Here is a 576,716-nt window from a genome sequence, read left to right as displayed (position 1 = left end):
AAGCTCAAATCAGTTATAGAAATTAAAGTTGTATGTTCTTTGTATATTTTAGAAGTAATGTGCAGATTACAACTCTTTATGACATCACCCTTCAGGGACATTACTACCATCTGCCACTAACATCCATCTGAATGATCCCTCATCAATGTTCTGTAGAACCAATGGTGACACACTGAGCCAAAGACCCTCAAAACCCAAAGAGTTCCTGAGCAGAAGCCAGTGCTGCCAGGGTTGGGACTTCAGAAGAAGTGAGAAAAACACTTCTCCCCAACTTGAGGGCCAACCTCATTTATATGAGGAGATGGAAAACCATGCTCTACAGGCTCATGTCAACTTAGAGGACTGTCCTTTAGATTTTATTTGGAGCCCCTCTCCCTACTAAAGATCTTTCAGGTCCATCCAAAGGGCCATCTGAGTACAGGAAATGATCTTTAGATGCATACTCTTATTCTTTGACAATCATTAAAGACTCCTGTTTATGGTACTCTTCCACCCATCCGTCTATCCACCTATCCAGTCTTCTAGTTGTTCATACTAGGCCAGGCACTGTGTTAGGCTTATCACCAATTAGTAGAAGTTTCCTATGTCTTATCAACTGATACCCTTCCGAGAGTTCTGTCTCCTGATTCAGGGAAATAGCATGGTGTCTGGGGGAAGGGGCAAGGTGCAAGAGTCAAATAAACCCCAATTTTTTAGTTGTCTCTCTTTCTTTCAGACCAATTATTAACATCTGTAAACTATGAGGATGTAATTCTCACCACCTCATAACCTGCTGAGGTGCCACCATGTGGTTGGGTCTCAGGTTCAGGCCAATTGCTGGGAACCCATACTCTCTCCCTCCCACTTACATTCTTATTTTACTTCAGTCATTCATGCAAATTTTACATCTCAGTTCTGATTGGTTCACTAGCGTAATATAATCTTTCACATTATTATAACTAATGTTAAAATGTCATAATTCTGTTAAATTATTGATAACCTAATTAACATGACTGCTTTGGACTATAATTATCTCATTTTTCTCTTCTTTCACTATACCCTTGTCATGAATGATTTCATCTCTTCCTAAATTTTTGTCACTTTCTTCTCAACTCCTGATTGCCTATTGCATTTTTCTCACTTCTTATTTATAGCTGGAATTGCTTATATTATCAAACCCAGACTCATCACCTCCCTGCTGCCCCCACAGAATCTGCTCCTCTTATTCTAAGCATCATCCTGTGACCAGTGCAGCGTCCCAACAGTCCAGTTTGTTCATAACCTGACACCTTTCCAGCTTTCTGTTGTTCCATAAACATTGTTCTCTGTCAGGCCAGTGCTGAGAGATGGAGATAGAAGGAGATAGAATGCCCTCCGGAAGTTCAAAGACAGTCTATGGGAATTAAAGAGAGACAGTTATTTAATTCAACACATGGAATAACTTTCTTAAAATTTTTGTTTCTAAAGTTGAATGGGCTATTCCAGAAAATGGTGAGCTTTCTTTTACTGTACTGTTCCAGCCAAAGCTAAAGACTAGCCTATTGGGGTGAGAGAGGGCAAATAATGTAACCTCTAAGCATAGATGTTTCTGGTTACCTGTTGGGACATTGAAGAGGCAGCTCTAACCACAGTAGGGAGATCAACCCTGCAGCTGCCTCCTTCTCCCTCTCCATCTAAGGAGAGGGCCCCCAAAGTCGAGGAGTAGAGGGGCAGGTGGTAGTTGGAGGAGGGTGATAAAAGAAGACAGCCTTTATCCTGGTGACCTTCACTTATTGATTTCCACAGGACTAAAAGAGCCCAAACAAAATTTCTGTTTGGGAGCACAAGACTTAAATTCATACCCTCTATCATTAAACAATTATTTATCCAGTGCCAGCCACGTGAAGTATCTAGTACAGACTTAAGTGAGAGAATGTTTGCCAAGGACATAGCACTTAATAGCACAGTAAACAATGAATAGGAGTTCCCTTTGGCCACTAGTGCTGTGTTGTTTTCACTTACGTTACTCTGGTAAAGTCCTGTTATTTAATTTGAGGAGTAGCAAATCTTCAAATCGCAGTCTCTGTCCTACTCCTTGAAATTAAAATGAAAAACTCATCTGATCCTGACTGTATTATGTTTGTAGCGTAACCAATTTCTGTAACACCACTCATGGGAATACTATATCTGTAATTGAAGGCCCCCCTTCAGCAGTGAGGGGGTATTTGTGTGTGTTCCCCCATGTGTTCCAGATATACTATTACTTCCCTGAGGACAAGGATTATCTTTGGATTTTCTTTAAGTCTAGCTCAGAGCCAAATATATTAAATGCTTATAAAGATGTTCATAAATATGACAAAGAGGGGACTTCCCTTCGTGCAGTGCTTGTCATTTTTGTCTTACTCTAGTTTCAGATGAAGAACAAAGTGTTCCATCCATCCTCACTCCAGTTTGTACTGAAGAAAAAAAATACATGGAAAGACTTAAATGTTTGATTAGCTGTACGTGAAGAACTCTCATCTGGAAAGGAAGATGACAACGCTAATGATGAATTCACTGAGGAAATGCATTAGGTAAAGCAGCTTGTCATCTTTTTTTTCAAATCATGCGAAAAGGATTGGGGGACACTCCTAACCATAGTGTGTCAACCAGGAGGGTATTTTACAGGTTTTTGGATCTGATATTAATGACTGCAACTGTTTCCTAGCAGGCTGTAACCACCGATTATTCCAAAAAAAAAAAAAAAGAGAAAGTGAAGATGTCCAACTTTAGGATTAATTTATTGTATGAGCTCCAGCATCTCTCCTGCCATTGTTTCTTCGTGGATGGCACAGCTGTGATGACCCTTGTGTCTGGCTACCTCCTGGAATATCATTATTTTCAGTCATATGACATTAATGAAGGACACCCAACTCTTGGTCATCCGTTTCAAAGAAATGCAGCCTGAGCCATTGCTGACACAACCCAGATGGCTTTAGTCGTGTGCCACAGCAGAAAAGTAGACTGCAAACTCTGGTAAATGAAGCAGGTGGCAGGTTCCCAAAGGCCCTGCATCCTGACGTCTCAGAAGCCTGCCTCTAAGTATGAGACACATAAACATTAGTTGGTGGCCACTCAGGGTTCTCTGCTGCCTCGGTCCTCCTGGTCATGCTGCTGGCTATGGCTTGACCTCAGGGCCTTATGCAAAACCCTGAAGATGGAATGACTTTTCTCATGCCTCTTCTCTCCTCTCTCTCTGTGCCCTTTCCTTCCATTTGGTGCCCCCCAACCAGGACCGGGTAAATAATTTGGGGGCCCCATGTAAAATGAAAATGCAGGGTCCTTTGCTCAAAAATTGTTAAGAATCTCAGGATGGCGACAACAGAGTATTAAACTACACATGGGCCCTTTTAAGTGTGGGCATCCTGTACAAATGCATTGGTCTCACATCCACGAACCATCCATGCTCCCCACCCCTCACCAACAACCTCGGTCTCCTTACACTGCCTTAAGCTTTAGTAAGAAGCCGCACTCTGGTTATTCCAGTGGAACCACCTTTCCTACAGAGCCCCATAGAGCCCCCTTCTCCTTTACTTCCTTTCCGTAGAACCCTGCTCTCTGCTGAATTCATTTGTGGTCAGGTGCTGATGCCTAACCACGGAATAATGAGGAGTGAGGAGTTTGCATTGGACCCAATGCCGAGTCCCTAGTGAAAGAGTGTGAGGCCCTGAGACAAGCTTCTGGAGGAAGGTACTCAGGCCTTCTCAATCAAGCACCAATTTCTTGCCTCTTCTTACCTGTGGTTTGGCCAGGAGTGTTGGGATATTTTTAATCCCTATATCCATCTAATGTGTATTGAGCACCTACTATTTGACAGCCATTGTGCTAAGTACTGGGAATGCAAGGGTCCATGAGATTTTTTCCCAGCCTTTGAAGAGCTCCCTTCTACTGGGGCTACCAGAAACAAAAGACATAATCACAGAGCTGATCCTTGTCCCTCCCCTAGAAATGTAAAAAAGAGCAAGTGAAGAGGGAGGTGGGGAAGAATCTCTAAGTAACTATATATTTACTCCTCACCAAATTATATTTGAGCTGGGCAATGACTGAGATGATATATGTGAATTGGGATGAGAAAAATCACAGCATTGGGTTTAGTACTGTAGAGAAGGAAAGACTTTTCGTCTACCCTCTTATGTTCTGTGCCTGGGCCTGAGAATTAAACTGACAAAAGATAGCTGAACAATTTTCTGAGCTCATATAGATCTGGGAGAAATTTGAGCACCTACCAGCAAGAGTGAAAAGACCTTGTTGAATACCCGGTGCATTCAGTGGAGACCAGTGAAGGATCACGCCTTAGCAGTAAGGTTAAATTAGCTCTAGAGTAAAAACTATTTTAGACCCTTCCTAACAAAGCTGAAAATTTAGTCTCCACGATCAAGCTGATGGCAAGTAATGTAATTGCCTGCTAAATAATGTTCAACATTCTTTAAAGGAAGACAACAAAATCCAAACACTCAAGAGCATTACGTTCATACCATGTGGCATTCAATGAAAAATTACTAGATATGCAAAATAAAGCAACAAGTCCTATAACCAGGAGGAAAATCAGTCTGTAGAAATAAAGCCAACATGGGTGATGGAATTTGCATATAAGGATTTTAAAACAGCTATTTAAATATATTCTCATATTTAAAGGCGAATATAAACACAATGAGTCTTTCAGTAATTACACTAAATAGCCTCCATTTTGGATTTTACATTTTATATTTGCATATATACACTTCGATTAAAAAGTAGAGATTGCCAGACTGGATGAAAAGCAAGACCTAGTACAAGCTGCTTTGGAAAATAGCTTTAAATATAAAGAAAAGGATAGATTAAAAGTAAAAGGATAGAAAAAATTATACTATGTCAACACCAATTACAAGAAAGCTAGAATAACTATGTTAGTGTCAGATAAATGGATTTCAAGAAAAGGAAGATTATCGGGGTCAAGAAGATCATTTCAAAAACAGAAGTAGAATCACAGATGCAGAAAACAAACTTACGGTTACCAGGGGATAAGGGGGTGGGTGGAGGGATAAATTGGTAGGTTGGGATTGACATATACATACTACTATACATAAAATAGATGACGAATAAGAACCTACTGTATAGAACATGGAACTCTACTCAATACTCTGTAATGCCTATATGGGAAAAGAATCTTAAAAAAGAGTAGATATATGTGTATGTATAATTGATTCACTTTGCTGTACACCTGAAACTAACGCAACATTGTAAATCAACTATACTCCAATAAAAATTTTAAAGAAAGGTCATTTCGTAACAACAAAAAGGTCAATTCATCAAGAGGACATAAAAATCCTAAATATACATTTTTTTAATAATACAGCTTCAAGCTATGTAAAACAAAAACTGATAAATTGCAGAAAGAAATAATCAAATCCACAATTATAGTTGAAGATACTTGATTAAAAAAAGGTCAATAGAAAATCAGTAAAGACCTGGGGACCCTACCAATCAGCCAGCTTGACTTAATAGAATGCTACCCTCAGTAACAGCAGGATACCCATTCTTTTCAAGGGCACATGGAACATTAGCTAATACAGACCATATTCTAGACCATAAAATAAATCTCAATACATTTAAAAGGATTTAAATCATATAGAGTATGTCCTCTGCTCAAAATAAAATTAAAATACAACACAATAATAAAATGATATCTGGAAAATCTCCAAACATTGGAAATCAAGCACGCTTCTGAATAACTCATGGGTCAAAAAGAAATCACAAAGAAATAAAACACAATACAAGCAGTCCTTGCCTTGCACAGGTTCTAATATGCACGGATTTCAGTTACCATCAATAACACCAGTCCCCCAACAGCACGGTTCAAATTTCAGTTCCCACAGTATACTAACTGTAAGTAATGCTATAAGGCAGCGGTCCTCAACGTTTTTGGCACCAGGGACTGGTTTAGTGGAAGACAATTTTTCTACGGACTGGGTGAAGGGGGGCCGGCGGGGCGGGGAATGGTTCAGGCGGTAATGCAAGCGATGGGAGTGGCAGATGAAGCCTTGCTAGCTGGCTGCTCACCTCCTGCTGTGTGGCCTGGTTCCTAACAGGCCGCGGCCCGGTACCAGTCCACGGCCCGGGGGTTGGGGACCCCTGCTGTAAGGTATAAACTTCATTGTGAGGTCATCAGTCCATAAATCACTATGCAAATAACAGATGAGCATCATGATCAGTGACCAATCACATCACTTCTCCCAAAATCTGTTGGCAATTCCTTGCTGTGTATTTATTATTCAATTCACACATATGTAGTAAAGTTGTTTCCTCCTTGTCTGCCAATAAGCCACATGACATTTTACTGAAATGGGTGAGCCAAAGAAGGAACTGACCAACAAAGATGAAAGCGTATCAAATAAGTGAAAAGTGATCATCTTGGAAGCACCATTTGAATTGAACGCAAATGGAATTATCGAAGAAATAGCTAACGTGGGAATGTTAACATTACCGCTTTCTGAGAGACTCTAGATTTGCAGTCAGAGGAATGTAGTGATGGTGACATAATGAGGAAGTGACACCGGCAAAAATGTAACTCTGAAGGAACTCTCAGATTTTTCATACCATTGAATGTGCAAAGGATAAACTGTGAGAAGCTGATCCAAACCTAGAAAGTTCTGAGTGTAACGATTCACAGCGGCATAGAAAAAGTGCTCACTCCATATCGTAACTTATACAATGAAGAGGCAGCAGCACTGTTCAAACTACTCCTGATTCATTTTTTTTTCCAATTGTGCTAACATATACATAATATGAAATTTACCACTGTAATATTTCAAAACGTGTAGTTCGGTGATATTAGGTACATTCACATTGTTGTGTAACCATCACCACCATCCATCTGCAGAACTTCTTAAAATTTTCCCAGACTGAAATTCTGTATCCATTCCCTAAGTTTTTACGAAGAAGTAAAATACTTTAATTCTCAAAGTGCTTCATTAGAAATATTAAAGTATTTTTAATTACAGTATGCTAAATAAATATTAATTTTACCATTTTTTAAAATTTCCTATACATTTATAACAAAAAAATTTGTCATAAATTTTCCCATACATTTATAACAAAAAAATTTTGTCACAAAAAAATTTTAATGTCATGACAAAAAAATTTAAAGGTCACAGAACAGTTGTTATTTTTTCCATGTTTATTAAGATCGCTTTGCATGATTTTAGTTTGCATGGTCATTTTTATGGTTTCACTACTGTGTAAAGCAAGGACTGCGTCTATATCAAAATTTGTGAGGTGAAGTCAAAGTGATCCTTAATGGAGAATTTGTAGTTGTGTATGCTTACATTAGAAAATAAGAAAATTCTTGCAATATATACAAGTGTCTAATCATCACATTATACACCTTAAACTTACAATGTTACATGTCAATAATATCTGAATAAAACTGGGGGAGGGGAGGAAAGGAGAAAATTCTCAAATTCAATTATCTATATTTTCACCTTAAAAGCTAGAAAAAGAAGAGCAAATTGAACTCAAAGTAATTAGAAGGAAGGAAATCATAAAGAGCAGAACTGATTATATTTGTCACAAAATTTAAATAACCATCCTACCCAGCCATAAGACAATAAAGAGCAGAAATTAATACAGTAAAAATGGATAAACAACAGAGAAAAATCAGTGAAATCAAATGACTCAGCAATATTATTCCTACATAATTATTTAAAAGAAATGAAAACATATGTCCACCCAAAGACCGGTACACTAATGTTCGTATAAGCATCATTAATAATAGCCCCAAACTGAAAATAACACAATGTTCATCAAGAGGTGAATGAATAAATACATTGTGGTATGTCTATTTTAATGGAATATTACTTTTCAGCAAAAATGAATGAACTACTAACTTACGCAACAATGAATGAACTACTAACTTATGCAACAAAATCTTAATATTTTGAAAGCATTATGCAATGTAAAAAATAGACCAGCCACAAAAAGGTACAGCCTGTATATAATTCTATTTATTTAAAAATCTAGGGGCTTCCCTGGTGGCGCAGTGGTTGAGAGTCTGCCTGCCAATGCAGGGGTCACGGGTTCGAGCCCTGGTCTGGGAAGTTCCCACATGCCGCGGAGCAACTAGGCCCGTGAGCCACAACTCCTGAGCCTGCGCGTCTGGAGCCTGTGCTCTGCAACAAGAGAGGCCGCGATAGTGAGAGGCCCACGCACCACGATGAAGAGTGGCCCCCGCTTGCCGCAACTAGAGAAAGCCCTCGCACAGAAACGAAGACCCAACACAGCCAAAACTAAATATAAGTTAATTAATTAATTTAAAAAATCTATAACAGGCAAACCTGATATTATTGACTGAAAGTAGATCAGTTCTTTCCTGGTGCCTGGGGTGAAGTGGGGAGATGGTCTATAAAAGAGGATTGGAAAATTTCAGGGTGATACAAATGGTCTATATCTTCATATGGCAGTAACTGAGTGTCTCTGTTTGTCAAAAGACATGGAGTTTAACATGTGTGTATTTTATTGCAAATAAAATACATCATAATCATAATAATCATGAGGAATACTAAACTGTGAGTGGGAAGGCTACATTCATCAACTTTGGATTCTTGTGAACCAAGAGGATTGATGGTGGTGTAGGGGAAGTGGACACTTTTACAAGGCCACATGTTTGTGTTTATGTTTGTATGTCGGGGTGCGGGAGGTGACAGAAGGTGGATGGTTCATTTTGCCGTCTCCCACCACACTGCCCCAAAGGAAGCACCCCTTCCTTCACTTTGCTTTCACTTACTCTTCAAGGCGCTTATTTTCCAGCAGACAGAACTTTTACCATAGACATATTTATAACACAAAAATTCAGTCAACAATACAGAAAGCTGCAGCCTGTGTTCTCTGCATTAAATGCCTGGACAAATCCAGGACTGAAGGAAAACACATTTTTCTGCCCAAGAGTAATTTACAGCCTAATGCTTTACTACAAAGTATTACTCTCTCCAAATTCCCAAACAATAAGCCACTTACTTCCTCAGGGTTTTTTCCAGGAACTACGTCTTTCAGGCATATTGAGGGGTGATAACACACACACACACACACACACACACACACACACACACACACACACACACACACACACACACACACACACACACACACTCGGTGCTGTACTTCCTGGGGGAATTCAGACCCGGTCTGAACTAGTTACCGCGTCTGGCAGTTCCTCCACAGCCTGCGGCTTAAGAGGATGTGGGGCTGCCACTAGCAGCTAGAAGTCAGGATGGAAAGCAGCGGGACCTCAAAAACTGTCCCAGATGGCGCCCAGTTTCCTGCCTCGAAAGACAGCCCTGCTTTCTTTGAATCTTGGCCCCAGAGCAAAGGGCAACAGGCCTTATTGCATTTCAGGGGTCATGTTTCCTGGGCCTAAACCTCCTACTCTGCAAACGGATGCCAAAGAAGCAGGCTAGACAGCATCTGCCCGTCGGCGTCCTTTCTGAAGCCAGTGGCCAGGACTTGGGCTTCCTCCAGCACCAGAAGTCGGTGCACGCTCTTTGCTGCTGCAGACACGTGTGTGCTATGGAAACTGTCCTGGGCTCTGTCTCACCCAATCCTTGCTGTTTTGCTTCTGTTCATTCTTCCATGTAGCACTATTTGTAAAGCCCAGGAGCGGCCTACCCAGCTCCTTAAACACCTTCTTCACAAGCTAATTTTTTAAAGTGGTTGTATAGTCGGCCCTCCGTATCTGCGGGTTCAGTATCCGCGGGCTAGTTGAATCCATGGATGTAGAACCCGCCGATTAGGAGAGGAGATTTTATTGCAGCATTTGAATACGGAACTTGAGCATCCACAAGTTTTGGTTTCCTCGGGACCCTGGAGCCAATAGCCCGCAGATACCAAGGGATGACTCTATGTGTTATTTCAAGGTTGGATCACCTGGGCTGCTTCTTGCGGATGTTACACACCAGTGAGCTTGGCAGAAGTCAGTTTTGTTTTCTTAAGCTTGTTTTCTCAAAGTTTCTAAAGCTTCCAATGACATAGAGATTAAGTTCTAGACTAGGATATACTACATCTATTCCTTTCATCCAGAAAATTGTATCATTCAAATTGATCACACCAATACTAAATATTCAATAATAGTTCCCCAAACCAAAGGAGCTACGAATTGCTTTCTGCTCAAGTTCCAAGTTCTGGGATACCACTGCGTCATTTGAGAAACTCTAGTTTCCCTGCTGGAGGCTGAAGCAAGTGTGGACAGCGTGCTGGTCACAGAAGCCAGACCAACAATGCAGAGATCTGGGCTAAGAGACTCTGCCCTGTGCCCGTGTACAGCTTTCTACTGGGATCTGAACTTGACTTCTGAAACCTCTGAATCACCAATCCAATGGAGCCCATTTTAATCATTTCCAACTCCCTCCCTCATGTCCTTCTTGAGACTGGATACAGTGAGGCAGACAAATGACCTACACATTAGGTCAAAAAACTCAAGACTCTAAAGTTTAATCTAAAGCCTAAATTCATTTCTTTGTTGTAGCAGAATTTATTTTGCCCCCAGAAATGCTGGCCAAAAGATGTTAATCAAGTTCTGAACTGAACCAAAAGTCAGAAACAAATTTTTTGAATCTACCTGTTAAAGAAAAGATCTTGTACTCTTTTGCTCACTTATATTGCTGGCTAAGTTTTCAGCTTGAAAAACATGTAAGTTGTTTCATTTGTCACAACCATAGATCCAATGAAAATCATGTGTATTTGAAAATATTTACATCTTAAAAAAATTCCTTGCACTGCCTTTATAAGGTTTTTTTTTAATAAATCAAACTTAAAATGACTTAATCTTTAGGAGACATCTGATATGGAATCCTAGATTTGAAATGATAAAATTAGTGTTGTTTTAGAATCTGATTAAACAGGTACCATCACTCACAAACATAAATTTCCATCAAGCTTACAAAAAAAACTTTTATAGCTAAGTAAAATAAGAAGAAGTAAATATCATATTTCATAAGACAGAAAAAATTTCCCCTCTCTGCATAGTACATTAGGTACATTACAGGTGAGTTTTCTTGCCCCAGAAAATTATTAGACTAAATATTAATGGTATTGCAGGCAGCAGTAACTGTGAACTTAATATAATAGGGTTATTGTCAGCCATTTTTTCCCCAACGATGTTAACATTTTCCTAAAAATAAGGTACGCATTGATAGCACCAAACAAGAGTCATCTAATGTTACCCTGACAGTGAGCTCTGAGTTAGTGCTGGGGTAACTGATGGGAGTGGAGAATAGGTGGAGAGGGGAAGGGAATCCCACTTGAAGCACTGACAACTGGTAGACCTTTTGAACATCCTTGAAATTTGAAACAGGGATACTGGCAGCAAGAACATAAAGAACACAAATCAGCCCAGAACAAAAAGAAGTTGCTGTGTGTGCCAATTCCTCATTTAGGTGACTAAGAGATTGATAAGGTAAAAATTAGAATTAACTAGAAGCTAATGTTGGCCCCTTGTGTTTTAGTACCTAAAACATCCATTATTAAAATGGTTCCAGGACTTCTCTGGTGGTGCAGTGGTTGAGAGTCCGCCTGCCGATGCAGGGGACACGGGTTCGTGCCCCGGGTCTGGGAGGATCCCACATGCCGCGGAGCGGCTGGGCCCGTGAGCCATGGCCACTGAGGCTGCGCGTCCTGAGCCTGTGCTCCGCAACGGGAGAGGCCACAACAGTGAGAGGCCTGCATACAGCAAAAAAAAAAAAAAAAAAGTTCCAGACCATGTTAAATTTCCTACTTAAGAAATGTCATACAATATTCTTGAAAATGCTATTTTTTTGTTTATAAGGATGCAAAAGCTTACCATCGGTTGATAGGCAGATACAATTTTGCCTTTGCCTACAATCTTCACAAGTTTCATGGAATTAGATTTTCATCTAGTTGATCAAAGGAAATCCAAGAAGTAGGGTCCTGACTTCCAGTATAAAACAAGGAACAGGCCTGCTAAGATCTCTGGGGAGAACTTTTGAATGTCACAACCAGAGCTACACTATAAAGGCTAAGGCTGACTTATGTATCAAATGCAGACACCCTCCCCCATAGGACTGATAGTTTATTATAGGGTCAGAATCACATTCCAAATCCTATTTAAGATATGTGTGGTTAACATTTGCCACCATTGTGCTATTAGGAACTATTCCTCAGGAATGGAAACAGTCAGGCTGCTCTCTGTACAAGAGTCCTCATGGCGCCAGGACAAAATACTCAGGGCACTGCTACCTGTCTAGAAATGAAGAGAAGTTGCTAGAAAATGGTCAAGGCAGTCAATCAAGATCTTGGGCACATTTTAAACTCATTTATAGTTTAATCTGGTGGCAGAAATGGTACCTTCAGCCAACTCTGGAAGTGAAACAACTTCAACTCACTCCTTTGACTAATGCCACCTCTGTTCTATACAAGACAATTCTTAGAAAAAAAATCTCACATTGCTAGCATGCCTGCAACCCCCAATGTGATCTAGATGGGGAAATTGGGTGGGAGGGGTGGGAGTGGGGTAGAAGTTCCTCTTAAACCCAAACTTCCCAGAAAATTTTTGTCTGAAGTTGTCAAAGTATTGGTAACTTTTTTATGAATTTACTCTATGTTTTACAAATGTTAAACTCTTGAGAGCTCTGTCTCACCAGAAGCAGAAATGCCCAGTATTGTGGGATAACAAGGCCCCCAGGGTATTTCCAACCAGACTGGCAGCGAGAAGCAGCACAATCATCTAGCAAAGGAAATATCATTCTTGTGCATTACCCAACAACTAGTGTTTAGCCCCAGCAGTGCAGAAGTTTTAGAGAGTGATGTGGAGACTGGCCAGCCCCCAAAAGAGACCCCACAACTCAGCACTTTCCTTGAAGAATCCACTACTTCCCCAAATTTTGTTCATAATCTTGTAGGTGCAGAAATGATCTTGTAAGTGTCCTAGGGTTGGCTAGACTTAATGCTGACTCTTTCAAACAAAGCCCAGAGTCAATGATGTATAAATGTAGAATGCTAATTTACAAATTTACATTCATGATGGCCCGAGTAGCCTACTCTTTCCTTCCAGACAAGCTACATCATCACCAAAGTGTTTGGTGAGCATGGGTGATAACCAAGGTAAACAGGACACAGGCCAAATACATGGTCACTGATAGAATACCTTCTTCTCACACATGTCTTTGTGAGTCTCCTTTCCCTTTGTGTCCATTACTGATGAATTCCTTTTCTGGTTGACACTTTTTCCCTTTAGCTATGTGACTTTCCCTTCAGTTTACCAATAGTCATTCAGTAGGATCACTCTCTATGGCTATGGTGGCCTGGTGTGCTGATTTCTTTTCTTTTTCCGCCTTTAAAAATATATATTTATAGGAACAATTCCCCATTCTCTGGGACTCAGAAAAAAAAAAAAGATCCAATCTGAGAGGAAATAAACAGTGGAGACCAGTGTAGCTCCATCCCCCAAATCACCAACCCCCAGGTCCCAGGCCTGGGTTGGGCCGATGTTGATGGGAGGTGAGCCTAGTAGTCCTTTGAACTCACCCTCTCCAGCCTGGAATTGATTTTCTTAATTTAACGTAGAGAGTGCAGTCTCATTTCAAGTTGTCTGGGGCACTTCTCCAAGTGCCTACATTTTGAAAGGATGTGAAGATATTGGATGAAAGCCTGAAGACCCTGTGACTCTTTGAGAGTTGGTAGCTCATGGAGGGGCAGGGGACATTCACCTTTTCAAGAACAGAATAGAAAAGGTGTCACCAAGATGATTGTGTATCTGGAGGTTTTTATCCTTAAAAATACTTGGTTACAGGATCACCAAGGTGCGACAATTGAAGGAGGAAGAAGGAAGGGGAAAAGACACACATCAACACCCGAAGTTTGGAGGCGTGGCAACCACACCTTGGTTCTGACTTGACTGCTTCTGGCTCAGGTGTAGTTCCTGCCTGAGCACCTCTCATCGTCAAGGTACAGAGCTCTGCGCTACTAGGCTTTCAGAGAAAATGAGGATAACTTGTCACAAATGAGTCATGAACTTTGCTCCTCTGGCCTTGCCAGAACTTTAATTTTTTTTCTTCATTGGCCTGGAATATCTAGAGGAGAGGAAGGCAGGGCACTGCAGGAAGAGATTAGGGAGATTTCTAGAAGGAATCCAAGGAGATGGAAGATAATAACCACCTTCTGGCATTCCAAAACAGGAATTTGCAGCTAACATCAGCTTTACAAACTTGCCTAAATCATTGAGAAGAGATTGTCCCCAGGTCTTTACTCCTTTAGCTTAGCCATGAGCCTGCCTGACCAGCTAGATCACAGAGTTTTACATGAGGTACTTCAAGAACAGGAAGTGGGTTAGTGAAGGGCGGTGTGTGTGGTGGAGCAGGGGGGCTGTCTTCTTCTGACCCCAGAAAAGTAAGGAAGGAGAAGAAAATGAAGAGGGAGGCCACTAGGCAGATGAGTGTCCCATTTGCCCCTTCCTGGCTTTTGGCCACGAGTGAGACTATATCCAGTCAATTCTTATTCACTGCAGTCTGTTCTATAAAATCACTGCAAAGACTGAATTAGCAAATACTGGACCACTGTTTCTGGGGTTAGGTTCCTGTGAGCTTGTGGTCACACTTTTTTTTCCTTTTAAATAGATTTTATTTTTAGAGCAATTTTAGGTTTGCAGCAAAATTGAGCAAATAGTAGAGTGTGCTCCGATGTCCCTCTTGCACTCTCCCCACACTCACAGCCTCCCTGACTATCAATATCCCCTACCACAATGGTGCATTTGTTACAATGGGTGAAACTACACTGACGCATCATAATTATCCGAAGTCCATAGTTTACATTAGAGTTCATCCCTGGTATTGTACATTCTATGGGTTTTGACGAACAATGACACGTAGCTACCATTATAGTATCATATTGGATAGTGTCACTACCTAAAAATTTCCTGTTTATCCCTTCCTCTCCCCTAATCCCAGCAACCGCTGATCTTTCACTGTCTCCATCGTCAGTCACATAGTTGGAATCATACATTATGGAGCCATTTCAGCTTGGCTTCTTTCACTTAGTAATACGCATTTAAGGTCCTCCCATGTCTTTTCATGGCTTGGTAGCTCATTTCTTTTTAATACTAAATAATATTCCATTGTCTGGATGTACCTCATCGTTATGGACTGAACTGTGTCCTCCCAAAATTCATATGTTGAATCCTTAGCTCCTGATGTGACTATATTTGAAGATAAGGCATTTACGGAGGTAATTACGGCTAAATGAGGTCACAAAGGTAGGGCCCTAATCCAGTAGGACTGGTGTCCTTATAAGAAGCATGCCACACAGAAAACAGGCCATGTAAGGACAGAATAAAAGGTGGCCATCTGAAAGCCAGGAATAAATCTCTCACCAGTTACCAAAATTTTCAGTACTTTAATCTTGGACTTCCAGCCTTCAGAACTGCAAAAAAAAAATGTTTCTGTTATTTAAGTCATACAGTCTGTGGTATTTTGTTTTAGCAGCTGGAACAGACTAATGCACACAGTTTATTGATCTTTTCATGTACTGGAGGACATCTTGGTTGCTTCCAAGTTTTGGCAATTATGAATAAAGCTGCTATAAACATCCATGTGCAGGTTTTTGTGTGGACGTAAGTTTTCAACTCTTTTGAATAAATACATTGAGTAAAGGACTGTGACTGCTTGATCATATGGTACGAATATGTTTAGTTTTTAGATTTGTAAGACACTGTCTTCCAAAATGGCTGCACCATTTTGTATTCCCATCAGTGATGAAAGAGAGTTCCTTTTGCTCCCCTTCCTTGCTAGTATTTGGTGTTGTCCCTGTTCTGGATTTGGGCTATTCTAATAGGCATGCACTGGTATCTTATCACTGTTTTAATTTGCCTTTTGCTAATGACATGATGTGGAGTATCTTTTCATACACTTGTTTGCCATCTGTATGTCATTGTTGGTGAGAAGTGTGTTCAGGTCTTTTACCCATGATTTAAACAAGTTGTTCCTTTTCTTATTGTTGAGTTTTATGAGTTCTTTGTATATGTGGAATAAGAGTCCTTAGTCAGTTATCTTTTGAAATACTTTCTCCCATTCTGTGGCTTGTCTTCTCATTCTTTTGACAGTGTCTTTCATGGAGCAAAAGTTTTTAATTCATTAACCAGTTGATATATAACCCTGTTTAATGTGTGTATCTGTTTAAAAACACCTTATTTAATAGATATTGTTAATTCAAGAGCACTGAACTCACAGCCAACAGCTCTATAATGCATGAAGGAAGCTTATTTAAAACATGTTGTCTTAGTCAGCTCAAGATGTCATAACAAAATACCACAGACTCTGTGACTTAACAGAAATTTATTTTCTCACAGTTCTGGAGGCTGGAAAGTCCAAGACCAAGGTTACGGAAGACTTCTGGTGAGAGCTTTCTTCCTGGCCTTTACAGGGTCACTTTGTCCTCACATAGCTTTTCCTCTGATTGCAGAAAGAGAGCTCTCAACTCTTCTTATGACATTAATCAAGGCTCCACCCTTAAGATCTCATTTGACCCTCATTACCTCCTTAGATGTCCCATCTTCAAATACATGACACTGGGGGTTAAGATTCAACATATGAATTTTGAGGACACAAGGATTCAGTCCACACCATATGTATTTTCTCATGTGTTCAGTACATACAACATGTGTTTTCTCGTAAGGCACTTCACAGCCTTCTTGTCCTTAGGAAGGCTACATGGCACTCCAGGACTACAGTCATGGGCCATTTTAAACAGTAAAATCACCAATTCAAAACACAAAAATATGAGAAATGTGGCACTAAGTAGAACATGAAAAGAACACTTGCTTACAGTGTGAGCGCTGAAACAAGAAGGCAAAGTGTCATCTTATAGGACTTCACCTAGAAACATACACAAAGGGCAACTCAAATTTTTCACCACTCTGCATGTGTCCACAAATGGTGGTGAAAGTGCAAGAGTGTTGATTTGGGGGTTAAAATAAATTTTAGCAAGTGAGCAAATTCACAAATATGAAATCTGCTAATAATGAGGATTGACTGTATATATTTTAGGTAAACTGAAGGAATCACTCAGAGCAAGGGGCTCCCCAACCCACCCATTTGGATCTTAGGAGATGATTATAGTGCAGAAGGTACATGACAGCATGTGGTCATCTATGTACTCAAGAGGGTGAAAGGACATGAGCAGATAAGAAAGGTCTAGCTGGCATTCTGGAACCTCTCTTGTTTCTTTTGCCCCACAGGATGCTGGAGTTGAAGGCAGAGGACCAGCCACAGGCAAGGTGACCCCACAGTGAGTCATGGGTAGATAGCCAGGCCAAGGAGCTGAAGGGAATACAGCAGAAACCCAGGGGCTGTAGTTCATTAGTGTTGAGGAGCAGCAGAGTCAGTGAGCAGGAAAGGCATGACAAGTTATTTTCAAGAACCTTGCTGGAACCAGAGTTTGCCACCTGCAGATTTTAGTCCTGAAATGCAACCGGGCGTCCTGGGCAAGAAGCTGCCTACTGGAGATGGGCAGATTCCGGCCAGTACAACCCACGAACCCTCATGAAGCCAGGGGCCTGTCCAAACCCTCCTCTCCTCCCCCAGTACGACAGGGAGTCAATAAGCCATGCTCTAGACTCCACCATTTCAGCTGGGTGAAGACCAGGCTAACTGGGCCACTGAGCAGCTTTATCCAATAGTGATTTAAGATAGCCTAAGGCACTATTAAAATCACTGGAGCTTTAAATCAGACTGGACATTTATCCTTTCTGCTACTCACCAGTGGGTGGGGACTTCGGAGGAGAGCCACTTTAGTTGAACAAACAATAAATTCCTTTTTCTCTGTATATCTCAGCTCTACTGTGAGCTGAACTATGTCGCCCAGTTACATGAAAAACTTTTTTTCAGTTGGTGATTTTTTGAATAGTGGTCATAATCCAGTGAGGGAAATAGATGCTCCATCATTAATCATAATGAAAAAGCAGTTTATGATGAGCGTTCTGTGCGTTAGTTAACATTGATTTGTTTTATCCAGAAGGCAGCAGTGAGCTTTGGCAATGCTGTTAGCAAAGAAAGACATTGGATTGGTACACGGGAGAGCTGATGCCGTCCAGCCTGACTGTCTGGAAGGCTGCTACAATACGTGTGGATGTAATTCTCGTGGTTTTCAGTGATGACTGCAGCAGAGTAATCTGTCAGGTGCACAAGCACCTGATCCCTACGATACCATCTTCTTTCGTCCTTCTCACGCACTCTCTTACGTCCACATCTCCATCCTGAGTCCCAGGCATCTGGCCTGGAACACCTTATATAACTGGATTGGATGGAAATGGATTCTCTCCAGTAGTTATTGCTTCCCTTTGGTCTGCTCACTTTTTTAATTGACCAGCAATTCTTCATGTTGATGCTGATTCTTTTCTTGAGATTTAATATGTGCTGATTATTTTTCATTGCGACTCCTGCCATTCCCATCCATTTACTGTCCTCCTCTGCCCTGTTGGGTGCTCTTGAAGCACTTGGGGGAATGCGTTCGGGATTCTTGCTGGCCTGCTTCCAGTTGGGTTCCACCTTGGAGGGCTCTCTCTCCCTTCCTCCTTGTACCTTCCCTGCTTTCACTGAGTCTCCGGCATTTGCTGCATCTCTTCTTCACCACAGCCCCTGCTGGGAGCCATCCTCATCAGGCCTATTGTTCAATGGGATTTAGTGACACTAGTGCCCTCCTCTTGTTCCTTTGGTCCTGTGGGTGGTGATGACTTCCCACTGTTGCCAGGCTCTGAGTGCTTTAACAACTCCTACTGCTTCCCTTAAACCTGTCCACACCCCTATCATTTCTTCATTGAGATGTCTTTATTCAGTCACAGGAGTTGGATTCTGCTTCCTGGTACTCCAAGTAATCTCCAATTTACTATTTGTGATACTTCTTTCAAGCCTTGAGTTTTTCTTAGTTCAGATTACAGACCACCTGCTTTCAGAATCATCATAGTTGCTGGCTAAAAAATGCAAACTCCTGGGGCCCTTCGCAGCACCTTCCCAATTAGAATCCCTGGGAGAGCTGGTGAAGATCAGGACACCTTCATTTTAACCAGCTACTGAAGAGCTTCATAGCCAAACTGAAGCCAAAGAACTTTGTACCAGGCTCCCCTCTGCTTGGTGTTGACTAGCACCTGAGTGTATTCTTGGGTACATCAATAGCTTTCCAGAACCCTTGCATAAAGTCCCTTTTTATTCTTTAAGATGAATCAAAGATTAATTACATGTATTTCAAGTGATTTAAATCTCTAAGAGAAAAAGGAATCTATAAGTAAGATATTTTTGAGCCAAGCCCACTAAATGTTTGGAGGCTTGCCTGTGTGAATCCCTGTCTATACTCTTAGGAGCATCCAAAATGTGTCTGTTAAAGGGAACCTGAAGTGTACAGTCCAGTTTGCTCAGTCACGAAATGGTCCCTATTACAAAGGCACCCCCATTCCTGCTACACTCACTGTTTGGGATGCTGAGAAACTTCAGAATAGCAGTAAACAGAGCAGCCTAGTTGCCATCTGGTTTAACTTACTCACTTTGTAGAAAGGAAACCAAGCTGAAAGGATTCGCCCAGAGTCTCACACACAGTTTGTTTGTTTAGTGTATTTTTCGTTAGGTTTTCCTGCTTCAATAATGACTTTAGGTGTTGCTTAGATATAGGTAGTGATGAAGTTGACCCTCTGGGTCCAGTCCTTCCATGACGCTTAGTTGATGACATAAGATTGAACTGTCACCTTTTTGTTTTGTTTTGTTTTGTTTTGTTTTGTTTTTGAGATCTGTATTAGTTTCCTATTGCTCATAATAAATTACCACACACTTAGAGGTTTAAAACAACAATCATTTATTATCTATACAGTTTCTGTAGGTCAGAAGTCCAGGCCCAAGTGAGCTAGGTCCTCTGCTTAGGGTTTCACAGAACTGAAATAAAGGTGTTGGCAAGGCTGCATTCCTTTCTGGAGCTCGGGGTCCTTTTCCAAGTTTATGTGGCTGTTAGCAGAATTCAGTTGCTTGTGGTTGTGGGACTGAGGCCCCTGTTCTCTTGCTGGCTGTCTGCCAGGGCCACTCTGTGCTCCTAGAGGCCACCTGCTGTTCACTGCCACATGGCCTCCCCCATAGGCCCTCTTTTGCTTCCAATCATTCTGTTTTTTTCTGTCTCTGACTTCTAGACCCAGTTGTAAAGGACCTGTGTGATTCTATCAGGCCCACTAGATAATCTCCCATTAAATGAAATCAGAGTCAACTGGTGAGTAAACTCATTACAAGAGTGATGTGCCCTTGATCCAAAGGTTCTGCCCATATTCAAGGAGAGGGAATTACACAATGAGTGTATCCCCAGAGGCAGGAATGTTGGGCCCACCTTACAATTCTGACTATCACAAGGCCTTAAAGCAGCAGACATTTATTAGTGCCAAACACTGGTTTAAACCCTGTTAAGCATAAACTGAGGCATACTTTTACATTTTAAGAGTTTATCTGAGCAAAATTCAATTCCAATTGGGCAGCACCAAACTGGAAGTGGTTAGGAGTGCTCCACCAGTAGGAGCCAATGGTAAGACTTTATGGAGAGGGTACAGGAGCAAAGAAAGGAAATTATTTGATTGGCTATAGCTTGAAGTTTAGTTGGCTGTGATTGGTTGTCCTTAGCATTTTGATTTTGTAAACTTGAGGCATTTACAGGCATGGATTTTGGTTTGTGTAGGTACGCCACTGACAGCATGAGAGCTACCTCATTCTAATGGTCTCCTTGTTTAATTAATATAACAACTTAATACATGTTTTAACTCATATAATTCTTACAGCAACTCTAAGAAGTAAATATTATTATTACTATTATTCTCCTCTTTTTATATACAAGTAAGTTGAGGTATATAAAGGCAAATACAAATTAAAAATTAGAGGTTTCAGCCCCTCTGTTGAAAAATAAGGGAAGAGATTCACAGCTCTGCCCTTTCTTGCAGAACTTCTTTCTTTGTCCTTTTCAAATGTACACAAATCTTTTGAATGGCTAGATAAGCTGCTGGCCAGTCTCACAACTCAATGATTGGGAGCTATCTCTTTGAAATGTAATCATCAAGAAAGCCAGTGACCAGTGTTCCAGTGTGCTGGGAAGAGATGGGTCTACTGGTCACCAGACCGTCGATTGTAAAACCCACCTAATGTAACAGATTGGATCCCCTTAACTATATGAAAGAGTGAGATTTCTTTCTGTTTTAGCAATCCCTTTAGCAGGTTGCTTGTGATGTGTATCACATTCATGTTTAATCAATAATAAAATTGTTTTCTTTTCCTTCTACCTTTGTAGCAAGGTCTTCTGGGTTGGGAGGAGATTGTGTTTTTAATTATGTTTTCCCAATAGGTAGAGAGAAGGTAACTAACTTGTCAATGACATCTTGCTGCTGAGTGGCAGAGTTCAGATTGTGAGCTCAAGAAGCCCATGTATCTTACCCATCTCACTATCTTGCTGTTGTTTTACCAGAAACAACTTATGGTTGCTAACTGTTCCTTAATGGAGGCTTCTCTATGCACTGTTCTATGACCAGTAAGGCCTCACATCTAACCATTTAGAGCAGTGTTCCTCAACCTTAGGAATATTGACATTTTAGGCCATGCAACTCTGTGTTGTGGGAGTTGTCCTGTGCATGGTAGGATGTTTAGCAGCATCTCTGGCCTGTACCCACTAGATGCCAGTAGCACACCCAGTTGTGACAATCAAACATGTCTCCAGACATTGACAAATATTTAGGAAGGACAGGGCAAAATCACCCCAGGTTGAGAACCACTCCTTTAGTTGAAGAAGTAAGACACACACACACACACACACCATTGCTTGGCAAGGAGCAAAGACAAAGAGGAACCACAGATGGGAGAAAGGCATTGACTTTCACAGAAGGGCTGAGGGCCAACTGTCTGGTAGTTGAAGCTGCAGCTTTCTAAATCTTGATTTTGCAGAAACAGGTAGAGACCAGGGTTGGGTTAGCTTTGGCCTCATTATTCTTTCATCCTATTGTTTTTTTCTGGTTGGGTTGAAGAAGTGCCAGAGAATAGCAAGTCACAACAAAAGTCATTCTCCTTTTACCAAAGATTTGGGCAGCTCAAGTTTGTCCTGTATTTCCCTACTTTGATGAAATTTAAATTGTTAAATCCCCTAAAGCAGGGGTCCCCAGCCCCTGGGCCTCGGACTGGCGCCAGTACCGTGGCCTGTCAGGAACCAGGCCACATAGCAGGAGGTGAGCGACAGTCGAGCAATCGAAGCTTCATCTGCCGCTCCCCATTGCTCCCCATTGCTTGCATTACCGCCTGAACCATCCCACCATCTCCCCTGTGCATGGAAAAGTTGTCTTCCACGAAACCAGTCCCTGGTGCCAATAAGGTTGGGGACCACTGCCCTAAAGGATCTTTGTTGGTGGGGGGATTCGTGAGTTGGGTCAAGGACTACACTTTAGACTTTATCCAGCTGCAAACCACAGCATGAAGATGACTTCATCCTGGAAAATTCTCAACCTAAAGCCTAGGAAGAATTAAATAAAAGAGTTTAAAAAAAAGATTATTTCCTGCTGTGTTCAAAATCTTGTGTCTTTCCTGTTACTAACAAGAAACTTACACACACACCCACACATATATCTCTTGGAGCAAGATAACTTATGAACTGAAAACCAACCCAATGCACTTTCACCTCTTTGCCTGAACACTCTATACTTTAAACACACTTCAGAACTATTGCTGCCTTTGTTCTGTGGCCATTTCCTTCCAAACTGTATAAAGGACTGTTCCTTTCAAGCAGTCAGCAAATAATATGTATCAAAGATCTGCTATCTTGCCCATACTTTAGGAAAGACAAAGAATCATAAGATCCAGTCTCTCCACTCTCAAAGTAGGGCACTGCTGTGAGAAACTGGTTGTGTATCTGAGGTGGGAAAGCATTTGCAAAATTTTCCAATCCGGGAGCTCTTCTGTTCACAAGCAGGTCAAGTTTCAAAAGTTTATTCATTTATTCTTTTGTTTACAAGTAAAAGGAGGTTAATATTGTCTTGCTTCATTTTTTTTTGTTTTTGTTTTTGTTGTACGCGGGCCTCTCACTGTTGTGGCCTCTCCCGCTGCGGAGCACAGGCTCTGGACGCGCAGGCCCAGTGGCCACGGCTCACGGGCCCAGCCGCTCCGTGGCATGTGAGATCTTCCCGGACCGGGGCACGAACCCGTGTCCTCTGCATCGGCAGGCAGACTCCCAACCACTGCGCCACCAGGGAAGCCCTGTCTTGCTTCTTGATGTATTTCCACCAAATAGAATGGAGAACGATTTTGTTCATGTTTTAGAATTTGATAAACTCTTTTCCTCTCTACTTGGATATGTTGTCATTGCGTTAAGCATCTTTTTTCTAAAATAAAGTAACTTTAACTAAAATGAAGATCTACTGAGGAAAATTATTTCTCACTCGATGATATTTCCAATGTTCTATGAAACCTCTTAGCAACTATGTTTTGATGTTATACAAATCTTAACAGGCATTAAATTTATGAAAACCTCAGTCACATTTTCACCATGCTAAAGCCTGGAGTTATTGAATTCACATTCTACTCTTCTCTAAATTTACCTCGGGCTCTTTTGTGCCTAGCCTCCTGGCTGGGTGGCCGGGTGGATCTGTTTTATTTCTGCCACCACAAGCCTAATGCTGAGTCTTTACACAGGTCCCTCCAGTACTTTCCATTAGGTGCTGCCAAGGTCAAAGGCTGCCTTCGAAGTCTCAAACACAGGAATCAAAGGCAACTTCTAACCTCGGGAAAATCCCTGCTAAACTGATTATGACATCATGGACAACAACACAAGAGGAGGCTGACCTGACCTCTCTATCTCTCAAAACCCAAGTTCCTGGTGGTCATTATATAATCTAGGGGAGAAAAAACTATTCCTTTACCCTCTTAGGTTCTTTTTCTGCAGGCTGTGAATTAAAATGACTGAAGGAAACCAAAATATGTAACCTTAAAATATGCCACTTGGGCATACTGATTATTTTGAATTATAGGCAGTTAAGAAACAGCTGGTACAAGAAGGACACTCTGATCCTCCTTTTTCTTCCTGAAAGCTGGAGATAAAACTCCCTTGTGAAAGGTGCCCTCCCTGTGTCAGAAAAAAGGAAGACATTCTTATCACCCACCAGAGGTGGGGAGTTGGGGGCTAAGAAATCTATACAAACAAACCTTGTTTTACTAACACTTATTTTCCTAGCAACTTCTTCACCATTTACTACCCCCAACCCAAACCCCTGTGTTGTGTGAATTCTTCACAAATTTATTGTTTCTTTGTCTAAAAAGTATAAAAGCTTCCTGTTTTTGTCACTTAGGGGCTTCATTCTCTTGAGAAAGCTTCCATGTACATGTAAAAATTTAACCCAGTGTGTATGCTTTTCTCCTGCTAATACGTCTTATCACAGTTTGATTCTTAGGCACAGTCGGAGACCCAACAGACTAGAGGAGAATTTTACCTCCCCTACAAGACAAAAGACAGAAGAAATGCATACAAATTTATTTGATGTTAACATTTTTATGTGACATAGAGGTGGGGGAAAGACTTTATAGGAAAGAAATTTTAAAAAAAACCCAAGACTTGGGAGCTTATATACCATCTTAACAAGGGACAACAAATTGTTAAGAAATGACTAGGCAAAGGAAAGGAGTTTAGGAGTCTAGGGAGGTTAATTATGTGAAGTGACTAGGAAATACACTAGGGAAACTAATGGAATTTTGGGACCCAGGGCGCACCAGCCAAAAATATGCCCCAATGGCATATTGATTATCTAGAACAGAAGTTACTTAAGAAATGTCCAATGCAATATGGACGTTCTGACCTCCTTTCTGTCCCACTGAAAACAGGAACTAAACCTCTCATGTGAAAGGTGCAGTCCCTGCATCTGGAGGTAGGACACCCTGATCACCAGAGAGAGGGAATTCAGGCCGAGAAGCCTGTAAAACAAACCTTGTTACTTCTTTACTAGCCCAAGCTCAAACCCTGTTTAGATTCTCACTAATTGAGCACCCAAAGCCGAAGTTTTTGGTCCTGTCAATTTCTTACCAATTTATTGTTTCTTTGTCTAAAAAGTATAAAATATGTCTGCTTTGTCCACTTCTTAGGTCCCTTTTCTATGAGAAAGTTAAAGTTTGTTTCTTTTTCTCCTGTTCATCTGTCCTGTGCAATTTCATCATTCGTGCAGCCACAAGAACTCAAGATGGGTAGGGGGAAATTTCCCCTCCTCAACGCAAGAGAAAGGTTATTTTCAAAAGGTCTGTTTGTTCGGACTCATCTGAACATCAACTCCCCTTCTCCAGTGATAAGAAGTTTCTCTTCTTCCTGGTACTGGGAGGGCACCTTTCTCACGGGAAATTTACGCCTGGCTTTTGGGCAGAAGGAGAAGGGCAGAGAGGCCTTCCTGAACCTGCTGTATGTCAATTGCCTTCAGCTCAAAATAATCAATATGCCAAAGTGACATATTTGAGGGTGGCCTGTCCCGATCCCCTTCAATGGGCTCCAGGATTTTCTTGCTGGATCGTCATTTACTTGCCCCGGCAGGGGGCAGGGCTGGATGTTTGAATGGTTTTCAGGATATTCTCAGGGATGGCCCCTGGGCGTAGCTGGGTGGTCCTCCACCTCTCGCTTCATTTGCTGTGTTTTAGTGAAGGAAATGGCATTGGATCTTAGGCATGAACTCAAGGGCTGACCTTCACATTTGCTATATTGGCCCACCCGATACATTTATTTCCATTTCCTCAGTCCTTTGTTCTCTCTAGTACTGATTACTGAGGCGTGCACAGATGGATCATTTTTCACAGGTGGCATGATTCACTCTTTGCCCTTTAAAATATCTGTCCAGCAATTCGTCCAATTTTGCCTGCAATGCTTGACATGATCTCACAATTTTCAACTTACTATCTGTACTTATGTTTTTGTCAGAGTGACACATTTCTTCTAAGATAATGATCCTAAAACATCTTTGCAACCAAACCTCATCCGACAGAAAAATATAATGGCAGACCTGACTGTGCATGCCCGTTGAGAGTATCTTTTGGTGCCGGCACAGTTGAAGTGCCTCCTCTCTGGAAGAGTTTTATTCTAAGTTTATAAATTATTTACTAGACAGGGCTTCTGTGGTATTAGTTTGGAGTCAGTTACACCAACAATTCATTGCTTATCTTCTCCTTGTCTCTTAGAAGACAGTGGGGTGTAACTCAACAGGGACGGACTAGGAACCACGGTCCTTCCCACACCCCATAGCTCATTTGTTCTTGGACCCAGGTCTCTGCACCTCAATTTGGTCACCTTTGAAATGAGAGGGTAAACTAGATTATTTGAATTGTGCATTCCAATGCTTAGATTCTATAAATGCTATTCAAGGCTGTGCATTTCTGTTCATCCAAAAAACTTTTATTGTGTGCAGGTATATGGTGTTAGGTGTATTATGCAAAGAGGAATCAGAAAAGTTGCCACTGTTAATAGTTAATAGAGACTTAATAGTCTAACAGAAGACATAAGTGCATAAATAATAACACACAATTTATAAAATGATGGACATCTCTAGAAAGGAACAGAAAAAACAATTTCTACTTCAAGTTGGTCGTCCATTTTTAGAGAGCCAGTTAAGATGCTACCCCTCAGTCAGATTGCTTGTATAAGTAAGATTAAGGGCAAGGCAGACAGCAATTTAATACTTTTTGTTTTTGTGTATGTGAGAATTTTTATGATTATAAAAGTAATGCATGAGAAAATGGGCAAGGGACTTGAACAGACATTCACAGAAGGCTAGTCAACATATGCAAAGGGGCTTCAGCTCATTAGAAAACAGGGAAATGCGACTAACCATCCTGAGAAACCACTACACACCCACCCAAAAGGGCTAAGATGATACCACGTGTTCACCGAAATGGGCAACAATGAGAACTCTCATAAGCCGCTGGTGAGTGTGTAAATTCATACAATCACTCTGGGACACTCTGTGGCATTACTACTAAAGCAACCAACCCTCTCCACACTGCAGGACATAGATATTCTACTTCTAGGTTCTACCCCAACAGAAATGTGTGCACTTGTGAATGAAAAGACATGGAAAAAGAATGTTCATAGCAGCGTTATTCATCACAGCAGCGCTGTCCATCAACAGTAAAGCAGGTAGATACATTTTGGAAGATTCATAACTGTAAATACTATGGTATTTTTCTGTACAGTCCTTTTTGTGCATATGTAATATTAAAGATACACCCTCTGTGCCCTTCCATTAAAAATGTAATAACACAAGCATTTCTTCCTAAGATAAAAAGTTATTTGTGAACATTTTAATGGTCACACGGTAGTTGACCGTATTCTTGTTACTATGATAATTAACATGCACTGTGTGCCAAGCACTGTGTTCAGTACTTCGTTTTCTCTATCCAGCCTGATCCCAGAGTGCTGTGCTTCAGCACAATCATTGTTTCATGTCATCACCTATGGCTGAAGTCCAGGCAATCTGCTTCTGCCCAAAGCCCCAGCCTCTGAGGCTGCTGGTCCGCTAGTCCTCAAAGCGTCCTTTTATCTCTTTACCAAACCATTAGCAACCAGGGCCACAACCTCAGGCCCACTGGCCTAGCCAATTCCATCTACCAGAGCAATGCTAATACTTGGAACAAAGTGGACATGGTACCACACTTGCTGCTGGTATGGCTGTCCTCCAATTTATCTATTCCTTTCTGGAAATTTCAACCTTATCATCTCACTCTTACTCTCACAATTCTGCCTCAAAAATTTGACTGAAGACAGGATATTAAGAACCCTGACAATGTACTTCCATAATCTTCCTATTCTTTTTTTCCTTCCCACTATCACCCAGGCAGGAAGGAGCTTGACATTCCCTTTTGACTTGACATTCCGTCTTCTCAGCTGGAGCTCCTCTTCCTTAAGGCAGTAAAACCACATGGTCTAAGAGAGACCAATGGGAATCTCTTCTCTGCCATGGAAGGAACTCTATGGTCTGAGTCCTCCAGACTTAGCCCTTGATATGGGACCAGAAGACAATACCAGCAACTGGTAAATATCCCAAACAAAAATATATTGCTCTACTATCCAAAAATTTATCTTTGTCTTACAATTACTATTTTTAGTGTAGAGTGAATGCCTGCCTCACGTCTCTCCTGAACTGTATTTATGTGGGGGTTTTTTTTTTTGTTGTTGTTGTTGTTTTGCGGTACGCGGGCCTCTCACTGTTGTGGCCTCTCCCGTTGCGGAGCACAGGCTCCGGATGTGCGGGCTCAGCGGCCATGGCTCACAGGCCCAGCCGCTCCGCCGCATGTGGGATCTTCCTGGACCAGGGCACGAACCCGTGTTCCCTGTATTGGCAGGCGGACTCTCAACCACTGCGCCACCAGGGAAGCCCTATGTATTTTTTTCATCACAACATTTACAGGCCAGAAAGAGAGAGAAAGAGAAAAAAAGAGAGAGAGAAGAAAAGAAGTAAAAGAATCTTCAGTTACTTTAATTTGCACATTTTAAATTTCTAACATTGAAATATTTTTCATTTGTTAGCAATTTTTATTTATATTTCTATGCAATGTTATATCCTTTATTCATTGCCTTATATGGATTTTTTTCTCATAGATCTTTATGACCATTTACTTTTAAAAATTAAGCACAATAACATTTTGTTTGTCATATTAGCTGAAGATACATTTCCCAATTTTTTCATCTTTTAATTTGATTTATATAGTTGGTTTCTGGTAGTTTAAAACGTTATATTATCGAATTGATGGGTTTTCTGTTTTCCATTGCCTTTAAACTTGAAAAGTCCTTCCACATTCAAAGACCCAATAAATATTTACCTTCATTTTTGAAAATGTTTATGGTCTGATATTCTTATAACTAAAGCTTTAAGTGAAGTCAAAAATCTAATATGAGTACAATTACTCTTTAAGTAAGATACATTTCTGAGTTGGAAACTGGTTTTTTATTGACTCTCTACAATGTACCACACATTTTATATACACCTGCTTTTACTCTACCCCCAAATGCTTGCAGACGGACATTACTGTTTTCCCTTCAGAGATGATACAACTCAAGATGAGAAAGGTCAAACACAAACTTGCTCAGACAGTGATCGGCGCAACTAGATTTAAACCCAGCTGGGACTACCCATGAGGTATGACTGGCTCTGAAGACCATGCTATACGTGTGGACAGTGTAGTCAAGCATTTAAAAAACCAGCTCATGGCTGCTAGTGTTTAAACTTAACTGATTTCTCCAAGTTTCAGCTTCCAAATTCACAATGCCCCCCAAAATAATTTAAATTGAAGTGAAGGGAACGATTGTGCTACATTTCCTGAAAAAATGATGACGTTTTACTCTTCTTTTGGTCTCCAATCCCACTCCCAAACAATTTTATTAAAAAGCAAAAGTGGGCTTCCCTGGTGGTGCAGTGGTTGAGAGTCCGCCTGCCGATGCAGGGGACATGGGTTCGTGCCCCGGTCCGGGAAGATCCCACATGCCACGGAGTGGCTGGGCCCATGAGCCATGGCCGCTGAGCCTGCGCATCCGGAGCCTGTGCTCCGCAACGGGAGAGGCCCCAACAGTGAGAGGCCCGCGTACCGCAAATAAAAAAATAAAGAAAAAAAGCAAAAGCAACAACAAAAAATGTCCTGAACCATTTTTCCTACCTAGCTATAACATTGCACTAAAGTCTGCACTAGTACTGCCCAATAGAATTTTCTCTGATGAGGTACATCTTCTATATCTTCACTGCCACTGGTCACATGTGGCTATTGAACACTTAAAAGTGTGGTTAGTGTAACTGATGAACTAAATTTTTAATTTACTTTAATGAAAATTAGTTTAAGTTTAAGGAGTCACTGGCTACTAACTGGCAAGTGGCTAGTGTATGGACAGAACAGGTCTATAGATTAAGTCCCTGTAATTAAGTATCAAAGACTTTCAAATACCAAATTTTAAACCTAAAATTTCTTCCCTTATGTTAGTCCACTGTAAGCAAAATAATGGTAGTTTAGCATCTGGTTCACTTTACCAGAATGGAATTAGTAGTCACATCCACCAGTAGAATGTCAGTAAGAGCTTCCTCATGGGCTGCTATTTCTAAAAAAGAAAATGTATAGACTCAATAGCACATGCATGATTTATGTTAAAACTGCTCGCAGCGGGTCATGCCAAGTGGGAAGAATAACAGTGTCCATCATCACTGAATCCTGACTCTAACCTGCCCATATCTTCCCCATCGCTATCCAAATCTTCCTGAAATCCTTAATAAAAATGGTAGCTGACATCAGAAATATTGAAGGCCTACAGAGAGACTCCGATTTCTCTTTGAATATTCACCAGTAGCTTCACTGCTTCCAGAAAACAAAGGTCATAAAAACCCAAAATAAGGGTGAAAAAAACAAAAGACTGAGAGTACAAGAAGTCAGCAGAAAAAATACACTTTTCTGAATTGGACTGGTTACCAAGAGTCTCAATTCAAACTAAATGAGGTCTTTTCCACACCTTGGCAATCATAAATAATGCTGCTATGAACACTGGGATACATGTATTTTTTCCAATTAGTGTTTTAGGTTTTTTTTTGATATATAGCCAGGAGTGGAATTGCTGGATCATATGGTAGTTCTATTTTTAGTTTTTTGAGAAACCTCCATACTGCTTTCCACAGTGGCTGCACCAACTTATATTCTTACCAAGAGTATACAAGGGTTCCCTTTTCTCTACATCCTGGCCAACATTTGTTGTTTGTGGTCTTTTTGATGATAGCCATTCTGACAGGTGTGAGGTGATACCTCATTGTGGTTTTGATTTGCATTTCCCTGATGATTAGCAATGATGAGCATCTTTTCATGTGCCTGTTGGCCATCTGCACTTCCTCTTTAAAAAAATGTCTATTCAGTTCTTCTGCCCATTTTTTAAGCGGGTTATTTGGTTTTTTGATGTTGAGCTGTTTATATATGTTGGATATTAATTCCTATGGGTCAAATCATTTGCAAATATTTTCTCCCATTCAGTAGAATGTCTTTTTGTTTTATCATTGGTTCTTTGCTGTGCAGAAGCTTTTAAGTTTAATTAGGTCCCATTTGTTTATTTTTGCTTTTGTTTCCATTACTCTAGGAGATGGATCCAAAAAAACATTGCTGAAATTTATGTCAAAGAGTGTTCTGACTACGTTTTCCTCTAGGAGCTTTTTAGTATCTGATGTTACATTTAAGTCTTTAATCCATTTTGAGTTTATTTTTTGTATATGATATTAGAGAATGTTCTAATTTCATTCTTTTGCATGTGTCTGTCCAGTTTTCCCAGCACAGCACCACTTATTGAAGAGACTGTCTTTTCTCCATTGTATATTCTTGCCTCCTTCATCATAGATTAATTGACCGTAAGTGGATGGGTTTATTTCTGGGCTCTCTATCCTGCTCCATTGACCTGTGTACCTTTTTTGTGTCCATCAACAGATACATGGATAAAGAAGATGGGGTATATATATGTATACAGTGGAATACTCAGCCATAAAAAAGAAGGATATTTTGCCATTTGCAGGAATATGGATGGACTTGGAGGGCATTATGCTAAGTGAAATGTCAGACAGAGAAAGACAAATACTGTGTGATATCACTTATATGTGGAATCTAAAAAGTACCACAAACTAGTGAATGTAACAAAAAAGAAGCAGACTCACAGATATAGAGAATAAACTAGTGGTTACCAATGAGGAGGAGGGGAGGAGCAACATAGGAGTGAAGGAGTGACAGGTACAAACTGTTGGGTATAAGATAGGCTTGAGGATGTATTGTACCGCATGGGGAATATAGCCAATATTTTGTAATAACTGTAAATGGAATGTAACCTTTAAAAACTGTATAAAAATAAGAAGTAAAATATTGATATAGCAATTAAAAACTAAATAAATAAAATAAAGTATATATGAAAAAAAAAGTAGATGAGGTCCCTCTTGGCAATGCATCCCACCCTTCCCTTCAGGACTGGACCTCCGGGGACTTGCTCTTTCATTGCAAATGGCCAACCAAACGTTTCCATCCTGCTGCTGCACCAGAGCCTTTTAGGTTTGGCTCTGGTCCCTGAAAGTAAAAAGTATTTCTGTCTGGTTCCCAGAGTATCCACCTCTGGCTTCCAACTGTGGTGCCCTGTTCTGAACAAGCCCTACTTCACTCCTTTCCAAGGTTTTCCACTGTTTGTGACCCTAAAATTCTCCCTTTATTCCTATTCCATCAATCTTTACACTGGATGGTTTACCCATAGAGTTTTCAGCAACCAGTTGTTAAAAACATAGTCTACTTCTCCTGTGTTTGGAATGAAGTAGCTACTGAACAAATATTTTGTGAATGACTCATAACCTGGGAACATTTAAGCTGCTGAATGAATGATCAAGCCCCTCCCAGCCAGGGAATTGATGTCACCATCACCCACTTCAGGATAGTGTCACAACTACTAAAATACCTTAAATATCTGTGACAGGAATAAAATTTTTGAGGCATTAAGTCAATATCTTCTTGTTTCTGGAGATTCATTTTCCCTAACTGTTCTGGAAGTTGCTACCCATTGGATCCAGGGCCAGAATTGGATGAGAACAAGAGCCATCACTGCACTTTGTTTAAAAATGAGGTCTTGGGCTTCCCTGGTGGCGCAGTGGTTGAGAGTCCGCCTGCCGATGCAGGGAACGCGGGTTCGTGCCCCGGTCCGGGAAGATCCCACATGCGGCAGAGCGGCTGGGCCCGTGAGCCATGGCCGCTGAGCCTGCGCATCAGAAGCCTGTGCTCTGCAACGGGAGAGGCCACAACAGTGAGAGGCCCGCGTACTGCAAAAAAAAAAAAAAAATGAGGTCTTAAAATATTATAGTTAGACAAAAGTCTAAAAACAAACACTCCTGTTTTGCAAAAGCTGAGTCTTGCTGAGAAAAAAAAAAAAGGAAATGTGTGTGGTCTGAGGAGCTGGATGTCAGAGGACTGGTTCTGGGGAAGAAGGGAGAGACAGGCAGTTCTTAGTCCCAAGAAGGGATTAATCGCTAAGCCCCCATGACAGCCTTCCTGGGCTGCAGAAAGGAGCTGATTGAGGGGTAGGGGAGAAGGGCCAGGGCCAGACCTGGGGTAGGGAGAATCAGAGAGGTTTGGGGGGCATCTGTGAACACAGTGTGAACAGGGAAACTAGCCAGCTTCTCATAGATTTCCAGCCATCCTGCCCTGGGGGAATGGACCTGGGGCCACCCCAGCCCCCAGGGGTATCACACACTGCAGTGTGGTACTAAGATGGCAAAGAGAGGATGGGACTGGGGAGAAGGAGGATATAGGTACCAAGGGAACCATCTGACTGGAGGAGGCTTGGAGACAGAGTGCAGAATCCACAGACCCATGGAGACCATGTGAGTGGCCCACTGGACATCAGCAAGGGACGTCAGCACAATATCCGAGGTGCATGGGGCTGATCACCCCTCTATGAACAGCAAAGCCTGGGGAGCCGGCTCCTCCGCAGAAGCCTATGGGCTGCAGGGGGCAACCTAGGGACCAGAAGTCCTCCCCCCTTTACCTGGCACACAGTTCTCTAGTCTAGAACAAGAAAAGAAAGAGAGAGAAATTCTTGAGAGGGGAGAAACTGCCCTGTATGAGGGTTTGAACTTTGAATGGACTCAATATTTACCCCAAAGAACTTTTTAGCCTGGAAAGTATGGAAATTGTCATCACTGCAAACAGGGGTTCCAAGTAAGATGAGCTCAGTGAAGGAAAATAAAGATGCATTTCTTCATTTTTTAATTTATGCATATCTGATTCATGGTGTGTGAATTTTGACCCCACTACAAATACATCACTATTTTTTTAACTATCAATATATGTATTGAAATCTTTTTTTTAGTCTAAATTAAGAAATCAAACTTTACTAGTATTTAATATGGAGATTGACAATAGTGCATATATTTTGTGATCAGAGTACATGATCAAAATGTGTAGAAACCAACTTCCTCAGAGACTATTTTTCCAACAAGATTAGGAGGAAAACAAATGCTTCCTACTCCTCCTATTAGAAACAATGATTACCAGATTGCATCTTAACTCTAGAAAACTAACTCATTCAATACACACTGGTTTCTTACTATGCGCCATGCAATGTGCAAGCTCTGTAAGTCCAAACTTAAAATGTAACATTCATTTGGGACTTTGTGAACATAATATCCTCACTGCCAGAGAAAATGGAAAGATCCTTAGAAAGATGATACCTGCATTAATTATAATAATAAAACACAAATGTCTTCACCTTGCTTCTAACAAGACCCCAAACTAAGCTTAGGCATGTACTCACTGGTCACCAACGCGTTGTGACTTCATATGCAGTTAGTACCACCGCCTCCAACTCTTCTTCATTACCTGTGAATGGATGTTTACAGAGAGTATCGTGTCATTTGCATACAATGACAATTTTACCTCTTCCCTTCCAATTTGGATACCTTTTATTCCATTTTCTTGTCTGATTGTGTGGCTAGGACTTCAATATCACGTGGAATGGAATTGGTGAGAGTGGACATCCTTGTCTTATTCCAGATGAATGGATGTTTAAATTACCACTTTAGTCCTTAAAATTAACCAGTATCTCTACAGGCAAAATTATTCCTAAAGTCATAATATATCACTATTAACAACAACTTAGGCTTATTATGTGGGTTATAGTTTACACTGTGATTCACATGATTTCACTTAATGTGATGGCAGGTAGGGCATTTATTACATCCATTCTACAGATGAAGTAACAGGCTTCACAGTTCAACTGTCTTTCTGAACCAGGACTAACCCAGATCTTCAGACTCTCATATCTGAAACCACCCTTCTACTCAAATATCTACCTTGGCTACCACCATTCCTGGGATAACTGATTTGATCTTTACCACTTATTTAAAGTGGGCTCTGTCTGCTTTAATGTGGAGTATAGTTCCATACCCTCACTTTGCACAGATACTCCCCGACCAACATTGTCCACACTGATCTCACCTTCCTCTCAATGCCCACAGCATGTCTGTTCTCCCGACATAGCCATTTCATAATCTATTCTACTCTCCCTTGAAAGAACTCTTTTTCTAGTACTCACCCTTTGATATGTTTACATCTTGTAGTCCTCAACTACATGGAGCTCCTCAAAGATCTTTTCCTCTCCAGCCTTCTCATACTCCCTTGCAGAGTACTTGGCACACCACAGGACCACATATATTTGCAGATTTGTTGATAGGTTGAAAGAGTTCTCTTCCTTTCCTTTGAAAGGAAAAGGGTCCCAAAAGGTCCCTGAGCCCCTGGGACAAGAGAAGAACTCCAAAAAACAGGCAACCACTCTGAAAGGGAATATGTCTTGCTTCACAATTTTTCTTATGACCATCCTTGCTGAGACCCCAGCAATTAATTTTTATTTAATTCAGTCCAGTGAAGATTGGGTGATTTCATTCTGCCGACAAGAATGCTGTTCTGTATTTGATGACTAAAACATGTATGTGTAGCTTGCAAATATTATAGTAATGTCTTTATATAAAATCAATGCATTCCCAGGGTACTCCTGTGCCTTGCAAAGAACTATCAAATGTAATTGGGCTTTCTGACCTTGTGACACAACCCATCAGCTACAAAGTGCCTCCTTTGTTTCCTTTTCTTAAAAAGTACATTCAATCTGCTCTGGACTTTCCCGTCTGTCAGTGCAGCTTGAGGTGACTTCCTGCCGTGTCAGCTGACCGTGAGTCACGTCACTGCTGCACGTTAGCAAGGCTGCTTCTGCATCTTCAGCAACTAGGGAAAGAGAAGGATGGACGTGAGCTATCAGACACCCCGTCCCAGGGAGATCGCTTTTTTCCATGTTCATTTAAACCTCACGGTTATAAGCTTTGCCCTCTATCTCCTGACTTTGTGATGATGCTTCAAAAGACAGGAAAACCAGTTTCCTCCTTTCCAGAATGAAAGTGACCTTTTAAAAAATCCATCTCTGTAGTGAGTGAATCATTTATCTGGGCAACCCCTTTCTCCAAGGGGGTCCTTCCTTTGAGCCACACTTCAGGGATGTCTTCAGTGTAGTAAATGGCAATGACAGAAGTGCTAGTTCTGGGATTCAGTGTGATGTAAGTAGAATTTAAAAGAAATTTCAAAGTCACAGGAAAGGAACTATGAGGATAGATAGGGTGGATGTGAAATACAAAGAAAACTTCCTGGATTGGGGAAGCCATTGGAGCAAAATCATGAAGAAGTTGGGGGCTCAAGAATAAACAAATTCTAGGAAGTTGGAGGAGTCTGGAGTCCACTTTTGCCTTTTGCAAATATCTTGCATGTTATTTAGCTACTTGGGAGTTTAAAATCCTTATTCAGAGATGATAAGGGAGCAGTGACACTAACTTATCTCATCTGATGCTTTTGAAAAAAGCCAACAAACTACTACTGTGATGCACTCAGCAGATGTAAGTAAATTAAAAATGCTTTTTTCCCTATTAGGCCAGTGACACAACAATCCAGTTACACTGTCATCACCTCTGATTTATCCAGAGATATGGCTCATTAGCAGTGTCAGGGTATTGCCTTGGATTTGTGTTTGTTAGATTTTGTTTTTTCCCCCTTTTCCAGGGATTGTTGGCATGAAAATGATTGGGGGAAAAAACAGGTAAATTAAAGGTAGGAGTAGAAGAGTGAACTTATGCCCTCATTTATGATCCTAGCAAAAGGTATGTTTGTTGGGGGGTGGGGAGGAACTGGTCAGCCAAAACCCTCTTGAGACTTAAAGTAGGGAGGGTCACTGACCCTGACATAGTGAAGCTGAGAAAAGGTCTATATGCCTCTCACAGTAGAATGCTCCATCAGCATTCTACTCGTTTCAGTATCACTAATGATTAAATTACCTGTAACCATTCTAACCAAAGCACCACCAGCTCAACTATTGATATACGTGTAATAGAAACAGATGGCAAGCTTCCATTCTGGGTTTTTTTCTATGTCATCTCAATTTGAAACTTTCTTGTCCATTTACTGGACCATACATCTGATCATATAGCCTGATACTGATTTCAGAAAAAAAATGTGTCAGTTTTTTTTTATTGAGGAAAATCAGGCTAATGCCCATCAAAGGAATAGGTGATGATTAATGGAAATTGGCTATAAATTACAATGGTTTAAAAAAGGTAGAAGTCTATTTTCTTCATATAAAAGTCTGAAGGTAGAAACCTTGGTCTGGTATGGCAGATTTGATCCCCAAATGTGTCAGGGACCCAGCTTCCTTCAGCATTTTTCTTCTGCAGTCCCAAAGCTATGGTCCTAAAGTTCTGGTCCAAGACTTATATTACATCTGACCTATATTAGCAGCAAGGGAAGGTAATGAAGACTAAGGGGCTTGGGTGCATATACCATTAGTCTGTAAAGAGGGTTCCCAGAAGCTACCACCCACATGGCACTACCCTTTATATCCCATTAGTCAGAAGTTCAGCACTTGGACACACCTAGCTGCCAGGGAGGCTAACAAAGGCAGTTTCTTTCTGCATAGGCATGGACCCAGCCAAAAGCCCATCACCGATGAAAGTTACTTACTGAAGGTAATTTCCTATCTCAGCCACAGAACCAAAGGACGTGATATATCACTTAGGTTCTACATATCTCCATGTAATATGCTAGTAAAGTCATCAGCACTGGTATAAAAGTTTGAAGACAAAAATAATAATTCACACTCATTACAACAATTTGTAGATCATTTGAGGATTCTAGACAGACATAGCCATCTATTAGCTCTATAACATCATGTGTATATCTAACTACTTCTTTATCCTAACCTTTTGGGATTAATGATACTAATGATTCATGCTGATGAAATAAATGTAGCCTTCAGCATCTTAGATCAGCACCTTTAAGCCCAAAGAGAAAAGATGAAATAAATGTAGCCTTCAGCATCTTAGATCAGGACCTTTAAGCCCAAAGAGAAAAGCCCAAAGAGAAAAGCATACAGATCAGGGTTATATCTTTAGAGCATTCATTGAAGTTAATTCTTGGCATCCTGTTTTGGAGAAATTCGGATCTGTACTTATATGTACGCTTATATATCTTGTTTAAATTAAAATTTTCACTTTTCTGTATTCCTTCCCATAAGGTCTAGTGATATATGGGCACTCCTCAAATGTCCATTTCATAAAAGTTAAGAAATTTCAGTAATATAGATTTGGTAGATAGTACTACTGAAATAAATTGGAAAGTTCAAAATTTTATTAAGAAGCTTCACCAATTATTTAGTGTGAACTGCTCTAAGATTATCCACTGGCTGTCACTTAGAAATACCCTAAAACCTCTGTCATGGGGTTTGGACATCTTAGTTGTTTCTGAATTACCAATGGCAACCTACTGATCATTCTCTAGGGCTGAACCTGTCATTCCTAAAAACGAAATGAATAATGACATCGTCAACTAAACCTGAAGTGGAATCTTAAGGAAACAGTTTACCACTCTTTCAATTAAAATGAAACTACCTTTTTAAGATAGCATTTTCTGTAGAAAATTTTTATAGGTCCTTAAATATGACTAAACCCCCAAACCATGGAAAGCCTAAAATTCTGTCCTGACTCAAAGACAGAATTCTACTACCAGAGTCACCTACCACACTTCAGCAGCACCCTGGGTTTTCCTGAAAGGATCCCAGCCAAGGATTGGGCAGGTTTAGCCACGTGCTTTTACGAAACCAGCTGATGACACAGTCACAAGGACTATAGCTCAAAGGTTATGGACTGGGCTGATGCCAACCCTGGTAAGATGCCTTCCATTCAATACAAAGAACTGTAAGCTCTTTAGAGATCCAGACACTCCTTTAGTTCAAACATCTATGTTTTCTGCTCATGGTAAAAGCACCACTTTCAGCTCTAGCGTTTTTACGGGGGATATTTAGTCCACTTTGGCTCAATTCTGGCCTTTCTTGGTATTTATGGAAAACACATGTTCATTTTCAGCTGCATCTGCTCATTTTCTTTTAATTCTTCTTATCTCTCTGGATTGCTTCTAAATCAAGAATTATTCTCAAAATCACAGCACAGAAGTCAGCCTAAAGCAGCCGTCATCTAGAGGAGCCTAAGAATCTTAGACTTAAACCATGTTAGAGCTAGAAAGGCATTTAAAGATCACCTAGTCCAAACTCAGTTCAAAGGAGTGAGGGTGCCCATATCAGTGCTCACAAGCAGAAATGCAATCAGACCTGGACCCCAGGAATTTTCAATTCAACTAACTTTGACCCAGCAATTACACTTCTAAGAATCTAGTCTACAGATACCCTGAAATATATACAAAAATATTCATATACAACCACACTCATCCTATTAATAAGAGGAAGCATACCAGTAAAAAGATGATCATGCAAAGTGATGGGGTATGTATAAGTGAAGGAAACACAGAAAGAGTGAGAGAATGCCCAGGAGCCTGTTTCCACAGCGATTACCTCTAAGGAATAGGATTGGCTGACCAGTAGGGGAGGAAGAGGGCCATTCACATTTTATTTTATATACTCCTGTTAAACATTTTTTAAATGAAACTAGTGAGGGGTAAAAGGAGCACAGGTGTGACTCCCTGACTCCCAAATGACCATCCTCTCATTCAAAGTATCAGTGTTAACATTTTCCCACCTTACTAAAGGTGTTTACCAGTTTGCCCCTTTCCTAGTATCCAGATAATGTAAGTGTATTCAACATTCTTTACTGTTGGCTAACGCTAGGAATGTGATTTTTCAAAAATATTCAGTATGATAGAAAATGATCCTTTTTCCCCACCAACATTCCCTACAGCCTGTGGAGGCCATGTGGGTGATGATATGGTCATTTTGATAAAACAGGGCTCTTTCCTCCCTCACTGTGACACTCCATCAATGAACTGGTTATGAACCTTTGCTAGAGTGTTTCTTTCTCTGAACCTGCACATGGGGATGAGTCCTGGCCATGATAATATTAATATTGTAATTCAAGTTTCCTCCGGGCTTACCCAACTGCACAGATAACAAGAACAAACCCAACTCAAGTTTCCCTGGTTCTTTCCGTAGCTTGGGGACAGTAGACCTTCAACTTCCTGCAAGATAATTTTCAAATATTTCTGAAGGTCCCTAGAAAAGTATCTTCCATGTGCTGCTAAGTAAGATCCCTCCACCAAGCTAGTCTAAGGGCTCTTCCGGCCTTTTGATGGCCATCACTGTCCCCTGCTTGGCACTTCCAGCTACTTTTGCAGCCGAGGCCCTGGAAATCAGAGATGTTCAAGTTGCTTGGCATTTTCTTTTAGGTTAGAGGTGTGCTTCCTCTCACCCCCCACCACTCATGCCCAGCCCCAGTGGCAGTACTCAGCCGTGTGGCTTCTGCCCCAGTATATTATAGAATTATTAGTGATTCAGAATTTCACTTTCCCTTTGTAGTTCCCCTCCTGTTCAAAGGACTCAAGCTTTCATTCTTAAATACGTGTTGATAGCCTGCTCTGTGCAGACACGTATAATATGTACAATGATGGATAAAACAGCCAAGGACCCAGCTAGCATGGAATTTTTATTCTCTTCATGGAGAAAGATATGAACAGTGAAATAAAAACAAATAAATATACAAACTACAATTGGAGATAGGTGCTGTGAAGGAAACAGAGAAATAAGGAAGGAACTATTTTAGTAGGATGGTCGGAAAAGGCCTCAGAAGTAGTGATGGTTTATATAACAACTAAGACATTGAAATGCCTGGTTTGGAAAAAGGGAGGTGAGGAGATGGGGGAGAGAGGAGAAATAGGAACAAAAGAAGAACGAATATTTTTAATTATTAGGAACTAGGAACATTCTAAAAACTTTACATATATTATATCCTTTAATCCTAACACAATCCTATGAAGTAGGACGACCTTTAGCCCTGCCTCACAGATGAGTCAAATGAAGTGTGGAAAGGGTAAGTAAGTGGAAAGGCAGAACTTGAACACAGGCAGCTTAAGACCCTAAGGAAGGGAAGACTTTGAGTTATTTCAGTAACTTACAAGCCATTGTGGCTGAAGCAGACAGCAGAAAAGGGAAATCAGCACACGATGGAGTTGGCAAGGCAGGCAGGGACTAGACCAGCATGAGTAAGTAGTCGTATTTCATCCTTGGAGTCATTCATGGTTAACACTACTCCAAAGGAACAGTGCTGTACTGCGGAGCCAGCTGTAGTCATGAAAATAATGATTACTTATATTCTTTTTGTAAGCAGAAGTATTAGAAAACGAGAGTGCCTTTCTTTTGTTGTGAATAAGACATGAGACTTAAGATCCCAGAGAATTATGATCCAGCAATCCCACTACTGGGCATGTACCCAGAGAAAACCATAATTCAAAAAGACACACGCACCCCAATGTTCACTGCAGCACTATTTACAATAGCCAGGTCATGGAAGCAACCTAAATGCCCATCGACACATGAATGGGTAAAGAAGATGTGGCACATATATACAATGGAATATTACCCAGCCATAAAAAGGAATGAAATTGGGTAATTTGTAGAGATGTGGATTGACCTAGAGACTGTCATACAGAGTGAAGTAAGTCAGAAATAGAAAAACAAATATCGTATATTAATGCATATATGTGGAACCTAGAAAAAATGGTACAGATGAGCTGGTTTGCAGGGCAGAAATTGAGACACAGATGTAGAGAACAAATGTATGGACACCAAAGGGGGAAAGGGGTGGGGGTGGTGGTGGTGGTGGTGGTGTGATGAACTGGGCTATTGGGATTGACATGTATACACTGATGTGTGTAAAATTGATGACTAATAAGAACCTGCTGTATAAAAAAATAAATAAAATTTAAAAAAAAAGTAATTAGGCCAATGAATGATCCTACAATGGCCTCTAAGTGCTCAAGTGAAAGAAAGAGTCACACGTCTTACTTTAAATCAAAAGCTAGAAATGATTAAGCTTAGTGAGGAAGGCGTGTCGAAATCTAAGATAGGCTGAAAGCTAGGCCTCTTGTGTCAAACAGTTAGCCAAGTTGTGAATGCAAAGGAAAGTTACTGAGGAAATTAAAAGTGCTACTCCAGGGAACACCTGAATGATAAGAAAGCAAAATAACCTTAGTGCCAAGATGGAGGAAGTTTTAGTGGTCTGGATAGAAGACCAAACCAGCTACAACATTCCCTTAAGCCAAAGCTAATGCAGAGCAAGGGCCTCATTCTCCTCAATTCTATGAAGGCTGATAGAGGTAAGGAAACTGCAGAAGAGTTTGAAGCTAGAAGAAGTTGGCTCATGAAGTTTAAGGAAAAAAGCCGTCTTCGTAATATAAAAGTGCAAGGTGAAGCCGCAAGTACTGATGTAGAAGCTACGCCAAATTACCCTGAAGATCCAGGTACGATAATTAATGAAGGTGGCTACACTAAACAACAGATTTTCAATGCAGATAAAGCAGCCTTATATTGGAAGAAGCAGCCATCTAAGACTTTCATAGCTAGAGAGTAGAAGTCAATGCCTGACTTCAAAGCTTCAAAGGACAGGTTGACTCTCTTGTCAGGGATTAATGCAGCTGGTGACTATAAATTGAAACCAATGCTCATTTACCATTATAAAAATTCTAGGACCCTTATTATGCTAAATCTACTCTCGCTGTGTTCTATAAAAGGAAGAGCAAAGCCTGGATGACAACACATCTGCTTACAACGTAGATTACTAAATAGTTTAAGCCTGCTGTTGAGAACTACTGCTCAGAAGATTCCTTTCAAAATAATACAGCTCGTTGACAATGCACCTTGCCATGCAAGAGTTCTGATGGAGATGTACGAGTTTAATGTTGTTTTCATACCTGCTAATACAACATCCATTCTGCAGTCCATGGATCAAAGAGTAATTTTGACTTTCAAGTCTTATGATTTAAGAAATATATTTTGTAAGGCTATAGCTGCCACAGATAGTGATTTCTCTGATGGATCTGGGCAAAGTAAACTGAAAACCCTATGTTTCCTTCCCTGTATTCCTGTTCATGGCCACTAACACCAGTATCTATGTCCTAGTAAACTAAGCTGGAAATCTTGATGTCAGTATAGATTCTTCACTGTCTTTGTGTACTCAAATACTCACTACTGCCTTTAGATTATGTGTGTAAATATCTCTTCCCTCTTTGGCATTACTACTTTTGTCAGGTACTGAAGTTTTGCAAAAGCATCCTAATATGTCTTCCTGCCTCTAGTCTCACTACTGTTGTTTCTCAGACTATCCTGTAGTCAGAGTAAATAAAAACACAAATTTGAAAAAAAAAACAAGATCCCGGAGAATGAATTACACTTTTCTGGCACATATGTTGACCTGATATATAACTAAGGAAATTGTACCATCTCCCAGTGCTTACCTGTAGCAATTCATCCCCTGTGTTATAGAATTATGGGTGACCAAATTAAAGAACATTCTACTTGGGGTTGAATTCTGAGTTAATAACCACAGAGATGAGGAAGGGCAAGAAGAGGAGCCAGTTGTCAGAGTGAGCTGGTCCTCTGCTGACAGCCAAGAGTTCTGCCTTGATGGGATCAGCTCTGAGTACCACCCTTACTCATGGCCACAGGCTACAACGTGGATCTTCTCTCTGTGCTACCTAACTTGGTCAATAAGTCCTGAAGATGAAGAAGTACCAGTGTCTGGTGCACTCAGTGCAGAATAAGAATGAAAAGGGGTGAAGTGACTGCTTTTCTTAAAACTCCAGTAAGTTACATCACTGGAAAGAATGAAAAGGCAACTGATTTTTTAATCCTAAGGTCAGCTTTTTGTTTACTTGCTCTCCTGGATCCTTTTAGAGGATTCCTCCACCTCCTAGGAAAACACAAATTGCTCCCCCCCAAAGAAAAATTGAGAAGATGTACTCAATCTAATCACATAAGCTTGAGTCTAACCTCAGCTCTCGTCACATAAACTAGGAAGAACAGACAGGGGGTTTCCCAAATTCTGTTTGCTTGTAATGATAAACCCTTATTGGTTAGCATGTTCTTCCTTCTTGTTGAAGAGTGTGGACATCCAAACTCCACAGCCCCCTCTCCAGCAGCCCCGCAGTTTCTGTTTGGGGATCCACGTGATTCCTAAAAGGCTAATTCCATCTTGGTGGGAAGGAAGGAACATGTGTGCTGGACTAAGCCATCAGCACATCTATCCCCCAGTCACCATGACCGCGACTGAGCCAGTTCATTCAGAGGGACTCTCAAGGACTTTTGCTAGGAATGTGAGATGAAGCCTCTATGTCCCTCCTGCTGTATTTGAATTAGAAACCCTGGAGCTAGAGCCATCTGGGGACCACAAGAGGAGCCTGACTTAGGATAGGGTCACTGCTAACAAAAACAAAGTAGACAGAGAAAAGAGTGAAGAGCTAGGTTCTGGATGACATCATTGAGACGAAGGACCCCACCCCACCAGAAAACTGGACTTTTCAGGGATGCGAGTTGATTACATTCAGTTCAACAAAAATTTATTGAGTGACTGCTTACATGCCAGATATGGTATCAAGCACTTAGAATACATGAAACCGACAAGAATCACTGTCCTTATTCAGGAGACAAGCAATAGACAATAAACATAACAAGTAAACTGCTAGTGTGTTACAGGGTGGTAAACGCTGTGGGAAAAGGAAACGAAGAGCAAGGTAAGGAGGTGGAGAATGAGGGATGGGGGTTGGGGACAGGGTCTCCGTGATTTAAGCTGGAATGAGATGGGTCTCATTGTTACTTGCTGTCTATTACTTGCAAATAAACACCTGAGGACATTTTAAATACTTGCAATGCCCCAACCCCACCCAAACAAACCCCCAGATGCAGAAATTATAATAGACACCCCCCCCCCACCAACGAAAGAAAAGGATTGTTAATTATATTTGTTTAAGATTCAGGAAGAGAAAAAAGTTGTATTTGAATTCAGGATAAAGATTGAACGAATTGATTTCAAAACACAGATCCACATTTTGTGGCAGGATGTGGGGAAACTCTTGAAACACTTCCATTTCAATCCTGTAGCACTTTGATATAAATTACAATCCTTTCCTAAAGCAGCAAGACTCTTTTACTCCCACTGCTTCTGCTTCTTGACATATAAAAATAACTTGTCTCTGTTTCCAATTTTGATATATGGAAAATACAGCAAATGAATGTCCTCAATGCTTCATAACTTGAGATGTTAGATTCTGTGATTCATTTTCCCAGGGACCAACTTGCAAGAACTATGATAAAGTCAAACGTTATCATAGAACTAAGCTGAAAGCCAACAAGCAAGAAAGGAAGGAAGCAAGAAAGCAAGGAAGAAAGAATGAATGAGAGAGAGAAAAGTACCTTAATGTAGAGATGTCTGTTCCCACCCACCTTTCTGTGTACTGTGGCTAGTGGCTTCCTGTAAAGGAAATATTTTGTCGACTCTTGTCTTAGTTAAGACTGGCATTCCCCCCTTGTACAACTGTGCAGTGTTGTGTAAAAGAAGAAACCAACACCATAGAGACTCTGGTCTCTTGAACACTAGTTAGGTTGGCAGTGTCTCTCTGTCTCTCACCATAGCACTTACTTTTTAGTGGGTATCTGTTTGTAGGCTGTGTGTTTTTAGATCCAATGTCAGATGAACTAAAGCTATACTCCAATAATGCCAAAAAGACAATTATAAACATGACTAAATTGGCGTAGTGGGTTTTCATGCAAATGCGTTGTGCCATTACCAGTTTCAGATCTCAACGCCAACTTTCCCTAGATGCCTCAGAGTTTAGCCTCAGTGGAGCTGAACTGCGTTACGCGGCAGGCAGAGCCAGGGAGAAGGGTTGGGGAGGACAAACAAACACAGAAGGTATCCTCCCTCTCAAAAGTCTCTCCCTAAAACCTAAATGATGAAAAAGCCCCTGGCCCACTTCAGGAAGACACACTGAAGCTAGAATAATATTGTTCTTACGTTTGTGAAGAGGCACCTTAAATCATTGGAAAAGGAAAGATTATTCAACAGATCATGTTGAGACATTTGTCAGCCTTTTGGCAAAAGAAGGTCCTCCCAACCTACCATTAAATTCCCAGTGGCTGACACCCAAGGACACATGCACACAAATGCACACACACAAGTACACACACACACAGGCAACATTTGTCAGCCTTTTGGCAAAAGAAGGTCCTCCCAACCTACCATTAAATTCCCAGTGGCTGACACCCAAGGACACATGCACACAAATGCACACACACAAGTACACACACACACAGGCAAAGAAACCTAACTGTATACATACCAAAAAAAAAGAATTAGCTGAATATTTGATCACTGGTGGTGAAGGGACTCTAAGAGTCATGTAAGAAATCCCAAGGAAAATGATGACAGACGTGATCACATGAAGATATTAAACTTAAGAAGAATGTAAGATGAAAAAAAAGAAAGAAAGAACATGAGATGAAAATACAAACATCTAAATAGAGGGGAAAACCTTCAACGAATATCATGATAATAATCTAACAGCTTTAAAACACAAAGAGTTTATAAAATGTGATTACAAAAACATGAAAATTCCAGAATAAAAATGGGCAAAAGACTCCAGACAATTCATAATAGAGCAAATATAAATGAGTTTAAAAATAGATGAAAACATCTCACTATTTAAGGCAAAATTGAAACAGCAGAAGGGAACCTTTCTCACTACCAAGTTAGCAAAACATCATTTCTTTTTCTAAGAGTGCTGATAAGAGTACAATGAAACAGGAAATTTCATTCACTACTAGTAGGAGTGTAAAACTTTCTGGAAAGCAATCTGTCTTTTCTCAAGAGGGCTCAAAGATGCTTATGTCCTTTGACCTAGTAATCTTACTTCCAAGAACTTATCATCAGAAAGTAATTTAAAAATTACAAGATATGGACATATAATCACTACTTATAAAAACCAGAAGCACCCAAAAATGTCCACTACTCATTTCAACATCTTATTGAACACCTAATATGTGTCAAACGCTGAGCTGGAACAGAATCCAAACACAAAACAGACGTGGCCCTCATCCTTGCAGAATTTACAATCTGGGTGGAGATAAGCGGTTAACTGAGTAATTACGACATTTGCTACCAGACCTCAGAGCAGAGAGAACCTAACCAGAGGAAGTGACATTTAAACTAAAATGTGAAAAGTGTGTGAAGTTCAGCAGAAGACAGGGATGATAGAGGGAAGAGTGTTTCAGCAAAAGAAAACAGCATATGCAAAACCTGGAGGAAAAACCAGCTAGAGAGCTTGGGAGTTCAGCAGGGCTGGGTCAGCCGGGCAAGGAGAGGTGGGCGGGAACCAAAGGGCGACAGGCTGTAAATCACGTTTAAAAGTTTAGATTTTACCCGGAAGGCACTGGTTTGATAAATTATGCCACATTCATTACATGAAAATATGACCTATTAAGAGACTAGTTCCCACGGTGTTCTATCACCTGAGGAGGCTCAGAAGACTACAGAAGGTGATTTTAACTCTCTTCACCTCCTCAAGGACATGGAAGTCTCCAGTTCCAGGCTTTGCTTACCACCCTCTCCTTGGGCAATTCCCACCCTTCCCTTCCCAACTCATCTAAGAGGGTCTTTGTGTTCCTGAGTAACAAGAAAGAGTACCAAGACTATTTGGCACAATAGGACCTAGTAGGAACCTGGAGAACCTGGAACCAGGAAACTGGAATCGCTTTCCTGGAGAAGGGAGAGACAGACATGAGGGAGTAACCCCCATCTGGGAGAAGAGATCTTTCCAGATGGGAGAATGGCTGTGATGTTGCTAAGGGAAGGAAGCTAAGTATTAAGTACCAGGTCTTGAATTCATTAATAAAGACGTGAAAATCTCCCCATCACGAGGACAGCCCCACTTCTGAATGCACCACTAGGGCATGGCAAGGAGCAAGGGCATGACAGTCAAAGTGGACTGAAAACCAGAAGACCACACTCCTGGTTTTAGCCTGTGTCAGGCTCCAGGATGATGATGATGATGATGATGTGTGTGTATGTTTATATCTTCAGGAGAACAGTAGAACCATCTCAAAACACAAGTGAGGTTAACTTTCCAAAGAACCTTGGTGAGTATGGTCAAGACAGACCTTTGACTAAGAAATGAGGAAATCTCTGATCCATACAGCATGATCATGAAAAAATAAAAGAGAAAAAAAAATGTTGATCCTCTGTTACAAATAAGATAAACATTACATAACCAATAATAAATTATTTATGAAGAGTTTGTAAAAATTAAAATTAAGCAAAAGAAAAAAATGACAAATTATACAGAGTATATTGTCAGCTTTGCTTAAAATACACACACACACACACACACACACACACGCATGCACACACACACACACATGCACACAGAGTCAACAAAACGCAAGAATATACTCCAGGCTTTTAATGGTGGTTATCTCTGAGTGACATTTTTTTCATCTGCTTTAATGCATTTCCAAATTACTGGATAAGCATACTTTATTTTTATAAATGTTTGTTATATACCTTAATCATTTTAAAATGTTAAGATCTTAAGAGAATAAGCCTAGCTCAGTGCTTAGCCCATAGTAGTACTACATAAGTAAAATTCATCAATAAATGAAGTGAAACAACTTCATTGCAAGAGTGTACACAGATTGTGAAAACTATTCAAATGTTTTTGACCTACAAAGTGTGCATGGGCCCCACTGACTCTGACCAATGACTTACCTGCTATTGTTTTCCTGTTTGGGGGCATCAGATGAAAACAAAGCTAATGCTACTCCTTTGCTCTCAGCAAACACAGAAGAAAAACTACAAGGCATTTATTGCTTTAAAATCTTCATGTCTGTAGCCTCGTCACTACTGATTTTTCAGGCCTGAAGAACGGGGCCTGAAATTTCTACTTACTTTCTTTTTTAGATTACGAGTCATATGAAAATTTAGCCAAATTAATTAAGAATACTCTATCCAAAAAAATCGAAAACTTTACTTTCAGGATCCTCTTAATCTAAGCTAAAGATAAAAAAGCAGCATGAAGGTGCTGCTGTTACCTGGTTAAATTTGACAACTGTGAGACGTATGGATGGTAGTCTACAAGTTTAGAAACAGGAAACAGCGCTTGCAGCACTTGCCATGGGGCGTACTCACCGAGAACGTGGCTGTGTAGGAAGCCAAGATCAGAGGAGTAGCACGAAGGCGGTCTTCGACAACAAAACAGTTTATGGTGAGAGGCAGTGATGTGAGATTGTGTTTATGTGAACACACAAGCCCTCTCAACCCACGTCTGGTGCCTGGAGTGTTTTCTTCCTCCCCAACAACTTTATTGTCAGAGGGCATCGCGTTATTAATCGCGGAAGCATGTCTGTGGCTAGTAACGTATCAAACAGAGGTCTTGATACGATCTGCAGCTTATCAGTTGATTAGGTTTCACCCGCAGGAAAAGCCTGGCCGCAGCCTGCCACAGGCCTGCCAAGCATCTTGTACAGAAGAGTCCTTGTCGCAACCCCGGCGGGAGTGATGTAAGCCAAAAACACACCTGATTCCATCGGCTCTCCATAGCAACAGGGCTAGATACTGAAGATCAGCAGAAAGAGGCTGACCCCGTGACAGAGGGAGTTTTCGAGGGCAATGCGTCAACAATACCCCAGCGACAAATGTTTGTTATGGCGATAGACGGGGATGCACAGCATAGCAAGGCTGCCAGAAGAATTTGCATAGGGAATACAAGATTCCTGCCCCGGAAGAAGAAACAGAGAAGATATAAAGGTCCCTGGAGGAAGAAGGCAAATGGACATCTGCTGAGTTGGAGCCTCTCTTCTATTTATCGGATTAACAGAATACTTCCCTTCTAAACATCCCAACACTTGTACAGAACTTCAGATCTCTGCCATTTAAGCTTGTCAGTTGTAAGTAAAAGAAAGCTGCAGGAAAACTAAATGAGAGAGGAAGGGAGTCATCTACTGTGTATCCTTCCCCAAGGCAAGATGGGTCCCCGACCATCGGGGCTCGGACAGTTTTCTTTTGACCTTTATTAGAAGCTGCTTGAGATTTTTTTGTTGGCTTATTTGCTTGGGTGTCTATCTCCCCCACAGTTCCTGAGGGCAGTACTAAAGTCTCTATTTCATCTTTGTATCCATGGTACCTGGCATAGAACAGAAGCTTGATCAATATTTACCAGTTGCTCGTGGTGATGGTTGCATGAAGTACAGCTAAGGGATGGGACATTCTCCTTCTAGCCTTAGACAGATGTGGTAGTCTCTGGGAAGTTCCCGCCCAGATCCTGGACTCTCTAGTCAGGTTAGTCAAGAGGTGGACTTCTCCTGGTGTCCTCTGTAAGAGAGGCAGGCAAGCCTGACAGTTTACAGCATGAACTCTGGAGCCAGATGACCCAGATTAGAATCCTGGCTCCACTTCAAGCTGTGTGAGCTTGAGCAAGTTACTTACCTTCTCTGTGCCTCTGTGAGGATGAAATGAACTCATTAGAATGGTGCCTGGTTCCCTAGAAGAGCTCTTTTAAGTTTAGTTGTCATTATTTCCAGTATTGCTGCTCAATCTTAGGAAGAGAAAATTCCAGGGGATGAGAGACTTTGGCTTCAAATTTTGAGTTTTACATGCAACCCTGCAGTCTTATCCCCTGGGAGTCCCTTCCTGGATGGAAGATGAATCAGGTGTCTAAGCTTTTCCCCTAAAGCTGTCAGTTAAGCCACTGCTAATCCCCAGGAGTGCCTCTGAGTTCCTCACTAACTTCTGCAAATGTATAGTTAAGTCACTTGAAAAGAAAAGATAAATGGTCCAAACCAATCAATCCACTGTAACTGTACGTGAGCTACGCAGTTTGCCCTTGAATTATTATTATCTCCTTACCAGGTGTGATCGCTACTTATTATCTAGAACCTCGCCAGATATTATGGCAGGAACTGTAAACAACCAGCACCCAAAAGACTGGGGGGACCTAAAGCCAAGTTGGAGAAACAACGTGAATATTGGGTGATTAACAAACATACAGGTCCAGTGATAGAAATGATACCTTTCTAAAGAAGGGGTTTATCATATAACATGCTGCTTCTTGAGGGCTTGCACTTGTAGAATTGCATTCCCTTCTGCTGTGTCATCTTTTTTTAATATATCTAGCTATTGGTCCTGGTTACTTTTTTTTTTTTTCTTTCTCTTTGGACCAAAGTAAGCCTTAGAGTACTGACTTCTGGGGCCCAGTAACTTAGAGGTTAGAGTGATGAGAACTTTACGTGGAGAAGTAATTTGCATGTATGAGTTAGGAAGGTGTTTTGCAGGTATGTTACAGGCTTACTTTAAACCATTTAACTTATGCTCCAAAGTAACTAATTTAATGTTGGTAGTATAGCAAATTATGAATAGCTTTAATTGTATGTTTAAAGTCATATGTTCACAAGCTTAAACCTGGATATCAGAATTTAAGCAATTCTTGAAATGTATGAATGTCTCCTTAATATACTGATTACAATGCAAAAAAATAAAAAATAAATAAATAAAGTAAAAAAAACCCCAAACATCCAGGTCCAGAGAGTGGTTGTGTTATGCACCCTCCCCCAAGACACACACACACCGTGAGCCCACAGTGTTCCAAGGACACGTTAAAACTTAAATGATACCTGGGGAATTTGATAAAGTTCACTCTCAAAGCCAGTGAAATAAGGTCATCCATAACTTCAAACCAGCAGCAAAATATTGCCTGGGGAAAGGACTCTGACTGTCCTTCATTTCAACCACCTTGAGCAGATTCTCTTGGAACTGCAAAAAAAAGAAGGCAGGGAAAGAGAGAGAGGGGCCACCATGGTGATGATTTCCAGATGAATAGAGTCCAAAGGTTGAAAATTTCTACTAAGAATATTAAGTCCTTACAACAGTCGCCTCTTTTATCCAGGATTGTATTCCTACTGCGGGGCTGCAGTGTGATAAAGTAAGAGGATCAGCTCTCGGTTTTCCCTGTTATCATATTACAAACATATGGTACATTTGTCACAACTAATGAACCAATATTGACGCAGCGTTCTCTTGATTTTTCCCTAACGTCTTTTTTTTTTCTGCCCCAGGATCCCATCCAGGACACCACATTACATTTAGTTAACTAATATCTCCTTAGACTCCCCTCAGCTGTGACAGTTTCTCAGACTTTCCTTGTTTTAGATGACCTTGACAGTTTTGAGGATTACTGGTCAGATATGTTGTAGAATGTCCCTCGATTGGTATTTTGTCTGATGTTCCCCCTGTGATGAGACTAGGTTAATATATTTCTGCAAGGAAGACCGCAATGGTTAATTGCACTATCCCATCCTATCAAGGCTGCATACTGTGACTCGAGTTCCCGCCATGAGGAGGTTCTTTGCAGGTCTAAAGTAAATCACTTTTGTCAGAGTAGTCGTTCTCAAAGGGTGCTCCCCACATCAGAAATGTCAGCATCACCTGCAACTTTTTAAAAATGTAAATTCTTGGCCCGGTCACAGGCTTACTGAATCAGCAACTCTGGGAGCGGGTCCCAGCCATCTGTGTTTGAACAAGTCATCCAGGTGAATCTGACGCACCTGAAGTTTAAGAAACACTGTGTCAGAGGCTGCCTGACACGTTTGGTTCCATGTACAGAAGAATGCTTCTCACTGCTCACCCATGGAGCCGGTGGCTCTCAATCCCACTGCATGTCATGAATAGCTATCACCACACAGCATCCCCAGAGACTCTGATTCATTGCAAGCTTACACAGGGTTGAGGGCTCCTGCATCTGGCCCTTTGTTGACAGCAGCACCCCAACTTCTACTCACACTTTCCATCCCCCCACACGCTCCTTCTTTGCCCGCCTCAGACTTCAGAAGAATGGATCAATCAGTAGCCTGATTTCTTAGAAAACATCAAACAGGATTAAATACTGTAGAATTTTAGAGTTGGTAATAGTTATAAAGGTCAATTAGTTAAGTGATTTTAAAACTTTTTTTTTGAGCAGATCTCTTTTTTCAAAGGAAAACTTATGGGAAAACCCAATATAGAAAAAGAGAGAAAGCCTAGCTGCTCTGATGAAGGGTGAGGGGGCTGGACAATGCTGCTGGTCCTCCTGGCACAGGTGGGCCCTCACTGGCCAAGTCCAACCTTCCCAGGTGATGGTTGTCCACCTTTGCCTTGATCACCTGTAGCGATCAAAGCTTCTTTACCACTAAGCTACTTCCATTTTCAGTATAGCTCAAAGCTTTTCAAATAGTCTTCTTTCCTTTGAGCCCAAATCTGCCTTCCTATCACCTCTTACCACTAGTAATAGTCATTTTCTTGGTGCTGAAGAGAGGAGACCTAGTTCCTTTCCCACTTGAGGACTTTCCTCATTTCATAATCAAGCCCGCTGCCCCCTAAATAGGGGTTCTCAGCTCGACTCATCTGAGGAGCTTTTAAAACTCCTGATGTCCAGACTGCATTCGAAATCAATAATTCGGTATCTCTCCGGGTGGAACAAGGTAGAAGGACTTTTTAAAGTGTCTCAGGTAGATATGATGTGCAGCCCTGGCTGAGAGTGAGAGGGTGTGCCAGAACCTCCCCTGCCCAGGCAAACGTAGCCACGTCTTCTACCTGATCCTCAGTTGACACCGTTTTATAGCTTCTCACCATCCTCTTTGCTTTCTTTTCAGAGCACTGCATTGTCCGGATCCAAACAAGTCATGATAGAACAACGATTTGTATCAGCTGTTTCTGTAGACCAACTGTAGAAACTGTTAAGTGTAGGGCTGATATACTATCAAATGCTTCCTTGCCCAAGGAAATTAAAATAAAACGTGTCTACTGCTTCATAACTCAACCAATTAAGTCCTACCCACCTGTTTCCCCTTCCCCTGAACAGGAACGATCAGACGAGCCCTCCTACCTTTCTCTAAGCAGGCTTGGATTTGGTGAAAGGGAGCAGCCATCACCTTCACAGCTAGTATACTTGCCCTGCCTTGGTTATAGGAGAGGTAGATGGTGTGATGGCTTTTGATGAATGACCCAAGCAACTCCACCCAAATGGCCCAGTTCTTTGGTGAGGATTCCTCGCTCCTCTTCTACCCCCAAACCTATTAGCAAACGACTGAGCTGTGCAAAACACAGGCTGTATAGGATGTCAAGTTCGCCAGCCTCCAAGTGATCCCTTCTGAGTCCTCTTACCCAGAATTTCCTGAATGAAGTTAAAGTCATACAGGCCAGGAGCCAAGGAGTTTTGCTAGAGAGGGTGGGGTGGAGCTCACTTAGATGAAGCTTTGAAGTATCTCAAATCCTCCAGAGCCAATGACAATTACTTGTCTCCACCAGGCTGGAGAACACATTTCAGTGGTTTCTATCTCCATCTGTGAACTCCTCTTTATTAGGTGACTCATAGCCATTAACTCCAAGGAAGCGCAAAGGGGATAACATCTACATAACCATGGGTTTCCACCAACCGCTCCAGGCTGCCAAGCATTGTTAAGACAAACATAATAATTGTGCTGAGAGCTTCATCTTAAACTCACATGCTCCATCCTCAGCTGGGCCCTCAATTCTTCCCTATAATTATTTTATTTTTTTCTTACTTAACTCACTGTGCCATGCCCTACGTCAGTGTCTCAGAACCTCCTCCCAAAGCTCCAGTTTTCTCATCTCTAACATGGGGATAATTATAGCTTCTACCTAGTAAAGCCGTTCTGAGTATTAAATGAAAATAATGATCATATGGTTATAAACACATGATATCATAAGTACCTAATAAATGCTGTTATTATTATTATTATTATTATTTTTTTTTTTTTTTGCGGTACACAGGCCTCTCACTGTTGTGACCTCTCCCGCTGCGGAGCACAGGCTCCGGACGCGCAGGCTCAGCGGCCATGGCTCACGGGCCCAGCCGCTCCGCGGCATGTGGGATCTTCCCGGACCGGGGCCCGAACCCGTGTCCCCTGCATCGACAGGCGGACTCTCAACCACTGCGCCACCAGGGAAGCCCAATGCTGTTATTATTATATTATGTATATGTTATTACATATTATATGGTGTTATTCTTATGTAACAAATAATAAAGTGACAAAATAATATTCTACTCATCTCAGGGTCAAGAGACTTTTTTTAATGCCAGCTATATGCAAGTTATCATGACAGGCACTGCGACTTTTAAAAATTAGTAAGACATAGTCTTTGTTCATCACGCAGGGAGAAAGAGGTGTCGAATTTAGAGTTGACACAACATTGTGATGTATACTCTCTGAAGATCCCAGCTCCCTTCCTCTGGATTTCCCTCATCTCATGACCGTTTCCTTCTTTGCTAAGACCAGGGCAAATCAATAGAAGCCCTTCAGTGTTCCTCTTGATCTCAGAATTTCTCCAAGTGTATCAGGTTCTTGGTTTTTTGTCCTCTTGTCACAGAAGAGCACGTCCACTCCACTTCTCAGCCTTGGCCTTTCCCAGGCTCACTGTGGTGCCCCAGAGAGGGTTTCCCCTCAGCCTCTGCTGTAAGCTCTGAACACTGCAGCCCACAGTTTAAAACTGAGTTCTTGTTGTTGAAGAGATTAGAATAGAGTTGAAGCTATGAAAGAAAGAAAGAAAGAAAGAGGGAGGGAGGGAAAGAAGGAAAGAAAGAAAGAAAGAAAGAAAGAAAGAAAGAAAGAAAGAAAGAAAGAAAGAAAGAAAGAAAGAGAAGAGAAGAGAAGGAAGGAAAGAAAGAAAGAGAAAGGGAGAAAGAAAGAAAGGAAAAAAAACCCCCAACAACCTGGAGATAGCTCGTACCAAGTGCCGTCTGTATGAGTCATGCAGGAAAAGAAAAGAGGCGCCACAACCTTCAGCAGAAGAGAACCTTTGAGCTCCAGTTAAAAAATATACTGTTCCCAATAGGAATAAAGTTAACTCTCCAAAACTTTGTAATCATATTCATAACACTTTAATATCTTATAGTTTTTGTTTGTTTGTTTGTTTTTTGCGGTACGCGGGCCTCTCACTGTTGTGGCCTCTCCCGTTGCGGAGCACAGGCTCCGGACGCGCAGGCTTAGTGGCCATGGCTCACGGGCCCAGCCGCTCCGTGGCATGTGGGATCCTCCCGGACCGGGGCACGAGCCCGTGTCCCCTGCATCGGCAGGCAGACTCTCAACCACTGCGCCACCAGGGAAGCCCTATCTTATAGTTTTTATAAAGTAATTTCACAAAAAAATTGTTTCCTTAAGCCACTTAACTCAGTGAGGAAGGTTAAGGAATATTCTGCCTATTTTATAAATGAAAAAACTGAGGCTGAGAGAGATGGGGGTGGTTAGGAGAACTGGGTCAGCTAGTAAGTGCTGGTCCCAGGACTTTCCCCTGGGTCTTGAGACCCCCCCCCCCCACCTGCTTTTCCTCCCAGGATGTTAATATTTATTAGTTTATTATGTGCTGGAAAATTAGCATTATGTTTTCTCACCTCCACTGTACAACTCTGAAAGGTAAGTCTTACCGCCTGCATTTTAGAGATCAGGGTGACCTTGTGAGGAGGGGCTGGGGAGGGAGGGAACCTATTAAATAACTTGCCCCAAATCTCACCTCCAGGAATCTAGAGTTGGCATATAAATCCAAGCGAAAAGTGAAAGCTAAGTTTAGAGGAGGTGGCAGTGACAGCAGCTAGAAATGGACGAGACAACCGTGGTTAGGTAACTTGTGTGTGTGCCCGAGACTGGGCCATAGTGCAGGATGGCGAGGGGAAGACCCTCCCCGGTAATGGCCAGAAGCACACAGCTATCTTCATAAGCACTAATTTCTAAGTTATTTCTGGAAAAAAAAAAAAGATTTTATGTATCCCTTGGTTTTTATTGCTCTTTATGATCACATGAGATCCAGAAATTCTTCAATGACCCCGGTGCATGGCAGTAATCTACATGTCCATTCAGACCTATCACTCACATAGATAGCCTCTGAAAAATAATATGACTTATGTTTTTCAAATAAATTCCATTTTTTGCATTACATTGGACATGTAGACATCTTTTAAAAGTACCTTAATTAATTTGAAGCTTAGGACGTCAGCAAAAATCTCTTTTGAAGAAAAAAACTAAGGAAGAGGCTATGAACCAATTTAAAGAATACGTGTTCAACAAAATGCATTAATAACATTCCTTATAGTGCAGCAAAGTTTAAGGCAGATACTTGACGTGGCAGCCTCTTTGGAATGTTAAGTTTTGAAATATTTTAATGGGTTGGATCTCAAAATTCTAAGGCATGACTGAATAATTTTCTACTGGGTACACTGTACTTTTATGAGGATTTCATCCATTTTTCCCTTTCTGTGTTCAGGCTGACCTGGTTGGTGACTATGACTCAGATGATTGACAGGTTGTGGTTTGAAGGCTAACAGGTATCGCTTCAAAATTCTAAGCTCCTTTGTCATGGACCATCCCTGGGGATTCCAAAGTGTTACTAGCCTTAAAGGAACTCCCCTTCCTCAATAGCCACAACTCCCAACAAGAAATGAGCCACTTCTGGTAGTGAAAATGGGACATTTCAGAAGTATCAACTAATAGTAAAACCAAGTGACAAAAACTCTCTCTGAAATGCACTCTTTGCCATATTAGGAAATGAAGCATGGGAGATAGACAAAAGCTTTGTAAGAAGTAAACTGAATTAACTTTGTAAAAAGCTTATCAACCTAAGATTTTTGTTGTTATTGCTTTTTACCAATGAAATATAGTAGAGAGGAATAACCTATATAAGGGCTGAGTATCCCACTTTGGGGGATCAGACACAGAGAAAGCAATAGTTCCTTGGCATTTTTTAATCAAGTTCGGGTCTGATCAATATTTATGAATACCTACTAAATGCCACCCTGTGTTATCAGGTATTGGGAAGTTAGTAATGCAAAGTCTTTCCCTTCAAGAAGCTTACTATCCATCTATTATCAGAGTTATTAGACAATATTACCTGCTAAGAGCTTTGCTCTGTCCTCAAAATGAATACATGAGAGGACCCAAGGATATGTGAAGGCCTCACACAAAGTCCAACATACGTACTCACTATAAACTTTCATTTGTGGTCTTATTTTTCTTAATCTGTTTCAGGTAGAGACATATTCATTTATTAATAATACTAAAAGTACAATGTGTGCATCCCAGAAAATACAACATACTTATTTTCAACTCAGAAACTTAACTCTCAAGAAATAAGACACTAATTGGGATCAAAAAGAGACTGATCTAAAAAGTAAAGGGGTGCTGGGAAAATCATCAGAGGGCCAAAGTTATAGTTAATTCAAGCCAGAGATTTCCCGGATGTGGCTTAGTATCAATACACTGAATGCACAGATTGAAGAGTGTAGGAGTTTGTGCAAATAGTTTTCTAGAAAGATTATATCATACATAAAATACTTGAACTTTTCAGATTCAAAATTCCCAAGTGGAAGAAGGACTAGGGACTTTTTTAAGGGACTAAATGACTCAACTTGACTCTCCGACTTTGTTTGATGAGTGTTCAAAAGCAAACAAACAAAACAAAACACACACACACAACCTGCCTAATTCTGTCGTTAGGTAATACAGTCAAAACATCCATGGAAGTTTCTAAAGTTGTGAATTATATCAAGTGGTGGCATGTAGAGTTTCAGACTGAATTTTCTATTCCCTTTAATTCCCCCACAGTGATGATCAGTCTTACTCCCATCACGGATATTCACATTTAGTGACTATGCCCTTTGAAAGGAAGAATCAATCAATCAATCAGTGCCTCCACAGGCACAGATGTATGTGTGGATATTTAGGTGTGAGGACTTGTGGATTTTACCTTTTAAATTCCACATCAGGATATTGTAATGAACTAATTCAATGCTTTTCAAATTTGCCTGCTTCTAAGAATCGCGAGGGGCCATGTATTAAAAGTATCAATTTCCAGCTTTCTGTCCTGAAGATTCTGATATGAGAGAAATGTAGAAATCTCTACTGTTAACAAACAGCTCCTGGTGAAATTTGTTATCAAGCAGGTGTAGGATATACCAAACGAATTGACTTATGCTGCTCTGTTTATAATATTTTATTTGTCTGACTGAGGGTTTTATTTTATTCGTTTTTATCACAGGCTTTCCCAACGACCCTTTCTTTAGTCCCCACTTCTGCTTCCCCACATTTTCCTCTCTTTGAGTCTCATCTGCTTCCTTAAATGATGGCCATGCAGCCCTATCTCAATCTTTATCCCTAACCTGAATCTCTATTCCATTTCCACTTAAACAGTCACCATCGATCACACTCCCATTAGAATCCTAACTGTCAGAGTAATAAGCGTTCATTTCAACAACTTTTAAAACCCTGGAGAGAGGAAACAATTTCATCATTTCAATAGACTTTAGGAAAATTTGAAGAAAAAAAAATAAACTTGAGGAAATGAAAATGTCTGAGGTGTGAAGTCAGGGAATATACCAAAGGAATACAACCCCAAATCTCTTGTTCACACTTCCTCCAGACTCACTTGTAAATTATTTGCACATTCCTACTTCAAAGGAGGTTATTTTCTTCTTTGGCCAAAGTTTTAAGACACTGTAGATGATACTCATGTATCCTGATCATAGCTGGCTAGATATGTGAATGTGTTACTCCCCCCTAATGTGGGACCACATGAAGAAATTTACCTATTCATTCACTTTTTTCATTCATTCAATAATTTACACAATGCAAATGCGTACTCTGTGCCCCATGCTCGTATTTGAACTAGTATACAAAGACTAGTGAGAGGAAGACTTCACCTCCAGCTAACTCACAGTTCATTGGAAAAATAGGCATATAAACAAGTAATTATGCTACAATAAGACTATTGTATTAAGGTATATATGTAAGATGCTATGAGAACACAGAAAAATATATTGTGGGTATGGAGTGGGGTCACCTTTAGAGAGGAGATGATAATTTTTTTTGCAGTTATCTATTGCTGAGGCTATTTTTAATTGTATAAATAATATAACATTAAGAAGGATAGTTTTTCACAACTTTGCACATTAACATTTTTTCTTTTCCTATGTTCCCATCCAGTCTTTTTGTCTATACGTAAATAAATATATTTATGTATATACAATATACATACATATTAGAATACATAATATATATAGGTAAATATATTTATATTTATGTGTATATAATATATGTATACTAGAATACATACATTGGAAAGTTGAAATCATAATATCTGTAATTGTGTGTTCCAAAACAGTGCATACACTTGGCTGTTTGAAACCTAAAATATGTTTTCCTATAAAAACAAAATTATTAAAGGTTGTTAGCTTTCCTGGAATAGCCTATGTAATACACATCACCCTACTGCTATACTACTGTGGTTGTACAGTGGAAGAGTAATTGTGTAGTAATTAGAAAAATATATTGTTTTTCTAATATATTTCTCTAGTAAAAAAGAAAACAATAAAATAATTTTTAAATATTTTAAAATGTATTCCAAATGCTCATTCATCCCTGAGATGGGAATTTAATAGATAGCCCATGGCCAGGTAACGGAGAGATGACAACCGAATGCTAGGGGGATGGGCAGTTCTGTTTCCCTTTGATAACATTACAGCTGGGGGTATGAGCAACGGAAACCCAGAGCTAGTGAAAGAGGGCAGGAGTACAGCTTGTTTTTCTAATTTGGAGATGGATGCTCTCCCTGTGATGGGGAAAGGCTGAGCAAGCAGATTGAGGTCAGCCTCTGGCTAATTGGGAAAACTAGCTTCCTGAAAAAGCAGGGCAGGTGTTTAGCAGAGTGGACAGAGAAAAAAGAAAGCAAGTGATCGGGTCCACACTTCAGATGGTTGGCTGGCACAAAAAACTGTTTGCTTTGCCTGCCTGAGACTTGGCACCTATAGCAGGGAAAATAGAATGATTGACCGCAAGGCGTCCCCCATGCTCTGGATCCTGGACCCCAGACCCCCCGAATCTGCTGACTTGGGAAAACAGTAGCCCAAGAGTAAAGTGACTGGACAGGAATTATCATTGCTGTCGTGGTTCCCAGGCATCTGAAAAATGGTAAGCATGGAGGTCCTGGGGGGGCACCAGTCTTCCCATTTCAAAGTTAAGTATATCTTAAGGAACTTCAGTTGTGCTATGGTATAGTTGTAAATTTGATATTTCCAATACAGAGTACATCTATGGATAGGTACTTTGGGTTTATTTTTCTGAGCTATATATGTGCAAATTAACATCATTGGCGACCAAAGCTTTAAGGTAATTAAATTAAAAGGCATCTTTTTATTCCACAAATTTCCTACTATACCAGTTTAACCATGAATCAAAAAAATATACATGAGCATATACAATGAATAATCCATTTGACCAGAATACAGAGTAAGTGAAGAAAAAAGGTGGAAAGTTAGATTGGGATTATATTGTGGATGGACATGAAGGTTTAGTAAAGAAGCTTATAAACTGATTTGGTAGGCAATACAAAGAATTTCCAATTAGACTTTGATAAAATTATAATACTAAGTCATGGTCATGGTACAAAATTCAAATAGTATGATTTCTTATTAATTCTTCCAGAAGTATTCTATACAATCACAGTTTTTTGAGCAGAGACTTGAGGTGATCAGAACTGATATTTCAGAAAGATTGCTTTAGAGGTAATGTGAAGGCTGGGTTACAAAGGAAAAGAAAGGATGGAGATTAAAGGAAGAGATCTGGCAACAGGAGAATTGACAGAACTCGGTGAGTGATTAGTAGAAGGTAACATAGAGAGTGAACAGAGCTGATTCCCAGGGTGTAAATCTATCTCAGTGAGGGTGGCGGGACTGTGCTCTCATTGGCTGACAAATGGAACACAGGAAGTGTGCCGTTTATAGATTTGTTTTTGAACTGTGGTGAATATGGGGTTACCAGTAGGGCCTTCATTCGGAAATACGAAGCAGCCCAACCTGGAACTCAGGAAGAGGCTGAGGATAGAGATGCACGTTTGCAGCTCGTTCACCTGGAGATCACAGTTGAAATCTCTGGGATGGGTCGTGTAGCATTCAAAAAAACTACTTCCCAGAAAGCAAATAAGAAGTTGAATGAAGGAAGGGGAGCCAGAGAAAGACAGAGAAGGAGAGACCAGAAATGTGGGAGGAAAACCAAGTTAGTACGTTCTCCCAAAAACCAGTAATAGACTTTCTAGGAAGGTTTATCAAATGCCACAGAAATGGCAAGGCCATTGGGTTTGCTAATAAAGGAGTCACTGGCAAACTTTGAAATAGCAATTTCAGTAGAGCAGGGTGGGTTGGAAAAAATCCAGGATGGGTTGGAAAAAGCATGGGAAGTGCAGAATTCAAAAGGGGGTTGGCAGTGAAAGCAGCAGTTTCATTTATTCATTTATTCATTCACTTATCCACTCATGCATTCATTCATTCAACAGATAAATTAATTTGTGCCTTAGCACTGGGGAGCCAGACACTGGGGATAGATCTCAGCCCCCAAGGAGCTTACTTCCTAGTGTGGACAAAAGAAATGAGTTAACAAAAAAATAAATTAATAATTCTGTGATAAGGGCAATTAAGAAGATAATTCAGAAGGACCTACTGTGTTGCACAGGGAACTATTCTCAATATCTTGTAATAACCTATAATGGAAAAGAATCTGACAAAGAGTATATATATACATGTGTAAATGAATCGCTTTGCTGTACACTTGAAACTAACACAACTATACTAACTATACCACTATGTAAATTAACTATACTTCAATAAAAAAACAAAGAAAAACAAAAAGAAGACAATTCAGTGAATGAGAGTGGGGTCGGGGTGGGTGTGGTAGGAAAAACTATCCCAGGATGATCAGGGGAAAGTTGAGAGAGGTGGGCTTTTTGGTTTTAATAGGAGAGACAGAGCCCATTTGTAGACTGGAAGGAAAAATCAAAGTAGAAAAAGAAAAAGTGGAAGCTAGAGTAGCAACAATTTATGGAGCAAAGTACAAGAGAAATGAGACCGTCTTAGAGTTACCACTAACTGTAACCACCACTGTAGGTCAGGAACTGCACTGGGGACCAAGCAGGCCAAGTCAAGTAATACACAGAGCTTACAACCATTTTGAAGAACAGAGATCTGAAAACACATTATTGCAGCTAAGTATAATAAGTGCTCTGATAGAAAGATGCTCTTGGTGGACTGGGGGCCTGGAGGAAGGAGAGACCAGGACTACCTATGGAGAAGGGGGAGAAGGGGGCTCGGAAAAGGCTTCCTGAAACTTGTGAGCTGAATCTCAAAAAATACCAAGTCTCTGGGAAGTAAGCTGGGTGGCAAAAGACGCTCTGGGCCGAAGAGCACCTTGCCCAGAGGCACGCAACAGCACGGCGGGTTAGAGTAAGAAGGGCAAATTTGAACGGCCAGAACATGAGATTCAAGGGTGGCAGGAGGCAGGAGAAGGAGGTGGCACACCTGAAAAGAAAAGTCAGAGAGGTGGGCAGAGGCCAGGCCACAGAGGGCCCTGTTTTGTCCCTAAGGTTGGGCTTTCCTCCTGTAGGTAATGGGACTCGTTGCGAGTCCCAGTTTAAAACAAAGCAACGACAAGGTTAGATGTTAGGTCTGAGGCCATGTGGAAAAAGGATTGGAAGAATTCCAGATGAGAGGCAAGGAAACCAATTAAGACAAGGAAAGTGGTCATCTGAATTTGAGAAACAGTTATTGGGACAGAGAGAAGGAAACTGAAAAGAGAGACTAAGTTGGTACAATTAATGGGATTTAGCCAACTGTCTGAATGTCAGAGTGAGAAAAGTTTGTCCAGAGAACCCCTGGATTCCTGGCACGGGTGACTCATGGATGGGTTGCCAATCGCAGAAACGGGAAGCGAATGTGACATAAAAGCAGGCTTGGGGTTAGGAGGATAAAGTTTGAAAGTTGTTAGGAGGACTGAAATAAACAATGTACCAAAAATGGTTGTCAAGTAACACGAGGGTCAAGTAGAAGCGTGAATGAGTAGTAAGCTCACCTGGACATCACCTAGGTTTCCCAGCAAAGTTCAAGAGAGGAGCAGAGAAGGTGAGCTTATCTTTACTCTGGAGTGAGGGATGGGAATGTGAGAATCATAGAAGGCCAAGCAGAAGGATAGCGATCAGGTACTAAGAAGGATTTGGTTGAAAGTGGTTGCCCTTGAGCTCTGTGCTGGGGGATGAGACGCAGAAGTCGGAGAAGAGCCCAGTGAGTGAACAAGAGTCAGGAACAGTGAGGGGAGTGGAAGGTGCTCTGAGCTCGAACAGCAGCTCAGTGGGAGACAAAGGGATAAGCAGCCTTGGCCACACAGAGAACTTCAGGATTTAGGATGATACAGATGGAGCACTGTCAGTTAGTTGACTTTCAGTTCACGGTGTGGCCGCATTCAGCTGCAGCTTACTTGCACTGAAGTGATGCAATAAGTTTGAGGAGCTGATGTGAAATGTGGATACTGAAGTAACTGGGTCTCCTGGTGGGAGAGGGGAGGGGCAATACTGAGGGAGCAGAGCAGTGCCCTGAGAGCCCTTCTTGTGGTTTTTGAGGCCCCGTGCCCTCAGCCCCCTCCTAGTCTCTCTCCATCCTGCCCAGGCTGTGCCCTGCCACTCTGGTCCAGCTGGCCTTCTTTCAGTTCCCTGAATGCTCTGGACTCCGTTTCACCCCAGGGCCCCTACAAATATAATTTCCTCTTCTCAGAATTTCGAACCCACTTGAGCTCCTACTCTCCCTTCCTCCACTCCAATCAGATCTCTTTTTTTTTTTTTTTTTTTTTGCGGTATGCGGGCCTCTCACTGTTGTGGCCTCTCCCGTTGCGGAGCACAGGCTCCGGAGGCGCAGGCTCAGCGGCCATGGCTCACGGGCCCAGCCGCTGCGCGGCATGTGGGATCTTCCCGGATTGGGGCACGAACCCGTGTCCCCTGCATCGGCAGGCAGACTCTCAACCACTGCGCCACCAGGGAAGCCCAGATCTCATTTTGAATGTCACTTCCCCCAAGAGACTTTCCCCAAGTCCTCAGGCCGTAAGTCTGCATTAGAACCCTCTCTTAGACTTCCCCATACTACCCCGCCCTTCTCAGTACTTACCACCATTGTAACTAATTATTTCTGTCATGATTTGCTTACAGCCAATCTCTCTCTCTGATAGTCAAGCTTTCTGAGGGCAAACAGTGTATCCACCCTGTCTACCAATACAACTCCACTCCTAATAGAGTACCCAGTTATTTATTTTTATCTACCCTTGGTCCAAAGGACCGGAAACAGCACAGTACAATTGTATGGAGTATTTTGATATAAAACATTGAAACAATATTACATTAAATGAATTTAAATTACTGGATCACCTGTCTAAATGGATGTGAAGGTAATTGATTCACTGGGTGTGGAAATAGCTAATCTCCCAAATCAAGACACTAGTTTTATATAAAAAATAGAAGAAGCTTCTACCCACCCAAAGGACTACCTTTCAGTCTTTGCTGAGGTACACCACTGACAAATCAATCTTCTTTAAATACCAGTTTCATCACAGCTCTTCTCTGCTTCAAGTTTTCTCAGACTCCCTTTCCCCTCCCTAAACAAAGCTGAGGTCCTCTGGTGACTTGCGGTGGCCCCTACAATGGGACTGAGTCCAGTTTTTTTCCTACTCAACTCAGGCAAGTTTTTCCACTCTCACATTAAACTTCTGGGCTCATTTCTCACCTCCATGACTTGGCACGTGTAACTCTGGCACAAGGGTCTCTGCTGGAAGGCCCTTGCCCTTCTCCAGAACCCATCTGACACCATCCCTGCTGTTTTAGACCTGACCGCCTAGAGGAGGTCATTACTTGCCTTGCTACTGTCTCCCCCTTTGAACTGGATAGAATTTGATTATTGGAATCACAAAATAGCACTTAACTGTATACAGAACTGGACGGCTCGGTATAGATTTTTGGCAGCTACGCGTATCTCAGTATCTCTTAATAGATACTAATAAATTCCTCATCGTCTAACTGAAGTGAACCAAAGCTTAAAATAACCTAAATTACTTTGTATTCTCTAAACTATGATGTTGGTCAGGTTTTCTTTTTACTGAATGTCCAAACACCTGTAAAAATCATTTGCCTCAAGAATTTCTTTTCAGCTTAAAACATTTTTGGAAAATGTATTTCAGCAGCCTTTTTTTTTTCTGTGGTTTTTCTTTTCTAGTCTCACGTAAGCAAATATTAGTTAATGTGGTATTGGGGGGTTGGATTCTGAACAATCTCTTCCTAGAACACAAAATCAGCACTTTACTGCTGTAAGGTTGGGTTCCCAGTCACTTACTGAAGGTCATATGGTGTTTATGAGTGAGGCCAGACTGAGGCTAGAAACTCCTGGTATTCCATGTATGTTTACAATTGACTGCACTCTCAAAACATATTAAGAAATTGCTACAAAGCATGTTTAAAGCAGTTCAGGACTTCTTCTATGACTCTCATTTAACTAAACAACTTTTTTCGAGGATTTTCTTGTCTGCATATTCCATAGAGATGGAATAAAATAATATAAATGGAATAAAATGCAGGCAAGCTCTGCACTTTACCCACAGAAGGAATATTTCTCATAAAACTGAAATAGATTTCATTTTTAAATCTCTAGGAATTAAATCAGTAAAAAAGAAAGCTGAAAGTCAATCTGGCATCACAAATGCCACTTATGTGTAAAGTCCTTATATTCATGATTATCATTATATTAATACAAATATTATCATGATATATAATTTTCTATGAATAAAATGTTAATTATGTGCAGGACTAGAATTCAAGACATACCTATTACTCTACTGGAAATAATGCAGAGATATACAGTCACCTGGAAGGATTTCTTGGAGAATTTAGAGAATTTGAGAATGTTTTCTTTAGCTGAGAAAGCTGACACTAGATCATAGTCAAAGCTTATGAATACAGTTTTTTATAACCATAAAGATATACAGTTCTTTATCCTTTAAGAAAAGGTAACATAACATTTTTCGGTTCAGTGTTCTTCCCGCAAATTAAAAAATAAAAGTGGTAACGGCAATTCTGGAATATCCAGGAAATCTGATCTCACTGATGAGAAAAACTACCCAATATGGGCACATAGAGTGAGAGAATTTTCCAGTGAAAATTCTCTGAGGTATGTGGATTTGGGAATACCCTTATTAAAAATTCCTTTTCCAAATTGAATACAGAAAGACCTGTTTGATTGTTAGAATGTAATTGATGGGAAAAGCAATAGTCACGATGTGGGGAATCACCCAAAGTTTTCTATAGACTCACAGGATCCAAGTAATCAGAGGCACTAATTTTGGAAGACCTGGTTCAAGTGACTTTTCCTGCTGATCCACAACAGGCATCTTTCTGTTTCGTGTTGCCTGTGCACAGTCCACATTTGAGGTTAGGGTCATCACCCACACAGAAAAGAGGCAAAAATATGTGTGCCACCTCCACCCGCTTCGGGTGGAAATGAATCTACATCAAGATACAGAATAGTCTAAACTTGCACAGTACGCCTGAGACTACAGCAGGACTCTGGCTTCAGTGGTTAGTAACCGGGAAATACAAAGACAAAAGGAGTATATCAGATTTGCTCTGTGTCACACCCCCAAGGCATAAAAGAATTGTAAAAGCCCCTGACCCCGTTTGCTCCCTGGAAGAAGATTCCCCACCCCACCACATCCCTGTGCCCCGCCAAGCTAATTTCATCCAGAGACCCTAGAACTCCTGGAGTGAAAACTTCCTGCGTGGTGATCAAGAGCAAGGATGCTGGAACCCGACAATGTTGCCACTTAAACAAAGGGTGGCCTTGGGCATGTTACCTACCCTCTGTTTGTCTCAGTTTTTTAATCTGTCAAATGGGGATAATAATAGTGCCTACATTATTAAGTGATCATGAGGATTAAATAGATTACTGCTTATAAAACACTAGAATATTACCAACCACATGGTGAGTGCTGTGTCAGCTATTAATTATTATTATTATATTAATACCAAAGCACTAGAACATTACCAAGCACATGGTAAGTGCTATATCAGCTATTAATTGTTATTATTAAATTAATACCAACCATGCCAACAGTTCTCTGGAGCGTTTCCCTTGTCTGTCTTAAACAGACATCTCCATACAGGCTCTGCATTGACCTCACCCCCACTTTATATAACTGTACTTAGTTCTCGCTTCCTCTATGTGTTTTCCTCAAAATTGGACGGCCGTTTATACCCACAGTGTGATCAGCGAATTCTCTCTCACGTAATCTGAGCTGATCGGCTCTGAGGTCCAGTCAGATTCTGGTAGGTTCTTGTCCTCACATCCTGTTTCAGTCATTGATGCTAACAATGGAATTCTAACACTGTAATTCATCTCTGCTGGGTATCACAAAAGCTTTCTGTGCATTAGTTCATTTCTTTGTGTCTTCACAATAACCCGACTCTTTTGAGTCCCACTTTGCACATGAGGAAACTAGGACGCTAAGATTTCAAGGCTTTTCACCGAAAGTGACAAGGCCTGTGACAGAGGTGGATCTGACTTGCAAGGCCTTTGCTCTCCCATCTCAGCTGCACATCTGCCAACTCTTGTGGTTGCTATCCATCTCTGAAAACCTCAGACCCTGGACCATCCTCCTTGGTAAGTTCTTCACCTCTGTCAGAGCAAGGCCATTACATTTCTAGACTGAATGGGAGACAGGAAACAATGGCCTATGAGCTGATCATGTTTGTCACATTTTTACATGGCTGGAAGCAAATCAAAGGAAAAATAGTACTTTGTGACATATGAAAATTATGTGAAATTCGAGTCAGTCTCCATAAATCAAGGTTATTGGAACACAGCCACGTTCATTTCTTTACGTATTGTCAATGGCTGCTTTCACAGTATCCTGGCAGAGCTGCGTAGATGTGACAGAGACCACGTGGGCCACGGAGCCGAAAATATTTACTATCCAGCCACCCCTACTCTAGACCTTTGCTCCTCACTGTGTGGTTCAGAGACCAATAGCGTCAGCATCACCATGGAGCTCATCAGAAAGGCAGAGTCTTGGTCTCCATCTCAGAATCTGAACCAGAGTCTTCATTCTAACTCAGTAATCCATCCGCACATGAAAGTTTGAGCAGCATTGGTCTAGGGAAAGGACCACGTCAAAGAGGTTTGGGGAAAGATGGTGGATTCTGAGCCTGACACGACTGTTCCAGCATTTCCTGTCTATGTAGCCTTGGGCATAACATGCGACTTAACCCTCAGGTTTCTCAGCTGTAAAGTGGATCCGAGACCATCTACCTTCAAGGATTATGTAGAGGAGCAGAGCTACTGTCTATGGTGGACCTATCCCAGTGACAGTCACATAACAAGCATTTAAGTGAAACTGAATGGTAACTCCAAAGATCATGAACCCTGGATATTTGGGGCATGTGACTTACCTAAGAGCGTCCACCATCTTGGCTCCATGGAAACTGAGGAAACTGGCAAAATTTTTCAATGTATTTGATCAGAAGTGCAGACCAATTCAGTATGTGTCCTCCACACACATTCATATGTTGAAATCTAATCCTTATTATGTTGGTAATTGGAGGCAGGGCCTTTGGGAGTTGATTAAGTCATGAGGAAAGAGCTCTCATGGATGAGATTAGTGCCCTTTATATTATAAAAGAAGCTCCAGAGAGAGCCCTTGTCCCCTCCCCCATGCGAGGACACAAACGAAAAATGGTCATCTCTAAACCAGGAAGAGAGTCCTCACCAGACACCAACCTTGCCAGCACCTTTATCTTGGACTTAGCTGCCTCTGGGACTATGAGAAATAAACTTCTGTTGTTTATAAACTACGAGGCATTTTTTTTATCGCAGCCCAAAAGGGCTAAGGCCGTGTATTTGATCAAAAGTGAAGACCTAATAACAATGGAAAGCTGTGAAAGAATGGGTAAGAAACTGCCTGCCTACACCCCTCATCCTCCTAATTTCCCCCACCTGGACCCTTGACCACCACCTGCAGGTTCAGTCGCACCCTAGGCTCTGGGATAACCACGTCCTTAGTCACTGTACAGGTGACCCAGCATCAGGTCAATTCCACTCAGAGACCTGCTGGCACCAGGTGTCCTACATTCAGAAACAGGGTGTCTGCTTTATGAGTCATAATCACTCCACAAATACTTAGTTGAATGGCTCCTATGTGCCAAGCAGAGGGCCTCCTGAAGACTCACATACAGCTCCTAGGAACAGGTTTTCCCCTTACAACCCAGTTGGTATTAATTTCACCAGAGAACCTGCCTTGCTAAAATGCCAAATACTCCAGTTCCTGCAAGAACAAGTCCCAGACTTGATCACCCCAGTTATTCTAGGACTGAGGTCCTCTGACACCTAGTCCAGCCAGCATCTCCTGCCAATGCTGTGACCATGTGGATCTCCACTCCCGCTGCTCCCGGACTCTAGGCCTTTCCTCCTGTGGGATTTCGCCAATGCTGACCTTCTCACTCAGTGGTGGTCCCCCAGCTCTAGGCCCTCCACACCTGGCAGAAGCCTCCTCTCTGACAGAGCATTCTTCTGTATGCTTTAGTGACGATCCCTCATTCTTTTTTTTTTTTTTTTTTGTGGTATGCGGGCCTCTCACTGTTGTGGCCTCTCCCATTGCGGAGCACAGGCTCCGGACACGCAGGCTCAGCGGCCATGGCTCACGGGCCCAGCCGCTCTGCGGCATGTGGGATCTTCCCGGATTGGGGCACGAACCCGTGTCCCCTGCATTGGCAGGCGGACTGTCAACCACTGTGCCACCAGGGAAGCCCAATCCCTCATTCTTTACCATGACAAGCCTAACCGGCCTGTGTAGAAACAAACCTAAGCTGATCACATCAATGGAAACTATAAAAGGAACTCTGGCTTTGTTCATTCACCTTTTTTGATCATGGGACAGTCCTATGTCCTGTGACTCATGCTGAAATGCCTTGCGTGTGCTCTTCCCTTGGCAGTCAATTTCCCCTGATTCACTGGCCACATGCTTTTTCCCCCAGGGAATAAGTAATTCAATGGATCATCTTTCTTATTTGCTGAAATATTTCTTAGATGTTGGATAGGTTACCTGGGAAAGGCCAAGTGGAGGTGTGACACAAATGAATTTCATATCAAATTAAGGCATTAGAAAAAGGAAGACAAATAATTGAATAGAGTCCTCCTTGGTATTGTTTCTATGGTACATTCAGATCACATGAAAATGTGAATCTTGTTCCCTGAAAGCGAATGCAGCTGAAAAGGTCATTAATTTCCCCCAGGACTTTTTCAGGTTTATTTTCAAGAAGGACCAGGCACTGTACCCCTCAGCTGAGTGTGATTTTATTAACAAAAAGAATACCTACACTAATAATACTTAACATGACAATGCTTCCATTCCAGATGAAGGAGCATGCTCGGACATGCAGTCAAATGGTATTTCAATTTATTTTACAGTTGGTTTTGTTTAACTTGTTCAAACTCTGCTAAATTAAGCATTGTGGTTAATAGACTTTGGATAAACAAATCTCTAGTACCGGTTTTGTCAGTTTCTAGATCTGTAAACTTGACCCTGTTATTTCATCTGGAAAATGGGGTGATCATACCCACTTGTGAAGATTAAACATGCTAAAACAAATAAAACTTTAAGCTCAATATCGAGCATAAAATGAGTGTGCCATGAAGGTGTATAAAATACATGAATATGGCGCACCAGATATCAGAAGATGATAATAAGACCCTCCATTTCATTGACAGCTGAGCAATCTTAATCAAATCCTCTACTATCCTGTGAAGGGAGATTCTGTACCTTCAAAACAGAAATAAAATCTATATAGTATTTGGCAATATTTTCTTCATCCTGCACACAGTTGTCAAGAGAGACGTGAAATGCAAGTCCTATCCAGTCACCTCTGCCTGGGTGACCTGATACCTCCTTGGATAAGCCGGCAGCCATAACCTGTTTAGTTAACTCATATCCAACAAGGATGCCACAGATGCCCCCAGGGGGACTTCTAGTCACCTTAAAAAACCTGCCACAGAGGTGAGTAGGACAGAGGAAAGAATGGCAAAGACAGGGGAATCATTTCTATTTCAGGGTAGAGCCAAGTATGAGTCATAATCATAGAAATTTCAGATTATTGAGAGACTAATTTATCTTAATAGATTAGTCCCTCCAGAGTATGGCAATAAAGTGTGCATTTGTCATATATTATCTTTTTTGAGCATGTGAAGGGCCAGGCACTGTGTATTATCTTCATTTAATCCTCACAAAAACTCTTTGAAGTAGGTACCATTATTACCCCTCTTCATATTATCTCCACTTTTTGACAGCTTTTACAGAGGGACACAAAAATAGTTAAATGGAAAAACATACCATATTCGTGAATAAAAAGTTTCAACATCATAAATATATAGTCTTTCTTTAAAAATTATAAATTTAGGGGGCTTCCCTGGTGGCGCAGTGGTTGGGAGTCCACCTGCCAATGCAGGGGATGTGGGTTCGTGCCCCGGTCCGGGGAGATCCCACGTGCTGCGGAGCGGCTGGGCCCGTGAGCCATGGCCGCTGAGACTGCACGTCCAGAGCCTGTGCTCCGCAACGGGAGAGGCCACAACAGTGAGAGGCCCGCATACCACAAAATAATAATAATAATAATAAATTTAATGCACTCCCCTCCCCCAAAAACTAATCAATTTTGTTGTAAGGGGAGGGACTAGATAAGTGAATTCTTCATATGAGAAAGTAAGTAAGCAAGATTAGCTAGGAAAATTCTTGGAAAAATTAGAAGATATTATTATTAGATACTCTATCAGATATTAAACATTCTAATTGTTAAAACAATGTTTTCTTTGCAAAAGACAAAAAATCAGTAAAACAGTGTAGTAAGTCCAACCATATGTTAAAATATGTACAGAAATTTAGACGATGATAAATTCAGTTGGAGATTAATGTATTATTTAATAAGTGGTTTGCAACAACAAGGTGGCCACCTAGAAAAATAAAATAAAGAATAGAATAAAATAAAATCAGAACCCCACTTCACAGCTTAAAAGAAAATAACTTTCAGATGGATCAAATATTTGAATGTGAAAAATGAAGTCACAAAATATTCTGAAGAAAGTTGGGAGATTTTAATTTTTTAATTTCAGAATGAGAAAGCCTTTCTAAATATGATTTTTTAAATCCTATATATATATATATACTTGCAATTCATACAACAGACAAAAGACTATTTTTCATGTACATAAACGGTTCTTTTTTTTTTTAAATAAATTTATTTATTTATTTATTTTTGCCTGCGTTGGGTCTTCATTGCTGCATGCGGGCTTTCTCTAGTTGTGGTGAGCCGGAGCTACTCTTTGTTGCGGTGCACAGGCTTCTTATCGCAGTGGCTTCTCTTGCTGTGGAGCACGGACACTAGGCACACGGGCTTGAGTAGTTGTGGCACGTGGGCTCAGTAGCTGTGGCTCACGGGCTCTAGAGTACAGGCTCAGTAGTTGTGGCACACAGGCTTAGTTGCTCCGTGGCATGTGGGGTCTTCCCAGACCAGGGCTCGAACCCATGTCCCCTGCATTGGCAGGCAGATTCCTAACCACTGTGCCACCAGGGAAGTCCACATAAACAGTTCTTATACTTTAATAAGAAGAAATCCAACACCCAAGAGAAAATGCACAAGACTTGACGTTTACAGAAAGGGAAATAAAGATGGTTCTTTAAAATGTGAAAGGATGCCCACCCTTAGTCGTGACAAGAGAACATAAAACTACTATGAGATGCTATTTTTACCCAACAGTTTCACAAAGATTTCCATGGGACACAGCACTGGCAGGCACTGCTGGTGAGAATATAAAGGGACAACCACAATGCAGAACAATTTGGCACTGTCTATCCAACTTTCAAATACAAAGATCTTTTTACCCAACATTTCTACTTATAAAAGTACATCTTACAGAGATGTATTCCTGTGTGTGCAATGGTCCATCCACACTGCAGCATTGCCTCCCAGAGCAAAAGACTGAAAGCAGCCTAAATGTCCATCAGTAGTTAAATCATGGTCCAGCTATATAATGCAATGCTGTGTAGCCATTAAAAAATTATAATAAAGTGGATCACATGTGCTGATACGGGTCAGTTCCAAGATATTTTAATCGAAAAAATATGTAAGACTGAGGAAAGAGGCTTTGTGAAATTGAGTAACTTGCCTAAAATAACCTTGCTATTATAGGGTGGTTGGTACTAGAACCCTGTTCTTTCTCAGTACAAGGCCCTGCTTAAATGTGCACTGCTGTTTTGCTGTTGTGGAAAAGTCATGTTGTTGAGAAGATGGTGAGGTTAATGGATTACATGTCTTCTGTGCCTCTATGGATCCACTGTTTCTTTGGGCAGTTTTTCAAGGACGAGGGGAGAGGGTGAGGAGTGTGGAATTGACCGTAAGACTTCGCTCTAGTTAACATTGTTTCTTGAGCAGTTTATTAAAGCTTTCCCCTTAACATCTGTCAGACATAGTAGGACTAGCAGGGAAGGTATGGCTTATTGATTTCTCTCTGGGTCTCTGGAGCAGAATTGAAGCTGAAAGCTCTAGTATTGGAAGCTGAGGGATCTAGTATTTCCTAACCCTTGGAAAGCATTTTGTACCCTGAAGTGAGCCAAGTACTTATGGCAAATCTTTTCCATTCTGAAGGGAAAAGCCTTCAGCAAACAAGGGCATTAACAGTCTTTTAAAGATAAGTGGCAACATCACAATTCAGTTTAGGAAAGGAAATGAAGGCAGAATTCTTATCTAATTAAAACAGCCTGGGGAAAGAAAGTGGGCAAGGGGTAATTACCTAACTTGGCATTTGGCCCGGAAAAGAAAGGTATTTCTCTTCTTTCAAAAACTGTCAGGAAACTTCAAATTATAATGCTTGCTTTAGAACTGTAGGGAATTTTTCATCCCTGCATCCCATGGTGCCTGACACATTTGAATTATTTGGCCCTTGGGACGCTTCCTTTAAAAAGCAATTATTCATTTTTCTATAGATTTTCACTTTTAAATTCTAGTTCCCTTGGTTTAGTCTTTACTGCTTTTATCAAGTGGAGGAAAACCCTATTTAGTAAAAATGTGCTGGTTTCCTAGAGATACTCAAGGGTTTTCTGGTTGTTGTGTGAGAGTTTGTTTTTACTTTAATCCGTTTGAAAGTTTCCATGACCGCATGATATAGAATGTGGTCTGTTGGGCACCTGGAAACCTGGGGTTTATTTCTGGTCTTCTATTAACCTGCTATGTGTCCCTGGGCATATCACTATACCTTGTTGGGGTTCAGTTTCTTCATCTGTAAAATGAGGATATGTGCAAAATAAGATTAATTCTTATCAGGAATTGCAATATACAAAGTAGATGGAAGCAAAGCCTTTCTGGGAAATTAGGTGTGACCATGGAGGCTCACCCTTCCTCACCCATCCTGCATGGGCTTGAGGATGACCTTCAAATCATCTCCAAGGAATTCTAAGATTCCTGGGTAGGGGGAGATCTTGGTCAAAGGGTATTAACTTTCAGTTATAAGATGAATAAGTTCTGAGGATCTAATGTACAGCATGGTGACTATAGTTGATAATACTATATTATATACTGGAAACTTGGTTAAGAGAGTAGCTGTCGGGTGCTCTCATCACCAAGAAAACCATATGTTATCTGTATACCAAAACATCATGCTGTACACCTTAAATATACACAATTTTTATTTTTTAAAGAAGTAAATTATGATGTGGACAAGAAATCAAGTCATTTACATAAAATAATTGGTCCTGATAAAAATACATTCAGTGGATTAAAAATAAGAGTATATGAATTAAAATTGGTTTACTGTACTATTTTTTTAATGAATAAAAAATTAAAATGTCTTATTGAAAAATAATTTTATATATTGGATACTTTGAAATTTGCTAAGAGAGTAGATCTTAAGTGTTGTCACCACACACACAAAATGGTGACTATGTGAGATTATGGATGTGTTAATTAGCTTGGTGTGGTAATCATTTCATACTATATACATATACTAAATCATCCCGTTTACCTTAAATATATGCTTTTTTTTTGTCAATCATACCTCGGTAAAGCTGGGTAAAAAATGTTCATTAAAAAACTAAAACATTGTCCAAAAAAAGAAAGAAAAGAAAATTATCGGTCTTGATGGTTTCAAAAGTCCCATCAAATACAAATATTCAATAGTTCTACAATTCTATATTTGTGGAAAAAAAAGTAAATGTATAAAGGAATTCTTGAACTACCTTGCAAAATAGGTAATACTCTGCCCCCAAAATATGGAAAACAAACATGAAATGCCTGTTGTACCTTTTAGTATGTTTAAGTCCAAGCAAACATTGAAATAAAACAAATTGTTCTGTCAAGATGAACAATTAATAATAACTAACATTACTATGTGCCAGTCACTGTTCTAAGCACATCACATGTATTAGTTTATTTAATGTTCATAATAATCCTAGGTCTTATTATTATCTCCAGTTTTCAAATATAGAGCTAAAGGAAAAGAAGTGAAGTAACTTGCCCAAGATCATTTGGCTATTAAGTGGCTGAGTTGAGCTTTGAACACAGCAGTGTGATTCAAACCCTGTACACACATTTCCTTATTAAATGCAACCCACTGGAATATTAGTTCATATACAGTTTTCTTGACAGAACCAAAGAAGGATCAAATGTTGGAGCTGGAATGACTCTTAGGGATTAGTGCATCCAAATTTTTCATTTTATAAATGAGCACAATGAGACCAATTTAAGAAGGTGAAAAATAATCTCTTGGCTCAGCTGAAAGTTTTAAAGTTCCTAAAGTTTCTAAAATGATTTATATCCGAAATTACGCCCCTAAAAATTTAAACTAAAAAGTAAAATAAGTGTTAACTCAGAAAATAGCAAATAGATGCTTTAAGGCTTAAAGTAAACGATCATTAGCTTAGGAGGTTATTTACATTTTCTCATAGAGAGTTTTCCATTCACATCATCTGATTTAGCTCTAGAAAGGTACTTTGAAAGCACAGCCACATGCAGAGTTCTGCAAGGATAGTTCAGTCATCATAAAGCAAACAACTATAGTTAGGGGATAAGACATAACAGGTTGTGTGTTTCTAAGCGATTATAGTTAAAATGCCCAGGGCCAAGAATTTTTCAAGCCACCCAAGCAGTACAATAATTTTCCTGAAGTTCAAAGCCAGGAACGTATATATGAATTAAGTTCTTTCATTAAAAAAAAAATGTTTGTTTGTTTTTTATCTCAAATCTCACATGTGCCCAGGTTTGAATGTTTGACATCATTGAGAACAAACCAAAGACGTACTATTTGGTTAAACCAGAGAAGCCAAGAACCAACGATGAAAGCTTCAAAAATCAAGGTATTTCTTCCTAAGAATTTATTTCAGAGCTGAAATGCAACAAGTTGAGTTTGGGGGGCTGGGATTACTTCTGTAAAATACCATGAAAGTCACTTGTTCCAGGAGAAAAGTTACATTTCATTCTGAGATGAAGCATGATGCCTATCTAGCCATTTTCTCTAGAGACCTGAACGTGTCTCAAGACAGATTCAGCAGATTTATTTCAATGTGGAAAACACAGGCAGCCTCCAAAGCATATATTAAAAATATGGCAATTGTAAAATTTCCTTCTAGGTTTCTAAATCTTCTATAATGAAAACTAGAAACCAATTAAAGCTAACATCTTAAGACTTTATGACAACAGACGCAGTTCGGAAAACAAGAGTGCTTTTTTCAGTAACATAAAACAAACAAAAGGTTAATATTTTTGCATACGATAAACTGATTTACAAATGGATTTTTAAAACTAAAGTGCATGAATAAACATTTTAAAACACCTAAACATTCATTTGGGAGACTAGTCAACTTCCCTATAATCAAGAGAATAATACACATGCATAAACATGCGCGATGAGCACACCCGGCAGAGGGTCCTTGCTCCTCTGCCCTGCTGGTGTTTACTCATTCTAATAAGAAAGAAGAGGGGACTTCCCTGGTGGTGCGGTGGTTAAGAATCCACCTGCCAATGCAGGGGACGAGGGTTCGAGCCCTGGTCCGGGAAGATCCCACATGCCGTGGCAACAAAGAGTTAGCCCCAGCTCGCCACGACTGGAGAAAGCCCGCGCGCAGCGAGGAAGACCCAACACAGCCATAAATAAATAAAATTAAAAAAAAAATAAGTAAGAAAGAAGAAAATGTCTGGCTGGTTCATCTCAGGCACATACACTTTTTTCCTGCGATGCCCCATGCACATAATATTAAAAATTAATAAATTTGTAGACCTTTTCTCCTGTTAATCTGCCTATTTTCAGTTTCTTTTCAGTTCATACAGCCAGCTATGGAACCTAGGAGTGTAGAGCTAAAGTTTTTCCTCCTTTACACAGGGAAGAAGAAGGGGGAATGTAATTACATCAATAAATGTAGGCTATAATCAGTGAGTAAAAGAAAGAACATGGGTACATTTAATAGGATGAGGTTGTTTGCCCCACCCGCCGTGTTGATATCAAATCCAGGGTGTGCCTTGCAGCTATGGATTTTCAGAATCATGGAAATACAGCTGCTTCTCCTCCAGCCTGCTCAGGCGCTTGGCATTTCCACCTTTAAGCTCTGCGAAGTTCTGGTGTCAATAGGAATGTTTCTCAAGAAATATAACACAGTAACACGTTGCAATCTGTTTTTGAAATGGACACAAATTACCTTATTAGATTAGCCAGTCCCAGAAAACAGGCCCCTGGGAGAGAATGAACGCCAAAATCCTTTTTTATGCTGATGGGGAGTAGGTGAGGAGAGAAGGCAGGGGTGACAAGGAAGCAGGATATGGGCACCCCAAACTGGACGAAGGGAATTGAGAGACAAATGAAGGAAAAGGCAGCGCATCAAAGGCAAATTTTCACAAGGGCTTGCACTATTCCAAACAACAGGAGCTAATTTATTTCAGTTAACATCCAGCTTACTATTAAACCCAACCCCGCACACCAGCTGGTTCCTAATAAAAGCCAGTTTAGATCTTTCGGCCATCGTTCATACTGGGTCATTAATAGAAGCCTCCAGAGAAACGGAAATGAAACCAAGAATTGAATATTTACATTCATAATGTAAAATAAAATTACTTTGCCAAGTGTTTCAGCCAAGTGTTGACAGAAAGTTAAACCAGAATTCATTGGGGAATGAATTTTCTGACAAGTTTCAGATTTCAGTACCCCATGCTTTCAGGCAAAGTAGGATAAAGAGGGGTTGTACTTGGCACTAAACCAACTCCCTCCCTTCTAGTGGAGGGTCTTTGTTCCTGTTACTAGTGACTCACTCGGTTACCTCAGTGAAGTCCCTTCCCTGTAGTGGGTCTTGGTTTCTCCATTCACCCCAGATGATCCCTGTAGAGGATCTGAGGTCCCTAGATAAGAAGTAGCATTTCAGGAAAATTTGGCATCCATAGGGTGATGAAACCTGTGACATTATTATCCCAGTTCTCCTTGGAGTTATAGCCCACAAAGAACTCCTATTGTCTTCTCAAAACTAGCCCCGATAACAGCCTTGAAAGTGCAAACATCACACTTCAATAATCTCAAAACTCAGCCCTGGGTTATTAAAATTTGAAGCAGGATTTAAAGCTACCCTGTAATAACTAAACTGCCGTACTTACATAAGGCTATTTCAAAATACGTTTAATATGGATTTCCCTTTTCAACAGAGAACAATGCCAGGAAAAGGGGAACAATTGTACCACAGACACAAAATGTTCGATTTTAGTTTAACCCATGATTGCCATGCCATGGAATTCCATACACTTTCAGAAATACACTGTGGCTGCTTCTTAAGAAAGACTCATGGACTGAGTTTTGAGGTGAGCCAGATACGGGTCTTCTTCCCAATTGTCACATCTGCCTCTCTTTAATCAGGTTTCTCCTGCCCCCTTCCCCACCGCCCCCCCCCCACTCCAACCCCACTATCTCGGGATGCACATCTTTTTCATTATGTGCTACAGGCACACACACCACAGTCACAGTCCCACGGACTAACTCCAAGAGGTCATGTGTGCTCATTGTATGAAGTTCACGATATGTGAATATTGGCACCACAATGAAAATGACACATAACTTGGGAACTCACCAAAACACTCCACATAACCAGAATTCCTCTTCTCTCTTATAGGGAGACATTTTTTTTTTCTCCTCTCCTATGTGTCCACACAATGTTGTTCTTTTTTTTTTTTTTGTGGTACGCAGGCCTCTCACTGCCGCGGCCTCTCCCGCTGCGGAGCACAGGCTCCGGACGTGCAGGCCCAGCGGCCACGGCTCACAGTCCCAGCCGCTCCACGGCACGTGGGATCCTCCTGGACCGGGGTACGAACCCGGTCCCCTGCATTGGCAGGCGGACTCCCAACCACTGCGCCACCAGGGAAGCCCCACACAATGTTTATAAATGTTCCTTTCTCTTTGCAGAGTTCTGTTCACCTTGATAAGGTCTATTGCAGAAATTAAAGTCCCTTGCAAAGCTTTTATATCTCTCTGGTTTCAATTCATTCCACAGATTTCCCCAAATTTTATATCCCCTTTCTGATAAGGAGTTTCTCCTCCTATACTCTCCCTTCCTCTTCCACTCTTTCTTTCTGATTTACCAGGAAAATTCTTATGGGTCTCGCCCATGTGTTAAGTATTAGAAAAGGAAAAGTGCACAGCCAGAGCTCTGACTTAGAAGACAGAAAGAACAGTAAAAACTAGAGAAGGGCAGGGCTAAGAATGCTTCCTCACAGAGACCATCATTCCAGTGGCAGAACTATGGAAATGGGGGTAGAGCTAAACTGAGGGTTACAGACCACTCCTGCCTCTGACTGCCATTACCTTGTCACAAATCCTAGCAGGCAAGATGGTATAGCAGCGATCTCAGGACAACTAGAAGTGACAGATATGAGTGTGGTCTTTCAGGCTTGTTATGCCTGTTATTGCATTCCGAACTCATGAAACCGGGGAGCAGATGTAAACCAGAAAAGAGGCAATGGAAGCTACAGGAGGAGTTGAGGGGCCAGAGCCAGACCGTGAGGCATAAGAGCAGGCAAATTCTGTTTCCAAAGGAGCACAAAGGGAGAGTGGTCTGAGGATTGAGGATGTTCTTTTGCATACATCATCTTTTACCATCTCCACTAGCTCAGAAAGTTTCCTGAGGATGACACCAAGGCCCGTCTGGGTCCCAAGACCATATCCTGCCCCTGCCCAGGGTCCACGTCTGGTTAAGTGAGTGCTGTAAGTTTATGAGGCTGTGGCCAGGGTACAAACAGAGGCCCTGAGACTTTAAATTTTGTAGGATCTTTTCTGAGAGTGATTATTTTCTGAGAGGACCTCACAGCATGGGCTTTGGAGTAAGGCAGGCCCAGCGCCAGTCACGGCTCTGCCACTGATTGTGTAGACTTTGGGCAAATGGAGTAAGCTTCTTATACTTCAGTTTCTTCATCTGCGAAGTGGGGTTGTGAGACTTCAATGGCAGAATGCACTGCAAACACTTAGCCTACAGCCTGGCATATAGTAAGGACTTCATAAGCATCATCACCACCGTTATCATTATCATATTACTAGCTTGACTATCAATTGTTTGAGTGTTGGCAGCTGAAAACATCTGTGAATGAGAAGACGACAAATACCAGGAGGTTTGGAGTTGGAAGAAACTCCAGCCACTGGTTTCACATGACCAGCACCAGCCCTGGGACCTTGGTCACTACTGACTCTCTCTTCTAAGTGCCACCGGAAAAGTGCCGCACTCCACGCAGCCTCCAGCCCAGGCTCTGCAGGTTCTTACTGGAGAGAGGAGTATATTTTTATAATTCAAAACTTGAGATATATGGCCTGACAAGTATACCTAAGCCTACAAGGGGGCAGTGGTACAGAACAGTCTGGTTCTAGTCTAGTCATTCTAGAAAATACGCTGAGCCAAGGGGGAGACCAAGACAGCAAAAGGACCTAGAGCCCCCTCTCCACAACTCACGTTCCTGCAGAGCCAAGGTGGCTGACACCTATTTCTACAGGACACCCTCTAGGTGAAGACACTGCCCTTAGAATGCTATTTAATAAGGGGGTGTGGGGGGGGAGGGTAATAAGTATTATCAGCCATTGGCATCTTGGGGTGAACTGTCATCAGGACCTCTAAAAAGACTCCTAATAAGATCTTAGGGGGACGTGGCAAGGACAGTAAGGGACTAGAAGTGATTTCTCAACTGAAATGCTACCTCAATGGGAGGCCCCCCAGGGCCCTGGTACGCAGAAATGGAGATGGAAAATCAGTCAAGTGAAGCCCGCGGTTGATAGTGGTTCTGATTCCTAATTTTATCTGATTCCTAATTTTATCTAAGACTGGCTTTGCCCCTGCGAATTTCGAGGCTGCAGGGCCACGAGATCTGACGTCACTTCGAAACGGCATCTCACCAGCCTGGGGTCCGGGGCCGGCACGAATGCTGCGGACGGGGACCAAGGGCTGTGACTGCATATTTTTCTCGAAATCCCCCCGGGGGCCCAGAGTTGGGCGCTCCCCTACGAGCTCATCACGTGCGCAGTCCAAGCTTTGCAAATCCAGCGGAGGCCTGTGGTGGTTTTTAGGGTTTTCTTTCTTTATGATTTCCCTTCTTGTTCTCCACAGTTGATGATTTTCTGCAGAAAAACGGCTGAGAAAAAGAACCTATTTCATTTCCAGTTCCCATCACTGCGATTTCCACATGGATGTGACGTTGAGTCCAGCTTCCGAAATGCCCAGGTGACTCACGCGGGGACACCCCGGGGCGGGGCGCAGGAGTTTCTCGGGCGTCTGGCGAGGCGGGGCGGGGCGGGGACGGGGCGGGGCGGAGCGCATCGGGCCTCCCGCGTCTCCTGCGCCCCCTAGCGGCAGGAGACCACCGGCTTCGGGCGCCCGGCCCGCGTCACGTGACTGGAAAGCCCCTAAGTGGAAATCCCCGGCTGTCCGCGGGCGGTAAAACAGAAAGGGAAAAAAGAGAACTGGCAGTCTGCAGCCTTGGCGGCGGCCAAGTGCAGCGAGCGAGGGGCCGCGGGGGCGGAGCGGCAAGAGCGGCCGCCGGGGAAACTGCGGCGGCAGCGGCGGCGGCAGCAGAGATCCGCACCCCCGGACCGGCCCGCGAACTAACCCCGAGCAGGGCGTCCATGGGGCGCCGCCTCCACCTGGCCCCGACCCCGACCGTGACCCCAGCCGGCGGCGCACGCCTGTCCTGACCTGGACTTGGAGTTTCTGCAGAGGATCGCGTGTCCCGAAGAGGTAACCCCCGTGTCCCTGTGCCGTCTCCCCCGGGCAAGGGCTGCGGGTGCGAGTTTGGCAGCGACCCGCGGGCTGGCTCCGTCGACCTGGCCTTGGTTTTGCAGCGGTTCCAGAGGGGAGTTTGTTGGCCGTTTGTACCCGTTGTAGGTTCTGAACTGCTGAGAGTTGAGGGGGCCGCGCCAGATGTTAGGGTGACAGCCGGGATTCAAGATCCAGCCAGCTGTTTCTTGCAGATAATGCAGAGAATTTGAAAGGCAGCTGCCTGCGGGGAGAGTCGCCCCCGGGGCCGCTTGGTCGCGGGTGGTCATTGGTGCTTTGCTCTTTGGCTTGTGTTTTTTGGAATCAAGCTCTGCATGCTTACGGCTACGTAGCCCTTGCAAACTGCTGTGGCCTCTTTCCAGATTGTTGTAGCACCAGCCCGAAGGTGTGGCATGTCTCAGGGGCAGCAAAACCCAGGGGGCGGGGAGCCAGGTCAGCTCAACTTCCCGGGGACGGCTTGCAGACACTGAGAGTTAAGCAGTGTCAGAGAAGTATGCGTGTAGCAGTGGGTGGTCGGCCTGCCTTTGGGGGCTCCAGCTTAGAGCATCTGCAGGCCCCTATCCCCCAGTCAGACTGTCTTTGTCAGTCGGGGTCGTCCCACATCCTGCCACCTGGCCCTTCAGGAAAGCCGTGGTATTAAGTAAGGAAGGAGCTCAGAACTTGTTGAGACCGCTTTGTTTTCAGTTCTCCCTGCCTCTGATCTTCTTTCCTTGGAAAGCTGCTCTGGTCAAGTATCTCAGGGCAGCCTTCTGAGAGAACCAGTGTTATAGGGTCTTCTGGACCACAGCCCTAATGTCCCAGAGTATTAAACAGCCAGTTACTGCTTCAGTCTTGGTGGTCTAAAGTGCTTCTTTATTTTTTTTTCCAATTCTTTGTACAATTTTTGAATTTTTGGAGGGGTACTTTCTAAAAAGTCGATATTTGTTGATAAAAAGCCAGTGAGGTAACAAACATGAAAGAAATGTTACGGGTAATATTGTATGTCTTTGCATATAAGGACATTGCAATCATAGCTCAGAAATTCTTTATCGCAGGTCAGATTATTCTTTAATCTTAAGTATGGAGAAGTCCAAGTCCTAGGCAGTTGGGCAGTGGGTTTTGATTTCTTTTAAGGAGGCAATTCTGCAGGCCGTGCGAGGCTGAACCTATGAGTGAAGTGACACCGGACTATCAAATATTGACATTTGCATGTCTTGCTTATGGTTCCAGCTCTCACTATTTGAGAACTTTGCTGAAAGATCTTAGGTGAAGAAGAAGATAAAAGAAGAGTCAAAAAAGCAAAAAAGAGGCTACAACTAGCTTGTTAGAAATCTTCCTCTTGCCTGTCTGTTTCCTTGTGAGGGCAGCAGGCACTCTGCAACCACAGGAGTGGTGTTCTGAGATTAGCAAGGGGCGGGTGTTGGAAGACCGGGCTTCTCAGCAAAGCCCTGCCCCTGGATGGTGTGGGACCTACCTGAGCAGGACCAGTCCTGCAGTTGCCGTAGATGGAGACTAAGGTGGTCATGCGATTTCAAGCCGGAGAATGAGGTTGTCTTTATCTTTAGCCTCAGCATCAAACTGATGGTCAGGCAGTAGAAGTGTGTGGTCAGGCAGTGCTTGTTGAGTGACGGATGGACAAATGAATGACATCGTGAAAGAGGCATTTGCATGCCACCAAGGGGATGTGTGTGTGATCTTTTTATCCCTTCGTTGTGTCTGTGGTCCTGCCATGATTTTGCCCAAATCCACCTGCAAGGAATATCTGACATCAAAGCAGAGATTACCATTTGACCCAGAGAATGACTTCTTCCAGGCATCATCCAGCTATCAGATAAGGAATCCTGAGCTAAATTCACCACGAGAAGACTCCTCAGAAGCAACCTCAGAGTCTTGTAGCGGCCCGTGAGAATTTAGACCATTTTATCAATGACTTTGAGAGAGCTGAGACCCACCAGGACTGGCTTCTCTGTAATCTAGGTTTCTTCTCCCTCTTACATTGGTTTAACTTCTTTCTCAGCTAGAGGCTTGCCCCGGTAAAGAGTATGACACAAGAGTGGGATTAACAAATGCAGTGAAACTTCCTAGGGGCTCTCTTCGTGCTCTGAAAATGTCTTTGTCTTCATCTTGGAAATTAGGATGGATGGCAAGGCACCCTACTAAGGGCCAGTGAATGTGAGCTGGCTCTCCACAAAGCTCTGCTCTGTAAAGATCCCACGTTACATCATTCCATCATTCCATGCTGTTGGCATGGGTTGGAGATGCTGGGGTTTGCCCCCCTCCTCTTTCATTTGTCCTGAGTGGTCCCTCTGGCGGAAACTTCTTTCCTTGTCTGCTTCCAGACTTTTATTTCTTTCCACCAGTCGATTATGCTTGAAGATTTCAGGGTGAAGACAGGGTGCAAACTCCATCTGAGTGTTGGTACCTGGAGGACGATAATAAAATTTGGTTAACGGTTGAGTTGAAGTAATACAGTTAATTCTGTAATTATATAGAATATAATTCTGTACTTCTAATAGCTGCTCTTGGAAGTATAGAATTTATTATTCTATTATTGTTATTGTTATCATTATTCTATTTTTTATTCTGATGTTGTTAAGTTCAGTGGAGAGGTTCTGAAAGACCGCTGACTGTTTGCTCTTAAAATTGCAAAACATCTTGCTGGGAATAAGCTTTTTTGTTGGTTATAAAACATTCAGTTTAACTCTTTGTATATTACAATACATTTTACAAGTATACGCTTTATAAATATTTCTTTTGGGGACTAAAGAGAAGAGTCCAATCAACAGCCTAGGTGGCAGCATAAAATTGCAGGATTTTTCACAAAGTATTTATTGTCTTTCCAGTATAGGGAGGGAGTGCTTGAAAGAGGTAAATCAAGACTTTGCCTAAGAGCGAGGGTTGCTTGGTGGTGCTGTTAGGAAAGGAGCCAGACTTGTCAGGACTACATTGTGCCTGTAACTGGCATTCAGGGCGCCTCAAATCCAGTGGCTGCCCCAGAGCAGCATCAGGATGGAGTGGGATTTTCAGTCGGTTACGAGGCACCATACCTGTTGCTGACAGACAGGCATGGCTCCCTGACAGATGTTACTGAAAACATGGGTTATTCCCCTCCTCCTCGTTGCCCACTCCCCGCCTTCCTTCTCTTGTTTAGACTAATCTTTAAAAGTGATGTAACTTAAAACAGTCCGGTATGAGTTCATCTTTGGGGCCAGCTAGTATCCTGGGAGTAGAGGTGACTAAGATCTTTTGCCTACCGCTTAGGGTAATGACAAGATCAAACACTGGGGTTTCCTGCAGGCAGGTATATAGGAGTCATATCAAAGCTGAGCTAACGGCATGGGGTTTTCTTTCCCTCCTCTTCAGGTGTTGGAGAGCACCATGGGTGAGCAACTCCTTCCTCTGGCTTTGTATTTGAGCAATATGCGGAAAGCTGTGAAGATAAGAGAGAGAACTCCAGAAGATATTTTTAAACCTACCAATGGAATCATTCACCATTTTAAATCCATGCACCGGTACACGCTGGAAATGTTCAGGACTTGCCAGTTTTGTCCACAGTTTCGGGAGATCATCCACAATGCTCTCATCGACAGAAACATCCAGGCCTCCCTGGAAAGCCAGAAGAAGCTCAACTGGTGCCGAGAAGTCAGGAAGCTTGTGGCGCTGAAAACAAATGGTAAGACCTGCTTTTGTCTGGGGGCCGGGGTAGCTCCCACCGGGCTGGGTGCCCATTTATTAGAAGGTAATAGCACCAGTCCAAATCGAATCTCTTAAGGCCGCAGGTACCTTAGTATAGAGATTCTATAAGGGGCACGTAACGAAAGCAAGCTTGTTTTGTGAATATTTTAATTAAGGATATTTTCTAGTGTATGTTAGACAGCAGAGCGCACTGAGGCTTTAAGAATACATTTCTAGACACCATGCACCTATTAAGTATATGTGTATGGTATGTATGTATGACTTCTGTATGTAATTCTTGCAACTGTTTAATCATCTGTGAAATACCCTTCCCTAGCCAGTAATGGAAATATCAAAAGGCTTTAAGTTCAAAAGGAAAGCATTGTGTGAAAACTGGTGGCGTTTCCCACTGTCATTAGAAAATGCTTGTGATGATGGCCTTACACTTCTTGAATCAGTGACACATTTTATGGGTTAACCAGTGACTGTTGTCAGCTCCTCCCTTACCTGGGTTCTGTTGCCCACAGCCCCATGATACGAACTAGAAAGATACCTGGGATTTTTAGTGCAGGTTTTAGACGTCTACTTCATGCTTTTTTTGGGATTCCTAGTACTGTACTGCATTTCTTGCTGTCTGTGACTGTCTACCCAATGGCCGTTTATGACTAGTAGGTGTTTCCTGTTCTAAGCTTTACTGTTTTGTCTTTTGTTTATTTCCTTTGAGCAAGAGTATGCACATCACAGAAACATTCGAGCGTATACTGCTTCATGCAGATACAAAATTCTACTTTATAAACGTAGAGAATCATTACAAGAAGCAAGTAGGCTGCTTATATTAAGTAAGGCCTTTTTCTCAAAAGGCTCCTGGCCTTAGATCAGTGACAATCGTAAACCATCCCAATCAAAATAATATGTCGAAGGGCAAAATTAGTACATCCTTGTTGACAGTGAGATGATAAGAACATCAACTTAAATAAATCGGTGCATTCACTTTGGCCGTTTTTGACTTGGGTAACTTGGCACGATTGAGGGACATGTTTTTTTCCTTTGGTTCTGGGAGTTAGCATCACCTTAACATCTTGCTTTTATTTTTGAAGCATAGATTCTTAGAAACATAGAAAGAAAACTGGGGCTATGTAGTATTTATGTTGTTCTTGGCATTAAGTCAAGTGATGCTTAGAAGTAGTTAATTCTGTGAAGTCATCATCAAGGGGTTTATGTTCCTGACAGTTTGTGGTTTTAACTCTCTCCCATTTGGTTACAAAAAGATGTGGGAAAGTTGGAAAGAAGAGATTCTGCCAAATTAGAAATGTGGTGGAAAGAGAAAAACCGTATTATCATGAACTAAACTGAGATTTTAGGGTTAACTTGCTCTGGTTCCTTAAGAGAAAAAATTGAATATAAAAAGTAAATACTGGTTTTGCAAAGATAGGTCATTTAAATCAAGGATTCACGCTACAAACAAAACTACAAAAGCAAGTGCATTCTGATATCATTTTCTGAGAAGTAAGGATTTTTAGGCTCAGAATCCTTTTATTTCACCACTTGAAAAAAAATTCCTTAAAATTCTGGAAAAGGAAGAAAAGATATTTAGGGGAAGGAAGGAAACAAATGACTTTTCCTCTCTGATTTTATTAGCACTTTTTCTTTAAGCCTTCCCCCTATAGGAGGGCTCTACAAAGTCAATGGTCTGTTTGGGGAGGGGGTGATTCACAAGTTTGCATTTGAGGATATGAGACTGTGGTGAATGAGGAAGGGAGTAGGTGGCATAAAATTGAAACTTCATGTGAAAAATTCCAACGTCTATTGGCTGCAGCGATTTCACTTGTATAATGAGTAGCCCTATTCCAGCTCACCCTGACCACACCCACTTGGAAAGTCCAGGGTGCACTTCGCACTTTAAATGTCTACACACCAGAACAAAAAGTACAATAGCTGTTGCTCAATTGCTAGTCAAATAACTTAGCGCTGGGGAATTCCAGATGTTACTTAGGGAATTTTATGCTGGTGCATCTCAATAAAGAACTGAAAGTAAGCACAAGAAGAAAAAAAGCCTTATCTTTGCTCTAGATTTTGCAAAGGGGAAATTTCAACAGAATGCAGTTGTTGCTACATTTCTGCCAAGACACAAGCCTTGAGCGATCTTTTTGGTTCATTGCTTTGAATGTTTATTTAGCTAGTTTTTCTAAGTGTGTAAATTGAACGGATACTGGCTGTGGATACATTTTTGAGAGGTTGTTGTTTTTGTTTACAGTTGACTATAATTATTAAGACTTGATAAAATTTCAAATGGCTTTATTGCCCCGTAGAACAATGTAAGAACACGATTGAACTTTTCTTTATAAAAACAATTATGCACTTCCCAAAAGAGACTAAGGAGTTAACTTTTTTAATATTAAACAGACCTCCAAAATGTTTATTCTTTGGAGTTCAAAAAGCAATGCAGTCTCATGAATTGTGGATTTAACCTATAAAAGCAGCAAAGTTGATAGAATAAGATTAGACCTATCTTTTTCTCAAAAGCCTCAAAATTCTTCAAGTGCCAGCCCTAAACACTGAATTATTTTCAAATGTAGACATCGAGGCCCTCTTTAAACTCTGAAAAAGGACTCTAATTGCTAACAGGCGGGTTCACACAAGGCATTTCTGGGGGTGGGGTGGGCAGGCAGTAGGTAATTCAGTCTTCTCACTCCCACTTTACAGACCAGGAGAGGAAGCTCCCAGGCCCCAAAGGCTGTGGTGGGATGGTCAAGTCATGTACCACTGAGTCATGGCCAGGCCGTCCCTGTCTAGTAAATGGAGCCAGACCAGCTTCCTGGTTTGAGCATGTTACCCTGGGGGTTCTCTCTCAGAGCCAGAGAGCAATAGTGCCAGCGTCTTAGCCAGAAAAGCAAGGCATGTTAGAAAGGAATGGACTTCAGAGATCATAATCCAATGTCCTCATTTCCAAAGAGGAAAAATACTCGAAGGTTAAGGAATTTCCCCCCAAGGTCACCTAAACTAGTTAGGGCAGAGCCAGGCTGGAACCAAGGGCTCCTGGCTCTCACTCCCTGATTCCTTGGCTCTGTTAGTGTCATTCATTCAAAATGAGAGTTAAAAGAATGATATATGTTTTTTCCGTTAAAGCTGTCATCACCTTGTGAAATGTTACCAGTTGGCCCTTCGACTAAGACATTAAACCACTGGCGTTTCTCACAAGCGCTATTGGGTCCCCGCATGGTAGCCGTAAGGCTAGTTTATTCTGTAAACCCCTGCTAGGCCTTAGATGTAGGTTGCCTGAATTGGCTTCCCTTCTGTCCTCAGGTGACGGAAACTGCCTCATGCACGCTGCTTCCCAGTACATGTGGGGTGTTCAGGACACAGACTTGGTCCTGAGGAAGGCGCTCTTCAGCACCCTCAAGGAGACGGACACCCGCAACTTTAAATTCCGCTGGCAGCTGGAGTCTCTGAAGTCTCAGGAATTCGTGGAAACGGGGCTTTGCTACGATACCCGGGTATGTTGTGTTTCCTCATCCAGCATCTATTGACAGAGCTCCATGGTGGCAAAACAGTACCTTCGGCCAGTCCCTGCTCTCAAGGAGCATGTGATTTGCCGGGTCACATGAACCTGGCAAAGCAGAGTCAATGGAAAACACCAGAAACCTCCTGTGGGATGGACCTGAGGCTCTTGTCACTGCTGGGAGGCTCCAGGGCAGCAGCTTCCCAGCTGGGGAGTCATTTTTGAACGATCTTTCTGATCTCGGGCTTCCCTGTGGCGTTTTCGTTGTTTTCCAGTTTGATTGCCCTTCTCGTGCTTTACTGAGCCAGCCCATCAGATTCAGACGGGCGCCTCCCCATTTTCAGTCACAAGTTTGGGATTTTTGTGCACATTTGGATGAGGAGCGTTGACATTATGCCTCATCAGGGATTTTTTTGAAAGCAGGTGCTGTCCCCATCCTCCCCTACTTCTGAGTTTGCCTTGTAGTGGAAAAAAGTAAGGGAAGAAAACCAAAGTGGGGACAAAAGGGTGATCGTTTAAATGATAATTTCAAGAAAGGGTAAAAGTAAGCCGAGGGATACAAGTGATAAATTATAGAGTGAAGCCAGAATTGTTTTTTAGTGCAGAGTACATTCAATGATTTCTTTTCTGTCCCCTTAGAACTGGACTGATGAATGGGACAGCCTTGTCAAAATGGCATCCACGGACGTACCAGTGGCCCGCAGTGGACTTCAGTATAATTCACTGGAAGAAATACACATATTCGTCCTTTGCAACATCCTCAGAAGGCCGATCATTGTCATTTCAGGTGAGATGCCTGCTGATGGCTTATCTGTATTTAAGTGCTTTTCAGCTTCAGTGCTTTACCTCTTAGGAAAACCCATGCTACCAAAGTTACAGGAGACCATAGTTAAATGGAATCTGATGAAAGCCACGGAGGGCCTTATCTTTTCTTTCTCTTTCCTTAAACAGACAAAATGTTGAGAAGTTTGGAATCGGGTTCCAATTTCGCTCCTTTGAAGGTGGGCGGAATTTACTTGCCTCTCCATTGGCCTGCCCAGGAATGCTACAGATACCCCATCATTCTCGGCTACGACAGCCAACACTTTGTACCCCTGGTGACCACGAAGGACAGTGGACCTGGTGAGAAAACTAGGCATCTATTCACGTTTGTACTTGCTGGTAGATACTGGTACACCCCGTTCCTCCTGAACATCAGGCTTTGCTCTTTTGCTCCTTATTGAAAGTCTCATTTAAGTATATTAGTTTTATTTAAATACAGTGTTCTGTCAGCTGTTTAGCAACAGTGATGGAATAGCAGTCATCGTAATGCGCCCCCAACTTTTTGTCTATAGTTTGGGAAGCACTTTCAGCATGTTAGTGGCAAGTAGGAGATAATGTATATTACTGCTACCATTTCTTAATTAGCCCCGTAATACAGTGCCTGGCATGGGGCAGGCAAATGTCTGGCAGGTTAGGTATTATTGTAATAGCTTAATGAGGAACTAATAAGGCACTTTACAAATGCTTAGGTACATTATTTTATTTCATTTCATCTTCACGGCATCCCTGTGGATGCAGTAACCTTATAGTACAGATGAGGCACTTGAAGCTCAGAGAAGTTAAATAACTTACCTGATGTCACAGAGATGGATGGTAGCAAAGTCAGGACTCGAACCCAGGTCGATCTGGTTCTGAGTGTGGGATTTGACCAGTAAGACCTCCTGCCTCCAGGCTGCCTAATGTGCTGTGGGCGTCCTGGAAACCGTGTGGGGGTTTTTTGGTTTTTTTAAATTTTATTTATTTTTGGCCGCATTGGGTCTTCGCTGCGGTGCGCGGGCTTCTCATTGCAGTGGCTTCTCTTGTTGCGGAACACGGGCTCTAGGTGCGTGGGCTCAGTAGTTGTGGCTCATAGGCTCTAGAGCGCAAGCTCAGTAGTTGTGGCGCACGGGCTTAGTTGCTCCGCGGCATGTGGGATCTTCCCGGACCAGGGCTCGAACCCGTGTCCCCTGCATTGGCAGGCGGATTTTCATCCACTGCACCACCAGGGAAGTCCCAACCGTGTGTTTTTTATTAGAGTTTAGTACAGTTTGTTTCCCCATTTGATTTTGTGGCTAGATAATACTTTTCCCCTCTGTAATTGTATCCTTTCTGCATTTTCAAAATGTAGTTGTTATATATATGGCCTCACACATAACCTCATTTAGTAGAATCATATTTTGCTGATGTGTTATTTTTTTCCCTCAGAAATCCGAGCTGTTCCACTTGTTAACAGAGAGAGAGGAAGATTCGAAGACTTAAAAGTTCACTTTTTGACAGATCCTGAGAATGAGATGAAGGAAAAGCTCCTGAAAGAGTACCTGATGGTGATGGAAATCCCTGTTCAAGGCTGGGACCACGGCACCACCCATATAATTAACGCTGCAAAGTAAGCAGTTTGGTTTTCGCTCTATGCCTTGTCATCTTTAAGCTGCTGCTACCCCAAAGACCAACAGTAAAGTTATTTGAAGCTGGTTTCCTCCAGCGTGAAACAAGTTTAGGGGCTTGTGTGTGAGTCAGAGACCATCACTTCAGGGAGCACTAACTTGGGTTTCAAATGGGAACAAGTAATTTATCCAAAATGATTTTTCTGCATATCTGGTTGCTGAATGTCAGCCCTGTGGCTTTAAAAAGTGCGTTCACATTGAGGATGGGTTTTGTTTTGTTTTTTTTAATTGCCCTAGTGCTAGACTAGCAAGCGAAAATTCTTAGAGACAAAACACTCATTCTCCTGGCTTCTGGGTAAGGCAGACACACCAGACGCAGACTGCGCTGTAGAATGTGTTTATGTGGCAGGCACGTGACTTGGCCGCATGGGGCGGGGAGGAGAGACCCAGAGTACAGGTTGTACAGGTATCAAAATTTTAAACGCTGGCTTGATGATAAAGAGATGCCCATTTCCTAGAACTTTGAAATGCACACGACCGAGAAGGCCTAAGAGAATCGGTTTCTCAAAGTGGAGATGAACAAATTACAGAGTCAGAAGTCAGTATGTAACGCCTGATGGTGTGTCTGCCTCTTAGTTACTGCTCGTGGCAGTTACCACTAATAGAGACCAGGTGCATGTTTAAAATTAATAAAGTAAATTGATAAAGAAAAATACAGAACACATTACAAGGTAGTTTGTACTATAAAGTAAGCTCATCCCAAATGAATACCTTGAATAACATTTCACTAGAAATTTGGTCTCTGAGAAGTTAGAAAGTAAAAGTGACTTTTTCAAAGAGGAAGAGGGTAATTAAGTGTAGAAGCAACCCCTGAGGAGCCCTTTCTTTAGAATTATCTATAATTTGGGCTGGGCCAAAATTAATTAAATAAGACTGATTCTCAAAATAATGACGTCTTCTCAACAGTATTGGACTGTGTTACGTTAGAGGTGCAAAGTCTTCATCACAGGCTGCATTTCAGTGAATGGTTATGAAGTTATTACCACAGTCCACATTTTAAAAGTTTGCTCTGTGATCTAGTGGTGTAAAGTTGTGTGTGTGTGTGTGTGTGTGTGTGTAGTCTCATGTTTCTTTTCCTTTTGGTCTTTAGGTTGGATGAAGCTAACTTACCCAAAGAAATAAACCTGGTAGATGATTACTTTGAACTTGTCCAGCACGAGTACAAGAAGTGGCAGGAAAACAATGAGCAGGGGCGGAGAGACACGCACCCCCAGAATCCTTTGGAACCTTCCGTCCCCCAGCTTTCTCTCATGGACATCAAATGCGAAACGCCCAACTGCCCTTTCTTCATGTCCGTGAACACCCAGCCTTTGTGCCATGAGTGCTCGGAGAGGCGGCACAAGAAACAAACCAAAGCCCCAAAGCCCAACTCCAAGCCGGGCCCTGAGGCGCTGCCCCGCCTGGTGCTCGGGGCCTCCCGGGGGGAGGCCTGGAGCCCCGAGGAGCCCGCCGGGGGTCCCCACTCAGCCCCTCCGACAGCACCCAGCCTCTTCCTGTTCAGCGAGACCACGGCCATGAAGTGTAGGAGCCCCGGCTGCCCTTTCACCCTCAACGTGCAGCACAATGGCTTCTGCGAGAGATGCCACAACGCCCGGCAGCTTCCCGCGGGCCACCCCTCGGACCCTGCGCAGCATCTCGACCCCGGCAAGTGCCGAGCCTGCCTCCAGGACGTCACCAGGACGTTTAATGGGATCTGCAGTGCTTGCTTTAAAAGGACTACAGCCGAGCCCACCCCGAACCTCAGCTCGAGCAGCCCCCTCTCCTGCCACCAGCGCTCCAAGTCTGACCCCTCACAGCTCGCGCAGAGCCTCTCTCCGCATGCCTGCCGCAGAGCCGGGCCCGAGGCTCCCTCTGGCCACCGCTCCTCGGCCGCACGGACTCCAGGGGACAGGACGGGGACAAGCAAGTGCAGGAAAGCGGGCTGCATGTACTTTGGGACTCCAGAGAACAAAGGCTTCTGCACGCTGTGTTTCATCGAGTACAGAGAAAATAAACGTGAGTGAGAGGATGGGTTTCACCCGTTTCAAAACCCCTCGTAGAAGGCAGTTTGCCCCTGAAATTCAAGAAGGGAGCCCCTTCAAGAAAGGGCTGTGGCCCTTTGAGTGTGCCTTGCGTGGGGGGGACAGTCACGGTGGCTCTGCCGGCACACCTGGAAGCAAAAGCACAGAACAGCATGTTCCAAAACCCGCAAGAGCCCTGTGGGTAGAGTTCAGAGGATTTGTTTTATAAGGTCATGTGGTATAGTGTTTGTAAGGTAGAATTTAGACGGGACTTCTTTTGAAACTCCGGCATACTAGAGAAAATTCAGAACCTGATGAGCGGCAGCTGGAAAGAGAGCGGCCTTCACTGACGTCGTAAGAGTCCATTTGTGGTTTTTGAAATCTCAAATTTGAAAGAAGGATGGGCACTTAATGTCTCTGCTTGTTCTGTTCCTGTGACCGACCAGTGCGGGCTGTTCCAAAGGGAGAGATCTGTAAAGTCAAAGATGTTTTTATTATAGTATTATTTCTGTTGGTTATTTTGCTAGGTTTCTGAAAGGTTGCTCTCGTAGGTAGAGCGCAGCTGGTCTAATCTGTATTAGGAACCTGTCTGTTTTTCCCTGACGTCAGCATCTGTCCACTTGGTGAACCGTACGTGTTACTGACGAGCCTCTGCTCTCTTGTAGATTTTGTCCCTGCCTCAGGGAAAGCCAGCCCCACGGCCTCCAGGTTCCAGAACACTGTCCCCTGCCTGGGCAGGGAGTGCGGCGCCCTTGGAAGCAGTGTGTTTGAAGGCTACTGTCAGAAGTGCTTCATCGAAGCTCAGAGCCAGAGATTTCGTGAAGCGAAAAGGACTGAAGAGCAGCTGGTGAGACATCTTGAGGGACGTCCCCCTCTCCTGTGGGCCCCGCCTCCTTGCTAGAGCGATAAGCAGGCTTTCCTCCCTGCTGAGTTCCAGGGAAAAACCAGGGGAAAAGTCAGCCTGGCCCCCAGGGCTGGAAGCGCAGCAGTTCCTATTGATTTTCATGGCCTAAGTTTACTTTAGGTTCATTTTAAGAAGCAAATAAAACCAGCCGTGGAATAAAACCCGTTAAAGCCTCCGAAAAGCCAAATGGCGATCAGAGGCTTCTTGGATTTGTAGCAGAAGTGCCGACTTTCTTAAGTAATCCCCTTATTATGAGATAGAAGGAAAAGGCAGAACGTCCCAGGTGCCTCCACTTACTGGCATATAAGAAAAGCAAACATTCATGGATAGACGCCTCTGCTGCTGGTTGGAGGGTGGTAGGGGATCTGTCTAAATGAGGGCAACTTAGTATTAATCCAGACGGAAGCGAGCTGGGCCAGCCTTTGCCGGCCTCCGTGTTAGGGATGGTGATTCCACCGGGCCTCCCTGGGGCCAGATCTGTTTTCTTGGGATGGGGAGGAAAGGTCCTTGGAGGCTCCCGTCCATAGACCGCCCGCCGTCCGCTTGGTCAGGCAGGTGCCCTTCACCACACCCAGCCCTTTGTAGAACCCACACCGTCGGATGAGATGACATGTGGGTCCCTGAACAATGAATGTGACAGTGGTTCTCTCTGCTCTCTCCACCCAGAGGGCGAGCCAGCACAGAGACTTGCCCCGAGCCACCCAGAGCACCTCCTGGTCCAAGTGCACGCGGGCCACCTGCAGGAACATGCTGGCCTGCTGCAACCAGGAGCTGTGCATGGAGTGCCAGCACCTCGGCCAGCGCGTGGCTGCCAGCGCCCGGCGGCCCGAGCCCGTCCCTGAGGAGCCCCCCACGCAGCGCTGCCGGGCCCCCGCCTGTGAGCACTTCGGCAACGCCAAGTGCAATGGCTACTGCAACGAGTGCTTTCAGTTCAAGCAGATGTACGGCTAACCTGACCCAGGGGGCCAGCCCCGGCCCGGAGGGACCTGGAGCCTTAGCCCGCGTGGCGCTGTGCTCCCAGCGCCCCGGTGCCACCCGAGGGTCCGGCCCTGCACGGTGGGCCAGGGTGTCTCTGAGCAGGGCAAGAAAGAAGCTCTCGGTCACCGGCCTGGAATCTGAGCAAAGCGTGTGACTGGCTGCGGGTTGTGTGGGCTCCAGCCCACGCCTCTCCTTCCAAGCAGGCGGCCAGGAACCTCATGGACTCAGAACGCGTGCCAGGACTGCTGCCTCATCTTTAGAGAAAAGGGAAAAGACGCAGGTCAGGCGGGCTGGGAAACTCGGAGCCAGCCCCCCTGCCCTCCATCAGCATTTCTCGGAGATGGGGAGCTGAGGCCCACAGGCCCTGTGCCGGAAGCTCGGGAAGCTCAGGGATAACGGGCAGGCTCAAAGTGCCGGTCGTTCACGGTTTCGCCCTACCTGCCTCGTTCCTTTCCCACGGACACGGCAAAAACGTCCACACACTGTGATGCTGAGGCTGCTGGGACTGAACAAGTCCACGGTGAAAAGCACACCAGCTGCTCTTTACAATATGCACCTTGTAAGACCCAGAATATTCTCAGTGGGCAGATGTGTAACTCTTTTGGTTATCACTGTCTTTACTTCTAAAGCTTAACTTGAACTGAGGTGAGCGTACACCTGGTTACACATATAATGGCCCCTTATGTTACACATGAGGGAATTTTGTTTGTTACGTTGCGCTGCTGCCCTAGAAGTTTAAGTAAGAAGACTGACTGATAATAATAACCTATTTTCTGGTTGTTGTAGGGGCACGCACGACTCATAGACACAGCGCGCCTGAACTCCACCAGCAGACTCTTGTGTCTGCGTAATCACTTTATTTATTTTATTGCAAACTTTAAGGTTATTTAAGTGAAGCTGTTCCTTCTGGTCTGCAGAAATTGCTATACTGTCTTCTTGAGATAACATACTGGCTTTCGGTCATGTTATAGACACAGCAAGCTCCTTACCGCAGTAGGGGAGTCGACCTTTTCCACACATTTTGGAAAGAAGAAGTCGCATCGCAAATAAATTCATTAAACTCTCACGCTTCCTCGTGAAACTTTGGTCAGAGCCACTTCCCAGCCCTCCGATGAGAAACCATTCTCCACAGTGTGTAGATGCTTCTGCGTATCCTACCTCCTTAGAGAGACGATTGGGAAGGAGCGGGGATGAGATTGGAGAAGGTCACGGGGAAATCTGGAGCCTTTGGTGATGGTTTTGTTTGCTGTGTTAATGCTGTGTGCTGGGGTGCAGGGCAGTGACCTCGTGGCCACCTTAGCATTGGGACAGCACAACCTTGTAACCATGAGTACGAGGAAGTTTCTTTCTGTCCTTGGCCTGCAGTTTCTCTGTGTGTTTTGTGTTACTCTCATACTTGTTCTAGGAAAAAAAAGGAAGGGAAACACATTGTCCCCAGAGGTAAAGGCTGCTATTTTTTTGCGGGGGGGGTCTGGACTTAGAACCTGAAAAGTTTGGCAATCTGTAACTAACTCTCCATGGTCTTTACTTGTCCTATGTGATGTGTTTTCCCCTTGAGATACCATAAGCCTTTTTCCTTGGCAGATCTCTTTATAACGTCTTTCTAAAGATTTCACGTAAACTTCAGTGTTTTCATTTAGTTCTTTTAAAGTTGCTATTTTAATATTTTGTGTATCAATATTTTCATTCTTAATGTGAATAAATGGGATTATTTATACTTATTATAGAAGACATTTGAAATTTGCACATTTAGTTGTCTCTGATAGAAAACTGTTGACTCTCTATTGGCTTTCTTCAAGTTTTCCTAAATTTAAATGTAACTTTTCACAGAAGTCAAGATTAAAAAGTAAATTATTTAAGAACAAATGTTGATGTTTTCTGTTTACGAATGATGAAAGAAAAAGGCCCCAATATTAAGACCACACTTCCCAAACAACTTTATTTCAAGGAACACCTGGGCAGGGGGTACATCTCTCACCCATAGGTATTAAGAGAACTTACTGTTAAGGGTAAGGCATCTGGTTTAACAGGGAAGACATGGAGGCCCAGAGGGAAGTAGGAAAGATGTGCCAGTGCCTGTTACCTGTGCTCCTCTGACGTTTCCTGCCCTCAGCCTTAAGTACAGAGAGAAAAGACAAGGGGGCGGAGCAGAGAGAGACAGGAAGGAAAGAAATCAGAGGGGAGGAAGGAGTATAAGACCTCTGGGTCAGATCTTAGAAGAGGCGACCTATGACTGTGATGGCCATGAGGACCGGCGGCACCAGAGTCCTGGGAAATTATAAACGGCCCGTTCTTCCACCCAATACAAGTGTACCTAGAGAAGATTGATGCCGAAGGACTGTGCAGCTCCTGGAATCTCTCTCTTTTTTTTTAAAGCTGCCCAGGAGATTCTGATCATCAGCCAGATCTTAGAACCATGCATTTAAAGAAATATTTATAATATTTCTAAACTCACTGTGGAAAATTGTAACATACAAGAAAACAGATAAGAGTATCATGAACCCCCATATATCTATCATCCCGTTTCAACAGTTAGAAACACCTTGCCAAATTTGTTTCATCTGTCACCTCTTTTTTTTTTCTGGATTATTTTAAAGCAAATTTCAGATATTGTGTCCTCACAGAAATACATCAGTGTGCATCTCTAATTGTTAAGAATAGGTTCTTTTTCTATAACCACCATTATTACACCCAGCTAAATTATTTTCAATACCATCCAATTAAGTTTGTATTCTAATTTCTCACATTTTCCACTATACAGAGTCCTATTGCTTTTGTTTTCTTTTGTTTTGTTTTTTTTTTTCCGGCACGCGTGCCTCTCACTGTTGTGGCCTCTCCCGTTGCAGAGCACAGGTTCCGGACGCGCAGGCTTAGCAGCCCTGGCTCACGGGCCCAGCCGCTCCGCGGCATGTGGGATCTTCCCGGACCGGGGCACAAACCCGTATCCCCTGCATCAGCAGGCGGACTCTCAACCACTGCGCCACAGGGAAGCCCCCTATTGCTTTTGATTGCTAACATTTCTTAAGGCTCTTTTAGTCCGTGACACTCCCTTTTTAAGTATTCATGCTATTTTTAAGGCGATTAGGTCATTTGTTCTGTAGAATAGCTCACATTCTGGATTTGGCAGATTGCTTTCTTCTGGTGTCATTTCACTTGTCTTTCTAGACTTCTTATTAGATCCAGGTTCAATCAGGCAAGAATCATTCACAGGTGACGCTGTGTGTGTCCCACGACACCCCATCCCAGCTGAGCTGTATGAATGCTTACCCAGGGAAATCACAAAGCCTTGAATTGACCTCTTATTCTCCGTTCTTCCTCCGTCTCTCACCCAACGTTAAAAATTACAGTCCTTCAATCAGCATGATGAACATAAGCATTTGACCATAAGTCATCAGGATTTCTAAAATAGGAAGTGACTTATAATTAGCAAACTATCTCTGACTCAGAGAAACGGCACATGAAATAGGGCAGGTTTGGAGGGCAGCAAGAGAGCCACTTAGGGCACATCTCCAATCTGGAGTGGCGGATGGACCTCAGGGTTGGGGACCCTCTAAAGCATATGTACAATTTTATATTGGGGTGTGTACATTTTCTTTCTGAAGTGGGGCCAGTGGCTTTCTTCAAAGTCTCAAAGAAATCGATGACTTTCCAAAAAGGCAAAGGACCTAGGCGTGGAGAGCTGAAAAATCAGACTTGGAAGGAACGGGCTTTGCTTCAGCTTGCCCAGATCTTCTAACGCTGTGGAATATCACCTTCATACCACACATGGGTGGAAGTTCAGATCATCCGAAACCAAAGGCGTAATGTTTATTCCTGCCCTCTTCCTCTCATGCACAGGCAAGGGCATAATCAGCTTTCATGCCACCTCTAGACTTTTCCCCCATCCTCCCACATCCAAACTTCTGTGAAGTATGTCTCCAAAATGTCTCGCAAATCCATTCTTCCCCCTTTCCTCCTGCAGCTCCAGCTTGGGCCCCAGCCTCCTGCTGTCTTTCTTTTTGCCTCTGGTCTCTCCTTTCTAGACAGTCTCTTACTGGTTACCTATGCTTGTAAATCACAGACCTGGTAATGCTTCTCCTTTAATTAAAACTCCCCCATGGCTTTCTACTGCTCCTAAAGCCAGGTGCGTGCAACCAGGAGTTGCAGGAAGAAAACAGGAAACCTCTGAGTTCATTTTGCTGATACTTGATATATGAATTACTACCGGTGTTCTCCCCTTGTCAGCATCAGGGGGTCACTGTCGCCCAGGCAGTCCTGAAGTAACTGTGAGTTGCTCAGCTCAGAGGGGGTAGCAATAGTGCCTTCATTCACTGACTTCCTGCATCTTGATACAAATAAAATTTGACCTGTCCTGAGAATTCCCGCGTCTGTACCCCGACTCCAGCCCGGAGTTCAGAGCATCCAGTCGTCCCTCTGTATCCTCGGGGGATTGGTTCCAGGACTCCAGAAGATACCAAAATGCCGGATGCTCCAGTCCCTTGTATAAAATGGCGTCCTACTGTCAGCACTCTGTATCCACGGATGTGGAACCCACAGATAACAGAGGGAGGGCCGACTGTATTGCAGGGCAGGGGCCTGGGCAGATTGGGTTGCACCAGCCCTGGTTTAGAAGATCTTCTCTAAGCAGTGGACTCTGTACTTTTTTGACTATGTGCCCCTACCATAAAAATTTTTTGAGGGCTTTCCTGGTGGCACAGTGGTTGAGAGTCCGCCTGCCGATGCAGGGGACACGGGTTCGTGCCCCGGTCTGGGAAGATCCCACGTGCCGTGGAGCGGCTGGGCCCGCGAGCCATGGCCGCTGAGCCTGCGCGTCCCGCAACGGGAGAGGCCACAGCAGTGAGAGGCCCGCGTACCGCAAAAAAAAAAAAAAAAAAAAAAAAATTTGAGCATGTACTCCCACTGTATGTGGATATGTTTCTTTATAAATTATATACATATATTACCATATCAGTGTATCCTGTGCTTTGTAAAACATGCAAAAAAACAAGAAAAAAAACTAATTAAGAGAAATCCTACCATTTTCCCGTCACGCCCCCAGTGAGTCCTCTGCACACTCTTTGGAGACAGCTGCTGGAGACCATTCTGCAAAGGTCTCTACCTTTCTGTCTTTTCTTGGGAAGTCTTTCCAGAAGCCCTTTCTGCCTTCACTCCCCTCAATCTTCTCCCTTCACCAGAATCTGGCAGAGTTCTTACCTTCTCTTCTGCATGAGCCCAGATATCATGGAAAGAACTTGATATTTTGTCAAAAAAATTTTAGGTTTAAACCCTGGCCCTATTGCCTATTAGCTATACAGACGTGAGAAAATTGCCTCATGTTTCTGAGCCTCGGGTTTCTCATCCATATAATGCTCATTAAATGTTTTTAAAAATATATTGGGGAACTTCTCCGCCTTTCTATCAATAATCAAACTCATGGTTCTCAACCCTGGGGACATATTAGAATCACACAGACAGTATTTACACCAAGGCAATGCCCAGATATTCCCATCCTTAATTGGTCTGGGAGGGTGCTCTCGGGTTTTGCATTTTTTTAAAGTTCAGATGAATCTAATATGCAGCCAGGGGTTGGAATCACTAGTAGCCCAAAGAGTCCTATTTTCACAGAGGCAATAAGAGGGAGGGCACACAAGTACAGTTAGTGTGCAGCTGGGGCAGTTAAAGAGGAGGGTGCCTTCTTTCAGGTGGCGTCTTCTGCAGGTGACCAGCTTGTCACCTGAACCCCTACTAGGTGGCATTTCTTTTTTTTTTTTCTTTTGGCATTTCTTATCATTGTGAGTCTTCTTTGGCCTGAAGTAGCATAAAAGCTCCATCTTCCAGAGGCAATATCACATTAACCAAGATCAGAGATACGCTACTGCATTGATAGTTTACATGAGAACAATTTTCTACCAAAGGCATACAAACACTTGCACCTCTGGTCAAGGCATTCCCTGCTCAGAGGCTCACTCTGTGGGAATCATTCTCATCAGGAGGCCTGGTGAGGTTGGAATTGGATCCAGGGGAGCTAGTGACTGATGTCATGCCATGATGCATTCTGCTAAATGTTGGGATATCCCTGTTTCCAGGTCTCTGACAGGTCAAGTCTTCATTCTGTGCACTGCAGGCGTTCTCCATGATGCTGTCTCTTGCATATGGTGCTGGGATGGACCATGTCTGCTTTTGAGACCCTGCCTATTCTTTGTGTCACCACCTGTGCCTTCTGATTGGTCCATTTTCCTCTAATCATGTCAACACCTTCAGTTAGGCCACAGTCTGTCTCTTCTGGTGACTTTGTACATTTCTGAACTGCTTTATTATTTAACACACAGAGGGATATCCCATTTCCAAGATACAACCCCCTTCAGTCACTACCTAGGAATCTTGGAAAATCCTTAGAATTTATTAGAATGAGATATTCAAATATCATTGTATAGTTTACTGTATTAAAAATGGCATCTGGCTGTCAGTCTACACAAGAATCAAAGTAAGAGAAGACATCATTTACAGCATGAGGAATCATAGCAAACAGAAGCATGAATTTCCTAATATTCAGAAAAGGGGAGGGACTTCCCTGATGGTCCAGTGGTTGGGACTTCACCTTCCAATGCAGGGGGTGCAGGTTCGATCCCTGGTCAGAGAGCTAGGATCCCATGCCTCACGGCCAAAGGGCCAAAGCATGAAACGGGGGCAGTGTTGTAACAAATTCAATAAAGACTTCGAAAGAAATGGTCCACATCAAAAAAAAAAAATCTTAAAAAAAAAGGAAGAAAAGAAAAGGGAAATATGGAGCCCTGAAATGATTTGAGAAAAGTGGAATAAATCCCTCTCTCACCATCCTCCCCCCACCTCCAACCTGCCTCCTGCCTTTAAAACAGTGCTCATCTACTTATCTGTATCCTAACATCTTCCCATCCTATGATTCAGTGAAAGTCTGTTCAGGTTTTAGGAACCTGGACTTCATTCAAGTCCTTGCCCCTGAAATCCTCCAGGTCCAGGAGGTTCCACATGCCCTCTCACCAGCAGTCTGAAGAAGGTGAAATCAATGAAAATGTTGGCTGAATGTTGAATTAGTTTCACGAGCATATAATGCTTCTCTGTGAATTCCAGTTTTATAGTTAGATTTTCCAGTAGAACGATGAGTCAGAAAATAGGAAATAGCTAGCACTTCACACTTTTCATAATTATCTTGAGCAAACTTAAACTAAAAATGGCTAGCTAGAAGCCTGGTCGTTGTTTTATATCTTCTTGAGAATTTCAAGATATCATCAGGTGTGTGGTTTTTAAAACAGGCACTTTGAAGTAAAAATACTAGCTACCTGTTCCTCAAAGTATTATGTTTCCTAACTCATGCCTGAAGTTACATTTTATTTAAAACACAATATTCAGAATGGAGAATACTTTCGAAATAGGAGACTGATATTTTTATCTGAGACTGAGACCTACAGCTTTCCAATACCCATAAACAGACTGGAAAAGAAAGCATGCAAAATTATTGCTGGTAAAAAAATGTATTTAATGAGTAGATATTTAAAAGGAAAGATCTTTTTCACAGGGGAAAGAAAAAGAAAGAAAGAAAGAAAAAAAACAGGAGTCGTCTTGAAGAGCGAAAAGGAAATTGTTGACACAGAGGCTTCTGAACCTACAGAAGGATCAGCTCCATTGTCCCGGCAGAAGCTACACACCCTTAGAGGGAGCAGAATAGTCTGTGGGTCTGTGGAAAGTGTACCACAATTATTTAACCACCGAACTAGGAAACATATTACTTAGACTGACTTCATGCTTCTTTTGTCGTCTATGTGGGATTTTGTACTTTTTTTTTTTTTTTTTTTTTGCGGTATGCGGGCCTCTCACAGTTGCGGAGCACAGGCTCCGGACGCGCAGGCTCAGCGGCCATGGCTCATGGGCCCAGCCGCTCCGCGGCATGTGGGATCCTCCCAGACCGGGGCACGAACCCGTGTCCTCTGCATCGGCAGGCGGACTCTCAACCACTGCGCCACCAGGGAAGCCCGGGATTTTGTATTTTTGAAGAAAGGACAACTTGTATTCCATGTCTGAGAAAATACATTCATGTCTCTTCCATATCCAAAATACTTTAAAGATCATACCTGATTGTCAGAGAATTTACTAAAGATGTCATAATAATATGGTAGGCATATGTTCCAAACCATTAGGTAAATAGATGATATTTTAAAATATTACTTAATAACAATAAAATGAAGCAGAAATTTTTTTAATTAAAAAAAATTTTTTTTAAGAGGAGAAGAAGGGTTAAAGTCTGTTCATTTGGAATCTATCAGCTCTTCTAGGCTCCCATGCTCATCAACAGATTGCTCCTCACCTGGACCAGGACCTGTTGCTTTCAATTAGGACCCCTGCAAACCATCCTATACAGTGAAGTCAGTGGAGTCTTTGTAAATGTCCATCTAATCATGTTCCCCGCCTTGGGGCCTGTGCAACACCCTAGACCAGGAGGATTTTAGGGGCAAGGACTTGAATGAAGCTCGGAGTCCCTGAACTCTGAGCAGAATTTCACTCAACTGTAGGATTGGTTTTATATGGCCCTCCACGGGCTTTCAGCTAAGCCCGAGCTCCTTCGCGTGGCCCACAAGTCCCTTTGTGATTTGGGCCAGTGGCTTTCTGCATATAGAATCCCGTATAGAATCCCACGTGCCATGAGCCTACAGCCTGCCCCTGCCATTCCCACTACCCACCCCACTCTTGTGCCCCAGCCAACTCCTATGCAGCCCTCAGGACTCAACTCCAGATTTCCATAATCAAAGAAATGCCTTCTATCTCACACTCTCCAGTTTGAGTTAGCTGCTTTTCCTAGGTGTTCCCAATAAACTCTATGCACTTTCTGTCACTACTTTGTACTTATTGGTTAACTTATCATTAATGTGAACTTATTAAAGTAAAGAAACTTTCTTTTTCTGTGTCCCACACAATTTGGACTTTCTCTTAGAAACAAATATCGAGAGAGTATTTGAGGTCTAATTTGTTTATTAGAAATCAAAACTTCATATTTTGCCTGGGTTCAGCCCTCTGTACCTTCAACCATAAGCCAAAAAATGAAAAAAATAAAATATATGCAACTTCTCTTGTCATGATCACCATTAATGACCCTCCACGAGAAGACACATCACCACGGAGTTGAACCCTAACAAGGATGTCAATGCCAATTTACGGGATGTACAAATATTTCTGTGATAGTTTCTGGCCTTACATTTAGGTCTTTAATCCATTTTGAGCTTATTTTTGTGTATGGTGTTAGGGAGTGATCTAATCTCATACTTTTACATGTACCTGTCCAGTTGTCCCAGCACCACTTATTGAAGAGGCTGTCCTTTCTCCACTGTACATTCCTGCCTCTTTTATCAAAGATAAGGTGACCATATGTGTGTGGGTTTATCTCTGGGCTTTCTATCCTGTTCCATTGATCTATATTTCTGTTTTTGTGCCAGTACCATACTGTCTTGATTACTGTAGCTTTGTAGTATAGTCTGAAGTCAGGGAGCCTGATTCCTCCAGCTCCGTTTTTCGTTCTCAAGATTGCTTTGGCTATTCGGGATCTTTTCTGTTTCCATACAAATTGTGAAACTTTTTGTTCTAGTTCTGTGAAAAATGCCAGTGGTAGTTTGATAGGGATTGCATTGAATCTGTAGATTGCTTTGGGTAGTAGAGTCATTTTCACAATGTTGATTCTTCCAATCCAAGAACATGGTATATCTCTCCATCTATTTGTATCATCTTTAATTTCTTTCATCAGTATCTTATAATTTTCTGCATACAGGTCTTTTGTCTCCTAAGGTAGGTTTATTCCTAGATGTTTTATTCTTTTTGTTGCAGTGGTAAATGGGAGTGTTTTCTTGATTTCACTTTCAGATTTTTCATCATTAGTGTATAGGAATGCCAGAGATTTCTGTGCATTAATTTTGTATCCTGCAACTTTACCAAATTCATTGATTAGCTCTAGTCGTTTTCTGGTAGCATCTTTAGGATTCTCTATGTATAGTATCATGTCATCTGCAAACAGTGACAGCTTTACTTCTTCTTTTCCGATTTGGATTCCTTTTATTTCCTTTTCTTCTCTGATTGCTGTGGCTAAAACTTCCAAAACTATGTTGAATAAGAATGGTGAGAGTGGGCAACCTTGTGTTATTCCTGATCTTAGTGGAAATGCTTTCAGTTTTTCACCACTGAGGATGATGTTGGCTGTGGCTTTGTCATATATGGCCTTTATTATGTTGAGGAAAGTTCCCTCTATGCCTACTTTCTGGAGGGTTTTTATCATAAGTGGGTGTTGAATTTTGTCAAAAGCTTTCTCTGCATCTATTGAGATGACCATATGGTTTTTCTCCTTCAACTTGTTAATATGGTGTATCACATTGATTGATTTGCGTATATTGAACAATCCTTGCATTCCTGGAATAAACCCCACTTGATCATGGTGTATGATCCTTTTAATGTGCTGTTGGATTCTGTTTGCTAGTATTTTGTTGAGGATTTTTGCATCTATGTTCATCAGTGATATTGGCCTGTAGTTTTCTTTCTTTGTGACATCCTTGTCTGGTTTTGGTATCAAGGTGATGGTGGCCTCGTAGAATGAATTTGGGAGTGTTCCTCCCTCTGCTATATTTTGGAAGAGTTTGAGAAGGATAGGTGATAGCTCTTCTCTAAATGTTTGATAGAATTCGCCTGTGAAGCCATCTGGTCCTGAGCTTTTGTTTGTTGGAAGATTTTTAATCATAGTTTCAATTTCACTGCTTGTGATTGGTCTGTTCATATTTTCTATTTCTCCCTGATTCAGTCTTGGCAGGTTGTGCATTTCTAAGAATATGTCCATTTCTTCCAGGTTGTCCCTTTTATTGGCATAGAGTTGCTTGTAGTAATCTCTCATGATCTTTTGTATTTCTGCAGTGTCAGTTGTTACTTCTCCTTTTTCATTTCTAATTCTATTGACTTAGTCTTCTCCCTTTTTTTCTTGATGAGTCTGGCTAATGGTTTATCTATTTTGTTTATCTTCTCAAAGAACCAGCTTTTAGTTTTATTGATCTTTGCTATTGTTTCCTTCATTTCTTTTTCATTTATTTCTGATCTGATTTTTATGATTTCTTTCCTTTTGCTAACTTTGGGGGTTTTTTGTTCTTCTTTCTCTAATTGCTTTAGGTGCAAGGTTAGGCTGTTTATTCGAGATGTTTCTTGTTTCCTAAGGTGGGCTTGTATTGCTATAAACTTCCCTCTTAGAACTGCTTTTGCTGCATCCCATAGATTTTGGGTGGTCGTGTCTCCATTGTCATTTGTTTCTAGGTATTTTTTGATTTCCTCTTTGATTTCTTCAGTGATCACTTCGTTATTAAGTAGTGTATTGTTTAGCCTCCGTGTGTTTGTATTTTTTACAGATCTTTTCCTCTAATTGATATATAGTCTCATGGCGTTGTGGTGGGAAAAGATACTTGATACAATTTCAATTTTCTTAAATTTACCAAGGCTTGATTTGTGATCCAAGATATGATCTATCCTGGAGAATGTTCCATGAGCACTTGAGAAAAATGTGTATTCTGTTGTTTTTGGATGGAGTATCCTGTAAATATCAATTAAGTCCATCTTGTTTAATGTATCATTTAAAGCTTGTGTTTCCTTATTTATTTTCATTTTGGATGATCTGTCCATTGGTGAAAGTGGGGTGTTAATGTCCCCTACTATGAATGTGTTACTGTTGATTTCCCCTTTTATGGCTGTTAGTATTTGCCTTATGTATTGAGGTGCTCCTATGTTGGGTGCATAAATATTTACAATTGTTATATCTTCTTCTTGGATCGATCCCTTGATCATTATGTAGTGTCCTTCTTTGTCTCTTCTAATAGTCTTTATTTTAAAGTCTATTTTGTCTGATATGAGAATTGCTACTCCAGCTTTCTTTTGGTTTCCATTTGCATGGAATATCTTTTTCCATCCCCTTACTTTCAGTCTGTATGTGTCTCTAGGTCTGAAGTGGGTCTCTTGTAGACAGCATATATATGGGTCTTGTTTTTGTATCCATTCAGCCAATCTGTGTCTTTTGGTGGGAGCATTTAGTCCATTTACATTTAAGGTAATTATCGATATGTATGTTCCTATTCCAACTTTCTAAATTGTTTTGGGTTTGTTATTGTAGGTCTTTTCCTTCTCTTGTGTTTCTTGTCTAGAGAAGTTCCTTTAGCATTTGTTGTAAAGCTGGTTTGGTGGGGCTGAACTCTCTCAGCTTTTGCTTGTCTGTAAAGGTTTTGACTTCTCCATCAAATCTGAATGAGATCCTTGCTGGGGAGAGTAATCTTGGTTGCAGGTTTTTCTCCTTCATCACTTTCAGTATGTCCTGCCACTCCCTTCTGGCTTGCAGAGTTTCTGCTGAGAGATCAGCTGTTAACCTTATGGGGACTCCCTTGTGTGTTATTTGTTCTTTTTCCCTTGCTGCTTTTAATATGCTTTCTTTGTATTTAATTTTTCACAGTTTGATTAGTATGTGTCTTGGCATATTTCTCCTTGGATTTATCCTGTGTGGGATTCTCTGTGCTTCCTGGACTTGACTAACTATCTCCTTTCCCATATTAGGGAAGTTTTCAACTATAATCTCTTCAAATATTTTCTCAGTCCCTTTCTTTTTCTCTTCTTCTTCTGGAACCCCTATAATTTGAATGTTGGTGCGTTTAATGTTGTCCCAGAGGTCTCTGAGACTGTCCTCAGTTCTTTTCATTCTTTTTTCTTTATTCTGCTCTGTAGTAGTTATTTCCACTATTTTATCTTCCAGCTCACTTATCCGTTCTTCTGCCTCAGTTATTCTGCTATTGATCCCACCTAGAGTATTTTTCATTTCATTTATTGTGTTGTTCATCTTTGCTTGTTTTCTCTTTAGTTTTTCTAGGTCCTCGTTAAATGTTTCTTGCATTTTCTCTATTCTATTTCCAAGATTTTGGATCATCTTTACTATCATTATTCTGAATTCTTTTTCAGGTAGACTGCCTATTTCCTCTTCATTTGTTAGGTCTGGTGGGTTTTTATCTTGCTCCTTCATCTGCTGTGTGTTTTTCTGTCTTCTCATTTTGCTTATCTTACTGTGTTTGGGGTCTCCTTTTTGCAGGCTGCAGGTTCGTAGTTCCCATTGTTTTTGATGTCTGTCCCCAGTGGCTAAGGTTGGTTCAGTGGGTTGTGTAGGTTTCCTGGTGGAGAGGACTAGTGTCTGTGTTCTGGTGGATGAGGCTGGATCTTGTCTTTCTGGTGGGCAAGTCCACGTCTGGTGGTGTGTTTTGGGGTGTCTGTGGCCTTATTATGATTTTAGGCAGCCTCTGTGCTAATGGATGGGGTTGTGTTCCTGTTTTGCTAGTTGTTTGGCATAGGGTGTCCAGCATTGTAGCTTGCTGGTTGTTGAGTGAAGCTGGGTGCTGGTGTTGAGATGGAGATCTCTGGGAGATTTTTGCCATTTGATATTATGTGGAGCTGGGAGGTCTCTTGTTGACCAGTGTCCTGAAGTTGGCTCTCCCACCTCAGAGGCACAGCACTGACTCCTGGCTGCAGCACCAAGAGCCTTTCATCCACACGGCTCAGAATAAAAGGGAGAAAAAGTAGAGAGAAAGAATTAGTAGAAGTAGGAAGAAAGAAAGAAATAAAGAAAGAAAGAAAGAAAGAAAGAAAGGAGGGAAGGAAGGAAGGAAGGAAGGAAGAAAGAAAGAAGGAAAGAAGGAAAGAAAGAAAGGGAGGGAGGGATGGTGGGAGGAAGGAAGGAAGGAAGGAAGGAGGGAAGGAAGGAATAAAGAAAGAAAGAAAGAAGATAAAGTAAAATAAAATAAAGTAAAATATAATAAAGTTATTAAATTAAAAAATAATTATTAGGAAAAAAAAATTTTTTTAAATGGATGGATAGAACCTTAGGACAAATGGTGGAAGCAAAGCTATACAGACAAAATCTCACACAGAAGCCTACACATACACACTCACAAAAAGAGGAAAAGGGGAAAAAAATCATAAATCTTGCTCTCAAAGTCCACCTCCTCAATTTTGGGATGATTTGTTGTCTAAAGGAGGGAAGGAAGGAAAGAAAGAAAGAAAGAAGATAAAGTAAAATAAAATAGTTATTAAAATTAATTATTAAGAAAAAAATTTTTTTAAAAAAGGACGGATAGAGCCCTAGGACAAATGGTGGAAGCAAATTTATACAGACAAAATCTCACATAGAAGCATACACATACACACTCACAAAAAGAGGAAAAGGGGAAAAAATAATCTATCTTGCTCCCGGTCCACCTCCTCGATTTGGGATGATTCGCTGTTTATTCATGTATTCCACAGATGCAGGTACATCAAGTTAATTGTGGAGCTTTAATCCGCTGCTTCTGAGGCTGCTGGGAGAGATTTCCCTTTCTCTTCTTTGTTCTCACAGCTCCCAGGGGCTCAGCTTTGGATTTGGCCCCGCCTCTGCGTGTAGGTCGCTGGAGGGCGTCTGTTTTTTGCTCAGACAGGACGGGGTTAAAGGAGCCGGAGCCGCTGATTCCGGGCTCCGCCTCACTCAGGCCGCGGGGGAGGGAGGGGCGCGGAGTGCGGGGCGGGCCTGCGGCGGCAGAGGCCTGCGTGACGTTGCACCAGCCTGAGGCGCGCCGCGTTCTCCCGGGTAAGTTGTTCTTGGATCCCGGGACCCTGGCAGTGGCGAGCTGCACAGGCTCCCCGGAAGGGGGGTGTGGATAGTGACCTGTGCTCGCACACAGGCTTCTTGGTGGCGGCAGCAGCGGCCTTAGCGTCTCATGCCCGTCTCTGGGGTCCGCGCTTTTCACCGCGGCTCGCGCCCGTCTCTGGAGCTCCTTTAAGCAGCGCTCTTAATCCCCTCTCCTCGCGCACCAGGAAACAAAGAGGCAAGAAAAAGTCTCTTGCCTCTTCGGCAGCTCCAGACCTTTTCCTGGACTCCCTCCCGGCCAGCCGTGGTGCACTAGCCCCCTTCAGGCTGTGTTCACACCGCCAACGCCAGTCCTCTCCCGGCGCTCCGACCGAAGCCCAAGCCTCAGCTCGCAGCCCCGCCCGCCCCGGCGGGTGAGCAGACAAGCCTCTCGGGCTGGTGAGTGCCGGTCGGCACCGATCCTCTGTGCGGGAATCTCCCCGCTTTGCCCTCCGCACCCCTGTGGCTGCGCTCTCCGAAGCTCCCCCCCTCCGCCACCCGCAGTCTCCGCCCGCGAAGGGGCTTCCTGGTGTGTGGACACCTTTCCTCCTTCACAGCTCCCTCCCACTGGTGCAGGTCCCGTCCCTGTTCTTTTGTCTCTGTTTATTCTTTTTTCTTTTGCCCTACCCAGGTACGTGGGGCGTTTCTTGCCTTTTGGGAGGTCTGAGGTCTTCTGCCAGCGTTCAGTAGGTGTTCTGTAGGAGTTGTTCCACGTGTAGATGTATTTCTGGTGTATCTGTGGGGAGGCAGGTGATCTCCGCGTCTTACTCTTCGGCCGTCTTCCCCTCCGGCCTCTCTCCTTTTCTTTTGCTTTTAAATCTTTATTGAGTTCTTCTCAGAGGGGCACTCTAAATAAGAAACTTGCTAGCAAGATAGGCTGGGAAATGTCATTTCTAGGCCTTCAGCCCCTATATAGAAAAGAAAGCTTGGAAGGGCCAGCAAAGATGGTAGCAGCTAACACTACCCATACACTATGTATTGGGATAACTTCTCTACTCTGAAATAGCCAAGTCATCGTAGATGCAGAAATGCAGTACAGAGCTTTCCGCGTGATAGGTCTGTGTTTAGTAGGAGCCATGTTTTCACATGGCCCTAGAGCAGGAGAAATTTAAAAGATGGTTCTCAAAGGCCCTTCACATTCATTGGTTTTTATCCTTCTAACTGTACTGTATCTGATATTTTTATCTTTTGAGGAATTATTTGGAGGTTAAAGTGCTGTCCTAAAAGGCTTGATATATTAATCTTTCATAGTGGAAAGTTGGCTGCCTCCTGAGATGAATTGTAAGGTCAGTTCAAAGTGGAGGTTAGTCATTGCCAGCCCTGTCAGGTGGAAAGAACACTGAAATAAAAGACAAAAGGTCTGTGTTCAAGTCCTAAAGAGGCCATTTATTAACTATGTAAACATAAGTCATTTGACTTCTTAAAGTCAATTTCTTCTTCATGAAACAGAAATTTAACACGCCTCCCATCCTACCTCCTAGAGTTATTTTAAGATTTAAAACTAGAATGGGGAAACAGATGGGAAGATATTTTTGTAAACTATAAATGTTGTGAAGGTCAGAACCCAACAAGGCTTACTGAAAAGTCTGCCAGGACCTTGGCAAAGGGGAGATGAAGATAGGAGAGGAAGCCGGAATTGCTGGGCACTCACCTGGCTATAGAACTATCCGAAGATGGGTGGCCAGATTTTGAAGTTATAGTGTCCGAAAGGATATAGTAAACTGGATATGGTATCACTATCCAAGAGGTCCAGTTTGGGGCAAAATAGGGCTCCAGGCAGTGGTGATTTTCAGAATCAGGTGCTTGGCAGGGTCGAGTGGGCTCTATCTGTTTGGGAATGATATCGCAGCAGTAGCACAAAGTCCAGGCAGTAGTATCACCCACACTAGCTTGGCACAGAGTAGGCAATCAATATATTTTTATCAACTTGACCAACTGACTAACAGAATAAATGAATAAATATCTGGCAATAGGAAAGCATGTTGCCAAGGTCCCAGAAAAGCTGAATCCGGTTCATAACCTGGCTCCAGACACATATGGGGAATATCAGTGTTAATCAAGATGAGCTGCCCAGTGACATGGGATGAGCAAGCTCACTGCTGGCCGGAAGGAAGAGAAGGGATGCAGTTCAGTGGGCTAGAGATGTGGGAGCCCACCCCATGCACAGTGGCTTGGCTCCAGCAGAAATTCAAGGTGGCACCTTTGGGTGGAGTTGAGCCACCTGGCTTGGTCAGGCCAGCCGGGTCAGGGCTAGGATGGAGCTAAGGACTGGCAGGTGCCTGAAACTTAACAGGAAGTAAAGATATCCATTAATGTATTGTCGTACTGAGTTTTCAAACATTAACTACTCATCTGAAAAACAATGAAAATTTCTCTCTGGGATTCACAGGGACTTTAATATGGGTTCATTTTAATAATTATCTTAATATACAGCCACTAAAATGTCTGTTTTTGAAGAAAACCTGGGAAATGCTAATGAAGTAATGAAGGAAGTAGATAAACAGGCTATGCTCCTATATTTATAATTCTGAGTGTGTGTATGTTCAACAGAATAAAAGTATACTCTCTTACCATCATACATCCTTCCTAAAAGGTATTCAAGTTATAAATATCAACAAAGTCCAATAGAGTATTTCTAAATGCAATGTTAAATCATAAGACATTTTTGTCCATTTATCCCAGTTCCAGGGATGGCTGGGAAGAATGGAATGCACAAAGATTAAATCTCAGTTTTCTTCTTCAAGTATTGTTCAATAAATGTTAACGTTATTAAGAAAAGGTTGGGGCCAATTTTCTCTTTTAACAACGGGAACATACTTGTAACTGGAAAACAGTCTATATTTAAGTAATTTACACATAGCTTCAGTGAAATGCACTTGATAGATTGGGTCATATTGATTTGTGACGTTAAAATCCAATGCAGAGGTTTCCCAGAGAAGGTAGGAAGGAGGTGAGGTGACCTCTCACTGCTGCTCTTGGTACCGAAAGCACCAAGCTCTCCTCCTCAGAGGAGGACCATAGTCCAAACACCTTTCAGCCCCAAGTCATATCTGGGGTTCCTTTATTCCTTTGTGAGTGAACAGCTTTGGGCACTTTCTAGAGTGCTCTGTCATGGGCTGGAGAATAAGAATAGTGAATTTCAAGTGATCGCAGAGAGTCGAGTTTTGAGGATTCTCTCATTCTCTGCTCGGGGAGACAAACATCCCATACAATTGTCTACGCAGCTGTGTTGTCAATACCGTAATTCACCCTCCTGAGGTTAGAGCATCCTGTGAGGTTTTAGCACAGAGTGTTGATTTTACTCTGGTGGTCTGGAAGAGTGCACACTGCCTGTTAGTGGGAAGCTCGCCCACTAGAGACATATCACCAGTGGATGCCATCCTAAGAATGTCTGTGAAAGGCTGAAAAACTAGAATCAATAGGACATCTGAGAGTCCTCAGCCCCACTACAGGCGAACAGGATTTCCTCTGGGGGGATATGTAGCTTTAAGTAAGTCTTTCAGGTTTTGAAAACCCAGAAAGCAGACATGGGGACCGGAAATTGAATTTATTATTAGACTCTTATCTTAGAAATGTATAGGGCAGGAAAGTCAGCCCAGTACCCTGGAGTTCCCATCTAGTCTGTGGATTCTTGGGGGGCACTTCCCAGAAGGTTCAGGTGCCACAGACGCCCCTGTGAAGCCACTGTGGAAAAACTCTCGCTGCTGTTCTGATGTCCAAGGGGGCCACACTGCAAGCTCCTCAGTCACAGGAGGTTTCTCATTCCAGGCCTAGATAAGGCAATTACATTGAAACGATTGCATCACCTGCTGCAGACAAGCATGATTAAATAGATCTGCTGGAAAGACAGAGGAAGGAGACTGATTACAGAGTCGAAGGAGTGTCATCTATGGTAAAACACCTTTTTCCTTTAGTTTGTAGCAAAATCAATCACAGGTGGTGGTAATTTCTACAACACGCTTTCAGTGATGGTTTGATTTCTACATTTCTAGATAGTGTGTCCCACTCTTTTCTTTCTTTCTTTCTTTTTCCTTTTTTCTTCTCTTTAAGCGACCTTAAAGAAACTTAAATAAAATTTTGACCGAGGGCGGGTAAAGGGGACATGGAGTATGATAGTCACTTTTGTTCCAGTGTTAATTTTCAAAAACTCCAGATGTCTAATACTGAAAGCTGGTCCAGAGCGCGCAGAGTTAAAGAACTCGCTACCTACCCCTCCTCGGGCTGCAGGGCTGAATCACACTGGGGGAAGGAAAGTCTGTCTCACAGAATTATTAATTCACTACTGTGATTTCTTTCTCTGTTGCTAAAGGGGAGCTGGGGGAGGGGTGTGGGAAGTCGTGTGGGCAGCCAGGAAATGTGACATTTGTCTTGGTTCCTTGCGATTGGAGGAAATTCTGTCTTCTTTTGGTTCAGAAATTTTAGCAGCTTAATTTTTTTGTTGTTGTTTAAATGTTTGACTTTTGGCGATGGAAGCAACCCCAAGCCCACCTCTCTGGGGCTGTAAAAAATACTTTATCAAATGATGTCATTCAGATGGAGAGCTGCTAAGAAAAACCTAACCCTGCAGGAGCCAGGTCCCAGCCTGCCTCTAAATCCTTGTGTAATTTAAAGCGGCACTTGTCAGGGGAGTCTGATCAGACCTGTCGCCTTCAATCTCCTCTTTGAACTTCACCTCACTTTTCTACTTTATCTTCTTTTGATGAGAAGTGAACATCAATATGAATGATCTTGAATGCCTGCTCTCTGAAGACCCATAGTCACTAAGAAGTAGTCAGTGACCAATAGTCACTAAGATACTGGACAAAATGTAACTGCCATGTAAATAAACGTCCCTTACTAAATAGGCTGTGGAAAGTTTAGATGATGTGCAGCAACTATTTTGAGTTATTTGGATAAAACATATTCCTCAAATTTGGGCACAATATTATAAATAATACAGCACTAATTTAATATAACCTCAGTATATTTCATTTCAAAAGATTGTAATTTCTATTTCTGTTTATTTTTAAAACTTTTTTCCATTTTTAAAGAACTTGTAATATATTTTATTTATGTATTTTATTTTTGGCTGCATTGGGCCTTCGCTGCTGCGCGAGGGCTTTCTCTAGTTGTGGCGAGCGGGGGCTACTCGTCGTTGTGGTGCGTGGGCTTCTCATTTCAGTGGCTTCCCTTGTTGCGGAGCGTGGGCTATAGGCGTGTGGGCTTCAGTAGTTCTGGCACACCAGCTCAGTAGTTGTGGCTCGCGGGCTTTAGAGAGAAGGCTCAGTATTTGTGGCGCACGGGCTTAGTTGCTCCGCAGCATGTGGGATCTTCCCGGACCAGGGCTCGAACCCGTGTCCCCTGCATTAGCAGGCAGATTCTTAACCACTGCACCACGAGGGAAGTCCCAGAACTTGTAATATATTTTAATAGTGAATTAAATAAATAAATAAAACCACACGTATTGCAAACTTATTATATGGCAGTCCATGAGCTGGGCTTAAAAAGAATATCTCATTTAATTCTAACAAAACATTATGAGTTAAGTATTATTCCAATTTGACAAACAAGAAAACTGTTGTTCAGAAATGTCACACGGCCAAGTTTAAAAATGTGGCTTATCTATCTCAAAAGAGAAATGCTACACTAAGAGGAATGTGTAATATTTTTCTCTCATTTTCAATGTTTGTGTTCTTTAACAAAAGACTCTAAATAAACATTTAATACAAAAAAAGCATATTTACAACTTATGTATAAGTTCTAAAGAACAGTAATAAAATGGGTCATTGTATACCCACCTCTGGGCTGAAGAAATCAGACATTAGCAACACTTTTGAAGTCCTTTGTACCCTTCCCCAGTCCTATTTTTCTCCAACATTCCAGAGACTGATGATTTCATTCATGGGATTGAGCCATCTCCCCAGTTAGAGAGTAGGCTTCTTGAGAAAAGCACTTTGGTTTTTTGTTGTGGGTTTATGATTCTCCTGTTTTTCTTCCCAGTTTTACCACATAGGAATTTATCCCCAAACAATGTATTGCTTTATTTTGCTTGGGTCTGAACTTCAAAAAATGTCTTTTGTAACTAGCTCTCTTCATTCAAAATGCTCTATGCTGATAAGAATGACGTGCAGTTCCTCATTTTCACTGCCACATAGTATTCAGCTGTAGGAATATACCCCATTTATTTATCCAATCTCTCCTTTATCTGCATGTGTTGTTTCTGGGTTTTGCTGTTATAAAAAATATAATAATAACGTTATTGTCTAAATCTCCTGGTACACATGTGCCATATATGTATACAGAGGAGTATAACTGGCAGGTTAAAGGCTATGTGAACGTTCAGTCTTACACGATGATGCCAAGTATTTTTTTAATATTTTGAAAAAGAAGTTTTACATTTATACTTATAGTATTTCAGATGTTCCCTTGTTCCACATTCTCATCAATGCTTGCTGTCATTAAAAGAGCTTTTGATTTTTGCCAGTCTGGTAGGTCTGAAATGATAGCTCATTCTGAATTTGGTATTAATTTCCCCAATTAGTAATGAATTTGAAATTCTTTTCATATACTTACTAATCATTTGAGTTTGCTCTTCTGTGACAAGTCTGCTCACATGTTTTGCTCATTTCCCCAATGTTTTTCTGTTGTTCTGTTTGCCATTTTCTTATTAATTTGTAGGTTGCCTTTTTATATTCTAATTACTATTTTTTCATTCGACATATATGTTGCAAATACCTTCTCCAAATTTTTGGCTGGCTTTCCACAAAGAGAAAGTCAGTTTTAATGTTGGCAAATTTAATTTTTTTTCCCTTTGTAAGCAAAAATCTTACCTGCAAAATCTTTTTGTTTCCAGAGGTCATAAAAATGTTATCCTGTATTTTCACCTAAACATTTTAAAGCTTTTTTTCCCATATTTAAATAATTAATATCTCTGAATTTGTTTTAGGGATATAGTAAAGAATAGTGAGGAATTTTTTTTTCCCATGAATTCAAGGGAGCCACATAGTCTGAAGCAAGACCACCTGGATTCAGTAATTAAAATGTTACAGCATTCTCCATTGCATTTGTGCTCCTCCTTTGAAAATGGTATTTCCATGTACCTTATAGTTTTTATTGCTTTTATGACTACTGACTTTTTTAAAAATGTGGTTACTTTTTCTAACTTGTTTGCTCTTATATAAAAATACTATTGACTTTTATTTGTAAATTTTCTGTTTTAATAAATTCTATAGATTCTTCTGTGTTCTCTATGTAAACAGTTACATCATAAGTGTGATTTTCTATATAAAATAAACAACAAGGACCTGCTGTAGAGCACAGGGAACTACATTCAGTATCTTGTAATAACCTACAATGGAAAAGAATCTGAAAAAGTATATATATGTGTATATATATATATATATATGTGTGTGTGTGTGTAAATATATATACATATATATTTGTATAACTGAATCACTGCTGTATACCTGAAACTAACACAATATTGTAAATCAGCTATACTTCAATAAAAAAGTATGATTTTCAAGTTGTATGTGTGTATGCGCACATGTATAAGGATACATTAAAGACTAAAATGTATCCATTATTCTATTATTTTACCACTGGAAAATTGAAGTCCTTTTGTAAATTTATTGCATCATTTGTCCATATACATAAACTTTCTATAGCATATATTTTGATATGTTTTCTCATTTTTAAATAATATCTATTCGATGAGAAAACTTAGAAAATAGGCATAACAAGAAAATCAAAATCACCCATAATTCTACCACACAATTTAATAAAATTCAACAATATATACTTTAATAACCTACTTTGTATCCAAATGTAGCTATTTATTTCCTATTTTCAAAGATTTTCCTTTCTAGTGAATAGCTACCGTCAACTTTTTGATGTTCTACTCATTCGGTCCTTTTTCTAATGATAAATTCATATTTTTAACACAAATGAGGTAATATTATACATGTAATTATGTAACCTGATATATTTCATAAATAATATATGTAGCTTTTTTCACATCACTGAAAATTCTTCTGCAATATTATTTTTGATGAATGCATATTATATTCCATTATACATGGAATTATATTGCATGTATATTATATTATATTCCATTGTACATGGAATTATATGCATATTTTTGTTATAATTAATTATTTTGTTGCATACATACTGTGTTCAATTTTTGCTACTATAAATAGTTATAACTTTGCACCGTTCTGTGATGATTTCCTCAGAAAAATTTCTGGAAGTGGAGTGCAAAATTCTAAGTTTTTAAAAAAATTGTATTGCCGAATTGCCTTCCAGAGATTATGTTCTAATATGAACGTCCACCAACAGTGCGTCTGATCCGTTCTGTAATCCTCTCTCTCTCTCTCTCTCTCTCACACACACACAAACACACACACACACACACACACACACACACACACACACACGTCTCAAGACTCTAAACTTGAATCATTAAATGGAACCCAAAAACTTCCTAAAATTTTTACTAAAACTACCTGGGAAAACTCCTTGCAAAATTCCCCACCCTAGATATTGTTATGCTTGCTCCCACTGAGTTTAAGGAAAAAAAAAAAAAAAAAGGATTTTCTCCGGGCAGTTTTCACCAAGAAGACTAGAGTATAAAACTTGATTTTTCTTTCTAAGGTTGAGAGAAGCTTTTTATTTTAATTTTATCACATCTGATGGAATTCCTTCATGTATTTATTGCTTTGTTTCTAAATATAAGTATGACAAGCTCATCTCTGTCTGTGGTTCTGCGGGGGTTTTTGGAAACAATTTTAGCTTCGGGCATACCCCTGAACGTGGGCAGCGCCCACGCACTCTCATCTCGGCCTCCACTTACCCTTTTGGGAAATCCTGATACCCTTATGGGGAGGGGTTTTTTTTCTGCTTTTTTTCTTTTTTACCACTCTCAACTCAAAGAGGGGTTTTCTTCTATCCCCAGCCCAACTTTAACTTACACAGTTTTTTAACAGGTAGTACTATATTGAGAATGCTTGTTCTGCAATATTAGTTCAGTGTGTCTCACCCCTGGAGACACATTAAAATCACTTAGGGAGTTTTTTAAATACCCATCTCTAAGCCCTACCTCGAGATTCAGGTTGAACTTTTCTGAGGCATCAGCCCCGGTCCTTGGTGTTCTAATGTGGATTCTGTCCTCTACCACTGTCATCATCAAAATGACCTCTCCAAAGAAGAATGGGCTTAGAAAAGGGAAAGCAAGGAGCTGAAGAGAGGATACTCATGAAGCAGAAATGAAAGACTCTCTCTTTTTGTAGCCAAGCAAGATGTTAAAGGTGAAGAAGGTTAAATCGTGTCAGTTTAAGAAAATTAGGTAATGTAAGAATTTCATCATTTCATCATCGTGTTTGGAACATCCATTTCAGCTCCGTGATCTGCTTGATAAATCATGAGTGTCTTCCAAAGGTGTAATTTTACAGTTTATTACTTCTCATTTCCCTTCAAAGAGGGGGGAAGAAGGAAAGTATAGGGATGGGGAGGGAGGAAAGGGCAGGAGAGAGGGCACAAAAAATGTGAAGGGTAAAAATAAGGGACAGGAGAGAAAGTGTGAGTAAAACCTGTCAAGAGAGCAGAAGAGTACAAGCAAGGGAATAGCAGATCAATGGCGGATAAGAGACCCCTGTGAGGGGCAGGCAGGGAGGCTCATTAAACACTTGTCAAGTGAAAAAATTCAATGGAAAAGAAGGAGGTCAAAGTAGAGGAAGATTGACGGGAAAGGAAGAGGGAAACAGGCAACACCAGTGCTTGGGGCTCACCTCAGACAGAAATACAAGGCAAAATATAGGACCCCAAGAATCGACCTTCCCATTTCCTCATATGCTCCTAGTCTTATAGTGCAAGTAGCTCTCAAAAGAAAATTCAATCCCCAATTCTTAAACAAGACAGCAGTTACTCAAGACATCATAGATGGAGATGCTATAACTTTCTTCAGTGATCTGTTTATCTTACAATTAAATTTTCCTCAATTGTTTTCTTTAATAATGTCTGTGCAGTTACAAATTAGAAATAAACATTAGTTATTATTCTCCTTCTATAAAAATTAATGTATATTTAAGTATCTTTCCTATAACTTCCATCTATCTACCTTAATTCAAGTGGTAAAAGAGAAGGACTGTGTTTACGGGCAGGGTCGAGGTGAGAAAATTTTGTTTTGTAAAGGTAGCAGGTACCTTTCTTAATTCTTCTATAGGAATTAAGAATGCTTGTAGGGCTTCCCTGGTGGTGCAGTGGTTGAGAGTCCGCCTGCCGATGCAGGGGACACGGGTTCGTGCCCCGGTCCGGGAGGATCCCACATTGCTGCGGAGCGGCTGGGCCCGTAAGCCATGGCCACTGAGCCTGCGCGTCCGGAGCCTGTGCTCCGCAACGGGAGAGGCCACAACAGTGAGAGGCCCGCGTACCGCAAAAAAAAAAAAAAAAAAAAAAGAATGCTTGTAACGGCACATACAGAAACACCCATGATTTCAGTTGTATTTTTTATAAGAAGCCTGGAGATAGGTACTTCCAGGGTTCAGTAAGTGTCTCAATAACTGTTAGGTTCCCAAGCGATGCGTCTGTCTGCTCAGCCAGCCTCAAGGTGTTGTCTTTGTCCTTGTGGCTTTGCTTCATCGTTGTAAGATTTTGTCCTCAACTCAACATCTCAAGCAGGTATGGGGGACGAGGGCAAGTTTCTCTCCTGTTAATTAGAAAACAAAATATCTTTCCCAAAAGTCCCTCCACAAATCTACTCAATGCTTTCTTCACCAGAAATGGACCCAATGGCCACCCTCAGTTCCAAGAGAGTGTGAGAAAGAAATTCTGTGGCTGCCATAATGGGAAGAGGGATGGGAGAAGGGGGCTGAGGGTGGCTTTGAGGAAACCCAACCACAGGGACTTCCATCTCTCACCCCTCCTTTGGCTGGGGTCCCTTTCTGTCCTCCTCTCCTGCTTCATGCCTTCAAGCACCATTTCCAAAGTCTATTCCTTTCATAGAAACACAAGCCTATGGAATTTCCACCTATTAAAATAAAACCCAGCACATCGACATGTATTTTTTAAATATTATTTTTATAATAATAACAACACTGTTTTCCTGGGGTCATTACTTACCTAATAGGTTATTTAGGTCCCTTGTCTCTTCCTTGGCATCTACCACCTTTAAAACTCCTGACTTCAAATATAACATGACTATAGCTGGTCTTGCAAGAGCTATGAACCAATCATTTGCGGGTTAATTATTGCTTTCATCAGTTAAGCCATGTATCCACAAATTCTCCAGCGTCTTTAAAATCTCCCTCCACCCCAATAATCTTATTCTTTTTAGCAACAGAAAATTGTCTGTTCCTATTTTATTTTCCTATAAATAAAGCTCAGTTGTTTTTATTCTCAAAGAGTGTTCCTTATGGGCATTCAACGCTTACTGCCCACTAAGAAATCTTCCCTGACCCTCCAAGGGTGTCAGGGCTTGAAAGCGTTGGAAACTGTGCTGTGTTCTCATAGTTTCCACATCATGTATATTATAGACACCACCGTGGACGCCGCAGTGCATGTGAGCATGCTGTATTCACTTCAGCAACCCCTGGAGCTCAGCTTAACCTCCAGATTAGAGTGGCCCCTTTTCAGAGACACTGGGCGAGTGCTGATTGAATTGAAATGAAGGGAAAGGATCTGAAATGCCCCATTTGGCCACATGACAGTCAGCTGGTTGCAGCTGATTCACCCAGACCAGGTAATGATCTGTAGAGCAAGTCCCTCCGGAGCTTCCTTCTGCCACAATCTCTCACCACGGCGTTCTTCACCAAAAAACTCCCCTCCCATCAAGTCAAACAGAAAAATAAGCAGATTTAGGCAGTGAATGGAAGTGAGGATTGATGGCTAAAGCCACACTCCTTTTTGGCATCTTCGCTGCTCATTTGTGCTGGGGAAGCACTTTTATGCTACAAAACAGGTCGATTGGCAGGAGGACAGGCAGGAAATATGTTAGGGAAACAACAGAATTCTGGAGCCAAATTGCCTCTCTCCTGCCCCTTAAGCTCTTCTTCTTTGGTGGCCATTCTTTTCATTTAAATTCATTTCCTATTTAGAGATTCTTCTTGGACAGGTCCTGAGGGCATCCTAACGAATTAGTCCAGCAAGCACAGTGGCTTCCTTTTTTGTCAGCCTGCGAGATCCGCCATCATTTTTAACTCTCTCTTAATCAAAGTCTTTGAAATCAAATTGGACTATATCCAAAAGCAGTCTTGTCTATCAGTACAATTGAAAAATGTACTTCTTGGGGACTTCCCTGGTGGCACAGTGGCTAAGAATCGACCTGCCAATGCAGGAGACATGGGTTCAAGCCCTGGTCCAGGAAGATCCCACATGCCGCGAAGCAACAAATCCCGTGTGCCACAACTACTGAGCCTGTGCTCTAGAGCCCGTGAGCCACAACTACTGAAGCCTGCATGCCACAACTACTGAAGCCCGCATGCCTAGAGCCCGTGCTCTGCAACAAAGAGAAGCCGCCATAATGAGAAGCCTGCGCACCGCAACGAAGAGTAGCCCCCCCTTGTCGCAACTAGAGAAAGCCCGCGTGCAGCAACGAAGACCCAACAGCCAATAATAAGTAAATATTAAAAAGAAAAGAAAAATGTACCTCTTGAGAGCTTGTTTGGAGGTTCTAGCAGGGGATCACAGCTACTCTTATACCCTTGACCGAAGAACGGTCCTCCTCTATGGGGAAGGTCATCATCTTGAAAGGAGCACGCAGCTTTGGGAGGGACGCACATGGTGGGGGAAGAAGGGGACACCCGCCTATCCAACGAGATCAGCCGAATCAAGCCTGGCGATCAATGGGGTGACAGATGTCGCAGCCAGATCGCCCTCACATCCAAAAGAAGTACTTCTTGGTGAAAGACTTAGTTCATTAATCTCATCTAACTTTATGATCACCCTTCAATGTACCACCTTAGCATTTATATTCCCAACGTCTCCTTCAATTTCTTATTTACTGTGAGTGAATGTTATCCCCAGTTAGAAAGTAGGCTTCTTAAAAAGAGGACTGTGTTGTGTTCTATCACGTTTTAAAATCCTTCTACTTGAAAATATTGTTCCACCTGCTAATGTGCTCATCATTCTATTGTTATGTGTGATGGATTTAACCTGCCCCTGTCATAGAAAATTCTGACCTGTAAGACACTCGGTTCAGTATAAAGTCACTTGTATTCTTAGCGAACTCATATAATGATCCGCATATTGTAAATGCTGAGCAGTCCTAACTGCCTGTTAGATATTCAAACAGGGCTGGACTTTTGCAACCAGGCTACTATATTTGCAATTAAGTGAGTGAAAAGGACACTATAAAGATCAGTGCTGACCCTCGAAAAAGTTGCAAGTGAGACACTTTTCAATAAAAAACATACTTTAAATTATGTCACATCACAGGAGACTGGAGACAAGGAATCAGGCTGAAAGCAAAATCAACAACACCGGCTCTCTCTAGGTTTGAGTTCCATCATTTTTAGTTGGCTCCCTTTTGTTCTCCTGCTTTTTGGATCGTGATGAAAAATGATACCATAATGGTGAATACATGTCATTATACATTTGTCAAAACCCATAGATTATACAACACAAAGAGTGAACCCTAACGTACACTCTGGATTTTAGTTAATAATAATGTATTAATATGGGCTCATCAGTTGTAAAGAATATACCACACTAATGCAAGATGTTACTAATAGGGGAAATGGAGCAGGTGAGAGAGCATATGAGAACTCTGTAATTTCATTTCAATTTCTCTGTAAACCTAAAACATAAAGTCTATTAATTTTAAAAAACTAATGTACATTAAGTGTCTAAAACACAGGGAAGGGACTTCCCTGGTGGTCCAGTGGCTAAGACTCTGAGCTCCCAATGCAGGGGGCCCGGGTTCAATCCCTGGTCGGGGAACTAGATCCCATATGCCGCAACTAAGAATTCTCGTGCCACAACTAAAGATCCCGAGTGATGAAACTAAGACCCGGCGCAGCCAAATAAATAAATATGTTTAAAAAAAATAAATTAAACACAGGGAACACTCAATAAATAATAGCTATTATTATTCACCAGCTCCCTGGTGAGTACATCCATGACACAGTAACTTCCATAGCTGGCTAAGGGTACCCATTATGTTAGAGTTTCTCAACCTTGGTACACCACTGGCATTTAGACTAGATAACATTTTATTGTGAAGGGCTGTCCTGAGCACTGTAGGATTTTAGCAGCATCTATTCTCCGCTAACTAGAGAGAACCTGCTCCGCATCAACCCCCATCTTCATTCCGTGACAACAGAAAATGTCTCCAGACTGTCCAATGCCCCCTGGGGGAAACAAGTCACACCCAGTTGAAAACCACTGCATTAAGAGCTTTCGAAGAAAAATAAAAGGGCTCCAAAGATCTTAACCTGTACCTCTGTCACGTTAGATGAGAGTTTCCAAACTCTAAATATAAAACGTATGCCACTAGAAATAAATCCTATCTGCTGGGGATTTTTCATTTCATGATTTTGGCCTTGGGACCAAGATAGCTGGGGGCCTAACCTGGTTTGGCATTACTTGAAAGCTGAGAGGCTATTCAGTCTCTGCTTTTGGAAGTTTCTTGTCCAAACTGATCCAAATAAAACTAAAACCGTATGGCTAGAGCAGGGGTGTGATACTTACCCTTTTTACCCTCATCCTTTCGATATAAGCACAGGAGCCGAGAGTGGCAAATATCTTTGCTGTAAGGACATTTTCAACCTGTTTTTTGTTTTGTTTTGTTTTGTTTTGGGCTGCGCCGCACAGCTTGCGGAACCTTAGTTCCCCAACAGGGACTGAACCCCTGCCCTCAGCAGCGAGCGCGCAGAGTCCTAACCATTGCACCAACGGGGAATTCCCTGTTTTGTTTTGTTTAAACAATTATTTAGGACATTTTGATACATCGTGGTATTTTCCTCCCAAGAAAAAGAGTTTTCAGATTAGTAATATTTTTCATCACTAATCTCAGCCTTAGCCCCTAAACCTCAATCAAAGGGTCTGGAGAAAAGCAAAAGAGCCTGTTTGTTACTTGTTAGGTTAAAAGGGGATTTTATGGGGTCACATTAATTGGGTCGGATACCCTATGACTATCTTCTTGAAGTTTGAAAGCTGGGAGTTTCCAGGAGATATGCTAATCTTGATTTGCCTGTATGAGTTTTTATTAGGTACCAGCCAAAAGATTGTATTTATTTGTTTATTTATGTAAAAAGTGAGGGATTTCGACACTAGGCCCCAGTCCAGGGGAATTCATGGTTCAATAAAGACTAACAGCCCAGACGGGGCTAGTGCTTTCCCCACTGGGTTTCTCAGGATTCCCTATCAAAGGAAAAGAGGCCTCCTAAGAAAGAGCTTCGGATGAATAATTCCTTCTCACCAAAACTCCTTAGTATAACCAAAAGATACTCTAGTTAGATGGGGAAGGAGGAGGGGGAAGGTGGGCAGGGGATAAGTAGGAACATGTGTGAGATGGGGGCTCAGCTGGCTCCAACCTCAGAGAAGACCCTTGGTTACTGTGCTGCCCAGCAGGCCCACTTCTAACACTGCAGAGCTTCCGTGGGGCTTGAACGGTTAGTTAAGAGTGTTTAGGGTTATGGGCTGTACGCTAGGCCAGCATGTGGCGTCAGATCACAAGACACAGAGCCACGCGTATGTTATTCTTCAACAAATTTACTTTTTATGTGTGTGTGAAACACTGGGCTCTCACACACAGGAGCTAGATGATTCTTGCAGTAAATAAACACATAACATCAGTCATCTAAATCATCAAGACTCCTTACTCAGAGATTTCAGTAAAGGGGGCAAGCAGTTAATTCTGGCCAAGTATCAGAATCAACGTGTGGAATTTTTTAATACTATGGACACCCAACTTCTGCTCCAGCTCTTCTTAATGATATTCCTGGGGTAAAGTTCAAGCATCAACATTAGTTTGAGGTTGGAAGCCAAGTTTACGTAGGCTATGTAAAAACAGTAGTTCCAGAAGGTCACCCGACTGTGTCCCATCTGGATGGCTGACGAGTATCGGTAGCACATGTCACGCCCTGTCTCTGGTGAGGAGACGAAGCGGAGAACAAAGGGTGCCTGTGTTCCGTAGTTCACCTTGGATGGCCATGGCCTCAAACCTTCCGCACATATATCTTTCTCTCCATAAAACTGTTATCACAGCCAGCCTCCTGTTTGTGCTTAATAAATGAACGAATTAAGGAAGCAGCTGTCTGATTCCATTCCCCAGGTCCCTAGTTCTGTCTCATCAATCGGTACCTACATATATATTAAAAGAAGCAATAAAGGTTTGAGATTCCTGAGGGATCTGGAATAATCTCCCATGGGAAAAAATAGTTCTTACAATAGCTCATGTGTCTGAAACCTGGAGAAGCCCTGCCAGAAGGTGACATTTTTAGGGAGAAGTTGAGCACGTTCAGAATGTAAAAGGTCCTTTTATGTAGACAAACATCCTGTGTGAAGAAAGTTTTAAATTTACATTTAAAAGACTTATTGAAAATTGAATCAGAGAAATTGTATAATCAGCAAGATCCCTTTGGCCTGGTCAGGGGAGAGCTGGAGGGGCCATCTCTCAGAGCTGACAGTAGCACCAGCCAGCACAGTGACTCTCAGCCCTGCCCCGTGATGCACGATGACCTCTGGGGTTCATAACCCCATAATGCGTGGATGACCTCTTGATGCTGTCTCGTAAAAGATATGGTCTCCAATGGTGGGGCGTTCGGATTCACTACTGGGCAAACTCTGCCTCTGGTGGAGTCCTGTGCAACAGAACCTTGAGAGTTCAGCTGCAAAATTTAATTGTGACTGAAAATTATCTCAAAGGTCAAACCATAATCAGATGGGTAAGTTGTGGTTCTGCCACTAAATAACCCTCTGTGACTTCGAGGATGTTAATCAGTTCACTCATTCTTTCATTTATTGGTTTGTTTATTCATGTACTTATAAAGTACCTGTTATGTGCCAAAAGATATGTCAATAACTGGGGACACAACAATAATCAAAACAGAAAGCCTCGTGCCCTTGCCTGGTGCGGAAACAGACATAAAGCATCACATGGATATGTGTAGAGTTAGAACTTATGATAAGGATTGGAAAGGAATGGTGTAACAAGAGGACCCCCCCCCCCCGTTAGGCTGAGGGGTAGGACCTCTCAGGGTCATTAAACTGAAACCTAAAGGATAATTAGGACTCAGACCAAAAGGTTTGGGAAGAGGGTACCAGACATTGACAGGGGTGAAGGCTGGTGTTCAAGGGAAAGAGTGTTTGGAGAAGTAGCCATGGGAGTTACAAATCTTTGCCTCACAGTGATGAAAATGGCAGCCCAAGGATTCTTAAGCAGACATGAAGGAAAATGAAAGAAGGAGGTGCTGAAAGAAAAGAGAGAGTGAGTGCATTGGGTCAGGCTCAAGGCTGATGAGATGGCAAACTGTTGGAGTGATGGAAGTCTAGCTTACGCGCTAAAAGGATGCGATTTTCTCCTTGGAGAAGTTCTCCTGTGAACTAGTAATAGAGGTGGTGTCCAGGACATGGCAATGGGGTACGGCTGAGGTGGAGTGCAAGGGAAATGTACCGTAATGAGGAGGTCGTAGGACAGGGCCTGTAGGATGGGCTCTACGTCAAATGGATCTGTGGGTTATTTATGTTTTTTAGGATAAAGACTAGTCCAGGTGCCAGAGTCTTCAGTGAGTGAGGACAAGTGATCAGGAGGCTTGCAGACAATCACCTCACTCCCCTGGGGGAAGCCCCTAGGCCTTTTGCAGTAAGCAGTAACAATACTCACTGTTATTTTTTTCACTCTTTCAACATAGTGAAAAACATGCTAGACTTAAAATCAGAATACCCGGGTTCAAGTTCTGGCCCCGAGACTCTCTAAATGTGCCCTTTACCTTGGACATGTCACTCTGAGCCTTTGAGTCTGGGTTTTCTCACCTGTGAATTATATAAATGACCTTCAGAAGTTTGGTGAGAGGCGGGAAAGGGATGGTGTGCCTCCCTAGGTAAGTACATCAGAATTTCCAGGGCAGTGGTTTTCAACCCTGCTTGTACATGAGAATTACCTGCATTTGGTCTAGGTTGGGCTAAGCTTTGGAATTTTTTAAAAGGTCCCCCAGTGATTCTAATGAGCAGAGTTTGGGAACCATTGCTCAAGGAAAACAGATGTCAATGTCGTTTAAAAAGCTTATTCAAGGGCTTCCCTGGTGGCGCAGTGGTTGAGAATCTGCCTGCTAATGCAGGGGACATGGGTTCGAGCCCTGGTCTGGGAGGATCCCACATGCCGCGGAGCGACTAGGCCCGTGAGCCACAACTACTGAGCCTGCGCGTCTGGAGCCTGTGCTCTGCAACAAGAGAGGCCGCCATAGTGAGAGGCCCGCGCACCGCAATGAAGAGTGGCCCTCGCTTGCCGCAACTAGAGAAAGCCCTCGCACAGAAACGAAGACCCAACACAGCCAAGAATAAATAAATTAATTAATAAACTCCTACCCCCAACATCTTTAAAAAAAGAAGCTTATTCAATATACACCACTAGAATATAAGCCTCATTTCCTTGTTTTGTTCACCAAAATGACCCTAGTACCCAGAATATCTGACACAGAGTGGGCACTCAATAAATTGTGTTTGGCAGTATCTTGATTATAAAGCAGAGCAGAGCACTTCCCCAGGGATACAAACAAAGTCAAAATTGCTACTGAAATTCTTATTCAGTTACTTAATTCTCTGGTCAATCCTGGCCACAGAACTGCAGGTGACCCTGTAGCCTCAAGCATAAGTCTAAAATATTAAGTAGAATTTGTTTACCTATAATTAACCTTCTGAAATGCCCCTCTCCCCACACACTCACACAAAATGTGACCTCGATCTCATGAGAAGTCTGTATTCAGGGAATTTCTTTTCATCACACCCCTGGGGAAGACTGAAGCATGTTTCTCTCTCTGCTCCCACGGCCCCTTGAACCTCATCCTCATCCCACAGCCATCACAGACTGTAAAGATGGTCTGTTTGTAAGTCTGTCACCTCCCTTTATGCAAAGTTCCCTGAAAATAGAGAATTCATATTTTCCTTGTAATTCTAACACCTATTGATGGTGATGATGATAACGATGATGATGTCCCTGGAATCGAAACCATATAATGAATACTTTTTTTTTTTTTTTTTTTTTGCGGTACGCGGGCCTCTCACTGTTGTGGCCTCTCCCGTTGTGTAGCACAGGCTCCGGACGCGCAGGCTCAGCGGCCATGGCTCACGGGCGCAGCCGCTCCGCGGCATGTGGGATCTTCCCGGACCGGGGCACAAACCCGTGTCCCCTGCATAGGCAGGCGGACTGTCAACCACTGCGCCACCAGGGAAGCCCATTAATACATTTTTATACTGTCTGGGACACTGTATTTCCCTTCTGATAGAGAAAGAACCAGGAGTAAACCACAGATGCCAACCAGAAATTTACTCTGTGATGAGCGGTGGTTTAAAGGTTATTAAAAGGTTTATACTTTCCTGGGACAAAGATAAAAGGGAAGGAATGGAAGAAATCTTTGATGGGCACCTAAGAACTGGCTGGTGGGCTCAGGTTACTGGATTTTCCCAGCCTGCTTTGGGGAGGTCAGCCAACCTTGGCAACAAAAGCACCAGGATGAAAGGAGAGCTTATTGGGGTCAGAGGTATTCCTAGCTGCAAATTCTTCCACCATGTGGTCTCCCAGAAATAACCAGAGAATGAGAATTGGGAAATTCAGTCTTCCGTCTTGTTATTAACCAGCTGAGTGATACTGAGTAAGCCACTTAAATGTTCTATGGGGGAGTCTTTTCATCCATAAAAGAAATGGCTGAAAGTTGTTGCCTTACGGTGTGGTAGTGAAAACAAAAACTAGGTACTACGTGTAAAACCTCTTTACAATGAAACTCTTTAGTTGCTATACGAAGTGACGGAGTTAGCAAAGCACTGCTCATACCACGTCAGTAACTTAGGTTCCCCGGGGCTTTGCTGCATGAGCTCCACGGGCAAGGCCCTCATGTGAGTGGCCCCTCGGTTCAGCACAGGGCCTGGGCATTAAGTGTCGCCAAGCTGTTGCCTATGTGGCCTGTCATTTGAGCTGTGAATGGTGCTATTGTCTCCCCTGAGAACAGACAAGAGCCCAAGGGAAATACAAACTTTCCAGAATACTTCAAGCTCTCCATTCCCACCCTCACCTGACCCCCCTCTCCCGCTGTAAGGTAATAATTAGAGCCTCTTTGAAAATGTTAAATTACCTGCCCAGGCCTGCTAGACCTCCTACCTGTGGATGGAGGGACAGAGCTGCCAGGGGCCCTGAAGAACTGAGCATCACCCCCAGTGGCGTCCCCATCCTTGTTTTTTGCAGTTCTTCCTCCACACCCACTTTTGCAACTTTTCCTCTTTATCCCTCTTGATAAAAATCCAAATTGCCCAATAGCTGCTAATCCACAAGAACAACTCCTCCTTCTTCAGAGAACCATCTTTGACCAACCAGCCGTGAAGCTAGCTGGGCTTCTGCCTACTCCCTCCTGCTAAGGCCCCATAAAATAGTCCACCGTCCTCCAAGTTAGAGAGTCTGACCCCTGGCATTCTAAGTGAAGGCTTATGTTAACGGTATTCTCGCTCGTTTTCTTCCTCTGCCTTTACGGCAAGTGGGTACCAGCATAGGCGAGACATGGTAGCTCTTATTTTCTGACTTCCTTTCATGGTCAGTAGAACAAAGGCATCTTTCCTTCTCTTCTTGCTGTTGTCATCATTTAGATGGGGCTGAGCCTTCTTGGGGAGAGAAAAAAATTTTTTTTCTTCTACCCATCATAGGTTCTCCAGCTGGGACACTGTAAACCGGACTGACAAAAGACAGATTAACAAGAGGAAAACAAGTTTATTAACATGGGCATCGCACCTCACATGGGAACACTCGGGGATGTGTGACTGAAAGGGGTGGTTAGAACTCGGGGTCTGTATATCTTAGCTGGGCAAAGGGAGGGGGAGAGAGGGCACTTACGGAAAAGCAAATTACTTTTTGGAAAGATAACTGAGCCCTTAAGAGAATAGATGGGAGATATGATTACTTGTGAGATGTCTGTCTGGATGTGGTATGGTCTTCTCTGCTCCCAAAAGAGAACATTAGTGTTGCTCCCAGGGAAAGAATTTATGACCATTGAGTTCTTTCGAGAGGTTCTGCTTTTAGGCAGATAAGGGATGTCAGGAATTCAAATGTTTTCATGTCAAAAGAATTCTTATGTCCAAGTGGCACATTTGGGGGGTGGAACATGCTGCTTCCCTCAACTTTCTAGACCAAATCACTACACGTCGTGTTATGGGATTGACTTTGAGGACTGAACAAGTCTTCAACCTTGCTTTGGGCAGGGCTGGGGCTGGGGTGCATTGACTGGAAAAAAAAATGCACCACGTGAGAGTTGTGGGTTAAGTTTTATTGGGGGCCAAATGAGGGCTAGAGCCCTGGAGACAGCCTCTCAGAGAGCTCTGAGGAGCTGCTCTGAAGAGGTGGGGGGGGGGGTCAGTTTATATATATGATTTGGAAAAGGGGGTACGTGCAATCATGCACGCATTTTGGCAGAAGGTTGCTGCCAGTCAGGAGGAGCAGATGCCACCATGAATGATCTTAGTGCTTTTCTAGATATGAGAAGATGTGAGAAAATGGGCTCATAAAATCTTGTCCTGAAAATATCTAACTATCTGAAGGCCTGTTCTCCTAGTTTTCCCCAGAGCACAGAGTGCCTCATTCCTGATCTCAGCCCCAAATTCCTTTCAGGGGGTGTTGAGGGTCAGCGACTGCAGTGGCAAATGACTTCATTCTTGTAGAACCAGATGGCAAGTGACAATTTTTAGTTGGCAGGTGAGACAAGTGAACACTGGCCTTGACTGCAAAATTTAGGTGGGGTAGAGGGGGCAAAACCCTATCATCAAGATAGATAGGATTTTAATGCTGTATTTTAAAAACTAAAAAGCAATGGAAAAATCCAAGGTGAACAAATAAGAAAATTTTACACTAAACTAGGATCAGTATTATTGAATACAGGCCACTGGCCAAAGGGATCTTTTTTTTTTTTTTTTTTGGCGGTACGCGGGCCTCTCACTGTTGTGGCCTCTCCCGTTGCGGAGCACAGGCTCCGGACGCGCAGACTCAGCGGCCATGGCTCACGGGCCCAGCCGCTCCGCGGCATGTGGGATCTTCCCGGACCGGGGCACGAACCCGTGTTCCCTGCGTCGGCAGACAGACTCTCAACCACTGCGCCACCAGGGAAGCCCTTCGAGGGATCTATTTCTGATACAGATTTGTGCTGACTGCTTCCTTGTATGGGAACCTACCTCCAGTGGGGATTTTCCTAAACCACAGCATCCTCAAAAGTCTCCCATGTTCTCCTCTCCTTCCTTCACCTGCGAGTCCATCCTCACGTGTTTCACACCAGCAGCCAACATTTCTCAGCCACATGCTAGGCAACGAGCCAAGATCTTCGCATTCATGATGTCAGGTGACCCTCAGCACCTGCACAAGTACTAGTAAAACAGGTCCTGGTGTTACCCAAATTTTATGTTTTACAGTTGAAAAAGCTTCAGAGAGGTGGAACCACAGCCACAGGTGACAGCCAGTACACAGCAGAGCAGAAACCCGACTCACCCACCCTCTGTACTGCTCCTCACAGATTAAGTCCTCCGTCTTGTCTTTTCTTCTACATGTCATTCATCAACTGCAGTCAGGATTCCCTTTCCAAGATCTCCTGACTTGTCTCTTTAGAAGCTTTATGTTGAATTAGAAGCTTCGCTGAAATTTATCTTGCCAAAACGGAAAGGCGGAAGGGGCGTTAGAGAGAAAGCATTTAATCCAAAACATTCTATTCCCTCAATTTGCAAAATAGGAAACTGAGTCCTGGAAGGGCCATGTGACTTGCCAAGTTGGCGTTTTGGTAACCCCAGGAGAACCTGCTCTGCGGCTCTGCCTTTCCTCTTCCCACCAAACGAAGGCTCCGTGTCGTACTGTCCTGTCCTGAGTTCTCCCGCCCCTGTCAGTCCACTGGGAGTTTTCCCACCAGTTTCCAGGTTGTGGGCTTTGTTCCGCAGACTGCTCTAGTTTTCTCCCCTTCAAGCCCATGTACTCCCTACTCCCCAGAAATGGCCATTGACGGCTTCCTACGTGCAAGGGGTTTTGCTGATACTTTAGGCGGCCCTCTGAAAAACAAATCAATAAACGTCTGGCGCAGAATAGAGCTTTGGGGCTTGAAAAACAAAAAGAGGGGGTTGGGTGGCGGGTGGGATCTGGTCAACCTCTTGGAATGCACCTTGGGACGGACAGGATAGATGAAAGGAAACTTTCCATGAGATGAGAGGAATCTAGTGCCTTAGAATCCCGAAATGGCCCAAGCCATTGGCAGGCTCATATGTCACCCTGGTACCGATGGTTCCCAAATTCCATCCACAGGGGAGCTTCACCCAGAAAGGCTGCCGTCTGGGAATGTTCCCGCTTATTCTGCCAATGATTAGCAAGTTAGGGAAAAAGAACCAGAACATTCTAAAACATTCTGTAAAACCTGGGGGCAAAAATGCACCAAAACAGAAGGAATTAGTTGTTTCAAGTGGATGGTGTTCAGGTAAAGGAGACATTTTAAAATATTTGATGGAAAACTCTAACCACCAACCTGTGGACTTGGCATCACTGCTCAAGGGAAGGGACAGGAAGTGATTGGGATTTCTGGATCTTCCTTCCACTTTTTAAATGGAAGCAAAGAATCATCCTCTATGAGTCCTTGAGGGTACGGCAAAAAGAGCTTCCTCCCTCGTCCTGGTTTTGTCCCATCAGCTCCACTCTGGGGCTACTGAGAGGCATAGCACGTTACAGTTGCACAGAAAGTCCTTTGCAGGAGGGATAGGAAATAAAATAGAAACTGGATTGGACTGACCATGCACCTCCCTAAATCCAAAATTAAATCCACATCGATACATAATCTCTCTAACCTTCACCTTACTGGGTACCCAGAACACACCAAGTAAGTCCTGCTAAACTATATGTGAGAGATCACCTGAGATTCCACATAAAGCCCATCTTTGAAAACCAACCTTTCCTTATGGAGCTATTGAATTTTAAAGGGATTGTTTTGGGGTTTGTTTTTTTTTTTTTTTTTTGCTTTTTAAAAATAAGTTTATTTTTACTTTGTGAGCAAAACTGCTCGTAATAGAATTTATTTTTTTCCTGATTCTATTTTTGCATGATGTGTAACTGATGTTCCATGTTACATGGAGATTCCTGAGGCTTGCTGGCTCCAGACCGAGTCTTCATGGCTTGGAGAGGCCCTCACCAAGGCACTGAGAGACTGCTGCCCAGATCTGGGACATCTCCTTGGTGAAAACCACAATATAGAAAATTTGAAAAGTACAGAGAAGCCTGAGGAAGAAAAAAAAAAAGTCCCTTATCATTTCACCACTTTCAGCATTTTAATTAAAATATGTGCTTGTCAATGTAACAGCTCTTTCCTACGTTTTCAGAAAACATCTTGATTCCAAACAGAACCCCCGGGGTAAATCAGGCCAGAAAATTTTGAAGACTCGTTCCATGCTGCAGATGGACTTTAAAAGCCATGATGGGGCGTGGGGAGGAGAAAGCTTCTAAATATAACAAACTTCCCAAAAAGGCAAGCAACCCTAACTGAAGCCGTACTATTTTTGAAAGTGGAAATCCCCTCCTTCACCACACAAGTCAGTGGTCGAGCCGTCTAAGAATTGAATTTCTGTGCTGCTGATAGGACAGAGCATCCTTTGGTGAATGCCACGGTCACTCCTCTTCCTTCCTGCCGCCCACAGGGTCACTAACAAGCGCTATCAATTAAACGTGATACCTGGTGCCCAGGGAGCTGAATCCCATGTGTCAGTGCGGTTCCCACTTAAACAGATATTCCCTTTCAAGCATTTCATTTTAACCCTTATTTCAGTTCTGTACTAGTTTCTGGACTTCCGCCAACACTTCTCCTTGAAACGGTCTGTATTAGCTTTAAATTTTTTTTTTTTTAAAAGAGGCTTATATTTTGGAAAATATACTTCATATACTTCTCTAACTTTGAAGAACTGACGGAGAAATGTGGCAGTTTCATTTTGCAAATTTTAAATGCAGGAGAGAGAGAGCAGTCACTTTAAAAAGAAAGTCAAGCTTGTCCACGTGGGGACACTCCCTCAAGTTCATTTCCATGTTCAGCTTGAATTGGGCTATATTTAAGGTGCCAATTAGCCTGCCCCGGACACTTCTACATTCTTGATGTTCAGGGCTACATCCTCACCAGAAACTGGTTTTAAGACAGGCCCCTGCCACGTACAGCAAAGCCCCTCACACCTTCCTCCCCGTCTGGCCTCTGACGGACAGAGGATGAGCCCCGGGCAGCCATCAGAGCAAACTGCTTCTGTCACCTACTGCCAGGCAAATTCTTTCAAAGACTTTGTTTTTTTTATCGCAGTGGTAGGTTTACAACAAAATTGAGAGGATTTACAGTGATTTCCCATACACCTTCCAGACACCGTTGAGACAGCTTTTCTTCATTTATTTTCACTCTTAAACCCTGACACAATATAATGATATCTCAAAAGCCCCTAAGTGTTCAGAGAAAATAATTAAAATCACATTTTACATAACTGAAGACAGGCAGCTCGTGGCTTAGTAATGTTCATCACTGTAATTCCTTACTTCTTAATGTGCTGTTTACTTCTGTTGATGTTAGATTGAGTTTCTGATTTTTTTCAGCCAAGGATGGGAAACAGTAGAAGTGAGGTGACCCGACAGCAGAGACCAGAGGCAGCCTCTCAGACCACCCTGTGTACTTTTAAAAATTAACTTTTTTTTCTAATGATGTAGGTAATTCATGTTTACTTAGGAAATGTTGGAAAAGATTTTAAAACATCGAGAAGGAAATTGGATTACCAGTGTGGATCGTCTCCCCCAGATTGTCACTCTAAACATTTTGGGAAATAGTTTTCTGGCATTTTTTTCTATGCCTATAAGCACATAGTGCTACCCGCACCCCTCTTATTAGGATCATGCTAGATATACTATTTCATAACATAATTTTTTCACTTGCTATGCTGTAATCATTTTCCTATCATTAAATTTATTCATCTATTGTTTTGTTTGTCATTATAAAAGGCCAGAGAAATAGCCAAGGCAGTTATTAGTCCCATTTTACAGATCAGGAAAATGAGGCACAGAACAAACAATGCCCTTCTCTCCCATCAAATTAAAAGAGTGGAGAAGCACAAATTGAGGGATCATTGCTATTCCTTTGCAAGAGATAGAGGCATTAGTGATATGTAGTTACTATACGTAATCTCCGTCCATTATTCTTTCATATTTTTTTCAGGTTCAGCTTTTTTTTTATTGAGGTATAGTTAATGTACAATATTATATAAGTTACAGGTATACAACATAGTGATTCACAATTTTTAAAGGTTATACTCCATTTATAATTATTATAAAATATTGAGTGTATTCCCTGAGTTGTATAATATATCCTTGTAGCTTATTTATTTTCTACATAATAGTTTGTACCTCTTAATCCCCCACCCATATATTGTCTCTGTTCCTCTCCCCTTCCCTCTCCGCACTGGTAACCACTAATTTGTTCTCCATATCTGTGAGTCTGTTTCCTTTTTGTTATATTCACTAGTTTGTTGTATTTTTTAGATTCCACATATAAGTGATATCATACAGTATTTGTCTTTCTCTGTCTGGCTTATTTCACTCAGCATAATGCTCTGCAAGTCCATCCACGTTGTTACAAATGGCAAAATTTCATTATTTTTTATAGTTGAATATTTCATATTTTTTTTAACTGAAATGTATTTGACATACAACATTGTGTATGTTTAAAGCATACAGCATGTTGATCTGATCCATTTATATATTACAGTATGATCGCCGTTTAGCATGAGCTAGCATCTCTATCACCTTATGTAATTATGCTTTTTTGGGGGGATGGGAATAATTAATATCCAGTGTCTTAGCAAGTTTGGGGTTTATAACACAGTATTATTTATAATCACTCTACTGTACCTTTGATCTCCAGGATTCATTTATCTACTAGTTGCAAGCTTGTACTCTTACACAACATCTCTCTTACTCCACAAACGACCTGCCCTTGGTAACATCATTTTACTCTCTGTTTTTATGAGTTCAGCTTTTTGTATTCTTTATTTATGTTTCTATTTATATGTATTTATGTTTACACTAGCTGTTTCCTATGCCTGGAATTTTCTTCCACTCTACATCCAAATAGCCACTCCCTCACTTCCTTCAAGTCGTAGCTCAAACTTTCTCAGTCCAGAGCTACACAGACCCCCCTATATAAAACTGCAACCCCTACTCCCATCTCAGTATTATAGATTTTCCTTACTCTGCTGTTTTTTCTTTCCATTGTACATATCACTTTCTTTATACTATGAAATTTACTTATTTATTATGCCTATTGTCTGTCTTTCTCCCAATAAACTATGAACTCCAGGAGAGAGATGTGTTTCTATTTTGTTCACCTCTGCATCCCTAACAGAGGGTAGGCATGCAAGAAATATTTTTCTCATGAATAAGTGAATGAAGATGGGCGATCACCCTTTCTGACAATGGTATTTAGAATTACTGTGGTTCATAGATTCTTTCCAAAAAGATTCAGTTATTTGTACTCCCAACTAGTAATATATGAGTATGCTTATTTCCCCATATTTTTATTAGCATTGCATGTTATCAGTCTTTTTAATTTTAGACTATGCAATTATAGTTAATTGATTTTTTAATTTCTATGTTTATTAATCACTTATTTCACTTCTAGGAATTGCATGTTTATGTTATTTTGTCACTTATTTTGAATTGTCTTTTTCTAACTTAATGGGCTCTTTTACAAATTAACTTAATCCTTTATCTATCAGATATAGTCTAAATATTTAATTCCATTCTCTCTTTGTCTTTTAAACATTTGACATGAATTTGACTAGCTACTTTTCCGTTCAAAGAAATGTAAGAATATGAATGTTCTTTTTTATTATCTAGATGAAACAAAAGATGTTTATTTTATAGCTAAACTTTATGATGTCTTTTTTGCAAGAAAGACTTATTTTCAGGGATCAAGGCTCTTAACCAAATTGCGGTTGTAGTTAGCAGCAAGGACAGGAAACTGTCAGCAGATGACTTTGCACAAAGTCTTGCCTTTCAGGGAAAGGGAAAACAGAAAGATAATTGCTAGGCTAGCTTTAAATCACTTGACCTATAGCAGAATGCTTTGTAAGTCAGTGAGAAGAGACAAAGTGTGTTATTGTTGATTTTTCCTTTGTTTTTTGGTAAAACAGAAAACCCAATTAGTTCTCAGGATAACCAAGCCATGATTCTATGAGCAAAGGATAATAATGTTATAAAATAGTGCATTCCATTTGTATAATGATTTATAGTTTCAACGTACTTTCATAAATATTATCTGATTTGATCCTCAAAAGCAAAAGCATTTTACAGAAAGCTAATTCTGGCAACCAGTATCCCTTGTTGATTCTGTGTCAGAGCCAGACCCCACGGCTCCCAAGGAGGATTTCCTAGTCAAATGAAAGATCTAGAATTTTAATAAATTAAAATATTAAAGAAAATGATATTAGAATATGAAGTTGAACAGGTTGAACCTAAAAATAGATTATTTCTCCTTTTTGTTCTAATGAAAGTTCTTGTGTATCTCCTCCTGTCTTTCAAAACACACTGACATCTACCTGGTGCCTATTCTCGCCCTGGGTCAGTATGTATGATTCACAGAATACAAGTCAACAGCATCAAGAGAAAAAGGCATCTGGCAGATCTTACTCTGGTATTTTACAGTCTCTTAACTTTTGAGAACCTCCTTTCTCCATAATACACTCTTCTTGGATTCATAGGTTGAAGACAGTTTTTTAAAGATCCAAAAGAACAGCAACAACTTTTAGATAATAATCAACGCATTTTTATTTTAAAAGTGTATAAGATCACAAAGTGACACACCTATGTATCCAAAAACTCTTGAATCCTATTCAAATATATGGCATTCCTATTTTATATACTTTTATTTTCTTCTTAGAGAAGTCATAGTAAAGACCGTAATGAAGTTGAATAAGTGGCAGTCTGTTAAAGTCACATTTACAAATATCCCTGTGAGGTGTCCATACACAAGGGATCCACATATTCTCCGAAACACGGGACTTCCTTAGCCATATAAACTAAGCCTGAGTCCACATCCGGGCACATGTTCCATACTCGGCTGGCCCCTGCCATTCTTAATAACCCTGCTTGTGCCAGATATTTTTAGTCTTTTATGTCATCTGTTTCCAAACACTGTTTTTGTTAAGGCCTGGCTGAGTTACCCCTTCATTCAACAGCCCCTATATTTGCTTCTCTGTTTGGGATTGCTGTGTGTCAGAGTTTGTGTTTCAGAGATTGGTTTCATTACTTTGAGGCATAAACTCAGTAGAGGCACCAACTCTCCCCGTATTTCAAATAATTCTCGCCTTGGGCACTTCCTTAGTATTTGGCCTGAGACATGAGAAGACCTTGTTCAGCCTAAAGAAAGCTGGCCAGCAAGACTGTGTATCAGCCCCAGTCTGGAGACCAACTCATATCAGCATCGCCTCATGACAATAAACAAAGGACTTCGGGCAGCCTGAGAGGGAAGTGTTCAGAGAATTACAGTATTTTTCTTGTGCCATAAGTGAAGATGGGGCTTTTGGCTTGAAACCACCTGTGGGAATGGCTCACACTGATTTGTTCCGGAATATCCGTTTTTCTACCAGTAACGTCCTACCAACTAAATAAAAAGAAAGATAGTAGAGGTTTCTTAGGATGCCAGCAGTTACTTGCTGTTAAGATAGGCTTCTTCTCTCATAACTTGTTTTTCTATGACTAGAGAAAATTCATTAACCCATATGTTTCTAAATTTTAGCTTAACTCAATACGAGTCCAGAGCTGCAGAAATTTCTTTGGGGAGACAGCAAAACAAGAATGTTGAAAGTAAAAGCTTGTAGCCTTGTAGCTTTCCTCAATCTAGGTCACTGTTATCTGCCTAGGATTTTATTTTCCAGACAGGGACTATCATATCTGCTTAGTTTTCTTCACCTAGATCCGCCCAGGACTTAGAAATATGATGTGATGACATTATTTGAATAATTACCATTGGGCCTTGTGCTTTTTCAATTTAATGAACAGACTTCTTGTGTTAGGCAAAAAAAATGATGGAATTTATACTTTTATCTCTCCTTACAACATAATTCCCCCCCAATATTCATTATGGATTTTTGTTTTTTTTATTTAATGAGCCCCATGATTTTCCTCTTCCCCTCACTTTTCTTTCTTACCTTATGCAAAACAAACAAACAAAAAAAACACGCATAATTCTAATATCTCCATTTCCAGGGAGGATTTTTGCCCATAATCAGGCTCATCTTCCTGGCACTAGCTGATACGTCTAGGTGGTCTCCCCGCCTCCCCCATCCCACCCACCCTAACTCTAGCATCTGTTATGTCAGGCTGGCCCCTTGTGTTCTTCTCTGGCAAACGTGAAGACAAAATTCAAGAGACTTACATGCAATTCCTGATCCCACCTAAAACTAACTCTGCTTTAAACTCTCTAACAACTTTCCTAGCAGTTTCGCTGAGTGCGATCGCCTGTTAGAATAGAGACTGAAGTTGGGTAAATGCGCTTTCACTTTTCCTCATCATTGAAATGGATTATAGAACTTGCAGTTGACCCCATATGTGCTCATCAATAAGTCACTGGTTTTACAACTGAGACTTCTCAGTGGTTTAGGGGGACTCCTCCCACATCTTCTCTAAACTCTATTTTAGAAAAGGGGACTATAGGGGAATTCTGGTTCTAACACCCCCTCCCCCGTCTCTTCCGGAAGCTGCCAATGTACTATGTCTAGAAACCTCAGGCAAGTCTGAGAAACCCCTGATCCAACACCCTGCCCAGCTTTCAAAGGGCTTTTTAGGTCAGATCTTGGCAGAAATTTCCAGTCACTTTTTGGACTGTTTGTGCTTAAACAAAATCACTAATAAATATCAGATCATCCTCACGATGCCTTCACTTTCACAACTACACTCAAAAGAAATGAATCAGAGTTTCCAGATTCAGCTCAGATGCTCCTAAGGGAACATGAGAAGCCAGGTTCCCATGGGTAGATTTTTTCCTGACGAGAGTACAGGAACCAAGGAAGTGAAGCACCCCCAATATTTAAAGATCTCTCCTTGTTGGTAGCAACTGGGTCACAAAGGGAAAACTGAAAAGGAGTAGATAAGGCTACAGAGAAAACTTTCACATACATTTGCATTCGAAAGATTTGGAAATGAGGTGTTCTATTTAGTTATTAGATATAACTTATTAACTGGAGTATTGGTTTGACTGCAGTAACAATGAGACTCAAAATAACAGTGGCTTTTAAAACATAGACCGTTTATGTCTCTCCAGTATAAAAGAGCAAGTTGGCAATACAGCCTGTTGAGGTGACCCCACAATCTTGAGGCCTTTATTTTTGTTTTACTCTTTCATCCTCAGCTGGTTTCCATCTGAAGGTCTACAATGGCTGATTCAGCTCTCACCACCACACCTTCCTCCCAGCCAGAGGAAGGAGTAGAGGGCACGGGACGGCACCCCCTGCCCTCTAAGAGCACAGCAAGCTGTGGCACACAGCAGCTCCACTCATATTCCATTGGCCAGAACCAAGTTCATGGCCACACCTGTCTGAAAGGAAAGCTGTGAAATAAATAAAAACTTGAACTGGGTAACCACATACTAGTTTTAAAAGAAGAGAATGGATTCTACAGGACAACTGCTAATTTCTGTCACAGCCTACTTTCCAAGGATGGGAATATAACATCTACAATTGATAGAGTGGCTCTGATATTAACTTCCAATCCCTTCTCACTGAAAACTTGGTGAAAAACCTAGTCTAGAGTTACCCTGTTTTCATTGCTATGACTCCAAATATTTTTCCTGATCCTCTTCTGTGGTCCACATGTTTTCACGCCATATACCTTTATACCAAATACAGATCCATTTGAGTGTCTTGGTCTAACATTTCTAAATGTTCAGTTTAAGGTAAGATTTTTCATCAACTATCTTTCTACAGTTATTGATGATCCTGATTTGTATGGCAAAGAGCCAAAAATTGTGTGAATTTTAAGGAGGCAAATCTGGAGGGATGGAAATATTGTGAAGTTGAGTCCGATTTCTCTATCAAATCTCAGCTCAACTTTTTACTAATTATCTGCTCTTAGACAAATGACTTTACCTTTCTGAGCTACATATTTTTTGGTTTTAAGTAGGGCGCTGGGAATACCTCCTTAAAGTCATTGTAAAGATTAAATCACGTGTTGCATAGCATTGCCTAGCACATAGCAGATGTGTAGTAAACAGTCACCCTTTTTCCTTTCATTCTTAATACACTTTATAAAATTCCTACCACAGCCATTCATCTGGAAATGATTTTCCCCCTCTCTGCTCTGTGTCATGAAGAGTTGAAGAGAGTCCTGACTTTGGGGTGACTCAAGCCCCACTTTAAAGTAGCATATTGCCTGAAGAATTCTTTCCCAGAGTGCAGAAGGCACGTGTCCTGTGAAACTAAACCTTATCATCTCTCACAGTTCCTTCCCCAATAGTTATAGGAGAGCTGGACTTGGCCATTTAATTGTTTCGTACCTACTGTTAAGTGAGCAAGATGTGGCCAGGCAAGGTAATAGTTACTTACCAAAGTATATCATTTCTAAAGCTCAAAAGAATTCAGGCAGCTTACAAAGGTACATCTAGGACAGCAAGCTAAAAAAGCAGAAGACAAAATTAGAAAAATGAAACAATGGAAAACGAAGAATGGGGCATACATGAAGCCAGGAGTGCAATCCGTGCTCAAATGCTCACACCAGAGCTCACAGGCACCTCCCTCTGTCGTTGGACTAAACATTGTATATTATTTTGCAAGGCCTGTCTCCTTGGTTTATCTCCTTGGCCATCTTCTTGCTTACACAGTGTTCGTGTGTGTGTGTGTGTGTGTGTGTGCGCGCGCAAATTTCCCTTTCTTATAAGGACGTCAGTCATATTGGATTAGAAGTCACCCAATAGGAGGGGGAAGGATAAGCTGGGACAAAGTGAGAGAGTGGCATGGACATATATACACTACCAAACGTAAAATAGATAGCTAGTGGGAAGCAGCCGCATAGCACAGGGAGATCAGCTCGGTGCTTTGTGACCACCTAGAGGGGTGGGACAGGGAGGGTGGGAGGGAGACGCGAGAGGGAGGAGATATGGGGATATGTGTATATGTATAGCTGGTTCACTTTGTTACAAAGGAGAAACTAACACACCATTGTAAAGCAATTATACTCCAATAAAGATGTTAAAAAGTTAAAAAAAAAAAGTCACCCAATAATGGAGCCACCCCTTAAGGACGTCACTTTGACTTGATCGCCTCTGTGAAGGCCCTGTTTCCGAGGAAGTGCACATTCCTTGTTTACTGGGGGGTTAGGACTTCAACCTATGTATTTTCGGGGGACACAATTCAACCTGTAACACATTGCTTCTGATAGAACAAATTCAGAGCTTGTTGTTTTGCTTTATTATGTGTTTCATGAGTTTTTAAAAAATTGCTCAATATCTTGCTTTGGAATTTCACAGGGTCTTAGGATGAGCATTTAAACATCAGTTACTGCACAGAGGGCTAGAGAAGGCCCTGAATTACATGGGCTAGGGGATCACTGGGATTCTCTAAGAGCCAGCTTGTTGCCCTTGGATGAATTAAGCTCTGAGAGCAGCTGGTAATGGAGCCTTATTTCAGATCTGTGTCTCTTATAAGTAACATAAATAATACTTTTTTCCATAGTGTTCCATAGTACTCTCTGGAGCACATGACTGCTTCTCTATTCTAGCAGTTTCCCAGCAGCTCTGCTGAGTGCAATAATGTATCCAAACATCTGTAAAGTTGCATAAATGCCCTTTCGCTCCACCAAGAGAAATGTCAGTCAAGAATCTGTCTGAAAACCCAGAAGACAGAGAAAGGTTTTTACCTTTTAAAATTTTCTTAGTGAAAATAATGACGCCACAATCTACTCTATGTGGCATTAATGCCTCAACATTTCTTAAGAGAGCAACAAGGAGTGAAAATCAGAATTTTAGAGCCAGAAGGCCGTAAATGTCATCTCCTCCTTCATTTTCAGGAGAAACAACAGAAGCCCAGAAAGATGAAGTCTCTCAGCTCCCAATCCAGTCATCTTTTTTTTTTTTTTTTTTTGCGGTACGCGGGCCTCTCACTGCTGTGGCCTCTCCCGTTGCGGAACACAAGCTCCGGACGCGCAGGCTCAGCGGCCATGGCTCACGAGCCCAGCCGCTCCGCGGCACATGGGGTCTTCCCGGACCGGGGCACGAACCCGCATCCCCTGCATCGGCAGGCGGACTCTCAACCACTGTGCCACCAGGGAAGCCCCAGTTATCTTTTTATTAGGCTTTCTTATCATTGTCAAACCCAAATATAACTGCTTCAAACACCACCTACAGTTGGGATGTGAGAACACAGTACAGGTGTCTTTTATCTGAAACCCTTGAGGCGATATGTGTTTGTTAATTCGAAAGGTGTTTGGACTTAAGAAAGGCAGTTCAGCGCGCACACCACATATCTCATAATATCCCCAGTGGGGTTGGGACGGCACCTTCTAATCAAACACACTCATACTTCCTAGGGAAGTGTGTGAATGTTTGCATTATGTGCAATAATAAGAATCCTACATAGCTTCATAGCACTTCATGGGTCAGATTCTGCCACCCCAGTCAGTTATGCAAATGTTTCAGTTTTCAGAGTTTTTAGCACTCTCTGGGTTTCAGGACTGAGGATAAAGGATTGTCGGCTCTCCTCCTCTAGAAGAGAGAGTCTCAAGCTTGGTTGTGCGGAGGAACTATTTGAGGTGCCCCAGCCCAGAAGCATTGAATCAGATTCTTTGGGTTGTGGCCTGGGAATTGGAATTTTTGACAGGCAACCCAGCTGATACTGATGCAGATGGCAGTGGGTAAGGGGGAAAGAAACAGTGCCTGGAGCACAGAGTTCGGTCGTGGGAAACAGGTGGGAACCTCGGTTAGGCTATTTTTATCACATGCCTCTCCCGACACCTCCCTTTGACATCGGTGTGACCCTGCAGTCAAGTTTCACAGAATTTTTCCGTGACACTTTGATGGGAAATGAGCATCCAAAGGGTGTATATATCCAAATATTCAAAGGAACGGGAGAGGAAAGCAAAGCCAAATGAGGAGGAGAAAATCACTACTCTAAGCATGTTCAAGCCACAATCTGGTCACCAGATTATGTCAAATGAATTCATTCATTATTTGAGTGCTTACTGTGTATCAGACACTGATTCAGACAAGTGTACAGTCACAGAATTGTTCTATACCAGCTAACGTTGTCGTTGATATTATTATTACTGGTCATTCTCCTCCTTCCCCACACTTCTTGTTACTGATTTTTCTGAGGGGTGCGCGTCAGCCATTGAAGTGCATTGAGCCCCTCCAGGCTGCAGCTCCATCTGCTGGAATACAGGGAAATCAACCCGTGTCCCACTGGTGTTTAATATAGATGATGCTTTGCGTATATTAAATCATAATGCACTATTTGACTGTGCCAGTTGTGCTCATGGAAGTTATTTGTTTGTTAGCTGTAGGTGAGATATGGGAGAATAATCTGTGTAACCACATCGGAGAGCATTAGACTAATCTGCGTGGTTAAGAAGGCTTTAGTGTAAATAGGTTAACCCCAGGGAAACTTCCCTAATATAGCCTGCGCTTGCTAGGGATGAAGAATTGACCTTCCTTGTAAGCGCCTTCCTCTACGCCCAGGCTGCTGAGAAAAGCCCCAGGGTGGCTCTCACTGCCTCCCGATCTTGGCAATCGGCATGGAGCACAGATGACCGCTGGAAACTTGTTAATGGGCCTTCTGGGTTTAGCATTCCATCTGGGTGGCCTGAAATTGTTTTGCTGACCTCTCATCTACCTTCCGTCTCTCCCTAAAGTCCCTCTTCCATTTTAGTCACCAAAGCTCATGCTTTCACACCCCTTCCTCTGAGAGTCTGTTTCTCTCGATATCTCTCTTGGTATCAGCTGACACATGGAGCTCTGATTGTCTCTGCACAGCTTTCTATGTTGATGTCTCTCACTGGAGCAGGATCTCTGTAGGCAGGAGCGGAGGTGGGCAGAGGATGTTGATGTTTAGATACATCAGCACTCACAGGTGGGAATGTAACTGATGCTATTTTTTGACTGTCTGGCTTCTATGGAAATGGAGGATTTGAATACAGGGAGGGGAGGAAAGAAGGTAAGGAGGAAGAATGAACATTTGAAGAGGTTGGAATGGATATGACCCGTGGGCAGGCCCCTGAGAAGACTAGAACGGGGAGACCCCCCTCTCCAGTGTCAGCTCCACAAGAGCGGGGCCTTCACCTGTTTGTTATCTGGAGTCTCCTCAGGAGCTTGAAGAGGGCCTGACATGCAGCAAACGCCCGATGTTTGTTGACTGAATGAATATTATTGTTGTGATGGTTACCGTTACCTAAAACTGTGCCCTACAAGTACCTAGAACTTCGTAAGTTGTAGAGTGTGTCTTAGTCAACAAATATTTAGGAACATCTGTGGTGCCAGAAATAGTTTGGGGGAAGTAGCAATGAGTCCATTCAAGTTGGCCTTGAAGGCCAGACGAGCAGTTTTGAGGTGGAATAAGATGTTGCGGTAATTCTGGTTCTGGGGAGGAGGGTTTCTCGGTCCCGGTGGGACTCTTCACAAATCCTACATCATTCATCACAGCTCAGCTCCTTACTAACTGGATGACTTGGGACAAGATTCTCTTTTCTCATCTGTGGATTCTTCTCCTTTGCCAGACCTATAAATTATCAATGTTGGGGTGCTCAGACCTGGGGGGGCCTGCTCTTTTCTATGCATATTTTCTCCTCCAACCCAGTGGCCCTAAACACCATGTATATGCAGATAAACCCATATTTTTTCTCTCTCATCCACATTCGTATATTCAACTGTCTAACTGACCTCTTCATTTGCATGGTTCCTCTCTCTCATTTTTACACAGCCAAACTTGATTTCACGTCCATCTCTTTTTGTCAAAACCTGTTTTTACTCCAGTCCTCCCAACTCAGTTCCTGGCCCTGCCATTCACCCAGTGGCTTAAGCTAGAAACTCTTTTTAAGTCCTCCCTTTTCCTCACCTCCCTCCACATCCATCAGCACATCACGAAGCCTCTGCCTAAAAATAGGCCCCTCGGGACTTCCCTGGTGGCGCAGTGGTTAAGAATCCACCTGCCAATGCAGGGGACACGGATTCGAGCCCTGGCCCGGGAAGATCCCACATGCCACGGAGCAACTAAGCCCGTGAGCCACAACTGCTGAGCCTGCACTCTAGAGTGCGCAAGACACAACCACTGAACCTGTGCGCCTAGAGGCCGTGCTCAGCAACAAGAGAAGCCACAGCAATGAGAAGCCTACGCACCGCAACGAAGAGGAGCCCCCACTCGCTGCAACTAGAGAAAGCCCGCGTGCAGCAACGAAGACCCAACGCAGCCAAAAATAAAATTAAAATAATAAATAAATAAATTTATATTAAAAAAAATAGGCCCCTCATCTCTTCACTTGTGTCCATCTCCACTTGTTCCTTGAGCCCAAGCTCCATCATCTCCTGCCGTGGCTCTTGGAGTAGCCGCCCTGCTGGTCTCCCAGGTTTACGTCTTGCACCCTCATCAGCCTTACATCACACTGAAGCCAGAGGGATATTTTAAATTCTAATTCAGATTAGTCTTTGCACTGCTCTCACTCTATCCAGTCTTCCCAGGGCATAGAATAAGCTCCAAACTCCTTGTCATGGTGCACAGAGTTCTCCATCCTCAGGCCTCTCCCACCTCACTTCCCTCAACACTGTCAGCCCCACTTTGCTCCAGGCCTGCCTGTCTCTAAGTCTCTTAAACATGCTAGTTCCTGCTGGTTTTGAGGCCTCTGGACTCTCCCCTCTGTCCTTTCTTGGTTAAATCCTTTCTCATCCCTTACATCTCAGCTTAAATGTCACTAGTTAGAGATGCCTTTTTTTTTTCTTTAAAGGAAATTTTTCCTTTTTGTTTTTTAAGCTCATTAGGCCTTTTTTTTAACTTTATTTTATTTTGGAGTATAGTTGATTAACAATGCTGTGTTAGTTTCAGGTGTACGGCAAAGTGATTCAGTTATACATATACATGTATCTATTCTTTTTCAAATTCTTTTCCCATTTAGGTGGTTACATAATATTGAGCAGAGTTCGCTGTGCTGCGCAGTAGGTCCTTATTGGTTATACATTTTAAATATATGCCTTTTTAAATTACTCAACCCAAAGTAGGCCAACCCACCTATTAGTCACTCTCACAAGACTCTACCTTTTACTTCTCAGGACTCTTCACAGTCTGTAATTATTTTATTTGTTGACTTAGTTAGCCCTAATTAGGATGTAAGTTCCATAAGATCAAGGATGCTGTCTTACGTACTGGAGAATCTCAAGCTCTTAGAAAAGTGTCTGGTACAGACTAGGCTTTCAGTAAACACTTGCTGAATGAATGGATGAGCTTCTGTAGGTCTCATTTTCTTATTCTGTGACCCAAAGATAAAACATACAACCCTGCTTCATAGAGTTGTTATAAGGATTAAATGAGAAAATACTAAGAGATCAACAAATATTAGTCACAATTATTATTACCAGTACTATTCTTCTATATTACTACTAATATTAATACTACTTCTAGTAGTAGTCATAGTGGTAGTACCACTATTCTTTCAACAACCCATATGAGGTAGTTAAAATTAACTACAATTTACAGATAAAGAAATGTAGATCAGAAATGCAAATAGCCTAGGTAAGGTCACTTAGCTAGCACACATTAGAGCTTGAATTTTAAGAGTGAGGAATTGGAAATAACTACAGAGCTCAATTCTGTGCGATTGGAGGAAAGGTGTTTCCAATGGCATAAATAAGTTTTGGACAGAGATGGCTCTAAAGGGAAGATGTGTTATGCTGAGCGGATAGCTGGATATCCAAGGTTTGATGAATAATAAACTATTGGAGATAGAACTCTTACTCGGGTGAGAGGTCAGGAATTTGAAATTTGTGCATCCAAAAATATAACCTCTCCACTGTGATCACAATACCATATCTAGAAAGCTGTTCACTTAGAGTCTGTTGGCAGAAACACACACACACACACTCCTTGAGGCCAAAAGACAGTGCCTGCTCCTCAGAGGGGCCTCTCCCTCTCTCTAATCTACCCACCCTCTTACCTCCCCTGCCCCCTACTGGAATTCCCTTCTGTGTTTTCTATTCCTAGATCCTTCCTCACAGCATCCCATATCCATTTTGGAGGCTCACTATGAGGGCCTCAAGCGTTAACTTCAGGACTCTGAAGCAGGTCTTTGGGGGCTGAGGTAGTATCATGCTCGGGTGATGTGAATTTTTCGGAATGGAACAACAAAACAAAGTATGACACCAAAAACTCCTCTTCTTATATTGATGTCTCTAAAAAGAGCTAAAAATGATCCAGCACTTATCATATGCCAGGGACTATTCTAAACACTTTATATAAATTAACTAATTTGTTCCTTATAACAGCCTTCTAAGGTAGGTGCTATCATTTTCTTTTTCTTACAGAGGAAATTGAGACACAGAGTGGCTAACATCACAAAGCTACCTAGGAGAGCTGGGGTTCTAACCAGTGCAGTAGGGTTGCAGCATCATTGTTCTAAACCACTGACCTACACATTCTCACAGGGTGGGCTCTGTCTCTCTCTACCCCATCTTCCCAAAGATGCATTTCCCATCAGAGGTGAGGAGGAGAAAGAAGAGAGTTAGAGGAACAGCTATCCTGCCACAAAAATATAAATGTTATGCATACATCCCTGAAAAGAGATGGTGAAAGTGGGAAGAGAAAACCAGGCAGTTGAGGAAAGGGCCTGAAAATGTTTATATTAGGGAGTAAGGAAAAGAAGGGTGATGAATAGAGGAAAGAGAACAAAGAATATAAGGCTGATGAATAAAGGAGAAGATGGATGAGGTAGTGTTTTAGAAGTCAAGCACTTCAAGGAGGAGATATCCACAGTATCAAGTCTCTTCAATTCGGGGAAGAAAATTAAGTTCATACTTAACTTCAGAAAAGTGCTTCAATAGAGAACTTAGAAGCAGATTACTAGCAAAATGAGGGAGGAAGTATAAGCGGAAGGTACAGACAGTCTCCTTCACACATTTGACAGCAAACAGAAGTAGGCAAGTAGCGTGGTTGCTAGAGAAGACAGCAAGGTAAAGGGAAACATTTGCTCAATTTGGGAGACCTGTAAATATTGAAAGGTAGAATACAGGAAGCAAAAGGGGTGGGAGGAGAGTGAAGATGTGGGAAGGGAGAGAATAATGACGGGTGCAAACACCCTTCGAAGTTGAGCTGAGACCAAATAGAGCTAAAAAAGTGGTTTTTAAGCTGGGATGCATAAAGGAGTCATTTGGGAGCCTTCAAAACAGTCAAGGCCTGGATCCCACCTCCAGAGCTTCTGATTTAATTGGTCTGGGGGTGCCTGGGCAACAAAACATGTAATATTTCCTAATTGATTCTAACAGGCAGTCAAGTTTGGGAATTGCTGATCCAGGACTCAGAGACTACATCTTCTTTGAGTCTGAAAATAAGAACCAAGAAAACGATGTAAAGATAGATCATTTGAATTGAAGACAAGTTTAATTGACGAAACTCACACATGTTGACTTGGATCGTCTCAGTAAAAAAAAAAAAAAAAAAAATTAAACAGGTGGTCTGATCATCTGTGGAGAGGGAAGAAGGAAGTTTGCAGACAGAGGCTCCTCAAATAGCCACTATGAGGGGAACACAGGAGAGGCTCCCGTAGCAAAGGAGTGATAGACAATATGGGATAGTGATGATGTTGTGCCTGGGTCTTGGTTGAGGCAGGACTTCACACAGATTGGTCTTCTTAAAGCTGGGCTTCATAGACTGATGGAGATGTACAGAAAGTTGATGGAGGGTGATCCATGGGCTCAGGAAGGTCAAAAGAAGAGGAAGTCAGTTGACGATGGAATCCAGTGTTGGGCTGTGGTTGGTTAGGAAACAAGTTGAGCAGATTTGGAGAGTGGGAGAGAAGACCAGTAAGGTTGTGGGTAGAGAAAGGAACATTCACAACTGAGATCCCAGTTGGAAAATAATCCTTCAGGATCTATAACTCTTAGGGCACATTAAAAATATTAAAAATGCACGTATCACGTGACCTCTAAAGTTCAAGGAAGTTTGGTGAAATGAACAGTAGACACAGATTCTCAGATCAGTCATTAGACAGAGCTCTGCCAACAACCAGTCCCTCTGTCCATCTTCAGGGCTCAGTGTACACTAGGAAGAGGCTTGCTGAGATAAATTCTCAGAACTTGTATACCTGAATCACTACATCAGCTTGTCAGGTTGCTTAGCTACACACATCACGCACCTATAAAAATATCTTTCCTTACCATGAGTTTCTTCCTGTGACTTCCCCCACCTCGAACATTTTTTTTATGTCTCCTCTCTCCTCCATACTCCCATCCCCGAAATGGCTGTAGCAATCTTGATATTAGAAGCAGGCATCTTAAGGGGAAAAACCTCAAGGTTCCCATTTGTTTTCTAGCATTAAACTAGCAAAAGAATTTACCGGTAATCTGTTTAAAGAGGTGGAGCCTTATTAAAATCAAAAACAAATGGCTCATGAGAAAGCTTTTGTGCGCTTAAGTATAACTCCTTATTTGTGTCAGCCAAAAGTTGTACTGACTTATATTGTCCTGAATTTTAACCAAATTCCAGTATCACATCATCATTACCAGTTTCACAATTTGTACCCTAGAGTTTTCTTCTTCCTTTTTTCTTTTACTGAAAAGTTGAGTTTAAGGTAAAACTTCAACCTGCAAAGTGAGCAGGGCTATCTAGCCCTCTCTCAGCTGACTTGCTTGTTTCATTTGAAATGAAACTCACTTTTGCTCTTACTACTCCCTCCTTCTCTCCTCTCCCTTACTCTCATCTACTTCCTGGAAATGTCATTCAGGTCAGAGTTCTCATATGCAACATGAGATGGTTCTTATCTTCCAGACCAGGTGCCGAAGCATTTGGGACTACACAGTACGGTGACTGTAATGTTTAGACACAGGTGTGTGAGGGAGAAGAGTCTAATGACAGAATCTTCTATTTAATGCAGACTCTACAGAAATTTTGAGTTGCTTAGATACCAGTGAGTTGTATATAAGAGTAGAATATATATATGTGTGTATATGTATACACACACACACACACATACATACATACGTATATATACATGCATATCTCCATCACAGCAATTTGCAAATGAAATCTACTGAAATGCAAAGAAAACCTTATTTAAAAGTTACACTATTACTAACAGTAACCATCATGACGATTTATACTATTCAGTACACTTCCACATACATTTAGTATATGTTCTTCCTAGTAATCCTCAGAACTGTGCAGGAGGTGGTTGAACATTCGTTCATTCAAGTCAACCGTCCTATCTCGTGAGGGGGCAAAAGTCCAAACAGCCCCTTTGAGCCAAATGGACGGGGAATTTGAGCAAAGGCCAGGTATTTACAGAGGCTGATTGCATCCTGGGACTCAGAGGTCAAGAAGTGACATGCAAGGCACTCAGGAGTTTCTATCATAATTTAGGCAAATGATTCGCACTAGAGTGAACAGCACAAGATTTACAGAAACCTGACAGCTGGGCAGGGAGGATGCTAATTGAGAGCCGAGCCACCAGGTGGGCATCCCTGGGATTCATGACTGACAGCTTGCCGGAGCAACAGATCCTCACCTTGTCAAGGGAAAAGTATTCATGTTCAACAGCAACTTATCTTGGGGACTCCCTCCCCCCATGCTAATAGTTGTCCTCTTTGTATCTGTTAATTGAGAAATACATAATGATCAAAATCAACCAGGAATCACTAAAGCATTGAAATGGATTTATACTTCACTGATTCCAGCAGTACTGTGCCAGTTTTCAATGTATTGCCTCTCAGTTCCAAATTCCTTCCATAACTGCTCTGCGTACGTGAACTGTAACCTTTATGCATTTCTCCTTGACAGTGAGCACAATGCTAAACTTTGTTAGTGAGGGCTTGAGCTGGAATAACATTGCTGGGGGTGGGGGGTCTTCCCATCCTGGCTCTGGTGTGCTCAGTTCTGCTTCTTCTTGTTCCTGTTGCCTGATTGGCCTGTGGTGCCACGTGTGCCCCTGCCACATGCCCAGAGATACAGTTCCCCAGACACTATTCAGCCCCAGCCTGGGCTGTGACCTCCTTTGCACAGCCCTCCAATGTGGGCATTGCGTGCTCTGGGCCTCACAATGTCCACAGAGGCAACCTGGCTCCCTCCATGCACCTGCCAACCAGCTGCAGCTTGCCTATGTGCCAGAGGATTGCTCCCACTGTCTTCCCAACACATGCACCAAGCATTCCAGGTCTTACACTGTCTTAGTCAGTTCAGGCTGCTATAACAGAATACACAGACTGGGTGCCTTAAACAACAAACATTTATTTTTCCCAGCTCTAGAGGTTGGAAGTCTGAGATCAGGGTGCCCATGTGGTCAGATTCTTAGTGAAGTACTTCCTCCTAGTTTATGGGTGTCTAGTCTTCTGGCAGAGAAGAGAAAGAGAGGAAAAAGAACTAGCTGTCTTCCTCTTTAAGGGTGCTAATCCCATCATGGGGCCCCATCCTCATGACCTAATTACCTCCCAAAGGCCTCACCTCCAAATACCATCATATTTGGGCTTCAACATATGAATAGGGTGGGGGGGGGATAAACATTCAGTTCACAGCATGCACCTTCCCCACTCCTTTGCAAGCCCGCCCCCCAGCCTGTTCCCAGGCCCTGATTGGAGATTGCTCCCTGCTTGCCCAGGAGCTATGGACCAGCTCTGGTCCCAGCAAACAGTCGTCTTCTCTGACATCCAGTGGGCTACAAACACACCTTCTCCAGCAAGGCCTGAATCCCTCCTTCCAAGTTGTCCTCTCATGGGTACTTCCTCCGTCCTAGGATGCCCTTTAAAGTTCTTTTTACATCTTTATAGTTACTCTTCTATCATAGTTTGATAACTCTTTATGTTAAACACCCCCTGCTTTACATTACTGTGTGGTTTTTGTGTCTTGATTGAACCAAGATTGATACAAGTTCATTTGGAAAAGTAACAACACATATTTGTACGAGTTAGTCAATCTACAGACAATAGTTGGAATATAAAAGAATTAACTTTCTTACAACTGCTACCTGAAATCTTCCAGGTATCCACAGTCACCAGGTTGGGAAACCCTGGGCTAGAACTGGACAGATGGGCAGGAACAAAAGCAGAATCCCTGACATGGAAATGGAGCTGTTCAGGGAATGAGACGCATGGCCTGGGGTAGGGGGTGGGGCAACTGTGAGTGTTAGGGAATCATGCTGATTCTTGTGGTCAGCCTTGCCTCCTCTTCTTTACTGAGGATCTATGAATATCACAAAGACGAAATCTGTCTTGGATTGAAGGGGTGGGGAGAAGGGAACTGAGCCTATTCTAGGTCAGGATGGGTTCAGATGCTGGACTGGGATGGAACACGCAGGTAGGAGAGGAGAGGCAACAGCAAACCCAAGAGTGAAGATCTGAGATAGGCCCGGGAAACGAAGGGCAGATGACACCAGCATTTATCAAGCACCTGTTTGATAGGTGAGGCTATAAAGCAGGGGGTACCAAGTGAACTGCTGGAGAGCACTCAGTTTACAGGTGAAACATGCATGATTGGAAAACAGGTCCTCTGACTCCTAAATAGGTTCCTCTTTATCACACTGCCAAGCCTATCAGAGCTTACTATTGGGAGCAGAATAGAAGGTTTCCATTATTTTCAATGATCTGGAACAGATTAAACAGCATAGAAATCATCTTTTTTGGGAAGGTATTTATGGAATTAGTCTTTCAAAATATCCAAATCTGGCTTTAGGAGGATGACATTTTAGGAAATATTTTAAATTCCTCTTTGCTTTTCCACCTAATTGGTTTCTTTTGTTATTTTTTTGCTTTTATTTTTAAGCCATTCCTTGAGTCAATTTTGGTAATTTAAAATTCCTGCAAAAGAGTACTGATTTTATCTAAATATTCAATTTCTTTGCTTAATGTTATAAATACTATTTACTGCCTAAGTATCCTCTGTATCTGTGGTTAAAACCCATTTCCCACATCAAATGGTGTTACTGTTTTCCTCCTTTTCTTCATGGTCACGGATACCAGGGATCTTTTCATAGAACCACCTCCATATTTTCCATGCCATTCCATTCCGCTGCTTTCTTTTTCTTTCATTCATTCATTCTTTCTTTCTTTCTTTCTTTTTTTAATTTGATAGGAGGAGTGTTACAGGGAATCTCAGGTGCAGAGATAAGAGTTAATCATACTTCCTTCTTTATGACTCATTTTTACAATTGCTCTGTACAAGACTCTCTATTTCAATTCTTTTATTTATTTTTTTACTTTACTGTAATCCCTACCCCCATTCCTTTCTCCTAAATAGACTTCTTCCAGTTCTTGGATCAGTGTGTTTTCTAGAAAAACATAATATCTTTTTTATTTATTTCACTCTGTAATTTTTAAACCTATCCATATTGTATGCTTATATTAGTTTCTTATTGCTGCCATAACAAATTATCTCAAATTCAGAAGCTTAAAACAACAAAAGTTCTTATCGTATGGTTCTGGAGATCAGAAGTTCAAAGTTAATATCAACTACCACCTTAAGTCACTGGGCTAACGTCAAAGCGTTGCCAGGGTTGGTTTTTTCAAAGACTCTTAGGGAAGAATCTTGTGTCCTTGACTTTTTCAGCTTCCAGAGGCCACCTGCATTCCTGGGCTCATGACCCCTTCCTTACTTCATGCCAGCTTCTTGCTTCCTTCATTACATCTCCTACTCCTGTGATCCTACTGCCTTCCTCTGTTAAGGACTCTTGTTATTGCACTGGGCCCACCTGGGTAATCCAGGATACTCTTCCCCCACCTCAAGACCCTTAACATTACTTAATCACATCTGCACAGGTTCTGGGGATTAGAACGTGGCCATCCTTAGAGGACCATTATTCAGCCTACAACAGTACTCATCTAATTCATCTCTTCTAACAGGTGTGTAGTATTCCATGTCATATATGCACCATCCTTAACTTATCCATGCCCCTAGGGATGGACACCTGCTAACATGGACATCTCTTCAATGAATATCCTCTAACACATCCCCTTAAGAATCTGTGTGAGACTTTCTCAATGCTATACAGAAGGAAAATGAGGGGTGGGAGGAGCTGATACAAATTACCAGCCATCTGGAAGGGTACAAGGGCCTAGCGTGATATCAGTACAAATCCCATGTAAAGGTGTTTGCGGAAGTCCACCCTTGATAGGAGACCCGAAAACAATTTTCCCTAAAGGGCCAAAATTCCATGCCATAGCCCTGAGTTATACCCAGAAATGTTGCTAATTGCAGTATGTAGACAGGCCATTTCTCCAATATGTCTAGGTTGCTCTCCACCTGCAGTGCAAGGAGGTTCTTATTTCCCACACATCCCTGCTAACATGGTAATATCTGCGCATAGTCAGGCCATTCAAGATGGCTGTTCTCTTGCTCTCTGTACATCTCCTGCTCAACTGGCCCTGCTTGACACACATGACTATCCAATACTCTTTTATTTTTTTTTCCCCTGGCCGTGCCATGCAGCATGCGGGATCTTAGCTCCGCAACCAGGGAACGAACCCTCACGCCCTGAATTGGAAGCGCGGAGTCTTAACCACCACCGGACCGCCAATACGCTTGATTACAGGGCTTAATTAGTCCCTGCCTACATGCTTGCCCCTGCCCCAGCCGCTGGTTTCCCTGGTAATTGATGGGCCAATCAGATGTCAATTCCGCCTATAAATGGTAGCCTCCTTCTCCCCAGATAGTGCAAATGGTTGCCATGTCCTGCCTGGCGGTCTGCCGTTCACAGTGGGATGTCGCTCCGGGACCCTTCTGCTTCAGACCGGTAAGACCCCTGTCCAATGAACTGTTGCTGTCTCTGTCGCCGTCTCTGGTCTCTTTCTTCAGTCTCAAGGCTGGGCAACTATAAGGCGTGCAAGCCTGCGGGGTGCGGCCCAACAACCTGATTTTCTAATTATTTACTCTTCTTAAGGGAGCTAATGTTTTCTCATTATTTTCATCAAGTTCCTATCGTGAGGTTAACCGTCTGTTGATATGCTTGTTATCCATTCTGCTTTCTATTTCTAGGAATCTTCACTCATTTTCTTCCAGGGTATTTCATTTGTGGTGGTGGTTGATGTTGCTGTTTTTATCCATTTGCAGGAATTCCTTGTGTTTTCTAGATTTATTACTTGTCAGTTATAAATATTGCAAATACCTTCTCTTAGTATACTGTGCATCTCAGCTTTTCTATGTTGCCTTTTATTTAGCAGGAGTCTTTAATTTTGACATAGTCAAGCTCATTAGCTTTTTACCTTAGAGTATGAGTACTTGCCTTCTAACTCACTAATTTCTACATTTATTTTCATTTCTTCCTTTCCCTTGTTTTTTGTTTACTCTGTCTTTTTTTCTCGAATATCTTGAGCTAAATGTCTACATAATTTTCATCTTTCAGTTTTTTAATTTAATCAGTGGATATTAGTTAATATTCCTTTGGTGAGAGATGTTTTTGAACTTGACAAATTTTCAAGTAAATTTTTAACGTATTTTGCTTCAATCTTTAACCAAAATATTTTTCTGCTTTGAGCTATTTCCCATCCAGTACGTTGTAGATGTTAGGTGCATTCACAAAAAAGGTATATTTTATTATAGCTGGACTAAATGAAATATATTACTGGAAATTGCAGTCTGCATGTCATAAAGAGGAAAAGTAAGGTATCCATTAGCAAGTGAAAAGAAACTGCAAGCGCAAACCAAGCCCAGCCCTTCCTATCTTAATTTCCTTCTCTCAGCTGTTAAATTTTAAAACTTGGGATTGTTTTGAGATGTTGATTTTTACTTTACTTGTTTGTATGACGATGGTGATTTGTGGGAACACTTGAAATCCTTTGATATGGAAACAGTAAGATTAGAAAGGGAAATTGAAAGTCATTTTGTCCGTTCATTATTATCATACAATTTTTTAGTTATTGCAATGAGGATAAACTAATTTATACAGAACCTATATTTTCAGCCAGTGCAGCATATACAAACTGCAACTTTAGAAAGCAAAAGAAATATAGAAGCTGAACTATATTTTATTCACTTGTTCAACAAATGTTAAAGGCCTACCACGTGACACTGTTCTGAACACTGGGAATACAGCAGTTAACAGGGTAGACTAGGTCCGCAGTCTAATGGAGCTTTTGAGTGAGAGAGGCTGTGATAAAGAAATAAACAGATAAATAAATAAGGTAATTTTAATACAGGTATTTCCCAGGAAAAAGATAAAACATGATGGCATATGAGCCAATAACTTACCTGATAAGAAGCAGGCACCCATCCACATGGAGGTCACCTGGTGGAACATCTGGGTGGAGCCGCAGCAAATGCATATGAGCCCAACGACGCCCTTCTCTTCTTCATCCAAAATGCAGCAAGAATCAGGCTTATTAGCGTGGACAGCTAGAAATGAGAGAAACTGTTCCACATGCCTGTTCATCACAAAATTCATCGCACAAACAGGATTGAGTGCTACACTCTTCTCTCGTGATGAGACATGCAACAGGGAGAAGTCATCCTTTTGCAGGAAGGCTAATTTTGGAAAAATGTTTATGGATTGTTTTCTTGGAGAAGAGTGGGGAGAAATAGGTTCAGATATCCATAAGGATAGACTTCTCAGCCAATAACCACCATTTCACAGGGAAGTCAGAAGGGTAACCACAGCCCAGCTCTCAACACACAAATTCAAACATCCCAATTCAGCATGTTTCTTCCACCCCAAACTTTTCATCCAACCAGAGGGGTTCCTTGTCAGTCCTTCCCCCTCCAATTTCCATCCCAGGTAGCTCTAGGCTTTCACATTCCAGGATATTTCCCCAGGCATCTATATCTCTTCTGTTTCTTACCAGAACAATTTATATCCACCCTATCCAACATCCTCTTAACTCCTAGGCTCACATCGAGACCTCAGCAAAAGAGACGGCCCCTTCAGATACTAAGGCCACCCATTAGAAGGCAATGACAAGGACTTCCCTGGTGGTCCAGTGGTTAAGACTCTGCTTCTACTGCAATGGCTGTGGGTCTGATCCCTGGTTGGGAAACTAGGATCCTGCATACCACGTGGTGTGGCCAAAAAAAAAAAAACACAGGCAGTGACAAGTTATAAATGAGACCAAGACCCCTTTAAAATTCTGTCTCCTATTGTGATTTGGCATTCTACCATTTTCAATAACAATTGTTTTGTGTTGTGTGTTGTATGTGTTGTTCAGGTTTTAGAAGCTACATAACCAGCATGTATTACAGTAACTTCATGGTACTGACAAGCGTCTGTACAAATTTCGTTAACTGAACTGGTTCTGAAGCTGATTCATTGTGGCTTTCCTTGACTGACCTTATAAATTACTTAATTTCAACATATAGTTTGTCTCACGGTGCTTCCTAATTTCTTAAGACAACTAGTCTGAAGATAAGATGGAAAAGAAGACCATATTTACAGTAGCATCTAAAAAGATAAAATACCTAGAAAAAGATGTTTTAAATGTGCAACTTCACGTGAGGAAAATTGTAAAGCCCTCCTGAAGAACCTAACAATAGACTTTGCAGGGGTTCAGAGCATACCACCCTAAAATATGCCACTCTGATGTAAGGATTATTCTGAGCTAAAGACAATTGAAAAGAAGCAGACACACACACACACACACACACAAAACATTTCTGCCCTCCCTTCCTCTACCAAGAAAGGCAGGACAATTCTTTTTTTTTTTTTTTTTTTTTGCGGTGCACGTGCCTCTCACTGTTGTGGCCTCTCCCGCTGCGGAGCACAGGCTCCGGACGCGCAGGCTCAGCGGCCATGGCTCACCGGCCCAGCCGCTCCGCGGCATGTGGGATCTTCCCAGACCGGGGCACAAACCCATGTCCCCTGTATCGGCAGGCGGACTCTCAACCACTGCGCCTCTAGGGAACCCCAGGGCAGGACAATTCTTAATCAACAGAGACAACTTTAGACTCTTATCAGCCCAGAGAAATCTACATAACAAATCTTACTAACTAGTCCTCATCTTCCATTGGTTTCACACATGTATCTACCTTCCCACAGTTTACAAGCCCTTAAAAACCTAAACCCCTTATCCTTTGTCTTGTCACTTCTTAACAAATGTATTGTTCTTTTGCTAAGATACTATGTAAGCCCCAGTTCTAACCACCCCTTTGAGTTATTCATCACTGATGAGTACAGCATGTGTTAATAAAGCGTTTTTTCGGGCTTCCCTGGTGGCGCAGTGGTTGAGAGTCTGCCTGCTAATGCAGGGGACACGGGTTCGAGCCCTGGTCTGGGAGGATCCCACATGCCGCGGAGCAACTAGGCCCGTGAGCCACAACTACTGAGCCTGCAGGTCTGGAGCCTGTGCTCCACAACAAGAGAGGCCACAATAGTGAGAGGCCCGCGCACCACGATGAAAAGTGGCCCCCGCTTGCCACAACTAGAGAAAGCCCTCGCACAGAAACGAAGACCCAACACAAAATAAATAAATTAATTAATTACTAAACTCCTACCCCCAACATCTTCTTAAAACTAATAATAATAATTGGAAGAAATCTTATAACTACATCAGCCACCTAGAAATTCAAGAACTTCCTCAAATATTAAAAATAAATAAATAAAAAATAAAGTGTTTTTTCTGTTGTTAGTCTTTTGTCGGTCTCATTGCAGGGCCCCAGCTGAAGAACCTGGCAGTTAGAGGGGAATAGTTTTTCCTCCCCTAGAACTTCAACGTATATAAAGACATATCTTAGATATCATGGATAGAAAGACTCAATAAGGAAATGGTGCCAGTTCTCCCAAAGTTAACTTCTAAATATGGCATTATCTGCCCCAAATAACACCATAAAGTTCATGTGGCAAAATAAATTTAAATAGCTGGATAAACTAAAAGAAGAAAGAATGTGGGAGATTCAGTTTACCAGATATTAAAACTCACCACAGAGTCTTAATAACTACATGTCTGGTTGGTACATAAATAGAAAGACCTGTAGATTTGAAGAAAAATTTAAAAATAGACACACATTCAGTAATATAGTGTATGCTAAAGATGACATCTATATCAATAGAAAAAAATGGATCTTTAGATTAATGGGACAACTTGTCCACCTAAAGAAAAGATAAAATAAAATTGGATCTATACCTCACATTATACATAGGGAAAAACCTTCAATTATAGCAGGTATTTAAAAGTATAATGAAGTTTTTAAAAGTCACAGAAGACAACATAAGTGAATTCCTTGCTAACCTTGGAGTAGGGAAGTCCCTTATATGACTGAAAATTCATGTCATAAAATCAAAGACAATAAAATACATATGTAATTTAAAATCCATTAGCATGACAAATACACCATAAGCAAAGTAGATGACAAAATAATAAGCTGGAAAAAAATTGCAAATCCTATAAATGACTAATACTGTTCTCCTGAATAGATACTGAACTCCTAAGGAGCTCCCAGGAATAAAGAAGATTAGAAGAACCCAACAGAAAAACAGGCAAAGCACATGAACAGACATTTCATAGAAAAATATTCATAGCCAAATGGAATACAAATTAATATGAGAAATACAAATAAAAATGCCATTACTTTACCATGAAGAGAAAAATGGCGCAGGCCCTGTGCAGGGGACTCTGGCACTACTTGCCAACATGACAGGTTCTGTGATCCTTAGACCTGGCAATCCCACACCTGAGCATCTTTCTTACAGTTACATCTGCACACAGAGTAAATGAAATCGTGCAAGACTACTTATTGTGACGGAGTTTGGATAGGACCCAAATAAAACATGGCATATTTACAAAATCAGTCCTATGCAGCTGTAAAAAAATAATGAGCAACTTTTCTGCACTGATGTACAGAGGCATTTGGGCTGTCCTGTTAAGCAGAGAAAACAGCATGCAAAACTCAATACGACGTGGGCTGCATTTTTGTGTAATAAAATGAGGAGGATGGGTAACAGTATATTTTGTTCTATCTGCGTATGTAAAAAGACCTGTTGGAAAGGTAAATACGCCAACAAACCAAAAGTAGTACAAAGAGTGGGAAGTGAGAGAGGATAGGACAGATGGGAAGGGACAGATGTGAAGTGGACTTCTTTGTGTGTACCTTTTATATCATTTTGATTTTGAACAGTCTAAATGTATTAGCAACTTGGAAAAAAATAGAGTGTTATTTGAAACAAGAGGGTTTTTCATTGCAAATGAGACAGTTCTTTAGTTTCCATACTTTACAACATGACTTTTCAGCTGTTTTTTTCTTTATGGCAAGAGTCATGGTGGATAATTACACTTAATCTCAAAATATCCCCCTCCCTACACACTCACGCTGTATCCCCACCAGTCTCTCCTCCTGCCCACCATGTCCCCACTCAATCGGTGAGGGCCTTCACCTCCCAGCCTCTGACGCCAGCTGTGTTCACTCCTTCATCAGATTTGTGTGCAGTTTGCAGCAAGCTGAGTCCAAAGCATTAAAAGCCGTCACTCCCATATATGTCCATGATATGATGAAAAAGAAAAGAAAGCTTCAGTGTAACCAAAATACTTTGACAGTGACTTAGAATAAAATTGTGAAGTGAGGATTGTCCTTGATTCACTTCTCTCTCCCATTCTAAGGACCACCTGCCACACTGCGCTGTCTTCTTCCCTGGGATGCTCAGCTCCCACCTGGTACCCAGCGCCTTCCCATGAAGAAGAGCTCCAATGGGTTGAGCCCCACATAAGGTAGCTGTTATTTATCATGTACTCATTTATTCTCTCCCTACCTTATTCCAACTAGTGCTTTAGAAAGATGGTAGGATTACTTTCCACTTTTTTATGGAAATAGAACCTGAGGCCCAGAGAACTAAGTAAATTCCCATTATCCCAAGAACTTCAAGTAGCAAAATCAGGACTGGAATCTAGGTACATCTCATGCCTAAACTTGCCTCTCTTGCCTGACCTGTATACACACTATCCCTGTATCTTCCTCATGGAGCAAGGAAGATTTCTCTCTCTCTCCCTCTGTCCTGTCCAATATTCCTAGGGAGCTATCGCTGTGGAAATCAATCTGATAAATTAAATGTGCTCTAATGATAAGGGCCAATAAGGGTTAATAATAGCCTGTCATACATAATAGCTAAGGTTTATTGAGCACTTACTGTGGGCTAGTTAGTCACTGAGCAAAATGCTTTATTTATGCAACATTATAATCTTTACTAGATTTTAAAGAAGTGGACATTACTATTACCTTCATTTTATAGATGAAGACATTTAGACTTAGAGGACAGGGACGTTCCCAGATTATTGTTAAGAAGTGGCAGAGCCTGGATGGGACCAGATAGGACATTTTGAAACTGGGTGCTTGGCCATCGCACAGGTCTGCCTCTCTCATTCATCCCTCCAGAGACACTTGTAACTGAAGGAAACAGTCTTGGCTGAAGAACAGATTTAATCGCAAGAAATAAATCTGAAATAGTGACCTCCTAATCTCCAGCTGGGAGATACTTGATACATGAAGGAGCTTTCTTAAGGACTTTCCCAACTCTTCCAAATATGCATACTTCCTCTGTAGGCCAGTCTTGGCTCCCCTGAAATCAACCCAAGTTGAGTTTTTATACTGAATCAAAATAAGACTATGTTTCTCCTTAGGTCTCAAGGGATTCGTGGTATATGCTTCCAAAGAAATCACATCCACAACTCAACAAGTTGCATCCCTACAACATCTGGCCAGTCGGCAGCTTCCAGGGCCAGTTACTCTAATTTTTCAGCCCCAAACCCTTTCTTCCAGCTCTAAGTGTAGTTTTCCCTTAATCAGAGAGGGAAGGCGGAAACGCATTCCCAGGCAAGCATTTTCTCAAGAATGTTCCGGGGAACTTTATGTCCATAAGATGCTTTGTCCCCTCCCCGAAGTGTGAGTTAAGCCGTTTGGGAACGATGGACCTGCACCACACATGCATTTTTTCTCACTGGAATTAAACTACACTTACCTCACACACAAAAGAAGGAAGGAGTGGTGGGAGAATCCTTTATATCCTCTATTTCTCTTTCTCCATTTCAAACTAGACTTGGTCTCCACCATCAAAAGAATAGAGAGGGGCTTCCCTGGTGGCACAGTGGTTGAGAGTCCGCCTGCCGATGCAAGGGGCGCGGGTTTGTGCCCGGGTCCGGGAGGATCCCGCATGCCGTGGAGCGGCTGGGCTCGTGGGCCATGGCCGCTGGGCCTGCGCATCCAGGGCCTGTGCTCCGCAATGGGAGAGGCCACAACGGTGAGAGGCCCACATACTGCAAAAAAAAAAAAAAAAAAAAGAATAGAGACAATAGAGAAAAAAAGACATTAATTCTCTACTGTTGTGATTCCATAAGCCCAGCAATATTGTTAAAGGTAGTTTCCCTCCTTACAAGCAACTACTGTTATTTGAAGGGTCATTGTGACTGTATACTGTTTTTTGCCTTTTTCAAGTCTCTTTAGAACAAACCATTCTCCTGTATGGTTTTATTGTTTATATATCACCTATATATAAACACATCATCTACGGCTGCTTTCATGGTACAACAATAGAGTTGAGTAATTGGGACAGACACCATATGGCTCACAAAGCCAAAAATATTTACTATCTGGCCCTTCACCCAAAAAAGTTGACCAACCCCTGCTTTAGAACTTCACCGCCTGCAAGACATAACCCCACTCTAGCGGTTAAGGATTTTATGCTGGAGTCAAAGCAAGAATTCCAACGAGAATTCAGTGCCACAGCTTTGTTGGTTGTGCTCTTAGCCAAGTTTCTTAACTTCTTCTAAACGTCAGCTTCTTTATCTATAGAACAATATCTATAAGAACAGCACCGGCTCCTGGGCTTGTAAGGATTTTGTGAACTACCCACCACATGTAAACACAAACTATAGTACTTGACACGAAGCAAGTCCTCTAAAGGTATTGGCTATTATTATCAATATTATGGTTGATATGATTATTGATATTTTGGTTAAGATTTACAGGCCTGTGAGCATAATTAAGAATCTGAGAAGAATTTTAGGAATAGAAAATTTTTCTTTGTTTACCATTTCTCAGATTTCTATGACCAGAGAGTGCCTTGTCAGAGACAATGCCCGACCTTAAGGCATTAGTGCGAAGAGTCTGTCTTCCTTCAGGTCCTGCCTCTCCTCCCTTACATCTCTCACCTCTCACTCTTTTTCCTTCTGTGGTCTGGATCTACCTGTGAAGTGCTTAATGCTTCAAACCTCAGCGTTTCCTCACCCCTCATTTCCAGCAAACTGTACTTATCCTGCCACTCGATTCGCTGGGGATCCAGCTCTCAGCTAATTGAAAGCCAGCCAGTGTGATAGATGAGCTGGTCCTTGCTAACATATTAGTGTCTGAGGATGTTACCTCTTTGCATTCTAATGGGGCCTTTGGACATGTAATGCCTTGCCCAAAGCAATCATTCTAATCAATCTGGGAACTTCAGGCACTGGGACAGTCAGCTAAGGAAGAGACGTTAGGGCAAGGAACCATTTGGCACTCTTCCAATTCACAGTGTGTATCTGTTGTCTATAAATAAAATGAGTCTAGGATAATTGCCAAAGGAATACTTGGGCATTTGTTCTGGTTAGAGCAGCTAGGGAAGAGATCTGGAAACAAACACTCATCCTCACACAGATGCTAATGACACTTGACCAAGCCTCCCTGAACTGGATCACTAGCTTCATCGTTATCTCACCCATGCTTTTCTCCCCAGCATCATGTTCCATCCTGAGGTTGCAGGCCCTGGAAGGGAGCCAAGATCTGGGATGGGAAGAGGAGACAGCTTCCCTCTGCAGTCAACTCTTGGCGTTCTAGACATAAGAACACCTAATCCAAGCTGGGCTTTCTTCCGGGAATTTGAGCTTCGGTGGTAATCCCAGGTATGGACGTTCCAGAGATGAGGAAACCAAAACTCGGAAAAATTAAGTATCTGCTCAAGTTTCAACAGGCAGTAAAGTGGTAAGTCTTGAATTCAAATTCAAATCTCTTAGACTCCAAAGCCCCTTCTCTGTCTACTACACACACTACCTCTTGAAAAAGACGGTTTTAGCCACCACTGAGAAGTAATGAGGCTCTTTCACCACCTCAAAAATAGAATTTAATAACATAGGCAGAATAAAAAAAAAAGAAAAAAGAAAAACAAATAATAACATAGGCACTTCTTTAAAGTGGGCCATGCTCATCCAATTAATTCAACACTTTATTATAAAAATCTTACCCAATTCTTATAGCACGCACTGCTCTAGAATGAGCAAAGAGAATGGACATGCCTGCCTGTCCTGCATCAGAATACTTTATAAGCTCATCTTTCCACATCTGTGCACCTATGCTAGATGGAGACCTCCTTTGCCCCTGGAGCTTCCAGACTCTGAAAGCGCAGCCTGGGCCATATTTTCTTTCCTTCTCTCCTATAGGTGAGCAAGTAAACTATTTCTGTTTACATAAAATTTCTCTTATGTGTCCTTGTTGGATGGGCCTGACCTAGGTTTTTAAAATAACATAGTCTGAAAGAGGGGGATGATAGATATCAAATGATATGGTACTTGTTTTCCATTGGATAGATTTTAAAAAGTGATGTTTTAAAAATCTATTGTTTATAATATGTAAGAAATTACATCCCTTGCCACTGTTTAAGCTTGTGATGACAAATTTCAGAATGTCAAGCTGAAAATATACATGGCAGTAGTTAGTTTTTCAAGTAATTTTAAGGGATCAAAGTAAAGATGTTTGAAGATCAATACTGTAAGAGGATGGATACCTATGTTAACCCCCAGGACTGGGCAAGGGAACGAGGAGGAGTAGTCAGAGGATTGGCTGGAGGAGGTGGTGGGTAGGAAGTCTTGAAGGGCTAGGAGTAAGGGTGGTCACCACAGTGGAGAGGGGAAGAACTTTCTGGGGAGGGTGGGGGAGGGACCAGTATGTGCCAAGGCTCAAAGACAGGAGAGAGCCTGGCGTATCTGGATATGACTGACACGCAGTTTCAACATAGGCAAGTGGTAAAAAAATGAGACTCGGAAGGATGGTGGGGATTCACATAAGGAAAAAAAACCCTACCCTAGCAATACCTTTTTATGCACTTCCTTTGTCCTGATTCTGGGCTCTGGGTAACGGTTGAAATGGACTTGAGTCCAATGAACCTGGCACTGAATCCCAGCTCCACTCCTCTTACCTGTGAGAAGTTGGACAAATGATCCTCTAGGTCTTTGCTTCAGTATTTGTAAAAAAGAAAATTAAGAGTACTTACTTCATAGAGCTGCTTTTAAAATTAAGTAAGATACACATGTAAAACATGTGGTACAATGTCTGATATATAATAAGCACTAATAAATATTGGCTATTATTTATATTATTATTTCTAAAACTGTACTTAAGTCTGATCCAATCATTCCCCTGCTTAAAATCCTTGGGTTCTTTCCTTTTGCCTTCAGGATAAAAGTCCAAACTCTCTAAAGCTATCTGAAGCTTCCCCCTCCCTGTGTCTCAGTGGCAACACCTACACAGGTCACTCCCCAGAACCGGAGTGAGAGAAGTAATAAAGTAATATCACCATGAGCAACTTAAGCTGTCACAGATAATGTGGAACTAATGGACCTAGTGATGCCCTCTAGTCCATCTATCCCCGCGTTCAGCTCTGTCCCCCACCATCACCCTGCTGTCCCAGCTCTGTCCCCACCACCTCTCTACTGTCCTAGCTCATGCTTCTACAGTGTGGTTAGTGCCTCAGGGTGTCAAATATCTGATGAACCTATATTAAAATGATGCAGAGAAGAGGCAACACCCTCCAGTTCTCAAATGTCAAGCCTTTGTGGAGGAATGCTCAGTACAGTGAAATTGAGAGAGGGAAGTTAACCAGTGATTTTGAAATATGTGGTGGGAATTGCCCCAATCTAAATATCTTTTAGTTCCTTTTTATCACTTTTTTTCTATTTTATTTTACACTGTTTGAAAGAGAAGTTTCTCGGATGGGAGCGGGAGGCTTGGGAGGGGGGCCATTATCATGGGCTGTATCCTAGCTTTCAGCGCTCCCTCCCCGATGTCTTGTCTCTGCTGGCAGGGAGGAGGTTAGCAGGTTTGTGTCACCAATGGCTAGAAGGCCTGGAAGCTAGCATTTGCAATGTCCTGACTCTGATCACAGCTCTGTATGTATTCCCTCAGGGGGCAGAACTCATTACTTCTGCCCAAAAAGCCTCATATCTCACCCATGACCCCTAGACTATGACACAAAAAAATGGAGAGATAGAAAACACATTTCAAATACATCTTATATAACTTATCTATCTGATTAACTGAGACAGGTAAGGGAAAAAGAGATATCTAGGAAAATTCCCATACCTCTAGCTTCCGTGACTAAGTGGATGGCTATACCATTCACTGAGATAGGAGTTACGAGTCAAGGGTTTTAACTTATAAACTTTAGGTCCCCGTGAGATGGTTAAATGGAGATGGTCAGTAGGCAGCTAGGTCTATGGGTCTGAAGACCAACGTGAGATCAGGGCTGGAGGTATAGACAAGGTTGTAATTAAAGCTGCTGGCTACTAATGAGCCTGCCCAAGTAAAATAAACAATGCTAAGAAAAGAAGAACAAAGGCAGACCCCTAGGAAATTGCATCATTTAAAGATAAGAAGCCACAAAACAACTGACAGAGGGTTAGAATGAAAACCAAAGAGAATGTTATCTGAGCAACTAATGGAAGAATTTTTTTTTTAAAGGAGGACATGGTTAACTGAGTTGCATGTAAAAGAGGTCACAGACAGGACTCACTCATTCATTCACTCATTCATTCAACAGATATTGAATGTCTAATCTGTGCCATAGATTGTTCTAGACGCTGGGCACAAAGGTAACTATGAAACCGTCTTGCTGGCAGGGAACTTAGTGTATTGAGTGAGACAGAAAAGAAAATAGACAATTACAGCATCAAATATAATAAATAAGTGGGGGTGTTATGAGGTGACATGGATGCGTCAGGGCCTTAGGGACATCACTTTCAGTGGAGAGACAGAGACAGATACAAGTCTGTGCAGATGTGGCATTCAAGGGACTTGGTTCTCAGCAAACAAGAGACCTAGGGTGATAACAGCAGATGCACAGAGTTGGGGAGAGGTGTTATTTTTGAAGATAGAAACAATTTGGGTTTATTCAAGAAAGGGAGATATTAGAGATCAGAAATAAAAAGGGATTCACTGGTCTGCAAGGTGTTTGGGGAGAGTGAGGAGGCCGAGAGAAGGGTTTTGTGGGGTGGGAAGGACTGGAGTCCAGAGTCAGGTGGACAAAGTAAATTTGTAGATAAGGAAAGCCTGTCTTTCATGGAGATAGCTATCAAGAAGAGGACGAGGGGGCTTCCCTGGTGGCACAGTGGTTGAGAGTCCGCCTGCCGATGCAGGGGACACGGGTTCGTGCCCGGGTCCGGGAAGATCTCACATGCCGCGGAGCGGCTGGGCCCATGAGCCATGGCTGCTGAGCCTGGGTGTCCGGAGCCTGTGCTCCTCAACGGGAGAGGCCACAACAGTGAGAGGCCCGCCTACAGCAAAAAATAAATAAATAAATAAATAAAAGTAAAGAAAATAAATTTAAAAAGAAAAAGAAGAGGACAAATGGATGGAGGGATGCATGCAGGGATAGAAGTGCAGATAAACTTTGGAACCAGAATGACAGATTTTTAAGTACTAGAAATGATCAATTAGCAGAGAGGATTATTAATCTCATCTTTCCCTCCACATATATACAAACAAAATAGTAAGTAAAAGGATTTACTTGAGTGAGCAACCTCAAAGGCCTTTCAAAGAATCTGGTAGATTTTGCTGGAAATATTTTAATCATCAGCCTAATACATGGGAACTGGGTTTGTGGGGCTCTGCTGGGAAGTGCTCGAAGCCTGGGCCACAGTCCACAGAGGAGAGGGGAGTGCTTTCTGACATCAACAACCGTGAGGCACAAAGGTCACCGGGCCCTCGGAAGCAGTACATCCATTTCCTCCCCACAGTTTCCTCTGTAACACTACACTCAGCCTCTGCCCTGGCTGCTTCACTGAAACCTGTCCCTGAAGGTCACCAATGACATCTTTATTGCTAATTCAAATGGCCTTTTCTTCCACCTTTTTCTCATCATCCCCCAGAGTCTATTGTTTATCAAAGTCCTTTCAGTGACGGCTGCCACAGTTGACCTCTTTCGGAAACTCTCTCCGGCTTCCATGACACTGCACTACAGTGATTTCCCCCCCTCTGTGTGAGTAAAGGGTAATTCCTAGAGGATGGAAAAATAGAGTTGACGGTGTAATTCGGCGAAGGATGGATCTGTGTTAGTATTACAGACAAAGTTCTCACAATGGGCATCAGGCCCAGCAAAATCTGCTCGCCTGTCCTGCGCACATCCACTCACCCACTCACCCCACCCCAGCCACCCTGTTCCTGCCGTTCCAGAAACACACCAGGCACAGCTCCCCTTCGCCACTACTCTCCCCAGGCTGTTCTTCCCTTTGGTGTCCTCCTGGCTAACTCCTTCACCTCCGTAACGTGTGATTACTACATTTGAGAATATTCAGTTCTGCTCTCAGAGATGGAAAAAACAGCGGGATGGATAAAACTCCTAAGATATGTTAAATACGCTAAGTAAATATCCTATGAGATATGCTAAAGCTAGACGTAATGAGTGAAATATATGATTTTCAAAGCATGGAATCATCAAGAGTGTTATTTCTATAAAGAAAGGGATGGAAGGACTAAGCAGTAGGTCCTGATCGTGCCACCTCCAGGCTGACAGCCGTGTTATCTCAAATCGACCGCCCCCTGGGAATATGCATCATGGACCCCACTCTGACTCCACGTGTTTTCCGCCCAAGAGAACCAGGAAAAGCTTGTGGCTGTTCAACAGGCTTATTATATGAGCTGCAGCTTTAGACCAAGAGTGCTTGGCCTTGAGTTGCTCTGATAGAGCAAGCGTGTGTTGGTCCCCAGGCATCTTCTCTCTGCTGAGCTTCTGGGTTAAGTTCAAGTCTGGTCCTATAACTTTACTATCAGTGAGAAGGCTGGTGTTTGTGTGTGTGTATATGTGTGAGAGAGAGAGAGAGAATATATTAACGTTGCACAACTCAGGATTCATCTAACGTGAGCCTTCTACCTGCTTATACAACATCCTAAGTATGTTAACCTATACCATCTCTTTCCTCTTGCTACTCTCCCTGTGTTATGTTGATTCAATAATCTGCATGATTTGAGTATCTTAATTTGGCCTGTGAGCCTTTCTGTTCCATAACAGAAGAGCTTGCCTGGTACTTGGATGTTCCTACGGCATTAAGGTCATTTCCCACAGCAGCCTCTTTCAAGTCTTTGTTTAAATGCCACCTTCTCAAAGAGGCCTACGCTGAACACTCTACTGAAGATTGCAATCCCCATTGCCAGCCCCCCAACTCCACTCTATTGGTTTTTTTCCTTAGCAGATATCGTTTTCAAACACATATAATTTACTTATGTTTTCTGTTCATTGCTTACTGTCTGTCTCTGCCACTAGACTATAAATCCTCCTGCTCTTTGTCTGTTAGTGATAGTCGACATTCATTAACACAGTGCCTGGAACATAGTGGAAATATCAGTTCCTGGGTTGAGTTGTCACAGACTAGGCACAAGTAGAAGAGGTGGCAGCAGTGCTGGGGTACACAGGTTGGTGCTCATAGTTTACAAAGATGTGCAAGTCCACATGAACTCCAGCACTGAACAGCAACAACGGTGGAAGGTTTATAGTGCATGGCTCCTGGAGAAAGCTACACAACTAGGGGTGATCACAGTGGGGAAGACAGGAAGGAAAGGACACTTTAATAATAGTCCTTGGATATATGGAAAGATGTCGAGTGGAGGATTAGCTCTTGTCTCCCATTTCTAGTGGACTGTTAGAAGAAAAAGTCAATTTTCATTGGTTTTATCAGATTAAATTCTGAGAACACCCTTTTCTAAATTTAGGTGCAAATTCCACTGCTTAGAGGGGCTAAGCAGATAATTAAGTGAAACAAGAGGAGGGTAATAGATTAGGGCGTGGTGTGGGTTTTGCTGAACTGGAGAGCCCAGAGCCCATTAAAGACAGCGACCCCTCCTTGGCTTCAGCAAAGTGTTGAGATACAGGAATGTAGACTCAAAGTCACCACATTCAAGAATGTTAGAAATCCAGCTTTTCCCAAATTTCTCAATTTTCAGAACTCTGAACTGAACCAAAGTTATTATTTTGGCCTGCCAGTTTATTATTTCTGGATTACATTCAAGGCCCTGTGTCATTTGTTGCCAGCCACCCTTTCCAACCTGTATTACCTCTCCTTCTCAGCACAGATCTTCCATTCCATTTAGCCATCTGTACCCTATGCTCTCAACACCCTTACACAGTTTTACCGCTTCTCAGAAGATTGCCCTTTTATAGAATGGAACCTACACTTGCCCATCTTTGTAATCTACGTCTCTAATCTTCTATTCTTTAAGGACACACAGATCAAGACCGATCACACTCTATTTCTCAGATCACTCTAGTCTATAGCAATGTGTCCTGTAATTTTTTTGGAATAGATATGACATCAGACGTTATGACATTAGACACCTTTCCTGTGTACATGCATTGTTCCCCTAACCAGACTGTAATCTCCTCAAGGGTTAGTGTTTGGGACTAGAGCATACACAGTCCTTGGTGTTAGGAAGACTGGCCTTTGTCACCTACCATTAATGTGGCATTGAGCTAGTGACTGAACTTTTCTCAACCTCAGTTTCTTCACCTATAAAATGCAAATAATATTTCTTCATAGAGAGCTTGCAAAGTTGAAAGGAGATGAATAGAAGACGCATATTCACAATGGACAGAAAACGTGTCTGGCACATAGTAAGGTTTCGACCAGCATTAATTGTTTTCATTTCTATAAAAATTCTTTTACTGTTTTGTATGCCCTACAGTGCCTGGCATAAGTGTTTGCTCAACAAAACATTCATAATAAATATTTGTTGATTTGTTTCACATAGAGTACATTACTCTGACTCTAACAAAGGCATTTATGTCCAATTTCATACTTGGAAAACACATTTGAAAAACACACGTTTCTCTGTGGACTCAATATGAGTTTTGCCCATGAACAGGACAGCGAGATAAACAAAACTTTCAGGATTTTCTTCAGTTAGTTAGAGTTTATCTAAAGCAGTGGTACTCAAATGGGGAGGTGGAGATAAGTTTGTTCCCTAGGAGACCCTTGGCAACGTCTGGAGACAATTTGGATGTCACAGCTTGGGGTGGAGGTGTTCCAGGCATTTGGTGGTATGTGCCAAAGATGCTGCTAAATTTCCTACCATGGGAAGGACAGCCCTTCACCACCCCCCCACGAGAAAAGGAATTGTCTGGCCCCAAATGTCATTAGTGCCAAGGTTAAAAAAACTCAATCTCAAGATGAAGCAATCGCCATTCTTAAGATCTCTCCCTTTCTTGAACTTTCTGCTATTCCAAATTCATGAGACAGGGGACAGAGCAAGTAGCCAGAAGAGTCAACGACAGTAGGTCAAGTAAGTGGTGGGTGGTCCATGGAGAATCAAAGAGCCAATGCTGAAAGAATTCTGCTCAGCTCAGGGGCTTCCGGGACCACTGAACTGGTGGCACCCTTTCTATTTCCAACATATCAAGGCATTGCTGCCAGTGTGTGTCTAATTATTCTCTTCTTGAATAATGTATCCTATTTCCCCACACAATTAAACATGGAAACCAACGTGTAAGACCTCTATGAAGGGTACTAGATAAAATAAGTCATGAATCCAAGCTGATCTTTATGCTAACGTAAGACTGACTTAACTGGACCAGAACACTTTGTAAATGTGAATTCATTCTCATAGTTTCCCAGAGATACAACTGCTTTTAGAAGAAGGTCAAATGTCTATCTTATACTCACACATCGAGGCTGTGAGTAAATGTGGTTATAACACTGGTTTCCTCTCTCGGAAATTTCCTACATCGGTGGCTTGGTTCTTTTCTTTCGTTAAATGTAATCTAGCTGAATGTTTGTGAAATGTTTTTTCTCCGTTCTTTTACTTTGCTTTTTCATTGCCACCTCTCCCTCCTGCACCCCACTTTCTTTTCTTTTTACCTCTGTTACTTCCTTCCATATTTCTTTCTTCCTTTCTTTCCAGCTATAGGAACAAGAAGAAAAGTTCTCAGTTTTGGTTTCCTTTCGAAGTCCTCTTTCTTTGCGAGCTCTAGAAAGTCACCTACTTTTAAAAAATTAACTTCCTGCTGCCATCTTGTGGTGAATTGAGATATTCAGCCAGTCAAATGCAGAGTTCTGAATTATTGAAATACCTGAAAATGCACAACCCTAGTTAACTAACAATCAATGTCATCTCACCTTATGATTTAAGATCCAGGGCCCAAAGCTAAGGCCCCCTCAAGCCCTACGATCCTCCCTCCTCCCAGAACCTGTGATTTCTCCCAGGAAAGGAGGCAAACATTGTTACCAAATTGAGTCTTGAAAACCCTTGAGTATAGAAGAAGAAACCCTTTACATAGGCCTGTAGCACCTTTTAGCACTTTAGAAGGAACTTCTCAGGTTTTAAGCATTCAGAATTCTTTTGTCTCAAGTCATCCATGTAGATTCAAGATCTACAATGTTGACATAGGGGAATTGCCTAAAGTCATAACATTGATGTTAACCTAGATAAGTAACCAAAAGTCAAATACTTTGGGACAGGCAGAAAATAACACAAAAAAGTTAGGGAGAGATTTTTAAAGGTCAAAATAGAATTTGTTCAATGAAACAGTACAAATGTCTGTTGCCTTGTTGTAGCAATAGACAAAGTTGCTACACAAAATACAAAGTTGATATTTAATGAAAGCTCTAAAGAGTCTGGGTCCCTCAGGTGATGCTAGGACCTCAAACTGAGCAGATCCAGAATGAAATTCACTCATCTCTTTCCCCAGCCTTCCCACACCCATCACACACACACGCACGCACATGGTCTCCATACTACAGCCATACTGTATCTCTTTAAAATTCTTATCTGATCATATAATTATCCTTAATGTCCTTCATTCGTCCCCCGTGTCCTCAGATTAAAGTCTGAAATCCCCAATGCAGATCTGATTCCCTGTCCACTTCCCCAGTCCCCTGTGTTCCATCTGTATTTACCTTCTTCTGATTCAAGCACTGTGCGTTCTCTCACTAGGTGGGTTTCCCTGTCTACATGCACCTGTACTTCTCCTTTTGTAACAAACCTCTTGCTGATAATTCATTTTTTCATCTCTATTGTTCCTGTTACAGGAGGGTAGGGGCTCTGGTGCATTTTCCTTGCTACATAGTGAATGCTCAGAAATATTGATTTAACCTGCCTCTGAACATGCTTCTCAGCAACAGATAAGATAGGATTTTAGAGTGAGGAAGACTATAGGGCCCCTGCCATGGTTTCCAGATAAGAAACAGGCCCGGCCAGCCAGGGTGACCCTCTGGCTTGTCTTAAGGCAGCCCTGGAATCAGAATCCCGTTAATCTGACAAACAATTCCAAGGATTCTCTGGGAAGAGAGATGGAGAGACGGATGCTCCCTTTGGCATAAACATCGGATGCGATAAGGGTTTGGGGTATGAGTGTGAGTCTGGTCGCTGATGCTTCCCTTAGTGAAAGCATCTGCTTTCTCCCTGTGCTTTGGGAGTTTACCCTGAGTTCTGTGGTTCTCTTTGTTCAGAAGCTTTAAATGTCCAACTCTATGACTTTGTGGTTTGGGGAAGGCCATTCAGAGTGATCTTGGTGTTCTCTGAAGAAAGGAAAAGGGAAAGAAAACTAACCTTTATGTTTCCAGCTTTTATGCCCACTCTATAAATCATCTGTTTCTCTCCCTAATTCAAAATGAGGAAGTTTAGGTTCAGAGAAGTTAAGCAAGGGGGCCTGTGGGGAAATGAGCTCTGATGACTGAGATCCTCAGCAGTGCCAATCTCGATCTCCAGGGAGGGGGTGCGTCAGCCCTCAGAGTTGGAAGGAGGGGCTCTTAGGAGATACTGGGGAGGCGGAAGACATTCCTATCGTTGATGGGGAATTCAGCCTTGGGAACTAGGTAAAGGCAGAAGTTTCCGCCCCCCAGCTGTGATATTGTGATTTTATTATATAATAAGAAATATATATTTGGGCTTTGTCCTGGTTCCTGACACAGAGCTCCTGAAACCCCCGTAAATTCCTCAGTGATAGACAATCAGGAGCAGCTTTTGTTCTAATGGGGCGACTCTGGTTGGGCTCCTGGATGGGGCTGGTCACCAGAAAGACCAAATCATTATTAGATGCTCGGAGCTTTCAGCCTCATTCCCCCAACCCCCACCACTCTAGAGAGAGGAGAGGGGCTGGAAATGGACTTCAGGATCCATCATGCCTACGTGATGAAGCCTCCATAAAGTCCCAATAGTGGGGGGTTCAGAGAACTTCCAGGTGGGTGAACACATCCCTGTACCAGGCTGGTGATGCGTCCTAACTCCACAGGGACGAAGCTCCTGTATCCAGGACCCTTCCAGAACTCACCCTGGGTATCTCTTTATCTGGCTGTTCATCTGTATCCTTTAATAAACTAGTAAACGTAAGTGTTTCTCTGAGTGCTCTGAGCTGCTCTAGCAAATAATCGAATCCAAGGGGGAGAAGATCATGTATGTAGCCACGGCTGACAGGGGTTGTAGGTAACCTGGGGACCTTCTTTCTACTTGCATTTGGCGTCTGATGTAGGAGAGGGGCAGGCTCTTGGGACCGCCCTTACCCTGTGGGATCTGATGCTGACTCCAGGTAGATAGTGTCAGAATTGAGTTACGTTGTAGGACACCCACCCGGTGTCACAGAAAATCACTCAGTGTGGGAAAACCCCACAAACATTTGGTGAAGAAAAGTGTCAGAAGTGCTGGGGGCATGGTAGTCATGTGAGAGTAAAGGAGAGACGCAGGAGGGAAGACTTGATGGTTTTCTAAGTCACTCTCCCAGACCAGAGCCCACACCATACATTGAACCATAGTTATACCAACTGTGCTGGGATTCTAGAAATTCTGTATTATGCCAATTTTAGTTATCTGTGATCTATTTGTTGTCTTACATATTGGTGATATGCAATAAATCTTTTAAAATGCAAAGGGCCTGGGGACTTATCTTCAGAGATGAGTAGGGAGGGAGGGGGCAGGGGAGGGGGTAGCGGGCCCGGCCCTCAGGGGACAGGAAGGGTCCCGGAAAGCAGGCTGAGTCACCGCAGCCTGCAGTAAAGGAAGAACAAATCAAAAGACCCCAGAGGTGTGTGCTTGACAAGAGACCATAAGCTGACTAAGAAGTAGAGAACCGGACAAAGTCCTCTGACAGGTTCAGGGCTGGAGAGGGAGGATCCGGGCCTCACACCTGGGTGGGAACAACTAATCAGCCAGTTGAAACCTGTTTCCCATAAAGGGGGGGACTGGTGCTTCCGGGCTGGCTCTGTGAATGGTGTGTACTGACTGTAAAGGGTGAGGGCCGGGCTCATAGAGAGCGTGCTTGTTTCAAGACCCCAGGGACAGTGACATCTGAGAAAGTTATAGCCACCTGTCACTGGTTCTCGGTGGATTAGTGATTACCAACCTGGGCAACTAGTTCAAAGGTGAGTCACAGTCAGAAACGGCACTAGACTTTATTTCAGAGATGAGTCTTGCACTCTGTGTGTTTATTGCACCATACACTGTACCTTTAAAGGAAATGACTTCTGAGGCCCTCCAGTCCCAACCTGCAGGAAAGAGTGAGGACTGGGTCCCACAGCCCTCTGCCTCTGTCTGTAGATAAACTCCGCTGCATCCACCCTCCATGCCCACACCGCTTCTGCTCTTCCTTACACTTGCCTGGCCAAACCCCATCCTGCTTAAGTCCAACCCTCTATCACCCTATGCCTGAAACCCTACCACTGCGCATGGCTGGAAAACCCACCCCACCATGGCAGCTGCTCTTATTTTAAACTGATGGCAGCAAATGTCTAAGATTCTCCTAGGCCCATAGTAGCCCCAGCAGTCCTGCCATACTTCCCCAGGCAGCTCATTCCTGTGACCTTGTAGATGACCGTCATGCACCTCCTCCTCTCCAACTGCCCATCACATCCCCCCGCTTCCTGACTCTCAGCTAAACATTTTCTTCCCACTTCGTGATGAAAGTTGAAGCAACCAGAAGAAAAATTCTATCCCCTGCCACCTCCATGTTCACCCACCCGCCCCACCTGCCTCTGTAAAAATAATTTGCCTTCCCTCCTGTAACTCTGGCTAAACAGCCCATGATCTAATCTAAGACCGATTTGTACACTGTGTCCCATCCCTTTTCATCTACTCAAAGACACCATTATCCCCTTGATCTCATGCATCATTCATTGCCCTCCTCTACTGGACCAGTCTCATGCTGTAATAGCTCCCATGTTACACACCACATCTTTTGAAATCCACTTTCCTCTATAGCTATTTTCCTATTTGTCCTCTTTCTTTTTCTTTTTCTTTTCTTTTTTTTTTTTTGCTGTACGCAGGCCTCTCACTGTTGTGGCCTCTCCCGTTGCGGAGCAGCACAGACTCCGGACGCGCAGGCTCAGCGGCCATGGCTCACGGGCCCAGCCGCTCCGCGGCATGTGGGCTCTTCCTGGACCGGGGCACGAACCCGTGTCCCCTGCATCGGCAGGCGGACTCTCAACCACTGCACCACCAGGGAAGCCCTGTCCTCTTTCTTTTATAGCAAAATGCCTTAAAGAGTTTTTAATCCTTTGTGATCTCCACTTCCTCTCTTCCCATGATCTCTGGAACCCACTCCAACTGGGCTTCTGCCTGACATTCCGCTGCAACGGTTCTGGTCAAAGTCAGCAACCTGCATGTGGTCATGCTCAATGGTCACTCCACACTCTTTTTGTCTGGTCCATCAGCAGTACCTATTGTTCCTCTCTGCCTTCCTGAAACACTAGCTTCATTTGGCTTGTAGGGCGTGACTTCCTCGTGGTTTTCCTCTGAATCCATCGGCCTCTTGTAAACATCCACTGAACGTCACCCTCACCTGATCTCTGGATGTTGGAGGGCCCCAGGGTACAGTCCTCTGACCTTTTTGATGCTCAAACTACAGTCCCCTCCTAAGTGAACTTAGTTTTCAATGTCACTACAGGCCAGCAACTCCCATAACGACATCTCTAACCAGACCTCTCCCCTGAATTCTAGGATCCTGAATCTATCTGCTGGACATCTGTGGTAACCCATAGATCACAGTGGTTCAGCATTTGGCCTCCAGAATCTACTTGTGATGGAAGCATAGCTCTTCTACTTAGCGGATGCATGTGCAGAAAAGTATTGACATATCAAGTGTGACTGCTGGTCTTAAAAAGGCCTCCTTTCAAGGTTGGTCTTTGGTTGGCATCCGGGAACTTGGTTTTCAAGAGCATTCACTCCACTTCCCAAATTGATAAGAGTAACTCCCTGTGTCTGAACTGGGCAAACAATACGATTCATGCTGAAAACCTGCTTGCCTTCTGGGAGTCTGGAATTTTGATACATGCTGGGCAGAGGTTGCCTGCGTGGCCAGCCTCCCATAAAAACCCCAGGCATTGAGTCACTAATAAGCTTCCCTGGGAGTCACTTTTCACATGTGTTGTCGCCACTCATTTCTCGGGAAATTACGTGCATCCTGGGTGACTGTACCGGGAGAGGACTCTTGGAAGCTTGTGCCTGGTTTCCCCTCAACTTTGTCCCATGTGCCTTTTCCCTTTGCTCATTTCGCTTGGTATCTTTTCGCTGTAATAAATCACAACCATGAGGACGACTGCATGCTGAGTCCTGTAAGTCGTTCTAGCAGATCACTCAACCTGGGGGGGTCTCAGGGATGCACGACACACATGTATCTCTGAACAAGTCACTTCATCTTTCTGTCCTTTGCTTTCCTCATCTGTGGAGTGGGAATAATAATGGCATCCAACTCATAGGGCTGTTGTGAGGATTAAATGGGTTAATAAATGTGAAAAACTTAGAACAGTGCCTGGCTCATGGTAAACACCCAATAAATATTATGTTTTCTCAAACATAAGTGTCTAAGAATGTACAGTAAATATTATGTTATCTCAAACATAAGTGTCTAAGAATGTTAGCTAATAAAGGAGTTAGCTAATGTTAGCTAATAAAGGAGTCAGCTAATGTTAGCTAATAAAGGAGTCAGGGTAAGAACCTGAATATCCCTGAGTTTTTGGTTTTACTGTGAACATTTAAGTTACTTGGGGCTCTATATTTAAATACCTATCTGGAAGAATTCAATTCTGTAAGCCCTGTATTAGTTTACCTATAGAGAAAAAGTGATGAGAAGTTCATCAGTCAGTTTGTTTCCTTGAATAGTCACATAAACACATATGACAAATTCAATCTGTTAGAATATAATTGCAAGACACTTGACTAAGATTTATTGAACATTTTTATCCTGGAGGGCCTCGTGCTATGGACAGAGCTCAGAGACAGCTGTTTAAAAGGTGACACGTTCACAACGGAGCCTTCAGTTTCTCTCGCTAAGCATTTTGAAGCTTCTGGGCAGAGCTCTGTAAAGGCACAGTGTTGCTAAGAAACATCATTTAGTATTTCAGACAGTGACCATCACTGACCTTGCCACTTAGCAATGGGAGCAACAGAGGGGCTGTCCGTCACACACCACACAGCTTCCTCCAGACTGCAGGAAATTCTAGACAGGGCTTTGAGCTCATTTCACACACCCACATACCCCCCAGCACACACAAAGCAAGGCAGTGAGGCTCCTGATGAAGTGTGCACTTGGCACTCCTCACATTACCTCTCCCAGGTCTCTCTCCAGGGCTCTCTCACCTTCTCAGCCAGGACCAGGCATGTCACAATCTACGTGGCCCCTCAGCTCACTTCTCTGAGACTGTTCACTCTGTGACTCCTCTCTCCATGACACCCTTCTGTGATTGGGGAACCTACCAGTACAGCCCAACCAGACTCAAAAAGGGAATTCACCAGGGAAGCCCTGTGAATATGGTTATTTGTTCATGCCTCTAAAATAAGGATCCCAGCCTATGACACTGTAAGACAGGTGGCTTGGTGCAGGGAACCTGGGCTCTGAAATCAGCATGCCAGAGCCCTTCAGTTCTGATTGCGGTCCGTAGGGGATGCCTGTGAGGTGAGGAGAGGAGGGTAGGCACCAACCAACCAGTGGACCACCTGTTTACAGAACAGGACAGTGATCTTGAGAAGCAAGACGCCACTGAGGTTTGAGTTTAGAATACAGTGTTTTGAGTCATGAATCAAAGACAGCTTCACCTGGTCCTAGCAGATCCTGTTTCTTGTCCTCCCCCATCTCTTCTCCGCATAAGAAGATGATCCTTTAATGATCCTTTAAAAACGTTAAGTCCCAACGTGTCACATCCGTGTTCAAAGACTTGCAGTGGCTCCCCTATTACTCTGAGTAAAAGCCAAAGGCTTTGGGTGGCCTATAGCCCCTGCATGACCTGTCCCCACTGTACTCTCCGACCTCATCTCCTCTTGTTCACTCTGCTGCAGCCCGTGCTGTTCCTCAAACACACCAGGCACTTTCCTGCCTCTGTTTTCGTTCCGGCTGCTCACTCCTCCAGAGTCTCCTTCCTCAAAACAAACATAGAGGCTCCCTCACCTCTTAAGATCTGTGCTCAGGCCCTGACACCTCTGATTCGCTTCCTCCTGCTTTATTTTTCTGCACAGCACTTGTCACCATCAGACATACTATATACTTGATTATTTGCTTATGGTCACTCTTCTCCACTAGAATGTCGGACCTAGATGGGGAGGGACTTGAGCTGCTTTATTCATTGTTTAGTCCCCAGTACCTGGAACTCTGCAGCGTCCATGACGGTGCTCAGGAAATCTTTACCATATGAATGAATATATGAACGAGTGTTCAAACACTTACACAATTTAATTGCTGTGCCCAAGTGTCTTCTTAGTTGCAAATTGATTTCCAAGCATTGAATATCCAAAACAAGAGAAGAAACAAGTCAGTGAAAAGACTGGAGGAAAATAGACATTCCTTGAGAAAGACTTTGCACACAGAATTTTAAATAGCTTTCAAAACGGAGCTGGTAACCGAGAATGATAAAGGATCCTGAAATGACTGCAATGGGTCAGTTGCCAATCTAGGGAGATCCAGCTTTACGTAGGTAGCAGGTGCTGATGCCAGAAATTCTGAGTGTGCATTGTTTTCAGTGAAGGTAGTCTCTCCTGGAAAAATCCAGCTTACATTTTAGTTCAGGTCAAGGATTCACATAAGTAGCACAGATTTCAAATATATTCTCCCATTGTGCCCATATTTGTCAGATAAAGCACCCCAATTTTTGTTTCACAAATAAGCTGGTCATAATTGCAACGTGAACATGACTTTGAGGATAGGTTTTGTCGGGACTTGATGTTGTACATTCTATGGGTTTTGACAAGTGTATAATGACATGTATCCATCATTATGGTATCAAATAGAGTAACTTTACTGCCCTAAAAGTCCCCTGTGCTCTGCCTGTTCATCCCTCTGCTCATCCCTCCCTTCCCCACACTTTGGGGGACTATTTTTTTAATTTTTTTTTTTTTTTTTTTTTACTGTTCCCTTAGTTTTGTTATTTACAGGATGTCATACAGTTGGAATCATACAGCATGTAGCCCTTTCAGATTGGCTTCTTTCACTTAGTAATATACAATTAAGGTTCCTCCATATCTTTTCATGGCTTGATAGCTCATTTCTTTTTAGCACTGAAGAATGGTCCATTGCTTGATATACCACAGTTTATTTATTCATTCACCAATTGAAGGACGTCTTGGTTGCTTCCAAATTTTGGCAATCATGAACAAAGCGGCTATAGACACCAGGTGCAGGTTTTTTTGTGGACATAAACTTTCAAATCATTTGGGTAAATACTAAGATGTGCCATTGCTCAGTTGTACGGAATGTCCTTTTTAAAGAAAAAAAAATTGTTGCCCTCCATCTTCCCAGGGCTGGGCATTTATCATTGAATTTAGATACATCTTCAAACTAACATATACATAATTACATTAGGGAGGAGTGAGAAATATCTTTCTCATTTATCTTCCTCATTTTAAATATTTCTCCAGTTTAGAATTCTAGTAAAAATTATAGTTAATATAATAATAATTCTTATAAATATCCTTATTGACAGTCTTTTCTATAATAGCTCAATCACAAAATCTCAAATTATCACTACCAACTGAGCCTTCAGTACATCTTCTAGACTTGTATTTTAACATTCACAGTGATTACCAAGGCAGTAACGATGCAAAGGTGACTTCTAGTCATCAAGAAAAGATTCCATTACACTTAATATACCATCAGTTATATTTGCTATGTCCTGATTCTTTGAAAATTGGTATACCATGCGTTTAACATGATAAATTTTTATTAATTGGTGTATTTAGTAAACCAAAATACTGATTTTTCTATCATATTGGAAAATCATATTTAATATCTCTAATGCATAATAAAGTAGAAGATGATGACATTGTTATGTCGTAGATAGTGGTGAGTCCCACTTTCTGTCAAGAAAGGAGGGTCAAGAATTTCCTAGAGACTGTCCCTGAACCACAATGGCAGAGTAGAAGGATGTGCTGTCACTCCCTCTTGTGAGAACACCAGAATCACAACTAGCTGCTGGACAATCATCAACAGGAAGACACTGGAACTCACCAAAAAAGATACCCCACATCCAAAGACAAAGGAGAACCACAATGAGATGGTAGGAGGGGCACAATCACAGTAAAATCAAATCCCATAACTGCTCGGTGGGTGACTCACAAACTGGAGAACACTTATACCACAGAAGCCCACCCACTGGAGTGAAGGTTCTGAGCCCCACGTAAGGCTTCTGAACCTGGGGGTCTGGCAATGGGAGGAGGAGTTCCTAGAGAATCAGACTTTGAAGGCTAGTGGGATTTGACGGCAGAACTTCGACAGGACTGGGGGAAACAGAGACTCCACTCTTGGAGGGCACACACAAGTAGTGTGTGCATCGGGACCCAGGGGAAGGAGGAGTGACCCCATAGGAGACTGAACCAGACCTACCTGCTAGTGTTGGAGGGTCTCCTGCAGGGGTGGAGGGTGGCTCTGTCTCACTGTGAGGACAAGGACCTGGCAGCAGAAGTTCTGGGAAGTACTCCTTGGTGTGAGCCCTCCCAGAGTCCGCCATTAGCCCCACCAAAGAGCCTGGCCAAACAACCAACAGGGAGGGAACCCAGCCCCACCCATCAGCAGTCAATCGGATTAAAGTTTTACTGAGCTCTGCCTACCAGAGCAACAGTCAGCTCTACCCACCAACAGTCCCTCCCATGAGGAAACTTGCAAAAGCCTCGTAGATAGCCTCATCCAACGGAGGGCAGACAGCAGAAGCAAGAAGAACTACAATCCTGCAGCCTGTGGAACAAAAACCACATTCACAGAAAGATAGACAAGATGAAAAGACAAAGGGCTATGTACCAGATGAAGGAACAAGATAAAACCCAAGAAAAACAATTAAATGAAGTGGAGATAGGCAACCTTCCAGAAAAAGAATTCAGAATAATGATAGTGAAGATGATCCAGGACCTCGGAAAAAGAATGGAGGCAAAGATCGAGAAGATGCAAAAATGTTTAACAAACACCTAGAAGAATTAAAGAACAAACAAACAGAGATGAAAAGTACAATAACTGAAATGAAAAATACACTAGAAGGAATCAATAGCAGAATAACTGAGGCAGAAGAACAGATAAGTGACCTGGAAGACAGAATGGTGGAATTCACTGCTGCGGAACAGAATAAAGAAAAAAAAATGAAAAGAAATGAAGAGAGCCTAAGAGACTTCTGGGACAACATTAAACGCAACAACATTTGCATTATAGGGGTCCCAGAAGGAGAAGAGAGAGAGAAAGGACCAGAGAAAATATTTGCAGAGATTATAGTTGAAAACTTCTCTAATATGGGAAAGGAAATAGCCACCCAAGTCCAGGAAGTGCAGTGAGTCCCATACAGGATAAACCCAAGGAGAAGCATGCCAAGACACACAGTAATCAAATTGGCACTAATTAAAGACAAAGAAAAATTATTGAAAGCAGCAAGGGAAAAATGACAACATACAAGGGAACTCCCATAATGTTAATAGCTGATTTCTCAGCAGAAACTCTGCAAGCCAGAAGGGAGTAGCATGATATACTTAAAGTGATGAACAGGAAGAACCTACAACCAAGATTACTCAACCCGGCAAGGATCTCACGCAGATTCAATGGAGAAATCCAAAGCTTTACAGACAAGCAAAAGCTAAGAGAATTCAGCACCACCAAACCAGCTCTACAACAAATGCTAAAGGAATTTCTCTAAGTGGGAAACACAAGAGAAGAAAAGGATCTACAAAAGCAAACCCAAAACAATTAAGAAAATGGTAATAGGAACACACATATGGATAATTACTGTAAAAGTAAATGGATTAAATGCTCCAACCAAGACTCAGGCTTGCTGAATGGATACAAAAACAAGACTCAGGGCTTCGCTGGTGGTGCAGTGGTTGAGAGTCTGCCTGCCAATGCAGGGGACACAGGTTCATGCCCCAGTCCGGGAGGATCCCACATGCCATGGAGCGGCTGGGCCTGTGGGCCATGGCCACTGGGCCTCCGCTTCCGGGGCCTGTGTTCCACGATGGGAGAGGCCACAACAGTGAGAGGCCAGCATACCGCAAAAAAAAAAAAAAAAAAACAAAACCATATATATGCTGTCTACAAGAGACCCACTTCAGACCTAGGGACACATACAGACTGAAAGTGAGAGGATGGAAAAGGATATTCCATGCAAATGGAAATCAAAAGAAAGCTGGAATAACAATACTCATATCAGATAAAATAGACTTTAAAATAAAGAATGTTACAAGAGACAAGGAAGGACACTACATAATGAACAAGGAATCAATCCAAGAAGAAGATATAACAATTATAAATATATATGCACCCACCATAGGAGCACCTCAATACATAAGGCAACTGCTAACAGCTGTAAAAGAGGAAATTGACAGTAACACAATAGTAGTGGGGGACTTTAACACCTCACTTACACCATTGGACAGATCATTCAAAATGAAAATAAATAAGGAAACAGAAGCTTTAAATGACACAATAGACCAGATAGATTCAATTGATATTTATAGGACATTCCATCCAAAACCAGCAGATTACACTTTCTTCTCAAGTGTGCATGGAACATTCTCCAGGATACATCACATCTTGGGTCACAAATCAATCCTCAGTATATTAAGAAAATTGAAATCATATCAAGCATCTTTTCTCGCCGCAGCGTTATGAGATTCGAAATGAATTACAGGGAAAAAAACTTAAAAAACACAAACACATGGAGGCCAAACAATACATTACTAAATAACCAAGAGATCACTGAAGAAATCAAAGAGGAAATCAAAAAATACCTAGAGACAAATGGCAATGAAAACATGACGATCCAAAACCTATGGGATGCAGCAAAAGCAGTTCTAAGAGGGAAGTTTATAGCTATACAAGCCTACCTGAAGAAACAAGAACAATCTCAAATAAACAATCTAACACTACACCTAAAAGCACAAGAGAAAGAAAAACAAAACCCAATGTTAGCAGAAGGAAAGAAATTATAAAGATCAGAGCAGAAATAAATGAAATAGAAACAAAGAAAACAATAGCAAAGATCAGTAAAACTAAAAGCTGCTTCTTTGAGAAGATAAACAAAATTGATAAACCATTAGCCAGACTCATCAAGAAACAGGAGAGGACTCAAATCAATAAAATTAGAAATGAAAATGGAGAAGTTACAACAGACACCACAGAAATGCGAAGCATCCTAAGAGACTACTACAAGCAACTCTGTGCCAATAAAATGGACAACCTGGAAGAAATGGACAAATTCTTAGAAAGGTATAACCTTCCAAGACTGAACCAGGAAAAAATAGAAAATATGACCAGAGCAATCACAAGTAGTGAAATTGAAACTGTGATTAAAAATCTTCCAACAAACAAAAGCCCAGGACCAGATGGCTTCACAGGTGAATTATATCAAACATTTAGAGAAGAGCTAACACCCATCCTTCTCAAACTCTTCCAAAAAATTGCAGAGGGAGGAACACTCCCAAACTCATTCTATGAGGCCACCATCACCCTGATACCAAAACCAGACAAAGATACTACAAAAAAAGAAAATTACAGACCAATATTACTCAAGAATATAGGTGTAAAAATCCTCAACAAAATACTAGCAAAGAGAATCCAACAACACATTAAAAGGATCATACACCATGATCAAGTAGAATTTATCCCAGGAATGCAAGGATTCCTCAATATATGCAAATCAATCAATGTGATAAACCATATTAACATTGAAGAATAAAAACCATATGATCATCTCAATAGATGCAGAAAGAGCTTTTGACAAAATTCAACACCTATTTATGATAAAAACTCTCCAGAAAGTGGGCATAGAGGGAACCTATGTCAACAGAATAAAGGCCATATACGACAAACCCACAGCAAACATCATTCTCAATGGTGAAAAACTGAAAACATTTCCTCTAAGATCAGGAGCAAGACAATGATGTCCACTCTCACCACTACTATTCAACATAGTTTTGGAAGTCCTAGCCACAGCAATCAGAGAAGAAAAAGGAATAAAAGGAATACAAATTGGAAAAGAAGTAAAACTGTCACTGTTTGCAGATGACATGATACTATACATAGAGAATCCTAAAGATGCCACCAGAAAACTACTAGAGCTAATCAATGAATTTGGTAAATTTGCAGGATACAAAATTAATGCACAGAAATCTCTTGCATTCCTATACCCGAATGATGAAAAATCTGAAAGAGAAATTAAGGAAACACTTCCATTTACCATTGCAACAAAAACAATAAAATACCTAGGAATAAACCTACCTAGAGAGACAAAAGACATGTATGCAGAAAACTATAAGACACTGATGAAAGAAATTAAAGATGATACCAACAGATGGAGAGATGTACCATGTTCTTGGATTGGAAGAATCAATATTGTGAAAATGACTATACTACCCAAAGCAATCTACAGAGTCAATGCAATCCCTGTCAAATTACCAATAGCATTTTTTACGGAGCTAGATCAAAACATCTTAAATTTGTATGGAGACACAAAAGACCCCGAATAGCCAAAGCAATCTTGAGGGGAAAAAAACGGAGCTGGAGGAATCAGACTCCCTGACTTCAGACTACACTACAAAGCTACAGTAATCAAGCCAATATGGTACTGGCACAACAACAGAAACATAGATCAATGGAACAGGATAGAAAGCCCAGAGATAAACCCACGCACCTATGGTCAACTAATCTGTGACAAAGGAGGCAAGGATATACAATGGAGAAAAGACAGTCTCTTCAATAAGTGGTGCTGGGAAAACTGGACAGCTACATGTAAAAGAATGAAATATGAACACTCCCTAACACCATACACAAAAAATAAACTCCAAATGGATTAGAGACCTAAATGTAAGACCGGACACTATAAAACTCTTAGAGGAAAACATAGGAAGAACACTCTTTGACATAAATCACAGCAAGATCTTTTTTGAGCCACCTCCTAGAGTAATGGAAATAAAAACAAAATTAAACAAATGGGACCTAATGAAACTTAAAAGCTTTTGCCCAGCAAAGGAAACCATAAACAAGACGAAAAGACAGCCCTCAGAATGGGAGAAAATATTTGCAAATGAATCAACGGACAAAGGATTAATCTCCAAAATATATAAACAGCTCATGCAGCTCAATATTAAAAAAACATACAACCCAATCCAAAAATGGGCAGAAGACCTAAATAGACATTTCTCCAAAGAAGACATACAGATGGCCAAGAAGCACATGAAAAGCTGCTGAACACCACTAATTATTAGAGAAATGCAAATCAAAACTACAATGAGGTATCACCTCACACCTGTTAGAATGGGCATCATCAGAAAATCTACAAACAACAAATGCTGGAGAGGGTGTGGAGAAAAGCGAACCCTCTTGCACTGTTGGTGGGAATGTAAATTGATACAGCCACTATGGAGAACAGTATGGAGGTTCCTCAAAAAACTAAAAATAGAATTACCATATGATCCAGCAATCCCACTACTGGACATATACCCAGAGAAAACCATTATTCAAAAAGACACATGCACCCCAGTGTTCATTGCAGCACTATTTACAATAGCCAGGTCATGGAAGCAACCTAAATGCCCATCTACTGATGAATGGATAAAGAAGATGTGGTACATATATACAATGGAATATTACTAGCCATAAAAAGGAAGGAAGTTGGGTCATTTGTTGAGACGTGGATGGATCTAGAGACTGTCATACAGAGTGAAGTAAGTCAGAAAGAGAAAAACAAATATCGTATATTAATGCATATATGTGGAACCTAGAAAAATGGTACAGATGAACTGGTTTGAAGGGCAGAAATAGAGGCACAAATGTAGAGAACAGACGTATGGACACCAAGGGGGGAAAGTGGAGGGGCGTGTGGGTGTGGGTCGATGAATTGGGCGATTGGGATTGACATGTATACACTGATGTGTATAAAACTGATGACTAATAACAACCTGCTGTATAAATAAATTTTAAAAATTAAAAAAAATAAAGAATTTCCTAGGTTTCAAACAGAGTGCATTTGGAGTTGTTGCTCCAGTTACAGACTCACCTGTAGTGGTTTCTCCAGTTATACTCTTGTTTTGTGTCCTCTGCGTGGCGCCAGCCTGTCTCCAGGTGGCGCCAGAGTACAGAAGATGTCTACCAACGTGGGCAGCAAGTTGAATCAAAATGGTACGTGATAACACATACATAGCAAAATACTAATTGTAGAATCTAGGTTATAGGTATATGGGTGTTCACTGTACAATTTTTAACTTTTCTGTATGTTTGAAATTTTTTATAATAAAACATTGGGGAGAAAAAAATTGGGTTTTCCTGACAAAAGGGCTGTGTGTAAAGTGCAGTTACCTACATAGAGATGTAAATTGTGGTTTATTCATCTCTATTATTTTTATCATCTTTAAAATTTTCATTTTATATATTCAGTACTTTGGCTCTTTAATGAAATTTTAAGAGTAAGGAATTGTGAATTGTGATGTTTTCCTGACAATAACTTCTTTCAGTACTGGCTATTCACATACATATGTCTTACAGTCCAAGCTAAAATACAGACTCCTTGAGGGCAGGTTCCATTCCTCTTTGTATATTTCCCCAGCTCCTAGCTAAATATACTAAGTGCCCAGGAAACCCCTGATTCATTATTTATTTATTTATTTAATTTTATTTATTTATTTATTTGCTGCGTTGGGTCTTCGTTGCTGCGCGTGGGCTTTCTCTAGTTGCGGTGAGCAGGGGCTACTCATCGTTGCAGTGCGCGGGTTTCTCATTGCGGTGGCTTCTCTTGTTATGGAGCACGGGCTCTAGGCTTGTGGGCTTCAGTAGTTGCGGCTCGCAGGCACTAGAGCGCAGGCTCAGTAGTTGTGGTGCATGGGCTTAGTTGCTCCGCGTCATGTGGGATCTTCCTGGACTAGGGCTCGAACCCATGTCCCCTGCATTTGCAGGCAGATTCTCAACGACTGCGCCACCAGGGAAGCCCCCTGATTAACTTTAAATGATGCAGAGAAGTAGCACAGTTTAAAACTGAAAAGCCAGGGGCTTAGTGATTATTGAGACTTTAGCACAGTGAAATACAGAGGAGAGGTTCCTTAATGAATTTGAAATGTGTAGATGGAATTGTCTAATTAAAAATGCCCTTGACGTCTTGGTGGTCCTTGTATTTCATTTTAAAATGCCATTGTATAGCAATAATGTCTCTTCCGCACTTCTAGGAGCCCACTTTCTAATTGCTAGGAAAAATCCAGAAACGTGTAGATGTACATCGCACGTGTTATACCTCGACAGTGCCTAGTGATGAGCAGATCCTCAATATTTAGTATATGAATGAATGAAAGAATGAATGATGAACAGCTAGAGAAAGTCTTCAGTGGTAGTTTGAACTAGGGAGTTAAGTTCTTAAACAAGTTGCCAAGCATCTTCCCTTATGAATTGTTATATATATACTAATCTAATTTTTGTATTTCTGAATTCTTATGTTACCAAATGTGGCTCTTTCTGTTACATTACATTCTATTACATTTACCCCAAAGTTACACACTCTACTCTCATGTGGTTCATATTTTCTCAAAGGTCATACAATTAATGAGACTTTGGAAGAATTCAGGCCTACTACTTAAAGAATAATTTTTACTATATATTGGAGTGTATCATAAAATGTTCACAGTTTAACAAATTATGCAAACATATAAATTACACTGTATGTGGAACTGTATTTAAACATATTGTAGCTGACCGAGTGCATTTAGAAAAATCTATGACATATTCCTTTATGTTGAGCATATTCTCTTAACTCATGAAATCCCTGAAGGATGATTGGCTACTGGCCAGCTAGGGCGTGAAATTAATCAAATAAAAAACTATGAATCAGACCCACATTAGCTAAGTTTTTCTTTCTATAGCAACTTCAGATTTACGCTGTGTTCAGCAACTATGGATCCAGTTGCCTTCAAATGCTAAATATCCTCTGGGATGGGACCCTAAGAAGCACTGGTGACCATGGTCACACAGGTTCAAAAATGAAAGAAAATTAGCCCTGAAGTTTGGGGTGGGGTGGGAACAGTAATGGAATGCCTTATACGTGAAATTCCATCGGGTGGGACCCTTGGGAAGGCATTGATTGCTCCTGGAGAGAAATGCATCGTAATGAGAGGAATGAAGAGGCTGTTCAGAGTCATTTTGTCTTCAAATATAACAACAGTACTCTTATTTGCACTAGTTTCAGCAAATGCCTGAATAATGGAGTCAAATTCAGGCAGAATCATATAAAAGGATCTAGAGAATATATTCTCTAACGAACCTTTGTGTAATTTGATATTTTAATATTACTTACAGTCTTTTATTACTGCTATATAAAAATATATACATATAAATATAGAGATCCATAGTCTTGCTTTTGAAAAAATATCATTACTAAGTCCTGCTCAAAACAAAGACAGCCTCACAGGATTTTTCAAAAGACATATCTCCCACAAATCGTCTTGCTCCTCCCCAAGCAAGGATTACTACAAACCAAAAAAAAGAATAAACAGTCTTGAAAATGATGGGGAAAGACCGACACCCATTGGTGGAGGGGATTTCATTTCTTACTTTGTAGTGATGGGTGAGATCATTGTTTACATTGTGGGTATTTCCTCTAGAAGAGCCGTCCCCAACCTTTTTGGCACCAGGGACCGGTTTCATGGAGGACAGTTTTTCCACGGACCCAGGATGGGGTGGGGGTGGGGCGGGGGGAATGGCTTCGGGATGATTCAAGCGCTTTACATTTATTGTGCACTTTATTTCTATTATTACTACATCAGCCCCACCTCAGATCAGCAGGCATTAGACCCCGGGGGTTGGGGACCCCTGCTCTAGAAAATATGGTTTTTATTTAAGGCTCAGGGCCACTGAAAGTCTGATTAGTCACAGAAAAAGTACATTCTTCACCTGAAAGATTTTTTTAATTGATCATTAGAATTCAAGTGTAAATACAGAAGTTCCCAGAGAACATGAGAAACTGCAGTTTTCTTCCTTCTCTAGACTCTTGTGCTGTTTTTTTGACACACACCCCAGCTCCCACTGCAGCCTTGTTCTCAACCTTGCCCTTTTCGCAGTAGGTACAGACAGTGGATCTCCAACTAGAAGGTGTCCAGCCATTTTCAGGGTACCTGTTATAGAGGTAGAAGACTGACCCTGCCCTAGACCTATAGAGAGGGAAGTTCTGGGAGTGGGGCTGGAATCTTCATTTTAAATAAGCCACAAGCTCACCTCTGACCTGTGAATATACTAGCTAGAGCCCCATTTTTCCTTGTACTCTCCATTCCTCTGTCAACTCCCCTTGACACAGGAAGGAGTGATTTACAGGGGCACTGCTCAAATTTTATTGCAAATTGACTCACCTGGGAATCTTGTTCAAAATACAGATTTTGGTTCAGTTGGTCTACTTTGCATTTCAGATGAGTTCCCAGCTGATACTGATGCTGCTGGTCTAAGGACCACATTTTGAGTAGCAAGGATTTAACGCAGGAAATCTGTGACCTTTACAGAATGCTCCTCCCCTCCCCCCACTTCATTCCCACTGGGGAAAATGCCCCTCCTTGGGCCTCTTTAAATTGTGGGTTTGCTTCTTCAGCAATAAACCCTGAAGGCTGAACAGGCATTTACAGTCCACTACTCTAATCAAATAAAATCCACAGCAAAATTAGCAATCATTTCACAATGTACCGTCAATAATGTCCTGCATGGTAACTAGGCATAACTTCCAACAGGCCACATAATTGCCATAATTGATATTGCCTTAACACAAATGTCATCTTTAGAATTTCTCTTCTCATTTGATCACGTTCCTCCCAATACATAATCATGTTCTCACTCACCCAGTGATGTGAATAAAGCTTAAACTGTAGTATAGATGATTTTACGATGCCATTTTGTGTTGACGTGGAAAATAGTTTAGGAAAATAGGAAGGCTTTTGAAAGGTAAATCTTTAAAGAAAAGAAAGTAGAGTCAGAAAAAGTTTAAAATCAAGACTTCCCAGATTTATAATCTTTTTTTTTTTTTTTTTTGGCTGCGTTGGGTCTTCATTGCTGCGTGCGGGTTTTCTCTAGCTGTGGCGAGTGGGGGCTACTCTTCATTGAGGTAGGTGGGTTCTAGGCGCACAGGCTTCAGTAGTTGTGGCACGCGAACTCAGTAGTTGTGGCTCGTGGGCTTTAGAGCACAGGCTCAGTAATTGTGGCACACGGGCTTAGTTGCTCCACAGCATGTGGAATCTTCCTGGACCAGGGATCAAACCCATGTGCCCTGCATTGACAGGTGGATTCTTAACCACTACTCCACGAGGAAAGTCCCAGATTTATAATCTTGTCTAGGCTGACTTTCTCTTCATGAGCCCATTGAACGACAAAGCTACATGCATGATAAATGGCTACTTGGAACATCTTGAGAAAGACGGGGAGTAAACAGATTTTGACACCTGCTGCTGACAGAGAGTAGGGAAGAGGACAAGGGTTGGTAAAAAAAAAAAGTATTGATGGTGAAACACCTATATGAAAAGAAACTTTGTTCAAATATAATTTATGTTTTACATGGATGTTTAAGGTTGGGAGGTGAAAAAGGAGAAAAGTGGTCTCAGAAACAAAGCTTCTAGGTTCTGCCTAGACCTACAGTGGATCAAGGGATGAAAGGATTCAGACACATCACTGCTGGGGAAGGAGATGTTTAAGTAACCAAAAAAAGAAATAAAATAGTAATCTTTGTTTGTACTATTTTCTTCTCACGATTCTATTTCAGCTACTCTAGCCAGCAGATTAGAGCAAGAAGAAATGAATGATTTATCCATTTAAGGGTAGGAGAATACGCCACTAGCATATTGATTAGTTTGAGCTAAAGGCAATTGAGAAGAAGTAGGTACAGGGAAGCTCTCTGCCCTCCCCCATTTGCCTAAAAGCAGAACATAAATCTGTGTCCCCGATTGCCCCCAGCCCCTCTTTACCAGGAAGGACAAGTTAATCACCAGAGACAACCCTAGACCCTTATCAGCTCAGACACAATACCTCAGGACCTGCGTAACAAACTTTAACAACACTTACCTTCCATTAGTTCCCCCATAGCTTACCTTCCCCAGATTTGCTGCTCTAGAAGCTCAGAGTCCTTTTCCTTTGTCTTGACCCTTCTCTACAAATTTATTTTTCTTTTGTTTAGATGCTACATAAGCCCCAAGTTCTAACCACCTCTTTGAATTACTCATCTCTGAGTGCCCCACGTGGATGCACACTGCGCAGGTTCATAAACTCGGATTTGTGGATTTGTTTTTCCCTCGTTAATCTGTCTTTTGTTGTCTGATTTGCAAGGCCCCAACTGGAGAACCTAACATGGGTAGATTTTTTTTCTCCCCTATATAACTGACTATAGAGAAACTAGGCCCGTGATATTTAACCAATGTAAGATATACTCTTAGATTCAACGAAGACCATCACACTGTAAAATGACTTGCTAAAATACACCAAGAGATAATAGCTCTAACGATGTTTACATTGTGTATGGAGAACAGAAAGGTTGGAGAAAAGAAAATAGGAACAAAAGCCCAGAAACAATAGAGAAATACAATCCTAAATTACTGGTCTTTTGATGGCAGGTGAACAGAATAGAAAGGCCATGTTTGCCCTTCTTGCAGCAGGCTGACTTATTCGGGTGGTTCTCGGACCTCTCTCTGGGTGCAGGTGAGACGGATATGATGACATTTATAAGGCACTAGAAACCATTCATTAGAGTTAAGACCTCATATTAGAAATTTCCCTCACTTCTGTAATTTAGTCAGTGTCTAGATCTATTCCATTTATTGTCACAGAAACATTCCTTAGAAGTCTCTACTTAATCTTTTTTCCTGAACAGTATATTTTAATTCTTAAATTTATAATTTTCCATTCTCCCTAATCACAAGAAAGTTTTCAGATAAGAAAAACATGTTAAGAGGAATTTCTTGTTAAGTTATTGAGGGTGGCGTTTGAGCAACAACGTTTTGAGAGAAATCAAGTTAGAGCATTTGAAAGTCTTCCTCGCAGCCCATCTCCCCAGAGAGCCCCAAGGTGTGTACGCTTAGCAGGACTGTTCAGCTGCCCCGGTCCCAGGAAGAAATCCTGATAGGACTCCCGCCTCCGTCGCGGTTGAGAGCAGCCCTCCAGCATCTTTATGCTTCCTTGGGCCAAGACCAATGATGCCTACTAGCTCTGAGTTTCTCTACAGCCCCTGCACCACTTTTTGAAGCAAGTGGCTCCCAGCTCTGCAAGGGTCCTCTCTGTCACTGGGATCTCCAGGTACCCATGACACCTTGCAAGTTTGCTGAATCAATGTCTTTCCAGCCAGACATGTACATCACAGAGTGGTGGTAGTTTCTTTCGAGTTAACGCTGCAAAAGATGACTAAGGGGTCCTATGGGAGAGGAATGGATTGGGTATTTCGTGGTGTGTCTTTAGGGTGCAGGAAAGTCAGTCTGTGTTGCGTTAATACATCTACTGGGATAGGATGGTAGTGTGCTTAGAAGCACAGATCCTGGAGATGGACCACTGGGGTTTCAATCCAGTTCAGCCATTTACTTACTGTATAATATTAGGAAGGCTACAAACCTCTCCCTATGGCTAGTGTCCTATCTATATCTGAGGTATGTACATACCATACATACTATATATATATATATATATATATATACATATATAAAATTTTAAAAGTCAGTGTGTGGGATAGGGAGGGTGGTAGGGAGATGCAAGAGGGAGGAGATAAGGGGATATATGTATCCTGATGTATGGCTGATTCACTTTGTTATAAAGCAGAAACTAACACACCATTGTAAAGCAATTAAAGTCCAATAAAGATGTTAAAAAATAAAAAAATTAAAATTAAAAAAAAGTCATTGTGATGTGTGGCAGCTATAGCGAGACTACCCTAGGATTGGGTGGGACTCACTGTACTCAAATCAGATTCAGCCTGGGTAGTCAGATCTAGCAAATCACACAGCAATTATGCCTCCAAAAGAGGGCTTAACCACCTCAGGAGGCGGTAACTAAAGTTCCTGATTGCACAACATTATTCAGAGGTTCCCCACCTCCTTTAAGGAATCAGCATGCCTCTGTCGACCCAGCCCTAGAGGCAGCCTGAAAGAGATTTGGCTAGATTTAAAAGAAATCAAGCAGTATGCAAAGAAACTCAGTAACAACTAAAACCGAAACCACGATTCTCCTCTCTCTTCTGTACTTCACTCGGGTCCCCCCGGAGGCAAGCCAAGCTGCACCGTGTAAGGAGTCTAACCAAAGGCAGGACTAGAGCCAAAGGAGGGCCCCCAGATACCGTTTGGTAGGAAGCTACAGGCCACGGGAAGAGCTTGCTTTTGACCGGTCGGTCTTAAGCGCGGCTGCGCATTGGAAACACCTGGGAAGTTTTTTTTAAAATACCAACGTGGTGCTGGTGAACCAGCTCTTAAGGGGAGGACGAGGAGGGCAGATCTGTGATTTGTAGTATTTGCCAATTGCTATGGTAGAAATACCACATGGTGGCCGATTTTAAGCCACCAAGCTGATGTCCCTGAACAGAGCTGGGGAGAGAGAAGCACAGGCAGGATGAGCCAGCCCCAGCGCCCCAGTGAGGTGACAGGGCCTCACTGGAGATTCTGTTTTTCAGTGGTCAGGGGTGAAGCCTGGGCGGGAGGGACGTTGCAAATCAACCCCAGGTGATTGTGATGTGCGGCCATGTTTGAGCGCCAGCGACCCCCATCCAGGTAGCTATCTCTCAGGCACTCCTGCCCTCGCAGTTCCATCATCTGCTCTACGACTGTCAGGTCAGTACATTCCTTTTAGAATGATGTTGCCATTTTCGGATAGTGTGTTTTGGGGAAGCTTTTCCTTCTGCTCTCCCGTTCCAAGTTCCTCCCTGGCGGGTGTCGGGGGTGGGCATTGTCTCTAAAAGTAGTTCATTTATTCAAAAACATGTACTAAGTAATGTGTTCAAGGCACATGCTTGGCCCTCAAGAAACAAGGTTGAAAAACACGCTTAACTTCAAGAGGCTTAGAGTCTGGAGGGGGAGGGAAAGGAGTCAGACAGCGGCATCAGGAAGGAGCGCAGAGAAGGGGGATGGGTGCAGACACTGATTATGGGCGAATCCAGCAAGCTTTCCCAAACCCCTTGCCGCACCAGTATAGTGACCAGAAAACTAGACACTCTTTTCCCCGGCCTCCCTGAAGCTATGAGTGGTAATGAGACAGTTCTACCCGTGAGAGATATAAGCCAAAATCAACTGGGAGCTTCCAAAAAGGCTTTTGCTTTTTCTGTTAAAAAAAAAAAAAAAAAAATATATATATATATATATATATATGTATATGACTGGTACGGCCTGTCTTATTTCTATCTGGAGCCCAAGGCAGCTGCCAGAAGCTGCTACAATCATTTTGTAACCATGAAGTAAAAGCCAAGAGAATCACAGATAGACTAGCTCTAACCTCTACTGTTAAACAAATAACAGAAGCTTCCTTTATCTGTATGTATGCTCGTAAGTCAGGTTTTCTCTGAGTAGCGGCTGACTGCAGTCTGAACTGCAAATTTGTACGGGTTCACACCCGCTCTGGAAGATGGGGATGCTTCCTAGAATCCGTAACAATGGAGCTCAGTCTCAGAGGATGGGACAGCTTATTAACGCAGGAAGAATGAGGAGAAAGGGGTCCTAAGCAGAGCCGTGTGAGCTGATACCTCCAGGCACACAAGAGCCTATGGCACATTTCGGCAAACCACAAGTAGCAGAGGATGACAGGATGGCAAGGGCACATCTGAGGACTTGGAGGAGGTGAAGCTGGAGAGGCAAGAAAACGCCAGACCGTGCGGCATCTCTCGTGGTAACTGCTGGAATGAAAAACTTATCCTAAAGACAAAGGTTGACTTTTGAAGAATGTTAGGCTGAGAAGGTACATGATCAAATTTGTGTTTTTATAAGATAATACTGCCCTTCAATGCAGGATATTACTTCTAGGAATTTTTTATCAACTCCTTAATTTATAACGGGGAAAAATCAGAAAAAATCTAAACGTCACCAATAGGACATGGTAGAATAAATTATACCACCCTATGACAGTATCTTTGCAACCATATTTTTAGGGAATGTATTATTTACTAGTGACATTATAACTAAAGGAAAATGCACAATATATAACTATGTACCATGAAAATCTCAATTTTTCAGGAAAAAACATGGAGAAAAAGACTAGAAAAAGAAATAAAATAGTAATTACAGTTCTTGCCAGGTAGTAAAAATATCACAGACTTTTATTTTCTTCTTTTATAATTTTTCCAAATTTTCTAAATAAACATTTTTATAGTCGGGGGGAAATACATTACCTAGAACATAAAAATGTCAGCTGGAGGAACCAGACTAGAAGCAGAAAAATCAGTTTGTTGGTATTTACAGTTCATTCAGTTTCTGAGTCTTTGTACATAGCAAGCCAGAGGTGGAAAACAGTATCCTTAGAAATTCTCTGGACCTTGATTCCCTCCCAATCGCCTCCTATGGTCCCCTTCAAGATTTCTTGAATCTCCAGAACCTCTTCCTGTCATCTGCACTCTCAGTACTCCTCAGTGATTTTGGACTTTGCTATCTTCTGGAGTTCCAGTTTTTCCACAATACTGGGTGAGCCTCCATTCTCTTTCGGGATAAGAATTCTTACAGTTTTTTAATATCCCCAGGAAGAACAATGTGATCACACGTCTGTGTGGATGCCTTAGAGTTTTTGCTCTGACCACGGCTTTTGCCTAATGCAACCCAGGACAGCCACGGTTCATACCATGAGACTCTTAACCTACCAATGGATGGTAGTAATTGGACTATGGTGGACTAGCTTGGGCACCTACTCAAGGGCAGTTCATCAGTGGGCTGGCATTTTGAAACTAAGCCAATCAGGCTCTTCCCTTGAGGACTTGAATTGGGAAGGACAGAGAGTAGCAGGCAGTTGGCAGCAGGAGCTAAAGTTGATGGGACACATAGAGGAAGCCAGGAGAGAAGGCTGCAGTCATGTTAAGTCATGGCCAACCAGTCATGAGATAGCAGAAACTATGAGCTGGCAGAATTAATGATGTAGGGAAAAGGTATGCAGGGTAGAGAGGAAAGGTGAGTTGCAGTGAGAATTGAACAGAGCTAAACCCTCAGAAAATAGCGTGGAAGAGAGTCAGAGCAAAGGTTCAGTCACTCCAGCTGTTGAGGGTCTTAAACATTGCTGCCTTACCAGATGCTGGCTGATCTGGTGTTTCTTATTTTTTTACTTTGGTTCATCTCCCTAGGTTCCATGTGTTTCCTTATAATAATAAACCCACCCTACTCCCCCATCTTCCTTTATACTTAGACTTATGTTATGGAAGTCTCCATTTCTTAAAATCAGAAGGGCTAAATTTGAATTGTGATTGATCCATTTACTTATTTATTGAATTGTGTATCCACTTGTTAAATCTTTCATATATTCTACACAATATTTAAAATTGTGCCAGTATTCTATGCGCTAGGGACAAGAAGGTATGTGATTCGATACTTGTCCTTAATGCTTATTCTGTATATGGCCCTCATGGTGGTGATAGATCATAAATTTGAGAGGTATAGAGGATAGACGGATATGATTGAATATAGGGTATAGATGAAGGAAAGTATAAGGAAAAGGCAGAAGAGATATTTTAAATTATGTTTCAGGTCTCTGCCTCGGTCATTGAGAGAATGACAGTGCTGTTCTCCAAAATAAGGAATTCTAGAATAATGAACATTGAGTTTAAGGACATCCAGGTCTGGTTATCTAATATGCAGCAGTGGAAAGAGATCACAACTTAAGCATAGAGTTGGATCTATGGCTTTTACAATGAAGAGAAGGCTGAGAACAGAACTCTGGGCAATACTTAAGGGGAGGCAGAGAATGAGGTTTCCAGGAAGGGGGCCACATATGAGTGATCCATTAGTAGGAGAACCAGGAGATGAATATGTCATGGATGCTAAAGAGTGGTAGATCATTTCAAGCAGGAGGACATAATCAACAGTGCAAATGCCACAGACACGTTGAGAAAGATATGGACTGAAAGATGCCCATTATGTTCGTAATATAGAAGTTCCTGGTGACCTAGATGAGAGGGCTTAGTGAGAAAACCGCTAAGAAACTAATGAGCTGAGGGTCAAACAGTAAGCATGAATTATGCATTCGGTTAGCTAGACTCTAACAGGGAAGAGAGAGGCAGAGGGACACCCCAAGAAGAAGATGTGAGGGGATGTAGAGTCAGGAATTAATGGAGCCCATTATGGAGCCCACCCATTGGTCTTTACCCTTTTTAACGTAAGGTGGGAAAGTTTAACTCTCTTGGGTTCCAGCTGAGTATCCACACAGATCTGCTCCTCTGTGTTCTGGGCGCCTCCCAATTCTTCCAAGTCCATTGAGAACGACCGCATGAGGCTGGATGCAGCCTCTTCTGCCCAGGCTCCTCTTCCTTCAAGACTAGAAGAGAACCACCCCCTCTTTCAACTTATACCCTACCTCTTAGGTCTTCCCAGCTGTTCCACATCTGACTATAGGGGTGTATATGCCATTCTCTTCTAAAGGATTGGAGAAATGAAGTGGGGATTATATAGCGTAGGAGGAAACTGAAAGCTGTGCTCAAAAATGTGGTTTAGGAAGAAGGAAAGCAGGTGTGGCCAGGATTGGGTGTGGGCCTTCCAAGTCAGATCCCCTCTGGGGTTCCCCACGCCTGTTGGCACCTATTCACACGTCTCCCAAAACAAACATTAAGTCTCAAAGGATAGACTTACAAAGGGGAATAAAATACATTGTTAACGCTTTCATAAGTTTCCAGAATCCTCTCTGCTTGGATTCAATAAGACACAATGTTATAATCCCTTAGTTACACTAGAGAAATTTTGAGATGAGATACTTAAAAAGAACTCAGACTTGGGTGGGATTCTCCTTAGCTTCTATATGGGGGAAGGGAAGGGAATGCTTAATGCCAAGCTTGGCTCCCCTGCTAGGAGGGACAGAAATGGATGATAAATGGAGTCTAGTTCTTGAGTAAGGAGAAGGGGTGGGACTCTGGGGGCATAGGAGAGCATAGTTCACCTTCTGGAAGAGAAAGTTGAAAGGATTGGGGGCAGGTGCAGATACATTTGTAGATGTGGAACAGGACAAGACAGAGTTCTCATTCATGGTTCTGTTTTCATAGTAAATTATAAGCAAAATCTGCTGGCACTAAGAGTTGAGGAGATGGGAACTACTGCTACTACTAATAGCAAATCCGTATATTGGGAACTGAAGCAGGGCCAGCTCCTTTATATTCACTTTCTTATTGAGCCCCCATCACAGCCTTCTGAAGTATGATTAACCCTTAAATATAAGTTTGCTAATAGAGGGCTTGTTTTGTGTCTTAGCTATTTCCCAGCATTGATGAAAACTTGGGAAATGCAGTATTCCACTGAATACCAATGAAAGTTACATGAAAAGGTGTACAAATAGACGTGCTATTCTATGTCTGAAGTAATCTATTGATAGGCAAATTTTGCTTCCCTGGTCATTTCCTAGCATTCCATAGAGACCCTGGCTTCTAGGATTACGATTATATTAATGTCCAAGGAGCCTTCATAAAAATGAATTTTAAGTTGTAAGGATCTTTATAATTTAATCTTCTGGTTCCTGATCATGAGACCAGCTGGGGAGGAACTTGTCAAAGGCCTTCAGGAGTACTAAATTATTGAAATTTATCAGATATCAGGTGTTAGAGAAAGGGAAAAATGTAAAGCCACACCTTTTAGTGTCCTGTCTTTAGACTACCACATCAAAAGACATGGAATTCTGTTCAACTGAACAGCAACGTATGAGCATTAGGCTTATCTTCAGGGCTTTCATATCAAGATGACTCAAATGAACTCAATGGCCATAAGGAGTTTACAATCAGTCAGAGGAAGAAAAACACCACACAGATAATGGTTTCATAGACTTTATGGCGGATGCAGCCTCGGGATAGGCCTAAAAGAATGAGTAGGATTTCACAAGGTAAAGATAAGAAGGAAAGAACATCAGACCAAGTGACCAACAAGATACAGATGTCAAAGATTCAGGGTATCTGAGGAAAGACTTAGTAGTCCAGTTTGTATAGAGCAGTGGTTTTCGGAATGTGGTTCCTGGACCATCAACTTCAGCATCACTTGGGAACTTGTTAGAAAGACAGATTCTCAGGTCTCAATATAGAGTCACCATATGACCCGGCAATTCCTCACCTAGATCTATATTCCAAGATCATTGAAAACACAAAAATGTATACAGGAATGTTTATAGCAGCATTATTCATAATAGGCAAAAAGTGGAAACAACCTAAATTTCTATCAGTTGCCTAATGGATAAATAAAATGTGCTATATCCATACAGTGAAATGTTATTCAGCCATAAAAAGAACTGAAATACTGGTCCATGTTACAACATGCATGAACCTTGAAAACATTGTGTTAAGTGAAAGAAGCCAGTCACAAAGGAGCACATATTATATGATTCCATTTATATGAAATGTCCAGAATAGGCAAATTTACAGAGACAGAAGGTAGGTTGGTGGTTTCCAGAGACTGGGGAAAAGGGGGGAATAATGAGTGGCTGCTAATGGGTTTCTTTTAGGGTAATGAAAATTTTCTAGAATTAGATAGTGTTAAAGGTTGCACAACCTTGTGAATATACTAAAAACCACTGAATTGTGTATTTTTAAAGGGTGACTATTATAATATGTGCATTATATCTCAAAGAAAAAAAGAAAAAACATGATCAGGTCTCACTCCAGTCCTATTGAATCATAAACCCTGGGATGGGACTCAGCACCCTGTGTTCTATCCGATGCACATGAGTGTGATTCTGATGCACACCCATGTTTGAGAACCACCTGGCTAGACCAGGGCAGCTCAGTCTGAGCCGGATATTATTCTCACCTGTGGAAATTAAAAAGGTATCCATTTCCTACACCCCAGGCTTAGAGATTCTGATTAACTGGCCAGGGAATCAGTGTTTTTTTGAAAGCTACTCATGTGACTCTCCTGTGCATCACAGTTGAGAACCCCTGACCTGGGACCTAACTACTGCTAGGCTTAGGTGGACTAATGAGTGGTGGTGTAGATGATACTAGAGAGAGGGGCTGGGGCCTCCCTGTAGATGGCCTTGAAAAACAACCTTGAGGGAAGCCGATTTTTAGATCTTCATGGGAAGGTTATCCTGGCAAAAGTGGGGGAGGAAGATTGGTATGTGTAGGCACTGAGGGTCATGAAGTCAGTTAGAAAACTTGGAAAGGCAAGAGGAATCAAGGGTCGAGTGCAGAACTGGGCTAGTAGAATCAAAGGAAGGAGTAAGTGAGAAAAACAAGACGACAGATAGACAGGATGTGAAATCTAATGAGATAGAGGGTGGGGAAGGAGGGGCAGGAGGTGAAGTCATCCTCAGAGCTTTAAGTGTGGGTGACTGGATAAAGGTAATGTGTTAAAATACGTAAGGAAATCAGATGCTTCTGCTGCTGATCTTGATGTGGAGGAATGAAAAGTAGAGGACTGGGGGAAAGGTCAGAGAGCAAAGTTGTAGATAAAGATAAGGAGCAGATAGTCCATGATGCTCCTACTTCAAAAATAAAACAAGAGGGCTTCCCTGGTGGCGCAGTGGTTGAGAGTCCGCCTGCCGATGCAGGGGACACGGGTTCGTGCCCCGGTCCGGGAAGATCCCACATGCCATGGAGCAGCTGGGCCTGTGAGCCGTGGCTGCTGAGCCTGCGCGTCCAGAGCCTGTGCTCCGCAGCGGGAGAGGCCACAACAATGAGAGGCCCGCATACCGCAAAAAAAAAAAAAACAAGAGCTGCCACTATTCTAGGAGCAAATCGTTTTCAGTAACATCTTTCTAAAATTAGCATTGCAAGTATATTTAGTCAGTTATTGGATGTTTTATTAGTCTCCCATTGCTGCCATAACAAATTACCTCCAACTTAGTAGCTTAAAAGCAATGCAACTATATTATCCTGCAGTTTTGTAGGTTAGATGTCTGACATGGGTCTCACTGGGCTAAAATTAAGGTGCTGGCAGGGCTACACTCCTATCTGTAAGGTCTGAGAGAGAATCCATTTTCTTGTCTTTTCTAGCTTCTAGAGGCCACCTGTATACCTGGGCTCATGGGCCCCCTCCCTCCATTTTCAAGGCCAGCAATGGTGAGTCCAGTTTTTTCATATTGTGTCACTCTGACTTCCTCTTCTGCCTCCCTTTTCCACTTTTAAGGACCTTTGTGATTACGTTGGACCCACCCAGATAATCCACAATGATCTCCCCCATTATAAGGTCACTCAATTAGCAACCAAAATTCCAACTACAACCTTCATTCTCATTTGCCATGTAATATAATATATCGTCACAGGTTCTGGCAAGTAGGACATGGTCATCTTTGGGAACCATTATTCCATTTACCACAGAGCCATTTCATATTTTTAGACTCATCATGTTACAAATTCAACTTCTGACTTCCAAGTCTGTTCTAGAATTTTATAATGTACATAAAACCTTGTTCCTTTTTGCAGAGACTTTACTCTATGGTATTGGGACTAACTACCACAAGCCAGATAACAGTGGGGTATCCATATCTTATAGTTCAACCTAGAGGGATAATGTTCCCTTGAGTGTGAATATTTTTTAAAAATCACAAAGGATTCCTTTCTATTATTATAGAAGTCAAGAAGTTTCTTAATCACTTCCACCATTTTACTTCTATTTTGTCCTTTTTTATGAGACGTGTATTCATTTGCTAGGGCTTCAGTAACAAAATACCACAGACTAGGTGGCTTAAACAACAGAAATTTATTTTCTCACAGCGCTGGAGGCCAGATGTCTGAGATCAAGGTGTGGACAATAGTTGGTCTCTTCTGAGGCCATAGGGAAAGCTGTGTCCAAGTCTCTCTCCTTGGCTGGTAGATGTCTGTCTTATCTCTGTGGCTTCCCATCATCTTCCCTCTGTACATGTCTGTGTCTAAATTCCCTCTTATAAGGACACCAATCATTGGATTAGGGCCTCCCCAATGAACTCATTTTAGCTTAATTGCCTCATTAAAGACCCCCTCTTCAAATACAGTTACATTCTGAGGGACTGGGGGTTAGGACTTCAACATATGAATTTTTCAGGGAGACAATTCAGCCCATAACATAATAGGATAAACCTATTACAAAGTGAATCTCGTGAGCCAGCTCTGCTGGTTGGTGGCTGTGTCAGAGCATCTTTTGGGAAGGATTCTGAAGACGTATCTGGGCTCAGTTGCAAAGACCACTAGGATCAACTAGCAATGACTGTGGGGGATGCCAGCTGGTGGAGTGGCAAGTAGCATGCTGTGGATTTGCAAACCCTCTCATTGGCTCAGTTACCACACAAGGGATGAGAGATTCTTTTGCTAAGTACAGAGTAGACTATGATCCAGGAAGAATAATGTTGCATGCTGATGTACTGAGCCGTTGGTTACGTTATAAGCAAGAATTCATTGCCCCGCCTCCGCTAGAAGTTTTAAATATTATTATTTGTATACGGTCCCAGACTGACCAGTACCTAAGTGCTTAAATAATAATTAGAGAAACTGCCTGAGGAATCCAAATCACTAACCAGCCATTAAATATGTATAATAACTGAGTTACTTTGCTGCACACCTGAAAGTAACTATAAATCAACTCTACTCCAATAAAATTTTTTAAGAAACAAACCATTAATATGAATTATCCATTTGTAAAGGATGCCTTTTATTAAAAAACAGAATCATTAGAGAAGGTAGCCATTATATTATTTTGACAACTACATACAGATGAGTTCATTTAACAATAATACACTTGGACATCATCCACAAAAAGGATTGTTTAGAAAACTTTTGGGACCTGATATTGTTTTCCTTGAAAGAGACAAAACATCATTATTCAAGGATTAATATGGTTTTTATAAGATTAACTCTGTGAAAAAAATTGATGGGGCTATAGTCCCTAGAATGGTTCGACATGTTTCTGTATTATCAAAACTCTGCCATTAAAAACCACAGCTTTGGGCTTCCCTGGTGGCGCAGTGGTTGAGAGTCCGCCTACCGATACAGGGGATGCGGGTTCGTGCCCCGGTCCGGGAAGATCCCACATGCCGCGGAGCGGCTGGGCCCATGAGCCATGGCCGCTGAGTCTGCACATCCAGAGCCTGTGCTCCACAACGGGAGAGGCCACAACACTGAGAGGCCTGCGTACCGAAAAAAAAAAAAAAAACAGCTTTGAACTGGCCATTTACAAGGCAGCCCTGTTTCTATCATTTCTGAGGGTGAGTCTGTAGTTGAATTTAAGAAAATTTGGATTAGAGCCTTGCCCCAATTATCCCAGTCACGCATCTCTATTCTCATGCAGCCAGTGGGGCTGAAGATGTGGTGGACAAACAGGTAACGCTGATCCAAATGAGAGTGCTGAGGGAGAGTAGCTGAGACCCGGCGTTATTCAGTAACAGGAGTCAATTCTGTTGGGAGGACTGAGGTTTCCAGACTTGCATGAACGGATGCCCAGAGATTTTACAGGATAAACCAGAATGTGTGCTGGATGTACTCTGCACCTTGTTTATTTTTACCACAAAAGTTAGTCTTTCCTGAGAAGTATGGAGTGGGGCCAAGCTGGCTTCCTGCCACTCAGCTTAAGCTTGTGGGGACAGTGTCATGTGAGGCTGGCGCTCAAGAAAACCAGTGTGACGTGCCCAGGTCAACCAAGGTGACCTGACAACAGTAGAACCAGGACGTACTAGGGTTAGCAAGGGACAGACAGCACGAGTAGTCACTCCTCTCCGTTCTCAAACAAATGAGGAGAAACCACCTGGTAGTTCTCATTATAATTTTAAGCTCACAAGTATTATATGAGTGTGAATCATGATAGAGTCTGAATATATCAATCATTTTTACAATAGCAATACAAAATTATAAAAAATATTTAAGCTCACAAGTGTTATATAAGTATGACTCCTTATAAAAGGTGTGACTGTATCAATCATTTTAAAGTATCAGTGCAAAATTATAAAAAATATATAAATATAAAAAATATTCTCTTAATGGGAACCCTCCTACACTGTTTGTGGGAATGTAAATTGGTGCAGCCACTATGGAAAACAGTATGGAAAAACTTAAAACTTAAAAAACTAAAACTAGAGCTGCCATATGATCCAGCAATCCCACTCCTGGGCATATATCAGGAGAAAACTATATAATTTGAAGAGATACCTGCACCCAGTGTTCATAGCAGCTCTATTTACAATAGCCAAGACATGGAAGCAACCTAAATGTCCATCAATAGATGAATGGATGAAAAAGATGTGGTATATATACACAATGGAATATGACTCAGCCATAAAAAAAGAATGAAATAATGCCATTTTCAACAACATGGATGGACATAGAGATTATCATACTGAGTGAATTAAGTCAGAAAGAGAAAGATAAATACCGTATGATATCACTTATATGTGGAATCTAAAATATGACACAAATGAACTTATTTATGAGACTCACAGACATAGAAAACAAACTTATGGTTACCAAAGGGGGAAGGGGGGAGGGGTAAACTAGGAGTTTGGGATTAGCAGATACTAACTACTATACATAAAACAGATAACTAACAAGGTCCTACTGTATAGCACAGGAAAACTAAATTCAATATCCTGTAATAAACCATAATGGAAAAGGATATGAAAAAGAAAAAAAAATATTGTCTTAATGAACTTTCCTAATTCCATTCTCCTTTATAGATTTAACCATTGTTTTCAGTAGTGTGAATATTCTTCCAAATCTATATTTCTGTACAATTACAGCCAATCTATGTACATAGATACATATGGACAGGAAGATGTAGATATATCTATATTTATATCTGTATCTATCTGTGTAACATTTTATCTATTATTCAGCAACTTACCTATTTTTCACTTAGCATTTTGACTTGGGGATTTGCCATAGATGTACCTCTTCTTTTAAACTGCTACGTAGTATAATAATATAAGATTTTACTTAATCATTTTGCCATTGCCTGCCATATAGACAGTTCCCAATTCTCCGAAACAGAAAGTACTGCTGTGAATAAACTTGCCTTCCTATGTCTTATTATGGCGAGCGAGAGTTTTCTCTCTGGTAGAATCAAGAAAGAGCAAATGTTGGGAAAAGTATATTCGCTTTTGATTTTAATGAATCCTGACAAACTGGCCCCTAAAATACCTTTTCTATTACATTCCCACTAGCAGTGTATGAGAGAGCCTTTTGCCCACACACTTTCCCAACATTTCGTATTGCCAGTCTGTTTAATATTTTTTATTTATGGCCCAAAATGTTATATCACTGTTGTTTCATTTGTATTTCTCTCCCCTAGTGTTTATAAAACAGAAACATACCGTGTGTGTGTGTGTGTGTGTGTGTGTGTGAGAGAGAGAGAGAGAGAGAGAGAGAGAGAGAGAGAGAAATACAGAGAGAGACAGAGAGAGAGCACAGAACACATGAGGTTTGGAGGCCAGGTCTGGAAGTGGTACCTCACCTTTTTCATCTACATCTCCTTGGCCAGAATTCTGTTGCAAAGCCCCATTACCTATAAGGGGCTGGGAGAGATAGGCTTTCAGTGTGTTTAGAAACACAAATATTGGTGAGCAACAACTTTCTATGCCACAAGGTCCCAGTCAAGACACATAAAAAACTCCTCAACCTTTCCCAGACTGCTGCGCAGAACTAAAACCACAGAAAAAAAGAGATGCATAGAGGTTCGGTTTAGTTGACTACCAGCACCCTGCAATTTTAGATGTCAGAAAAAAAAAGAAATACAGGGATATTGAGGATAAAAAGCTAGTTCATAGTAGAGTTGCAACAGTAACCCAAGTCTCTTGATTCCTAGTTCAGTGTTCTTTCCAAAACTATGTCTACACAAAAATTACAGTACTGGGCACATGGTATAGAGATTTGATTTAACATGGTGTAACTCTGGAAGGCAAAATGAGAGTCAAGTGGTTAAAGTGAAAGAGAAGTGGTTTGTGCTCCATCAATAATATATAGTTGGTACAAGAGGGAATGGGCTGCCTAGTAAAATAATGAATTTACCATTAATGGAGTATTAAGTGAAAGCTCCACGGCTAGTCCTTGGGATGCTGCTGAAGTAAAGATTTATATCAGGTAAACTCAGGGGTTCTTTTCAACTGTAAAAACTATAATGAAAATATTGTCTATTTTCATTTTTCTTTTGAGGTCTGAATATAAATATTTTATGGTTATCTTTATAGGAAAATGTTCAACCTAACATATTAAAAAAAAACACTTTCAGAAACCAAAAAAAGTCTTGAAATGTTTAAATGCCGTAAAAGAACATTAAGTAAGGAGCAAGAAGTATCTCAACTTTTGAACACGTTTTGTCAATAAAATGGGGGAAGCAATATTGTCTTCTTCACACGGTTGATATGAGAGAGAGGGAAAAGCATTTATACAAGTGTTTTATAAATTAAAAAACATACAAATATTACTTATCTATTATATTATTGTAACTTCTGAATTATTACAATTTTATACAGTTTTTACTGAAATGGCATGAAACAATTTTTTTGATAGACAACTATAATCTGTTTATTGCCTTTCTATTTATTGTTATGGAAACAAATAACAGCAAAGCTAGGGCCATATGTGATAGCTTGACCCTTGAGAGTGAGTAGAAGAAAGTTTTTATTAGAAAACATGATTGAATTGTATGCTTGGAAATAATAAAACAGAAAAAAGCTATCTTACAACTACTCACATTATTTATTAAAACCTACAAAGCCAAATTTCAGGAATGTGACCTCTTGAAAGCTAGTGGATGAAGAAGCATAGTAATGTACTGAACACCCACATTGTGTCAGTTACTGGACTAGGTGTTAGGGGCATAAAGATATGGGAGGCAGTCCTTGAACAGGAGAGAGACACACAATCTTAATCTAATATGCTGGCCCAGCTTGTGTGTGGGTGTAACAATCCCATTCCTGCTCCCTCATATGCTCTCCCTGTATCCCAGGATCTGGAACCCTAAAAACTACATCTGTAGTTTCTCTTGTCAGCAAGGTTCCATTTTGGTTCTGAGAGGCACCACATGAGATCTGGGAGGCATGAGAGAAAGAGAGGCCATTATTGCTCCAGCAGCAGTGGTCAGGCATGTCTTGGACAGAGGACAGATATAAAGTTTTGCAGCTTCTCCAAAAATCTTCCTGCAAATCACCCACTTTGGTGTTGCTGGTACCTGAGATAATCTGTGGGGATTGCCCACAGTTACTGGAATTCCCGATTTCCTGAAAGCTAGCAGTGGCTAGGCTCTTCCAATCCATCACATTGTTTTCTTGGAAGTGAATTTCCTGTATTGTATCCCCTCCTACCTGAAATACCTTGAGTGGTTTTCGTTTTCTTGACTGATCTATGTTGTAGATGATAACCTATAGAAGTATATACAGGTGCTAAGGGATTATAGCTTTTGGTTGGCAAAAATGGCTTAAGGTAAGGATACACATGAATGCCTGGATAATGGAAAAATTGCTTGACTTGAAGGTGTCAGGAGCTCAGCTGAGCTGGGAGAGAGAGCTGGGCTACCAGGTATGGGAGTAGCCAGCTGAAGGAAGAAGCCACAAAGAATGAAGAGAGGCATGAAAGGGTTAAACCTTTAATCACTTACTGTGACAGTGTTAAGAAAAGGCTAAAACTGGAGCAAGTGCTGACTCCGCCTGTCCCCATTTTTTCCCATGGAATAGTGTGCTGGTTAAGGACGAGGGGGTTAAGCACAGACGTGGGGGGCCTCTCTCTGTTGAAGGAACTCAGAGAAAAAGGCTCTAGCAGTTTAATGGGCTCTGGGGTCAGGGGAAGGTCAAGGGGATAGGTAGAGGGCTAGGAGCAGAAAAGTAATAGGTACTGAGAGTTGGGAAAAAAGCACCTTCAGGGTTTCCCCTTTCTTCCCCCGTAAGGACATTTCAGCAGAGGCACCTGAAAAGGACCAAGGTCTCAGATAGAGAGCCCAGCACCTGGGCTAAGAATGCAAATATATAAAGAGCATGACAGCCAGAGGGGCCTCTGTCCTTGACTGCAACTTCTTTCAAAATCTGCTGTGCACCAAGTCTGGTGTAGGGAGGGCAGTTTTCCTGGTGAGACCTGCTGGGAGAAGCCTTGTGTAACTACATTTGTAGTTGGTCAGGCCTGAAAAATTACACATAGTTTTTTGTTGTTTTTTTTAATGTCATTAGCTTTTTTTTTTTTTACGATGTTGGAGGTAGGAGTTATTTATTTATTTATTTTTGCTGTGTTGGGTCTTCGTTTCTGTGTGAGGGCTTTCTCTAGTTGTGGCAAGTGGGGGCCACTCTTCATTGCTGTGCGCGGGCCTCTCACTATCGCGGCCTCTCCTGTTGCGGAGCACGGGCTCCAGACACGCAGGCTCAGTAGTTGTGGCTCACGGGCCTAGTTGCTCCGCGGCATGTGGGATCCTCCCAGACCAGGGCACGAACCCGTGTCCCCTGCATTAGCAGGCAGATTCTCAACCACTGCGCCACCAGGGAAGCCCATTACACATAGTTTTTAATCAGCAACTGGACTCCTCTGAAGGGCCTCAGAAGGTGCAAGATTGGAAGTTTAGCAAAAAGGTATACAGGTGGACTGATGTGAACGGACACAAACCACAAGGTTTTCTACATCTCATGTAAATGCCCAATAGAGAACATCCACTGCGGAGTGGCACTTAACCACCAAGAGGAGGAGAGGACTTGTTCTGTGGATGTCATCCAGCCTGTCTCCTAGGCCACCTTTGTTTTTGCAGAATGGGCCCATGAATGGCGCCTCTGCATTGGCCCAACACTTGTGCTTCTTCACACAAAGCTTGACCTAGCTGCTGCTACTGGTGAATCCCTAACCTTCTGGCAGCAGTAATGGACACTGAACCCTCAATGTAGAGCCATTCCTCAAGGAAGCCATAAAGCCACTTGGTGGCAAGTTGATAACACTAGTCCCTCTACCAGAGAGGAGACAAGGAGTTGTCCTTGTTCAGAGAGGGAATCTGCCGTAGGCCCGTAAGCATCCATGCCCATTCTTTCTGAGTCTGCTAAGAATACAAAGCCCTCATAGGTCTTACCCAGACCATGTCTCAGGGTTTTGTTTGCAGCAGTCTATCATGAGGGATGAGGTAAGGTCTCCCCTCAGGACAAAGAGAAGGCTGGTTTATTGCTTGCTGTAGAACAACAGATTCCCTAAGCTGAGTATTCCTCATTTGTGATACAAATCTACCTGGGCCTTCTGTCACTCTTCTGTGAGACTTGGACACGGGAGGAAATGCTGTACATCATGCTGCTTACTAAGAGTAAAAAGTCTTTGTCTCTGATCTAAGAGTCTTGTATCTTCTGCCAACATCCATAAAATAGTAGCAGATTAACTTATTAACTTAAAAGTAAGGTAAAATAAATCCCATACCTCACAGTTCCTAGCAGAATTGATACCAAGTCCAGATAAGCATTTGCCTTCTCTGCTTTCAGTATGTCCACAGTACCATGAACCAAGAGTTTATAGAATACTTGAATTATCAACTTGGTATCCTATAGAACATTGCCTTAGATCGAGGAACTTTTTTTTTTTTTCTTTCTGCTGTATGCGGACCTCTTACTGTTGTGGCCTCTCCCGTTGTGGAGCACAGGCTCCGGACGCGCAGGCTCAGTGGCCATGGCTCACGGCCCAGCCGCTCCGCGGCATGTGGGATCTTCCCGGACCGGGGCACGAACCTGTGTCCCCTGCATCGGCAGGCAGACTCTCAACCACTGCGCCACCAGGGAAGCCCCTCCGAGGAACTTTTTTAACAGTGAGGGAGGTACAAAATATGGTACATGAACACAGTACCCACTGTTCTTATCGTGTGCCCCATCATTCAGATTGTATTTTAAAAAATGGCAGTCTGTTAAAGATTCAGATAAGAAGTCAGCTGAGGCGCAAAACCCTGTGGTTTAGCGGTAATTTCTGCTAGCATGTGATAGACACATTCAACCAAAGATTGATACAGAGTGCATCCCCAATGGCTATAAGACATTGGTCCTGAAACCCAGTAGCACAAATAAAATTGGGCCTTCTTGCCACCTCTCCCAGTATCCCACTTATAGAATCTATGCTTCCCTTCCTTGAAGCCTTTGACTCTGCTAGGTTAAAAATCTTAGTTCTTTGGGAGAAACCATCAGCCAAAGGATACAGTAAAGGTTCCATTGAACTTGGAATTGTAACTACCACCAGATCACCATCTAGCAGTGGACCAGCAACCACATAAAGGAATTATACTACCACGGAAGTAACTGATAAGGATTAACGTGAAGTTCTAGGATCTTTTCTACACAATGGGTCAGAGAAGAGTATGTTTAGAATCTAAGAGATATACTGGGGCTCTCTTGGTGACTCCATGCCCAGTGAGAAGGATAAATGGGCAATTGCAGGTATTATACCCCCAAATAAAAGCAAGGTAACATCACTTGACAATAAGAACCTGGGTCAACCATCAGTCAAATCACTGAGGCCAATTCAGTGACGGTTGAGTAAAAGGGAATTCTAGAAGGGATGGTGAAGCAACAAGATAATGAAAATCACTTATGCCCATTGGATTAGCTACAGCTTTAGGAACTATAATGTTTCACTAATCTCTTGCTTTCAATCTTTTCAGACATATAACTGGCTACTACCTTGAAACAGACTCTGTGACCAATTGAACGTACACTTTCTCTCCTGAGGAATAAGTGAGAAAATCTTGTTCTCACAAAAATGGAGTCTCCACATTTTAGTTATGGGTGCTAGACACTTAGAGAGCACAACTGAATTGGAGTGGTGCAACGTGTAAAACGCTCAGGTGCCACATCAGCCTCCCCTGTCTCTGAGGTCTTTGGGCAGAGTTTCCACATCTCCACATACGCCCTGAACTTCAAGCAGCCACTACCCAATAGCAATTGTCTCACGCCAGTGCCACATACTCTTTACCTCCTCCCCTGGCTTTCCTGTTGACGCTAAGGAATCAGGCCCCAAGAGAACTTGTCAGGGTTCATGCAATCACCACCCAGAAATTCAGAAGTCATGTCCCATGGGACCAATATGTAGTCAATGGGAAAGGGAGCTGAGCGAATAAATGTTTCTCAATCCATCTCCCACTACTCCCAACCCAACAGTCCATACTGACAATGCCACTCACTCAAGGGGAAATCCCAGATCACCTCCCCCCAAACTCTTCACCACCCAACACAGCCTCAGTAGTTTATCTCTGTCTTTGAGCCCCAAGTAATTATGGAAATTACATCAGAACACAAAGGTACTTAACAGACTCCAATATTCCCCACACACTAAAGCCCCCCAGGCAAAGCAGGCTCAAGCAAAAGACCTGAGTGTTCAAGTCCTTTCCAGTCGCAGGGAGTGTCCAATAGGCTCTCCCCAAGAAAGGCAATGTGAATCTTCTGTAAGTCTCCCGCAGGATGGGTAGCAAAGTTTATTCGGATTCTTCCTCCTCTGGCTTTGCTTGATCTGATTTTGGGTTTTCTCATGGTACACTGGGTGCTGATGGTTAGAGAGGGATCCTCAGCCAGTGCCCCAGGCTCCCTGAGCCACCAGACAGGTAAAGCCTGTACCCTGGTGAGAGGTGCTTCACAGCATTGGGGCGAGTGACCCAATCCCATCCAGCGGGTCCCGCCCATCAAATGATGCCACAGGTCCCACTCCCTAGGGGCCGTTCCTTGTTTCACCTGGAATGAGTGCCAGGCACTTCTCCTCGTGATTTATCTCACGTGGACCAGCCAATGCAGTTCTGGACTCCACTTTTCTCATCAGCTTTCCTCCCTACATGAGCCCTAGAGGAGCCCCTCACCCCACCTTTTTTTTCCTCCAGAATGAAAAACACTAAAAAATGCAGATAAGTGAAAATAATGCTTTGGAGAGATGAGAGATGTGATCATAACTTAATGATCATTTTTATTTTTAACAAAGTACTAAAGGCATCAGAAGGCCTTGCCGAGGTTGTCAGTGACCAGCTCACAGCCCAGGGCTCGATAGGAATATGAACTATAAGACTTGCTCCTCAGAAGTCTAGTTGGCAACTGCATCTATAACAGGGATGCACAGGCTGGGGAAATTTCAAAACAAAATTTCAGAGAATGGCAGAGTTTTATTTTGTCATGTGTAGGCATTACAAGCACACAAGAGACCCTGCCATTTATTCTCACCGTTGTATCTTAAATGAAAGGAAATTTTAACATCTAAAGATGGGAAGAACGTGATTCAAATAAGGGAGAGCCTTTGACTAAATTAACATCAAGAAAAAAAAATTACTGCCTTGTTCTTTTCCTCATTTCGCTCCAGATAAATGTCAATTGGTCAGAATAGACCTGCAGGAGTCCATGTTCAGACCTTGGGAACCACTCCTCTGTAGCATAACTCAACCAAGAATTTGCACAGAGCTTCCTGTGCAGCGGTAGGAACCCCTACAGTGGGTACAAGGATATTACTAGCTTCTCCGTGACCTGTGCTGGAGGCCTGCCCCAGCCCTCTGACCATGAGCAATGAGATGCTGTCTTTCAGTTAGGATGGAGACTGCAGCCATATGGAATCTGAACGCAGCTGTGCTGTGTAAAGTATGCCGGCAGCTTGGGATACAGATCGTCTTCTGTTGCTAGGCCAAGTGAAATGGATTCTTTTTTATTCTCCCTTAAGCAATCCCTATTTTAAATCTGTTATTGAAAATCTACAGGACAATTGTTGCAAGAAGAAAGATATAATGAAGTATTGCCTTATGGCAATGTGTTTTTAACAACACAGACTATCAAATTACTAAGAGACTTCAATATCACAGGCAACTCTTAAAATTGGAAGATCCCCTAAAAGTCATCAAGCACAACTCACTGCAGTTCAGGAAACCCTGCCCCACATTGCAGCCCTCACTCCGCGCCACACAGCTTACCTGGCCCCCAGGGCTGCTCTCTGCTTGTGCCCGGCTCTCCCAAATCTTTAATTCTAGCCATTGCCCCTTGCCAGAATTTGAAGTCTCACATGAGAAAAGTATTATCATTTTTGTTTCCACTCAGATTGGAGAAAAAACAGACCTCACCCTTATACCCTCCAACCAAATCCTATTCCCCCAAATCTTTTCCCTCCAACTTGAGTTGCAAAATGAAATCTCACATGTGTACCTGGATGACAATAGATGCAGGATAAGGAGAGGGACTGGAGAGGGACGAAGGGCCCTTGCTCAGCCACCCAAATTGCCTGTTGCCTATGGGATCTTATATATTTTCTTTCCATAGAAAATCTCCAGGAGCTACTTCCATGGGAAAATTAATTTCAAAAGTACAAGAAAAAAGGAAAACAGCAATGAAGAGCCATGTCAGGTTTTGGCTGGGTGTTTGGAAGGCTCAGGCCGGCCTGGCTGGGATTATGTGAGATGATGTATCAAATATGACGGAAAGGGGCTGTGCAGGGGAAGCAGGGCAGAGCTGGGCTGCAAGGCGGTGGTCACTACAGTACATCTGTCAGATGAACAACTGACTGATCATGCCCTCAGGCAGAGTTATCTGGAAACCTTTTACTTTTTAAAATTTCTGCAATTATTAGCAAGTAGTATTCTTATTCTAGAGGACAGTTCTGAGACCATTTTTCTATTCTTTCTATATTATCACCAAGTGGTGATTTTCTCAGCTGAACGGTTCATTTCCATTGAGTTTATTGGCTCCTTTTTGTACCTGGTTGTTTTGCAATCTAGTCACTCACCAATATACAATCCAGGAGTCTGAAAAAATGGATTTTGAAAGTAGCTCTTCCTGTAAGTTTCATATTGAAGGAGGAAAAACCGAGCTGGAAAGTGTTTCCTAGAACCCAACTCTGTACTTGGTCTGATATTTGTGAAATAATTAGAACGTGACCCTTGCTTATGGTGAACTCGTTTTGAATTCCTAAGTGATGTAGACATACTGTGAAGCAAGATTGGGCAGGTTCCTACAGACCATTTACCATTAGGAACAGAACGTTCCCAGGAGAAGGTGGATGCCCTTGAGAAACATAGCTACGAGCAGCGCTGTTTTGAGAAAGTGGGAAAAAAAGTCTCTCTACGAACTGTCTAAAATGTCCCATTCCCTAAGCTCTCTAGGCTTTGGGCTGTGCTAATACCAGAGAACAGAGAAGCTAAACCAGCACATTCTATGAGAAAGGGCGAAAAGATACGCTTGATTCTCTGTCAAGTGTAGCAAGGGCTGGAGAAAGGCTTTGTAAAGCCCTGCCAGGAGGCCCCATTCAGGTGACTTGAAGAAGAACAATTCCCAGGATAGAAACTTGTCATGTATTTATGAGCCACTGATTTGAGTCACCTGGAGCAAACCACATCCTCAGGGTTTCTTCACATTTCTCAGCTGTCCGACTCAGAGTGAACTAAACTGAAAGATAACTGAGTGTAGTTTTCAAGAGGAAAGAAGTTTCGGTATGAAATTGTTCCTCTGAGGCATCTGTGGCTGGGACCCTGTCGGGGCAGAGGGCCTCTGCCAGACAGCAGGCCACGCCCGGCTTCCCAGCAGGCCCTGCCTCTAAGACACGTATCATTTCAAAACTCTCCGCTACCTCTTCCTCAGTGTACCTTTTCAGCGTGGCTGCTTCTTTTGTTTCGCTTGTTCTTTTCTTGCCCATAACGTTAGAACCATATATTTTTTAAAAAAACACCCTATGGTAACGGTTTATGATGGATCCCCTTAAAAAGTCTGAGCTCGAGAAAGAACCAGAAGCATCAGGAACAGGGTAAAGAACTGTGCTGTCAAGGGCTGCACTAGAGCAAAGTCCAGCTGAGTTGGAAAATCATTTTACAAACTTGTAAGAATGGAGTCCCTCAAGCCTTGCACGCCTACGTCTTTCAAAAGGCAATTTACAAAGAAACGAGATTTGAATTTAAAAACAAAAATTTTAAAGGACAAGGTGTGCCCTCAAAATCAATATCCCAACATATATTCTAGATTTAATTCTGACTCCAAAATAATTCAGTCATGTGGCAGTCACCTTGCGAGAAGAGATACCATTCCAAAGCTGCACACTGAACGAGGCATTTACACAAAAGGGCCAGTGAATATCCTTGCTGACGTGCTGGGGGATGCAGGGCACCATGGGCCTTTCAATTCCTCTCAGAGCCAGCACTCAGCCCTGCCTGAGCCACAGCTCTCAGGGATGACCACTCTCTGCCAGTGTTTTTGAGAACTTCAAAACTAGCTGTTTGGCTTCCCTGGTGGTGCAGTGGTTGCGAGTCCGCCTGCCGATGCAGGGGACGCGGGTTCGTGCCCTGGTCCGGGAAGATCCCACATGCGGCAGAGCGGCTGGGCCCGTGAGCCATGGCCGCTGAGCCTGCACGTCCGGAGCCTGTGCTCCGCAATGGGAGAGGCTACAACAGTGAGAGGCCCGCATACCGCAAAAAAACAAAAAACAAAAAAACAAAAAAACTAGCTGTTAGGTCCCCCGAGCTAGATCAAACCAGTTCAGAACACACCCAGATGAGCTGACTCCAGCTTAGACAGTATTGTAACATGGAGGAGAAACAACATAAAGGAAAAAAATGTGCCACTGTTTGTACCTGACTCTGCCCAAGTGCGGTGAGCCCAGTTTCTGTCTCAGAAAGAGCTGGATGCTACTCTTGGCGTGGCTTCCATCTGTAAGTATGGTCTGAGACCCGTAAAAATGCAAAGGAGTGAACAGCTGCCTCTTCCTCTTTCTACTCCCCCATCCACAAACCACCCTTCTGTCCTGAGTGAACCCGAGTCAGCTTCTAGGGTTGCCCATTTGTGTGATAAGAGTGTAGAAGCCATGAGCCATCAGCACAGGCCAGGAGAGGTGCTCAGATTCTGGGTACCAAAGAAGCTTCACTGACAATGGAGACTAGAGTCACGTGGGCCCTGAGGCTGTGACGAGCAGCCTCATCCACTGTGGAACTGTCAGCAGTGGCTCTTGACCAGGGATGATTTTACCCCCAGGGGACACGTGGCAAAGTCTGGAGACGTTTTTGGTTGTCACAGCTGGAAGGATGCTCCTGGAATCTAGCAGGTAGAGGCCAGGGATGCTGTTAAACATCCTACAACACACAGGACAGCCTCCCCTCAACAAAGAGTCATCTGGCACAAAATGTCAATAGTGCCAAGGTTGAGAAGCCCTGATCTAGATAGAGTATGTCACCAATCCTACACTGAGGGAAAGCAGGGAGAGGAGATCCACAAAGTGCTCACTGGCTCTTAAGAAAGCACAGCGTTGGGGCTCCCCTGGCAGTCCAGTGCTTAAGACTCTGCACTTCCACTGCAGGGAGTGCAGGTTCGATCCCTGGTCGGGGAGCTAAGATGCTGCATTCCACGTGGCATGGCCAGAAAATAAAAGAGAAAGCAGAGCATTGTCCTGGGTTTCCTCCGAGGAGGTTTGTGAGGAGTAACAGTGCTTCCCAGCAGGAGGGAAGCAGTGGTGGTGGGTCAGGTCTGTCCTGGCTGAGGCCCTTGGATTGGCCTTAGTATTTGCTACCTCAATCCTTGTAAATGATTTTACAGAAAAAAAAAAAAAAAAAAACATGAAAAGGAATTCTTGCAGCTCCCCTAGGGAGCAGTTCTGAAAATCCCACTTTTTGTTTCAGAGTCAACAGAAAAAGATGACATCATAGGGCAGGGGTTTTTGTCTGTTTATTGACTGATACACCCCAAAACCTTAGAGCAATATTTGGCACATGGAAGGCACTCAGAATACATTAATTGAGTGAATAACACCCTCAGATCAGCCTAGGATCCTTCTCAGGCTCCCTCCTTATTGGAGAAATAATAACTGACATTTATTAGTTGTTTATTAAGTACCAAGAACTGTTCTAAATGCTTATAATATCCACATTAATTAATCCTCAACCACATTGTGAAGTGGGCGCTATTATTATCCCCATTTTACAGAGGAGGACAACGAGACAAAGAAAAGTTGAGTAACTTGTCCAAGGTCACCCAGCTAGTCGAGCCAGTATTCAAACCCACGCTGTCCTGCCTCAGAGCCTGGTAGCTTACAGGTGGGCGGGGCCTATTTCCCCAGGGAAGACCATATGCCGGGGTCCAACGCTGCTGCGTCTCACTCAGCACCAGTGAGAAATAAAACTAAAAGCAGAAAATAAGAATAGTACCTCCTGGCCTAGAATTAAGCCCTGAAATTATGATAACGATGCAGGTCCAGAAAAGGAAAGAGTTGAAACATCCCCAAGTTCTGGAAGACCTAGAGGAGTCTTTGATGCTGCAAGGTGACAGATGAGTAGGTTAGGATCAGACAGCAGTGCTTTGCCCGGCTCCCTACCCAGCTTCTGCACCTTCATCCTTAACTGTCAGCAGAGTCTCCTCCGGCTCAGTGCCCACCGCCTGTATCCAGCTATGCATCTGAACCTCATCAGACAGAACTGGAGGGGCCCTGCCCCAAGCCACTCAGCCACTTAGATGTCAGCCTTAATGTCAGCTTTCTCCTGACTCTGTGCTCCAAGTAACCCCAAGCTACCTCCCAGTTCCTCTGAGCTAATAACCTTCTTAGCTTCTGCCTGTCCCTTCTCTCCCTCCCAGGATGAGAGCTTTGATCTTGAAGCCCCTTTTGCAGTTACATCCTGTTGGCTTCTGTCAGACCATCAACCTGACCACATCTCCACAGATTGTCTTCGTTCAACTACTATATCCCCACGCTCTGCTCCCCTCCCAGAGCTCTGAGCTGCCTGGCTAGACCTCCCTGACGCCATCACCTGCCTGGACTGCCACTTGGCATTAGTTCCATCCTTTTCACATACCATGCTCCACCTGCCGGGACTCCCCACTGCTTGCAGCTGTGTTTGTTCCCAGCCTCTGCCCTGAACCCCTGGGATGGATATGCCCAGTCCCCAGACAGGTGGAACAACTACCTCCTGAGAGCTGACACCTCAGCTGTGATGCTGCTTAGAATGAAAGCTTGACCCTATGCTGAGATCAGCACAACAGCACCTTTGTCTTCCACCCCACATAGAGCTGTGTCACATCCTCTATGCAGGCTTTCCTAAATTCCCCAGGCCAAGTTGGCCATCTTCCTTGGTAAACTTGGAGTTCCCTGGATAGGTCTCTATGAAGACACCTGTCACTATAATAATATTTAATTTGTAATATATGTAACAGGGTAGAGAATATGCTCTTCCTTCGTAGCAGGCATGAGATTTCTCTTAGGGCCGGAAGCATTTTGCTGGGAAAATTTTCTTAAGATTGCTTGGCTTTAGTGAGTTCCTGCAAGAAATATCATCTGGTGCTTAGACCTCAGAGAAAAGGTCAAGATCACACCAGACAAGGAGAGCCATCTATTTGATCCTCAGAGCAAGGGGAGAGAATAAAGGAAGGAGAAATATATGGGCAGGGAAAGGAAGTGTCCTAGATCACACTCTAGGATGAGATCCTTTCCCCTGGAAAAGCCAACCAGCCTTACAATAAATAAGTTGTTGTTAGAAAGCAGAAATGAGTTGGAATTTGGCATCCAGGTTTATCTGAAAGGAATCAGAAGCAACATGTGTAGACACAGACCCAGAGACAGAAGAATTGTGGGATTGCAAACCCTTTGGAATTAATTGTATATATAGATATATCCTTTTATGTTTTTATATGTCAGTATAGATAGATAAATAGATAGATAGATAGATAGATATAGTTATCTCTTGACGAGGCTTAGAACTTCCCAGCCATAAAGTGGAGGTCCAGCCATGCCCATCTAGATGTCAGAGATGTGTGGAGGGTGGGAGGGTGGGCAGCTGACATCTGAGTAGCATGAGCCTCCGCTATTTAGCATAGGACTCCTTGACAACAAAGACCACATTTTTTTTTTTTTTGCGGTACGCGGGTCTCTAACTGTTGTGGCCTCTCCCATTGTGGAGCACAGGCTCCGGACGCGCAGGCTCAACGGCCATGGCTCACGGGCCCAGCCGCTCCGCGGCATGTGGGATATTCCCGGACCGGGGCACAAACCCGTGTCCCCTGCATCGGCAGGCGTACTCTCAACCACTGCGCCACCAGGGAAGCCCAAAGACCACATTTTATTCATCTTTGTTCAGCTTTTCTTTGACACAGTACCTGCCTGGCACACAGATAGTGCTCAGCAAACGTATGGTGAATTGGTAAATGACTGCAGCTATCCTGAGAACAGCTCTGCCTTGCTAGGTTTATGCAAGATATCCTTGTATAAACCAGTCTCCCTAAGAAATTGGAAACTATCATCTGAAAAATCTTCACACCTTGTGAGAAATCATCTCAGGAGAGTTACCAAGCCAGGGAATTATGTGTTGCTGCCTTGCTTGTTAGGGCAGAGGGCATGGAGCCCTGGGCAGAGGGGCTGCCATCCTCCCGGGCCTCCAGGGAGTGCGGAGGCCAGCGTTCCTGAGTCAGCTCATGGGAGGGGCTCAGGTAGAGGGCCCCAGGTGGAGGTGGGAACGCTGTCAAAACCTGGGTGAGGTAGGGAGGGGAGAAGCAATTTCAGCTTCTGTGTGCATGCTGGTTTAGTTCTCACAATTATTCCTCTAGACTAGAAGCTGGGCATGAGAGCTGTCTACTCCCTGAGAAATGGAGGGCGCTCCAGATGAGACATTAAAGGTACAAGAGTTGCAGGATGACCAACCTGACACAATAACTTACACTTCAAAAAACCAAAAAACCAAAACCAAACAAAAAAATCGCTTACACTTGGCCCTGCTCTGATGCATCCCTGCTTTGATGCTTCCCCTCCCTTTACCTGGCTTTTGAGGGCCTCCTCGGCCTGACCCCACTTGGCTAGCCAACAGATTCCCAACATCAAAGACACGCCTTCAGAAGTTGACCTCCCTCACCAATCGGGAGGCCATGTAGGTTGGTCCCAAGTAATAAAATTTCCATGAACCGTACGAGCAGGGACTCTGAGAGACAAGACCCTGATCTTCTAACTGAGTGAGCCACCCATTTGTTGCTGAGGTTGTTAGTCGCTTACCCTGTCTTCTAACCAAAGACGAGGTAGCCTCTATTTAAAAAGCCAGTTGATCTGATCTCTCACCAGCTGATTTCTCTGTGCCGTTTCCACGAATGAGTATTTACATACTTTCTAAGCCATGTCACCATCATGTAAGAAGCTCAAGCAATACTTACACATGTTATGTCCTAGAACACGTTATTTTCCTGGAAACAATGACAATAAGCGCTACTTACTCCCTCTAATGAGAATGTGCCAGCCTGTCTATCACCCAGGAGGAGGAATGACAGGAGGTCCTGAGATGCCCTGAAGGAGGCTCTAGGACTCATCAACTGAGTTCAAAGAGAGAACAGTCGCTCATGGTGGTGTTTCCTTTAGCCAGAGGCTGATATCATGGCTATTTAGGCTGCAATGGGGTAATATTCAAAAATTAATCACTGGAGTCATATAAGAATATTTGCACTGTCTCACCTGAAGAGAACACCTATGTTCATAAAGCACCTGGGATCCTCACAGCTCTGTGGTGGGTCTCTCAAGATCGAACACTGCCTTGTCAACCAATCCCCCCACAGTCACCACTAAATATTAATAACTTTGCCCTTTCAGCCCTTACTCTTAGCAGGGACTGTCCTTAGGTCTTCCACATGTTGACTGGTTTAATCCTCACAACCTTACGATGTATGCACACTTAGTACCCCCCTTTGACACACAGGACACTGAGGCTCGCCCAGGTTAAGTAATTTGCCCAGGGGTGTCGTTAATAAATTGTAGGACCTGGATTTGAACTCAGGAAGCCTGACTCCAAGACCTATGTACCAAAATGTTATGTTACTCCAAAAAAAAAAAAAAAACTGAGAGAAATGGAAGAATGATATGTGAATGGCATAGAAAACCAACATGAGTTAAACTATCTGAACTGGGGGGAAAAAACAGAACAAAAAAGAAATCAGAGGAACAAAACTATCCTTTTATCAACTCTGTAGTTCTCTCCATTTAAATCTGATGCTGACCTCACTCCCATGGGGAGATGGAGACCATAATTAAAACACAAGCGGAAACCAAAATAACTTGCTTTGGGGTTTCAGTGTGAGGATAGAATTTTCGAGGGTAATTTGATTATCTGGGCTTTTCCTTCAAATGTTGAGTTTAGACCCTAACCCCCAACAAAACATGACTCCATTCAGTTGAGGTGACTGGCTGGGGCAAAGCTTGTAGCATTTTTCCATCACTGAATCACCATCAAGAAGCATCCTGAGAAGCACCAGCCGTGCACCAGGTTGGCATTCAGAGCTATTCCTTCTTTCTGCTACGGGGGCCAGAGCCCTCCTGTGCCCAAGTCACTGAGCTCAGTAGGCACCGAGGCAGAGCTCACAGAATAATAGCAACTAAATTACCTAGGGGTAAGGCAGGAATAAAGACGCAGACCTCCTAGAGAACGGACTTGAGGTTATGGGGAGGGGGAAGGGTGAGCTGTGACAGGGCGAGAGAGAGTCATGGACATATACACACTAACAAACGTAGTAAGGTAGATAGCTAGTGGGAAGCAGCCGCATGGCACAGGGATATTGGCTCGGTGCTTTGTGACAGCCTGGAGGGGTGGGATAGGGAGGGTGGGAGGGAGGGAGACACAAGAGGGAAGACATATGGGAACATATGTTTGTGTATGACTGATTCACTTTGTTATAGAGCAGAAACTGACACACCATTGTAAAGCAATTATACCCCAATAAAGATGTTAAAAAAAAAATAGCAACTAAATTAAAACAGTAGAGATTTGTAGTCAGATGCTGGCCAAAACACCATTAAGCAATTCTCCACACATCAATCACACATTAGTAAGAACTGCTCCATACAGATTCTATTAGTATTTTCCCTAACCTTACAGCAAAATATCTGCCCACAAATGCCCAGTACTAATTGTTCTTCCATGTCGAAAGCCATTTCCTTTGTGCAATGTCCCTCATGTCATTTGACAAAGGTATTTTGCCAGAAGCACTTTGGGTCTTCTTTCTGAGCATCATGTTAGTCATTATCTTTGAAGCTGGTTTTAGAAGCTTATCACAAATAGTGTAACTCATACTATTTTTGCTCTAAGAAGCTCATTTGGTGTCAATCTTCAGGTAGAGAAGAGGGCCTTGGACAGGAAGCTGAAACTAAGAATGATGTATTCAGGAATTGAGAGGGAAGGGTCAGTCTCCCGTTTAGTTTAGACCAGTAGTTAATTACCATACTTCAGAGTCGCCTGAAGAACTAAAGAAATTAAAAATAACTCCTAAGCCCCACCCAGGTTTTGATTTTAGGGTCTATTTCTATAAAATAGTTTGCCAAATAAATGTTTGTTACAAGACGGAAAAAAAGTATTCAGCCCCCTCCCTGTCCCAGGTCAGGGAGGCAGGTACCTGGGAAATTATTTTAAAGTTTTCTAGCTCATTTCCATGATCAGCATAGACCAGAGCTCTATTGTAAAAATAATACATTCCAGAAAGCCCTCTGTGCTGCAGTTATTTTCCATTAGTTCTAGACCTACTATCAAAATTTAATTTTTCCAAGGATTAATGTTTATAAAAGATGAACAACTATCATGGAGCATGTATTAATGAGAGTTTAAGATTGTAAAATTGACTTTTTTACTTCCTACCTATATTTTCTCTCAAAATGAAACAGAAGAGTACCACCTAGGAGAAACTCCGCACACTGACCAGAGCCTCAGAGCCATCGCCTTCCTGGTTATCCCAACAGGTAAGGGACTGATAAATTTGACACGTGCCATAAATAAGAAAGCAAGATGAAAGTAGCTTAAACGTTCTCAGAGGCATCATAATATACTGCTCCCCCATTCACTGCTTTCCCTCAGAAGCCAGAAATTTTGTGGGGAATGGCAAGGTGGAATACATCCCAGACGAGCAAATGTCAAGTGCAGAATTTCCTCTTCTTTGTCTGTTCTACTATTTCCTCATTGGTGATGTTGGTCTCACATCAGACTCAGGAGACACAGGCAGTGCTCAATACCTTCAAAAAAACACTGGACCAAAATGTGATTTCCCTTACTCCATGGGGAGATACTAAATAAAGAAATGCATTTTATTAGTTTATTTGATTATTGAATTTTAGTGATAATATGTGTTTCATTAATCCAGTTTCTGATATCTGTTAAGATATTTGGTTCGGATTACTTTAATTCAGAAAAAGAGGTTTCTAGAACAGTGTTTCTGCATCATCCCTCCAGCCTCCATCATGAAGTTAACCCTACAGTGGACATCTCTTAATTGGATCAAAAATCAAGGACTGAATTCCTAAGAGCTTGGGTAATAAGATGGCATCAGCGCCATATGTACTCAGACTGGGAGCTTAAAAGCAAAGGTATAATCCTAGAGTCTTTCCTCCTCATTCCACAAGAAAGGGCATGTTTTCAAACCAGAGGTAGGTTTGTTTTATAAACCAGGTTATGTAGGCCCATAGGCCCCTCTGTGTTTATTTTCCATGTATTATCTCCTAGTGTAGGTAAAGCCTTATTTGAATGTTCCAGCCTGTCTCACCAATGCTTCCCAGACTTGAGGGAAGAGTCATAGGTCCACATTACCCTGATGGATCAGAGAGGAAGGACTCCTTTAGAGGCAAGGTCTGTGGTAATTTGAAGCTTGAGGGGGAGAGCAAATTTCAGGATACAGAACAAAATTAGTATGGCCCAACTCTACCTCCCTATCAGGAAATGCTTCTTTCAAGGAAACAAACCAATTAAGAGGTTTGACATTTTTTCTCCTTATTAAGTAAAGTTGCATAACCTACAGAGATAAATAACCCCATCTTACAGAAGAAATAACTGAGGCCAAGGTATGTTGAGTTTCTTTGCCCAGAACAGCAGAGCTGCAAGTGGTGTTGTATGAAGTGAGAATCATACCACTTAGTGTTTCACATCACCGATTTCCAAACTTTGGGGAATATAGCACACTTCTTTAAATCTTTTTAAAGTTGTTGTAAAATACATAATGAAAAATTGCCGTCTTAATGATTTTTAAGTATACAGTTCAATAGTGTTCATATATTCACATTGTTGTGCAACAGATCTCCAAAAATTTTTCACCTTGCAAAACTAAAACTCTATACTCATTAAATAACTCCCCATTTTCCCATCCTCCCATCCCCTGGCAACCCCCATTCTATTTTCTGTTTCTATGAATTTGACTACATTAGATGCCTCATACAAGTGGAATTGTACAGTATTTGTCTTTATTTAAATGGCTTATTTCACTTAGCGTGATGTCTTTAAGATTCTTCCCTGTTGTAACATGTGACAGGATTTCCTTCCTTTTTAAGGCTGAATAATATTCTAGTGGGTGTATATATTATGTTTTGCTTATCTAGTCATCTGTCGATGGACACTAGAATTGCTTCCAGCTCTTGGCTATTGTGAATAATGCTGCAATTAATGTGGAAATGTGAATATCTCTCCAAAATCCTGCTTTTAATTCTTTTCGGTATATACCCATAAGTGGAATCGCTAAACTGTATGTAATTCTATTTTGAACTTTCAGAAGAACTGTTTTCCTTAGTGGCTGCACTATTTTAAATTCCCACCAACAATGCAAAAGAGTCCCAATTTCTCTACATCCTTGTCAACACTTGCCATGTTCCATTTTTTTGATAGTTGCCATCCTAATGGGTATGAGATGACATTTCTTTTTTTTTTTAACATCTTTATTCGAGTATAATTGCTTTACATTGTTGTGTTAGTTGCTGCTGTATAACAAAGTGAATCAGCTATACGCATACACATATCCCCATATCTCCTCCCTCTTGCGTCTCCTTCCCACCCTCCCTATCCCACCCTTCCAGGTGGTCACAAAGCACCAAGCTGATCTCCCTGTGCTATGCGGCTGCTTCCCACTAGCTTTCTATTTTACATTTGATAGTGTATATAAGTCCATGCCACTCTCTCACTTCGTCCCAGCTTACCCTTCCCCCTCCCCGTGTCCTCAAGTCCATTCTCTACATCTGCATCTTTATTCCTGTCCTGCCCCTAGGTTCTTCAGAACCTTTTTTTTTTTTTAGATTCCATATATATGTGTTAGCATACGGTATTTGTTTTTCTCTTTCTGACTTACTTCACTCTGTATGACAGTCTCTACGTCCATCTACCTCACTACAAATAACTCAATTTCATTTCTTTTTATGGCTGGGTAATATTCCATTGTATATATGTGCCACATCTTCTTTATCCATTGAGATGACATTTCATTGTGGTTTGACTTGCATTTCCTTAATGGTAAGTGATGTTGAGCATCTTTTAACAAGCTTTTTTGGTCATTTACCTATCATCTTAGGAGAAATGTCTATCAAGTCCTTTGTCAATTTTTTAACTGATTTATTTGGGTTTTTTGTTGATTTGTAGCTGTTTATATATTCTGGATATTAACACCTTATCAGATATATGGTTTGCAAATATTTTCTACCATTCTGTGGGTTGCCTTTTCACTCTTTTGACTGTGACCTTTGATGCACAGAAGTTTGTGGGTTTTTTGTGGTTTTTTAGGGGTTTTTTTTGTGTGTTTTTTAAAGAAGATGTTGGGGGTAGGAGTTTATTTACTTATTTATTTATTTATGCTGTGTTGGGTCTTCGTTTCTGTGCGAGGGCTTTCTCTAGTTGTGGCAAGCGGGGCCATTCTTCATCGTGGTGCACAGGCCTCTCACTATCGCGACCCCTCTTGTTGCGGAGCACAGGCTCCAGACGCGCAGGCTCAGTAGTTGTGGCTCGTGGGCCTAGTTGCTCCGCGGCATGTGGCATCCTCCCAGATCAAGGCTCGAACCCTTGTCCCCTGCATTAGCAGGCAGATTCTCAACCACTGCGTCACCAGGGAAGGCCTGCACAGAAGTTTTGAAGTTTGATGTAGTCCCGTTTATCTATATTTGTTTTTCTTGCCTTTGCTTTTGGGGTCATATCCAGAAATCATTGCCAAATCCAATGTCATGAAGCTTTTCCTCTATGTTTTCTTCTAGGAGCTGTGTAGTTTTAGGTCTTACATTTAGATTTTTAATCTAGTTTGTATTAATTTTTGTATATGGTATAAGCTAAGGGATCAATTTCATTCTTCTGCCTGTGAATATCCAGTTTTCTCTGTACCATTTGTTGGAGTGGTCTTGGCACCCTTGTTGAAAGTGCTCACTGCCTCAGCAAGTCTCCCTTCAAAACTTCGGATTAAAGCTCACACATGTTTTAGCAAATGAGATCTTTCTCTGATGTAAAGTGCGTCGTTATTCCTTTACCTCTTTGGTATGTCCAATGTCATTAATTATAGCAAAAAAAAAAAAACCACACACACACAGCAACTTACACATTAATCAAAATTTGGTTGCAAGCCAATGACAGAATTGTGGTCCATCAATGCGCCTCAGCATACCAGCTGAGCACCGCAATGCTATAGTGTAATCTCTCAGGGAAGGTATTTCTTGGAACCCTAAGCATATTTTGTCCATCCTTACTAAGCTGAATAATTACATGAATTTAATCAGAAAGATTAAATTTTCTGACTACTGTGGAAAACATAAACTATTATGTATTTATTTTTGTCTTTCTAAAATTAAAATATAGTTGGCATACAATATGAGGTTAGTTTCAGATGTACCACGTAGTGATCTGACATTTGCATGCATTATGAAACGATCACTATGATGTGTAGCAATCATCTGTCTACTTACAAAGTTATTACAATATTGCTGACCATATTCCCTATGCTTTATATTACATGCCTGTGGCTTATTTATTTTATAAATGGAAGTTTGTAGATTTTAATCCCCTTCACCTATTTCAACCCCTCCTCTTCCCCTCCCTGTAACCATCCATTTATTCTCTGTATCTGTGAGTCTGGTTTTGTTTCGTTTATTTGTTTTGTGTTTTAGATTCCACATATAGTGAGATCATACAGTATTTGTCTTTCTCTGTCTGACTTATTTCACTTAGTATAATACTCTCTAGATCCATCCATGTTGTTATAATTGGTAAGATTTCTTTTTTATGGTTGAGTAATATTCCACTGTGTATATATACCACACCTTCTTCATCCATTTGACATTTATATTGCTTCCATATCTTGGGTATTGTAAATAATGCTGCAGTGAACATTGGTGTGCATATGTCTTTGAATTAGCGTTATTTCCTTGAGGTAAATACCCAGAAGTGAAATTACTGGATCTGAGCAGTGTAAGTAACCCTCTCGAGTAAGTTAAGTATTTTCAACTTAAGATTTCTGATTTTGACAGTCTAGTGGGTGTGAAATAGCATATCATTGTTTAGTTATCATTTATCTAAAAATTAATGAAGTTAACTATCTTTTCTATGTTTCTGCCATTCACATTCTCAATTACCTATTCATGTTCTTTGCCTATTTTTCTTATGTATTTTCTTTTTCTAATTCATTTATAGAAATTTTTTAAACATTACATACTAATTATTTTATACAAACATACACGTGTGCATGTGTGTGTATATATGTATGCTTTTTAATGACTGTATGACAAAGAGGAAATTTTAATGACACCTAGAATTGCTAGCACCATGAAGACCTTAGAAGTGATAAGGCAGTATATTTCAAAACTATAGGATGAAGGGAAGCACTTATCAAGCATTTATTTTATGGCAGGTACTGGAATACCTCATTTTATCATTTTAGCAAACCTGTGAGAGTGACGTATTTTTCCCTTTTGTGTGTAAGTAAACTGAAAGTCGGTGAAGTCAAACCCATTGCTTGGGCCATGCCAGTAACCAGTGAAAAAGGTAGGACCCTTCAACAACAGGGATTTGAACTGTGTGGGTCCACTTATAGGGGGACTTGTTTCAATAGTAAACACTACAGTACTACACAATCTGACATTGGTTGAATCTACAGATACAGAGGAACGTGGTTACAAAGGGCTGAGTATAAATTATACACAGATTTTTGACTGAGGAGGGTGGGTGCCCCTAACCACCATCTACCCTGCGATGTTCAAGAGTTACCTGCGTTTGATAACAAAGTCTGTGCTTTTTTACAGCACCACACTAGCTCTCATTAAAATATAACCTACCAGTTCCACCCCCAAGAACCTATTCTCAAAGAAAGAAATCTAGTGGATAAATGCAAATGCACAAAAATATTTATTAGAGCATGTATTGATAGTAGCAAAGGTATTGTATAAAAACCTAAGTCCCCAACATTAGGGAGTAATTTACTGAGACACCCCTGTTAATGCAGGCAACAGAAAAATTAACAACCATGGCTTCTCAAGGAATTCCCTGCTATAGCTGTTGCTGGGTAACCAAAAAACAGTTCTTTAGTGAATGAAGACAATCCACAAGGATGACAAATGACGCAGTAGTTGATTAAAGTGACTTTTTGTGGGACCACAGAGGCAAATGCTCTAAGGGATTCATTCATGCATTTGTTCAGGAGGCACTAATGAACACCTGTATGCACCAGACCTGCACCTGTATGCACCACGAAATAAAAAACAAATAAGACATGCACAGCGCCCTTGGGGAGTTGCCAGATTACCACGTGCAACAGATACGTAATGCAGAAAAATCAATTTACACACTGTGGGTGAGTGAGGCAAGAGTGCCTCACAAACAGATGTAGCTCTTGTACTTTCCATAACTGATCTCAGCTTGCATTTTGGTAATGGCAGGAGAGTGAGGGAAGGTGAAATTAAACTTGACAATGAAAGGTAAAGTAGCCTGTTCTAGTTTAATAGTCTCTCTGAGGGGAACTTAATCCTCTACAGGCAAATACTTAGTTATCCAAAGTTCACACTTCTTTGTTTCATCCTTTCCTCAAGGGTCTCCCATCCATCTGCCCCTTCCCAGGGTGCAGGGAGCATTTACCTGCTTGTGGGGAGGAGTGGTCTTCATAATTGCTGAATCATAATCTCCCTAATTGATCCCCATCTGCTTCTCTCTCCCTTAACAAAGGCCCATCCTTGGAGTGGTCGTCTGTTTCCTTGGTTCTAGCAAGGCTTGGGTGCAGTTTCTCAGGGACCTTAGCCATCAGTTGCTGCTGACATGGCCCTCCTTGTCCTTAGCTTGTGCTGTAAATACCTGTACCCTTAAATGGCAATGTGGTAGAGAGGCTGAAAGCATGGGACAGCCTGAGGTTGAGTCCTAACCCTGCCACTTACTAGCTCTGTGATTCTAGGCAAGTTACTTAACTTCTGTATGCCTTGATTCCTTCATCCGTAAAACGGGGACAAGAAAAAACATTGTCTACCTTGTTGGGCGGTCAGCACTGCCTGGTAACCTTGTGGGGTGTGGTGGAGAGGATTTGGGTCCCTTCCATGCCACCTGGCAAGCTAAGAGAGATGGCTTCCTTCTGAAGTTTTCAGTGGAAAGTGAGGCACGTGATAAATACCGCCCCCCCCACACACACACAGATCCTCACTCTGAGCTTCCCTCTCTACTTCTCTGTAATTTCTATCCCTCCTGATGCCTCTTCTCAACCCAGATCTTTATCCTAAGAGGGTAAGTAGGACTTTTAAACCTGACCGCTTGCCTCTGTCTACCCTCTACTTCCACCCATAATTCCTCTTTTCTAGCAAAAGGCTTTCTTGTTCTGTTTAGTGGGAACTTAACATAAATCGCATACTAAGTTCTCTCTGTCTAAGGCTTAAAGTAGAACTTTGTAATGAGACCTCCCTGCTTTGCTCTTGATATGTAAGGGGAATTCTTAGAATATAGAAATTCCTTTTTTCTTCCAGTTAGGCTGATTTCACAATTCAGGAGACTCAAGAAAGTCAGCTCTGAGATTCAGAGCTGACCAGTCATCTCTTTATTTTGGTGTTTTATATCCTCTCTGTGAAGAGGTGAATGCTATACACAGCCCTCTTTATTTCTCTGCGATTTCTACCCCTCCTTGATTCCTATCCTCAACCCAAGGAAAAGCCCCAGTAAAACAAGGTTTATGGGAGAAAACAATGCTAGAAAAAATTTCAAAACATCTACACTATCTACAAAGAGCAGGAGCTCTAATTTCTTGAACACTTGGTATGTGTCAGACACTGTGCTGGCTCATTTATTTGTTTGTTTGTTTGTTTATTTATTTATGGCTGAGTTGGGTCTTTGTTGCTGCACGTGGACTTTCTCCAGTTGCGCCGAGCAAGGGCTACACTTGGTTGCAGTGCACGGGCTGCTCATTGTGGAGCATGGGGTCTAAGCATGCAAGCTTCAGTAGTTGTGGCTCGTGGGCTGTAGAACACAGGCTCAGTAGTTGTGGCGCACGGGCTTAGCTGCTCTGCAGCATGTGGGATTTTCCCAGACCAGGGCTCGAACCCGTGTCCCCTGCACTGGCAGGTGGATTCTTAACCACTGTGCCACCAGGGAAGCCCTGGACTCTTTTCATATATTCTTTCAATTAATCACCACAAACATTATAATCATCCCCAACTTACAGATAAATAAACTGAGTCTTAAAGATATTAAATATTTGTTGAATGACACACAGCAAATAATGAGCAAAGATGTCTGACATCACAATCACTGTGCTGTTTTGCTTCATAGATAAGCAATGAGATGGAGTAAGAGTGATGTGGTGAGCCTACATGGTCCAGGGCTTGGCTGCTAGCTCGTGTCAGGGCTTCACGGAAAGGGGGATACAATTCTGGATAATATGAAAGAAGAATTTGGATCTTTTGGGAGAATCCAAAAGGGAGAGGATAGGGAAGGATAAATGGTTAAGATGACTGAATGCTCTTCGCTGTGACCACATCCCCATGTGGTCATCAGGGAAGGTCATGAACATCAATGAAATTCTTGGTGCTCTTCAAGGCTTTGTAGAAACGTTAAAAACTGTTTAGTTCTGCACCCAGGTGGGTGTGGGGATAAAATAGGAGTCAGGTTGCTATGGAGGAGGAGGGGAAGTAGAAAGAATTACGTCCAAGGGAGTTTGATGAAACCTGGGGGAGGATTACTTTGAGCTTTCTCCAGCCTCTGAATGTGTCTTCTTTAAAACGGCCTTTTATAGTCTCAGCTAAGGTAGCAGCTCACAGACCTTTCAGAGCTGGGGTCAGGCCCTTGTACCTTCACTCCCAGTGTTTAATTTGAGGGAACTTATGTCCCCTGTAATAGGAATTTTAGGATCGGCAGAATTCGAGGTTTACGTCTTTGTGGGGTTGTGCTTTAACCAGGGGACATAAGTGTTACACTGAACCTAAAGCTACTGCCAAGGGTTATTTTGGGTTCCTCATGTAGGTGGACCAACAGGCCAATAATCAGTTGTTGTACTGGTGTTAATTGACCTTGATCATCACAGAAGGGAACAGCTGCTGTTACAAAATATCGATTAAAGCCTCAGCAAAGGCTGAAGCTATGGGGACTGTAATTCATTTCACTCATCTTCCCATTTATAAGTCCACTTAGAGACCATGGCCTTCAACTACCTTGAGCCATCAGTATCAGAGCTGCTCAGTGTGGGGCAGGGGTACTCTGAGCAAAGCCAGGACTGGGGGACTGTAACAGGCAATGTCCCACCATGTCTCCTTGGCACTCATCTGGCCCCGCAGCTACAGGACAGTGGCCTTGCCCACTGACAGCTTCCCAGCCCAAATGTCTGTCTCTCCGCCCCTTGGCCTGAGACCTTTGCCTGGCGCCATGGGTATTTGCTTAGCCTGCACACAGGAGAGTTCAAACGTGCTGGGATTTAAACCCCAGAGCAAATATCAACAATAAAGGACAGCAGCCGTTGGATAAATAGCCCAGCCGCCCTGTCCTGCAGTAGAAGTACATTGAGGTGCATTCTTTTTTTTTTTTTTTTTTTTTTGCGGTACGCGGGCCTCTCACCGCTGCGGCCCCTCCCGTTGCGGAGCACAGGCTCCGGACGCGCAGGCTCAGCGGCCACGGCTCACGGGCCCAGCCGCTCCACGGCATGTGGGATCCCCCCGGACCGGGGCACGAACCCGCGTCCCCTGCATCGGCAGGCGGACTCCCAACCACTGCGCCACCAGGGAAGCCCAGAGGTGCATTCTTCACAGCTCCTCAGCGATCTTGAGCCCCAAGTCAGTGATGTGACTATAAACACATGCTTGATTGTCGTTTATCCTAAGCTCTTCTACTCTGCTCATTCCTTCATTGGTGCTTCCTGAGATCACCTCCCAAATAAACTACTTACCCCCAGTCCTTGTCTCGGGAATCCAAACTAGGGCAGTGTGCCATGACAAAGGGTTCTCTTGTCAAAAGCTCCTCTTGGGCTTCCCTGGTGGCGCAGTGGTTGACAGTCCGCCTGCCTATGCAGGGGACACGGGTTCATGCCCCGGTCCGGGAAGATCCCACATGCCGCGGAGCGGCTGGGCCCGTGAGCCATGGCCGCTGAGCCTGCGCGTCCGGAGCCTGTGCTCCGCAACGAGAGACGCCACAACAGTGAGAGGCCCGCGTACCGCAAAAAAAAAAAAAAAAAAAGCTCCTCTTGATGACTTAGAATTCATTTTAGCACCTTAATAGTTCTGAAATTTGTATTGTAATAAAAAACAAAAAATAAGACAAAATTCTTTACACTGCATTTACCACTGTATTTCTCTAGCATATTTGTATATGGTTGAAAGAATGGACTTTGGAATCAAACCAACCTGGTTTGAATGACGGCTCCATTATTTACTTTGGAGTCACTCACCTCTCCTAAGCCTTTGGATCCCAAGCTCTAAAATTGAGCTAATAAAGTAACTGCCTAAATGGATTGTTGTTAAGGTAAAAATAAATGGCTGGTACATAGTAAGAAAGTGATAAAACGTAGATGTTACCGCAGTTTCGTGACTATAACATCTTTTTTAGTAACAGCCATTAACATCTGGAACACAAGTATTTTTTGGAGCTTTTTGTATGTATTTCTCTAGGGAAAATCAACCTCTCCTCTTGTGCTTAGAATATTAAATCATGATTCTATGTGGTGACTTTTCTTCTACAAAAGTTTTAAAGGCATTTGTAGAACTCAAAAGAAAAAAAGCATTTGTATCAGTTAATTCCTGCAAAGGAGAAGCCTGTGTTGAACATGTAAGCTTGGCATGGAATATAAGCCTTGGAAGCTTCTTTGAGGATTCTCATTTTGTCCATGTTTCCAAACTTCTTTGTTCAGTGAAAAAGGTGTTTCAGGAGAAAGCACTGTGTTTTTTTTAAATTTAATTTTTATTTTATATTACACTATAGTTGATTAACAATGTGCTAGTTTCAGGTGTACAGCAAAGTGATTCAGTTATACACATACATATAACCATTCTTTTTCAGATTCTTTTCCCATATAGGCTATTACAGAATATTGAGTATACTTCCCTGTGCTATACAGTAGGTCCTTGTTGATTATCTGTTTTATATATAGTAATGTCTGTATGTTAATCCCAAACTCCTAATTTGAAAGTTTTGTGTTTTAACGTGTAGAAGTTGTCTACACCGGGTCTGCCAGTCTTAACTCATGCTGTGATGACTCACCGCCCAGGTTGAGGAAAAGATTGGGCTGCTCTGTTACCAAAACATAGGGCCGCAAACAGTGCTTTCCTCGTGGATGACCTGTGAAAAGAAAAACTACAGAAGACAGCCTGCCTTGGGCTTAACATCACCCCATTCTTCGTTCATTTCCTAAAGCAGCCCTAAGATTACACAGCTATAAATTCTGAAAAGTTTTCTAATCTCAGAACAAAAACCTGTCAAGTAAAAGAACATGAACAACTAGGCATGTTTTATACACAAATCCCTTAGTACCAAACAGGCTGAATTGAGACAACTCCAGTGGAAGCCTAAAGGCAGGCTGTCTGCTTGAAATGAATTTCCCGTAACAACTCACCTTTGCCGTGGGACAAGGACAGTGCCAATCTACGCAAGTGTGAAAGTCGCGGCTCTTCCAATGATTCTCAGAGAATCCCACCAGGACAATTAGGCAAGGAATTAGCCAGTTAGAGCCAGAAGCTTATTGTTAATCTGCTCAGTCAGGGGGTGCAGAAGTAGCATTCTGAGCTGAGGAACTTCAATGCAGCATTTCTTTTCTTTTTGTTTATTTTAATATGGCATAGTTTCCCTTGAGGTCCCTGTGTTTGTGGCACATGTGGATAGAAAAAGACAAATCATTTGACTCAGTTTCAACTTAACTGGTGATGTTTCCAGATGTTGAATTTACCCTTTAGTGTGTTCACCTGGTACTAAGTCCCTGATGCCTCTGTGTTTCTGAGCCTTATAGAAGTTACTGATACATCTGGGGAGGGAGGTGTGCAGAGGGGATGGAAGGAGGCATGGCTGACTTCTTAAAACTATTCTGGTAGTAATTTTCATCCATACCAGAGCTCCTCTTTGGAGTGAGGGCTATTCCACTGTGGCGTTGGGATGCCCTGATCCCACAGCCAGGGCTGCCCCTGGTGGGGCTGTGCAGCTGTGTCCTGCACGAGGGCACCCAGCCCAGATTGCTCCTGCTGGGAGGCTGCATCTGTTCTTTTCCTGAGTTGTAACAGCCCTACTGGGAAGATCCCTCCAGAGTGAGGGCCGGGAGGCTGATTTACAAAAGCGGTTTGTGTTTGTTTGGTGTCAGCCGGGAATTCATTTTATCACACTGATATCTCTAGTCTTGAGACCCAATTTCTGACCTGCTAGACATCTTCAGAAGAGGAAATTATTCCAATGGTAAATTCTGTCAACATGAAATTAATCATGGCAAATGCCGGCTTCCTATACACGCTTCAGTTTATTAACCTTCTACATCTGCACTGAAACCAGTTTTTCTTTTTGTTGTTGTTACTAAAAGAGGGTTAGGTATTGAGATGTTGCTTGACCAGGAATTGAATGAGGTGTAATTTGAAAATATGAATTTTCACAGAAGCATTTCAATTTAAAAATAGCCGCTGAAGAGAAAGCATAGAACAGGGAAACGGAGGATTCGCACATGAAACTTGGTTTCAAAGTCTCACTCAGCAATTTACTTTTAATGATTAAGTTCAGAGTTTCCAAGTGAGTACCCTCTTGAAAGTAACTTATTCAAAACCAGTTGATACTAGCAGGTTAGTTCCCTTGAATCTTTGTACGGGAAAAACTAGCTGAGCAAACCATTATACAACTGTCTATTATGATTATTTGATGACTTATTATCGCTAAGGCAATCTTAAGCCATTTAAATCAACAGGATTCCATTTCTTCACCAGAGAACTATCTTTAAACACACAGACACACACACACACACACACACACGCGCACACACACACACTTCTGAGTTTTCCTTTATTTCTGCAGCTGGAGAGAGTACGTTGTTAAAATTTACAGCAAAACACAGAATAGTACAAGTGGAACATCATTAGTGGGACAGAATCTGAACCTCTTTTGATTTCCCTTTTTGGCTTTCTCTTTCCCACACTTCAGGTGTGTTATACTCATGTCTGCCACACCCCGAAAACACACCCAGATACTTACCAGAATTGAGAAATCCAGGAACAATGCACTGGAAGAATGACAGGGCAAGCCAAGCTCACTGAAGAATAATCTCCAAAGGCCAAGGGCTCTGATCATCCAGCAGTGGGTCCCAAGCCCGGTCTGTCTTCAGGAATTTTAAAATCTGAAACCACTCTACAGAGATAAGATAAAGCCATCTTTTGCCCCCCAAGAAACCTGTTTTTAAAGCTCTGTTGCAAAAATAACTGTTGCAGAAAGATCAAGGAAAAGAGAAGAGATTTCAAAAGAGAGAGCTGGCGCTGAATCTCTTCACCCCAGCGTCCTAGCAACCTGCTCCTGCCCGTGGCAGAACCATTGGCCACAGTTTCAATTACATCCTTACTGCATAATTGTAGAAATATTCTCGTTCAAAGTCATCGCTTTTTCAGACCAATTTAGATGTCAGAATTGTTTGAATTCCTATCATGGTTTTACTGGTAATACTTTGTAAATTTATTTATTTTATTTTTGGCTGCATTTGGTCTTTGTTGCCGCGCACGGGCTTTTCTCTAGTTGTGGCGAGCGGGAGTTACTCTTCATTGCGGTGCGCTGGAAGGGAATGAAGTCTTAGGACTATTAAAAACGTTTATTTGTATCTTCTACCTAAATTAAATCAAGGAGTTGGAGTTTACATAATTGCCTCTAAGGAAACAATGTCTTCCCCAAATGGGACAAGCTTCACTCACGTCATTCTATTTTATTTGAAAGTTTGTGGACTGAAGGTGGAGGGTTAAGTAATTAATAGATTTGTGATTTAAAACATTTTTATGGTTAAAAAATTATATATTTTTATATATATTTTAATCTATATTTCAGATTAAACATTTGTACAAAAATTTAAGGTAGGGCTTCCCTGGTGGTGCAGTGGTTAAGAATCTGCCTGCCAATGCAGGGGACATGGGTTCGAGCCCTGGTCCAGGAAGATCCCACATGCCACGGAGCAACTAAGCCCATGCGCCATAACTACTGAGCCTGCGCTCTAGAGCCCGTGAGCCACAACTACTGAAGCCCGTGCACCTAGAGCCCGTGCTCTGCAACGAGAAGCCACTGCAATGAGAAGCCCACGTACCGCAACGAAGAGTAGCCCCCCTCGCCGCAACTAGAGAAAGCCCGCATGCAGCAACAAAGACCCAACGCAACCAAAAATAAATTAAAAAAAAAAATTAAGGTAAAACTGGGGGTTATGTATTCACTTTCCTCTCCTGACAGTACTTGGGTGATGATGTAGGAAAGTGAAAAGGAGCCCTTCTTCCATGCATTTCTTTTTCTGATCAGGAATATTCAGTGTCACAAAAGCCAAAAGGATGAGATATGGTGTATCTATACTGATATACTCTATGTTCTATGTGAATATCATGTGTTCACTGTGTTTTCTTCTGTAATACATATTTCAAAATATCCTTTATACAACAATGAAGATGCACAGCATTCTATACTGTATAGTGTATACTGTATAGTGTATGGATGACTATTTTTTTTAAAACTTATACTTCAGTTAGGACCAGTAATCTGTAGTATCAAAAGCAGCACATTTTAGAAAGTCTAAAAATTAGTGCTTAGGAAAGAAGATGAAAGGGTTTTTCTTTACAATGCCCACTCCATCAAGACTGGCCCCTCTAGGAAAGTCTTATCTTGAGAGTCAAAATAGGCCCTCTTTTGTATGCTAATTTTACTATTACTTGTTAATATGTTTGTCTTTGTATCTAAAACTGTGCTGATAATATCCGTCTTATAATTTGTTCATAGGACTTGAGAATTTAAGAGGCTAAAACTATCAGTAATATAATAAGTTCCTAAAAAAAAAAAAAAAGACTGGCCCCTCTAATATCAGCCACACCCCTGGGATGGTTTGGAAAATGGCTCCTACCTGTGATGTTCATGAAGTCATGACTCAGGAAGTAAGGGTCCAAGCACAGAGAAGTGCCCAAAAGAAGACAGTCGAACCATGAAAACCCAACACAGTGTGAACTGTGTTTCTCACACACGGTGCAGTGAGATACAGAGATCCTAGAAGATTTTTTTAATTCCCTTTTTCTCTTTCCCATTAATTTCCTTCATCTTCCTCTCTCACCCCCAATTCTCTCTGAAGAACCAGCCCTCACCCAGGCCTAGTCCTTTACACTCCGGCCCTCCATGCTTCTCCATTATACAATAAAATGCCCCCAGAACACACAGGCAAGGCAGAACCCTCCCTGGAGTATGGAGAATTAGAAGGGGTTGAGAGACCCATACAGACACGATGGAAGGAGAGGGAAGCCTGGAATCCTCATATGGTATCAATACCTACTGGACTATGCCTTACTGCATCAAACAGTACCGCGGGCTTCCCTGGTGGCGCAGTGGTTGAGAGTCCGGCTGCCGATGCAGGGGACACGTGTTCGTGCCCCTGTCCGGGAAGATCCTACATGCGGCAGAGCGGCTGGGCCCGTGAGCCATGGCCGCTGAGCCTGCGCGTCCGGAGCCTGTGCTCCACAACGGGAGAGGTCACAACAGTGAGAGGCCCGCGGACTGCAAAAAAAAAAAAAAAACAACTGTACCGCAACACAGTGTGTTTTGTATATATAATTACCGTTGTTATTTACTAGCTGTCTGACCTTGAGAAAATTACTTCACATTCCTGTGCTTCCATTTCTTCTCTGAACAATTAAGATCATTAAGTTCATATCAGAGGGTCTAGGCCAGGTTTACATGGGTTAGTACATGGGAAGCACTTAGAGCATGCTACTTAGGAAGCATGACCATCATCTTTGGGTTCTTCCACTCTGTAAGTTTCAGGTGGCAGCCTGGTGGGGGCATGGGAGGCCAGGCCAACTGGTGAACTCCTCATGAGGCAGACCTCTAACTAATCCCCCTGATTTACACCCTCCTCCTTTCCCAGACCTACTTTTCCCTGCCAGCGTCAAGCTTGGCACTCATCAAGCAGCACAGCTGTTACTTGCCTGACGGCCAGCTTGAGTTTATCCTGGGTGGCAGCTCCAGTGCTATGTTGACAATGTCACTCATTTTTCGTCTTCCAGAAATTTGACAGAATCTGTGGTCAGCTGATAACATCCCTCTTTGGTTATGGATTTATTTCCTCTGGCACTTGTTTACTATTCTACACTTTTTTCTATCCTGGTCAGAAGTGATTATTAAATAGAGTCCATTCCGCCATCTTGAATCAGAAGCTCCGTGGAATATAAAGATTTTCTTCTAGGCTTCAGGGCTCCTTATGCTCATGATAGAGTCTATATACACTTATTTAGTAGATCTTCCAATGAAAGGAATAGTCTTTAATTTTCAATTAAAGAAAAAAATTCCATCACAGTATTAAAAAGATGTTAGTCATTGTCTCTAGTTATGAAAATCAACTTGAAAAAACACACCAAAAAATAGCATTACTTTACCATTTTTCCTTTGCCCAACAATATTTGAGTAAATGAATAATGAGCAGCTGCACATACAAACACACTGAATCAGAGAATTCTGAAGGAAAAGGATCACTGCAATCATTTTACAGATGAGGTTAGGAAACACATGGGGTGGTAAACCGCTCAAGCTATAGACTCCTGCATAGCTAGCAAGAGCCAACAATGGGATGAGACTCAAATATGCCCTTTTCAGGTCTTCCTAGGAAAACAAAAGAAGTCGATTCAGCATTTGTGTTTATTATATTAATAGGACTGTCATCAGGCGTTTGTAGCAAAAATCAACCTAATGAGGTTATTATGACTATATTTTTCTATTGTTTTGATTCTCTTAAGGAAGGAAAGCCTATCAAACTTTAATGTCAGCCCTGCAACGTATGGTTTTGAAGCTAAAAGTAATTACACTCCACAGTTACTTTGTGTGAGACCCCAAAGTCCTAGACACATTACCTCTTTGTTACATTCAGTGGCAAATGGCACTTGGCATACCTGACTACTTACAGTGGGAGCGTGAGATAATTGTTTGGGAACCTAGAACTGCTTGTTTAAAGGTTGGGGACTCAATATAATTACAGAGCTAGAAACCAGCTTGGTTTAATCATGGGAAATCTCATGCAATGCATTGTTAGTCCTCAGATGGCTTCTCAGTCAAATTCTCCATTACTTTCCTGAATTCCCTGGAATTCTCCTGCTCTGTTTATGACAGAAAGGTTTCTGTCCTAATGAACATGAACTAACAAGGAATGGAGGATCTCTATGCTGGAACAAGGCTGAAAGAAGCGGAACATTTTAACCAAAGTAATGATGCTTCCTCTGTCTTTGTCACAAACATTCCAGCAGAAATGTTTCTGTTAGTACAGACCATGGATTCCAGGAAGCTGTATTTTTCCTAAATGTGCATCTTTAGGATCTAGTGTGTTACTTGTTTAGGAGGGGAAGAAGAGAGTTGGAAGGGAAAAAATCCAAAGACAAAAGTGCTTGCTTTAGAGGACCTGTATCTGAGAGTCATTTTCATGTCTAATGGGAGACCCAGTTTCTGAATCTCTAGATATCCATTATCTTCTTGACTTAGCTATGCAATTATTTTAAAAGATGGCATTTTAAACATTGTTAATGATCACTTCAAACCCTAGGTTTTTTTTTGTTTTAATTTTGGTATAAACAGTCACCCAGACCAGATCCTTGTGGATTTATGATGAGAAACGTTCACCTCAAATTTTGAAATGCACAGAAGAAAAAGTCACTGCCAAGGACCAACTGGCCAACAGAAGCACTAAGAAGAAATATCCTTTCTCCCACCATGCTACTCTGCAACCTTCTTCACATTTATGTACACCAGAGGAGAATTCACCTACGAGCCATCGTGGGAAAAATAAACGATCAACCGGCAAATGGAAGATGGACAAGAGGAAAAGAAGTAAAGAGACTGCTTGCAGTCCCATGACCTGAATGGAAGAAGATCCCATCTCAAGCGGGAAGCTGTGCCACGGAAGATACGAGAACCACCAACTAAACCACACTGATGTTCCCGGGTGTCCTGACCTACCAGAAAGCTCTTGGTCCATTCCCTCTGGTGACAGCACTGGATAAATACTATTTGATATCTGTGTCCTGGGTATTGGTCACTGAGGAAGAAGTTCAGGGAGCAGACTACTAGAAACCATTAAAGTTCATTCAAAAATTGTTTTTTTAATGCTCACCTAAAATGAGCAGGACCCTTAAAACTTGAAAATGATAAAAGCAACTTTTCATTTTATCCAATGTTCTTACTACCCCACTACTGGGCATAGACCCTGAGAAAAGCAATCTACAGATTCAATGCAATCCCTATGAAACTACCAATGACATTTTTCACAGAACTAAAACAAAAAATTTCACAATTTGTATGGAAACATAAAAGACCCCGAATAGCCAAAGCAATCTTGAGACAGAAAGACAGAGCTGGAGGAATCAGGCTCCCGGACTTCAGACTACTACAAAGCTATAGTAATTAAGACAGTATGGCACTGGCACAAAAACAGAAATATAGATCAATGGAACAGGATAGAAAGCCCAGAGATAAACCGACACACATATGGTCACCTTATCTTTGATAAAGGAGTCAAGAATATACAATGGAGAAAAGACAGCCTCTTCAATAAGTGGTGCTGGGAAAACTAGACAGCTACATGTAAAGGAATGAAATTAGAACACTCCCTAACACCATACACAAAAATAAACTCAAAATGGATTAAAGACCTAGATGTAAGGCCAGACACTATAAAACTTAGAGGAAAACATAGGCAGAACACTCTTTGACATAAATCACAGGAAGATCCTTTTTGACCCACCTCCTAGAGAAATGGAAATAAAAACAAAAATAAACAAATGGGACCTAATGAAACTTAAATGCTTTTGCACAGCAAAGGAAACCATAAACAAGACGAAAAGACAACCCTCAGAATGGGAGAAAATATTTGCAAATGAAGCAACTGACAAAGGATTAATCACCAAAATTTACAAGCAGCTCACACTGCTCAATATTAAAAAAACAAACAACCCAATCCAAAAATAGGCAGAAGACCTAAATAGACATCTCTCCAAAGAAGATATACAGATTGCCAACAAACACATGAAAGGATGCTCAACATCACTAATCATTAGAGAAATGCAAATCAAAACTACAGTGAGGTATTACCTCACACCAGTCAGAATGGCCATCATCAAAGAATCTGTAAACAGTAAATGCTGGGGAGGGTGTGGAGAAAAGGGAACCCTCCTGCACTGTTGGTGGGAATGTAAACTGATACAGCCACTATGGAGAACAGTATGGAGGTTCCTTAAAAAACTAAAAATAGAACTATCATACGACCCAGCAATCCCACTACTGGGCACAGACCCTGAGAAAACCACAATTCAAAAAGAGTCATGTACCACAATGTTCACTGCAGCTCTATTTACAATAGCCAGGACATGGAAGCAACCTAAGTGTCCACTGACAGATGAATGGATAAAGAAGATGTGGCACATATATACAGTGGAATATTACTCAGCCGTAAAAAAAGGGAAATTGAGTTATTTGTAGTGAGGTGGATGGACCTAGAGTGTGTCATACAGAGTGAAGTAAGTCAGAAAGAGAAAAACAAATACCGTATGCTAACACATATATATAGAATCTAAGGGGGGAAAAATGGTTCTGAAGAACCTAGGGGTAGGACAGGAATAAGGACGCAGATGTAGAGAACGGACTTGAGGACACGGGGAGGGGGAAGGGTAAGCTGGGACGAAGTGAGAGAGTGGCATGGACATATATACACTATCAAACGTAAAATCGATAGCTAGTGGGAAGCAGCCACATAGCACAGGGAGGGCAGCTTGGTGCTTTGTGACCACCTAGAGGGGTGGGATAGGGAGGGTGGGAGGGAGACGCAAGAGGGAGGGGATATGGAGATATATGTATATGTATAGCTGATTCACTTTGTTATACAGCAGAAACCAACATAACATTGTAAAGCAATTATACTCCAATAAAGATGTTAAAAAAGAAATCCCCTTCCTCAGATTGGGGGGGGGGGGCTGAGAAGCAAAACCAAAAAAACTGCAAACTAGATACAAGATTAGAACACCTGGTTTATTGGGGAAAATTCATAATGAAAACTGCAACTGCTTATTTTTACAACTTATAAGATAATAATTTGATACATAAAATGAATTGGTTTTCATTACATAAGTACAAATATTAAAAAAAAAATCCATGTGATATATCATATTTGCCATTCAGAGAAATCCCACATCCCTGAATTCTCCTGTTGCATGTTTTACCTCAGATATTTTTAATCTGTTTACCAAGGGAAACCAGGTTTTTAACCGTATTTGAGTTTTTGATTACAGCTGCAATCTATCAGAAGCTGTGTCTACACGATTAGAGCCTGGTCAAGCCTAAGGCGAAAAATTCAAGCCATTTCTTCTCTTTAGGCTGTTTTCACGTTACTTTGTGATGGGAATGGCCCTCCTAATGGTTTACTAAACAACCTAATCCCACCTAGAGGTTACGAAGAATTAGACCAATCCACCTTTTAATCCAGTCTACCCTAGTCTAGAACATATAGACACCAAACAGCGCAGAATTATTAGTAGCACTTTACCACACCCCAACCCTACAAACCACTTTAAAAGAGAAAATTTCATCTTAAGATTTCACTACTTAAGGAGGTCTTACTACTGCAACAGGCTTTGGCTATGAAAGAATACTTTCCTAGATGCCATATCAAGTTAACGGGAAGCTTAGCCCCAAATCAGTTATTCATGATGTTAATTAGAAATCCTCACAAATGATATGCATTTAGGAAATGATTTGGCTTCTTTAAATAGCTGAAGGTTTGAAAAAATATTTATTTTTTGCATTTCTTTTAGAATATTTGGTCACTGGCAATTTTTACCAATATCTTCCTCTTCTCCTTAGTCCTTAATAGACCCCGTTCATTCCATCTGGGAAAAACAGAAACCTGATCAGATTACTCAAATCTCTGAAGCCTTCTCATTTTTACCTTATAAATTACGTAAGTTTCCTTCTCATATTCTTTTACAAATGCAATATAAATGGTATGGCTAGATATAAGGAAACACTGGCATATTAGTAATTAGGTAATTAGTTAAAAGAAGTCTTGTTTAACTCTACAAATCACAGATAAAAGATGAATATGAAACTCTAAAACTATTTAAGAAATATCCTCTCCCAAAGTATTGTAGCATTTTGACTATAGTTTAATGATATGAACACTGCCCCAAACATAGGTTCAGAGTATTCCGGGGGAAACAGTTTCTTTCTCTGGAGTCCATCTCAGCAGCAGTGATGTTCTTCTGCTCATTCCTCACCTTAGGGAGATGTGTAGAAGTACCTCGGCTTGGCATTGCCCAGCAGGTCATCTGCATAGTTGGGGAGGCAACAGAAGAAGAAGGCACAGCCAATCAGGATAATCGTGGCCGCCCACCCAAAGCCGTAGGCCCAGTTATAGATGTAGATGCCACCAGCGCTGTGAGCCAAGTTAAAGGTCTCGTTGTACTTCACAGGGTAAATTACCAGGGCGATGATCTGGAACACAGCTAAAAGGAAGGAAAAAAAAATACAAAGTATGAATGTATGAATGAATGAATGCATGGTAACAACAGATTATTTCCTCTTCCACAACATTTTTGCCTTAAAATAAGTATTAAATCCACCTAAATAATGCTGATAAAAGGGGCTGGGGGAGTCTAGTTAATCATAAGCCAAAAAAGATGACTGAATATTGTGTGTCAGAGATACCTGGCTGAGTAGAATACTGAGTATATGAAATACAGACAGAAAATTAGAGATTCATGTACCTATGTAAGCATTATACATACTAAAGTAAAACGTGCTGAATTGTGGTGTGCAACAGGAAGCAGGAGGGTAGAGGAGAGCCTACTTTTTCATCTTTGCTTTTCCTGTGCCAAACATAAGTTAATATTATCACTGTTAGCAAAATAAAACATATGTACATATACATATGTCTGTGTGTATGCACACACAGACACAGATAGAGGAATATTCATTCACTAAATAAATGACTAAATAAAACAATGAATCAATGATGCGAATGATCAATGGGAGAATCAGGAGAAAAGCCTGCAGAGGAAGGGGGAATCTGAAGAATAAATAGAAATGAAGAGATGGAGGAGAGGAAGAAGAGCATTCCAGCCTCTGGGGAAATAGAAGCAAAAGAGGGGAATAACCACAGTGCTTTAAAAAGTGAAAGGGGGGGGCTTCCCTGGTGGCGCAGTGGTTGAGAGTCCGCCTGCTGATGCAGGGGACACGGGTTCGTGCCCCGGTCCAAGAAGATCCCACATGCCGCGGAGCGGCTGGCCCGTGAGCCATGGCCACTGAGCCTGCGCGTCCGGAGCCTGTGCTCCGCAACGGGAGAGGCCACAACAGTGAGAGGCCTGCGTACCGCAAAAAAAAAAAAAAAAAAAAAAAACAAAAAACAAGTGAAAGGGAAGATACGGGAAGGAAAACATATGTCAAAAAAATTTCTAAACTCTTTGATATGAGTCACATTGTTACAATTATTATTAATCATGTATTAACAATTTACATTGCTTAAAAATAAAAGGAATTTATTAAATCTACTTTGTAGTCTTTTTCAATGAACATGCATACTTCTATAAAGCTCTAATGAGTATGCACATGCTATGCTATGCTATGCAATTTTTACCTAGTATTTAGTATATGCATTGCCATGACTTTGGGTATAAGCAGATTTTAGCTCTGTGACACTCAGACGCTACTCTTCGCAAAGAGGGATCAGCTGGCTGAGCTCCCAGGAGTACGTCAGGGAGTGAACAGTCCTCGCCACCACCTTTCTTTCACCTTAATGTTTTTCTACTAGCTCCACAGATATACCCTTAACTAGTTTTCTTTTTTTTTTTTAAATTACTAGAAAGGCTGTAGATGTTTCCACATCTTGATTTGTTGCTTCTATTTCCCAACTTAAAATGTTCTTCTTTGGCAACTTATGAAAGGCAATCTTAGTGCAGATCTTAAATATTTCTCTGGTTCCTGTCTACTTTATTTATTTATTTTTAAATATTTATTTATTTATTTATTTTGGCTGCACCAGATCTTAGTTGCGGCATGCAGGATCTTTTTTTGTTTTTTTTCAGTTGTGGCATGCAGACTCTTAGTTGTGGCATATGGTCTTCTTAGTTGCAACATGCGAACTCTTAGTTGCGGCACGCATGTGGGATCTAGTTCCCCCACCAAGGATCAAGCTCGGGCCCCCTGCACTGGGAGTTCAGAGTCTTACCCACTGGACCACGAGGGAAGTCCCACTTTCTGTCTACTTTAAATAACAAACTCTCACTAGTTAAGTTTGTCATTTTCTGCAAATCATTGTGTATGACACAAAAGGAACACTTCTCTGCATTTTTCTCTAATATGCCTAGTGATAAATGTTAAACATTGTTATTTACCCATTTTGGTTCATCACATAAAGTTCTTGTAATGGTTTGGATCAATTTTTACAAAATCTAAATTGTATTGGTGTTCAGTTATTCTGATTTTAACCCAATAATATACATCACATTAAAAAGAATTGTTATGAAATATATCTTAAAAATCAAGTAGGGCTTATTCAACATTATTACCACTAAAAATGTATTGAGATCTCTAGGCTTTTTATTTTTCTATTAAACATTTCCCATTCCACTTGTCCAACTTTGAAGAAGAGGAGAATTAAATTGTAAGATGAGAACACGGGGTTAAGCAGGACAGTTCAGCTGTTTATCTATCGAAACTCACCAGAACGAGTTTTTTTTACAATAACTCCTGCAAGCCTGTTAGCTAGAGATGGCGATTACTAGATCTTAATGTTTTAATGTTAAGGTGGACAGAAGAGTTTTACTACGATTTCTTTTAATTTTGGTAAAATATACTCAACATAATATTTATCATTTTAGCCATTTGCTAAGTGTTCGATTCAGTGGCATTAAATACATTCACAATGTTGTGTAATCATCACCACTATCCACACCTAAAACATTTTCAACATCTACAACATGTACCCGTTACCCCCTCCCCTCGGCTGCTGGTAACCTCCAATCGACTTTCTGTCTCTGTGAATTTGCTTATTCCAGGTACTTCATACAAGTGAAATCATAAAATATTCGTCCTTCTGTATCTACCTTATTTCTTTCAGCATAACGTTTTCAAGGTCCGTCCATGTTGTAGCTCACATCAAAATTTCATTCCTTTTTATGGTTGAATGATATTCCATTGTAGGTATAGACTACCTTTTGTTTATATATTTATCTGCTGCTGAACACTTGGGTTGTTTCCACCTTTTGGCTATTGTGAATAATGCTGCTATGAACATGGACGTACAAGTACCTATTCAAATCCCTGCTTTTGGTTCTTTTGGATATATACCTAGAAGTGGAATTGATGGGTCATAAAGGATTCTTCAATGAACGTTAATGTCATAGTGTTATTTCTAATGGTGATTTATATAGGCATCTACCTAGTCTTCTAAGACATGTGATAGGAAGCTACATCAAATTGTTTCTTTGATAAGGTCTTGTAAATTTGAACTACAAAACACCAAATAAAAGTGGAGGGGGGATTCAACAAGATTCTTCATATGTTTTGTGATTCCTAGCCATTTCTGATTCTAAAATATTATTCCAAAAGCAAAGTTTGAAACATGAGGAACACTCGAGTAAACTTTATTTTGAATCAAGAGACATGTTTAAATGTACAGGGGACGGTTAGACCTGCACTGGCTGGTTCTCGGAGGCTACCTCCTTCCTCCCAGCCAGGGCCTTTTTGCTCCTCACTTATCCTGCCCTAGATCCTGCCATCACCTTCTTTGTACTCAGGGAACCCTGCGCACAGCAGTCCCACTCAGGCTCAGGCTTGATCCTATGGACCCCTCTAGTTACAAGGCTTCTGACTTGTTTCCAAAACCATATGCTCACTTTGTATTTATACCCCAGGTCTGTGGCTGGACTTCGGCATTTGTTCCATGAGCCTAAGTTAGTAGCTTGAGAAATGGACTATGGCCGCCTCACTTTGCCCTTATCAGCATCTTCTTCTTTCCCCTCCTCAGGAAATCCAGATTGGCATCTAAATCCAGCTCTGTGGCTGGGGTCCTGCTCCTTTGGCAGACTTCCCTACTGCCAGGTGCCCACCTAAAATTTCAAATAATTCTTGCCTCTAGATTCTTGCTAGTTCTGATATTCCCTTAATAAATGTTCTCTCCAAGCCCCACCCAGCTGCATAACTAAGTTTCCCATCCCCCGACCCTGGCTCTAAACTGCAAAGAGGCAATTCCAGATCTGGCCCCTCCCAGATCCCCCATCCCACTGCAGAAAACCTTCTGTGACCCACCACATCCTAGGACTGCAGAACGCCTTCAACAAGTGCAATGGTTCAGGGACATTCCAGTCCCCTCAGGCATGGGGCTCATGGGAGGCCAGCCTGGGACCACTATGGAGACACTGCACTTCCAGCCCTGGTCCCTCGGGGCAGGGGTGTCAAGGGCATGGGGTCATCTACGAGAGATACCAGCAGGTAGAGTGACAACCTTCCTCACTTGGATGGGGGATATGGAACGCTGTCTCAGGCAGAGGATAAAAGGGATCCAGCTCTTAAAATACATCTCTCCTCTGTTACTTCTGCCTTTGGTGACACATTTTCCGAGAACAGATCAGGAACTGTATTGTCAGAGATCTTTTTGTGGCGTGGACATTATTATATTGATGTCCCCTGCAGAGAGGAAGAAAGGATTGCTGGCGCACAGTCTTACCAGCCAGGGCCAGGAGGCTTCCAATCATTCTCAGGAAGACAAGCATTTGGGATCCGCAGAGGGCAAAGAAAGAGAGGATGAAAGAGATCACCAGGATGATGAAGCCACAGAGGAGCATGGCGGCAGCTGCCTTTCCCCACGCTATAACAAAGAAACAGCAATTAGTAAGACAGACAAGCCAAATTTAAAAGTTACTTATCAAAGCATCAATGGGTTTTTTTTTTCTTTCTACTAATTGTATTTGGGTGGAAGAACAGATTTTCTTGAGACAATACTTAAGCATCTCCATATTTTAAGGGAAGAATAGGCAATTCATAGGTAGGACATTAACATACTGATATGCAGTAATGCCTTATCCCCTCAGTTTTGGGGCAAATGTTTATACCTCCGAAATGAAAAGTAAACTACATCAAACTGTATCTCATTTAATAAACTGGCATATAAACAGGAATATTTAAAAGAGTCACTCAAGTTCTACTATAACATGACCACAATAAACAACATTTTTACTATGGAACAATCCAAATTACAATCTCTTCAGGAACTGTTTCAAATACCTTTAAAAAGATCTTTTTTCCATATTAAGGTTTGGTCCCATGCAAAAATAATTACTGAAAACTCATAGTACGTATGACTAGACAGAGATATAAAATAAAACAATTTAATTGTAAAGTAGCTAGCTGTGCTTTTTATAACAAGTTTAGGTGCAAACAACATTTCTAAATTTTAACTTGTGAAGTATTCAGAACTTATTGCACAATAATTCTCAATTATTGACATGGGCCCTAAAAACAATAAGGATGAGGTGGAAATTGAGTTCTAGATTTGAAGATCTACATGGGCAGCTCTAGCCCTGGGTCATTCTGCTCTGCCCCTGTGGGAAGAGAAGAGTCATGACTCCCAAGCTAAGGATTCCAGCCAATCATTCTTATTGTTCAAACCGCACTGATTTGTAAAATCTCTTCCCACACAACCTTCTCTCTAGAGGTAGTAACTGACATGTAGGAAGTAATCGCTCTGTGCCAGGCACTGGGCTAGGAACCCGCCGTGCCTTAGCAACCTGAATCCTCACAATAACTTTTTAAGGTTCACACTCTGTTATCATTTCTATTTTAGAAGTGAGATTATACTAAGCCTTGGAGAGTCCAGATAACCTGCCCAGAGCCACACAGCTGGCAGCCAAGTTTGATTTCCAGACTGTCTGAATCCAGAACAGCACTCTTTTTTCTTTTTTTTTTTAAGATATAAGTTACATACTAGAAAATTCATCCATTTAAAGCGTACAATTCTGTAGTTTTCACTCCATTCACAGGGTTGTGCAACCATCACCACTTTCAATTCCAAAATTTTCATCACCCCAAAGAGAAACCCCACGTCCGTTAGCAGTGCCCTTCTCCTCCCCGCTTCCTTCACCTTCTGATCTACTTTCTGCCTCTATAAATTTGCTTATTCTGGACATTTCATATAAACGGAATTATATACTATGTGGCCTTTGTGACTGTCTTACGCTTTCACTTAGCATAATGTCTTCAAGGTTCACCCGTGTTGGAACAGCATGGATTAGGACTGCTTTTCTGTTTGTTTTTTGCTTTTTGTTTGTTTTTTTTTGCGGTACGCGGGCCTCTCACTGTTGTGGCCTCTCCCGTTGCAGAGCACAGGCTCCAGACGCGCAGGCTCAGCGGCCATGGCTCACGGGCCCAGCCGCTCCGCGGCATGTGGGATCTTCCCAGACCGGGGCACGAACCCGTGTCCCCTGCATCGGCAGGCGGACTCTCAACCACCGCGCCACCAGGGAAGCCCTGCATTCCTTTTTATGACCAATAATTATTCTATTGTATGGATAGCCCACATTATGTTTACCCACTCATTCACTAATGGATGAACATGCACCCTTAACCTATTTTTCTTTATTGCATTTGAAAAGGAGAGCTGCGTGTACCTCGGCACTGGTTTTACTCCAGCTTTAACCGAGCTTGGCTGGCAAACAAATCCTGACTTAATTTGGGGTCATTGGACTGGTCAGTGTTAGACAAAGTTAAGGACTAGCAGAAAGAACAAGGGCTTGGGAGCCAGCTTGCCCTCGTGTATACCCTGCCTCTATTACCTATTAGCCACTGTCAGTCTGCTCCTCTGTTAACCAAGGCTAAAATGCCTTCTTTCAAGATTACGGTGAGGATGAGAGCTCTTGTGTGAAAAGTCATGGAGCTATTAATTCTCCAGCCCTCTCTGTTCAAAAATGTCCTCATGTATTCCGATGACTTTCTCCAGTACCTCAAGTTTTCACTTTATTCAACGTTCTCAAGGTTCTACACTGTCACATGAAGACTCCTCCTCAGTTCTCCACTGCATGTTTACATCTTCAACTGTTAGAGACAAACCTGGGCTGAGCTCCTCTGTTCCCTTCTCTAGCCTCCACACTCCCTCCAAATCTTCATCTAGATTCAGGGATGACTGGGGTATAATAGGTAATTAAGGAAACAACACATGCTCAATGTTTTTTACATGCTCAAATACCATGTTTTCACACAAATTACCCCTTAGTGGCACTGGTCAGGATGGCGTCATGACAGTACCTGAGTGGGCCTAGTTATATGTTTATAACTTTTATTACTTTCCTCCACGTCTTGCTCTCTTCCCGTGAGATCAGTAAGACCAAGGTAAAATAGAAATGTTTTATTTTAAAATAGACATGAATAAAGCCAAAATGTGAGATTAAGTCTCTTTTCTCACTTTTGCCTTGTCCTTCGAGTAAGGTAACTTTCCAGAGAAAACGGACCATGCTTTGGAAAGAACATTAATTAATCAGACCACTTCGAAGTCTAGCCCATAAACCACTGACTCAAAATCATCAGTGGTACTTATAAAAAGTATGGATTCCAGGCTTCCCTGGTGGCGCAGTGGTTGAGAGTCCGCCTGCCGATGCAGGGGACGCGGGTTCGTGCCCCGGTCCGGGAAGATCCCACGAGCCGCGGAGCGGCTGGGCCCGTGAGCCATGGCCGCTGGGCCTGCGCGTCCGGAGCCTGTGGTCCGCAAAGGGAGAGGCCACAACAGTGAGAGGCCCGCGTACCGCAAAAAAAAAAAAAAAAAAAGTATGGATTCCTACGCATCCCTCCAGACATACTGAATCAGAGTTGGAAAGGAATCTGCATTTTACTGGTATTTCTTACATTTATACTAAAGTTTGAGACCAACTAAGAGAGATGATTAATCTTCTTATAAAAATAGCTGGAGCATGTAACTTTCAGTATGTAACCCACTGTCAATTACAGTCTCATGTCTGTAGATTTTTGCATGGCTACTGCCAATCATTAAATTCAATTAAATTAAATTCCAATAAGCAGACACTGAGTTTTCCTTTTAAGGTGAGTTCACATGTTTGAAACTGTTCAATGAAAAGGCAACACAGCTATATAAGCCATACAGAGGAATGCAAACAGGAAGATCAGTTGTATAGCAGAATGTGAGTTTTCAATGAAAACAGGAGAAGCATCCTAACAGGGAACATATTTAGTAATCAAACTTTGACAATCACAGATTAAGGTTTTTAAAGTATAGCTAAATAAATTATGTATGATGTTGCTACAAAGAGTAACATCAATCATTTTGCCTGTTTATTTGAGGAAGATTAATACAAAGTTAGATTATTGCTATTACTGCTTCCACTGACATTACCGCTGAGGTGTAATTTACATTTAGTTTCAGGTACTTGAAAGGAATTAAATAAAAGAAATAGTAAGCCAATTCACCTAACCTAAAACCAACAGGTGAATGTAAATATGAACAGATCATTTTAAGAAATTTTCCTATGTTATGTTAAATCAACTCAATTAGCATCTTATTTAAAATGCTGAGTCTAAAGAAAATCAAAATGGAAAGTTAAGAAACAGTCTGTCTGGAGAAAGGCTGCCTTGGAAGTAGAACGTGTAAAACCTGGTCCTTGAGAGTGGAAACACCCACACTGATTCACTTAACTATCATTTAAGATGTGGCACATATATACAATGGAATATTACTCAGCCATAAAAAGAAACGAAATTGAGCTATTTGTAATGAGGTGGACAGACCTAGAGTCTGTCATACAGAGTGAAGAAAGTCAGAAAGAGAAAGACAAATACCGTATGGTAACACATATATATGGAATTTAAGAAAAAAATAATGTCATGAAGAACCTAGGGGTAAGACAGGAATAAAGATACAGACCTACTAGAGAATGGACTTGAGGATATGGGGAGGGGGAGGGGTAAACTGTGACAAAGAGAGAGAGGGGCATGGATATATATACACTACCAAACGTAAGGTAGATAGCTAGTGGGAAGCGGCCGCATAGCACAGGGAGATCAGCTCGGTGCTTTGTAACCGCCTGGAGGGGTGGGATAGGGAGGGTGGGAGGGAGGGAGACGCAAGAGGGAAGAGATATGGGAACATATGTATATGTATAACTGATTCACTTTGTTATAAAGCAGAAACTAACACACCATTGTAAAGCAATTATACTCCAAAAAAAGATGTAAAAAAAAAAATTACAATGAGGTATCAACTAAAAAAAAAAAAAAAAAAAAAGATACAAATCTTGACATGGTTTTGAAGGTCCTGACTGATGGATAACAAGGAAGGCAATCTGCTGCCTCATGTCAATGACTATTTTGTTGTAAGATGATGAGATGGATCCTACCAGGTCTGAGCAGGGTCCTTCCAGCCCAATATTCTGCCTGAGAAGGGAACCAACAGCCATGTAGACTAACAACATGGCAATTCTCCATGACATACATTTTGAAAACTTAAGGTAAATCTGTAGGCTAAGTGCCTTTGGTCTCCCTTAATCACCCAGAATGAGTCTAATATCTATAAATTTACCCAACCCTTTGGGAACTATATATTTTTATATTATACCTTGGTCTAAATTGTACCCTATTTACCAGCCTCAATGGAAAAACATCAATTTGTAAAACTTATCTTGAAGCTACTTCTTTCATGATTCAACATCAACAGATGGTCCTCAGGTCTTTGACGACAGTCCATCTTCATCTATTCTGAAGACAAGTCTGTCCTTCGTTAATATTTTATACACTAAATTTCTGCCTTTCCTAATCCACATTTTACTGGTATTTCTTACATCCATACTAAAATCTGAGAATAGCTAAGATAGATGATTAATCTCCTTATAAAAACAGATTGCAGCACTGCCAAAAAGGAGTGTGTAACTTTCAGTATGTGACCTACGGTCAATTATAGTCTCATTTCTATAGATTTTTTTCATGGTTACTGCCAATCATTAAATTCAATTAAATACTATCATTAAATTCAAATAAGCAGAATGTGTGTGTGTGTGTGTGTGTGTGTGTAGGGGATTGGGGAAGGATTGTCATTGTCAATTAGCTTTCTCTGAATTGAGACCACAAAAGCATGCTGCACTCCAGGTAAACAGAGTTTCTGCGCAGGAATGTTGTTTTTTGTTTTGTTTCCTTAAGGGAAGATAAATTTGGTGTTTCATATATATATATAATTTATTCTGTCCTAAGTTTATTTTCTAAGTACCACTTGAAGAAATTTATGTTATCAAAGAAACCAGCAACATTATAAATCCACTTTTAGATAAGATTCACTAAAGATCCAGTTAGGTAATGAAGGGCCTATCAGATTTTGCTATTGCTTGCAAAGGTTCAACATTAAGTCAACAACATGGAAACCATTCACTGGTTACTAATGAAATTCTGAGTTTCTTCTAAAAAATGTTTTTAAGTTTTTTGTGTGAGGGATAATGCTATACGTTTTTCCAGAGATTATATACTAAAACATGATGTTACAAGGCAAATACAGCTGGGAAAAGACCAGTAAGATCGACTGAGAAGAAAAGAGCAATAAAAGTAAAAATAAATAAATACCTTGAATATCAAGCTAGAAAACGTAAATCAAAGTTAAGTTTATGAAAAAAAATAAATAAATAAACTTTTATTTTAAGACAAGGCGAGCACTACTGCTATATCGTGGGTGACATTTTGGAGACTGTCATTACTTTTTCAACCCAAATTAGTATTTCTTTTAATGGATTTGCTGCATTCTTCAGTAGCTTTACATGTGGGCACCAAACATTGACCAAAACAGTCTGTGGCCTAGCCCCTTACTCAGTGCCCTGCAGATTCCAAATTGTCACCCAACTAGAGTAGAGGATGGTTCCTTTCCAGAACAAAGGATTTATCTATGAACAATACAGAAAGCCCTACCCATTAATACAAGATTTTGTCAGATTCCTTCCTATTGTTTCTATAAAGTTCTTTATGTCATACACAAGCAGAACTGAAAATTGGACAAGACCATAATTGAAAAAATAAAAAAGATGCTATCTTGTGACCACCTAGAGGGGTGGGATAGGGAGGATGGGAGGGAGATGCAAGAGGGAGGAGATATGGGGCTATATGTATATGTATAGCTGATTCACTTTGTTATAAAGCAGAAACTAACACACCATTGTAAAGCAATTATACTCCAATAAAAAAAAATATATATATATATATATATATATCCTCCAGGTTCAAAAAAAAAAAGATGCTATCTACAGATAAATACAAACATGGGTAGATGATATATTCAAAAAGACTGTTGCATAGTCAATGAGGAGATCTGCAGTAATACAGGCCAGTGCTTCTGAAACTTAAAAGTGCTCACGAATCCCCTGGGGACCTTGTTAAAATACAGATTCCGATTCAGTAGGTGAGGCCTGAGGTGCTGAGTATCCAGTAACCTCCCAGATAATACTGATGCTGCTGGTCCGTAACACACGAGTAGCAAAAATCTGGAGGATGACTCAGGAAAGCCTCCAAAAAATCGACACAGGAAGAATGATTCTGCAGAAGGTTTGGAAGGCAGGAAAGGAATGGCTTAAAGGAAGAATGATGCCGGGGTCTCTGGGGAGAAATTCCACAGTAGGTGTGAGATTCCTTACATGCTCTACATTTTCCCCTGAAACTGAGCCAGATGATAACCCTTTCCCATTGGTTTTTATGGAACTTTACCCCTTTATGGCCTTCTTTTAAAGTCTGAGTGGGGAAACCATCCTACACGGGAAGATGGGAAAATACAGGAAATTCTGTGTGAACTCAGACAAAATAACTAGCAGCAAATTTGGAATCTACCCTCAAATGTTTGAAAATCTGTCCGTTGGAAGAAGGCTGAAAAGAAGAATTTACAGAGAAGCACATTTCACCTCTTGTCAGTGTAAGAGAGGTACTTTTAAACAAATAGCATCGTGGAGAAAATTAAGTTGCTGAACAACGGGAAGAAGTTCAGATCAGCCATGGGCGATGCTGATAGGTGGGCTTTGGAGAAAGCTTGAGTAGGCTCACTATTCATCCCTCCTAGATCTAATAGTGTAGGAGTCTCTGGCCATTTACAAGGAGAAAAGACAAATCAGGAATTGAGGCTCTCTGGTAGTGCTAAGCGCAGCAAATGTGGAGTAAACTGGTCAAGATCACTGGTTCCTAGATGTCTAGATTTTATAAATCAACATATATATATATTTTTAATTATGAAAATCAATTGAGAGTGTCCAACTTTTTGTTTTACTATGTACGAATGTGAACACATGCCCGCAAAGATTAATCTATCTACTAATGCCTAATTTCATAAAATAAGAACATTTGAATACGTGACCCTGCCCCTCTGCAAAAAAGCCACAAGAACATAATCTCAAAATGAAATCCTTTAAGTTGAATTTAGGCTGATGTAAAACTATTAACTTCATACTTACTGATATTTTTCTCATTTCTCGTACATTTAAGAACCATAGGGCTAGATGATCTAAAAATATTTCCTGTATTAACCTGATTCTTTGACTTATCCAAGGCTGATTTCATGTAAAAAACATTCAATGTGGTATCTTTGGTAAAAATGAGGCTCTGCACTTCTGAGTTCAGATCCAAGGCAAAGGCTCTCCAATGCTGCCACACTGACTCCCCGCCGTCATTCTTGGAGCGTAAATTCATCTCAGCTGTCCCTGTAATTTATGCATAAACTTATCTTCGTTAGTCTCTACCCTGACAAGTCAGAGCTTGCTTAGGACTTGAAATCTACATCTCTGATGCTGAAAATATCCTCCTGATGTACTCTTTCTTAAAACTGTAAAAGAAGGTGCCAGGAGTGCAAAAATACTATCTGTGAACATGGATTCAAATTTAATTTAGCATCTTCTTTTATTTATTTATTTTTGGCTGCGTTGGGTCTTCGTTGCTGTGCGCAGGCTTTCTCTCTAGTTGCAGTACGCAGGCTTCTCATTGCCGTGGCTTCTCTTGCTGTGGAGCACGGGCTCTAGGCACGCAGGCTTCTGTAGTTGTGGCCCACGGGCTTAGTTGCTCCGCGGCATGTGGGATCTTCCCGGACCAGGGCTCGAACCCGTGTCCCCTGCATTGGCAGGCGGATTCTTAACCACTGTGCCACCAGGGAAGTCCTAACTTTGCATTTTCTTTATACATGAAATTTGAATGATCATTTCAATGTTTAAATCTAGAGTTTTCTTTTCCAATTTTGAGGACTAGAAACCATGACTTTTTTAAAAATTCAAACAAGAATTTGTATTTATTTCGTTGTTACTATTATGTAAAAGAAAATATTCAGTGTTTAATTTGATTCATTAATGAGGAAAAATGAGGTGATATGGTAATCTGAAATTCTTTTAAAAAAGTTAATGACAGTGAAGAATATAACATTCTGCTTTTTACATAATTCTATGGAACTATTTACCTTTATAAAAAAGTCTCTATTATTTTATTATTGCTGATACCTGCCAGCAAAATGAACATATTGTTACAAATGTCAGCAAATAAAAGAGATAGTGAAGCACTTTGTAATAAACAGGTATACTTTCTCAATACTGTAGTTTACAGTGGTAAATCACAAGGTTTATTTTCTAGTACATAGCAAGAATTTTTTAAAAAGTGATTATACACACTTAATTCTCAATATTGAGATATCATTTTAATTAGAGCCATCAACCTTATTCCTTGTTGTGTTTGTACATACGTGGGAGTGTGTGGAAACTGCTTACTGTATTTTAGATAAAATATGACCTCACGTGAACATATTGTTTTTGGCAAGGCCTAACTGCAGCTATCTGAAAATCTCAAAAGTTCAGAGACGCCTAGATAATCAACCTACGGGATAGGAATACACAATTTCTACACCTGTGAGGCAAAACTAGCCAACAGTCCATGGCAGGAGACAGAGTGGAAGTATAATAATCACTCCAGCTCATCTTTGACTTCAATAGCCTGGGATGGACCTCTCCTGGTGAAATCATAGCTGTTTTCTCCTTCCCAAGGTCACCTAGTGACAGTGGGTGCCAGATTCATGATTTGATTCTAGGGTTTGAGCAAAAGCCACGTCTAACACATCCTTGGCACTTGACTATCTTTGCAAAGGTCACCAGAATAACCAAATTGGAATGTGAAAGCCACCGACCACTTATGAAAATCATTCTAGCTGCATCACAGAGGCAGTACTAGATTCCTCAAGGCTCACTTGGAAAACCGAACTTTTCTAAAGACCAATTTCTATATCAAATTGAAACATCAACTGTACACTGACTGGATCTGTCTTTTCTCTACGATTAAAAAAAGTTAATGCTTTAGACTCCTGTCTAATTAAAAAATTAGAAAACAGAAACAAAACCTGCTTACTCGCTTCTATATCAAAGCACTCTATCAGCCTGAGGTTAGAAGAGCCACACCCTAGGAAGGTGAGTTCATCCTGCAAATCAAGAAAAATAAAAACTGCATTGTGTATTTTTCACAAGAGGGCTGTGGTCACAGCCAGAGCTGTGCAGGCCAGATCATGTCCCAGCAATAGTGCTGATCTAGGCTCTGCCTGCACCCTTCTCCCCGCGGCACACTAACCTCCTTAATTCATATGCCCAGGATCGCTGAATATTCTTTGGGTCTGTATTAGTCTTTGCAGTGAGATACGATTATCAAAGTTTGTTTAAAAACACACCTGTTTTAAGCAAGTCTATTAAATCCCCTACAAGATACTGAACTCTGTTGCATTTTAACCAGAAGATAGAGACATATTATTTCAAAGAAATTAATTCCCTTCGAAAACCTAAAAGACTTGGGGTAATACAAACCCTGGCAGGTGTGCTCTTTGCGCTTTAAGAGAGGAAAAACACAGACTTTAAGGAAAGTAGGAATTCCATTTAGCCTTTACATTTTATTACCTGCTAAGGAGAACCATGCCTCCTTTGGGGAGTAAATTTTTGGGGAGAACTTCCAAATAATTCCACAGTAGATACGATAAAGCACCAAGCCCCTGATACAGGGTCCCAGAAATAAACAGAGTTTGGTTTGAAGCCCTGGGCCACTTTGGAGGTGCGGGGCAAGTCAAAGGTCCTAGCAGAGAATGGGGAAAAAAAGCAGGGTAGCCTTCTTTCTCAGTTTTAAACTATTAAACTCAGTTGGTAAGGCTCCATTCAGTAGTAGTTGACTTTAAGCTTCTGATTATTCTCATACTTAAACCCTCCTCTCCGGAACCCCTCACACAATGCTAATCACGATAGACCCCGGCTGTTCTTCCCATCTACGAGAAAGCAGGGGGTGGTACCGGCCCAGAGCAAGCTCCTCTCCAGTCCCGCGTAATAGTAACAGGTAGTCCCTGAGGCTTCCTCCATGCTGGAAAAATAAAATACTCTATCTGCAGTATATTAAATTGTCAACTCTGCTTCATTTCGCTGGTGTAGAAGATGTGTTTGCTTTTTAGATTTCAAATCAGATTAAAATAAAGTTTTCTAAACAGCAATGCCAGGCCTAAGCCCAAAAGACACTCCCTCTAACAAGAATTAGCCTGCAGCATTAAACACTGCAGTATCTACTGAAATCTTCCCTGCTGAAACTTTGATTTAAAGGCCTTTTTTAAAGGAAGAAGAGCTGCTTTCACTTAGTTCAAGTTAAACGAATAATACAGCAACATTAGGGAAGGTACGCATTTTAAATACTTACATTTTAAAATATAAGCCATATTTCATATTTTAAGATATAAAATAGGTGGCGGACTGGGAAGAAATTTCAGTAGGTCTCCAAGAAAATATACTTTGTTCATTACATTTACTCATCAAACCCTTTTCAAATGGCTGAAATCATCTTTTGCTGTACCGACAGACCCTACGAATAAACGTAGCTTGAACTAGGGCCATTTTCTTCCAGTGTCGAGCCTGATTTTGGACACGGAAAGCTGCTACTGCTTTATTTTGCTCGGGTCGGATGTATGAACCTAGGCTCTAAAGAGAGATTTGTTGAATCACCCATTACCCCCGACCCTGTTCAGTCCCTTCTCGACCCTGTTTAGTCCATTCTCATAGGGCGACTTCCGCACTCCCAGGGCGCCGGCGCTCGCCCAGCAGCCGCCCGGAGGACTTCACGGAGGCGGCGGCACTCACCAAATTTCATGAGGCTGTCGCATTTGCCGTTGGGGTTACACCGCGACCACAGCGAGGAGTACTCTTCGGTACCGCTCAACTGTAGCCATCCGTGGCCGGCCAACGCGATGATGTCGAAAATGATGGCGCTGAACAGGAGCAGGGGCAGGATCCACCTGCAGCGCTCGCAGGCCAGGCCGCAGGCCAGCATCTCGACGGCGGTGGTGGAGAGGAGAGGAGCGCGTGGGGCTCGGACGCCGGCGGAGAGTGACCCTAGAGAGCCGGCAGCGCGACAAAAGGGAGCAGGCCTCGGGGAGGCGGCTCCTGGAGGACGCGGCTCGGGGCAGGCCTCGGGGGCGAGGCGCCCGCCCCACCTAGATTCCGGTGACTCAGAGCGCACCGCCCGGACCTGCCCGGCTGGCCCAGGCGCGCGCGGGGGAGGAGGGGCCGGGCTCGGGTTACACTGGGTGTGTGTGAGCTTACTCTGCCCGGAGAGACCTGGAGCCGCGGGGTCCCACTGCCTCGTTTCCCTCTCACTTGGTCCTCTCGCATCCAGTGCTTTTCTTCTCAGTGCTTCAACGTGTACACATTTTAATCTGCGCATCACCAATTAAATATTTAACCCCTGAAGTCGGATCACGGTCTGATTTTCAACAATACGATATTTAAGTTTCGAGCCATTTGAGATGAGTGTTCACGTTGGACAGGGGTCATTGCCGCACTCTAAGAGCGTGTACCGAACCCAGGAGCCGGTCCCTGACCCTCGCCGGCAGGGCTGGGCGATTCCTGCTGGGGTCCACCTTTGTACCTTGTACCATGGCTGCTTCAGACTCCTCACTGCTTACATCCCCACCTTCCCCACTCGGGTGCCAACTCTTTGACAGAAAGACCATGTTTTATTAATCTGTGTATCCCTGGTGTCCAGCACTGTGTCTGGGTCTCAAGGGGGACGCTATAAACATTTTATGCGTGAACACACTGAAATTAACAAATGCTCATTTCCGTCCTAGAAGCGCTTCACCCGGCTTCTCCAGATAAATTCAGGTCCTCTTTGCCACAGTCCACTCCCTACCACAAATCTCTTACCTATTTAGACCCCGCTGCATCTACCCTTTTCATTTCCTGTTTTGAGGTTTCTCCAAATAAAAATCATATGTCATGTCAGCATGCAACCAGCACCTAAAGCCCCACCTCCTGTGTCCTGGCCCTGCTTCTGTCACCACCATGACTCCTCAGGTGTGGATGGGAGGGTGACTGAGGAGAAACAAGTTCTCAATGTCCGCACCGCCATGGCCTTGGGCAAAGCGTGAAGAATATCCGATGAGGGTCATATCTTACCTTGTACTTCCAAAGATTTATTCTGAATCACTTTTCCTTTTTATTTAATTGAAGATTTACAATATTCTGTTAGTTTCAGGTGTACAGCATAGTGAGTCAGTATTTTTATAGATTATATTCCATTTAAAATTATTATAAAATATTGGCTATATTCCCTGTGCTGTACAATATATCCTTGTAGCTTATTTATTTTATACATAGAAGTTTGTACCTCTTAATCCACTACCCCATCTTGCCCCTCCCCCTTCCCTCTTCCCACTGGTAACCACTAGTTGGTTCTCTATATCTGTGAGTCTCTCTGTTTTGTTTTATTGTTTCGTTTTATTTCTTTAGATTCCACATATAAGTTATATAGTCTTTGTCTTTCTCTGACCTATTTCACTAAGCATAATACCCTCCAAGTTCATCCATGTTGTTACAAATGGCAAAATTTCATTCTTTTTTAATATTCTATATATATATATATATATATATATATATATATATACACCCCACATCTTTATTCATTCATCTGTTGATGGACACTACGTTGCTTTCATATCTTGGATATTGTAAATAATGCTGCAGTGAACATTGGAGTGCATGTATCTTTTTGAATTAGTGTTTTCCTTTTCTTCAGATACATTCCCAGGAGTGGAATTGCTGACTCGTATGATAGTTCTATTTTTAGTTTTTTGAGGAATCTCCATACTGTTTTCCATAGTGGCTATACCAATTTACTTTTCCACCAACAGTGTAGGAGGGTTCCCTTTTCTGCACATCCTCACAAACATTTGTTATCCTTGATAGCCATTCTGACAGGCATGAGGAAATATCTCACTGTGGGTTTGATTTGCATTTCTCAGATGTGAATCCCTTACTTTTCCCATTAATTTAAAATGAAAGAAGTGGGAAATATTTAGCAGTGTTTAAAATTTAGTCTCCTATATTTCAGTTTGGTATTCTCAATAGAAACAAAATACTATATTTTGTGTTATGCAGTTCTCTGGCAATTTTTGAGGATGAATAAAATAAAATTACTGAGAAAGTTAGTGTCTGAAACCACCTGAAATAATTTCCCCAGCCTTCATTTTACATAAACCAGCTTCACATATTTTCATTAAAAACAAAAATTTTCACTTTCAAAAGTAACACAAAGGGGCTTCCCTGGTGGTGCAGTGGTTAGGAATCCACCTGCCAATGCAGGGGACATGGGTTCAATCCCTGGTCCGGGAAGATCCCACATGCCGCAGAGCAATTAAGCCCGTGCACCACAACTACTGAGCTTGCGCTCCAGAGCCCGTGAGCCACAACTACTGAGCTCACATGCTCCAGCTACTGAAGCCTGCATGCCTAGACTCCATTCTCCGCAATAAGAGAAGCCACCGCAGTGAGAAGCCCGCGCACCTCAACAAAGAGTTGCCCCTGCTGCCTGCAACTAGAGAAAGCCCACGTGCAACAACGAAGACCCAACACAGCAAAAAAAAATTAATTATTTTTTTTTTAAATAGCACGAGGGGCTATTCTGCCGAGAGTTAACTGCATACGGTGTAGACTGTGTGAAGAAAATGCTCTCAGTTTTCAAAAGTAATGAAAATATTTGTTTTATTAGCTGTATAATATATTTGTGACGAAAACTCATATTCTTACAAATCAAATAAAGTACCGATTGCAGGCAAAGTGATTTCAAACAAATTGAGAGTTTCATTGGTGTCTTAGCATCTTCAGATAATTTTGGACGAGATGTGATTTCTTTGTCTTGTTTCAGTAGATTTGAGGAATAGAGCTCATTAATGCTGAAGTGAAAGCAAGGAAAGTACTCTTCAGAATTTCTGGAAGAGACCCAAACTGACCCTGGTTGAGTTGCAACAATAACATACCTCACACGTGATTCCGAGACTGTGGAACCAGATAGCTCAGGTTCAGATCCTTTCTCATACTAGCTGTGTGACGTTGGGCCACTTAACTTCTCTGTGCCTCAGTCTCCTCATCTATAGAATGGATGGTGCCCACCCCACAGCATTGTAATAAGTATCAAAAGAGCTAATATATGTAAAATGCTCAGGATAATGCCCACACTTAGTAAGCTGCAACAAAAGTGTTGGTGATGATGATTATGATGATGATGATGATGATTTTCACATAGGTTTTCCATTTTAATAAGGCTGGAAATGGGGCTTTTCATGTTTGTAAGGGGCAAATTCTATGTATGAATATTAACAGTAAATAATTACCATAGACAATGCAATCATTCACCCAGCCATATTCCTGAAATGATGGATTATAGCGGATACTAGACGGTTAAATAGCGCCCCCTACTGGATAATATGTGGATTGCAGAACACTCAACAACGTAAATTGTTACTGAAAAAAGTTTCTATTTTTATAAATCTGGGGGTTTTATGGTTATAAAAGCAATGAGTGTTATAAACAAAAATACATAAATATATCATTTTAAAGTGAAAATTTTTAGTTGTTTTACCCTCCTGTCCAGAAAAAGTAACAGTAATAATAATAGCTGACTCACATTTGCTGGGAGTTTGCTATGTGCCAGTAAGTTTTTCACACCCACCCAATGAGGTGTGTACCACTATCGCCTGCATATAGATGATAAGACTGGGGCACAAAGAAGTTAAGCAGCTTTCTCAAGAGCACACAGTCCCTGAGTGGCAAAGCCACACGCCACCCAGCTTGACACCAGAGACAGTACTGTTTATAACAGCCACTCATTAGAGTTTGGGAGATATTCCTCCAGAAGTTTCCTTCTTTCTCTCCTCTCCTTGCCCTCAAAAGCATCCAAACCACTGCCAGTTCTCTCCCAAGCTGTAGTGAAATGACCCCCGTGTAAGTTGTCACGTCCTCACTAGTAAACCAAACTGACAGCAGTGCGGTAAAGAGGTGATGGTAAAAGAAGCACTGAACAGAAAATCAGGTAGTCTGAGTTCTGGTTCTTGCTGACCCTGTATTTCCCCTCTAATCCTCATCCAATCTCTTCTCCCTGGCTTATGCAACCTTTCAATTATCGCTACTCTCTCTCTCTCCATTTTCCTTCCTCAGCCAACTGTAATTTTCCTTCTACCTAGTGATGTGATGGCCAAAGTTTAACAACCAACTCTCTGAAGAAAAAAAAAAAATCCTTGACATATAGTATTTGCCAATTTCTATGGGGTAGCTACTCTCCCATGGCTGATTTCCAGCTACCAATTTGATGTCACTGAACACAGAGTTAGGAAGAATATATATAATCATTTGTCTCAAGCTAGTAAGAGCACACCACTGCATCTACTCCTAATATCCTACTAAAACTGCTCTCACAAAGGTCACCAGTAAGCTATTGCCAAATTCAATGGATATCATTGGCCTCTTTGTGGCAATAGATACTTTAATATCTCCCTCCATGAAGCTTTCTACTCTCTTGGCTTCTGTAAAGATGTTAGGGTCTTCCCTGGTGGCACAGTGGTTGAGAGTAAGCCTGCCAATGCAGGGACACGGGTTCGTGCCCTGGTCCAGGAAGATCCCACATGCCGCGGAGCGGCTAGGCCCGTGAGCCATGGCCGCTGAGCCTGTGCGTCCAGAGCCTGTGCTCCGCAACGGGAGAGGCCACAACAGTGAGAGGCCCACGGACCGCAAAAAAAAAAAGATGTTAAATTCCAGTGCCATTCCAAAGACCACCAGGAACACACTGATAGTCAAATAAAGTTAGATTTACTGACTCATTGCAGCTAGGGAGGCTGTACCCCATGAGGATGTCTCAGTGAGGGGGTGTTGGGGGGGCTAGTAATAAGATTTAGGCTTCTATTGGGTGATTTTGAAGAGGATTCAAGGAAGTGGGTGTTTTGTTCTGAGTTACATTATTTCAGGAAGAATTGCATGGTGTTTTTGTTTTTTCTGCATTCAAATCTAATTATGGAGTGGGCTTGTTTTTGTCTTGTGCTACCACAATTACAGAGTAACCTTGTCTGGTGTTAATAGTCTGTGAAATTAGTTATGCTCGGCATTGGATCGTCATAGCCTAGACATTGGTTGCCAGGCCAACTACCAGCTGTCAGAGATGTCTTTTTCTTTCACGCTAGCTCTCCATCCACCCCCTCCCTGTGTCCTTACTGTGCTAGTCTTCCTCTGCCCCTGCCTTCATCCAGGGTTGCGTTCTCTGGGCTTCTTTCCTTTCACCACTCTTCTGTTCCTTCCATACATTTGCTTTGAGTTACATCATCCACTTTCATGATTTCAACCCCTACCTACATACTCATGACTTGAAAATACACGTCTCCAGTGCATACTTTTCCTCTGTGCTTCAGACCTTTAGACCAACTTCCAGCAAGGTGGCACGACCTGGATTCTCCCTCAGACAATTTAACCTCAACCTGTGCAGAGTTCAAATGGCCCTCTCTTCCCTAAACCATTAGCTTCTTTCTGCAGTAACTCCATCACCTTGGTCACCGAAATTAAAACTCCAAGATCATCCTTGACTCTTTCTTGTGTATCCAATATATAGGCAGCATTGAAAGCTTTGCCACCTACTTTACCTCCCCAGTATTTCTACAATGCAGACTCTCTGCTCCATCCCTGTTCCTCCTGCTCTACTTCATTTGTCTTTACTGCCACGCTGCCTCCTCACTGCCCTCCGTGTTTCCAGTTCTGGACACCGCCCGCCCTCCCTAATCCATCTTCCACAGGACTACTAACATGATGCAACTGAATGTGAACCTGACCCTGACACTCCTCCAGGCTCCCTTCACTGCTGCTCCGTCACCTCTGTGATCAAGAATGAGATTTCCAGGGCTTCCCTGGTGGCACAGTGGTTGAGAGTCCCCCTGCCGATGCAGGGGACGCGGGTTCGTGCCCCGGTTCGGGAGGATACCACATGCCGCGGAGCGGCTGGGCCCGTGAGCCATGGCCGCTGAGCCTGCGCGTCCGGAGCCTGTGCTCCGCAACGGGAGAGGCCACAACAGTGAGAGGCCCGCGTACCGCAAAAGACAAACAAACAAACAAAAATGAGATTTCCAAAAGTGACACACAAATTCCTCCATGGTCTGACCCCTGTGAGCCTCTCCAGCTTCATCTGTCACCTCTGTTATTTTACACTCTCTGCTCTTCTTTTAAATTTCTCACATACAGCGGACTATTTTTGCCTTTCTTTCTGACGTTATTTCTGGAATTCCTCTCTTCCCAGTCCCCGCCCTATTCACCCATTTAGTTCCTGCTGATCTCTTAAGATCTGCTTCAGACCACATGTCTTCCAACGAGATGGCCCTGAATCTTGGCATATTCCCTACCTTCCCGCGTCCGACCTAAGGTAACCATGTGTCCTTTCCCTGTGCTCCCACAAGACTTGAAGCATATGTAGTAATCAGATTGTTTTATAATCATCCTTTTCTTGTCCCCATTAGACAGTGAGTTTCTTGAGGAAAGTGACCATTCTCCTATTCGCCTTGTATCCCCAGCACCTTTTCTAATACAGGTGTTAAGTAATTGTTTGATGAATACATGAATGGATGAATGGCTGTGTCAATAGCTACCTGTGAGCCTTGGTCTCTCTGAGCCTCAATATAGTCACTTATTTATTGAGGTGGTTAAAAAAGTGAACCGTAGGGAAAGTTACAGCTCTAAAAGGCTATGAAAGTATAGATAAATGAAAAATTCTAAGAATCAAATTAAAAAAAATTATTCAGAACAGTAGATGGCAGTAGAACACTGTTATTCAGTATAGCATGTGCAAGACAAAATCGACTAAACGACCATAGAGAAACTATTAGTCACATAGTATGATTTTCAGGGTGATTCTATAACTTCAGTTAATACACTATATCCATATTGATTCATTAAATGTAACATGCGTACCATACTGATGTAAAATGTTAATAACAGGAAATCGGTAGGGGTTTATGGGAACTCTGTACTGTGGCAATTTTTCTGTAAATCTGAAACTGTTCCAAAAATACTTTCGATTTTTCTTTTTTTCTTTTTTTTTTTTTTTTGCGGTACGCGGGCCTCTCACTGTTGTGGCCTCTCCCGTGGTGGAGCACAGGCTCTGGACGCGCAGGCTCAGCGGCCATGGCTCACGGACCCAGCCGCTCCATGGCATGTGGGATCTTCCCGGACCGGGGTACGATCCCGCGTCCCCTGCATCGGCAGGTGGACTCTCAACCACTGCGCCACCAGGGAAGCCCCTTTTGATTTTTCAGTGCCTCTATATTGCTTGGTAAATAATTTTCCTCATAAGAAAATGAAAATTCCAATATCAATCATTTTCCTCATATAAAATTAAATATGAAAACCCTACAATCAATAATTAATCTTCAAATTTTAAAAATGTTTTTAGGTATCCAGTGTGGACTGAAAAAAAAAAAAAAGCACAACCTAAAAGCTGAAAATTATATTTTGCTTGGGGCATTACTGAGGACGTAAGCCTGAGGTACAGCCTCTAAGATAGCTCTGAGGGACTGTTACAAAGAGGTAAGGGAGGAGCCGCAACAGTAAACAAAGGATGTTGCTGCCATGACCCCATCAGCCACTGAAGCCACCCTCGCCCAAAGTGCACCCTGAGAGGATTCAGGATAAAGAAAAGCAGGAGAATGGCCCTAGATAGTTAAGGTGCACATCAAAGGAATTATTTCATTAGGCCTAGACTCTTCCCATACACAGAAAAGCACTAAGTTCATTAACTTGAGATGTCTGGTTTTTCTTTAATTAGCAGTAATCTTTTGATGTTTAATTACCTGATTGTTTGGGCTTTCTGTTGGTTTGCTTAATGCTTCCTTACAAAAACTCCTATATATCCTGGCTCCTCCCTTGCCTCAAAATATTTTGATATATCTCTTCTTTCTGTTTCTCTTTTTTTCTGTATGGACACACACATATCACCCATATACATTATATGGATTATATATTTTTTGGTTTTTACAAAATTAGGATTAAACTCTAAATATAACTTGGTGTCCTGTTTTTTTATTTGATGGTAAAAATATGAATATTTGCAAGTTCTTGATCCACCTTGCCAAGTGGCTTTTCTGTTTACACTTTCCATAACAGTATTTAATACCTGATTTGTCCTACCTCTGCTACCTTTATTTTCTCTGTTTGGATCTTTACATTTCCGTATAATACTGAATATTATATTTATTCCTCCAGGAAATATCTGTTGAGTTCCACTCATACACACTGCACTGTGCCAGGAAATAGTCTAGAGATCTGGAGAGGACATGGCCCCATAGCCACCCACTCGGTACTTGGGCTTTGCAGAAGATAATTATACCAAGTGATACTGCTGATGCCAGCACTGTGTGCTGTCCTAGTGCAGGACTGTGCCTGGGGCTGTAGGAGCAGAGTGGGGTGTGTATCACTGATGGCTCTGGAGCAATCAGCACAATTATTAAGAGTGGGACATAAGGCTTGTTTCAGGTCTGTTTGTTCTCTGTGCCTGATTATAACTCAATTCCAGTTCTAAGCCCTTCCCTGGGACTAGTGTACCAACATTCCAAAAGGGATTTGTTGACAGCCTTCCACTGAGTGGGAACAACTAACATTCACTTAAAATTGCTACGTTCCAAGAGCTCCGCCAAGTTATCATACAAGTAATATCTCTTTAAATTCTCACAACGATCTGTGAGTTAAAAGCTGCTATGCCCATTTGGGACTTCCCTGGTGGCACAGAGGTTAAGAATCCGCCTGCCAATGCAGGGGACATGGGTTCGAACCCTGGTCCGGGAAGATCCCACATGCCGCAGAGCAACCAAGCCCATCAGCCACAACTACTGAAGCCCGTGCACCTAGAACCTGTGCTCCGCAACAAGAGAAGCCACTGCAATGATAAGCCCATGCACTGCAACAAGGAGTAGCCACTGCTCGCCACAACTAGAGAAAGCCCACACACAGCAACGAAGACCGAACACAGCCAAAAAAAAAGTAAAAAATAAAATAAAATAAATTAAAAAAAACTTTTAAAAAATGCTGTTATGCCCATTCTACAAATGAAGAAAACTAAAACTGAGCTATTAAGTAAATTACTTTAGTAAATGAGGGGATTCAGACTCTGACCTACTTGTGCAATGTCCATGCCATGTCCACGCCATCACACTGATGTCATGATCTCTGAGTTGAGCTAAAGGTGGCGTCTTAGGTAAGTACAGCATTTGGAACCAACAAGGAAACAGAGTTAATGAAGGGTCAGTGTAGGCATATACTGTGAATAGATAATGGTTAAATCTCAACGTCAGTTCCAAGCTCTGAAAGCCATGAAACAAATAGAGACTGAAATACTGAGCTCAAAAATTGTCATCTGGAACACATAAGTTTAATTAGAAATAATAAATGTTAACATTTATTGAGTGTTTCAAGGTATGTAGCACTATTCTTAGTATATGATATGTATTCATTTCTTTATTCTCAGAGCAATCTTATGAGGTAGGCTCAATTATTGTCTACTTTGCAGACAGAGATGCTGAAACACACATAGTTTAAATTACTTGTTTAAGATTGCTCAGCAGGGCTTCCCTGGTGGTACAGTGGTTAAGAATCTGCCTGCCAATGCAGGGGACACGGGTTCGAGCCCTGGTCTGGGAAGATCCCACATGCCACGGACCTTCTAAGCCTGTGCGCCACAACTACTGAGCCTGCGCTCCAGAGCCCGTGAGCCACAACTCCTGAAGCCCAGGCGCCTAGATCCCATGCTCCGCAACAAGAGAAGCCACCACAATGAGAAGCCTGCGCACTGCAACAAAGAGTCGCCCCCGCTCACCACAACTAGAGAAAGCCCGCACACAGCAACAAAGACCCAACACAGCCAAAAATAAATAAATAAAATAAATTAATTAAAAAGAAAAAGGATTGCTCGGCAGCTTGCTGTTAGAGCTAGGACAAGGCCAGACCAACCTTCTTAGTCTAAGACCTCAGTACCACTGTGCAAATAATAATAATAGCACCTAACCCTTCTCTAGCACTTACTATGTGCCAGTCCCCGTTTTAAAGACCCATTCATTTCTCTTATCCTCACAATATCATGAGCAATGTACAGCTATCACTTCTTCTACAGATGAGGAAACTGAGGCACAGAGAGGTTAATGACTTTCCCCAGATAACACAGTAAGTGGCAGAGCTGGGCGTCAAGCCCAGACATTTCGCTGCAGAGCCTGCACAATTAACTCCTGAAATGCAGTTTTAGTGTGCATATTCTTAAATTGATTGGCGCACATTTGAAATCTGTAGAGCATAGCCAGTTGTCAGTATATATTTTAAGACTCTAGTTATCTCTCCAAACCAATTCAAGAGTATGCTTGCTCTCACGCTCTCTCTCTCTCTCTCTCCCTCCCTCCCTCCCTCCCTCTCCCTCCCCCTCCTTCTCCCACACCCCCCAGTACAAAGGAGATTATTGTGCTCCTGGGAGATCACTAAAATGCAAGTCAGCCTGGAAATTTTCCAATAAATATTCAGCTAAGACCTAAATGTGTAATACATGCTCTCAAAATGCACTTTTAAAAAATACACTTGCAAGATAGGGAAGAGGATGAGAAAGCACAGACCTAGGCTGAGTAAGGTTTTATTAAAAATTACACAGATTTGCTTCTTTAGCAAACTGAAGGCATATCAGAGTTGTATTAAAAAATTATACAAACTTGTTACTTTAACAAATTGAAGGGACCATCAATGTTTAGAAGACTTTTTATATTTAAAATTTCCACATTTCACTCTGTTTCTGAAAGGGACATTTTGTTTTTTTTGGAATTTTCTGTGAGTTCTGTCCTGCTTACATTTGACCCACTATGTGAGGTCACCTCAGCCCAGCCCATAACGACTTTTCAGAGCCCGCTTGGTCTTGGTGGCTGCCTCTCCACAGGTGTCCATGTCGTCTCCCAAACTGACCTTAAAAACCTCCAAGGGAAGGTTTGTACTGTTCTGTATTCCTACAATGACAACTTAATCTACCAGCAGCCTCCATTACTCTCCTTTTTTTTTTTCAATTTTTGGTTGCTTTGGGTCTTCGTTGCTGTGCACAGGCTTTCTCTAGTTGCGGCGAGCAGGGGATATTCTTCCTTGTATTGTGCAGACTTCTCATTGTGGTGGCTTCTCTTGTTGCAGAGCACAGGCTCTAGGTGTGTGGGCTTCCGTAGTTGTGGCATGTGGCCTCAGTAGTTGTGGCGCACGGGCTTAGTTGCTCCACAGCATTTGGGATCTTCCCGGACCAGGGCATGAACCCGTGTCCCCTGCATTGGCAGGTGGATTCTTAACCACTGCACCACCAGGGGAGCCCTCCATCACTCTTGATTTCAGGAAATATAACCACCAAATAAATTGGATCATCATATGGATAGAGATAAAAATGGGAAATGGTGTGACCTGGTCATAAAGCTTGGCCTGTGCAACAATTTTTTCAATACTTGCAGACACTGTTTTACCTTATTCACTTTTCATTATGCATCATAATTCCATGGTATAAAGTAACCACAGTTAAGTCAACTATTCTCCTGTTGATGGGTATTTAAGTTGTTACCAGCTTTCTGCCACAACAAACATCCCGTTGTGTATTTCTGCAAATATTTCCTTGGGATAAATCTCTATCAGTGGAAATAATGGATCAGAGACTGATATTAACAAATTGCCCTTCCAAATGGTGGCGCCCATTTTTATTTCCACTGAAAGCACACGGAGTTCTGACCAATGCTTGCCAACATCGTGTTTTATAAATGTCGTCATTTTTGCCAGTCTGATAAGGGAAAAAAATAGGCATCTCCTTAATTTGATGTTCAGCTTATTTTAAGTGAGTTGGAACATGTATATTGGACATTTGTATTTCTTAGTGATTTAAAATTAAGATTGTGCATAGCACTGAAAGTAGGGTAATTGCTACTCAGAGCAGAAGATATGGAGAAGGAGTAACCTCTCCCTTATCTGAATTCATATTCAGTGCCCGAAGACCCCTGCCCTTCCAGAATTGTTTGCTGGTTGTTTCTGGTAAGATTTACAGTCGTCCCTCATTTTCCACGGAGACTTGGTTCCAGGAACCCCACAGATGCCAAAACCCGCGGATGCTCAAGTCCCTTATGTAAAGTGGTGCAGTGAAATCAGCCCCCCGTATCTGCAGATGTAGAACCCAGGGTTACACAGGGGTGGCTGTAAGTGAGGCTGCAACCTGACTGAGCCCCTTCATAAAATGACTTCACTTGCCTCAAGTTACTGCTGTAGTTAAAAAAAAAAACAGAACTGGGTGTAACCTCACCCAGTGAAGACTCATTTGCTTCCAACAAAATCCAGACCCGTTTCTGAGACCTAAAAGCCTTGCATGATCTGGCCCTTGCTACTCTGACCAACCCCATCTGCTGCCACGTTGCCTCTGCCCCCCAGGCTCTTGGCGTCCTTACTGTCCCTCCAACATGCCCACAATTTCACTGTCCCAAAGCCTTTGCAGTTACTCTTCCCTCTGCCTGGAGCACACTTCCTTAAGCTCTTCCCATGCTCACCACCCTCTTATCCCTCAGGCTTTAATTCATTTCCCATCTTAACTAGGCACCTCACGCCCACCCCATTAATCTAACACATCACCCTGTTTATTTCATTTAATGTGGTTTGTGTGTAGAGGGTCCCCGAGACCAGGCTCAGACTCAGTGATTCACTACAAGGAATCACAGGGCTCGGAACAGCTATTATACTCAAGGTTGTGGTTTATTAAGTGAAAGGATACAGAACAAAATCAGCAAAGGCAAAAGGTGCGTGGGTGAAGTCCAGGAGAAACCGGATGCATGTTTCCAGCTCTGCTTCCAGCACAGTCACGTGAAGATGCCCTTCATTCTCCCAGTAACAATGTGTGACAACACGGGTGCACTATTGCCAATTAGGGAAGTGCTGCTGAGCCTTCGTGTCCAGGGTTTTTATTGAGTGTCAGTCACATAGCTTTGCCGTGCCCACGTGGCTGACTTACTACTCAGTTTCCAGCTCACCTCTCTGCAGAGGTCAAACTGACACAGCATGGCCAAGGCCTCAGGCATCTGAAAACACTCTTATCAGGCAGGACATGACAAGGACTCAGAGGTTACCTCCCGGGAGATGGTCAAAGACTACTCCCCCTGAAAACCGGACTTTCTTCAGAACATGCAGGGTTTGAACAACCTGGGCCTGTTAAGCTAACCTCTCACTGTGCAGTCTGAAATGTCCTCGTTCATTTATTCATTGCTTGTTGACTATCTTCCCCATTAGCAGATGGTTCCATGAAGGCAGAGAGACCTTGTCTGTGTCCTCCTATGCTGCACAGCCCAGCATCTGGCACAGACAGACACTCAATAGATACTTGCTGAATGAATAACTAAATGAGTAAATGGAACATTTGGATAAGTATTTACAAGTTCCTCTTACCTCAGCTTCTTCTAGGAATTTTGTCACACTTATACACATTGAGAGCTTGGAAGAAAGTCATAAAACATAACATTTTCACAAAGAAAAACAAGCCTCTAAAATTAAGTCCTCATTAGCATAAAATTCCGAGCATCCCTTCAAGCAATGTTTTAATTTCATAATTATTTGACTTGGCGTGAAAATTCTATCTAAATATGTCAGGGGTTTAAAAAATAATTTTGGCTTTGTAATGAATCTCACCTTATTGCAGAGCCTGCCTTTCTCAAATTACAGTTAATTCTACTGTAATGTTTTCTGAAACATTTATGAATTCCTTTAATTTACATTTCAGTAGCAGCTTAATCTTTTGAACTTCCTGATGTGGAAATATCTTTTTATCTAATGTATAAATTTCTTGCAATGTATTCCAGCAGAGTAAAAAAAAATCCTTCAATAAATAAGTTTCCAACTTAGAACATTTCTGCTTTAGGGGGAGTGGTGTTTTATGATTACATCCCCTGATGCATAGTTTTTGCTGTCTCCTCTGCCCACTAATTATAAATGATGGGAGAACTCACAAACATGTAACAGATAAAAATGATTTAAAATCCCTGTATCTGTTTCTTTCATTTAAAAATGCTGCTGAGAAGACATTTATGATTATTCAGGATTCAGGCATGAACCACGGAGTGAACTGGTCATACATGACAGGACAATTTGCTTCCTGGACTAACGATTTCCTAAATCTAATATGATGCTGGAGTATGACTATAATGAAAAGTTCATAGCTTCTTAAGCATTAAGACACAACAGAAAGTGAATTATTTAAGGGATGATGCTTATGGTAGGGTGATGACACAGAGATAAATAATTTCAAGTGTATTCATTTTGTGGGAATCTGTGTTTTGAGATGAAAGGGATTATTAGAGAAAAAGAAAACAAGATGTGAGGATATATCTATACCTGTATCTATATGCTCTGCAGATTTGCACCATCAGAATAATAATAAATCCTGCTGTAGTAGAATAAAACCTACTGCAAACAATACATTTAAGCTCTAACTAAAGCCACAGTCTCATGATATTCACATTGCACCTGTTTAGGCAAGCGTGGGTCCCTTGTTTTTCGAAAAATTATTACTCTGCCCTGGTAAGCCAAATACTGATATGGTAGATTCTATACTAACCATAGACTTTGGTAATAATAATAAGAATCAGTTGGGTGCTTATTAAAATCACAACTTTCTAGACTTCATGCCTATAGAAAATGTTTCTGTAGGAAGGGAGAGGTGTGTCAAATCTATCTTCCAAATGTTATGCTGGGCCAACAGGAAATGGCCTTGGCAAACCAGACCATATGGTCACTAACAGTAGGTCTGGGTGTATACTTATCAAGAATTCCATGTGATTCTTGTGGAGAGAGAATGGGAATGCCCCTGAGGGAATTAATCTTCTCCCTCCATCTCTGGGGACCTAGAGCACTTCTAGGAAGAGTTTCTACCTGGAGGAAACCATCTGCTCTGTCACAAGGAAGGGCGTCTTACAGGGAGAGGGTGCAAACATCCTGGCTTACCTGGATCCCCAGGGAAAGGGGACTTTCAATGCTAAAACCAAGTCCTGGGCAAATGGGGACCTTATCGCCTACCCTGGAGAACCAGGCAAAGTAGCTTTTCCAGAGACTTCGGAATGGGAGAAGCCAATAGAAGGAAAAGTGTGTGAAATATTAGGTCCAGCCTCCTGCTGGTCTCCCTACTCAAGGTTGTTTTAGTAGAAGAGGGGCTTCAGTTCTCATGAATTCATTTCATCCCAAGACCTCCTCAGAGGTCAGCTGGGATTGGTTACTATCTGCTTGGGCACTTTATCTCACTTAGAAAGAGAAAGTTTATCTCACTTAGAAGGAGAAAGCCCATCTCACTTAGAAGGAGAAAGCCCTCACGGCCTAATACAGAGCGGGAGAGAAAGATAGCCTGAGGTTCAAGGGATCTCATACAATTGGAAGTTCTTATTGAGAGAGGCAGGGAAAATCGCCTCTTTAATAGGGGCCCCTGGAAGGCCGGGGTCCGGGGACGTGTTGGGGGAAATACATACCCAGACCACTGATGGGGATTCAGAGAGAAGTCAGAGGGACCAAGTGTGTGACCAGAGAGGTGCGAAGATGGGGTGTAGGGGCTAAGGAGGGGAGAGGTCACTGGAGAAAGAATTGAGAGGGAGATGCAGGACCACAGTAGGGCAAGTTAAAGAGCCAGCGCTAGGGGCCGTCTGCACTGCGCGCATGCGCCTAAGAAAGGGGCTGTCAAAAGTACAGCTGGGGAGCAAGGAGCCGCGCAGCTCCTGGTAAGAGTTCCTTTGCTCTAAGATGGGGTGGCAGCTCTCAGCTGCTACAGACTGCAGAAGCAGGGATTTCCACCCTTGCCCGGCTCCCAAGGGGCGAGAACAGTAGCAGTCACCATCTGAAATACTACAATAATTTTGTACTCAACAGCGTGTGTCTTTACAGAACGTTGCACTTTGCACAGCTTACTGAATGAAGTAGAGTGTACTTTCCTTCAACCTTTGAAACGGTTTCTCTGCATTTTATCCCAGATTGCAAAAGATATTTTCTTTAATGTATGGAATGAAAGCGTTCACAAAATCACAGTCGATTTAACTTCTTGTAAGGTCATTGTAATAGCTTATTCTGACAATTTTTATGTGACTCCAGAAAAAATAGATCAAGTTTGAGGAACTTCTAATCATTTTTTTCTATATATGGACTAAGTCCTGGTTTTCAGAATTGAGTTTGTAGAGAATTATGTTAAGACTGTTTCAAAGATACCTAAGAAAAAAGACACCATGTCATTTCATAAGGCCTTTCCTGTTTTATTATGTATGGCTATAATTTCTTCTCCAAAATTTTTTGAAGGAAACACAGCTGCGCACAGGTGAATTTATATAAATAAATTTGAATCCCAAGCATATTAATATTTGAGAGATGAAAATAACAGAGCTTCCCAGGGTAAAAGCTTTGATTCAAAAAGTCAGGATTCCTGGGTTCTCACTCAGACTCTCCAGTAACTAACCATGTAAACTAAAACTTCTCTAACATCATTGTGCCTTAGAAGTCTTTTCTGTAAAATAAGTTTATTCAACAGTTAGTCGTTTTCAAACGACTAACCCCAGTTGAATTTTCCTTCTGACTTTTCTCACTCATTCTAGCTGGAAATTGCAAAAGACCAATAAGCAACACAACTTTTATCCCTTTCTGAGTTTGGAAGTAAGTGAGTGATCAATGCTGGAATCAGATAGATGGACAGCAAAATATGGGTTTGATTACTGATAGAAGATGGACTAGTGAAGGTAACTTGCAAGTGCTGTAACAATGGGCCTCCTTGTATATCTGTCACTTAAGTCAGTGGCCCACCTGGGCCACCTCAGGCCTTGTCACACAGGTGAACTGAGAATGTATGTGTTCTGCAGAGGGACTGGGTCCAAAGGGAACAGAAGCCCAGAAGACACTAAGCCAAAACATTCAGTCCCTTTTTAAAAATGTACCAACCACTTAGGTCATCCTCTTGCCACAGGGAGGAGGGAGAAAGTAGAGAAGAGCTGAGCAGTTCCACCCATATTTCTGCCTCCTAGACAGTGGAATAAATGTTTAAAAAAATGATTGTAGTTGACAATTGCATAACTCTGAATAAATGAAAAATCAATAAATTTTACACATTAAATGAGTGAAGTGCATGATACATTAATCTCGATAAAGCTGTTGCAAAAAAAAATCAATGATATAAAGAATATAATCAATTTATATGAATTGATTTAAATGGAATTCATTGAAAAACATAAGTTACTAAAGTTCACTCAAGAAGAAATCATCTGAATAGCCCCCATATTTATTAAAGAAATTATAGTTACAAATTCTCCCACAAAAAGACCAGGCCCAGAAAAAGTTAATGGTGAATTCAACCAAAGAAATAATACCAATTCTATATAAACTTTTCTAGAAAGAAGGAATGCTTTCCAACTTATTTTATGAGGCCAGCATTACTCTGATACCAAAGCCAGAGAAGACATTATAATACGAGAAAACTGCAGACCAATATCCTTTAGGTATAGAGACACAAAAATGTTAAACAAAATATTAACAAATTGAATTGGACTATACGTAAATAGGATGATACATCATGATCAAATCAGGTTTATCCCAAGAATGCAAGTTTGGATTAACATTTGAAGAGCAGTCAATGTAATTTCCCATTAAAAGCTAAAAAGAAAATAATATATATGATTATTTCATTAAACAAAAATAGAATTGGAGAAAAATAGAATCATCATTTAAGATAAAACCTTTAAGAATATTAGGAACAGAAGGGAACTTCCTCAACCCAACAAAGGGCATCTACAAAAACCCTTCACCTAACATCAGAAGTAATGGTGAAAGACTGAATGTATTACCCCTAAGAGGAAGAATAAGGCAAGGGTGTCAGGTCTTACCATTTTATGTGTTCATTTATGAATATGTGTGTAGCTTGAATACCTTTTCATAGATTTATTGGTCATCTGTATTTCATCTGAGATGACCTCCTATTGCCCAATTTTCTCTAATGTTACTTTTACCATATAACACCCCCTTACTAGGGATATTAAATCTTTCTCATATACATTGCAAATATTTTTCTCAATTCATCATACTATTTTTGGTCATTTACATTTTAATTTTGTTTATTATTTTCTATAGCAATTAACATTTTTATGAAGTCTAAACATTATCAATCTGTTTATTGCCTTTTAATTTTTGAAATTAAGCTGTGGACATCACAGATGATTTCATTGTAATTACCAGTCAATCAGATCTTCATCTCAGGAATCCATATTTTTTAAATCTTCTCTGTAAAGGTGGGAAAAAAGAGTTGACTTGAAGATATGGATAACTTTGTATAAGAAGGTCAAGAAATTGAATTTTCATGACAAATGTCAACTTTGTCGTTTTCTTTCATGCATTCAATACACATGGATCACTTTCCAATAAACAATCTAGGGCTCCCCCACTTTTCCAGATCAAGTATTTACCAAAGTCCTTAGAGTCAAATTGTCTGCTCTACAACACCTATCAAATGCTAATATTTGAGGGAAGTGGTTAACCACAGGTGGTTTTGAAGATCACCCATGCCTTTTTATCTTTGCATCTGTAGACTTAACATAGTACTTGTTGAATGAATTAACATTTCCAATTAGAATAACTAGAATGAAATGTCTAGAAACTATTATATGTACAAATATCCCCTGACTTATAAACACTTGACTAAATAATACAACTGAATGACCACTCCCACGTGCCCACAGTTCCTCTCCTATCACTGATATCCTCTTCACCAAGAACTTTCCCGCGTTGGTGACACCTGATTCATGGAGCCCTTTCCTTCCGTTTCTGTGGAGACCAGTAGGAGCCCTTGTTTGGGGCCTCTCTGGCCAGTAGCACCTCCACCCATTCTTCCCATTGACAAAATCATCAGGGCTTCAGGGTCTCAAGACTCAACAGTGTTAGGGCTTAGAATTTAGAGTGTGAGGTGGTGGTCCAGTCTCTTTTTCTGGGAATACTAAGAGCTATGCCCAGGAATATGTGATCCCTGTGATGGATTAAATAAGATTTTGTGAGTTTGGCTAAGAATGTAGCCACCATTTATAATCATAGACTGAACAAAATAATTTTCAGGTTATATACCTTTCATAAGTTGGGATTACCTGTAAGATGAACATTAAAAGTTCATCTTTTAAAATGATAAAAATTATTTAAATGATAAAATATTAAATCAAATGTACATTTTATCTTTAATATTAAAGCCCAGTCCAACTGTAAAGATAAAAAGGGAAGTGCTCCTTTCTGGGCATGCCTGCAGCTAACTGAAAGGATCTACCAGCCCTAAAGGCAAGCAGAATTTCTTTCCCCTTCAAATACATGGCTTATCAATTCCTTTCTACATTTGTTTGTGCGTCAAAACCCCTAAGCTTCTGAGGGGGGCATGATCTGTGCTTGTAAAACATATACATATTGTTCCCCCTAAATCAAAAATAAATAAATAACCTGAATTGCGGAGAAGAAACATTCAACCTTCTTCACTTCTGAATTTCTTCAAAAATCTCTTCAGGTTTTGTTAAAACAGAACATTTTTGGGAATTCCCTGGTGTTCTAATGGTTAGGACTTGGCGCTTTCACTGCCATGGCCCAGGTTCCATCCCTGGTCCAGGAACTAAGATCCCACAAGCCACGTGGGGCAGCCACAAAATAAAGGAAAAAAAAAAAAAAAGAACATTTTTGCAGTATAAACTTCCAGCTGTGACAAAGGCAGGTCACAGTAGAGCTCTAGTGAAGATCCCTGTGTAGTTTTACTGCCCAAAAGGCAATTTTCATGCCTTTCTACTTCTGGGACCAAAAGTTTCTTCTCCAAAAAAGCAGGCCCAGGAGGAGGGTTCTTCACTTTCTGCATCTATCCTATCCCGCCAGCCAGACAGCTCCACCAGCCACCATCTCCCTGTGTGTCCTGGACTCCTAGACTCTAAACCACACCCCACAGAGTTGTAGTCAAGGAGTAGAACACTGCTACCCAAGCTCCCACAGGTCAGATATATCTGGTTGATTCTAATTCTCTTTCCCAGTTCTCCTGACTTCTATACTCAGCCGTAGATGAGACCATTTGAGATTAGAGCGGTGAAGTCCATTTTGTTTGGTTCTTGAATCCACTCCTAAGTCCCAAGAGAAAATTAATTCTCTTCCAACCACTAAATTATTGACTTGGTGAGTCTCTCAGAGCTTGCTAACAAAATACAATCCTTTATCTAAAAGTATACCTACTTCCAAAAAGATTTGAAATAGTTTATTTGTTCCCTTAGTAAATGGACAGTTAAGGTTTAAATGTAAGCCAGAAGGTCGAATAGAAACATAAAGATAGGTGTTTCCAGACACCTGGAGTAATGTAAGTAAAATTGTTCACTCAAGCATTCATGTATTGTTATTGAATAACAGCTGTGTGCCGGGCACCAAGTTAGGCATTGGCATTCAACAGTGAGCAAAACAGGCATGGTTACTTCCTTCTTGGCTGTTAAACTACTTGCACTTGGAAGAGATGGCTGAGCTGGCGCGTGATCAGCACAGTGATAGTGTCAAAAGCTCCAAGAGTGGGTGTGAGAGCCTGTGGAGGGTGGGAGGGAGAGAGAGGAGAGGCAGAAAAGAGGGAGGGAGGGAGAGAGAAAGAACCATGAGAAAAAGAGAGCTAGGATTGAGAACTGGTTCTCTCTAATGAGAACCAGCAGAGAAAACGGAGGTACAGTTAGAAAGTGCAATTAGAATAATAAAAAGACAACAAGGGAAATGTGGTTTCACAGAATCCAGCAAAGGAGTGTGTTTCAAGGACAAAGTAATCAATGATATCAAATAAAGAGATACAATAAAATGGAGCTTGCCTAAAGTATTTAAAGAAGAGACCTGGCAGGAGCGGTGAGGCAGGAGCCATCACTAAAACAAACCACTTGGAAGAGGAGGCGTTGGGAGAGGCAGAACATGAGGAACCTGGAACCCTTGATCTCCCCTCTGGCCACCTGGTTCTCTTACACTCACGTTCAGGTCAAAGCTTAGATGGCACTACTTGTGGGAAGGCTCCCAACCCCAAGTCTTGATTAGGTGCCCCTGCTATATGCTTCTATAAGCACTGTTTACTTCCCATATGGCAATGACCATATTTCTTCCTTGACTGTCAACAGCAACAAACAACTCTGATAAACTTAAACAGAAAGACAGTTTTTTGAAAGGGTATTTGGTAGTTCACAGAATTTTCAGGGAAAGGCTGCAGAATGAAGCTTAGAAGACAGGACAACTCTAAAGGAGACCAAGCAATGTGGGATACAGTGGCAAGATCAAGTCTCCAGGTGGGGGGTAGGTTAGCCAGCCATCCCCTACCTGGTTCCATCGCCACTATTGCCACAAGATGCTGGGTGCCACTGCCATCATATCACTGCAGGAATGAATTCCAAACTGTTCTCTGCGCCTTCACTTTATTAAGAGGGGAAGCTTACATATAAAAGGGAATATAACATGCACAGTTCAAAGACTAATAGCGTGAACACTTCTGTAGCTACTGCTGAGTCATGATTTTGAAGTCTCTTGAACACTCTTCTGAGATTTCCCCTCATTTATTTTTTCTTTTTTATAAAATTTATTTATTTATTTGTTTGTTTTTGGATGCATTGGGTCTTTGTTGCTGCACGCGGGCTTTCTCTAATTGCGGCAAGCGTGGGCTACTCTTCGTTGCGGTGGGCGGGCTTCTCATTGCGGTGGCTTCTCTTGTTGCAGAGCTCCAGCTCTAGGCACGTGGACTTCAGTAATTGTGGCCCGCAGGCTCAGTAGTTGTTGCTCATGGACTCTAGAGTGTAGGCTCAGTAGTTGTGGTGCACGGGCTTATTAGTTGCTCTGCAGCACGTGGGATCTTCCCAGACCAGGGCTCTAACCCATGTCCCCTGCATTGGCAGGCGGATTCTTAACCACTGTGCCACCAGGGAAGCCCCCCCCACCCCCCGCCATTTCTTATAGCTGGATAAGTCTTGATTTCTGGTAAGTCATGTCCCCTCCTTATTTCTTCTTCCTCAACAATGGTTTAGCTCTTCTTGACCTTTGCTTTTTCAAATGAATTTTATTTTACTTTATTATTTTTTATGCACAACCAATTTTTTAAAAGAAATATTTGTAAAAATTCCTAATACCTAGGAGTTGCTCAATACATTTTTGGTCTTTCTTCTCTCATCTTCCACTAAAGTTAAACTGTGATTCTTGAATAAACAACTTAGAGTCTCAGAAAATAAGAGTTTTGCTTATTTTACTTAAAAACTCTTACTTAAAAAATAAGAGTTTTAAGTTTTGCTATGAGGTGAGATTAGCTTTCCAGTGGAACATTTAAAGTCACTTTTGCCTGCACATTTACCAAAGCTCCCTTTAACTCCAGGGGTCTTTTCTACATTCATCACAAATAACAACAGAATCAGGCTAAGAGAATGGTAGCAACTTAAAGGGGGAACAAGAATCATCAAAAGTGTTATGGGTTTTAAGACTGATTTCTTTTTTTTTGAATGAATGAATGAAGATAATTTATTTATAAAATCTTATAACACAGAATTATATTAAATATTCATGGAGTTACCATAAATTTTTGGCTGTTCTTTTTTATTGGAGATAGATGTAAGGTTTAAAAAACAGATCCCACCAAAAGGAAATCACTAAAAAAGACCCAGAGGTAGCATGTGTATTGACATTATGTTTCAATCGATGAAGCTTTGTGGTTAGCTATGTGATTTCAATAAAGTCCCTTGTTTTGAGTCTCATTTTTCCTCATCTGAAAAATGGGCTCCAAAATTCCCTGATGTCCCAGAAGTTCTAAGGAGGTGTCTGGAGGTCTGCAGCAGGATAAATGGCTGCTTTCTTCTTTCTGAGTTATAATCTGAGTTTATTTGTAGAGAAAGTTTTGTGCTTAAAAAAATATTTTTTAAACAATTGAATGCTATGTCTCCCAGTAGTGCCAGTATTCCAGTTTCTTTAATTAACTGCAGTATAATTAATAACATGATTCTCCTTTATATGAAATGCAGCCATATAATGAAAATGAAGAGATTAGGAAAAAGTGATTCATGTTTTCAATATCATTTAGATTTCTTTCTTTTCAGAAACTATAATAGCTTGTAAATTTTTAGGGCATGAACTGTATCATAAGGGAAGGAAAGAGAAACTAGAAACTATAAATTAGATCTCTCTCTGTTTGTTTTTATATTAGTGTACAAATATGTTTCCATTTTTAAAAATGTGTTTGCTGATAAGTTTCTTTGTACAATGCCTTTCTCACATGTACACAGAATTTTAAGAGTATGGCTTTGTCAGGAAACATTTTCTTCTGAATCCTCACTAATCATTTCAACTATTAGTAACTTATTTTTCAGAGCATTAACACCCATGTTTAAAATACAAATGTGAAAAATATAGTAACTTAACACAATTATCCATTTTGTGTATGGACACTTGCATACTCCCTTGTTATCAAAAAGGATGTCAAATTGTTATTACTCAGCTCTTAAGAAAGCAATTTTAAATTCTATCACTGTAGCTACAAAAGCTTTACATTATATGAGAAGAAAATGGGCCTAAAAATGAACTTGAGCACATGTTTTTTTTTAACACATGATAAATAATATACTTTGTTGGATAATCATCATATACTCGATATACAAGTATTCATCTAGGACTTGTGTCCACATATTAAAATACCTAAATTTATCAAAACTTACCAAAATAACATGAGCTTATGTTGTTCATCATGTATATAAGGCTTTAAAAATAAATTCTGGTAACTAAAACTCAAAATGAATTTTTGTATAAAGAAATATAAAAGATAAACATATACAAGGAACTTCCAGCTTGGACAAAGTGGCTTTGACCCATTTTTCCCTACTCATCTCTGCTAAGCACAACTACAAACTATGAAAATAATGAGACACCAAAGGAGAACTCTTAAAGGTGGTAAAAAAGAAAGAAAACTAGTTTGGGACCCTAGGATTGGAGGAACAACGCAGCAGGAGGGTATCTTGTGTTCCTTCACCAACAGAAGGAAGACACTCAGATCCAGTGTTTCCTGACTGCTCACCTAGAAACAGAAGACATCCCAGGTAAGGTCATTACTCAGAATTCCAGAAGAAATGGAGAAAGAAAGTGGAGCTGAAAGAGTATTTTAAGAAATAATATCTAAAAACTTCTCAAATTTGGTGGAAGATATGAATCTACAAGTTCAAGAAGCTGAGCTAACCCCAAAAAGAGTAAGCCCAAAGAAATCCATTCCAAGACACAACCCAATTAAACTCTTGAACACAAAAGACAAGGGAAAATATCTGGAAAACAGCCAGAATAACACATTACCTAAGAGAGAACAACAATTTGAATAACTGGATTAATCATCTGAAACCATGGAGACCAGAAAGAGGTGGCACAATATTCTTCAAGTGTTAAAAGAACGGTCAATTGAAAATTCTATATACAGAAAAACTACCCTTTAGGAAAAAAAGGAAAATAAAAACATTTTCAGATAAGGAAAACTAAAAGAATCTGTTACCAACAGCCTTCATCTTAATGACTAGCTAAAAGAAGCTCTTCAAACAGAAAGGAAATGATAGAAGAAGGAACTTTGGAACATCAGAAAGAGGAATGTAGAATACAGAGAGCAGAAATATGGGAAATTACAATAGACTATGCTTTTTTATATAAATTTTCTAAATTATATTTGATGATTAAAGCAAACATTATAACACCAACTGATAATCAAAGCAATGATATTTAAAAGCAGAAAGGTAAAGTGGCCCAAACAGAAGTGGTAATTCCACATTATACTCCAAGACAAGGAAGTCCACTCCTACCACTCTTATTTAGCATCATATTAGGAGTTCTAGCCACTGCAACAAGGCAAGAAAAATAAATAAAAGGCATATATATTAGAAAGAAAAAAATAAAATTCTATTTGCAGATAACATGGTTGTCTACATAGAAAATTCAAGAGATCTACTAAAAAAAAAAAACCTAGTACAAATGAATGAGTCAGCAAAAGCACAGGACAAAATCAACACAGAAAAATCAACCTTATTTCTATATACTAACAATGAACAAGTGAAAACTGACAATAAAAACATAATACTATTTATAATTGCTTCAAAGAAAAATTTTAAATTTACATGTTCAGGATCTATATCTTAAAAAAATATAAAATGCTGATGAAAGAAATCAATAAATGAAAAGATACACTATGTTCATGGATGGAAAGACTCAACATAATAAAGATGTCAATTCTCTCTAAACTGATCTACAGGTTTAATACAATGTCTATCAAAATCCCAGAACCGTTTTGTGTAGATTTATTATTTTTTTGAATATTATTTTATTTTTTTATACAGCAAGTCCTTATTAGTCATCAATTTTATACACATCAGTGTATACATGTCAATCCCAATCACCCAATTCATCACACCACCACCCCCACACCCCCGCTGCTTTCCCCCCTTGGTGTCCATATGTTTGTTCTCTATATCTGTGTCTTTATTTCTGCCCTGCAAACTGGTTCATCTGCACCATTTTTCTGGGTTTCATATATATGCGTTAATATACAATATTTGTTTTTCCCTTTCTGACTTACTTCACTATGTATGACAGTCTCTAGCTCCATCCACGTCTCAACAAATGACCCAATTTCATTCCTTTTTATAGCTGAGTAATATTCCATTGTATATATGTACCATTTCTTCTTTATCCATTCGTCTGTTGATGGGCATTAAGGTTGCTTCCATGTCCTGGCTATTGTAAATAGTGCTGCAATGAACATTGGGATGCGTGTGTCTTTTTTTTTTTTTTTTTTTTTTGCGTGTGTCTTTTTGAATTATGGTTTTCTCTGGGTATATGCCCAGTAGTGGGACTGCTAGATCATATGGTAATTCTATTTTTAGTTTTTTAAGGAAACTCCATACTGTTCCACATAGTGGCTGTATCAATTTACATTCCCAACAAGAGTGCAAAAGGGTTCCCTTCTCTCCACACCCTCTCCAGCATTTGTTGTTTGTAGATTTTCTGATGAGGCCCATTCTAACAGGTGTGAGGTGATACCTCATTGTAGTTTTGATTTGCATTTCTCTAATAATTAGTGATGTTGAGCAGGTTTTCATGTGCTTCTTGGCCATCTGTATGTCTTCTTTGGAGAAGTGTCTATTTAGGTCTTCTGCCCATTTTTGGATTGGGTTGTTTGTTTTTTTAATATTGAGCTGCATGAGCTGTTTATATATTTTGGAGATTAATCCTTTGTCTGTTGATTCATTTGCAAATACTTCCTCCCATTCTGAGGGTTGTCTTTTCATCTTTTTATGGTTTCCTTTACTGTGCAAAAGCTTTTAAGTTTCATTAGGTCCCATTTGTTTATTTTTCTTTTTATTTCCATTACTCTAGGAGGTGGATCAAAAAAGATCCTGCTGTGATTTATGTCTAAGGGTGTTCTTCCTATGTTTTCCTCTAAGAGTTTTATAGTGTCCATTCTTACATTTAGGTCTCTAAACCATTTGGAGTTTATTTTTGTGTATGGTGTTAGGGAGTGTTCAAATTTCAATCTTTTCCATGTAGCTGTCCAGTTTTCCCAGCACCACTTATTGAAGAGACTGTCTTTTCTCCATTGTATATCCTTGCCTCCTTTGTCATAGATTAGTTGACCATAGGTGCATGGGTTTATCTCTGGGCTTTCTATCTTGTTCCATTGATCTATGTTTCTGTTTTTGTGCCAGTACCATATTGTCTTGATTACTGTAGCTTTGTAGTATAGTCTGAAGTCAGGGAGGCTGAGTCCTCCAGCTCCACTTCTTTCCCCTCAAGATTGCTTTGGTTATTCGGGGTCTTTTGTGTCTCCATACAAATATTAAGATTTTTTGTTCTACTTCCGTAAAAAACGCCATTGGTAATTTGATAGGGATTGCATTGAATCTGTAGATTGCTTTGGGTAGTAGAGTCATTTTCACAATATTGATTCTTCCAATCCAAGAACATGGTATATCTCTCCATCTGTTGTCATCATCTTTAATTTCTTTCTATAAGGTATCAGTGTCTTATAGTTTTCTGCATACATGTCTTTTGTCTCTCTAGGTAGGTTTATTCCTAGGTATTTTATTCTTCTTGTTACAGTGGTAAATGGGAGTGTTTCCTTAGTTTCGCTTTCAGATTTTTCATCATTAGTGTATAGGAATGCAAGAGATTTCTGTACATTAATTTTGTATCCTAAAACTTTACCAAATCCATTGATTAGCTCTATGAGTTTTCTGGTGGCATCTTTAGGATTCTCTATGTATAGTATCATATCATCTGCAAACAGTGACCATTTTACTTCTTCTTTTCCAATTTGTATTCCTTTTATTCCTTTTTCTTCTCTGATTGCCGTGGCCAGGACCTCCAAAACTATGTTGAATAGTAGTGGTGAGAGTGGACATCCTTGTCTTGTTCCTGATCTTAGAGGAAATGCTTTCGGTTTTTCACCACTGAGAATGATGTTTGCTGTGTGTTTGTCATATATGGCCTTTATTCTGTTGAGGTAGGTTCCCTCTATGCCCACTTTCTGGAGAGTTTTTATCATAAATGGGTGTTGAATTTTGTCAAAAGCTTTTTCTGCCTCTATTGAGATAATCATATGTGTTTTTTATCAATTTGTTAATATGGTTTATCACATTGATTGATTTATATATATTGAAGAATCCTTGCATCCCTCGAATAAAGCCCACTTGATCATGGTGTATGATCCTTTTAATGTGTTGTTGGATTCTGTTTGCTAGTATTTTGTTGAGGATATTTGCATCTCTATTCATCAGTGGTATTGGTCTGTAATATTCTTTTTTTGTAGTATCTTTGTCTGGTTTTGGTATCAGGGTGATGGTGGCCTCATAGAATGAGTTTGGGAGTGTTCCTTCCTCTGCAATTTTTTGGAAGAGTTTGAGAAGGATGGGTGTTAGCTCTTCTCTAAATGTTTGACAGAATTCACCTGTGAAGCCATCTGGTCCTGGACTTTTGTTTGTCGGAAAATTTTTAATCACAGTTTCAATTTCATTACTTGTGATTTGTCTGTTCATATTTTCTCTTTCTTCCTGATTCAGTCTTGGAAGGTTATACCTTTCTAAGAATTTGTCCATTTCTTCCAGGTTGTCCATTTTATTGGCATAGAGTTGCTTGTAGTAGTCTCTTAGGATGCTTTGTATTTCTGCGATGTCTGTTGTAACTTCTCCATTTTCATTTCTATTTTTATTGATTTGAGTCCTCTCCCTCTTTTTCTTGATAAGTCTGGCTAATGCTTTATCAATTTTGTTTATCTTCTCAAAGAACCAGTTTTAGTTTTATTTATGTTTGCTATTGTTTTCATTGTTTCTATTTCATTAATTTCTGCTCTGATCTTTATGATTTTTTTTCCTTCTGCTAACTTTGGGTTTTGTTTGTTCTTCTTTCTCTAGTTCTTTTAGGTGTAGGGTTAGATTGTTTACCTGAAATTTTTCTTGTTTCTTGAGGTAGGCTTGTATAGCTATTAACTTCTCTCTTAGAACTGCTTTTGCTGCATCCCATAGGCTTTGGATTGTCGTGTTTTCATTGTCATTTGTCTCTAGGTATTTTTTGATTTCCTCTTTGATTTCTTCAGTGTTTTCTTGGTTATTTAGTAACGTATTGTTTAGCCTCCATGTGTTTGTGTTTTTTACGTTTTTTTCCCCTGTAATTCATTTCTAATCTCATAGTGTTGTGGTCAGAAAAGATGCTTGATATGATTTCAATTTTCTTATATTTACTGAGGCTTGATTTCTGACCCAACATGTGATCTATCCTGGAGAATGTTCCATGCACACTTGAGAAGAAAGTGTAATCTGCTGTTTTTGGATGGAATGTCCTATAAATATCAATTAAATCTATCTGGTCTCTTGTGTCATGTAAAACGTCTGTTTCCTTATTTATTTTCATTTTGGATGATCTGTCCATTGAAGTGAGGTGTTAAAGTCTCCCACTAATATTGTGTTACTGTCTATTTCCTCTTTTTTTTTTTTTTTTTTTTTTTGTGGTACGCGGGCCTCTCACTGTTGCTGCCTCTCCCTTTGCAGAGCACAGGCTCTGAACACGCAGGCTCAGCGGCCATGGCTCACGGACCCAGCCGCTCCATGGCATGTGGGATCTTCCCGGACCAGGGCACGAACCCATGTCCCCTGTACCGGCAGGCGGACTCTCAACCACTGTGCCACCAGGGAAGCCCTCAATTTCCTCTTTTATAGCTGTTAGCAGTTGCCTTATATATTGAGGTGCTCCTATGTTAAGTGCATATGTATTTATAATTGTTTTATCTTCTTCTTGGATTGATCCCATGATCATTATGTAGTGTCCTTCCTTGTCTCTTGTAACGTTCTTTATTTTAAAGTCTATTTTATCTGATATGAGTATAGCTACTCCAGCTTTCTTTTGATTTCCATTTTCATGGAATATCTTTTTCCATCCCCTCACTTTCAGTCTGTATGTGTCTCTATGTCTGAAGTGGGTCTGTTGTAGACAGCATATATATGGGGCTTGTTTTTGTATCCATTCAGCAAGCCTGTGTCTTTGGTTGGAGCATTTAAACCAATAACGTTTCAGGTAATTATCGATATGTATGTTCCTATGACCATTTTCTTAATTGTTGTGGTTTTGTTTTGGTAGGCCCTTTTCTTCTCTTGTGTTTCCCACTTAGAGAAGTTCCCTTATCATTTGTTGTAGGGCTGATTTGGTGGTGCTGAATTCTCTTAGCTTTTGCTTCTCTGTAAAGCTTTTGATTTCTCCATCGAGTCTGAATAAGATCTTTGCCGGTAGAGTAATCTTGGCTGTAGTTTCTTCCCTTTCATCACTTTAAGTTTCATCATATGTGTCTCAGCGTGTTTCTCCTTGGGTTTATCCTGTATGGTACTTGCTGCGCTTCCTGGACTTGGGTGGCTATTTCCTTTCCCATGTTAGGGAAGTTTTCGACTATAATCTCTGCAAATATTGGGTCCTTTCTCTCTCTCTTCTCCTTCTGGGACCCCTATAATGCGAATATTGTTGCATTTAATGTTGTCCCAGAGGTCTCTTAGGCTGTCTTCATTTCTTTTCATTCTTCTTTCTTTATTCTGTTCCGCAGCAGTGAATTCCACCATTCTGTCTTCCAGGTCACTTATCGGTTCTTCTGCCTCAGTTATTCTCCTACTGATTCCTTCTAGTGTATTTTTCATTTCAGTTATTGTATTGTTCATCTCTGTTTGTTTGTTCATTAATTCTTCTAGGTCTTTGTTAAACATTTCTTGCATCTTCTAGATCTTTGCCTCCATTCTTTTCCTGAGGTCCTGGATCATCTTCACTATCCTTATTCCGAATTCTTTTTCTGGAAGGTTGCCTATCTCCACTTCATTTAGTTGTTTTTCTGGGGTTTTATCTTGTTCCTTCATGTGGTACATAGCCCTCTGCCTTTTCATTTTGTCTATCTCTCTGTGAATGTGGTTTTTTTTCCACAGGCTGCAGGATTGTAGTTCTTCTTGCTTCTGCTGTCTGCCCTCTGGTGGATGAGGCTATCTAAGAGGCTTGTGCAAGTTTCCTGATGGGAGGTACTGGTCATGGGTAGAGATGACTCTTGCTCTGGTGGGCAGAGCTCAGTAAAACTTTAATCCGCTTGGCTGCTGATGGATGGGGCTGGGTTCCCTCCCTGTTGGTTGTTTGGCCTGAGGCAACCCAACACTGAAGCTTACCCGGGCTCTTTAGTGAGCCCAATGGCAGGCTCTGGGAGGTCTCACGCAAGGAGTACTACCCAGATCTTCTGCTGCCAGTGTCCTTGTCCCCACAGTGAGCCACAGCCACCCCCCACCTCTGCAGGAGACCCTCCAACACTAGCAGGTAGGGCTGGTTCAGTCTCCCCTGGGGTCACTACTCCTTCCCCTGGGTCCTGATGCACACACTACTGTGTGTGTGCCTTCCAAGAGTGGAGTCTCTGTTTCCCACAGTCCTGTCGAAATCCTGTAGTCAAATCCCACTAGCCTTCAAGTCTGATTCTCTAGGAATTCCTCCTCTCGTTGCTGGACCCCCAGGTTGGGAACCTGACGTGGGGCTCAGAACCTTCACTCCAGTGGGTGGACTTCTGTTTTATAAGTGTTCTCCAGTCTGTGAGTCATCCACCCAGCAGTTATGGGATTTGATTTTACTGTGATTGCGCCCCACCTACTGTCTCACTCTGGCTTCTCCTTTGTCTTTGGATGTGGGGTGTCTTTTTTTGGTGAGTTCCAGTGTCTTCCTGTCAATGATTGTCCAGCAGCTAGTTGTGATTCTGTTGTTCTCGCAAGAGGGAGTGAGAACACATCCTTCTACTTCACCATCTTGGTTCCTAATCTCAAGACTGATTTCTTTTTGATATTGGTTTTTATAGCAATATGCATAGCTAATTAAACTTAAAACCTTTTCCTTTAATTTGATCATAAGATCTTACAAAGTCCCTTTATTTTCTTTTTTAAACTTATTTTTATTTTTAAAAAATTTCCACACATTTCTCCCACCCCTCCCCCACCCCCCACCTCTGGCAACCACCAATCTGTTCTCTATATCTATGAGCTTGATGGTTTTTGTTTTGGGGCTCTTTTTAGATTGCACATATAAGTGAGTGAGATCCTATGGTATTTGTCTCTCTCTGTCTGACTTATTTTACTTAGTGTAATGCCCTTGAGGTCCATCCATATTGTCACAGATGGCGAGTTTCATTCTTTTTTATGGCTGAATAATATTCCATTGTGTATATATACCACATCTTCTTTATCCATTCACCCACTAGTGGACACTTAGGTTATTTCCATGTTTTGCCTATTGTAAATAATGCTGCAGTGAACATGGCGGTTCCTATATCTTTTTGAGTTAGTGTTTTTATTTTCTTCAGACAACTACCAAGAAGTGGAATTGATGCATTGTATGGTAGTTTTATTTTTTAATTTTTGGGGAATGTCCAAAATGGTTTCCACAGTGGCTGCACCAATTTACATTCCCACCAACAGTGCATAAGCGTTTCGTTTTCTCCACATCCTCGTCAACACATATTATTTCTTGTCTTTTTGATAATAGCCATTCTAAAATGTGTAAAGTGATATCTCATTGTGGTTTTGATCTGCATTTTCCTGATGATCAATGATGTTCAGCATCTTTTCATGTACCTGTTAGCCATCTGTGTGTTTTCTTTGGAAAAACGTTTATTCAGACCTTCTGCCAACTTTTTAATTGAATTTTTTTGCAATTGAGTTGTATGAACTTTTGTGTATTTTTATTGTTAGCCCCTTAACAGATGTATAATTTGCAAATATTTTCTCCCATTCAGTAGGTTGCCTTTCACTTTGTTGATAGTTTCCTTTGCTGGGTAGAAGCTACATGTTTATTTTTGCTTTTGTTGCTTTTGCTTTTGGTGTCAGATTCAAAAAATCATTGCCAAGGCATACATTAAGGTGCTTATTGCCTATGTTTTCTTCTAGGAGTTTTATGGCTTCAGGTCTGATGTCAAATCTCTAATTCTTTTTTTTTTTTTTTTTTTTTTTGTGGTACGTGGGCCTCTCACTGCTGTGGCCTCTCCCATTGCAGAGCACAGGTGACAGACATGCAGGCCCAGTGGCCATGGCTCGTGGGCCCAGCCACTCCGTGGCATGTGGGATCTTCCCAGACTGGGGCACGAACCCGTGTCCCCTGCATCGGCAGGCGGACTCTCAACCACTGCGCCACCAGGGAAACCCTCTGATTCATTTTTAGTTAATTTTTGTGCATGGTGTAAGATAGTGGTTGAGTTTCATTCTTCTGCATGTCATTGTTCAGTTTTCCCAACCCATTTATTGAAGAGACCATACTTACCCCATTGTACATTCTTGGCTATATTACTTTAGCTATATTCAAAGCTATAGTAATTAAAACAGCATGGTATTGGCATAAAAATAGACATATAGATCAATGGAACACAGTAAAGAGCCCAGAAATAAACCAACACACATATGCTCAATTAATTTATGACAAAGGGGCCAAATGAATTTTAAAGTCATCCATTTCTCCTCCATGAAAACACCTGTTGGGAATTTCACTGGAATTGCTTATTACCCAATATTTCATCTTCTTTATACAAATGAGGTATATCTCTCCATTTTCTTGGATCTCCTTAAAATTCTTCAGTAAAGACTTGGAGTATTCTGAACAAAGGACTTGCACACATTTTCTTATATTCATTCCTAGATGCTTTATATTATTTTATGCTACTAAATTTTGGGGGGTTTTGCTCGTGAATAGAAATGCAATTGTCTTTTTATATTAATACTACATCTAGAAATCTTGCTAAACCCTTATTATTTCTGAAAATTTATCTGTAGATTCTTTTAGATTTTCCTTGTAAATAATTATATCACCTACAAATAATGACTATTTCATTTATTCCTTTTCTAATTCTTGTACTTTTTTTCTTGTTTCATTGTGCTGCCTAAGATCTTTAGTCAGTATACAGTTGAATAGAAGTGGTGACTGGAACATTCTTATCTTGGGTCTATGTCCCGTCCTTCTTTTTGGTGCTTGCTTCAGAATCAGAATCTCAAATGGACACATTGTTGAGGAATAATAAATGCTTCCATAATATGCTGTAGGGCTCTTTCTCTAACCTTCTGAGGAATTTTCAATACATTGTGATGCTGAAGAATAGCAATACTGGTTCTTTCCTGCACTGTTTGTGGAAACAGATATCTGTGTACCTTGATCATATTCTGGCAATAAGTTGTCAAACCCTTTTACTGTGTATGCTTTTTGACTCAGCACTTCCACTTCTAGGAGTTTACTCTAGGAAGGTATGTACGGAGGTAGGGAAGTAATATAATAACTAAATGTTCATTGAAGTCTTCTTTATAATAGTAAAATCTGGAACCAACAATACAGATTGAGTCATACAACAGGAATAATAAGCAGCCATTAAAAAGGAAGACTTGTCTGTGACAAAACATTGAGTGAAAAGAGGCAGAATGTATAAGAACATGTATAATGTTACCTCATTTGCATAAAAGTATACCAATATTTACACATACATATACACATCTACACACACAGATTTATCACGACTATGAGAAAGGCTGTTCATTAAAATTTTTTTAATGAGTAGGTGTCAAGCTTTTTGGGGTTATTTATTTTATTGTTTATAATGTTATATATAATTTTATGTAGCCTTAAGTTTGTGTGATTCCCCTTTCCCTACCACCTTGTTTCCTCATGTTCTAATTGCCTTAATAACTCAGAACTACAATTTTCATCATCCCATACCTTGAGAACTCTCGCATCTCTAGATTACCATTTTCAGCTTGGCCTCTATGTGCTATGATGTGAACTAGCAAGTGCTCCAAGGGGAAAAAGTAACTGTAAACAACTGGCTCACTTTTGTGCATTCCCCTTCACTCTAGGATCTTGGCCCTTCAAGTCCTGGCAGTTTTGGTTGCTTTTGATGCCTTCAAACAATGCTTTTAATTTTTTAAATACAGTTTTACAATTGCTTTCAACAGTAAGTTTGTTCCAATATAAGCTGCTGTTATCATAGCCAGAAGCAAAAGTCCAAATGTATCACATTGAAGTACATACTAATTATTACTAAAATAGAAAACTGTTTTACAAATAAAGGAATCATTTTTCAATGTTATTAATTATTAATATTATCTATTTTGCATATTTAATTTTTATCCTTATACAAGGGTACACTATATATTATATAAATTACTTAAAATGTATTAAAAATCATTTACTTTTTTTAACATCTTTATTTTTAACATCTTTATTGGAGTATAATTGCTTTACAATGATGTGTTAGTTTCTGCTTTATAACAAAGTGAATCAGCTATACATATACATATATCTCCTTCCTCTTGCATCTCCCTCCCACCTTCCCTATCCCATCCCTCTAGGTGGTCACAAAGCACCAAGCTGATCTCCCTGTGCTATGTGGCTGCTTCCCACTAGCTATCTATTTTATATTTGGTAGTGTATATATGTCAGTGCCACTCTCTCACTTCATCCCAGCTTACCCTTCCCCCTCCCCGTATCCTCAAGTCCATTCTCTACGTCTGGGTCTTTACTCCTGTCCTGCCCCTAGGTTCTTCAGAACATTTTTTTTTTAAATCCATATATATGTGTTAGCATACGGTATTTATTTTTCTCTTTCTGACTTACTTCACTCTGTATGACAGTCTCTAGGTCCATCCACCTCACTACAAATAACTCAATTTTGTTTTTTTTTTATGGCTAAGTAACATTCCATTGTATATATGTGCCACATCTTCTTTATCCATTCATCTGTCGATGGACACTTAAGTTGCTTCCATGTCCTGGCTATTGTAAATAGAGCTGCAATGAACATTGTGGTACATGACTCATTTTGAATTATGGTTTTCTCAGGGTATATCCCCAGTAGTGGGATTGCTGGGTCATATGATAATTCTATTTTTAGTTTTTTAAGGAACCTCCATACTGTTCTCCATAGTGGCTGTATCAATTTACATTCCCACCAAAAGTGCAAGAGGGTTCCCTTTTCTCCATACCCTCTCCAGCATTTGTTGTTTGTAGATTTTTTATTATGGCCATTCTGACTGGTGTGAGGTGATACCTCATTGTAGTTTTGCATTTCTCTAATAAAAAATAATTTACCCTTTTAAATGCTCAAGATCACAAATGATTTTATAAACCATCTTCAAATTAAATGCTATTTTCCTAGGCTGAATTTAATACAAAATTGAATTTAACCCAAAAATAAGGTTATTTTACTTTTAGATTATACCGGTGCATATTTGGGTAAAATGATGTTGCAAACAAGTCTCATTAATATACTGTGAGTTAGGCATCAGAGTAACTGAAAAGGTCAATGATTTGAATATCAGGTAAAATAAGTTTGGAAGGGAGATTTGAGCTGGAAATATGGATTTAGCACCATCAACCTTTGTGATCAGCATTTGAGGCAATAGCAAATTCACTAGGTATTACCAGACTTGGAAATTTTGCTGAATTGGGACTGCTTCCTAAATGTTCATAGACATTTAGGTTCAGAGACTAAGGCTCTCAATACTTCAAGGAAGTCTTCTATGCATTCTTAGTCATCTCTCTTTCCCTTTTCCAAACTTTTGGTCCTCTGTCTATTCACTTCTCCTCCTACACTCAATAAATGTCTTCCTAATTCACAAGAAAAGCAGAAGCTATCAGGTGTAGCTCCCACAAATTCCTGTCCCCACATCAACAAACTAAACACTATCAAAACTCAGTCTCCTGGCTTCCCCTCCTTGTCTGAAGATTGCCCTTCATCCCCTAACTGGACCAACGACTCTGTCTGTACTCTAAATACCATCTTCCCTATATTCTTAGAATACTTGTTTCACCCATTAGGCTGGCTACCTCCGACCTCTTCAGCTTCTGCCTTTATGTCTTTTTTCTGTATAATATGCTTTCCATCAAATTTCCTGCTGGTCTGGTGTTTTTCAAATTTCAGTTCTCTACCCATTAGTGGATTGTAAAATCAATTAGTCTGTTTCATCAGATAATATTCTTTTCAGAAGTAAAGTAATGTGGCACCTTCAATATCAGAATGCCATGTGTATATATATTTTAAATGGTGCTGTCCACATTGCAGCAAGTACTGGGGAAACCTGAGTTGAGTGACAGCTGGTGGAGGGGATGTAATGGCTATATGCATTGGCTGGGAGTCAGCCGGCCATTCACTCTTCTGTTCACTGCTATCTCATTTGATTTTCTGGATTTGACCATAATGGTATCAGGAAGTTAATGTTGTATAGTTTAATGTGTGTCAGTGTAATTTACAGTTAATCATGAAATGAAGTTTAGAAGAATTTATCCACTATTGGCAAGACTTCCCATCAAGTTTTGGTTATACGTTTTTTTGGATTAGGTGTAATTGTTAGGTATTTTTGGCTTTGCAATAATTGTACATTTTAATCAAACCTGTATAAGCTATTCTCAAAATAGTTTATTTTATTATTACAAGAAATGAGAATGATGATGTAAAAAGCACAGAAGGATGTTCTGGTTGAACTGCCAGATCTGGACCTACAAATAGTGAAAACATTGGGAAAAATGTTTCTTTTAATCAATAAATTTTAAAATTTGAGCTTAATCAAAAAAATTAATTCAAGCCTTCTTAATAAAGATTAAATATAGTTTGTCAAATGCTCAACACCATTGAAACTTTATTATTTGTAATATTTTTGCAAATGAAAGCTTAAGTTTGTACACACACATATAAACTTGGAAATACAAGCCAAACTGGTTGGTAAGGCCCTCAAATATTTTCAAAGAAAGAAAAAAAGACATAAATTTGTCAACACTATTTCAGGTCAGTTAATGAAAAAATATTACTATCATATTTAGTTGCATATGTGTGGCGAGAGAGAAAATTACTCACATAGTTACTGAAAAAACTATTCTCAGCATACATGGACATGGTGAATATGATTCTTAATGATAAATCAGCTGAGAAATTTAAAAATATACTTCTAAGTGATAAGACATTCTCTTAAACACATTTGTGGTTCTATAGAACATATAGAATAGAATTAATACTTATTAGGCCGATGTGAGCAGACATAGGTTATGTGACTCTACTTAACAAAAGCACTAATATACTTTCAGTTTACGCCAAATGTATATGACAAGACAATTTTTATAAAGGATTTATTGTGTTGTTTAAATTTAACCTAACCCATAACTGGTTTAAGTAACCTGATAAAATTAGAAAAATATATTATTCGGAAAACATAAATTAAACTGGTAAATTGTAACAGAATTGCAAGTGATTCAGAAGTAAATATGACCAGGAAACATAACAAAGTAATTTAAAATATTATTAGAAATTACCATCTACTTTACTATTTGGAATTACTGTTCCACACATTGTAAAGATTTGGCATCTTAAGGATTCTACTGAGTCTTTACTGAATCTCTTGAAAACCAATCATAGTTGTTTGATTTCATTAAGAGAAAGCACCTTTTGATGTGCTTTGTTCAGAAATTCAAGGTGTGGCTGAGATTAGCTGTCACCCACCAAATCCTCCTCTCTCCGCCACAGGAACAGAGCTGTGGCAGGGGTCCTGGGGGCACAGACGGACTATATTGTACCCAGGTGTGTCTCTGCAACTGTCTTCACCAATGGAATATAGGAAAATGGATTTGTGTGACATCTACATCTGAGACCTGGACTCCTTTACTCTCTCTTCCTCTTTCTGTGAACTAGAGCACAACCTGCCTAGGACCCATCCTTGGTCACACAGATGGGAACAACTTGCTCTGGGATGGTAGAGGAGTAAAATGTAAGGTACATGGTCCTTGAATGATCTCCTGGAACTGCTGTATCAACCTGCACCACCAACTCAAGACTTAATTTAAGTGAGAAATAAAAGTCTGTGTTCTGTAAACCACTGTATTGTTGGATCTTTGTTAGCCTTTCCATTGAATAATATGTGCATATGTTATATCATACTGGAGTAATTGATTGCTATGAGGAAAATACTAATTAAGTTATATGAACTAAAAAACATTTTTCTGTTTAAAAGCAATCTCCTTTGGCTAACATTTTTGGAGATGATGTTTCAGTAACAAAATTGGCACATATAACTAGATTTTTTTGACATTTTTAATTAACTGAATTTGGATCTATAGGGAAAAAGTAAAAATATATTTCAAGATGTTGACGATATCCAACAGTTACAAAATACATTTTAAGTAATCACTGTGGTTACTATATGTCCTCAACATTTTGCAACACAGGAAGAGAACATTATTAATGAAAACATTTTGAATGGAATAAAATGAAAGATACTAATAATATTGCGAGTATTTGTTTGAAACTTCAAACATTTCCAAAAAAGAAATTTGAAATATGAAGGAAAAGCATTTAGATAAAAGATCCATTTGTTTTTTAAAATCCTAGATGCATATTTGAGTTAAAGTTGATGCCCAAAGAAGGAAACTAATTACTAATACTTTGTTATTCAAATATCTTGAAGAATGATTATAAGTTTATCACCATTTTAGATTAAGATTAAAGAAGACTTCACTGAAATTTGCAATTTCTATCGCTAAGTAGAGTATATTGTTATTAATAGCATCCACACCACTTATTTGTGTGTGAACCAGTTTTTAACCAACATAACTAAAAACAGTGGAAAGAAATAGACATCAAAGCACAAAGTACCTGTGTTACGCATGTAGCATCGTATTCATGTCTCCAACCTGGATTGAATTCCAAATGGGTAAGTGTGCCTGCAACAATGCATAAAAATCATATTTAATAGTAATTCTATTTTATTTAACAGTAAGTATTTTTCTAGAAATAAAATTTTTGTTTCAGTTTTTTTTTTTTTTTTTTTTCTTTTCTGTGGTACGCAGGCCTCTCACCGCTGTGGCCTCTCCCGTCACAGAGCACAGGCTCCGGACACGCAGGCCCAGCGGCCATGGCTCACGGGCCCAGCCACTCCAGTGCATGTGGGATCCTCCTGGACCGGGGCACGAACCCATGTTCCCTGCATCAGCAGGTGGACTCCCAACCATTGCGCCACCAGGGAAGCCCTGTTTCAGTTTTTTAATCTAGCTATACATGTACCTATGTGTATACTGGGTGGATTCAGGACATTTTTTGCTGTGAGTTGACATTTTTTTAAAACAAAGGTCTTTTAACTATTCTACTCTTACTTTCCTTCACAGCCAATATCTTGAGTGGGTTATTTAGACATGTGTTTCTACCTGCTCTTAATCCACTGCAACCAGATTCTGCCCTCATTATTCTTCTGGGGCAGGCTTCCTGACTAAACTCTCACATCCATTTAATCCTTTTTTGTGTTTATCTTTGTCCTCTGTGGCCATTGACCTTGTTGCCCGGATACTACTTTTATTTCATTTTCCCACCACTTAAAAAAAATAATTTGCAATCATAAAAGTAAAAATGTTCAAGGAAGAAGTAAACTCACCTATAACCCCATCAGAGATAAGCACTGTTAATAGTTTATGTTTATTTTCCATTTATATATATGTACATATTTTAAAACATATGTACATCCATATCAAATATTTAAATAATAAAATGGGGCTCATTTAGCGCAAAGAAGTACATAGCATTTTACAACCTTCTATTTCATTTAACTATACAGTAGAAACTGCTTTTCATGTCATTCAATATTCCTCTCCTGCATTAATCTTAAAGGCTATATACTTTGCTGCTTTATGGATACATACATCATAAATTATTCATCCATTTCTCTGTTGCTGGACATTTAGATAGTTTTCAATTTTTAAAGATAATTGAATGACACACTGAAATCCTTGTGGAAAAAAACCAAAACAAAACCTTTATCCACTTCCATAATCACTTGCTTAAGATGAATTTCTAAAAGTGGGATTTCTGGGTTGGAGCCATACCTCTGCTATAAACACATTCAGAATCCCTCCAGGAATGGGTACCAACTTATCCTTCCACCAGCACCCATAACATGAGAGGACCTAATTGGCCAGCTCCTTACTAACACCAGGCAATAGTATTTTAAACCTCTTAGCCAATTTTATTAAAAAGAAAATCACCTTTTATTGAAAGATTTTGTGCCCTTTTGATTAGTAGTTGCTTGAACACTTTTCATAGGTTGTGTCATTTGTATTTATTCCTCTGTGAAATGACTTCATATTATTGCCTATTGTTTTAAAGTGTGCATCTGTTTTTTTTTAATACTTTGTAAAAGCTTTTTTACAAAGCTATTGAATCATTTTATCTCTGAAATATTATTTTTCTGGTGTATAGCTTAAGTGAATTTGTTTTTAATTATAAAGGTAATAATCTTAAAAAGAGTAAAAAACATAACTACACATAAAATTAAAAGGTGAGTTACTCTCTTTTCAATCTGCTCCTCAGAATGTCATTTGCTTTTCATTTTTTGTATGGAACTTTTGACGTAAAGCTTCTACATATTGAAATAGTCAAATCTGTTTGCCTTTCAGTTTCTTCCTTAGCTGGTTTATTAGAAATAATCTTAATGCATTAAGATAAGTATATTCACTTACATTTTCTTCTAAACCTTCTATGGTTCAGTTCTTAAATTTAACTCTTTAACACATTAACACATTTGTAATTTATTTCTCTATATGGTATAAAGTTGTGATCTCTCTCTCTATGTATATTTCCAAATAGTTAACAATGTAGTCTAACATAATTATATTATCGACTACAGTGGTTTTGAACTTTTTTTTTTAGCACTGGAAACACTTCTTCAAATGATGGTTTCATAAGGTGTGTGGATGTGAGGAGAAGGGTCCCTAGGGGGCTACACTTTGCAAGTTTTGCCTCCTCACTACCAAGAGGGCTTAAGCAGCAGTCTGAACGCACCCCATCTGTTGGACGCCCTCCTGCGACACTCCCTCTCCTGGCTGCCCTCCTTCCCGCACTGCGGGTTTCTAACTGCTCCTTCTCAGCCTCCTCTGAGGGCACTTGCTCCTCTGACCATCATTTGAGGGTAAGAGGCCCCCAGTTTCCTCTCTGGCCTCCTGCTCTTCCCATTTGATCCACTGCCTCCCAGCAACCTTTGCCAAATCCTAGGCATCAACAATTATCAATACTTGATGGTTTCAAATCCTCATTTCTATCTCGGAGCCCTGTCCTGAGTTCCTGCCCATAAACAAGACACCTTATGGTATCTCATTACCATTTCAACCTAAACGTGTTCAAAACTGAACTCATATACCCCCTGGATTCCAAACCCTTCTCTTCCTCTCTTCTTTAACTTAGAGGATGGGGCCACCATCCTCCCAGTTTCCCAAACAAAAAACCTGGAAGTTATCCCATATGTTACTACCTCGATCAGTCAGTAAATCCTACTGCTTCAACACCTTAAATATCTCTTGCTATATTTTCCTCTGTTCCTTTCCATCTATCATCGGCTTAACTTATTTCTAGATTACTGCAGAATCTTCTTACTCCTTTCCCAGCTGCCAGTCTACTCCTCTGAAATGTAACTTCCTCACTACCACCAGTTACATTTCTAAAGAACAACGAAAATGCTTAAAATCCTTTCTTAGTTCCCAACCGCAGCTTGCACAACAGGAAAAAAAATGAGACTCCAGATAAGACTCCTGCTTTCCTCTCCTTTCTTCCTGCAGCAACCATCCTAGGGCTCCCATCGCTGAACCCGACATGAAGTTCTTGAAACACAGGTGCTCTCCCAAGAGTAGAGGTCCTGCCTCACACTGCCTTCCCCATCCGGCCCCCCACGTCCGCGTCCGCCTCCCAAGTTCGGCCTGAAGGTTCTTCATTGCTGAAGCTTTCTCTGTCCACCTCTCCCACCCCTACCCAAGTCACGTAGCCCTTGTGCGCCACTCCCCCGCCCGCCCCCGCCTTTATTTTTCTTCAGAGGAAAACAATTCAGGTCAACAGAGGAATGGAAAGGGAATAAAGAGAGATTTTTAAAAGGGGTTTTGGATGCAAGAGTGTGTTTCGAGTCCAAATCTTGTTGCTTTGGGAAGTACCTTAACCTGTGTATAAGGAGGATGTTCATCACACACACACACACACACACGTGAGATGGTGTGGAATACATGGTTGGGCAGAATCACAGTCTATTCACAGGTAACGCCCGAGCCTGGCACAGAGGATGGCCCAGAAGAGCTGCTCATCACTAACGAGGGAGCAGCGCCTGGACGGCGGGACGCAGAGGGCGCCACGCCACCCGGCGCTGGGAGCTCAGCGAGCCAGGGCCGGGCCGCCCCAACTCCGCCCGCTCCGGATGGGGGTGTGGCGGGAGCAGCGACGAGGCCCCTCCCTGCCCGCTGCCGGCCGCAGCCAGACGCTCCCTTGGGCCGAGCCCGGCCAACGCCCAGCCTGCGAGCCAGCCCAGGACGTCCACCTCCACCTTTCCGCGAGCCTCCCTGCCCCCGGGACCGCCTCGGGGGCCGGGGCCGAGTCGCGGCCTCCGATCCCCAGCCCGCCGTCGCCGTGGCCGCCGCCGCGCGCTGGGCGCACCTGACCCGGCGGGCGGGGCGGCGGGCGGGGCTCCGGGCCTGACGTGGCCGCTGCATGGAGCGGGCGTGATTCATCAGCCGCCGCGCGGGGTCGGAGCGGGGCGAGCGCAGCGGCAGCCTAGGCGCCCAGGGCCGGGTTCCGGTGGCGGCGGCGTCCCCGCGGGGCCTCGCGTGCGCTCCCCTTGCTGTCTGCGGCCGGCCCCCGGCGAAGGTCAAGATGGAAGAGATCCTAAGGAAGCTGCAGAAGGAAGCGTCCGGGAGCAAGTACAAAGCCATCAAAGAGAGCTGCACCTGGGCCCTTGGTAAGCGCGCCGAGCGGGGCGCGGGGCGTAGGGCACCTGCCGGTGGGTCCTGCTCGCCGCCGCCGGAGGGTCGCGCGGGCTGGCTGCAGTGGCCCCTCTGCGTGGGGGGCTTTCGCTGAGCATCTGTGATCGAAGCATTTCGCGCAATTGCGAGAGTTGCCTCGGTAAACTGATGTGTGATACGCGAATTTGGGTTCGGGCGTTGACATCCATCCGCCTCCCCTCTGGTCTCTTTATCATCTTACAAACCTTAACGGGGAAACGCCGTCCTCCCCTCTGGGCGGCCCCTTTCTTCAGATCCCCAGCACGGCGGACGGTGGTCACCCATCTCCGAATCAGGACCGCAAGCCGGTGGGAATCCAGGGGCCTGATTCTAAAGCGCCTGTGGGCAAGAGGGAAGTTGAACCATCAACCCCCATCTCAAAACCTTGGCGAGTGTAACCGGCAAGGAATAGCTTGTTTAATTTGATTCTCCTGATAGAGGCCAGCTTGTTAAGTATTAGCTTTCATGGTTATTCTACATGAAGAATAACGTACGGGTGGGATGGTGTTACCTCTGCAATTCTGTTGTCGTCTGCCCTTCAGACAGGTGGGATTTTAGATTTGTGAGCTGTGCAAGCATTGAAAGAAGTTCCAGGTAGCAAATTTGTGTTTCCCATCAGACTCAGGTTGTAGAACTCAACCTCGGAGAAAATTGAATGACATTCCAATTAGGCAAGAACGTGGGCAATCAAAATTGCCTGGGTGGGAATGCAGAGAGATCGGGAGCATGCTCAGGTGACAGTGATGCTTAAGGAGAAAAAAAAAAAGGAAAGGCGAAGGAGAAACCAGGGCAGCTCCCTTGGCCTCTGGCCTTGCCCAAGCCTGCATGGGATCCCTCAGTTGCCGCTTAATTAAAACATAAAATTGAATCCCTTTCTCTCTCAACCAAAGAGCCATCAGTGCTTGTCATGACACCGTACTGTGGTACAGCCTGAAAGGAGATAGAGAAGGGCTATTATAGCAGGTTTTCCACTAAATAGAGAATTCTGATGGTGCTTTAGGTGGTGACTCGGTTAATATTTAGGTCTGAATTCACGTATGTTTGAGTGTGTGTGTACACAGCCACATCATTTTTTTTTTTTAATGTCTGCCTATCATCACAAAATTTCCTAGAATGTTGTCTAGGAAGTTTATCTCATAGGCAGAATCAGAACTTGACCATTTGTTTATTGTTAGAGGAAAAAAAAAATGGACCAGGTACATAAGAGAGAAGCAAGGCTCTTAAAGCCACAGTACTATTTTTGCATTGCCATTGTCATTCAGCAGAGTGATCAGGGTAGATTCTCAAATGCCTCTAATGAAGGGTCACAGATGGCTGGGTAACATAATAAAGCAGGGCTGACTGCGCTCTAAACATGCTATTCCTTGTACTCGTTATTATTTTGCTGTAAGTTAAGCAGATTTAGATAACAGGGAGGAGGAGAGGAATCTAGTATTTTTAATTTTCATGTCGATACTCAACATCTTGTTAAGTTAAAGTGCAGTGTTGCCTAGTTTAGGTCCTTGAAGTAACCGGGAAGCCCAGAGCTGAGGCGGGTAGATGATCTGAGCAGAGCCTGGAGTCCAGCCTGCCTGGAAGAGTAGATGTGATTCTTTTCCCAGTGGCTGTTCTTAGTAAGCAGGAAGAGATGGGAGCTCATGAAACAGTTAAATAACAGTGCGGGGAATTCATTGTGCAGGTTGGAATGAGTAAACCAGGAAAAGAGATCAAAGAAGAGGGGATGAATGTGGGGTCAGGGGTGTGCTGGGGGGATTGGTGTGAGCTGGTGGGGCTTTTGAAGTAAATTGGACTTGGAGAATGGGTAAGCTGTGGGTTTCTTCTCTTCTTCACTTATGTAGCAAAGATTTATTAAGACCTCCTCTGTACTGAGCAGTGGGGATAGAAAGATGAATAAAATGCTCTCTCCCTATAATTAGTTTGTTAGAAGGGTATGTTGGAGGGAGAATGAGGCAGAAACAAAGACATGAAGGTATGGTTTCCTGTTCTCTTTCCCACTCCAGTCCATTTTCCACTGTTCCATTTTTTTTTTTTTTTTTTTGGCTATAAAATGCTTTTCACTCCTCAACCCCCATACTTTTTTTTTTTTAGAGTAAAGTGTGAATTCCTTAGAATGCTTTTTGGAATCTAGCCCCAGCCTTCTTTCCCATCGCCCCCATAGCAAGGGTTCGTCGGTCCCCAGTAAGCCACGTACTTTCTTGTACATGCCATGTGCTGCCCACTTCTCTGCCTGGGCTTGTGCTAATCCTTCTGCCACAGCTTTCCTTTCCAGAATCCCAAGGCCCAGCTCACATACGAAGCCTCCCCTGAGCTCTGCAGTCGAATCAGTTGCTCCTCTGGGCTCTGAGCCCTGCTGTCAGGACCCTCTTATAGCACCTGCTGCTGGGGATTATAGTTGGTTATGCACAAAGCTACTCTTTTAGGGGCAGGATGATTGAGAAATATACTGGATTCAGGAGACCAAAAAACCTGATTCAAGCAGACTTAAGCAAAATAGCATGTATTCACTATGAACTAAATACCCCTTGGAAGGCTAGCTGTGGGTGGAGTTTGGTTCAGGAATTAGATACTGTTTCAAGGACCTCACTCTGCTCTTTTGGGATGATGAACATTCTCAGCATGAGTCTCCACAGCTTTGGGTTCATGAATCAGCACACTTAGACAATCTCAGGAGAGAGGGATCGTCTCTGACTTAGACCATCATGGGAGAGACGGGTCATCTTACACTTGGGGCCATTATAGGGAAGAGGGGTCACCATGACATTTAGACCATCCCAGGAAAGAGTCATCTCTTATCAAAAGTACCATTGGAGAGAGGGGTCATCCTCACACTTATTCCATCTCAGAAGAAAGAGCTCATCTCCCACTTGGACTATTATAGGAGAAAGATATTTAGACCATCCCAGGAAAGAGTCATCTCTTATCAAAAGTACCATTGGAGAGAGGGGTCATCTTCACACTTATTCCATCTCAGAAGAAAGAGCTCATCTCCCACTTGGACTATTATAGGAGAAAGACATTTAGACCATCACAGGAGAGAGGAGTCATCTCCCATTAAAACTGTCATAGAAGAGAGAGAGAGAGCATCTCCACGTTTAGGCCTTTACAGGAGAAAGGGGTCATTTCCCACTTGGCCTATCATGGGATCATCTCAAGAGAGTGGGGCTCTTGCAGTCACTCCCACCCAGCCCTTGGTGTCACAGTTCTCTCTTCGTCCTGATGGGTTGAGTATGTATCCCTGAACCAGTCCTCTGGGCTAGCTGGCTACAAGGCCCAGTGAAATCCCAGGGTCAGGGAAGGATGGCTTCCTCAAAACAAAATTAGGGTTTGCTGCTTCAGAGGCAGCGGAGTGGATGCCAGTCAACGAAAGCAACAAATGTCTACAGTGTAGACGTGAGCTTCCTGAGCACAGGGACTGTATGCTTGTCTGTGGCTTCTGTACCTACGATATGAGAGGCACATGTTCAGCACATACATAAATCAACGTGTTAATGTCTTATTTGGGTTTTAAGTGATATTTGTCTTGTTTTCTAGTTACATATGCTCATTTTAGAATATTGAAAAATATTCGAACACTATAAAGAAAAAATTAAAATCACCCATAATGTCACCACCCAGAGAAAACACTCATCGCATTTTGGAGTATTTCCCTTCTGCAGAGGGTTCTACGTATATGGCGGATTGTTACGTGTTTTTCAACTTCAGCTTTTCTTCTACTTTATTATTAATATGTCTCTGAAAATCAGTTTTCTTAATGGCTGCATAATAACGGGCAAGGAACATGTATGTACTTTTTCTCTATTTTAAGCTATCTAGGTTAGATACTTTTGTCAGTGAGGAAATGGTCTGAGTAAGGAATAGAAAAGAACAAGGGACTGGGTCAGCGTGTGGAGAGCCTGAAAGAATAGCATTCTCCTTCAAGCACTGGCAATCCTGGAGGCTTGGGAGCTGGGAATGGCAGGATGAAATAGAATGGCAGAACATTAGAACTGGACCATGTCCCTTTTAGAAACTTTAGGTGTTTGCATATATCAGGGAGCTCCTGTAGAATGGATTTGGAAAATGGAGAAGAGAAAGAAAATTAGAGGCCTGAATACCAAGTAAGAGAAGAAGGATGGTCTATCTAACCACCATCCTTCCGTCCATCTCTCCACATGCTTTTCCTTCCAGCCACAGCATCTGTTACCTTCACAGCTAACCTTCTGAAAAAGTGAATGTAACTAAACATACTGCATAGCACAGGGAGCTCTACTTAATGCACTGTGGTGACCTAAGTGGGAAGGAAATCCAAAACAGAGGGGACATACGTACATGTATAGCTGATTGATTTTGCTGTACAGTAGAAACTAACACAACATTGTAAAGCAACTATACTCCAATAAAAATTAATAATAAAAAAAAGGGAATGTAGTGATTGTGTCCACATCCTCACTTCCTGCTTACTTTTCAACTCTCTGCGATCTGACTTTCTCCTCTGTTCTTCCACCGCCTGAAGAATAAGGTACCCAGACCTCAGTCTAGCAGACCATGCTCACATCCCTCTTACCAGTCCTCTCAGCCACACTGGGCCCCCACTTGACCTTGGCCTCGTGCCCGCACCCCGTCCGTTTCCATCTGACCTCTTGAGCTGCTCCGTCCCCTTTGCAGCTCCTCCCCAGCCTAAAAGTTTGCGTTTCACAAGAATGAGCCGTTTCACAAGAATGAGCCGTGAGCTCTCCTCTCTGACTCGCAGCCCGACTGGAGTTGAACACTTTGAGAGCCACAGCTTCAGTTTCTGAGAATGCGATGCCCACATTTACGTCCCTGGGCTTCACCTGTGCTCTGACATGCCACCCCCGATGCACCTTCCTACCCGGCGTCCCTTCTGGAACAAGATGGGCTTGTTATGGCTGCTCTGTGACTGCCTTTCTCTTTTCCCTTTCCTCTAGCTCTCTGTTAGCACTTGTAGAGTTGGGCACTGTTGCACATCCTGAGTTGAATACAAACTCTTCTGTGTGATGAGGAAAACCACAGCGATTTGGTTGTTCATCGTCAGACCCTCTTCTTGGGAAGCAGCGTCCAGTTGTCCTGGGCACTGGTTGCCCTGTTGACTGCTGGCCTGGACTCACCCATGAGGTGCAGACTCACTCCCTGCATCTGCATCTCAGGCTTTTGTTTTCTCATTATCCTGCCTCATCTTAAGAACTGACTTCAGTCCTTCTAGTTCCTCCCTTGGCCTTGTGACCACAGCATCACCGACCCTACTGATCCATCTTTCTATTTTGCTATCTGTCTGGCGTACACCCACTGTTTCGCCCCATGGACCGCAGCGGGCCCAGACGCTATCATCATGTTTTGGCCTGTTCTCAGTCCTGAGTCTCAGGGATACATTTGGTGTCCACTGTTCCCTCTGATCTGTTAGCAGGGTGGGGAGAGATGTTTCTCCTTCCCCAATAAAAATAGTTCAGATCAACAGAGCTTGTTGACTCTAAACAGTGAAGAGAGAAGGCAAGAGTTTGAACAGAAAAACTGGAGACCGGTTGGAGTGTGTGATGTTGTGATTTATAATAAGAAATGTATATATATTTGGTCTTGGTCCCTGTTTCTGGCTCAGAGCTCCTCAAACCCTTGGAATTTCCCAAGTGAAGAGAGCTATAGAGTCATTTGTTAGGTTAATGAAGTGATTGTTGGACCACACGTACGGATGGGGGCTGGCTGCCAGGAAAACCATCCTTTTCAGTCCCACCCCCCTGACCTCCACAGAGGAGAGGGGCTGAAGATTGAGTTCAAACACCAGTGGCCAATCAATCATGCCTATGTAATGAAGCCTCCGTAAACCCCCCAAAGGATGGGGTTTGGAGCACTTCCCGGCCAATGAACACAGGGACATTTGGCGAGAGTGGTACACGGAGAGAGCAAGGCCTCTCTCTGCCCTTTCTGCACACCTTGCCTCATGCATCTCTAGCATCTGGCTGTTCCTGAGTTATATCCTGTAACATACCAGTAATCTACTAGGTGAGAGTTCCTCTGAGTTCTGTGAGCCATTCTAGCAAATTAGTTAAACCCAAGGAGGGGGTTGTTGGAAACTTTAATTTCTAGCCAGTCGGTCAGAAGCCCAGGTGACAACCGGACTTGAGATTGGCATCTGAAGGTGGGGTGCGGGGGGTGTTACAGGCTTGTAGGATTGAGCCCAAATCTGTGGGATCTGATGCTCTCTCCAGTTCGTGTCAGAGTTGAGTTAAATTGGAGGACACCCAGCTGCTGTCAGGGAATTGCTTGTTGGTGTGGGAAAACCATCCCCCCGCAACCCTGACGCGCACGTGCGCACACACACGCAAACACACACACACACACACACACACACATTGGAATTGGGTGCAGGATTGTTGGAGCTATTGAAATAGAACAGTTTTTATTTTTGAAGAGAATCGTGAATGTTTCATTATCTCAACAACTGGAGGCAGCAAGAGTGTGAATAGTCCACAACAACGGTAAAGTACTGAACATCCAGGTCAGAGTCATGAGACTTGGGGGGAGAGCCTCCCAGTCAGTATCCCTAACTATAGTATGATTTTTAAAAAGTTTCATCTGCCGTGTCATAAATGTGTGTGAGATGAGCTGTTGCATAAAGTGCTTTGTGAACTTGAAAGTCTCTCACAAGTATAAGTTATTATTTAAGGGTATTAAAACGGTATTTTCAAGGAAATAGCTTTTCTTTCTCTATTGTTATTGCAAGAATACAACATTTTTAGCCAAGTGCAACTAGATTAAATTGGCAGTCTGTTTCAGGTTAGGAATTTAACTATTTCTGTCTCTAAGCGAAATGCGTCCTAATCTTTAAGCTCTGAGAGGAAGTCTCGTGGGCTATAGCAAAGGAAATGGATTTTTAAGTATAGATGATTTGCGTGCAGATAATTGAGAATTGACTATTTATAATTATAGGAATTTCCAGGGGGAAAAAAGAAACTAACGGTGAAATTTGTATACAATCTAAATTCTCAGTCTTTACATATTTATTTTTAACTTTGTAATTTTCCCTTTGCAGAAACCCTGGATAGCGTGGATACCATTGTGAAGATCCCTCCACACTTGCTGAGGTAAGGAGACTGGAGTTGTATAATTAGTGGAAGTAAAAATTGCCCGCTGTGCTCTCTTGAAGGGCCAGAAAACCTCACTGGTTTATAGCATTTTACTTGCGGACTGGTGGCTTTTTTGCCTCAGTGAACTGGGATATTTCATGAGGTTAGCATGACGGGAAGCTGACTGCACTGATTTCTACCTGTCTTTGGAGTGAATAAAGTCAGTAATCCGAAGGAACCAGCTGTGGAAGTCAGGGATGAAAGGATAAAATTGGTCAAGGAGAGAAATGACCAAAATCTAAGTGAGTGGATGTGGACAGTGGACAGAATCTTCCACTGTGACTTGGGAAATGGCGCCCCTTTAGTGGGAGAGCAGCCCTGCACCACGTGGGTTGGATTTAAGCTCTCGCTGGCCCCTTGGTTGGACAGCATCTCGCAAACTCTATAGGCATCAGCAGCAGCCCTGAGACAGTGAATCTATTTCCCCAATTCCTCAACTTCCCACTCCCCACCCTCCTCCACCATCATGAGAGAAATACATGCTTTTTGTGGAAATTGAGAAAGAGCAAATAAGAAAGTTAGCCATAATTACACCACCTAAGGATAACCACTGAACACGGCTTAATAGATTTTCTTAATAGACTTTCCCCCCAGCACACATACAAATTAATATGAAGGTTTATTTACAAGTTTGTTTCCTGCTTGTTTTTTCGGTCAGCACCATATGAAGAACATTTTCTAATATCAATATATGTTCTTCAAATTAAAATATCACATAAATGTCCATCGTATGGCTGCTGCAACATAAATTATTTCGCAGTTTTCTTATTGTTAGACATTTGGATCGTTTCCAGATTTTTCTTTGCAATTATTAAAAATAATCTTTTGTTGCATATAGTTTCTATATTGTCAGGACACTGATTTATTAGGTATTTTCTCTTTTCAAGTAGATTAAACAAGAGTTATGTTTCTGTCTTTTTAAAAAATGTGTTACTTCTGTAGTGTCTGCTACAAGCTGATACATTGTAAGGTAATTCATATGTTAATCAAACCAAGTGTACTTTTGTGGGTATAAAACTTCTAAATGGGTAGAATGTCTGGCAGCAACAGTCTTGCCTGGAGGAGGTATATTCCAGCTGGGGTATCCATGTGAAAACACTCCAAGAGATACGAAGGCGTGGATGGTTTAAAGGAGACGATTTCCCAATTTCTACCCTGTCTTAAAATTATTTGCTTTCAGAACTGATTTTGCCATGTCTCCTTTTCCATTTCACTTCTTAACCTTCTCCTGACAAAGGACAGCTCTTACCCATCCCATCCCGAATCTGACTGTGGTGTGTTTTCCCGGGGTGCAAAACCCTCTTCCTACCAACAAAGGACTATGAAAATATTAGTGTCTGTGTTGATAAAGGGGATGAATACAGTGATCAGGGCACACATCTTTTTGCAGGTTAGTTTTTACTTCTCGGCTTTCAACAAAATTGAAGGAGGAACTAATCTAGTTATGAGATAATAGACAAAAAGATTTTTTGATGATAAATCTCCTTCATTCCTTTCTTATATAAAAAATCGTTTCTTATTGCTTATGTCTTTAAACCTGGGAAAAAAAGGTATGGAATTGATGTTAAACCCCACCTTATTTTAGCAATAGAGAATATTCATCTATAGATATATGAACTAGTTGAGAAAAATAAACAAGCCCTGTCCATTTCTTTAGAAATACATTTCCAATAAAATTGTAATTTCCATGTTAACTATATTAACATTCTTATAATTAATGTTGTTTGGATCAATCATTTGCATCAGAAGAAAATGGAACACTTTTAAGCCTTATAGCCACAGGAAATTTTTAAAACTCACTTTATACACATTTTTGTTACAGAGAAATATAGGGAGATTAATAAAATCAAGTGTTAAAGCATGTTATATCAAGAGAAAATTCTCTGGTTGGGGGTGGGGCTAAAGTGGAAATACAAATTCCAGGAGACAAAAGAACAATACAGCCTTTTTTACTCTAAAAGAAGAGTTTGTTCACGTATTTTTTGATGGACGAAGGTGGTTTTCAAATTGGTGTGGTATTTGGATTTCATTAGATACCTTGAAATGAGTGATACGTTTTAATTAAAATTTTACTAATTCCAATATGCCAGAATTACAGCCTTTGCCGTTAATTAAAATTATGGTTGAGAAATTTAAATGTCAACTTAAAATGTGTGAAAAATGGAATTTTAAAATTTTCTTAGTGGCTGTATGAGTAAAAACATTTGATGATACTGCTCTAAAGGTTGTTTCTCTATCCAAAGGGTTGTTGAAGCTACAGTGAGACTTTCTATGGTTTTGGGTCTCTGATAAGGTTTGCCTTCAGCGTTAGGGGCAAGAAGGTGATGATGATACCAGAAGAGGCTCCTGGTACAGTGCCTGGGAATGTTCATCAAAAGACAACTGACATTTTCCAACTCTAGGTGTGTGTGTGACCAAATGAGTTGGAGAAAGTACAGTGTTAATGGGCCGTGTTTGATCCCATTTAGCCACTGAGCGTTGCTTTTGTCCATGGTCTTGAGCTTTACCCCAGAGCCAGCTGGCCATCTTGTTCAACCATAGGAGGTAATGACAAAATTGGTGGGAAAGTTGCTGGATGAGGAACCGTGGAAGAATATGAATATATATATATGTGTGTGTGTGTATGTGTGTGTGTGTGTGTGTGCGTTTACATATCTTCACCATTATTAGAAATATGATTCAGAGTATTTGTCTGAATGATAAAAAGCTGGTGATGTCATCCTGTATACGGAGGAATGTGTGTCATTGTATTCCAGATGTGCGACAAAGTCCATCAAGCATTCTTGTACAGAGAACTGAATGTATGGATGAGACATAGCAGATTTAAGCCTTGCACTCAGTTTTATATTCCCAGGGAGGAGAATGAAGACAAATGTAGCTGGAAAACACTGTTAAGAGGCACCAAGTATAAATGTATTGTAGAATTTTATGCATATCGGAAGGTTTCGGTGTGACTGTGATTTGCAATAGTTGGGAGCCCTTCAAAGCCTTTTTTAGGGTATAGGAATAAGGCATAATTAGAACAAAAACGAGCTATTGAATCAAGTCTGATTGCCTATTTCATTTGATATCAGGGAAGTGATATAATGAGAACATACACCATAGTGGACTTTCCCCCTCTGTTGTGAATCAGTTTTCCTTTAATCCTTTGATTCATCTTCCAGGCATTTTTCTTTTCTTTTCTTTTCTTTTTTTTTTTTTTTTTTTTTTTTTTTTTTTGCGGTACGCAGGCCTCTCACTGCTGTGGCCTCTCCCATTGCGGAGCACAGGCTCCGGACGCGCAGGCTCAGCGGCCATGGCTCACGGGCCCAGCCGCTCCGCGGCATGTGGGATCTTCCCGGACCGGGGCACAAACCCGTGTCCCCTGCATCGGCAGGCAGACTCTCAACCACTGCGCCACCAGTGTGCCTTCTTCCAGGCATTTTTAAGCCCACAGGGCGCTTACTCTGTCCGTTATTATGTTTAACATGGCATCTTTCTATTGTTTGAGCACAATAAATCTAAAAAAAAATTTTAAATGTAGGTACTGTAAATATTTGCTTATAAGAAAGAACTTGGATATGTTAAATTTTTTTTCTTCAGTTATATTTCTATTTTAATGAGTTTTTTCTTCAATGATATTTAGTATACGAGAAAGAAGCCAGGTTCATAAACTGTTTCTTGGCATTCTGATTTCGTATTCAGATTGTTTCCATTTCTGTTACATAATCACGTAGAAGTGATTATTTGCAGATTTTTTTTTTTTGTTTCAGGTTTTGGAAAGAGCTATGAGGACTAAATCAAATCCCAAATACTTTTTAAAAATTAAAAAAAATTTTTTTTTAGTGGGAGGCAGGGAGACGCAAGAGGGAAGAGATATGGGGATATATGTATATGTATAGCTGATTCACTTTGTTATAAAGCAGAAACTAACACACCATTGTAAAGCAATTATACTCCAATAAAGATGTTAAAAACTTTTTTTAATTGATTTTTATTGGAGTATAGTTGATTCACAATGATGTGTTAGTTTCTGCTGTACAGCAAAGTGAATCAGTTATACATATACATATATCCACTCCTTTTTAGATTCTTTTCCCATATAGGTCATTACAGAGTATTGAGTAGAGTTTCCTGTGCTATACAGTCGGTTCTTATTAGTTATCTATTTTATATATAGTAGTGTGTATATGTCAATCCCAATGTCCCAATTTATCCTTCTCTTCCCCATTTCCCCCTTAGTAACCATAAGTTTGTTCTCTATATCTGTGACTCTGTTTCTGTTTTGTAAATAAGTTCATTTATACCCTTTTTTTAGACTCCATAAGCAATATCATATGATATTTGTCTTTCTCTGTCTGGCTTAACTTCATTGAATATGCCAATCTCTAGGTCCATCCATGTTGCTGCAAATGGCATTATTTTGTTCTTTTTTATGGCTGAATAATATCCCATAGTATATACGTACCACATCTTCCTTATCTATTCATCTGTTGATGTACATTTAGGTTGCTTCCATGTCCTGGCTATTGTAAATAGTGCTGCAATGAACATTGGGGTGCAAGTATAATATCTTTTTGAATTATGTTTTTCTCCAGGTATATGCCCAGGAATGGGTTTACAGGATCATATGGTAGCTCTATTTTTAGTTTTTTAAGGAACCTCCATACTGTTCTCCATAGTGGCTGTACCAATTTACATTCCCACCAACAGTGTAGGAGGGTTTCCTTTCTCCACACCCTCTCCAGAGTTTACTCTTTGTAGATTTTTTGATGATGGCCATTCTGATCGGTGTGAGGTGATGATACCTCATTATAGTTTTGATTTGCATTTTTCTAATAATTAGTGGTGTTGAGCATCTTTTCATGTGTCTCTGGCCATCTTTGTGTCTTCTTTGGAGAAATGTCTGTTTAGATCTTCTACCCATTTTCTGATTGGGTTGTTTTTTTTTTTTTTTTTGATATTGAGCTGCATGAGCTGTTTGCATATTTTGGAAATTAATCCCTTGTCGGTTGCTTTGTTTGCAAATGTTTTCTCCCATTATGGCTTTTCTTTTCGTTTTGTTTATGGTTTCCTTTGCTGTGCATCAAATACTTTTGCTGTGCTGATTTTCTTATTTTTGCTTTTGCCATTAATTGACTGCTTTTCAAGTTAAATATGTTAACATTCTGATAGATAATTACTAATACTGTTCTGATCAATTGTGTACGTTAGTAGTGATAGCTCAAACCAGAAGAAAATTGCAACCTTGAAAGAAGTATGGTTGTATTATCTTTTTTTTTTTTTTTGCCATTGATTGCTCTGAGGACTTCTTGTGAAAACAAAAGTCTAGATGTCACGTGAATGCTTTTAGTGACTCTGGTGACTGGAGTTGGTCATGCTTAAGGCACTGAAGGGGAGAAACCCACAGAAAAAAGTTTTAGCTGGAATGAAGGAGTGGTCAGAGGCATTGCTTATTTCTGCCCTGGGCTCTTTCGCTGAGCAAATGCCCACTCTCGTTGGTGGTACGGTGAGCAGCCTTAGCAACCAGGATGGGGATTCACGCAGAGTGCCCAGTGAGATTGAATGTCAGGGATGGAGGAAGGGCTAGGGAACCCGCCCTGTGGAATATTTCCCAAGTTTGTTAGTAGATAGTTATATGAAAATCTTTCCACCTTCCTGCCCGTAGTCTTGCTTTTGATCTTGGGGGTGAGACTTAAGCACCCTTATCTTCCTCCATGTGGAGACTGGACCCTCACTGTCTTTCCTCCTCTCTCCCCTCTTCTTATACTTCAGATCTTACACAGCTTCACGGGGTTGAATAAAACCTGTGAGTTGGTGGGCCATCGCGGTGTGCCCACACTCAAGAAAGAGGCCTTCCAGAGCTCAGGCTGTCACTCAGGTTGGGGTTACCATCTCCTTGGCCTCCTTGTGTGACTAGCAAAAGGCAGCTTAGATTGATCACTCACAGTGACACACTTGGTAAAATGTCTCTGCCCAAGTCAAGGTATTGCTAATAGTTACGGACTCTGTTGTTGTTGGCTGCTGGTCTTTCAGCCAAGTAAGAAATAAGTCCTGGAAGCTACTGAACAAGAGCTATTAGTAGTTAACAACATTAAATGTTTTCTCTTCCCGTTTTTCTACTTCCTCTCACCCCCTACACTTCTTCCTTTTTCCCTGTGGTTTTGGGAATCAAGTAATATAACCAAAGTAACCTGATCATTTATGGAATTTTCAGGGCTGCTCTGGTTTTTGTTATGAATATTTAGGGCTGATGTCTGTTTTGTGAGGCCGTCACCAGGCTGAAGCCCACCTGGAGGTACCGTAACTTCTGTAATGTTTAGCTTCATGCAAGTTGATGCATTGGTCTTCCCCTTCTGTGCCCCACTGTCTTTGTGATGGCTTGGTTATGATGATACCTACATCTGTCTGATCATTTTTCTCTCTGAAGTGTTGAAAAGCTTATATTTTTATCTAACCGTATATGTTAGTAGGAAAAGGGCTTATGCCATTTCTGTGGACCGTTCAGTACCATTGCTGTTTGCAGTCATTGGCTCTTTTAGAACATTCTTGACCTGCTGGCGCATTCCCAGGGAATGTTCTTCCCTTTCTGATGGACTCCTGCAGTGTTCTTCTGCTTCCGAGTCTTGGTTGGAAGTTGTCAGCTTCTCTGCTGGCATCTGGGCCAGAATGTCCTGCCTGCTGTCTTCTCTAGTGGATTTGAAACTCGAAATCCTGCCTGGAGACTGTCATACAGAGTGAAGTAAGTCAGAAAGAGGAAAACAAATACCGTATGCTAACACATATATGGAATCTAAAAAAAAAAAAAAAAGGTTCTGAAGAACCTAGGGGCAGGACAGGAATAAAGACTCAGACGTAGAGAATGGACTTGAGGACATGGGGAGGGGGAAGGGTAAGCTGGGACGAAGTGAGAGAGTGGCATGGACATATATACACTACCAAATGTAAAATAGCTAGCTAGTGGGAAGCAGCTGCATAGCACAGGGAGATCAGCTCCGTGCTTTGTGACCACCTAGAAGGGTGGGATAGGGAGGGTGGGAGGGAGACGCAAGAGGGAGGAGATGTGGGGCTATATGTATAGTACAGCTGATTCACTTTGTTATACAGCAGAAACTAACACACCATTGTAAACCAATTACACTCCAATAAAGATGTTAAAAAAAAAGAAACTCAAAATCCTAGAGCATTGGGTCTGGATACCCTCACATGGCTCTGTGTGGATCTGCAAGGAGGGTGCTTTTCAGCCCGTGCCGAGGCCCACAGACGTTCGGCCTCTACCACTTTGGACATCATGGCTGATCTGCCTGCTCTTGTGTGTACTACTCCATCTTCCCTGCCAGATTTCCAAGAGGCTCACTTTCCCAAGACTGGACCAGGGTGAGGTGAGTGACGCTGCGTTGTACAAGTACATGCCAGATCCTGTCTCAAAATTTTTATGTTTTGCTCATCATAGAATTTTTACATTAATTTTGAGTTTTTCAAATGTGACCTTAAAATGTTATTTATCTTGAGGGCTGAGATTTTAGTGCTCCCTTAAATTTTGTACCCAAGGCCAACTCCCTTACCCTAGTTCTGGCCCCACACTCCCCATTCTGTCAGAAAGTTCTCACAGCTTCCGAGGCCAGCCACATTCAAGTCAAGCTCCATTCTGCCTCCTCCAGCTTCTACAGACTGTGGTCCTGTCCTGCTTTGAATCGCACCTCAGTGGCAGGCACCATCAGAGAAACAAGCCTTTCCCATGACCAAGGACACGTTTAGTAAGGCCCCCACTCCAGGATACCCTCTTGCACATGTACTAGGGTTTTACAGAGGGCATTTCCCAATCTCTGCCCCTCCTCCTTTGGGGACCCTCTCATACGTTGAAGTAGAGCATACTTGTTACAAGTCCTCTTCCTTTTGCATGCCAAGACAAAGACAGCAGGTCTGGAGGTCTATAGTTAGCAATCCAATACTCCCCTTTATATGGGACACTAAAATAATAGGGGGATGTTTTCTGAGCTGCTCTCTTCATCAAAATTGTCCACTGTGTGTCTCGTAGCATGCAATCTTTCTCACTTCCTCTTCCTACTTACCCTTGAAGACTGAGCTACGGTGATCTTTCTCTCCTTCATACTCTCACTGTACTCTTCACATGATTCTGTCATGGCATTTATCAATCAGGTTGGCTGTTGTTTAGGGAGTCTGTTCTGAGCCCCTATCCTCAAGGAGTTCATATATATAAATTATTCATCTTTTCACCCCCTAGTTCAGTGCCTCTCCAGACTCTGCATCTCAGGGAACCTGTGTCCTCATCACCTAGATTCTTGGAAAACATACTGTTTGGAAGAATCTGTGCCAGAATGGGAATCTCAACTTTGGCGACAGAACCTCTAATATCTCACTGGCCGAAATAGTAGGTCCCAAAGAGTAGACCGGAAACCCAACACCCAATCCATTGACCTCAGCTAACATAGTCTTAAACTCCTTACTCTCTACTCAACCAAAGCCCTGACTAGTCTAATGTGTATTATTAGATTGAGGTTGAGGGTTGGTGATAGTTATCAAGACCCTGATTACTATTCTGTATCAAAGGACATTGAATATACAAGAGGTTCAGCTCTCATTGGGTTCCCATGAAGAGTCCTTGGCCCACCTGGAAGAAGCACGCAGCCTGCCATACACCACCCCCAGCATGAATTTGACCTGGAGTATTTCTGTTCTAAAGAACTCAAGAATCTCCACCTCCATCCCTCTCCAATCCAGGATTTTCCCTTTCTCTAAGCCCTAACTTACAACGGGACTGGTCCAGATGAGATAAAACCGTCAAGGGAATTCTTGAGCAATTTTGTTAAAAGACAGCCATTGGCAGCAAACCTCTTGTTGGCATTTCTCAGTGCCCTTTGGGAACAATCCCAGACATTACTCCAGCCGTGGCTCAGCTGCCATTTTGCCATTGGCAGCAAACCTCTTGTTGGCATTTCTCAGTGCCCTTGGGGAACCATCACACATATACCTCCAGCCGTGGCTCAGCTGCCATTTTGTTTGCCTTCTCCATGGTTCTTCAGAGTCAGCCTCAGCCTAATTACTTTCCTTCTGCCAGTTGCAGTTCCCAGAAAGACTAACAGCCTCCTTCGCATTTATCCTTATATGGCCCCCACCCCTTCCCATCCCCACCCCGGCTGAGCCTCTACCCAGCTTCATTTTGCCTTCCTGGTCCAGACACTTCTCTCAGCCCAGATGTTGACATGTTCCTCCTTATTTTGATCTGGGGACCTGCTGAGCTTTCCTGTAGGGTAAGAACACATTCGGTAGCATTTATACTTGGAGAGAACCATCCATAATAGCTTCCTATTCTTTGTATGGTTTTAATTGCTTTTCTGCTGCTTTTATCTATTTTAGTGCTTTAGTTCTGTGTTTTGAGCCCTGGGGCAACTTCTACAGGTTGTGCAAATTTCTTTTTTTTAATTTATTTTTTACTTTCGGCTGCATTAGCTCTTTGTTGCTGCACATGGGCTTTCTCTAGTTGTAGTGAGCGGGGGCTACTCTTCCTTGTGGTGGGCGGGCTTCTCATTGCGGTGGCTTCTCTTGTTGTGGAGCACGGACTCTAGGCCCGTAGTTTTGGCACGTGGGCTCAGTAGTTGTGACTCGCAACCTCAGTAGTTGTGACTCACGGGCTCAGTAGTTGTGGCTCACGGGCTCTAGAGTACAGGCTCACTTAGTTGTGGCGCACAGGCTTAGTTGCTCTGCAGCATGTGGGATCTTCCTGGGCCAGGGCTCGAACCCGTGTCCCCTGCATTGGTGGGCGACTGCCCCACCAGGGAAGTCCTTTTGTTTGTTTTTTAATTGAAGAAATAAGTGTCTCCACATCAACTGGGAAGGACTGTGTGTGATTTAAAATGGAGCAGTGGGTTTCGGCAGGCAGTTTGGATGTCATCATTTGTTTTTTCCACTTCTTATGTCATGGAGAAGTGTTGGGCTCCCCTTGCTACCTCCTGCTGTCAAGAGGAGGAGGCAAAGGGTGCCAGTGTAGAATTCCCAGGTCCTTCAGCTTATGCTGACTGAAGGGAGGATGTTAGCATAAATGCAGGACAGGTGCTTCTGATGAGGCTTCCACGTTATTCCAGGTAAATTGCAAACATCTGTGCTTCTCCTGGATTTAAACTCATTGTGAGGTCTCCTCTCTTGGCGGTTTCCGGCTTTCCTCCATAGCACGGCTGACTTCTGTTTGCAGAGGTGTGCAAATGTAAGTAAGGTTTGGCTCTCTTGGTCTTTTTCTGGTTCTGCACCAGAAATAAATATACATATAGAAGGCTTTAGATACTTTGGTTAGTCTAAGCCTGGCTCAGTCTTAGAGAAGTCTTTGTCCCACGGAGCCATGAAAGGAAAAATGGAGGGAGCTGTCAATCTTGCCCGGGGTCAGTGGGAATCATTTAAGTGACCGAGGGCCTGCCAGGAAGTCGACCTGAACTGTTCTGGCTCCCTGAGATCTGGCTGCCCCTAAACAGGTGAGCAGAGTGACATTTCTGTGTTAGCTACAAAAACCCGTCTGCAGGGAGAAAGTGGCATGTGGAATAGCCGGTAACCCCACCCTTTAGCAGTGGGGCTGCTGAAATATCCACGTTAGAAATCAAGGTGCCCCGAAGATCTAGTTTCTCTTTTTCCTTTCCCTATTGCTGTGGAAACAAAGAGTATTCCTGTCACCTTTTAACATAGTATAAGGGACAGTACTATATACTGTTTCCTAACTTACAAACAGCTGCTTCTGTGTATCTGTCAGCCTGTAAAGCCAATTCTAATGGTTTTTGTGTTCTAACCCCTTTGATAAGGAAGACTTACAATTAACTCTCAATTATAAAGCTTCTCCTTGTTAATAGCCCTGGACCTAAAAGCACTTTAAATGATGCAGTCAGTTAGAGACGTGCATAACCTACCCAAGCTGGGATGTAGAGGTTATTGGGCTTGAGTGATATTTTGGGATATGAGCAACATATTAATGTTCAAAACCAGCCATGACCACTCATCTTTCCTTTGTAACAAGTAGTTGATGTCCTTTATTTCTTGACACTTAGCTCTAAAGGGAAGTGTTAGAAGGAAACATACTCAATTTTGAAAAAGTTTAACAGTCCAATCATGAGTTTTCTTTCTTGGGTTTTCATTCCTTTTGAGTGGAATGAAGGTAGGATTTTTGCTGTGTGGGCTAGTCTGTGCGTGCTCTTTATAATTAAACGGTGTCTTACAGGCAATTTAGGTCCAGATCTCCTGCTTTAATTTCAAAGTATGACTCTGAGAAATTGTTTACATTGACGGGTTATAAAAATGGATTCCAAGAGATGGGTAGGGACCTTAGCTTATCGATTCAGTGATGTAAATGGCTCAGTGAGGTATTTGAATCTCTCTTTTTCACCCGCTAGAACCTTTCTACTGCGGATGGTACAAAGACTAGAATCGTATTTAGTTTCTTTGGACATCTTTGTTTATTAACTATTTCATATTTATATATATATATATATATATATTTTTTTTTTTTTGCGGTACGCGGGCCTCTCACTGTTGTGGCCTCTCCCGTTGCAGAGCACAGGCTCCGGACGCGCAGGCTCAGCGGCCATGGCTCACGGGCCCAGCCGCTCCGCGGCATGTGGGATCCTCCCGGACCGGGGCACGAACCCGTGTCCCCTGCATTGGCAGGCGGACTCTCAACCACTGCGCCACCAGGGAAGCCCCTCATATTTATATTTTACTGCATAGTTATGTGTAGTTGAACTGTTTATAACTCAATAGGATTATGTAATTACATAATGCCCTGATACATATTTTTCAAGCTAAGTCCAATTAATTTGACACAGGAGCTCTCCCTTTATCTGTTTTATAGTTCAGTACTGTTAATACGATGCTTCTTGGCATGCTTAATTGCCTGTGATTCACATGTTCCCAACTAAGTTTGGGACGTTCTACTAAGTCAACATTTTTCAACCTTTATTATGTGCCAGGGACTCTTAGGTGTTATACATGCTGGTCTCCATCCTGCCTGCTCTCCTGTGAGGTGGGGGGAAGCCCTGAGATGGAAAGACTCCTTGAACCAGTCTGGGACAGTCAGGACTTGGGGTCAAAGTTCACCTTCTTAACCCATTACAGAGTATTACCTCTCCCATTATTGACTTAACATAGAAGTTTCTGTTTTCTGATTTGTAATTTATGTGAAAAGCTGAGATATATAAAACTAAACTTCATGCAACAAATTATTTGACGAAGCACCATGATTGTAAAGGACTCTTGGGAAATCGGCTATAGTTAGCCACTGCTCATTTATGAGTACAATTTACCAATGTTGGAATATCAATGAGACCATTTTGTATTGAAAACAACTTTAAGTGCAATCTCTGAGGAGCTAGAGCTTTTAAAAGAGGGAGTGTCCTATATGCAGATGGGGGGCGAGCCACGAATTATTAGAGCTTTCGAGATTAATGTGTAGATGTGACTTTGCCAGGAAATGACCTAAATTGATTTCTCCTGTCTGAAAGGCAAAAGGAGACTTCAGATGAAAGAGATGTTAGTCTGGGATTGATGTGAATACACACTGGGAAGCCTGGGTAATTATGTGATTCAAAAACGAACCCTTACCTCTCCAGGTTTCTGCTTACGTGATAGAGGGAAGAATCTAAGTAGCAACTGAGGTGCTTTCTTTAGGGATGGTTAAGATGAGGAAACCTGCAGAATTACCAAGAGAAGACTTATGGCAGAACTCATTTTTAGGCCTAAACTAAAGGAATATATCTAGAACAGGTTGTATTTTGAATGGGGGCAGACCTAGGCTCATTTTTAATTTAGTGACATCCAGAGAGCTGTTGCATTTCAAAGATTTTTTTTTTTCCTCTCCCCATTGCTGGCTTTGTTTTGTAAACCCCATTTTGTTTTTCTGTATTTACCAGCTGGGAGGAAAGTCCTTCAAAAACAAAAGGGGTTTTGTGTGCTTATTTCAGAGAGGTTGGTAGAGAAGCCGGAAACTGGGTCCAGCTGTGCAGGAGCTGAGTCCTGGGGAGAGGGCAGAGGGAGGGCCCTGAGCACAGAGGCCGCCCAGCTTGGGCCGCGGAGGGCTGCGGACCCTCCAGGATTTCCACTCCATCTCTGTCTCTGAAATAAAGCTGGATGTGGATGATAAGGCCAGTAACATGATATTTGCTGAAATGGGGGAGGAGAGCATGCATGTGTTTCAGAGATAGTAAAAATATAGATGTAATTTAAAGTCAGTCGGGTATTTGATCAAGAAAGAAAGCGAGTGTTAGTTTAAGGTGTGCGCGCCCACGCATTCAGTACAGCGGACGCCTTTATAAATATTTGTTCGCGCTGATTGCCTTGCAGCTCTGGGTCCTGAATGTCCACATCTCTGTCGGCGGCATCTGGAGCCCTGATCGGTAGTAGGAGGACAGTGCGAGGGGGATCTGGGCTCTGGGGAAAGAGGCAGTGGCTGGGGTGAGCAGGTGTCCTGGGTTTGGAGTTAGGGCCGAGCAAACAACGTTCTGTGGGCTGGAAACACAGTGGGAAACAAAACACAGAATCTCTCCTCTAAGAGCCCACCACTTGTTGAGGGGAAGGCAAACAGAATCGTAATACATTAGGTCCTGGGTGCAAGTCCTGGTGCTCCCATGAGGGGCCATTGGGACCCTGAGCTAGTCATTTTGCCTGTCAGCTTCTGTGAGTGGATATGGACACGGAAGGATGGGCACTGGTGAAGGTAGGTACCTCTGTGTTCCCCCTGTGATCACTGACCGAGCAGTAGATGTGAAGGAGACAGATCTGCAGGGACCACATTGCAGGCCACAGGTGCGGACCAGCTCTCCCTAGCAAGGGCTCACCATGCCTGCCTGCTGCCTCCTGCCTCCTGGGCAGGGGAAGAGCCTCTGTTTTCCCTCCCGCATCTTCACATTTCCTCAGCATCCTAGTGAGAAAGCAGCTTCTAGCCCACAGGGTTTGTCTCAGGACCCTCTGTGTCACTGGCATATATATATATATACATTTTTTTCCAGCTTTATTGAGATATAATTGACATATAACGTTGTGTAAATTTAAGGTATAAAATGTGATGACTTAAGTATATATTGTGAAATGACCACCACAATAAGGTTAGTTAACGCATCCATCACCTCACATAGTTTGTGTGCGTGGTGAGAACTTTGAGATTTACTCTCTTAGCAATTTCCAAGTATATAATAACATTATGATTAACTAGTCACCATTCTGTACATTAGATGGCCAGAATTTATTCATCTTATAACTGGAAGCTTGTACCCTTTGACCTCTTTCACCCATCCCCCCACCCCGTGTCTGCGGCAACCACCAATCCGTCTACTCCATTTTTATGTGTTTGGTTTTTTAGATTCCACATATGAGATCATACAGTATCTGTCTTTTTCTGACTTATTTCACTTAGCGTAATGCCCTCAAGCCTCATCCATGTTATTGTAAATGGCAGGATTTCCTTCCTTTTAGAGCTGAGTAATTTTCCATTGTGTGTCTGTGTTTGTGTGTGTGTGTATATATATATACACACACACACACACATGCAAATCACTGTGATATTGTGATTTATAATAAATATATACAGTTGGCCCGTGAACGACACACGTTTGAACTGTGAGGGTCCTGTCCTCTTATACACAGATTTTTTTCACTTAATGCATACTACAGTACCACATGATCCGAGGTTGGTTGAATCCACAGATGCAGAACCAAGGATGAGGAGGGCCGCCTGTAAAGTTATACTTGGATTTCCTACTGCAGGTGGTCGCCACTCCTAACCCCCAAGGTGTTCAAGGGTATTTGGTCTTCATCCCATTTCTGGCACCAGAACTCCTAAAACTCTTGGAAATGCTTAAGTGACTAGAGCGAAAGAGGTGTTTTCTGTTATGTTAACGAGGTTAATGAGGTGACTTTGGAAAGCACCTAAGGGTGGGGGCTGGCTGGGTGGAGCCAGCCACATGATTGGAGGGCTGGCGCTTTCAGCCCCACTCCTGGACCTCTGCGGAGGGGAGAGGGGCTGGGGATTGGGTGCAGTAGCCTAGAGCCAATGATTTAATCGATCGTGCCTACGTCATGAAGCCTCCAGAATTCAGACAGCTTCTTTGTGGAGATTTGCAGAGAGTGGAGCGCTTTGGAGAGAGCAGGGAAGCCCCTTCCCACACACCTTGCCCTCTGCATCTCTTCCATCTGGCTGTTCCTGAGCTATGTCCTTATATAATAAACCGATAATCTAGTAAGTAAAATGTTTCTCTGAGTTCTCCGAGCCGCTCTAGCAAATTCATCCAACCTAAGGAGGGTGTGCTGAGAACGTCCACTCTGTGACACGTCGGTCTGAAACACAGGTAACAACCTAAACTTGTGATTGGCATTTGAAGCAGGGGTGGGGGTGGTTGAGTCTTGTGGGACTTAACCGGAATTTGATGCTGTCCCCAGGTAGACAGCGTTTTGAGTTGAACTGTAGGACAGCCCACTGATGCTGGAGAGTTGCTTGGTGGTGGGGGGGACTCCTCCATTGGAACTGGGTGCAGAAAATCACACATTTTCTTTATCTGTTCTGCTGAAAACTCGGCCTCTGCGCTGGTGCTGAATCGAAATCTGAGAGTTTTGGGTGAAGTAGAAAAGAATAGCTTTATTGCTTTGCCAGGCAAAGGGGGACACAGTGGGCTCGTGCCCCTCAAAAACTGTATGTCCCAACTTGGATTTGGTGAGGAGTTTTATAGCAAAGTTTCCAGGGCGTGGTTGCTGATAATATTACGGTGTGTGCAGGGTCTGCACTCCTTTAATCTGGCCTCAGGTGGTCTCTCTTAGTGAGCTTCTCAGGTTCATTTAATAGTCTCAAGTGGTCTCTTGATAAACTTCTCTGGTTCCTTTAATCTGGCCTCAGGTGGTCTTCTCTGGAATGAAGAATGCTAACATCTTCCATTTGTTGAGGGTTTTAGTTCTGTAGAGAATTCAAAGATATTGTTATGTGTATCCCTTGAGGCGAACCAGAACCCTGCCCCAAGGCTGCACTATTGTTTCTGGGCTGCTTGTACCTTGTCTCTGCATCCCCTCCTTTCCCTAATTAGCAACTGTTGGAATCTCCCCTTTGAAACTCTTGGAAGGTCATGGAGGCTGGAGTCTTTTGCCTACAAACAAGAAATGGGGGACAAAAAGGCTTCCACGCCCTGGAGCCCCACGGGGTCCTGCTCAGTTTCAATTCATTCATTACATTAATGCAGCAGTTCTCAGACATTTTGGTCTCAAGACCTCTGACACTTTTAAAAACTACTGAGGACCTCAAAGAACTTTTAAAGAATTTTTTGGATTATATTTACCATATTAGACATTAAAATAGAAATTTTTAAATATTTAATTCATTAAAAATAAGCTCATTACATATTAATATAAAGACTTTAAAAAATTTTATTCATTTTATTTATTTTGTTTTTGGCTGCATTGGGTCTTCATTGCTGTGCGCTGGCTTTCTGTAGTTGCAGTGGGCGGGGGCTACTCTTCGTTGCAGTGCGCGGGCTTCTCATTGCGGTGGCTTCTCTAGTTGCGGAGCACGGGCTCTAGGCGTCCGGGCTTCGGTAGTTGCCGCACGTGGGCTCAGTAGTTGTGGCTCACGGGCTCTAGAGCGCAGGCTCAGTAGCTGTGGCGCACAGGCTTAGTTGCTCCGCGGCATGTGAGATCTTCCCGGACCAGGGCTCGAACCCGTGTCCCCTGCATTGGCAGGCAGATTCTTAACCACTGCACCACCAGGGAAGCCCTGTAAAGGCTTTTTTTTTTAATGAAAGGTAACTGCTTTCAAAACAGATTTTACATTTTGCCAATACTTTTACTATCTGGCTTAATAGAAAACAGGTGGATCCTCAGCTCTGCTTCTCCATTCAGTCTGTTACAATCTGTTGCTTTGGTTGAAGTAGATAAAGCAAATCCAGCTTCAACAGGTAAATAAATGATTTAAGACAGGAGGGTAATTTTCATCACCTTTTCAAATAATTGTGAATATTCTTTTTTGATAAACTCCACCGTATACTCCTAAGAGATTGAGAATGAAAAGTTTTGAACTTATGGACCTTCTGACAAGATCTCAGGTGTCTAGGCTATACTTTGAGAACCATTTCTCCCCATTTCAGAAGCCAGAATCTCAAATCATTCATTCTTCGGAGTCACCAACTCTTCCTCATACCTGAAAACAGGAGCTGCTCTCAGCCCTACCTTCTCAGGACCTTGCCTTGGCCCCCAAAGCTTTAGGCCTGCCCAGCAAGCATGCGGTTATGCTTTGGAGGGAGGTGGCTGGCTGTTCTCCTGCCTCCCAGGCCTGTGGAACTGTCCCCGGATTCTTTTTAGAACCACTAGCCGTGGAAATTGCCCTATCGTAGTCCTGCAAACAATACCCTCCTTATTGAGGTCTTGTGGAGATTACATAAGATATCAAATAAGACAGTACTTCGCAGAATACGCAACAAATCACAGGAGAAGCTTCCCTCTGATAAAATAGGCTCTCGGTGTTCTGGCAGTCTGTAGCAGGATTAAGGGTTTTTTGTTTTGTTTTGTTTTTTTCTGGTCCTGAGTTTCAAAGTGTGATGTTAAGAGTGGAAAACAAAGTTCCGGGAACAAAGGAGCAGATAAGAATCTGGATTTAAGCCTTGTTTCTGATTTCCAAGAATACAAAGAGGCCTAATTGGCCCTTGGGAATTACAAACAAATCAGCCCAAGTTGGCAAGATCTGGAAAACTGCACTGTGGCCCTTGTAAATGTTCCTTAAAATAAGTTCTGGCATCTGAAATAGGGAACTGGAACCATCATTTTTCTGTGGAACAGAAACCTTTGGTTGCCTAACCACCCCCTACCCCCAACAGGCCTGATTGGGAATCAGGAACTGCCTCTATTATCAGCCATGTGCTTCAGAGGAGGCTGCCCCGTTGCAGGCTGGACTGTCTGGTGTGGCCATGGGCTTGCCCTGCATCTCGCGTATCAGAATGGAGTGTGGGAGGGATGCTGTCTCAGTCCTGTCGAGGTGAAGTTCTTTCTTCCTCTGAAACTTGTCCCATTGGAACGATGCTTGTCGCAACTACAGCTGCTTTGTCTCTGTGAGGGGAGCCAGCCAGGGGATAAAGCTGACAAATCGAGGGTGGATCAGTAGAAAGATGGAAAGAACCTGGGTTCTTGGCTGTGCCTTGAGAGCATGAACGTACCTCAGCCTGGAGCCAGCCTGCCTCCTTGTTTAAGCCTCTTAGGGAGTTGGATTTCCTAGCACTTGCAGCTGAAAGCACCCTCCCCAGTACACTCTCCCTAAAGGAATCCTGTGACCCTCAGGGACACAGCGGGTAGGAGGATAGCCCAGGTGAATGTGGCAGCTGTAACCTGAAGATCTACTGATGGGATCTTTTTCCTCTTTTCTGGCTGTCGTTTGGCCATTTTGTTGTCCTTTTTATTTCTTCTGCAGGTCAAGTTGAAATTCTGAATTGAGTATTTGGTAACTGGTGGAATAGGAGAGCTGAAACATCTGTGGCATTTAAGGCCTGGGGTCTTGGAGATGGAGCCAGGCTTCTCTCCCACACCCTGGGCACACAGGTGGATATCATAGCCTTGTCCCACTGCCGCAAATAACTGATTTACTCGTGTGCTCCGTGAGTTAGACCGCAAACTCCGTCGTCTTTATACTCAGGGACCCTGGTCTATATAGTGTGCCTGCCCCCCACAATACTGAAGGCTACCAATTATGGAGCATTGATCTATGCCAGGAATTGTACTAATGACTTTATGCATTGTCTTTCTTAAATTTTACAACAAGTACAATAGGTTCTAATATAACCTATATTTTAATGATAAAACAGATTGGAGTGATAAAACCATTTGCTTGAAGTCACACAGCTAATATATGATACAGGTTCAAATACAGGTCTGACTTGAAAATTGTTCTTTTAACTAATATATTCTATGTCCTTGATGCATGTTTGCTGAATACCTGTCATTTAGATGTGTTAGAATAGGAATGAACGTTGTCCCTATCTGTTCCCTCATTTCCCCTTTCCTCTTTGGAAAAATGTATCGAGAGAGAAGGCATATATGCAATTATTTGAATACTGGCTCTTCTCTAGGAATAGGCTTTATCACAGTGTATATAGGTTATGAATGCCTTCAGTGGTAAGTAGTGGAAAGTCTAACAGCAGTTTAAACGAGATAGGGCTTGTTTCCCTCATATAACATTGCAGTGTGGAGTTAGGCCTTCAGCACTGGTATGTCCAGGATTCTGTCGGCCTTCCATTATAGTTGGCTCTTCATACCACAAAAAGGCTGTTGCAGCTCCAGTCATCACATCCTAATCCAAGACAGAAGGCAAAAAAACTGAAGGCAGGAGGGCAGTGCCAGCTAAACAGTTCTAGTCCTTTATATCAGGAAAGCAAAAGGTTGTTCAGAGCCACAGGGGAGGCTGAAAAGTAGGAAACAGGATTCTCCAGAAAGGCTTAGACCAATCTCGATCTACCAGTTGAGGCTGACCATACTGTCAGTCAAAACAAAGTTGGAATCTAGTTGCTAAGGAGAAGGCTGCCAACCACACATTTCAGAGAAGTAGAGGCTTTTAGAATTTGAAGAGGTGATAGATCCCCATCTTGCAGATAAGACAGCTGAGACTTAAGAAGAAGGCAGGTGTCTGAGCCAGGACGAAAGAGGGTTTCCTTAGAGTTTACTCTCCCCAGTACACCTCTCCCAGTACACCTCCCTGATACTTCTATAAAGTGTTTGCTTTCAAAGCCCTTTCATATCTCCTACTCAGTTTATCCTTCTCATCCTTTTGAAGGGGGCTGGGAAGGGCAGACCCTTCCCAGTGTCTTGTGAGTAGAAGCGACGTCCCAGAGAGAGCTCAGCAACACGCCCAGGATTATACCCTATGTTTGTTGGCCAAAAGGAAATCATAAATCTGCAGGTTGGGCCAGAGTTAATAGACTTCATTCCCGCCCACGATACTGTGATTTTCCCTATGGCCTTCACACTTACACCAGGGCAGGGGCGCTCCCTGCTCAGACACCCTGAGCTTTCAGTTGGGCAGGTCCGGCTGCCTTGGCATGCCAGCAGAAATGTCTCCGGGGATGACTGGGCGGAGCTCAGCCTGCCTGGGGACATTGGGTCCTTCTTTGTCCCCAGGGAGAGAGGACAGCCACCCACTGTGGCTGTGAGAGTGGTGATGAGTAAGGGCCCATAAACGTGAGTCTGAATGTTTATTTCCCAGGTTGATTTGACCCTGTCTTTCAGCTGCAGGGTTCCTGGTCATTCTGATCCCGTTCAGCATGTTCCTGCTGTGATATAGACAGTGGGTCAGGTCACCCTAGTAACAGGGCATCTTGTGCAGCTGGAAGAGTGTTTATGTGGTCGAGTCAGTTACTCTCCGTTTTCTGAATGGGGGTCCTTTCATTACCTTGGAAAAGGAGAGATCTTTTTCTTTAGCTAGAAGAGTCTATATAGTGGGATTTTACTGATAAAAATAGTAATTATAGCAGAATCATAGTTACAGTGTTTAAAATACGTGAATACTTGATAAATTCATTGACACATTTCCCTTTCTGCCGTACGAACGTCTTTATCAGCCTTGAGGACCTCAGCTTGTTTCCGCTGGTTTTGTGGGCTATGTAGTTTTGCAAACTCACTAAGTCTCTAGACTCTAGACTGTTGTGAATGGCTGTGTTGCGTTTGTTCTCTGTGACCTCTGAGGGATAAGCGTGCCAAGGATAATAACACCAGGAAGACTTATGTGAACGCCCATGAGAAGGAGGGTCTGGAGGGCCCTCCTGTTTAGTCGCAGCTCCGTCCTTTGCAGTCGCATTGTCAGGCCCTGGACTGGGATTGGTATCAGGCTGCTCTTACTGTCTTGGTTTCCAGTCTTCTGGTCTTTAAAAATTTCACTAAGGACAGTCTGCTACTGTTTCTTCCCTTCAGTGCATAAAAAAATACTGGGCATTTGTTTTTCTTCCAGTGCATATTGCATTTAGGAAGGTCATGCAGTTATAGAATAGATACGATATTACCTTGAAGAGGAATTAAGTAGCCCGTGGCTGATGTATGGTAAATAAAACTGCCTACAGGGTGAGCATGTTTAAGGCGGTTTAAAACAGGCCGAGAGGTAACTTGCCAAAGTTTGAAAACTGCAACTTTCGATTTGGCACTATAATGCCAATAGCAAACCCAGCCTTTAAAAATAAATTTAATCCCAGTCGTGTCTTCACATCAGGTGAGGCCAGACCTACCTGTTGAGTGGCAGATTAATGTAGGTCTTATTCAGCTGACTGTACAGGCTGGGAGAGGGAAAGTGTAGAGTCTATAATGTGTTTAAAGCAGGCAGCTAATAAGGAACCAAACTAACCTTTTTTGACTTTCACCCAAGGCTTATTTTTTTAAAAGTGCTTGCAGTGCTGAATGTATTGGGATATTCAGTTGTTGAAATACCACAAACATATTATTGCTGGGAGAAGTTGCTGCTTATGGGAAAATGAAATTTAACATCACTGTTCTCTGTCTGATGCTTATTGTCAAAATGAATTGCTTGAAGGGAGTCATCTCTGTGCGTGGAATGCTGAAAGTGATTCTCAATGCCTGTGGAGAAAAGAGCTGCAGCGCTTTAAACAGGGGACAGAGACTGTAACTTCAAAATATAACAGGTTTCATTCTGCCCCCGCCAGCTTTATTGAGGTATAATTGACAAATAAGATTGTATATATTTAAGGTGTATAGTGTATTGATTTGATATATGTATACATTGTGAAATGATTACCGTAATCAAGTTAATCAGCACATCCAACACCTCACATAGTTTGTGTGTGTATGGTGAGAACACTTAAGATCTACTCTCTTAGCAAAATTCAAGTATACAAGATTCACGGATACAGTACAGTATTACTGATTATAGTCACTAAGCTGTTCATTAGATCCCCAGAACTAATCCATCTCATAACTGAAAGTTTGTACCCTGTGACCAGCGTCTCCCTATTCGCCCGCCCTCCAGCCTTTGGCAACCACCATTCTACTCCCTCTTTCTCTAAGCTTGACTTTTTTTAGATTTCACATATAAGTGTGTGTGCTCATGCAGTATTTGTCTTTCTGCCTCTGGCTTATCTCATTTAGCACAGTGCCTTGTAGATTCACCAATGTTGTTGCAAATGACAGGATTTCCTTCCTCTTTATGGCTGAATAATATTCCATTGTGTGTGGTTCTCTCTGTAGCTAGATAGGTATCACCTTTTCTTTATCCATTCATCTGTTGATGAACACTTAAGTTGTTTCCATAACTTGGCTATTGTGAATAAAGCAGCAATGAACATGGGAATGTGGATATTTCTTTTAGATACTGATTTCATTTGGATATATACCCAGACAAGGGATTGCTGGACCATATGGTAATTCCCTATGTAATTTTTTGAGGAATCTCCCTACTGTTTTCCATAGTGGCTGCACCAATTTATATTCCCACTAACAGTGCACAGGGTTTCCTTTTCTCCACATCCTTGCTAAAGCTCATCTTTATTCAGACAGAAACAATTCTTGGTGGTACTTGTCCTGAGAGAAGTGGGGATTATTGCACTGGCTTTCTTGTGCTGCTGGGTTGTTTTAGGGGAGAACATAAGACAACTGGATGATTAATATTTTTTATTACTTTGGTTAATTTCCAGGAAGGTCTGTGTTTGTTTCCACCTTGTAGATGCCTTTCCCTTCCCCTTTTAGTTCCTGTTCCCTAATGATGGAGAGGCAACATGTTGCTATGGAAAGAGTGTAGGCTTTTGTGTCACACAGTCCTTACATTTGAATCTGGACTCATCCATTTACCAGCTCTGTCCGTGGCTACTTGGCTCGCCATGTCTTGAACTGTAAGATGGACTTGATAATGTCCACTGCCCCATTTCTCATGAGGATTAAACGAGGTAACATAATGAGGAAGTTCCTAGTTCACAGCCTCTTCCATTGGATGGGCTCATCACTCCTCTTCCTTTCCATACCTTCTTCTGTACAACAGAGACCAAAGTGTTCCTAGTTTTTCCTCAGTTTTAACAGTAGGGTTCAGCTTATAACGGCACCTAATGCTTTACAGTAGTTATGTGACATGGGACAATTTACTTACTGTCTCTGAGCCTGTTAGCTCATTGATGGCATGGAAATAATTACCTATTACATAGTGCTGTAAGTGCTAAATGAAACGAGATCATGTATATATGCCAAGTCATAATGTCTGGCACAGAGTGGGCACTCAGTGACCAATTGGTATTAATACTGTATGGACATATCTTGAAGGCAGCCTTCTTTCTGCCATCTTCTTGAGCACCACAGCTTCCTTTGACTTTTCCTTTGCTGGCATCATTTTTTCTCTCCACTCACTGACTGGAGGGATTTTTCTAAGCTCTGTCCTTCTGTTTTACATCTTTTACTTTTCCTTGGAAGTTTCATCCACTTCCGAGGCTTCAGCTACCACTTTTAGATGGCTACTGTCTACATTTTTTCTGAGCTCCAGATGGGTACATCCAGTTTTCTGTTTGTTAGTACTTGGATGCCCAAAGGAATCTTGAACTCAAAATATACAAAACTATAGTTATTATTCTTCCCACTTCCTTCCTCAAAACTTTTTCCAGTAGGTCCTCTCTACTCTACTTCTGTGCTATCTCTAGGTTCTGTTTCCTCCTTTCCATTTTTTAATACAGGCCCAAGTACATTGTACTTTCAGGACTATATCCCTATAGCAGAGGGCAGTTCCTTCTTCTAGATCTTCCCGCTGCCGGTAAATAATATCGACAACAAAACTATAATAACAAGACAGTGTGACCGGTAAGAAAAAGTACCTTGACAACAATCATTTGTTGGGCGTACAAGATGTTAGGCACTATCATACCACCCTAAGCCCTGGGTGAGGTGGGACCCTGCCCTGGGCTCATGTTGTAGAGGCCCCGTTCTCCTTCTCCTCGGGGCTAAGGGAACATTCCCACCCAGAGCCCACCCTGCACCCTCGGCTCATGCTCTGAGTACTTGAGACTTAAGAGTTCCCTACTTAGATTATGCTGAGCCTCCTTCTAGAAACAGCATGTGGGCCCTTTCCCCACCTCTATCTTTGGGAATGTGCATCTCTAGGCTTGAGGCCTGGCCACAGGGCAGCTGTTTGCATGGGTTGTGGTCTGAGATTTGCCTGCAGTCTGGGATGTCCATACCTGTGCCAACGAGACCTCTCCTGGGGCAGGACAGATCCAGGGGTTGGAAGAGAAGGGGGTTGGCCCAGGCATCTTCAGGAGTGCTGAGAAGGTTAGGCTGGGAATCAGCAGTGTTTCTAATGTAGCGTCCTATCAATCATTGCAATACTTCTCAAGGTAGATAATGTTACTTCTGTATTTTGAGATGAATAAAACGAGACTTGAAGAGGTTGAAAACTTAGTGCACAGGTTGTAATTGGCAGAGCCTAAATTTGACCCAGATTAGTTTGACTCCAAAATTTTTTTCCATGATATTTGTACTTTTTATCCATTTCCCACATTGTAGCCAGAGTTCCATTTTGTATAGAAAATGTCTGAGATCACCTTATTCCCTTGATTAAAAATCTTTTATTAGCTCTTCATTTTCAATTGGCTAAAGGCCAGTCTCTCTGGCCTCGCATGTGAGACCCTTCAAAACCTGGTTCAAATCCACTTTGTCAAACTCATTTCTCACCAGTCTTCCCACCATGACTTATTGGGTCATAACTGTACTTGGGCTGTTCCATGAATCCACGCTGCGTTTGCGCTCACAGTCTCAGCTGGGTATGTCCTTTCCCTCTTCCTCACCTGGCTGACCATGTCCCATACTGTCCCCTCCTTTTTCAGGGCCAAATGAGTATCACCTTGTGCATGAAGACATTTGAATTTTTCTAGATAGGCTCTCTCCTGCCCCTATTATATACTTCTGTAGTTGTGTATACCTTAATACAAGTGCTTATGACTTTGTACCTGTGTTATCTCCCTTAGACAGTGGGTTCCTTGTGGACAGGAACTCTGTCTCATTCATCATTATGCCTAATACTTCATACAGAGCCTGGATGTCTAGTAGGCTACATAAATATTAAAATAAAAAATCTTTTTATTACTGAACAACTTACATACTTCTCAAAGATAGATTATTAGCCACTGAGGAATACAAATTTGAGTTCTGACATTTGTGTTGATTTGCTAATTGACTGGTTTTACAGGCGTTTTGACATCGTAACTGGAAATTTCTGTCTCACAGAAAAATGTAACTTTACATTTAATCCTACCATTTTGCTGTCATGACATTTAAGTGGTGAGAAGTCATTATACTAAATGTATACACACCATTTGTGAGCTTTAATAGGCCAGTGAGTTCTGAATAGAATGTAAAGAAATCAGTTTTGTCTCAAAGGGATTAGTTTTTTTTTTTTTTTTTTTTTTAACATGGTCACTGATTCTTTGACACACCTCTAACTGAGAGATGGAGTCTATATCCCCTCTCTTTGAGTCTGGTTGGGCTTGTGACTATATGACAGAAGTGATTTTTTTTTTTTTTTTAGATGTTGGGGGTATGTGTTTAGTAATTTATTTATTTATTTTTTCTGTGTTAGGTCTTCGTTTCTGTGCGAGGGCTTTCTCTAGTTGTGGCAAGCTGGGGCCGCTCTTCATCGCGCTGTGCGGGCCTCTCACTATCGCGGCCTCTCCCGTTGTGGAGCACAGGCTCCGGACGCGCAGGCTCAGCGGCCATGGCTCACAGACCCAGCCGCTCCGCGGCACGCGGGATCCTCCCGGACCGGGGCACGAACCCGTGTCCCCTGCATTAGCAGGCAGATTCTCAACCACTGCGCCACCAGGGAAGCCCTAGTTTTTGTTTTTTAAGTTACCTGTTTTTGGTTATATAGGTGTTTCTGAATGATGTTTATTGCATAGACTTACTGTTTTTCAAGAGGTAACTACCATTTGCATAAAGTTATCAGCACATAAAAAAGATGATGTTGTAGTATGGCTCATTTTCTCTTCTTCCCTAAGATTTGAGTATTAGAGTTAGAAATCTTATTTGTTCTAGTGCTTTCTCCCTAATTGCCCCTCCGCAACAGAGATTCTGGGCAGAGTGTTGCCTCTAGATTGCCTGTCAGAGCATTTTCATCATGAAAAAAATCAGTAACAAAATGCCTGTGGGTCCATGTTAGAGGGCAGGGCAGTTCCCATAGGCATGTTTCATTCTGTTAGCATGTTCACACTGTAAACCTGAAACCTTAATTGGAAGAAAACATGCCATAGAAAGAAGCAAAATTAATTTAAGCATACTGATTTTAGATACATGTGACTTTGGTAATTATATCAATACTTGAGGGTCATAAGCAAGCCTGTTTTCAGCCACAAAGGTTTTGGGGAGAAGAAAGAATTCAGTAAGTGTTTGAAAGATGCTAAGGAAATGTCTTTGGGGAAAGAGAAACTATTCCAGGAATATTTCCCAGCTTTTGATAAAGTGGGAAGGGTAGTAACTTGATGAAGAGATGAAGTTGGCACAGAGGAAATTCAGACAGGATGAGATTGAAGCCGTTACTGGAAACACGGCCTTTGAGGATTCTAGGCGAAAGCTTTGAAGGAAAGGGGGTGTGTGTTTATGCACATACAGGAGAGGGCTAGCCTCCTTTCTTCTCTATTTCTAAAGGTAATATATTTTATTATTGAAAGATTTTAAAATGTTGAAACATGTAAATAATAAAACCAAAACCATCCATGTTCCCAAAAGACTGAGATATATTCCAGAGGGGTTTTGAGGAATTTCTTTCCAGCCTCAGTCCCTTTTTCCTCCACTCACTTGTGTGTGTATATAACTTTTTAATTCAAGTGTAGGACCATGGTATGGTATATTTTCTACATTGTATTCTCATTTTAAATTTCTTCGACATAACATTTTCAAAGCATTCTCCTGTGTTAATAAAAACTTTTCAAGATACTTTAAATTATTGTATGTTATTCCATTTCAGAGATGTACCAGAATTTATTTAACCTTATTTACATTATAAATAAAACTACAGATAAATCTCTGCACGTGATACTTTGCTATATCTCTGATGATTTCTTTAGAAAAGGTTCATACAATAGAAAATCCTAGGTCAAAGCATACTAATATTTTTAAGCTCTTGAGATACATTGACAGATTGTTTTTGATGACAGAATTAAAGAGTAAAATCTTTCCATGGTGCCACAGGAAGTGGTTATGTGAGGAACTGATAAGTGTGTTGATGGAGGTGAGGAGGGGTTTATAAGTGGAAAAATGTAAAAGTTCATGCGTGAATGATTGATGTGGGAGATAAAGTGAGGAAGTATAAGGATGGATGGATGATGGACAGAAAGGAGTTTCTTTGTGAAGCGTGCTTCACGGTCTTGCTGTGTGTGAAATGCTTAACCAGGTCTTGGAACAGGTGTGAGAGTGACAAATGGTAACCATTCACGTCACATGATGTTAAGGAGCTTGAGTTCAGGGGTCCAGCACTGCTCCAGCCCTTGTCCAGGAGTGACTGGTCCTCTCTCCCTTTCACTTCCCTCATCAGTAAATGTCGATAACATTCGTCCTTCCTCGTTGGGTTGGTGTGCAGCTTAGATGACATTGTGTGCCTAGGCCCTTAGCCTGGTGTGTGGCACACTAAGGCTTTAACAATTGGCACTTCCCTTGTATCAGTTAGTTATCCTCTGGTTGAAAGTGACAGAACATTCCATCCAAAGAGAAAAGCCAGTATGTTGTGTCCAACACAGAGCGTTGTATCCGATGGAATGGGAATGCCACTTGATTTGGTCTTTTTTTTTTTTTTTTTTACCGGACTTGTTTATTTTTATAAGCTCAACCAATCTTTAAATGGCCTTTATGTTAACACTTCTTAGGCATTTTCCACTTATTTATTTGTTCGTTTGTTTACTCATTCATCCATTCAGAAGGTGAATGTACACATTTACACTTGTCCCTATCTTGAAAAGGAATGATATCTGTTTTCCTCTGTTCTTTTTTTTATTTTTTGCGGTACGCGGGCCTCTCACTGTTCTGGCCTCTCCCGTTGTGGAGCGCAGGCTCCAGACGCGCAGGCTCAGCAGCCATGGCTCATGGGCCCAGCCGCTCCGTGGCATGTGGGATCCTCCCGGACCGGGGCACGAACCCGTGTCCCCTGCATCAGCAGGCGGACTCTCAACCACTGCGCCACCAGGGAAGCCCTTCCTCTGTTCTTTACTCAGTGCCATGTGCAGTGCCCCAGACATAATAGATGCTCAGTAGTTGTTAAAAAAAAATCAGGAACAACCTTCTTATGATTAATATGGACTTTATTTTCTCTTTTTTTGTCCTCTAGGGGGGAAATAAAAAAAGAAAACCTTTAGTGTTTTTCCCCCGATTACATAGAATTTATGTCTTTTGGTAGAAGTAGTAGTATTGATAATTCTAGATTGCAGGTGAAAATACCAAGCCACCTTTAATTTTTTTCAAAGATAAATAAGCTATGGGGATATAATATACAGCATGGTGACTATAACAATACTACATTATATATTTGAAAGTTGCTAAGACAATAGAACTTCAAAGTTCTCATCACAAGAAAAAAAATTGTAACTGTGAGGTGATCCTTGTTAACTAAACGTATGGAGGTCGTTATTTTGCAATATAAACATATCAAATCATTTTGTTGTACACGTTAAACTTCTACAATGTTATATGTAACTTACATGTCTCAATAAGTCATTGGAAAAAATTTTTTTCAAAATGAAAAAAAATTTACCCTTATAAATTAGCTTCTTGACCTATTGTGTTTTATATTTTTTAAATATTGCAAGAATATTAAAATAAAAAAGATAAACCCATTTCCCTATTACAGTAGTATACCAAAATGTTTTCATATTTATGTTGCTTTCTATTCTTTTACGGCTTGTTTTTTAATTACACATGTCAAATAGCAAAGATAAAAATCTAGATAGTATTTACAAATTTTCAGGTGATTGCTAACGTACTAAATTGTCTGCAGTTGTCCTCTCAGTACAAAAACCTATTAGCATAGTGAGGCCCATCAGGTAAATGGAGGTTTACTTTATAAACAAGAAGTGTACATATAATTACTAAAAAGGACACTTGGACTGTTGATGTAAGTGCCAAGAAGAAAATGAGTTCCATATTTAATATTTTCTATGTGTATGTGCAGATTCACTCACCTTTTTGAGCTGAACAGGAGAAGAAAATACTGTGATGTTAACTTGTGAGGAGCCAGTGACTTTGTGGCTTTTTGAATATTTTCTTCAGATTATATCAGTATATTCTAGAGTTATTATATAAAAATTAATACAAATAGAAAGTATAAATAGAAAGAAAATGAAAGACCCCCCATGCCACTCTCTGGACATACCCATGGTCAGCATTCAGCCCAGCTCTCTTCTTAGGTAGTGCCCTCATTGATTTTCATTGTTGTGTGTCTCTCTGTACTGTTTGGATTTTGTAATGTACATGTATGCCTTTTATAATGAAATATAATAAAAGTATATTTTGAGGGGAAATATGAGCATAACCATATTATATTATTTAGGATTCTTTTCTAAAAAGTTTTTATTGAAATATAGTTGATTTACAATGTCGTGTTAGTTTCAGGTACACAGCAAAGTGATTCGGTTATACATATATATGTATATCCTTTTTCAGATTCTTTTTCCTTACAGGTTATTACAAGATATTGAGTATAGTTTCCTGTGCTGTACAGTAGGACCTTGTTGGTTATCTATTTAGGATTCTTTTTAACAAAATGAATCATGTAAAATGAATATTCAACCCTTTCTGATGTACAGAAAATGGCAGTTTCATATGTTCTACTTAATAATCGCAGTAGGCTTGCTAAGACATCTCGAAATCCTGCAGGAGAAATGGGATTTTATGTTGTTCACAGTTGTATCCCTAGGACCTAGAACAGTTCCTGAAGGATGAACCTAATCTTTGTTGCGAAATATAGAGGTTACTGATGAAGATAATTTCATAAAAATAGGAGTGAAAATAGAAAGAAATGGAAACATTTTAACTGCACTGCAGAGAAAATCAATTAAGGAAACAATTCAGTTCCAGTTGGCTCAGTGAATTGGCTCTGGCGAAAGCTTAGTCCATGAAAATTCATCAGTGTTGATGCAAACTGTTTAAACATCGGTATTCATAAACACAAATAATATCCCAAGTGTCACAACAAGGGGCTGAAAAACCTTCTATACTCAAACTAGGAAAGGTCATGATTACTAGGAAAAGTGATGGCTGTCCTTGAACCCAGCAGCTAGATCCAAAGCTGCATTTATCCCATTCATCCAAACTGTATATACCTTTCCATAACTACATTCATAACTGCATTCCAACTGTCAAATGTAACACATTTCTTCATGAACGACCCCTCACAGTAAGATAATTTACATTACTTATTTGATGTCTGTCCCCATTCTTTTAAACGGGTGGACATCTGAATTGCTGTTTGTAAAGCAGGGTGCTATATGCCACAGTTGGTGGGGAGCTGCCGGCTGGCGGAGGCCAGAGAATGGGTTTTGAAGACAGATGGTCTAAATTTAAACCACAGCTCTGTCATTTACAAACATGTGGCCTTGGACAGGTAATCTAGTCTCTTAGTTTCTTCTGTCAACAGTTAAATCTCTACATAATAAAATAGTAAATATGACGGTGTGAACACGGTTCTTGGGACATACAGGCCGCGGATATGCAATCAGAGCCATGGTTATTAATGTGAAGGAATCTGTACAGTTACTGAATAAACGGCTTAGATCATAGAATCCTAGAAGTATACAGCATAAGCAGACCTCAGAAATCTAAGGTATCTTTGTGCTTCGTCCCATGTAGTGCAGCAAAGAGGAAGCAACTTAAAATTCAGAAACAGGTTTGGTTTTACATGAAGTTCATTTTTGTGCTCATTATTGAAAGGTAATTTTTGGTACATCCTATCTGTTCCCCCATTCACCCATTTTAATATCCCTTTGTCCATTGTTATCTTCCAGCCCAATAAAGCTTGTCTGTGAACCATGACAACACAGTTAAGGAGACTCAGTCTCCTTGACACAACCAGACACTGTCACGGGATGATGTCTTCCTCATGCATGTGCAGAGCTGCTAATTATTCTTCTTTAAGAAATAATGACATGCCAAGGCATGAAACCCGGGGCCACTGTCCACATTTAATTAGGCAAGAGTGATCTTGCACATGCTCGTGCATAAAAAATAATCGCTTGATGTAACTGAATGTTGGTTTGGTATGCCCTTTCCCCAATTAGGCATCATCTAGCAAGATCAAAAGATGATTTATTCCAAGACGGTCTGTGCAGAGGGGACTGAGTGTGTGCCACGTTGCATCTTCATTATAAATTTCATCCTGAGACTCAATTAACAGGCCTGTTATTCTCTTTTATTAAAATCACTTTAAAAAATTAAGGCAGCAGGGTTTTTATGGTACCACAGAGCAAGCAGTGAAATCAATTGTGCCCCATGTGTGTTCGTTTCATGTCGAAGTCGTGATCTGAGGCTCATGACACTCATCTAGGGGCCTGCTGGGGCTGAGGCGCTGAGAGACATTGGATCCTGAGGAGGGTTAGTCGTCCCTCTCACCTCCTACACACACACAGCCACACGCACACACACAGCCACACGCACACACACAGCCCCACACACACACACAGCCACACGCACACACAGCCACGCACACGCACACAGCCACGCACACATGCACACACGGCCACACGCACACAGCCACACACACACACAGCCACACGCACACACACAGCCACGCACACGCACACACGGCCACACGCACACAGCCACACACACACACACACAGCCACCTCTCTGCTTTAGGGCTCAGTGTAATATCACTTCAAAGCTTTTCATCCTAGTGGAACCTTGAGCCCAGCCAGGGAACATGGCCCACTTCTCTTACACAGACACGGAGGTTTCTGCCATGTTGGGCAGGTCCTTTCTCCGGAAAGCAGGGGCTCTTAACTTGGGATCTATGTGGAGTTAGGGCTTGAGGGGGCCTGTGAATCCCCTGAAATTACTTGCATGCTCCTCTAGGAAGATCTTTTTGTGTTCATGATCCCAAAAAGCTTAAGAAACAGAACGATTCTAGCTTTGCTCTGATCTTTTGACACCAAAGGGTGTTGGAAGAAACTTGGTCTTGGGAGTGAGACGGATTTCCATTTGAATTGTCTCCGATAGGTTTTAGCCGTGTAACATTGGGCAGGCTGTGAACCCTCTCTGAATCTCCATTTTCTCAACTGTAGAACAAGGGTAAGAATGCCTATTTTAAGGTTACAGTGACTGGTAGACTAAATAGCGAAATAACAAGTAATTTTTATTCCCTTTTCATCCCATGAATAAAATGAAAGCAAGTATCTGTTCTGTCTTGTTCTGTGTTGGGTCTTTGCAAGCATCCATGACGGTCCCTTGCACACAGCAGGCACTCAAGTGTTGGTTGGATGGATAGTTGGGTGGCTGGAGTGCCTTGGTGTAGTACCCAGATGAAGTCTGTCAGTCTGCTTCCTCGAAGCACTGATTTTCTAAGAGAAATCTGTCTTGCTAAGACCCTCCCAGGACATGTGCTCTATGTCCTTTGCAAAATCTTTCTGGATACTATGACAAGATGAGATAGACCTTGTTATCCTGTACTGAAAATCATGGTCTTTGCTGGGCCTTTGTCTATATCAGGGCTGGGCAACTAGCCTGTAGGCCAAATCTGGCATGTTGCCTGTTTTTGTAAATAAAGTCTTCTGGTTTTTTTAAATGAATTTATTTATTCATTTATTTAGTTTTGACTGTGTTGGGTCTTTGTTGCTGAGCACGGGCTTCTCATTGCGGTGGCTTCTCTTGCTGCGGAGCACAGGCTCTGGGTGCACGGACTTCAGTAGTTGTGGCACGTGGGCTCAGTAGTTGTGGCTCATGGGCTCTAGAGCGCCAGCTCAGTAGTTGTGGCACATGGGCTTAGTTGCTCCACAGCATGTGGGATCTTCTTGGACCAGGGCTTGAACTTGTGTCCCCTGCTCTGGCAGGCGGATTCTTAACCACTGTGCCACCAGGGAAGTCCTGTAAATAAAGTTTTATTGGAATGTAGCCAGGCTCATTGATTTACATGTTGTCTCTGACTGCTTTTGTGCTATAGCAGCGTTGAGCACAGAGACCGTATGGTCTTCAAAGCCTAAAATATTTTTTGTCTACCTCTTTATGGAAAAAGTTTTCCAACCCCTGATATATATTTTCTGTACTCTTTACTACAACCCTGCAGGACTGGTCTTAAGATGCTCTTGTAATGGATTGGGAAGCTAAGATTTTTTTTTAAATGTTTATTTATTTGGCTGTGTTGGGTCTTTGTTGCTGCGCTTAGGCTTTCTTCAGCTGTGGAGAGCTGGGGCTACTCTTTGTTGCGGTGCGGTGGCTTCTCTTGTTGCGGAGCACGGGCTGTAGGCGCACGGGCTTCAGTAGTTGTGGCACACGGGCTCAGTAGTTGTGGCTTGTGGGCTCTAGAGTGCAGGCTCAGTAGTTGTGGCACATGGGCTTAGTTGCTCCGCGGCATGTGGGATCTTCCCAGCCCAGGGATCAAACCCGTGTCCCCTGCATTGGCAGGCAGATTCTTAACCCCACTGCACCTCCAGGGAAGTCCAGGAAGCTAAGATTCAACAGAGTTAAGTATATTAACTGAGATTGAACAATTTATAATTGTTAGCGTTTGAATCCAGGTCTGTGTGATTCCACAGCCCATAGTCCTTCCACTAAATGGTGATACCTTGCAATTAAACCCAAACCTAGCTGAACCAATTACATCTTCCAGTCCTTCCTGGTGACCACGGCTGGCATGGGGAACAGTTCAATGATGTCCCCTGGAATCGTGGTGGGACCTGGTAGTCCTGGCATTTGTCAGCCATCTGTTTCCGGTCTGCAATAGAAATTGTGTGAATGTAGAAGTAGGTAAGAGAGTGGAATGAGGATTTCAAGGACTGGTACTGTCAACGGCAGAGCAGTGTGAGCCTGCTGTTGTTTATCTGCAAACATAATGCTGCTCCCTTAGGGTCCGGGGGTTCAGCATTCCAGGAAGGTCCTTGTTGCTGCTGAATGTGGCATCCACTCTCGTTTGGTGCCTTGGATGAGAAATGTGTAATACGTGTGCATTTTCAGCACACAACCACTCAACAGAGAATTTCACTGGCCCAGGCTATGAGACTGTTAAGAGTTTGGGACATCGACACTTGCTCACTACCATCATGCCCTCATTGGCTGATCTGACTCCAAAAACTGGAGATGAAAGTTCTTTCACAGTGAATTAAGCCTGGTGGAAATTTGATTGTTTCAAGGGTTTCCAGATGAAGTTCTATGGCTCTTCTGTTAATTCCTCCATCAGCCCATTCTTGCTAATTCTCACTTGACTTTCACCCTTCCAATTAATTTTTCTAAGCTTGTAAACTGGTTATGATTAAATAAAAGAATCAAAATTGGGAAAATTAGCTATTCCTGCTTTAACTGACTGCATAGCAGTGTTTGCCTCGAAACTGAGAGAAACTGACGATAACCGTAACAGCGACAAAATTATAGCCACCCAACTGGAAGTAACACAGATGGGTAATTTATCCACCTGTCAAAGGATGTACTAATGAAAAATGGCTGTAGTGTGAATCAATTTTCATATAAAAGTGGGGTATTGTAACTTGGGGATAGAAGAATTAGGAGGGCTTAATGCTCTTTCCGATAGTCTGGTTTTGTTCTTTGTGGCCAGCGTTAGGGGGAGTGTCTGGTACTCTCTCAATCTGTCATGGAGCTGCTGATGGAGGATTCCATGGAAAAGCTGCAGGTGCACAGGAAGGAATCAGAGCTATAATTAACTTTCTGTTTCACTGTGTTCTGCAACAGTGACCCTTGTTCCTCCAACGACTACTGTAGTCTTACCCTGTGGCTTTCCTACTCTCTAAAGTCGATGAATCTTTCCGTTTATGCTGCAAATATAAAACAGATAAAAATGGGGCTGCTCTGGTTTAAGTGAGGGTGGAGGAACCTGGTGAAACGAAGTAACATTTCATTTGTTGTGCCAGTGTAACTCTGTGGGGAAATAATGGGTTGATTAAAATTCTTGATCTATTGTTTAATTATTCAGAGTGAATGCTTCTTACCGAAAAATAGATTTCTCTTTGTAGCCTTTTTGGTTTATTCCTAACATATTTTAGGGCCCAGTTATGTTTTTCTTAAGCTTCAAAATACACATAGTTCTCAAGCCATTTTTTTTGTCTTTCATTTGACGCCAGGTACTTCTCATGGATCAAAGCTGTTGATGGTTTGTTTGTATTTCTGTCTTGGAAACATGTTTATATGGAATCTAAAAAAAAAGAAATGGTTCTGAAGAACCTGGGGGCAGGACAGGAATAAAGCCGCAGACATAGAGAACGGACTAGAGGCACGGGGAGGGGGAAGGATAAGCTGGGACGAAGTGAGAGTGGCATGGACATATATACACTACCAAATGTAAAATCCATAGCTAGTGGGAAGCAGCTGCATAGCACAGGGAGATCAGCTCGGTGCTTTGTGACCACCTAGAGGGCTGGGATGGGGAGGGTGGGAGGGAGATGCAAGAGGGAGGGGATATGGGGATATGTGTATATGTATAGCTGATTCACTTTGTTCTACAGCAGAAACTAACACACCATGTAAAGCAATTTTACTCCAATAAAGATGTTAAAAAAAAAAAAAGAATCCATCACAGGGACTTCCCTGGTGGCACAGTGGTTAAGAATCCGCCTGCCAATGCAGGGGAAATGGGTTCAATCCCTGGTCCAGGAAGATTCCACATGCTGTGGAGCAACTAAGCCTGTGCTCCACAACTACTGAGCCTGCGCTTTAGAGTCTGTGAGCCACAACTACAGAGCCCGTATGCCACAACTACTAAGCCCACGTGCCACAACTGCTGAACTCCGCGTGCTCTAGGGCCTACGTGTGGAAACTACTCAGCCTGTGGGCTGCAACTACTGAAGCCCTCCCACCTAGGGCCTGTGCTCCGTGACAAGAGAAGCCACTTCAATGAGAAGCCCCCTCTCGCCACAACTAGAGAAAGCCTGAGCAGCAACAAAGACCCAGCGCAGCCAAAAATAAAATAAATAAAAAAATAAAAATAATCCGTCACAAAATTTAGGTCTCCCTGAGGGAGACTAAAGGGCAAATTCATAAACTATAAGTGATTATTGAACAGTTTGAATTGGGGAAGAAATTGACAAGTGCATCAAATTTCAGTTTATATCCATGAGGCAGAGTAGTGGTGGTGATGCCCTCATTTGCCAGGTCGGGGAGAGGAATGAGCAAGGCATAGAAATCTAAATAAACAGTGTTTTCTAGAGTTATACACCCCAGGTGTACTGAGTACAGGCAATTATATTACTTCTGGAAAGAGCAGGGCGTGTTCATGGACTGGGAAGGGACTTACCATGTGACGATTAGTTCACCAAAACAATTGTTTGAGAGTACTTGTGTATGTTATCTCTGTAGCCATCCTAAGAAAGTGAGCTGCTGATATGCTGGTTTTTTTTTTGGTCGCACAGCGCGGCTTGAGGAATCTTAGTTCCCCGACCAGGGATCGAACCCCCTGCAGTGGAAGTGTGGAGTCCTAACCGCTGGACCGCCAGGGAATTCCCATGATATGCTATGATTTCTGCAGAGCTTTTTTTTTTGGCTGTGTTTTTAAAAATCCATGTGCAGTTTCATTATTGGTCATAGTTTTGTGTACGTGTGTGGCGGCATTTGGGGGTGGGTGTACATAAGGCTTGGATCACTTGACTGCCAGCGTTGCTGAGCTCACATGTTGTCCTTATTTATGTGTTTGCCAGGGAGAAATGCCTGCTGCCTCTCCAGTTGGCTTTGGAGTCCAAGAATGTGAAGCTGGCCCAACATGCCTTGGCAGGGATACAGGTATGGCTCTGAGTGCAACAGGATGACGGAAATTGACAGACCACTTTGGCGTTGAAAGAGCAAATAGTTAACATTCTAAATACTAGCTGTTTAAAGACCCAGACAAAAATTTGATTGAACTGAGTAATAACCAGAGAAGATAACAGGATTTTCTTGTATTTACCAGCATTTCTCTGTGTACAGCATTATCTTGCTAAACATTTGTTGTTCAGACACTGACTCATGGAGACTCAGCTAAGCCCACACAGAAATGAAATGGTTTTTGTGACACCAAACTTTTAACAGAGTAAGGGCTCCCAAGAGAGATGCTTCCAGTTCTATACCAACTCAAATCTCATATGCATTCAAGTTCTCTGGGTCTGTGTCATGAACAATGATGGTAAGCTGGAAAGAGTTTGTTTTGTTTTCTGTTCTACAGTTAGGTTGGCGAATGGATTAATGTGTTTTGTTTCCAGAAGAAGATTGGGAAGAAGAAAGAAATTTTGTGTAGTCAGAAAAGTCAGATTGCACAAATGCATTTCCTGCTCTGAGCATTTGTTCATTTTGTTTTACATCGTACATAATAGGTCTAATTCCAAAGGTGCAAAGTTGTTGGCTGTATAGATACATTGACTTCTTAAGTGGTTTGGTATGTGAATGACAAGTACTGTGCAGTTCAAGCCTATGGGGTATTCTTGCAGCCTGACCAGGGATTGGTGGCATTTGTTGGATGTCTTCTCACATTACTGTTTCATCGTTAGCTCTTTAAGTTCAGAGAGGTCTCTAATACCTTTAGAGAAATAAATATGAAAGAGTAAGAAAATTACAACTCTTTTTTTCCCTAGAAGATTGGAATTAGAGGATGTATATCTCAATATGCAACAGCATTAGAAATTCTTAAACGTTAAAAAAAATTTTAAACAAACAATGAAAACTTTTATCCAAAGTAATTGGGCCAACTTTAAAAATGAATGGGGGACTTCCCTGGTGGCGCAGTGGTTAAGAATCCACCTGCCAATAGGGAACACGAGTTTGAGCCCTGGTCCGGGAAGATCCCACATGCCACGGAGCAACTAAGCCTGTGCGCCACAACTACTGAGTTTAGAGCCCGCAAGGCACAACTACTGAGCCCATGTGCCACAACTACTGAAGGCCACACGTCTAGAGCTCGTGCTGCACAACAAGAGAAGCCACCGCAGTGAGAAGCCCATGCACGGCAATGAAGAGTAGCCCCTGCTCGCTGCAACTAGAGAATGCCCTTGCACAGCGACGAAGACCCAACGCAGCCAAAACTAAATTAATTAATTAAAAAAAAAAAAAAGAATGGGAGTTTGTTTTGACCTGCCACTATGTTCCCTTTTCTTTAGTAGTATATAGATTTTCCATTTAGTTAATTTTTTTTTTAACCCTCAAACACTCTAAGTTACAGTATCATGTTTTCAATAATCGTGGGAACTTCACTGATCTGGGGGGCAGGGAGTCTTCCTCTCAGCATCCCTTGTGACCTCCCATTAACTTAAGGCATTTTTTAAGAGCTTTCTAGTCTTTATCACTTTAAGTAAAAACAGGTTTGTATATAAACTAACTCTGGGCTGCCCTACATATATTACAGGAGAGTCAAAAATCTCTTTTGAGAGAATACCTCAGAGATATTGTGGGTTCAGTTCCGGACCACCATAATAAAGCAAATATTAGAGTGAGCCACATGAAGTTTTTGATTTTCCAGTGCATATAGAAATTATGTTTACACTATACTGTAGTCTCTTAAGTGTGCAATAGCATTATGTCTAAAAAAATGTACATACCTTAATTAAAAAATACCTTATGGGTAAAAAATGCCAACATCATTTGATCCTTCAGTCAGCTGTAGCAGTAACATCAAAGATCACTGATCACAGATCATCGTAACAAATACAGTAATAATGGAAAGGTTTAACTATTACCAGAATTACCAAAATGTGACAGACACGATGTGGGCAAATGCTATCGAAAAAATGGGGCCAATAGACTCGATTGACGCACGGTTGCCACAGACCTTCAGTTTATAAAAAACACAGTACCTGTGAAGTGGAGTAAAGCTAAGTGCAATAAAATGAGGTATAGCTGTATAGACAAATTCAGGGAGTCCTAAGAAGAAGGTTTAAAATACTTGTTTTCTGGATCTGCAGTGACATTCAGCTAGAAGAGGGAGTCATTACCCTGGATGAATCAGAATTCCAAAAATTCTTCATGGCTGCCACCCTGTGCTGCATCAGACAAGGACAAATTTAATAGGGATAAATATAAAATCCATCCTACACCGGGGTCTCAAAAGTCAATTGCCCCAGGACAGAATAGGGAAGAACAGCTTAACTGCAGCCCTTGTGAATGAGAAGTTTCTGGGTGAGTCAGCACAGAATGTGCTGTGACTTAGAACTAAGCTAATTTGATCTGAGAATGTGATTAAACTTCTGCATTACTGTTTTTTGTTTGGTTTTAGGCAATAAACAGATTTAATTACCTTACACAACTAGAATTATAGAGGTAAGCAATTCCGGGTTTGGAATAGGAAAGCAATGTTGCCACCAAAGACCACGTTTCTTTCTTTCCTCTCTGCCATCTTTTTACTATTATTCTTCTTAAAAGACTTATTTTAGAGCAGTTTTAGGTTTAGAGTAAAATTGAGAGGAAGATGCAGAAATTTCCCATATACTCCCTCCCCCCACACATGCATAGCCTCCCACAGCATCAACATCACTCCCAGAAGGGTACTTTTTTTTTTAACCAAGGATGAACCTACGTTGACACATCATAATCACCCAAAGTCCATACATTTACCTTCATATGCACTCTCGGGTGCCCCCGCTCTGTACCAGAAGACCACCCTTGAAGTGTTACATGCGCACTGGAGGCCACATGTTAAGGAGGAGAGTGTCTGTGAAACCATATCACGCAGAGAACATCCGATGGCTCCCAAGGAGGTTTAGTGTGGAGAAGAAGGGATTTCGGTGGACTTCATAGCTGACTTGAGATATTTTAGAAGCTTAATCTGCGTGACTCCAGGGACAGATGAGGGCATAGAGGTGGCAGGCAGTGGGGTTTTGGTACAATCTCAGAATTTTATGAAAAGTAAGAATTGTTCTCACGTAGAGGAGAGCTATCCTGCAAGGTGTAATGACTTCTGGGAAACCTCATGAAAGTGACTGTCGTCTTGTGTAGGTTTTTGTGGGATTGATTTTCTGATGGAATGGTATTAAGATTTGTAGATTCATGAATAATTCCTGGGTAAATGACAGCTCATATTAGGAAGTACAAAGGTAAATATCTGAAAAATTAACTCGTCTCCAGGACCTTCTCCTTTCCTGTGGCAAAGCTACATTCAGAACGGGCAAGTGTAGGGCTTCCCTGGTGGCGCAGTGGTTAAGAATTCGCCTGCCATTGAAGGGGACACGGGTTCAAGCCCTGGTCTGGAAAGATCCCACATGCCGCGGAGCAACTAAGCCCGTGTGCCACAACTACTGAGCCTGCACTCTAGAGCCCGCGCGCCTAGAGCCCGTGCTCCGCAACAAGAGAAGCCACCGCGATGAGAAGCCCAAGCACTGCAATGAAGAGTAGCTCCCGCTCACTGCAACTAGAGAGAGCCCGCGCGCAGCAACGAAGACCCAATGCAGCCAAAAATATAACAGATTAAAAACTTAAAAAAAAAAAAAAAAAGCAAGTGTGAATGTTGTGAGGGGCTACATTCCCCTTGGCACATTTGTCCTCCGTCCCCACCAACCAAATGACCTATTTGGCCACCACGTTAGAACTGCACTTCATAAAATTTAGCGTGAATTATCTAATAGCAAGAAAAAGCCTTTGCCAAAAACCGTTTACCAAAGGCTTGGTGCATTTTTCTTTTTAATGGCACATAGCAGCAGCTCCTCCTAATGGCCTCCAGCTATATGCCTCCCCAGTAAGAAACATTATCCTCAGTACATGCTAAGCTACAACAGAATGAGGCAGCAGGGGAAAGCCTATCTGATCACTGCCTTGTGCCTCTTTACAGAAGCTTCTGGCGGAAGAGAGGTTTGTATCCATGGAAACGGACTCTGATGAGAAGCAGCTGCTCAATCAGATCCTGAACACCGTGAAAGTGACGCCTTCCCTCCACGAAGACCTGCAGGTGGAAGTGATGAAGGTGGGTTGGACGCGGCTCCCGGTTTGCGTCACTGGGACGGGAACAAACGCTGATGCTCCCGCCCTCATTGTTATCCTGAAAATGCCTCCGCGTGGTGGTTTGGAATACATGGTTATTATCCTCGCTTAGGATGCCCTAGAATAACCTTGATCGTTGAACGGAAATGACGACGATCATTTCTGTTCAACGTAAGTAAAAAGGTACGATTTCAATAAATCCGTAAGATTTTTGGCCTCATCTTGCGTATCAAATGTTGTTAGCAAATGTTTTTGTGACCGTTTGAGAGAATATATGTAAGTAGTTGCAGCTTGGGGTAGATCTGATCATTCTAGGCATTCTGCCTGCCTGTATATGGTAAAACAAAGACCTAATGATGTTTTGACATATACTAAGGTTATAGAATAGTCAGTTTAAGGGAAGGGAGACCATCCTTGGGAGCCATATCAGAATCACAGCTTTATTTCCGTCCTCAAATTATGTGAACCTTATCTCCCACGTGGGATAGCGTCTCTGCCATCCCTTTCCCCCCTTTTTTCCCTCCTGTGAGTGAACAGTGAGTTGGGCAGAAAAGGCTGGAAATCTCTATCCCAGAACAGCACCTTGGTCAGAGTAACACAGCTGGAACCCATGAGGTGGCTTTTGATCACGTCATCTGTCCATTTCCTCCCTAGAGGAGTGTGTGTAGAGAAATGTGTAAGAGTAGTTGCTGTCATATAATGGTTGATTTCTTCCTGGAAATGCACTGAAGGATTTTTATCTTCGATAAGAGATGTCACTTTTCCAGCTTTCAGTTTCTCCATTGAGAAGAGAAAAGATCAACTTCAATCATGACATTGTCTTAATGCCCTGCGTCTCCCCCTAGCCCTGTTGGTAGGTAATTTAGGGTAGTGATTAAGAGCTCAGACTTGGAAGCCAGCCTGTCTGGCTTTGAATACTTACTCACTTCCTAGTTGGATTTTCTTGGACAGATTCCTGAACCACTCTGTGCTTTGGTCTCCTCATCTGGAGAAAGGGGGAAATAGAAGCACCTACCCAATAGGACTGTTGTGAGGATTAAGTGAGGTGCTAGTTGTAAGGAACTTAGCACAGTATCTGGCCCAAAGCAAGTGCTTTAGAAGTGTTGTACATTACTGTTTCTATTCCTACTACTTCTGCTACCACTATGTACTGCTGCTGAGTCATAATCTCAGTGGGTGGGTCTAGGAATATTGTTATACACAGTAAGCACTGAGAATCTCTGAGCTAGCTGATCTTTAAGCTCTCATTGACTTTAACTCTCTTTGATTCTGGAATATCCAGTTTTGCCTTATCCTTTGACATACATTGGGCAGCTGTGCATTCCTAGGAACCGAAGAGTAACTGCCTCTTAGATTTGTTTTACTTTTCTGCTACCTCTGTGCCACCATTGAGAGAGGCAAGGCCGACTGCCATATTCATCGCTTTTATGACTTTCAAGTCTAGCCTGTTGATCCTTCGTCCACTAATAGGTCTCCAAATACTGGAGGTTGAGTGTTGATGTCATACTAAGAGACAGATTACAGATTACAGATTACAGATTTCATATTATTCTGGAAATTCTCCCAGGAATACAGCTTTTCATGGAAAATAGGAATTTGTATTAAAAATTAAAATGAGAAAGTACCTATTCTTCTAGGAGCTATGGCAGGATGTTTAATGGTTATGTCAACAGAAACACCTGTTTTAAAAACTTACACTTGCTTTCTAATTCCAGCCCAGTGGTGCCTTCTGCTAGCCTTGCTGAGGACAGGAGTTGACACATGTTAGCTCTGCTGGAAATCCTGGAAAGCCTGTCTTAATGGACTTTCTAATGATACTATACTAGACTGTGGTACTTGTAGTTAATGTCTGGGAATAGGTCAGACATTGTCAGAAAAAAAGAAAAACAATAATCTGGGCTGCCATTCTTCATGATTAGATATCCAAAAGGTATTCAAAACATAAGGGCCTTTGGTACATGCTACTGTTTTTAAACATTTAAACATTGTTGGTACTGGGGAAAAAATATTTCAATTCACGATAAACCTAGCCTTAACACAGTTTTTTTGTAGTATACTTTTATTTTAGACAAACATTTTTGGCCAAGCAGCTAGGATATTAATGATGAGAAAACTGTACTTTGCAGTAATACTATTATTATTATTTTTAACATCTTTATTGGAGTATAATTGCTTTACAATGGCATGTTAGTTTCTGCTTCATAACAAAGTAAATCAGTTATACATATACATATGTCCCCATATCTCTTCCCTCTTGCATCTCCCTCGCTCCCACCCTCCCTATCCCACCCCTCTAGGTTGTCACAAAGCATTGAGCTGATCTCCCTGTGCTATGTGGCTGCTTCCCACTAGCTATCTATTTTATGTTTGGTGTGTATGTATGTCCATGCCACTCTCTCACTTTGTCCCAGCTTACCCTTCCCCCCCTTATCCTCAAGTCCATTCTCTAGTAGGTCTGCATCTTTATTCCCGTCTTGACCCTAGGTTCTTCATGACCATTTTTTTTTCTTAGATTCCATCTATATGTGTTAGCATACGGTATTTGTTTTTCTCTTTCTGACTTGCTTCACTCTGTATGACAGTATCTAGGTCCATCCACTTCACTACAAATAACTCAGTTTCATTCCTTTTTATGGCCGAGTAATATTCCATTGTATATATGTACCACATCTTCTTTATCCATTCATCTGTTGATGGATACTTTGGTTGCCTCCATGTCCTGGCTATTGTAAATAGAGCTGCATTGAACATTTTGGTACATGACTCATTTTGAATTATGGTTTTCTCAGGGTATACGCCCAGTAGTGGGATTGCTGGGTTGTATGGTAGTTCTATTTTTAGTTTTTTAAGGAACGTCCATTACTGTTCTCCATAGTGGCTGTATCACTTTACATTCCCACCAACAGTGCAAGAGGGTTCCCTTTTCTCCACACCCTCTCCAGCATTTACTGTTTGTAGATTTTTTGATGATAGCCACTCTGACCCCTGTGAGGTGATATCTCATTGTAGTTTTGATTTGCATTTCTCTAATGATTAATGATGTTGAGCATTCTTTCATATGTCTGTTGGCAATCTGTATTTCTTTGGAGATATGTCTATTTAGGTCTTCTGCCCAGTTTTGCATTCGGTTGTTTATTTTCTTGATATTGAGCTGCATGAGCTGCTTGTAAATTTTGGAGATTAATCCTTTGTCAGTTGCTTCATTTGCAAATATTTTCTCCCATTCTGAGGGTTGTCTTTTCGTCTTGTTTATGGTTTCCTTTGCTGTGCAAAAGCTTTTAAGTTTCATTCGGTCCCATTTGTTTATTTTTGTTTTTATTTCCATTTCTGTAGGAGGTGGGTCACAAAGGATCTTGCTGTGATTTTTGTCATAGAGTGTTCTGCTTATGTTTTCCTCTAAGAGTTTGATGGTGTCTGGCCTTAAATTTAGGTCTTTAATCCATTTTGAGTTTATTTTTGTGTATGGTGTTAGGGAGTGTTCTAATTTCATTCTTTTACATGTAGCTGTCCAGTTTTCCCAGCACCACTTATTGAAGAGGCTGTCTTTTCTCCACTGTACATTACTGCCACCTTTATCAAAGATAAGGTGACCATATGTGTGTGGGTTTATCTCTGGGCTTTCTATCCTGTTCCATTGATCTATATTTCTGTTTTTGTGCCAGTACCATACTGTCTTGATTACTGTAGCTTTGTAGTATAGTCTGAAGTCAGGGAGTCTGAGTCCTCCAGCTCCATTTTTCGTTCTCAAGGTTGCTTTGGCTATTCGGGGTCTTTTGTGTTTCCATACAAATTGCAAAATTTTTTGTTCTAGTTCTGTGAAAAATGTCAGTGGTAGTTTGATAGGGATTGCATTGAATCTGTCGATTGCTTTCGGTAGTAGAGTCATTTTCACAATGTTGATTCTTCCAATCCAAGCATATGGTATATCTCTCCATCAATTTGTATCATCTTTAATTTCTTTCATCAGTGTCTTATAATTTTCTGCATACAGGTCCTTTTTCTCCTTAGGTAAGTTTATTCCTAGATATTTTATCCTTTGTGTTGCAGTGGTAAATGGGAATGTTTTCTTAATTTCACTTTCAGATTTTTCATCATTAGTGTATAGGAATGCAAGAGATTTCTGTGCATTAATTTTGTATCCTGCAACTTTCCCAAAATCATTGTATAGCTCTAGTAGTTTTCTGGTAGCATCTTTAGGTTTCTCTATGTGTAGTATCATGTCATCTGCAAACAATGACAGCTTTATTTCTTCTTTCCCAGTTTGGATTCCTTTTATTTCTTTTTCTTCTCTGATTGCTGTGGCTAAAACTTCCAAAACTATGTTGAATAATAGTGGTGAGGTGGGCAACCTTGTCTTGCTCCTGATCTTAGTGGAAATGGTTTCGGTTTTTCACCACTGAGGACGATGTTGGCTGTGGGTTTATCATATATGGCCTTTAATATGTTGAGGAAAGTTCCCTCTATGCCTACTTTCTGCAGGGTTTTCATCATAAATGGGTGTTGAATTTTGTCGAAAGCTTTCTCTGCATCTATTGAGATGATCATATGGTTTTTCTCCTTCAATTTGTTAATATGTGTAGCATGTTGATTGATTTGCATATATTGAAGAATCCTTGCGTTCCTGGGATAAACCCCACTTGATCATAGTGTATGATCCTTTTAATGTGCTGTTGGATTCTGTTTGCTAGTATTTTGTTGAGAATTTTTGCATCTATGTTCATCAGTGATATTGGCCTGTAGTTTTCTTTCTTTGTGACATCTTTGTGTGGTTTTGGTATCAGAGTGATGGTGGCCTTGTAGAATGAGTTTGGGAGTGATCTGCCCTCTGCCATATTTTGGAAGAGTTTGAAAAGGATACGTGTTAGCTCTTCTCTAAATGTTTGATAGAATTCGCCTGTGAAGCCATCTGGTCCTGGGCTTTTGTTTGTTGGAAGATTTTTAATCACAGTTCACAGTTTCAATTTCAGTGCCTGTGATTGGTCTGTTCATATTTTCTATTTCTTCCTGGTTCAGTCTTGGAGGGTTGTGCATTTCTTAGAATTTGTCCATTTCTTCCAGGTTGTCCATTTTACTGGCATATAGTTGCTTGTAGTAATCTCTCCTGATCCTTTGTATTTCTGCAGTGTCAGTTGTTACTTCTCCTTTTTCATTTCTAATTCTATTGATTTGAATCTTCTCCCTTTTTTTCTTGATGAGTCTGGCTAATGGTATATCAATTTTGTTTATCTTCTCAAAGAACCAGCTTTTAGTTTTATTGATCTTTGCTATCATTTCCTTTTCTTTTTCATTTATTTCTGATCTTTATGATTTCTTTTCTTCTGCTAACTTGGGGTTTTTTTTGTTCTTCTTTCTCTAATTGCTTTAGGTGTAAGGTTAGGTTGTTTATTTGAGATGTTTCTTTTTTCTTAAGGTAGGATTGTATTGCTATAAACTTCCTTCTTAGACTGCTTTTGCTGCATCCCATACGTTTTGGATGGTTGTGTCTTCATTGTCATTTGTCTCTCGGTATTTTTTGATTTCCTCTTTGATTCCTTCAGTGATTTCTTGGTTATTTAGTAATGTATTGTTTAGCCTCCATATGTTTGTGTTTTTTACGTTTTTTACCCTGTAATTCATTTCTAATCTCATAATGTTGTGGTCAGAAGAGATGCTTGATATGATTTCGATTTTCTTAAATTTACTGAGGCTTGATTTGTGACCCAAGATGTGATCTATCCTGGAGAATGTTCCATGCATACTTGAGAAGAAAGTGTAATCTGCTGTTTTTGGATGGAATGTCCTATAAATATCAATTAAATCTATCTGGTCTATTGTGTCATTTAAAGCTTGTGTTTTCTTATTCATTTTCATTTTGGATGATCTGTCCATTGGTGAAAGTGGGGTATTAAAGTCCCCTACTATGATTGTATTACTGTCGATTTCCCCTTTTATGGCTATTAGTATTTGCCTTATGTATTGAGGTGCTCCTGTGTTGGGTGCATAAATATTTACAATTGTTATATCTTCTTCTTGGATCGATCCCTTGATCATTATGTAGTGTCCTTCTTTGTTTCTTCTAATAGTCTTTGTTTTAAAGTCTATTTTGTCTGATATGAGAATTGCTATTCCAGCTTTCTTTTGATTTCCATTTGCATGGACTATCTTTTTCCATCCCCTCACTTTCAGTCTGTATGTGTCCCTAGGTCTGAAGTGGGTCTCTTGTAAACAGCATGTATACGGGTCTTGATTTTGTATCCATTCATCCAATCTGTGTCTTTTGGTTGCAGCATTTAATCCATTTACATTTAAGGTAATTATTGATATGTATGTTCCCATTACCATTTTCTTAATTGTTTTGGGTTTATTACTGTAGGTCTTTTCCTTCTCTTGTGTTCCTGCCTAGAGAAGTTCCTTTAGCATTTGTTGTAAAGCTGGTTTGGCGGTGCTGAATTCTGTTAGCTTTTGCTTGTCTGGAAAGGTTTTAATTTCTCCATCAAATCTGAATGAGATCCTTGCTGGGTAGAGTACTCTTGGTTGTAGGTTTTTCTCCTTCATCACTTTAAATATGTCCTGCCACTCCCTTCTGGCTTGCAGAGTTTCTGCTGAAAGATCAGCTGTTAACCTTATGAGGATTTCCTTTTGTGTTATTTTTCCCTTGCTGCTCTTAATATTTGTTCTTTGTATTTAATTTTTGATAGTTTGATGATATGTGTCTTGGCATGTTTCTCCTTGGATTTATCTTGTATGGGACTCTCTGTGCTTCCTGGACTTGATTAACTATTTCCTTTCCCATATTAGGGAAGTTTTCAACTATAATCTCTTCAAATATTCTCTCAGTCCCTTTTTCTCTTCTTCTTTTGGGACCCCTATAATTCGAATGTTGGTGTGTTTAATGTTGTCCCAGAGGTCTCTGAGACTGTCCTCAATTCTTTTCATTCTTTTTTCTTTATTCTGCTCTGCAGTAGTTATTTCCACTATTTTATCTTCCAGGTCACTTATCCATTCTTCTGCCTCAGTTATTCTGCTATTGATCCCTTCTAGAGAATTTTTAATTTCATTTGTTGTGTTGTTCATCACTGTTTGTTTGCCTTTTAGTTCTTCTAGGTCCTTGTTAAACGTTTCTTATATTTTCTCCATTCTATTTCCAAGATTTTGGATCATCTTTACTATAATTATTCTGAATTCTTTTTCAGGTAGACTGCCTATTTTCTCTTCATTTGTTAGGTCTGGTAGGTTTTTGCCTTGCTCCTTCATCTGCTGTGTGTTTCTCTGTCTTCTCATTTTGCTTAACTTACTGTGTTTGGGGTCTCCTTTTCACAGGCTCCATGTTTGTAGTTCCTGTTGTTTTTGGTGTCTGTCCCCAGTGGCTAAGGTTGATTCAGTGGGTTGTGTAGGCTTCCTGGTGGAGGGGACTAGTGCCTGTGTTCTGGTGGATGAGGCTGGATCTTGCCTTTTTGGTGGGCAGGTCCACCTCTGGTGGTGTGTTTTGGGGTGTCTGTGGCCTTATTATGATTTTAGGCAGCCTCTGTGCTAATGGATGGGGTTGTGTTCCTCTCTTGCTAGTTGTTTGCATAGGGTGTCCAGCCCTGTAGCTTGCTGGTCGTTGATTGGAGCTGGGTCTTGGCGTTGAGATGGAGATCTCTGCGAGATTTTCACCGTTTGATATTATGTGGCGCTGGGAGGTCTCTTGTGGACCAGTGTCCTGAACATGGCTCTCCCACCTCAGTGGCACAGCCCTGACGCCTGGCTGTAGCACCAAGAGCCTGTCCTCCACACGGCTCAGAATAAAAGGGAGGGAAAAAAGAAAAAAAAGAAAGAAGATAAAATAAAGTAAAATAAAATAATATAAAGTTATTAAAATAATAATTATTAAGAAAAAATTTTTTTTAAGTAATAAAAAAAAGGGACAGATCCCGAGGACAAATTGTGAAAGCAAAGCTATACAGACAAAATCACACACAGAAGCATACACATACACACTCACAAAAAGAGAAAAAGGGGAAAAAATATATATATATCATTGCTTCCAAAGTCCAGCGCCTCAATTTGGGATGATTCGTTGTCTATTCATGTATTCCGCAGATGCAGGGTACGTCAAGTTGATTGTGGAGATTTAATCCGCTGCTTCTGAGGCTGCTGGGAGAGATTTCCCTTTCTCTTCTTTGTTTGCACAGCTCCCCGGGTTCAGGTGTGGATTTGGCCCCTCCTCTGCGTGTAGGTCGCCTGAGGGCGTCTGTTCTGCGCTCAGACAGGACGGGGTTAAAGGAGCGGCTGATTCGGGGGCTCTGGCTCACTCAGGCCGGGGGAGGGAGGAGTACGGATGCGGGACGAGCCTGCGGTGGCAGAGGCCAGCATGACTTTGCACCAGCCTGAGGCGCGCCGTGCGTTCTCCCGGGGAAGTTGGCCCAGGATCACGGGACCCTGGCAGTGGCGGGCTGCACAGGCTCCCCGGAAGGGGGGTGTGGAGAGTGACCTGTGCTCGCACACAGGCTTCTTGGTGGCGGCAGCAGCAGCCTTAGCGTCTCACGCCTGTCTCTGGTGTCCGCGCTTTTAGCTGCAGCTTGTACCCGTCTCTGGAGCTTCTTTAAGCAGCGCTCGTAATCCCCTCTCCTCGCGCATCAGGAAACAAAGAGGGAAGAAAAAGTCTCTTGCCTCTTCGGCAGCTCCAGACTTTTCCCGGACTCCCTCCCGGCTAGTCGTGGTGCACTAACCCTTTCAGGCTATGTTCACGCCGCCAGGCCTCTCCCAACAACCCGACCCAAGCCCGAGCCTCAGCTCCCAGCCCCGCCCACCCCGGCGGGTGAGCAGACAAGCCTCTCGGGCTGGTGAGTGCTGGTCGGCCCTGATTCTCTGTGCGGGAATCTCTCCACTTTGCCCTCTGCACCCCTGTTGCTGTGCTCTCCTCCGTGGCTCCGAAGCTTCCCCCTCTGCCACCCGCAGTCTCCGCCCGCGAAGGGGCTTCCCAGTGTGTGAAAACCTTTCTTCCTTCACAGCTCCCTCCCACTGGTGCAGGTCCCGTCCCTATCCTTTTGTCTCTGTTTATTCTTTTCTTTTGCCCTACCCAGGTACGTGGGGACTTTCTTGCGTTTTGGGAGGTCTGAGGTCTTCTGCCAGCGTTCAGTAGGTGTTCTGCAGGAGTTGTTCCACGTGTAGATGTATTTCTGGTGTATTTGTGGGGAGGAGGGTGATCACCACATCTTACTCTTCCTCCATCTTGAAGCTCTCTCTCCAGTAATATTATTAACATCAGATGAAACTTTGGAGTTGGTCTGCCTGTGATAACCCACAAGTGAGGGCTCCATGATTATTTCCGATTTCTGAGATTTCAATTACTCATTTGGGCCTAAAGATATACACAACTTATAGCATATGGGGCTTAGAAATATGTTTTATACCCTTTCTCCATGCATGAGGAATTTGTATACCAACTTCAGTCATCTTCAGATGTGTTGTGTACCCTTTTATCTTATAATTTTGTAATGCTTGTGATGACCCGAGTAAAAACTTTAAAATAAGTCCTTGTTTTGCTAATATCATTACCACATTAAAATGCTTTTACCACTCTTCCTCCCAGAAATTACACACACACACACACACACACACACACACACACACACACACGCATAATATGTATATATAGAGAGAGACAGAGAGAATATGAATTGGATGAGTCCTCAGATGGAAAGACTGGATTCCCATTATATATGAAGGGTGTATTAATTTATTCTTGGTGCTTCTGTGTAACTCATTCTGATAATAAATTATCTAAACTAGATATTTCTTGTAAAAATTTTCTAGTCATTTTATAGAAATATATTGTAGGAAAATCTTTTAAAATGTTATGTGGTAGACATTTTCAAATGTTGGTCTGAGTATACTATTCAGGAGAGATAAAGCCACACCCTGCAGTTTTTATCTGTGTCTCTCCAACCATGGCATAGTACATTTTTATGACAAATCCTACGTGCTGTTTTTCAAAAAGCTGTATCGTACATTTTACTCACATGTTGCTATCTGCTAGTGTTTATAAACATGAGAAATTGAGCCATGTCACATTCTTAGAAGTGTTGTAGCAATTGTATTAAATTCCTGGGGAGAAAATAACATGGTTCCCTCTTTTAGAGATTTCCCTGAGATTAAACAGAAAGTAGCTAATAATGAAACCCAAGATTCTGATGGTAGTGTTCTCAGTAAGAAAGAAGGCCCTAGAATGTCAATTGGAGGGTTAAAAAATGTCAGTGATACTTGCTTCTGACAAATTAAATAGGGATGAGGTTAGATCACTTTGTTATGCTGTCTAACGGGGGGGGGGGGAGAGAAAAGGCAACTTTGATTTATTGAAATGGCTGTGGAACCCAAATAAAAATTTTACGGCTGAGCAAGTAGAGTGTCAGAACTGTAGATAATGAGGAAGAAGGTTTCTCTGAAGATGCATTACCTTTGAAATGGATTAGTAGATGGCAGGGAGCCACTTAATATTTAAGTTAAATACTTGTTCGCTTTGGTAACATTTTTCCTGTGGTGTGTGCCATTTCCATAAATGCCATGCAGACTTCATAGGAGCCAGGTACATAACTAATGACACCTGACTAGAGCAATTAGGACTTTTTTTCTCTTTCTTTCTGATGGATAATCTTTAGTGATGTTATTAACTGATACAGCTGGCTGACTCTTCAAAGAAAGGAGGGAATTGCGGCTGGCCTTCTGCCTCTGTAAGCACGTTAGCGATGTGAGCATCCTGTCTGGGGAGGGCAGCCGGCTTTGTTGGTAAGGAAGGATATGGTGCTGGATACTGAGCAAGCATTTGATGAGCGTTCTGTTTTTGGACATCCTATTTTATGTGAGTCTTTAGATAATATAATTGAATATTGGTGGAATGCTTTACATTTTCAAAGGAGAAATGACAGAGGCCAATTATTTAACATTTATTATGCATTAGACACTGTTAAATACATTCACACTAAGATCACACAGCTAGTGAAATGGCAGGACCAGTATTTGAATTGTAATTCGGCCTAAGCTCAAACCTGTTTTCTTAAACAGTAGGTTACCTTGTCTTCTAAGTCTATCCTGAAAGACGTAGATGGTTGTCATTACTATCCGCATTTTACAGATGATTGAATAGAAAAGATCAGTTACAGGCTAATAAGGGGCAAAGCTAGGAGTGGCTCAAAGTCCTGTGTGTTTTCTGTATCCTTCGATGACAGTGTATTCGCTCACTATTTCTGTGAGCTAGATTCAAATATAAAGAAAGAATCCAAGTCTCTTTCCCGTCATATTAGCTCATGTCTCTGGGGGGTGGTGGTGGTGGTGGTGGTGGTGATGGTGGTGGTGGTGGTGGTGTGTGTGTGTGAGAGAGAGAGAGAGAGAGAGAGAGATAGAGTTGGGGGAAGGAAGAGAATATCATTGAGGTATTTTTATATTTTATAACAAAAGCCAACCAAACATGTATAGAAAATGTAAAGGGAAGAGACTAGTGGAGAAGGAGCTTACTAACTGTAGGACTGCTAGACCTAAGCTTCGGGATTTCCATTTAGAACCTGCTCCTACAGGGTACCAGCATGGCAGTCACCGCCTCGGTCTGAGAGTAGGAAACAGGCCAAATGGAAGGACCATTTCTAAATCTCCTCTCAGTAATGTTTTAATAGCAAAGTCTTATATTTGGACCATTTACTCAAATGGTTACTTTTTATATCCCTGATTCTGGGCATTTGATCTTCTAGAGTGCCTTATGGAAGGAATGATCATTAGTAAAATTTGAAGGGGAAATGGTTGAATTGTCCTGCCTTCTCATAAGCAAGGAGAAATCCCTTCTTAGTCTAAAGCTACCAACTTAGAAGATTTGCAGCAATCTCTGGTATGAACAAAAAATCTGGTGTTTGATGAAAAATGTTTAATTTAGAATGTACCATTATTGGAGGTTAGCTACATGCTTACATATTATTTCCATACTTAATGCAGGGAAGTATCTAAAACGTGGTTCTGTGAACTAAATGGTTCTCAAAGAGCCCTCCCTCTTCCTGCTGCTAAGATCAAATGTTGATCATCTTTTTCCTTTGTACACATATAGAGAAAATTCTAAGTTTTCCTCCCAGACTTCTTTACCCTTTGGTATGAATGCATTAGACAGACAATAAAAATATATGAAAAAGTCAGAAGCAAACAATTGAAAACTGAGAAAAGTGATTTTCCATTAAATACTTTATGCATTATTTGTTTAGATGAAGCTATTTTCATCTTATCTATTAATTTCCCTTTTTTTTTTTACAGCAAGCACCACCATTTTCAATGCCATGCCCTTTGAATATATTTGAGAGCAACTCTGCTAAGTATTTTTAAACTTTTCCCCATGATTTTTGTTAAAGCAAGTATAAATGCAGACCCCTGTGGTATTTACTGTGGATGTTCTAGAATTCCTAGAGTGGGGAGATCCTCCAATTTTTTCAATCATTTACTCCACAAATACTTGAGCTCTTCCTGTCAGGCACTGTGCTAGGCACAGAAGATCCTATGGTGAAGAAAACAAAACCAGACAAAAAAAGAATCTTTGTCTGGAGGCTAGTGATGGAGATAGAAGTCAATGAAATAGATAAATACATGTAAACTGTGATAAATATAAGGAAAGAAAAATTTAGAAAAGTGTATTTATAATAGACCCTGCTGGAGGGCAGATGAAGAGGACAGAGAAGGCTGTTCTTAAGAAGTGACATTTTTAAAACAAATAAGATCGAAAGCATAAGGAAGAATCAGGTAGGCAAGGACAGGGTTGGAGAAAGGGAAGAAAGGAAGGCTGTATTAGTTAGGATTCATTTCAGCTGAAACAAGGCAGAAATTTGTTGTTCTTTTGCACTACCTTAGGCCAGTGTTGGCTGAACCCATTAGCAGAGACTCTTGTATCTTGGATTATGTTTCTCCAGGTTGTGAAACACAAGGGCTCCCCGTTTCCTGCCAAAATGTCTACATTCCAGCCAACTGGCAGGAGGAAGGTGATGCAGGACACCTCTGCTTCTCTCCCACTGGCCAGGACTCAGTCATATGGCAGCAGTTGTAAGGAAGGCTGGAAAGTGTAGTCTTTATTTTGGGCAGCCATGTGCCCAGAATTCTATTCTTGAAAAAGACGGGGATAATGCTGAGAGAGAGCTGGCAGTCAGCCACCATCACTTATCACGTGAGAATCATAGTCTAGTTTCTTTCCCTCAGTTAGAGGCAGCTGGTGCATCATCCCCTCCACCACCTGCTGCTTTTTTTTTTTTTTCTTTCTTTTTTACTGCACTTTCCTCAGAGGGAAGGGATGATGATGCCTTCAGAGAGGTACGAGGTTAGCTAAGGCCGTGGCTTTTTCAGGGAAACTGCATATGCTGTGGCTTATTCAGGGAAACTACATATCATAATTTCTCCAACTAGTTAGTCCTAAACTCAACTCAGGCATAGTGGAAAATTCACTAGTTAGTAAGTGAAAACTAATTACATATTATTAGTATTGTTTTTATCCCTTTGGCGCCTAACAGAGCATCTGGCATATGGTTTACTAATTGCTTGCTAATTTAGGTACTGACTAATGGAGAGAGGGAAACACATGTGGTGGTTTCCAGTGGCCCACCAGGATAATTGACAAAAGAAGCCAAACTCAATAATCTGAGTTCAAAGATGAGAAAGATCAACATGTATTCACACTTTAGAATTAAAGTAACCTCATACATAATCAGGTCCTTCTTTTTATAGGTAAATTGAAGCTGGAGTGGTTCAGTTACTTGGCTGGGCTTACACAGTTGTTCGTAGCAGAGTTGCTTTTTCAATCATTTGTGTTCTTCTGGAAAGGCATTGTAACAAGGCTGCGAGTTGATCTGCTTTTTGCCTTTTTTTTTTTTTTTTTTTTTTTTTGCGGTACGCGGGCCTCTCACTGTTGTGGCCCCTCCCGTTGCGGAGCACAGGCTCCGGACGTGCAGGCTCAGCGGCCATGGCTCACGGGCCCAGCCGCTCCGCGGCATGTGGGATCTTCCCGGACCGGGGCACGAACCCGTGTCCCCTGCATCGGCAGGCGGACTGTCAACCACTGCGCCACCAGGGAAGCCCCCGATCTGCTTTTGGGATGTGTGGTTTTAGAAGAAAACTGTGCATCCTTGTTTAACTGCAAGGCAAATGTGAGTAATATGGCTTCTGAAAAAGAGTGAAACATCATAGGAGACTAGAAGTCTCTTAGAGTAGATAGGAATTCATTGAGGAAACTTTTAAGTGGCCAAGTGTGTCTGGGAGAAAGAACGGCTTTGTGTAACTGTCCTATGAAACAGTCTTTGGACTCTATTGTTTTTAAACTTCTTGTTACTTTTCTTCTTGTCAAAATACGTGGTAGCAGAGTGGTAAGAGCACAGCTTCTCAAGCTACAATGCCTGGTGACCTTGGGAAAGCTATTTATCTGCCTCAGTTTTCTGATCTGTAAAATGCAAATAATATTAATATTATTGTAATAGTGACTCTTAAATGAGTTAATATAAAAGAAGTGTCTAGAACAGTGCATGGCATAGGGTTGGTGTTAGCTTTCATTTTTGTTAGTTATTAGAAAAGAGTATGTGTAGCATGATAATAAAATGAACACCTCTGAACTCACTCAAATGATGAACCAGAACATTAGAAGTACCATTGTGTTATGTGTTTCTTCTTGTCTCTTTTCTGCCTCTATAGCCCCTTCCTATACAGCCTGTAAAAGGGTAATTTTCTTCTATAGTAAAGGAAGGGAGAAAAGGAAAGAAACTATATATATTTCTGATTCCTGAAAAGGGACCTCATCATATTTACTATTGTTGAATTGTAGCTTCCTTGCTTAAAAGAAGAATTTTGTAAATTATATATCTATTATCCACCTAGATATATTTAGGGTCCTAACCAATAGCCATGATCCCATGGTCTACAGAAAACATCCCACCATTTATCTGTGCAAATAAGTTCCTATTTTGTCCTACTAGGCAGAGTTCATATGATTTGGATATTCTACAAGAGTTTTATAATTATTAAATGTTTAACATATAGAGAATCAAGTTGTCTTTAGCCCTTTATAAACTGTCTCAAGAGGCTTTGTTGCTCATTTCTCTAAGCATTGAGTATAAAACTATCAAAAACCTCATGCGTATATAGGCAGACAATCTGAGATGAGGCACCCATTCTGTGGAGACTCTCAGAGGGAAAGAGAGAAGGAGGTGTAAGAGTGTTATTCGGAACACACTGATGAAATTAACTTCTTAAAAATCTAACTGTGAGATTAGGTCAAAATAAATTTGCTACAGTTAAACTAGAAAAGATAATTCATTGGACATTTTTTTTTTACTTTATTTCATTGTCTGTGAATATATTTACATTACCAACAATACATAAAACTTTATAGTATTAAAAGCAAAACTAAGACAAGGATTTATAATCTAATAGGAAAAAGATAAAGGTGTGCACAATTACCATAATTCAAGACAGTTGCATATGTTGTAGCAGAAGAAAAGTTCAATGGGAAAATTCAGAAGGAAAACCCACATTCAACTGGGGGTTTCAAGGAGGGCATACTGTTTGAGTTGGACTTTGAAAGGTGTTTGGAATTCAGTTCATTATGTATATTGGGAGGGAGGCTGGACATTCTTGGTAGAGGAAAAGTCTTGGAGATGGAAAAGCACAGGGTAGAAACCCGGATTAGTGAGGGATAATGGTTGATGAGCCTGAAGGGGAGGTTGAAGCAGATTCTAGAGGGCCTGGTCAGAGTAAGTAAGTAGCCGGGAGTCTGTAGAGATTGGGGGGTCTTCAGAGTAGCAAGAAAGTGACATGTGCAGAGCTGGGTGTTAGATGTTGAAGGTGGGGGGAAGGGGAAAGTGTTTTGCAGGATGCTTGGAGAATCAGCGGAGCCAAGTCAGAGGCACTGGCGAGATGGCTCATTGTGAGAGCCAGGTTGGAGGGGACAGGAGGGGTGCCCCGCAGCTGAGTGCAGAAAAGTGCAGCTGAGCACGCTGAGGGGATTTGCAGTAGCTGGTGATGGGCGGGGGCATAGGCGGTGAGTAGGTGAGAAGGGGAAAATCCAAGATGATATCAAGACTTGCAGCTGGAGTTTCTGGCTGAATGATGGATTTTAAGGGGCTAACTTAGGAGAAAGATGGTGAATTCATATTGTCAGATATCAAAGAGTTACAATATTTTAAAAGAATAAATAAAAGGAGTTTCACATTACAGGCTTTCCAAAATAGAAAACATTCATTGTAGATTTCATCGCTGTGACTGACTTCTGTATATGCGTTTCTAATCATATTGATTTATGTGTTTATAGTTACATTCACTGTGTATATATGATTTTATTTTTTGCTTTTCATTTAACTTTAGATTATAAGCATTTCCCACACGGCTATATTTATCCCCTCACAGATAATTTTAATGGTTGCATAATTAAGAATTTCAGAGCAGGAAGAAGTGTTAAGCTGTTTACCATGTGGGAGACTTAGTGTGGTTTATGTGATTTTCATGAAATTGCATATATCATTTCTGATGTTTATAAGCTGAAATTAAGGTTTGAAACTTGGGAGAAATATTGGCTCTAGAAATGCATTTGTGAGGCTTCTAGTTAGAGGTAAGAGTTAGGAGAGTTTGCCAAGGAAGACAGTTGAGAGGGAGAAGATAAGAAGAATAAGAACGATTGGGTTATTTGTTCAAGCAAATTAGCTAAGTTCAGGTTCATTATAATTTAATATTTACATATTTTTTCTACAGATATCACTGGTGTACTCTTTGCTAGAATTAGGTGCTAAGGGCACATCTGATGTGTATGTTGAATATTAAACTTATTACTAGTGGCAACAAATAAAGGCCAGGAAAGAACCTGAGACATGACCATAAACCAATAAGTAATTTGCAATGTTTTCCAAACTGGGGACTCATGAGCTCTAGAAAAATCTTCTACTGACTAAAAAAACCTCTCAGAATGGCTATTTGCCAGAATTTGGGCAGGTTGAGCCAGAAAGTGATTTCTATAATTACCTGTCACCTCAGCCTAATGTAAATCAATTTACGTCACAAGTGGTAGACGTTTCATGCACTAAAATAATTTGATTCATTTTCTTTGGATCAAAATAAAGATTGGGGTGTGGCTCAACAACAGCCTTATTGTTACCTTCGATTCAGGATCTCTGAAGCCCGGTGAAGGATCAGTGGCTCACCCCAGGTCCCCTCTGGAAGTCCTGCAGTCTAGCTCTGAGGCTTTTGGAAGCAGGATGATGTAGAGATTCTCAGTTATATCCACAAGGCATGGGGTATAAATGACCTAAGAGTGGTTCTCAACAGGTGAGCATTTTGTCCCCCAGGGAATATTTGACAATGTCTAGAGACGTTTTTTTGGTTGTCACAACTGGGGGAGGGAGAGCCACTGCCATCTAGAGGTTATGGGGGTCAGGGACGCTGCTAAACATCCTATAATACACAGGACAATCTCCCACGAAGAGAATTATTTGGCCCCAAAATGTCGGTATTTCTGAGGTTGAGCAACTTTGATCAAGACAAGAAAAAAATGCTTATCTTTGGCCATCCACGTTTTAAATTTAGACCATAGGAAGATGGCCTCTGAAATTCTCTGTTGACTTTGTGATACTGCACCCCCCAGACTAAAGATGTGTACTCTGCCCTTCTGCTGTCTGCAGGAGACTGAGCCTGCTTTGTTGTTTATAGGTGCACCATGAGGGGAAGCATCTATTTCTAGTTCATGGCCGAGGTACGCTTTCAGCAGCACATAATCACAAGGCTGCACCCCCAGGAGGGGGGCAAGCCCTGCACACAAGAGAAAGGCATTTGGTGTCTCAGTATTCCTGTCCTTGTCACTGAATTTTCCATCCTTGTTTTTGCCAAATTTAACGGAGTTAAAAAAAAAAAAAAGAACTGGGCTGTTTCTCAAGAAAAGGAATTATGCAAATACATTTAAGTTTATGAATCTTCAAGCCAATATACATGAGAGGCCAGAAGGGAATGTGCATTAAATAACAAAGCGAAAATTTCAGCCAGAACCAGAGCTGGGGTTTGAAACGGTGCCTGGCATCAAGGATTTCCAGAGAGTTTGCTCCTCTTCGAATAAGGGAAAGACAAAGCCCCTGTGGGCTGTACTCAAATTTTGAGTTACTTTTTTGAGCTATAGTAGATTATTTGATTTGTAAATAGCATCTGATATTTGGAGAAATGAAACTACAGTGACCTCAGGAAGCACTTATGTGTAAACTAAGCACTAATGTATATTTTAATAGTGTAAGGAAAAGAAGATTCCTGTTCATTCAACATGCCTCCGAGTCCCCAGTGTGCCTTAGGGTAGGTTGACTCCCACGGATTAGCTCACTTCTTGATGGTCTCCTCATCTTCCTCCCTGGGTTTTTCACTCCTTAATTATATGTGTTACAGCATAAATTTAGAGTTCTATTAAAGATGAGTATAGGGACTTGCCCGGTGGTCCAGTGGTTAAGACTCCACCTTCCAGTGCAGGGGGCACGGGTTCACTTCCTGCTTGGGGTACTGAGATCCTACAGGCCGGGAGGTGCCGCCAAAAAAAAAGGATGAGTATGACATTACAAGTGTGCTGTGTGTTAGACCCTGATACGCTTTTCAGAGTCCAGTGCATTTTCCCAGTCATCATGTTCATCACAGCTTATTGTAATCCCTTGTTTTGTCACTGTCTTCGAAACCAGATGTTAGCTTTACAGAGCGCAAGGATCAGGGTATCTTTTTTAGTTCCTCCTGTATGCCCAACACCTAGCACTAGGCCTGACCACTCGTCACACCTCAGTAAGTATTTGTGGAATGAATGAATGAATGGCAGCCTGAGTAATGCAGCACAAGGGAGAGATAAAGTGGGAGTGCAGTTGCTATCCAGTAAGCTTAGGAATCATTTCTTTACTCCTTCATCCCCTGCAAATGGTCCTGTAGAGGACTCATTTGGAACTTTAGCAGAAATGAGCTCTTTGACTCAGAAATCTTACATAAGTTACCAGTTACTGTGTTGAGTGCAAAAAAAATAGGTTCTCAGCAGAGAGTAACGGATGTTCTATAAGTCTCACGGGAGATGCCCTCTGGTTGGTAGAGATGTTTTTCTCCCTGTCCTGCCTGAGGTCCTGCCAAATAGCTGGACATCCTGAATGGGGGCTCACTAAATTCTGATTACCCTAACGAGGTCATCTGAAGCTCTAGTATTATTACCCATAAGGCTGCAAAAACTGCCTTTAGCCAGTCACACCACCTGGATCTGACATTCAGATTCCCAGGACAATTTCCTTCTGTGTCACCGGCCTGTCTTATCACATTGCCTACACACTTTACAATAGTGACTAGGCACACAGAGGCACAGTCCCACTGAAACTCTGTGTAGTTGATTACTCACGTGGACAATGCATAGGAGGGATTGAGCGTGGGCTGGGACTCACCACACCTCCCGGAGCCTGGCAAGGCACTATAAACATGGTGCGCATCAAACAGTTAGACCTGGGCTTCCCTGGTGGCGCAGTGGTTGAGAGTCCACCTGCCAACGCAGGGGACGCGGGTTCGTGCCCTGGTCCGCGAAGATCCCACATGCCACGGAGCCTGTGCGTCCAGAGCCTGTGCTCCGCAACGGGAGAGACCACAACAGTGAGAGGCCCGCGTACCGCAAAAAAAAAAAAGTTAGACCTTATTACCAAGGAGCTCATAAATCTAGTGGGCGGTGGAGAGGGCACCCAGATTTAAGTAGTATATCTAAACTGCTCCAAATAAATGCTATGGAATAAGCCTTTTGCGTTTTCTGCCCATTCTGGGATTAATTCACATCTGTAGAGTAATATTTATGTGACGGATTTTGAACAAGGTATATCTTTGTTCTCTAAAACATGTTACTTTATTATCTAATATAAAGCTTTATGAAGTATATGGGAATAGGGGTATATGAGAAATTTCAACCAGGTTGACTAGAATGGTAGGGAGTAGGTGGGGAGAGAACAGTGGTTGGGTGACACCCAGATTTCATATATGGGTGACCATTGCCTTCTATTTGTGAATTCCCTTCATCCCTTCACCAATGCACCCCAGTCAGTTCATTGCCACTGGAATGACTAGGCTCTGTCTTTAATTCATCTACAACATATTGTCTGCTTTATTGCTCTGATTTCCAGTTTGCCTCAGTACATCTAGTTTTTATTTGTTTGTCTGTTTGTTTAGACTGTGCCATGTGGAATGCAAGGTCTTAGTTCCCTGACCAGGGATCAAACCCGTGCCCCCTGCTTTGGGAGCTTGGAGTCTTAACCACTGGACCACCAGGGAAGTCCCTACCTCTAGTTTTAGTTGTGATTTGTTGCCCTAACCAGCCCTAAAATAATCTGTGCAAAAGACTTAACATGGGGCATTTAAGTTGATGTGTAATAAGGTTCCAGCCAACCTTTTTAGCACCATCTCCAGCCTCTGCTTTCACACTTCATACCTTTACTCACAACATTTCCTTTGCTTGGTACATCTGTCCCTCCCTTTTCTCTCCTGTATCAGTGCTTTGCTCACACATTATCTAATCTGTGAATTCTCTGCTCTCCGAAGTTGAGATGTCTTCTGACCTTAAGAATTATCATATACCTCACGGTTGCAGTAGCGCTCTATAGTCAGCCATGAAGTATAGTTGTACAAGTATTCATTTCTCCAATAGATGGTGAGTTTGTAATGGTAAAGATGGTGCTTGCTTTATATTTGTGACCCCACAGCAGTTAGAACCTTGGCGAATAATGCCTTGAATTGATTTGGGGCCTGAAAGGGAGAACATCAAGGAGCGAGGAAGCGGAGCTGGGTCAGAATGACGAGGGCTTTAGACAGTAGGAACTGGGGGCAGCGATACGTAGTAGGATGAAGACTTGGAAAGATTTATACTTTTGAATGCGGATGATCTGACTGATTTTTTTTCTTTTGTTTTACTTAAAATGCATCTAATTATTTACACTGGAATGGCTGCCATGTGTTACATCAAATGGAGACTTGTTTAATCTCTATGAGAAGATAGCCTAGACATATATGTACTGTGTGTACTCTTTTTTTTTAATTAATTAATTTTTGGCTGCACTGGGTCTTCGTTGCTGTGCGCGGGCTTTCTCTAGTTGTGACGAGTGAGGACTACTCTTCGTTGCGGTGTGTGGGCTTCTCATTGCAGTGGCTTCTCTTGTTGCAGGGCACGGGCTCTAGGTGCGCAGACTTCAGTAGCTGTGGCACGTGGGCTCAGTAGTTGTGGCTCATGGGTTCTAGAGCTCAGGCTCAGTAGTTGTGGTGCACGGGCTTAGTTGCTCCGCAGCATGTGGGATCTTCCCAGACCAGGGCTCGAACCCGTGTCCCCTGCATTGAAAGGCGGATTCTTAACCACTGCGCCACCAGGGAAGCCCCTCTTTTTTTTTTTTTAAAAGTCATTTAATTAATTTTTCCTCTAAATATCCTTGTGAGGTGGGATGGGAATTTTAAAGATAAGGGGCTTAGAGGATGTAGGCAAATTCACAGCAATTAAATACTAAATCACATGCCACAGTCACGTTACTGAAACACTTGTGTTTTAGCCCTGACATCACAGCCCCTGCTCTGTCGTGATTGTGATCGCAGGGCAGAATGAGCCTGATGGAGAAATCCCAATCATGACGATAAGATGCCCTTGCCTTGGGAGAGGATTCATCTGGGGTTTTCCTGATGAGAAGTGCATACCTGTGATCTTGCACTTGTCATCATTATCTATCCGCATCTGTCTCTCTGTGTTCCTAATGTGGCTAAATTTTTCAGATTCTTATCACTTGGGCCCAATGCTTGCAATAATCAGCTTCTCTTTCTCCTTTCCAGTCTAATCTGTTTTATCCAGTGTTTCTATACACATTTTTAATTGCAGGGTTGTTTCTTGTATATAGTAGCTATTCAGTTATTGTTTTTTCATAATTGCGATTTTTATTAGCCTCTGTAATGATCGTGCCCTTTTTGTGGACGGTTTTGCAGCTACTTTCCCCATCCTCTTGGCTTATTTATGGAGGCAGCACCAACCATCTAGATTGCAAGACACTGCCTGTCACTCAAGTTCTTGCTGTTCAGTGATAATGTAGTCAGTATGCTTTAATGACCCTGTGAGGATGTATTTTTAATGGAATTGTCCTCAATATTTAGGTGCTCCTGTTTTCCTTGAGGCCAACGTGCTCAGAATACCAGTCTAAACTTCTTACTCTTTCATTACGCAGTGGAAGTCAGACACTTGAAATTAATTTGCCGTCACCCTAAATTTCCTACACCCGGTCTGTGTTTGAATCCAGTGAATTAGTGCTTGCCAGGCTTTGGGCACCGTTTTTCCATGTATCATTTGCAATAAGTCACTTCTGTCTGCTGCACCATCCTTGCTAGAAACTGGGGGCCCTTTATATGTCTTGGGAGTCATAGGGGGGCCATGGGCACCGTCAGCTCTGGAGTTAAAACCTGCTCTGCTTCCAGAAAAACAAGTTGTGTGAGCTTAAGGAGACGGCTTCATTATTATGCTTCACTTTCGCTATTTTTTCTTGTTTTTAGTTTTTGCATAGAGCTCAGTGAGTCTTTGGATATTAGTGGCCAGACATTAGGTGTGGAGAGCCTGTTTTTCGATGATCTTTGAACAGGATCAGCATCAGTTGGGTGCAGGGATCTTCAGCTTCCTTCAGACCGTTGCTATGAGGCCTCCCTCTACACTTGGCTGGCTTCCCAGTGGCAGAGTCCAGCCTCCTCTGTTCCCCTGAGAAGCTTGATTAGCAAATATGCCAGCTCGATGCCCTTCCCGAAGACCTCACCATAGAGGCGGCTCCCACTTCCTCCAGCCTCTGTTGCATAAAGCAGCTCTTGTTCACAGAAAACGGGGTTGGCTTTTGAAAACTTCTTTCTTACCCTTGCACACCTTGTATGAATGCACGGAGCGATGGAAGGCAGGAAGTCGATCATTGGTCCTATAAGTAACGTTATTAATTAGCCAGTTCAGACAAAAATTTGCCATGATTAGTTTCATATTGTAAGGTCTTGCCAGTTGCCAGCCTTTATTGTAATGACTTAAAAAGCCAAGGGCCAAGATGGGCCACCTCACCTCCCCAGACCACCACCTACACCAGCCACTGTCTCATACCCTCCACCCACCTGCCGTGAAACATGATGTAGAAAAAATAAATAAGAAAGAGAAGCTGTGCAAGGTAGCAAGAAATCAAAGTACGAAAGCCTCATATGAGAAAGCCTGAGGGCCTTTCAGATGCTCAGTGGACGTTATAGTCTAATGAGAAGATTATAAATAAGTAAATAAACAAAACAGTAATTGATGAGACTGGTGCTTGCTCTGAAGCAAGTGAAACAAGGAGCTGTGAGAGAGGCCATTTCAGAGAGAGTGTTCAGGGAGGGCCACAGGCCTCTCTGAGGGGCGACATTTGAGTTGGGACCACCAAGAAGCCAAGAGATGAGCCACATGAGGAAGAAGCCTAGGAGGATCCCAGGGTAGGAGGGTGTCAGGCAGAGATACCATCAAGTACAGAGGCATTAGAAGACACGGCCTCTCCCCAGGCAAATTAGGACCTGGTGACACTGTTGTCCTCAGCTCTCATCCCTCCTTGCATGCCAGACTCCGACCCCCAAAGATAGTCATCAAACAAAAGAAAGCCTTTTCCCATGAAGCCATGGGGCAGTAGTTCCCACAATCCCCCTCTCTCGGCCAGCGTGGCATTCAGACGATTTTTATCTGGAGTCAGCTCTTGGCTCTCAGGTGCCTTAAGGAACAAAAAATTGTGAATTTATTCTAATCTTGTGACTAAAATTGGCAAGAATCCCTTTTTCCTTCTTTAATTACCTACCTGTTTGCTTTCTCTAAAGGCATGACTGTTCCTAGGGCTGGCCTGGCTGGTAACTAAGACTGAGCGATTTAGGAGAGGTTCCTTGTTCCATGGGACTGTTACACTTTTTGATGTGCTGAGCAGGTGTATATCCTGTATTAGGTAAATTTGCTAGGCTTCAGCGCTCTTTCACGAGTTAGGCAGAACCAGGTGAGAAACATCCTCTGAGGCTGCCACTGACAGGCTGAGCTGCAGGCAGGACGTGGCTGTTGGGTTTGGGGATCAAGGAGCAGACGTCAGCAATTTCATGTCTGGGACCACCAGCGAGATAATTTGCAGCATCAGAAGCCAAATGGACAGGGGAGCATCTAGCCTTTTATCTATAAAATTAGAAGCAATTCTTAAAATGCCCTGGGCTTTTATTGATCTGTTCCCTAATAGCTCTACAAGTAGAAAGTGGAATTTTTAGTGGTCTTTAAAGATCTTGTAAATGTCATCGACTCACTGTCTATGTAACTTGGAGAATAAGGAGAACCTGGAACTAATAAATAAGCCCCAGGCAGTGTTCTGGGGGAAATAAAGAAGGAAAGAAGAAAGTGCCCATAAAAGAATGTCTAATCCCATGTGGATCTGGGAAGGTGACAGGAACAGAAAAATACAGTGACGCTTGGGTCTAGGAAGATGTAGAGACAGTATTGCGTGGTCAGTCAGGGCATGGAGTCAGATTACTTGGGTTCAGATCTCAGCTCCACAGCTGGTACCTGTGTGACTTTGGCAGCTTATTTAATCGTTCGGAGGTTCAGTTTCCTTATCAGTAAAATGAGGACAGTAATAATGACGCTTACTAAAAATATCCATCTAGGTAATTCATGTACAGGACCTAGCAGTGAGCCTGGCCATTTGGTTTTCTTTATTACTGGACAGACCTGGAGTTGAAGAAAGCCATCTCTGGCCAGGCTTACAATGCTTCTTCCTCTTACAAGTATTAGTCTCTATTTTATTGGGCAATGTGTGGTCACTAATTAGAGAGCAGTGGGTGGGATGGAAAGAAACATATGAAAAGCAAAGAGCGAAAGAGTCATAAAAAGCAAGACTGCACTAATAACATGTAAAGTGGAAATTTATTTCTAAATTTTTACTTCCTTCTCTCTTCCTTCCTCCTCTGCCTCCTGGCTGTTAAAGGTTTTACTCTGCATAACCTACACCCCAACCTTTGACCTGAATGGGAGCGCAGTGCTGAAGATCGCGGAGGTGAGTATCCGTTTTCCCCAGACGCTCAAGTGCTGCTTGTGTGTGCTGTCTGCTCACAGCTGCTTTACCCCGACCTGGGATAAATGCTGGGGTGGAGCCAAGCCGCAGCAGTGGGGTGAGCCCTTGTCTGATCATTATTGTGGGGAATTTCCGCTACGGAGTTGATCTGTGGGAAGCAGGCTGTGTGGGCCGCCATCCTTAGTCGGTGCTCTGCATGCTTTGGTTTGCTTGACTTGAGGCTTTAGCCATGGAAATAACAGTACCGGTTCTCCCGACGCTGCTACACCTAGGTATTGCCCTTACTATTTTTCCTAAGATTGATGAAGAGAATTTGATTTTTTTAATGGTTTTTAAGAAACCACATGTGAGATTTAGAGATGTTTATTGATTAAATTGCATCCCCGTCTCCTAAACCCTGATGAATGCATTTTGTAACGATCATTGGAAAGCCTTCTCTTTTCCATCTGTATTGCAGCCTAGAGTAATATGTACCTTCAGCACTCCCAGCAGTATGTCCAACAGAAAACTTGCTTTCTTGAATATCTGGCATATGCCTTTGGCTTTTGGAAACAGCATCATTCCAAAGCTGTTCTTTACTATGCTTAGAATGAATTACCTGCCACTTCTTGAAAAGAGTATCTTCAGGATTTGTATGTTTTGACAAGACTACACACGTAGACCTCAAGGAGCCAATGATATATTCAGAATTCTGAAATTATAGAGAAAAAGAAAGCCTAACTATCAACAGTCATGGGTATTTTTTTTTTTTTTAACACTAATGATTATCATTTATTGAGTATACCAGGTAGACGCTTAACACTTAAGGCATGTTTTCTTTTTTCCTCTTTTTCTCATCATTATTGAGGTATAGCCAACAAATAAAATGTTCGATGTTTCGATATGCATATACATTGTGAAATAGTCACCACAGTCAAGCTAATTAACATATCCATCATCATACATAGTTAACATTATCATGAGTAGTATTTATATTGGCTGATGCAGGTGCTTTTATGGTATTATGTGGCACTGAAGAGTGAAAATTGAGAGAAAATTATTTTTGAGCACATAGAACATTTTTATGTGTCAGTCAAGAAAAAAAGACAGCTGACCCCTCACTATGACATAAATCAGTTCTCAAATGCGTATTTATGTAGGTAGAAAGAACGCTTTCTTTACCACATTAGTATGTTTCACTCTATATAAGTAAAGAAATAGAATAGCTATAAGTATTTTTAGTTGAATTTTAAGAGATACTTGTGAGTGATTTGTCATTTGTAGGTTTGCTTTTTTTTTTATTAACAGTGGTAAGAACACAACATGAGATCTTAACAAACTTTTTTTTTTTTGCGGTACGTGGGCCTCTCACTGTTGTGGCCTCTCCCGTTGCAGAGCACAGGCTCCGGACGCGCAGGCTCAGCGGCCATGGCTCACGGGCCCAGCCGCTCCGCGGCATGTGGGATCCTCCCGGACCGGGGCACGAACCCGCGTCCCCTGCATCGGCAGGCGGACTCTCAACCACTGCGCCACCAGGGAAGCCCCTTAACAAACTTTTTAACTATACAATTCAGTAGTGTTAACCGTAGTGCAGTGTTGTATAGCAGGTCTCTAGAACTTATTCATCTTGCATAACTGAAACTTTATACCCATTGAATATTAACTCTCCATTTCCCCCTCCTCCCCACACCATGCAACCACCATTCTACTCTCTGTTTCTATGAGTTTGACTATTTTAGATACCTCATGCCGGTTTGCTTTCAAAGTGACAAATGTAGTTTTGATCAGAGCAAGAAACAGGATTGGCATGTAAGAGGCTTGTTATTTCTTTGCCATGTGAAGGGACAAGAAGAGAAATGCAGCATGTCACTGCCCAGCCACTGCCTAGCTCGACCCTTGCCCAGGAGGGGTATGGGGAAGGGGATGGGTTGTTGTAGGACTCTCAGGACTGGGGAGGCCACCAGGGATTCCCAAGCTCCCTTTGAGAGGGTGAGGTCTTCATCATCCTCACAGGGATGAGTTTTTGAATGAGAATCTGAAAGATTCGAGATGTAATTCCCGAGCAGCAGATACACACTGCCATGGGCCACCCAAGTCAAGGGTGATTTCAGAGGGGATCTGGAAGCCAGAATAGAGAGTTGGCAGACCTGTCTAGATAGGATGAAACATCAAAACACAGTGGTCTCTACCAGAACCTATAAAGGAAAAATAACTTTTATTTATTTATTTTTTAAATCTCAGCCCAAGAGTGATATAAAGATAAAGGCGTTTGAGCTTGGTGGTGGCAGCGTGGGCTCTCGAGTTGCACTGGTTGGGTGTAAAAATCCTGGCTTTACCACCTCCCAGCGGTGTTGCCTTAGATACCTCCCTGGGCTTGTGTTTGTTCTCTGTGTAAAAGCAATGCTAACAGCGCCTACCTCGCTATCTCGTAGTATGGTTGTGCTGATTAGACAAGAAAGATAGAATCCATGTAAAAAGCTTTCAGTGCAGGCAGCCGCATAGTAAATGCTGGGTCAAGGTTAGCTACTGCTCTCCTGGAGCAGCAGATGGATGACGACGTCCAGGCTTCCACTAAATAATGTTGACACGGCCAGGACCCTGAAGGGATGGGTCATCAACTGGACTTAGGTTCCTGAGACAACAGTAGCAAGCTTACTTCCCCTTCTTGCCCCTCCTGCAGCCTCCTGAGATCCCCTAGTTGGAAGAGTTCCCAGCAGAATGTCAGCATGAAGGTCATAAAGCAGGGGTCAGACCATCATGGAAAAATGTGTTACTTCCAGTGCTAGCTTTGACTTATTGTTCAGGATGGAGGCTTCGGACTGCATTCCTCTGAAGGAAGGACTTGGCAGAGATCTTAAAAATAAACTTTTCATCCTGTATTTGATAGCGGGGACCTTCCCTTGACAGTGTGCAGGCTCCCAGAAGATGTTTTTAGGCCCCGCCTCTCCTATAGATCCACAAGAAGGTCCTACCACCTCCCTGTCCGTGGTGGAACTTAACAGTTGAGGCTGCAGGTTCCCCCAGCCCTCACTTAGGTGCCCCACTCTTTTCTGGTGACTGGAAACATCAGCAGATTCTCCAGCCTATCAGGGGGATGGAGACTGCTTTGTAAGGACCACAATGGTCACCCCTTCAAAGTGCTTTTGATAAATGGCAGTGTGCAGAAAAGAATCACTCCACTGTGCTAGCCTGGACCTGGCGTGGACACCAGGTTGAAGGGAGTAAGAATCCAACTCTTGCAGCTGGCCAGTCCACGGGTAAGGACATCTGCACGTCAGGCTGCTGAGAGAAGCAGAGGACGAGCATGCAGATGCCAGCACCAGGGGCTCACTCTATCCAGTGGCACCAATCAGAAAGCCAGTGAGAAAAACACCCTGGAAAGCGCTCTCCTGCTGAGAATAGTGGATCTTTTATCCATCAGGCTTGGCTGCAACTCACAGTACTTCCACCAGGCATTAGCTAGAGCTCTGGGCTCTCTGTGGCCATTAGAGTTGATCATTCTGAGGAGGCTTGAGAACATAACATCACTCTTGGTGGCAAGAGATAAGTACATATTACATGGCTAAGACAATGTTACATGGCTACCTTTAGTACATATTTAGCTCTCTGCCAGGCACCGTTCTCAGAACTTTCCCTGTATTAGATCATATAATCTGCACAACAGTACTGTTGTACTAGCCACACAGCTAGGAAGTGATAGAACCAGGAAGCAAGACTGGTCGATATGACTGAGCTTTTGGTCTTTATACCCTGTAGCACGTGCTGTCATAGTTTGGTTGTGGAAGGGACACTCACAGGGGCCCTTACACTTGCCCCGTGGAAATCAGTGGTAATTCTCAAAGGGGCTACCCTTCCCCTCATCCAGAGCATTCCCAGGCATGAGCACCCTGCAGACACAGTGTTGAAGTTAAACTAATCTTGCCTTTTATCTTTAAAATAGATCCTTTTTCTTAAGAGAATAGTATGCCTCAGTTCACCACCAACAATGATTAAAGATCAGAACTAGAGACAGACTTATACAAGTTTGCATAGGTTCCTGTATAAGGCTGACTATTTTCAGTAGTTACTTGATTAAACTTTGACCTCTCTTTACCCTCCTGAAACGAACTCTCTTACGTATGCTTTACGTAACTCTCCTGTATAAGGCTGACTATTTTCAGTAGTTACTTGATTAAACTTTGACCTCTCTTTACCCTCCTGAAACGAACTCTCTTACGTATGCTTTACGTAACTCTCTTACGTATGCTTTACAGTTGCAAAGCATCAGAGGCCCTACTTTTATGTTGAGGGTTCTCTTCAAAGGCTGCATATTCGAATCACCTGGGAAGTATTAGCAAAAATAAGATGCCTAGGGTTGCCCTAGAAATTCTGAGTTTTTTGGTCTTGGAGGGATCTGGGCAAACAAATTTTGTAAAGGCCTCCGGTTGATTCTACTGCAGAAGTCAAGGTGAAAATCACTGCTCTGATAGTTACTGTTCTCTCCAACAAGCTGTGTTGTAAAACCATATTGAAAGGAGCTGTGATGCTCTAAAGCCTCAAGTGTGGTCCACCCGGCAGATGCATGGCAGCACCTGGGAGCTTGTTAGAAATGCAGGTCCTCGGGCCCCAACCCAGACCTCTGAATAAGAATCTGCCTTGTAATAAGATACCCCGTGGGATGCATAAGCGTATTAAAGTTTGAGAAGTGCTGCCACAAGTGAATATTGGTATAATCTCATTAAAATGAGATCTAAAGATAGTGTTCTGCTGGGTTTATAGACCTAAATCCCAGGCAAGGTCTGCCATGCCTCTTTGCCATGGCTAATCGAGCCCCCTCCACGAAGTAGGGACACCCACACAGCAGCAGAATCCTCTCAGTGGTGGCCCCTAATAAGTACAAGATTTTGACTCTTCTAATTTCCCTTGTCTTTCATCATCTTCTCCTGCCAAATCATCTCCACGTTTTCTCCTTCCCATTTGTCATTGCTTGATATATATCAAACATATTTCTTAAAATGCTTTAATGGTTTAAACTGCCACAGAGCTATCCCACTGTTCCTTCTGAGTATGTGTTTCCGCCAATAAGGCCCTGTCAACCTTTAAAACCATACCTCCTCCCCGAATCCATATTTATGTAATCTGGCATAAGACGAGCATGGAGTAGATCTATTTATATGAAAAGCATAAGAACAATTTATAAATATAAGCTTATGGATCAGTAGTTACAGCTGTTAGATTATTAAGTGCATTATGTATGCATAATTTAAGGAAGGATAGTAGACTTATTGGAAATCATTGTTTACTTCAGATACACATGATAGGTATAAGTATTTTTCTTACATTGCCTACATTTTATATTGCCTCAAATTTGCAAAATAGCTTAGAACCTTTTGGTTTTTCACCATAGAAGTTGCTTAAGAAATCCTTTTTCATCTACAGGAAGCATTAACTACAAAAGAGAGTTATACTGCCACAAAAATAACGGTATTCTGTAGACATAGTGAAACCCAATGATTTTGCAGGTTTTTGCATGTTCTCAAGTGCTTTCTACCTGCTAATTTAGCCTTTGAAAAATGTGCATCTCTATTTTTAAAGCAGGACAGTTCAGCCTAAAACTACCACTTAGCTCCTGGAAGCTTTCTTGGTTGTAGCTGAATTTCTCATAAAAATAAGTCTTTAACTTCAAGAAAAAAAAATCTTTTCTCCTATTGTCACTTTTGATATAGCTAGGGAAACAATTTATAAAAAGACCTTAAAGTAAATCATTTAAAACTCCTGTGGAAATGTTGGGAGAGAATCCACACACTCTCTTCTTTCTTACTCTGTCTGCATTGACTGTTACTCAAGAATAGTGTTTACCCTGGAACCTGTTGATCAGGAAATGGGATGTGTGCTTAAGTATGAAAAATGAGTCTGTTTTCCCAAGGTACTGCTGAAACTATAAAAGGATCATTAAGCGCTGAAAATGTAAATAAGAGGGCAGCCTTCATTTGCGTGTCTAACTTTAACTTGCTTTATTAAACTGCAATAATGACAGTTTTTCAGAATAGGGTCTTCTATGAAGCAGGAGGAATAAATATCAACCGAATTTAGAATTGGACAGTTATGAAATATCCAACATGTGTTTTCTGTTTAATTTCATGAATTATCATTACTAAAACTCTGTATGGATACAAAACTCTCTTCATTGGTTGAAAGCTGGACGCTTAGTATTTCTCCTACTATTATGCCCAAATGAGCAGATGTGTTGAGTGTTCCGAGATAGTTACCTTAACGTAGGAAAAAGCTGTCGAAGTAAAAATCGCCAAGGCCTTGGGAAGAGGTAGTGCATAACCAGAAGCTCTGTGAAGCTGATTTGAAGATGGTTAATGATACTGTTTCATTGGTGAGATTTGGAGCATATTCTCACGCCTGCTGAAGGCTGCTCTGTGGGATTTTTCTAAGTGAGAAAGCCTTGTTTGTAAAGTGTATTTGCTGGTTTGATCTTAGTCATGGGAAACTTCCAGTCTTTGATCCTGTGGCATGTTATCAAGTTCAAGCAGAGTCTCTCTCAAAGACCTTTTTTTTTTTCTTTAAGATTTTTACTTTCAGGAACCTCCCTTTTTTACTCCATCCATCCTCCATCCCTCAATTCCAAAACAGTGGTTAATAATGGTAGCTACTGATGGTTGAGTTCCTAGGGCATGTCAATAAGTATTGTATTTTCCACACATTCTCTTTTAATCTTTACCATAACCAAGCTATATAAAGAATCCCAGAGAAAGGGAGGTTAATTTGCTTGTCCAGTGATTTTAGGCCAGGAAAGCCCAAAGGTGGCTGGGAGGGAGGGGTCTCCAGGCTGGAGTCTGATTGCACCCACTCCACTTTCCACATGCTTCCTTTGTAAGTAAGCTCCCCCCACTGCTATCTAGACTTATTTTATATTGATTTGTTTATAAATAAAAAACAATATTGAAGAAATTTTTTTTTTAGATATTCAAATCTAGACTTTTTATATTTCAAATATGTGCTGTTAACCACTATGCTATACTATTGCTTCCTGGCTACCCTCAGTCTTAGAAAATGTTAGTGAAATCTTGCCATATTAATATAGCAACTGACTGAAATTCTTTGGATTCTTATCCACTTTGGACCTTTACCAAGGCATTTAGTTAGAGAATGGCTGTATGGTGGTTTTACATGTAAAGCAGAAGTGTTGATGCGTTTTACTTTTTTCGTGACCGTAGATTCAAGTGACCATCGGGCATATGCCACTTTCTTGGGTGTCTTTACATATTGATACTCAGTTTGTCTTTTCTGAACATTACGTTATCCTCAGAGGATATGGAGTTTAGCAATAGTTCCACTTGTTATGCCAGGGAACTTAAAAAACACTGAAGCTCAAGACCTGCTGCCAAAGATTCTGATGTCACGGTTCTAGTTGTCACTAAAGTATTATTTTAATTGGGCTGACTTCTCTTTAAATATTCAGTGATCCTTTTTTTTTTTTTTTACTCTAATGTGGAAGCATTATTTCTGAGCCATACCTCAAATAAAATATTTTACAATTAAGGAGCAGATAGTCTCCAGATATAACCTGGAAAAAGAGTACACAGATGACTTACTTGGTCCATTTATCCTGGAAGCATCTTATTTGTCTTGTTCTCTTTAAGACTGGGAGGGGTAGCCCCACCTCCTGGCAAGAAATCCAACCAAGGAAGCTGCCCCATTAACCCAGCTGAGGCTACTGGATTGAGGAAACCCCATTCTAAGGAGCTTCTCCACTTTTCCTTCCAGAAACTCTTTCTTTCCTTCCTCGTGGGCCAGCCTCTTTGCTGACTCTGGTTTGACTCCTCTAAGGTGTCTGTTCTTTGGCTACTTACTGCCAGATAGGCTTTGAGCGAACTAGTCCTTTGCAAGACATTCTCCACTTTCCTTTAACCTCTGGCTCTTGAAGAACTTAGTTGGAGTTAGAAGACACATTGAGCAATGCAGAGATCCCCTCTACTTCATTTTGGGTTGGTTCACTGGACAGAGGCTAGAGTTTGGTAGACCCTGTGTAGGCAAAGCAGAAGGCTCTGCCTGAGAAGGTGCAGGCATTGAGGGGTTGAGGGGTCTTAAGCCATTTGAATATGCCAGCTGAAGCCAGGAAGAACATGGAGGAGGAAGAAGGAAGTCCCAGTGAGTTTTCCGTAAATGCCTGGGCACTTTAAGAATTTCCTTGTAAGTTGAGATCCAAAAGGAAAACCAGCAAATTTCCCTACCCCAGCATGGGATCAGGTTTACTTACACAGGTATTTCTTAGGAATAATAAAGCAACTTCAGTTCATTCTGTCTGTGTGTATGTATGTGTGTGTGCCTGTGTGTCTGCATCAACAGGACCCGTTTGATGAGGTGCCTCCTGTCACATACCGTTACTGCTGTTTACCTGGGAACGGCAGAGCCACTGAGCTGTCGTCACGATATAACAGAGTTCAGACTTACAGTGGTCATCAAAATTTCCTTTGGTTCTAATGTGATCAGCAAGCATTCATATAAGAGACATTTCTGCTTTCTTGTAGCTTACTTAATCTCTGATCCTTTCTATTTTTTATCACCATAAATTGTCATCTCCGTAAAAATTTTCCAGTTGGAAACATACTAGCTCTTCTCTTTATAGAACTCATTAGTCAGTACCATACACTGTTTTACCAAAGCTATGCCACTAACCCCATTCGGGTAGGGAAGAGGAGGTAAATGCACAGCTCAGCAAAGCGAAGGTCATGCGTTCTTTGTAAAGCTAAGCAAACTCTGCTGTGGCAGCTTCTTTAAAACTTATTATCACTTTGGTTAATGTATATCGAATATCTGCTACATTCCACTATGCTGCTTCATATTTAATAATAGTGATTACACCGTGGTTGTAACCTAGTACTGTTATTTATCAGTCTGCTGACTCGGTGATACAAAACTTGCTTATGTATGGCTTGCAAACTTGTGTTTTCTTGTTCTTGTTCCTTCCTGCTTTCGGGGTCTGTTTTGCTTCATTAATGATGTATGTTTTTGCCCTCAGTTGTGTCTAGCATGCCGTAAAGCTAGATGTCCACAAATGCATGAAATGATCAAAATGTCCCTTACGAAACTCCTCACTGCCCTGTGTCTTCGTGCATTCCCTGGGGATCAGGGGCCTGTGGCTTTTCACAAGGTATTTGACTTGCCCTTTGAGCCTCTGGCAGAGGTGCAGGACTGAGGCTTTTTAAGTGTCAGTTCTGCACCACGAAAGCAAAGGGCATGGGGAGACAGAACTGATACAGGATATATGAAAGGAAGAAACTGATAAGCTCCTTTTCCAGAAACTCAGCCTGACTTTGGACATGGTGTTCTCTGAGCTTCTCTGATTCAATGTGCTCATCTTAGCACTGCCCTGAGGTATAGGAAGAAAAACATTCACAAAGTGAAAAATCACTGGTCTTGAATTACAATGGTCAGGTTTATAAGGGGAAACGTAGTTCTGCAAACCTTTCGGATTTACCAATTTATTATTAATGTAGCAAGTTAAAGGAACTTTTCTTCAGAAGATGTCAGGATAACTGATAAAGCATTTCTTTCTGAGTACCTAAAGAGAGTGATATTATCAGATACATGATCTTTTTTTTTTTTTCTGTTTTTGCGGTACGTGGGCCTCTCACTGTTGTGGCCTCTCCCGTTGCGGAGCACAGGCTCCGGACGCGCAGGCTCAGCAGCCATGGCTCACGGGCCCAGCCGCTCCGCGGCATGTGGGATCTTCCCGGACCGGGGCACAAACCCGCGTCCCCTGCATCGGCAGGCGGACTCAACCACTGCGCCACCAGGGAAGCCCCATGATCATTTTTATATTTAAAAGGATACCCTTTTGTCATATTCCATATTTATACTCCCAACTTTAGTAGAATGAGATCCTTAGGTTAATCTTTTTTTTTTAAGCAGACTAAACATGCCTATCTTTTCCCTTAATAAAACGCCTCTTGCAATAAGTCATTTCCAGTGTTGTACGTGTAGTAATAGCACCTAAACATTAAAATGGTGATAACATTAAAACTCAAAGAAATGCATTGGTCACTCGTGAAGTTCATCTGTTTACAGCACTGTTTGTGTTGCTTCAAATCCAGTTCTTCATGTGTGCTTTCTTTCTTGGGTCTAAAGGGACTGATAGAGTTTTTTAAGCAGGATATAGATGGCTCTCAGTATTCAGGAAAATCATGTTTATGTTAAGTGTATAGTTCAGCTCTCCAGATAGCTACTCTCATCTTTAGTGCGTCTAAGGCTTAAAATTTCCCCTTAAATTTATAATGTCAGAGCTTAGAGATTTAGAGATCAACAGTTATAAAGATTTCTTGGGAGAGTATAAGATTTAAAGAAAACTGTTAAATCCTAAGATATAAATAGTACGAGTGTGCCTGATTACACTGTGGAGAATTTGATTTCATCAAAGTGAAATACCTCACTCAGATGTATTTTCACAGTTTTTAAACTATTTCGTCACATGCAAAAGTAAAAGCCTTTCAAGATTAAAACATGTTTTTTTCTAAATATGTATAAATTGTACCTTCAGGTACATTATAATCCACGATTGTTTAAGAAAATGAATTTAAAACTGATATACCCTAAATGGTAGTTTGAAAAACAAATATTTTGGAACTTGCTCTTATTTTTTAACTTAAAATGAATTAATCTAAGCCAACTTCCAACTACACTGTTGAGTTTTCAATGCTCGTTTGGAATATTAAGCATTCAATAGGAGATAAATTAAACTGTTAGAAAATATTTACTTTTACCTAGTTAATTTTACCAGGAAGGTTATTATAATGAGGCCCGGCAGAAAGGTCTAGCTTAAGCAGTAGCAGCAACAAAGGTTAACATTTAGTTTCTCTCTTGTTTCAGTTATCAATCATCAAATTTGCCATTTGGGTGAGAACCCTGTATTTTCCTTGTAGATAGTCTTGGAGTTACTCCTAGAAGAATAATTTAGGTACATTAAATCCCCCTTTTTTTCTTTTTGTGGGACTAAATATGCTTGGAAAATGGAAAGGATAACATACCTTATGCAGAGGAAAAAGTGGGCAAATTTAAAGCATGCATTTATTGTCAATGCCCATTCCTATAGCTTCCAAAGGAACTAGAGGCAATAAAATCTGAAAAGTCATGCCATTTAACATCAACATCATCATCAAATGAGAGATTTTTTTTTTTTTTCCCCCAAATTGGGACTTCTCCATGCAGCAGCCATCAGGGAGTCCTCTCATGTTCAGCTAGACATTCAGACTCACAAGACCCAACTAGACCACAACTGGCGTTATGTTCACTTAGCAGGATATGGGACAGGACACAGAAGTAGGTTAACGGCAGGCATATATCTTTCACAGGAGTCCTTGCTGCAGTCCAGAGGCTAGTTGCTGGCTCTCAAATGTCAGCTTAGGAGCAAAAAGATGAGAGCCACCTTTGTGGGTACAGAGTCACCTTGGCTAGCATCCCCAGGTTTCAACTATGTAGGAACCAATCATCTGTAACAACTGCATGAGCTCAGCTGGCAGAGGTCCCAGAGGGTGTGATCAATGACAGCAGTCACCCAGGGAAACTTCTCACCAGGTTTTTATAGTTCGTTCACAGTTCTCCGAATTCAGATGCAGCTTAGTAATCGGGGGACATTTTTACCCTAAGCCATGCTGCCTAGTAACACAGCTAACTGTCCCACTTTTATCAGGTTTCCAAAAGAACACAGCTGGAGACTTAATCCAAGGTCAAACTTGTTTATAGAGGAGAAAGGGTTTCATTAACCCTTTCCCCACACTTCATAACTCAGGAGTTAAATTCTGTTCCTGTTTTGTCATGGAGAGAACTTTTCCTGATTAATTTCTAGCCACCTGAGTTTGTTCTAGGTAGAATTATTTGGCATATCTAAAAATCACTAATTTGCATTCTTCTGTGATGCTCAGAATAATAAGCTTCTAAGAGTGATAATCTTTAGGGAAAGATTACTTTTCCTGTATGATTAAAAACAAATTCCCAGGGATTTAAAATACATATTTAGTAGTACTCATTGACAACTAGTCTTAAATCAGGCTGACTTTCTATTTAAGAGAGATTTAACATCCTCTCCAATTAATTCCAAAGCATGTTGGTAATGAACTGATATCTACAGATCGTGTATGTTGCTGTCTTATTTCTTTACCAGGTGTGCATTGAAACATACATATGTAGCTGTCACCAGCGTAGTATAAACACTGCTGTGCGGGCAACTCTCAGTCAAATGCTGAGTGACTTGACTTTACAGTTACGACAAAGGCAGGAGAATACGGTGAGCCTCTCGGTACCCACACGTTCATCCCGGTCTTGCCAGTGTCTCTGTGTAACCGCATGCTAAGTGTCCCACATCCTATATGCTTTCCCCTCCCCCTGCCAGGGCTGCTTCCTACTGAAACATTAGGAAGGGCTGGCTTGGTTCAGAAGAACATTTATTTATATAAATTAAACTCTTTAAATGTGTCTTTGCCTGTTTCACTCCAAAGCTTGGAGTTATTTTTCCTTATGGTTTCGGTCATGTTTTTAGTCATTAATTTAAAATTCACTTTTCTTTTAAAATCATGTTTTAAACATCTCTGATTGAACAATTTTATTAAAAATATTTTGATGTATTAACAAACAGAAGTAAATTCAGAATTAAACAAAATTACTAGCAGTTAATTAATTACATGCTTTGAGGCTTGGTGTATATGTTTCTGTTTGTGAAATAAAAGGCTGGGGCAGGAGGTTTCTTTCACCTGCTGGTACCATCAGGGAAGAAGCTGGATTTGTCTTCTCTCTGTCATCAAAGCCCACTCGAGCTTTTTGCTCTAAACTTCAGCAGTTTGTCTAAAATGAGCATTCCCGGGAAAAATGTAAATGTAATCAGCTTCTTGTATATGTTTTCTCCTGGGAATGTTAATTGAGGAGATGATTCCTCTTCAAAATTGGTGTTTTAAAAAAAAATGCCTCTAATAATTCAGATTAAACTTCTTTTAAAATCTGCAAGAAGTATTCCGAAATGAACACTTTATGAGTTATTTTTTAGAATAGGAAATCTCAATGGCAATCCAGAATATCTCAGAAATTAATTTTACAGAAATGAAGGGTTCATTTCTAATTTTTAACTTCAATTATTTTCTAATTTTTAGAAAATCGTGGCGTTGAGTGAAACCTTAGAGATTATCTGGTCAAATTCTTTTATTCCTCAGAAAAACAGCTGGGGAAGATGAAGCCCAGAGAGATGAAATTGAAATCTAAAATTAATGAGCGTATCAGTGAAAGAGCCAGAACAAAAGCCCTAGTCTCCTTACTGACTCTCAGTCCAGGTTATTAATATGCAGTCTGGCAGCCAGTGTATTTTTGTTTTTTGTTTAAATCCACTAATCTGAAAAAACAAATACTGATTTTCTTTTCTGTTTGCTGTATCTAAAGCCCAAGTTTTTATTAAAAATGGTTTAAACTTGAGATATTTTTATTATATTAGCTTACTTTGTTAAAAACTATTTCATTTATACTAAGGTTTTGCATATGACGGTATAGATATATTAGTTTAAAAGAAATTCAAACCTATAAGCAGAAAGCATTAAGAGAAAAAAATTTCTTAATGGAAACAAAGCTAAGATGTTGAGAGTCCTGATACTAGTATATTATCGTGTTCCATCCTTGCTAAATGGCAACATGATGGGAAATACTATAACACTAATGCTTTAAGATGAAGCATTTAAATGAAACTTTGTAGTTTCAAAGAGATTTCAATTATGATAGTTTATTTCGTTATATTTTTAAATTTTTAAGTAGGAGAATTTGGGGTTTTAAGTAAAACGACTCAGCTTTTTAGCTTATCTTGCTCTTCTGTAACAATGGTGACAGGTATGGTTGTAGAGGTCTGGATAAAAGTAGAGGGTTGTCTGCCTCTGTCCTAGGTACTGTGTGGCTAATCAACCTTCTGGTCCCCCTCATCACTGACCATCTGGACTCACCCCATCCGGAGGCAAGATCCCAAACGAGATAGAAAATGACTGTTTCCTGTTAATTTCCTTTATATTACTCATTAGATCCCTGGAGTTGTTATTGTGTCCCAGAAATACATGATTCTCAGGATGCTAATATTTGAAGCACTTAGGATGTTTAGTAGAGGGAGAGGTAACTTTTGCCACCTAAGAATGGTTTTTTAAAAAAAGCTATTAAAGGGGAGTGGTCCCTAGGAATGGTGAGGCTCACTCTGAGTAGGCTGCATGTTCTCCCATGGGACCCTTAGCATTACTTGTAGAAGATGTGTATCGTGCTTAGCGTGACCCATCCCTGGAAAGACATCATGGGCCATCTCAGAATTAGAAAGACTTAAGTACAGTGGAAAGGAAATAAATCTAGAATGCCAAAAGCTTAGCATGAAATGTATCTTCAGCTTAAGGTCTAGCCCCTCCCAACCCCTGCTCCCAGGGCAGATTACTCAGTTTGATTTTGTAGCCTCAGAAACCCTGAGTTATTACCGAGCTTTATTTTTGAATTGTTTCGATGACAAAAGCCATTGTTAAATTGTTGTTACACATTTTAAAAAGAAAAAAATGCCACATGTAAATATTTGGGGGTAGGTGGTAGTGGTTTTCCTATCCATAAAAATGATTCAGATGGATTTCCTCCAGAAAATGTTGTTCTGAACTTAATATTTATCCATGTGCTGAGCTGTAGGCACTAACATAGCATTTCCCAAAACACTGTAGAAGTTGCTGAGCTTGCAAATTTATGAACAGAGAAGAGTAGAAATACATGCCCGTAACAAGTTTAAAAATGATCAGTGCTATGGTATGATTTATATCTGGTAGGTGGCATGGAAATGCCTTCTGTTTATCTCCCAATGCTAAGAGGTGGGGAGACTGAAGGGTTGCCTTCCTGTTCTCAGCTCAGTAGTCACTGAATTATCCGTATCATGGGAAATAATCTTACTACCAGTAAATGTCTTTTCCTTCCTATTCTCCCTTCCCTCCAGGTTCTGTCTCTACCCTGATAGTTCTAGGCCTACCTAGAGATGGCCTAGAGGGTCGGTCTGGTCAGACAGTCAGAAGTTAATACACTCCCCCATCAATTAGGAATCTGGTGCTTCTGACCCGCAGTCATCTTGGACTTGTATGTTGAAGTCCAGGAACCTGATTCTTCTTACGATTAAGAATCTGTATTCATTAGGTGCCAGTCAGAGTGCAGTCTGTGACCTTGGGGCAGATTGTTGTGCAAAGAGAACGCACCTGTTTAGGCAGGTATTGCCTCAGGTCATAGCCCTGCAGCATCCTGGAATGATCAAGTGCAGGGTGGGCCTTAAACTTCCAGGGGGTTGTGGACTCTTGAATGAGTTATTTTTGGAATTGATAACTCAGTTCAGACATCACAGCCTTTTCATAAGTACCATGAGTAATGAAATGCTATCAAGAGCCGGAGGGTGCGCCTAGGTAAGTTAGCAGAGCCCAGAGCACTCAGATGACACTTTGTTTCCTAGAACTTTCCGTTGTTTAACAGTCGGGATTTTTCTTGCCTGAATCTCCTAATTGTCCTGTGTGTGTCTCCCTTACTAGATAATTGAAAACCCGGATGTACCGCAGGAATTCAGGAGTCAAGGTATTGGATTTGATTTCTGTGCATTCAGTTTAAAAAGCCGGTGTAAAGACACCTACTATGTGCTTGGGGTGGGGATGTAACGCTGAGTAAAAGCTCTCGGGTTAGTTCCCCATTCTCCTTGGAGGCTCTGCTTAGCTTTAGTCAGCTGTTTCCTTCTGTTCCTACACCCTCTGCCAACCATACTTGTCCCTGCTCCAGCTGTGTCAAGGAAATTAACTCTTCACACACCTTCCTGCTGGAAGCTAGTTTTTGTAGTTACATCACTCTTCATGAAGTCAGGTTCATTATTTCACCTGAAGGGTATTTGTGAAACACCGAGTTTTTGATATGAAAAATGAGTCACCTCACAGGGAAGGACAGACAGCCCAGTTTCAGTAGCAGGTGAAATCAAGGTAAGGAACTTTCATTCTGACCCACAGGACAGGAAAAAATAAAGGTCCGCGTACAACAGACAAGCACTTTGACTTCTTCAAAATGTTTGATGGTATTGTTTTCTGAAAGAGATATGAAAAATTCAAATTATCTGATTGAAATACTGAAATATAATTTTTATTTTGAATTTCATTCAGTAATTTTTAAAATGTTGGAAAAAATCTGCTTTTCTTTGATATTTTTGCCAGTTAATAATGGGGAAAGGGGGGGATGGGGTAGAGAGAAGATGAAAAAAACCAGGGAATGAAACAGAGAGAAAGAAGTAGCTAAACAGCCACAGTTAGAAAAAGAATAAATGAAAGAAAAATGACCGCTTTAAGTCATTTTCTAAAGCATCACATTAGCATGTTGTTTTAGTCACATCCTCCTGCATTCTTGGGCTGCAGTATCCTTTCACCTTTTGAAGCTCTCAGTGGTATACTCCAAGATTTTCCACCAGTCTCTTCCTCTTTTGTCTCTTGCAGTTCCCATAATGTCTTCCTTTAACGTAGGATGATTTTATAAACTAAAATAAGAGGTCAAAGTCCTCTTGGTTAAGGATGCATCTTTAAAATCTATATCAGTAAAAAAATTGATGGACTCATTTGAAATTTACCTAAAATTGAGTTTCAAGACTACTTGTGGGTTTTATTTATTTTAAACTATCATTTATCATTGTACTTTATCATTTCTCAATTTGTTCCTGCATTTAAAATATTAAATTCTGAGGATCAGCCATTTATCATTCCCTTGCCCTCCTCCAATTTTATTTTTATTTTCCTTCTTACACTCTTGCCATTTTTCTCCATCTTCTCTGACCTCATGGTCATTCATTCATTCATTCATTCTATACATCCATCAAACACTTGGGCACATTTGTATAGCTCTCCACAGGTTTTTATTTAAAAAAAAAAAAGCAAATGCTTCCACTGGTTACTTCACTTGGCCCAACAGAGCTGGGACTTCATTATTATTTATCGCATCTTGCCGAAGGCTAAACTGAAGCTTACCCAAGCTCACAGTCAGCAGACTGTGGACCAGTACTTGAACAGATTCCAAATTTCAGCCTTTTTCCAATACACTTCGGTGCTCCTGTGGGAGTTTTGTTGCTAAATTCTGGACACAAACATGTTTGAAAGGAAATTTTTTTCTGACCGTGGCTGTTGCTCCTTTAACAGTGAAGGCCACGTACCCTGAGGATGCTGGACAAATAGCTAAAATAGGTGAAGATGGTGACTAACTTATTTTGCCTCCTTTCCCTAGTTTCCTAGTATGAAAAGCCCATCTTTCTTCCATGCCACCATATTTTCTCTCTCTGGGATACAGCTCAAGTCTGCTCAGGAGACCCAGAAATTGAAGAGGTCAGAATAAGGGATACATGTGTAGTCTGCTGGCCTAAATATTGATAAAATTGTTATTGATTGTGTTGTTCCTTAAATTAACCAAATCTTTTTTGTTAAGTGTGAGTGAATTTTACTTATAATGAATAGTCTATTATTTCCTTCCTGGACTATCTTGGTGTTTTACTTTGGAAAGGACTGATGGGATAATCAGTCCTTTAATTCTTTTCTGTGACCCTTTTGGTAACCTGAGGAAGGCTCAGCATCTGAAAATCATCTTTCCAGTCCTGAAAGTATCGAAAGCAGAAGATGGGAAGGACTGTTGAGGAAGCCTGTAGTGCCCCCTGCCGATGTCTAATGCCTGTCACCTCCTCTGTTTGAAGGGTCAACCGTAGAGTCCCTCTGTGATGACCTTGTCTCTGTGCTCACTGTTCTGTGTGAGAAGCTCCAAGCTGCCATCAAGTAAGTGCCTTCAACACTGGTGCTCTGATTCGTTAACGGACTGTTTCTGAAGTAACTTTTGCCTGCAGCATCACTTAAAGTTGCAGAGCATAGGGACAGTGGTTCCCACCACCCCGTTGGTATTCACTGAGCAGTTCACTGTCTTTCCTGAGGCATGTGTTCAGTGATCTTGGGCAAGCCCACATGACCAAATACGATTACTGAAGGATGCAATTTTCTGATGAGAAAAAGGGAAAACAATACCTTGCAGAAGAGTTAATCCCTTGAGCATGGAGGTGAGTGGAAAAAATGTTGGCTAAGACCTAGTTGATATGAGGGCTAGTCCTAACCTGGCACGTCCCAGGTCTATGGCTCCAGGTAAGCCTTCTCATCCGGCTATTGCACCTTCCTCCTCTGCTAAATGGCCAGGTTGGGCTGTGTGATCTTTTCTATTTCTTCTAACATCTCCTGAGCCTGTGAACTCACACACCTATCTTTAAAAAGTGCGTTATTCTGATTTTTATATACTTTTCATTTATTTGCATGACAGTTTAATCAGTGATATTAGTTCATTTGTGACGTCCACTGCTCCAACTCTCCATGCAGTAAGTTGATAACTTCTGCATCTGTAGTAAAGACAAATCATAAAAAGGCCAGACTTGCCAAGGTGAGATGAAAGTCTCTACCAGCTACATATAATTAACTGCAACATTCTACAACATGGTAGGATTCTGAAGTGCCCTTTGAGTTGGGGACGACACATTAAACTATTGTTTACTGGTAACTAGAGTAATTGATAATTCAGAAAACTTTTGCTTATAGAATTTTATATATGGTAATGAGCTACGAGAAACTGTCCAGTTGCAGACATGAATGAGCTCTCTCACTTTGCTGGAAACACTGCAGAAATTTGTTGTTGTTGTTTCTTCATAAACTCAGGATTATTTTTAAGCTAGGCTTAAAACTACTCTTAAAAGTTGTTGTCGAATAGTCTCTACTTCAATTTATCTATCATTCCTCCAGGTCACCTGCATATTTTAACCAAATTAAGCTCAATTTATATCAGGCACTTAAAAAATGAAGAGATTTATTTAATACATAGGTAGTACAAACCGAAACGAAATAGCGCTTAACTTCTTCCACACCCCACCTTCAAGTTTCTCCCACCCCAGGACCCTAGGCAGGCTGCAGGTATGGGCATTATTTTTCCCTCGGGGGGAATGTACATGGAATGTACCTGGCTGCTCCCGTGCCCCACTCAGGTCCCCTCTTCCTGACCATGGAGGGTTGGAGCAGTAGGGCTGGGATTCAGACGAGCATCCTAACCTGCAGGCTCTAACCCCAGCCACGGTGACCCCATCTGTAGGGACCCCGTGCTACCTGATTGCCTTGGGACGGTGCCAGGCTGTGCCCGTTGTGTATGATTACAGTCACCCTCCTTTACTCTCAACAGTGTCCAGGCTGGGATAGGTTATATATTCACTCTACTCATCCATGCACGGGGTTTCGATCTCTTCCAGTGCTAACTTCTCACCACCCCTGCCCAGTTCCCGTCCATCTTGGCAGAGCCAGCTGTTAGAGCTGGAATATGTTTCTCATTGGCTTGTTTTCTCCTGAGAGACAATCAGAGTTTAATTACTATTGGCTCAACTGCATTATCTTTGTTGGATTACCTGGGATAAAACCCCCGTTAGGCCCCTTACTAGCTCTTGACTTTGGGCAAAGAGCTCAACCACCCTAAGCTTATTGATCCTATAATTAATTATTATTAGCACGTTATATTATTTTATTATGTTATAATAATATTTATAATAAAATAACAATGTTAATTATATTTGTAATATAATTTTAATATTGATATGCTTAATGATTCAAAATATTTTAAATTTGCATTATAATCATTATAATATAGTAATATATATAATATTAGTAATATAAAATATAAAATATGTTAGTAATATAAAATATGTTCGTGGGCTTCCCTGGTGGCGCAGTGGTTGAGAGTCCACCTGCCGATGCTGGGGACACGGGTTCGTGCCCCAGTCTGGGAGGATCCCACATGCCGCGGAGCGGCTGGGCCTGTGAGCCATGGCTGCTGAGCCTGCGTGTCCGGAGCCTGCGCTCCACAACGGGAGAGGCCACGACAGTGAGAGGCCCGCGTACAGCTTAAAAAAAAAAAAAAAAGTTCGTAATATAAAAAATTAGTAATATAAAATATTTTATTATGTTATAATAATATTTATAATAAAGTAACATTATGTTAATTATATTCGTAATATAATTTTAATATTGATATGCTTAATGATTATTCAAAATATTTTAAATTTGCATTATAATCATTATAATATAGTAATATATATAATATTAATAATATAAAATATGTAATATTAGTAATATAAAATATGTTAGGGTTTTTGTAAGGATGGAATGAGAAAATTAACCTAAAAGACTGTCAGTGCCCACCAACCCAAGATCACCAGGAACATCTGAGGTTAACAGAATTAGGGTTATTAACTTGCTGCAGTAGGGGAGCCTGTACACTATGCGAATGATAGGACATCCAGTAAAAGGGTGGGTATTAGGAATTGTTATAGAATTTGAACCTGAGTTAGGTAATTTGGTGCGGATTAAAGGAATTGGGGGTTCTGTTCAAGGACTGGCTACTGTCAGAAAGCAAGGGACAATTCTAGCATTGAGCATCCTAGTTTTCATCTAGCTGACAAGAGGGCCAGATGGGAGTCAGAGTTGTCACTGGAGAAGCAGCAGGAGTCACTTACAGGGGAGGATAATATTTGGTCATTTTTGTAATTGTACAGATTTTTTAAAAAATTTCTGTTCAAATCTGATTGTCGATTTGCTTTCATCTTGTTACATCATCATTGTGGAGAGTCCTCATCTGATGTTAACATTCTGTGCAGTTGTTTCTGTTCCCCAGGGGAACACACAGCTGGCTGGTAGCAACTAATAAGATGGCTGTTGCCAGCTGTCAAGGATTCTTCTTCTTGGCCCACCCCTTCAGGTCTTAGCCTTGTCGGGGAATAAAACAAAGACCACCGAAATTTTGAAAAACTTAAAGGCTATGTTCATTAGTGTGCTGACAAGGGAAAACTAATAAATTAAACTCTTTTTTTCTGAGTAGTTTGCTAAGGGAAAAATCTAAAAGTTTTTAAGTGCTACAAAAGTGCTAATAATAGTTCATGGTAATTATGCCGTTAATAATTTTTAAATAGCCATCAGGAGAAGTTAGAACAAGTCTGTAGGTCTATAAATGATACCATTGTTCATTGGTCCAGAAAGAGCCTTTAGCAAAGTCTAGTAAGGACCTGCCTGGCATCTGGGGTTCATTCAGTTCATGGTTCTTTAAAACCTGGATGGCTCTAATGTCACCTACAGGGACCCCTACCTATAGGGCAACCATATAACTTGGCTTACCTTAAACAGTCCAAAGTTACGCTTATTGTATAATTATTATTAAAGACACTCATATCGATATCTTCTAGGAAGTACCGGTATAAGTGGAATTTTTTTTTTTTTTTTTTTTTTTACTGCACAGCACATAATAAATATTTGATAAATATTAGCTCTAAAATAGCTTGTTTGCTTTCAGAATTATCAGTGCTAATTCTAGTTGGTGATGCATTTAGGAACACTGAGTTTCTTACATTAGAAATTTGACTGAAGGTTGTTGGGAAAATACAATGCACAAACGTACATTACAAATGCTCACATATGTGTATTAGAAACTAAAGGTCATACATTTCTATCAGTCACTGAAAAAATGGAAACGTTTCTAAACCATATGATTCAGGGATAGGCTTTAAATGGAAAAAAAAATAAGTCACGTGACCTGCACATGGTTTTCTAGGATTTCTCATTGGACATTGGATCAAAGATGGCTTTGGGCATATTGTTATAGAGCTTAATGATTTTTATAGGATTCTCATAGTCTTGCTTGTTTTATCAAAGCAATTTCCTTATCATAATTCTGCCTCTGGAGACTCTTCTCCTTGTTTGGTTATGGCCTTTCCCATCATGGTTCCATTGCCCTAAGTTGGGGGTTGTATTACTGCAGAAGCTGGGGTGCAGCAGGCTTAGTGCAGCTTCTCTGGGAGACGTTTAACACCCCCTGGTCAGATAATACCATGCCCTTGGCTGCTTTCACTTTGGTGGTTCTATTAATTCTCCTTAAATTTTCACATCTGTATAGTTTCTTCTGATTTTACTACTTTAACTCCTTTTATTTCCATTGGCTAAACTTGACACCTCTCCTACCTTCTAAGTAAGTTCTTCCTCTGAAATCACACCACGGTCATTACTTCCCACCCAATATCCATTCCCAAAATCAATGCCGATATACCTCACAGGTCTTTAGCTCTGTAGGGGTATGTACTCATGATATGTTCAGTCTCTCAGGAGAAATCAGAAAATGCATTCAGGCACACAGGTTAACTCACATGCCTTGGAGATGCAGTATTAATAGAGCTCTATATTAGGCAAGTTGAGTTACGTGATGCTGTTTAAATCCAAGAATTTTTGGAAGGATACTTGGGATTAGAAAGATATTTTTTCATTCTCTGCCCATTGGTTTCCCACCACCCTCTCCCCACTTCCCTCTCTTCTCAGTACAGAATGTCGGAGAGGAATCTATACTGAGGCAACTTGGAATCAATGAGGCGAGGCTGAGCCTTCATATTGTGTATTCTAATTCCATTCTACTCCTTATGCAACTCCCTCTCTCCTTTTTCTAACTAAATTTGAATCTGTTTCTAAGGGAGGCAAAATCAAAATAGTTCAGAGCAAAACAAAATTTTAAGAACTCCAGAAATCGAGGATGTGCTGCCAGGTTGCTGTCACAGTAACCCTGCCAGGGCTGCACTGCTTCTCCTTCATGGACCACTGGTCTACCCATGAGAGTTGTTCTCTGTGGATCATGGGCCTGGGAGGAAATCCAGAGACGAGCAGAGAGTGAGACCAGTAGGTGCTCAACCTGTTCAAACAAAAGGCCAGACGAAGTGACTCACAGCCCTCCTAAGTAGGCAGATGTTCCCTAGTGTGTGCTGAAAGAGTTGGCTAGTTTCTAGGCTCCTTTCTGCCCTGTGCATCTCACAGATTCGTCTGTCTATAGTCAGACAAATATGAAACGTACACACACATATGTGTATCTAGTGAGGGGCATGCATGGAAGGTGCTCCTCTAATGACATGACGCGTGCCAGGCCACGAGTACTCATTTTTCCAGGCTGCAGCAGCCCACAGAAAAGCTGCCGCATTCAGTCTCCAAGGAGACTCCCAGGCCAGTTTCCTTGGCAATGAGCTCTCTCTGTCACCAAGTCTGATGCCTTGGGGTTGCCATATTGCTGCAGCACGCTTTGCTGATATGTACTCATAGGGAACTTGACTGCTTGTAGCTTTTCTCTGGGTTTATTTCCAGTGATTTCAGAAACTGAGACTCTTTATTCTTTATAGTTATTTTAGTTTTGTGATGTTTGACTGACAGTTTGAAAGATAGACATTTTTCAGTAAGGGCATTTAATAATTATTTTTCTTAATTATGAGTCAAGTGATGGTCAGAAAGACCACCGACCTGGATTTTAATACTTTCTGGTGGATTAGGCAGAAAACTTAATCCAGGTATGAAAATGTGCATCCCATAAACTTATCTGTTATTTTTTAATCTGGTTCTATTGAGGAACCCCATAGTAATAATTATGAGAAAAATAATTCGTCTGTTGAAAAACCACGCTGCTTTCAAAAAAATAAAGAAGAAAAACCAAATGCAAGTTAGTAAAGCATTAATCATCTAAAAGATATCATGGTACAATAAAACATCTGAAACATATTTAGACAATTAAACATTAAAAATTAATATTTCTGGAATAAACTGTGGACTTTAGGCAATATATCCATATTTGTTCATTAATGGTAGCTGTTAATTTGTTCATTAATGGTAAGTTGTTAATAACATCTTTACCAGGATAAACCACGTGCAGGGGTGGATAAAATATGGTCACTTTTCATACCATATTCAGTTTTTCTGTAAATCTAAAACTGTTCTAAAAAGTAAAGTTTATTACAGAAAAATCATCCTAACTGTATTAGTTTGTTGGGGCCGCCATAACAAAGTACCACGAACCAAGCGGCTTTAACAACAGAAATGTATTGTCTCGTGCTTCTGGAGGCTGGAGATTGGAGATCATGATGTCAGCAGAGTTGGTTCCTTCTCAGGGCTGGGAGGCCTCGCTCTTTGGCTTGTAGACGACCGTCTTCTCCGCATGTCTCTTCACATTGTCTTCCTTCCTTATGTATCTCTGTGTCCTAATTTCCCTGTTTTATAAGGACACCAGTCGTATTGGGTTAGGATCTACCCTAATAACTTCACTTTAACTTGGTTACCTGTGTAAGGTCCCAACTCCAAATAAGACCATTTCTGAGGTGCCAGGGGTTAGGACCTCAGCATATGAAAGCGGGGGGGGGGCACAAGTCAACCCATAACACTACCACTGCCCCCTACCCCAAAATTAACACCCTGTGATACCTAACATTTCCCCAAGTGTTTTCCACACGTCGCCTCTTTAGTTTCGCCTTTACCTTGTGTGCATTTGTATGTTGGTTCTGCTTCTCTGCAGTGACAGTCAGCAGCTGCAGCTTCTGTACCTGGAGTGCGTTCTGTCCGTGCTCAGCAGTTCCTCCTCCTCCATGCGGCTGCACAGAGGCTTCACGGACCTCATCTGGTGAGTGTTCATCCTGACGCCGACCCCTGCTCCACCCCAACCTGGGGGGCTCGCTCGCTCTAGCTGGCTCTGCGGGTCCCTTCCCAGGGCATCCGTGCCTCACTGGCCATTTCATCTATGTGTAAATATATTAGAGGGAAAGTAAGGAGATAGCTTTGCTTATATGCACCAGACGAAGCTACAGAGAGAAAGGGGAGAGAAAGCGATAATTATTGTAACAAACTATGCCTCCCAAGGCCCTTTTGCATTTTGTTTTCCATCATAGGATCATGAGAGCCTACGTTCTAAATCATATAAAGGCACCAGAGAGTTGCACAGGCGAGGCGATTCACCTTCGCCAAAACTGGGCCTTCTTCTCAGCCTCACCCTGGTACTTTCTCCATCTCAACCTGAATACTAGTCTCTTAATCATAGTCAGAGATTCACACAAGTGACAGGACCCTCAGGCAGCCAGCTAGCTGCTCTGGGTTCCTGCGCTTATTGACAGGGAGAAAGTCGAATGCTATGTATATGATATGTGTCAGAATTTTAAACCAACTTCTCAAATGAGGAGTATAAATAACTTTGTTACTTATAGTAAAATGAAACTTCATAACTAAGTTAGCATTTTGAGTCCATTTTCCTCACATAAGATGATTTCTAATGCTTCTCTTGATATTTTATGTAGTTAACCCCAGCTTGAATTATGAGGCAAAGTATTCTGTTGATATCCCCAGGAGTGATGAGGAGTCAGGGAACGCTGGGGCAGAAGGTAGCCAGAAGAAGGAGCAGTAAAGAGCCCAACTATTACTTGTCTTTTTTTTTTTTTTTTTGCGGTACACGGGCCTCTCACTGTTGTGGCCTCTCCCGTTGCGGAGCACAGGCTCCGGACGCGCAGGCTCAGTGGCCATGGCTCACGGGCCCAGCCGCTCCGCGGCACGTGGGATCTTCCCGGACCGGGGCACAAACCCGTATCCCCTGCATCGGCAGGTGGACTCTCAACCACTGCGCCACCAGGGAAGCCCTTACTTGTCATTTTTAAGGCACCTGGCATTTACCCTCAGGATAGTATTCGTATTTTATCATTCGGCTTGTAGGGAAACTTTCCTTTCTTCTCGTTCTCTTCTCAGGAAAAACCTTTGCCCTGCTCTCATCGTGATCCTGGGCAATCCAATTCATGACAAAACTATCACCTCTGCTCATAGCGGCAACACGAGTACCAGCATCGAATCGGACTCTGCGTCTCCAGGGGTTTCTGACCACGGCCGGGGGTCAGGCTGCTCCTCCACTGCACCAGCCCTCAGTGGGCCCGTGGCTCGGACCATCTATTACATCGCAGCTGAGCTGGTCCGGCTGGTGGGGTCAGTGGACTCCATGAAGCCCGTGCTGCAGTCGCTCTATCACCGCGTGCTGCTTTATCCCCCACCCCAGCACCGGGTGGAAGCCATCAAAATAATGAAAGAGGTAGGGAGGCAGTGAAGGATGCCACCAGGTCTGCCAAGAGGGGCTGAGCACCGTGTCTTGCACAAAGGAAGTACTTAGAAAATGTTTGTCAGTCGCCTGCTGGAACTTAATTGCTTCTGTACAGTATCCAGTAACAAATAGTATCTTTAGCACTGGGGGCTGTGTGTGCATGTGTTGGGAGTTGGACTAAGGGGGTGTTGATAAGTGCTCACTGAAGCAAAGCCATTTGATAATTTTAACTACATGCATCTGACTGGACCCCAGGCTGAACTTTCATTTTGCTCCCTCAGATACTGTCTGTGCAGATGTATATGTTTTTTGGTTTTTTTGAATTTTATTTATTTTTTTATACAGCAGGTACTTATTAGTTATCCATTTTGTACACATCAGTGTATACGTGACAATCGCAATCGCCCAATTCATCACACCACCACCCGCACCCGCCGCCGCTTCCCCCCTTGGTGTCCATACGTTTGTTCTCTACATCCGTGTCTCAGTCTCTGCCCTGCAAACGGGTTCACCTGTACCATTTTTCTAGGTTCCACATATATGCGTTAATGTACAATATTTGTTTTTCTCTTTCTGACTTACTTCACTCTATGACAGTCGCTAGCTCCATCCACGTCTCTACAAATGACCCAATTTCGTTCCTTTTTATGACTGAGCAATATTCCATTGTATCTGTGGACCACATCTTCTTTATCCATTCGTTTGTTGATGGGCATTGAGGTTGCTTCCATGACCTGGCTATTGTAAATAGTGCTGCATGAACATTGGGGTGCATGTTTTTTGAATTACAGTTTTCTCTGGGTATATGCCCAGTAGAGGGATTGCAGGGACATACGGTAACTCTATTTTTAGTTTTTTAAGGAACCTCCATACTGTTCTCCATAGTGGTTGTATCAATTTACATTCCCACCAACAGTGCAAGAGGATTCCCTTTTCTCCACACCCTCTCCAGCATTTGTTGTTTGTAGATTTTCTGATGATGCCCATTCTGACTGGTGTGAGGTAATACCTCATTGTAGTTTTGATTTGCATTTCTCTAATAATTAGTGATGTTGAGCAGTTTTTCATGTGCTTCTTGGCCATCTGTGTGTCTTCTTTGGAGAAATGTCTATTTAGGTCTTCTGCCCATTTTTGGATTGGGGTGTATGTTTTTTTAATATTGAGCTGCATGAGCTGTTTATATATTTTGGAGATTAATCCTTTGTCCGTTGATTCGTTTGCAAATATTCTCTCCCATTCTGAGGGTTGTCTTTTCGTCTTGTTTATGGTTTCCTTTGCTGGGCAAAAGCTTTTAAGTTTCATTAGGTCCCATTTGTTTATTTTTCTTTTATTTCCATTACTTTAGGAGGTGGCTCAAAAAAGATCTTGCTGTGATTTATGTCAAAGAGTGTTCTTCCTATGTTTCCCTCTAAGAGTTTTATAGTGTCTGGTCTTACATTTAGGTCTCGAATCCATTTTGAGTTTATTTTTGTGTATGGTGTTAGGGAATGTTCTAATTTCAGTCTTGTACATGTAGCTGTCCAGTTTTCCCAGCACCACTTATTGAAGAGACTGTCTTTTCTCCATTGTATATCCTTGCCTCCTTTGTCATAGATTAGTTGACCATAGGTGTGTGGGTTTATCTCTGAGCTTTCTATCCTGTTCCATTCATCTATATTTCTGTTGTTGTGCCAGTACCATATTGCCTTGATTACTGTAGCTTTGTAGTATAGTCTGTAGTCAGGAAGCCTGATTCCTCGAGCTCTGCTTTTTTCCCGCAAGACTGCTTTGGCTATTTCGGGTCTTTTGTGTCTCCATACAAATTTTAAGATTTTTTTGTTCTGGTTCTGTAAAAAAAATGCCATTGGTAATTTGATAGGGATTGCACTGAATCTGTAGATTGCTTTGGGTAGTATAGTCATTTTCACAATATTCATTCTTCCAATCCAAGAATATGGTATATCTCTCCATCTGTTTGTATCATCTTTAATTTCTTCCATTAGTGTCTTATAGTTTTCTGCATATAGGTCTTTTGTCTCCCTAGGTAGGTTTATTCCTAGGTATTTTATTCTTTTTGTTGCAGTGGTAAATGGGAGTGTTTCCTTAATTTCTCTTTTAGATTTTTCATCATTAGTGTATAGGAATGCAAGAGATTTCTCTGCATTAATTTTGTATCCTACAACTTTACCAAATTCATTGATTAGCTCTGGTAGTTTTCTAGTGGCGTCTTAGGATTCTCTATGTATACTATCATGTCATCTGCAAACAGTGACAGTTTTACTTCTGCTTTTCCAATTTGTGTTCCTTTTATTTCTTTTTCTTCTCTGATTGCCATGGCTAGGACTTCCAAAACTATGTTGAATAATAGTGGTGAGAGTGGACATCCGTGTTTTGTTCCTGATCTTACAGGAAATACTTTCATTTTTTTACCATTGAGAATGATGTTTGCTGTGCGTTTCTCGTATATGGCCTTCATTATGTTGAGGTAGGTTCCCTCTATGCCCACTTTCTGGAGAGTTTTTATCATAAATGAGTGTTGAATTTTGTCAAAAGCTTTTTCTGCATGTATTGAGATGATCATATGGTTTTTCTTCTTCAGTTTGTTAATATGATGTATCACATTGATTGATTTGCATGTATTGAAGAATCCTTGCATCCCTGGGATAAATCCCGCTGATCAAGGTGTATGATCCTCTTAATGTGTTGTTGGATTCTGTTTGCTAGTATTATGTTGAGGAGTTTTGCCTCTATATTCATCAGTGATATTTGTCTGTAATTTTGTAGTACCTTGTCTGGTTTTAGGATCAGGGTGATGGTGGCCTCATAGAATGAGTTTGGGGTGTTCCTTCCTCCGAAATTCTTTGGAAGAGTTTGAGAAGGATGGGTGTTAGCTGTTCTCTAAATGTTTGATAGAATTCACCTGTGAAGCCATCTGGTCCTGGGCTTTTGTTTGCTGGAAGATTTTTAATCACAGTTTCAATTTCATACTTGTGATTGGTCTGTTCATATTTTCTATTTCTTCCTGGTTCAGTCTTGGAAGGTTATACCTTTCTAAGAATTTGTCAGTTACTTCCAGGTTTTCCATTTTATTGGCATAGAGTTGCTTGTAGTAGTCTCTTAGGATGCTTTGTATTTCTGCGGTGTCTGTTGTAACTTCTCCTTTTTCATTTCTCATTTTATTGATTTGAGTCCTCTCCCTCTTTTTCTTGATGAGTCTGGCTAATGGTTTATCAATTTTGTTTATCTTCTCAAAGAACCAGCTTTTAGTTTTATTGATCTTTGCAATTGTTTTCTTTGTTTCTATTTCATTTATTTCTGCTCTGATCTTTATGATTTCTTTGATTCTCCTAACTTTGGATTTGTTAGTTGTTCTTTCTCTATTTCCTTTAGGTGTACATTAGATTGTTTATTTGAGATTTTTCTTTTTTCTTGAGATAGGCTTATATAGCTATAAACTTCCCTTTTAGAACTGCTTTATGCCGCATCCCATAGGTTTTGGATCTTCGTGTTTTCATTATCAATTGTCTCTAGATATTTTTTGATTTCCTCTTTGATTTCTTCAGTGATCTCTTGGTTATTTAGTAATGTATTGTTTAGCCTCCGTGTGTTTGTGTTTTTTACGTTTTTTTCCCTGTGGAAAAAAGCATAGTGTTGTGGTCAGAAAAGATGCCTGATATGATTTTAATTTTCTTAAATTTACTGAGGCTTGATTTTTGACCCAAGATGTGATCCATCCTGGAGAATGTTCCGTGCACACTTGAGAAGAAAGTTTAATCTGCTGTTTTTGGATGGAATGTCTTATAAATATCAATTAAATCTATCTGGTCTGTTGTGTCATTTAAAGCTTCTGTTTCCTTATTAATTTTCTGTCTGGAAGATCTGTCCATTAGTGTAAGTGAGGTGTTATAGTCCCCCACTATTATTGTGTTACTGTTGATTTCCTCTTTTATAGCTGTTAGCAGTTGCCTTATGTATTGAGGTGCTCCTATGTTGGGTGCATATATATTTATAATTGTTATATCTTCTTCTTGGATTGATACCTTGATCATTATGTGGTGTCTTTCCTTGTCTTTTGTAACATTCTTTATTTTTTTTTTGTTTTTGTTTTTGTTTCTTGCGGTACACGGGCCTCTCACTGCTGTGGCCTCTCCCATTGCGGAGCACAGGCTCCAGACGTGCAGGCTCAGTGGCCATGGCTCACGGGCCCAGCCGCTCCGCGGCATGTGGGATCCTTGCAGACCGGGGCACGAACCCGCGTCCCCTGCATCGGCAGGTGGACTCTCAACCACTGCGCCACCAGGGAAGCCCTAACGTTCTTTAAAGTCTCTTTTATCTGAATGAGTATTGCTACTCAAGCTTTCTTTTGATTTCCATTTGCATGGAATCTCTTTTTCCATCCCCTCACTTTCAGTCTGTATGTGTCCCTAGGTCTGAAGTGGGTCTCTTGTAGACAGCATATATATGGGTTTTGTTTTTGTATACATTCAGCAAGCCTGAGTCTTTTGGTTGGAGCATTTAATCCATTCACGTTTACAGTAATTATCCATATGTATGTTCCTATTACCATTTTCTTAATTGTTTTGGGTTTGTTTTTGTAGATCCTTTTCTTCTCTTGTGTTTCCCACTTAGAGAAGTTCCTTTAGCAGTTGTTGTAGAGCTGGTTTGGTGGTGCTGAATTCTCTGAGCTTTTGCTTGTCTGTAAAGCTTTGGATTTCTCCATTGAATCTGAATAAGATCCTTGCTGGGTAGAGTAATCTTGGTTGTAGGTTCTTCCCGTTCATCACTTTAAGTATATCATGCCACCCCCTTCTGGCTTGCAGAGTTTCTGCTGAGAAATCACCTGTTAACCTTATGGGAATTCTCTTGTATGTTATTTGTCGTTTTTCCCTTGCTGCTTTCAATAATTTTTCTTTGTCTTTAATTTTTGCCAATTTGATTACTATGTGTCTCGGCGTGTTTTTTCTTGGGTTTATCCTGTATGGGACTCACTGCGCTTCCTGGACTTGGGTGGCTATTTCCTTTCCCATGTTAGGGAAGTTTTCGACTATAATCTCTTCAAATATTTTCTCTGGTCCTTTCTCTCTCTTCTCCTTCTGGGACCCCGGTAATGGGAATGTTGTTGTGTTTAATGTTGCCCCAGAGGTCTCTTAGGCTGTCTTCATTTCTTTTCATTCTCTTCTCTTTAATGTGTTCCACAGCAGTGAATTTCACCATTCTGTCTTCCAGGTCACTTATCCGTTCTGCCTCAGTTATTCTACTATTGATTCCTTCTAGTGTATTTTTCATTTCAGTTATTGTATTGTTCATCTCTGTTTGTTTGTTCTGCAATTGATTATTCTGCTATTGATTCCTTCTAGTGTATTTTTCATTTCAGTTATTTTATTGTTCATCTGTATTTTTTTGTTCTTTAATTCTTTTAGGTCTTTGTTAAGCATGTTTACATCTTCTCAATCTTTGCCTCCATTCTTTTTCCAAGGTCCTGGATCATCTTCACTATCATTATTCTGAATTCTTTTTCTGGAAGGTTGCCTATCTCCACTTCATTTAGTTGTTTTTCTGGGGTTTTATCTTTTTCCTTCATCTGGTACATAGCCCTGTGCCTTTTCATCTTGTCTGTCTTTCTATGAATGTGGTTTTTGTTCCACAGGCTGCAGGATTGTAGTTGCTCTTGCTTTTACTGTCTGCTTTCTGGTGGATGAGGCTATCTAAGAGGCTTGTGCAAGTTTCCTGATGGGAGGGACTGGTGATGGGTAGAGCTGACTGTTGCTCTGGTGGGCAGAACTCAGTAAAACTTTAATCCGATTGACTGCTGATGGGTGGACCTGGGTTCCGTCCCTGTTGGTTGTTTGGCCTGAGGCGACCCAGCACTGGAGCCTACCTGGGCTCTTTGGTGGGGCTAATGGCGGACTCTGGGAGGGCTCACACCAAGGAGTACTTCCCAGAACTTCTCCTGCCAGTGTCCTTGTCCTCACGGTGGGACAGAACCACCCCCCGCCTCTGCAGGAGACCCTCCAACACTAGCAGGTAGGTCTGGTTCAGTCTCCTGTGGGGTCACTACTCCTTCCCCTGGGTCCTGATGCGCACACTACTTTGTGTGTGCCCTCCAAGAGTGGAGTCTCTGTTTCCCCCAGTCCTGTCGAAGTCCTGCAGTCAAATCCTGCTAGCCTCCAAAGTCTGATTCTCTAGGAATTCCTCCTCCCATTGCCAGACCCCCAGCCTTCGGTAGTCTTACCTGGGGCTCAGAATCTTCACTCCAGTGGGTGGAGTTCTGTGGTATAATTGTTCTCCAGTTTGTGAGTCACTCACCCAGCAGTTAATGGGATTTGATTTTATTGTGATTGCATGTGTGCCTCCTACTGTCTCACTGTGGTTTCTCCTTTGTCTTTGGATGTGGGGTATCATTTTTGGTGTGTTCCAGTGTCTTCCTGTCAATGATTGTTCACCAGTTAGTTGTGATTCCAGTGTTGTTACAACAGGGAGTGAGAGCATGTCCTTCTGCTCTGCCATCTTACTAATCAGTGTATAGATTCTTATAAATTTTTTAAGTGTTGACAAAAATGTAGACTTTGATTATAGGGCATCAGTATACCATTGCTGGTGTACTTTATCTTTGTAGCTTTTTCTCCAGACTCCAGAGGCCCCCACAGATGTATATGTTTATTCACTTTTGCCAGAATTGGATTTCAAAATGATTTTATACTCAGCTTGTACATTACCCCAAAAAGAAAGTTTTCCCTTCCACAAAGAAACTAAGACTTCAAGGGGTCAAATGATTTGCCCAGGGTCAAAAGAAAGAGAAAGAGTGCAGATCTCCATCTGACCCTAAGCCTATGGTCTTCTCTACACACATTTTCACTGGACTTGATTTTCATATTACAATGCAGATGATTCTAGCGACTCCTTTCCTACCACTGGTTCAGCTACCCCTTTAATGAACCTGGGTCTGAGTCAAGGTATGAATCCTCTCTCTGCCACTTACCAGCTAGGTTATAGTAGCTGAATCATTTAACTCTGAACTTAACCATTTTATTATCTGTACATAGTGGCAGTATTCCAAAGATTGCCAGTTCAACATGCAGTAAAGTTTGTATAAGTACTTGGTGAGTCTTTAAAGTGATAAACATCTGGTAAACTTATTGCTGCCCTGAGGAAGAGAAAAACATACAGAGGCTGAAAACAGCTGGTTCTCATCACCTCCTGCCTGAGGCAGTGCACCCTTCCACCTGGTTTCCTTGACTCCTGCCTGTCTTCTTTTCTTCCTTCTATTTTCCTGGACTTACGTTTGTAAATCACCACTGTTAATTTCCACTCTTTAATGGTGCCTCTTGCCTCTTCCATCAAGCTTGAAATACTCTGCCCAGTTTCCAGATCCCGCATCATTCTCATGTCCCGTCATTTCCCAGGATGGACCCTCATTCCATCTAACTGACCCTGCTTTGTTCCGTTTCTACTTTCCTGCTTCTGTTCTAGCTCCCCCTGTTCTGTGCCCATTGGCCACACTTCCACTTCACCCGGTTAAGTGGTTGATCACAGTAAGCTAGGCAGACACTGCTGGCACTTCATAGTAGCTTATTTACAGACTCCTTTAGGGATATAATATTATGCCCATTTTCCAGATGGGGAAACTGAGGCTACATGAGGAGAGGTTTACTTGCCCAGAGTCCTTGTGAGCAGTATGACTAAAACATAAACCCAGATGTTCTAATTACAGCGGCCTCTCTGTTAAAATCCTCTTTCTTTATGGCTCTGCTTCCTCAGGCCATTGATTTCGCTCTTCTGTAAATCCCATCCCACCATTTAGCAATTGATTATATGTCTCATCACACTGACTGCTTCCCAGTATAATGTGGAATAAGCTTCTTGTCTCTCTAAATATAGTTTTGTATACATTGTTTTTGTGCGTTCCCCTGGTACCTAACACTACAGTGCTTATAGTTTTGTATACATTGGTTTTGTATGTTCCCCTGGTACGTAATACTACAGTGCTTGAATGAGAATAAGTGTACATTTTAACTGAATGACGGAGAAACCCGAAGACAGAATATCTGCCAACAGGGTGTTTTGAAGCAGCAGCATCCCTTCTTTCCCCCTCAGAGTTGACAGGCACTGGAGTGATTATTGCCCACGGCAGAGCCACTAGATAGCTGAATGCTAAGTAAATACTTTGCCTACAAGGTGTGTAGTTCTCAGTGTACTTTCATTTTTTTTTTTTTAAACATCTTTATTGGAGCATAATTGCTTTACAATGGTATGTTAGTTTCAGCTTCACAACAAAATGAATCAGTTATATATATACATATGTTCCCATATCTCTTCCCGCTTGCATCACCCTCCCTCCCACCCTCCCTATCCCACCCCTCCAGGCGGTCACACAGCACCGAGCTGATCTCCCTGTGCTATGCCGCTGCTTCCCACTAGCTATCTACCTTACGTTTGGTAGTGTATACATGTCCATGCCTCTTTATTGCTTTGTCACCGTTTACCCTTCCCCCTCCCCATAGCCTCAAGTCCATTCTCTAGTAAGTCTGTGTCTTTATTCCTGTTTCACCCCTAGGTTTTTCATGACATTTTTTTTTTCTTAAATTCCATATATATGTGTTAGCATATGGTATTTGTCTCTCTCTTTCTGACTTACTTCACTCTGTATGACAGACTCTAGGTCTATCCACCTCATTACAAATAGCTCAATTTCGTCTCTTTTTATGGCTGAGTAATATTCCATTGTATATATGTGCCACATCTTCTTTATCCGTTCATCCGATGATGGACACTTAGGTTGTTTCCATCTCTGGGCTATTGTAAATAGAGCTGCAATGAACATTTTGGTACACGACTCTTTTTGAATTATGGTTTTCTCAGGGTATATGCCCAGTAGTGGGATTGCTGGGTCATATGGTAGTTCTATTTGTAGCTTTTTAAGGAACCTCCATACTGTTCTCCACAGTGGCTGTATCAATTTACATTCCCACCAACAGTGTAAGAGGGTTCCCTTTTCTCCACACCCTCTCCAGCATTTATTGTTTCTAGATTTTTTGATGATGGCCATTCTGACTGGTGTGAGATGATATCTCATTGTAGTTTTGATTTGCATTTCTCTAATGATTAGTGATGTTGAGCATTCTTTCATGTGTTTGTTGGCACTCTGTATATCTTCTTTGGAGAAATGCCTATTTAGGTCTTCTGCCCATTTTTGGATTGGGTTGTTTGTTCTTTTGTTATTAAGCTGCATGAGCTGCTTATAAATTTTGGAGATTAATCCTTTGTCAGTTGCTTCATTTGCAAATATTTTCTCCCATTCTGAGGGTTGTCTTTTGGTCTTCTTTATGGTTTCCTTTGCTGCACAAAAGCTTTTAAGTTTCATTAGGTCCCATTTGTTTACTTTTGTTTTTATTTCCATTTCTCTAGGAGGTGGGTCAAAAAGGATCTTGCTGTGATTTATGTCATAGAGTGTTCTGCCTATGTTTTCCTGTAAGAGTTTGATAGTTTCTGGCCTTACATTTAGGTCTTTAATCCATTTTGAGCTTATTTTTGTGTATGGTGTTAGGGAGTGATCTAATCTCATACTTTTACATGTAGCTGTCCAGTTTTCCCAGCACCACTTATTGAATAGGCTGTCCTTTCTCCACTGTACATTTCTGCCTCCTTTGTCAAAGATAAGGTGACCATATGTGCGTGGGTTTATCTCTGGGCTTTCTATCCTGTTCCATTGATCTATATTTCTGTTTTTGTGCCAGTACCATGCTGTCTTGATTACTGTAGCTTTGTAGTATAGTCTGAAGTCAGGAACCCTGATTCCTCCAGCTCCATTTTTCGTTCTCAAGATTGCTTTGGCTATTCGGGGTCTTTTGTGTTTCCATACAAATTGTGAGATTTTTTGTTCTAGTTCTGTGAAAAATGCCAGTGGTAGTTTCATAGGGATTGCATTGAATCTGTAGATTGCTTTGGGTAGTAGAGTCATTTTCACAATGTTGATTCTTCCAGTCCAAGAACATGGTATATCTCTCCATCTATTTGTATCATTTTTAATTTCTTTCATCAGTGTCTTATAATTTTCTGCATACAGGTCTTTTGTCTCCTTAGGTAGGTTTATTCCTAGGTATTTTATTCTTTTTGTTGCAATGGTAAATGGGAGTGTTTTCTTGATTTCACTTTCAGATTTTTCATCCTTAGTGTATAGGAATGCCAGAGATTTCTGTGCATTAATTTTGTATCCTGCTACTTTACCAAATTCATTGATTAGCTCTAGTAGTTTTCTGGTAGCATCTTTAGGGTTCTGTATGTATAGTATCATGTCATCTGCAAACAGTGACAGCTTTACTTCTTCTTTTCCGATTTGGATTCCTTTTATTTCCTTTTCTTCTCTGATTGCTGTGGCTAAAACTTCCAAAACTATGTTGAATAAGAGTGGTGAGAGTGGGCAACCTTGTCTTGTTCCTGATCTTAGTGGAAATGCTTTCAGTTTTTCACCATTGAGGACGATGTTGGCTGTGGGTTTGTCATATATGGCCTTTATTATGTTGAGGAAAGTTCCCTCTATGCCTACTTTCTGCAGGGTTTTTATCATAAATGGGTGTTGAATTTTGTCAAAAGCTTTCTCTGCATCTATTGAGATGATCATATGGTTTTTCTCCTTCAATTTGTTAATATGGTGTATCACGTTGATTGATTTGCGTATATTGAAGAATCCTTGCATTCCTGGAATAAACCCCACTTGATCATGGTGTATGATCCGTTTAATGTGCTGTTGGATTCTGTTTGCTAGTATTTTGTTGAGGATCTTTGTATCTATGTTCATCAGTGATATTGGCCTGTAGTTTTCTTTCTTTGTGACATCCTTGTCTGGTTTTGGTATCAGGGTGATGGTGGCCTCATAGAATGAGTTGGGGAGTGTTCCTCCCTCTGCTATATTTTGGAAGAGTCTGAGAAGGATAGGTGATAGCTCTTCTCTAAATGTTTGATAGAATTCGCCTGTGAAGCCATCTGGTCCTGGGCTTTTGCTTGTTGGAAGATTTTTAATCACAGTTTCAATTTCACTGCTTGTGATTGGTCTGTTCATATTTTCTATTTCTTCCTGATTCAGTCTTGGCAGGTTGTGCCTTTCTAAGAATTTGTCCATTTCTTCCAGGTTGTCCATTTTATTGGCATAGAGTTGCTTGTAGTAATCTCTCATGATCTTTTGTATTTCTGCAGTGTCAGTCGTTACTTCTCCTTTTTCATTTCTAATTCTATTGATTTGAGTCTTCTCCCTTTTTTTCTTGATGAGTCTGGCTAATGGTTTATCAATTTTGTTTATCCTTTCAAAGAACCAGCTTTTAGTTTTATTGATCTTTGCTATCGTTTCCTTCATTTCTTTTTCATTTATTTCTGATCTGATTTTTATGATTTCTTTCCTCCTGCTAACTTTGGGGTTTTTTTGTTCTTCTTTCTCTAATTGCTTTAGGTGCAAGGTTAGGTTGTTTATTCGAGATGTTTCCTGTTTCTTAAGGTAAGATTGTATTGCTATAAACTTCCCTCTTAGAACTGCTTTTGCTGCATCCCATAGATTTTGAGTCGTCGTGTCTCCATTGTCATTTGTTTCTAGGTATTTTTTGATTTCCCCTTTGATTTCCTCAGTGATCACTTGGTTATTAAGTAGTGTATTGTTTAGCCTCCATGTGTTTGTATTTTTTACAGATCTTCTCCTGTGATTGATATCGAGTCTCATAGCGTTGTGGTCGGAAAAGATACTTGATACAATTTCAATTTTCTTAAATTTACCAAGGCTTGATTTGTGACCCAAGATATGATCTATCCTGGAGAATGTTCCATGAGCACTTGAGAAAAATGTGTATTCTGTTGTTTTTGGATGGAATGTCCTATAAATATCAATTAACTCCATCTCGTTTAATGTATCATTTAAAGCTTGTGTTTCCTTATTTATTTTCATTTTGGATGATCTGTCCATTGGTGAAAGTGGGGTGTTAAAGTCCCCTACTATGAATGTGTTACTGTCGATTTCCCCTTTTTATGGTTGTCAGTATTTGCCTTATGTATTGAGGTGCACCTATGTTGGGTGCATAAATATTTACAATTGTTATATCTTCCTCTTGGATCGATCCCTTGATCATTATGTAGTGTCCTTCTTTGTCTCTTCTAATAGTCTTTGTTTTAAAGTCTATTTTGTCTGATATGAGAATTGCTACTCCAGCTTTCTTTTGGTTTCCATTTGCATGAAATACCTTTTTCCATCCCCTTACTTTCAGTCTGTATGTGTCTCTAGGTCTGAAGTGGGTCTCTTGTAGACAGCAAATATATGGGTCTTGTTTTTGTATCCATTCAGCCAATCTGTGTCTTTTGGTGGGAGCATTTAGTCCATTTACATTTAAGGTAATTATCGATATGTGTGTTCCCATTCCCATTTTCTTAATTGTTTTGGGTTTGTTATTGTAGGTCTTTTCCTTCTTTTGTGTTTCTTGCCTAGAGAAGTTCCTTTAGCAGTTGTTGTAGAGCTGGTTTGGTGGTGCTGAACTCTCTCAGCTTTTGCTTGTCTCTAAAGGTTTTAATTTCTCCATCAAATCTGAATGAGATCCTTGCTGGGTAGAGTAATCTTGGTTGCAGGTTTTTCTCCTTCAACACTTTCAATATGTCCTGCCACTCCCTTCTGGCTTGCAGAGTTTCTGCTGAAAGATCAGCTGTTAACCTTATGGGGATTCCCTTGTGTGTTATTTGTTGTTTTTCCCTTGCTGCTTTTAATATGCTTTCTTTGTATTTAATTTTTGACAGTTTGATTAATATGTGTCTTGGCGTATTTCTCCTTGGATTTATCCTGTATGGGACTCTCTATGCTTACTGGACTTGATTAACTATTTCCTTTCCCATATTAGGGAAGTTTTCAACTATAATCTCTTCAAATATTTTCTCAGTCCCTTTCTTTTTCTCTTCTTCTTCTGGAACCCCTATAATTCGAATGTTGGTGCGTTTAATGTTGTCCCAGAGGTCTCTGAGACTGTCCTCAGTTCTTTTCATTCTTTTTTCTTTATTCTGCTCTGCAGTAGTTATTTCCACTATTTTATCTTCCAGGTCACTTATCCGTTCTTCTGCCTCAGTTATTCTGCTATTGATCCCATCTAGAGTACTTTTAATTTCATTTATTGTGTTGTTCATCATTGCTTGTTTCATCTTTAGTTCTTCTAGGTCCTTGTTAACTGATTCTTGCATTTTGTCCATTCTATTGTCCATTCTATCTCCAAGATTTCGGATCAACCTTACTATCATTATTCTGAATTCTTTTTCAGGTAGACTGCCTATTTCCTCTTCATTTGTTAGGTCTGATGGGTTTTTATCTTGCTCCTTCATCTGCGGTGTGTTTTTCTGTCTTTTCATTTTGCTTATCTTACTGTGTTTGGGGTCTCCTTTTTTGCAGGCTGAAGGTTCGTAGTTCCCGTTGTTTTTGGTGTCTGTCCCCAGTGGCTAAGGTTGGTTCAGTGGGTTGTGTAGGCTTCCTGGTGGAGGGTACTAGTGCCTGTGTTCTGGTGGATGAGGCTAGATCTTGTCTTTCTGGTGGGCAGGTCCACGTCTGGTGGTGTGTTTTGGGGTGTCTGTAGACTTATTATGATTTTGGGCCGCCTCTCTGCTAATGGGTGGGGTTGTGTTCCTGTCTTGCTAGTTGTTTGGCATAGGATGTCCAGCACTGTAGCTTGCTGGTCGTTGAGTGAAGCTGGGTGCTGGCGTTGAGATGGAGATCTCTCGGAAATTTTTGCTGTTTGATATTATGTGCGGCTGGGAGGTCTCTTGTGGATCAGTGTCCTGAAGTTGGCTCTCCCACCTCAGAGGCACAGCACTGACTCCTGGCTGCAGCACCAAGAGCCTTTCATCCACAGGGCTCCTTAATTTGGGATGATTGGTTGTCTATTCAGGTATTCCACAGATGCAGGGTATATCAAGTTGATTGTGGAGCTTTAATCCGCTGCTTCTGAGGCTGCTGGGAGAGATTTCCCTTTCTCTTCTTTGTTCTCACAGCTCCCAGGGGCTCAGCTTTGGATTTAGCCCCGCCTGTGCGTGTAGGTCGCAGGAGGGCGTCTGTTCTTTGCTCAGACAGGACGGGGTTAAAGGAGCCGCTGATTCGTAGGCTCTGGCTCACTCAGGCCCGGGGGTAGGGAGGGGCACGGAGTGTGGGGCGGGCCTGCGGCGGCAGAGGCCTGCGAGACGTTGCAGCCTGAGGCGCGCCTGTGCGTTCTCCCGGGGGAGTTGTCCCTGGATCCCGGGACCCTGGCAGTGGCGGGCTGCACAGGCTCCCCGGAAGGGCGTGCGGCTAGTGACCTGTGTTCGCACACAGGCCTCCCGGTGGCGGCAGCAGCGGCCCTAGCGTCTCATGTCTGTCTCTGGGCTCCGCACTTTTAGCCGCGACTCGCGCCCGTCCCTGGAGCTCTCTCAAGCAGCGTTCTTAATCCCCTCTCCTCGTGCACCAGGAAACAAAGAGGGACGTAAAAGTCTCTTGCCTCTTCGGCAGTTCCAGACTTCTCCCCGGACTCTCTCCCGGCCAGCCGCGGTGCACTAACGCCCTGCAGGCTGTGTTCACGCCGCCAACCTCAGTCCTCTCCCGGCGCTCCGACAAAAGCCGGAGCCTCAGCTCCCAGTCCCGCCCGCCCCGGCGGGCGAGCAGACAAGCCTCTCGGCTGGCGAGTTCCGGTCGGCCCGATCCTCTGCGCTGGAATCTGTCCGCTTTGTCCTCCGCACCCCTGTTGCTGTGCTCTCCTCCGCGGCTCCCAAGCTCCCCCACTCCGCCTCCCGAAGCCTCCACCCGCGAAGGGGCTTCCTAGTGTGTGGACACTTTTCCTCCTTCACAGCTCTCTCCCGCTGGTGCAGGACCCGTCCCTATCCTTTTGTCTCTGTTTAGTTTTTTCTTTTGCCCTACCCAGGTACGTGGGGGGTTTCTTGCCTTTTGGGAGGTCTGAGGTCTTCTGCCAGCGTTCAGTAGATGCTCTGTAGGAGTTGTTCCATGCGTAGATGTATTTCTGGTGTATCTGTGGGGAGGAACGTGATCTCCGCGTCTTACTCTTCCGCCATCTTCCCGGAAGTCCTCCTCAGTGTACTTTCAATAACAACTTCTTTAGTACTGCAAAGGAAATTAGTTGTGGTTTCCCCTTTTCATAGATTTGCTAGCTTCCCAAGGTCAGTTTGCAGGGCGAGGCTGGAACTGACACCAGGGGATCACATCCAGGCCGTGCTGCCCCGCGGAGCATGGCAGACTCACGTGGGCCAGGTTGTTCTCAGAAGCATTGCGTCCACTTACTGTGGCAATACCAATAGCTGGGGAAGGTTGGTAACCTAGAAACCAAAATGTGCAGGGCTTATGCACACAGAGAAAACCGCTGGGCGCCCAGGATGTTTGTTTACCCTTTTGGGGTTTGAACGCCCGTGTGTTATTTCCCTGTTCTCTCTCTAATTTGTCACTCCACCATGTGTGTTCTGTGCCTATTAATCAAAGGCATACCGGACATTTTGCTTTTCAAAGTACATTTTCTTTTTTGCTTCTATTTTCCCCCCAAAAAACATTCCATCATCAAAAAGAACACCTTGCTTCCTTTTCTCTCTCCCATGTTTCGGCTTTAGAAGGAGGCCCTAGTCTTTATCAGACCTGTGACACCTATCCCCTGACACCACGTTCCTCATTTCCACCGGAAGAAGATGAGGTTAAACATGCCTTGCTTTTCTTTAAGTATTTGTTGAGAGTCTTCCAGAAGCCTAACCACTCAGTCTCCTTTCGCTACAGGTTCTGAAGCACCTGAAAAATAAACACAGGATCAATGTGAGGATTAAAACATGTCACCTAATTTATTACTGGTAAAGTTGGATTAGGGAATGTAATGGGATCCCAAGAGAAAGTGAGATTTCCCACTCCTGTGGCCCTGAAATGCACTTGTCCTTCTAACAAGAGATGGGACAGCTAGAGGCCCAGAGGCGTAGCCACTTCACTTGGCTGCCAGCCTGCAGGCAGGCAGAGGGAGAGAGGGGGAGAGAAAGAGAGAGACTGCCTTGACCTCTGGCATTATCACTGCTTTTTTGATGTCAAAGGAAAAAAGTGGAAGCTTCATCTTTGTGCCTCCAAGAGAGCAGAAGTTCCCAATTTCTGGCAGAAGAAAGAAATATGGAAAGAGAAAAACATGTAACTTTTTCTACTTGATATACATTTTCTTGCAAGTATAAGTCCCTTTGAAAATAATGGACATAGCAGTAGGATGTCTGCTTCAATATACTTAATTAATCAATCTTGCTTAGTCTCAAATTGAAGTTTTCTGTACAGACGCCTACCATATGGAAATAAAAATTAGTGTGGACTGAAAAATTATGAAAATTCTATACATGAAGACTTGTGAGATACAGCCAAAACAGTGCATAGAAGGATATTTATAGTTTCAATGACTTACATCAAAAAACAGAAAGCCTAAAGTTAATGTTCTAATTCTCCAACTTAGGTAGTTTGGAAAAGAAGAGCAGATTAAATTAAAAAAAGTAGAAAGGAGGAAAAGTAAGCATAAAAACAGTAAGTACTGATGTGATAAAAAGCAAATGTAATATAGTGAATTAATAAAGTGAAAAACACCAGGACTCTGAAAAGACTAAGGAAATCGAAGAACTCCTGGCAAAAGCAATTGAAAATTCTAGAATAGGTAAAAACAAATAGAAATAAGAATGGGGGAAATAAAAGCATATAACCATAGATGTTGCAAATATTAAAGAAATTAAGGAAGATAGTAAGGCACCTTTAGGCCAGTAAATTTGAAAACTTAGATATAATAGATAAATCCCTAGGAAATAACACAACCTTTAAAAAATTGGTTCAAGGAGAAATTGAGGACCTAAGTAGTCCTATCATCTTTAAAGAAATTGAATCAGTAGTTAAAATCTTTCCATTAAGAAAAAAAATTAGTGGCCCCGTACAGCTTTAGAAACAAGTTATACCAACATTCAAAGAATGGGTTAGTTCTAATAATACATGAACTTTTCCAGGGAATAGAAAGGGAACTGGTTTCTCAACCCAGTTTTTGAAGCTAGCCAATTTGATAGCAAAATAAGACAGGGAGAGGATCAGGACGTTAAATTACAGGCCAGGCTTACTAAAAAACATAGATGCAGGTGCTTTTTGGTTCTGTGCTATAAAAAATTTTGAAACAATCCCTCGGGATACTCTTTATCTAAGCCAGTCCTGAACTGGGGAGCCAGGAACCCAATGTGCATTCTAAGTCAAGAACACCTAGGTCAGATTTATTAAGATTTGAATTCCAAATAGTTGTGTTTCTCCTTAGACTGTATCGTGCAATAGAGAATGTACATGCTTATGTGATCTCACGGTTCTTTTGCTTTTTTATGATATTCACTTCTCTGTTATTCTTTTTTCCTTATTCTTAAAGCTACTTGGGAGCCCGCAGCGTCTCTGTGATTTGGCAGGACCCAGCTCCACTGAACCCGAACCCAAAAAAAGATCAATTTCAAAACGAAAGTCTCACCTGGATCTTCTCAAACTGTAAGATACATTCTCATTTGGGGGTCTGTATTGATTGGTGAAGACTGCTTCTCTGAATATTCTTAGCGTTGTTTCCAAGTCCCTGAAATTGTTTGAATCTATATTATATGAAATGGGACTAATAATGTACCTGCAGGCCATAGGAGAAGTCTTACCTCAATTTTTTTAGAATCATATAACTTTCCATATTTTCATTGACTTCAAGAAAAAAGTGTACCAGATGAAATGTCCAAAAATTCTTCATTGGGGTTATTTTAGGGAAATCCTTTTTGATTTACAATACTGTAGCTATATGATTCCTTTACATATAGCCCCTCTAGGAAATGGAATATTATCTGATTTGTAATAGTTGTAGTCACATGCATCTCTTCAGAAATACAGTTCTTTGATAGAGGAAGGTCTGTATTATCCTATAGCCATTATAAATGTTTTCTCTTTGGAAAACTGAACATAATACAAAAGTGAGATGATTCTGTGCCTGTCCTTGTGAAGATTATAAATTCCCATCCACAGTCTTTATTTGTACTCAAATAAACCAGCCAACTGAGAGTGTGATTCAAGGTGGGCCACTTTCCAGCCTGACCATGTTTGTTTCACTTATTGTTCATTTTATTTTTCTGCCCAGATTTCATGTAAATCACAGTATCTGTTTTGAATATTAGACTGTTCACCAGTCAGACAATTCTTATTCATTTTGGAGCCTTTTTCTATGTTTCGCGTATTGATGCCGTCTTCTCCTTTGAACGCTTTCAGCATCATGGATGGCATGACTGAGGCGTGCATCAAGGGTGGCATCGAAGCCTGCTATGCTGCCGTGTCCTGCGTCTGCACCTTGCTTGGGGCCTTAGAAGAGCTCAGCCAGGGCAAGGGCTTGAGCGAAAGTCAGGTCCAGCTGCTGCTTCTGCGCCTGGAGGAGCTGAAGGACGGGGCCGAGTCGAGCCGAGACTCCATGGAGATCAATGAGGCTGACTTCCGCTGGCAGCGGCGAGTCCTGTCCTCGGAACACACGCCCTGGGAGTCGGGGAACGAGCGGAGCCCTGACATCAGCATCAGCGTCACCACGGACACGGGTCAAACCACTTTGGAGGGAGAGTTGGGTCAGACCACACCCGAGGACCACTCCGAAAACCACAAGAATGGCCTCAAGTCGCCAGCCGTCCAGGAGGGCAAGGAGCCTCTGAGTAAAGTGTCAGAACCGGAAGCCGTGGACCAGCCAGATGTGGTTCAAAGGAGCCACATGGTTGCCTACCCCGATATAACTAACTTCCTGTCCGTTGACTGCAGGATGAGGTCCTACGGATCCAGATACAGTGAGAGCAATTTCAGCGTAGACGACCAAGACCTCTCTAGGACGGAATTTGATTCCTGTGATCAGTACTCGATGGCAGCAGAAAAGGACTCGGGGAGGTCTGACGTGTCGGACATCGGGTCCGACAACTGTTCTCTAGTTGATGGGGAGCAGACCCCTCGGGACTGCCTGGGCCACAGGTCCCTGCGGACTGCGGCTCTGTCTCTCAAACTACTGAAGAACCAGGAAGCCGATCAGCACAGCGCCCGGCTGTTCGTGCAGTCCCTGGAGAGCCTCCTGCCGCGCCTCCTGGCCCTGCCCAGCGTGGAAGAGGTGGACTCGGCCCTCCAGAACTTCGCCTCTACCTTCTGCTCAGGTTTGTGAATCATTTTTTGCTACATAGTCAACAAGACCATTCAGAACATTTTGCTTAAGGGGCAGTTACCAGCATGCGTGAAGTTTGAAGTGCTCAGAGCATCTTAATGAATCCTTGGGTTTCTTATATTTAGAGAGAGCAAAGGAATGTTAACTTACTGGTGGTGGTTTGCTTGAAGTGCACAGCCGTCGATGGCTGGAATACACTGTGAGGTTGATAAATTTGTATGGTGTGGAGTGAAGGGTAAGAGGTAACTGCATTCTAGAAAGCTAATACTGACTGAAACAAAATGACAATCTGTCACTCTCAAAACACTGAATTCTTCCTATGCTTCTACGCCTTGATGTCTAAGAATCATAGAGCACTGCACTTTTGGTTTATTGACGTGTAAATTATTTCAAATGAGGTCTTGGAGCAGATGCAGGCTGTCCTCCCAATATATTCTGAATTCCCCTGAACTTCAAACGGTGTGTGTGTGTGATACTCCAGTATACTATGGCAACATCACATTCTCCAATCTCAGATCCTTCCTGTCTGTCAAATGTCAACATTGTGACCCAGACCGTAATTTAAACAGGAGTGCTGTGGGCATCTTGGCCAAAGTATACCAGAGAGTTATACTAGTTTTATTGAAGGGCAGAAGATCGTCACCTAGGATTTTGGTGGAGGAAGGAGATAAAGAATACAGGGTAGCAGCGTTTCACACAGGGAATAATTAATTTAAAGATCGTTTTCTTGAAAGGTACTCATAAAGGGAGAACCCAGCCTTTTCCTTTCTATGTAGGGAAAACCCCAGTTCTTTCCTATTGTGTGTCTTCCCTTTTTTATGGGTCACACAGAACACTGTACTTCGGATGCTTCTGGTCATCAAATGTGTGGAAGTTTTCCCCCAACACAAGCAGCAAGCCTCTGACACCAGCTGGGTGTCCTACAGTTTAACTCAGTTCTGACGCTACCTACCTGCTACCCCCGCTACAGACACCAGCTGCAAGCCCAGGTAACACGAGTTACCTGTGCTTCTGATGGACTGGCTGTAAACCGGAGGTTCCCATGACCCCCTCCTTAGGCTTGCTTAATTTGCTAGAATAGCTCACAGAACTCAGGGAAACACTCACTTTTGTTTACCAGTTTACAAAAGGATATGATAAAGGATACAGATGAACGGCCAGGTGAAGAGCTACGTAGGGTGAGGTCTGGGAGGGTCCTGAGCACAGGATCTTCTGTCCCCGTGGAGTTGGGGTGTGTCACCCTTCCGGTGTGGATGTGTCCAGCAACCTGGAATCTTCCCGAACCCCCTACTATTGGGATTTTATGGAGGCTTCCTCATGCAGGCATGATCAATTATTAGCTCCATTTTCAGCCCCTCTCCCCTTTCTTGACGATGGGGTGATGGGGGTGGAGCCCAAAATTCTTTACTCCCATTGAGGAGTCATCCAGGAGCCCACCCAGAGTCGCCTCATTAAAACAAAAGATGCTCTTCGTGTTCTTTATTGCTTAGGAATTTACAAGAGTTTTAGGAGCCCTGGGTCATGGATGAGATCGAAGACACATATGAGGACGAGAGATGCTCCCAGTGTTCTTATCACTTAGGAAACCACAAGGGTCTTAGGAGCTCTGTGCCAGGAACTGGGGGCAGAGACCAATGTATAAATTTTCTATTATCTCACAGTGCTACAGAAAGAAAGCAATTAATGGGTGCAAAAAATGTATGGCAGGAATAATTGATTGCCTGACCCCAGGGTGATCAACTGTGCCTTCCCCTGAAATTCAGGGGTCTCTTGACCACAGGATATTGAGGTGCATGGACCTCCCTGGGCCTGTGCTCAGGACTAGAAAGGACTGACCCTGAGGACCAACATGGAACCGTCAAAAGCCAAGATCACCGCTTGCTCTTCCACCACTGAGCCTTGAACATGTGTTTGTTGTGATACTTCCTACATTTGTCTACCCCATTTTTGATCTTCTAACAAACAACATCACACACAAATATAAAAAAAATTCTAGCCCAGTTCCTGGAACTTGGTAGAAGGGACTGCTGTGTTGTTAAAAGGGAGCTTAGGTATCTTTAAGAAGCTGCTCAGATTGTCCTTTGTCAAAAGGACAAGAAAAACACTTTGATCCAGGGATATTTAAGGAAGAACATGTTTTAATATGAGAATGATCCGATACTGTAGCAGCAGGCGCCAGCAGAGACACGGCGCTTCTGATCCTGGGCTGCTCAGTAACTCTGACCTACCTAGTGGTTAGGAGAGATGCATATAATTTCTCAACTTTTCTGACTGCACTGTGATTCTTTTTAAGGCATGAAAATACCAATTTTTAAGGCTACCCGACATTTTTTCTCAATATTTTTCTTTTTGGAATTAGATATAAAAATAGAGTTTGGTTATTTGATTTGTGTGAAGGAATATACACACACACCAAAAAATCATGTTTCATTGAAAAACTAGAAAAATATATAAATACTCTTCTTAAAAATTAGGGCTTCCCTGGTGGCGCAGTGGTTGAGAGTCCGCCTGCCGATGCAGGGGACACGGGTTCGTGCCCTGGTCCAGGAAGATCCCACATGCCGCGGAGCGGCTGGGCCCGTGAGCCATGGCCGCTGGGCCTGCGCGTCCGGAGCCTGTGCTCCGCAACGGGAGGGGCCACAACAGTGAGAGGCACGCGTACCATAAAAAAAAAAAAAAAAAAAAAATTATATTTCTCCCTAATATCTTTTATGCCACCATCACTAGATTTTACATTGTTTTATTGAACATTCCCAGTGTATGTGTTTTGTGTATGTCTTTTTTGTTTCTCTCTTTCTCTCTCTCACACACACGTGCACACACAAATGCTTCTTCAGTCAACATTTATAGAGAAACTTCACTGTGCTATGTCCTAAGGGTGCAAGATATGCATGATTTATCCTCAATACATATTTATTGACTGTAGATTGATGAACTTACTTTTTGGTTCCTAAAGCTATGAATATTCATGTGCTGAGAGAATCAGGGGTAAAGCCTGAGTTGGAAGGAGTTTGGTAGGGCCTCTGATCCTGTGCCTCTTCCCAGCTGGAAGCATTCTTGCGGGGAGGAGCTTGGCCGCCTGCTCTGACCAGCTTGATGTCCCTGGTGCCAAGGCAGAGAGCCTGGCACCCATCAGTGATCCCCCAAAACAGCTGTGTATCAGATCACAGCACTGCCCCTGGTTGCAGTAATGATGGCCTTGAGTCATCAAGAAATGGTAAAATTATATTTAGGCCCTTCTATTTAAAGTTAAAATTATCCATACAAAATAACTCGGCTGCAGAAGCTTCAACGTTTAAGTATGTAAGATTCAGCTCTCAGATAAATTCATGTTTACAAACAACATCTCCTAGTAATTCCAGATTAAATGAGTTGTCAAAGTGGTAAAGAATGACTTCCAAAGGGCCTGCCTCATTTCCTATGAGAATTAGGAAACATAATCCTAGCAAAGCCTTTTTACAAAATTTGAAGCAAAGCCTCACCTTTGTGTTTTTGTGTCTTTCAAATCAATACTTATTTGTAGCACGTGCACAACAGCACTTTCGTGAATGTTTTATGTGACCAGAATGCGGCCCCATGAATGTTGCAAACTGCTCAACTTTAAGAGGTCTATAAAATGTCCCATCAAACCCAACATGCTGTGACACTAGTTTTCACATGTAGAAATCAATACATTGAAAAGAGACTTCAGAATCTTTCGGTTGTTTCCAAATGCAGTTTATGGTGATTGTCTCTAACCAAATTGTTAGGCATTTGTCTTTTTGATTCTGGTGACCTCCACAGCTTTTACCAGTTAGGAGTTGGTCTCTGTATCTGAATTACAGACCCGTCACTCTGTGGTCCTGCTGCCAATAAGCTGATTCTCTTCAGTTATCACTATGGTTTAGCGGTTTAGTGGCTCACACTGAATGTCGCTGTGGGTCAGCCGAAGCGACTGGATGCTGGGTCCACGTCTGGCCTTAGGCAGAGCTCTCCCTCCCTTGCACATGTCACCTCCAAGATGAAAGATGAGTGAAAGAGAAACATCTGTACCTGTGAGACAAGGGGACGGCAGATTTCCTTTGTTCACCCAAGAGAAAGTTATGAAAGCCAAAATAGGAGAAGGGGAGAAGGGAGTCTCCCGGAGTCATAACCCAGATATTTTACTCATTATTAACTTCTGTGTCAAATGCTTCAAACCTTATTTTCCCCAAAACTTCCATCGAGCATTTGTCCCTGATTTGTTAGCAGAGTCTGCCCTCCTGGCTAAGGTCAACCTCACTTGGTATTTCTCAGGGGCTTCTGTCCCCCAACAGCTAACTTACAGTTGAAATGAGCCTCCTGAATTCCACACGATTCAGGGGAGCTTTTTCTTCGAAAGCAATTCAAGTTTCTTCTGGTGGGGAAGTTTGAAAACCTTCCGACAAACATGGGTTTTATAAAGATGGTACTGGATGTGAGCTGTGATGACTGCTGCAATGCGTCTGGTCCTGCATAGAACAAAGTGGCATCTGTGGAAGGTGCTCCTTGGGGACCAGAAAGCAAGAGCCAGCCTCCCCCAGCCATTGACAGAGGGGCACGGGCACGTGGCTTTGGGATTGCTGCTCCTTAGACTCGTGGTGTTTGGTGAGGATCTTGAGACTGACTGTGACTAAGTGTGAGGCTAATTGCAAGCAGCCTGATATTTATGAAGTACCAAGTTTCGGAAAAGGTAGTAGAGCTAGTATGAATCTCAATTGTGCAAGAAATATCTGTTTATTTAAATTAAAACAAATCTGCCTCCAGACCTCCAGCCTGCCTAACTGGCCAGACATTTGATCTCTGCTAGCCCTCAGGTCCCCATGCCAGGGTAAAACTAGAAGTGGGAGCTTATGTGGAATCTGGATAGGGAGGCCCCTCACCTCTCACGTCACCAATGTGCCCCCATTGTCCCACTTCACAGCCTTTCTGGGAGGTCCCGTGATTTCTCTACCTCCCTGCCAGGGTGGGGCCTGGAATGTTCTGGCAAGGCTGGGGGCGCCCCTGCACATCCTGTGTCCTCCTCCGGGGTCCTGCCAACCCTCCAGGTGCTGCCAGGTAGCAGCGAGCCACAGACCTCCACCCCCTGCCCAGCCAGGGCATCTCCCTTCTCTTCCTCATTGCTTCCTCCTCCCATCACCTTCCAGAAATGGACCATAGTCTCCGGAAGAAGCTCTGACTTTGTGAGTACGGAACCAGAAGGCAAGTGTGTTGCCAGCTTCAGGTTGTGGCCCCATGATTTAAACACCCCAAAAGGTGATAATGCACATTTATGTCCGTATCTTTGTGGAGAACAGAAGGTAAAATACAGGTAGAAAACCTCGCCTCTACCAGTTAGGATTAGGTTTGCATAGAGTAGGAAACTCAACTGATTACTTGAGAAAGAAAGATTCCTTAACTTCCCCCTACATTGAGTCTCAGGTAGGCCATCCAGTGCTCTGTGATGGTCTGGGACTCGGGCCCGTCCTGTCTTTGGAAAATATTTTGACTACATCTATCAAACTTAATATATGTGTTTATTCTGCTTTTAGGAACATATCCCACAGGTATTCTTACAGAAGTGTTATTTCATCATTTCATCCTTTTTCATAATTGAAAAAATATCAGTGTCTACCAGTAAAGCATTAATTAAATAAATCACAATACAATCATGCAGTGGTATATGCACAGTTATTAAAAAAGAATGAGGCAGATCTATAAGTGCCAGTATCAAGAGATGTCTAAGGTATATTTTTTAGAAAACACCTAGTTGCAGTATAATGTATGTCATATGATCTCATTTGTGATTGTATTTCCACATAACACACAGAAGGAAGTGAGTCTTTTTGGGAGGGGCCTCATTGGGGCTTGGGAGAAGCAGGGCTGTTGTTCATACTGTTTATACTCTGCAGTACTGTTAAATGTTTCACATCAAGTATTTAATGTTTACTTTAAAAAGAAACATCACATTATCTTAGACATGGAAGGTACTTTTCAGGGTCATTTTATGCTAATCTTGTATCCAGTCTTGCACTGGTAACCAGTCAAGCAGGTGATCCATCCTCCTGTTAACAGTAAAGGACATCTTAGTTATAGAGAGAGAATGAACTTTAGTTACAGATAAGTAGAGAAAAAACCAGATAGCCAGAATATGTTAAAGGTCATAGTTACTATAATTTGTCACCCCAAATTCAGTGACACTTCAATGAGACCAATCAGAAGGATGGATGAAAACAGAGGATCTGTTAGGAACATGATAGATTGGGATCTTTTCCCAACATTAGAAGCAAGTACAGTGTGGCAGAGTGCAAAAAGCCTGGAGTTTGGGCCCAAAAGACCTTTGCCAATTTCTAGCTGTATAACTTTGGGCAAATTACTTAACATTTTCAAGTTACTTTCCTCACTGGTAAAATAAAGTGGGGCATCTGATATATATCAAATTTATATATATATATATATATAGATAGATATAGATTGATATATATTATATATCAGATGAAATAATGTGTGAGAAGAGATTGTTCTGGAAGATAGAAAGCGTTTAATAAATTGCACCGATCATGTTATTTGCATTATTAATATCACCAGTGAACTATATCTGGTAAATCAAGAAAATTATCTTCCTTAAATTAATAGATTATACCTTCTTTTGTTTTACTGTCAAATTTGCCAGTTCTTTGTAAGAAATTAATCTGCATACAGATATACGCCAGTACCAACAGATTGCCCCTAACACGTCTAACAAATTATTTCAGAACTCGGCATAGCCACCCGCGGTGACTTCCAGGGCCTTGTCACACCTCTGCTAATGATTTGGGTCTTCATGTCAGCAGACACATTAGCTTTTTTCACTTTCAGCATCTGAGCATGTGCTCAGGTTCCAAAACATATTCCAAGGTAAATAGTTGGTTTCAAAATTTTAAAAGAAACTATTACTGATGTCTAAGATCAAAGCCACTTGCAGATTCTTCCCCCCCCCCCCCCCCCCGTTGATAGACTCGAATATTCCTTTCACCTGCGACCCAGGGTAGTTAAATACGCAGCAACACTGCGTGCTGCTTTCTGTGTACTGTGGAAGGAGACTGCGCTTGTGCTTTATCTACTCCAGAGAACTGGAACCAACCCACCAGGACCTTAAGAGGGTGGAGTATTCCTATGGACCATCAGGGCCAAGCACTCTCAGTAAAAGAATCTTGTAAGGCAGCTGCAAAGTTCTCACCGAACTCTATAGAGAAGGCAAAGGGAATGCCTAATCTTTGCCTGCCTTGGTGGTTTCGTTGGGATAATAGACATACTTACTCCTACCAAAAATGTTTATTTACACTGTTCTCAAATAGAGCAGAGGTCTTAAAGTTTTCTCAGCTTTGAAAGCTTCTTCTGATTCATATCTTCTTACCAGCATATTCATTAAGAAGTCCACAGATATATAAGTAACCATTCCAGTTAGACATTTGTATTTCCCGCTTAATTGACCGATAATTTTTGAGGATTTTTGCACTTCATGTAAGAGGCACATTTTTGATTAAAGGATAATTTTAGACATGCTCTGAAGAGTATACAGGTGCATGTCATGTGCACGCACATGTTCAGGAGGGGCTGTTTCGCCTACATCCCTAAATCCAGCCTCAGAGTGTTTGTAGGAACAAGTGTAGCACTGGGGCAGACATAGTACCAGATGAGGAGAAGCAGGCTTGGGTAGTTTCTGTCACCTCAAGCTGTCTGTGTAAGTTTGACCTAGGCATCAACTCTCTCTGGCTGAATGAGGCCATCTTTAGAGCATGAGGTATCACTGATTTTTGTTTTTACAGTTAATTTATGAAAAACACAGGAGCCTTTCAAAGTGAAAACCATACTATGAAATATAATAGAATGTTTCAAAACAATAGCTGGGGGGAAACCAATAACTTTTTTAATATATATTTTGAAACTGTTTCCTCATTGATTAACAGCTTTTATTGAGATATAATTCACATACCATGCAATGCACCCATTTAAAGTGCCCAATTCAAAGGGTTTTATTATTATTACACTATTATTTTAGTTGCTGCAGTGAACACTGGCATACAAGTATCTGTTCAAATTCCGGTTTTCAGTTCTTCTGGGTACACTCCTAAGAGTGCAAAATCACTGGGTCATATGGTAATTCCGTGTTCCGCTTTTTGAGGAACATTATTACTTTTAGAAAAGTTTGTACTTATGAGTTACTGCACTAAACATCTTAAATGTGTATTGCATCTAGTTGCCATAGCAAACGTCTTCATTCATTCTTATTCATTCATTCAGCAAGTAATTTTAAAGGATCTACTATGTATCAGGCACTGTTCTAGGCACTGAGGTTCTCTAGTGAACAAATAAAGTTCCACTCTCTTGTAGGTCTTACATAATAGTAGTAATGGCAGACAATAAACAAATATATATATATATGTATATATATATATATAAATGCCATTAAGGCAATGAAGAAAAGTGCATGGTGAGGGGGAATATTGCAGAGGATGGTTGTAGGTATGGGATGCTATTTTAGATGGAATTAAAGGGGAATGTCTGTGAAAAGCTGACACCTGGGCAGAGCCCTAAAAGAATCGAGGCAGGGCTTCCCTGGTGGTGCAGTGGTTAAGAATCTGCCTGCTGGACTTCCCTGGTGGCGCAGTGGTTGAGAGTCCGCCTGCTGATGCAGGGGACGCGGGTTTGTGCCCTGGTCTGGGATGATCCCACATGCCGCGGAGCGGCTGGGCCCGTGAGCCATGGCCACTGAGCCTGCGCGTCCGGAGCCTGTGCTCCGCAACGGGAGAGGCCACAACAGTGAGAGGCCCGTGTACCGCAAAAAAAAAAAAAAAAAAAAAAAGAATCCTCCTGCCAATGCAGGGGACCTGGGTTCGAGCCCTGGTCTGGGAAGATCCCACATGCCACGGAGCAGCGCCACAACTACTGAGCCTGTGCTCTAGAGCCCACAAGCCACAACTACTGAGCCCGCGTGCCACAACTACTGAAGCCCGCGCACCGCAACGAAGAGTAGCCCCCTCTCGCCACAACTAGAGAAAGCCCGCACACAGCAACAAAGACCCAACACAGCCAAAAATAAAATAATAAATTAATTAATTTCAAAAAAAAGAATCGAGGCAGCTAGTCATCCAGAGATCTTGGGAGACCATTCTGGGGAGAGGCAAAAATGCAAAGGCCCTGAGGCACGGCCAGGCTTGGTGAGGTCAAGGAACAACAGACAGGTTGGGGTGGCTGAGGGGGAGGGGCGGGGTCGGGTTTTTTTATATTGTGATGGGAAGTCATTTGGAGAGTTTGAGCAGGAGACAGAGGCAATCAATTATTCTGCCTATTTCTAGGTAAAGAAGGCTTTAAGTGATTTTACCAAAGCACCCGGTGAGTAACAAAAAAGATTTTCCCAAGTAGGTTCACTCCGGAGTGCATGCTCTTCCCCACCAGTCTATGGTGCATCTCTGCCCGAACGCTATTCCTTGCTGGCTGTCGTTGTTTTACAGAAATGCCTTAAGAGGTGCTCCTTCCCTGGGATTTGTTCGTGCCTCTCCGTAAGCGGTAAGCCAGATGTTAAGCGGGTCTTGCCAGGCGTCGTGTTTGAGGTCTGTGGATTGTCTCCCGCAGGCATGATGCACTCCCCGGGATTCGACGGGAACGGCAGCCTGGGCTTGCAGATGCTGATGAACGCGGACAGCCTGTACTCGGCCGCGCACTGCGCCCTGCTGCTCAACCTGAAGCTCTCCCACGGCGACTACTACCGGAAGCGGCCCGCCCTGGCGCCAGGCACCATTGTGAGTGTGCGTCTCCGCCCCGCCACGCCGAGGGCCAGCGGCGGCCTCTGGGCTGGCACCGGAGCATCACTGGGTGATGGGATGGCCAGTGTGTTCTATCTCACGCTGATCTGGAATGGGTGATGCCCGCGGGGCTGTGGAGGGTGAGCGGACGCGATGCCCAGGAACCATTGTGCAATTTGCAAGCTCAGTGAGCCGCAGAGCTACCCACCTAGCTCCAGGAGCAAAGAACCCCGTGTGCCTGGAAAGGACTGCCTACCAGTGGCCCAGTAACTTCATCCAGTGGCATTAAACACACGTGTGTAAGACATATTCAAAAACGTAATCAGGGCTTCCCTGGTGGCACAGTGGTTGAGAGTCCACCCGCCGATGCAGGGTACACGGGTTTGTGCCCTGGTCCGGGAGGATCCCACATGCTGTGGAGCGGCTGGGCCCGTGAGCCATGGCCACTGAGCCTGCGGGTCCGGAGCCTGTGCTCCGCAGCAGGAGAGGCCACAGCGGTGAGAGGCCCGCGTACCGCAAACAAAACAAAATAAAACGTAATCAGCGTCTTAAGTGACAGCAGGAGATGTGCAGAGAATGGTCCCCTTTGCATAAAATGCAGGCATGCTGCTACAAAAACCCTTCACTGAGTTCCAGAATATACCAAAACCCACTCGGACCCAGAGCTAAGCTCACTAATGTCGATAACAGAACACCTCCTGTGAGGTGATGACAGTGATGAGGATTCTTCCGTGGTTGGCTCCCTGGCATGAGCAGACCCCTCCATGGCGGACCCTGTACCAGTTTGAGAGCCTAAATCCATGGAATGACATTAAGGGATCAGCAATCATTTGTTTGATAAATGATTGACAAATTGTATGTTTCCGAGGGTGAGTGGTGGCTTCATGAGTGTAAGTCAAGTATCTCTTGAGACACACGTCCTTCAGGGAGGACATGCTACCTCTGCTGCCGATGGGACAGTAAGAAGGAGGTGCTCTGTGAAACATTTCTGTGCATTTTCTAATCCTCCCACATGTCAAAGAGCAAAAATATAAAATGTAGTATCCCTACTCCTTCTACAGGGTTTCTTAAAAAGATTACATAAATGAAAGGACCTTCGTGAAGTTTGGGGCTTTTCCATTGCAGTTTCCGCTTCCCTCGCCACCCTCTGTCCCCCAGGCAACAAGGTTGTGTTTTTCCCATAAGCGGTGACTCAGTGACTCGGGACGGGAAGAGGTGGCAGAGGAACATGAGAGCCTGTTTGTTTGCAAGGGATCATATCCGGTCACCTTCTCGTGTGGTCTTCTCTGCAGAAAGAGTTCATGAAGCTGGTCCAGACCAGCGGGGTGCTGATGGTCTTCTCCCAGGCCTGGATCGAGGAACTTTACCACCAGGTTCTCGACAGAAACATGCTCGGAGAAGCCGGCTACTGGGGCAGCCCCGAGGACAACAGCCTTCCCCTCATCACCATGCTGACTGGTCAGTGGCTCCTTGCACGGCTCCGTGGCACTCGGTGGGGTGGGGAGGGCCCACGCTTCAAAGCCCCTTTCAGGGAAGCAGTAGTGTTTCAAGCAGACTCTGAAACAGCACCCACAAAGCCTCCCTGGCTGCTGATGGCAGTTCCAGGGAAGTGTCATGAGTTCACCTCATAAGAACTTTGTTTCCTTTTTCCACGTGGGAGTCTGCAGGCTCACTGTGCCCCATTGGATTAGGAATTATTTAGCACCTATGTCTGCTGGGATAAAACTGTAGACCTCTTCTGGGGATATGAAGTACTGTCTGGGCGCAAAGCCCAGAATTATTCCTGGAAACTCTCACATGCTCATAGATACCCTGTATCATTCAGTGCTTCTGAGAATTTGCCGGTAATGTAAAATGATTGATTTTAAACTTGGCTTCATCCCCATTTCTTGTCCGTATCAGAGATCCTCCCTTCCCTTCCCAGCTGTACCGGAGTGAAAAAGAATGCAAGGGAATTGCCCGGCTTTAGGACTCTGCACTTCCACTGCAGGGGGCCCGGGTTCAATCCCTGGTCGGGGAAATAAGATCCCACCAGCCACACAGCATGGCCAAAAAGAAAAGAAAGAATGTAAAATAGCTTGCCCAGCATCTTTTCTTTAGTGCCTTGAGTTTTTTAAATCCTTTTTAACTATTGGAAATATCATATGAGAACATAAAGAGAAGTATGGGGTGTGGTCATAAGGCAACATTTTGGCCAAAGCAACCACTCATGGCTCGGCGTGGCATAACTACAATGTCAGGTCAAGATCGGGGAGTGCTCAAAAGTTTGGACCGGTCATCAGGAGCCTTAATAAATTTGATCCCAGTTCCCAGACTGGTTTCTATCTGAGTGATCTTTTCATGGCTCCCACGGATGCGATAAGTAGAGCATGGCCCTACGTGGACAGCTTCCCTGCCCTCTCTGTGGTGTGTATGTCCCCACACAGCTCAACACGGCTTTGCACCGGACAGGGCACACTGGCAGGAACCTGGGGCAGTCTAGCTGGGAGGCAGAATCTGTTGTCCCAAAGGATATGTTATATTGTCTGTGGTTGCCGCTCTTACAAAGGTGGCAGAGTGAACTACTGACAGGTGGAGATCAACACTGAGGAATTTGGGGGAAGGCACTATTTAGAAATCAGGCAGGGAGTCAAACATACAGTGAGGTCTCTCCACAGCAGGCAGTGTCTTGGTCATTGTCTGGCATTTGGAGTGTTGGTTCCAGAACTAGGATGGAATTGGGGGAAGCAAGACTGGGTCCCAAGCCTTGCGGACCATCATCACCAGACAGGTGACCAATTAGTATTTTATTAATCATGATAATATTTACATCCATTTGAAAAATAGGAATTCATATTTATGAAGACATTTATGAGACATTTATTCAGTCTGCCTGTAAGCAATGCTTGGTTTCCATCTCTCTGCACAAACTGGCTTCAGGTTGAGATTAAAGGTACTGTCCAGAGCTTCTAAGTGCCTTGAAGTTTAGATGAAGGTCTTCAACATGCCAGCTTTAATTTCAATAGCATAGTTTCTGCCAAAATTAATCTCTGAATTTCTTCCCTGAATCTTAATACAAGGAGTCATACAGTAGATGTAAAAATGAACAAATAGGGACTTCCCTGGTGGTGCAGTAGTTAAGAATCCGCCTGCCAATGCAGGGGACATGGGTTCGAGCCCTGGTGTGGGAAGATCCCACGTGCCGCGGAGCAACTAAGCCCGTGCACCACAACTACTGAGCCTGCGCTCTAGAGCCCATGCTCCGCAGCAAGAGAAGCCACTGCAATGAGAAGCCCGCTCGCCGCAACTAGAGAAAGCCCGCGGGCAACAATGAAGACCCAATGCAGCCATAAATAAATAAATAAATAAAATTTAAAAATTGAACAAATAACAGGCTAGTCACAGGAGCCGTATTCATCAGTCATCACTGTTAATCAGCCATCTCTTTTATAATGGAACGGTAAGTTCAATTGCTTCATCCATAGGGAAGTTATCTAACTTTAGATTAATGATAGAAAAACAGAGACTTTTCATGAGAATTCGACAGAATTACGTTCTGTGATTCTTTGTAGCAAATTTCAGGTGTGAAATGACAAGTGAATTTGAGCAGCAGTTAACCTAGAGCTTGGAAACGTCCGTCTAATCTTTTCATTATGTGCAAGGAAAAGCAATAGCAGTAACCTGGTCATCAACACTGTACTACCTGTGGCCATTCCTCACGTCATGTCATGTCAAAGTATTCTATAGATTGTGGAATTTTAGCACTTAGATAAGCTTTGTGTTACTAGAATTCGTCGGCCCTTTACCTAGCACATAGGAAACAAAACTTTGATACGTGGCAATTTCTGGCAAATGTCATTAGACCATTTGACCATAAGTCAAATTAATTTCAGTGAAACTGCGCTGTTCCCACTGTAGTAGTCCTATAGATTTCTCCCTGCCTTCCCTCCCACACCCAGTTTTACTGAGAGGTAATTGACATATTAATCCCAGGTGTACAACATAATGATTTGATACATACATATATGGTAAAATGACCATCACAGTAAGTTTAGTTAACATCAGTCACCTCTCATAGTTACAAATTTTCTTCTCACTGAGGTGAGAACTTTTACGATCCATTCTCTGAGCAACTTTCAAAGAGATGTGTTACCAGAAGTTTCTAGACTTCCTGGAGTTACTGTAAGAATCAAAGATATAATGAAATAATTTTCAAACACCATGCAAGTCTCACCCTACTGGGGTGAAGGTGAAGTTCTAAAGTCAGGGAATAAGCTTATGTTACCCTCTTCTCCCATCCCCTCTGTGTGGTGCATTCGCCTATGTTAGTTGCATTCAAATGCATATGCTTCTACTCCATGGTCACTCCTCCAACGGTTACTTCCTTTTTACTGAGGAATTTGGGGCCCAGAGAATGGAGTACCTGGCCCAAGGCTACAAGACTACTTAATTCAGAGGCAAGGCTGAATTGAAGCCCAGCCCTCTCAACCCAGGCCAGTCTCTTCTTACCAGTATGTTAAGGAATGGTTCATTGAACTAATTCTGTAGATGAGAGTATATTTTAACAAAAATTTAAACAGGGTGAATTAGAATCCCATATTGAGCTGAAGTTTGGTGTCATGGAAGGAGAACTGGATGGGTGTCAGAAGACGTGAATACTAAGTCTAATTCCTTCCTTTGCCAGCCTCAGGATGTGGGCGATTTACCTACTTTGAATACTTATTTCTTCCTCTGTGAAATAAGGAAAGATAATACCTACCCTGCCTACGTACTTGGAGTTGTTGGGAAGATCTAATGCAAAAAATGTTATGTGAAAACACTTTGAAAATTGTAAGGTATTATTAGTAAGGTATTATGCCTTCCAATCAGATTATATGATTATCTGACCAAAGAGGCTTATCCTCCTCTTAATTCTTTTGAGGAAGCTCTGAAAAACAGATCCATGTTGGAGTAACCTGTACATATAAAACTGTAAAATGATGCCACGATTTTGAATAAAAGCGAGTATGCAAAGATCAAAATATTCTAAATCAATAGATTTTCTAGCAACAGAGGTATCAGAATTTATCTTTATTTTTTCAAATAAAAAAACGCATCAGCCTCACAGAAGAATGCTCTAGCAATGAAAGAAAACTGTACTGAATGGATAAAACAAAAATTTTAATATTCTGATAAAAGGTTGCTACATACTTGGTACATAACAGATCCCATGACTGTTTGTTGGGAAGAAATGAATATTGTGGTAGCCATTTGTTTTTGACTGGAGTGTTCTTTAAAAAGAAAAAAAAAACCTTGCCCTTTTTCCTTGACAGATATCGACGGCTTAGAGAGCAGTGCAATTGGAGGGCAACTGATGGCCTCAGCTTCTATGGAGTCTCCTTTCACCCAGGGCAGGAGAATTGATGACTCCACAGTGGCAGGTAGTGACGTGGGTCTTGAGTTTATGAATATACATCCATCGCATGTGTTACCAGCAATTAAATTATTATGTGGCAGCTTTCTGTACTGACGTAAATGAATTAAGATTTCATCTTGGCAGAAAAATACCTGATGAAAGTTACTAGCATCGTCCAGCTGCTGATGCAACATTCATTTTTTATCAGCACAAAGTGAAGCACAATCCGATATAACCCTTTCCATTGTATTTCCTGTAGTAGAATTGCACATGGCTCGATAATGCTAATGTGATGGTCAGAGAATCCCAGGCCGTTCATCGCCAGGTTGTTTTATCTCCGGAAGGTAACCCAGACCCCTTCACGTTCTAGGTGTGGCATTCGCTCGCTACATTCTGGTTGGCTGCTGGAAGAACTTGATCGACACTTTATCAACCCCCCTGACCGGCCGAATGGCGGGGAGCTCCAAAGGGCTGGCCTTCATTCTGGGAGCTGAAGGCATCAAAGAACAGAACCAAAAAGAACGGGATGCCATCTGCATGAGCCTCGATGGGCTGCGGAAGGCAGCACGGCTGAGCTGTGCTCTAGGTATGGCGGACACGGTATCCCTGACCCGTGGCCTGAGGGGTGTTCCCGACGAACACATTAGGAACGGCCCTAGTGGACAACAAGTCTTTTAGGAGTGCTTCTGCCAGGTGAGTGGTTAGAGAATAGACTCAGTTAAGGGGTGATTGTTTGTTTCCTCTAAAGGAGTTGCAGCCAACTGCGCGTCAGCCCTCGCCCAGATGGCAGCTGCCTCCTGTGTCCAGGAAGAGAAAGAGGAAAGGGAAGTCCAGGAACCCGGTGATGCCATAGCACAAGGTAACAGCAGAAGGGCTAGAATCCACCTGGTGCCTTTGTGAGGTCTGCACGTGCCCGCACACACGAGCAGACACACTTGTCCCTGTTGGCACGTGTGATACACGGCGTATTGTATACCACTGGTGATGAGATCCCGCTGGACCACAGGCTTGGGTCAGTTTTTCATGGCTGACCCTCCAGACTGCTGACAATAGGTCCCTCTGGACACAAGAGCCATACTGGCTCCTGGCGACTAGGAAAGTCACCTGGCTGCTAGCCAGAGGCCCACCTGGCTCAGCTGTTCACACCTGTGGCGTCCTCTGGCCACTGGCTTTGAAGCTTCCCAGGGTGCACATTTGAGGACCCCCTCAGGCTACAGTGGGAAAGATAGAATGGCCAGGGTTCTGAGGGGGGAATCAAACCGATGGAGGAATCCCTGAGAGGAGGCTCAGGAAGGCTTTGCTCTTGTCAGAGAAAAACCTGAGCTTTGTGAACTTGGGAAAGGGTTGATTTTTAACTTGTTTAAATTAGTCAATGAAGTGGATGGTTATCTAGATATAAGGAAAGAGAATAGCCTTTCTAATAGCAGTGGAAGATAAATGGCAGACAGCAAACAAGGAAAAATTGGAAGCTTGGTCCAACGTGTGCTAACAATGTATCAGGTATATAAAATAGGTAGTCGCAGAAAGAGTCAGCACATTTTTAGCTGAGAAAAACAGGTTAGGTTGGGGTTCCTCAAACCTGAGTAATAGAATCATGTGAGAACAAAGCAACTCTTACACATCCCCAGTGTTAACTGCAAAAGGGCATCACACTTTTACTTAAAATGTACAACTATAAGTTACATAAAGATACTTAAATTTAAAGTTCTTCAAAAAGTATTAAACCAGAGCTAGTATTTGAATTATCGACAAATAAAAGATAAAGTCAATATCACATCCGTGAGACAAATGACGCTTTGCTAAAAATCGGTTTGCCCTTTACAGTAGGAGCATGGTTCGGCTTCCTCTGTAGGGAGCGTGCTGTGTTTCTGGGTTCTGGACTATTGCTCAGTTTTCCCACTTAGACCCATCTTCCAGTGACTGGACACCTTAATTCATGGAGGATGCTGTCGTTTGGCCTTGCCTTGGCATTTTGCGTAATTGACATCTTAAGTCACCTTCTGCACCTTTCTCATTCATTATCTACAATTTAAAAAGTATTATTTGAAGATCACAAGTATAAACGTAAACTCAGGGAGTGAAATGATATGGGAATTTTCAGTTATAAAGCGATCATCATGGCGCTGAGTGTGTACATACATATGTTGTTTTACATGATCATCATCATGAACACCTAATATTAAATAAACCTCAGAGAGGACTTGGGAAGGCCAGGAATTCTTTCTTATTATCAGTATGAGTACACAGGGGCAGAGGATGGGTCTGGGCACAGATGGCTTTAGCTGGGATTGGCACTTGAAGCCCATCCTCACTGCTGTGACTGACCCAGATCCCAGGGGTGGGCCCACAGCTCAGAATCCATGGACTTCTGAACCCCGGGGCTGGGGTCACCGATGTCTGTGGGCCTGTGGGCTGGGTAGTTTGCATGATGAGCCTCGGGGACCTGCCAATGAAGAGCTCGCTGCCAGTGACATCCAGTGACATCCCCCGTTTCCTTTTGCCCTTGCACAAGAGCACATTCTTTCCTTTCCCTCCTTTCTCCCTCCCCTTCTGTCTCCCTTACTTGGACTGTTATTCTAATGAATGTCTTTCTGACGCAGTGAAACTAAAAGTGGAGCAGAAACTGGAGCAGATCGGGAAGCTGCAGGGGGTATGGCTGCACACAGCCCACGTCCTGTGCATGGATGCCATCCTCAGTGTCGGCCTGGAGATGGGCAGCCACAACCCGGACTGCTGGCCACACGTGTTCAGGTGTGTGACCGGATCCCCAGTCCCACAGGCCTGGCACCGCCTGCTGGTTGGGGGGGAGGGCCGGGAGGGGGCCTGCCATGGGGAAGGGGTAGAACCCCGCACCTGCCAGCACGTAAACAGTTCACAGTAATTCACAGAGTTTGGAAAAGCCCCAAATGAGAGGTTAAAAAGAGAAGAGGGAATAAGGGCCCAACTGAATGTGTGTCTCAGAGAACAGAGTGACAGAACTGAATTTAGGAAACTGAACTATCATTGACATTGTCTGTGAGAGGCAGATACAGTATCCCAGGGAAGAAAAACTGATTCTTAACTAGAGGCTGGTAAAAGACCACATAAATTAGGTGAATACTAGGCAGATCTAAAAGCTGGTCATGTGTCAGCAGCATAACATGGCTGTGTGTTTATTAATGTCCTTTTTGTTGAAAGAAGGATTTTTGTTAGCTTACATGGACACATCGTAAGTACAGTTTGCCTACTTTTAATTTAGCTAGACAAAGGAAAAAATAGAATAGTACATTGTGTCAAAGACAGCCAGAAGTTTGGCTCTTAGCTTTGTAGCATCAAAGTAAAAACAACCTCCCCATCAGTTACGCAGTTCACAGCACCTGTAAAATAAAAACAGAGTGAGAGCTCCACGGTCCTCCCACGACCAAGAAGAAAAGCCTGCCTTCCCTGGCACTGGCGGTCGGGTGGACTTCGGACAAAGGGAGGACCGCTCTCCACCCGCAGCAGGCACAGGGAGGCTGCGGCTTTCTTGCCCATCTCCCCAGCACACACCCCAGCCTCTACAAGCTCAGTTCTGGCCGAGCGGTGGAGGGTGGTCAGGAGAAGGATGTTGGCCCGCAGCAGGGCTCAGGCATCCGGGTCTTTCCCAGAGCACTGGCCAGATCTAGGCTCTGTTTATCATCCTCAAAGCAAGTACAGCCTTGAGTGAGTGTTGTTCGACTTTCAAAGATGATTCTAGGGTTGAAAAACTCATCTTGAGAGGAACATGTGGAAGGGCCAGCATGAGTCGGCCTGGAGCACAGTGGGTTTTAATGTGGAGGCTGGTGACCCGCTACTCTCCGTTGCTTTCACAGGCAGAAAGAGAAAAAGAGAAAGACTTAAATTGCACCCAAGAAATTTCTATGGAATCAGAAAATGGCCTGATTGTGGAACATCAGAGTGGATTATCCACGATAGTCTTTCCTAGTAACTGGACTTACTCTGGGGTGAGGGGTCTCTAGTCCCAGGTCCTATTGGGAACAGTTTGGAAGCTGGCAGCTGTACCATATGTTGTGACTCTTCTCTGAGTTTACTGTGATTAGGTGACTACCTCACCCCCTGCCCCAGTAGTGGTTACGTGGAGCTCTCAGGACCCAGTGGGACATGGCTGGATGGAACCCCTGAGTGAGGGCCCATTGTGGCCAGAGAGCCAGTCCACCACATGCGCACTCATTCTGGGATCTCAAAGTGAGGAGATGTTTCCTGAGTCCTGACTAGAGCACGAGAGAGAGGGAAGAGGACCCTTTGGGAAAACTCACTCAAACAGCCAAAGTCCTGATAAGCCAGTACGCTGGACAGGACGTACCAGGATAAACAGAGCTCTGTTCCCAAACTTTCACCGAGGAATCCTTAGCCCACCTCCAGGCTGTCTGGTCCAACTCAAACAAAGGTATGTATAGCGGGAAGAGAGGAAGTGGGAGTGGAGAGAGAGGGGCTCTTGCTGGAGGAAGGGGAACAGTTCAGGAGGACTGTAAGGCTGGCTCAGCTCCTTTGTATCTCACTGTGGGGTCGCCAGAGCGGGCCCAGCTGAGCTGCAACTTTCAGCGGCTGCTGTGTGTGACTCTCTCCAGGGTGTGCGAGTACGTGGGCACGTTGGAGCATACCCACTTCAGCGACGGCACCTCTCGGCCCCCACTGACCATCAGCCAGCCTCAGAAGACCCCCAGAGGCGGACTCCTCGGGGACCCGGAGAGCGAGGGCTCACCCCAAGAGCAGAGCCTGGAGCAGGGGAGCTCTCTGAGCGCGGCCCCCGTCATCCAGCCCCTCTCCATCCAGGAACTCGTCCGGGAAGGCAGCCGAGGCCGAGCCTCCGACTTCCGTGGGGGCAGCCTCATGACGGGCAGCAGTGCCGCCAAGGTCGTGCTCACGCTCTCCACCCAGGCCGACAGGTGCGCGCTGTTCCCACCATGCCCCGGGGGGCTGTCCCCCAAAGAGCACCCATCGTCTGCTGGCCACACCACATGCTCCTCTTCTGCTCTCAGAATCATCCCCAGGACAGCTTGATTTGTTAGCCAGTCATTGAAGCCTCTTGTAATTTTTTTCAAGTACGTCTCTGTCTGCCATCACGCTGCACACGCACAATGAACTCTTTTGTCTAGTGACTAAGGCTGGAGGCTCAGGGGCGGGGTCAGGCAACCCGGGGCGAAGGCTCTGCACTTACTCTGACCACAGGCAACTTCCACAGTCTTGCTTTCTCATCGTAGAATAGGGCCATAAAGTAGCATAACTCTCACAGGCTAGCCATAAGGTTAAATTAATTAGTTCACTGGAAGTAGTTAGGACAGAGCTTGGCAAATAGTAAACATTTGCTATTTTTATGATAATATTTTAAAATCCTGCACCCAGGAGTGTGATCTAAATTGATGCCCAGCAGTCACATGAAGATGTAGAGGGAGGAATCATCAGTAATTCCAACTGTTAGGTGGTCCTCCTTCAGGGAGGAATCATCAGTAATTCCAACTGTTAGGTGGTCCTCCTTCTTTTCTAAAAAAAAAAAATGCATATTTATTAGAGAAAATGCAATCTTAAAACATTTAAGAATTTATTGCAAGACTAATAGATACCATTTGTTCCCCTAGTATAATAAGGCTAAGGTCAACATTTGTCCCAATTTGTCTTCAAAAAGGTTTTTCTTTCTGCCTGTGCAAAATTACACTAATGTACTAATATTTGTGAGCTGTGTACAAATGATAATATATTGTGATTATTTGGCTACTTGTTCCTGTGGCTGCACAAGAAACTAGACAAGAATGAGCCCCCTCTTTCCTGTTACCTGCTTTTCTGAATTGAGGTGGCCCTTCTTGATGTGGAAAGTGCTTTGGTCACCTTCACCTGGAGACCATCCCACTTCACTCTTCCACACTTGGCGGCTGTGGCCCAGATGACCCAGCACAGGCGCAGTGAAGTTCACATGGGAGGATGGACAGCAAGGGCGTAGAGATGTGGGAGGAGCATCGCTGGCTGGGCTCAGAAGACTCGAGTTCATTCCTGGCTTTGATGCCAACCAACTGCAGGGTTGAGTCTGTGTAAATAGTTGCACTGAGATTCAGTTTCTTCATCTACTGATCTGGTACAATAATCCCTTTTTCCTGTCTATCCAACAGGGTGGCTGTGAAAGTGTTTGGGAAGCTGGAAAGTGGTATACAGGTGTCAGATGGGATATAATATTCACCACTCTTTTCCTACTAGGAAAGAGGAAGAAGAAATGATTAATGGGATCCAGAAATCAAATGGTGTTGAAATTACAAAACACAAGAAAAATATATTTGTTTAGATAATTTGTGAATGATTAATCCACTGATTCCCATCTTAAAACTTGTGTGCCTTGTATTATCCCTTCACAAGGGCTTTGTTATTCGGTTCCTATTGGAGACGCTCTCCCTTACCCAGAACATGGCATCCCATAGGGCTGCTTCCTCTTCTCGTGTCACCGCGGATTTGGAGGGCAGGCATCAGGATGACCCCAGAGGAGAGGGAGGCTGGCTCGCCTCATTCCTCATGTGCCACACAAACTGGTGTTTGATCCCAACATTCCAAGTGCCAGTGAGCCTCAGCCTCCTCTAAGCCCTGCTACCTGTGCTTACCTCCTTCTCCCTAACTCCTTCTAGAAATGTCTGTGCCCAACAGAGTGGAAAACAAAAAGAACCTGCAAAGTCCTTTATGTTAGGGAATATTCATTATTCCAGTACATGCTTGAGCTTCACCATGTCCAGGGCTCTGGGTGTATGAGTCAGAGGGGTAAGAAGGTCAGTCCCTGCCCCTGGGGGGCTTACAGATCAAGTTTACTCTGCTTCTGAATCCTCCTCAGAGCCAAGCCCAGCATTAAACTCGCCAATTGTAGCCCAACAAAAGCCTTGATTAACTTGCTGCGTTTTTTCTTTAACATAGCTTATGAAATTGTAAGAATTCCATTCCCAGTTTTTCAGTTTCTGGGAGCGATGCTTTGCCATCTTTCAACTTCTTGCCAAATGTTTTATGAGTGCCCATCTCAGCTGAGCTAGGCCATGGAGCTACAAAGATTATTTTTTTAAATATGGTCTGTGCCCTTCAGATTAGAATCTTAGAGTAGACTTGTACTCAGTAATAAGAGATATAATACATTATTATATAATACATTTATTATATAAATGTATTATTTATAATACATTTATATAATACGTCATTATATAACCGTATTGTATAATACATTTATATACATTTATATACATTTATATACATTTATATACATTTATAATACATTTATAATACATTTATGTACATTTATATACATTTATAATACATTTATATACATTTATAATACATTTATATACATTTATATACATTTATATACATAATACAGATACAATACTGTACATTTCTTCACAGTGTTTACACATTTTCATTAATCACATCTAAGAAAATTACCATAATCATTCTGCCATAAAGACTTTGCTGAATTGTTTCCAAGTAACAAGTCTTTTTGTTTCATCCAGGCTCTTTGAAGATGCTACAGATAAGTTGAACCTCATGGCTCTGGGAGGTTTTCTTTACCAGCTGAAGAAAGCATCGCAGTCCCAGCTTTTCCATTCCGTTACAGAAACGGTTGATTACTCACTGGCAATGCCAGGTAATTCTTTCCCGGCAGAAACTGTGCCATGAGGTTAGCAGGAAACGGCCCAGATCTCTGATACCGACAGCCTGCCTAAAGACTTGAACCCACATTCCCTTCGTGCACAGTCACCTTGGCTCGAGTGGAAATTTGTCATCTGGTGTTAAGGCACGATCGTGGCAGATGGGGGTGGTGGTTTGCGCGGGGCATCATTCTTTGTGAATGGAAATGTTGCTGCCACCGCTGTTGCAGGTATTACTGCTGGAGCTGGACTGTGTTCTGCTAAATCTGGTGCTTGTGATGTAGACACGGTGTGGCTCCTCGATGCAGATAGCTTCACGTGAGGGTAGGAACTCCTCTCCGTATCACAAGGCACACACCTGCCTCAGTCCAGCCTACGTGCAGAAGCAGCTTCTAATTTCAGAAGGACCTGGGAGAGAAAAATGGAAGGCTTGACAGAAGCCTTAGGCCACTCTTAGAAAAACTGCTCTCATGGCATCTCCCTTTAACGGTGGGTCAGTATCGCTGTCTTCACGGATGAGGCCAGATGAAGGCCCTCTTGAAGGCCAACATGTGGAAGAGGGGGTAGAGTTGTACTGAATCACCCAGGCATCCCAAGTGGGTGGCAGGTTGCTCACAAACTCAGCTGTCCATCAGCAGCCAGGGTTGTTGTGCTATAACAGTGAGTACCTTGTCCCCATGGCAGAGTCACAGAGCCGTGGGCCAGGATCGCACTGGTGGCAGGTTGAAGTGCACGACCTCCGAGTTCCTTCCATCATCAGGAATTTTGATTCTTACTGCAGATTCTAATTTGAGAACCATAGTCCTTTCCCGTGAGTTTTTAATAGACTTTAAAACCTTAGCTATATAAAGCCAACCTCCCAGATCCAGCCAACTGCCGGAGCATCTCTGAGCCCAGAGACCACTTTCAGAGTCTTCTGCATGGAGAAATCAGCAGACTCCGAGCTTACAAAAAACAGTGAGCAGTGAGGGTCAGGAAGAGGCAGCAGACCTAGGGGGAAGAAGCATTGGCTTTGGAATCAATCAGATCCAAGTTAAAATGCTGCCGTCACTACTTACCAGCTGCGTCATTTTAGGCAAGTTGGTGCACCTTTCTGATCTTCAGTTTTCTAATCTGTACATGGCAGTAGTTACATTTACTTCTTAAGGGTTGCTTTTAAAATTAAAGTGATTACAGACATAGAGAACAGACTTGTGGTTGCCAAGGTGAGGGGTGGGAGAGGGATGGAGTGGGAGTTTGGGATTAGCAGATGCAAACTGTTATATACAGGATGGATAAAGAGCAAAGTACTACCGTATAGCACAGGGAACTATATTCAATATCCTGTGATAATCCATAATGGAGAAGAATATAAAAAAGAATGTGTATATGTGTATAACTCAATCACTTTGCTGTACAGCAGAAATTAACACATTGTATATCGACTATACTTCAATAAAAGTAAGAGTGATTAAAGACACGAAGAGCCAACACAATGTCTGATGCAGAGTAAACAGTCAGTAAATGTCAGTGATTGTTGGTACTGTCATCTTGAAGTTCATTTGATACGGCAAGGCCACTTAGAAAGGCACATTCTGGTTGGAAGAGTCTGATCGTGATCAGTGTTTTGTAGGTGTATGGGAGAAGCAGGAACACATGGGCAGAGAGAGAGTGGAGGAGACTAAGGTGACAGTGGCAGAGGAGTAGCAAGAGATCCGAGTAGGCAAGGATTGTACGGAAGCAAGACAGAGGTTAGATCGCATGTTATTGGGTGCAAAGGGGCCTGACCTGCTTGGCAAGGGCTTCCAAGGTACCATTAAGCACTGACCAAGTGGATGGTGGCTGTAAAGGAAGGGGACGCTAACAACAGTAACAGTATAACTAAGTGTGTGGGGCAAGCAGTCTGTGCCAGGCCCTGTGCTAAGTACTTTATGAGCATTATCACATTTCATCCTTGAAGTAACTTTAAGAAGTAGGTACTGTTATCCCCACTTTTACCATGAGAAACTGTGGATTAGAGAGGTAAACTTCTGGTCCATCGTAACCCAACTACTACGTGATGGAGCCAGGATTTGGGCCTAGGCAGCCGATTCCCTGGCCCTTCTACTTAACCACGACATCATTCCTCCTTATCAACAAGCATTGTTTGCCTGACAAGTGTAAATGTCAGGGATGCTACAGTGAACAGGAGAGGTGGGCCCTGGCTTTGTTAAGTGAATCACCTGTTCTTTCTTGAATCCAGGCTCCTGTCCTGTGTTGGCAAATTCATACCGAATAATCCCACTGATCTGAGTATGGCTCTTTGATTTTCGTCCTCTCTGCATGCTTGAACAGGTCAAACTATTTCTGAGTTTTGGATTGATGGCTTTCATGGTCTTACCTTCCTGTAGGAGAAGTGAAATCCACCCAAGACCGAAAAAGTGCTCTCCACCTGTTCCGCCTGGGGGACGCCATGCTGAGGATCGTGCAGAGCAAATCGAGGCCCCTGTTCCACGTGATGCGCTGCTGGAGTCTTGTGGCACCACACCTGGTGGAGGTGAGCACCTGGAAAGTGGGCAGCCCAGGGGCCTCCTGCAGCAGAGCCAGCACAGGGCTCTCCAGTCAGCATGGGACAAAGGGCACTGTGGCCACAGCAGTAAGGTTCCCATCACCTGGTCGTAAGCATCATTGTTCTCTGATTATACCTTATGGCACCTAAAGAATTGCCGCAAAGGGCAGCGCTGCCCTGGTATCACTCTGACCCTCTATCTTTAAAACTATGTGACTCACCTAGACACCTCACACTGCCGTTTTCTTATACTTCATGGTCTGCTATCAACCTAAGTCTGGAGTTTCATTTTTATACATGAATATAACAATGTCTTTTGTTCCTGCCAGGCTCTCTTTTCTAATAGCTGAACATATTCTAGGCAGTGCCTTCTAAGTAGGGGAACCATAAATCCTGGTTTTCCCAACAAAATTAACTAGGACCCCTTTGACTCTCCAAAAGAAAGCAGTCCATATGATAAATTATATGGTAACTCCATGTAAGCATCTCGATACATGATGACTGGCTACTTCTAAGTCGATGGGGAAATTGTTGCCCTGTTTCACAGTGGTAACTATTCCAAATAGTCCTTTAGCACTTACTTGGTAGAGCTATGTCATAAAATAAAGTATTTTTTGGAAGTAAATTTACTAACCTGAGAACATTCTAGTAAGGGGGTAAAAAATAGTTATGGAGAAACAATATATCAGTTACGTATTATGCTATAATAAACCACCCCCAAATCCTAGTGACTTCAAACAATAACTGTTTATTTAGCTCATGATTCTCTGGGTCAGAAATTCGAGCTGAGCTGTGCAGCTCTTCTAGTCTGGGCCAGGCTTGGCTAATCTCAGCTGGCCTTATGTGTTCACTTGTGGTCAGCCTCTGCAAAGACTGGGGCCAGCTCGTTCATGACTGGTAAGCCTGGGCAGATGATGGTCCTCTCTGTGTGGTCTCTCCTCCTCCAGCAGACTAGCCCTGGCTCAGTCACATGGCATTCTTAGGATTCCAAAGGAAAGCAAGAGGGCAAACCCCAAATCAGAATTGCTTTTCAGTTCTCTACTTACATAATATTTGCTATTGTTCCATTATTCAAAGCAAGTCACACATCCAAGCCCAGGGTCAGTGTGGGAGAGGACCGCTAAAGGACACGGATACAAAGATGTGAGCCAATTAAAGCTGTATTGGTGCAATCATCCCACATCCCTGAGGGACAGATGTCGCATCTGATCTTCGTATGTTTGGGGCATGGCTAACAATGAGACCATGGGTGGTTTCCAGACTAGGTTCCAGTGTCTTTAGTCAGCATGTTCTATACCACCCAAGAAAACAGTCACGGTACAGGAAAAAAGAAGAAGAAATTATTAGAAACTCTTATTTCAAAGTGAAATTGGAGATGTGTCTGATCAGTTGGTTAAATTATTTAAAATGCAGTTCAGTGTGCTGTTCATTGATACTTATCCCTTGAAATCTTTTACTTTAGCAGAATTGCTGCTTCCACCTCCCTACGATAAGGTGTGTTAGGAAGACCTTCAGAAACCAGATTCTTAGTTGCTTGAAGTCCTGAGGGTGTTTGACTCTCTGAATTTTGCAGGCTGCCTGCCATAAGGAAAGACATGTGTCTCAGAAGGCAGTTTCCTTCATCCATGATATACTGACGGAGGTTCTCACCGACTGGAATGAGCCACCTCATTTTCACTTTAATGAAGCACTCTTCCGACCTTTTGAGCGTATCATGCAGCTGGAGTTGTGTGACGAGGATGTCCAAGACCAGGTCAGTGTGTCACGGTAGCAGTGCTGCCATCATTGCCATAGCCTGCTGGCTCTTGTTGAGTGCACTGGCAGGACTGTTCTGTGAGTGCTGCATATTAAATCTTTCCAATAAGCCTATATGGAATCTGTGACAAGAAGAGGTTAAGCAATTTAGCTAAGGATTCATGATTAGTGATTGGTGGAACTGGGATTTGAACCATGCAATCTAGCTGTAATAGTCTATACTCTCATACCTAGCCTATACCCTTAACCACTATCATATTCTCTACGGCGAGACAGATGGTAAAGAAACTAGCTAGAGACTTCATATTTATCTAGCATGATGGTGGGCTAGGAACACAGACAGATTCTCTGTCTCTGAAATCTACTAAAAATGTTAAACAAGGGTTAAAAATTTTATTTTAAACATCATGTACACACTGGCAAGAAAGTAAGGAATACTAAGATGCCCCAAACTAAGTAACAATGGGAAGCCCAAAGAAGTAAGCAGAGCTCTGAGACTGGATTGGCCATGAGGGCATTGGCCATTGGGTGAAGCTGAATGTCTGCATTCAATCTAAAATAATTGGCTCATTAGGAAATAGAATGTCATGAATACAGAAATAAAATAATAAAAATAGACACATGCACTGTCCCTAACTCCCCACCAGGAATGCAGATATTGGAGTTATCAGAGACTGACTTTAAAGTAACTATGCTTATTAAGTTCTGAACAATGTTCAGAAAGATTTAGGACAGGAGGAATTTTGGCTGTGGTGGCATGAAGAAGTTAGTGAATCCTCTCCACAAAAATCAAGTATATGAAAAGAAAAAAATTGTCAAAAGCAGCCGTTTCAGGACTCTTGCGATTGACCAAAAGGGCAGACAACAAATTGAGTAGCATTTATGGTGAAAAATAGTTCCTGCCAGAACTTTGGTTAAGAACAGTGGGAGTCTGTGACCTTCTTGCTGAAGATGGAAGTCATCCCTTACAAGCTGTTGGCAAGAATAGTAATTTGACCAGTGTGGGGCTGACTGGGAAAATCAGCTTTTCTGCGCTAAGAGACAGACTTGGTTTGAAGAAGAGGAAAAAAGACCATTGGTCTGTCAACTAAAAGTGGTGCATTCATTAGGAAATGAGCAATAGAATAATACTACAACTTTGCTAGCCTAAGGCTGCAGTGGTGAACCAGTAAGAAATGTAACGTGGGACTCTGGAAGCCAGAGATTTCATAGAAGGGCTAGGTAAGTCCGTCATGCATCCATCTCTAGCTGACTGAAATGTGGGCATATATAGGATAGACCGTACAGATCCCATCAGAAAGTAAAAGACCAGAGAGACTTAGGAACTGGCTGAACTTTGTATATTCTCTCCAGCTTGCACACACACATTGATTGGCAGAGGGTGGAAGCCTTAAAGGCTCAAGGTATTTAAGCAGAATCTCTGCCTACTTCATCAAGTGACAACTAACCTATGCAGACACGGGGACAGCACTAGGAAGTCAGGCTGAAAAATAAAAATAAAGAAATTGAGTAGAGACATTATTGGTGCCTCATGCCATGGGAAGAGTAGAGACAGATTCTACAGTGTAAGTCCAAGCAACTTAGTCAAATAAATAAATAAATAAAAACTCAAAAATAAATCCAGCATTGCTACAGTATATTATCTAAAATGTCCAATGTTCAGCAAAAAAAAAAAAAAAAAAGAGATATGCAAAGAAATAAGAAAGAGTGATGTATACTTGGGGGAAAAACAATAAATAGAAACTGACTTAGAGTGAGACCAGATGTTGCATTAAGCTAAAACCAGGATTATATATATCCAAAATGCAGATTTGGAGGTGGGAAGACAAGCAGACACAGGATCTAGAAGAGCTGGTGACCTCTACCAATGATGCCGTCTTGGTAGAAATTACAAAGTATTTAGCCAAAGAAATCTGGTGCACATGGTGGGAAGAGAGTTCTGTTCACTGGGTCCTGGCTCTGGCTTGGGATGTTGGATTAGGGGACAGAGACTTTAAGCAGCTATCATAAGTAGGTTCAAAGAATTAAAGGAAAATATGATGACAATGACTCAAAAATAGGGAATCTAAGTAGAGAAATGGAAACTGAAAGAATGCAAATTCTAGAGTTGAAAAGGACAATAACAAATGAAAAATCCACTAGATGGGCTTACCAACAAGATTTGAGATGGCAGAAGAAAGAATCAGTGTAAGATTGGTCTAACAGCTCAAAATTCAATTAATGTCATGTATCTTATTAGTAGAATAAAGGATTGAAACCCTATGGTTATCTTAACAGACACAGAGAAAACATTTTACAAAATCCATCACTCATTTTAAATAAAAAACTTTCAAGAAATGAGGCCCTAATTGGATAAAGGGAGTATTTGAGAATCTTACATCAAACACTACACAGTGGTCAAGGACTGAATGCTTTTTCCCAATAATTAGGAGCAAGGCAAAGATTTCCATCTTTACCAGTTCTATTCAACATTATAACTTTTACTCACTGTACCAAAAAATTAAAGGCATCCAATTTTGAAAAGTAAAACTGTCTTAGTTCATAGACAACATGGTCTTATATGTAGAAAATCCTAAGGAATTTATTTTAAAAGTTACTAGAATTAATAGTGAGTTTTGGGACTTCCCTGGCAGTCCAGTGGTTAAGACTCCACGCTTCCAATGCAGAGGGTGCAGGTTCAATCCCTGGCCGGGGAACTAGGATCCCACATGCCATGCGGCACAGCCAAAAAAATAAATTAAAAAAAATAAATAAAAAAAATAAAAAAACAGTGAGTTTAGCAAGGTTGCCGGATACAAAAACAATGTATTAAAATCAATTGAATTCCTATATTCAAGATGTAAGCTATCAAAAATTGAAATTAAGAGAACAATTCCATTCACAAGAGCATTGAAAACAAAATATTTAGGAATAAATTTAGTAAAAGATGTGAGATACCTGCACACTGAAAGATACAAAACATTGCTGAGAAAAAAATAAAGAATATTCCAATAAATTATGAGATATGCTACGTTCATGGCTTGAAAGACAGTATTTCTTAAATGGTAGATTTCCACAAGTTGATACATAGATCCAGTGCAATTCCTATCAAAATATCAGCAGACTTTTTGAAGAAATTGGGAAGATGATTCTCAAATTTATATGCAAGTTCAAAGGATCTAGAATAGAGAAAACACATTTGAAAAAGAACAACGAATTTGGAGAATTTACACTACCCGATTTTAAAACTTCAGTCATCAATCCAGTGTGGTATTGGTGTAAGTGTAGACCTATATAGATCAGTGGAACTGAATAGAAAGTATAGAAATAAATTCTCACATGTATGGTCAATTTTTGACAAAGATGTCATTGCAATTCAGTAGAGAGACAGGATATTACTTTTAGCAAATTGTGCTTGAACATATACAATGAAAATGAACTTACACCCTTCCTCTTACCATGCACAAAAATAACTCAAAATGGGTCATAGGCTTAAATAAGAGCAAAAACTATAAATGTTTCTACAAGAAAGCATAGGAGACCATCTTTGAGGCCTTGGGTTATGCAAAGATTCTTTAGAAATGACACCAACAGGATCCATAAAAAGAAAAAAATTGATGATTTGGACTTCATCAAAATTTAAAACTTTTGCTCTTCAAAAGACACCATATAAAAATAAAAAGAGAAGCCCAAAGCTGTGAAAAAAAAATTTGCAAATCATGTATCTCAGGAAGGGCTTACGTAAAATGCACAAAGAACTCTTAATAACTCAATAAAAAAGACAATAATGAGAAGACAAAAGCCTAACTTCAGAAACACCAAAATATTTACAAATGGCTTGTGAAAAGTTTTAGCAACACTAGTCATTAGTAAAATGCATATTAATGTGATACGGCTGCTTATTTAGAAGACTTTTCAGTGAGTTTTTCTAGGTTCTGATTTTTATCCTTCGCTAAATTTAACCCAGAAATAGGGAGCAGAGAAGCACATCATTCTTCCCAGAAATTCGCCTGCTTCTTAGAAGGAAAGGCGTTAAATGCCACCTCCTTTGCCTCTGCAGGTCGTCACATCCATCGGTGAGCTGGTTGAAGTGTGTTCCACCCAGATCCAGTCGGGCTGGAGGCCCTTGTTCAGTGCCCTGGAAACAGTGCACAGTGGGGACAAGTCTGAGGTGAAGGAGTACCTGGTCGGTGACTACTCCATGGGTAAGACTGTGCGTTGATTTCGTATCCTGAAACTTGTTTATTAGTTCTAAACCATAATTATTATAGCTCTAAGGTTTTGTTGTTCTGTTTTTTGTTTTTTGTTTTTTTGCGGTACGCGGGCCTCTCACTGTTGTGGCCTCTCCCGTTGTGGAGCACAGGCTCCGGACGCGCAGGCTCAGCGGCCACGGCTCACGGGCCCAGCCGCTCCACGACATGTGGGATCTTCCCGGACCGGGGCACGAACCCGTGTCCCCTGTATCGGCAGGCGGACTCTCAACCACTGCACCACCAGGGAAGCCCTAGCTCTAAGGTTTTTGAGTGGAATCTTTTTGGTGGACTCTTTAAGACTTTCTGTATACACGATCACGTCATCGTCAAAAAGAGGCAATGTCACTTCTTCCTTTCCAATTTGGATGTATTTTATTTCTACTCTTGCCTGATTGCTCCAGCTAGGACTTCCGGTACTATGTTGAATAGGAGTAGTGATAGTGGGAAGAACGTGTGGATGATTCTGGCTGTGGAGCATTAGTTCTTTATGCCAAGCTTCATGCTATCAAAAGAATTCGGATAGGGCTTCCCTGGTGGTGCAGTGGTTAAGAATCCGCCCGCCAAGGCAGGGGACACAGGTTCGAGCCCTGGTCCGGGAAGATCCCACATGCCGTGGAGCAACTAAGCCTGTGCACCACAACTACTGAAGCCCGCGTGCCTAGAGCCTGTGCTCCACAACAACAGAAGCCACCACAATAAGAAGCCCGTACACCTCAGCAAAGAGTAGCCCCTGCTCACCACGGCTGGAGAAAACCCCCGAGCAGCAACAGAGACCCAACACAGCCAAAAATAAGTAAATTAAAAAAAAAAAAGAAGTTGGAATAATAGGGAAGACTGGCATTCAGCTGTTTTAGCATCAGGAAATGAGCTGGTGTATCAGGAACACAAGTTCTGAGTTCTGCCAGCAGACCAAGAACCTGAGCGTTACCAGGCCCAGCTCTCGGTGACAGATTGGACAAAAGGCCGAGAGACTTCTGTTGTTTCACTTATACGTATCTGTGTTGAGTTCTTTCGTAAAGCCAAAAGAAAAATGTTATCCACTTGCTAGGAAGAAGCAAAAAGTATCTAAATAACAGGGAGTTTGAATTAGGAAGATCAGGTCTGGCTGGAAATAGATGGGCAGCCATACAGCAGGCCCAGTGACCAGAGGTGTTGTGTCAGGGGCCCCCAAGACTACCCCTGCACTTAGAGACCCATCAGAAGGACTCATGGGACTCAGCCTGTAGTTATGCCAAGAATTATTACATAGCTCAGATTTATTACATGGCTAACAGCCAAGATTTATTATGGCTACATAGTAAGGACAAGCCAGATCATAAGGGGAAAACACAGAATCCCTGCACAGGCTTCCCTGAACTCTCACCATCCCATGAGGGGGTCCCACAGAGCACACTCTTCCTCCAACAGGGAAAATGCAGCAACATGTATGACCATACGGCAGTGTGTAGGTCTTTCTGCCCAGGGAAGCCCACTAGAGACCCAGCTAAGGGCTGGTCACTTAGGTACCCTCTGCCTAGCATATTCCAAAATCCATACTCCCTGAAAAAGAGCAGGGGTTCAGATTAAACCACGTTGTCTGCACCAACCATCCAGTCACAGTGAACCACCCAGTTAACTGTTGCTTGGGAATATTCTGAGAGCCGGCTTCCCAGACTCCAGCCAAGGGCCCACTGTGCAAGCAGGCCTTTCTAAGGATAGCAGCCTTAAGCCTTCTATGTTAACTCTTTGCGGCTCAGGTATGAATAAATCAGTATATGCCGTCAGGGGTTTATCTAAACCTTCCCTTCCCTATAATTATGTGTGGAGGAGAATTCCAAAAGACCACATATTTAATTGCCCTATGTAGACCTACCCATTGCCTCAGCCCTGTGTTCAGCCGGCTTTGCCCTCGTCCCTCTACTGAGCTCTCTTCATAGCCTTCCTACAGTTCCCTCTGCAGGCAAAGCTGAGAAGGACAGCATGGGAGACAAGCCAGTTATCCAGTCAAAAAGCCCAGGCTTTTCTCCAACAGACCTTTTTTAAGGCTCTGTGGAAGGTGCTGGGAGTATGGGCAACCTGAAGGATAGAGACTTAACTTTCTTAAAACTCTATAATCTTCCTCCCTCAGGAAAAGGCCAGGCTCCGGTGTTTGATGTATTTGAAGCTTTTCTCAATACCGACAACATCCAGGTCTTTGCTAATGCGGCCACTAGTTACATCATGTGCCTTATGAAGTTTGTCAAAGGACTGGGTAAGTGGAGCCCTCCTTTCCTGCCTCCTGACAGCTGGGGACCCTCTCCTGGATGGCTCTGTGTGAACTGGCTGCAGCAAGCAAGCCAGCATCCTGGTATAGAAGCAGATGGCGCTATGCTGTGCGCTCAGAAGCACAAAGCTTACTGTAAACGCAGCTTGGATTCTGTCCAGGGTTGATACTTTTCATTGTGTTCATGGAATAATTTTATAATGAAGCATGTCTTCATATATTATTTTACTCCAACTTCTTTTTGAATCTTAAAATATTCAATATTATGTTCAATAACTACCCTCATACAGGAAACTACTGTCCTCAGTGTCATATAATTAGAAGTCTATTAATTAGTCTATTAGCCTAATTAGAGTTTGAGTTCCCAGCTCTTAAGCAAAAATTAAGAATGCCTTCCCCCAGACCTTACTGATTACAAAACGTATTTTGAAGGTGTAGAAGTCAACGTTCTTTGAGACTTGGTGTGTTTTAGGAACTACCTAGCTGACTTTATGCTTAATTTAGAAATACTTTAATACAGTAGAGTCTTGCTCTACAGCATAACCTGCTGGATCAGATGTTTGTATAACACGTGTTTATCTGGGGTGAAATGGAAGGGAGTAGCAGTTAGTTAAACCCAACGTTTAAAAGGAACTTAAGTCTTTACGTTTTGAGGTTTTCACCCTGGTGTGCTCTGAGACCTGTAGCCTTCTTTAAAAAAAGAAAATATAAGGTTCATAATATTCTTTTGTATTCTTGCAAAATAACTGACAATTTCTTTGTAAAAGAAAATAGGACACAGAGAAGCTAGGTGACTTCATTCATGTTCCCCTTATTTTGGAGCAGGAGTAAAATGCAAGTTTCAAGACCGGAGGCCACAGGTCCGATCCACAGACCATCCTTGTTACGTTCTGTTCTTACATACACCCATTCTATGCTTCTGTATACCCTGGGAAATAGAGGGCTGAGCTGAGGGGCAACCATGAGAGCCCCTCACTTATCCACTTTACATAATGGGCTTCAGAGGAAGGTTTCTTTTGAAAGACAGAGGAAGATTTTATTCTTTTTAAACTCTGCTCTACACTAAATAGAAGCCAAACAGTTTAGTATCTTAATCATAAGAATACCTTAAAGTAATGAATCTCCGTCTTAGATAGTAAAAAAAATCCAGTCCTTGTTTAGAAAAAACTTTCCTCCTGTATTTCTCCTTTCCTCTCTCAACTACTACCTCACTCACAAGAGTTCTGACACCAGATGTGTGGGCTTTGTTCCCACACCAAGCAGTTCTCTGTGATGCCAGCTGGGTGTCCTATTGTCAAATCAATTCTGACCCCAACCAGAGTTAGACCAGCAGACCCCACAGGTGAAGGGCTCGGTCCTATGAGACTGCCCCCCGCCATTTCAAATGACAATTACAAGTAGGAGGTCCCCAAGTTACCCAGAACTTCTGTTTAACTTGGCTACAAATCAGAGGTTCCCGTGACCCCCCATCCTTTGGATTCAGTGATTCGTTAGAACAGCTCACAGAACTCATTTATCAGCGTATTATATAGTGATAGATACGCTAAAGGATACAGATAGCAGCCCGATCAAGAGGTTATATAAGTTGAGGTCCAGGAGGGTCCCAAGCTCCGGAGTCCTGCCCTCATGGAGTTGGGGTACACCCTCCTCCCAGCATGTAGATGTGTTCATCAACCCAGAAGCTCTCTGAACGCCATACTCTGGGGATTTCTTATGGAGGCTTCATCATGTGGCCATGATCAATCATTAAGTCAATTTCCAACCCCCCTCTTCTTCCTATGGTCTTTCTGGTGACCAGCCCCCGTCCAGGAGCTTACCAAGCTCTTTGCCTCACTAGAACAAAAGACTCTATCACCCAGGAAATTCCAAGGGATTTAGGAGCTCTGTATCAGGAACTAGAGTTGAAGATCAAATATTAGAACAAAGGAAGCCTAGTAGTCTTATCATGTAGGAAATTAGGGTTTTAGGAGCTCTGTGCCAGGTGCCAGAGGCAGAGACCAACATATGTATTTTCCATTATTCCACAACCCTATATTTTATTTAAGAACGATTATTATTGGTATTCTATTGTTTGGTGAACAGTTGAGGGCCTGCTACGGGGGCATGGTGACCTGTACATACTATGGGGATACACAGATGAATATAACATGCTTCCTGCCTGTGAGAGGCTCACAGCCTCTTCTGGGAAACAGACACACAAATCAATAGTCACAGTTCAGGAAGATGAATATTTTCATAGAGGCTAGGAAAAAAAAAAAAAGCTATTTAAGCTGAAATGAACAAGCAGCTGAGACGGGGTGCTTGGTAGTAGGGCCACGCAGACTTCAAAGGGAAAGTGACAATTGAATTTTGCGGTGTGAGCTGCTGTAGGTTTACTTTTCTAAAAGTAGGGTACGTTGGAGGTACCACAAAGGAGGGATCCTGGGTGATGAGACGGAAACAGAGGAAGGGGCCAGGCTCTAAAGGGCCCTGAATGCCACACCAGGAAATCGAGAATGTGCAGGGACGGTTCTGAAGCCACCGAGTGGTGTATCACATGTGACATTAGAAACTGAACTGGCAGGCACGTGTCCCTGTGGGTTAAGGACAAGAGGCTACAGGCAGAAACCAGTGTGCAGGAGTTTGGGAGAGAACAGAGAGGATGGAGGTCAGGATATTGTAGAGATGGGGTCCGGAGGGCTTGGACCGCTCTGACTTGGGGTGTAAGGGAGGGTGGAGCTGAGGTTGACTCCCCAAGTTTCTTGCCAGGACTGACGTTTCCCAGAATTAGGATATCCAAAAGGAGTGGAGGAGAGGAACAATAATGAATTCTATCTTTGGGCACTGGGACATGTTGAGTTTCTATGAAATATTCAAGTGGAGATGTTAGAAATTTTCACGGTAGAAATGTCAGAAGTTTGAGATCTTATCTCAGCGAGGGAGCTGGGGCCTGAAAATGGAGATGCAGAATTATCAGTGCACACCTGAGGATATTTAAAACAGAAAGATTCCATTTTTTTCTGTGAATTATAAGGTGGAGTTACTTGTCTGTGGCTTGGGGTCAGTGGGCACATCCGAGGCCCCAGTACAGCCACGCTGGCTGTGTCCTGCCCGCCTCCAGGGGCCGCCCCGTGCACAGACTTTGATGTGTGACATAGCAGCCTCCGTAAAAAACTTGGAACACTGTGATTAACAGGCTAGGAAATGGATTTATTTTTTATTCCCACTTGGTTATGTCGACATGAATTTGAATTGCTCTGTGTTTTTATACTGTAAGGTGTGTTAACCTAAACTAGGGGTTGGCAAACTATGGCCCACAGGCCAATCCCACCCACTCAGAGTTTTTAGAAATCAAGTTTTATTGGAACACAGCCCTGGTCATTTGTCTGTGGTTGTTTTTGTGCTATAGTGACAGAGTTGAGAAGTTACAACAAAGAGAGTGTGACCTGCAAAGCCTAAAATATTTACTGTCTGGCCCTGTATAAAAAAAAGCTTACCAGTCCCTGATCTAAAATATACAAATGGTTATCTGTTCTTTCTTAAGGAGAAACATGCCTCTTTGTCTGCTAAATTTTAACTAATACCTAGTAATTATGTCTGTTTACCCACAGGGAAGGGTGCCAGTTGCTACGATTGTAGACAGAAACAATTACAGTACTGTGGAATAATTGTATTAAAAGTATAGAAGTAGATTCGTACATGAGAAGAAAAATGATAATTTCCAACTACTGTGTGCCTGTAGACTGTCTAGATGTCCTCTACAGATCTGTTAAATTTCTAGATATATACACACAAAATAGAAGTCATTTCAGTTCAGTTTAGTAGTCTCCATCCCCAAACCCCAGATGTCTCAGATTTTCCCAGTCTTCCTTTATCATCCCTGGTTAGTGCTGAACACTGGCAACAAAGGAGGTCCTTTTCCAAACAGAGAGAGGCCTAGTGCTTCCTTTCTGCCCAGCACATGGCTGGTCTCCAGGATCATCCTGTCATCAAAGCTTCAGAGTCACACCATCAACAGCAGGGCCCAGGGAAGTGAATTAGAAAAATTGCAGTGTGTCCGGGTACAAAAACCCACCATCCAGCCACTGAAAGTACTGTTGCAGGATATGGAAAAAGTGGTCATCGTTTAGTGAAAAGGGGAGTTACGGAACAGAATAATTTCAACAAGGTAAGATGTACAGTGTGATCCCAAATGTGTTTAACATGTACACATGTAGGGGGAAATTTGACTGAAAGGGTTGTACAATTTGGAGTAATTTTTCCTTTCTTTTCTACGTTAGTAGACATTTGGGGAACGCATGCTGTATGACTAAGTAGGTCTTCTGTTATAAGGGGATAAACAATATTTGTCTCTGTCTCCCCTGCTGCCCCCAGGGGAGGTGGACTGTAAAGAAATCGGAGACTGTGTCCCAGGATCCGGAGCCACGTCCCCAGACCTGTGCCTCCCTGCCCTGGATTACCTCAGGCGCTGTTCTCAGGTACGCAGGCCCTGAAACCCACCTCAGAAGATGCTTACAAAACATGCATGGAGGTATTTTGTGGATGCCTAAGCGAAGTACTTTCTGCTGTCTCTGAGGAGATCGGGGCTTAGTTTTGGAGTATAAAGTTTTGTCCCCCCGCTTCTACCAAGGAGAGAAAGAAAGTAATGAAAATGTACTAAAACACACAATTGGGTTTTGAGATCTCTGAAACTTCTCATTCATACTGCGATACATGAACTACCATAATCTCTATATCTGTGTCAGATATTGAAGTCCTTCCGATGGTACGAAAACATGGACAGTGGGCTGCACACAGTGAAAAGAGACATTTAAAAAAGTATGCAGTCAAGATCTAGTAAAAAAAAATCCAATGAAACATCATTTATCAGTGTGAACAGTGACCTTCCTTATGCTAAGTCCAGCGACTCTCTGTCGTTACCGTGTCACACGCCCATGGGACAAGATGATGCTCCCTTCTCAAAGCCCTTTCTCCCTAGGCTTCGGTGACACCCCCTCTCCGTAGCTCTTCTCCTGTCTTCTAAGGTTGTGTCCCTGGCGTCCTCTTGTCTGTCTGTTCCTCACTCTCCCTTGGTGATAACATCAATAGCATTAAGCCCCAGGGCTTTAGAAAGGATGCACAGCCCTGATTTCCTCCTCCAGCTGCTTCCACAAGGCCCACATGACCTGATTCTGCTCCCTTTCCCCCCTCAGCTCCTTGCCCCTCACTCACTGTGCTCGCCATACTCCCTTTCTGTCCCTCAGACACACCCTACTTGTTACTGCTCAGGGCTGTTGCTGTTCCCTCTGCCTGGAATTTTCTCTCCTCAGATCTCTGTATGACACGCCTTATCATCCAGATCTCATCTGAAACATCATCTCCTCAGAGAGACCAGGGCTTAGGTATCTACCAACTCCCTGCCAGCATTCTCCACACATCTAGGTCGCTCGTTCTAGGACTGCCTAATTTTTCTTATAACGTTTCTGTCAAATTTTATTTATTATTTCTGAAAGGAGTATGTCTGTAAGATGCACAGGGCAGGATTTCTGTCTGTCTCACTCCCAGCTGTTTCCCTAATTTCTGAAACAGTGGGGCCACAGCAGGCACAATTCTAATTCGTGAAGGTACAAGGCTCCTTGGGAGTCTGTCCCAGTAACAGATTCCGGCGGTCTGGGCTGTAGCAGTGAGACTGGAGTAAAGAGCCCGAGCAGCCTATTAGCTCTGCTTCCCATGCCTTCATCGCACCCACCCTGCCCTCGGATTCCTCCATCCCCCATGTGCCCTCCCCCCACCCCCATTTCCTTGATGTTGAGTCAGGGGAAGGGAAATCAGAGTCTGGTATCTCATTTGCCTACAGACTCTCTTCCCAGTGATCCCCATAGAACACTTTCTCTTAGGCAAAAATTCTTGACATGTTTATGGTTCCCTTCACAGGTTTATAAAAGTCTATAAAACTCGTATGCAATTAAGATGCTGAAAAGGTACCCACAGAATCTTTTCCTCTACCTTTTTGTTGCCACTGAATGCTGTTTCAGCTGCTTCATGGGATAAATGCCTCTTGTGGACTGCCAAATGTAAAACTTTGCTACAGTGGGAGCTTTTCTGGTTTTCTCTCCACCTTCTCTTCCGGTATATAGTTTTGTTGTCATTTAATAGAGTGCAGCTTTTTCCAATTTATAATTGCAATTTGGTATTTTTAATTTAGTTGTTGGCTAAAATCTACAAAATGCCCTTGAAGCCAATATTCCTTAGTGGGCGACTCGCTAGCTTGCCCCGAAGACTTCAGGAGCAGTCAGCAAGCAGTGAGGATGGAATTGAGTCAGTCTTGTCTGACTTTGATGATGACACTGGTAAGTTAATTGATTGGGCCTAACCAGGTTATTTGCTATGTTTGTATTCCCAAAAGCCTAAGCCATGAATTCAGTAGTTTACAGATCATGAATGGTCATCCGTTTATGTCGTTATTATTTATAATTCTAACAGAACAAGCCTACCTAAAGTTTCCATGGACTCTCCGACAACGTTTTACATCAGTGTCTCCAAACCAATCCTTTTTAGATGGATACCTCCATCTAAAACCAGTGTAGATTTGCAGATTCCACTAAATATAGTTTTTAACTCTGAATTCTTTTGAATTTAGCAAATTGGACTGTGGTTGCATTTGGTGCATTGATACTTAAATTGGCTGGTAATTGTCTTTAATACCTTCTAGGAAACACAATCATTGTATAATTACTTCCTGTAGGACTATCTGGTTAGAGACTGGGGAAATTAAGTCATTACTGAAGAGACAATCTGTTTGTGACTGGTGAAGCTGAAGGCTCATTAAAAGAATAAATTTAAAAAATATGTTTCAAATTAGTTCCTGTGTAATTTCCTGTGAATTCGACTTCGATCTAGTAACTTTGGATAATTTTCAGATTGGTTCACTCATGTTCACATTTGCTGTCTTCTAATTCAGATGACCCTGTCCTGTTTCTAGACCTAAAACTGGAAATGATATCCTTAAAGAAGTCTAATATCTGAGCATAGGTGTTTCAAACCCTTGCAAAAGGACTTTCTGGGGAAGATTTTTTAATGTGCTCTTTTGTTTTTCATTATTCGTCTGTTTTATTTTTCAAGACACAAATTCACTTATGGGGATATCTAGAAATTTTCCAGTTTTCCATAGGGATTATAAACAGTAAAACCTTACAAATTCAGATTAGTTTTCAGGAAAAGAATATAGGAAAGAATAAATATCTACTGTACAGAACAATTAAATATTGGAAATTGGCTAGATGTTGCCTAATAGAGGTTTCATTTTTAATGATTATATAGGAATTTTTACATAGCATCTTAAACCTCCAAGCCAGACGGTTAAAAGCAGAAGCTAATGTTGCTTATCTATAGTACAGTCTTTAAAACAGTTGCAAACAGTTTGTATATGTAACAGTGAGCATTCCCTGCCCATTTGTGCAAATCGTTAATCCATTTTTTTTCTAGGCAGCCCACCTAAGGTTTCCCACAGTATAAATTCATTGAGGGCTTTAAAGTTATATATGAAACATAGCTAGATCAGAGAAAAGAATAAAAGTAAGAGCTTTAAGTTAGTATTAAAAATTACTTCTCATCATTGATATACTTAGATATTATTCCTCTGCTTTCTGAAGGCAAATAATTGCTTTTCCATTCTCCTATGGAAATTTCAAACACATATAAAACTAGACAGAATGGTATAATGAACCTTCATGTACCCGTCATCCAGCTTCAACTTTTTTTTTTTTAACATCTTTATTGGAGTATAATTGCTTTACAGTGTTGTGTTAGTTTCCGCTGTATAACAAAGTGAATCAGCTATATGCATATGTATATCACCACATCCTCTCCCTCTTGCATCTCCCTCCCACCCTCCCTATCCCACCCCTCTAGGTGGTTGCAAAGCACCAAGCTGATCTCCCTGTGCTGGGTAGCTGCTTCCCACTAGCTATCTATTTTACATTTGGTAGTGTATGTATGTCAGTGATACTCTCTCACTTTATCCCAGCTTACCCTTCCCCCTCCCCATGTCCTCAAATGCATTCTCCACATCTGTGTCTTTATTCCTATCCTGCTCCTAGGTTCTTCAGAACGTTTTTTTTTTTTTTTAGATTCCATATATATGTGTTAGTATACAGTATTTGTTTTTTCTCTTTCTGACTTACTTCACTCTGTATGACAGTCTCTAGGTTCATCCACCTCACTACAAATAACTCAGTTTCATTTCTCTTTATGGCTGAGTAATATTCCATTGTATATATGTGCCACATCTTCTTTATCCATTCATCTCTCAGTGGACACTTAGGTTGCTTTCATATTCTGGCTATTGTAAATAGTGCTGCAATGAACATTGTGGTACGTGACTCTTTTTGAATTATGGTTTTCAGGGTATGTGCCCAATAGTGGGATGCTGCGTCATATGAGTTATATTTTCAGTTTTTTAAGGAGCCCTCCATACTGTTCTCCATAGTGGCTGTATCAATTTACATTCCCACCAACAGTGCAAGAGGGTTCCCTTTTCTTCATATCCTCTCCAGCGTTTATTGTTTGTAGATTTTTTGATGATGGCCACTGTGACAGGTGTGAGGTGATAGCTCATTGTAATTTTGATTTGCATTTCTCTAACAATTAGTGATGTTGAGCATCCTTTCATGTGTTTGTTGGTAGTCTGTATATCTTCTTTGGAGAAATGTCTATTTAGGTCTTTTGCCCATTTTTGGATTGGGTTGTCTGTTTTTTTAATATTGAGCTTCATGAGCTGCTTGTATATTTTGGAGATTAATCCTTTGTCAGTTGCTTTGTTTACAAATATTTTCTCCCATTCTGAGGGTTGTCTTTTCCTCTTGTTTATAGTTTCCTTTGCTGTGCAAAAACTTTTAAGTTTCATTAGGTCCCATTTGTTTATTTTTGTTTTTATTTCCATTTCTCTAGGAGGTGGATCAGAAAGGATCCTGCTGTGATTTATGTCATAGAGTGTTCTGCCTATGTTTTCCTCTAAGAGTTTGATAGTGTCTGTCCTTACATTTAGGTCTTTAATCCATTTTGAGTGTATGTTTGTGTATGATGTTAGGAAGTGTTCTAATTTCATTCTTTTACATGTAGCTGTCCATTTTTCCCAACACCACTTATTAAAGAGGGTGCCTTTTCTCCATTGTATACTCTTGCCTCCCTTATCAAAGGTAAGGTGACCATATGTGCATGGGTTTATCTTTGGGCTATCTATGCTGTTCCATTGATCCATATTTCTGTTTTTGTGCCAGTACCATACTGTCTTGATTACTGTAGCTTTGTTGTATAGTCTGAAGTCATGGAGCCTTATTCCTCCAGCTCCATTTTTCGTTCTCAAGACTGCTTTGGCTATTTGGGGTCTTTTGTGTTTCCATACAAATTCTGAAATTTTTTGTTCTAGTTCTGTGAAAAATACCAGTGGTAGTTTGATAGGGATTGCATTGAATCTGTAGATTGCTTTGGGTAGTATAGTCATTTTCACAATGTTGATTCTTCCAATCCAAGAACATGGTATATCTCTCCATCTGTTGGTATCATCTTTAATTTCTTTCATCAGTATCTTATAGTTTTCTGCATACAGGTCTTTTGTCTCATTAGGTAGGTTTATACCTAGGTTTTTTATTCTTTTTGTTGCGGTGGTAAATGGGAGTGTTTCCTTAATTTCTCTTTCAGATTTTTCGTCATTAGTATATAGGAATGCAAGAGATTTCTGTGCATTAATTTTGGTTCCTGCTACTCTACCAGATTCATTGATTAGCTCTAGTAGTTTTCTGGTAGCATCTTTAGGATTCTCTATGTATAGTATCATGTCATCTGCAAACAGCGACAGTTTTACTTCTTCTTTTCCGATTTGGATTCCTTTTATTTCCTTTTCTTCTCTGATTGCTGTGGCTAAAACTTCCAAAACTATGTTGAATAGTGGTGAGAGTGGGCAGCTTTGTCTTGTTACTGATCTTAGAGGAAACGGTTTCAGTTTTTCACCATTGAGAATGATGTTGGATGTGGGTTTGTCATATATGGCCTTTAATATGTTGACGTAGGTTCCCTCTATGTCTACTTTCTGGAGAGTTTTTAATCATAAATGGGTGTTGAATTTTGTCAAACGCTTTTTCTGCATCTCTTGAGATGATCATATGGTTTTTATTCTTCAATTTGTTAATATGGTTTATCACATTGATTGATTTACATATATGGAAGAATCCTTGCATCCCTGGGATAAATCCCACTTGATCATGGTGTATGATCCTTTTAATGTGCTGTTGGATTCTGTTTGCTAGTATTTTGTTGAGGATTTTTGCATCAGTGTTCACCAGAGATATCAGCCTGTAGTTTTTTTGTGTGTGACACCTTTGTCTGGTTTTGGTATCAGGGTGATGGTGCCCTCATAGAATGAGTTTGGAAGTGTTCCTCCCTCTGCTATATTTTGGAAGAGTTTGAGAAGGATAGGTGTTAGCTCTTCTCTAAATGTTTGATAGAATTCACCTGTGAAGCCATCTGGTCCTGGACTTTTGTTTGTTGGAAGATTTTTTTTTTTTTTTTTTTTGTGGTACACGGGCCTCTCACTGTGTGGCCTCTCCCGTTGCAGAGCACAGGCTCCAGACACGCAGGCTCAGTGGCCATGGCTCATGGGCCCAGCCGCTCCGCGGCATGTGGGATCTTCCTGGACCAGGGCATGAACCCGTGTCCCCTGCATCAGCAGGCTATCAACCACTGCGCCACCAGGGAAGCCCTGTTGGAAGATTTTTAATCACACTTACAATTTCAGTGCTTGTGATTGGTTTATATTTTCTATTTCTTCCTGGTTCAGTCTTGGAAAGTTGTGCTTTTCTAAGAATTTGTCCATTTCTTCCGGGTTGTCCATTTTATTGGCATATAGTTGCTTGTAGTAATTTCTCATGATCCTTTCTTTGTATTTCTGCAGTGTCAGTTGTTACCACTCCTTTTTCATTTCTAATTCTGTTGATCTGAGTCTTCACCCTTTTTTCCTTGATGAGTCTGGCTAATGGTTTATCAATTTTGTTTATCTTCTCAAAGAACCAGCTTTTAGTTTTATTGATCTTTGCTATTGTTTCCTTCATTTATTTTTCATTTATTTCTGATATGATCTTTAGGACTTTTTTCCTTCTGCTGACTTCGGGGGTTTTTTTGTTCTTTCTCTAATTGCTTTAGGTGTAAAGTTAGGTTGTTTGAGATTTTTCTTGTTTCTTGAGGTAGGATTGTATTGCTATAAACTTCCCTCTTAGAACTGCTTTTGCTCCATCCCATAGGTTTTGGGTCATCGTATTTTCATTGTCATTTGTTTCTAGGTATTTTTTGATTACCTCTTTGAGTTCTTCAGTGATCTCTGGTTATTTAGTAGTGGTATTGTTTAGCCTCCATGTGTTTGTATATTTTACAGATTTTTTCGTGTATTTGATATCTAGTCTCATAGCGTTATGGTTGGAAAAGATACTTGATACGATTTCAATTTTCTTAAATTTACCAAGGCTTGATCTGTAACCCAAGATATGGTCTATCCTGGAGAATGTTCCATGAGCACTTGAGAAGAAAGTGTATTCTGTTGTTTTTGGATGGAATGTCCTATAAATATCAATTAAGTCCATTTTGTTTAATGTGTCATTTAAAGCTTTTGTTTCTTTATTTATTTTCATTTTGGATGATCTGTCCATTGGTGAAAGTGGGGTGTTAACGTCCCCTACTGTGATTGTGTTACTTTCGATTTCCCCTTTTATGGCTGTTAGCATTTGCCTTATGTATTGAGGTGCTCCTATTTTGGGTGCATAAATATTTACAATTCTAATATCTTCTTGGATTGATCCCTTGATCATTATGTAGTGTCCTTGTCTCTTGTAATAGTCTTTATTTTAAATTCTATTTTGTGTGATACAAGAATTGCTACTCAAGGTTTCTTTTTTTTAAATTTATTTACTTTTTATTTATTTGTTTTTGGCTCAGTTGGGTCTTTGTTGCTGTGCGCTGGCTTTCTCTAGTTGCGGTGAGCAGGGGCTACTCTTCATTGCGGTGCTCGGGCTTCTCATTGAGATGGCTTCTCTTGTTGCAGAGCATGGGCTCTAGGTGCACGGGCTTCAGTCGTTGTGGCACGTGGTTCAGTAGTTGTGGCTCTCGGGCTCTAGAATGCAGGCTCAGTAGTTGTGGTGCATGGGCTTAGTTGCTCCACGGCATGTGGGATCTTCCCAGACCAGGGATTGAACCCGTGTCCCCTGCATTGGCAGGCGGATTCTTAACCACTGCACCACTAGGGAAGTCCCTCCAGCTTTCTTTTGATTTCCATTTGCATGGAATCTCTTTTTCCATCCCTTCACTTTCAGTCTGTATGTGTCCCTAGGTCTGAAGTGGGTCTCTTGGAGACAGCATATGTATGGGTCTTGTTTTTGTATCCATTCAGCCAGTCTGTGTCTTTTGGTTGGAGCATTTAATCCATTTACATTTAAGGTAATTATTGATATGTACGTTCCTATTACCATTTCCTTAATTGTTTTGGGTTTGTTATTGTAGGTCTTTTCCTTCTCTTGTGTTTCCTGCCTAGAGAAGTTCCTCTGGCATTTGTTGTAAAGGTGGTTTGGTGGTGCTGAATTCTCTTAACTTTTGCTTATCTGTAAAGGTTTTAATTTCTCCATTGAATCTGAATGAGATCCTTGCTTGGTAGAGTAATCTTGGTTGTAGTTTCTTCCCTTTCATCACTTTCAATATGTCCTGTCACTCCCTCTGGCTTGCAGAGTTTCTGCTGAAAGATCAGCTGTTAACCTTATGGAGATTCCCTTGTATGTTATTTGTTGCTTTTCCCTTGCTGCTTTTAATATTTTTCTTTGTATTTAATTCTTGATAGTTTGATTAATATGTGTCTTGGCATGTTTCTCTTTGTGTTTATCCTGTATGGGCCTCTCTGTGCTTCCTGGACTTGACTATTTCCTTTCCCATGTGAGGGAAGTTTTCAACTATAATCTCTTCAAATATTTTCTCAGACCCTTTCTTTTTCTCCTTTTCTTCTGGGACCCCTGTAATTCGAACATTGGTGCATTTAATGTTGTCCCAGAGGCCTCTGAGCCTGTCCTCAATTCTCTTCATTCTTTTTCTTTATTCTGCTCCCCGGCACTTATTTCCACCATTCTGTCTTCCAGCTCACTTATCTGTTCTTCTGCCTCAGTTATTCTGCTGTTGATTCCTTCTAGAGTATTTTTAATTTCAGTAACTGTGCTGTTCACCACTGTTTGTTTGCTCTTTAGTTCTTCTGGGTCCTTGTTAAATGTTTCTTGTGTTTTCTCCATTCTGTTTCTGAGATTTTGGATCATCTTTACTATCATTACTCTGAATTCTTTTTCAGGTAGGTTGCCTATTTCATCTTCATTTATTTGGTGGTGTAGGTTTTTACCTTACTTCTTCGTCTGTAACAATTTTGTTGTCGTTTAATTTTGGTTTTTGATGGGTGCTTCTGTGTTCCTGTCTTATTGGTTGTTTGGCCTGAGACACCCAGCACTGGAGTTTGCAGGCAGTTGGATAGAGCTGGGTCTTGGTGCTGAGATGAGGACCTCTGTGAGGCCTTACTCCAATTGATACTCCCTGGGGTCTGAGGTTCTCTGTTGGTCCAGCAGTTTGGACTCGGAGCTCCCACCACAGGAGCTCAGGCCTGACCTCTGGCCTGGGAACCAAGATCCCGCAAGCATGCGGCAGGCGAAGTAACGGTCACCCAAAAACACGGACATCCAAATCCCTGGAACTGCCTGGCTGGTGCACGGCAATGGGGACCCAGGGCTGCAGGAGGGGCAGGGCAGTGGCCTCAGGTGCACAGGGCAGCCTGGTGTTCTCAGAGTCAGAGCCAGGCCATTTGCACTGCCCGCGCTGCCCAGCGTGCCAGGGACTCCACCTGGGCCTGACAGGCCCGGATTCACGTCCAAGGTGGCTTCAGCTATTTTTAACTTATAGCCCATTTGCCAGTTTTCTTATACATATCAGTTTAATTTTCAAGGTTCATGTAAGATCTACACTACATGTGTGGCTGCTCCATCTCTTAAGTCCTTGTCAGTCTAGATTTTCCTCTCCATCTCTCTTTTACGTCTTTGCAATTTATTTGTTGAAGAAGTGAGGTTCTTTGTCACGTAGAGTTTTCCACTTGAATTTTATTGGTTGCTCCCCTTACAGTAGTGTATAACATGTTTTTCTTTCCCCTGCATATCCTATTAATTAGCTTGTCCACCCCCACTTATATTTTGAGGTTCATGAGAATTTCTTGTCACCTGGTTTTCTTATGTTTATTGTGTATGACTTTGGTTTTGGCTCCTATTAATGGGGATATTCAAAATTGGGGAAGTAGGTTTTTTTTAATGGGAGTATTTCAACATTGCATCTTCTCATACAGTTTTCTTTTGCTGGAAAATTAGAAGTATTAAAATAAGATATAGAGTGAGCTATTTTGCATATTCTACTCTAGATACTTTTGTACCTCAATAAACAAACTGTGGTATATACATACAATGGAATACAATTCATCCATAAAAAGGAATGAAGTTATGATACATGCTGCAACATGGATGTACCTTGAAAACATGCTAAGTGAAATAAGCCAGACACAGGTTAGCAGGTGCTGGAGTGATGCGGAGAATGCAGAGTTGTTGCTTACTGGTTATAGTTTCTCTTTGAGGTAATGAAAAAGTCTTGGAAATTAATAGTAATGATGGTTGCACAACATCATATGTGTAATTAATACTACTGAATTACACATGTAAAAATGGTTAAAATGGCAATTTTTGTTATATAAATAATTTTTTTAAAAAGGATTAAAGTGATGGGAACTAAAAGGATATTATTACTTTGCTATCATCAACTTCCAATGAATCTAACAATTGTTTCATATAGTAGAATTTACACACCACATCACCTTCTTCCTGAAGGGGAATAAGGAAGACACTTGAACAGTATTTTTTTCTTTGACATGTTCTTCAGAACATGTAAGTCATAATTAATCCATGCTTATAGGCACTGAGGGCTACCTTACAGGGTGATGCCTTATATCCATATAGCACTTGGTAGTTTTCAGAAGCCTTTTATATATAGTGTTTAGTTTGGTCTTGTGATGATTCTGTATTATGTTTGACCGAATTTCACAGAGGTCTGCTTTTGGTTTCCAGGTCTGATAGAAGTCTGGATCATTCTGCTGGAGCAGCTCACAGCAGCTGTGTCTAACTGTCCACGTCAGCACCAACCCCCGACCTTGGATTTGCTCTTTGAGCTGTTGAGAGATGTTACCAAAACACCTGGTAAATATTTCTATGTCTGTCTTTCGAGGGAGTTTGTTATACATATAACTTTTTTCAGGAAGGTATTTGTATGAGTGTCTATTTCACTGATATAACCGCAGAGAGCATAATAGATGCTTGATATATATATTTGTTGAACATTTAAGACATGTCCTTGTATTGTTCATGGGTTTCCCACCAGTCCATTTATAAGTAACGTGTGGTGGCCAGGTAGGTGAATGTGTAGAACCCCACTATATTCAGGCCAATGCTGTGGTATCAATGTCCCCTTGAGCCAGTTGGCTTTGCTCTGTTCTATGGTTACAGCCTTCCTCTGTGGCTGGGTCTCATATACTCCTGGCCCCAGGGCTGTCAGTAGGGCTTAACAGGTCTACCACTGACATGAACCAACCACTCAAATGTATGAAGACAGCAACATCTTAATTGTATAAGGGTCGTAGGTGATTATATTTGGGAAAAGACATCTAGTGAGTTCCTGATAGTACAGGAAATGGCCTTTGGGAATTTATTTCTTGTTCTGAATTAGTCAAGGTTAGCATGCACACTTACTCATCAAATTTTCCCAAGATTGGAGAAATTTTTTATAGAAATTTTAGTTTTCACTAACAGAATCAGAACCACAAATGAAACCACTAGTTTAATTCTCGAGTAATAAGAGGAGTTTTGTATTCAGTATAAACTGATGAAGACTTGGTAAGTGATAGTTTTAAGATCCATAGCAAAGTTTATATCAGAATTTTTTTCAGGAACACCATTATAGCTACTCCTACACATTAAAAATTTAAAGACTTTCTATCCAAGAATAAGCAGGTATCTTATAGAATTAATTATATGCTACTATTTCTAAATCTGTTTTATTGGTCAGTATCATTTTCTACTACTAAGTGTGTATGAAGAGCGTCTTAGCCCAATAATTCTACTCCTAGAAATCTATCAAAGGAAATTAACAGTAATGAAGATAACATTCTATATATAATGATGTTTGATGAAGCATCTTGAATACCAAAATAATTATGAACACCCTAAATGGGTTAAATAAGTTATGGTAAAAGCATGTAAATATCTACAGGCATTAAAATGAATATCTGTGAATAATATTTAATGACATCAATAATTGTTTACAGGGCATTATGTTAAAATATATATAGCGTGGAGTACAATCTCAACTTTATGAGAAGCATTTATACATATACACATACACCCAAAGATAATACATTCAAAAAGTACTAGAACGAAATACATCAAAATATTATTTTCTTCTTCTTTATATTCTCATGTGTGTTCTGTGTTTATTATGAAAAGGATACCTTGCTTGTGTAGTCAGAATTTTAAAAATCCATCAACATTTCCACAAATATTTTTATTACAGTGTTGTTCATAAAGCAAAATATAGAAACATCTTAAATTTCCATCAGTAAGGAAATGGATAAGTAAACTAATGCATATACAGTTTGAATAGTTTGGAACAGTATGTGGTAATAAAAATGAGGAATATCTAATTTGCTGACACAGAATGATCTCTAACTTGTAACTGTTATGGGCAAGAAATCAACATGCAGACCAAGGTTTACCTTATCCCATTGATGTAAAAGTAATTTAAAAAAACCTCTATTTCTCTGTTTCTTATAAATATATGTACTCATAGTTTCATATAAATATACATAGAGTTCAAAGGGTGAACTTTTTCTTATATGTGTATATGTATTTGTATTGATCAAGTGATCAATTGAATTGATCAAGTGATACTTTAGCTTTATCAGTATTGTTTGAATTTTTAACGAGTATATTTACGTATTACGTAATTAAAATCATGCAGAAACAAAAAAGAAAAATGTCACCAAAGACCATATATTTCCCAATCAGTGGTAAATTCTTTTTCCTTGCTCTTTCTCAGAATGGGGAGCTCCTGCGAAAGAGGAAAGAGGTGGGAAGCTCTCTGCCGTCACTTGGCGCTGCCATTCTGTTGCAGGAGAGGTGCTAAGATCACAATTCTGATGCTGACCTTTCTTTTTCAGGACCAGGGTTTGGCATCTATGCAGTTGTTCACCTTCTCCTTCCTGTGATGTCCCTTTGGCTTCGCCGTAGCCATAAAGACCATTCTTACTGGGACGTGGCCTCTGCTAACTTCAAGCATGCCATTGGTCTGTCCTGTGAGCTGGTGGTGGAGCACATTCAGAGCTTCATCCACTCAGGTATCTATGGTGCCAGAGCAGCTCATGCTGAGTCGTTGTTTAGTAGACAGCAGCATTGTCTAGAAGTGCTTAGTAAACACCAGTGCATGATTTTTGTCCTGGGAATTATTAAAATAGAATTACATGGTTAGTGCCAGCCTTCTAATAGTAGGTTGTCAAGAAGAAAATTGGTACCCCTGTGTCCTCTACAAAATTATCAAACAGAATGCTTAAAATACATGTGTGACTAAAAATAAAACACCTAATGAGGTCTAGGATATCTGTGCATTAGGAGAGGGGAGGCAAGTTCAAGTATATAATAAATTAAAAAAGAAGAAATACCCCTCTAGGCTGGGGGGTAAGGGAGAGAGTGTATCCTATTGTCCTGCTGCATCTGGGGAGGCTAAATGGAAGAGGCAGGGTTTTAGAAAAGGCTCAGATTATGGGCAAGAGGTTACTTAACAGATTAGCGGGGAAGTGGGGGGTCATATCTGTGGCACTTTGAAAAAGATTTGGAAGTGTGGGGTGGATAGTATGCTGAAGTCAGCAGACAGAGAGGGAGCTGTTATGTCAGCTGTGGTACCAGTGGAGCAGCATTTGTGAAATAGATACTTGCCATGGAAAGATCTGGAAATTTGGGAGCAGGAGGAATCTTGCTGCTAGCCCTAAAGGTTACAAAGAAAAGGGAAAAACAGAAGTTTAAGGGAAGAGGGGAGGTCAGAGGCTCCCTTGTTGGTGAGGTTAGAGAAACTCATGAGAACTTGACCCCAAGGAAGAGTCAAAAAGCAAAGATAAGAAATGGGGGTCTCCACTAAGCGTAGTAAGGACAATTTGCCCTGCAAAAAACACACCGATTGAAAAAGAAGAAAAATGGGTATTTCTACATGCAGGCACTAACTGCATCCCTAGTGGTAGAGTTTCTGTCCAGGTCCTGGCTTTGCACAGCTCAGGACCCTTGAGAATTCCGCTGGGAATTGGCTCTGTGGCATCGCAAGGACTTTGTGGAAAAGAACACTGGCGTATTCCTTGAACTGGGCAAACAGAATGTGATTTGGGGAGGTCTTATTTTCTTTAGTCTGGGGACAGCATGCAGACTGAAGCCAAACTGAAAAGGTTCAAGAAGTGGTAGTTGGTATGAGAAGATTTTTTGTTTACTAAGAGCATTTAACTCAATCTAATGCAACGATCAGCCGTAAGGAATGTTTGTTTTATCTTTCCCTTTAAGAATTAAAATTTTTTACTAGCTAGTATTCAGGCTGTATAATAGTATATGTTCTATTTTGCTTAAGCAGAGGAATTATATACTTTGAAAAGTGTACATCAACACATTAAAGTGAGCCACATGCATTTCATCTTGATATATCTAGAAATGGATGAAACAAGCTAAAATTAGGTAAAAACCAAGATAATTTTTGCTATAATGAGTGTTTTATTTTTGTTGTTATTGTTATGGCCATTTTTCTCATTGTTCTATTTCCCAGATCCTTGTATATTTTTTGTATCATTTAGCCTTTCCTCTTTTGCTGTAGTATAGATGCTGTCCAGCCCGTTCCTTTGCAATACCGCTGAGTGCAATCTTGCTTTGCTTTTCCTGCAGACATCAGGTACGAGAGCATGCTCAACACCATGCTGAAGGACCTCTTTGAGTTGCTGGTGGCGTGTGTGGCCAAGCCCACAGAAACCATCTCCCGAGTGGGCTGCTCCTGTATTAGGTGACATAAAGGTTCCCTGGCTCTCCACAAAACTGGAGTTTTTATTATGAAATCCAGGGGAATTAAATTCTTTGATGGTAGCAGTCTATAAATAAAAATGACTTTGCTACTAACTCTTCATTTCATCCAGTCAGCAAATATTTATTGTGTAAGTCACTATACAGGGTGCTCTGCTGCCCAGAAAGTGATGTGACCAAGGTCCCTACCCGCAGGGAGCATATAACCTGTTCTAAAGGACAAAGAGAGTCATGGGAAAAGTGATAATAGGAAGGAGGAACTATAAATGCCATGAAAGGACGAGACGCCTGGGGAGTAGAGCAGTCAGCAAGACCTTTTGTAGTAATGATACTTGGTCAGATCTCCCAAGGTGGGTTAGCTTCCGCTAGGTGGCGACTTTGTAAGCAGAAGAACAACATGAACACATACATGGAGACAAAAGTTACAAGTGACAAGAGGGTTTTATCTTGTTATGTGTAGAGGAGTAGTGGCAAATTGGGCTGGAATGGGGAAATTAGTATAGACTATATACATGCAAGCCTAAGTTTAAACATCGGCCTATTTGTAGTGGGGATCCATTGATTTTTTTTTTTTACATTAAATGGGTTAGGAAATAGTATTAGGACAATGGCATACCAGATGGGCCGAAGGCGAGAGTGACAAAAGACAGCAAGACTTGTAAGGGAACTATAGACTAAATCTAGGCACGCGTCTGGAAGGACCTACCTACCTTTTGTGACAATAAAATATATGAATTCAAGACTTCTTTTTTCTCCTGGCAGGTACGTCCTCGTGACAGCGGGCCCCGTGTTCACGGAGGAGATGTGGAGGCTGGCTTGCTGTGCCCTGCAGGACGCCTTCTCGGCCACGCTCAAGCCGGTGAAGGTAAGTCACTCAGAGGAGAGACCAGGGCACCTCCAGCCTTCCTGGTGATCCTCAAGTTGGGTCGCCTGGACTCCGCCTCCCTCCTTGTAGCAGGCAGTCTCACTTGGTGGGAACAAGGTAGCTGGATCAGTACTTTGTCCCAGACCCAGTGACAGTGGCAGATCAAAGACAGGGCCTGGAGCCATGAACTCAGGTGCACCCAGTGAACGACTGCTGTGTTTCTCCCCAGGATCTGCTGGGCTGCTTCCACAGCGGCACCGAGAGCTTCAGCGGGGAAGGCTGCCAGGTGAGGGTGGCGGCGCCGTCCTCCTCCCCCAGTGCTGAGGCCGAGTACTGGCGCATCCGAGCCATGGCTCAGCAGGTAAGGATGGGGTTTTGGATCCCAGGGTCTCTGGAAGCTTGAGCTATTGCTAGGGGTCGTTTCTGCAGGCCGTGCATCACCACACTGCCTTTCATTCCTTTAGGGACATAGGTGTCCTGGCTCTGAGCTCTAGCCAGTGCTGTTCTTTTCCAGAAATCACTTGAACCTAGTCAACAGCGTCATGGTCCTCTCACCATTTCTAGCTTGTTGTGTCCTGCAATGCCCTGATCAAATAGGGTCCTTTTCCACCCGGCCGCTGCACTCCATACATAACTTGACTTGCACTACTTATGTTAAATAGTTACTGAAATACTATTGTTAATGCTAGACTATGAGTGTCTAAAAATGGTAAACTTATTTTTTTTTCCTGTATCTCCCATACACAGCAAGGAGCTTAACATTTACAAGTTGTTTAATAAATTTGAGTTGAATGTTAACTAACCAGTAAAATTAAGATGTACTTATCCGTGCAGGAATCACCATGTACCAATGACTTCTGACACATGGCAGAAGTCACAAAAGTTGGTTGTAAGCTGATGATGAGTCAGGAGCAGAGAACATATTCTGTATATTGGTAGTCCTAGAGCAGGGCAGATGGAAGGCACTTATTAAATATTTCTTGAATCAATGAATCACTAAATTACAGAAGTCCTTAATAGAATTTCCCCTTAGCACACTGATAACCCAGGATTCCGTAGCAACAAAAAGAACTCAGTCACGTTCACCGTATTAGTCGAGAAGTTTCCTGCCAGGTCTGGCTTCTGAAGCACTTTCCCCAGCTCTCCTCAGAGAGTGGGGCAAGAACCTCCCACCTTCAACTACTCCCATCTGCTGAGCACATTCCTAACATCCCGGACACGGGTTCTAGCCAGGAACCATAACAGAGAAGGCAAGAGGGTGGTCCTTCTCTGAAGGGGTGGCCTCTCTAAGTAGAAAGCCTTCACAGCTGACTAGAGGAGGAATTTCCCCATGTGCAGCCAGCAGTCTTTCGACGCACAGCAAGAATATGAAAATGGAATCCTGTTCTGAAAGAGTTAGTGGAGAAGAACAGCAGAAAACAGCGAATCTTTCATTTCTTCATATTACTTTCTTCTTCAGTCCCAAACCTTCTCCTATATTTACTCTTCAGATAACCCAGTATTCAATGATCTGATAATTTAACAAGATTTGGAAAGAAAAAATTCCTTAAGAATACTCGGGTTTCCAAAGGGAAGTAGTGAAGGTATATTAAATAATGTCAAATGAAATCATTTGGATCAGAATCCGAGAAGTGGCTACTGTTTTCTAAGTCACTTCTCCTATTGGCTGTTAATAGAGCAGCATGGCCACAGCAGCAGCCCTGACAGGAGAAGCCCCAATTAGTTTCCTGTTCCTGCGTGGTTTAGAATATGTACCAAACGGACGTCTAAAGCAGAGAAGACCTCTTACAAACATAGCCCCTTTTTATTTACTCTTAACAACATTAAATGTCAGTCCTTGCTATTTGGAGTGTAATGACTTGTCCCGTGGCAGAAGCAGTAGTGTTATTACTATTCGTGCCAGCAGCTAACTTTTATTGAGTACTTACTCTTCTGTTCTAATGCTTTGCATATGTCAGTACACACACATTAATTCATTTAATTCTCTCAACAAACATACCAGTAGGAAATCATTACCAACCTCATTTTAAAGGTGAAAGAATGAGTAGAAAGAGTGAGCCACTTGCCGAAGGCCATCCAGCTGAGCCCTGGAGGAGGCAGGTCGAGGACGGTGGCGCTCTGACCTGTACCTTTGTATACGTGTGCAGGTGTTTATGTTGGACACCCAGAGCTCCCCAAAGACTCCAAACAACTTTGATCATGCTCAGTCCTGTCAGCTCATTATTGAACTGCCTCCTGATGAGAAGCCAAATGGACACACCAAGAAAAGGTAAGCAGCTAAGCGCTTATAAATAGAAAAGTTCGTTTATCCCCAGCTCCTGCTCATTGTAATTCAGGCTTCAGCCAAGAATACTGAAAATGGTTGTGGAGTCACTTAGCAAAAACTTGCCAGCATTTTAACCCAATCTCCCACATTTCACATGTGTTCGTTGGCTAGGGCTGCCGTAACAAAGTACACAGACTGGGTGGCTTAAACAACAGGAAATGAATTTCTCACAGTTCCAGAGCCCAGAAGTCCAAGATCAGGGTGTCAGCCATGTTGGATTCTTCTGAGGCCTCCCTCCTCGGCTTCTAGATGAACGTCCGTTCCCTGTGTCTTTGCATGGTCTTTCCTCTGTATATGTCTTTGTACAAATTTCCTCCTCTTAGGAGGACACCAGTCATATTGGATTAAGGCCCATCCTAATGCCCTCGTTAACCCAATTATTTCTTTAAAGACCCTTTTTCCAGGTATGCATTCTGTGATACTATGGATTAGGACTTCCGTGTATGAATTTGCCAGGGGCGGGGCACAACTCACTGTATCTATAGCATCGTACATATCATAATCCTTTTTAAAAAATAACATGAGCTCTGATTCATATTGTTTCAGTGAGAAATACATCATTAACTTCTCATGAGCAGTACAGCTGTTAGGATCCAGAAAGCTCAGTGCATGCCACAGGAAACTTGCTCTTTCTAAATACTATCATCCTGCCAAAAAAACATTGTTCCTAGAGTTTAAGATGAAGCCAGTGACTGAAAGTTCCCATTTTAAAACTTCTGACACACTAATAATAATGATGATAAGTATTTGAGTTCAATAGATGAAGTACAGGGAGTAGGTAATCCACTTTCACTTGTGCATGAGGAAACATTCAGGGAGACTGCGAAGCAGGGGAGCTGGAATCAAAACCAGGTCTAGCTGAGCACAATGCCTGTGTCCTTTACCATTTCCATGTTAGGGAGAGAGTGTGAATTTTCCAAAAGTTACCAGGTAGCATAGCAGTTTGATTAATAGACCTATTTGGGTGAAATTTCCAGGTGCTAACTTTTTTTAGTCAACTGTGTGTGGTACATACAGAAGACTATGTGGAAGGTTCAAAGGTTATCAAGCATGAATAAAAAGTGAACTAACTATGAACCTGCCACTGCACTTCAGAAGTAGACCTTTACCGATATCCCACGTATTCCTCCCAGTTCTGTGCCCTGCTTCCCTCCACTGCCGATCACGCAAAAGTGTTGGGCATTTTTATCTATTCTGCATACCGATGACTGAGCATTCCTTTCCACAGCTTTAAGCGTTGATCTACTTTCAAATTTCAGTTCTTACCTGTTTTCCTTTTTTTTATATATTTCTAGTCCCTTCAGCCAATTATTCCTACTAAAACAATTTTTGAAGTAAAAGGAGAAAAAGGGGGAGAGGAATAATAAGCTGAATTCACATTATAAATAAAACAGGAAAAATAGGATCACCTAATATTCCTCTGTTACTGGTTTAACGGTTTTAAAAGGTTAAGATTTAAAAATTTATCACAATGGTTCCTCAGTTTACTTAGTGCTTTCAATAGACAATTACCCCCTCAATGAAATTCAGTAAAACAGGAAAAGCACACATTCTTTAGTAGAAGCCACTACGCCTTAAAACATCCTCTAAAATTCTTTAAGTATTTTGCGTTGTTGGATTTCACTCATTCACAGGGGCAATTCTTAGCACAGAAGGTAGGAGAAGATGAGTTAGACGTAAGAAAAGTTTGTGCATCTGCTGGTTAGGTGCGTCCTCAGAGGTCCACATTAAAATCACCCATGGGGAAAAAAAGCCTGGAACTAAAACCAGATTGCAACATTTAAGTAAAGAGAAATCTGGGTTTGCTTGTTTGTTTTAACATCTTTATCGGAGTATAATTGCTTTACAATGGTGTGTTAGTTTCTGCTTTATAACAAAGTGAATCAGCTATACGTATACGTATGTTCCCATCTCTTCCCTCTTGCGTCTCCCTCCCTATCCCACCCCTCTAGGTGGTCACACACGGAGCTGATCTCCCTGTGTTATGCGGCTGCTTCCCACTAGCTATCTATTTTACCTTCTCCCTCCTCATATCCTAATGAAACTTAAAAGCTTTTGCACAGCAAAGGACACCATAAACAAGACCAAAAGGGAACCCTCAGAATGGGAGAAAATATTTGCAAATGAAGCAACTGACAAAGGATTAATCTCCAAACTTTACAAGCAGCTCATGCAGCTCAATATCAAAAAAACAAACAAACAACCCAATCCAAAAATGGGCAGAAGAACTAAATAGACATCTCTCCAAAGAAGATATACAGATTGCCAACAAACACATGAAAGAATGCTCAACAACATTAGAGAAATGCAAATCAGAACTACAATGAGATATCATCTCACACCAGTCAGAATGGCCATCATCAAAAAATCTAGAAACAATAAATGCTGGAGAGGGTGTGGAGAAAAGGGAACCCTCTTGCACTGTTGGTGGGAATGTAAATTGATACAGCCACTATGGAGAACAGTATGGAGGTTCCTTAAAAAACTAAAAAATAGAACTACCATACGACCCAGCAATCCCACTACTAGGCATATACCCAGAGAAAACCATAATTCAAAAAGAGTCATGTACCACAGTGTTCACTGCAGTTCTATTTACAGTAGCCAGGACATGGAAGCAACCTAAGTGTCCATCACTTCTGAAGGTTGTGCTTCCTACTTCAGGAGTCCAGGCTGCCAGCAGGATGGGGTTGAAGTGTCAGAGCCACTGCTCAAGGAGACCCTTTCTTCCAGGCACCTGCACTCGGAACTAATCTGTTTTTTGTTATTTTGGTTTGTTTTGAATGCTTCTCTCAGCATACGTTTGCCCTGGGACAAGAAGATGAGAAAGGCACTGCCCTGTCCCTTGAAGATTTATAGTATAGTGTGGAGGCCAGCCCAGTGATAAGTGACAGGATTTCCCTTCTTAGTTAGGGTCCTGTAGTTGTGGACATGAAGCACTAGACCAAATTGGTGGCTTTCACAGCCTGCTTCTTCAAAGGAGTGCATATTCAGGTCTCCTAATACCTCAAATAACTTCTATGGTGGGGGAATTAGGAGGGGTTGGGGAGTTACCATTTAATGGGTTCAGAGTTTCTGTTTGTGATGATGAAAAAGTTCTAGAAATAGATAGTAGTGATGGTTACACAACATTGTGCATGTACTTAATGCTACTGAATTGAACTTTTAAAAATGGTTAAAATGGTAACATCAGGTTATATATATTTTACCACAAGAAAGTTGCTTAAGTGATATGTTAGAAGGGGTTACTCTTTGTGAGTGACAGCTCTTTGTACATATTCCATTTTTGCCGGAAGTACGATGTTTTCTTTGAGATACCACTACACAAAGGTCAAGGTCAACCTTTAAAAAATGTATGGGAGGATTTTTGTTCTTTTTTGCTAGTTAAAAGTTTTTTCTCCTAGTTATAAAATAATTTTTAAATTCGTGGTCTTAAAAAATGGTACAAATGAACTTATTTACAAAACAGAAATAGAGTCACAGATGTAGAAAACAAACTAATGGTTACCAGGGGGGAAAGGGAGTGGGGAGAGAGAGATTGGGATTGACATATACACACTACTATATATAAAATAAATAACTAATAAGGACCTACTATATAGCACAGGGAACTCAATACTCTGTAATGGCCTATATGGGAAAAGAATCTTAAAAGGAGATATAGGTATATATGTAATATGTATGAGATATAGTAACTGATGCACTTTGCTGTACACCTGAAACTAACATGACATTGTAAATCAACTATACTCCAATAAAAAAAATTTTTTTAAGTATTAATGTAACAGTTGGACTTTTGAAATCTGTAGTATGAATGAGTTGTAATTTTGTCATTATCCGGTTATGGGAATTAGTTTGCAACATCATGGCATAAGCTATTTTTGTGAAATTCTAAGAGCAGTGAAAAGAATGGGAAACCCAAAACCACATTGGTGGATTAAAATGTTGGAATTGGAATTGAGAGTGTTTTCTTAGTACAGGAATCCAGCCAAACAAAAGGGGCTGGATCACCAAAATGTGAGCATTCACTTCTAATGTTGCCTTATCAGGGCTCTGCCCTGATTGATTAGGAAGTTGTCATGACTGGCAGGTTGCACCTGCTTCTCAACCAGGACATCTGGCCAGATGTCTAGGGAGCATTCACCCTCTCCCACCTCCCCCAAATGCACATCCAAGGCCCACAAACAAGTCCCACGTCTGTGCTGGCAGAAAAGGATGCAGAAAGGAATTAGCCTGTGCAGAGGGAATGCTGTTTTCTCTCCTAGGTTTGTTTTAGAAGGCTGCAAATTAAATTATCAATTTCTTTCTTTGAAAATATTAGCCCCATAATACCTCTAAAGTTAAAAAACTTTTCAGTGTTTAGACCTTCTCTATCTCCCACACTGGAAGCACTAAAGCTTTTATACATATGTACCTAAAGCATTAACATTCTTAATCCTGGAAAACTGGTTTGGTGCCTATAAACCAACTTCAGTAAGATTCTAAAAGCTTTGGGTTTGAAGATGGTGGAGTAGAAGGACATGAGCTCACCCCTTCTTATGGGAAAACCAAAATCACAACTAACTGCTGAACAAACCACTGACAAATAAATGCTGGAACCTACCAAAAAAGACACCCTACATCCAAAGAAGAAGCCACAATGAGACAGTAGGAGGGGCACAATCATGATAAAATCAAACCCCATACACACCAGGTGGGCAGCCCACAAACTGAAAAACAATTATACCACAGAAGTTCTCGCACAGGAATGAAAGGTCTGAGGTCCACATCAGGCTCCCCAGCCTGGGGGTCTGGAGGAGGAGCCCCCAGAGAATCTGGCTTTGAAGGCCAGCGGGGTTTGATCGCAGGAATTCCACAGGACTGGGGGAGACAAACTCCACTCTTGGAGGACGCACACAGGGCTCATGCACAGTACCCAGGGAAAAAAGCAGAGACCTCATGAGAGACTGGCCAGACTTACCTGCTAGTATCAGAGGGTCTCCTGCAGAGTTGGGGGTGGGGGGTGGCTGTGGTTCACTGCAGGGACAAGGACACTGGTGGCGGCAGTTCTGGTGAATATTCATTGGCGTGAGCACTCTTGGAGGCTGCCATTTTCTCACCAAGACCTGGCCCCACGCAACAGCCTGTAGGCTCCAGTGCTGGGATGCCTCAGGCCAAACAACCAACAGGGAAGGAACACAGCCCCACCCATCAGCAGGCAGGCTGCTTAAAGTCTTCCTGAATAAATAGCTGCCTGATAAACACACCCCCTGACATGGCCCTGCCCACCAGAGGGAAAAGATCCAGTTCCACCCACCAGTGGACAGGTACCAGTCCCTCCCACCAGGAAGCCTGCACAGGTCTCTTAGACAGCCTCATCCACCAGGGGGCAGACAGCAGAAGCAAGAAGGACTACAACCCTGCAGCCTGTGAATGGAAACTGCAATCACAGAAAGTCAGACAAAATGATATGGCAGAGGAGTATGTCCCAGATGAAAGAACAAGATAAAACCCCAGAAGAACAACTAAGTGAAGTGGAGCTAGTCAATCTGCCTAAAAAAGAATTCAGAGTAATGATAGTAAAGATGTCCAAGATCTTGAAAAAAAGAATAGAGGCACAGATCGAGTAGATACAAGAAACAAAGACCTAGAAGAACTAAAAAACAAACAAACAATATAATAACTGAAATGAAAAATACACTAGAAGGAATCAATAGTAGAATAACTGAGGCAGAAGAACAGATAAGTGAGCTGGAATACAGAATGATAGAAATCACTGCTGTGGAACAGAATAAAGAAAAAAAAATGAAAAGACAGGAGGACAGCCTAAGAGACCTCTGGGTCAACATTAAATGTACCAACATTCACATTATAGGGGCCCCAGAAGGAGAAGAGAAAGGACCTAAGAAAATATTTGAAGAGATAAGCTAAACACTTCCCTAACATGGGAAAAGAAACAGTCACCCAAGTCCAGAAAATGCAGAGTTCCAGGCAGGATAAACCCAAGGAGGAACACACTGAGACACATAGTAATCAAACTGACAAAAATTAAAGATAAAGAAAAAATATTAAAAGCAAAAATGGAAAAGAAACAACCTACAAGGGAATTCCCATAAGGTTATCAGCTGATTTCTCAGCAGAAACTCTGCAGGCCAGAAGGGAGTGGGATTATATATTTAAAGTGATGGAAGGGAAAAACCTATGACCAAGAATATTCTACCCAGTGAGGCTCTCATTCAAGTTTGTCAGAGAAATCAAAAGCTTTACAGACAAGCAAAAGCTAAGAGAATTCACCACCACCAGACCAGCTTTGCAACAAACGCTAAAGGAACTTCTCTAAGCAGAAAAGAAAAAGCCACAACTAGAAACAAGAAAATTATGAATGGAAAAGTTCACTGGTAAAGGCAAACATACAGTAAAAATAGGAAATAATCTGCACACAAATATGATATGAAAACCAGCAATTGTGAGAAGACGAGATCACAAATGCAGGATATTGGAAATGCATTTGAAATTAAAAAGAACAGCAACTTAAAACAATCTTGCTTTTATATAGATTTCTATATCAAAAACCTCATGGTAACTGCAAACCGAAAATCTACAGTAGATACACACACCAAAAAAAAAGTAATCCAAACACAACACTAAAGTTAGTCATCAAATCACAAGAGAACAAAAGAGGAAGGGAAGAAAAAGCACGTACAAAAACAAATTCAAAACAATTAAAATGGCAATAAGAATATACATATCAATAAGTACTTTAAATGTAAATGGATTAAATGCTCCAACCAAAAGACACGGACTGGCTGAATGGATACAAAAGCAACACGTGTATATATGTTGTCTACAGGAGACCCACTTCAGATCTAGGAACACATAGAGACTGAAAGTGAGTGAATGGCAAAATGTATTCCATGCAAATGGAAATCAAAAGAAAGCTGGAGTAGCAATATTTATATAAGACAAAACAGACTTTAAAGATTGTTACAAGGAACAAAGAAGGACACTACATAATGATCAAGGGATCAATCCAAGAAGATATAACAATGGCAAATATATATGTGCCCAACATAGTATCTGCCTTATATATTGAGGTGCTCCTAACAGCCATAAGAGAAATCAACAGTAACATAATAATAGTGGGGGACTTTAACATCCCACTTACATCGATGGACAGATCATCCAGACAGAAAATAAATAAGGGAACACAGGCTTCAAACGACACATTAAACCACAAGGATTTAACTAATATTTATAGAGCATTCCATCCAAAAGCAGCAGAATGCACATTCTTTTCAAGTGCACATGGAACATTCTCCAGGATTGATCACATGCTGGGCCACAAACAGAGCCTTGGTAAATTTAAGAAAATTGAAATCATATCAAGCATCTTTTCCAACCACAATGCTATGAGATTAGAAATCAACTACAAGAAGAAAACTGTAAAAAACACAAACACATAGAGGCTAAACAATATGCTACTAAACAACAAATGGATCACTGAAGAAATCAAAGAGGAAATCAAAAAAGACCTAGAGACGAATGAAAATGAAAGCATGATAATCTAAAACCTATGGGATGCAGCAAAACAAGTTCTAACAGGGAAGTTTATAGCAATACAATCTTACGTCAGGAAACAAAAATCTCAAATAAACAACCTAACCTTACACTTAAAGCACCTAGAGAAACAACAAAAAAACCCCAAAGTTAGTAGAAGGAAAGACACCATAAACATCAGAGCAGAAATATATGAGATACAGACAAAGAAAACAATAAAAAGATCAATGAAACTAAAAGCTGGTTCTTTCAGAAGATAAAAAAATTTGATAGGGCTTCCCTGGTGGTGCAGTGGTTGAGAATCTGCCTGCTAATGCAGGGGACACGGGTTTGAGCCCTGGTCCGGGAGGATCCCACATGCCACAGAGCAACTGGGCCCGTGAGCCACAACTACTGAGCCTGTGTGTCTGCAGCCTGTGCTCCACAACAAGAGAGGCCGCCACAGTGAGAGGCCCGCGCACCGCGATGAAGTGTGGCCCCCGCTTGCCACAACTAGAGAAAGCCCTCACACAGAAACGAAGACGCAACACAGCAAAACTAAATAAATTAATAACTCCTACCTGCAATATCTTCTAAAAAAAAATTTTGATAATCCTTTAGCCAGACTCGTCAAGAAAAAGAGGGAAGAGAGCTCAAGTCAATAAAATTAGAAATGAAAAAGGAGAAGTTACAACAGATACCACAGAAATACAAAGGACCATAAGAGACTATTATACGCAACTATATGCCAATAAAATGGACAACCTGGAAGAAATGGACAAATTCTTATAAAGGTACAATCTCCCAAGACTGAACCAGGAAGAAATAGAAAATATGAAAAGACCAGTCACAAGTACTGAAATTAAAACTGTGATTAAAATACTCCCAACAATGGGGCTTCCCTGGTGGCGCAGTGGTTGAGAGTCTGCCAGCCAATGCAGGAGACATGGGTTCATGCCCGGTCCAGGAAGATCCCACATGCCGCGGAGCGGCTGGGCCCGTGAGCCATGGCCACTGAGCCTGCGCGTCCAGAGCCTGTGCTCCGCAACGGGAGAGGCCACAACAGTGAGAGGCCCGCGTACCGCAAAAAAAAACAAACAAAAAAACTCCCAACAAAATACGAGGGCCAGATGGCTTCACAGGTGAATTCTACCAAACATTTAGAGAAGAGCTAACACCCATCATTCTCAAACTCTTCCAAAAAAATTGCAGAGGAAGGAACACTCCCAAACTCATTCAATGAGGCCACCATCACCCTGATACGAAAACCAGACAAAGATACAACAACAAAAAAAGAAAATTAAAGGCCAGTATCACTGATGAACACAGATGCAAAAATCCTCCACAAAATACTAGCACACCAAATCCAACAATACATTAAAAGGATCATACACCATGATCAAGTGGGATTTATCCCAGGGATACAAGGGTTTTTCAATATCCGCAAATCAATCAGTGTGATACACCACATCAACAAATTGAAGAATAAAAACTATATGATCATCTCAATAGATGCAGAAAAAGATTTTGACAAAATTCAATACCCATTTATGATTTTAAAAATCTCCAGAAAGTGGGCATAGAGGGAATATACCTCAACATAGTAAAGGCCATATATGACAAACCTACTGCTAAAATCATACCCAACAGTGAAAAACTGAAACCATTTCCTGTAAGATCAGGACAAGGATGTCCACTCTCATCACTTTTATTCAACATAGTTTTGGAAGTCCTAGCCACAGCAATCAGAGAGGAAAAAGAAATAAAGGGAATCCAAATTGGAAAAAAGAAGTAAAACTGCCACTGATTGCAGATAACATGATACTATACACAGAAAATCCTAAAGATGATACCAGAAAACTACTAGAGCTCATCAATGAAATTGGTAAAGTTGCAGGATACAAAATAAATACAGAGAAATCTGTTGCATTTCTGTACACTAACAACGAACAGTCAGAAAGCGAAATTAAAGAAACAATCCCACTTACCATCACATCAAAAAGAATAAAATACTTAGGAATAAACCTACCTAAGAAGGCAAAGGACCTGTACTCTGAAAACTATGACACTGATGAAAGAAATTGAAGATGACACAAACAGTTTGAAAGATATACCATCTTCTTGGATTGGAAGAATCAATAGTGTCAAAATGACTCTACTACCCAAGGCAATCTACAGATTCAGTGTGATCCCTATCAGATTACCAATGGCATTTTTCATAGGACTAGAACAAAAACATTTAAAATTTGTATAGACACACAACAGACCCCAAATAGCCAAAGCGATCTTTTTGTTTAATTTATTTATTTATTCATTTATTTAATTTTTGGCTGCATTGGGTCTTTGCTGCTGCACACGGGTTTTTTCTAGTTGCTGAGAGCGGGGACTACTCTTCGTTGCAGTGCACAGGCTTCTCTTTGCAGTGGCTTCTCTTGTTGCAGAGCACGGGCTCTAGGCACGTGGGCTTCAGTAGTTGTGGCTCGCGGGCTCTAGAGCGCAGGCTTAGTAGTTGTGGCACATGGGCTTAGTTGCTTCACGGCATGTGGGATCTTCCCGGACCAGGGCTCGAACCTGTGTCCCCTGCATTGGCAGGTGGATTCTTAACCACTGCACCACCAGGGAAGCCCCAAAGCAATCTTGAGAAAGATAAACAGAGCTGCAGGAATCAGGCTCCCAGACTTCAGACTATACTACAAAGCTACAGTCATCAAAACAGTATGGTACTGGCACAAAAACAGAAATATAGATCAACAGAACAGGATAGAAATCTCAAACAAACCCACAGAACTATAGTCAATTAGTCTACAACAAAGGAAGCAAGACTATATAATTGAGAAAAGACAATCTCTTCAAGAAATGGTGCTGGGGAAACTGGACAGCTACATGTAAAAAAATGAAATTAGAACATTCTTTAACACCATACACAAAAATAAACTCAAAATGGAATAAAGACCTAAATCTAAGACCAGATATTATAAAACTCTTAGAGGAAGATATAGGCAGAACACTCTTTGACAGAAATTGCAGCAATATCTTTTTCATTCTGTCTCCTACGATAATGGAAATGAAATGAAAAATAAACAAATGGGACCTAATTAAGCTCAAAAGATTTTGCACAGCAAAGGAGACCATAAACAAAAGGACAACCTACAGAATGGGAGAAGATATTTGCAAACAATGCGACCAACAAGGGATTAATCTCCAAAATTTACAGACAGCTCATGCGGCTCAATATTGAAAAAAACAAACATCCCAATCATAAAATGGGCACAACACCTAAATAGACATTTCTCCAAAGAAGGCATACAGATGGCCAGGAAGCACATGAAAAGGTGCTCAAGATCTCTAATTAGAGAAATGCAAATCAAGCCTACAATGAGATATCACCTCACACCCGTCAGAATGGCCATTATGAAAAAGTCTACAAACAATAAATGCTGGAGAGGGTGTGGAGAAAAGGGAACCCTCCCTACACTGTTGGTGGGAATATAAATTGGTACAGCCACTATGGAGAACAGTATGGATGTTCCTTAAACTGAAAACAGAGCTATGATCCAGCAATATGATCCAGCAATCCCACTCCTGGGCATATATCCAGGGAAAAATGGTTCGAAAGGATACATGCACCCCATTGTTCATTGCAGCGCTGTTTACAATAGCCAAGACATGGAAACATTCATCTGTGCACTGACAAATGAATGGATAAAGAAGATGTGGTACATATATACAATGGAATATTACTCAGCCATTAAAAAGAATGAAATAATGCCACTTGCAGCAACATGGATGGACCTGGAGGTTATCATACTAAGTGAAGTGAGTCAGACGAAGAAAGACAAATATCATATGATATCGCTTATATGCAGAATCCAGAAAAAATGATACAAACTTATTTGCAAAGCAGAGACAGACTCACAGATTTAGTGAATGAACTTATGGTTACCAGAGGGGAAGTATGGAGGGGAGGGATAGATTGGGAATTTCGGATTGACTGGTACACACTGCTATATTTAAAATAGATAACCAACAAGGACCTGTGTAACACAGGGAAGGAACTCTGCTCAATACTCTGTAATAACCTAAATGGGAAAAGAATTTGAAAAAGAATAGATACATGTATATGTATAACTGAATCACTCTCTGTGCACCTGAAACTAACACAACATTGTTAATCAACTATACTCTAAATTTAAAAAAAAATCTCTCCAGGTATTCTCATAGCTAGGTGTCTTAGCAGAGTTGACACACTTGACAGTTGTAGTCAGAATTCCTATATCTGCAATGTGCAGACCAGTAAATACTTCCTTCTTCCTCTCTCTTCCCCCAAGCCTATCTGGAATATTGCCTTTGTCTGGGTATGTTATACAACGTGCTGTCACATCCTGACTTTGTACTTTCAGAGGCTATCCTTGCACAAGATAAAATGATGCAACCAGTTAAAGAATAACGTGGAATCTTGCAATTAGCTGTTTCTTGGATTCCCTAGATAACTAGCAGAAGAGAGACTTTAAGCTCTTAAGCCTATCTTAGTGAAATAAAGACTTCATTCCTAGATATGCAGGAAAAAGTGAAACTGGGGAAACAAAATGAACTCAAATGTCCAAGCATAATGTTAATTATTATATATTAATTTTTCTGTTTATTAAAAATTCCTCAGCCGTCACTTAAAAAAAATAGTAAAAGCATTGGGTTTAAGGAAAAATGGCAAAGGGTTGGAAAAAGGCCAATTACAATTACTGTAACTCAACAGAAATTGTTACTTTCTTGATTTGTTTTATTACTCATAACTATGAAAGAAAACAGGTCATATAACATAATTGTGTCTACGTTAAAGATTTTTAAATAAAATTGTTCTATTTGTTTCCTAAGTCTTGTTGAGAATCATTAACTCAATATCATATTAATTCTATAGCTCCCAGATTTTAAAAGTGTCATGAATTCCATTAATCATGATTAAAATTGTCACCTTGTAATGCCCCAAGAAATTTGTCCTTTTTGAAGAAAGACATTAAAATCCAAGTAGTTTACTTTGTAATTTTGCCTAGTCATTCTGTTTGTGTAAGGTCTGAATTGCTTTAAAGTAACTCATATAAGGCAGCTGGCTACTAATCAATGCCTTTCTTTTCATTTGAAGTGTTTCCTTCAGGGAAATTGTGGTGAGTTTACTATCCCATCAAGTGTTACTCCAGAACTTATATGATATCTTGTTAGAAGAGTTTGTCAAAGGCCCCTCTCCTGGGGAGGAGAAGATCCAAGTGCCAGAAACCAAGCTGGCTGGCTTCCTCAGATACATCTCCATGCAGAACTTGGCCGTCATCTTTGACCTGCTGTTGGACTCCTACAGGACGGCCAGAGAGTTTGACACCAGCCCTGGGTTGAAGTGCCTGCTGAAGAAAGTGTCTGGCATCGGGGGCGCTGCCAACCTCTACCGCCAGTCTGCCATGAGTTTTAACATTTATTTCCACGCACTGGTGTGTGCTGTTCTCAGCAACCAGGAAACCATCACTGCTGAGCAAGTGAAGAAGGTCCTTTTTGAGGACGATGAGAGGAGCACAGATTCCTCCCAGCAGTGTTCATCAGAAGATGAAGACATTTTTGAGGAGACCGCCCAGGTGAGCCCCCCTAGAGGCAAGGAGAAGAGGCAGTGGAGGGCTCGGATGCCCTCCCTCAGTGTCCAGCCCATCAGCAACGCGGACTGGGTGTGGCTGGTCAAGAGGCTTCACAAGCTGTGCATGGAGCTGTGTAATAACTACATCCAGATGCACTTGGACCTGGAAAACAGTATGGAGGAGGCACCGATCTTCAAGAGCGACCCTTTCTTCATCCTTCCCTCCTTCCAGTCGGGGTCATCCACCCCGTCCACTGGGGGCTTCTCGGGGAAAGACACACCTTCCGAGGATGACCGCAGTCAGACCCGCGATCACGCGGGCGAGCCGCCGAGCCTGAGGGGGACCAGCGGGGAAATGCTGCTGCTGCCCCCGAGCCCCAAGGTAGAGAAGAAGGACCCCAGCCGCAAGAAGGAGTGGTGGGAGAACGCCGGCAACAAAATCTACACCATGGCAGCCGACAAGACCATCTCAAAGCTGATGACCGAGTACAAGAAGAGGAAACAACAGCATAACCTGCCCACCTTCCCCAAAGAGGTCAAGGTGGAGAAGAAGGGAGAGCCACTGGGGCCCAGGGGCCAAGGCTCCCCGCTGCTCCAGCGGCCCCAGCACCTGATGGACCAGGGGCAGATGCGGCACTCCTTCAGCGCTGGCCCCGAGCTGCTGCGCCAGGAGAAGAGGCCCCGCTCGGGCTCCACCGGCAGCTCCCGGAGTGTCTCTGCAAGGGACGCCGAAGCCCAGATCCAGGTGGGTACCCGCCCCCCACCAGAGGATGCAAGGGTCCACAGCCGGCCATGCAGGAGGGAAGCTGGGTACCAGTGACGCACCTGTGCCCCTCAGGGAGCACTCAGACACGTTATGATCCTCCACAGTCAGGGGACTGCCTGCCCCTAAGACATAGGATCCATCAGTACATCCTTGTGAAACTGAAATTGTATTCTCATAATTTCAGGAATTGTTTCTATGGGTCATAACAGATACTACTGAGAATTAGGAACCCACCTGTGTAAATAAGATGACGCCAAAGCTTAGAAAATGGATGGACTTAAACCCAGGACTCAATGCCAGTTAGTCATTTGAAGATAGCCCTGAAGCAATTCTGTAGTTATGAAGAATTATGTAAAGGGAAAAGGCAAAGTGCATATTATGTGGTTATTCCAATGAATTGTTTTTCTAGCCCATCCTGAGCACATAAAAATTCTCATTTTCAGAGTGTTCCTATTCCTTTATATAATTAATATTTGCAATTCTATGGTACCTCCCAAAAATGAGCTTGAGAAGTAAAGAAGAGGGGCACTGTTTCGTTCAATTTAAGAAAAGATGAGATGGGAAAAGACAGAAGGATCTAAACTCATGGAGAGCCCTTTAAAAGTCATCTGGACGTTTATTTTAAGTTGTAGATTCCTGTTGCAGGCATAGTAAGATAGGAGCTCTTGGGCCCTAGGATTCTGTGGACCTATACAGGAATGTATTCTTAGAATGAACATAAACTTGGAATTAGTATGAATCTTGCAAGATACTTTTTTCCTCTGATGTGTCTTGAACATAGAACTAAACTTCATAGTTCAGAATCCACAAAAATCATCTTAGACTGTATTTGTAAAAGTATCCAGTCAAACTGAGATGTAAGATTATTCTTTAACAGATGACCTGCTTGACAAATAACAAATCTTAATTGCTTTTTCACGTCTTGGAGATTTGCTTATGATTTCAAAAGTTACCCTAAATTAAGGTAGACCTATTCCAAGTTTTCTAGACATTAGAGAGACTGCTGATTAAAAATGTCACATGGCCTATGAAAATCTCATCATGAGAAGGCAAGAGAGTTTTTAAAAATCTGAGGAGTAAGATTTTTGTATTTTGTAAAAGCTGGAAATAATGTATTCCTAATGTGAAAAGAGTCTCTGCTAGTCCTTATATATATATATATATATATATATATATATATATATATGAACTTAAACTGATGTTTTATTATAAGTGCATTAAATTAGTAAAGACTACATTTATTGAAGCCTAAAGCCTGAGAAAACTCATTTGCATATTAGCCACACTTGAGTACAAATGAAACTGCTGGAGAAAACTGCTAATTCTCTTAATCCCTTTCTCTTAGGCATGGACCAACATGGTGCTAACAGTTCTCAATCAGATTCAGATCCTTCCGGACCAGACCTTCACAGCGCTCCAGCCAGCAGTGTTCCCATGCATCAGCCAGCTGACCTGTCACGTGACTGACATCAGAGTTCGCCAGGCTGTGAGAGAATGGCTCGGCAGAGTGGGCCGTGTCTATGACATCATTGTGTAGGAGACTCACATTCCATTCCCAAGGGGATACACCAGGAGGGTTTAGAGTATGTCTGCCAGTCCAGCTGATAGCATTTCCCCCCCACCAGCCCCCGCGACTCAGAGAACACCCAGTTGCTCCCTAACTAATCAGCACTGGGGCCATTCTGGATACTAAGGTTGTATCTGGATGACACAAGTGAAACTCTAAATTTGCACATAATTTCAGAAGACTCTATATTCCTGGACACATTTCTAAATCTTATTTCCCAATGCCTTTGCCTGCAATATTGTCCCCAAATGAGTCACTTTCAAGGGCCACTCCTTTGAAAACATTACATTGATCCATCATTTTATTTATTTATTTATAACTACATCGGTCATTTACTACTCCACCGGGTCTTAGTTGCAGCATGCCTGCAGGATCTAGTTCCCCGACCAGGGATTGAACCCGGACGATCCATCATCTTAAAAAATGCAATAGCTAAAGAAATATCTGCTGGTAAGTCAAGCTGATGTACACACAGACATGATTACCAGACATGATTAATTGGAGGAAGTACCAGACGTGATTAATTGGAGGAAGATTTATATTATGATTATGAGTTCGGCAGGGAAGAAAACAGCTGGAAAAATGTTATTCTTGGGTGTCATAATCTTTAAAATATTCCAGAACATCTCAAAATTGTTCCTAAGTTGTCAAGATTTTCTGGTTGGTATTTGCCAACTTCCTCATGTAAGGTACTATTGTGCCTTCACTTCCCTACTTCTAAAGGAAGGAAATTCTTTCATGGCAGGACTTTAAGTCTGTGGCATGGCAGCCTTTGACACATAGTACTCAGTGGTATTGGCTGATACAGATAGAGCCAAATGACTTAAGACCGGCCACCCTGACTGTCCCAATAGTCTTTGCTTTTGTTCCCAAGGCAAAAATGAAAAGGGAAAGAAAAAATGGTGCCTTAGTTCCTTGTTGCACACACATTTCTATGCTCCACAATTATCTGAACATAAGGTATAACATTTTGTCTTTAAGAAAACAAAACAGCTCATTTTATATCAACACCCTTGGAAGAAAGGAACTCAAGAATTCACCGTCCAATGAACAGACTTCTCAGGGAAGGGAGCAGGAAGTGTGGGGTTAGGGAGACAGCTGGAAGGGGTGGGAAAGGAGGTGATGATGAAATCATTTTAAATCTGAAAATATTAAACAACAATCGTATGAAATTATGGTATCGTTCATACACACTCTAGTCTCAGAAGAAAATAAAACTACAGGAGAAAAGGACACAGAATGAAGTTTAGGAAATGAAGTTTTTCAGTTTAAAATATTTCTCCTCTCTGGCAAGTAGATTTGCCCTCTGTTTGAGGTCTTTTAATTCAAGCATATTTTAACCAGATATTTATTTTCCTAATTATTACTAGAAAATTAATTTGAAATCTTTATCTTATTATTTACAGTATATTTAATATTTCTTAAATTATAATAGTGATTAAAACTCCTCAAACTCACTCACACACATTCTAAAGAGTTAGTTGCTAAGAGATATGTTTTAATTTTCCCAGCTTCTAAAAATTATTCGTAATTGAGAATATTGTCCCTAAAACATCAACTCTTAAGGGTAGAAGTAAGGATTTAAAACTGACAGCTTTATTCAGTGCTGGTATTTGTAAACTTTGTCTTCCTTGGGAATATATAACTATCTACAAGGTTAAGAGGAAGACAGGGTTCCCTGATTTATTTAGGCAATCTAAAAGAAAGAACCTTATCATTCGCTATGCCATCTGGAGATCACCACAGAATTCAGAAGATGTTTTTCCAGTTCCACAGAACACTCTTTGCCTTCAGTTTTTGCTCATTAGACAATAATGCAAGTTTAGAAACAGATCAACAATTTGATGTTAACAAGCAATGAATCGTTGGGATAGCAATAAGTTGTGTTCTATACTTTAGATTTTTTTTTTATATTTTGTAAGTAGAATTGAAAGTTGGGTAGATACTTCTTTTTTTTTTTTTTTTTTAACAAAAGCAGTACACCATTGTTGTTTTGTTTCTTTTTGTAGCTCAGCTAAGGTTCATTTCCTTGTGAGCTTCTGAGTATTCCGCAGTTTACGGGGGTGGGGGGAGCTTCAACAAAGCAGAGTATTATCAAATCAGAGTAATTACAAAATGTTTATATCTGGCAACTTTTTATAAAGTATAAAAATTCAAAGGAAGCCAGTCTCAATTCATGAAGGTCATGTCCTGGAAGTTGTTAACCGTTTAGAAGTCAGAATTCATCGTCTTGACAGATTCTCTATTGTGGGATTCATGGCTAGCTTATGAAAACAAGTTTACCCCATTCTGTATTCAAACACTGCTCTAGTACCAGCCTAATTATGGGTCCCAAGAATAAAAGATGAGAGGATGTACATCATTCTTTACCTACAATTTTGTCAGAGGGTTTTCGTCCCTTCCCGTCATTTTTTCTGTAGACCACCCCTCCGGCCCACAGCAGTCTTCAACCCACCTCCATTCCCAACACACTGTGCATCACATCCATGTCAGATTTCAGCTGGAAAATTAGCTAAGTCACAGTAATACTTCTCAGAGGTGTTTGCAGTTTTCAAAAAGGACATGGCTTGATGCAAATAATCTCCGAGGAATAGTACACTTCAGGTCATAGAGAAGTTAGTCAGATCTTCCCAGGGGTGAAGAAGAAAGGGACCTATGTAAAAACCCTTAGTAGATGAGTGGTCCCTCCCCACACTGCCCCATCAGTCCCTCACTCTTCCTGGTGTCTCCATTTCTGCCTTTCCCCATCTCTTCTTTCATTCCCTCCCATGGTCTCTGAAAGACCAAGGTCAAGACAAGCCTTTGTAGTTACAACGGCTATTACCATATATTTTCAGATCTAAGCAGAATAAGATTTTTATTGCTTTTAGTTGCCTGTATTTACTGCCAAAAGTGCGTTACCCTCTGGTTGAGATTTACTCTTTTTCTAATATTTTGGTAGTGTTCATCTTTTCCAAAGTGAGGAAGCACGCTAGAAAACTCAAAGTGCAAAAGAATTCCTGACTGAATGGCCCAGCCAAGTACACCACACTCTGCAACAGATGTCTCCTTGCCATAGGAGGACTTAGATTTGATGGAGGGCTAATAAATTGTTCATAGGATCTCTCCTACCTCTTGCATCTCCTGATCAGCTTTGACAGATGCTTAGGCTGTCTCTTTACACCCTCTTGTCATCTCTCCCCTTACGATTATTTTCCTGCCTTCTCCATCAATACAAAACTAGGGCAACTTTTACCACTTTTAGGCTGTTTAATGACCAAGGCAGATGCTAACATATAAAACAGCTCAGACTAAATCAAACATGACCAAATGTTATCATAATTCCAAAGTACCTTTAAATTGAAACTTCTTGGTACAGCGATCAGTAGGCTTTGTTGTTGCTGTTCTTGTTGTTCCAAGGAGAGGGATTATACAGAGTCAGTTGAGAGTCAAATAGCCTTAACTATAAGAAGGTAATGCAATTATAGTAATAGATATTTTTGACTTCCCCAAATACATCATAGTACTGCTTATGTAGGAAAGTTTTCTTTCTCAGAAAGAAAAATCCATTTGTGTCAGTCCCATCAAACTAAGCAAAATGAAGACCTCTGGGGCTTCCCTGGTGGCACAGTGGTTGAGAGTCCGCCTGCCTATGCAGGGGACACGGGTTCGTACCCCAGTCCGGGAAGATCCCACATGCCGCAGAGCGGCTGGGCCCGTGAGCCATGGCCGCTGAGCCTGCGCGTCCGGAGCCTGTGCTCCGTAACGGGAGAGGCCACAACAGTGAGAGGCCCGCGTCCCGCAAAAAATAAATAAATAAATAAAAAATGAAGACCTCTGTTTGGAGCTGATAACAATAGCAAGAGGTTACAAACAGCAGTGGGGGGAGGTAACATCATTGAGTGCCTCTGAGAACGTGGACCTTTACCTACTTTTACCATATTTAATTCCCACAATAACACTGTGAAACAGGTATTGTTGTCCTCATTTTTTCAGATGAGGATGCAGACCCAGAGAGGTTCAGAAACTTGCCCAAGATAACCCGTAAATGGCAAAGTTGGTTGCAAAAGAGATGTTCCTGAGTTCAAAGGCCAGGCTCTGTACAACACCATGTCTAAGTGCACAGTGTAAACACTTCAGTGTTTCAAGGAATTAAACAGTTAAAATGAGTTGAAGATATTACATTGATGTCCCTATCTATAATGTTATGGGGATTTTTCAATAGGGTTAAAAGAAAAAGATAGTGTTTAGGCATAGTAAGGTCATATATAACATAATATTTTTATGTTTGAAAATAAAGAAAACAAAATCTAATCTTAAAGCAGATCCTCAGTGGTAATTTAGGAAACTCACCAAATTAGGTGGACATGATGGAATAATATTGTCCATGGCCAGCTATTATGTGGAAAAACATGACAGTCTGTGTCTGGAATGACAGCAACAATTTGTTGACCTTTACCAATTACCATTTAATCACTCAGAATAAAGTGTCCTGTAGCCAACAGTGCCTCTCTACTTGCTTCCCCTGGAAGTATATAGGACTGAATTGTAGGTCATCATCAAACTTTGGGAATATGCAAAATAAATGAACATTTTTCAAAATGCACATTCTCTGAAGGAGCAGCAACACAAGATTGCTTAAAAATTCAGGTACTGAGGGCATCAGGTCAATATGCAGAGTAACCACGTGCCATGACACCTAAATATACTTGCCTTGTAGACAAGGAAACAGGCAGAAGGAAAAATCCAACATAATGCAGTAAGTGAATGACAAAACTTACATCTGCTTGGGTACCATTTAGGAAGATTTAGTGTGGCCTTAAAAAAGCAAGACTATTTTTAAGCACTTTTTATTGAATATATGAGCTTGTTTATGGCAAGATTTATGAAATTGGGTAAAGAAGTCATTTATAATTATGCCTCATCCAAAAAAAATGTGCTCTCCTCCTTCACGAGTGCAGCAATCTAGAAAATGTTGTCTCTGTCTTTCGTGAGATCCCTTTCCTCTGGCTGTATTGTAATATTTGTATTTGATGTGGAAGTAACTAATAATTAAGGTTTTAGATTAGAACACCATTCAGATTTCCAAAATACAATTATTACTTCAGGGAAGATAGACTAAAAAAAAAAATCATCCCCTGGGATAATGTAGGAGAAACTTACTTGAGAACAATGCCTAATTTCCTTGTAAAGAGGGGCAGTACTTATCAATTGAAGAAAAACCCACTACCACACAGCTAGCACCATCCAAAACCTTTCCCCTCTATCTTTGTGTGATAATGCAAGGGGGGGGTCTAGGGAGGAGAGACTAGCTAGCTGGCCATCTTAGTGACACAAACTGCGGTCAACTTCTGCTGAATTCCATCCAATTACAGTCCTTCCAGCCTTTTCAACTACCAAAAATTGTTTGTACTGTTAATTCCTATCCTGAACGTTCAAGTAGTGGTCGTCTCGTATCTTTTGACGTTAGAACAGTTGTTGTCAAACTTTAGCACATATCAGAGTCACCTGGAGGTCTTGTTAAGGCACAGATTGCCGGTCCAGAGCCCAGAGTATCTGATTCAGTAGGCCTAGAAATTTGCATTTCTAACAAGTTCCCAGATGAGGCCAGTGCTGCTGGTCTGGGGACCACACTTTGAGGTCCAATACCTGGAAAAAATTTCTAACTACTCCCTTTAAGATCAGCCTGACTTATCAAGCACTAGAGAAAAACCGAACTTCACCTTGGGCAGACAACTTGGAATTGGATTCTCTACAGCACTGCTGTTCAGTCTTCCCAGTTTCCAGGTTTATTATTTATTATTATGCCAACAATTGATTTTTACAAGGTAGAAGACAATGAATGTATAAGTTCTATGGAACAGTGAGATCAATGTAAGCTTCTCGTCTTTGTATTTAGAAACGTTAACTCTATGGATGACCTTTTGTATCATGTTGACTTTTTGACTTGTACTGAAGGTGATTTTAAAGTATGTAGGGTTTTAGTTTCTTCTGTCCATAGTTTTGATGAGATGTTTCCATGTTGATTCCATCGCAACCTTGGCTCCTGGCTTCCAGAAATTTTTGAGTAGTTGCTCGCTTGCCAGTAGTTTTATATCCCTCATTAGTCACCAGAATACCAGCACATCAAGATGATACTATACTACTTGATGTGTCTTCATCTTTCACTTAACTGTCTGGTGTAAATTAATATTTTAATTTCCTACATATCTGTAAAGAGTCTACCAAATGGCTTCACGAGAATTTGCAAGTGGAACCAACTCCCTTTTGAGCAGCACATGTGCCTGTTTTAAGGACTTTTCATTACATATGTTGTGTTGTGCATGAATCTACACAATCAAGACCATATTCATTATCTCATTTTCCAAATGAGGAGAAAAATGTGAAAGCGCATCAGTATGCTTTGGGAATACAGTGAAATCATGTTAAATATAGATGGGGCCTTAGTTTATCTCTTAACTCTTTATTCAGTTAATTAGTTTTGGAAATTTTTTTCCGTTAAACAAAATAAGGACCACAGAGGTAATAATTCAAGAGAAAAAAAATTGAGTACCTCAAACTCATCTCCCTTGTATATATACTAATGACACAAAATTTTTATTGATTCAGTAAGTTTCTCTAAAGACTTCTGTTTAAGTATCCTGACATTATTTAAACTGTTATATAAGTAGAAAGTAATGACTATATTTACTAGAATTAGTGAGAGGAGAAAGCACACCAGTGTTAATGATGTCAAGGATTCAAGTCCTTGCCTCTGTAGACAGGAATAATTGAAGCTTTTCTACTGCAGCTTCATTTCCCCTAATCATTTTTGGAAATGATGTGTGCGTTTTGTTTTTTTAATAATAACGGATGTTGAATTAAATTTTAAAAATTAATCTCTAGTAATCATTTATTTTTGTTTTACCAGCTGGTGCCAAAAAGGGGAGGAAGGAATCCAAAAGCCAGTCTTTTAAACTAACATGTAAAGTATGTTTTCTCTTAAAGTTGGGAAGCTCACGGCCCTGGCTCTACCAGCCACCAAGTGGCCACCACGGCTGCCTCGTGACTAGGTACAGGCAACTTCGTGTGCCTCCCTCTCTCCTTACATCCAATTTTTGTTGGAAGTGGTCCTCTCCAATAAAACTTGGTTTCCCACACAATAGGTAAAACTGGACAAAGATTAATGCTTTTTGATATGTTTGGTTTCACTTCAATTGAAACCATGTGGTAGAATTTCCAGGTATGCTATGAACGGGGCAGGAGCAGGTGCCTAGAGGGAAAGGCTGGTTTTGTTTGGTTTTGTTTCTTAATTTGTTTTTAGTGGATGGGTGGGGATGGGGGCAAGAATAAGAAGTTTATTGCCCTAATCATGCCAAAAACTGATTCAAGATGATTTTCCTGCTGTTCTAAGAGGAATAGACTTAGAAAAATTACATTATAATCGGTTCCCCTGCTACCATCTCCCACTCTAAGTAAAGCCAATGGGTGGTAAGGGTCCTTTTATCCTTTCTTGTATTATGCCAAAGACTAGACTTGTTTTCACTGAAAATTATAAATAAATGAAGCTTGGTATAGCCATAATGATTTGAGTCCGTATACCATTTTATCCATAGAATGCAAAACTCATCCCTGCAACCCTATTCACCAGGAGCCTTGAAGCATTTTGTTTACTCCAAAGGACTTGTCAAGGAAGTAGTTTTTGTTTTGCCTTCTTTTTTAGTCAGTTTGGTCAATTTAAAAAAAAAAAATGAAAACCACCATCCTTTATATGTTGATATAACTATTTGATTTGATATAATCTGTGTTGTTTAACAGGTTCCTGTAAGCAAGCTTGCAAGTGTATTTTGTGTACATTTTATCTGAGGTGAAAATGAAAATTCTAAAGAGAAAATATTTTAAAAGATATTGTGTTTATGTTGCTTGTGTTGTAGAATAAAGATTCAAATGCATCAAAAAAATCTGATATGTGAAACCATTTTCTTCACTGAATAAATATATCAAAATAATCTATGTAAATATCCTGTTTACAGAATTCTGCTAAATGAACTAGGTTCCTTTCCTTGGCGTTTCGTAACTCTGAAGAAACTCCCCCTTCCAATTCTATAATACAGAAATAGTCACTTGACAATTTGGTGAATGCCTAGAAAATACATTTGAAGAAAAAAATATATATAACATAGTATTATATATTATATACAGTATTATACTACATTATATATAATATTTACTATATATATCTACTACATATATACCACTGTATCCTTTTTAAAAAGAGGGCTGGGGTTTCCCTGGTGGCACAGTGGTTGAGAGTCCGCCTGCCGATGCAGGGGACACGGGTTCGTGCCCCGGTCTGGGAAGATCCCACATGCCGCGGAGCGGCTGGGCCCGTGAGCCATGGCCGCTGAGCCTGCGCGTCTGGAGCCTGGGCTCCGTAACGGGAGAGGCCACAACAGTGAGAGGCCCGCATACCGCAAAAATAAATAAATAAATAAAAATAAAAAGAGGGCGTATTTTACAATATTATTTTGATGTCTTTCTTCATAAGAATGGATATCAAATTCATGTTATCAGTAGATATTGATGTAGTTTATTCATTTAAAAGAACTAAACGAATGTATTACCTTGATTGTTCGTAAACAACCAAATCCCTAAATAGGAATATTGTTATTAAAAGGTAATATTAAAAAGAAAAATACAGCCGCTTTTAACTTCATTATCTTATTGGATTGCAGTTTTTAAATTGCAATTTCAAAAGCCTATTAATAGTATAAGCCTAGGAATCATCAAACCCGAATTGTGGAAAACTGCTATTTGGCCACTAGGGGGATAAAAGCCGTACAAAATGGATGGAATTTGTGTATATGACCTTAAATCATGAGTCTATCATTCTGTCATACACTCTGGTAATCTCACAGTTGTACTGCTAAGACTCAGCCCCTTCCATTGTATGAACAAAATAAATCTGAAATAGACACGAACATACTTTGCATAAGGAAATCACCAACAAGGGACCAAGCATGTTCACAGAGACAGCTGTGGCAGCATAGAGAGGGCCTTGGACCTTAGCCAGAAAAGCTGACTTCACATCCTACGCTTTGCCCCTTCCTGGGAGTAGGAAGACAACACTCGCATACAGAGCTCAAGGTTCCTGCTCTGTAAAGTGAAAGATAACGTGAAAGCCCCAATGTTGCAGTGCTTTGTAAATGCTAATGCCTAATAGATGCTAACTACTATGTGTTAGAGAATAACCCATTTCATAACTAGCCCCACTATTCTGCAAGATGATTTATACTTGAGATCTAATGTGTACATATCCTTGACATTCACATCCAGGAATGCACTACAACACAGAAAGCTCAACATCTTGTGCCAATCTTATAAGAGGAGGTCAGCAGCTCAGATGCAGATCTCTTTAACCGAACACTTTGGAAATAAATTCTAGGTCAATACCAATTCTTCCATTATTCATATTCAGCAATAAATACAATATGTACATAAATCTATATTTCTTTAGAGACTTGATATGCTTCAACTATTTGGCTTATGATCAAAACTTCTATTATGATTTAGCTTTGATAAATATTTTATATCACTCATTAGAAAATTCATTTTCCCATCCAGCTTAAAGATAGGTTCAATATGTAAGTGAAGATAAAATTGAAGTATAATGCAATATTGTGGCTTTCACATATTGACCAACATTCCTATTATCTCGAGCCTCTGGAAGAGCACTCTAAGCTCTTCCTTGTTTGTTTTTATTTATAGATTCCTAGGTACCACATCAAGTCATCTGTGCCCTGAGTCTGCCCTGCTAACTTAATCTGTTTGCACAAGATGTTCTGTTGTCAGAGAAACAAACTATTTAGTTTAATGGTCTCATCCAAACTCAGACGTGGCACCAACATAATAAAATCCCAGAAAAATTTATAAGCAGATTCTAAATCACAAAAAAGTATTATTTCAAGATGAAGGGATCAGATTTACAACAGTTTAGAGCAGAGAACTCAAATATTGAACTTTAATTGATTTTGATATGGTTTCCTAGTCTTTATATCAATATATTATTTGCTATATTGAGCTACTGTTATAACAAATGCAAATGATATAAGGAAGTAAAACAACATCCTTCTGCTGGTCTCTCCAGCAGAGAATAATCTTAAAGAAAATAGATTAGATGTTAAATGTTGTGATGCAGAAGGCTCCATTATAACTCAACTTGAAATAGTGAGTATTGAAGTTAATTTACCAATTATAAAGGAAAACATACTGTTAGCTATATTAGAGTTAAAAGTTCAATATTCTAAGGTTTGTTTTAATCTGCTCCTAAGATGGCCATCAAATCAGTAAGTATTAATGAATTTTCTAATTAATAATAAATTACAAAAATAACATTCTTCTCAAACCCTAAAATAGATTCATTTTTGAAGTAGAAGGAATATATTATTACAAATCCCTCTCAGATCAAAACCATTTAGAAATAGATTTCTTGGAAAACTGAGCATAGCTGACATCTGTTCAGTATCTATTCAAGTAGATGACTGGCTTGGGGTTCACTGTTCCAGGAGGGATAGGGATATGATGGGGCAGAATGACAAGAAGTTGCCTGTAAGATTCTCTGGCTCTTATATTCCAAAAGAGGGAGAGGGGGAGGAGGAGGGGGGAGGGGAGGGGAGGGGGAGGAGTTTAATTGTGGGTTTTGAGGGAAGGGTGTCATGGAAAGGGAGAATGAAGACAAACTCTCTATGGTAGAAACGTGAGGGAAAAGAAATCCTTCCTCTTTGATTAGAGCTGAATTCCCAGGGCTGGAAGGAAGAGGAAGAAGAGGTTTAACAGCAGAAAGGCTGCAGGTCAGGGAGGACCCCTGCACTGGCGAAACTATAAGAAAAAGCATTCCTGTCATGGTATTCCTTGGCTGCAGTCAGGCCAGATAGCCTGGGAAAAAGTCCCAATCCCTAGGTGTGTCACAGAGTAGCAGAAAGATCTCCACACACCAATTCATGGTGTAGAAGTAACAGAGTGATCAGCCACCCTGGCGGAATGGAGGCTCAGAACGCTTTTTAGGTAAGTTAGAAGAAAATAAAGAAAATTGAAATGTGATACGTGAACTTTGTGGACTGAGATTTACACCAGCTTTTGCAGCGAATAATCTAAAATCACGGTATGTCTAGTTTTGCAAGGCAATTGGAATTGGGGGGTGGCAGGCAGAGACAGCTGCCCCTACAAATGCAGATTTATTTCCAAGGAAATGCCGACAGAGTTGGCACTTGACGAGCCCTATCAGGTCCAATGCCTTTGGCCCTTGGCAGCATCATAAAGGTTTCTGCCTCTTTGGGAATAAGGCTGCCTCATCAGATCATCTTCCACTGAGGTCCCAGATTCTCTCCCCTGAGATGTGTGAGCTAGTTTGACAGAGTAGAGTTTGGTTCCTCCCATCTGGAGGCCCCAGATGCTGTAAGCAAACCAAATGTGACCTCCACCTGATTCCCTAGCCTCCCTTCTAGTCGCTCCCAGGTAAACTTAGGCATCTCACCTCCCTTCTGCCAGTGGCTGCATTAGTCCCACTTCATGTTGTAGCGAACCGGCAAAAGACATCGCCCATTCCATGTGGATTGTAGCCAGATTCAGTCTTAGAACTGTAACTTATTTCTTTATATAATCTCCATAAGGAACATAACAGGACAAAAGCTTACTGAGTGACTCAATCTCTATGAAAAACATGCCTCCCCGTACCTCCAACGTATACACCTGCACCAGCTCAGCTACTCTGGACAGTCTCAAATTGTAATGGAAATAACAACTATTTGACTGATGGTTGAACTTGCAGGTGTCCAGGCCTCACCATAGAAATTCTCACAGTAAGAATGATGCAGGCCTCAGGGATCTGCATTTTGACAACCTTTCAACAGGATTCTGATAGAGAGCCTATAGATCACTCTTCAAAAATTATTCTATGTTTAGTCTTATTCTAAGAATCTGATATATAATCTGACCTAAAATTAAAAGGCTGTAAGTTTGGTCCCTCAAAGGAATAGTGTAGGTAGAGGCCCAGAAGTGGGTAGCAGTTGTTCAAGCATTTAACCCCCCCGGTTGATTCACTTTAAAGCAGAGATTTGTGACCTGGGGTGTGCAAAGAATTAGGGGATTCTTAAAGAAGAAAGGGAAAAAGTATAGCCTTATTTTTACTGACTTCTAACTGAAATTTAACATGTCTTTCAATTTGTAATGTAGGCAACAAACCACAGTGATGATGGCAGGCCTAGTGACTTGTTACCCATGAAGTCACAGATCTTTTCCTATTGCAGATCCCTCAAAATTCTCACATTTGGGAAGCACTAGAGTTGCTAGATCTTGTCATTTAATGTGTTAATGGGGAAGAATACCTATATATTACTGTTTCGAAAACTGAGTATTTTGACAGCTACATTGGTTTCGTTTGTAATAAAATGTATTTTAGTCTATGCATTTAAAGTTATTTCAAATCTTTAACATTACTCTCAAAAGGGATTCACAGACCTCCCCAAACTGCAAAGGAATCTGTGGCACAACAGTCAGTGAAAGAAATTCTGTCCGAGGATTATCATAATGAAGGATGGCTGTAAATCTAGGGTAAATTCATCAGGTTATGTTTGGGACAGGTCCATTTTCTCTCATGTCACCTTATATTCTACTGTGATCACCTGGGAATCAGGAGCCCTAACTCCCAGTCTTAGATCAACACAGTGTGTTTGTAAGCAAATTACCTCTCCGAGTCTCATTCCCTCATCTCCTACGTGACATGGCTCGTGAAGTGATTGCCTACATCTGGTAAAATATAAACAACTCAGTTTCCCTGACCAGAATTCTGAAAGGCAGCTCCTGTAAATTCTCACAAAGGCTGCTGCTTTGGAGATATTCAGATGAGGAACAGTGCACAGATTTTTCCTACTAGGAAGTATCTCCCTACTATAAAGTTTACATACAGTTCCGTATGTATTCATGAATTTCATACTTTTTTTTTTTTAATTCCACTTGGTCTAGGCTTTTAAAGCACTGTAAGAAAAAATATTTAACAGAAAAATTCAATGTTTTAATGTTGGGATTGGCCCTTTAAATTAAAAAAAATACTAGTCTCGTGTAATAAATTTTAAAATTGCTTTGAATTAGGAACATTCCAAAAATAAAAATAGACCTAACAATGTTTAAAGATGAAATGGGTAATATATAAATCAAAAGAATGAATTTTAAATTCTTATCCAGATTTGGCACCCTATAAGTGAATATACCAACACTTAGATGTCTGGAACCTATTGACTGCTAATTACTAAGCTAATATTCATTCTAAAATATTCAATAACTGATATTGGCAATGACTTTACTAGGGAAACTTGGTAAATGGTCAAACTCATTTATTATCACAGTCTCATACTGTTAGTCAACAGACTATGCAAAAAATCTAGGAGAATTTTACCTACAACACCAATAATGGGCAGCCAGTGTTGACTATTTAATCATTTCTTCATTTTTTTTGTTATTTTCATTTTTAAAATGAATTTATAGACCACTGAAGTAAGCATTTTCTTAAGAAAGGTGAGACTAAGAGGAGAGAACTTTCCAGAGGAACAGGAGCCTCTGCTACTTCATGTTTAAGCTTGTCATAGAAAGAATATTTCCTGTCTGAATGGAGCATCAGATGGCAAGGAACCCAAACAAGCCCCCAAAACCACATCCTCACTATCTCAATACCCAGACTGTGCTAGACAACGTACTTACAATATGTTCTCTCATTTCACCAAACACTGCAATGTAAGTTTCTCAGATCACATTTTACAGGTGGAAAGTTAAGGCTCCAAAAAATAGAAGGGGGCATAAGTTGCTGAAGGTCACATGGCTAGCAACTGGCAGAGCCAGAATCAAACCCAGATGAGTCTAACCGCAAAGCCATGCTCTCTCCATCACATGATACCTCGGGGTAAAAATGAAAAGGAAATTAACAATCTGGATAAAACCCTGTCCAGTGCAGCATCTCCAACCTCAATCAGCTGAAATCACCCACAGACCTAAATTTCAAACGTTTTCTTAAAACCTGTACTCTCAAAATAGTTGTGTTACACTAGTCCTCACGACGAGAGCTGGCCTGGTGTCATGACCATGGGAAATACAGAATAAATCCATCTGCTATAAAAATAAGCATCACAGGGCTTCCCTGGTGGCACAGTGGTTGAGAGTCCGCCTGCCAATTAAGGGGACACGGGTTCGTGCCCCGGTCCAGGAAGATCCCACATACCGCGGAGCGGCTGGGCCCGTGAGCCATGGCCGCTGAGCCTGCACGTCCGGAACCTGTGCTCCACAACGGGAGAGGCCACAACAGTGAGAGGCCCGCGTACCGCAAAAAAAAATAATAATAATAAGCATCACAAAATTCAACTGATGGTTGTATTCAACCCAACAATCTAGCATTTGCTAAAGGAAAACTTGAGGGAGCTAATACTGAAGACAAACTAAAAGGTCATTTTAAATATCCACAACTTTTCGAATTTCTAATTTTATTCCTGCATTAGGTTGTGCTACTGAGAAGCAATGTATTTAGACCAAATTATCTCAGCTTCCTTTCGAAATGCCTTCACTGAATTAAGATTTAATGTCATGCCCGCAGCTTTTAAAAAGGGTTGATATGAGAAATCGCCAAATTTGTCTTCCATAAATCTATATTAATAGCAGGTGCCCATTACATTACTCATTTGTTTTCTTATATAAGGAACCATGAGGCCCATTTTTCCAGCATTCAAAACCAGAGTCTTTGATAACAATTATCTGATCGTGCATTAACTATTGACTTTTCCAAAAATTGGGTGCTTACTTGCTTTAGTTTTTACCTTAACTTCCGGAAAACTCAGAGCTCAATTCAGGCTCACGCAGAGAAGTGTGCTGAGGAGTAACGGAAGAACAACCCACCGGCCCCATGTTACTTACTGCGTATCTTAACTCAGCTTATTTACTCTTTACAACGATTCAACGAAGTCCTTTCAATTCATGTCACTTTATTGCAAGGGAAGTATACTGAGATAACTTTCCTAAGCCTGCCCAGCTAGAAAATAGTCAGAATTCAAGCCCAGGTCTGATTCAAAGTTCAATTCTTCCAGCCATGTGGAAAGAATTATTTCACTCTTATCCTCTGGAAGTACCCATTTCCCTGCCCTTTAGGGTTTTTTTGTATTTTTTTGTATTTCTTTTTGCTGTGTTGGGTCTTCATTGCTGCACGTGGGCTTTCTCTAGTTGCGGCGAGCAGAGGTTACTCTTCATCGTGGTGCATTGTGAGCTTCTCATTGCGATGGCTTGTCTTGTTGTAGAGCATAGGTTCCAGGCACACGGGCTCAGCAGTTGTGCCTCGTGGGCTCTAGAGCGCAGGCTCAGTAGTTGTGGCGTATGGGCTCAGTTGCTCTGCAGCATGTGGGATCTTCCCGAACCAGGACTTGAACCCGTGTGCCCTGCATTGGCAGGCGGATTCTCAACCACTGAGCCACCAGGGAAGCCCTGCCCTTTAGTTTTATATGGTTTTTATTTATGAACAACCTGAAAGCCTTTTTGTAAGCAAGCAATATGTAAATCACATGTAAATAAAATATTTTCCCAAGAAACATGTGATCTAGCTAACTCTATGATACAACTGAAACCATGCCCCTTAGGGTTAAAAAGCCCATCCTGAAACTGTGCCCCATAGGCTTAACAGAAACTGGTGACTATGAGAAATACTTGAGCTTGTCTTGCAGAACAGTGGGTAAGGGATAGCTTCTTAAAAAACCCACCCGCTGCAGGACAGAAGGGAGTGGCATGATATATTTAAGGTGATGGAAGGGAAAAACCTACAACCAAGAATACTCTACCCAGCAAGGCTCTTGTTTAGATTAGATGGAGAAATTAAAAGTTTTACAGACAAGCAAAAGCTAAAAGAATTCAGCACCATCAAACCAGCTTTACAACAAATGCTAAAGGAACTTCTCTAGGTGGAAGAGACAAGGCCACAACTAGAAACAAGAAAATTACAAAATGGGAAAGCTCACCCGAAATGGCAAACATTCAGTAAAGGTAGGAAATCATCTGCATACAAACATGATATCTAAACCAATAATCATGAGAGGAGGAGAGTACAAATGCAGGATATTTGAAATGCATTTGCATTAAGAGACCAGCATGAATCTAGAAAAATGGTACAGATGAATGTTTTGCAAAGCAGAAACAGAGACAAAGATGTAGAGAACTTATGGATACCAAGGGGTGAAGAGGGGTGGGATGAACTGGGAGATTGGGATTGACATATATACACTACTATGTATAAAATAGATAACTAATGAGCACCTACTGTATAGCACAGGGAACTCTACTCAGTGCTCTGTGGTGACCTAAATGGAAAGGAAATCTAAAAAAGAGGGGATATATGTTTACATATAACTCATTCACTTTGCTGTACAGCAGAAACTAACACAACATTGTAAAGCAACTATACTCCAATAAAATTAAAAAAAAGAAATTAACAGACCAGAAACTTAAAACAATCATGTATATATAGAGACTGCTATATCAAAACCTCATGGTAACTGCACACCAAAAATCTATAACAGAAAAAAAAAAAAGAAAAAGGAATCCAAACACAACACTAAAGAAAATCATCAAATCACAAGAGAACAAAAGAGGAAAGGAAGAAAAAAGACCTGAAAAAACAAATCCAAAACAATTAACAAAATGGCAATAAGAACATACATATCGATAATTACCTTAAATGTAAACAGATTAAATGCTCCAACCGAAAGAGATGGACTGGTTGTATGGATACAAAAACAAGACCCATATACTATGCTGTCTGCAAGAGACTCACTTCAAATCTAGAGACACATACAGACTGAAAGTGAGGGGATGGAGAAAGATATTCCACACAAATGGAAATCAAAAGAAAGCTGGAGTAGCAATACTGGTATCAGACAAAATAGACTTCAAAATAAAGACTGTTACAAGAGACAAAAAGGACACTACATAACGATCAAGGGATCAATCTGAGAAGAAGATACAACAACTGTAAATATATACGCACTCAACATAGGAACACCTCAATATATAAGACAAATGTTAACAGACATAAAAGGAGAAATCAATGGTAGCACAATAATAGTGGGAACATTACATCTCACTTACATCAATGGACAGATCATCCAGACAGAAAATCAACAAGGAAACACAGGCCTTAAATGACACATTACACCAGATGGACTTAATATAGAGAGAGCATTCCATTCGAAAGCAGCAGAATACACATTCTTTCCAAGTGCACATGGAACAACCACAATGCTATGAGATTAGAAATCAACTACAAGCAAGAAACTGCAAAAAACACAAACATGTGAAGGCTAAACAATATGCTACTAAACAACCAATGGATCACTGAAGAATTCAAAGAGGAAATTTAAAAATACTTACAGACAAATGAAAATGAAAACATGATGATCTAAAACCTGCATGCAGCAAAAGCAGTTGTAAGAGGGAAGTTTATAGCGAAACAATCTTACCTTAGGAAACAAGAAAAGTCTCAAACAACCTAACCTTACACATAAAGTAACTAGAGAAAGAAGAACAAACAAAACCTAAAGTTAAGAGAAGGAAGGAAATCATAAAGATCAGAGCAGAAATAAATGAAATACAGACAAAGAAAACAATAGAAAAGAACACTGAAACTAAAAGCTGGTTCTTTAAAAACATAAACAAAACTGATAAACCCTTAGGCAGACTCATCAAGAAAAAAAGGGAGAGGGCCCAAATCAATAAAAGTGCAGTGAAAAAGGAGAAGTTACAACTGACACCACAGAAATACAAAGGACCATAAGAGACTACTACAAGCAACTATATGCCAATAAAATGGACAACCAAGAAGAAATGGACAAATTCTTAGAAAGATATAATCTCCCAAAACTGAACCAGGAAGAAATAGAAAATATGAACAGACCAATCACAAGTACTGAGATTGAATCTGTGATTTAAAAACTCCCAACAAACAAAAGTCCAGGACTAGATGGCTTCACAGGAGAATTCTATCAAACATTTAGAGAAGAGTTAACACCCATCCTTCTGAAACTATTTCAAAAACTGAAAAGTAAGGAATGCTTCCTAATTCATTCTATGAGGCCACAATCACCCTGATACCAAAACCAGATAAAGATACCACCAAAAAAAGGAAATTAAAGGTCAATATCACTGATGAACATAGATCCAAAAATCCTCAACAAAATACTAGCAAACTGAATCCAACAGTACATTAAAAGAACCATACACCATGATCAAGTGGGATTTATCCCAGGGATGCAAGGATTTTTCAATATACGCAAATCAATCAGTGTGATACACCACATTAACAAATTGAAGAATAAAAACCACATGATCATCTCAATAGATGCAGAAAAAGCTTTTGATAAAATTCAACATTCATTTATAAAAACTCTCCAGCAAGTGGGCATAGAGGGAACATACCTCAACATAATAAAGGCCATATATGACAAACCCACATCTAACATCATACTCAACAGTGAAAAGCTGAAAGCATTTCCTCTAAGATCCGGAACAACACAAGGATGTCACTAATTTTATTTTCACCACTTTTATTCAACATAGTTTTGGAAGTCCTAGCCACAGCAATCAGAGAAGAAAAAGAAATAAAGGGAATCCAAAGCAGAAAAGAAGTAAAACTGTCACTGTTTGCAGATGACATGTTACTATACATAGAAATCCTAAAGATGATACCAGAAAACTACTAGAGCTCATCAATGAATTTGGTAAAGTTGCAGGATACAAATTAGTACACAGAAATCTGTTGCATTTCTATACACTAACAACAAAAGTTCAGAAAGAGAAATGAAAGAAACAATCCCATTTACCATCACATCAAAAAGAATAAAATACTTAGGAATAAACCCACCTAAGGAGGCAAAGGACCTGTAGTATTCCCAAAACTATGAGAGGCTGATGAAAGAAAACGAAGATGACACAAACAAATGGAAAGATATACCGTGTTCTTGGACTGGAAGAATTAATACTGTCAAAATGACTATACTACCCAAGGCAAGCTACAGATTCAATGCAATTCCTATCAAATTACCAATGACATTCTTCACAGAACTAGAACAAGAACACTTAAATTTGTGTGAAAACACAAAAGACTCTGAAAAGCCAACACAATCTTGAGAAAGAGTATCAGAGCTGGAGAAATCAGGCTCTCTGACTTCAGTCTATACTACAAAGCTACAGTAATCGATTAGACAGTATGGTACCGGCACAAAAACACAAATATAGATCAATGGAACAGGATAGAAAGCCCAGAAATAAACCCACACACCTACAGTCAATTAATCTACAACAAGGAGGCAAGATTATACAATGGAGAAAAGACAGTCTCTTCAATAAGTGGTGCTGGAAAAACTGGACAGCTACATGTAAAAGAATGAAATTAGAACACTCCCTAACACCATACACAAAAATAAAATCAAAATGGATTAAAGACCTAAATGTGAGATCAGATACTGTAAAACTCCTAGAGGAAAACATAGGCATAACACCTTTTGACATAAATTGCAGAAATATCTTTTTGAATCCACCTCTTAGAGTAATGAAAATAAAAACAAAAATAAACAAATGGGACCTAAGTAAACTTAAAATCTTTTACACAGCAAAGGAAACCATAAACAAAGTGAAAAGGCAACCCACAGAATGGGAAAAAGTATTTGCAAATGATGCAACTGACAAGGGATTAATCTCCAAAATATACAAACTGCTGATGCATCTCAATATCAAAAAAAAAAAAAAAACCCAACCCAATCAAAAAATGGGCAGCAAATCTAAGTAGACATTTCTCCAAAAAAGACATATAGGTGGCCAAAAAGCACATGAAAAGATGCTCAACATCACTAATTATTAGAGAAATGCAAATCAAGACTACAATGAGGCATCACCTCACACCAGTCAGAATGGTCACCATCAAAAAGTCAACAAATAATTAATGCTGGAGAGGGTGTAGAGAAAAGGGAACCCTCCTACACTGTTGGTGGGAATGTAAATTGATACAGCCACTATGGAGAACAGATGGAGGTTCCTTAAAAAAACTAAAAATATAGTTACCATATGATCCTGCAATCCCACTCTGGAGAAAACTCTAATGCAAAAAGATACATGAACCCCAATGTTCACTGCCTCACTATTTACAATAGCCCAGACATGGAAGCATCCTAAATATTCATTGACAGAGGAATGGATAAAGATGTGGTACATACATACAATGGAATATTACTCAGCCATAAAAAAGAATGAAATAATGCTATTTGCAGCAACATGGATGGAACTGGAGATTATCATACTAAGTGAAGTAAGTCAGAGAAAGAACAATATATTATATCGCTTATATATGGAATCTGAAAAAAAAATGATACAAATGAACTTATTTACAAGATAGAAACAGACTTCAAAAACAAACTTATGGTTACCAAAGGGGAAAGGTGGCGGAGATGGATAAATTAGGAGTTCAGGATTAACATATACACATTACTATATATAAAACAGATAATCAACAAGGACCTACTGTATAGCACAGGAAACTATTCAATATTCTGTAATAACCTATATGGGAAAAGAATCTAAAAAAGAATGTATATATATATATATATATATATATATATGTATAACTGAATCACTTTGCTGTACACCTGAAACCAACTAACTATACTCCAATATAAAATAAAAATTTTTCTAAAAAGGACCTACTGTATAGCAAATAAATAAATAAATAAATCTTTTATAACAACAACAAAAAAGGCAGAGATCTATAAAACACAAATGGTCATTTCCTATAGGCAGATCTCATCCTGTCTTGGCCCAAATTCCAGTGTAGTTTACCTTTCTAGTCTTATCTTTCAAATCTGTTATACGGAGCTGTGAGCAATAAAAATATGGTATAATTTACAGAAATTAATTTTGGGGATTTACAACTACAGAGAAAACATATTTTTCTCCCATAATAATTTCTATCCCAAAGATATGGCCCTCACTAGACATATTTTTATAGAAAAATATATTAAACTCCATGCCAAAAAAATATCAGGGCTGGTGGCATTCATCATCACAGTTCACCTACCATAGGACAACACAGAATGAAGTCACAGATTGTCCCTATGGATAGACTTTGAAGTAGGCAAAGAACACTAAATTAAAAGCTAGGGCTTGGGAGATTTTGTTTTTGACTTTGTCATTGACAAGCTTTATGTCTTAGGCATGTTGCTTACTACTTCTGAGTCTCAGGTTTTGTATCTGTATAATTAAACAGATAGAAGAGGTTTTAAGAGAATGAGGGAAAATTATGTATAGAAGCCTCCTAGAAACATTTCTTAGTTCAAGCTAATCACCATCATTTTATTCTTCACGTCAGTGATTGGTTTAAGGGTGTTCCCACAACGGACCTAAGAGATGTGAGGGGCTTCAGTGAAGCTAATAAACTTAACATTAATCAAAAATGCTGGAAATACCAAAATAGTCTAGGTGTCACCAACATGGCCCTGGTTCACCAACTGGCATACAGCCTTTGGTAATAACAGTGACAACATAGATAAGATAGATAGATAGATAGATAGATAGATAGATAGATAGATAGATAGATAGATAATGAAAAGTATATAATGTTAGTTATCTCGTTTTTAAAGTCTTCCATATATGTGAAAAACCAACAAACTGTTAGCAATTTTTCTCTATGTGATAAGAATATATATGTTATTTATTTTGGATAATCTGTATTTATATAAATTTATACTTAAACATTAAAAAAAATCCTCCACTTGTAATCTGTCTTCACTAACCAAGTTCACCTTAATTATTTTTTTGTGTCCTTAACCATCCACTACAGATGACACCTCTGATGTATGGGGTTGTATAGTAATGGGGACTTAAGCTATTTTCCAGAAACTTGGAGTCAGCTCTTGTCCAGTTTGGGCCAGCTAAGACTGGTTGGAACCACTAGCCCTAAAACTGGGCCTGTGTAGGCATCCACTGAATGACCTTTTGATGTCAGAGGGCCAAATACTCCACCCTCAGATCATGCTAAACATCTCCATTTTTGAACATGCATCCCATTAAGAAGCATATAACACAGATACACTTGGGCAGAACAGTGATTACCTCATCCTTCCCTACCTATAATCACCTTTCCCCACACCAAAGTCTACCCTGCTTCTTTACTGCATAAACATATCAAGTCCCTCACCTTCAGGGCGGCAAATCTGAGATTTCTCCAGTCGCCTCACTTGGCTGCCTTATGAATAAACCCTTTCTCTGCTGCAAATCTCAGTGTCTCGGTTTTTGACTTGCTGTACATCTGGGAAACAAACCTGGTTTGTAACATAACCAGCATACATACCTGCAGATCCTCTTAATATGAGGGTCACACCAGACACCCAAGTTTCTGCTCCATACTAGCCAGATACCATTCAGTGTCACAACCCACAGACTCTAAAGCAGATGTGGCTCAGTCCCACATGGGTCCATCAGCACCACTGGGAGGAGGGAAGGTCTATGAGGTCTCCAGTCTCTCTTTAGAACACATACTTCTCTAAAGAGTTGAGACCAACAACAAGAAGAGTATTATGACCCAAGAGCTCTCAGGGTTAAATTTCTGTTAAATTTTCTAATTCTCCTTTAACAATAGAAATAGCATTTCCTAACATCACAGTAGCTGACGTTGAGCACTTACTAAGTATGAAGGATTTTATATTCATTTTTTCATATAATCCTCATGACAGCTCTAAGCTAGGCATTATCCCTATTTTACAGAAGGAGAACCTGAGGTTTAAAGACATTACCTAATTCGCCATTCATGTTTAAACAGTGGATGTAGGATTCAAACCAGTCTTCCCCAGAGCCTGTGCCTTTTACTACTGGCCTATAAGCCTATTCATAAACCTACAGAGTAGAATAACCTGAAAACGTATAAAGTTTATCAAGCAACTGTATCCAAGTAGTATTTATGCATAAATTTTTAAAATTTATGTTAATCTAGAATAGGTAAAATTCAGTACGATATAGTAATTGAATATTTAATTCTCATAATGGCACTGGACGGTCTTAAGACTTTCCAAATCAGCAACAAATTAAAGCTTTCTATTAAATAGTCTATTGTATGCATAGATCCAAAATCTAAAAAAAAAAAAAAAAACTTGAGTTATCCCTATATACTGTATGTTTGTGTCCCACCAAAACTCTTGTGTTGAAACCTATTTCCATAGTGGGAAGCTGCTGCATAGCACAGGGAGATCAGCTTGATGCTTTATGACCACCTAGAGGAGTGGGATAGGGAGGGTGGGAGGGAGGCTCAAGAAGGAGGGGATATGGGCATATATGTACACATATAGGTGATTCACTTTGTTGTACAGCAGAAACTAACACAACATTGTAAAGCAATTATACTCCAGTAAAGATGTTAAGAAAAAACAAACTTATTCCCAATGTTATAGTGTTTGGAGGTGGGGTTTGGGGGAGGTAATTAGATTATGGGGTGGGGCTCTCATGAATGGGATTAGAAACCTTATAAAAGAGATGCCGGAGTACTCCCTTACCCTTTCTACTATGTGAAGACACAACAAGAAGATGGAGGTCTACGAACAGGAGTGAATCGGCCAGTGCCTTGATCTTGGACTTCTTAGTCTCCAGACAGTGAGAAAAAGTTTCTGTTGTTTATGAGCCATCCAGCCTATGGTATTTTGTTATAGCTGCCCGAACAGAGAGTTATCTTCTAGAGTTGTACTTATATTGCTTTTGATCCAGTTATGATGGTAATCTACAATTGCTCTCTTATCAGTAAACTCCCCTTCTTTGCCAATTCTTTTCTAGACAACTCCCTCACCTTAAACAAAACAGTTTTTCCTTGATAATTCCACATTTCTTTTATTTTTAATATATTTATTTATTTTTGGCTGCGTTGAGTCTTCATTGCTGCACACGGGCTTTCTCTAGTTGCGGCAAGCGGGGGCTACTCTTCGTTGCGGTGCACAGGCTTCTCATTGCGGTGGCTTCCCTCATTGCAGAGCACGGGCTCTAGGCACGCGGGCTTCAGTAGTTGTGGCATGCAGCCTCACTAGTTGTGGTGCACAGGCTTAGTTGCTCTGCGGCATGCGGGATCTTCCTGGACCAGGGATTGAACCCGTGCTCACTGTATTGGCAGGCAGATTCTTAACCATTGCGACACCAGGGAAGTCTGAATTCCACATTTCTAAAAGTCAGGCTGGAAGAAGTATAGGACGACTCTAGGCTCCCCACCATCTGCTTCCACACCATTTTTCTGACTCATATCAACCCCCTCCTTTGAAAACTGTTGATCCACTTTGTTCTGTATGTTGTTGTCATCTTTCTCTTCTGTCATTTAATGTTTATTCCATTTTCTGTCCCAGGATTGAGACATATATGTCTTTGTGTGAACATATGTTCTTATTGCTTGGATAGATGCCCAGTAGTAGCTTTGCTGGATCTTAGGGCAAATGTAGGTTTTCCTTTTTTAAAAGCCGGTGAAACTTTTTTCCAAAGTGGTGATACTATTCAGCATGCCCAGCAGCTAGTATGAGAATTCTAGCTTCTCCATATTCCTGTCAACATCTGTATTGTCAGGGAGATTAACATCTTGTTAATCTCATCCATTCTAGGGAGATATTTGGTGACAGCTCATTGTATCAACAGTTTTAATTTGCATTCCCCTATTGACTATGATGTTGAGGATCTGTTCATGTGTTTATTTTCCACTTCTATATCTCTGTTTTACTCATTTAAAAATTATTGGTTTTCTTACTGTGTCGTAAATGTTCTTTTTATATTATGGATACAGTCCTTTATCTGATATAGTTTTTGTAAATCACAGACTGTGTCTTGTCTTTTCATTTTCTTAACAGTAAATTTTGAAAAGCAAAAGTTTTAATTTTGATGAAATCACATTTATCACTTTTAATTTTTGGTAGGTCATGATTTTTGCATCTAAGAAATCTTTGCTTAAGTTCATTAAAAAAATTGTCCTGTGTTTTCTTCTAGCAGTTTTTTTATTGTTTTGTTTTGTTTTGCTATCACTCTTAGTTTAAGTCAGTGATCCATTTTCTGTTACCTGTGTTTAATTTACTCCTTTTTTTTAAGCTTAAGGTGGCATTCAGTTCAAAATATTTAATTTGCCTTGTGATTTTTTCTTTAATCTTGCTTTATTGAAAAGTGTGTTAATTTCTAAATATTTGGATATTTTTCAGATGTTTCCATTGACTTCCAATTTAAATCCCAGAGAACATGATTTCAACACTTTTCAGTTTATTAAGGACTTTTATGGCCCAAACTATGGTTTGTCTTATTGACCATATAATATGGTCATGTGGTCTATGTATACCTAAGGAATGCATATTCTACTGTTCTTGGGTGGAATGTTCTATAAATATTAACTAAGTCAATTATACTGAAAGGGAACGTTAAAATCTCCAACTATAATTGTGCATGTGTCTATTTTTTTTTAAATTTCTTCTGTTTTGCTTCATGTATCAAAGCTCTGTTGTTAACTTTTGAACTATTTTATCATCTTAACAAATTGACCCTGTTAATATTCCTTATGTTGATATCAATTTATCTGATATTAATATTAATGATATTAATCATTTGGTTAATGATTGCATGGTATATTTTTTTCTATTCTTTTCCATCCAATATATTTGGATCCTTATATTTAAAGTTGATTTTTTGATCTAGAAACAATAAATGCTGGAGATGGTGTGGAGAAAAGGGAACACTCTTGCACTGCTGGTGGGAATGTGAATTGGTACAGCCACTATGGAGAACAGTATGGAGGTTCCTTAAAAAACTACAAATAGAACTACCATATGACCCAGCAATGCCAGTACTGGGCATATACCCTGAGAAAACCAAAATTCAAAAAGAGTCATGTACCAAAATGTTCATTGCAGCTCTATTTACAATAGCCAAGACATGGAAACAACCTAAGTGTCCATCATCGGATGAATGGATAAAGAAGATGTGGCACATATATACAATGGAATAAAAAGAAACAAAATTGAGCTATTTGTAATGAGGTGGATAGACCTAGAGTCTGTCATACAGAGTGAAGTAAGTCAGAAAGAGAAAGACAAATACCGTATGCTAACACATATATATGGAATTTAAGAAAAAATGTCATGAAGAACCTAGGGGTAAGACAGGAATAAAGACACAGACCTACTGGAGAACGGACTTGAGGATATGGGGAGTGGGAAGGGTAAGCTGTGACAAAGCAAGAGAGAGGCATGGACATATATACTATCAAACGTAAGGTAGATAGCTACTGGGAAGCAGCCGCATAGCACAGGGAGATCAGCTCTGTGCTTTGTGACCACCTGGAGGGGTGGGATAGGGAGGGTGGGAGGGAGGGAGATGCAAGAGGGAAGAGATATGGGAATATATGTATATGTATAACTGATTCACTTTGTTATGAAGCAGAAACTAACATGCCATTGTAAAGCAATTATACTCCAATAAAGATGTAAAAATAAATAAATAGATAAATAAATAAATAAGTAAATAAATAAAGTTGATTTTTTGGAGAGAGCTTACCATGGGACCAATCAATGGGCAAAAACAAGCCTGTGGCAGAGTTGCTTACAAAGGAGCCTGAGAAACAACAACCAGACTAGTGGAGAACAGTGTTAACCAAGTCGACTAAACGAGCACTTCAGAAAGAGAGCTTTCAGCAAGAATATCAAGTGGAATGAAGACTGGAAATAGGGCTTCCCTGGTGGCGCAGTGGTTGGGAGTCCGCCTGCCGGTGCAGGGGACACGGGTTCGTGCCCCAGTCCGGGAAGATTCCACATGCCGTGGAGCAGCTAGGCCCGTGAGCTATGGCCACTGGGCCCGCGCGTCCGGAGCCTGTGCTCCGCACCGGGAGGGGCCACGGCGGTGAGAGGCCCGCGTGCCGCAAGGGGGAAAAAAAAAAAAACTGGAAATAGTCTACAGTCTATTTGACGACTGCGATAACTTTCATTAGACCAATCACAGGGCAAAGGTGAGGGCAGAAGCCACACTGTAGAGAGAAGAGCAATTGGAGAAAGTAAGACATGAACAATGACCATTTTAAATTGTGGAGGTAAGGAAGGCAAGAAGGAACAAGGGCCAAGGAAAACAGTTTTTGTTTTGTTTATTTCAAGATGGGAGATAATTTAATGCTTATGGACTGAGCAGAAATCATTTGAAAGAGAGAGGCTAGACAGTCACTATCTGCTAGGGATGGGGGTGGGGTGGATGTGGTATCTTGTGGTATGAGAGAAGGGGACAGGATAGAGAGGGAGAGGAAGAGAGAGACAGAGGAAGAGAGAGCAACAAAGTGAGCACGAGAGTGAGCGAGTTGGAGAAAGCAAACAGGATCCCAGGAGGGAGGAGGCTGGGTTGGATGATGGGTTGGAGATGGACCTGGGCAGACAGAAGCTGCTTTGGATGAAAAGGACAGCTCTTCCACTGCAACCCCCCCACCATGGTGGATGAGAAAAGATGAGGAAGGTTAACGAAAGTGAGAATGGACAGAGTCTTGCTTAATAGTTATTTCAGAGAGAAAAAAAATGAGCCCAGGAGAAAAGAGGGGAGGTTGGCATAGGGTTTAAAGAGAGTGGTGAATGTTTGGAAGGAGTAAGAAAAGAGTTAATTGCGTATTTATCCCAGAAGACCGGTCCTCACGTCCCTATTAGGTTTAGTTGTCCTCTTCAAGGTTTCCAATTGCTCTTTGGGTATACAGATGCCCAAATGCTTCACATTGACCTCTAAATGTTCATTTGCTTGTCTGTCTTACACACAGTTACAAGTTTCTTTGGGCAGGGACTGCTTTATATGTACACATCATAATGCCTAGAATTTAACAGATACCCAATAGAAATGCTTGCTCAATAAATGACAAAAATATTACCAAGTAGTAAAAGATCTATACCATTTGCTTAGTGGTTAATTCCGAATCTGAGGCCCTTAACTTAGACTCCACCACCTAAGAATCCTTCAAACTCCAGTATTCTATAATTCAGTCAGTGATGGACAAAGAGTTTCAAATTTCAATTCAGTACTAACTGCTTATTATAACAATGGTAACAAATATCTATTTGCAGGGAGAACTACCAGTAGGGGTATTAAAAATATGTGTAAAGTGTAAGCAAAATATATAATGGTAAGAAATTGAAATATAAGATTCAGCAAACTTTTTAGTTACAAATACTATTTTTAAGGCATGAGACTTAAAATGGGAATACAGATTAAAGTTGGCATTTCAAATCTGATGTCCCAAAATTAAATCACCGGTATCCCAATTGTATATCAAAGAACAGGACTGTTAAATAATGCACATTTCAATTCAAAGGCTTTCATCTGGATAAATTGGGCCATGAACTTGCTTGTTAATGCCTTGCCCCTCTGTATTTCAACAGCAATACCATAGAGTATATAAATATCTTTCTAAATCACCTAGCCTAATTATTGGGAAACTACACAGCGTATTCTCCAACCAAGCACAATACCTATCATAACATCACCCCCCTCCCCCCAAAAACTCCTCTCTCCAAAAAGAATCTAAGATTTTACTTATATATTTTAACAAATATCTGTCCCAAGATAGTCATTCTTAGAAACATGTCTAATGGTGAGACATGTCACATACATTCTACTTATGGAATTTTTCAGGGTTAGAAAGCACACTAGTTTTATGACGTAAAGGATTTTCCCCTGGTTCTAATGCCGATTCTTTGTGAAACACTGGATAAGTCACATAGCTTCAGTTTCCTCACCTATAAAATGACGGTGTTGAACTAGAACTGCATTGCTCAAGGAATGTTCATTGGAAAACTAGATCTGAAAATACGTCCCCCCCCAAAAAAAACCCTCCATGATCAAATAATATTAAAAAATGCTCTATCCTCAACAACAAAAAAACAAACAACCCAATCAAAAACTGGGCAGAAGACCTAAATAGTCATTTCTCCAAAGAAGACATACAGATGGCCAACAGGCACATGAAAAGATGTTCAACATTGCTAATGATTAGAGAAATGCAAATCAAAACTACAATGAGGTACCACCTCATGCCAGTCAGAATAGCCATCATTAAAAAGTCTACAAATAACAAATGATGGAGAGGGTGTGGAGAAAACAGAACCCTCCTACACTGTTGGTGGGAATGTAAGTTGGTGCGGCCACTATGGAGAACAGTACGGAGGGTCCTCAGAAAACTAAAAATAGAATTACCATACGATCCAGCAATCCCACTCCAGGCATATATCCAGACAAAACTATATTTCAAAAAGATACATGCACCCCTATGTTCATAGCAGCACTATTCAAAATAGCCAAGACATGGAAACAACCTAAATGTCCATCAACAGATGAATGGATAAAATATACAATGGAATACTACTCAGCCATAAAAAAAGAAAAAATGCCATTTGCGGCAATATGGATGGACCTGGATATTTTCATACTAAGTAAGTCAGAAAGAGAAAGAGAAATACCATATGATATCACTTATATGTGGAATATAAAATATGGCACAAATGAACCTACCTACAAAACAGAAACAGACTCAGACTCACAGATATAGAGAAAAGACTTGTGGTTGCCAAGGGGAAGGGTGGGTGGGAGAGGAATGGACTGGGAATTTGGGGTTAGTAGATGCAGACAGTTACATATAAAATGAATAAACAACAAGGCCCTAATGTATAGCACAGGAAACTATATTCAATTTCCTGTGATAAACCATAATGGAAAAAATATTTAAAAACGAATGTATATATGTGTAAAACTGAGTCACTCTGATGTACAGCAGAAATTAACATTTTAAATCAACTATACTTCAATAAAATTTTTTTTAAGAATTTTATTGAAAGTTTTTATCTCTACTCATTCTAATAAAAGCTGGGAGAGGGCTGTTGACCTTTTAGAGCGATACCATAAATAATTGGTCAATTTTAGTATTATTTAGGATATAGGAATTGGGGAATGAGGGAGAAAAGTTTGGTAACAGAATTGAAACACTTCAAGTGTATACATTTTGAGTATCAGTGGGACATTTACGTGGAAATATTGAGTAGGGAGATGGAGGTATGAGAAAATAAGTTAACACATATAAAAGAATCAGTATAGCTCTTAGAGGGTAGAAATTCCTTAATAATTATGAAGTGCTATAATAACTATATGATTTGGGATTCACATATACACAGTACTATATATGAAATAGATAATCAACAAGGATCTACTGTATAGCACAGGGAACTCTACTCAGTATTCTGTAATAATCTATATGGGAAAAGAATCTGAAAAAGAATGCATATATGTATATGTATAAGTGAACTACTTTGCTGTACATCCGAAACTAACACAATATTGTAAATCAATTGTACTCTAATATAAAATAAAAATTAAATTATAATAATAAAAAAAAAAAGAAATTCTCTATCCTATAGCAATGCACAGAAGGATACTCAAGAATCTGACAGGCAGGGTGAGGTGAAGCTGAAACCAGAGAAAAGAGCAGCAAGGTAGACTTGCCTCTATCACCATGGAATTAAAAGACTGAACCTGGGGCTTCCAACAAGGTGGACAAAAGCTGAATCTGCAACTCCCATTTTTAATCCTGAATCCTTAAGTGTGGCTAAAGTGTTATCCCAGGGTGGTGTTGGCCCCATCAGTACTAAATGCAAATCGTCTCTAGGGAAAGCATCTTCAATTTAGTATCTCAGGATTCCCATAGATCAGGTTCAACAAAATATGACCTCACAATTTTAAAAGTTACCAAACACACAGGGAAAAATCCATTCTCAGTCTCCTGGGAGAGATTAAGCAAAAATAAACAGACTTTAACCTTAAAGGACATAGACATTTAAATGATGAGATAAAGAAATGAAGTTTTAAGAAATAGTTAAAGAAATAAATAATAGGTTACAAAAAAATAAAGGATTCTAGGAATAGACTATGAAAATTTGCCAACCAATTTTGAGGGGAAAAAACCCTAAAGCACCTAGAAATGAAAATTATTGTTAAAATGTAAAACTCAAGAATGAATGTGTTTCGCAGCTGATTAGACTTGGTGGAGGAATTACTAATCAGTTGATAAATGCAAAACACAGCACAGATTTGAAGACATGCAACATGAAAAGAGAAGAGACACTGAGGACAGCATAAAAAGGTCAAATACATTTAGTAACAAACGCAAAGGGAATGAAAGAAAGGCAATAGGATAGTAATTCGAAATTTTCCAACAGCTAATGAAAGACAAGGACCCACAGATGTATAAAACACAACTTATAAGATTTAAATAAAATGTTATCTTCACCTTTAATTTCACAATGATATTAAAGACCAAAAACAAAAAGAAACTCTTTAAATGCAGCCAGGTAGAAGAGCTAGATCAGTTAGTTACAAGGGTATAGACATTACAGTTATAACTAACTCTTCAACAACAGATATTGAAGACAGCAGCATATCATCTTCAAAATGCTGATAAAAATATCTGTCAATCTGGAAATATTTGCTCAGAAAAGCTATCTCAACAATGAGAGTAAAATAAACGTATTTTGTGTTTTTAAGAGTGCTTTTATTCCTTCGTGAAAGTAAGATGAATAATGATTGCTAAAGGAAAATTTGATGCAAGAAGGATAGTAAGCCAATAAATTTGTAAATATGTAGGTAAGTCTAAACAAGAATTACCTAAAACGAGAGTGTCTTATTTTCGGACTCAAAAAAACCAACCAAACAAAAAAACACCCAGAATTGAAATGAGCTATGGAGCCATGAAAAGACACGGAGGAAACTTAACTGCATGTTGCTCAGTGAAAGAAGGCAATCTGAAAAGGCCACACACTGTATGATTCCAACTGTATGACATTCTGGAAGAGGCAAAACTATGAACAGTAAAAAGATCAAGGATTTGTGGGGAGGAGGGAAGGAATAAATAGGTGAATGGCAGGGGATTTTTAAGGCAGTGAAACTATTATTTCGTATGGTACTATAATGATGAATACATGTTATTATACATTTGTCAAGACCCGTAGTACAACAGAATGAACCCTAATATTAAACGATGAACTAATAATAATGCATTAATATTGGTTCATTGATTATACCAAATCTACCTCACTAACGTTAGGTGTTAAAAATATGGTTAATTGGGGGTGGGGTAAAAAGGAATATGGGAACACTATACATTTTGCTCAGTATTTTCTGTAAGCCTAAAACTATCCACCCCCCCAAAATTAATAAATTAAATTTAAAAAAACCAGAACTATAATATCAGATCATTCAAGTTGGGGGTGGGGCTAGGGCTAAGGTGATCCAAGTTCTTTGTATTATTTGAAAAAAATGATTAAGATCTGAATAAAATATTCAGAACCTTAAAGTCAACACTTAGAGAACAGTCATGTTTTCAACCATACATGGAACACTTAAGAAAAACCAACCACATATTTTTATTGTGCTATAAAATTTTAAAGAACTGGTTTCATACAAATATATTCTCTGAAAACAATCAAGCTTATTTATAAATCAAAAACAAGTGTAAATGAACAATCCTGACAGGTAGGAATTAAATGCATATCTAAATAAGTCTTAGGTCAAACAAAAATATTTGAAATCTATAAATACTCAGAACTAAATAATGAAAGTTATACACATAAAAACTTGGTGGGTGCAGCTAAAGCAATAGAGGGTTATTTATAGCCCTAAAATGCTCATATTAGGAAAAAAGGCTAAAAATTTCCAGAGTTAAGCATTCATCAAGAAATTTAGAATCATCAGAGCAGCAAAATAAATTAAAAGAAGGTAGAAAAAACATTTTAGAGTGGAAATTAATAAAATAGAAAACAAGGATAGAATCAAGAAGCCCAATATTGTCTTTAGAAAAGATTAATAAAATTGACAAATCTGTATAATCTTGTTAAAGATGAAAAATATTACAAGGCACAAATAAAACTGGGGATGAAAAAAATGAACTTAACCATAGACACAGGTGTGATTTTTAAATAATATCAATGATGACAATAAACTTGAAAACATAAAATCGGTCAATTTAGAGAAAAATAAAAATTTCTGAATATGTGAGACATTACCAAGATTCTAAGAGTCAGAGAGATACAAAGAGGTATAATCAGAGAAGTATTGCTCCCTCCTATCCCTATTGCCACGTTCTCATTCCTCCATCCATAGAGATGCTCCTTATTCTTTTCTACAGCTGCAGAGTGTGCTTTTGTAGGGACACATCACAGTTTATTCAAACATTCTCCTGTATATGGGCATTTATGTTGTTTCAGATCCTATAATTTCTCATAAAATTCCAAAAAGAGAATGAGTTTTCAATTGTTATTCAAAAGCTGATTACCCAGATTTTGAATCCTTTATATCCTTTGTTATCCTTTAAACTTTTATTTTTCCTCTTGGTTAAAATCTCAAAAGAGAGAGCATGATCAGGAAATGAAATGTAATTGGGCCATGTATAAGCTCTCCTGGGAAACTGTTGCCTTATTAGAACTCTAAGTGGAATAGTACGCTGGCCACGCAAAGGTAACAGGTTAAGTGTCATTTACATCCATTTCTGATATTAAAGAGATTCTAGTGAAAATGACTGCTTTGATTATTTCCCTATGTTTATATTTTGATTGAGAATGAGTCTCTCAATGCATTATTTGTGCTTCTATTTTGATTATAAAGAACAGATAAATTAAAATTAATTGTGATAAACTAGAGTAAAAGAAAAAAAGCAGAGGTAAATGCCTTGGAGCAGGCAATTGTGGCCTACGTAAACAGAAGCTTCTCATTTCTGGTTAGCTTGACACCTGATTAATTTATTGCCAAAAGAAAATACATCCTCAAATTGTCTAAATCTTTCTATATAATATTATTTAGAATAAACAGGACAACATTTTAGACAACAATCCAAAAGGTCCCTCCACCTAATTTTTATAGAACGGAAGTTCCATAATTCTGCCTGTAATCACAAATCCAACAAAGATTTTGTTCTGTTAGCATAAGTGTGTGTGTTTGCAGGGGCATGGACGGGGTGTTTAGCTTTTATTCTTATTTGGACAAACTCATAATTATTGACTGATGTCTATAGGGGAAAGAATATCAGGAACTTATACGTTGTGACTTGAATAATATAACTATTTCAAAAATGTTGAACTGTTTGTTGAAGGAAGAAATTTTGTGTCAATTATCAGGCTGCACATAGTCAAGATGTATTTGGAATTCATTTCTCTTTGATTTTGAATCGTGAAGTCAAATCCGTCAAGCATTTTCATATGATAATATTTCTAAACTGATGAGAAGAGTTTAATGTAAAAAAGGACTTCAAAATACGTACTTAAATCAGAGTTATGAATGTTCTAATCCTTCTTTTCTATGTCTAAGATTAGCTCCTGCTTATTCATAAACTGTACTCGACCTAACATACGCCAGTTATGGTATTTGTTCTATTCCAAACTACTTGCTAAATTCCCTGTTCAGATTAAAATTCTCCTGAGAACATTTTTGGATATTTTAAGTGACAACTGCTTAAACTTATTAGCAACATCTTTGGGGGGATTCTGACAAGCTCAAGTAAATGGCAGGACAGTGCGTAGGCCCACTGATTAAGTTCCAGCAACAGTTGAGTTTGAATAAGCAGAGACCACAGAGGGAGGCACTGGCCCAGAGGCTAGACATAGTTTCAGCAGCTGACAGGACAACCCCCAGGGTCCCCTCACCTACTGCAGGTGCATGCAATCCACTAAGAGCCTCTCTCTGGTGAGGTCTTCTTCCTGACAGCATTCCAAAGAGTAATATAGATCACACATAAAATGAGACACCAGCACTTCATTCTTTCCAAAGCATTCACGTGCCTATGAGATGTCAGGCCTCGAATGAGCTTTAGGAGAATATAACTTAAAAGATAATTCTTTGTCTTCTACCAGTGAAGTAAAGAAAGACAGTCACACAATTTCAACACAAAATATAGCATGTGAACTAATGAAAGCATGTACATGGCACAGAAGCAGTCCAGAGGAGGTGGTAGTTGACTGTGCCTGGTGACAGAGGCAAATCAGGGAGGTGTCAAAACAGGGAGGCGTCAAAAAGTAACTGATGCTAAAGAAAGAATAGGAGTTCTAATTTTTTCTATGAGGCTCGTACTTATGGTCATACCACATTTGCCATCTCTAGGATTGTACACCAAATATAAGGCCGCTACACCTGTTAAAAGAGGAATGGCCTTCTTTGTCATATAAACTTCCTTTGCTTCACAGACAGTGAGGCATTAGATATATCCAGACCTGGCTCCTGGAATTGTATCATCTTGGAAAACCTTGGAAATTTTTTCCCCAAGTTTGCTTAATTCAAATTAACTTCCTAATCTGCAAAATTAGGAAAAATTCTTATAACAAGAGTTATTATAAGAAAAATATATAATATGATAATACATGACAATTTAAGTATCAAATAAATAATGAGGTTTTTCCACCCTGTCTAACCCACTTCCTGTCGTATATATGAATTAAAAAAACTATACATAAATTACATGAGAAATTTTAATCTAAATGTATCTACCTACTAGTTCCTGTTTTAAATTCATCAATTTGATTTCCATACATTTGTGATCATTTTCTATTTTAAATATGCTTAGATTTTCCGTGATTCCAAGTATAGAAAACCAAAGGCCAAATGTTTGAAAATACTCAAGTTCATAACCAGAGAACACAGTAAGCTTATACATTTCTTATCCTGCTCCCTGATTTTTCTGAAGAATTGAGATTTTTAAAAATACTCTTCCATTGTAGATAGAAATTTTAAAATAGTTGACTGCAGAAGGAGGGAAATTTCTGGGGTGATGGAAATGTTTTATATCTTGTTTTAAGTAGTGATTATAGGAGTGAATAAAACTGTCAAAATTAATCAAACTGAACACAGAAGATCTTTGTGTTCTGTTTTATATTATTCCCTCATAAAAAGTTTTTTTTTAAATCTTCTGTTCAAACCTCCCTTTCCGTAAGTGCTCATATTCTTCCAAAGTAAACTTCATATCAATTTCTTTTTTTATTGTCATACTTGTTGGTTTAAAAAAATCATTCTGGGGTAGCTTCTTTTTTCAGTCCATATTGTTAGTGGATTTAGTCAAACTGTTTATGTCTTTCCTTCCAGATTATCAGGGCCAAAGTTGAACAAAAACCAAGGCCAGATCTGCTGACCCTTAGGTGAACCCCTGGGCCTCCACCAGCTCTGATGCAGGCAGTGATTCGTCACAGTACTGCCTGCCATCTGCTGATTCGTTTTTCAGTCATCCTAATCCAATATGTTTATTTAATTCTTATAATAGCATCTTGAGAAAGTGCAGTGACCAGTTGGCTAAAATTCAAATGTATTTACTAGCTTAGAAATTAAATGTAAAAAAAAAAAAAAAACCCTACCATTTTACAGGCATCTTTCGCTTAATTCCATCTTCCCTGACCTTGAGTTTTCAAGGACTTTTTCTCCATTACTGACCCAGAAGATGAAATGTGTAACACAACAAAGTCAAACTCCCTTAAGTTCCACAAATCAGGAGAAAACCAAGAAGTCTTGGTAGTTCCTGAAAATAAAAATGGAAAATTTATAATGTTGAGTTCAAGGGAATTAAGAAAGAATCGATCAAATGGTTGAAGACAAGTCAATTTCAAAAGAGAGAGAGGGAGAAGGAAAAGAATTAAGTAGAGCATGGAAATACTCTTCTCTCCTCAGTTCTAAAATACTTAGAGAAGTTTTAGAAATAGCTAATCAAACTTTCAGACTAATTGTGTCAGCGTTTATAATTAAAATCAAGCTATAAAAGTCCTAAACAGAAAAATCTTAGCTAAAAGCCTACTGAAATAACAGGAAGTGTTCTGCCTTTTAGGGTGGAGAAAAAAAGAAAAGAAAAAGATCATCTACTATGGAGTTGTAAAAAAAAACACTTTGATTGCTAAAATCCACACAGGTATAACTTTCTAGAGTTAAATACTACAGCATTTCTGTAAGCAGTTACAGCAAATTCAGCTATTGGCTCTCTAGGCTAAGCATATCCCCATAAATTGAAGTCATACCAGAGAACATTATTTTATACAACTCTTCAGTGAGCCCCTTTCTGAGTCAACTAACAATTTCCTAACTTATTTTTGAAATACAAAGCTGACTTAAATAAGTGTTATAATATTGGAATAAGTGGGAATTCAGAGAACATTGTAATTCATTCCTAATTCAGGTGGAGGGCAGGCAATTGCACGATATTACAACAGGGTGGCTTTCACGTGGGCCTCCAAAGATGGACAGATCTTGAAACTATTTTGTCTTGCTTGTATAACACATTCATGAATAATTACGAAGTGTGTATCAGCAAAAAGAAAAACCCTAGTCCCATAAGAAACAACTCAATCCCACTAATAAGAAAAATTACCATTGTTAACACTGACTTTTTTCTATAAGCAGAGACATGGAAATTTATAATAAACATGCAGTTTTCTGACAAGTTTCTCTTAATGCATGGTAAGCATGTTTACATCTTTCTGGTATTTAGTTTCGGGTGATAAGATGTGTTTACCTTAATTTATTAACCAATTATCATTTTGTAGAATTTAAAAAATTTCTAGTTGTTTGTTACTATAGACATCTAAGATTTGTTAAAACATTTTTCAACAGTATATATATCTTTGAGTAGTCATCAAATTCTTTCTTTAGGAAAAATTCCTAGAAGTGGAATTGCTGACATATACTGATATGTTCTTTTCTCTATAATCTATTAACTTGCTCTGTTTTACTGTGTAACCCTCTTGATCTTACTTCTCTGTCCAACTACTGGATCATTTCTTTGATCCCCTTTCAAGCAACATAATTCAAGAGTTGTTGATATTCACCACATCCAATTCTTCTTCTTTTTCTCTCTCATAACCATTCCAATCAGGCTTTTCCCCAACCACTCCCCCAAAACTGCTCTTATCCAAACAACCCATGACACTCCTTCCCTCCATTTTGTTAAATCCCAGAGTAAATCTCATTCATCATCTTACTTGATCACACAGTGGCTTCTGAGATAGATAATCATTCCCTCCTTATAGAAACTTTTTCTTCCCTTAGATCCAGGACATCACACGCTCTTTGTTTCTCTTCTCCCTCACTGGCCACTCACTCTGTCCCCCCATCCTACTGACCCTCATTCTCTTGGTGATCTCATTACATCTCATAGTTTTAAATACAATCTCCCTGCCAATGGATTCCAGCTATTATCTGTGGTCTAGTTCTCACTCCTAAACTCCAAAGTCAAATACACAAACTCACACACATTGCAAACTTACCATGCCCAAAACTCAACTCCTGATCTTTACTCATCTTGCCTAAAAAACAAAACAACCTGCCCCATCCAATCTTTCCCCTTCAATGGTCACCCTTCTTATTACTCAAGTCTAAAACAGAACCCTCCTTCCTCCTTGATATTTTTTCAATCTTATACCACCTTTAGTTCATGAAATCTTATTGACTCTAAGTCTAAAATATATCTAGAACCTCACCACCTCCACTTCTGCTAGTCTGGTCCATTATTTCTCCCCTGATTTAAAGAGCCCCAGCTGGTCTCTCTATTTTTGCCCTTAATCCCTGTAACTATTTCCAACGCAGAGGACCGAGTGATTCTTTTAAAATGGAAGTCAGATCTTGTCACTCCTCTGCTTCACCGTTTGACTCAGAATAAAAGCCAAATTCCTACAATGCTCTATAAATCCTGCACTCTGTGCTGCCCGACCACCTCCCACCCATGTATCCTCCCCGACCTTGTCTTCTATCTTCTACTTTTTTCCTGGCTCACTGCTCCAGCCCCCCTGACCTACTAGCCATTCTGAGAACTTATCAGGCACATGACTGCCTCAGGGCCTTTGCACTGGCTATTCCCTTTGCCTGCAGTGCTCTTCCTTCTGATACCTTCATGGGTCAGTCCCTTGAATCCTTCAGCTTTTTACACAAATATCACTTTCCCTGTGAGATCCTAATTGACTTCCCACTTTAAAATATGCCTCCCCCTTTCAGCGTTCACTCTGCTCCTTCTCTGCTTTTTCTCCACATCATCTATCACCTTCTGATGTATTACATATGTTATTTATGTAATATGTTTCTTTTTCTTGGTCCCCCCCAAAAATGTATCCATAAAAGCAGTAATTTTTTTCTGATTCATTCAATGCTGGAGGAGGGTCAACGTTACAGATTCACATTTAATGCTTTTGATCCATATTTCCAACTTGCTTATTTGCTTCTCAAGAAAAGAAAGTAAATAAGTAGATAAGATGGAGAAGGAGGGGCTTCCCTGGTGGCGCAGTGGTTAAGAATCCGCCTGCCAATGCAGGAGACATGGGTTCGAGCCCTGGTCCAGGAAGATCCCACATACTGCAGAGCAGCTAAGTCCGTGTGCCACAACTACTGAGGCTGTACTCTAGAGCCCGCGAGCCACAACTACTGAGCCCACGTGCCACAGCTACTGAAGCTCACGCGCCTAGAGCCTTTGCTCTGCAACAAGAGAAGCCACGACAATGAGAAGCCCGTGCACCGCAACAGAGTAGCCCCCGCTCACCACAACTAGAGAAAGCCTGTGTGCAGCAACGAAGACCCAATGCAGCCAAAGATAAATAAATAAATTTATTAAAAAAAAAAGATGGAGAAGGAGTTGAGGGCATAGTATTGGCAAAACCACTGACATGCAAAAAAGCAAAATAGTGCACTGGTCTCCAGGTGCTCCTGATGTTTCAAAGTGGGGATAGAGGATTGACTTAAAATAGGAACACATCCATGGAACAAAGCAACATGTTAACCGAAAGCACAAAATCAACTCATTCCACATGAAGAACGGAAAGGATGAAATGACAAAGGTGTTCCACACTAGGATACTGATTGAGGCACTGGGACACTTAGTGAAAATTTTTTTTATCACAAATAAGTTTGACAAAGTGCCAAAGTGTATTGGGGAGGGCAGCTCTCTTTGAAAAGGTAATGAAAACTATGGATCCTCCCACGAAAATTAGATGTACCTAAAAGTTTAGGGAGTTCACCACCCTCCCCAAAAACCTATCCATAGACCACCATGGGCCAAAGATTGAGAATCCTAATTAAGAGAAAAGAATCCCACTTAACAATCATAACAATCACTTGAATGAAAAGGATGCCTGGATAAAAACATGGGTAGTTGCAATTCTGAGCTGTAACATTTTGAGTAAATATTTGAAGCTAAAGTTTACTAAAAGAAAGGATCCAACTCTCATGTCTTAAATGTCCAGTAGAATTAAACATCCCGAAGTTACCTCAGTGAATGTGTAAACTGAAAGTTTCTTATTGCTTGATATAAATAATTTTATAAAGTTCACAAGGTAATCAGAACTAAGACTATGAAAACAGCAAACATTCCATGCAAACAGTCGGAGCTATTGTCTCTCTGGCTTGTGTACAATTTTATCATTTAGTGTCTTTCATCTAAATAATTCACAAAAATGATATTAATGAGTCTTGCTTCACTACCAAATACTCCTTCTCTCTGTACCACAGAATCCAGAAATAATTACAGGAAGTTCAGCTTGGGTAGTTCTTGCTCAGCTATATGTCTGGAGAGGGATATGGTAAGGGAAGGAAGAGGGTCGTATTTACATCTAAATACAAACAGCTCTTTATTCACTGAGACCATTCGCGACACTATAATAACACGAATGCGAAGAACTCCTCTGTCTGAAATCTATTCCATATCCGACATCTGATGCCAATCCTTACAGTGATAAAGGCCACAAAAGCAAACCCAGAGGCACTGAATTTAAATATAGTCCTGAGAGGTCTCTCTGGTTGGTTTCTTTTCCCTGTTGACACTCAGAACAAATTTCCCAACAGCCATCAGCCGAATTCATCCAAGCTGGATGCAGGCCAAGAAGCAGCAGTATTGTTGAAATCTGGGCAGCGAGGGGGAAGGGTGCCTGGCACATCAGTCGGGTGAAAACATGCAGGAACTGATGGGCAGCAGCTGGAAGAAGTTTGGCCACGCTGGCAGGGGGACATACGAGTGGTTAACCAGTGAACCGAGCCTACCTCTTCCGGAAACCCACCTGCAGGTTTGTACCTATGACTTATGTTTTTTCTTCCCCAAAGTATCTTTGTTAGCTTTAAAACCAACAATGCCTACATTTTTAGGAAAACTTAGTGGCAACATTTTGTATTACAGGCGTGACAAAAATATGAATTCACTGAATGGCTTGGTCTAAGGAACTACCTTGAAAGTTGGTATCTTTTGACAATGATAAACTCAAGTAAAACGTGTCACAAATATATTCTAAGAACGCTTGATATAGCAAATATATCAAAGAACACCGAAGCTAGAAGTCAACAAATTTTTATGCCTTGGTATGACAACTTTGTTCTTTGCTCAGTCTACATTAAAAAAAAAAGAGAGAGAGAGAGAGAGAGAGACTCCCTTTGGCTCTCCAGCTGTTTCTAAGAGTTAGCAGAAGCGAAGGATCTTACTTCAGGAAGGGCAGCAGAGGGTTAAGGACGCTTTGCCTCTCACTAAGAAATGCAGCAGCTGTTTTGCTTTACCTGGGAAATCCCCAAAGAAGTCTCAATCCGAGGTGTCATTAAGGAAAAATATTGGTAGAAACCTAAAAACTCAATTAATTTTACGATCAGCAGGGAAATGTGTGATACTACTGTCCCACCAGAAAGGGGGAAACAAACGTATTTTCTTGTTTTCTGGAAAATCGAGTGGTGAGATTGGTATTTAAATTCTCTAAAACCACTTTTAACAGAAATAAATTATACACATATATATGATATATCCTGCAGCAGTTGCACTTTCTATTGGTTATTTCTTTAAAGTATTCCCTGAACAGCAAAGTCCTTGAGAAATATTAAAAGTTAAAAAACCACGTTGAGGGTAGTGAAACAATTAGAATATTTGACTAAAAAAAGACATCCTGGAAGGGTAAGCTGGGACAAAGTGAGAGAGTGGCATATACATATATACACTACCAAATGTAAGACCGATAGCTAGTGGGAAGCAGCCGCATAGCACAGGGAGATCAGCTCGGTGCTTTGTGACCACCTACAGCGGTGGGATAGGGAGGGTGGGAGGGAAGGAGAGGCAAGATGGAAGAGATATGGGGATATGTGTATAGCTGATTCACTTTGTTATAAAGCAGAAACGAACACACCATTGTAAAGCAATTATACTCCAATAAAGATGTTAAAAAAGAAAAAGACATCCTCTCTGCATTAACAAAATCCACAATTTGAACCAATATACCATGAATCATTAAATAAGCGAATTAAGGATACCATCATAAATTTGTTCATAGCTCTGTGATCTCTTAACTAGGAAGAAAGAAGAGTTCTTTATCTTACGAAATTGTCCTAATCTGCGGTATTAAATAAGCCTTTCAGTGCCACTCAGTATTTGGACAAAATAACCAATGGACGTACCAATTACAGAAGGGGACTGTAGCATCTCTGTTTTCACAAATTTTTGCAACTAATAGCATTAATAGCATAATGGTAAGCAAGAGGGTCTATTACAGAAAAACTTTTAAATAGAATATTAAGTATCTTCATATTCTATGCATACTGAAGTTAGAGGGTTTAAATAGAGTATTTAAAATATGATGCCCACAACTGTTTGGAAACTATTATCATCCACGTTACTGAAGGAGAATGAAGGAAAAATCAGTTTTGCAAAATGCTTCGTTTATCAAGGTTGAAGAGTGATTAAGTATTAAGAGATAATAGCTTTAACATTTTAAATGATTCATCTAGTGGAAGAAAATAAACATATTTAAATTGCTTTTTCAGTCCAACTTGATTTTTTAATAACTGTAGTAAATTTATTTGAGTTCTTATCGCTTTTATAATCAAAGTCCTTGTTACAGCACAGCAGATTTTTAGTTAACAGTTCTGATAAACTAGATTATGTGTGAGAAAACAGAAAGAATTCATAGTTCATTGATTCATTAAATTCTCATGCCAACCCTCCAAAAAAGATGTTCTTATTCTCATTTCATAGAGAAGAAAAAGTAGACACAGAAGGGGCAAGTGAATGGTTCATGGTCACGCAGGTATCAGAAGGTCATATTGGAATTCAAGACCACAGCTGTCAAAGCCCAAAGATGATGTTCTGCTTCCCAAGAAAACCTTTAATTGTATGCACTTTAAGTTAAAATATCTTAATTCATATCTGAGAAAAAAAAATATTTAGCAGTGTAACTATTAAATAAACCATCTAATTTTGAGTCAGAATTAACAACATAGTTGTAAATTCTTTAGGAATTAAAAAAGATTATACGAACAACGCTAGATAAGTCAGTCTCTTAACAGGTCAAGACCAGCAAAACATCTGTTATTTCCACCAAAATCAAGGCAAAAACCTCAGCTTTCATAGTTTTATTACTATAAGTTTTATTTTAAATCAGTAGACAAAGATCTTAAGATTTTGTTTTTTAAACACAATTATAAGGCTTTACACTGTTTTCTTTTCCTCTGTAGTAGTGTATACTAACATTCACATGTGTTGTGAATGAACAGAGAAGCTTGTTAATACTTCATTATTTCTCAGTAGCTTTGTGTAAAGCAATGTCTATGCAATTTGGAACAGGACTTAGTTTTTCATATGGCTTTTCTACCTTGCCATTGGAGTATCATTTCATGCTTATTATTTACTCCATCAAGAACCATCATTATTGTGATCTGACACAATAAAATCAATACCTTTTAGGTTGCTTAAGAATGAATTTATCTGCAATTCTTGGGCTTCCCTGGTGGCACAGTGGTTAAGAATCCACCTGCCAATGCAGGGGACACGGGTTTGAGCCCTGGCCCGGGAAGATCCCACGTGCCGCAGAGCAACTCAGCCCGTGTGCCACAGTTACTGAGGCTGTGCTCTAGAGCCCGCGAGCCACAACTACTGAGCCTGTGTGCCACAACTACTGAAGCCTGCACACCTAGAGCCCGTGCTCCACAACAAGAGAAGCCACTGCAATGAGAAGCTCATGCACCGCAACGAAGAGTAGCCCCCCACTCACCACAACCAGAGAAGAGCCACGCACAGCAACAAAGACCCAACACAGCCAAAAATAAATAAATAAATTTATCTGCAATTCTTTTTCTTGAGAGAATTCCAAATTTCCATATTTATCTTACAAATATTGCAAAAACACATTGAGGAAATTTCAAAATCTCAATCATCATAAGCATCAGCTATCCAATCGGATTTCAAATGTTGATTACATGAGTATTGAGCACATAACAATGTCAGATTTTACTCCAGAATTAAAGAAGTCAGTTCCATATAATCCTTCTGTGGCAATAAAACATTATCGGTCTAATTCTAAACAAAATAAGTACATAAATAGTAAGCGTTCTCATTCAAAGAATGAGTGATGGACCTGCCAACTGAAACTTATCCTAATATTTTTACTTCAGTGGAAATAGTGTAGGGTACCCTTGTGTACTTTTGACATTCTGAATTTATACTTTATCACGGAAGTACACCTTACTTCATGCAGGCTCAAGCTCATTGGCATAAATGATTAGAGTGATTTTTAGAGTCAGTAAATGATAAGGAGAATACAAGACGAAGACAGAGATCAGCCTTAGAAATGCAGTGCTCTTCTTTCCCCATCTTCTAACTCAATTCCATTCCCTAACTCCAGGGCACCCAGAAGATAAGTTCCACCAAGGAAGATGTGGAGCCCTTCCTGTGCATCCTTCTTCCAGCCACTGTCCTGCTCTTCCTGGCCTTTTTGCTGCTTTTCCTGCATCGCCACTGCCAGGCCTCTCGGCCCCAGGGGCAGGTTTCCAGCCTCGACCTTCCAGAGCACCCGCCTGCAGGAGAGGTGACCGACTTCCTGCCAGGCTTACTCTGGAGCAGCGAGCAGACCTTCCCTTACTCCCCACTGCCCGGGGAGGCAGCCCTTCTCTCGTGTTCACCACCCTCCTATGAAGAGGCCACCAGGAACGCCCCTGGAGGAGAGGCCCTGGATGCGGGCCTTCAGTATAAAGCGGGTTCACCTGGACTGGATGTGCCACTATAACCCGCTCTTGTAACCATTAAAACAGCTCTCCACCCTTCAATGAGCCCGCCTGAGCAGGGGGACAAGGGCCTCTGGACCTAAGACGCTGCAATTCACTGGCCAACACCTGGATGAATGGGGATGGGGGGAGCTTGACAAACGTCAATCTTGTTAATGCATTTTCAAGTTCCTTAGGGAAAAGTCTCCCCAGGTCGTTCTAAAGATGACCGGGCTCTTTTATAACATATTAACGGCCCTGAGAAAAACAAGAAAGTTCCATGTGAAGAAAAAGAATTACTAGTGAACATAGGAAGGAAAAGGAGGAAGAAAAAGAATTACTAGTGAACATAGGAAGGAAAAGGAGGAAGAAAAAGAATTACTAGTGAACACAGGAAATAGCCCTGAAAAGAAAAACAGAAAAATGTTGATAAGCCAAAGATAACTGCTTTTGCCACCAAAATAAAACTTTTCTTCCCACACAAGTTTTTCAGGGCCTCATCATTTCACTTCTGTGTGAAGATGCATGGAGAGTTCTAGAAGGTGAGAGAAACACCTCTAGAGCTGTAGTAGTAAATAATGGTGAAATGTTTCAATATTAATAATAAAGAACAGACAGTTGCAAACATTTTAGTTTAAAAAAAAAAAAGCTCTCCGAAATTCTCTCCTCTGTAGTGCTGCTCTTGCTTACTTTCTGATTTGCTTCCTAGAATGAGAGGATTTGGCTTAGTTACATGTGAATGTCTCACACTAGAATACTGTGGGTTGTCTGTGCTGAACAAAGGGTAGCTGCTCTGACACATTATCTTGGGGGACACAGTGACAGTGTGTGTCCTCACCAAGCAGCAGGAACAAGAATAGAAATCAGTTTAACATTGGAAGGGAAAAGTCGAAATCTTGGAGCCCATGGTAAAGAGAAACACAGGTAAGCTAACAGGAATCTTATACATCGCATAGTTCAAACTCTTGCCTTGCCGACGTCAAAACTGGAGTTCAGAGCTTCCCTGGTGGTGCAGTGGTTGAGAGTCCGCCTGCCGATGCAGGGGACGCGGGGTCGTGCCCCTGTCCGAGAAGATCGCACGTGCCGCGGAGCGGCTGGGCCCGTGAGCCATGGCCGCTGAGCCTGCGTGTCCGGAGCCTGTGCTCCGCAACAGGAGAGGCCACAACAGTGAGAGGCCCGCGTACCGCAAAAAAAACCACCACCAACAAAAAAAACTAGAGTTCAGAGAGGTTAAGTAACTTGTCCAGTGTTAAATACCACCTAAGAGGCAGAGCTGGGACCAGAAGCCTGGCCTCTCCATCCTGGGCCAGAGCAGCTTCCACGGTGCCAGCTGGTCTCCCAAGAAATTGCAAATGTGTAATTTCAGTCCCCGCTCCTGAATGGGGGTCAGCACTCATAACAGGATGGATATAGCTCTGAGTTTGGAATGGGATACAAATCTCCCTCCATGATTTTCAAATGGGGAGGTAGAGGTGGGTCATGTACCACTTGGGGGCTGTATCAGGATGCCCATAGGGGTGGGTATCAGGATAAGAACCACACATGGTTTTTAAACTCGTACTCATTGCTGTAATTTCAGGGGGGAAAACTATTTTTAGTGTTTTCACAGTATAAACTACGAAACTAAACAACCTTTTGATGGTTCAAAATGAACAACAAGTGACTCTTTAAAGCTTTTTTTTTTCCGGTACGCGGGCCTCTCACTGTTGTGGCCTCTCCCGTTGCGGAGCACAGGCTCCGGACGCGCAGGCTCAGCGGCCATGGCTCATGGACCCAGCCGCTCCGCGGCATGTGGGATCTTCCCGGACCGGGGCACGAACCCGTGTCCCCTGCATCGGCAGGCGAACTCTCAACCACTGCGCCACCAGGGAAGCCCCTTTAAAGCTTTTTTAACATGAACATTTTTATGCTAGATATGCAACGTGGTACAGTTTTAGAAAAATAAAGTAGGATGCGTTACTTTTCAAACATAATCTGACAGAAATAAAGTAATTTCTTTGAGGGCTGAAGCAAAATATAATCTATTTGAGTGAAAAAAATCAATAATATTCCTTTCAGGAAAATTGTACTGAACAATTCTCTAATGGCCTTTAAGGGAAGTAAATAAACAAATGGAAATGAAAAGCTCAGCAGACAGCCTTCTTTTTTTAATCCTAAGAATCTAGTTCTCTTGGGAGACTCTGTTGAGTCTTTCCCAACTGCCATTTCTTCCTCTTCCCTTGCTAACAGAACCCTGGTTTGGTTCTGGGATCCTGGAACCACCGGTGAGAGGCAGACCAGATCCCGCCCGATGACAGGGGATGCATCATGATAATTAATTATGGTGATCTCAATTCCTTCACTGGTGGCTGATTTGGTCTTTGGGACTGAAGGAGAGATCTACACAGGAGGTGAGGCTTGGTCTAAAAAAGATTGCCTCGTATTAAAAATAAACGCGTGGAAGGAGATACTCTTCCTCTTTGCTGGATGTTATGTATCTGCATATGATGCTTAGAGCTGCAGCAGCCATCTTGCAACCATGAGGCAAGACATCAGCCAGGACTAGTATTGAGGATAGTAGAGTAGAAAGATGGAAAACACCTGGGTTGATGATTGTCAAGCAGCTGAATAACCCTGCAGCTATCTATATTTTAATGAGAGAATACCTTCCCTACTGCTTAAAGCCATTTAAGCCATGCTTGTTACTTGTAGACAAAAGCATCCCAATTGCCACAATTTCAAAGGCTAATCAGGAAATACATTGCCATGTTTAAAAATGTTCTGATAGACTTATTTGAAATAAGTAGTCAATGTTAGGACTCATTGAAGATGTTGTCAATGATGTAGCTAAGGAAACATTTTCTCTTGTGGAACCAAACTGAAGAACTGAAGAAAATAAACTACAGCTGAACTATTGCCAAACTACAGTCCCCTAGGCCAAATCCCACTTTACCGTTTTTAATAGTTTAAAAAAAATCAAAAGAAAAATATTTCATGACACATGAAAACTATATGAATTAGAATTTTGGCAGCTAGAAATAAAGTTATTGGAACACAGTCACGCCCACTGCTACATCAAGAGTTGGGTAGTTACAACAGAGACTATATGACCTTCAAAGCCTAAAATACTTACTATCGGTTCCTTTAGCGAAAAAGTTTGCTGAAACCTGCTGCACACCAGTGGACTCCAACCCTAGTTCCATGGTAGAATTACTCGAGGAACTGCTAGAAATACTGATACCAAGACCCATCTGGACCAATTAAACAGAAATAAAGCCAGTGATTCTAATACGAAAGCAAGGCTGAAAGTCCTTTCTCTAGGTAATGTGGGTGGGTACAAAATACAGGTGAGCTTCCATGTGGACAGATGTACGGTAACAGGTTTAGAGAAAACTAGATCTGTAAATCTAGCTTTGAACCATCATTTATAACCCAGCGTTCTCTGTAAACCCCTTCCTGAAGCCGTCAGCCTAATGTGCATCTGCCACCAATTCAATTCACAAAGCAGGACTTGCCAGCAGAATATTAGAAACAACAGTGTCAACAGTGCATCCTTGTGTAAATGTTGACACAACTGGCACCCATGGGTAGTACTAGCTGTTAGCACTCCGAGACAGAGAGTGGAATTAAAAAAAAAAATCCAGGGATGAAAGAACTAGACCTTTAACAGCTAAAAAGTATTTGGGGAAGCAATAATTGTAGCCAGAAAAGATTAAGAATGGGAGGGAGTATAATAGGAACAGTGACCAGTATGTGGACATTTTCACTAAGTTCTACACGGGACGAGAAAATATCACTCAGGTAACATTTTATACAAAGGAAAAGGAGTCCCGTTTCTGGTCTGGCATGAAAAGAGCTTGAAAGTCATTCCTCCATCCTAACAACAAGAAAACGCTGAACAAACTGAAAAATCAACAACTCTTCTTAAATCCCTCAGAGAACTGAGGTCACAAACCGCTGTCCCCCAAATTAGGCAGAAGGCAGATACAAAGAATCACAACTTACCTGAGCAGAAATCCGCAAGCAGAAACGTCCTCAGGGACCAGCGCCAGGGTGGGGAAAGCTGAACTGTAATCGAAGGATTGCTGGAGGCTCAGAGTACACAAATCTGAGAATTAAAAACTCCAGAGGGGCCCAAACTCAGTTACTCTTGCCTCTAGGAGCCCTACCAGATTCTCACAGTGGAGCTCTGGGAAGAAAACCTTCTCGTGCTTCCAGCAGGAGGAGAAGAGGAACCATTTTGAAATACCTCAGAACATGCCGATCTTCTTAACGAGGTCTGCCCTCAGGAGAAACTACTTCACCAGGCCCTAGCCTGCTGGGGTTTTATCAGAGCCTAACTCCCCTGGGGGGAGGGAAATTCCCAGCCCCAGCTGGTTCTAGTCTTACTCTGCGGAAGGGAAATACCCAACTCCAGCCCTGCTAGTTATCTTGTTCCAATTAATGGGGGAAAAGAAAAAGCAACAGAGAAGCACTTGTGAAGTTCACAGCCCAGCGGCATAGGCTCACTACAAAACTGAGACCTAATCATAAAACTATAAAACGTTTTCCCTTGCCCCACACCAAACTACCAGCCACCACATTATTAAAGGCCTATTTACTGCAGTCCCTTTTACCTAGCACGTTGAGTTTACCTTTCAAGAAAAAATTATAAGTCATACTAAAAAGCAAAAAACACAGTTTGAAGAGACAGAGCAAGCATCAGAAACAGATTCAGAGATAGCAGGAATGTTGTTGGAATTATCAGACCAGGAATGTAAAATAAATATGATTAATATGCAAAGGGCTCTAATGGAAAAAAATAGACAACATGCAAGAACAGATGGGCGATGCCTGCAGAGAGATGGAAATTCTAAGAAAGAACCAAAAAGAAATGCTAGAAACCAAAAACACTGTAACAGAAATGAAGAATGCCTTTGATGGGCTTATCAGTAGACTGGACACAGCTGAAGAAAGAATCTCTGAGCTTAAGGAAATGTTAATAGACACTTCCAAAATGGAAAAGCAAAGAGAAAAAAAACTGAAAAAAAAAAATCAAAGCAGAATATACAAGGACTGTGACAACTACAAAAGGGGTTACATACGAGTAACGGGAATCCCAGAAAGTGACAAGAAAGAAAAGAACAGGAGAAATATCTGAAGCAACAATGGTGGCAAATTAACCTACATTAATGTCAAACCACAGATCCAGGAAACTCAGAGAATATCAAGCAGGAATAATGCCAAAAACAAAGCAAAACAAACAAAAACTACACCTAGGCACATCATATTCACACTGCAGAAAATCAAAAATAAAGAAAAAGTCTTGAAAGAAGCTGGCGGAGGGTGGGGGGAGAGAACCTTACCTATAGAAGAGGAAAGATGAGAATTACACACAACTGTTCCTCAGAAACCATGTGGTCCCAAAGACCAAATCAGCCCCTGGTAAAGGAACTGAGATCACCATCTTCTGATGTTAGAATAAGGTATCATAAGCATCAACAAACTCTTAAGCCCCACCGTATTCTTAGTGCAGTGCAGGGCTCTCAATGTAGAGTTAAAACTTACCTTCTCCTTCTCCAATTCCCCAGCGTTTTCAGACAATACACAGAGTTGGATGTTTTGAAGGGCCAACATTAGCATTCATCTTCTCCATCTGGATTCGGAACAAGGTGAGGCCAAAGTTAAATTTTCTCACTTCAAACACTGAATCTTCTTGGTTCTAAATTATTCATTAGTTACTCCTTTATCACATTCATAAGACCTGTCTCAGAGGGTTGTTAGAAGGATGCAATGTTAAAACACACATCTGCCAAAAAGGCAGAGTCAGTACTAGTGCCTTTCTGTATTTATCATCCCCTATAATACATCATGTGTTCTTACCCTCTTGTAGGGAAACTAAGACATCAGGGCCTGCCTGTCCATTAGCCTCACCTGGCACCATGCTTAGAGCTCACATTATTTTTAGGGGCCCATAAAAATATTTTAATTTCTTTTACAATCAGAATTTTAAAAGTTAACTTTGGGGGTCAAAGATTATATTCATCTTTATACCAGCACAGTCGTAAAATATAATTTTTGTATTTTTCTACAGAGGAAGGGACCCACCAAGGCAAAAGTACCTTGGGCCTGTCACAGTTATAATGCAGCCCTGGGAGAGAGGCTATCCCAGTTCAAAGCAAGCCAGCTTCAGGCAAGAGAAGAGAGATCTGAATTTTTTCAGAGGAAACACCTGTGCTCTCTCTCGCCTCCCTACACAAACCCAATGGTTCTAGCCACACTTTCCCTCCCTCTCTCCTCTCATTTTGTTAACGTCATCATAAAAGTAAACAAGTAAGTGATTTCAATAAGTTTTCTCCTATAGGCAGAATGTATAAGAACGCAATATGTGTGTTCAATAAGCAAGGGATCAGGTGAGTTCAAAGAACCAATTTCAGTTCCTAATGAACAGGTCCAGAGTTTTTACTCACAAAAGACCATACTAATAACTACTATTTATCAGGATACAACATGCAAAACATTGGGCTAAGAGATAAACAGGCATTATCTCTTGGAATCCTCAAAAATCATATGAGGTGAATACCATCCATTTGTACAAATAAAGAAACAGATTCAATAAGGCTGAACCACATGCCCAAGGTCACACACCAGGAAGTAGGAGAGCTGGGATGGAAAGCCAGACTCTTAAATCTTGAAGGAGACACCTTCTTCTGATCTGGTGGAGGGATGGCTTTATATGTTGAAGGACGCAAGCTATAGAATTCATGACTATGGCAGGATTGAAGCCATCGTAGGCCCAGAAACTGACACCCAATTCCAGTTCACTGGTATTAAAAAAAAAAATGTCAACACTTACACTCTCACAAGTAGAATGAACCATGTACAAACCACATATGCAGGCTTTGCTTTGGTTATCCTGTATTTCAAGTGCAGGTCCAAAAGAGTTGCAGATGTGAAAGCAACATTTATGGAGTCCAACCTGTCTCTACTGCATCCATTATGTTCTCAGCCCTAGAGAAGCTAATATCAACTCATCAAATGATATTCCATTTGTACAATAAATATGAACCTGGAAAAATTCCCCATGTTTCTAAACATTAAATAAATAATAAAAAACAAACTAAAACACAAAATGTATGTAATATATTTAAATATGAATTTATATTAATTTCTTTTAAGAGCTTTTTGAGAACATTGGCTACCTAGTTGTGGTGTATTTGGTTGTCTACTTTTACTTCAACGCATGAACCTTTTAAAATCAGTGTGGATATCCCTCTCTGTTTTTACAAACACCACAGTCTCAGAAGTTATATCAGCCTCACATTGATTAGAATTTATGTTTTAATTTTTAAAGACATTCCCAGCTTTAGACCTTAGCTTTCTTACCCTCAACCCCACATTCAATCAATGCCTCTTCATTTTCTGTGGCCCATGAGAAAGGCGGTTCACAAGTGCTTCTAAAGACACTCGATCACGGTCTGTGTCTGATAAATTAGGACTGGCATTCATTCAACATTTATCAAGCAATTACGTGTCAGGCACTGAGCAAAGTGCTAAGTGTAAATGGAGCTTCGTGGGTTGTTTTGTGTCTAAATAATGGATGAGTATTAAAATTCTCACCAAAGCTAAAGAAGAAACCAAGCAAAATAAAACATTACATTTTCTGTTAGAATACCAAGCTGCTACCCATTTTATAGTTATCATATTTGAGATCATGGTAACTATAAAAAGACCAATTATTTAATTACATTGTGGGTACAAGAATGGCCTCAGTTTAAACAATGACCTGAATGTAATATGTGGAGACTAGGACCAAATTTTATACACTTCTAAAACCCACGAACACCTACTACAGCACTATACACAGATGATACGTATAACTCTTCCAGTTATTATTCCTGAAAAAAATGTCACCTCAAACAGAGTGGCATAAAAAATAACCATGTTATTAGATTCTGTGGATACTGCTTGTGCCTGCTCCATGACCCCTGAGGCCTCAGCTTGGAAGAATGGAGGCTGTCTGGAGGACAGGGAGTTGGAGCCATCTGAACCCTTGGTCACTCACACATGTGGTGGTTGATGCCACCTGTCAGTCAGGACATCAGCTAGGAACCTACACATAGCTCTCTGTGGAGCTGCTTGGGCTTCCCTTCAGCATGGTTGCTGAATTTCTAAGAGTAGGTGTCCTTAGAACTAGGTGGAGGTCTTTAATGACCTAGCCTCAGAAGTCACACAGTCTGCCCAGTTTCAAGGAAAGGGAGCAGAGACCTCATTCTGTCAATGGGAGTTGCGTCAAAGTCCCATAATAAGAACAGCATGTTGGATGGGAGATAATGCTGCAACTATCTTCAGGAACTAAAATCTGCCACAAGTATGGAATAATCAATGAATGACCAGACGATATCTTCAGCAATTGGCATCAGTACTTCTCTCAAATATTTGAAATCTTCTTTGACGACACAGTGTGATTGCGCTTTCACACCCCCTTGAAGTCAGTTAAGGCCCGATGACTTGCTTTGGTCAATGAAATATGAATGGAAGTGACTAATATAACTTAGTGCAGGAAGCATTTACAGTCAATCCTCATTAATCACAGGTTCCATATTTACAAATTCACCTACTTACTGATATATATTTGTAACCCCCAAATCAATACAGCACTTTCTGGATCTCAGGTGGATATGTGCGTGCGTAGAGTGGTGAAAAAGCTGAGCCACTGCTGCACGTTCCCAGCTGAGGTCGAGCAAGACTAAGCTCTGCCTTCTACTTCGAGGTCTTATACGGTAAACGAGTGTCCTTTTCACAGTTTATTTAGTGCCACATTTTTCACATTTTTGTGCTTCTTGTTGGTGATTTTGCTATTTTAAATGCGCCCCAAGCAGTGCTGAAGTGCTATCTAGTGCTCCTAAGTGCAAAAAGGCTGGGATGTGCCTTTCAGAGAAGATATATGTTATATACACTTCATTAAGGCGTAAGTTACAGTGTTGTTTTTTGTGAGTTCAATGTTAGTGAATTAACAGTATATATTAAATGAGTTATCTTTATACAATAACACACATAAAATGAGGTTATATATTGATCTGTTGATGAAAATGTTGTAACCAGAGGCTCACAGGAGCCTAAGTCTGTATTTCTTCTAGAAGCGATGGTTCAGTATTGACTAGTTCAATGTCCGTGGTGATCTTATAGAACATATATACCTGCCGTGAATAATAAGAACCAGCTGGAATTCCTGCTGCAGTATTCTCCCGTGCTTGCTCCCTGCTGGCAAGAACTTGGAGGCCCCTGGTGATACAAAGGTGCCACAAGTGCTGTAAATCTTCAAATATCTTCATAATGTCACATAAACATCAATTATATATGAGCTGATAGAAAGAAAAATTTTACCTTAATTAATCAACAAGAAAACTGGCTAGATTATTTGACACATGAGTATAAAACTTGAGCCTTCTGAATTTCATTGTTTGTTCTAACTGAAATTATACTAGTTTAAAATAAATCCTTTTCTTTCCTTCCTTCTTTTATATGACTAATTATCACCTTGTAAATATAGATAATTCAGCTTAGTCACCTGATGTTACCTTCATTAATTGTATATTCCACACCCTATAAAATGAATGTCTCCAAATTTAGCCTCAGTTTTTCTACAAATAAAATGCTCTTGCCGTCAAAAAGCATCAATAACTGTAAAAGGTGGTGCAGTTGAAAAAGAACAACAGATTTCTTAAGCAACAGTGTAAATTACTTCTCTTTCCTCTTTAAAAAAAAGAAAACCTTTCTGTAAAGTAAAATTGTATTCTTAGCTTTGCAAAGTTACCTACACAATGGATCACATCTGTTACATAAGTTAAAATAATAAGGCTATTTAAAAAAATAAGTCAAAATTCACTATTAAGCCTTCACTAAATAATTCAAATTTAGCTCAGCATAATAATAGATTTGCTGTAACACTAGAAAGTATCAGGTATCTGCAGGCCACAGCATACCTGTTTGGGCCAGGAAGGGGAAGGAAAGGTAAAAACATCAATTGCTTTAAAAGCAGGAGGCCCATACAACAGGGTACTATTCAGCAATAAAAAGGAATGAAGTACTGATACATGCTACAACATGGATGACTCTTGAAAACATTACACTAAGTGAAAGAAGCCAGTCACCAAAGATCACATATTATATATAATTCCATTTATATGAAATGTCCAGAATTGGCAAATCCATAGAGACAGAAAGTAGATTAGTGATTGCCAGAGGCCAGGAGGTTGGGAGTGACTACTAAATTGTACAGGGCTTCTTCCTGGAGTGACAGAATGCTCTGGAATTAGTGATGATGCCTGTATAACATAGTGAATATACTGAAAAACAATGAACTGTATACTTTAAAATGGTGACTTTTATGTTATGTGAATTATATATCAAAACAAAAAAATGTAAAGCACTAGGCATACCCACTAGGATGGCTATAATAATAAAGCCAGGTAATAAGAAGTGTTGGTAAGGATGTGGAGAAACTGCCCATACCCCACTGGTGAAAATGTAAAACCACTTTATTTACTTTAAATTATTTTTTAAATTTTATTTTCTGGCTGCACCATGTGGCTTGTGGGATCTTAGTTCCCCAACCCGGTCCCTGGCAGTGGAAGAGTAGAGTCCTAACCACTGGACCGCCAGGGAATTCCCATGGTGCAGACACTTTAAAACCCAGTTTGGCAGTTCCTCAAAAAGTTAAATATACAGTTAGCATTTAACCTAGCAATTCCATTCCTAGGTATTTACCCAAGAGAAAGAAAACGTATGTCCATATAGAAACCTGTATACAAGTGTGTAGAACAGTATTGCTACTCATAATAGCCAAAAGTTTGAAACAATTCAAATGTTCATCAGCTGATGAATGAATAACAAAATGTTTATCCAACTGAATATTTTTCAGCCATTAAAAGGTATGAAGTACTGATACATGCTACAACATGGATGAACCTTGAAAACATTTTGCTAAGCAAAAGTAGCTAGTCATAAAAGACCACGTTCTATATGCTATGTTTGTGTCCTCCAAGATTCGTATGTTGAAATCCTGATGCCCAATGTGATGGCACTGAGGTGGGGCCTTTGGGAGGTGATTAAGTCACGAGGGCAGACCACTCACAAATGGGATTAGCGCCCTTATAAGAGACCAGGGAAAGCTCCTTGCCTCTTCCACCATGTGAGGAGACCATAAATAGTCCCACCAGGAAGAAGGCCCTCACCTGACCTTGCTGGCACCCTGATCCTGGACTTCCAGCCTCCAGAAGTGTAAGAAGCACATTTCTGTTGTTTATAAGCTACCCAGTCTGCAGTGTTTTGTTATAGCAGCCCAATGTATTGAGATACTGCATGATCCCATTTATAGGAAATGTCCAGAATAGAAATAAGGAGCAGATTAGCAGTTGCCTAGGACTGGGTGGTGGAGGATTGAAGAATGATGGCTAAAGGGGTTTCAATGGCATTTCTTTTGGGGGGTTGAAAATGATGACAATGTTCTAAAATTCATTGTGGTTGATGGTTACACAACTGTGAATATACACTAAAAACCACTGAATGGTATGCCTTAAGTGGGTGAATTATATGGTAAGTGAATTTTATCTCAATAATTAAGTGGGTGAATTACATGGTAAGTGAATTAAGTGGGTGAATTATATGGTAAGTGAATTTTATCTCAATAATTCTCTTAGAAAAAAATACAGAATAAATCTAACCAAAAACTTTCAAAATCACTAGGGTCTGGCCACTGTCCCTTCTCTCTCTCCCATCCCACCTTCCCAGCCTGTTAGGTCTGGTGGGATGACTCAGAGGCGTGGGGGTCATTTGGGTGGAAGAGGACAAGAAACCAGTACAGTTGAAGATTTTCTCCAGGCGGGACTGTGGTCCCGCCCACTTCCTCTCCCTAGGGTCCCTGACGGCTATTTGGGCCCTAAGCCGCCGTCTAGGTGTGAGTGGGGCTGCCCACTCACCCCGGGCTGGGTCCCCGGATCCAACCCGCGCATGAGCATTCGGCCCACCAGGGTGCGGACTGGGCCGGCCAAGATCAGAGTCAGTAGGAGCATTCCCCCTCCCCGCCCCCACTCCCACCTTTCACTGAGCACCAAGTCCAAACCACTGGACTAACAGAGAACCTCAGAACCCAGGGAATATCAATTGGAGTGAGGCCTCCCAGAGGCCCTCATCTCAGCACCAAGACCCAGCTCTATCCAGCTGCTTACAAACTCCAGGGCTGGATGTCTCAGGCCAAACAACCAGTAAAACAAGAATACAGCAGCTCCCATAAAAAAAAAAAAAATGAAATGACAAAAAAATTTGTTACAGATGGTGGAGCAAGGTAAAAACCTACAAGACCAAATAAATGAAGACGAAATAGGCAACCTCTGAAAAAGAATTCAGAGTAATTATAGTAAAGATGATCCAGAATCTTGGAAAGAGAATGGAGAAAATATATTAAATAAATGTTAAAGCAACATTTAACAATGCTCTAGAAGAACTAAACAGCCATAAATGTTAAAGAATAAACAGCCATAAAAGGGGAAATTGAAAGTAACACAACTATAGTAGGGGACTTTAACACCTCACTTTCACCAATGGACAGATCATCCAAAATGAAAATAAATAAGGAAACACAACCTTTAAATGACACATTAAACAAGATGGACTTAATTGATATTTACAGGACATTCCATCCAAAAACAACAGAATACACTTTCTTCTCAAGTGCTCATGGAACATTCTCCAGGATAGATCATATCTTGGGTCACAAATCAAGCCTTGGTAAATTTAAGAAAATTGAAATTGTATCAAGTATCTCTTCTGACCACAATGCTATGAGATTAGATACCAATTACAGGAAAAAAACTGTAAAATATACAAACACATGGAGGCTAAACAATATGATACTGAACAACCAAGAGATCACTGAAGAAATCAAAAAAATACCTAGAAACAAATGACAACAAAAACACAATGACCCAAAACCTATGGAATGCAACAAAAGCAGTTCTAAGATGGAAGTTTATAGCAATACAATCCTACCTCAAGAAAGAAGAAATATCTTACATAAACAACCTAACCTTACACCTAAAGCAATTAGAGAAAGAAGAACAAAAAAACCCCCAAAGTTAGCAGAAGGAAAGAAATCATAAGATCAGATCAGAAATAAATGAAAAAGAAATGAAAGAAACAATAGCAAAGATCAGTAAAACTAAAAGCTGGTTCTTTGAGAAGATAAACAAAATTGATAAACCATTATCCAAACTCATCAAGAAAAAAAGGGAGGAGACTCAAATCAACCGAATTATAAATGAAAAAGGAGAAGTAACAACTGACATTGCAGAAATACAAAGGATCATGAGAGATTACTACAAGCAACTATATGCCAATAAAATGGACAACCTGGAAGAAATGGACAAATTCTTAGAAAAGCACAACTTTCCAAGGCTGAACCAAGAAGAAATAGAAAATATAAACTGACCAATCACAAGCACTGAAATTGAAAGTGTGATTAAAAGTCTTCCAACAAACAAAAGCCCAGGACCAGATGGCTTCACAAATGAATTCTATCAAACATTTAGAGAAGAGCTAACACCTATCTTCCTCAAACTTTTCCAAAATATAGCAGAGAGAGGAACACTCCCAAACTCATTCTACAAGGCCAACATCACCCTGACACCAAAACCAGACAAAGATGTCACAACATAACACTACAGACCAATATCTCTGATGAACGTAGATGCAAAAATCCTCAGCAAAATACTAGCAAATAGAATCCAACAGCACATTAAAAGGATCATGCACCACGAACAAGTGGCGTTTATCCCATAAATGCAAGGATTCTTCAATATACACAAATCAATGTGATACACCATATTAACAAACTGAAGGATAAAAACCATATGATCATCTCAATAGATGCAGAAAAACTTTTGACAAAATTCAACACCCACTTATGATAAAAACTCTCCAGAAAGTAGGAATAGAGGGAACCTACCTCAACATAATAAAGACCATATATGACAAACCCACAGCCAACATTGTTCTCAGTGGTGAAAAACTGAAACCATTTCCTCTAAGATCAGGAACAAGACAAGGTTGCCCACTGTCACCACTATTACTCAACATAGTTTTGGAAGTCCTAGCCACAGCAATCAGAGAAGAAAAAGAAATAAAAGGAATCTAAATCAGAAAAGCAAAAGTAAAACTGTCACTGTTTGCAGATGACATGATACTATACATAGAGAATCCTAAAGATGCTACCAGAAAACTACTAGAGCTAATCAATGAATCCTGTAGAGTAGCAGGAACCAAAATTAATGCACAGAAATCTCTTGCATTCCTATACAATAATGATGAAAATTCTGAAAGAGAAATTAAGGAAACACTCCCATTTACCATTGCAACAAAAAGAATAAAATACCGAGGGATAAGCCTACCTAAGGAGACAAAAGACCTGTATGCAGAAAACTATAAGATACTGATGAAAGAAATTAAAGATGATACCAACAGATGGAGAGATATACCATGTTCTTGGATTGGAAGAATCAACATTGTGAAAATGACTATACTACCCAAAGCAATCTACAGATTCAGTGCAATCCCCTCAAACTACCAACGGCATTTTTCACAGAACTAGAACAAAAAATTTCACAATTTGTATGGAAACACAAAAGACCCTGAATACCCAAAACAATCTTGAGAAAGAAAAACGGAGCTGGAGGAATCAGGCTTCCGGACTTCAGACTATACTACAAAGCTACAGTAATCAAGACAGTATGGAACTGGCACAAAAACAGAAATATAGATCAGTGGAACAGGATACAAGGCCCAGAGATAAACCCACACACATACGGTCACCTTATCTTTGATAAGGGAGGCAAGAGTATACAATGGAGAAAAGACAGCCTCTTCAATAAGTGGTGCTGGGAAAACTGGACAGCTACATGTAAAAGAATGAAATTAGGACCCTTCCTAACACAAACACAAAAATAAACTCAAAATGGATTACAGACATAAATGTAAGGACAGACACTATAAAACTCTTAGAGGAAAACATAGGCAGAACACTCTGTGACATAAATCATAGCAAGATCCTTTTTGACCCACCTCCTAGAGTAATGGAAATAAAAACAAAAATAAACAAATGGGACCTAATGAAACTTAAAAGCTTTTGCACGGCAAAGGAAACCATAAAAAAGATGAAATGACAACCCTCAGAATGGAAGAAAATATTTGCAAATGAAGCAACTGACAAAGGATTAATCTCCAAAATTTACAAGCAGCTCATGCAGCTCAATAACAAAAAACCCAATCCAAAAATGGGCAAAAGACCTAAAAAGACATTTCTCCAAACAATATATCCAGATTGCCAACAAACACATGAAAGGATGCTCAATATCACTAATCATTAGAGAAATGCAAATCAAAACTACAATGAGGGGCTTCCCTGGTGGCGCAGTGGTTGAGAGTCTGCCTGCCGATGCAGGGGACACGGGTTCCTGCCCCGGTCCGGGAAGATCCCACATGCCGCGGAGCAGCTGGGCCCGTGAGCCATGTCTGCTGAGCCTGTGCATCCGGAGCCTGTGCTCCGCAACGGGAGAGGCCACAACAGTGAGAGGTCTGCGTACCGCAAAAAAAAAAAAACAACTACAATGAGGTATCACCTCACACTGGTCAGAATGCCCATCATCAAAAAATCTACAAACAATAAATGCTGGGGAGGGTGTGGAGAAAAGGGAACCCTCTTGCACTATTGGTGGGAATGTAAATTGGTACAGCCGCTATGGAAAACAGTATGGAGGTTCCTTAATAAACTAAAAATAGTACTACCATATGACCCAGCAATCCCACTACAGGGCATATACCCTGAGAAAACCATGATTCAAAAAGAGACATGTACCACAGTGTTCATTGCAGCTCTATTTACAATAGCCAGGACACGGAAGCAACCTAAGTGTCCATCGACAGATGAATGGATAAAGAAGATGTGGCACATATATACAATGGAATATCACTCAGCCATAAAAAGAAACGAAATTCAGTTATTTGTGATGAGGTGGATGGACCTAGAGTCTATCATACAGAGTGAAGTAAATCAGAAAGACAAAAACAAATACCGTATGCTAACACATATATATGGAATCTTAAAAAAAAATTGTTCTTATAAACCTAGGGGCAGGACAGGAATAAAGACACAGACGTAGAGAATGGACTTGAGGGCACAGGCAGGGGGAAGGGTAAGCTGGGACGAAGTAAGAGAGTAGCATGGACATATATATACTACCAAATGTAAAATAGATAGCTAGTGGGAAGCAGCTGCATGGCACTGGGAGAACAGCTGGGTGCTTTGTGACCACCTAGAGAGGTGGGATAGGGAGGGTAGGAGGGAGACAGAAGAGGGAGGGTATATGGAGATATTCCTATGCATATAGCTGATTCACTTTGTTATACGTTAGAAACTAACACAACACTGTAAAGCAATTATACTCCAATAACGATGTTAAAAAAAAGAAAAAGAAAACAAGGGTGGGGAAGGGAGACCGCCCCCCGAAGAAAGCCTGGCCAAGCAGACCCTGCCATCGGGTCTCCTGGGGGACCCGCATGGGAGCGGCCGGCCAGGGTTGGGATCGCGGTAGCAGCACCCCCTCCCGGCCTGGGCCCCGCAGTGCCCCGCGGACTCGGGGCTCCTGCAGTGTGTAGAGGGGGCCGGGCGTCTACGGGGCGGGGACTCGGGGACACGCAGGCGGGGCGGTCCCGAGTGGCCCCCTTCCGGCGCAGCTCACCGGCCTCTTTCTCGGAGTGTCGGCGCTGCCCATGGCTGAGGTGCTGGAGCCCGATCCCGGGGCAGCCGAGGGCTCGGAGGCTCTCGCAGAGACGCCGGGCTGGGAAGCCCCGGAGGACGCGAGTCCCCAGGTAGGCTCCACCCGCGGGCGCGAAGAGTGAGGGCCGGGGGGGTGGGCAGCGTGGGGCTGTCCTCGAGGTGATTTTCAATGCGGCCGGAGGGTCCCATAGGTTTAACTTAAAAGCACATTTTTAAAAATGGTCAGAGTCCCTAGCTCCATTCCTGCACAAACGGGAAGATGCGGTCGGTAAGCCGTAGTTACCCCCAGGCACTGGCCACATCTCAATTTCTTTTCTTTGTGGTTAAAAAAAAAAAAAAAAATCGACCACGTCCCAAAACCTGCGATGGGACCCTCCGGGCGGGGGCGGAACAGTTGCTTGCTTTTAACCCGAATCGAGCCGACTCTCCCTACCCGTGCTTGTGGGGCAGAGGCCGCCTGCGTCTCTAACCCAAAGATGGGAGCCGCGGGGGAGGAGCCCTGCCCGGTGCTGGGAAGCCAGAACCTCCGGCCGGACCCCAGGGGAGCGCAGCCCCTGGACTGGCTGTCCCAGGTGGACCCGAGATCAAGGTACCTGTACTGTTGCATCTCACGTTCTGCCTTCTTAGAATTGCTTCCCCAAGTTCCCCCTGTTCCATCTTAGCCTGGAAGTTATGAGATCCGACACTACGGACCTGCGAAGTGGGTCAGCACTTCGGTTGAGTCTATGGACTGGGATTCGGCCATGCAGACTGGCTTCACAAGGCTGAACGGCTACATTCAAGGCAAAAACGAGAAAGGTGAAGGCACTTTACCTTGTAATTATACACACTATTGTGGTTGAGTGCCCTGGCTTATTGAGTTTTCGCTGATTAAATAAATACCTTTTAGAATAGAAAAATAACCAGATCGTCAAAGACTTAATGTTTGAAGAGGAGGACTCTGCTCAGGACCCGAGGCGTCTAGAGGAGTGTAGTACTGGGCAGTGCTTTTTAGCCTCTGTTCTCCTTGTTTGTGGTTCTGCTGGATGAACTGGGCCTCTGTGTAAGTAAGCATTAAGGCCTTTTCATGGCTAATGCTTTGAGACAATTTGGTGACTGACTGGTAGAGTAAGAGACATTAGGAGGCAGGAAGGGTCAAAGAACACAAGATCCAGGGTGTCAAGATATATCTTCTGGTTTGGCTCTCATGCTATTTATGTTTTAGCAGGTCACTTAGCCAATGGGACCTCTGTTTCTGAATTGTAAAAGTAAAGAATGAACTGGACTATGTTATCTCTCATTTCCCCTTCTATCCCTAAAACTATGGAATTTATTAACGAAAAATATTAATAATACAGAAAGTGTTTAATGTGGGCAGTGGATAATTGTCATTTTGCCCTTATTATTTTTTTTAAGATGAAAATTATCTTAAAGTTTAAATATTTATGTCAAGTAAATCAAGAAACTCAGGTCAAAAAATAAGTTTTTAAATGTAGTCATAAATACACTAAATCTGCTTTCACGGTCTCCTTTGCATTTAAATATATATTTTTTGTGGCACAGAGATGAAAATAAAGATGACCGCTCCAGTGACAAGCTACGTGGAGCCCGGTTCAGGTCCTTTTAGCGAGTCTACCATTACCATTTCCCTGTATATCCCCTCTGAACAGCAATCTGATCCCCCCAGGCCTTCAGAGTCAGATGTCTTCATTGAAGACAGAGCTGAAATGACGGTGTTCGTACGGTAAGTGGTAGATAATTTATAGCCTTTCTGACTGTTGGTTTTACTTGCGGGCACTCATAGTTTAGCTCCTGTGCAGCTTAGCTCCTATGCTTTTCCCCCTTCCATAAAAACAGGTCTAATGCATTTCGTGGTGTTTTCCTAGTGACTTAGTTTTATACGTTACTAAGGGTCCTTTACAAGAAATAACTTGTATTTTATTTATCAGAAGGCTGACGCACACCTTCCACAGATAAGACGCAATACAAACATACACCGGACCTTCCCCCACAAAAGCAAAAGACTGTCCTTACCTGCCCTCTAGTTAAATTTGGAGAAAAATACCTTAAAACAGTGCATGGTACCCCTCCTCTCAACTAGGAGCTTCTGATAGCCTCAAACTCTTCCCTTTGTTCCCCCAGCCCAAAGGATGGCAGCTGCTTCCCCCAGTGACTGCCTCTGTTGGTTGGTTTACTGGTTCCTTACTCTGACCTTACAGTGCCTGTCTCAGTAAAGTCACTAATCAGCCTGCCGGCCTCCCCAGCAAGGACTGTCGTAGCCATCGGCAGCACACTCAGCCCCTGAATCTGGCCCATTCGCCTTAGAAAGGGGTGTGATTCCGTTCCCTTCCTCCCCACTGTTACTTGCTCGGGCCCTCACCTTACAGGGACCGCAGCTGAGTCCTCTTTGCTACCCCAGTGCTCGGCACATGCCTGACACTCACCAGATACTCCGACGTTTTTCAGTCTCAGGTTCCACTTCGAGAGCCTCCCAGCTGTTGTCTCTGCCCACCAGTCTCCTCTCCCTGGCCCTCCACTCTGGAACGCCGATCGTTCTCACAACGACAGCAACAAAACCCCAACCTGTTACTGTGTTTAAACATCTGTTGGCTTTTCCTCTTGCTTCCGCGTGACATTCAGACCGTTCCGCGTACTGCATCACCTGCAACACGCGGCCCAACCTGTCTCCCTGACAACTCCCCCCCCACCTCCCGCCCTTCACTGAGTAGGCTGAGTTCCTCCACGTGTCTGTACCTTTGACCTTAGGCAAGTTACTGAGACTTTGCTTGACAAAAATCTCATCTGTAAAATGTGTCTAATCACAGTACCTACCTACTATCTCACAGGGTTGCCATGAAGATCAGATGAGTTAATTTACCTAAAATACGTAGAACATGAGCATGATATTACTACCGGCTCCAGCTCCCTCTTTCTTCTCTTCCTGGAGAGCCTACTTTCATCCTTCAGGACTTAGATCAATTGGTACCTTGTCTGTGATGCCTTCCTCAGTTTCTCCAGCCAGCCAGCCTCTCGGTGCTATGATTCTAAATTCTAATGACCTACTGATAGACTGTAATTTCCTCAAGAATACAGCAACACGTTACTCTGCCCATATCCTTCGGCTGCTGGTGAGGCAGGTGCGTGTGGGGAGGCTCAGTATATGTCTGTGTCCTGAATAAAGCCGTGGATAGATCATTGTAGAACAACGTGTATTCAGAGGACAAAAGATGATTTCTAAGTAAGAGGCTCAAGATTTGATTTCAAGGAAGAAGTGGAATCTGAAACAGATTCCCTTTAGGCAGAACATTCCTTAAGGAAATAAATAATAAATTTAGGAGCAGAAATGTTTCCTAACACATGGTTCAGAATTATCATCATCAGTCAACATGATGGAAATTATAGAACAGATTTATCAATTTATCTTCAACGTTTTGTTTTATATACATGTGCATACACAGATTCCTCTACTTACTCAACTGGAATTTAAAAGGTACTGCAGGCCAGGAATGACTAGGTGCCTGGTAGACACTGTGGAACAGAACAGGCCTGGTTCATACCCTCGAGACCTTACATCTTATCTGAGGAATGGTAGGAATGATCTTTTCCACTGGCAAATTGATAATAAACCTTATTTATGCTAAAGAAGGCATATTAGGAATGTTTTTGTGTCTGTTTTTCCTATTCTCAGCCTTCAAATTCATCATGTTTACATTTCAGCAACTCAGCTAGGTTGGTGTGCTGTCATGATTTAATCTCAGGGTATTTTTGTTTATATACTTTAAAATCTACACTTAAACTTCTGTTTTCCTACTTTTTATGCAAATCTTTTGACTGTCTTTTCATCCCCATCCTCTTAGCAACCTCCTAACTGGCTCCTTCTCTCCAATCTAGTTTCCATCTCTCTGCCTATATTTTTACCCAGATCTAATCAAGTTACTTTTCTGCTTTTCCAACATCCTTTGGAATAATCTCAAAAGGCCTTAGGATGATGTACAAGGTTCCTCCTTCCAGCTCTGACTCACCTTTCTTTCTTTCTTTCTTTTATTAATTAATTAATTTATTTTTGGCTGTGTTGGGTCTTCGTTGCTGCATGCGGGCTTTCTCTAGTTGCAGCGAGCAGGGGCTACTCTTCGTTGTGGTGCGCGGGCTTCTCATTGCAGTGGCTTCTCTTGTTGCGGAGCACGTGCTCTAGGCACGTGGGCTCAGTATTTGTGGCATGTGGGCTCAGTAGTTGTGGCATGTGGGCTCTAGAACGCAGGCTCAGTAATTGTGGCGCACGGGCCCAGCCGCTCCGCGGCATGTGGGATCTTCCCGGACCAGGGCTCGAACCCGTGTTCCCTGCCTTGGCAGGCGGATTCTCAACCACTGCGCCACCAGGGAAGTCCTGACTCACCTTTCTGACCTCATTTTATGCCTCATTATGAAATTGCTTTGTATTTCTGGACTTTTGTTCTTTTCTTATCTCTCCCCTTTCTCTGCCCAGCAAAACTATCCTCCATTCCAGGCCCCACTCAGAGACACACCTTGCCCTGATGTAATCATATCCTCAGTGTTCCCAAGCACTTTGATTCTGTCTCTGTTAAAGCTTTTCTCAGACTGTATAGAGCTGCCAAAATGCCCATCTCTTCCATATAGGGTCAAAACTTATGTTCATCTGTAATACAGTGCCTGCCCTTTTTCTAAGGAGAAGAAGAAAGGGGAAATGTTCGATAGAAAATGGAAAGACTGAAAGGGAGGCTGCTAAGGGGGATTCATTGTGGCTCTCTGACCGGGAGCATCAGTAGTACAGGAGACTGTTGGAAATGCAGGCTCTTGGGCCCCAGCCCAGACCTCCTGAACCTGCATTTTCCCAGGTGACTCTCATGCACATTAGAGCTTGAGAAGCACAGAGTTAGAGCACAAGATGGCATAACTTCCAAATCTGCCCAACAGCTGGGACGTATTGCCTCCTCCTGGGTCCCCTCAGTGCGTGTGAGGTCACACTGAGCCTGGGAACCAGAGGAAGGGGACAGTCAGTTCAGCTGCCTAGAGGGAGGGGCTTTGAAACCGCACTCCATCCAGGTTTCCTTGTATCAGCTCCCACTTTTCTTCTTAGACTGACCTTCACATCAGTATTAAAATCATTTATGGTCATTTACTTTCTCCTTTGTAGGTCTTTCGATGGATTCTCTAGTGCCCAAAGGAATCAAGAACAACTCCTGACATTAGCAAGCATTTTGAGGGAAGAAGGAAAAGTTTTCGATGAAAAGGTTTACTACACCGCAGCCTACAACAGTCCTTTCGAATTGCTTGATAGAAAAAATGAGGTGTGGTTGATTCAGAAAAAAGAACCCTCCGAAGAAAAGGAATGAGCAAATGAGAGGAAGGTACATTGCCGGGGCAAAACCTCTGTTTAACATAGACGTCAACATTACCCATAAGCAAAATGTGTCTAGGAGCTCTACCTGAGAGTACTACTATGCATTGAGCTTATTTCCACTGTGCCTTTTTAATGCTTGAAGCTTTAGATACACAGATGACAGGGGACAGTATTCTATAAACATGTAAATCGATCTTTATTTCTATGAGGCTCCAGGGAAACGTCATGTTACTTCCCCCTTCTTCACTGTATCACAATCATGTTGCCTTATTTCTACTTGGATTTGTGTCAGTTGGATGTTACCTCCTCCAGATATTATCAATAAAAATGTTAAAGTTTATCCTGTGTGGAACTACAAGGCCGTCAAGCCTAGAGAACTCAAGTTCAGTTGGAAACAAAAATCAAAGTGTCTTTTCCAGCTGCCGCTGTTACTTTTTCCGTTGAGCCCTCTTTCCTATCTGCCAGCTGCTCCCCACACACGAGAAAAGCTCTCACAATACTCAAGTGTTGCTAATATTCCGTGACAAAAAATAAATGTATGAAGTTAGGCACTTCCTATTTTATTTTGATACTCAAGAGAGGCATGTTTTTTCTGAAGAAATGTATACAAACGTAGACTTTTACAATTCACTTGAGGGGCTTCCCTGGCAGTGCAGTGGTTGAGAATCTGCCTGCCAATGCAGGGGACATGGGGTCGGGCCCTGGTCTGGGAAGATCCCACGTGCCACGGAGCAACTGAGCCCGTGCACCACAACTACTGAAGCCCTTGTGCCTAGATCCCGTGCTCCACAACAAGGGAAGCCACCACATTGAGAGGCCCGCGCACCACAACTAAGAGTGGCCCGCGCTCTCTGCAACTAGAGAAAGCCTGTGCGCAGCAACGAAGACCCAACGCAGCCAAAAATAAATAAATAAATTAAAAAAAAATTCACTTGAATTTTTAAAGTATTTTATGCAGTATTTTTATATACTGAATCAGTATATAAAAATGATTCAGTATTCAAAGAGGGGTTTGCTGCAAAATCAAAGAGGTTGAAATTTGGACCTAATTGTATTGGAACACGCTTGTCCTGGAGAAGAGTGTCAATATCTGGAAGCCTGTCATGGGAAGGTCATAGCTTTACTGTGGGCTCCTAGTGGATGATGGTTGTAGGCACGAAGGAGAAAAGCACCTTGGAGCTCAGTGACTTCCCAATAGGTAAAGCTGCCCACGAATGACATTACTTCCCGTTTCCATCATTGTGTGTGTTCAAGCAGGCACGTGATCACTTATGTGGCAGGTTTGGGTCTCCAGTGGATGAAAGGGTGGGGCCGGATGATGCTCAAGGTCCCTGCAGCCCCAACATTATATGGTGTCTCTTAAAATTAATCTCCCTAACCTGGGTACACTAGACCAACATACCTAGAGTTAATGGTTTCCATAGCTAACATTTATGGATTGCCTTCTAGGTGTAGCTTTCTAAGCATTTCACCTGAATTCCCACAGTCGACCCTCAGAACAACCCTGTGTGCCACCTTGTGTCATCTCTGTTTCACAGATGAGGACATTGAGGCACAGAGATGTAAGGTAACTTGCCTCCAGCTGGAGCCGTAAGGGCAGAGGCCGATTCCATCCCAGGCAGTCGGACTCCTGGGTCCAGACTGCTAACCACTGCGCCCACTGGCAGCCAGTGTTCTAGAGTGCAGCTTTCTCAGGCCATCAGTGGGCTAGGACTGTGTTGAGGGGTCCTTCCTGCGTGTCATGCATGCATAATCAACATGATTATGACCTCAGAGATACCTTTTAGATTATATTTTTTGATACAAAACAAGCTAGGTTTCCGGTTTTGAAATTATTATATAATTTTTTAAGTCTTAGGCAATTATTTTCCGGTATTTGCTTGCATTGATTATTTTTTTATTCTTTGCATTTTTGTGTTTGCCAAAAAGAAATTAAATTTCTTTCTTAGCTCATTTACCAAAACCAACTGTGGGTCACCTTCTAGCCCTCCTACTAATGAAAGTCCACAGTACTCGCCTCTACTGGTATGAGGTAAATATTTATATATTTACCCCATAGTTCTATAAAAATAGACATCTCTTATGAAGTAACTTCCATTTTAGATGAGAAGAGCATATGTCTGATTGCCAAGATTTAGTTGTAATCTGAAACATGTTCCATAAAAACGCGATTTTGTACTATTCATTCCAAGGTATCCCATTTTCCCCTCCTGGTCCATAAATCATAAATAAAACATTTTTCAGCCCTCAATTAATCCAGACCAGAGAGTATTTCTCACAGCAATGAATCAGTTATTTTAATTATGTGGCTGGCACTGACTACAAAATATGCCTCAACATTTCTACTGAGATTTTTCTTCTCTTATCAATAGGAAATTCATGTCTAGATTCCTTTCTGAGGCTAAACCATCCACCTTTCCTGTTGGTCTAATTCATGCTCCATCAATTAGGCCTTCTCCCATCTTCAGGCTCTCCCTCCCAACATGCTCCAATCACTCTGCTTACCAACAGGCTCTGATTTGGCTTGATCCTCCCAGCTCCCCAGAATAAAATCCTAGTTCCCCCTAGACCCTTACATAGGACAATAATTCCCATTTCTCCCTTACCTTGATTATCCAGTTTCTCTGGAAAGAGTTGTCCAGAGGCTTCCTTGCAGCTCTAGGCTGTGAGGAGGTATCTCAGGGACCATGACAGGGATTTAAGGTGGGCAACACCCCTCCACCACCACCACTGTGCTTCCCACAGACCCATCCACGTTAGTCTACGTGTATGTCAATTTTTCATGCTTTTAAAAGCCTGAAAACAATCCTTTAAACTGAGTGCATTCATTCATTCCTTTCTAGTCATTCCTTAACCCTCTAAAAATCTTGCTTTTCCTCCTAAATATTTCACTGGAATGCCATTTATTTTCATTCATTCTTCAAGAAGCCTTATGGAGTCCCTCCTGGGTCGCAGGCTCTGCACACTATTCCAGGGGCTGGGCTATGGTGACAGGCAGAAATGCCCCCAACAGTGGTTGTACCCATCAAATCCAACCACGTCTTCCACTCTCCTACTCAGTCCACCTTCCAGCTGAGAATACAACAGTGAACAGGACACGCAGGGCCCCTGTCCTTGTGAAGTGTTCTGGAGAGCGAGCGAGTGCAAATACCAATGGGGCAGTGAGATAGGGTGTGGCTGGGCGGAGTGCAGTGGCTGTCACATGGGCGGGCAGGCCAGGCCTCCGGAGGAAGAGACAGGAGATCTGAATGATGAGAAGGAGCCACTCAGATGACAGCCTGGGGGCGGGGGAAGCCTTTTGAGCAGAGGTGACGTGTCAAAGGGAGAAGCCCCCTTCAGTATCCAGAACAAAGCTGCACATACTGCAGGCTGAGCAGGGAGCGCTGTGCTTGCAGGACACGGTCTCTCTGCACACAGAAAACGCTGACTTGTACGGAGCTTCTGGAAGTGCAGAGTTCAAGGATTAGCGGACTTTCGGAATCACTTAGGAACTGATTGAGCTTTAGTTGTGGAGGTGCGGTTACCAGAGCAGCGTCGCTGCTGCTGAGCGTGATTTAGGAGCCTGGTTCAGAGGCGAGGTTACTGAAGCGAAGCTGTCATCAGTCACTTCTGGTACTTATTCCTGATTGTGGCCAAAGAATGGGCATATCTCTTCTGGGATTTGGAGTCATGGCCGGCAAGCACGGGGTGGGAGCATGCCACTCAGATCCACCTTCATGAAAGGACCGCTGCCCAGCTGTGAGGGGTGTGGTTAGCCGATGTCTCCAGCTGTGACTTTCTTCAGGATCCACTGCCGATTGCAAGATAAGGACACACTGTTTTCAGGGGATACCTAGCCTACAACGGAGCGAGGCAGGAGGAGCTGATGGCATGCTTTTTTACTGGCATCTTTCAGCCAAAGACTGAGCAAGTTGGTGGTACAAAGGCCTAGCCACTTCTGTCCGACTCGGGACCCTTCCTATAAACAGTCTTTGCTCCAGAGCTCCCTGGCGGGCTCGCAGAAAGTGTCAGATCTGTGTTGCAGTCTGACAGCTCCCCTGCCCAATCTTGTTTTTCCTTTTTCCTTTCATTGGTATGACATTACCATATACCTTTTGTACTCCCAACTCTGTCTCAGCATCGAACTGGCACAGCTGGTATCAGTGTGGCCCCAAGATTGTGGGCAGTAAGACAGCGTTTGGGGGACTGGGTCATGCACTGCCTGGCTGGTTACGAGTTCCCCATCCCTGTGGACAGGCCGTACATACACAGCTCATGGCACGAGGCTGTCTAGTTATTAATCCCTTAAATGGAATAACTTACTGGTGAAAAGGAATGCAGTGACTGGTGAATGATTCAGGAGCTTCAAACATTAGGACTGGGGTAGATAATGAGTACAAGGACAATAGACTTGAATGGTTGTTACTAAGTTGGACTGTTGTCCTGCAGGTGGATAATGAAAAGTTGCGGTCAGTTAACAAAGAACGTAAAACTACATGTGAGGGCCAGAGCCTCTTTCATAGCTTGCTAAGAAGTCCTCACCTCACGCAGAAGGCCAGCATGAGGACTGGATGGTAAACTGGAATAACCACCAACGGATGTTCGGCCAAGCCCCATCTGCCGTGTCAAGGTCAGGACCAAACCTGGAATGCGAAATGGGGACATCCGGTGGATGCCCCCAACAGTTTTGACTCCCTAAAAGTTTCTGAACATTCTGGGCCTGTGGAAGAGGCCCACCCTTCCCCCCATTAAGAGCTAGAACTACCCTCTCTCCCTCCTGCCCTAATGTGAGGAAAGACAACATAGAGGTCTTTCCCCCACAAGGCAACAGGTGCCTCTGGGAGCTGTCCCCACCCCATCTCCCCACTGTCAGGCATTTGCCCCAGGTTAAGTCACAGCATAACCTGGCAGAGGCCAGGCTGGGCCTGATGAAGGAAGAGATGGACGACGTGCAAAGGTTGCCGCATAGCCTAGCCAACGGGTACTGGCAGGGGTCAGGAGAGTACCCTGGGGACTAGGCTCTGAAGGTGCTCAGTCAAAGGTGCCAGGACACAAGACTGGATAAAGGAAGCTTATTGACGTGGGGCTGTTGCTCTGGATACAGGAGTTAACACCATGAGTAGAACTCCAGGGGGTACAGCAAACTCACTGCTTTAGGGAGGCACCTAGTAGCCTGAAAAAGTGATAGAAATGTTGAAATGCCTGAACTGATGGAAGAGGTTAAAAAAAGGAAGGACTGAAAAGGCTCACGGAAGGGGCATGCTGGAATGGGTATATCATAGGCGGCAACAAGGCCCATCGGATTTTTGTCGTAGTCTGTTTGGGCTGCTATAACAGAATACCATAGACTGAGTGGCTTAAACAAGAGAAATGTATTTCTCACAGTTCGGAAGGCTGGGAATTCCAAGATCAAGGTGCTGGTCAAATCAGTGCCTGGTGAAGGCCCACTTCCTGGCTTGTAATAGCCATCTTCTTCCTGTATCCTCACGTGATGGAGAGGGAAGGGAAGCTCTGGTCTCTTTCTCTTCTCGTAAGGACACTAATCCTACCTTGGGGACTCCACTCTCGTGACCTCACCTAAACCTAATTATCTCCAAAAGGCCCATCTCCAAATACCATCACCTTGGGTGCTAGGGCTTCAACATATACATTTGGGGTGGGCACAATTCAGTCCATAGACATTGTGTTCCACGAGAAGGCCCAGAAGAGCCATCATTTACCAAGGCCAGTAGCAATGCACTGGTAAGAGAGGTGTGAGCATCACCAAGGACTCTGTGGAGGATCTCCTCTGCAGGCTGGGCTGGCTGGAGAGGCTGGGGTGGAACTTGGCTTGCTGAGAGCAATGTGCGTGATGACGAGACCTTGCAGAGCCCAGGTGGCAGTGCTAACCACAAAAGTAAGGGTGCGTAAATTATATTAAACACCGAAGTCGAAATGGCAGCCAAGGGGGCCTGACCTGTGAAGTCTTACGGAGGTAGTTAATAGAACATGGCATTCCTAGGGGCAAAACAGAGAGGGTAACCAATAAGGTAATTCTTTATAATCAAAAGAGATCAAGGATGGATAAGCAGGGGGCTGAGATCACCTCCCCCCACACACACAAAAAAACCTCCAAGAAAACCCCACAAAACTGTGATCCCTTGCCCAGTTTCCAGACTCAAAACCCATTGACTGGGCCCTTAGGGGAACGGTCACTGCAATAGTTCAGTGTGTACAGTAATGATTCCCCTAGTGTTTTTCCAAAAGGTCCTATGGCCATTTACTCAGGTGGCTACACATCGGAGAAAGAAAAATATCCAGATACGCCGGGATTCAAACTGACATTTGATACCCAGAAGCTCAGTGTCATCCTAGTTCCCCTTCCCATTTCAAGTGGGAGCATGTGGACGTCAGAAAAGAAATGGAGTACTAGTCAAAGTTTGGCTTCTAGTGGGTCCACTGGGTCTGCAAACCCTCATTGTTATTTCTCCAATCCCTGGATATATAATTAAGATTGACGTACTTGGCAGGGAGGATAAACCCACACTGATTCCTTGACCTGTGAAGTAAGAGTGTAAGTCTCTAACCCCCCTTTCCCTCAGCCAGGGTGGTAAGTAAAGCGGTACTCCCTTGAGCAATGCTCTTTAAAGCTCCCCAGATGAACATCCCTTTCTGGCCATGATGGTGAAACAGGAGCCGGACGTGGAAAGTCCATAGCACACCACTGTGATCTCTGAGAGAAGGGGAAGAAAGGGAAGTCCAGTGAGTGTTCGAGCTTACGGCCTGGAGGTATAGTTTCCAGGCAGCAAAGCAGGAAGGGGGGAGGAAGCCAAACAGAGGCCAGTGGTCTCACTGAGTTGAGGAGACCGGGACCAGTGGGATGGGACGCCAAGGTGGCTAGGACTTGTTGGGCCGAACAAAGGAGAGGAGGAACACACACAGAGCGCTCTGCAGATCCGCAGCGAGTCCCTCTGACTCTTGGTGGAGCACTAATCTGTGAAGGTGTAAGAAGAAACTATCCCTGCCAAGAAACGAACAACCGGAAGCAGCAGAACAAATGAGTCACAGATCACATGTGGGGCTGGGACTAGCTTTTGTTCCCACTAGCAAGAGTGGACATAACTCATAACGCACGGGGCATCAGGTAGAGTTTTCAAAAGGGTATGGTGTTCGTAGTGAGGGTAAATTGTCTGTAAACCAAAGGCTTCTCTGGAGCTCCCCTAACAAAGCTTAAAAGCCTTGAAAGGATCAAATGGATTCCAAAAGACTTGGCTGTGCACCAGAATAAAGCCTAATACTATTTAAAGGAATACAGTAAAATCTGTCGACGAGCAACCTACCATTCACAGTTCCCACCATCCAATAAAAAAATTACTGGAAAAATACGCAAAGAAACAGAAAAATATGACCCATAATTAGGGGGAATCAATCACTAAAAACAGGTCCAGAAGGGGTAGATATGAAGGAATCAGCCACTTGGACCATGTGATCTGGCAGACCCTAGGGTACTGGAGGTGTCAGTGGTGAAAAAAATTGCAGTGTGGAATTTATAAGACCCAGTGGGACCACACAATGCAGGTCCCTGGGGTCCTGAAGCAGGGCTGTGCTAAGTGCAGGAGAGAACTGCATGCTTTCTGAAAAGCAGCTTCTGGAGTGCTGTTGGGTCCTGGTAGAGATGGACCCATGAGACACCAAGTGATGATACATCCAGAACTTCCCATATCAGCTGGGCCCTGTCAGAACCACCGCGTCCTAAGGTCTGTGGGACCTTAGGCGGTTCCATCGCGAGATGGAAACGATACCTCGAGGAGCAGTCATGTGCAAGAGTGGAGCACGCGAGCAAGTGACATGAGCAGGTGGCCCAGATCCCCATGTCATTACGGTTGCCCCCACGTTGCTCCCTCCCTATGGCTGTTGGGACCTGTAAGATAGGCTGGAGGGGGCGGGCAGGGACTTGAGCCTGCTTTTTGGTCAGTGGGTTGGCTTACTGTGGCCCGAGCTGGAGATGGACAGCAGTTGCATTACACCCCCATTCAGGGGTGACGTCGAAAGAAAGCTTCGAGAAAAAAAATCTTCTGCAAAAAAAAAAGGCAGAATTTTTGGTGATGGACCTGGTCACTCACTTCGTGAGAGAGAAAAGTTAAAATAGATATGGAATCTTGGCAGTGGCCAATGGCTTGTCCAACTGGTCAGGAGTTTGAAAAGAAAAAGAATGGAATTGAGACAAGGTCTGCGGGTAGAGGCATATGGTTAGACACCTGGGAACAGGCACAGAGCCTGAAAAACCGTATCATATGTTAAGGCCCACTAGAAAGTACCCACTGGAAGAGGCACTAAACAACCAGGTAGACGAAATGACTTTGCCCGTTGGTATTAGCTCTTGTTGGTGCCCACCCCAGGGCTGGTACAATGGGCACACAAATATAGTGGCCGTGGTGGCAAAGATGGAGGCTATGCATGGACCCCCCAAAAATACAGACTCCCACTTACCAAGGCCAACCTAGATACTGCTGAATCTGAATGTCCAACCTGCCAGCAATACATACCAATGCTGAGACCCTGGTAAGGCTGTCGGAAGCCTGACTTGTCATTTGATACCAAGTTGAGTATATTAGACTCATTCGTTCCTGGCAGGCCAGCAATTCATTGGCACCAGGGTTAACACCTATTCTGGGTATGAAGCTTTCTTTCCTGCTCGCAGGGCCTTGCCCAGCACCACAGTCTAGAAACTTACAAAGTCTCTGATCCGCTGGCGTGGATTTACAGAACCTGTGATCTACACATCATAACATCCAATCAGGGAGAGTTAGCTCATGGCCGCAGGATCCACTGGTTCTCTGACATACTGCACCACCTAGAAGCTGCTGGCCTGAGCGCATATTGGAATGACTTGCTTTAGTGCCTGGCTGGAGGCAATACCCTGCCAAGATGGGGCGCCATCTCCCAAACACAGCACACTTACTAGATCAGAGAACCTGTATGCTGCTGTGTCTATAATAGGAAGGACACGTGCATCTGGGAACCAAGGGGTAGAAGGAGGAGTGACCTCACTTATCATCAGTCACTCCCAATGAACCACTAGGGATGTAGGACTTTCCACCCCACAACTCTGGGCTCTGCACAGCCAGAGGTCCTTGTTCTCAGAGGTGCACACTCCCCATTGGCAACATAGCAAGGGTCCCATTGAACTTCAACCTACTGCTGCCAGCTGGGCACTCTGGTCTTTTTGTATCCAGGAACTGGCAGGCAAGAAGAGTCACCATCTTGTCAGGGCAACTGACCCTGAACTGTAGGCAAGCCTACAGTTGCATGAGGTGGGGAACTAGAGGGCCCACTTGGGGCACCCTTTGTACTCCTTCCCCAATTGTCTATCCACAGGCAAGTACAGCCACCCTGGCTCCCAGGATTTCAGAACACTCTGGGATGAGGGCTTGGTTCACACCATCGGAAAAGCCCCAAGCCCCACAGAGGTGATAGTTGAGGGTGAAAGGAATTTAGAGTGGAGGTGGGGGATGATGAGTGCCACTTGTGTCCTGGAGACTATTTGCTGGAAGGTTCTATAGTTGGTCCTATCAAATTCTTTTAAAATCTCTCCTCAGGAAGAGAGGTCTACCAGAGCCCTGGAGGAGCTGCTCTCCACATGCTTATGCGGAACTGGATCCAAACAGTGCAAGTGGTGGAGTGTGGCAGGCATGGAGATGTGCTGTTATATCCCCCCTCAAGAAAAGACTTGCCATCCAGCTGCAAGAAGTGTGCATGGTTGACAGCCTCCAACTATTGGCTTCAAAAGGTCCACCTTAGCTTTCAAGCTGAGGCCATGCTATTTCTCAAGGCAGGCAGGATAAGTGGTCAGTGATTTCACTAAGCTGTGGAAATTGAGGGCACTCTTCTCAGGGTGGCCTCTTGCAAAAGACCAAGCAAGACACTGATAAAGGACCTAGCTGACTGATCAGTACTGCAGGGTGATAGTTCTGCCCGCCCCATTCTCTTTCCTCCCTTTTCCTTTCAAATGTGTTACAGTGTCTACTTCCTAAGGAACCTAAACCAGCATAGAAATACAGGCACCTTTCTTTTCAATAGTTAGAATAAAGTCTCTAAGTCCAGAAGTAGCATCTATCAGAGCACAGAAAGAAGAATGAGGCGAACCTTTTGAGTGAGGGGAATAGTGGCAGATCTTAAAGGCCTTGCAGGCCACAGCTAGAAGTTAGAAGCCTATTCCAATTGTAACATCTAGTCTTTGGAACGTTTCAAGCAGGGGAGTGCTTGAATTGTTTTTAAAAGCAATTTTGTAGGGTGAATTGAGGGTGGTTGAAGATGCATGATAAAGGGAAGAAAACCAGTTGGGAGGCTTCTGCAGTAGTCTGACATAATAGTTTAGACCTGAGAGGTGGCAGTGGAACTGGTGAGAAGTGATTGGATTTGTGATATATTTTGGCAATATGGTTGACATGACTTGCTTCTGGTTTATATGTGGGGTGAAAAGAGAGGCCATAAGGATGAGCCTAGACTTGGGGCCTGAGCCACTGTGTGAGTGGTAACGCCCATTGATAAAGGCTTGGATATATTTAAGTTTAAAACACCTCTAAATGCAGATTCTGAGTAGGCTACTGATATACTGACGAAGTCAGGACAGGAGACACTCAGGAGTGACGGGTATATATTACATTAATGTAACGCTATGGGATTAGATGCAGTTACCAAGGGAGAGAGTAGCTTGAGAAAAGGCTAAGACCCCAGGCAGGTCACATCATTCCCCTTCTTAAAAACCTTCATTGTTTCCCAGTACTACAAACATAACCCAAATTACCTGGGATGACATCCCAGGCCCTCTACATTCTTGCCTGAGATGACCTTTCCAGTCTCATGTCCCACTTCGTTTTTCTAGAGACTTCCTATTTTAGCTCCTTGGTTTCCTCTAAACACTTTGCTTCTGTGCCTCTGCTCATGCTATCCCCTCCGTTTGGAGTGTCTTTCGTTTGCCAGCTTCCCCTGTCTGGCAAAATCCTCCTCATTCGTACACTCTTAGCTCAGGTGCACCATAGCCAATCCCTCTCTTATCTTCCTCTGAGAACAGCACCACTCAGCTGCAAAGCAGGTGACAAATGACTTACCCAGTGGGTCTGGAGGTAGACAGCCCGAGGCTGGTGCAGTGACTCTGGCTGTCATCAATGGTCCAGGCTCCTTTCTCCTCCGCCTTCCACAACATGTGGCTTCTTCCGTCCTTATTGGTGCCTCAAAGTTTTCGAGAGTACTGTTCCTCCTCCAGCCTCCCACCCACTCTAGGGATAAAAGGAGGAAGGGGATGGCACCTACATAAGGAAAGCAACTCTCTTGGCAACTCCTAGACTGTTGCCAGTCTCACTGGCCAAAACCGTGCCACATGGCCCGTTGGATTGTGGGAGCTGGTGGGGTGGGCGGTACTAGTATGTTACTTGGTGCATGGCTAGTCTCTTGCCAAAGACCACGTGAGACAGTGGTAAAGGACCTAGCTGTTTCTGTCCACCACAGGACCCCTTAGGTAAGTGATCTTTTCCCCAGAGTTCCCCATCGCACTGGCTGACTGATCAGGTGTTCTGTTGGTAAAGGGGAACTCACACGGTGCGGGAGGGCGCGCAGCAACGTCTGCCCAGGTTCTTCCTTTTCGTCTACTCTGACAGTTCACTGTGTGTCTTCTTCACCAGGTTGGAAGCACCTTAATGATCTCTCATCCACATTTTTCTTAGAACTCTCTCTTCCTTACCTAGCACATGAGAAGTATTTAATAAAAGGCTTTTTTTTTTTCAATGCTGAACAAGTGACTACAGGTTGCTCTAGTTCTTGTTCTGTGAATGAAGGCTGGCCTGTGTGGAAGGCAGTTTAGG

At 41.6% G+C, this 576,716-nt stretch overlaps 5 protein-coding genes, 2 long non-coding RNA genes and 1 pseudogene across 8 annotated transcripts; 6 read left to right on the top strand and 2 right to left on the bottom strand.

The window, feature by feature from the left end:
• The first annotated feature begins 73,975 nt into the window (after positions 1-73,975).
• On the top strand, positions 73,976-82,521 carry LOC137204501 (uncharacterized). Its single transcript, XR_010933663.1, has 3 exons — positions 73,976-74,049; positions 77,010-77,106; positions 82,366-82,521. It is a non-coding gene; the product is annotated as an uncharacterized lncRNA (long non-coding RNA).
• A 203-nt stretch (positions 82,522-82,724) lies between these two features.
• Positions 82,725-98,397, top strand: TNFAIP3 (TNF alpha induced protein 3). The gene is made up of 9 exons (XM_067701955.1): positions 82,725-82,992; positions 86,374-86,683; positions 89,989-90,179; positions 90,824-90,971; positions 91,136-91,306; positions 92,411-92,591; positions 93,740-94,644; positions 95,315-95,496; positions 96,220-98,397. The coding sequence occupies exons 2-9, from the start codon at positions 86,389-86,391 to the stop codon at positions 96,502-96,504; spliced, it is 2,358 nt and encodes a 785-aa protein (XP_067558056.1). The 5' UTR covers positions 82,725-82,992; positions 86,374-86,388; the 3' UTR covers positions 96,505-98,397.
• A 149,061-nt stretch (positions 98,398-247,458) lies between these two features.
• On the bottom strand, positions 247,459-264,875 carry PERP (p53 apoptosis effector related to PMP22). Of its 2 annotated transcripts, XM_067701954.1 has the most exons (4): positions 264,589-264,875; positions 253,170-253,310; positions 248,722-248,949; positions 247,459-248,334 (listed from the first exon to the last, which is right to left on the bottom strand). In XM_067701954.1, the coding sequence occupies exons 1-3, from the start codon at positions 264,776-264,778 to the stop codon at positions 248,723-248,725; spliced, it is 558 nt and encodes a 185-aa protein (XP_067558055.1). In that variant the 5' UTR covers positions 264,779-264,875; the 3' UTR covers positions 247,459-248,334; position 248,722. The 2 variants fall into 2 exon arrangements, with proteins under 2 accessions (XP_067558055.1, XP_067558053.1); XM_067701952.1 differs by having other exon boundaries at positions 247,459-248,949; positions 264,589-264,873.
• Positions 264,876-307,786: 42,911 nt separating this feature from the next.
• ARFGEF3 (ARFGEF family member 3) lies at positions 307,787-505,450 on the top strand. Its single transcript, XM_067701951.1, has 34 exons — positions 307,787-308,087; positions 315,152-315,203; positions 352,040-352,121; positions 356,128-356,259; positions 381,236-381,304; positions 393,450-393,572; positions 396,844-396,886; positions 399,021-399,099; positions 405,704-405,808; positions 406,918-407,251; positions 424,630-424,742; positions 425,496-426,406; positions 436,006-436,172; positions 437,468-437,633; positions 441,467-441,574; positions 441,920-442,135; positions 442,298-442,408; positions 444,150-444,300; positions 446,136-446,453; positions 449,037-449,170; positions 451,544-451,689; positions 453,275-453,454; positions 457,496-457,640; positions 459,796-459,918; positions 464,284-464,387; positions 466,094-466,238; positions 475,059-475,187; positions 477,203-477,379; positions 478,956-479,070; positions 479,850-479,952; positions 480,182-480,313; positions 482,100-482,221; positions 494,928-496,146; positions 497,513-505,450. Exons 1-34 carry the CDS (start codon positions 308,003-308,005, stop codon positions 497,702-497,704), a joined length of 6,531 nt encoding a protein of 2,176 aa, XP_067558052.1. The 5' UTR covers positions 307,787-308,002; the 3' UTR covers positions 497,705-505,450.
• LOC137204498 (uncharacterized) lies at positions 477,343-548,382 on the bottom strand. Its single transcript, XR_010933662.1, has 3 exons — positions 548,297-548,382; positions 479,798-480,893; positions 477,343-477,477 (listed from the first exon to the last, which is right to left on the bottom strand). It is a non-coding gene; the product is annotated as an uncharacterized lncRNA (long non-coding RNA).
• SMIM28 (small integral membrane protein 28) lies at positions 538,717-542,875 on the top strand. Its single transcript, XM_067702928.1, is given in 3 exon segments — positions 538,717-538,827; positions 542,413-542,734; positions 542,737-542,875. Coding segments are annotated over 3 exon segments (456 nt in total). The 3' UTR covers positions 542,760-542,875.
• A 1,082-nt stretch (positions 548,383-549,464) lies between the features above and the next one.
• LOC137205125 (ATP synthase membrane subunit K, mitochondrial pseudogene) lies at positions 549,465-549,743 on the top strand (annotated as a pseudogene).
• A 9,749-nt stretch (positions 549,744-559,492) lies between these two features.
• Positions 559,493-565,237, top strand: HEBP2 (heme binding protein 2). Its single transcript, XM_067701950.1, has 4 exons — positions 559,493-559,651; positions 560,222-560,357; positions 561,102-561,282; positions 564,691-565,237. The coding sequence occupies exons 1-4, from the start codon at positions 559,553-559,555 to the stop codon at positions 564,887-564,889; spliced, it is 615 nt and encodes a 204-aa protein (XP_067558051.1). The 5' UTR covers positions 559,493-559,552; the 3' UTR covers positions 564,890-565,237.
• Positions 565,238-576,716: the final 11,479 nt, after the last annotated feature.

The sequence above is a fragment of the Pseudorca crassidens genome, chromosome 13 (assembly GCF_039906515.1).
Source record: "Pseudorca crassidens isolate mPseCra1 chromosome 13, mPseCra1.hap1, whole genome shotgun sequence".
Lineage (NCBI taxonomy): Eukaryota > Metazoa > Chordata > Mammalia > Artiodactyla > Delphinidae > Pseudorca > Pseudorca crassidens.
This window is presented reverse-complemented; position numbering and strand designations above follow the sequence as displayed.

What these genes read in the sequence shown, in the direction of transcription:
- TNFAIP3 (XM_067701955.1), top strand. Translation starts at nt 86,389, where the DNA reads ATGGGTGAGCAACTCCTTCCTCTGGCTTTGTATTTGAGCAATATGCGG. An exon ending in TGTGGCGCTGAAAACAAATG is followed by an intron (nt 86,684 to 89,988) that starts GTAAGACCTGCT and finishes TTCTGTCCTCAG; the next exon opens with GTGACGGAAACTGCCTCATG. An exon ending in AAAGGACTGAAGAGCAGCTG is followed by an intron (nt 95,497 to 96,219) that starts GTGAGACATCTT and finishes CTCTCCACCCAG; the next exon opens with AGGGCGAGCCAGCACAGAGA.
- PERP (XM_067701954.1), bottom strand. Translation starts at nt 264,778, where the DNA reads ATGCTGGCCTGCGGCCTGGCCTGCGAGCGCTGCAGGTGGATCCTGCCC. An exon ending in CGACAGCCTCATGAAATTTG is followed by an intron (nt 253,311 to 264,588) that starts GTGAGTGCCGCC and finishes TCTTTGTTATAG; the next exon opens with CGTGGGGAAAGGCAGCTGCC. An exon ending in AAGCCTCCTGGCCCTGGCTG is followed by an intron (nt 248,950 to 253,169) that starts GTAAGACTGTGC and finishes CCTTCCTTTTAG; the next exon opens with CTGTGTTCCAGATCATCGCC.
- ARFGEF3 (XM_067701951.1), top strand. Translation starts at nt 308,003, where the DNA reads ATGGAAGAGATCCTAAGGAAGCTGCAGAAGGAAGCGTCCGGGAGCAAG. An exon ending in TGCTGGCCACACGTGTTCAG is followed by an intron (nt 444,301 to 446,135) that starts GTGTGTGACCGG and finishes GACTCTCTCCAG; the next exon opens with GGTGTGCGAGTACGTGGGCA. An exon ending in GAAGTTTGTCAAAGGACTGG is followed by an intron (nt 459,919 to 464,283) that starts GTAAGTGGAGCC and finishes TGCTGCCCCCAG; the next exon opens with GGGAGGTGGACTGTAAAGAA.
- HEBP2 (XM_067701950.1), top strand. Translation starts at nt 559,553, where the DNA reads ATGGCTGAGGTGCTGGAGCCCGATCCCGGGGCAGCCGAGGGCTCGGAG. An exon ending in TCAAGGCAAAAACGAGAAAG is followed by an intron (nt 560,358 to 561,101) that starts GTGAAGGCACTT and finishes TTTGTGGCACAG; the next exon opens with AGATGAAAATAAAGATGACC. An exon ending in GAAATGACGGTGTTCGTACG is followed by an intron (nt 561,283 to 564,690) that starts GTAAGTGGTAGA and finishes TCTCCTTTGTAG; the next exon opens with GTCTTTCGATGGATTCTCTA.